General features: G+C 41.2%; 1 protein-coding gene, 4 long non-coding RNA genes and 1 pseudogene across 10 annotated transcripts; 2 read left to right on the top strand and 4 right to left on the bottom strand.

The window, feature by feature from the left end:
- Positions 1 to 35267: 35267 nt before the first annotated feature.
- Positions 35268 to 46426, bottom strand: LOC107129490 (uncharacterized). Its single transcript, XR_001490092.3, has 4 exons — positions 46085 to 46426; positions 45281 to 45425; positions 42846 to 42923; positions 35268 to 35462 (listed from the first exon to the last, which is right to left on the bottom strand). It is a non-coding gene; the product is annotated as an uncharacterized lncRNA (long non-coding RNA).
- Positions 45722 to 362929, top strand: UST (uronyl 2-sulfotransferase). Of its 6 annotated transcripts, XR_012433524.1 has the most exons (9): positions 45722 to 46375; positions 173867 to 173910; positions 228934 to 229089; positions 240762 to 240841; positions 251337 to 251490; positions 304990 to 305087; positions 307146 to 307303; positions 309696 to 309957; positions 310428 to 311702. XR_012433524.1 is itself a non-coding variant. In XM_005552086.5 (8 exons), exons 1-8 carry the CDS (start codon positions 46129 to 46131, stop codon positions 360041 to 360043), a joined length of 1221 nt encoding a protein of 406 aa, XP_005552143.1. In that variant the 5' UTR covers positions 45722 to 46128; the 3' UTR covers positions 360044 to 362929. The 6 variants fall into 6 exon arrangements, 5 of the variants coding, with proteins under 5 accessions (XP_005552143.1, XP_045247324.1, XP_073893311.1 ...); XM_005552086.5 differs by lacking the exons at positions 309696 to 309957; positions 310428 to 311702 and adding an exon at positions 359760 to 362929; XM_045391389.3 differs by having other exon boundaries at positions 309696 to 311702.
- LOC135970552 (uncharacterized) lies at positions 346542 to 349985 on the top strand. The gene is made up of 2 exons (XR_010586279.2): positions 346542 to 346665; positions 347205 to 349985. It is a non-coding gene; the product is annotated as an uncharacterized lncRNA (long non-coding RNA).
- Positions 362930 to 400132: 37203 nt separating the features above from the next.
- LOC102120722 (U2 small nuclear ribonucleoprotein B'' pseudogene) lies at positions 400133 to 403178 on the bottom strand (annotated as a pseudogene).
- Positions 403179 to 420347: 17169 nt separating this feature from the next.
- On the bottom strand, positions 420348 to 425290 carry LOC102121118 (uncharacterized). Its single transcript, XR_276222.5, has 3 exons — positions 425176 to 425290; positions 421196 to 421774; positions 420348 to 420694 (listed from the first exon to the last, which is right to left on the bottom strand). It is a non-coding gene; the product is annotated as an uncharacterized lncRNA (long non-coding RNA).
- Positions 425291 to 531633: 106343 nt separating this feature from the next.
- Positions 531634 to 547212, bottom strand: LOC123572839 (uncharacterized). The gene is made up of 3 exons (XR_006697389.2): positions 547030 to 547212; positions 531977 to 532357; positions 531634 to 531835 (listed from the first exon to the last, which is right to left on the bottom strand). It is a non-coding gene; the product is annotated as an uncharacterized lncRNA (long non-coding RNA).
- Between the last annotated feature and the right edge of the window lie 29504 nt (positions 547213 to 576716).

A 576716-nucleotide genomic window follows, 5' to 3' on the forward strand; every position in this document is an offset into this window, starting at 1 on the left:
TCACTAATATGACAATATATTAAATATAATTTCTTCAGAATTAGGAGCCTGACTCTAGTGTCTTATGATTTTAATTAGTTGGATGTTAGTAAATATTGGGATAGTTTACAGTGCTTTAAGTATTTTCTTTTAGTAAAAAGTCTTCTCCTTGAATACTTGTGATATTTTTCATTCTTTTTTCTTTTCTTCCTTTAAGAAAGCAAATATTTATTTCAGATACAGAGAAATTAGTCACTCTGTTTTCAATGTTCCTTTATTTTTACATCTCTAATTTAATCTTGTACTAATTCCAAAAAACAATTGTGCAATTTTGGGTTTTTCTGAAATACGTCTCATTCATTCCCTAAAGCTTTGGAAATGCTCCACGGTGCTCCTTTCCCCAAACCTTTTTGCATTTTAAAAAATTCCTTTTCTGTTTTAGAGCCAAGCTTTGCCCTTCTCCCAAACTTCTATATTTTGAAAATACTCTTGTCTTGTTTTCTAATGATTGGGTGAATTTCATTTCTACACTTTTTAATTTTTTTTCCCTGGATTGTTTTGGTGATTCAATTTCTGGGCTCCAAATGTATAGTTGCCAGATTTTTACTGCTATTGGCCATAAAATCCTGCCCAGTCACTGGGCTGTAAAAAAGCAGATGCAAAATTGCTCTGACTGCCGGCTGCCAGCTGTGCAGCCCCACAGCCAGAGCCTGAGACGCCATATTCCCCCCACTTTCCTTAGATTCAGGAGCCTGTTCAATACGCATTGCCTATGTCACGACCTACATAGCTGCCTGTCAATAACCGCCTGGGGCTTCCTATTTGTGTAAATAAATTAGTTTCATTTTCATTTTGTTTGAACTTCCACATTGCCACTACATAGAGAATGTTTTCTTTATCTTTTCCCATTGAGTTGTAAATAATTGTTACCCTAATCTTGCAGATACAATAATGCTGCATTGGTTCTGGTGTGTTAGGTTCAGTTCACAGGAGCTACTCTCCTCTTCAAAGCAAGCAGCATCAGCATACTGATCCTCGGCTGGAATTCAAAGACCCGGAGACCTGGGCAGGAGACAGAAGCAGCATTGTGTGAAAGGAAGAAAGAGAAACAAGAGGCAGCATCCTGAGTGTGAAACCAAAATAATATCATCTGTCTTGTCCAATTGAACTGACAATGCAAGGGGGCCAGCCAGAGAAAGAATCTATGTGGTAAGCAATGGAGTAGAAACCAGATCAGATGAATGGCCATCATGCACCTTTATTTTTTCATTGGATTCTCATGGTCTCACCTCCATGAAGAGACAGAACTAGAATTTGACCCATGCAGTGTGACCAGAGGGCCTGGACGCCAAGTCTCTGCTTGACTGCCCTGGTTTACGGTCTTTGAGAGGTTGTTTTCTGCCCAAGAGCATCCATTAGTACATGGGAATCCAGACTTGGAACATGCTCTGTCTGGCGCCAGAGTCCTCTAGATTTTCAAATATTCTACTGAGAGTGAGGCAAAGGCTCAGAACACATCCCCCGAGCTGGAAAGGGCTGCTGTAACTGGTTTTCATAGGACATCTGTATAGTGGGCGGTTGATCCAGCTTGTACACAGTCTCAGTGAGGGTGATTTTTTTTTAAGGGTTGTGTTTTTGCTTATATCACAGCCCTTTAGAATACTCATTTGATTGCCTTGTAGTGGTTGTTATTTTTCTTTTATTTTGAGTGGATATGTTATTTTCCTTTCTGGCTGTTTCTTTTCCTGCCATTTTGGGGTTTGACCCAGTTTACTACAAAATATAGATGTTCTTAGTAATTTTTTTCATGTATTTAAGCCTCTTCTAGTGTGTTCATGTGTTTAATGTTAAAGCTTCTGTCTTACCCCAAAGTTTATATGGTTATATGATTATATCTCTCCCTTTACCCTTTCTTTGGAATTGAGTTTTAAAAAATTAATAGACTTCATTTCTTTTTAGCAATTTTAGGCTTACAGAAAAACTGGGCAGAAAATACAGAGCTCCTATATTCACTTCCCCCACTCCCACACACCACTTGTGGAAAAGACTATCTTTTTTCCACTAAATTGAGTTTTCTCTTTCATCAAATATCAATTGACCTTATTTGTGTGGGGCTGTTTCTAGCCTCCGTATTCTGCTCCATTTATCTGTCTATTCTTTCACCAATACCATGCTGTCTTGATTATTGTAGCTTTATAGTACTTCCTGGAGTTGGATACTGTAAGGCCTCTGATAGTATTCTTTTTTTTTCTTACTTAATGAAACCCAATACTGGGTTGGCTATTCTGGGTCTTTTGCCTTTTCATACAAACTTTAGAACTAGTTTGTCAAAATTTTTAAAAAAAACTTTAAACCCTTACTGGTATTTGGATTGGAATTTCATTTAATCTATAGATCCAGTTGGGAAGAAGGGATATTTAAATCTTATTAATATTAAATCTTATCCATGTCCATGGTATATCTCTCCATTTATTCACATATTCTTTGGTTGCTTTCATCAGAGGTTTATAGCTTTTGTCATATAAATCGTATACATATTTTGTTAGGTTTATACCCATTTTCGGTGTGAATGTAAATGGCATTATTTCTTAATTTCAAATTTCAGTTGTTCATTGTTGATATATAAGAAAGCAATTAACTTTTAAATATTAATCTTGTATCTGCCAACATTTCCATAATAGCTTACTAATTCCAGAAGGGGATTTTTGTTGTTGCTGATTCTTTGGGATTTTCTACATAGACAATCTATATACAAAGACAGCTTTATTTCTTTCTTCCCAATCTGTATGCTTTTAATTTCTTTTTCTTCCTTATTGCACTAGTTAGGACTTCCAGTATGATCTAAAACAAGACTAGTGAGAGCAGATATCTTTGCCTTCCTAAATTGAAAGGAAAGTATCTAGTTTCTCATCATTAAGTATGATGTTAGCTGTAGATTTTCGGTACATGTCCTTTATCATTTGAGAAAGTTTATCTCTATTCCTAGTTTGCTTGGAGTTTTTACCATAAGTGGATGTTGGATTTCATTAAATGCTTTTTCTGCATCTATTGATATGATCATATAATTCTTCTTTAGTCTGTCGTTGTGATTGAATACATTATGATTTTCAAACATTGAACTAGTCCTGCATATCTGGAGTAAATCCCATTTGGGTCATGGTGTATTGTTTGTTTTATACATTGTTGGATTCAATTTACTAATATTTTGTTGACGATTTTTGCATCCATTTTCCTGAGAGATACTAGTCTATTGTTTTCCTTTCCTGTAATGTCTTTATCTGGTTTTGGCATTAAGGTTAGGCTGGTTTCATTGAATGAATTATAAAGTATTTTTCTCTGTTTCTCTTTTCTCCTTGTTTCTTTTTACTTCTAGCTTTTTTTCCCTAGGCATCCAAAAACGGTCAATAATTCTAAACTCAAGTCTATTAACCATGGCTTGCCTCACCCCATATGTTGCATCATATTTTATGCAAGGAAACAGAGACAACTATTGCTTTTAATCATTTTGTGTCCGGATGCTTTAACACTGTGGCTTCTTTTTGTAAAACTCCCATCTAAGCCAGAAATGTCTTATTATCAGCAATAGCATAAAGAAAAATTTTCTGAAAGTCATCTTTGTCTTGGATATCATCTTGAGACCAATTGTCAATAATTCTATTTTTTTGGCATCATTGTAAATCAAGCAAAGTAGCTTTCAGAAAGTTTCCCTGATAGGAATAATGCTACACTGAAAGGATGTATACTCAGAGAAGAAGCAGCCTTTTGTAAGGAAAGTTTCTCTGAATAAAACTGTCTTTAAAAGACTTTGCAACAACAAAAAAGAGCTAGCTTCTGCAGGAGGAAGACAAAAACAACTCCGACTCTAAATCCAAGGCCAGTGACACCATGCTGCACATAATACAGTTTCTTTTTTGCAACAGTAAGAACATGAGCACAAAGGGAACATTTATGAGAGCCAACATGATCAATTTGAGGAAAATAGCAGTTAGAAACTGCAATCCAATTTTTTTTTCTGTCTAGAAAATCAATGAACCACAAACATCTAATAAATCGGTCAATTATACACAGATGCCAGGCTGTACAAAAGATGTATATTAGTTTTAGCAAATCATGACTGTCTCATAGAGATTTTATGACAGAAAGTTCTGCTGATTAAAATGTCAGTATAAAACATTGCCTTTCATTCAAATAGCTAGTCCAGACTCACCCTCTGTAATGATGGAATGTAATAATTAGAGAGTAGGCAAAGCCCACATGTTAGCAAACAACAACAAAAATAATCAGACTGCTCAAAGAAAATGAAAGAGCTGGTGAAGCACAACTGAGGTGGTCTCGGGCTTAGCTACCCAGTGAAAGCATCCAGAGTAACACCCAGGTACTCAGATGGCAGGCACTGCGCATGTTTCCATGACAACTCCAAGGACCTGGCTGGGGACTTATCACTGGGGTTGCAGAGTTGGGATTTCTCTGAACGAAGAAAAATTGTGTTTTAATTAAAGAAATATTTTTAAAGTATAACTCTTGATTTTAATTAATTAATATTTTAATAGTATTAATTTTTTATGTTAATAACATTAATTAATAGTTTTAAAATTGGTATTCCTGCTTGAGCCCAGGAGTTCAAGGCTACAATGAGCTAGGATTGTGCCAGTGTACTCCAGCTTGGGCAACAGAGCAAGACCCTGTGTCTAAAATAAATAAATACAATTTAAAAATAAATATAAAAAATTTTTATCCCTAATTTTAAAAATTAGCGATCATTTAAAAAGCCTTGGAGTTTTTCCTTGGCCTCACTGCCTGGGGTACCATGGTACAGCACGGCAAGGCCCCCTTTATATTCTACAGTAAGATGTTCTAGCATAGATGTGGGCAGAGGCTTCCTGACTTCCCAGCAGGGCCTGCTTCATTTGTACTCCCAGCCACACGGCCCGAAGAGTAACTCTGGGTCTGAGTGAAAAAACCCTTTGTAGAGAGGTGGTCCTAGCATTAATGGACCAGATGAAAGTCTTCACGTAGAATTTTCCCCACTCCCCCTTTTTGGATCTTGCACCTTTATTTGTATCATCTTCCCCCATTGTCCTCAGTCCTGACTATTCAGGCAACAAAAAGGATATCTCTCTTTGGCTTCTTTCCTCATTATGTGGGAAAATTCAGTGGAAAATCCGCAGGTGTCCTAATATATTCAATAATGAGAGATGTTGTGCTCAGCACTTGTCTCTAGATCTTGAGTGACACTCTGTCCCAGAATGCTGTGGTCAGTTGCTGTTAGGAACTAAATGTCCGTGTTCCACCCAAAATTCATGTTCTCAAGTCCTAACCTCCAGTGTTGCTGTATTTGGAAAGGGGCCCTGAAGAATTAATTAAGATTCAATAAGGTCATAAGAGTTGGCCCTGAACTGATAGGATTAGTGTCCCTAGGAGAAGAGACACCCAGAGCTCTCTCCCCATTCCCCCATCATGAGCATGCACTGAGGAAAGGCCATGTGGGAACCCAGTGAGAAGGCAACCAGGTGACCGTCTGCAAGTCAGAGAGTCCTCACCAGAAACCAAGTCATCAGAACCTTGATCTTGGACTTCCAGCCTCCAGAACTTTGAGAAAATAAGTTTTTGTGGTTTAAGGCCCCCAGTCTATGTTGTCTATGTTATTTTGTTAGGGCAGCCCAAGCTGGCGAATATAATGGCATCAGAGAGGCATCAGCCATCACATAAGACTCCCTCCATCAGACACGAATGGTATCAGCCAGGCAGTCCCAGAAGCCTGCAAGAGAAAAGCACCATTCACTGACCCTCATGTTTGGAGTGATGGTATGTTCCCCCATACATACAAATGTGTCTAGAAATTCCAAGGTAAGACAGCATGTCTAGTGAGTTCTGGAGAATGACTGCCCTGTGTCCACTTGGCTTATGTGATGGAGGCTACTGGAGCCTGAGGATACAATTGTTGGACACATTGAATATTGCCATAACATCTGACAGATGGAGCACAGATGTGCAGTGACTTCCACCAAGGTCAGGCAACCTGTGGATCATCAGAAAAGAAACCATTGGGGATGCAAAATCGAACTCTGCTTTTCTTCTTGATGCTTGGGCACCACGTTGGGCAACAAAGTAGAGAATTTATTTTGACTTCTTTAGTCCCATCAAGTCCCGTGGTCCCCTCTGACACCCCTCGCCACCTCATTTCTTCATCTGCAGCCTGTGTTGGGATGCTAGGCTGTTCCTCCCATTAGGAACAGCTCAGTGGGGGTAGATTCAAGTAGAAGGAGAGAAGAATCTGCATGCATTGGGCTGGTGGTGATTTGTTCATTTCTTAATCAGTAACATCTTGATTGATGCATTCTTAGTTTAGTGCTCTGGTTGTTAATGCTTACTGAGAATATTCTTTTCTTCAATCTTTGCCTCTTTCTTGTTTTCCATCCTCCAAGTCAAAATTCTTAGAGTTCTTTGACCCTGAATATATTTTCAACTTATGAACTATAATACATTGAAATCTAAACTCCATGTGTTGTTAAAGTATATCACAGGTGACACTGTTGTAGCTATTCATTTTAAAATAAATGTCTCTAGGGAGCTTAGGGTTCATCCTTGTGTTAGTCAGGGTTCTCTAGAGGGACAGAACTAATAGGATAGATGTATGAAAGGGTGTTTATTAAGGGGGATTGACTCACACGATCACAAGGCAAAGTCTCATAATAGGCCGTCTGCAAGCTGAGGAGCAAGGAAGCCAGTGGTAAATTAGTCTGAGTCCCAAAACCTCAAAAGTAGGGAAACTGACAGTGCAGGCTTCAGTCTGTGGCCAAAGGCTGGAGAACCCCTGGCAATTCACTGGTGTAAGTCCAGGAGTCCAAAAGCTGAAGAACTTGGAGTCTGATGGTGTTCCAGGGCAGGAAGCATCTAGTATAGGAGAAAGATGGAGTCTGGAAGACTCAGCAAGTCAAGACCTTCCACATTCTTCTACCTGCTTTATTCTAGCCATGCTGGCAGCTGATTAGAAGGTGCCCATCCAGATTGAGGGTGGGTCTGCCTCTCCCAGTCCATTGACTCAAATGTTAATCTCCTTTGGCAACACCCTCACAGACATACCCAGGAACAATACTTTGCATCCTTCAATCCAATCAAGTTGACACTCAATAGTAACCATCACAGTCCTTCATGACTCTTCAAATGCTGTTTTCTTTGAAGGAAACACTGTGTACGGACCTCCTTGATTTTTCACTCTAGCAGTTCTGTTGAAAGCACATCCACCTGATAGTAATATGCTGGTAAATGTTTAACAACTGGTGCTCTTGGGGTGTTTGCCAATTTCCATGGTGTATAATAAATATTCCCACTATTTATTAATCTATTTTGAGCCACCAATATGGTGTCACTGAACGTGAAATTGGGAGGAGATTCATACAATTGGCTATCCCGCCCCTGCATGCTATGGATAGGGGGTCTAATTAACTCTGCACCTGACCTTTGACAAGAGATCAGCTCCTAGGGGATTCTTGTCACTTAAAATCAACCTTTATTAGGAGGGTCGCTTAAGCCCAGGAGTTCCAGGCTGCAGTGATCTATGATTGCACCACTGCACTCCGGCCTGAGCAACAGGCTGAGCAACTAAAAAACAAACAAACAAACAAAAACAATAGCCTTTGTTACCTGATCTCACATACGAGATGCATACAGTGGCTCCCCAAACATGATGGAGAAAATATAACAAGGATTTTAAAACACAGGAAAATGGGCGAGTTTTCCCACACCCTTCTTCCCCCAGGCCGCATCCTGACCTCTTAAGCTCAGAAACAATATTTCACTATAGAGAACCATTTCCACCATGCCTATATGATCCAGTTCATTCATTAAACACTGATAAGTACAATTTTCTGCTTCAGTGGAAAGTGGAATGACATTGGTGAAATAGTGACATATATTCAATTTGATTATAAAAATAAAAAAGAGTAAAAGACTTTCTGTTGCATGTTCATGTCAAAAGCGAGAAAACGGTTGATTGTATCTGGTGTATCAAACATCTAATGGTCAGTGCTTAGGGCTGCCACGGTGGTTTTCTCACCAGAGCTGCTTTGCGCTGGGGTTTCTGGGATTGTTCCTGGCTGTCCAGCCCCGTGCCTAGCTCTCCAGCATTCCCAAAATTCTGTGGGCTGCCCACTATTCTTTGAACAACAACTCTCTTTTCTGCTAACTTGAACCAAGTTGGCTTTTGTTGCAACTCAGAACTCAGGCTCTAGGGCAAGACAGCTTTGGTTCAAATTCCAGATGCCTCAGCTACTAGCTTTGTGTCTTTAGGCAAATTTCTCTCCACAAATTCATCATCTGTAAAAGGGGGATAATACTTCCCATTAAGTTATTATGATGCTTAAATGAATTAATACATGCACATCTTATAGAACAGTGCTGGGCTCCTAGTAAGCCCTCAATAACTGTTAGCTATTATCATCATGTTGGGTACATTACAGCAAAAATTGGTTGACATCAACCAATTCCAAATACAAAGGGAAAACGAACAGCCGTGAAGTCACTGCTTTTGTGTCACATATTTTACATGTTCTCAAACATAAGAAACCTCTTCATAGTATAATAGCTTCAAACTTGGTATAGAACAGAGAATATATATTTACTTTTTCCATGGTAATCAGCAGTTTAGAAGTTGATCACTCTTTAAATCCAGCATCTGTTAATGTTTAAAGCAATTCATAGTTTTCCTTGGAGCACATGATTTTGGACAAAGACAACAACAAACAAAAGTGCCAAAACGGGCTCACTGGCCTGTTTGCATAAAATGAAATAATTTCAGCAAATTCTTTGTATGTGCTATGTATGTACTTATTCCATTCCATGTTAACAAACGCTTTTATTGTCCTCCTCAAAAATTCCTCTGATATTTGCCTTTCAAATTCTGGAATGGCAATGCTAATTTTAATGTCACATTCTTATTTCCTTCTTGGCAAAATGTATTGTTTTGCTTTAGTGTTCCGAATATTTTTTAAAAGTTTCCAACATTTCTAACACATGGGCAATTTGAAAAACTCTATCCTTTTACTTTTTTTTCTGTTTCTTTTGATTTAATAAAATTAGGAAGGAAATCCTTGCATTTTCTTTTTTCTTTTCTTTTCTTTCTTTCTTTTTGAGACAGAGTCTTGCTCTGTCACTTGGGCTGGAGTGTAGTGCCATGATCACAGCTCACTGCCGCCTCAACCTCCCAAGTTCAAGTGATCCTCTAACTTCAGCCTCCCAAGTAGCTTGGACCACAGGTACATGCCACCATGCCTGGCTAATTTTTTATTTTTTTTTATAGAGATGGGGTCTCCCTATGTTGCCAGGGCTGATCTCGAACTCCTAGGCTCAAGCAATCCTTCCACCTTGACTTCCGAAAGTGCTGGGATTACAGGCATGAGCCACCACACCTGGCCACCCCTTGCATTTTTCTAAAGCCTATTTTACAATTATCTTTTTGGTTGGTGCAAAAGTAACTGTGGTTTTCCCCATTACTTTTAATAGTGAGCTAGTGGCTTTTATAGAGATGATTTATCTATTCATTCAACAAATAGAGCCCTTATTTGGAGCAGGGCTGGGCTAATGCCAGGATGTTTTGATGAACAAAGCATGACCCCATCCTCAAAGAGTTTACAGTATGGTAGGAAGAGAGAGAGAGAGAAACAGGCTGTTCCCATAACCCGCCACTAGAGGTAAGTTCTAGGTAAGTTCATGATGCTCGGAGAACACAGCAGAAGGGCACCTAATCCAAACTCAGGGGATCAGGAAAGGATTCTCAGAGGAAATGACATTTCGCAGAGACCTGTACAGTAACTAAGATTTAGCCAATATAGAATGATATTTTTCTTTAACTTTCTTGTGGAAGGGTGTATAATTAAACTACATCATGATCTGAATATGTTTTATAAATTTTTTTTTAAAAAGAATAAATTTTAATGTCCTATAAACATTCCATTTCTTTTGAAAAGCAGGATGTAAATATAGTGGATTCCATAATTGAGAACTTCACACATATTTGCAGGATTAATTGTACTCCTGGTTCCAAAATTCTGAAATATTTTATATACGTATCTTAGTCAGTTGGGGCTACTATGAAAAATATCATAGAATGAGAGGCAACAACAACAAACATTTATTTCTCACCGTTCTGGAGCCTGGAAGTCTGAAATCAGGATGCCAGCATGGTCAGGTTCTTGGTAAGGGTCTTCCTGACTTGTAGATACCTGCCTTTTAGTTGTGTCTTCACATGGCAAAGACAGAGAGAAGGCTCCGGTCTTTTCATCCTTTTATAAAGGCACTAATCTACCATGGGGGCTGTACTCTCATGACCTCATCTAGACCTATTTATCTTTCACAGGCCACACCTCCAATACCATCTCATGGGAGATTAGGGATTCAACATATGGATTTTGGAAGGACACGGTCCGCAGCAATGCTCTATTGCGTTTATTTCTCTTCTCTTCTCTTCTCTTCTCTTCTCTTCTCTTCTCTTCTCTTCTCTTCTCTTCTCTTCTCTTCTCTTCTCTTCTCTTCTCTTCTCTTCTCTTCTCTTCTTTCTACAGTCTTATTGTGTTGTCCAGGCTGGAGTGCAGTGGCGTGAGCTTGGCTCACTGCAACCTCTGCTTCCTGAGTTCAAGCAATTCTCCTGCCTCAGACTTCCGAGTAGCTGGGATTACAGGCATGCGCCACCATGCTGTCTAATTTTTGTATTTTACTAGAGATGAGGTTTTGCTATGTTGGTCAGGCTGGTCTTGAACTCCTGACCTCAAATGATCTGCTGGCTGCAGCCTCCCAACATGCTAGGATTACAGGCGTGTGCCACTGTGGCGGGCCTTGTTTATTTTTCTTATGTGAGAAATAAATAAGTTTATTTTAGTCACATGGTTCCCTACTAATAAATTACATACATTACACATTAACAAACTTCAAAGCAATTTCTCTGACTCACAATGAAAATTCATGCATAAAATTAAACATAAGTTTTTAAATTACAAAATAGAGGTAACAAAATTATTTTCCATTTTTGCTCATACTTCTGCAATGTATGCAGTGGCTATTTTTAAAAAATAACATCTTTGAAGACAATTTTTTTTGAGATGGAGTCTCGCTCTGTCACCAGTTTGGAGTGTAGTGACACAATCTCTGCTCACTGCAACCTCGGCGTCCCAGGTTCAAGCGATTCTCTTGCCTCAGCCTCCTCAAGTAGCTGGGATTACAGGTGCCTGCCATCACGCCTGGCTATTTTTTGTATTTTCAGTAGAGACAGGGTTTCACTATGTTGGCCAGGCTGGTCTCAAACTCCTGACCTCAGGTGATCCACCCACCTTGGCCTCCCAAAGTGCTAAGATTACAGGCGTGAGCTACCATGCTCAGTCATTGAGGAAATTTTGCACCCAGTGCTTATATTTGTTTTGAAACATTACATTTTTCATATTATTCTAACATGCTAAAATATGACATATCAAAATTGTTTACTCTCATCAATTTTGCCTGTCTCGCCTTCCTGCAACATAGTACTTCACTGGTTAACCCTGACTAGATCAATCTTCTACTTGCTAAATGTTGAATCTGTCCTTTCAACCAGCTTGCCAATTGACATTTTATTCATAGCCACAAACTTCGAAAGGCACTCAATACTGCTGTGTACTCCTGTTTTCTAGGAAGTTTATTATTCTCCTCTGTGATAATATTTTAAATCTTCCTTCTCTGCTTAAACAGCCCATGCACCCTATCCCTCCCCACCCTCAGTTGGTGAATCTGTCTTATTTTTCACTGTAGTAACAGAAATATCATAGAAACAAATCTCACAATCATAAATGCTGGTGTGAGAAAATATAGTTATTTTTCTATAACCGAATGAGTTTTGTCTCTAACTCTCATTCCACTGATGATTCAGAAAATTGAATTCCAGATTTCTTTAGTCACTTCAGATTTTCTCCATATTTTCAAACTCAGTCCATTCAGGACTATACAAGTCTTTATTCTTCCCAGAGTGACATTTAAGATCCAGGAGGTTTACATCGCGTAATCAGGAAAAGGCATATATTCTACTTTTGAACACTGAAAAAACCTGGAAAGAATGACCAACAGTAGCAATGTTGATTTAGATATAGTGTTTCTCACTAAAAGGTACCAGGGCTTCTAAATTTAAAATTACAGGATGTTCTACTTAATTTTTTCAATATGAAACTTGTTCCTCCATTCACCCATACCACAAATCCTGATTGTCAAGAATGGGGATGATAAATGAGAATTTCACATAATTACTCATTTGGCTTATTCTAAATTACACATAAAACAATCTAAGATTAACAATGCCAGTGTTTTCAGCAACATGATTGTGAAAATACTTTTATTTTTCTGAGAATTCTTTCCATTTGTTTTAGTAATTCTATTTCTGTATTATCAGAAATTACATTAACTTACTTTTTTCTCTTCCTTCCAATTCTCAGTCTATTAATTCTCCATATAATTATATATTTAGAGCTTACCACTAGTCTTTATGTTTATTATTTTTTTCTATGATTCTCCAGTTTCTCAAGGAAGAACTGATGAGAACAGTATTTTCTGAATTTTTAAATTTTGATCATAGTTTGTCTGTGGTCTTTAACACTTGGCAGCCATTTTGGCTAGATATAAAATTCTTGGTTCCACATTTCCTTTTTTGGAGCATCTTAAATGTTATATTCCATTTTTCTTCTAGCCTAAAGCATTGCTGTCAAACTTTTATAGGGCAATCTATTTTATTTCCCTCATGTAGGTGACCTGGCCTTTTTCTAAATGCTCAAGGAATTTTTTAAGTCCAATTATTTAATTAGAATCTATTTCAATATTGGTCACTCTGGGTTGGTTTTTCTGAGTATTGCACTGTACCTTTTCAATATGTAGTATTAATGTTTTTATTAGAATAAGAAAATGTTTCCTTTATTTTTCACAGTTCTTATTGTTTGATCTGTTCCCTAAATTTGGTTTTCTTCTTCAGAGCTTCCTATTACATGAATGTTGGATCTTTCTTGCCTGCCTTCTGTATTTGCGGCTTTCTTTATAACTCTTTCTACCTCTTTATTCTTTCATCATTTTTATATTAAAGTTTTACTCTTCTTAATTTTAATTTTTCTGAAAGCATTTTCTATTCTATTTATTCATTATCTTCTTTCTGGCTTAGATGTTATTTCAGAAACAAATTTTTTAAAGTTTTAATTGTTTTCTGAGTTCTGTCTTCTCATTCCTGAATTTTCTTCTGCTCTATTCTGTCCTTTTAGATATTGCATCATTTTTTAAATGTGTTTTATAGTGTTGTAAAATATCAGTTTATATTTTTCATCTATCTGTGCACACGTCTCTTTGGCATACTTTCATTGTTTTTAGGAATACTATTTTGCATTTTTTCTTTTCCCCTTAATATGACTTTAATTCCTTTATGTTGCTCATTTTTATGTGAAATTAATTTTTTGAATTTTAGATTAATGTTTCCAACTTCATGGATCCTAGATCTTCCTCTTCTGTCGTTTTGTAATATGTTTGAAAATACAGTTGGCCCTCTGTATTCATGGACTTCACATCCATGTGAAGTCAAGAACTTGATTTTCAATCAAGAACTGAAAATATCTTTTTGCAAATATTTTTTAAAATTGCATCTGTGTTGACATGTTCAGTTTCTGTCTTGTCATTATTCTCCAAATAATATGGTATAACAACTATTTACAAAGCATTTACATTTTGTTAGGTATTATAAGTAATCTAGAGATGACTTAAAGTATATGGGAGGATGTACATAAGTTGTGTGCAAATACTATGCTATTTTACATCAGACTTGAGCATCTGCAGATTTTGGCATTCTCAAAAGGTTCTGAAACCAATCCCACATGGATACGAAGGAACAACTGTACAATGGCTTATATTTTGAAATTTCTTGGCTTTGCTCCCTCTTCCTATTTTTAGCCAGACTTTCTTTTTCCCTTGGTCTCTGTTGACCCTCTCCTGCTCAATTTTGATTTGATTTCCAAGAATTTCACCTCTGTGTGGGGTGCTGTCCTGGAAGGGAGCTTTTGCTAGTCAGTTTTGAGGGTTCATAGGTCCTGACCACTTTAGCCACTTAAGGCCTTATCACTGGCTTGCTATTGCAGGGTGAAAACCCTTAGCAGTGTTAGCTACCATTCTCAGATTGACCTACGGAGCTGCAGGTGAGCCCTGTGGTTATTCTGAAGTTTCACCAGTGATCCATTGTCCCATTGTTTCCGTCTGCTTTCTCCTTCATAAATGCTGATTTTATGCATATTTTAAAGCTGTCAGGATAGAACTCACCTGTATTTTGAAGTTAATGAGGTTACTTTTTCATTTAGTTTTGTTATAGATGTTGTCCAGGTTTTATGTGCTTGTTATCCTAATTGCTGTGGGCTTTTATGAGGGATTTAGGAAAATTAAAAGCCAGTAGCTTCTTGTCAGCTATGTGCCCCAACTTTTCCCAGGTTAGTCCTTTAAAACTGTAACCCAGAAGGTGACATTCTTTTGCATATAACTTTTTTTTTTTTTTTGAGACAGCATCTCATGTCACCCAGGCTGAAGTGCAGTGGTACAATCATGGCTCACTGCAGCCTCGGCCTCCTGGGCTCAGATGATCCTCCCACCTCTGCCTCCCAAGTAGCTGGAACTACAGGCATGCACTACCATGTCCGGCTAATTTCTGTACTTTTTTTTTTGTAGGGATGGGATTTTGCCATGTTGCCCAGGCTGGTCTCGGACTCCTGAACATAAGCAATCTATCTGCCTCGACCTCCCAAAGTGCTGAGATTATAGGTATGAGCCACTGCGCTGGGCCCACTTACAACTTTTTGATGATTTTGCCTCATATTTAGAAGACACGTGAAGTCCTCACTATCACCTCAAAGATCACACGTAATCTGACCTCTGCCTACCTCTCTGAGTCCACTTTCTACCCATTTCCCCACATTCTCTATGGTACAGATGCACTGATTTGTAATAAACTAAATTTGTTCTGATTTTAGATTTTTTGCTTGCAGTTTCTTTTTGTTGCTGTCTAAGAAAGTCTTTATCCAGCTCTTCTGACTGCATCATTCTCATCCTTTAGCTCTCAGTGTAATTGTCATTTTCACAGAAGGGACTTCCCTAAACACTCTCTCAATGATCACATTAGCTTAGCATCAGCCTCAGTCGGGGAATCTGTGCTTCTTGTCTCTGCAATTCTGTGCTCTGTGGGCTTGAAGATTCTAATTCACAAACAGAAATGCTTCTACCAAGGAACACATCATTAGTCCCATTGATACATAAGCTATGGCTGTCGTCTAGGCACCTAAGGCTTCATGCGCCAAAGGACCAGCAGGAAAGAAAAGGAGTGACTGTCTTGTTACAGAAAATGGACCCTGATCATTAGGAGAAGGTTGGCTGCTCTTATATAATGAGGGCAGGAAAGAAGGTGTTTGGTACTTGGTGATCCACTTAAGCATCTCTCAGTAGTCCCTCGCCTGGTTTTGAGGCTTAATGGGTGATTGCTGCAGTGGTGGCCTGAGTAAGGCATGGTGACCAGCAGCTCAGACCCCTCAGTGGTGCAGATCTGAGTCACACTACCAGGTAAGTCACTGAGACCAGCAAACATGCCAGCTGAAGGTGAGGGGAATGTTAAATGGATAACAGAATAAGAATTTAATGAGCTTCAGTGGCAACTCCAAGACCAGATGCAGCTCTTCCTTTCTATTAAATATTTTTGGGACCGTAGTTTACCCTGTTAACCTTTTGCTTAAAAATTTCTCCCAGGAAAACAGACTTGATGGAATCCAAGAGGGCTGCTTGTGAAACTTGCATTTATAAGTGTATTCGAGGGGCATATATGATGGACAGCTGTGGGTGCTATAATATGCTTCCTTGATTCTCTTTCAGGAATGAAGAACTCATTTCCCATGTTTCTGAAAGTGCTGTCCACAGACAGCATCCCATTGTCAGCCCTTTTTAGGAAGTGACTCATCTGGAAAGAGTTGTCTCATCTAAAGTCATACCCCTTTCCTTGCGCACCTACGTTCAATGACTGGGCATTGCACATGTATAAAGGCCCAGCCCCATTTGTCCACCTTGAGACAAGCCTGAAGGGCCATCCCAGGCTTGGAATTTTTCCCTCTGCATGATCCACAGGTGCTGTCCCAAGGACACTCTCTAATACACTTTCCGCATGCAAATCACTGCTTCAGAGTCTGCCTCTAGGAACCTCAACCTGCAACAATCAGTTAGACTCACCCAAACTGGTGGTAGGGTTTCTGACCTCATAGGACAGAAACCCTACCACCAAGGAGGTGCTTACTACGTATCTCTAAATAAGTGGTGGATTGCTCCCCTGGCGGCACCAAGAAACCAGGTTTCTTCCAGCTCCCTGCTCCCTCTCTATATGAGTGTGGTTTTCATATTCACAAGAGAAGACGGTTGCTCCACTTCCAGGCATCACTTCCATGTTTCTAGGCAAGAAGGATGAAGAGTGAGGAGCAAAAGGCAAAGGAGCATGACTTTGAAATCATTTAAAGAAGTCCTATCTGATGACTTAGGCTTATGCCAGAATGGGTCAGTTTGCTATCCTCAAGTCAGAGGAGGATTAAGCAGATATTTTCAGTGGCACACATTATGACCCTGTGCTACATTAGGACTCTAATAGCTAAGAATAAGGCAGCAGGAGTTACTGGACAAGCAGCTAGTGGTGTCATCCTCCTCTCAGTGCATAGAAACTCCTGAATGGCAGAGACCTTTCCTGCCTTCTTCACTACTCTATTTCCACAATGCTGGAACAGTGCCTGACCCAAAATAGTAAACAAGTACTTGATGAATGAATGATTGCAGAACTTTTACTTTTGACTGAGATGTATTTTGTGTTACCACATCATGTTGAAAATATAATAATCAGGGGAATGTGTGGCTTAGAGAAGAGGAGAGGAATATAAATACCCTAAACAGAATTTAAATTTTTAAGCTTCCTTGTGGAAAGGATCATAGAATACTAAGTTATTTAATTGGTCCTTTGTCACTCTTTCTTTTTTTGAGACGGAGTCTTGCTCTGTTGCCAGGCTGGAGTGCAGTGGCACCATCTCAGCTCACTGCACCCTCCACCTCCCAGGTTCAAGCGATTTCCCTGCCTCAGCCTCCTAAGTAGCTGGGACTACAGGTGTGCACCACCAGGCCCAGTTTATTTTTTGTGTTTTAGTAGAGAAGGGGTTTCACCATGTTGACCAGGATGGTCCCGATCTGACCTCGTGATCCGCCTGCCTTAGCCTCCCCAAGTGCTGGGATTACAGGCGTGAACCACCATGCCCAGCCTCCTTTGTCATTCTTAAATACAAAGCACGGCAAGATTTCAAATGAAAAACAAGCCAGTATACAAAGTCTTCAGGCAACTTGAGAAATGGAACCAGGGTTATTTGTCCTTACATCCTTAGCACTGACTTGAGAGGGATCCATGAGCGTTTGTTGAGTGAATGTTGATAGGACAAGTAAGTGAATCAATGGGGTACAAGTCATCTGGATATTGTCACATTCTTACTTAAAATAATCTCTCATATATTTGAGAGAATGCACTTTAGTCAAGTAAATTGTGATATTAACATATATGTAGCCCTAAGAAAACAAAAAAAAAAAGGAAACCAAGCTGGTTCAAACAACTTTGTACTAACAGAACATCATTAAATTTTAATAGGAGTGTATTTTTATAAAAAAGTGCCAAGAAAGATTTCTCCACAATCTTTTTTTTTTTTTTTTTTTTTTTTGAGACTGAGTTTCGCTCTTGTTGCCCAGGCTGGAGTGCAATGGCATGATCTCAGCTCACTGCAACCTCCGCCTCCTGGGTTCAAGCGATTCTCCCACCTCAGCCTCCCAAGTAACTGAGATTACAGGTGCCCGCCACTACACTTGGCTTTTTTTTTTTTTTGTATTTTAGTAGAGACGGGGTTTCACCATGTTGGTCAGGTTGGTCTCAAACTCCTGACCTCAGATGATCTGCCTGCCTCAGCCTCCCAAAGTGCTGGGATTACAGGCGTGAGCCACTACGCCCAGCCGACAATCTTTATATATTGTTCTGATGATACAGAAACAAGAGTTAATTAAAAGGGAAAGATGAGAACAGCTAGTTCGGACATCAGAGTCTTCTCCTTTTTTTTTGCTAATAGGCTGTGTGTAGTCTCACAGCTATAAAAAAATTACCTGAGATTGGGTAATTTAATTTATAAAGAAAAGTGGTTTAATTGGCTTATGGTTCCACAGGCTGTACAGGAAGGATGGCTGGGGAGGCCTTAGGAAACTTTCAGTGATGATGGAAAGGGAAGCAGGCTCATCTTACATGGCCAGAGGAGGAGGAAGAAGAACAAAGCAGGAGGTGCTATACACTTTTAAACAACCAGATCTCATGAGAACTCACTCACTATCTCAAGAACAGCAAGGGGGGAAATCCACCCCCATGATCCAGTCACCTCCCACCAGGCCCCTCCTCCAACACTAGAGATTAAAATTTGACATGAGATTTGGGTGGGGACACAAATCCAAACCATATCAGTCTGTGATCTTGGTTGCCTGTTTACTTCTCTGTTCTCTTTCTCACCTGGAAAATCCCTGTGAAGGGACAAGAAGACCTGCTTTTGGAAAAGGAGGAAAAAAAAAAAAAAAAGAAAAGCTAAGCTAAAATTTTACTTTTGAAGTAAGATGGGCATCATTCAATAGCTGTTCATGATGTTTTCAGTGTCTGCTGGGTCCAACGCGTGTGCTTGGCTGAGGACAATACAAACACAACTTCATCAGAGCTTTTGCCTTTTGAGGTTTCATAGGAAGCTGAAGGAAAATGCCAGCTTCAGGGAAAATCCTGAGAAATCCCAGAAAACATTATGAGCATTTGCTTATAATGAACAAGAGGAGGAAGGACCTGCAATTTCGAATCACTCTGTCTTTTCTCTTCTCTCCTGCTCTCTGTTGTCAGTTCTGCCGTGATAACTCTGAGAGAACAATCCAGGAAGGTCAAGAGCAGGCCTCAGCAAATTCATAGGGACAGAAAGTAGAATAGAGGTTATGGGTGGGCAAGGGAAGGGGAAATGGGGAGTTTTAGTTTAATGGGTACAGTTTCCTTTTGGGATGATGAAAATCTCTTGGAAATGTATAGTAGAGATGGTTGCACAACATTGTGAATGTATGTAATATTATTGAATTGAATACTCAAAAGTGGTTAAAATGACACATTTTATGTTATATGTACTCATGAAAGAGAAAGAATAAAAAAAGAAAGAAAAAGAATTTTTTTAAAAAAGAGAGAGAAAGAGTGGATCTCAGGAATTTTCAGTTTATTTTATTTTATTTACTTTTACTTATTTTTTTGAGAGTCTCACTCTGTCGCCCAGGCTGGAGGGCAATGGTGCAATCTTGGTTCATTGCAACCTCCACCTCCTGGTTCAAGTGATTCTCCTGCCTCAGCTTCCTAAGTAGCTGGGATTACAGGTGCCCACTACCACGCCTGGCTAATTTTTGTATTTTTAGTAGAGAAGGATTTCACCATGTTGGTCGGCTGGTCTTGAACTCCTGGGCTCAAGCTATCCACCCACCTCAGCCTCCCAGAGTGCTGGAATTAAGGCATGAGCCACTGTGCCCAGCCAGGAATTTTCAGTTTAAATAGGTGCCCCTGGTGATTCTAATGCAGTTTGTGCATAGACCACACTGAGAAATGCTATAGTTTAGACCCTAAGACCAGGACATTGGAGTTGTTTATGGTCTAGAAGTCTGGTCTACCACTCTTATTATAAATGTTTCCCAGGCCATCAGTGACCTCACTAGGTCTCCAGTCCTTTTGAAGTTCTTCTCCTTGGTGTCTTATCAATCACTATCTTCCACTGTCTTCAAACGTATTTCCCAGGTTATTCTTGTATATAGGACACATTAGAGCCACTATGTAAACTGTCACCTTACAAATTCATGACTCTAGATTTTGATGACCTTTTTCAAGTTTACATATAAATACCTCGGAGAGGAAATTACCATTAACATCAGATGCCTTAGTACCAATCAAGTTATCATTGGAACTCTGGGATTTCCAAGCAGAGCAGGAAATGAGACCCAAGGGTGAAGGGGAAGCTGGCAATCTAACCCTTGACTCCCTACCCAACCAGTGGGCTACACTCATTGAAAATGTACACAGAGCCAATTGTTCACGACGAAGAATAGTAAAGAGAAGAGGTTAGGAGCAGAATAACACAGATGAACAGCCCTGGATTGAATCACCACAGCAGATTCAGATTTGCTCCAATGTTTTCTGGGATCAAAACTCCCTCTGCTGTGGCCTCAGAGACATTCATTCTGAGTAATCCAGGAAGTCTGTTGATTTCATTCTTGCTCCAGTGCCTCTGCTCTCCAGGTCCGGCTTTCCTGGAAAGCCACACTCCTTCTTTTTCCCTTACAGTCCACATGGAATATGTATATGGGGGAGGAGGGTCAAAAAACTTAACAACAACTCATGTTTGGAAAAAATAAGACTTCTTTACTTAGCCTATATCTATTACAGTCTTCCTCATAAGCTTCCAGTCACTGGCTAGCAGTAAAAAAATAGTGAAATGTCCAATCTGTTTTCAAGCTTAGTTTGGTATTTTATGTTGACTCTATTAAATCAAACAGTTCTGCCTCTCAGGTAGACTTCCCCTCCCCTGCCTTTCTCCGTAAGATAAAGCAAGGATATGAGCAGAGAAAGGGCTCTCAGGGTCTTAAGCATGGTGTCTTCTAGTCATTGCCTCTGTGGCAGTTCCCTGTCCACTAGTTTGCTGGGCACCCAGATGATCCCTGAAGCTGAGGTCTGTAGCTGTTGAATTCATGATCTGTCCCTTTGGCTCAGCCCTGCTCCCAGCACCACTCCCCTGGCTGACTCAGCCTCACCTTGGCTCCTGCTGGCTGCACCCTCAAGTCATTGCCAGGGTCTCCAGCCAGCCATCTGGACTGGCTGTCCACTCCCAGTCTTCATTGTGAGATCACTTTGCCCTTTTCCCATGGACCTGTGGCTGCCCCTGCTGCAGCTCTATTCACCATCTGCATCATTCGGTTAAAACTGAGGTCTACCCTTCCTGATCATGTTGCAATATTCCATAGTTAATTAAAATTATACATTCTCTGACTTGTAGTTACCCACAAACTTTAACTTTATTTAAATGTACACTGTTCTATCAATATCTAGAGTTTTTCATGAGCCATATCCTCTTTCCTCACCCCCAAACTCCAAGACCCTAGGCCAGCTTTCCCTGTGTTACTCTCCCGATTCACTCTTCCCCAACAAGATTTCATATCCTCTGACCCATTCTGATTTGTGATATATCAGATTTACCAGATTTGTCCACAAATCAATAGTTTAAAGTTTACTTCACTGTTTAATTCACTCTACTGGCACCAGGGGCCACTTTCCTATTTGCTTGAGAATTTTCAGTAAAAGTAATGAGTAATATTCATTCACTAATATTTATTGGTCACCTGCCATGGGCTGAGGAGTGGGGATGATGGGGAATACAGCTCCTTACAAGATGGATATGGTCTTTGATTTCACACAGTTTATTTTCTCTCAATGGATAACTGACATTGGCTACCACTGAAATTATGACGTACATTTCTAGTATGCATCAAAAGTTCCTAGGGCAGGACCCCTCTCCTGCAGTCCTTCCCTGCTCCCTCTCCAGGTCTCCTTCCCTGCTCCCTCTCCTTAGCTCCCTCCCTCTGTTCTATCTCCCTGTTTTCTTTCCTCTCACTGCCTTCTTCCCCACTCCCTCTCCCATCTGTCTTCTTCCCTGCCCATCTTCTTCCCTGCCTGTCTCCCAACCTGTCTGTCTCCCAACCTGTCTGTCTCCCAACCTGCCTGTCTCCCTGCTTTTTCTTACTTACCGTCTTCTTCTCCATTCCCTCTAAAAAAGGAAAAGAAAAGTTCCTAGGGCAGACTTCTTTTAACTTGCTGTGAATGGGTATACAAGGATGAATTGGTTAAAGTTGTTTATATTTGGGTACTATAATAGGACACTTTTGGCTGTACATCATAGACTATAGAGATAGAGATAGCTTAAAGAACAGCAAATTAATCATTCATATTTTAAGAAGTCTGATAGTAGGGTCACACCAGTGTTGGTTGGTCAATTCAGTAGCAGAGCAACGTAGCGGGACCAACTGTTCTGGCTACTCCCGGGCCGAAAAATTTCCTGGGACAGAGGACTTTCAATGCTAAAACTGGTACAGTCTCAGGCAAACTGGGATAGTTAGTAACCCTATCATATCACCAAGCCAGTCTTTGGCTTTGTCCTCTTGGAGCAGCTCCAAGTATTGTATCTTCATCAAAAATCTTTTGAAAGTAGGACAGTGAGTGCATTTCTGTCTTATGTCCTTTTATATGAAAAAAAAAAAAAAAAACCTTTCCAGAAGCCACCTGGCAGATTTCTCCTCTTATTTCATTGGCCAGGGTTGTATCATAAAACCATACTTATAATGATAATTCTAAATGGATATTAATCATGGTTGATTAAGATTAATTAATAGGCATCCCTTAAAACTGGGAAGAAACATATGCAACATATATTTACAATATGCAAATACATTCTGATTCTGTTAGAAAGTAAGAAGTAGAGAGAAAGGCTTCCCTGTAGACAACCAATGGCACTATTTGCAAAACATTAGGATAGACTTTTGCTGCTGTTGTTGTTCATCTTGTAGGTTACATGTTTGTAAGATCTTCACAACCTAATCACTTTTAGTATTGCTCTTTAAAAATGTTTGAGAGCTACAATTATGTAGTTATACTTGTTAGCTCGTAGGTAGGATGACCAGGTCTGTGTTAAATTTCTTTCCTTTCTCCAAGCAGAAAACTAGTGAAAAACAACAACAACAACAACAACAAAAACTGGACAAAACCATTAAAAGCAACCATCACAAGGTACTAGAAGATGACCAAAGGCAGACAACAAATTAAGGAAAATCTGCTCATGAAAAACTGCTACTGCATGAAGTAAGACCAGCAAGATTGTGGGCTTCTTACTTGAAAGCGTTCTCATCCTTTCTCTTCCACAGCTCAAGTGGTAAAGACCATTATCCAGTAGTAGTTGAGTTGTTGTTAACAGGTGGTGAAAACTTGTCTTTTCCAGCTGGAGATGACAGATTCAGTTTGGGGTAGGAGCACAAAACTTGTAGCTTTATCAGACAGTATCAACTATTTCAATTCAAGGAAGATGGCAACCAGCTAGAAATTTAAATGTGAGATATTGGAAGTGAGAGCCATAGAAGGGCTGAAATAAAACTCTCCACAAATCTCTGGATGATTGCTAAACTACACAAATATGGAGGAGAACCCAGAGGGCTCATTAAAAGTGAGATCCAAAGGGGACTTTGTAATTGGCTGTGCCTTTGAAAGCACTCTTCAACTTACATAGAGCTTGAGTAACAAAGGATAGAAGCTTTATGGGCCCAAAATGTCTAAGTATAAACTATGCCAAATAATTAGCCAACTGCTAAGCTATGCAGGCACAGGAAGACTTATGGAATGAGGCTAAAAAAAGCAAACATAAATCTGAGCAAAGACATCAGAAGTTGTGTGTCACAGTGTAGATATTTCTCAGCTTGAATAGAGGTAAGTTACTATAACAAACAAAAAACAACCCTTAGAAAAAAAATAAAATAAATATAGAGTTGCATCAGTATATTATCTACCATGTCCAGTTTTCACTTTAAAAATTACTAGCTGTTCAGAGAAACAGAACAAATATACAGGTTTAAAACACACACACACACAGAGTCAATGGAAACTGACTCCAAGTAGGTCCAGATGTTAGATTTTAGTATAAAGAGACTTCAACATAATATGTTCAAAGAATTAACAGAAAATACACTAACAAGGAGTCAAAATAAGAAATCTCAACAGAAAAATAAAAGCTATCAAAGAGGCCATATGGAAATTCTGGAGCTGAAAAAGTAAAATAATTGAAATTTAAAAATCACTAGATAAATTTACCTTCAGATTTGAGATGTCAGAAGAAAGAATCAGTGAATTTGAATATAGATTAATAGATTATCCAGTCAGTCCAAAAACAACCAACCAACAAACCAACCAACCAAACAAACAAAAAATCCAAATAGAAAAGGGATGGGAGAAAAATGAATAGCATCTCAGACACATGTGAGACAACATCAAGTATTTCAGCACGTGTATAAATGGGGTCCAAAAGAAAGGAAAGAAAAAAAAGAGTGGAAAAAAATTGGAAGAAACAGTGGATTCAAACTTTAACTTACGCATCAAGATGCTCAAAAAACACCAAGTTGGCTAAGTACAAACAAAACCACACTCAAAAATATCATAGTCAAACTGCAAGACAAGGAGAAAATTTTGAAAGTGACAAGAGAAAAACGACAGATTGCATAAACAGTGTAACTATACAAGAAATGGCTGACTTTGCATCAGAAATAATGGAGGCCAGACAGCAATAGAATGATATATTCAAATTGCTGAAGGAGAAAATAAGGTCAGCCAAGAATTCTATAGCCACCAAACTCTTCAAATGTGAACAGAAAATAAAGGTATTTTCAGATAAACCAAAACTGACACAATTCATTGCTAGAACTGTACTACAAGAAATACTAATGAAATCTCTTTAGGCTGAAAGGAATTTGCATCAGATGGTAACTTGAATCTCTGTTAAAAATATTTTTAAAATTTTGAAAATATATGTTTAATGCAAAAATTATGATACATTGTATATTTATTTCTTTCTCAGTAATTGATATTAAAAATAGAAAATCAGTAGTGATATAGAAAACATGAACAATAATACCAACCAATTTGACCTCATTGGCATATATATATAACATTCCACTTCCAAGCAGCAGAATATTTATTACTTTTAAGTGCACATTGAGTAATCACCAGGGTAGACTACATGGAGGGCCATAACATTAATTTCAATAAATTTAAAAGGATTAAAATTATAAAAAATATATTACCTGCACACAATGGAATTAAATTAGACATTAACAACAGAAATATATCTGAGAAATCCCCAAATATGTAGAATTTAACACACTTTTAAGTAACTCGTGTCAGAAATCAAAACAAATTTTTTAAATTTTCTGAAACTGGATGAAAATAAAAGTACAACATACGAAAATTGTTAAATGTAGCTAAAAGAGTGCTGAAAGGAAAATTTATAACTTTATATGAGTATATTATAATAGAAGAAAGGTCTAAAAACAATAGAAGTTCTTACCTTAAAAAACTGGAAGAGAAGATCAATAAAACACAATGTAAGTGGAAGAACATTTTTAAAAGATCAATGTGGAAACCAATAAATAGAAATGAATAAAATTTTAAAATATTGAAAAATAAATGAAACTAAATGTCACTTCTTAGAAAAAAATGAACAAAAATCATTAAACTTTGGCTAGCCTGATCAAAAAAATATAGGACAGATACAAATTACCAGTATCAGTAATAAAAAAAGGGACATTACCATATATCCCACAAAAATTAAAATGATACTAAGGAAATACTATGAACAACTTTATATCAATATTTTTGACAACTTAGAGGTAATATAAAAATTCTTAGAAAGGCACAAATTACCAGAACTGACTCAAGAAGAAATAGAAAACCTGAAAAAATCTCTATATGTAGTAAAGGAATGAAATTACCAATTAAAAATTTTTCCACAAAGAAAAGTTGTGGCACAGATGAATTAACTGTTAAATCAAACACCTCAGAAATAAATAATACCAATCCTACAAAAAAAGTTCTTCCAAAAAATAGAGAATGAAGAAAACTTCTCAGCTCATTTCATGAGGCTAATATTTCCCTCAATATAAAGATGAAAAAATATACCACAGAGAAAAAAAAAACCCCACAGAGCAATATACTTAATAAATATAGGTGCAAAAGTACTTAACAAAATATGAATAAATTGAAACCTGCAACATACAAAAGGAATAATAGATCATGAATAACTAGGGTTTATCACAGAAATGCAAGGTAGGGTTAACATTCAAAAATCATTTAATGCACTATACCATGTTAATAGAATAATTAGGAAAAATCTTAATAAACAGATAGAAGACATTTAACAAATTCCGATGCCAATTTATGATTTTTAAAAAACTTTCAAGAAAGTAAGAATAGATGGGAACTATCTTAGTCTGTCTGTGTTGTTATAAAGAAATACCTGAGGCTGGGTAATTTATACAGAAAAGAGGTTTACTTGGCTCACAGTTCTGTAGGCTGTACAAGAAGCCTGGAACCAGCATCTGCTTCTGGTGAAGGCTTCAGGCTGCTTCCACTCATGATGGAAGGGAAAGGGAGGCCAGCATGTGCAGAAATTACATGATGAGAGAGGAAGCAAGAGAAAGAAAAGGTGAAGGTGCTAGGCTCTTTTTAACAATCAGCTTTCATGGGAACTAACAGAGCAAGAATTCAGCCATTACTGTGATTATGGCACCAAGCCACTGATGAAGGATCTGCCCGCATGATCCAAACACCTCCCATTAGGCCCCAACTTCAACATTAGGGATCAAATTTCAACATGAGATTTGAAGGAGTCAAACAAACCAAACTATAGTAGGTACTTTCTCCATCTCCAAAGGTAATGAACAAAGAAACTACAGTTACCATCACACTTAATGGTGAAAGACTGAATACTTTCTACCAAGGGTCAAGAACAAAACAAGGATATTCACCCTTACCACTTCTGTTCAACATTATACTGAAGATTCTAGTCAGTGAAATAAGACTATTAAAAGAAACACATGGTATACAGATTGGGCAAGAAAAAGTAAAACTTAATTTACAAAAAACCATGATCATGTATTAGCATATCATAGAGAATTTACAAAACACTGCTAGAACTCCTAAGTGAATTTAAGTGGTCCATTCTCTAATAACAATCTAAAACTTAAAGTTTTAAAAATGCCATTTATAATCACATTTAAAATACTTAGAAATAAATTTAAGAAAATATTTTGAAGCCTATGTACTGAAAACACAAAACATTACTAAGAAAAATTAAGGATGACCTAAATGAATGGAGATATACCATGTTCATAGACAAAGGCTCAATATTGTTAAGATGGCAATTCTCCTCAAATTGATCTATAGATTCAATGCAATTCCTATCAGAATACCAGCAGATATTTTCTTGTACATGGAAATTGGCAAGCTGATTCTAAAATTTGTATAAAATGCAAAGGGCCTAAAGTAGTCAAAACAATTTTTAGAAGGAAGCAAATTGTTGGAAAACATACAATACTTATTTTTAAGACATATTATAAAAATTAGCAATCAATACTACATAGTATTTATATAGGGATATACACATAGATCAATGAAATTGAGAGTCCAGAAAACCCACACATATATGATCAATTTGTCAATGTAATTCAATGGGGGAAAGGATAGTTTTTTTGTTTTCTTTTCCCTCAATAAGGGGAATGAGAATAAGTGAACATATTTCGAGGGAAAATGAATACTCCTTTTTTATGCCATATTCACAAATTAACCCAAATGGATGATGGGCATATACAACCAGGTTAAAGCTATAAAACTTAGAAAGAAAACAAACAAAAATCTTTATGACTCTGAAGTAAGCCAAAAATTTTAGACAGGACATAAAAGGCATGAAATGCAAAAGAAAAATGTTATAAACTGGACCAGCATCAAATTTTTAAAATATATGCATTTAATTTTAAAGAAAATAAAAAGACAAGCCATAGACTAGGAAAAATGTATTTGTAAAACATATATTTGAAAAGGAATATAAAAAAACTCTTACAACTTAATGAAAAGGCTAGCAACTCAATTTTAAAATGGCACAAGATTTAGAGGGATACTTCACAATTGAAAATATATAAGAGTTAAACCAAACATATAAAAAAAAGTTTAACATCATTGGATATCAAAGAAATGCAAATTTAAACCATGGTGAGATCTCTTTACATAGCCACTCTAATTGCTCCAATAAAAAAAGAAAGAACTGGGTAGTGGTTTCTCAAAAGGTTATGCATAGAATTTCCATATGACCCAGTAATTCTATTCCTAGAAATACACCCAAAAGAATTGAAAAACCTGGACTCAAATATGTACACCAATGCTCACAGTAGCATTATTTACAACAACCAAAAGATGAACACAACCCAAATTTCCATCATTAGATGAATGGATCAGTAAAAGGTAATCCAGTATCCATACAATGGAGTGTTATTCAGCCTTAAAAAGAATGAAATTTTGAGATGTACTACAACAAAGATGAATGTTGACAACATTTTGCTAAGTGAAATAAGCCAGAAATGAAAGAACAAATATTGCATGATCTCAATACAGGATTTATATGAGATAAAAATAGGCAAATTCATAGAGATAGAAAGTAAAGTGATGGTTGCTAGGAGTGCAGGGCAGGGGTGAATGGAGAGCTAGTGTTTCACGGGTATAGTTTCCATTTGGAAAGAAGAAAAAGTTCTGGAAATGAATAGTGGTGGTAGTTGAACATCATTGTGAATGTACATAATGCCACTGAATTGTATACTTAAAAATGGTTAAAATGATAAATTTCATGTTAGGTATATTTTCCACAATAAAAAAGTAAGTATAAAAGTAAATGAATGAGCTGCTAATACATGCAAGACATGAATAGATCTCAAAAATGTCATATGAGTGAAAGGAGCAAGGCAAGAGAGTACACTGTATGGCTCCATTTGCATATCTAGAAAAGCAAAGTTTAGTAACAGAAAGCAAATCAGTGGTTCCCTGGTGCTGGGGGGTGGGAGTGGCAGCAGGGATTAGTTACATTTTAAGACGATGGATTGGTCTAAAGCATAGTGTAAGGATGAGTTGCATGACAGTATACATTTTCTAAACCTTATTGAAATGCACAATTAAAATAGGTGAATATTATGGTATATAAATTATATTTCAATTAAAAATTTTTCTGGGCTTTCTACCTATTCTGTAAGCACTCCAAAGTAGCGTTGACTGAGCCCATTTTCAAACTACATGACTTTCTCAAAATATTTTGTGGTTCTAAATAATATAATTGGGATAGGATCTCCTATTATGAGCAACTGTGTAAGAGCTGGAATGTAATTATCCACGTTCTGAAGAATACATTACGGTGGGAGGGAAACTTCACATTTGAGCATATCTTTCAGTTTCTACTATCTAGTATTTCTAGAGATGGTAATTTGGTAGTGGGATTTCTAGGTTTGTCTCTTACTTTTTGCAAATAATGAAGAAGAAGTATTCTACTTAAACAATGCTTCATCTTAAGGGAGTGGTTTAAATTTCCAGACAGAAAAAAATTCCCTCAAATTCCTGTTTAATGAGAAATTTCACTTCCCCAGCAGCTAACAGTACAAAATTATAAGATGAAGGTTGACATTTCGGTTAATTTATGAAATTAGATTTATTTTCACAATAAACGAAACTATGTTATACTTGCCAGTCTCCTACTAAATGTTCTTATCTTCTCAGACTTTGCTTCACCATCAAAACATACCTATTTTCACTCACATTTCATTAGTACCCTAAGTAGACTGTTAAGCTGATTTTAGAAACTAAGCCATGTTAATATGTTTGTTCCTGACAAAACAGTTCCTTTTTTTTTTTTTTAAGTGAGATGGAGTCTCACTCTGTTGTCCAGGCTGGAGTGCAGTAGCATGATTTCAGCTCACTGCAATCTCTGCCTCCTAGGTTCAAGCAATTCTTCCACCTCAGCCTCCCAAATAGCTGGGATTACAGGTGCACGCCACCACGCCTGGCTAATTTTTGTATTTTCAGTAGAGATGGAATTTCACCATGTTTTTGGCCAGGCTGGTCTCGAACTCCTAACCTTAAGTGATCCGCCCAATTTTAATCAGCCTCCTGGAGGAACTTAAAGAGGATATTTCAGTGGGGGGAGTTGCAAGTAGATCTGTGATGCAGACCTTTCTAAAGAGGCGGCTTTTTTGACAACCCTCATCAAACAAATAAAGAGGATATGGGGGCCTTCCAGTAAGGCAGGACCTGAAAGAATTTTAGTTATAGGCTTGGCACCACCAGCAATGACAGCTATATGGGGCTGTTCCTCTTTTGAGAAATCTAATATCCATGAGCTATTGTAACTGACTTCTTCAATTGTGGCAGGATTACACTGCAAAGTATTCCTAAGGTTATCTTTTCTCATGTATTTCTCTTATTTCTTTCCTCACTCACACCCTGCAAAGGGAACTCCCAGCCCACAGTGAAGCAGAAACCAAATCTCAAAGAGACTGCTGACCCAATTGTGAGCCAAAAGGTGAGGATTTATGCTTTCTAGCCAATCCCTATGCATCATCTCCCCTCCATGATGCACCATGTGTATCTGAGAGGAAGTGATATGGGGCTGGGGAAGTAAAAGGGAAGGTGGTGAGGCACAACTGGGGACCCAGGGAAGCTGTGGAGGGCCTGGATTTCTCAGCAAGGAAAGTAACCTTTTCACATTCAGCTGTACCTCTGGTCTTTTGGTCCCAGCCAGACTTATTATGAAGCCACCAAAGCCTAAGTTTTAGGGCCCCTCCCCAGCACAGGCCAGTGCAAGGCCTGGAAGGGGCTCCAGCTAAGTATAGTTGACACTTTAAGAATGTAGTGGTTAGGGGTTGCCAACCCCCTGCACAGCCGAAAATGCACCATAACTTTTGAGTCCCCCAACACTTAACTACTAATAGCCTATTATTGCCTGGAAGCATTACCAATAGCCTAAGCAGTAGATGAACATGTATTTTGTATATGTGTTATAAACTGTATTCTTGCAATAAAATAAGCCAGAGAAAAGAAAATGTTATTAAGTGATGTGGTTTGGCTCTGTGTCCCCACCCAAATCTCATCTTGTAGCTCCCATAATTCCCACGTGTTGTGGGAGGGACCTGGTGGGAGATGATTGAATCATGGGGGCAGGTCTTTCCCATGCTGTTCTTGTGATACTGAATGGGTCTCACGATATCTGATGGTTTTAAAAAATAAGAGTTTGTCTGCACTTGCTCCTCCTTGCCTTCTGCCATGATTGTGAGGCTTCCCCAGCCTCACATATGGGACTGTAATTCCAATTAAACTTTTTTCATTTGTAAATTGCCCAGTCTCTGGTATGTCTTTATCAGCAGCATGAAAATGGACTAATACATGAAGAAAATCATAAGGAAAAGAAAATCTGTTTACTGTTCATTAAGTGGAAGCGGATCTTCATAAAGGTCTTCATCCTTATCATCTTCATGTTGAGTAGGCTGAAGAGGAGGAGGAAGAAGAGGGGTTGATCTTGCTCTCTCAAGGGGTGGCAGAGGTGGAAGAAAATCTGCATATAAAATCTGCAGAGTTCAAACCTGTGTTGTTCAAGGATGAACTGTATTCACCTGGTCAGATATTTTTTTGTGGCAAGTACATTCTCAGAGTGACTTTTAGACCATTCTACATGTCTTGATACAGACCAAGCAAATGTTTTAAAATTCGTAATGATTAAAAATCAAAAGAGGAAAGACAATCCTACTTAAAGAGAAAAAATGGGCAAAGGACATAGACTGAGACACTTCAATAGATGCTCTTAGATATTTAACAGTGATGATGAAGAGTGACGTCCCTTCCCACTCTGCCATCCCTCCTATCACACCTCCCCTGCAGGAAGGTGGTGTTGGAGGGGCTGTGGGTATTGTAGGGATGCCACTAAGGGAAAGTTTAGTTGGGAATGCATTTATATTAGGCTTAGTGGGGATATAGGGTTCACAACACCTGTGAGTAGAGTCATGTAATCGCCAGAGTTGTAATGGCTGCAGGATTCCTCCTGCTGCTTGCAAACTGGCTCCACTTCTCTCATATAGTGATACAAAGTTGCACGGCTGGCAGACTTAAGGCTCACAAGACCTTGTGCCACGTGGCCTTTGCTAGCAACAAGCCTCTGCCAGCAACAGGTAGTGGAGAAGAAACAAGGTTAAAAATGTAGGGAAGCCAATCATGTGCAATTGCTTCAGCGAAGCCTTTGTAAAACAAATATTCTCAAGGATGTAATGTACATAAAATCACCCTGCGGATTTTTTTCTTTTATAATGGTAATCATGTAAAATAGAATTGATCAAAATTCCTACAGTAGGACAGCAGAAACCTATAGCTACGCTACAAAAAGCTAGGAGGTCGAGACCAGCCTGGCCAACATGGTGAAACCACATCTCTACTAAAAAGAAAAAAAAATTAGCTGGGCATGGCAGGAGATGCCTGTAATCTCAACTACCAAGAGGCTGAGGCAGGAGAATCACTTGGACCCGTGAGGTGGAGGTTGCAGTGAGCCGAGATAACACCATTGTACTCCAGCCTGCGCAACAAGGGCAAAACTCCATCTCCAAAAAAAAAAAAAAAAAAAAAAGCACATGTGTGTGTGAAATTGAAACCACATGATTTTTGCATCCCAGATATCTAGAGTTAAACATTTTTTCCATTTCCATTCCCCATGCTAGAGGAAGGACTGAATTATCTATTTCCAGAATTTAAAACATTATTACAAAATTGTTGTCATGTAAGGTGGATCAAAGGGTGTACAACCAACACATAATATAATAGTATAATAATGGGTTGGTTGTACACTCTTTGACCACCTTATATAATCCTTTATATGTATATTATATAAGAAAAATATATAATAAAAGCATTTCAAGCAGTTAATAAAAATATCATGTACATTTTCTGGATTTGTTATGTGGATATATATCAACATTATAAATTCATAATTTATTACAATTAATTTTGTCATTCTAAGTCAATATTGTCTCATACCTAATTCTGTATTCACAATTTTGTCTTCTCATCTTTAATAGGGCTTCCCCTCAATTGTACTACTTTCAAGCCTATAAAATCTAGATTATTGTTCCCCTATTTCCTTATTTCTTTTCTTATTCAGTTTAGATTTCAGGGACTGTAGGAGTTCGTTTCCACGCTGCTGATAAAGACATACCCAAGACCGGGCAATGTACAAAAGAAAGAGGTTTAATGGACTTACAGTTCCACATGGCTGGGGAGACCTCACAATAATGGCAGAAGGGAAGGAGGAGCAAGTCACATCTTACATAGATGGCAGCAGGCAAAGAGAGAGCTTGTACAGAGAAACTCCCCCTTATAAAACCATCAGATTGCATGAGACTTATCCACTATCATAAGAATAGCATAAGAAAGACCATCCCCCATGATTCAATTACCTCCCACTGGGTCCCTCCCACAACATGTGGGACTTGTGGAAGATGCAATTCAAGATGAGATTTGGGTGGGGACACAGCCAAACCATATCAGGGACCAACATCACACTGCTGTTTTGCAAGCATCCCTAACACTGTTGGCATGTTTTCCATTTCCCTAGTAAAACTTCAGCCATGTCTAAGCACAACTAAATACCTACTTAGCACATACACACAAGTCACCAAACTGAGCCACCAGAAAACACAACACTGGTGCTGATTTGACTCACTTGAAATTCAGAACGACCAAGTTTAAATGAGCTCAAACTGTTCAGCAATCCTATGCACTTTTGTTGTATGTCTCTCACTCTGAAATAATCATGCCACTGTGGGTTCTCTTTATTCAAATCTCCTACCTCTCTTCTTGCCCAAATCTTCACTCTCAGTTGCTGCACATTTCATTGATACAATGGATGCCACCACACGAAACTTTCTTTTCTCACCAATAAATTTTCCGGTACATCTTGCCTTCTTTGATGAATGAAGTGTCTTTGCTTGGATTAAAGACTAAACCCTCTACTTAATTCTGGCTTCATACTTTTCCTGTAAATTTCACCTGTCTTTCTGGCATCACAAACGCATCCCTTTCTACTGGATCATCCCAATTACCACATTAAATCTGGTATTTCCTGTCTTTAAAGGAGAGAGGGGGAAAAAGGAGACAGAGACAGAGAGAGAGAGACAGAGAGTGAGAGAGAGAGAGAGAGACTTCCTAAATCCCTATAAGTTTCCCAGCTGCTGCCCATTTCTCTGTACCCCTACATAGTAGATCACCTCAAAAGATGTTTCTGTAGCCATTCTATAGCCATCTCCAATACACACACACGTACACACATCCTCTCCCAAATCAGACTACTTCTCACTACCTTCACAGCTGTTATCGAAGCCCAAACCACCATCATCTCTGGCCTAGATAACTTGAATCAACCAACTGATTTCACCCTTACCCTCACATTCAGTTCTTTAAATAGCAGCAGGATCAGTATTTTAAAATGCAAAATCTGGTTAAACCCCCTATGATGACTTCAATGGCTTCCCATCACATCTACAAAAAATTGAAACCTCTTTTCCTAGTTTTCAAAGACTCTGATGATCTGGCATCTTTTTTTCTCTCCAATTTAATCTTCCTCATGCACTTTGATCACCTCAAGTGCTGTGCTCTATAGCACATCTGATTTATTTCTATTCCTTAAGCAAGTGAATTCCTGCCTCGGGGACTCTGCAATTTCTGCTCTCTCTGCCTGGTGTACTCTTCCTCAGGATTTCCATATAGCTTTCCCTTTAATTTCTATTTATTCAATTTATCTCAAAAGTATCCTTCTCTGAAATTCCTCCCCTGAGCACTGTTTCTAAAGTAGCACTTCCTTTCCATGCTCTCAGCTTTATTTTCTTCTTAGCACAGGTCACTACCTGGCCTTCACATTGACCTGTTTATGTGTTATCTGTTTATGTGTTTACTTTTTGTCTCCTCCACTAGAACACATGTGCCTTGTGAACAAGGGCATTATCTCTGTTGTTTTCTGCTATATCTCACGGCCTAGGACGGGGCATGACACAGAGTGAAAACTCAACAAATATGTGGAATGAGTGAAAGAGTGAATGAATGGATTAGCTCTTCAGTCTACTCCTATCCCAGTCATACTTCTGAAATTGTCAAACTCACCAATCAGCTCCAGGATGTTTCCTCTGTCATCTTTCTTTCTTCTTTTTTCTTTCTTTCTTTTTTTTTTTTTTCTGAGACAGAGTCTTGCTCTGTCACCCAGGCCAGAGTGCAATGGTGCGATCTTGGCTCACTGCAACCTCCGCCTGCTGGGTTCAAGCGATTCTCCTGCCTCAGCCTCACAACTAGCTGGGACTGCGGGCATGCGCCACCATGCCTGGCTAATTTTTATATTTTTAGTAGAGACGGGATTTTGCCATATTGGCCAGGCTGGTCTCCAACTCCTGACCTCAGGTGATCTGCTCCCCTTGGCCTCCCAAAGTATCTGTCATCTTTCTTGTTATGTGAATTATTTATGGTGTGGGCTATGAGGTTAAAATAGAGACCCCAAATACAGTGATTGTAGAGCGAATTTACTTTATTTTTTTCACAAGGGAGTCCAAATGGCAGTAGGCAATCCACAGCAGACAGATGGCTCGCTTCTTAAGAGCATTCAGGTTCCTAGGTTCCTTTCACCAGTTTCTCTGATATTCCTTGGAGTACTGTCCTCATGTGCATGACGGAAGCTGAGCCCCTTCCATGTCCACATTCCAGCCTATGGAAAACCAGGAAAAGAGAAAGGGGGCATGCACACCCAATACTGTAAGGCCAAGTATAGCACATTGCATAAGCTTCTTTTTCTCACACTCCGCTGACTCAAGCTCAGCCTCATGGCCACATCTAGCTGCAAAAGAGACTGGGGAATGTGGTCTCCATGTAAGCGGCTTTGTGTCCAGCTAGAGCTCAGTGGTTTCTATTACTAAAAGAAAAATGGAGAAAATGGGTACAGAGAACAAGCAGGAGTCTCTGCCACATCTTACAAGCATTTGTTACAGAGGATCATTCTCTCCTTCATAGAATACTTTTGTTATTTTGGCTTCAGTGACACCACCACACTCTCCTGGTTTTCCTCCGGCCCCTCTGCCTACTCACTCAATCTCTTTTGCTGGGTGAACTTATTCTGTTTGAACTCTGCATGTTGGACTTCCTGAAGGCTTCGTCCTGTGCCATCTTTTATTCCTTCCATCTACATGCTTCTCTAGGTAATTTTATTTAATTTATGTGATTTTATATATCACATTGATAGAAATAATTTCTGAATTTATGTCTTTAGCCATGACCTTTCCCTGGAGCTCCAAATTCATATATCCAGTCGCATAATTAACATAGCTGATCATAACTCTTGGTTGCTTGGGCTACCCATGCCCCTCTCCCAAGCCTGCTCCTGCTTCAGTTTTCTGCATTTCAAGAAACAGAGAAATAGTTTCAGCATCATTCCAGGTGCTCAGACAAAAACCTTAGGTATCATTCTTAGCTTAGTTCTTCTCTCACTTCCCCTCATCCAGTTCATTGACAAGTTTATACCCTAAACCTCCAAAGAAACATATCCTGAGTTTGTTAACTTTTTTCTGTCTTCCCCATTACCAGCCTGAGCCCAGCCAGCCTCACCATTTTACTGGATGACTCATCTTCCTGCTGCCACTTTCACTGCCAACAAGCCAACCTTACACAGCGCCCTAAGTGATGAATTAAAAACATAAATGGGTTCATGTTGATCATTGAGCCCTTTCCCATCTCACCTTGAATAAAACTCAAACTCTCTACCCTGGTCTACAAAGCCCTACAGGGACTGGCACCATCCACCTCTCCAGCCTCATCTCATGTCACCTGCTTTCTCAATGACCCACTCCCATCACAGTGGCACATACCAAGTCTATTTCCATTTTAGGGAAGATATGAGGCAGAAAGACCTGAAATGGATGTTTTCTCTGCATGAAATGCTTGTACCCCAGATCTTCCCCAGGAAGCTCCTTCTCATCCTTTAGGTCACACTGCAAAGGTCAACTCCTTAGAGAAGTTGTCTCTGTCCACGCAGTCTGCGGTAGACTTGCCCTTTCAACCCACCACTCTTAGTCGCATCACCCTGTCTTATTCTCTCAATAACAGGTAACACTACCTAGCAAAATATATGTGTTTATTCGCTGTCCGTATCCCCTCACAGTGGATGTGAATTTCATGGGAGCAGGGCTTGTCTTGGGCCCTACTGCAATCCAGGGCCAGGCACATGTTGGGCCCTCAGTAAGGATCTGCTGAATGAATGTCTGAATACAGCTCCAATTCTGGAACCTCTTTAGCATCCCAGGAGTATTCTAAAGAACATGACAGCGTGAAGAAAAATTCTATATTTCCAACGTCTTTTAAAGACTTTTTCCAAACTGCCTTAGTACCATAAAACCTGCTTTTCTCTTCTATATAAGGACACAAAATTATATTCTCCTTTAGTAAATGCACTCAGGCAGATTCAGGAGAGACCACAGCTTGTAGTGCTCAGGTTCTTAATCTAAGTCCATGGACCTCCTAGGGGTCCACGGATATGCTGAAATTATATGCAGAAGATACATTCATTTCTCTAGGAAGTAGGGTCATAAGTTTGTTGGATACTCACAGGGGGTCAGTGGCCCAAATAAAATCCACTTTATTGTGGAAAAAGTATTAGAGACCAGGCACGGTACCTCATATCTGTAATCTCAACACTTTGGGAGGCTGAGGTGGGTGGATCACTGAGGTCAGGAATTTGAGACCAGTCTGGCCAACATGGCGAAACCCTGTCTCTACTAAAAATACAAAAAAACAAAAACAAACAAACAAAAATTGCCGGGCAAGGTGGCAGGTGCCTGTAATCCCAGCTACTAAGGAAGCTGAGGCAGGAGAATCACTTGAACCCGGGAGATGGAGGTTGCAGTGAGCCAAGATCATGCCACTGCACTCCAGCCTGAGTGACAAAGTGAGACTCCATCTCAAAAAAAAAAAAAAAAAAAAAAAAGGTTTAGAGACGGACTTGCAAGATCTGTATTTGAGTTCTGGTGATGTCAGTCACAAATAATGCAAATTTGTGCAGATTATGTAATTTATTTAGATTCTAGTTTTCTTATCTTTAAAAATAATCGGACTTACATGTATTCTGACTTACACGTACCCACACTTAAATTATATTTAATCCCATCACAGGATGCTATGTGCTTTACTGTATCTCCCAGATAATGACAATGAGGCTCAGAGTCTACTCAGGCTACTTGCCCCAAATCACATTTGTCCCCATATAAGTTCTGGATCAAGACCCATGCTTCTCCCATGCTTCAAATTGCCTGCTCTTTTATTTATTTTTTTATTTAGACACAGTCTCACTCTGTCACCCAGGCTGGACTGCAGTGGTACGATCTTGGTTCACTGCAACCTTCACCTCCTGGGTTCAAGCTATTCTTCTGCCTCAGCCTCCCAAGTAGCTGGGATTACAGGTGCCCGCCATCACGCCCAGCTAATTTTTGTATTTTTAGTAGACACAGGATTTCACCATGTTGGCCAGGCTGATCTCAAACTCCTGACCTCAGGTGATCCACCCACCTCCACCTCCCACAGTGCTGAGATTCCAGGCATGAGCCACCATGAGCAGCCTGCTCTTTACATAAGAGTTTGCAGTACCATCATTCCGCAGTCCAATTTCTCTGGGTGGAATAACGTCTTGGACCACTTCACAGCAAGTACCATAGAGAAAAGCAGCTAGCTGGTGATGTAGTTTCCCAGCCAGGTAAGCACACTCCTGAACCACAGCAGAGCCCTGTGAACCCAGGAGTATGGGCTTTATAATCCATTCTTGACAGAAGAGAAAACGAAAGCACAAAGAGATTAAGTAATTGACTCTAGGTCAGAAGGTTAGTAATTTTTAGGGCTTAAAGATTATGCTTCACGATGTAGTATTTTCTTAAATTTTCTACTAAGATGACCTTGAGAATCTCTACTAAGATTCTTCACTAGAGAGCTGACTCTTATCTTCACAGTTTAGTATTTGGCTGTTCTTCAAAAAATTATTTTAAAGTACTTTGCAAAGCTTGAGTAATAGTTTTTTTCTAAGAGGACAGGAAGATACGTAATGTGCCCATTGAACAAGGACTAATGACATTGTTAGGAAGGAAGGAAAAAGGATATCACTTTTACATCGATTTCAGTTTTTATGCATTAACACCAGACAATGACCTCTAAAATGAGAAGAGCGCTAGCTTAACATTGTAAATTGACAAGGATCTTGGAAATGAGGAATTAAGGTCAGAGATTCGACTGTATAGATTCTACTCATGGCAGGGTAAGAGGCAACCGAGAATAACATGAAAGCAACTGGTAAGTATTTGACTTCTTTTTTTTTCCTTTCCCTCTGCTTACACCAATGGTCTATTATACTTCATAAAAAATAGAGACAGTACTGAGACTGTTTCCAAGAGAGCCTTTAGGTGGCTAACAGTGTCACACTGGCCAGTCTCAGGGACCAGCTGTGCAGTTCACTTTTGATTTGAAATACAGTTGTTGTTAAGCATAAGTTAAAAGCTGAGTTCTCAAAAGTTGTGTCATTGCATAGGAGTTTAAATATAAGCAATAGCTTATTGGCTACTAAGTGCAGTTTTTGTAGTCCTCCCATCCAAATATGCCTCTAGATCATATACTCTGGTCAGATATGCTTTTGAGAGACTGTTCAGGCAAAGGCAAGTCTACCTTCCCAGATGGTTTTCAGTGCATTTCTGCCCCACAAACCAGAGCAACTCTCCAGTTTCTTTCTTTCTGTCTTTCTTTTCCAAGGTCAAAGCTCAGACAGCTTGGTTCTCCAAGAGACTGATGGCCCCAATCCCTGAAATGAACAGCAGTCCTAAAGAGCAACAGCCTCTCTGCCAAGGGGAATGGCAACACCAGGCAAAGCCAATGGACTCACATCTCTTTTATGATTCCATGAGGCGTTCATAATCACAGGGAGTAGCTGCATTGCTAATTAGGGGTCACAGAGGTGGTGAGGGCCTCATTCATTCATTCACTCTTTCTTTCAGTGAATACATCTTCAACTGGAAACAATTCTTTTGATGATTATCTGAATGTTCTCCCAGCATGAAGGCCTGCTTTCCATGACCTCTACGTCTCATCCGCACTTGGCCAACCACGGAATCAATGAGATTTGACCCACCAAACATCAGACCCTTCCTATAAAAAACTAATCTTTTTATTCAACAAATATTTCTTGAGTGATCACTACCTATGAGCGCTATGCTAGGTGTTGGGGATAAAACAATAAACAAATGAGACAAAATCATGGCCTTCAAGATGCTTGTTTTCTAGAGGGCAGAAATACACAACACATACAAAATACTAACATTTCAGATTATGGTATATTCCATGGAGAAAGCTAAAGAGGTCAAGAGAATAAGGACTGTAGGTGCATACGTGCATTACATACAGAGTAGTTCCAGAAGACTCCTTTGATAAGGCAACATTGAGCAAAACTGGAAGGAAGTCAAAAGTCAAGTCATGCAGAGGTGTGGGAAAAGAACTTTCTAGGCAGAGGGAACCGTGAATGCAAAGGTCCTAAAAGAGGAGCAAGTTTGTCTTGTCTGACAAATGATGATACGCATGGGTGAGCAGGAAAAGTGATAAGAGATGAGGTCAGAGAAACAATGGAGCCAGATTGAGTAGGACCTTAGAGGCTACTCTAGGATGCTGCCTTTTACTCTGAGTGCATTGGAAGCCACTGGTAAGTTTTGAGCACCAATGGCTATTTAGGCTGCTCTGAGGAGAATGGAATATGGAGTGAAAGGCTGGGAGCAGGCAGACCAGTCAGGAGGAACAACAGAAATTGCTGATTGCCACATAGTAGCCATCTGCCCTTTCTTTCTTTAGCAACAGAAACCTGATTCTTGCCAGGTGTGGTTGCTCACGCCTGTAATCCCAGCACTTTGGGAGGCCGAGGTGGGCAGATCACGAGGTCAGGAGATCAAGACCATCCTGGCTAACACCGTGAAACGCTGTCTCTACTAAAAAATACAAAAAATTAGCCAGGCGCGGTGGTGGGCGCCTGTAGTCCCAGCTACTCGGGAGGCTGAGGCAGGAGAATGGCGTGAACTCAGGAGGCGGAGCTTGCAGTGAGCGGAGATCGTGCCACTGCACTCCAGCCTGGGTGACAGAGCAAGATTCCATCTTAAAAAAAAAAAAGAACCCTGATTCTTATTTGGCAGCAATGCAACCAGCTAAAGTCTAGATTTCCTAGTACTCCGTCCCCTGTCCCTTACAATTAGACAGAGTCCTGTGACTAATTTCTGGCCAATGACCTATAAGAAAGTAGATTCATAGCACACTTAGGAGCACCGCTTAAAAACAGCCTACTCAATTGGGAGGAGTTCTTTGCTCTTTTGCTTCCTTCTGCTGCCAACCTGGAACATAGACATAATGGCTGGAACCCTAGCAGCCATCTGCAACCATAAGGAGCCCTTTCTGTTTTGTTTTGTTTTTCTCCCCTTCTGCATTCTTATCATTTATTTGTTGTAAGAACACTCAAAATCTATTCTCTTAGCACTTTTCATACAATGTTATTAACTGTAGTCCTTATAGAACTCTTGAATTTATTCCTGCTGTCTAGATGAAATTTTGTATCCTTTGACCAACATCTCCTCAATCCCTATCCTTCCCTCCTTAAACCCTGTTAACTATAATTCTACTTTCTGCTTCAATGAGATGGACTTTTTTAGATTTCACCTATAAGAGAGATCATGTAGTATTTGTCTTTCTGGGTCTGGCTTATTTCCTTTAACATAATATCCTCCAGATTAACCTATGTTATTGCAAATGACAGGATTTCCTTCTTGAGGCTGGATAGTATTATCCATTCATCCATTGATGGACACTTCAGTTGATTCCATATCTTGGCTATTGTGCACAATGCTGCAATGAACATATCAAAGAGGTATGAATATTTCATACCTTTTCGAAATGCTGATTACATTGCATAAGATGGCCTTTAAAATGGAAGCCACGTGCTGAGGATGGTGGAACAGAACGCTCAGGTGGGTCCCTGAGGATAGCATAGAAATACCACACCTAATCTGGACTGCCTATTTCTGGACTCGTTTTATATGAGAGAGAAATGGCCCGGGCACGGTGGCTCATGCCTGTAATCCCAGCACTTTAGGAGGCCGAGGTGGGTGGATTATTTGAGGTCAGGAGTTCGAGACCAGCCTGGCCAACTTGATGAAACCCCGTCTCTACTAAAAATACAAAAATTAGTCAGACTTGGTAGTACACGCTTGTAATCCCAGCTACTTGGGAGGCTGAGGCACGAGAATTGCTTGAACCCAGGAGAAGGAGGTTGCGGTGAGCTGAGATCACACTGCTGCACTCCAGCCTGGGCAACAAAGGGAGACTCTGTCTCAAAAAGAAAAAAAAAAGACAGAGAGAGAGAGAGAGAGAAATAAAGTTCTTTTCTGTTTAAGCCACTGGTTTTTAAATTTGGGTTTTTTTCCAGCTATATGTAGCTAAACTGAAACACGATGAATATAAGTAGCCTTTGCAACAATCCAGGTGAGAGAAGATATTGGTCTGGCCCCGGTGGGGTGGCAAAGGAGGTCAGATTTTTTCTTTTTGAAAGGTAATGCCTATAGGATTTGCAGATGGTTTAGATACAAGAATAAATGAACTATTAACAGAAAATCTGACTTCCAGTTTGGGGCCCAAGTGACTTGAGAGTGTAATGATTTACAGAAATGCAGAAGGCTATGGAGGGGACAGGCTTGGGTGTGGGACTGGGGTTGGTGGGAACGGCAGTCTAGGGCACATGTGGCAGCATGGCCTTGATAGAAGCAGGAACACAATGAAACAGGAAGGGAGGCCAAGAGCACGGGGCATAGATTGGTAGGAAATGAATGAGCTCTCATCCTACTGCTTCTATTTTCTCAACAAAGTCTGATCCAGGTCATCCCCTGAGACTGAAGGGAAGAAAGCAGAGGGTGGAGATGGGAGGTTTGAAGACAGAGACACTATAAAATAGTCCTTTTAGTGAGTGGGATTGCTGGGCAGCCATGGGTGTGCATCCATCTGAAATTTGTGCTCTCTAATATAAAGAAAAGCCACTTACCAGCGCTGTGTGTTTTTCTGCAATCCAGTCCAGTTGCATGATTGGGTTTAACTGAGCCTGGGTTTCACCAGACAAGCACTGTAGGACATAAGATGAGAGAAACAGGGAGAATGAAGGGGTGTTTGCAAGAAGGATCAGAATGATGGATCAGTAATCAAAACTGGATAAAGAAAGAAGTAAACACATGAGATGGATGAACACAGAGTTGACAGTTCTTGAAAAGACCAAAAAACAGGGTGGGTTCCAGAGAAGCCAAACAGAGAAGGATAGAAGGTTGTGAAGGGGGAAAAGGAGATTTTGGAGGAGATGCAATTAGTCATCATTGAGGACAAAGGTCAAATGAGTCACTGGAGAGAGAAGGAATTGAGAAGCTAAAGATATTGAATGGAGGTCAAGGTGCTGAATAAAGTATATTCCATTATAAGACTACTAATAAAATTCGTTCACAACTTCCTCTAATTAGATTTGTTATCTGCTTTGAATAAAGATACCATTCATTAGTCTAAGTACTTTAAATTTAATTTTTTTTCCTGAAGGGATATTTATGGGACTTCAAAGAACAAAGTTTTACCCAAACAACTAAGTTTTTGTTGGGTGAAAATACAAAGCATTTTTTTCCATGTGAAACTTCTTTGTATCTTGATATCTTTTCTTTTTCTTCTGTGAGTTATTTTAGGCGGCGAGTCTATTAACGCAATCTTTTAAAGATTGACCTGTTTATTCTCCCTAAAATAGTTCATGTCGTAGCTTGTTTCTTCTAAGCTGGACTTTGCCCCCTTGTACTTTCCTCACAACTTTTTCATTGTTTTTTAAAATAACATTTATTCTCATATTTACTTATTTTTCTCAGATGTTTGTTTCCTTTCTTCCTGCTCCATCTCCCTGTTCCTCAGATTCCTTTCCTTAGGAGAAAAAATTGGGATATTTCCCACAGCATGCTGTGAGAAAACTCTCTGGACTTCCTGGGGGTGGGACTTGTGAACACAGAGGGTCTTGCACACTATTTTATATCCAGCGAGTGTTCAGATTACAGGGCCAGGCCTCAGATACAGGTCCAGTTGTGGAAGGTGGTCCCTGAAACATTATGAACACTGCTTTGCTCCTTCCGTCTCCTAGTCCCTCTTCTTAAGCTCAAATGTTATTAATCGGGAGTCTGTTCTGGGCTACTCATTGCACTCATTAAAGTAATTCACATTAACGAGCAATGACTGATCTACTCAGTTCTCTTAGGGGAAGTTACATTTCTAAAATGTGCATATTAATCCATATAAAACCCTGATTCTAGAGATAAATGTGAAACAAATGATTAACACTCTATTCAGGGTTTTCAGAGACAGAACAAAAGATTTTCTCTTGTCTTGGGGCCCCAAAACAGCCTTCTCATCCCTTAGAAAGTGGGCTAGGACAATGTAAAACTGGGCAGAATATTGTGTGTGTGTGTGTGTGTGTGTGTACATGTGTCTCTCTGTGTGTGCAGCACCTCTCACCTCATCTACACATCTCTCTAGCTCATGATACATGTTTCAAATCATGAACCAGAGATATTCATATGTGAACGCGGTTAAGACATATTCTTAAAGAGTAAGTTCTCAGTCTAGGATAATATTTTGTAATTTTCCATATAAAATTCTTCAGATGCCCAACTTGTTGAAGGTTTTCAGGAGCCTGGTCTTAGAATCACAGAGGTTCGTGGCTCCTGGTTCCTCCTTAAATCCAATTGTTCATTACTGGAATATACAAATGAGTAGGGAGCCAGAGATGATAGGCACCAAAAACTGAGGTTTCCATTTCTCAACGTGGCCTGAACTAAATGAATTAAATCTCATCCTCCTATGGGAAGTGGAGGAAAAGAGCTCTGGCTGGGAAGTACTGCTGTGCAGTGGTTAGTATAGTGGGTCTGAGGGTCAAATAGATTTGAGTGCAACTCCCAACCCAACTCCCACTACTAGCTTTGGGACCTCGGGTGAGTCACACAGGCCTCAGGTGCTACAGCTTCTATAAATAGTGATATAGTATTCTTACAGAAAGTGTGGCTGATGAGAGCAGCCCTTCCGTGGGTCAACCACCCCATCAGAGGATCTGTGCCTACGATAGAGCCTTTTCTGCCTCGGGAGGTTCTTTCAGGTCCAGAAGCTTCCCCATGGAGGGAAGAGAGGCAGCAATGAAATCGGCGTATAGGGGGACTGGGCTCTTTCCCCTCCATGTCTACCAGGGCAATGACCTCCTAGAGTCCGCTATGCACCCCCCACTTGCCTCTCTGGTCACTGAGAGGTGAAGTAGTTGTAGGACCAGGAAAAGCAAGAAGAGAGCGTCCTCTTCTGCTCCCCTTCCCGGGAGTCTGGGCGCTGAGCCTGGCCCTCTGGGGCGTGTTTGAACATAACTCGCACCGCTTACTCTTTTCCCATCTCAGCAGTATTGAGCCTGTATCCTAGTACCTTTTGCCGGCCTTGTGTAAGCAGCTTGCACGGGATATATAAGGAGAATCAAGTTTCTGAACTTCAAAAAATGTAAAGTCAGTCGTGCTTCTTCCTGCCGGTGACTGTTTACGAGAGGGAAGTCAGCGGGGCCCCGAAGAGGTCGCTGGTGGCGCAGAAACCGCGGCCAGATTGTAAAGAACAGGGGAAGGAAAAAAAAAAAAAAAAAAAAACCCAGAAAGTTTCTTCCTTGTTGCGAATAATCGCCGCCCCCCCACCTCCGCCCCCAGCAGAAGCAGTAACGTGACACCCGAGCGAAATCCCGAGACCCGAGCGGAGAGGGAGGGGAAAGGGAGGAGAGAGCCGCGGAGCGCCGGAGGGAGAAAGGGGAGGAGAAGGAGGAAAACCCCTGTCAAGGAGGTGGAGCGAGGGGATGGTGTCCGCCTCCTGTTCCTCCCTGCCGTTTTTTAGAGAAGCCTGAACCGGGACAAAACACGCTGAGACCTACAGACACAAAGCCGGGGGGTCCACGCTGGCGCTGGAGGCGAGCCCCGGCGGCCGCAAGCGAGCCCGAGGCGCTGCAGGGCGCTGGGCGTGGGGACGCTAGCGGGCGCGGGACGGGCGCGGCGCCCCGGCACGGGCAGCGCCCCGAACCGGGGCCGGACACCTCGGCTGCTCGGGCCGCGGCGGCGGGGACCATGCCGAGGAAAGTCTCCTGAGCCCGGCAACTTCGGCCCCTCCCCGCCCCCACCCGCTGCCCTCCGCGCGGCCCTCCCCATGTGCAGCCGGCCAGCCGGGCTCTCCTCCTCGCGGCGGATGGGTGACCTTTTCCTGGCACGAGCAGGCTGTGCGAGGCGGCGGAGCAGGCGATGAAGAAGAAGCAGCAGCATCCCGGCGGCGGCGCGGATCCCTGGCCCCATGGGGCCCCTTTGGGGGGCGCCCCTCCGGGCCTGGGCAGCTGGAAGCGCCGGCTGCCCCTGCTGCCTTTCCTGCGCTTCTCCCTCCGGGACTACGGCTTCTGCATGGCCACCCTGCTGGTCTTCTGCCTGGGCTCCCTCCTCTATCAGCTCAGCGGGGGACCCCCTCGCTTCCTGCTCGACCTGCGGCAATATTTGGGTAAGGAAGCTGGCCAGGCTCTAGGGCGGCGCCTACTGCGCAAAGTTGTGCGGCGGGGAGAGGGGCGCGCGGGGGACTTCTCGCGCTGCCACCGCGCGCGCGGCCGCCGCCGCCCCGGGGCTCTCCAGGTGCGAAGCCCGCGAGCATCTGTGCCGCGGTCTGGAGCGCCTTTTTCCTCCCGCGCGTCCGGCTGGCCTCACCCAGAGGGTGGCGCCGCTGGGTTGCACTGCCTACAGGTACCCCGGGGCAGGGCACCGCTCACCTTCCGCCCGTCCCACCTCCGCCACCCCCGGCTGGGGCGGAGTGGATGGGTGTGTAGGGTGTGCGGGAGTGTGTATCTTCAGGCTTGGCGGCGCGGGGAGTGGCGAAGGAAAGGGACAGTCCGCTCCGTGGCATTGTTAGTGACCACAGTTCCGTCCCGTCCCGCGCGCCGGGGAGTGCGGGTGGGTTTAGCCCCTCCCCAAGGTCCCCTCTGAGAATTCTGTCCCGCGGATCCTGCCCGCCAGCCCTGTTGGCTCCGTGCTGTCCCCGGGCTGGCTTGTCCTTTGGCCGCCGCTGCCCACCCCGTCGCCCGCAGCTAGCCTGGCACGGGGAACGGGCTGCATCTAGGGGTTTGGGGCTGCCAGAGGGCGCGGGTCAGCCTGGCCAGCAATGTCGCCTCCAGTAATCGGCGCTGTGTGCGTCTTAAGCTCAAGTCAAAACTTGTGTGTGTGTGATTTATTAGGAGAGAGGACGCCTATCTTTAGCAGAAGTAAGGAAGGGGTTGTGACGGGAGGGAAAAAGCCCTTCCAGCAAGAAGGCGTGACCCCGCAGCTCCCTTGTTTCGGCTACGGGAGCCAGGGGTGCCAGGGCTGGGCGAGCGCAAGCCCAGGTCGCAAGGACGAAGCTGGCCTGCGCGTTCGAGCCAAGGGAGGCTGCAGATCCCTCAGAAGTCTGTAGCCAGAAGAGGTCGTGCGGGGGTGAAGGCTGGGAGAGCTCCAGCTTCTTGCAAGCATTCGAAGTGATAAGCCTGAGCATCTGCACGATGAGAGCGAGTGTGGGGAAGCAGAGCCACCGAAGTGCTGGAAGGAAAATGGGCCAAATGACCCGGGCCAGCTGAAGGCTGCCATAGTTACCCCAAATGTCGCTTCGTGGCAGAAGCCACAGGTCTAGATAGCAGACCGTCTGGAGAATAGAGAAAAGAAAACCCAAAACAAACAAACAAAACAAAACAAAAAAACAAAACCACATCAGCAAAGTTACAAATGTGTTAGGGAATTTGGAAATGTAGACGTGGATAAAATAATGTTCTTTATCTTGTACAAGACCTCATATTTTAAAAGTTACACTTTTATTTCTTTATAAACTTTGGGGAACTATAGATGAGAGGAAAAGTTTGCCCAAGTAGATTTCCATAGCATTTGGTTTCATAGAGGATTTGGGGCAATATACCCTTTATTAGGGAATCAAACCTTTTCTTTTCGTAAGTTCTATATTGTGGAGTCTCATAACTTCCTCCACTCTCTGACACCTGCTAGTGCCACAAAAGTTAACAGTATTTTCATCACCAGCAGCAATCCCTGTTAACAGGCATTGGGAGGCAAGCGTTGAGGCTCAGGGTCTTTCTCCATTAAGTGTGACAATGAATTCTTGCAGAAGTTCTTTTTAAGTAATATATGGAGGCTAGGGGTGTAGGGAAAAGTGTAAGGGACCAGAATGGAAAACGCCTGTGCTCATTGTCCTCAAAGCACTTGGTCTTGCGTAGGGTACTCAAGATTTCATAGGCCTAGTGTTTCATGGCAGAATTAGAAGCCAGACCTGACTGTCAATGAAACTTCCCACCCAGCTCCTAAAGTTTTGGGGTTCTGACACCTTTCTTGAGGAAGGGAGATTCTGGGAGGAGGAAGGAGCAAAGGTACTACTGAGGATAAAATCAAGAAATTTCAACATATATTGCATTAACATTTTCACTTTATATTTCCAAACAATGAGGCCTGATAAATTTGGGTGGTCAGCTGGTAGAAGGGTGAATTCTCAGCTTCTGCTCAGGAAACTAGGAAGAACTAAAAGATTGAACACTGCTTCTGTTACTAGCTGATCATTACATTTCTGACTGATGTGATAGGTTCAAAATGACATCATTGTGAACTGAAAATAGGATACCCTTGGCCAAATTTGTTCCCTGTTGTCTTGTCACGTAAATATAATGATTTTTGGGAAAAGTGGGCTTGTGGTATTTTGGATGGTCTAAAATATACCTTTAATAATATAAGGCCACTGTATCTGCAGAATTACTTTCCCGTTTTCCTCCATTCTTTTATTTTAGTGTCTGTCAAAACAAAACTCGTGGTTAGTAAACACATCCTCTCAATTTCCTCAGCCAATTTTGGAAGCAAGTATTTTTCTTAAATGTGAGTTCATGTAAAGTCAAAATTTTCCAAATCAACATATGTTTATATCAAACACTTTTCTTTACAGAATATTATTTCATTATACTTATACAATATTCTATGTCTGACACACAATGGCCACTCAATAAATATTGGTTGAATTAATGACCCAACCTATTGTATCAAACAGGTAGTGTGATACTTAACATATTGAATATTCTCACAGGAAAGCCAAGAGATAGTAACATTCTTAGTAAAAGCTAATATTTATCATGCATGTACCAGTCAGTGCATACACAGGGTGACATTCAATCTGCACAGCAGCACTGTTGGTAGGTTCTATTGTTATTTCCATTTTCTATACGGGAAAAATGAAGGCAAAGAGTTATGAAGGACACATAGCAAGCAAGGACTTCAACCCATGTCTGTCTGATTGCAGTACCCATTGCATAGCACTATGGGCAGTTTAAGGAGAAAATGGAAGGACAGCCAAGATGCAAAAGGGAATCTAAAGATCTGGACTGGCTAAAAACGATCAATCACATTTATGTCCATAATTCCACCTTCCTTTTCTTGATACTTGAACTCTGAGTATCTTGAGGAGCCAGCAGAGAAGATAAATAATTCAAGCAACTGGTCTGCTTTAACTCTACCTTCCTGTATTACTCCGCACTATGCGGCCTCCATTTACATAGGGAACTAGACCCTCCCTGAGCTGGGCAACAACTGGGAGTAATGTTGGTCAGACTCGCATCTCCTGGGTGTTTTCTCTTTCTTTAGCAGTTGTGCTGTGTCTAGGCTAGTGGTTCCCAATGTGGGTCCTTGGACCTGCCGCATCAGAATCACCTGGGAACTTGTGACAAATGTACATTCGAAGGTCTTATCCCAAAGCTGCTGAATGAGTCTGGGCACAGGGCCCAGCAATCTGTGCGGCAGCAAGTCGTCCAGGTGATTCCAACGCAGAGAATTTGAGAACCGTTGTTGTTGAGCAAAGTATTGCTTTCAGGAGGCTTCCCATGTGTTTGAGAGAAAGGAGGAATGTCGGGGGGGTGGGGTGGGTAGATTTATAAAGTATTTAAAGGTAATAATGTACATGGTTTCACTTTTTAATTTCACCTTTTAAAAATGCACCTTCTTTGCTACTTAAGCTCCACTGTTTTGAGGGAAGGACCAGCCAACAGCACCCACCCCAGCTGGCTTTAGACCTTCCGAGGTTAGGAGAGGTGTGATGTGGGGAGTAGGATGACGTGGGGCAACCAGAAAGCATAGTATGGGGAAGGAAGAGAACAGAGTCACTGATGATATTTTCTCTTCCGCACAGGAGACAGCGGTGAACAGTCCTTCTTCCTAGTCAGTTTGGGGAAAGGCAGAGCATGTTCTCCTTAAAGAATGTTCTGCTGTAACACATTTGAAAAGAGTAAAGGAAGTGGTGGGGAGGAAAATCATGCAAGGATAACTGTTATCTTGACTTCCCACCCTCAGATTGGATGGAGGGGGAACACAAACATACAATGGGGTAAATAGAAATATATAGCAAATGCTACACTTAAACTTGGAGACCACAGTCTTTCCAATTCAGTGATTTTTTTTTTTTAAATGGCATTCAAACTTTGTTTTGCTATGGAAAACAAACAAAAAATCAAATAAAATCTCCCCCAGAAATTAGGTTATGATGCAGCCTTGCTGCCAGTAGCCTTATTACTTATGAGCTGTGGAAATATCAAAAACTTGGAATAACACTCATTACATTGATATAAACAGAATAAGCCAGATGGCTTACTACTGATCTTGTACAACCGAGAAGCTCTAATGATTTATCATCCAGCCTTGGATATGTGATTTAGACTTTATGGGAGCTAAACTTGTTGGATTCATTCCAAGCTGATATGCTTTCCTTTCCATTTTTAATTTATACCACTTTAAATGGAGATATAGAGCTTTAGTTCTCAGAATTGCCAATCTTTACATATATTATATATGAGCCTGGCAATTTAGAGTCAAAAAATGAAAAGTATGTCATTTTATTGAATTTGAAATTCTCTAAGTTTAAGTGCATTTAAAGGAAAATGTGAAAATAGAGGTCCATATCTGTTACAAAATAGTTTCTTTGAACCTTAAAAGCCGAATTTTATTTTTCTTCTGCATTTCACACGTGGTATAAATATAGTACTTTCGGCTCCAAACAGTAATCTAGGAATTGAATGCATAAAATATGATGTTATCAAATAGAAATTGTTGACATAGAAAAAATGATATTCTTGTTCATAGTTACAAGTTTATATTGTGGGGTTGGTTGGGGACACAGTGGCACTGTATTAGAGAAAGGATAGAAAATGGAATTCAGCTATGGTAATCCGTCCTGTAAACAAATAGCATGAATGGTGAAAAGCACTCTGCCTTGTAAACTGTTTTTTAATGTAGACTAGTCTCAGTATGAATTGTCTAAGAACACATATAAATGTGGATTATCTAAATACTGTCTTTCTTCAAATTCCCTGTCATCAATCCAGGCTTAAGACAGTGGTTAGTTTTGTTTTGGAGAAACTGGAAAGAAAGTGGTCAAGCTTTTTGAGTCCCAAAAGAAATAGTATCTTTTGCTTCCTCAGAGGGAGGCTGAAGGAGCAGAAACAGTAACTTGGCCTGCAGCTGTACTGGTGGGTGTCCATGATGGACAATGAAAACACATCTTATTTGATGGATTGTAGCTGCTAGAATTATTAGGAGTTACCACTTGTTTTTCGGAAAGAAGTAAGACTTTACCACAAATGAATTTTGTCATAAGTATATTTATTTGTATTAAATAGAAACTCGGCTTTAAGCAAACAGTGATATACATAAATCCCTTGTTTTATCAGAAATAGGGACAAAAACACTAACATTTCACAAAAATTCTTATTTGCAAAAGTCAGTGTAGCAACTGTTTTGCAAGAGAATTCCAAATGAAGTACATTTTGGCATTTGCTATTAGTTTTTAAACAGCTTTGTTGAGATGTAATTCATATACCATATAATTCACCCATTTAAAATTTTTAATAGTTTAATAGTTTTTAATATATTATAGATATGTGTAACCATTACCACAATTTTAGAAGATTTTCATCACCACAAGGAGAAACGCCATACCCTTTATCCAACACTTTTGCACCATCAACCCCAACCCTAAGCAACCACTAATTTACTTTCTGTCTGTATAGATTTGCCTATTCTCGGTATTTTATAGAAATATAATAATATAATATGTGGTCTCTTGTGATTGGCTTCTTTTACTTGGCATAATGTTTTCAAGGTTCATCCATGTTATAGCATGTGTCAGTACTTCCTTCCTTTTTATGGCTGAATAATATTTCCTAAGAATTTTTTTTATTATGGAGTAAAATGTTCCATAAAACTGTATGGATATACCACATTGTGTTTATCCATTCACCCATTAATGGACATTTGGGTTGTTTTCACCTTTTGTCTACTGTAAGTAGTGCTGCTATGAACATTTGTGTTGCAAGCCTTTGTTTCAACACCTGTTTTCTGTTCTTACAAGTATATACCTAGGAGTGGGATTGCTGAGTCATATGGTAATTCTAGGTTTGACTTAGTGAGGAACTGCCAGGCTGTTTCTACAGTGGCTGCACCATTTTACATCCCCCCAGGAATGTGTGAGAATTCCAATTTCTTCACATCCTCACTGCCATATAATAAACATGATTTGTATATTCTTAACATTAGACCCTTTTCAGATATATGATCTTGCTATTAATTTGAGGGTTGGGAAATAAACTGACTTAAATACAGTTCTGTTATGTATTGTTCACTACATTATAGGTATTCACCTTATCAAGGAGCAAGAAATTAGTTTTTTATGTAAATGAGTTTTAAAGTGTTAAGTACAGTATCTGAGTATATTGTAAAACCTAAACAAACTCTAAAGAGGATTGAAAACAAGGACCTGTTCTAAAGAATCCTGGGGGTCTTGTTTTATAGTTATGGATTACTTTGAATATTGAACACTTTACATTTATCTCAAAGATATGATAATTCATGGATAGTTAACACTTACCTGTTTTAGAACTGTCATAAAGATTGCTGTGACTTGTATGTGGAATATGAGTGTAGCTAATTTTTGAATAGTAGATTATAGTACAATGGATATGTTTTGTCTTTATATCTGCTCACTGGAATGGAGCTGATGAGCTCAGCAGGGGAAAACACTTGGGTCCATTATGTTCCTTATATAATATATGAAGCAACCAAGGAAATCTTAAGCATTCTCATGAAATTGGAATTCATATACAATTTATTTTGTATTCATGTTGTGGTATAATATGAAGGACAAATATATAGGAATAATATTTGCTATGTTTATTTCTCTTTAGTAAAGTAACTTATGAGTTTTAAGAAGAAATATTGTTTTTATAAAAATTACAGAACATTTTAGTACGTTTTAAAAATATATATATAATCAAAATAAGAAGCCCTAAAATAACAACAGTCAGTTAGATGCTGCTTGGCCTCAGTTTGAATAATTGGTAACACTCTCTGAAATGGTCTGCCTCTGTGTCCCTACCCAAATCTCATCTTGAATTTTATTTCCCAATTGATGTCTTTAGCTTATTTCTTCCTTGCTCTTTGAAGCTGATGCTCCAAGCAGATACATTACAACCACTTATGACATATGAGTACATATAGTTTTGTTTAGAGAAAGTTGCCCATTCTAGAGTGTAGTGGGGCCATCAGAGCTCACTGCAGTCTCAACCTCCTGGGCTCAAGCCATCCTCCTACCTCAGCTTCTTGAGAAGCTGGGACTACAGGCATAAGCCATCATACCTGGTAACACAAACATTTCCTTCTGTGCACAGAGATAACTGTCCATTTCTTACCTTTGGGCATTTAGAATTACACTTTTAGAGCTCTCTCTGTAATTAAGAATATCTGAGGTTAATTTAGAGATTTGTGTGCATGCAATTAGAATGCAAACTTCTTGTTACTTGTCATTTTCTGAAATCCTAGAACAGTTGTTTTGGGAGTTTGCAGAATAGCAGTTATTTCTGTAGGTTAGCGTCTTCTTTAGGTAGCAATTTGTGTTAAATTAGCCACTGTGTTTCAAGCATGACTTTAAGTCATGAAGGAGATGAGACCATGGAATGATGTGATTTTTGAAATAGGGACTGAACAGAGTTTAACCTAGAACTGCACTATGACCATACTATAAAATTAGGTCTCAATGCACCAAGCCATTTACACTTGTTTGGTGTAATAACCTTAAGTTATGGCTTTGATTAGGCAATAATAACCTTAAGTCATGGCTTTGATTAGGCAATTCTTAGTTCATTCATTAATAGATGATCTAAATAAATGATTACCTTTAACTGTACTGCATTTCTGGAAACACCATTGCTGTTTTTTAGTTCAATGAGTACAATTTTCATAATCTTTATGAAAGAAAAATGAGAATATTCTGAGATATATGAATTCCTTTGTTCATTCAACAAATATTCACGGAAGGCCTTCCTTGGGGCAGAAGCATCAGGAACTAGGAAGGATATAGGTTTTGGAGCAGAGCTCTGGGTGTGAAGCACTGTGTTACCATTTATTATGTGGGACAGCTTGAGCAATTTTATTAACTTCTCTGAACCTCTGATGTTTCGATGTATACAATAGGATCAATAATTGCTGTTTTACAGGATACTTCTCTGACCCAAGGCCTGACGTTTAAATTCAACAATTGTCAATTTTCTGAGCTTGTTCTTTGCTTCCCTTTAACTCCCTCTTCATTTAGCACACATAGACATATGAGTGCATACACACACTCATACCAGCACACAGCTGGGGGAGTATGCAGATTCACTGATAACCTGGCTTCCAATGGAAAGAATCAATCAAACCCAGAAATACACAATTACTTAACTAGTATTTTTGTGGCTTATCTTGCTACTCTCAGATTGGCAAGGGCTCTTCAAAACCTGACAGGTTCTAGTAATTCAGCCATCCCACTAATTATATATATGCACACCTTCCTGCTTCTTCTCTTCTGCTTCCTGGAAATAGTCTTTAAAGGACACATTCTTTGCACAGCCTGATTTCCTCTGTTTTGAATTTATTCACACTACTTTTTTTGTTCCTGCATTCACAAAATAAAAATAGCTGTGTGGAGGGAGTATGCTGGAGCTTACTCTCTGGGATAGCCAGCTGTTCTAGGATTGCACTAGTGATCCATAAGCTACACCCTTTCAGAAATAATCACAATGCCAGGCATACACTGTGCCTGCTCCCAGAACTTCCCCCATTCATGACGAAACTACCACATCCAGTAGTATGCCCGCTTTCTTTTCTCAGTTCCCACTTCCCTCTCGTTGGTAGTCAGAACAAGAGCAGTGAACCGCAGAAGCAGATCTTGTGTCTTCACCAAGAGGCTGGTGAACTTGCTTGTTTCCCATGCTCAGCCTCTCTGTGTTGCCTTGCTCTGTTAGCCTCCAGTGGGTGTTGGGGCAAGTGAGAGCCATACCATCTGGCATGGCTGGTCACCCAGTTCCTTCAGCAGTTGAAGGCAAATGCTGATTTTACATTATTTCGTAGAAAGTTGTATTTGGTTTGGGGACCTTAAAAACCCTGACCTTGCCATCCAGCACACAGCTTCCTGCTTTAACACAAAGGCTGTTTGACATGAATGCCTTTCCATTGGATAAGGAGAACTGTCAGGCAGAGCCATGCAGCTGGATGGAAGGGGCACTAGGCCTGGGTGTGCAAGGAGTCCCGACAATAAGTCAGTGGTCAGTGTTAAGTCATGTGAGCCTCCTAGGCTTCAGTGTCTTCATCTCTACAATGAAGGAGTTTCCTCAGATCCATGATTCTCAGCTGTTTCGTTCTTTAGGACCCTCATCCATAGCAGTGTTTCCATACGGTCTTGACTGCCACTATGGGGATACATCTCAGTGGCCAGGAGAGGGAGAAAGGGCATGGCATTGGAAGTCCTTTAACAAAAGTCCCTGAGCTCACGCCTGTAGTCCCAGCACTTTCAGAGGCCAAGGTGGGCGGATCACGAGGTCAGTAGATTGAGACCATCCTGGCTAACACGGTGAAACCCCATCTCTACTAAAAATACAAAAAATTAGCCCGGTATGGTGGCAGGCACCTGTAGTCCCAGCTACCAGGGAGGCTGAGGCAGGAGAATGGTGTGAACCCGGGAGGCAGAGCTTGCAGTGAGCCGAGATCACGCCACTGCACTCCAGCCTGGGCAACAGAGCGAGACTCCAACTCAAAAAAAAAAAAAAAAGTCCCTGAGGTAATTTTTCTGTGCACTCCCAGGGAAGAGCGTTTCTTTTCTCTTTAGAATCACGGAAGTAGATCGTTCTAAGATCTCTTCTGTTCTTAAAATCATGTGCTGAAAGAGACAAGAGGTCATTTAATTGTAGCAACTGAAACAATTATAATGCTATTTTTGTTAGACCTAAACACTTACTTAAAAATTGCAGAAGTCCAGTGACTAAGACAAGTAGAATACACAAAAACATTTTAGGCCATCATTGTCGTCATTTTCTGAGCCTTAATCATAGTTAAATTTTTTCTAAAATTAAAATCAGCAGTGCTTTTCCTCCAACTCCGCCAGAACTTGCTCTAGAAATTAGGGAAAGCAGAATGTACCCAGAAAGTCTTAAGAGAGAAGAAGCAGAGTAAGACATGGGTTTCCAGAGTTCAGAGTCGCTTTTCCTCCAACTCCACTAGAACTTGCTCCAGACATTAGGGGGAGCAGAATGACCTCAGGAAGTCCAAGAGAGAAGCAGCAGAGTAAGACGTGGGTTTCCAGAGTTTAGAGTCTCTCTGTGTGGTAGGTGAAAGCTGTGTTATTGATGAGGATTTGCATAACCTCCTCCCAGTTGCCTGCTACTGGCCATCCCATTTCATTGTGGGCAACTCCAGTGGATAAGATGATTCTTCACAGTGTGGTGAGCTACTCCTTTCTAGCCTCCATCCATTTTTTTGCTAGTTCTTCTGGAAGCTACATAGGCTTGTCTATTGGACTATATAGTCTTCAAATAATTGAAGATATTAAAATGACTATTATGTCTACCCCGCTCCGTTACACACATAAATCTTGTCCGGACAAATAGGTCTATTTACCAGTACTTTCTCATCAGAAGTCATTTGAAGACACAGAAAGTAAAAACCACAAAGAAAAAAAAAAACTATATTAAAGTGAAACCTGAACAATAACACCCCATAAACCTAGCAAAAAATTTTAAAAAACCCCAAACTGGGGACAGACATCTCCCCAGGAAATGGAATTAATATTCAGATCTTTAAAAGTTCAGTTTATCAATGAGAAAAAGATAACTCATGAGATAAATGGGCAGAGTACAGGAGCAGTCACAGAAGAGGAGACACGGCTGGCCAGTAAGCACAAGGAGAAATGAAGTTGTTTTGATTCCCTTACACATCTTAACCCCCTTCCTCTGTCTACATGGCCCTTAAAAGCCACAGAACTGAACAATTTTCCAGTTCCCTCAGTTTGTGAGCCTACTTTGTGCAGTGGTATGTTACTCTTAGAAGGCATCCTCTTCTAAGCTGTGGTCTTTGAGAATGACTGCTCCTCCCACTGCTGTTCTGAGGGTGTTGGCAGGAGTGCAGCAGAGTCTGGCTTCAAGGCCCCCAGTGGGCTGGCTGGAACCCTGCTTCAGCTCCTCCAAGCACGTGTGGCCAAATTCTGGGAGCCACGTCAGTGTGGGTTGATAGGTCCTCTGAGACGCCCTCTCTGCTCAGAACACAGCCAGTAAGCCATGGGCAGATCACAACAAACAGCACCCTGCCTTGTGCTCCGCCTCCCTCCATCTACCACACTGCTAAGTTCCTAAGAAGCTTAGGGGAGAAGGAACTGCTGTGGTGCTTAGAATGCAGCGTCTTGCCTGGAAGTATTTTCTCAATCTTCGAGAAAACAGTGGAACTGACTCATTTGGTCAGAGCTTTACAGAAATGTGATTGCAGATCTCTTGCAATTTCATTCTGCTTTAGTGTCAGAATTCATCCGACAACGTGCCAAAAAAAAAAAAATGTGTGTAAAATCACATACAGATTTAGACACTTCAAGAGGAAGTTATTTTTACCACAGTGGGGAAGAAACCAGAAAGTGCCGATTGGTGGAGAAGGCCGGGCAAGGCTGAGGAAGGAGGGTGGGCACCTGAGCAACCTGGGCCTGGGTGCACTCACCCCTGCAGCCTTGCCAGCCTGGCCCAGGGATTGTGGTGCGGTCACCTCTTAGCAGGTGGAGGGAGGAGTTCCTGTGTGGAAGATCTGCTCGAAGGAGGAGAATGTTGACATAACCCCCGAGTGTGGAGCCAACTTCAGCAGTGCGGGGTTAACATGGGTTACTCTTGAAAATGTGTTGCCTGCTCTCCCAACAGCCCATAGAAGCAGCTCCCTAACAGCTGCATGGGACACAAAGGTAAAAATGGAGAAACGATTCCAGAAAACCACATAAATATAAAAACCAAATGGCGCAGTATCTTTATTTTGTTTTAGCAGATGACAGGATTAAGGCCACCTTGTTTTCTTTGCTCATGCATTTCCCAACTCAAAAGCCTGTTCTTGTTTGCTTGTAGAGCAGAGATCCAAGGCCTGAGAGAGCCTGAAATGTTTGTAGTTACATTCTTCATTCGTGCTGCGAGATAAAGAGTTTTCCTGGAAACTAAAGGGAGGGAACAGGAAATATTTGTTAAGATCCATAACCTCTGGCTTTTGTCTCCTCTTTTCACGTGGGCAAAGGATATCTAGAGCTACCATTCAGTGATAATATTTTGGGTCTCATAAGATGGTGAATTGTTCAAATGTATTTGGAGAATACTTTATTCAAACATCTTTGTCTTTCTCTCCTATTCCTTGTGGCTGAAGAGAGGCATGTGCTTTTTATGTGAGGGTCTTGAAATGTATGCAGTTACCATGGTGGTACTCTGTCTCTGACCCAAACTCTGGCATAGAGTGTGTGTTTAGCCATGTTTTCAGGGGTGCATCCTAGCGAGGTCAGGCGAAACTACTAGAGCTGAATTTGGTTGCTGGGCAGGCTTCTATCTTTTTTTTTTTTTAAATAGATGCAGGGGGAATAAGTGCCTGTTTTTTACATGGGTATATTGCATAATGGCGAGGTTTGGGTCCTAGTGTACCCATTACCCGAATAGTGAACACTGTACACAAAAGATAATTTTTCAATCATCAAGCCTTTCTTTCCTCCCTGCTTTTGAGAGTCCCCATTGTCTGTTATTTCCCTCCATATGTCCATGTGTACCCATTGTTTAGCTCTCACTTAGAAGTGAGATTGTGTGGTGTTTGATTTTTTGTTTCTGAGTTACTTCACTTAGGACAATGGTCTTCAGCTCCATTCATGTTGCTGCAAAAGATATGGTGTATATAGACCACATTTTCTTTATCCAGTCATCCGTTGATGGACAGTTAGGTTCATTCCATGACTTTGCTGTTGTGATAAACATACAAGGGCAGGTGTTTCTTTGATATAATGATTTCTTTTCCTTCCGGTAGATACCCGGTAGTGGGATTGCTGAGTCGAATGGTAGTTCGATTTTTAGTTCTTTGAGAAATCTCCATACTGTTTTCCATAGAGGCTGTACTAATTTACATTCCCACTGGTATACATGTTCCCATTTCTCCCCATCCTTGCCAACATCTGTGGTTTTTTGACTTTTTAATACTAGTCATTCTGACTGGTGTGACATGGTATCTCATTGTGGTTTTAATTTGCATTTCTCTGATGATTAGTGATATTGAGCATTTTGTTCTTCATATTTTTGTTGGCTGCTTGTATGTCTTTTTTGCAAAATGTCTCATCATGTCCTTTGCCTACTTTTTAATGGAGTTATTTGCTTTTTTCTTGTTGAGTTGTTTGAGTTCCTTGGATAGATTCTGGATATTAGTCCTTTGTGGGATTCATTTTTGCAAATATTTTCACCCATTCTACAAGTTGTTTGTTTAATCTGTTGATTGTTTCTTTTGCTGTACAGAAGCTCTTTGGTTTAATTAAGTCCCTTTTGTTTATTTTTATTTTTGTTGCTTTGCTTAGTCATATATTCATTGCCTAGGTCAATGTTCAGAAGAGTTTTTCCTAGATTTTCTTCTAGGATTCTTACAGTTTCAGGTTTTACCTTTAAATCTTTAATGCATCTTGAGTTAACTTTTTATATGGTACGAAAAGGGGTCCAGTTTCATTCTTCTGCATATGGCTATCCAATTTTTCCAGCACCATTTATTGAATAGGGTATCCTTTCCCCACTGAATATTTTTGCCAACTTTGTTTCGATCAGTTGGTTGTAGGTATGTGGCTTTATTTCTGGGTTCTCTACTATGTTCTATAGCTCTGTATGTCTGTTTTTGTACCAGTACCATGCTGTTTCAGTTACTATAGCCTTGTAGTATAATTTGAAGTCAGATAATGCTATCCCTCCAGCTTTGTTCTTTTTGCTTAGGATTGCTTTGACTATTCAGGCTCTTTTTGGTTCCATATGAATTTTAGGATTTTTTTTTTTCTAATTCTGTGAAAAATAACATTGGTAATTTGATAGGAATTGCATTTAATCTATATGCTAATTTGGATAGTATGGGCATTTTAATGATGTTGATTCTTCCAATCCACACGCAGGGGATGCTTTTCCATTTGTTTGTGTCATCTACAGTTTTTTTTCATCAATGTTTTGTTATTCTTCTTGTAGAGATTTTTCACCTCCTTGGTTAAATGCATTCCCAGTAATTTTATTATTTTTTGTGGCTACTGTAAATGGTATTGAGTTCTTGATTTGATTCTCAGCTTGAACATTGTTGGTGTATAGAAATGCTACTGATTTTTGTACATTGATTTTGTATCCTGAAACTTTACTGAAATAATTTATCAAATCTAGAAGTCTTCTGGAGAAGTCTTTAGGGTTTTCTAGGTATAAGATGATGTTATCAGCCAACAGAGACAATTTGACTTCCTCTTTTCCGATTTCGTTGCCTTTTATTTCTTTCTCTTGCCTAATGGCTCTGGCTAGGACTTCTACTACTATGTCGAATAGGAGTAGTAAGAGTTGGCAATCTTGTCTTGTTCCAGTTCATAGGGGAAATTCTTTTAACTTTTCTCCATTCAGTATGATGTTGACTATGGGTATGTTGTATATGGCTTTTATTATTTTGAGGTATGTTCCTTTGATGCCTAGTTTGTTGAGGGCTTTTATCATGAAAAGATGTTAGATTTTACTGAATGCTTTTTCTGCAGCTATTGAGATGATTGTATGGTTTTTGTTAGGCTTATATCTTCGTACTTCATTTGTTTTATGGCATAATGCATTTCTGTGCCAAAATATAGCCCCTCTTCGCCAGATTTTTTCCCTGTCACCTTGTGAGAATGATAGTTGACTTTGTTAATTGCAGAGTAAGTCTTGCTCACAGGCTTATTCTTCATTGAAGTCTCACATCAATGAGCCTTAAAGGATCAGAGACACACGTTCTCCACTTGCTCTCACCCACTCACCCACTTGCCCTCCTTTACATTTAGTTTGGCAGCCTTCCTCTGTTGCCTTTTCCATCTATACAGGTTCACTCCTTCAACAAATGCTCATAGAGTACCAGTGATGTGCCGAGTGCTGAGATAATCACCATACTCATGGGACTGTGTTGTACCTGGAGGGACAGAGAAAGACTTAAAATCCCGTATGAGGTGTGATGAACAGGGAGAGTTAAAGGAGGTAGTAGAGGCAGAGACTGGTCGTGCCTGGATGTGGTTAGACTGATTATCTCTTTCCTAAAGGCCCTGTTGATGCTAGTAGATCAGGGGGTTCTCAATCCTGGCTGCATGATAGAATAACCTGGAGAACTTTGGAGAATACAGATATGTATTCATTTGGTCAAGGGTGTACGTGTTAAAAGCTCTGTGGGTAATTCTAATATGCAACCAAAGTAAAGAACCACTGTAGTAGATACAGGGTCGGAGAGTTTTGTTTGCGCAGCAAATCCTTTTACGGTACTATTTAGGGATGCTTTATCTTAATCTATAATCTTTTATTTGTCTATGACTTATAACACTTTAGCTTACAGCTTCTCTATGTTGGCATCTCTCAAACTTTAATGTGCATGCAAATCACTCGAGGATTTGTTAAGCTGTAGATCCTGATGTAGCAGGTCGGGAGCTGGGCTTGAGATTCTGCATTTCCAGCAAGCACCCAGGTGTAGCTGAGGTTGTAGTTGGAGGGCCACATTTTGAGTAGCAAGGGTCTATACCATAGCATTTCTGGGAAATAGTGAATACCTGTAAACAACCAATGTGTCAGGGTTCAGCTTAGCTCATTAAAGATCTGTGCTGTTAAGCATTTCATAGGTATCTTTTAAACTGAATTTTTGTTCACCAGTTTGCTTGTACCAATTTAAGAACAGTAAGTTTTTCTTAAGTGAGAATCACACCCTTGTGTGATTTCAAGTTTAAAATGTCTGTTTTTGTTCATCTTTGGAAACTGTAGTATTAAAACGTAGGCTATTTGGAGTTTTGTGAACATGTAGATTTTGACCTAATGTCAAGTTTGTTAATAAGCATTGAGAGCAAACTAACTGGTCTTAGAGATGAAGTTTCTTCAAATAGTTATTGCAGATTCGGTACCGTTTTACATTGTGATGGTGAGGCATAGTATCAGAATTCATTACCACAGGTTCCTAACATACAAATATTCCAGGTAAAGGTTTTTTTTTTTTTTTTTTTTTTTTTTTTTTTTTTTTTATAGCCAGAGAAAATAATTGGATGCACATAGAGTGAATAATTAGAATGACTCTGTGTAATTCTTTAAAACACAATTTTAAGAATTAATTAAAACTGTTAATACATGCTCATTGTGAAATATTGGGACACAGGAAAACAGCACAAAGAAGAAAATAAAACGCACATTAATTTCTTTGTTCACAACTGCTTTGGTTACATGCTTCCTCCACTCTGTAGTATCATAAGTATCATTTCACATCTTTATATACTTTTTTACAACATTGGTTTTCATGGTGGTAGAGTAGCCTGTGAATGTACTATTAATTCCTATAAGAAGGCTTTTTTGATAGTTGGCCTATTTCCAGTTTTTTTGTGGTTGTAGATAAGGTTGTGATGAACATTATTAAATTGTTGCAGACTTCCCTATTTCCTTGGGATAAATTCCTCGACTTGGAATTGCTGGTTAAATGTTTAAACTGATTAAACATTTAAAAAATGTTTAAACAATTTTTAAACTGATTTTACAAATTGGCACACTGATACAGATTGATACAGATTTGTATATTTCACTAGGAGTCTATTACCTGTTTTGCTTATACCCTTAAAACCACTGGATGCAATCTTTTAAAAATCCCTTACTCATTTGATTGGTGAAAATGATACTCTTATTCTTTAATTTGCATTTCTTTCAATATTAGTGAAAGTGAACCAGTTTATGCTTGTAACACATGGGTCTTTTGGGAATTGCAGTTTTAAACTGCTTTTGCAATTTTTCCCTGTAGATATGATCCTCTTTTATCAATTCTAAGAGCTCTTTAGAGATGAAGGATATTAACCCTTTGACATACATGCAAATAATAATTTCCTGACTTTTTATTTGTCCTTTCGTTCTAAAAGTCAGTTTCTTTTATTTTTCCTGTGCATTAGTTACATTTTCGCATTTATTATTCTTTTCTTTGCTTGTTAGAAAAGCCTTATATACCATCAGATACATATTCTCTATATTTTCTTCTCATTCTGTTGTTATTCCACTTTTCATTTACTTTTTAAATTCCATTGGCATTTATTTTGGTGTAAAGTAAATTAACTCAATTATATTGCAAGTCTATCTGGGAACAAAGTCGTCATTTTGAATGATATCCTTCTTTAACAGTAAATGAATTCTTAAAACATTAAAATGAATTGATTTGAGTTGAAAGCTTTTTAGAGGACTTTTGAAAGCCCTGTTTGTTGTTTGAGGCTAAATTTTGGCAGTGGGAGTGCTTCTGGTCCCTCTTCACGATGCTAGAACCTGTGCTCCGGCCTCTCCCCTTCTGCTGCCTCTCTCAGCTATGATTCTCAGCACAGGTCCACAGATGCCCTTGTTTCTGGAGAGAACTTTTGTTCCCACATCAGTGGAACCTGTAATTGCTAGCTCTTAGGCCAGACAGACAAGGCCACTGTCCTCCCTGGACCTCTGTTGCCTGGATTGCCCATGTGCAGGATTGGGCAACTGTATGGATCTCAGCCTCCTGGATTCCTACTGGGTCTTGAGCAAAAAATGTAACCCCTGGACAGCTGCTTGCAGCCTTACACATACACCCTTTGGGTGAGCTCCTCAACAACAGCCTGGCTGTCTATTTGGGGTATCTCAGGAACAGAGACAGCACTCATTTGAACGCTATTTGTATAAGCAGCTAGATGGTGATCATTTGTTTAGCTCCTGTGAATTGTAGTCCTTTTTAATGTCTACAAAATTCAAGGCACCACAGACATTTAAAGGCCAACAAGGTGGACCAATAGAGCTGCATTTTCTGTTTAGGAAATTTTCTTCTGTGAATTTGCCTTTAACAGGATGTTTCATATCACAAGAGGCAGTGTAGTGTTAACAAAGTATTGGGCTTCAAATCAGAAGTCCTCTGTTTATATCCTGGCATTGCCACCGTGCAGCTGTGTGACCTTGGGTAATTCACTTAACCTCTCTGAGTCTCTGTTGGACCTTTAGAGGGACTCTTTCTGTTCTATAACAACCACCATCAAATTATAAAGAGACTGCTGTCTGGTATTCTCCAGCCTGGAATATTGTGGAAATTTGCATTTGTAATACCTGTTAATACACATACATGCCTTCAGTTTAATCAGTCACTCAGAAGCCTGAGCAGAGCAGGTGGCAAATGGGAGTATAGGAATGTAGGAGCCCGTGTGTGTGTGTGTGTGTGTGTGTGTGTGTGTGTGTGTGTGTTGTCTTCAAACAAACTCATAAAAATTCTACAGCTAGGCATTCACAAACAGTGGTTGTTTGTTGTATAGATCCCTACTCTTTCTGTCACTTATTTTTTTTTTTATAGGAAAAGACCTTCTAAGATTATGTAAATTACATTTTAGTTACTGGCTATTCTTATGCATTTCCTGTTCTTTCAAAGGACTAGATAAAAATTTTCTGTAAGTCCTAAGACCTAAATTTAAATTGTAAATTTAAATTGTAAAGAATGCCTCACTTTAAATTGTAAAGAATGATTAAAAGTTCTAAAACATTCACCCTGCAATCATTGGATAAGATTTTAATTTTTTCAAGGTTAAAAAAGTTGAGTGTGCTGATGACAAAGGTTCTTGCAAGAGCTGCTAGTCTAGGCTCTGATACAGATGTATATAAATTCATCATTTTCATGCAGACATGATTGGTAATAGAGATTTGCCCACATAACATGGGGAGCACAGAGGAGAAGGGAGAAGGATTCAGGGAAAAGGTGACACTTGAGCTGGGCATTGAAGCATAAATAGGCGTTTTCTATGTAAAGCTGTGAGAAAAGGGCATTCTAGATTCTAGAAAGAAGAGCACGTGCAAAGGCAAGCCACTGGGCAAAATTGTGGCATTTTTGGGCACACAAAGCAGTACAGAGTGGCTGGCCAGAAACCATGGTAGGGGAAGGGAAGAGGGTTGCTGCAAGGGAGACGCCTACAGTAAAAAGAACTTGTATGTTACACTAACTGGTATGCAATGGGAAGCCGCCAAACATTTTTAGACCACAGAGTGAGAGCAGATTTCTTATTCACAAACTCAACTCTATAAACAGAAAGGAAGAGCTGAAGCCATGGGAGAGCCTAGGGCACGTGTCTGATACGGTCCTCATATTTGAACAGTGCTTTACAGTTTATAAAGTACTTGCACCTTTATTGTCATGTGCACCTCTTCCCTCTCCTGAGTGGTGGGTTTTAAGCTCTCTTTGCAGACAAGGAACCTGAGCCCAGAGACATGAAGGGCCCTGGGTTGCTCAGCTGGTGCAGTGGGCAGAGGGAGAGGTCTACATCTCACCCAGGCCCTTTACCTTTTCGCCTCACGCACAGGGAAGCGTATTTCAGCAAAATACTGAAATATTTTCCCAACTTTTAAAATGAGATTTGACTTTCAAAGTACCTTTAATCTTGATTTTAAAAAAAGTTTGACAAGACAAACAACTTTTACCCTGCAGGTATTGATTTAGTAGAACAGAGTCATGTTGCTCTGCCTTGTTGCTGACATTTTCTTGTTATGATAGCATTCTACAAGCTGATGGTTTGTTTTTTCCGATTAGCTAAAATGGAAAGAAAAATCTCCAGTGTGCTTTTATTAGGTTAGGATATAACATATCTTGAATTTACGTTCCAGTTATTTCAATAACTTTGATCATACCATTTTGTCGTAGACTAAGTTGGCATTGAGGCTGTAATTTCTTGCTGTTTGAAAATGACTCTTTATTGAGTAAGGCAGATCTATTTTCTTGTGCCATTATTGAAGATTATAAAAGTGGCTCTGCTTCCATCTTACCTTAAGCCGCATAGGCTGTGGCTGTTGAGCTTGCATTCTGAGCGTAGCTTTTTGTAGAGCTGTTCAGCCTTCCAACGCTTGTTGGATGACATCCAGCCCCACCCTGTTCTGCCACCTGCTCTGGAGAGGTCTAAAGCAAAATGTTCCAGTCATTTTTGTTTTTAAACCAGAAGCAAGTTTCTACATCTTTAATCGTGTTAAAATATAGTTGGAAGAGAGTAAGTCTAGGTCACAGAAAATTGAATGGTGCTGAGATGGAGTGGGTAGGTGGATAGTCCTTTAGATAATGACTCGACTATTAGAACTTAAAGGCATCTTGTTAGAGAAGAGATGAAGAAGAAAACAGTTCAGACGGGTGCTCCATGCCCCAAGTGACCCTGTCCGGACTTACACATGGTCTAGTATTTATTGGATGATATATGTTTACTAAGGTAATTATAACATGTACCTGAAATGAGAGAGTTTTTGCAGCTAACTACTATTACAGCTGAATTTTCTGGAAACCAAAGCAAAAAGGGAATGAAATGTGTCATATGTTACCATTGTCCAGTCTAAGGTGCACACTAGCTCACTGGGAAAGGATGGCCTCTCCTCTCTCTTCCTACCTCCCCTAAAAGGAGATATCTATTCAATCTTAGAGTATCGTAGGGACAATACCTTCTTCAGTATTTTTTTCTGCAGAAATGGGGACATGTTCTTCATGAGGCTGCACTATACACTGGCTCTTTATAAAAGTGAAAAGCATAATATCAAACCACAGCTCAGCGATGGTATTTCCCTGGGGAGCTGAGCCTTTATAGTTTAGGTGTCTTACTTTTCATTGGTTTTATGTGTTTAGAAAGGAGAGAGCAGTAGAATACTGAGTTTGTGCCTGGTGGCTTCTCTCTATCGGTTTCTGCAGCCTTATTTTTGGCAGGAATAGGACAGCAGTCAGTTGAAGGATGCTACGTGCCCAAGGTATAAAAATTCAGTGTGAATCGCACTGGGTGGATGATTAAGGAGCCAGGCGATGTGCTGGTTCCTTCTTCCCTCTTACTGAGCAGCCTGCTTGGGGTTGACTGGGCCTGATGGAGAACTTACCTTGGGTGGCCCTTCTGAGCTTTTTTTTTTTTTTTTTTTTTTTGAGTTGGAGTCTTTCTCTGTTGCTCAGGCTGGAGTGCAGTGGCACAATATCGGCTCATTGCAACCTCTGCCTCCTGGGTTCAAGTGATTCTCATGCCTCAGCCTCCTGAGTAGCTGGGATTACAGGTGCATGCCACCATGCCCGGCTAATATTTGGCATTTTTAGAAGAGATGGGGTGTCGTCATGTTGGCTGGGCTGGTCTCAAACTCCTGGCCTCAAGTGATACTCCCGCCTCAGCCTCCCAAACCGATTACAGGCTGAGCCACCGTGTCCAGCCCCTTCTGAGCTTTCAGTGTTGCTCCCCATCCCTAAGACATGAGATCTGGGCCAGAATCTTTTCTCAGAGGGGGAAATTCTAAATGAATGTATTTTGAATGTCATAAAACGTTAGAGGAACGTTTAAGAAAAGAGCAAACATACTTCCAGTTTTACAATAGTTGTCAGTTAGAGGATGGAATTCATTTTGCTATTTTTCTACATTAAAAATTTTTTTTTGAGAACTTCTTTTTCTAATTCAGCAAACTTTTGCAAGTCTTAACATAGTCTAGGCATTGGTAGGTGCGTGATCTCACAAAAGTAAGGAATTTTTTAAAAAATTACAGAAAATAGGATCTATTTTGAAATAATTATAAAGTGGGTTACAGTTTGAGACTTAAACTTCCATATCTTTTACTTTTTACCTAAATTTATATGAATTTTAAAATGCTGATTGTTGGCCGAGTGCGGTGGCTCACGCCTGTAATCCCAGCATTTTGGGAGGCCAAGGCGGGCGGATCACCTGAGGTCAGGAGTTTGAGACCAGCCTGGCCAGCATGATGAAACCCCGTCTCTACTAAAAATACAAAAATTAGCGGGGTGTGGTGGCAGATGCCTGTAATCCCAGCTACTCAGGAGGCTGAGGCAGGAGAATCACTTGAACCCGTGCCACTGCACTCCAGCCTGAGCAACAAGAGCAAAACTCTGTTTCAAAAAAAAAAAAAAAAAAAAAGGGTCATTGTTTTTCATGTTTGGAGTTATATGACACGTGTATTAAGAGTCTAATTTATTTTTCAAGTATAAATGAGGTAAATGCAAATCCCAGAAGACTGTTTTCCATGCACACACAAAACCACATTTTTTTTTTTAGTATACAAGAAAAGGTAAATATTCAAATCCTTTCCGTTGGGTGACATTTTGTTGACATATTTTTATAGGGCATCCGTACTTTTGTTTTACACTGAAGAAAAGAACAGTGTGAGGGACAGATGTCACAGTGAAGGTGTGAATTTGCACCAAATGCCAGGTTTAGGGCTCAGAATAGGGGTTTTTTGTACGTGGGGCGCCATGCACACAAAGACTTCCGGGGGGGCGGGTGTCAAGTAGGGATTGTCTAAGAGGAATCAAATTGCCAAATGTCTGCTGCCAGATTATTCTTCTCTAAAACTGATCTCCCTGAGAACTTGCCTTGCAGCCCAATTCCCACCAGCTCCCCTCTGTCCTCCCTGACTTTATAAAGAAACTTATCTGACTCTGTCCTGGTGTCAAACACCTCCAACTGCCAAAGGAAGAATTCAAAATCCTGGCATGAAGAAAGTGAATGACTAGTGACTACCACAAACCCTTTTGCAGGTCACATGGTTCCTATTCTTGATTTTCAACCAAAGTGAAGGAGGATCTAATCTAGTTATCCCCTCAGGTAGATCACCAACAGATCACTATGGGATTTAGAAAGATGTTAAAGAAGCGTGTGACATAGCTATAACTAAACACTCTCCGTTCCTCTCTTTGTTAATGCGAACAAGGTTATAATATATGATAAATATAATGAATAAATAGGAATGAAATTGAAATCAGTGAAATTCACTTATAGAAAAGGCCCTATTCAATGTATTTATGATCAAATTCCACTTTTGATTTTAATTATTTGTGAAATGTGTAAAATATTTATGTTGTTTTGATTAACTGTGAAACAAAGGTAATCTTGGTAATAACTCAGATTCAGGATATATAGTTTAAACTCTTAAAGCATTATGGTCACAAGAATTTTTTTTAATGAATTTTACTTTGCCTACATAGATTTGTCGTATAGAAATAGAACAGAGAGATCAATACAATCATTTCAAGCATGAAGTGTAATCTGTTAGAACAAAAATCTGTGGGGGGAATGGAATGAAAACACAAGCTGAAAAGTTTGTTACTCGGACTTTCTTTTCAGCGTTTTTTAGAGGATTTGAATTTCAGAGAAAAATGAGTGCATGAGGCCAGGCATGGTGGCTCACGCCTGTAATCCTAGCACTTTTGGAGGCTAAGGTGGGTGGATCACCTGAGGTCAGGAGTTCGAAACCAGCCTGACCAACATGGTGAAACCCTGTCTCTACTAAAAATACAAAAAATTAGCCAGGCATGGTGGCAGGCACCTGTAATCCTAGCTACTGGGGAGGCTGGGGCAGGAGAATCACTTGAACCTGGGAGGAGAGGTTGCAGTCAGCGGAGATTACACCACTACACTCCAGCCTGGGTGACAGTGAAACTTCATCTCAAAGAAAAAAAAAAAAAGAAAGAAAGAGTGCCTGAAAGAAAAGCTTGTTAATTCCTCCTTGACTTCATAATGATCTCACCTCTAACAAGGGTTTCCCAATATTGAGAATAACTTAAACATATGCTCTCCTCTCCATCCCTCCCAGGGCCCCCCCTCTACCTGAGGTAACTAGTGTTCTTGGTCTTGTATTTATTGTTCTCTGCCAAGTTTTGCAGGGCTTGAATATGATGCAAATTTGAGAGCTTCCTATAGGACAAAGAATAAAACATTGTCAGTAAAAAAAAAAAAAAAAAAAAAGCCCACTCCAGTGCAGTGTCACTCAGCCTGAGAGGCGGTGTGGAGAAGGGGAAGTTAGGATGGAGCGAGGCAGTGGTCTTTACCAATGGCAGTGAAATAGCTTCCTTTTTCAGATTTTACAAAAAAATGTGAGCATGTGTGTTTATTGTTAGAGTCCCTCCTCAGACTTGGAAAGGAGCACATAAAAGTAAGGGCTTCTGAAATTTAAGCTTCAGCAGTGACTGTGAAACTACCTTTATGTATGTGTATGTGTGTGCATGTGGGTGTGCATACATGAAGCATACACGCATACATCCCTGAAAACTGTGTTGGTTTTAACTTTTTTTTTTATTTTATTTATTTTATTTTTTTATTTTTTTAATTTTTGAGACAGAGTCTCGCTTAGTCGCCCAGGCTGGAGTGCAGTGGCGCGATCTCGGCTCACTGCAAGCTCCGCCTCCCGAGTTCACGCCATTCTCCTGCCTCAGCCTCCCGAGTAGCTGGGACTACAGGCGCCCGCCGCCTCGCCCGGCTAATTTTTTTGCATTTTTAGTAGAGACGGGGTTTCACCGTGTTAGCCAGGATGGTCTCGATCTCCTGACCTTGTGATCCGCCCGCCTCGGCCTCCCAAAGTGCTGGGATTACAGGCGTGAGCCACCGCGCCCGGCCTTAACTTTTTTTTTAATTAAATTTTTTATTTTTTTTTTTTGAGACAGAGTTTCACTCTATCCCCCAGGCTGGAGTGCAGTGGTGCGATCTCAGCTCACTGCAACCTCTGCTTCCTGGGTTCAAGCAGTTCTCATGCCTCAGCCTCCCTAGTAGCTGGGATTACAAACATACACCTCCACACCCGGCTAATTTTTTTTGAAATTTTTAGTAGAGATGGGGTTTCACCATGTTGGTCAGGCTGGTCTTGAATTCCTGACCCCAGATGATCCGCCTGCCTCGGCCTCCCAAAGTGCTGGGATTACAGGTATGAACCACTGCGCCTGGCCTGGTAAAATATGAATTTTATACCTTGTTGTAGGAGAACAGGACATACATATTTGATTGTTGTTGCTATTGTTTTATAACTCGGAGGAATTATGAGCTGAAATTTTATTACTTACACTTTATTTTCTGCATTTTTTAAAAGACATGTGCATTCCAGAGAATTGTCCTTATTTATTTGGCTGAATTAATAGGGCAAATTTGCCTCCTCTGCAAGAAAAAAAATAAACAACAAAGACAGATCTGTTTAAATACCAGCCTGGTGTTGTTCTGTGTTGGAGAAATTCTGGCTTTTGCTTCAGACCTCCAGTCCTGGTTTGCAGAAGAGGAGCACTTTCTGGTTCTCATTCAGGCACTTAGTGGATCTTCTTCCAAGTTTTTGAAAAATATGACCATTAGCTTACATTTTCCTATGTGTTCAATCCTTTTCTCAGCAGAAGTGTTTGTGGTGGATTTTTGAGGGTGGGAGTGTGGTCAGTGACGCAACTGAGCATTTCAGGGACTTGGAAATAAAGCTGTTTTATTGTGACTACCAGTTTTGTGCAGAATCATCTCATTCTTTTCTGCACGTGGTGAGTTTTGAAGTGAAACTTAAAGTTTAATGAGATACAGCAGCTGGAGTTGGGCATTTTGAAAAGAGGTAAAGGGAGATAATTGTAGTAAAACATAGTGTAAGGCCTTACTTATCTGGAATAGCGTGGAGTGAAGAGCCCCAGATAACGATGTTTTCTAGAAAGTGAGAGTTTAGAGCTTTAACCATCATTCCCTCCCCCCTTTTATTTAACCATTTGTTGGAAATCTCTTTAAAACGTATTACACATGGTTTTCTTCTCCAATGGAACTATTAGTCATCGTTTGAATCTTGTAAGACATCGTTTCTGGAATCTGGCTGTGATCCAGCTGTCTCCTCTGGGTCCGTCATGGTGAGTGGGACCCGCTGTCCCGCCCTTACCTGGCCTTGATCTGTGCTGCTGGGTGCACTCTTGGGTCTGTTGTAGGTTTGCATCTCCTGTGTGGTCCCTTGGCCTTCGCCCTGTAATCAGGTGGCTGGTAGTAGCAGCTCCTCCCCATCCCGCTAACCTGCTGCTTCTAACAGGCAGTAAATTCAGGGAGCAAATACAGAACGTGTTGGAATTTGTAAAGCAGCGGGAATGGCCCTCACTGGCGCTCCGAATGCTTGCTAGATGGTTCCTCTCCTGGAGACAGGAGCCATTTTATCCTGGTGTGCTGGCTCACTTACCGCACTTAATACCGACTGCTCTTAATGAATAAGGGAACAGCGTGCCTCATCTTTGTCTGTTTACCTCTTTTAGACGTTAGGCCATGAGCTCCTATTCTCAGTTGTGTTTTACATAAGCAAGCCTGTGGATGACTCTGAATAAATAAATAAGGTTTAATTGAATTATGCAATTTTCAGTTTCTCTCAGATAATACCAAATCAAACAAATGTGAAGCCAAACACACATAAAAGATTCGTTTTGCTAAAACAAGACACAGTGTGATTATTTTTAACTGACTTTTTTATATAGTCGTGTGCCATATAATGACGTTTTGGTAAAGGATAGACGCTTGTTATGATGGTGGTCTCATAAGATTATAATACTATATTTTTACTGTACCTTTCCATGTTAATTTTTTGGTTTGTTTTTTGTTTTTGTTTCTGTTTTTTTTTTTTTTTTTTTTTGAGACAGAGTCTCGCTCTGTCACCCAAGCTGGAGTGCAGTGACACAATCTCAGCTCACTGCAACCTGCGCCTCCCGGGTTCAAGTGATTCTCCTGCCTCAGCCTCCTGAGTAGATGGGATTGTGGGCGTCCGCCACCACGCCTGGCTAATTTTTGTACCTTTTAAATAGAGATGGGATTTCACCATGTTGCCCAGGCTGGTCTCGAACTCCTGACCTTAGGTGATCCACCTGCCTCAGCCTCCCAAAATGTTGGGATTACAGGCATGAGTCACTGTGCCTGGCCTAGGTATATTTAGATGCATGAGGACATACCATTCTATTACAGTTGCCTACAATATATTCTGTACAGTCACATGCTGTCCAGGTCTGTAGTCTAGGAGCAATAGGCTATACCATCTAGCCTAGGTGTAGAGTAGGCTGGACCATCTAGGTTTGTGCAGGTTCATGCTTTGGTGTTTGTACAGTGATGAAATACCCTAACAGTGCATTTCTCAGAATGTGTCCCCATTGTTAAGCAATGCATGGTGGCAGTTACATATCAACAAAATTAGAAATTAAAAATAATGCAGTAATCGTAATGATAAACTGAACTTTTAACCTTCACCTTAGATAGAAGAATAGAGGTGTAGTCTCCTTTCCCATAAGGATTTCCTGCAGTACAGAGCCCCAGTTCCAAATTTTTTTCCGAAGCCACTCAGAAAACGTTGTTAAGCTTCTTTGTTTTCTCTTTTAAATAAGAATTTCAGAAGCAAGGTGTGGAGATTTTGCCTATTAGAGATTTTTTTCTTGGTCTTATTTTCTATCAAGTGATTTGACTAAAGGAATGAAAGTCCTGAGTGAGGATCCAGGGCCCAGGCAGACATACTGGTGCCTTGTGGGTAACAGAAAAAGGAACTCCTTGGGACTAATTCTGCAGCGGTGCCCTTCCTGAGGCAGACGCTGGCACCATGGCTTGTGAATGGAGCATGGCTTCCCTTTCAGCCCCTGACCCCTCCTCCCAGGCCACGTCAGGCAGGGCACTCTGGTGTGGGGTGCAGTCCTGTGACAGTCCCTGCATCAGTGTGGGGCCTGGCAGGAACGTGGTCGGAGGCTCACAGATCTGAGTCCTGAGGCTTGCAGGGTCTGTCCGGAGCACCTGTAGGTAAGCCATCATCACTGACATTGTGTTGATTTAAGAATGGAAACTCCAGGCCTGGGGCAACTTGCCAAGGGTTATAAAGCCATTACATGGTAGGGAGTGGGGCTTTGAGCCAGAGCTGTGGCCTTTGATGATGACCAAGGCCTGCCCCCCTCCGTCCCATCCAGAATCCAAATTGCATTGGTCGAGCATATCACCCCTCTCTTCCCTCTGTTTTCCATCCTCATGGGGGTCACAGCAGCTCAGCCCATTGCCCTCTTCTGCAAGGCCGAGCCTACCGCCGTGGGCCGCAGCCACAGCTGTGGCTGTCCTTACCCACTGTGGATGCCACTGTGGGACTTCTCTCTTTTTCTCTCCACAAAAAACCAAAGAATGTTCTTTGTGGAACATTTTTTTCAAACAGAAAGTGCTACCTCAAGCCTCCTGGAAAATTCCTCGTTATTTCAGAAACATCACTGTACCTCCTTCCGTTGACTCAGCACTTTGGTCTCGTTTTCAAGTGTGGATTTCAGACCCTTGTCATTCTATTGAGCAAATGAAATACAGTTTTAAGGAGAAGCGTTACGTAACATTAAATTTCATCACAACTCTCCAAGAATACTTTGAGAATTTCAGGGTGTTTTCAGGGGAATCTCTTTGACGTTAGTTCCTCCTCTTGGTTCTTCACCAGAAAAAGGAAATCTCCAACTCTGGGGAAGACTCGTGAGGGAAGTCTGGGAGAATGTCATGCGTTGACACCCGTGAACTTGCTGACATCTGGAGGAATGAGCAGGGCTGAGAGAATTCTGGTCCTAGGCCTGCCTCTGTTGCTCCCACCACCCCAGGGAAATAATAATTCCCACTCAGCCCGTTCCATGGGATGTTGTAAGGACAAAATGAGATGTGATATATGTGGAAACACTTGGAGAATTCGAATGTTAAAGTGGCTCTAGAAATGTAGGTATCATCATGACTAGAAATATTAGTATAGCTTTGAGAGAAAAGGACATTTTTGGTCAAATAAGTTTACAGAATAGTGAATTATTCTCTCCTTGCGGGCTCTCAACACATCTTAACATTTTAAAGGCTCCCCTAAGTCCTGCAGGAAAGAAATCCTCTTCAATTCTGTTTAACTTAGTGTTTCTCAATGTTTTGTCCTCCTCCTGTTAGCTGCCTCTGTGAACTGCTGTGAGTGGAGTTATTGGAGGGCATGTGAACTCAGCAGAAAGACTTTGTGATATTTATTTTGACTGCTTATTTACTCAGGTTTATTCCAGATACAGGAGGTCTCCAGACACTGAGTTATAGATCAGTGAGGTATTACTGTATTTTATTGTAGACACATACATATACAAATACATGTACACACACACACACACACACGCACACACTTATGCAGGAATACCTTGTTTTATTGTGGTTCACTGTATTGTGCTTCACGGATAATGCATTTTAAAAAATAAATGGAAGATTCATGGCAAACTGATGTTGAGCAAGTTTATCAGCACCATTTCTCGTTTTTCTCTTTTTAAAGCTTTTTAAAATATTTTATTTTAGGTCCAGAAGTACATGTGTAGGTTTGTTATATAGGTAAACTCATGTCATGGGAATTTGTTGTACAGATTATTTCATCACCTAGGTACTAAGCCTAGTATCCAATAGTTATTTTTCCTGTTTCTCTCCCTCCTCCCACTCTCCACCCTCCAGTGGAGGCCCCAGTGTTTGCTGTTCCCCTCTTTGTGTCCCTGTGTTCTCATCAATTAGCTCCCACTTATAAGTGAGAACATGTGGTATCTGGTTTTCTGTTCCTGTGTTAGTTTGCTAAGGATAATGGCCTCCATCTCCATCTACGTTCCTGCAAAGAACATGGTCTCATTCTTTCTTGTGGCTGCATAGTATTCCATGGTATATATGTACCACATTTTCTTTATCCAGTCTGCCATTGATGGGCATTTAGGTTGATTCCATGTCTTTGCTATTGCGAATAGTCAGCACCACTTTTTCAAATAGCATATGCTTACTTAGTGCCTCTGTATCATATTTTGGTAATTCTTGCAATATTTTAAACTTTCTCCTTATTATTATATCTGTTATGGTGATCTGTGATGAGTGATCTTTGGCGTTACTATTGTAATTGGGGGAGCCACAAACTGCACCCATGTAAGAAGGCAAATTTATTCAATAAATGTGTGTGTTCTGACTACTCCACCTACCTGTGGTTCCCTGTCTCTCTCCCTCTTCTTGGACCTCCCTATTCCCTGAGACATAACAATATTGAAATTAGGTCAGTTAATAACCCCACAGTGGCCTCTAAGTGTTCAAGTGAAAGGAAAAGTTGCACATTTCTCACCTTAAACAAAAAGCTAGAAGTGATTAAGCTTAGTGAGGAAGGCATGTTGAAAGCTGCAATAGGCTGAAAGCTGAGATAAACTGAAGACTGGGTCTCTAGCAACAGAGTTAACCAAGTTTTGAAAGCAAAGGAAATGTTGAAGGGAATGAGAAGTGCTATTCTGGTGAACACATGAATGGTAAGAAAGCTAAAGAGCCTCACTGCTGATACCGGGAAAGTTTGAGTGGTCCGGACAGAAGGTCAAACCAGCCACAACATTGCCTTAAGCCAAAGCCTGATCCTGAGCAAAGTCCTGACTCTCTTCAGTTCTGTGAAGGCTGAGAGAGGTGAGGAAGCTGCAGAAGAAAAGCTGGAAGCTACCAGAGGTTGATTCATGAAGTTTAATGAAAGAAGCTGTCTCTGGAACATAAAAGTGCAAGGTGAAGCAGCGAGTGCTGACGTGGAAGTTGCAACAGGTTATCTAGGAGATCTAGTTAGGATCATTGTTGAAGGCAGGTACACTAAACAACAGATTTTCAATGTAGACATAACAGCCTTCTATAGGAAGAACATGCCATCTAGGCTTTCGTTGGAGAGCAGAACCCAGTGCCTGGCTTCGAAGCTTCAAATGACAGGCTGATTCTCCTGTCAGGGGCTTATGTAGCTGGTATCTTAAAGTTGAATCCAATGTTCGTTTACCATTCTGAAAATTGTAGGGCCCTTAAGAATTTGCCAAATCTACTCTGCCTGTGACAGATATCTGTTTATAGCATGGTTTGCTGACTATTTTAAACCCATTGTTGGGCTTTAAAAAAATAGTGTTCAGAAAAACAGATTCCTTTCAAAGGTCACCGCTCATTGGCAGTGCACCTAGTCACTCAAGATCTCTGAATGGAGATGTACAAGGAAATGAATGTCGTTTTAATGCCTGCTAACACAACATCCATTCTGCAGACCATGGATCAAGGACTAATTTTGACTTTCATGTCCTTTTATTTAAGAAATACATTTCTTTCTTTTCTTTTTTCTTTTTTTTTTTTTTGGAAACTCAGCTCTGTCACCCAGGCTGGAGTTTTTATAAGGGTATAGCTGCCATGGATGGTGATTCCTCTGATGCATCTGGGCAAAGTACATTGAAAATCCTCTGGTAAGAATTTGTCATTCATGGAAGAAGGTCAGCATATCAGTATTCACAGGAGTTTGGAAGAAGTTGGGATGACATTGAGGGAGTCGAGACTTCAGTGGAGAAGTAACTGCAGATGTAGTGGAAATAGCGAGAGAACTAGAATTAGAAGTGGAACCTGAAAATGGGACTGAATTGCTGCAATCTCATGATACAACTTGAACAGATGAGGAGTTGCTTCTTTTTTTTTTTTTTTTTTTTTGAGATGGAGTCTCGCTCTGTCGCCCAGGCTGGAGTGCAGTGGCGCGATCTTGGCTTACTGCAACCTCCACCTCCTGGGTTCAAGAGATTCTCCTGTCTCAGCCTCCTGAGAAGCTGGGATTACAGGCGCCTGCCACCACGCCTGGCTAATTTTTGTATTTTTAGTAGAGATGGGGTTTCACCATGTTGGTCAGGCTGGTCTCTCAAACTCCTGACCTCAGGTGGTCCACCTGCCTCAGCCTCCCAAAGTGCTGGGATTATAGACATGAGCCACTGTGCCCAGCCAAGTTGCTTCTAATGGATAAGACAAAAAAGTGGCTTCTTGAGATGAAATCTACTCCTGGCGAAGATGCTGTGAACGTTGTTGAAATGACAACAAAGGATTTTGAATATTTCATAAACTTAGTGGATAAAGCAGCTGCAGAGTTTGAGAGGATTGGCTCTAGTTTTGAAAGAAGTTCTACTCTGTGTAAAATGCTATCAAACCACATCATATGCTATGGAACTCTTTTGTGAAAGGAAGAGTACATCAGTGTGGCAAACTTCATTGTTGTCTTATTTTAAGAAAGTGCCACAGCCACCCCAAGCTTTAGCAACCATCACCCTGATCCATTAGTAGTCATCAACATCGAGACAAGACCCTCCTCCAGCAAAAAGGTTATGACTCACTGAAGGCTCAGATATTTGTTAGCATTTTAACAATTAAGCATTTTAAATTTTTATATTAAGGTTTATACATTATTTTTAGACATAAGTGTATTGCACACTTAATAGACTATAGTGTAACATAAACATAACTTTTATATGCCTTGGAGAACTAAAAACCTCACTATATTGTCATATTTGCTTTATTCCAGTTGTCTGGAACTGAACCTCCATTATCTCTGGCACACATATACACAAATACATTTCTCTAATCTGATAGGAGTTTTTGCCAGATAAGTCATATTCTCATTGACTAACAGAGCTCAAGTTTTAATCAACCCAGTAAAAAGCATTTCTCTCCTGGAGTTTTTCCCATGTACACCTTTCCCCTAAAGAAGCAGACGTATCATTATTTTAAATAATTCTTCCTTCTTAGGAAAAATTATAGTCCTGTTTTCTTCTCACAGCTACCAAATGTCCTTGATATCTGTGTATGCACATTTATATGTAAAATCAGAGCTTCTTGTGGTTTTAGAATTGGAAGAGGCCTTAGAAATGACCTTGTCTGGTGATTCTCAACCCCTAAGCATTTTCTTCACATGATGAAGAGAATACACTTGGGAGTGGAAGCCTGGGGAACTTGAAATAACTACACATTTCCTGCTAACCTTCTAATTCCTAGTCTGCCATCCTTGCAGTAGTAAGGTTCCGTTGTACAGTGGGAATTTTCTGTCCCTAGGGGGTTGGGGCCAGAAAAATGTTGAACTAGAGATCTCATCCAAGCCCACATTTTACAGATGAAGATGATGAGCTCTTAGAAGATTCAATGATATCTTCAAAGTCACACAACCCGGCCTAGAAGTAGGCTGCTGCTGATCAATCCGCTGCTTTTTCTGCCTATGAGTTTTCCCCAATGTCAGTGATTTCTGTCCTACCTCCGTAATTTACGGCATGTCAGGAAACCCCAACCATCATACGCTTCATCATTTTAATTATAGACTGACTTTTATATGTGAGTAATTTATAAAAGAAACTTAATCCATATTCTATGTGGAAATGTAACCACATTTCACTCACTATGAAAAAGGTAACACTCGGGCGAGGTGGCGGGCGCCTGTAGTCCCAGCTACTCGGGAGGCTGAGGCAGGAGAATGGCGTAAACCCGGGAGGCGGAGCTTGCAGTGAGCTGAGATCCGGCCACTGCACTCCAGCCTGGGCGACAGAGCGAGACTCCGTCTCAAAAAAAAAAAAAAAAAAAAAAAAAAAAAAGAAAAGAAAAGAAAAAGGTAACACTAAAAATAAATGCAATGAAAAAATATATGAAATTTTAACTAAAGTTGCCTGCTTAAGTTTCTGAGCCTGAAGCTTTCTCTCTGCTAAAAAGAGAGATTATCAAGTTATGTAGAGGTTAAACATCTTTTATGTAATCAGAATTACTGAATGAAAATTTTGAAGGAAATAACATTCTCTCGACATAAGTCCAGGCAATATTTACTAACCAACATACCATCTCAAATCCTCTGAAGTTCCACCAGTCAGTGAGTTGTGTACCCATTCATGAGGAACTGTCTCCCAAAATGGAAGCTATGTTGGGCAAATCATACCTCTGTCTGTATCTAAGCTGGCTGTAAGGTATTAGATTTGGTGGCAATCAGAGTATACTATTGGAAGGAACGAGTGGGAAGTTGTATATATATTGACTGTTTATCTTGTGTGTGTGTCCGCTGACACCATTAGAAAAACTGAAAGCACAGTGCCTGCGATATGGTAAAAGCTCTGTAAATATTTGTTGAATGAATGGATGAATGCCTGGTGATTGGCGGTGCTATCTCAAGTCAGGTAGAAACAACAGACTGGTAAAAGCAAGTTGCTGCATTTTGTTTCAAGGCACTTTGAAATGTCTCAGCAGTGGACATGAAATGTAGAAGACTTAGCAGACTCAGGAAGAGCAGAGCATGGCCATAGAATATTTAACAGGTAATGAAGAGCATATATGTGGCCTGGCGCGGTGGTTCATGCCTGTAATCCCAGCACTTTGGGAGACTGAGGTGGCCAGATTGCCTGAGCTCAGGAGTTCGCAACCAGTCTGGGCAACACAGTGAAACCCCGTCTCGACTAAAATACAAAAAATTAGCTGGCATGGTGGCGTGTTCCTGTAGTCTCAGCTACTAGGGAAGTTGAGGCAGGAGAATTGCTTGAACCCGGGAGGCAGAGGTTGCAGTGAGCCGAGACTGAGCCACTGCACTGCAGCCTAACGACAGAACAAGACTTCATCTAAAAAAAAAAAAAAAAAAAAAGCATACACACATTTAGGCATTAAGAAGCTATAGACCATTATCTTTTATAGTCTATGTCACACTTCACATTATGCATCAAGAAGAGAAAAGCATCTCAGCCCAAGATTTGATTCCTGATTTTACTACTCAATAGCTAGATGATTTGGGGACAACTGCATAATCTCTTTGAGACTACTTAGATATACAAATGAGGACTAGGATAATGCCTACCTCAAAGGTTGTTGTGAGGGTTAAATGAAGCAATGCAAATGAAAATTGCTTTATAAAGATTAACGTGCTATATTAATTTGCCTTTATTGAAATTACATACTATTAAAATGACCAGTGAACTGCCATTTGTGCAAAATGGTTGAAGAATATGGCATGCTGATTATTTGAACATTCTGGATAATAGAAGTATAGTACATGTCTTTCTGGTTAAAAGGAATTACAATAAAATATCCTTAACATCAAAGCTATACTAACACAATTAATCATTTGGTGAGATTTCAAGATATTTCTATATATTTCATGGGCAGCACTTGAATACTTGAATAGTATAAAATGTTCAGAAAAAAATGCTTAGAAAAAGAATACCCCAAACCACGTATGTTAAAAAAGTAGTTCCTTAAAATATACATTTACTCATTATTGATCCCTTGCTTATAAAAAATGTATGAATTGAGGAACTGTCATTGGATATAGAGAAGTAGAATTATAGAATTTGCTTTTTATGGATATTTTGAGGGGTAGAAAATAAGAATTATTTTATTTTGCCCTGTTCAGACAAAAATATCATGTTAGCTTTTTAAATAATGTAGTATAATTGCAACTCAATCTTAAGACATTTTTTGCTTAATGTAAATTCTACCATGACAAATCTTTTTTGTTTTTTTCTAACAGGATATATATGATTCTCTTTTCATTAAATTTGCCTCAGAGAGTTTCAACTCTCGATTTTTAGACTAACTTGACTTCAGATGAAAGGGTTTTTATATTATTATTTCTTTTATTTTTTAATTTCCAGCTTTTAAATTCAGGGGTACATGTGCAGGATGTGCACGTTTGTTACATAGGTAAACATGTCCCATGGTGGTTTGCTGCACAGATCATCCCGTCACCCAGGTATTAATCCCAGCATCCACTAGCTGTTCTTCCTAATCCTCTCCCTCCTCCCACCCGCCGCCCTCCAACTGGCCCCAGTGTGTTGTTCCTCCCCATGTACTGATGTGTTGTCATCATTTAGCTCTCACTTATAAGACAGAACATATGGTATTTGGTTTTCTGTTCTTGTGTTAGTTTACTAAGGATAATGACCTCCAGCTCCATCCATGTCCCTGCAAAGGACATGATCTCATCCCTTTTTATGGATGTATAGTGTTCCATGGTGTGTTCGTACCACATTTTCTTTATCAAGTCTATCATTGATGAACATTTAGGTTGATTCCATGTCTTTGTTATTGTGAATAGTGCTGCAGTGAACATATGCGTGCATGCCTCTTTATAATAGAACTACTTATATTCCTTTGGGTATGTGCCCAGTAATGCGATTGCTGGGTCAAACGGTATTTCTGCCTCTAGGTCTTTAAGGAGTCACCACACTGTCTTCCACAATGGTTGAACTAATTTACACTGCAACCAAAAGTGTAAAAACATTCCTTTTTCTCCACAACCTCACCAGCATCTGTTATTTTTTGACTTTTTAGTAATCGCCATTCTGACTGGTGTGAGATGATATCTTATTGTGGTTTTGATTTACATTTCTCTAATGATCAATGATGTTGAGCTTTTTTTCATATGTTTGTTGGCTGCATGTATGTCTTCTTTTGAGAAGTGTCTGTTCATGTCCTTTGCCTTCTTTTAATGGGGTTGTTTTTTTCTTGTAAATTTAAGTTCCTTATAGATGCTGGATGTTAGGTCTTTGTGAGATGTATAGATTGCAAGAATTTTCTCCCATTCTGTTGGTAGTTTGTGTACTCTATTGATAGTTTCTTTTGCTGTGCAGAAGCTCTTTAGTTTAATTAGATCCCATTTGTCAATTTTTGCTTTTGTTGCGATTGCTTTTGTTGTCTTCATCATTAATCTTTGCCCGTGCGTATGTCCTGAATGACATTGCCTAGGTTTTATTCTAGGTTTTTTATAGTTTGGGGTTTTACATTTAAGTCTTTAATCCATCTTAAGTTGATTTTTCTATATGGTGTAAGGAAGGGATCTAATTTCAGTTTTTTGCAATGGCTAGCCAGTTCTCCCTGCACCATTTATTAAATAGAAAATCCTTTCCCCATTGCTTGTTTTTTTTTTTCAGGTTTGTCAAAGATCAGATGGTTGCAGGTGTGTGACTTTATTTCTGGGTTCTCTATTCTGTTCCATAGGTCTATGTGTCTGTTCTTCCACCAGTACCATGCTGTTTTGGTTACTGTAGCCCTGTGGTATAGTTTGAAGTCAGGTAGCATGATGTCTCCAGCTTTGTTCTTTTTGCATAGGGTTGCGCTGGCTATTCAGGCTCTTTTTTGGTTCCATATGAATTTTAAAATAGTTTTTTTTCTAATTCTGTGAAGAATGTCAATGGTAGTTTAATGGAAATAGCATTGAATGTATAAATTGCTTTGGGCAGTATGGTCATTTTCATGATATTGATTCTTCCTATCCATGAGCAACCCAAATAGTGACAGTGCTATTAAACAATTGTAATCAAAGTCACTGATATTGCATGGTTAATCTTTGTGAGTACTTTCTTCCTGTTAGGTCATTTTTAGATAGTTTACATTCTTGAATTTTTAAGTCAGTTTTAAAAAATAGATTGTTTGTATTTGTCTGTTTTCATGCTGCTGATAAAGACATACCCAAGCCGGGGAAGAAAAAGAGGTTTAATGAACTTACAGTTCCACATGGCTAGGGAGGCCTTACAATCATGAGGGAAGGTGAAAGACACTTCTTACATGGCAGCAGCAAAAGAGAGAATGAGAGCAAGTGAAATGGGTTTCTTCTTATCAAACCATCAGATCTTGTGAGACTTATTTACTACCACGAGAACAATATGAGAGAAACTGCCCCCATGATCCAATTATCACCCTCTGGGTCCCTCCCACAACACGTGGGAATTATGGGAGTACAATTCAAGATGAGATTTGGGTGGGGACACAGCCAAACCATATCATCGTTCAACTAGAAAATATATATATGTATTATATACATAAATATATATATCTCTCTTTATATACACACACATTTAGTGAAAGTTATTTTATTAATTAGCCAGGATAAGCCTTATTGGGTGTTTAAACTATTTAGATATGAGTCACTTTGAGGAAAGGTTATTATATGGAAATATCACTGAAATAATCAGAAATTTCTTTAAAAAATGATGTTATTATGCTATTATTCATTTCATAAAGTTCTACTTACATCCATAAACTTGAGCCATTTGCACAAATCACTTATTATCCTCATATAATAATTTTGTGAAACATCCAATCTGCGTGGCTGTGATAAAAAAATGATCCCAAATGTTGACCTATAATGTGTCTTAAGAGTTCTTTAAAAAAAAGATAAAATCCTTGAATGATGCCAGGCACCTGGAATAAAATTGTCAAGAGAAACTCAACTAATTTTGGCTCTAATGGTGTTTGTCTAATTTTAAGATAAAATCTTACTCCTTTATTACAAATGTTCAGTAACGACCTCATCAACATGATTTCTGTAGCAAATTATTTTTACTTAAGGACTCAGCTCTGACATTTGAAGTGAATGGTTGTGAGTGCCAGTTCAGTTCAGGAAAATACTGTGGTTAAGGGCTGGCCCATTTTCACACAGAATAATATTATTCAGGTCTTGTTTTGTGGTATTTATGTTGTAAATAATACATCCAGAGTCCATGTAGCTACCTATACCTGCCCGCGAATGATACCTACTTAGCGTTGTGTTAGATCCAGTGGCAATAACGTTTAAATGCTGAAGGAAATATCTTTTGGTTTGCTGAAAGTTTTAATTAGGGTTCACTTTGCTGCTAAGACAGCAGCATTTAAGCTACTAGGTTCTTGGCACAATATTGTTTCCATATTTCTTTTTCTTTCCAGAAGGCTCAATTTTTTCTTCACCTGAATTTTAACAACCATTTTAGTTGAATGATCTAGAAACTGTCCTCCTCAATGTATGTTCTGAGTCAGCAGCATCAGCACCTGTGAACTACTAGAAATGCAGAATCTCAGGCCCACGCCAACCCCACTGAATTTCTTAGAAGCTGCATCCAGTGGAAGCATCTATATGAACCACATTTTGAGTAGCAAGGATCGAGAGTTCTTGTGCAGATCACACACACACACACACACACACACACACTCTTTCAAAAGTATTTTATTTATATGAATGTTTTGATCATTGAATTAAAAGAAAATAATGCAACATTGAAAATATATATTTTTTGAGACAGAGTCTCACTCTGTCACCCAGGCTGGAGTGCAGTGATGCCATCTCAGTTCACCGCAGCTTCCACCTCTGGGTTCTAGTGATTCTCCTGCCTCCGCCTCCTAAGTAGCTGGGATTACAGGTGCCCACCACCACACCCGGCTAGTTTTTGTATTTTTAGTAGAGACAGGGTTTTACCATGTTGGCCAGGCTGGTCTCGAACTCCTGACCTCAAAATATCCACCTGTCTCAGCTTCCCAAATTGCTGGGATTACAAGCATGAGCCACCGCGCCTGGCCAAAAATATTTTCATAATGAAGACTCATAAATAAATATCACACATGTCAGTGAAAACCAAAAGCCTTTTTCTGTGTCATCAAGATTTCAGGATTTTTTTTTTTTTTTTTTTTCAGCCTTAAATGTCTATCCTTTTTGTCTGGGAAGGCTGGTTTCTTTAGCTCTTTTCTTTCTCTGGGAATAATGCATTCGCATTGCTGTGGTAGTTATCCTTGCAGCGGTGTCAGACTTTAGCTGCTTTCTGTAGCTGATTCCCTGACAGTGTTCATGCAGCATCTCCTCCTAACACGGCAGGCTTGCCGGGTGGATTGAGTGGTTACCTCGGATCCTTTCATGCCCGTGCTAATCTCACTCGTTGCTCTTCTGTGCCTCCAACTGGAATGAAAACTTTTGGGAGTAGAGACCCCATTTTGCTGTCTGATCTCTCCAGCGTCTCATCATGTCAAGCGTAGAATAATCCCTCACTATATTTGCTGTTTCTGGAGTAGTAGAGACCACAAGGGTCTGAAAAAGAGGCCAGTGGTTCAGATGAGGGCAAGGCAGTTGCCCAAGGGTAGATGGCATTCCTTCTTGGTGAATCTGATTTTGAAGTCCGTGCCCTGAATCACCTCCACGTCCCACCTCGTGCCTGGTGAATGTCAGCCCTGCACTGTTCAGGTGCTGTAGCGGATGCTGTGGTGTGCCACCCTTCAAAGAGGCACTCAGGCTGCCAGCTTCTGAGCATGACTACTAATGGCTCATGGCTGGGTCCCTCCTTCAGCCTGGAAGGAGTGCTGTGCCCCGTGTGGAAGGGAACCTCTTTGCCCAAGGTTATGCCTTTCCTCTCCGGGCATCCCACATCCAATGCCTGGTTGATGTAGGGATACGAAGGTCTGATCTCCTTGGGTCGATCCAGGACAACTCTGATGGGCCTTCCCAGTTCCAGAGCTCCTGTGGGACAGGCTGAGCTCCGTTGCAGCTGCATCGCAGTTTGCCTTCTCTCTCTTCCCATTCCTGCCTCTCCACTCCTTCATAGGTTGTATGTGAGTACATGCACATCTCTCCCTCAGGGTCTGCGTGGCAGTTAAAGGTACATGCGTTAGTGGAAACTCACAACACCTCAGTGACCGGGGTTACAGTTTGCTGACTACTGAATCTGGACTGGAACCTTTTTCAATCCAGTGCTTTTCTGACTCCACCACTCTGACTCCCTCAAGTTCAGTGGTTCTCAACAGAGGTGACTTTGTTCCCCAGGTGACATTTGTCATTATCTGGAGACTTGAGATTATTACTGGCGTCTAGTAGGTAGAGGCCAGGGATGCTGCTACATGTCCTACAATGCACAGGACAGTCCCCACAAGAAAGTTATCTGGCCCCAAATGTCAGTAGTGCTGAGATTGAGAAACTCTGCTGAATGCATGGATGAGCATTGGTCACAAAGATAGAGGCGAAGTAAGAATTCAATATTGCCCTTCCATTATTCCACTTTGGGAGGCCGAGGCGGGTGGATCACAAGGTCAGGAGATCGAGACCATTCTGCCTAATATGGTCAAACCCTGTCTCTACTAAAAAAAAAATTAGCCGGGCATGGTGGCATGCGCCTGTAGTCCCAGCTACTCGGGAGGCTGAGGCAGGAGAATGGCGTGAACCCGGGAGGCGGAGCTTGCAGTGAGCCGAAATCGTGCCGCTGCACTCCAGCCTGGGTGACAGAGCGAGACTCTGTCTCAAAAAAACATACACAAATCATAAGTGACAGCTTATTGAATTCTCACAAAGTGAGTTCACCTGTATAGTCCATTTTCCTAGGATGTGGACTCTATGTTTTATACAATCTTCCATATTAAAACTACTATGTGAATAAATGTAGTTTTGTTACATATGTTTTCTGGAGTTTACATTTACTGGCGGACAACACATAAGAAGTGCGCAGGGTCAGAGAAATGCCACTTGAGGTCATTATTTCCACTCATTTGCTCCTTGGGGAAAAAACAAACATGGGTTCTATTCTGTAATCCCGAGGCTGGCAACAGTACTGATCACTAAGCACCTGGGAGAAGCACATTTCAATACAATACTCTTGTTCTAAATCCTGTGACCACCTGTCCTAGATTTTCTGTTTTTCTTGGGATGGAAATAATAAATCCTTCCTCTTGCCTCCTGTCTGTGTAGAGTAACAATAAGGGGGAAATGTAAATCCGGGAATTTCATACCGGGATCCTGGAAGTTAGCTTTCCTGTTTTCTTCTTGCTAGTCTTACATATTACATGGGAACTCCTATCTATTAGCACAAAACTCAGTAAACGATTGTTGAGCGAGTAAGTCCGGACCAACATGTCAATCACATGATGCAGGATGCTATATCTAAGCTTGCACACTTACTTTAGGAAACTCGAATGGAAACCCCATTCTCAAATAGTCTAATCTAATTACCTTTGGTTCTGGAAAGCAGCATCCAAGAGGAAAGAGATTGTAAAATCCTCAGAGGAAGCGGGGAAAGCGGGTCTGAGAAGAGGGCACAAGAGCCTAGGAGTCAGCAGGTAGCTCCAAGGAGAAGATGGATGTCTCTCTCTGCTTCTTTCCAATCTTATGGAATTTCAGGATATTGGGATTCATTGTTGCTGATGACCTGGCGAATGATGCTTCCCATTAATGTGAGCTTTAAAATAGTTTGTATCCTTGAATAAATTATGCTTGGCGCTGTGCAGACCAAAATAGATTCAAGTTGTGTGAATTTCATACATGACAAAAAAGCAAGAGGCTGCACGTCATCCAGAGCTGACCCCGGGCTGGCAATGAGGGCTCACAGTCTTGCTCTCCTGCTAACACTAAGCTCCAGGCTTCAGTGCTCAGCAAACCCCGAAGTTGCCTGGGCCTGTGAACTGTGTAAACTGTGCCTCCCAGATACTTCGGACTGGAGATCAAGACAACTTTGAAATATCTTCAGAAAGGGGACATGAGGTCCAACTGGCCATAAAGTGCCTTCCCTGTGTCACCTTTTTGCTGTTAGCTCGTGGCTCAAGGATATTGTCCAAAACTGCTGGAGCTCACGTTTCAGGCAGAGATGTGTGTCTCGTGTGGCTGGGCCTTTCAATTTATGGGAAATGTTATAGTTTAACTTTAGCCATTTTCTGGGATCTATTTTAAAAATCCTTTATGCGGAGGGAGACAAATTTAATGTTTGACACTTAACTGTCTTTTGCTGTATTATGCAAAAATTAATGTTACATGAATAGGAACTCAGCTGATAGGAAAGTAAATTAGCAAAACTTCCTCCTGGGGATAATTTTTTACATATCCTTTGATCTAAACATTCTTTAGAAAATTTATCTTAAGGAAATAATCATAGATGTGGTTAGATATCTAGCTAAAGATATGATTCTTACAGTGTCGATTGCAATAATGATTAATTATAAGCAACCTAAACGTCAAGAAAAGCAAGGAGTAATTAAATAACTTATTGTACTGTACGTGTATGGTATGACTTGTGATACAGCAGTTGAGAAAGACAGAGAGGACCACTTAATGACATGAAATGATTTTTAATATTAAGAGAAACACGATTATAGTGATGGGGAATGATCCCTGCATACTTGTTTTAAAAATGTAGCCAGTGGTTATCTCTGGGTGATGAGATTATGAGCACGTACTTTTCTTTTCTTATGTGTATTTTTAATATATTCTACATTGAATAGGAGTTACTTTTGTAATAAGTAAAAAAAAAGTTACTAAAAATAAGGGTGATGTTTGTGAAACACATATAGAAATGTACACAAATCAGGCCAGGCATGGTGGCTCATGCCTGTAATCCCAGCACTTTGGGAGGCTGAGGCGCACGGGTCACAAGGTCAGGAGATCAAGACCGTTCTGCCTAATACAGTGAAACCCCGACTCTACTTAAAAAAAAAAAAAAAAAAAAAAAAATTAGCCGGATGTGGTGGCGGGCGCCTGTAGTCCCAGCTACTCGCGAGGCTGAGGCAGGAGAATGGCGTGAACCTGGGAGGCGGAGCTTGCAGTGAGCCGAGACTGTGCCGCTGCACTCCAGCCTGGGAGACAGAGCGAGACTCTGTCTCAAAAAAAAAAAAAAAAAAAAAAACGTACACAAATCATAAGTGACGACAGCTTATTGAATTCTCACAAAGTGAGTTCACCTGTATATCCTGGTTGGGCTGTTCAACCCAGCTCAAACAGGATAGACCAGGTCCCCCAACTGCGGAGGTGAGTGCCTGTTTTTTGGAACTTCATATTCACTCATATGTTGCTTAATGATGGGGACACGTTCTGAGAAATGTTATGTGCTAGACTGTGATATGACTAACCGTGCAGCGGATTTGTTTCCAACAGCATTACCACCAACAGGTGAGTAAGGCAGTGCGCTACATGGCAATGGCTATGACATTTCTAAGCCATAGGAGTTTTTCAGCTCCATTATAATCTTGTGGGCCCACCATTGTATATGTGGCTCATGACTGCAATTGGAATAATATAGTATGTGTCCTTCTGGGTTGTGGCTTCTTTTGCTCAACATTATATTTGTGAATCGTTATATTGTTTCTTGTGGCTGCAGTTTGTTCAGTTTCACTGCTTAACAGAGTTCCATTGTTTGCATATACCACCTTGCGTTCATCCATTTTACTGTTGATTAATGGACTTTTGGGTTGTCTCTGGTTTGGCACTGTTCTGAATAGTGCTGCTGTGAACATTGTTTTTGTTAACATCAGCACATATTTCTGTTGGGGAGTAGGTAGGAATGGAAATGCTGATTCGTATGATATGTTTCTGTTCAGCTTTCGTAAATACTGCCAAACAGTTTTCCGGAGTGGTTGTACCAACACACAGTTACATCTCTGTATTTTCCGGTGCTGATCACAAGATTTCTCCAAGATACTTTCAACTTTCCTGAATTATTTGATGCTGTCATATTGGGAATAATTTTTATCTCTGTTATGGTTACAGCTATAACTTGAATATCAAATAGATGTTCTAGAAAACTCTTGAGTCATTACCTACATTTTTTAGGTGAGTGGTGTTTGATGACTCAAGATGAACCTTCTCTTTCCTCAGAACAGCTTTAAGTTTCTTATACCTCTTGTGATTGCAGAACAGGTGACAATGTTTTTCTTCTAGTAACTGCATTATTTGAATTTTGAGAGTATCATACTTTTTTATTCCAGTGAACAGAAATTTATTTATAATGAAGCTGCTTTTTGAGTAAAAAATGGTAGAGTGATATGATTAGAAAATACAGAATCCCTTTGTTTCTTAAAGTGTCATCAGCTTTAGACTAGGAGATTCGATGATCTTGTAGACAACCTTTTTTTAAAAGTCAGTGTCCTGCCATTTAGAAATAGTTGATGAACTCCTGGGAGACCAGCAAGCCCTATTGCCAGAAAATTCAGCTCCTATCTTCCTTGCTCGATCCGAGAGCCAGACCATTTATCTGGCTCTGGCCAGATAGAAGTGGCTTCTTGCACAGAAAGAACATCAGGTGAAACAGCAAACTCAGAACATTGGATGAACCAACAAAAGCTTTGTGTGGAAGGTCTTTCATTTGAGGCCCTTAAATACATGGAATAATTAATGAAGTGTGGAAGATGGGGAACTTATTCCTTCTGTTTCTACCACACTGCTGTGGGTGTCCTTCATCCTTTAAACACTCCTTTTCGTCTCTGAGCATTCATTGGCTAAGAACACAGGTCCACAGCCTCTTTGACGGCTGCGTTGTCTTTTCCACATCCTAAGGGAAGGCAGTCAGTCATACTAAAGACTGACTCATGTTGTTTTTAAATATTAAAGGGCACTGTTGTTGAGGCAGAGTCTAACCAATCTTCAGTTTCCTGACTTCTGCTTCTGGTCCAATTGCAAAGAATCCTTTCTGTAATTTTCTGTAATGTGATATGTACTGTTTTTCATCGTGGAAAATTAAATTTCAAAATTTTACAAAGCTGTAGTAAGAAATATTTGAGAAGTAGGCTTGGGATGGAGGTGTGCACTGAATGAGAAGGGACAGGAGGGTGTCCCCAGCTTATGGTACCAATGCGTGATTGGAGACAGAGGCTCAGTTGCCTGGTGCTCGATGCACTCAGGAAGTGCCCTGACAGTGAGAGGCCTGTCCTGGCTGGTTAACTTTAAAGGTGGCCTGGCCTGCCGCTTTGCTCACGAGCACCTGCGTCTCATGGCAGATGTGCTTCTGATTTGTGATACCAAGTGTCTCCTTGTTTGATTTCTTGGACATAGTGTGAACATGTTTTCTTAAAGAGTAGGTTTTGGGCAGGGCACATTACTAAGTCTTAAAAAGCTTTTTTTCTCTACTGTATATGAAAAAAAGTCCTCTCAACGCCTGCCATATTTTACCCAGGGACTTTAAAATAAAACCCAACTATATGCTTAGATAGAAGAGCTTCTTCCAGTGGGGTTGTGGGATGGGCGTGGGTCTGTAGTCCATGGTTTGTTCTGCTCTAAAATCTTCCATCTTTGCTGAGATGATGTATTTTTGCCTTCTAACAGAGCTATAAAACCACGACACAGACTTGATTTGTATACCTGTTATGTCGGGTATGATAAATGTTAATGTAATAATATTGACTCATTTATTTTGCCAATTCATTATGGGCCAGTTAAAGTGATAAACAACCATTAATTTTGTTTTATTTCCAGAGACAATTTATTATAAGCAGAACAAAAGGTTGGCTTTTAACTACACCTGCATATGCTATCCTCAGGAAAATATTTATAGTTTAGTTAATCTTGTTTAGGCCTAAAGTAACTGTGGTTTAATCACTCAACAAACAAGATAGGACAGCGAGGTGGATAATTGCACCAAAATTCCCACTGAGATGCACAGGCAGACCGCTCCCGTGTGGTTTCACAGCCCAAGAAACTGAAGGGTGGTTTTGAATCCTCACCTTCTCCAGGATGAGGATTGAGATGAGAAACATGGCACTTTGCTCTTTATTTCAGTATATTTATTCATACATAGGATTTTGGTCAAACATTTCTTAATAATTGTATATAAGTTGAAGTTTTATATACAGAACTGTTCTTGATAACAGAAACATTTATGGATAATTGTATATAAGTTGAAGTTTTATAAATCAAATCATAGGTTCAGAGCTGGAAGGGAAATCCCAGCACTCTAGAAGGCCGAGGCAGGCAGATCACAAGGTCAGGAGTTCGAGACCAGCCTGGCCAACACGGTGAAACCCTGTCTCTACTAAAAATACAAAAATTAGCTGGGCGTGGTGGCACGGGCCTATAATCCCAGCTACTTGGGAAGCTGAGGCAGAAGAATCATTTGAACCCGGGAGGCGGAGGTTGCAGTGAGCCAAGATCATGCCATTGCACTCCAGCCTGGATGACAGGGCAAGACTCTGTCTCAAAAAAAAAAAAAAAAAAAAAGAGCTGGAAGGGAGAGAGTGAAGCACACAGAAGTGAAAAACGGATACCCCCTTAGGCTTCAAGGTGAAGCCCAGGCACACCTGCTTCCCCAGTACAGGCTCTCTTCACCCTGCAGTGTTGCCCTTTTAAAAACCAACTTTCTCTGATAATTCTTTTCCTCTCCTCTCCTCTCCTCTCCTCTCCTCTCCTCTCCTTTCTTTCCTTTCTTTTCTTTCTTTTCTTTCTTTCTTTCACATGGAGTCTCCCTCTGTCGCCCAGGCTAGAGTGCAATGGCATGATCTCAGCTCACTGCAACCTCTGCCTCCCCAGTTCAAGCAATTCTCCTGCCTCAGCCTCCTGAGAAGCTGGGATTACAGGCGCCTCCCACCATGCCCAGCTATGTTTTGTATTTTTAGTAGAGACGGGGTTTCACCATCTTGGCTAGGCTGGTCTCCTGACCTCAGGTAATCCACCTGCCTTGACATTCCAAAGTGCAGGGATTATAGGCATGAGCCACCACACCCAACCTTCTCTGATAATTCTTAACAGTTTAGAGAGCACTGTCAGATGGGTGTTGTGGCATGCACCTGTAGCCCCAGCTACTCAGGAGGCTGAGGTGGGAGGAGCACTTGAACCCAGGAGTTCGAGGCTGCAGTCAGCTATGATCACACCACTGCACTCCAGCCTGGGCATGAAACCCTGTCTCTAAAAACAAACAAACAAAAAACACACAAACAAGCAAACAAACAAACCCCACAAAAACAACAGCAACAATAAGATAATAAAAAGCACTATTTTGTATACTGCTTTATATATTTTAGTTCTTGCAAATGAATCCAAAGGTCAATATGTTGTAAAAACAAAGAACTGTGTCAGAAAACATTCCTAATGTGTTCTTGATTTATTCAACAAGCTTTTATGGAACTCCTGCTATGTGCTAGGCATTGTGGTATGCATTACAAATACAAAGGCTAAAATCATTAAGCACCTGTTCTGAAGGGAAAACAGTAAGATAAGTGAGTGTTCAGAGTACACAGTGATAAGGTATGTGATGGAAAATGTATCCTTAGGATGTTGTGGGAGTGTAGAGGGGTGGTAGTTGGAATAAACATGGAGGTCTTCCCAGAGGAGGTGATATTTGCATTGAGTTTTGAAGGACAAGGAGGAGTTGTTCATAGGAAGGAGGGAAGGAAGGCAATTCAGGCAAGAAGAACAATATATGAGAAGGTCAGTGTGATGATTTTGAGAACAGCCCACCATTCAACATGTCTAGAGCCCAGTGGATGAAGAGATGGGTGCTAGGAGGGTAGGAGTGGTGGCAAATGATGAGGCCAGATAGGTAAGCAGAGGCAAGTTTGTAAAGAGCACACGGGTGTACTCCATTAAGGGCTTGGGAGTTTGGCCATCACTCTAATGGATGGCAAAGCATTTGAAGTAGTTGGGCAACATGGTCAGGTTTGAATTTGAGAGTGTTTGCCCAGAAGCCAGTGTCGGGGGGAATGGTGTGCAAGAGACTGAGGTGGAGGCTGGGGGCAGATATCTGAGTAATCCAGCCCAGAGAAGAAAAGAACCTGCACTGAGCAGGCACATGATGGAGGGCAGAAGGGGCCATTAGAGAATGAGAATCTCCTGGACTTGGTAGATTGAATGGGGACTCGGGGTGAGTCTACACCACACAGCTCAGCTTTGAGCTTCCCTCAGAGCCAAGGGGAGGCGTGGCTACTTTTAGAAAGAAGGGATTTCATTGGTTTGTTCTGTTTCCTCGTTTGCTAACACATGAAGAGGAGTGGGCTTAGTGGTGGGGAATGGGAGGGAAGCTAACAGGCTCCCGTGTGTTTGGGGAATACTGAGTTTGTGGTGCAGGTGGATTGGGTTATCTCAGAGGAAATTAGAAGTAGATGATCGTGTACAGATCAGGCTCTCCAGAGCATGCTGTGGCCTGGAGATAGAGGCTGTGGAGTCATCAGCATGATTGCCCTGTAAATTAGAGAATGGGGATGAAGTAGCCTAGGAAGCGAGTGTAAGTGAGAACTAGGACCAAGGATGGATCCTTGGGGACCACTCATATTTAAGTGATGAGCCTCAAAAGGACACAGATGCTGGAGGACAACCAGAACAGTAATGTTATGGGGGCCAGGGAAGGGGAGAGCTTCAAGAAGGGATGCTCACCAGGGCCAAACACTGCCAAAGGTGCTTAGCCAAGGGTCAGTGCTCATAAACATTTGTTACTCTTGAGTGTTAGGAGGAGAGAGGAGAGGGAAATGAACAAGGCTTGGAGTGGTCAGGAAAAGCAATGCAGGAGGAGATAGCATTTATTTATTTATTTATTTTATTTGAGATGGAGTCTCGCTCTGTCACACAGGCTGGAGTGCAGTGGCGCGATCTTGGCTCACTGAAACCTCTGCCTCTCGGGTTCAGGCAATTCTCCTGCATCGGCTTCCCGAGTAGCTGGGACTACAAGCGTGCACCACCATGCCCGGCTAATTTTTGTATTTTTCATACAGACTGGGTTTCGCCATGTCAACCAGGCTGGTCTCGACCTCCTGACCTCAGGTGATTCACCTGCCTCGGCCTCCCAAAGTGCTGAGATTACAGGCATGAGCCACCGTGCCCGGCCAGGAGACAGGATTTCAATAAAGGCTTTAAAATTTATGTAGGTTTGGATAATGGAGGAAAGGTGGGCAGGCATCCCAGGTTAAGGTCGTAATTTACCTTGGTCACACACTAAGACTTCTCTGAAGCGTGGGATGGGGGAGTTACTTGCTTACAAGTTGGATCTCCACAGATCAATGCTCAGCTCCCCATGGTCAGTTAATAGATAGTAGCTGGAAGCATTGATAAGGTGGGAGAAGTTGGTGGTTCCCGGCAACTGAGTGGTAAAACTCCACTCTCAGGGGCCCCTTCTTGTTCGGGGAATGTATGTGCATCCCTCCCTACTTAAACCATTTAATAAAAACAGTGTTCTAGTTTGCCTCTTTTATCTGCACTTAGGTCCTGTCACTCCTTTTCTTTTCCAACCCCCTTCCCTTCCTCCTTCCCTTTTTCGCTTTTTTTCTTGCCAGTTTCTTATTTCTCTCTTACTGTAGTTCCTATTTATGTACTCATTCTTATCAGAAAGTACCTAGAAGCTGATAAAGCTTGTACTTAATCCTTTATTTTACCTATATGCAAAATATTGCTGGCATCCTTTTGATTGGTGGTGGTGTTCATTGTGAAATATTTTGGATCTTAATCTTGGCCTGTATGGGGAAGTAGAATTAGAAGGAGGTATCAGAGGAACTCTCACTCTCACTCCCTCTCGCCCTCTTTCTCTCTCTCGTGTTTCAATAAATATCAATGCTATTAAATTTGTCAGGTACCATTATAAAAATAGTTGACATTAAAATTGCAAACCCTAAGGTGAACATGAGAGTTGTCTGCATCCTGATGAGGAAGATTCTTTACTTTCCTAGTTTCCATGAGTCTTTAATTTGAATATGGATTTATGAACACAGTCTAATAAAAATTCTGGGCTTTGACATCAGAAAGGGATGGATAAGGCTCTTCCTCAGTGGCTCTGTGGGCAGTTACTGACCATCACTGGGTTTTTAAATCTGTAAGTCTGGTTCAGAAGCCAGCCTCATGAGGATTTTGTAGGGTTCACTGAGAAACTATTTGCAAATTACCGAACACAGGGCCTGTATCATAGTCAGAACTGAAGGTTCCCTTCCTTCCCTTACTTCACATTTTTACTTCATCTTTCTTCCTCCCCCATCTTTTGTACTTAATTAGGGCAAAGCATTGAAAATCAGTCAAATAATCTTTTTATGCAGGAAAAGAACTTCCTTTCCCCTTATTTATTTAAGAATCTTGCTTTGAGTTTGAGTTGGAAAGTGTCCTTGTCTTATCGTATGAGAGTTTGGGCTATTGTCTGTGACCTGTGTTACTGGTTACCAGGAATGATTATATATTTGCTTACATTGGGCCACTTTAGATTTCTGCAAGGTATATTTGCATCATCTCTGATTCACAATTGGAGGGATTGCCAAAAACAAAGGAGTAGGGTTTTTCTTGCATAGTTACTGTTGTGGTTGGCACAGAATGCAGCCTCCTCACCCACCCTCTTTTTTTGATTACAGCCAATGATTACATAACATTTTCAGATCAGTTTTTTTTTTTTTTTTTTTTTTTTGGAAAGCTTTTGGAGACATGTGGCTCTAGAGGAATCCTCATGGAATCTTAAAACCCTAAGGGAATTCAAGAAGAAAACTATTCCACTTGCTTGTCTCTGGCTGCATCTATATTTAAATTATCTAAGAAAGATATTGGTAAATTCTTCTATTTTTAGGAATTAGAGGAGCATGTCCACTTTTCTCTTAAAATCAAATTCAGAGAACAACTTTTTTGACAAGCTGAATAGATCTTTGAAGTTAATGAACTGCAGCGTAGCTTGCAACTCCATCAATGAAGTTGATCAGGAGTGAAGCTACCTCTTCAGCTTAGTCTCTTGGAAGTTAAATAGTAGAAAGAACATTCGGGTTTTGAGAACATGAGGATCTAGTTTTGCTGTTTATTGTGTCTGTTGATGCATTCAGTTGGATTTTTCCCCCTGAGGTATGTTATAGCTTTGATTTGTGGATTCATCTTCAGTGTACTTCATCTGTGGGATTTCATGGGGTCTGGTTAAGTGTGTCTCTCTACAGAGATGTTTTAGTGTTTACTTCTGACAAGTGCTCCAGGACATCTTTGATCTGAGACCACTTATGTTAAGCTCTTATAATGAGGGTTCCTAGACTAGATGGTAGGGTAGATTCCCTTTCACAACCCAAATGACAGTGAGCTTCCAATTATGAATTTTCTGGGAGAATTTTTCTTTTTTCTTTCTTTTTCTACCCAGAGCCCGTACTGAGGCCAGCATCCTTGCACAGGGCGTGGCAGATGTGCGAAGGTCTCTGTTTTACAGGAGGTATTTGCTTCTCATTCCACTCCACTTTTGCAGCCAAGATTAAACCCTCAAGCCCCTGTGGCCATCAGCTTCCAAGTTCCTGGGTTCTCACCCTTACCCCCCTGGGGCTGCCTGAGCATCAGCACCTGCTTAGCAGTCACTCCCCCCTTTTTCTTTTTGACCCCAGCATATCCCATTCTCTCTCTGAGCCCAACCAAGCTTGTAGTAGGATGTTTATTACATTTTATCCAACATTTCTAGGTAATTCTTCTTGGGAGAGTTTCCAGGTTGTCAGGTTGACTCTCTCTGTCAGGTCAAATAAATCGAAGTTGAAGTTTGAAGATTTGGGTTAAAGTACTGGTTCTGCTCATTGTTTCTCTGGCTTTGCAGGGGTGATTCTATCACTCTTAAATTTCAGTTTTCTCCTCTGTAAAGGGAGAGGGTGCATAATACCTCACAGACACTTAATATACTGAAAAGTTTTCCATGAAAGCAAGTTCACATTGTGAAAACAGCCTGTAGTACATGTTGTTGACATCCTACCCAAGTCCCCATGCGGGGCAAATGCCCCCATTGCCCAGCACATGTGAGTGTAGATTGCTAAGGCTCATAGCTGCTGCTTCTCTGGAGAAATGCATCCAAATCCCTATCCCAGACTCTGCTTCTAGGGAACCTAACCTAAAGCATCATCACAATGCTTCCCCCTAACCTCAAGCAATTGTAGTTCTTCCAAAGATGAATTACTTTGAAAGTTTAGATAGAATTTAATACATCAGCGAATCAAGAATAAACCGTCTGCATGTTTTTGAAATTATCTAACTTTTTGTCATTTTAATTTTCACTTGTGAGAACACAACGTATATATAAGTTTATTTAAGGCTCAATGGAGGAAGACTTTGATGGATCTGGACATAAAAGTATGGGTAGGAAAGATTATCTGCACCAACCCAATTCAAAATTAAGGAATAAGGGCTTCAGAGATCACTTTATGTCACACATTGATTCATTTTCTCTCTCTCGTGCTCTCTGCCTCTCATATGGAGAATTTTATATACACTCTCTTGGCTCTTAACTACAGCCAGATTTGTAAGTGATGAGAATTGAGGGCCAGGATGGGAGGAAGTGCTAATATATTGTCCCAGGTTTTACGCTTGGGAAGCATGAAGAAATTCAAAGAGACCAAGGTATTCTCAGGAGTAAACATATCCCTTTACCCAAATAGGCAAGAACGATTTTAGAACTGAAATCGTAAAAGGGGCCTTAGAGCTTTGAGCAGAACGGTAGACCCAGAAGGAGGCTATTTTGGTCCCCTTGCTAGCACAGCTTTTGATTCAACATCTGTGAGCTTCAATGTTTTGTAAGGATTAAACATGCCTGTTATATTGTCTTCTGCAAGGCTCTGAATAAATGGTAATTGCTTTATATTATTGATGATGGTGATGGTATGAACATTTTTATTATTATCATCATTTTTGTTATCGTTAGAGAGTATGTCTTCCCAATAAGTTCTGTGGCAGGGGCTGGAGTTCTGATTTTAGGGTCTGTGGAATAAGATGATACAGTTGGAATTGCTGACTTTTCAGATTATAGTGTTTTCTGCCAAAGAAGCCTGGTACTTTGTAGATTCATAGATGCTCCCTAGAATCAGGGGTAATTCTCCTTCCCATCTCTTCCTTCTCAATCCATTTCTACTCTCCTTCTTGGAAAGGGAAGAAAGAAACCTTAGGCATGGTATCAAACTGAATACAAGATATTGATTCCTGGTTCTTACCATTCCTGGGATATTCTAGTGACCTGGTTCTCCTCCATATTGGCCAGAGTCCAATTAATTTTTGGGCATCAACCCTAACAAAAATTTACACACAATCTATCATTAGTCCTGATGGATTTACTTCTTAAATACCTCTTAAGTGTTATTACTTCTGTCCAACTCCTCTATTAACACCATTATAGAAGCCACAAAATTATCTCCCGTAGGTTTCTGTAGTAGTCTTCTAACTAGCTTACCTATATCTAGGCAGATTTCATGCTGAATGTTCTCTCCTCTGGAGCGAGAATAAATTTTCCAAACAGTAAATCAGATAAAGCCTCCCAGCCCCCACACGTCTCCCACCCCCCACACCTCTCCCACCCTGCTCCCACACCCTCAGAGATTTTCCCTGACTCCCAGAACTCCTTCAGTGTGGCTGAGGAGGCCCTGCCTGCTCCTCTTGCTTCTCCATCCTTCCTCACTTTGGTGTCCTGGCTCTGGTCCCCACAAGCCTTCTTGATTTTCCCCTGCTATGTCCTGCTGCAGGACCTTTGCACATGTGGGATTCACCGTAGGAAAGTCTCATGACATTACTTAACCCCTACTTGTCCTTCAGATCTCAGGAGAGTCTTCCCTGAGTTGCCTTGTGAAACTCTTTCCTAACACTCCATCATCTCCCCGACTTGATTATGCACTTTGCGAGGCCAGAGAATATGTCTGGGTTTTGTCTCCAGTGTATCCTCAAGGCCTACAGTGGCCTGGCACATAAGGACCCCATAAATGTATGTTAAATGAATAAATAAAAGAAATGAGGGAAATGCAGGAAATGAAGACAGGGCAACTGGCCTCCTTTTGAAAAACTCTTGCAACTCAGGACATGACTTGTATGAATCTCTGAGTCATAGTCGTATCAGAAGGAGTCAGATGGAGTGGCCAGTATAGAATGCTCTGATCTCAGAGATGGAGAGACGGAAACGGTCCTTCTCTTCACATTCAGGAGTTTACAGCTGATTGTGTTTATAAACCCTCCCTGCGAGATGATGCCTTTAAATGTTCCCCTCCCCCACTCAGCTCCATATCCTCTGTTGTCTGTCTGCACTGTGTGTGTGTGTGTGGGGGGGGTCATGGGTCCCTCTTATTCCACCTGCTGTAAGGCCACCCTTGGTGACTGCAGTGCCACATGCAAGGGTGAAGTGGCCTGGTACTCCTCTACGTGTGTACAAGGCTTAATTTTTTTTTTTTTTTTTTTTTTTTTTTTGAGACGGAGTCTCGCTCTGTCGCCCAGGCTGGAGTGCAGTGGCGCAATCTCGGCTCACTGCAAGCTCTGCCTCCCGGGTTCACGCCATTCTCCTGCCTCATCCTCCCGAGTAGCTGGGACTACAGGCGCCCGCCCCTGCGCCCGGCTAATTTTTTCTATTTTTAGTAGAGATGGGGTTTCACCATGGTCTCGATCTCCTGACCTTGTGATCCGCCCACCTCGGCCTCCCAAAGTGCTGGGATTACAGGCGTGAGCCACCACGCCCGGCCATAATTTTTTTTTTTTTTTTTTTGAGACGGAGTCTCGCTCTGTCGCCCAGGCTGGAGTGCAGTGGCCGGATCTCAGCTCACTGCAAGCTCCGCCTCCCGGGTTTAGGCCATTCTCCTGCCTCAGCCTCCCGAGTAGCTGGGACTACAGGCGCCCGCCACCTCGCCCGGCTAGTTTTTTGTATTTTTTAGTAGAGACGGGGTTTCACCGGGTTAGCCAGGATGGTCTCGATCTCCTGACCTTGTGATCCGCCCATCTCGGCCTCCCAAAGTGCTGGGATACAATTAATGAGTGTCCCATGTGAGCAGCCTGCACCATGTACGTGCCACCCTTACATTTCCTCCCTAAACAGGCGAGGCTTTCTGGAAGTGTGTTTCAGTGGGGAGAAGTCACAGCTAGAATTTTATCATTTGTTTTCCAATGAGTATTAAAAACATTTGTCTTTAAGGTTTATGTGAGAATATCATATGCTGGAAATGTTATTTTATATTATTTTGAAATCAGAGTTCAGATTCATAAAATCAATATTTAATGAGAAATATGTGAAACTGTAATTACTAAGCACTTTTTTGGTGTGCTTACCATTTTTATGTGTAAATGTATATAGATATATGTATTTCATTTTATGAACCATGTATTTCATTTTATGGTTTATAAAATGAAAATATACTTGCAAAATATATAAAATTCTAATTTTTGCATATATTTTTCTAGTATATAAACCATGTATATATGGATTTCATAAAATGAAAATATACTTGCAAAATATATAAAATTCTAATTTTTACATATAGTATTTTTCCAGTGTCTGTCCCTCTATGTTTGTATATTTATATTTTCTAGTTTCACATGATGAAAATCCTGTATCCGAGGGTTGATATACACATGTACATAAAATAGACCATTTTGTATAGCTACGGGCTTCACATTTTTCTCCCCATGTAATTTTGTTTATTTCCAGTTTCACATTTGAAGGATATTCTTCAGTATCCCCAAGTCATTATGCAATTTGGTTGTTTATGTAAATGTCTTCAAGGGATTCTGAACAAGAAATATTTCACTATTTGTTACGTTGTATAGAAATGTTCGTAAATCATGTTAATTTGAAAAAGAATAGGAAATGAATAATCTGCCTGCAGTTTTCATTCCATGATCAACTATCCAAAGTCAACTGGAAAAAGCCTGAGATGTTGGAAAATTAGTGGAAGTTTTGCTGTTTTTGTTTTGTTCTTCTTCTACAAGGTATGTAGAAAAGGCATGACATAAAAAGGGGAGAAAAATTCTGTCTTTAAAACTCAGTGTCCTAAAAGGTCATTTGATTATAAGTAAAAATGGCAATAAAATGGTGAGGATTTCTGGAATGAGTTTCCCAGAATAGAGAATACCTCTCTTTTTAAGGCTATTCACATTTGGAGAGGAAATTGAAAGTTGATGTAATTTTCCAACACGATTCAGAATACGGACTTTCAAGTTTCATTTTCTTAAACTTTTCATAGTCCTTCAAATCATTTGGCACTTTGGAAATTTTAAATTTCCTCTGCTGTGTCTTGAAAAGTAGTGAATGATTGGAACACCCAGATTATGAAGGAGGTTAGAACACAGGTTTTATAACTTCAAAACATTTTTCACATTCTTATCTCTACTAAAAAACTTTATGGAGCCTGTGAGTAGAGGCTTTAACTGCAACTCTCAGTCTTTTTCTATTATCTTTACAGATGTACTAGAGCTTATTCAAGGGGAAAAAAAAGATGTGGGCTCAGCTTTACAGGAACTAGGAGGACCAGTTTCTTTGCTGGCCTAAATATATATTTTGAGAAATCAAAGGGACACTTTTTTTTTTTCTTTTGTCAATGCATATAGTATAATTGCTGCTTAGTTTGAAAGTAGCCAGTGCTTTACTGTTTATAACCTGAACCATGTCTATTCAAAGTGAATTTTGGGGAGAATATTGAATTGGGTTCACTTTTTGGTTGTTGTAGACTCATGCTAAATCAGACTAATCTTTAGGCATTTGCCTCATGGCTATATGATTTTAAAAGTGATCACTATCCAAGCTTAGTCTTGAAACTTAAAAGGATTTACCTTCCCTGTGCCTTTCTTTGTTTTTGAGACAGAGTCTTGCTCTGTCACCCAGGCTGGAGTGCAGCGGTGCGATCTCATCTCACTGTAACCTCCGCCTCCTGGGTTCAAGCAATTCTCCAGCCTCAGCCTCCCAATAGCTGGGACTGCAGGCATATACCACTGTGCCTGGCTATTTTTTATTTTAAAATTTTTTTGTATTTTAGTAGAGACAGGGTTTCACCATGTTGCCCGGCAGTCTGGTCTTGGCCTCCTGACCTCAAGTGATCTGCCTGCCTTGGCCTCCCAAAGTGCTGGGATTACAGGCGTGAGCCACCGCACCCAGCCCCGTGCCTTTCGAATTCATTTTTATCTTAGTCTGTTGCTGTAACAGCATGCGTGAGCTGCCTCATGGGTCTGGGGGCTGGGAAGTCCGATATCGTGGGGCTGCATTTGGTGAGGTCCTTCTTGCAGCATCAAAACACAGTGGAAGGCATCACATAGCAGGGATGCAAGTGCATGAGATAGAGAGCAAGAGAGGGAGGGCCCAGGCTCATCCTTGGATCAGGAACCCATGCCCTTGATAACTAACCCACTCCCACTGTGGCGATATTAACCTATTGATGAGGCCAGAGCCCCCGTGACCTGGTCACCTCTTAAAGGCCCCACCTTTCAACACTGTTGCAAGGGCAATTCAATCAATGTGAGTTGTGGAGGGGACATTAAACCACAGCAGTTTCCTTTTTATTTCTCTCTTAATCTCTGTGTATTGAAAGTAGCCAAGTATTCAAGTTTCTAAGGTATAAAGGAGTGGAGCAAATGAAAAGTCCCCCAAAAGAGGGAGAGTTACTTTGTCAAAGTCTAGAAAATACCTCCTTTATGAGTCTGGTCAGTTCCTCCATCAGTTGCAGAGAGTGGGAAGCATTAGCCCGTTTACTGATACATTGGATAGAAAACTGGAAAAATACATCGGATTCAGCCTCTGCCACATTGCCTAATTGGAATGGAGAGAGCAACACTTCTGTCATCATCCTTACCTCTTTAGGCCTTCAAAGGAGGAATCAAGGAATGGAGGAAAAGCCAGGCCTATGGGGTTAGTGGTTTCAATCCCAGGTCTCCATTTACCAGCCATGTGGTCATTTACAAGTTCCCTGAGCTTTTGTTTCTTTTGAGGGATGATAATGAAGTTATGAGAATGGAATGTATATTTGCCTAGCGCGTGTGCAGTAGATACTGGTTTTTCTTTCTCTTCCCTCTGGAAGGTCAGCAAGCAGGTCAGGAGTAGGAGGCGGGGCTGCAGCAGTAAGATGAACTATGCCAGGGAGAACTCAGGGTGAGACAGTGCATGGTACATTTACAGATAGAGCTGTAGATTTCTTCAGCAAGGGTGTTTAGGGTGCTTGGGTAAGAAGCAAGAAGGAAAGGCTGTATTTTCATATTGGGAAATCGTGATGGGGTGGCCCACAACCAGCTTTTGATGTGTCTAGTGTATCTGAAAGGGACTGCAGAATCACCCTGGATGCTTTTGATATAACAAGATGTCAGGTGTGGATATCTATTGATGCTGTGGTTTTAAAGACTGCAGAAGGGAATGGGAATAAGCCCCCTGAACTCACTTTTAGCTGAGAAGTAACCATCCAGGAAGTAGCAACAAGATAACGCCTTGGTCACAGAACTGGACTTTGAGCCCTGGTCGATGAGCACTTAACTGTGGGCCATGAACAGAAGCCGGTGGGGAAGCCAGGATGGGAGGCAGGGATGGGGCTGGTTGGGGCTACAGGTATCAGTGGTACGGCTAAGACATCCAAGGACAGGCACCCTTGTTTTGGAGGTGGCTGGAGTTTCCATGGGCATTCTAAGGTGGAGAGGAGTAAGGGGTATTCGTGGTGGAATCAGTGGGTGTCCACTCACAGAAACGGTGCTCCAGGCAAGCCATGAGGGAGCCTAGTGCCTCCTCGGGGACATTCACTTTTCTTACCCAGTCACTTATGTCCTGTGGCTTTGGGACCAGCAAGAGCAACAGAGACCCTATTCCTCCACCCTCACAGGCAAATGCCCCTTCCCAGGAGAGATGGCTTTTGCCTACTTGTGAGGGGAGTAGGTTTTCTACTCCTGCCCTGGCAGCCGCCACTCTTTACCTGGGATGGGGATAGGTGGGTGGGAGGGTTTCTTGCCCCACCCCTAGTAACATATGGCTTTTGCCTCATGCTGAAGCAGGGTCAGGTGTGGAATGTGGGCAGGTTTCTGTCCCTCTCCAGAAGCAGATGGCTTTCACTTGATATAAATTAAAGAAAGGTTGGGATGTGGGTGGACTTAGTACCACCTGTTATGGACTGAATGTTCTAGTGTCTCCCCAAATTCATATGTTGAAGCTTCAGCCCCCAGTGTCATGGTATTTGGAGGTGGAGCCTTGGGGAGGTGATTAGGTTTAGATGAATCATGGAGATGGAGCCCTCATGATGGGATTAGTGCCTTTATTAGAAGAAGAACAGGCACCAGAACTTTCTCTCTTCAACATGTGAGGACACAGTGAGAAGGTGGCCATCTGCAAGACAGGAAGAGAGCCCTCACCAGGAATTGAATCTGCTGGCCCTTTGATCTTGGACTTCCCCACCTCCAGAAAGGTGAGAAGTAAATATCTGTTGTTTAAGCCACCCATTCTATGGTATTTTGCTATAGCAGCCCATGCTGACTAAGACACTGTCCTTCATTGGCAGCTAAGCACCCCTTGTACTCGAGGAAGGCCTGAAGTGCAGATGGGCTTGTCAGGAGACTCCTGTCGCCAACTCAAACCTCAGCAGGGCCTGTGCCCTGAGCACAGCTCACTCAGGCCTTTGAGTTTCTCAGGGTAGTTCAGAGTCCTGTGGAAAAAGAGTAGGAAGTAGGGAAAGACTTCTCATGTTTGGGGATCTCAGAAGTCTTAATCTGTCACAGTAACCCACACAGAATTTCTTAAAACCTTCGTTTTTTTGTAATTTTTTTTTTCTCACCGGCTTTTTTTGCTGCCACCTCTTTCTGCCCTACACTGTCGAAGCTGAAACAGTGCTTGTGTCTTTTCTCCCTCAGAGGTGCGTGTCACTCTTTGGAAGTCAGTTCACTTGGTTGCCTTTCCATCTCAACACTCTTAACGGGCTCAAAAAATTAGATTTCGTGGATTATCTGCTTTTCTTTTTCTTATTGTTAGGATAGGAGTGGTGGCATTCTCTGGCAGAACCAGAACTGGGAAGGGTATTTGGAAAGCAGAAGCTAGGAGCTAAGTATGCTGATTGCCTCTGAGGTATCATTGTTTCTAGCAGTCCTACGTTTTCAGATTATTTCAACCTGTTGGAAGCTTCTGTCTCTTTTAAATACCTTTGCCATTCATGTAGCTACCCATCAGTGAGTCTCAGGGTTGGAAGACACCATAAATGCCACTTTGTCCAAAGCCACATTTTAGTCTCCAGTTCACATGTACTGCCCTGTGACATCATTCCAGTGGTTGTCTTAATCTTTTATTTAAATATTATATTGTTCAGCCCAGTACGTATATACATCCATCCTCACCCCAATTCTGCTCCTGGATATAAATTGGCAGCTGCGACAGTATCATGTGCAGAAAGTTGGTATCAATTTGAGAGGGAAGGAGCATTCTCTGCTGGAGGACAGGGAGAAGATAGAGCCATCTTATCTGTTTTTCCCACGTTTTAAAATGCATTGCCAAAGTCAATTTTAGGATGCAGTTGGGTTAAATTAGTAGCTAGAAGATAAAACCCAGTAGCCAGAAGCAAGCTGAACATTAAAACTTTTGGACTCTGACCACAATATTGAACGTTATGGCTGACCATCATGGGGTTAAAAGGTTAAGAAGAGAGTGGACTGAGGAGCAATATATTTTTAGCCTGCTTAGAATTATAGTTGCCTTTGGAAATTTTTGGTAAACTCCCATAGATCAGGATTAGAATAAAGGCCATAAATATGGTTCAAAAAAAGTTCTTTCAACACTTCATTATATGCTTTGCTATTGGCTTTAGTGGTGGTGCATTATCTGAATTGATGTAAATAGTATTTAAGTTTGTCTTTTCCTATGAGTAATAAGTATTGTATGTAGAGATTTCCGTTTCTATTACTTAAATAGATCCTCACAGTAGTTTGGTACATAGTTGCCATGCACATAATTACTGCATGTCTATTATTAGGAAAATTGTGTGGGTAAAAACCATCCTGCTATTTCGCTCTGTTTGAACCTTGCTGCCAATCTGCTAAGCAATGCAGGGTCAAAATAAGTACCAGGGTAGTTCTGGCCTTGGCCTTTTTGGAGGTGGGCTCAACTCTCTTTTCTCTCTACAGTCCCTAAAGCTACAATACAAGGTGCCATCAGAGACAAAGAGCAATTTTTTTTAAAAAAGCCTATAAAATTATTACTACCAGCACCATGCATTGCCAGTGAACCTCACTCTGGTGTTAAAACTGCTTCTCAAATAGTATCTCTTCATATCTATCCTTATGAGTTACAGATTGTCAGCTAAAATACAAAATAATTTCCCAAAGAAAGTTGGGAGTATTGTATACTAATTAATCTGCATCAAGTCATAAAAGAAATTGACATATGTAAGGTGACATTATTGAGTTTTTATAAGCTGGCATTTTCAAGTTTTGTGAAAGATACACCAGTTTATCATATACATTGATTTAATGTGATTATTATATTAGCTATCTATTGCCACAATAATGCTGTGTAACAAACAACCACAAAAGCTCACTGGTATACAAAAGGATACATTGATTATTGTTCATGATCTGTGGGTCAGCTGGGCAGTTCTTCTGGTCGTACCTGGGGGAGTGACTTATGGGTTGTGACTCTCCAGCTGGTTGGTCTGGGAGTAGCTAGGATAAGTTGGCTCACCTGTACGTGGTCCTTCGTCTTCCAACAGACAAACCTAGGCTTGTTCTTTTAGTGATGCCTGGGTCTTATGAGAGTGGAAAGGCAGGGGCTATATGAGGCTAAGCTCAAAACCAGCACACCGTTTCTTCTCTGCACACCACAGCAAGCCACAAGTCCAGCCCAGATTCAAAAAATGAGGAAAGAGACTCTGCTTCTCAATGTCTTATAGCAAAAAGTATGGATATCGGAATGGGTGAGAATTGGCACCATTTTAAAAATTGGTCTCCTTCTGGTTACTATGGCTGCTTAGCACATTCCCTAAAACTTAGTGCTATGAAGCTATCTTATTTTGTTCACAGCTTTGTGGTTTAGGCATTTGGGAAGGGCTCAGCTTGGCAGTTCTCATTTGGGAGTCACTTGGCTCACCCACATGGAGAGCAGTTGGTGTCTACACATGACTTTCGCAGCATGTGGGTAGTCAGACTTTCAACATGGCAGGTGGCTTCCCTCAGAATGAGTGTCCCAAGTGAACCAGGCAGAAGCTGTAGGCCTTGTGTGATGCAGTCTTGGAAGCTGCAGGTCTTTACTTCCAGTAACTTCTACTGCTAACAAACAAACCATTAATACGCCCCAATTCAAAGGGAGGCAAAATACATCTCACCTCTTGATGCAAGGAGTGTCAGAGAGGTTGCAGGCAGTGTTTTAAAATCTCCATTAATCTACCACGATTATTCATAGAGAGAAACCAGTTCCCTCATTCTGCAATGTCAGGCCACAGCACTATTATCTTTAGCATTCACCATTCACGTTAAATAGTGCATTTGCAATTTATATGTGCAGATTTTTTTCTTACTTTGTATAGTTCTATATATTTAAAACTAATCCAGGAAATGATTAAGGGTAGCTATTTATTTCATTCCAAATTCTCAGTGATCTTTGAGAAAATGCATACGTGCATACTTTCTCTATTGTTTAATTAGTGCATGTATCTGCACTTTGGTTTTTCAAGCCATTTTGTATACACATGCTTAGGGAAAACACCAAAATGCTTGTAATTTTAAAAATAATTATTCATGAGTTCATCAAGATAATATATCATAATTTGCTTAGCAGCTTCCCAGTTTGAGTATTTCTGTTATTACAATTACACTAACTTGATAGCACCATGTATTGGTTATTTATTGCAATGCAACAAATTATCCCAAAATATAACATCTTAAAGCAATAACCATTTACTATCTCATGCAGTTTCTGGGGGTCAGGAATTCAAGAGTGGCTTAGCTGCTCATTAGGTCTCTCATGAGATTGCAGTCAAGCTGTTGCCTGGGGCTGCAGTCTCCTCTGAGGGCTTCACTGGGGCTGGAGGATCCACCTCCAACTTCACTCACATGGCAGCCAACAGGAGACTTCAGTTTCTGGCCACATGGGTCTCCCCATAAGGGGTGCTCATGACATGGTAGCTGACTTCCCCTGGAATGAGTGATGAGAGAAAGAGAAAGAGAAAGAGAGAGAGCCCTCAAATGGAAGTCATGTTTTTTTAACCTAATCTTGGAAGTAATATACTTTAACTTCTACCATATTTTATTGGTCACACAGACCAACCCTGATACAGCATGGGAGAGGACGATTCATGGTTGTGAATGGCAGGAGGTGGGGATCACTGACAGGTCATCTTGGAGCCTGGATACTACACATTGCTATAAACATCTTTCCAAAAATTCCTTTTTATTGGTAAATGATAAGGGGGCATTTACTTTTAGTATATCCCCCAATGCGGAATTATCAGATGATACAGATCAACCATTTAATAGTGCCCCTTTTTCATCTTAAGGTATTCACAGATATACACAGATATACACACACCCATGTATTTACATTGTAAGATAGTCTTATATGTTTATATTTTATATTTTTATGTAATTATTCTTATGGTTTTAATGTGCACATAAAATTAACTACATTTTACAAAGCATGTAGTTGCTAGTAAACTTCCCGAAACTGCCCTCAGTTGGCTATGGTTTGGGATGAGAAATGAGAGAGGGAAGCTGCTGAGTCCTGTTATCTCCCAGAACCCTTTTTTTCTTTTAAATTTTGTGCCTGGTTTCTATAAATTAGGCCATACTGCCCCCAACCTAATATAAGTCATTGCCACCAATAGTTCCTTATAACAGAATAAAGGTTTTTTTTTTTTTTTTTTTTTTTTTTTTTTTTTTTTTTTTTTTGGTGAGATGGAGTCTTGCTCTGTTGCCCAGGCTGGAGTACAGTGGCACGATCTCAGCTCACTGCCACCTCCACCTCCCGGGTTCAAGTGATTCTCCTGCGTCAACCTCCCGAGTAGCTGGCATTACAGGTGCCTGCCACCACTATGCCCAGCTAATTTTTGTATTTTTAGTAGAGAGAGCGTTTCACCATGTTGGCCAGGCTGGTCTGAAACTCCTGACCTTGTGATCCACCCACCTGGGCCTCCCAAAGTGCTGGGATTACAGGAGTGAGCCATTGCATCCGGCCCAGAAGAAATTTTAATTGGCAAGAAACTTGACCATTACAAAATAGAATGTGTCCTCCACCATTTATGCTGAATTTCAGTTGTGCCATCTTTATATTTCTGAGGCAATGTAAAGCAAACCTGCTCTAGACCAGGGTACTGAAAGGGCCATTCTATATCAGGCAATTTTTGAAGGCTTTATTACAATCTGTGAACTAATTTAATATGTTATAAATGAATACTCAATTAACAGTCATACATTTTGAGTCCACACGCCCCCCCTTTGCCATTTATGTGAGATAAAATATAACTGTTTCATTTTCATGTCTGTAAAAATCTTTTCAGCCTTTCCAGGAACCCATCTGGATTCATTTACACGATGCACTTTCCATCATTTCAAAATTTAATAAATTTTATAGCACCTTCCATGTTATGGGCGCTCAATAAATTGCCATCACCAAGTTAAGTGATGGGGTAATAAGGACAGCACTCTGGTTGTTCACACTAATGACACAGTTTGCACTGATGATGAAGTCCCCAGAACAGAGGGCAGGAGGAGCCACCTGTATGAGGAGTGTGTGGGGAGGGGCTGCCCTTTACAGTGGGCCATAAGGATCATGCAGTACAAATAAACCTAACTGTGTGGGTGGTCCTTTCTCTGTCCCCTTCTGCTTTTAGAGACTTAGAAGAGCTGCCAAAGTACCTATAGAAGGTGTTTGATTTAAAAGGAAACATACCAGTTATGCCTTCTTGTAGGGGCATGTGAGCCAGTAGAGTTTGCAGCTGCATGGAGAGATGAAGAAAACTGAACATTTAACTGCATTTTGAAAAAAAAAAAAAAAATCATGCCAAGAGGGCCTTTGAGCAAGAAATTCTTCCAGATTTATGACACCCGATGCCTGAACTCTGTGTGTGACATGAGGGTTATGGCTCTGTAAGCTCTTAACCCTGCAGCCGAACCCGGTCAGCTTCTGGCTGCACTAGGGGTTGATGCAGTTCACTGTGGTTGTTTGTAGACCTCAGAAAAGCACGATGATTATTTACAGATTTCCAGAATCTCTACTGGATTCTTTGCTTTTCCTTTCTCACAAGGAAACTTTCCAGGATACAGAGCACAACAGGATCTGAACAGCAGTGAATTCTCTTTAACATATCTCTTCAGAGTGATGAGGGCTTCACTGGTGTAGAGGGGTCAGGGTCAGCCCCAGTTGTTTCTGCTTATGGGTTGGAGACCCCCTGTATGTGCAAGAAATACATGAAGCCAACTTACTCCATTAATGATGATAGCATGGCTTTGTATATTAGGATGTGTGTGCATATGTGAATGATAGGATATACGTTAATAGTTTGTAATAATGAAAGATTGAAAGCAACATAAATCTGCATTAAAGACACTTATTAAATAAACCATGGGATAGCCACACAATGGAATACTATGCAGCTATAAACAAGATGCGCCAATATGGAATGAACTCCAATACTTACTCATAAAAAGCAAGGTACAAAGTAGAGCATATATATGAATATTGATTGTGTTTAAAGAAAAGGAAAGAGGGAGAATATGCTTGTTTGCTTAAATAGTATAACATTTGTCTGGAAGGCTAGATAAGAAGCTAATAGTATTAGTTGCCTCTAGGGAGCAGACTGAGGAGCCAGACGACATGCATGGAAGAGATGCTGTTCACTGTACAGCCTTTTATGCCTTTTGAATATTGAGCTGAATAAATAAAATATTGAAAGAAGACAATGTTGGAATAAGGCCTGGGGGAATTGAAGCTTGGGGTGGAGGTGACAAGTGAACCCCAAGAGGGCAGGAAGCCAATCCTCTGCCCCACTCCTCTCCTTTTTTTTAACCATACGGTCCCAGTGTAGATGTGGCTAGCATGTGGTAGGTCCTCCATAAATATTTGTTAACAGAAAAAATACATACCACATGGAAAAATCACCCGTTATTTTTATTTTAATGTATATATTACATACTTAAAAATATCATTGCCATTAAATATGAAAATTGTCTTGGCCAGAAAGAAAAACAAAAACAAAAAAAGAAGTTCAGAATAAATAGTAGTCTTGGTCAGGAGAAAGTGAGTTTGGGTTTGGATACATTATTTTTATCAGTGTTTCTCATGTTTTTCCTATTCTGTGTGAACTCCTGTCTTCAGATTTAAATAGCTGATATATGAACTGAAATTGTAGAATGGGAGAATTTCATTGCTAATCGGATTATCCTAGGCTTTGTGGTTAGAGACAGGCTAAGTCCTGAGTCTGCTTTTCTTTTCATTATACTCAGCTTCCCACCTTTTTTCTTATCTTCCTGTCTGGGACATTTCATTGCTTATGAGCTGCAGACCTGACGTGTTTCATGCCAAAGCATAAACTCTTTAAGGGGGATTGGCTGTGACCTACATGGCACCCACATTCTGCAACACAGGGGATTGTTGGGTGCCTCAGGATGGGCCAGCTGGGATGTAGATAGACCACTTGAAATTACACACTGTGTTGTTTTCACCAGGATTTGCACACTTGAGTTAAAATTCTCAAATGTCAAGAAAAGCAAACCAATGTTTTGTAATGCACCGTAGTCCCCTGATTAGTCTCAAGCAGTGAATTGCAGCCACATACTCACCATGAGGAGGAGGATGAATGACGGCTGATATCGACATGACATTTCAGGAAAAATATGACTAGACACCCAGACAGACAAAGGGATTATGGAAAGAGAGGAACCCTTGCACCCACTCGAGAGGTGTGTCTTAGTTTGGGGAAGAATAATTAAATTCCAAATTGAGCATGTTACTGAAAGGAGAGACAGGATAAAAAGCAACTCTGTCTTTAGACCCCTGATGAGGACATTTCTACAAAGCCTAATGTGTAAAAGGAGTTAATAGAATTCTATGCAACATAGTAAATAGCTGATTCCTATTAAAAGAAAAGTTTTCTGAGAAACCAAAACCAAAGAGTCATGCTCTCAAGTATACGCGCATGGGCTTGTGAAGAATGAGTTGTAAAGAATTAAGCAATTAAGGTTTATTTCCACTTACTTACATGTAATAAGAAAATCAAAGCTGAGTTTAAATGGCTATGATATGGGAGAAACAGAGAATAGAATATGGAACACTTATTTCCTTTTTTTGTATTAAAAATTTTTTTTCAACAAACAGCTAAATGTAATACTCATCTGTGGGGTAACAAATAGTCACTGGAATGAATGCATCTCTCTTTTGAGCTTACTATTTGGATAATAGAGTTGCCCCAAAAACCATTACCTCCAACAGATGCAGTCCTATCTTACCTTGAAGTCATGGCCCTTAAGGTCTTAAATTTGTCGCTGTAAGAGTTAACCAGGAAAGTTGTAAACATCCAGATTCCTGGGCCCCACTCCTGGGGATCCAGATTGAGTAAACTGGGATTGGAGCCCAGAGATAGGAATAGTTTTGAAGTATGCTCGGAGATTTTGGTGCAGGTGGCACATGGCCTATTCTTTCAGAAACCCCTTTCCAGTGTTTCCGTTTCTTTGTTGGTTTGTTTTTGGTTTTGGTTTGGCTAAATAAAGGCTAACTTTCACTAGAAAGCAAAGCCAAGAAGTACTAAAGCTGGGGTCTGCAAACCTTTGGCTGGGGGCCAAATCTAGCCCTTCTTTTATTTTTGTAAATACTGCTTTATTGGAATGCAGCCATGCACATTTGCTTAGGTATTGTTGATGAAAAGAGTCAAAATTTGTGAAATATTTGAAGAGATTTATTCTGAGCCAAATGAGTGAGCATGGGCCATGGGAGGTCCTGAGAACAGGTGCCCAAGGTGGTCGGGTGCAGCTTGGTTTTACACATTTTAGGGAGACATGAGATTTCAATCAGGTACCTTTAAGAAATACATTGGTTGGGTTCAGAAAGGCAGGACAACTGGAAGGAGTGGGGGAGCTTCCAGGCTATAAGTAGATTTACATTTTCTGTTGACAATTGGTTGAGTTTATCTAAAGACCTGGGATCAATAGAAAGGAATTGTCTGGGTTAAGATAAAGGATTATGAAGACCAGAGTTCTTATTTGCAGAGGAAGCCTTCAGGCAGTACGCTTTAGAGATAATAGGTTGTAAAGTGTTTCTTATGAGACCTAAGGTCTGTGTTGAGATTAATGCTGGAGAGGTATCATGAGACATGTCCTACTTCCATCCTAGCCTGAACCAGTCTCAGGTTACATTTTTAAAAGCGCCCTGGTTGACAAGAAAGTTCATTCAGACAGTTGGGGGACCTTAGAATTTTATTTTTCATTTATAGTCTGTGGCTGCTGTCACACTACAATGAGAGTTGAGTGGTTGCAAAAGAGACCACAAAACCTAAAATACTTACTATGTGACCCTTTACAGAAAGTTTGCCAACCACCTGCTAAAGGATGAACATTTACCTGATATGTTACATTTACTCCCCTTAGAACAAATAAGACCTTCACCAGGAGACTTTGATACTTCGCTAGTCTGTCGGAAGTCTGCCTCCAATAGCCACATATGATAAAATGACCTAGAATGGAACACGTTCAAAACAGAAGATTAAAGTTAAGTGGCATAAATCTTGCAGTAGACGATGTGTCTTAGGCCACTGAAATAAATGATTTATTTTATTTGCCAAAGTGTGACTTGGGGTGAAGGAGACACCTGGCCTGGCCTCATGCTGGGTTGGGCGCTCAGTGTGTACACAAAACTTGTTCTAATATCACTTTTCATTGGAAGTAGACAGGTGCAATTAAGTAACCTAGAGAAGGGGGTAAAACACAGGTCTTCATTTTTCCATTGAGAGAGAACTCTGTCCCTAATTCAGTTGGTGGGAAATGGATTTCTTGGCTTTGATAATTAAGCTGGCAAAGCAAATTTGGTTCCAGCATTTTAATGAGCCAGTGTGGGTGGCCAACAAATTGCAGGTTCAGACGTAAATGTTTCAAACCTGGGTGGTTGGCTTTTAACCCTGGGGCAAAATCTGTGATTGTAAGGAAATTTTAGGCTGGTAGCCAAGTTCAAAGAATCTTTGCCAAATATTAAGAAAAATGTGAACTATTTGAGGCAATTTTAAGTTATTTGAGGACAGGATTATGTTGTTCATTGGATGTGATTGCGATGATAAATTAACATCCTTTGAATCCACTCAAATTGTATACTTGTGAACATTCATACCTGTGTTTTTGTGTCTGAACTTCATAACCTGAGGATTATCTTGAAAGAGAGGGAGAAATGAGAAAGGAGAAAGTGGTCTGCTCCCCTCTTCCTGCTTTTCAGTGCCCAACTGCTGAGGTATTCAGGCCCATATAGTATCCTGGTTTTCTGTCTGGGGATAATAAAAATCTGGGTTCTTATGTAATGTAAGACCACTCTTTGGGGAAAAAAATGAGTTCAGCCCTCAGAAATGAAGGGTTAATACTCACTGAGTTTTCACTTTCATAGAGAGGCTGCATTTGAAGCAAACCCCGCTGGGCTCTGTGAGTGAACTTTGCATCACAAAGGTAGGGCAGATTTGCAGAAGAAAGTAATAGATTTCAATTTAGGTTGCTTTTCAGCCTGAAAAATAGTCTGAATTCTATTACTGATCCTGTTAGCAGAGATAATAATGAAATGCAAAGCAAGTATGGTTTAAATGTGAAAAAAAAGAAAAAGAAAAAAAACTTGTAAAAATACCACGGTGGGTTCTTGATGTATGCTTTCTCATTACTCAGTAGAACAAAATATGATTTGACATAATGTTCATTGTGTGGTTACCCTGGGGTCAGAAAACTAAGCCCTGTTACCTAATACTTCTTACATTTGCAAAAGTAATCAAGACTATGTCTCGAATCGGACTGGAAAATCTACTGACTTAGAGATAGAAAGATATTAGGAGTCTCTTAGATTACTTTGTCTTGTTCACCTACTGACAACTTATACAGACTTTGTAACTTTTCTGATGAAGGGGTATCCAGGTGGATAATTATGTATTTTATGCTCTTAAAACAAGTTAAGAACTGGAGTTGTATTTTTTGCTATTGTGTTTTAAAAGTCTGTATATTGTGGCTGTTAAAAAGCATTATTTTGTGTATGTATCACTAATAACTTATGTTAGCAAATAATGAGTATGACCATCAAGATCAGTAAACACTGTCTTCTTTCATTGTACCAAACATAATGTAGCCTGCCTGGAATCTTTTTGTGTACGAAAAAGAAAAAAATAGCATCTTCCATTGGAAGTTCTGGTTAAGAGTAGCCTTATTATCTATACCTCCTTCCACTAAACTCTGCTTCTGATTTCCTAACTCTTCTGGGGTTTATACCCTTCAGCTTTTTCCAGGAGCTGCTATTTCTTTCTAGAATCCTCTGAAGGCCCATCTGTGCCCGTGGGGGACTCTCCCTCTGGGTGCCAGCTTAGTCTCAGGTTGTTCACATTGTATCATCTGTGTTCCCCTGTTCCTCTAGGTAGCTAAAGGTCAGGTCTGGCTCCTTTGTGTTGCGGAGCCTGGTATGCAGTAAGTGCTTAGTGACAACCATTTGAAGATACCGACATACTAAAATCCTCTAATCTTTTTCCTTTAAATATACTTATTCAGAAATAATTACAAACTTATGGAAAAATTGCAAGAACATAACAAAAAATTCCCATATGCCCTCACTCAGATGCCACAAAACTCAAGGTAATCATACTTGTTTTCTCTCTCTCAAGACACGTGTATGTGTGCATATACATACATTCTCTTTCTGTATATAATTCTTATTTAATTTTCTGAACTATATGAGAGTTGGTTGTAGATACAGTGCCTCATTTACCTCTAAAACTTATTTTCCCTCTAAAAATCTGTTTTCTAAAAGGTTCAGGATTCTCTTTTACCTAACCACAGAACAACAGGATGTTAACCTAGATATAACTCTACTATTGAATGCATAAACCCCATTAAAAATTCATTGATTATCCCAGGCCGGGCGAGGTGGCTCACGCCTGTAATCCCAGCACTTTGGGAGGCCGAGGTGGGTGGATCACGAGGTCAGGAGATCGAGACTATCTTGGCTAACACAGTGAAACCACATTTCTACTAAAAACACACACACAAAAATTAGCCAGGCGTGGTGGAGGCGCCTGTAGTCCCAGCTACTAGGGAGGCTGAGGCAGGAGAATGGCGTGAACGTGGGAGGCGGAACGTGGGAAGCGGAGCTTGCAGTGAGCTGAGATTGCGCCACTGCACTCCAGCCTGGGCGACAGAGCGAGGCTCTCTCTCTCAAAAAAAAACAAAAAACAAAAAAACTTCATTGAGTATCCCAGTAATGTCTTGTATAGATCCACAATCTGATCCAGGATCATGTATTACATATAATTGTCTTATAGTATATATGTATTTTTTAAGTCTAAGCCAATAATGTTGTAGAATTACCTTGTCTCTTAATTTGGTAGTGTTAGATGTTTCCTCATAGTTAGATGCAAATTATGCTGTCTTTTTTGTAGAAATAAATAATGCAGAAGGGAGGCTGAGTTCTCAGTGCATCATGTTAGCAAGTACATGAGGCTAACTTGTCTTATCACTGGTGATATTAACTTTCATCACTTCAATAAAATGGCATCTGCCAAGTTTCTACATTATAAATTCAAGTAACAAGTATTTTGCGCTTAGTAACTAACAGGTAGTTAATAAATATTTTATAAGGAGCCACTAAAAACTATGTAAATATTCTGTTCTTTATTAGAATTTTATCTACTCATTTTAGCATCCATTGATGATTCTCGTCAGAATCCATTATTACCAAATGGATGCTGTTATTACCAAATTGCTGCCAAATAGTGATTTTCTACCTTCTCATTCTTTGTAGATTTATAAGTTGGTATTCTGCTGTGAAGTAGAAGTTTTTCTCCCCCGTTTACATATTATTCATTCATTTATCCTTACCAGTGTAGGTTCATGGCATCTTACTTGATTTAATGGTCTATAATCCATTACTATCCGCATTTATTTTGATGCTCATGTTTTCCCAGATTTGGCCAGTGGGAATCTCATCAATTTGTGTCTTGTGTTCTTTCTACATGTCCATGTCATCCCTTACTTTATGATACAACAAGATGTTTCAGACTCACCTTTTATGTTCCCTGCACTGTAATCAGCTATTTCTTTAAGGCTGTCTGGTTCTTTTTCGTAGAGAATAGTGTTTATTAACCAAGATCTGGGTGCCAGGTTTGCACATTGCTACTGGAAGGTCGCTGCTTCTAGGAATTAGGGAACAGAAATAGAAAAATATTTTAACGTATACACTTGCACACTCATGTCTATATCAATTTCTAGATGTCTGTCTATCCTTGAAAAATCTTATGCTTACATTGGTACTCCAATTCTAATCTAACACTCTAGGTTTATTCTAGTCTTTCCTCTTTCCATATTTGTAACTCCCTCTTTGAGAAGAAATGGACCTCTGTTATTGTCAATATACTTACTTTTTGCTTAAGCCTCAGTGTACACCCAATTCTCACACTTACGGGCTGCCTCCTTGGCTCTGATCCACTGACCCTGACCCTACTTGAAAAAAAAGATGTAATAATTCTTAATTGGCAAGATAGATGAAACTGAAGTAAGGAGAGAAAGAGACTGAATGTATAGAAAGAGAACTGAGAGAGAGAGAATATAGTATTCTGCATAATCTGTAAAACCAAGCCCCATGCATTGTCTCAGGGCAGCTTTTTGACTTCTACAGCCTCAGTAACCATAAGGTATGAAATATCTCTGTCGGGGAATATGAGTAATTTGCCATTTCTTCAATGATACAAACAAACCTGATTTCCCTTATTTTGGGAGGGGGTTTGTGATCTCCAATGTGAAGCATCGTTAATAAGGATAAAACATTACTTTTGCATCAAAAGCAAATATTTTAGTGGAAGAACTTGAAAAGGCAAACTATATATATTATGGATAGTGCAAACATTTGTGTGTGTGTGTGTAAAGAATAAATAAGATTTTAATTGTTTTTATTAATAAACAAATTAAATAACCTAACCAGTAAAAAGTGCTAATAGAGCTGATGTAATGTATTTCCAGCTCTTACTTACCTGGCTCTTAAATGACTCGGGTGTGTTTGTATTTATGGGTGAGTGAGTATATGTGCACATGTGGACACACACGGAGAGTGGTGTGTTTCCCCACATCTGTCTTCATCACCAGAGAGGTAGAGATAATTTCCTTTAGTTTTAGAAGAGGGGGTTGGCAGAGACTATTCTTTTAGTTGAAAAATGTAAAATATCACGTGAAATGTTGATTTCTGGAGTACTTTTCTTGCATAACTACATGCCTTTTCAGACTACGTAAAGGTTAATGACAAAATCTGAAAGAATGATTTAGAAAGATTTTTATCTTAATAAAGCAGACTAGAAAGAAAGGAAGTTTATCATTGACATTATAAAAGTTACCTTTGGGAAAACAGTTACCTATAAATTAATCTGAGGCCCTTTGCTCTAAGAATACCTTTTATATCTCCAGCTAGCATCAGATCTTCTTGAAATCAATAGTAATCTGATTGCCTCCAGAGAACAGTTGCCCTCCTGTGTTTTAAGCCACAGAGGAACTGTGCATTTTTGTGATAAGCATAACTTAGAGGAGGATTATATTTTCTTTCTTAATCTATTACCTACCGGTGCTGCCTTATCCTGTTACTCACATTTCCTTTTCATCATTAAGTTGGTAGCACAGAAAAAGAAATGTGATATTAGGATTGGTAGCAGTGGACCTTAATTTGGAAGGGTAGGAAATAATAGCTTTCTTAAACCTTACCTCATATGTTAGAAAGATTAGCCCCCGTGTTTAGGGTATCAGTTAACATTGCTCTCTGGTGGATTTTATCTTGTGTTCTGTAGACTAAGAAGAGATTGTTATAGAATTTTAGATGCAGAGTGAATGAAAGGAGAAAAAACACCTTCAGTTGATGATGCAGGATATTTGATGTTATTCCTCCTCCAGGTAGACTTCTAGTCTTCCACTATTTGAAAGCAATTTTCGTGTCACTCATAAATAATCAAGAAACGGAATTCATGTTAGGTTTAAAGAAAGGACTTAGCAATCTGAGCATGGCTTTGACTGATAATAAGGAGATAACAGAAAAAGCTGAAGTAGAGGAAGGAAATGAGAGTGGAGGACTAATAATAGCAGGAAAATTTGAAGATACACTTAATGTTCTGAGAATTTTTCCACTACAACTCAACTCTTAGGCTTGTTAGGAGCATCTGAGTATATTTAACTTGGTGAACTTCAACTCATATAAGTTCAAGTTATGTTGAAGAAGCATGCTCAGATGGTCTGGAGAAACTAGATGTTGAGGGTTGAATCACAGGAATGTGTTGGATAACCCTGGTGTTATCTAGCTTTGAAAAGAAGATGATTCAGGCCAAGATCTGTGTCCCAGTCACTAGGTGATTGTGCAGTACAGGTACAGTAAGAGATATTTCCTTGGCCTCCTGCTCAACAAGCTCAGAACCAATATACACTACTTGGTCAGCAAAACAAGAGTCTTCTTTGAAGACTTAGACTGTGCAGTATAAGAAACTGCCTGCTATTGGAGAGCTTTGGAGATCCACCTCTGTGAGGGGTGGATACCATTCTGACACATCCAGTCACCATCATCAGTAGAGATCACTGATACATTAAAGAGGTGTGAGCTACTGGGAGATAGTTTTTGCTAGGAGGTATACTCATTATTTATTTACACTACTGCTGAGTCAAATTCGATGGGGATAGATGGTATTTTCTTAGTACAGAATCTGGTCAGTAGAGTTCCCTGGGTCACTTGAATCATGGTTACCTGTGGCGTGGTATGGGGGTGGGGGGAAGGTGACACATCCCCTTTCTAGACTTGTGAGACAGGCAGTGGACACCGAAAGTGGGAGGGATGTGGGTTGGCAGTCTGACTAATATGTCCCCTGATGGTAGGCCAGCACATTCTGTTATTTCAGTTGGAGCCTGAAGTTATTTTGCTGGGCAGGCTGTATTTAAATTGCTTGTTTGGCTTCAGTAGTGGCAAAGATAGGAACACAGGTCCTTGGTGCATCCCCTTTGGAGGAGCACATTGTTAATTAAACAGTAGGTGCCTACTTACCCAAAGAGCATTGAAATTAGATACAAAACATTTTTAAGCCTAGGACTTGAGCCATGTAGGCACTTAAAGAGAAGTCTAAACCTTGGCATAGCTGGCAAATACTTTATGGCTTATTATCTTTACTTTCCTGAGTCTCAAGCACCTCCTGGAGTTCACAGGCCATCTGAAATTGCCCAGGAAGGAGTCCTGGTGATGCGTTATGGGACCATCCATCTTTCCACGGATCTGCTGGTATACACATCTCAAGAGAGCAAGATATTGGTGTAACATTGCCATGAGCTCAGCAGAAGCTGACTCAGCTGCCTTTATGCCCAAAGGAAGAGTTCTTAGCCTAATAGATGCCGTTTTCTTAATTTTGAAATTATTCTAGTTTGTAAAAAAAAAAAAACAAAAACCAACAACAAAAAAACCGAATTGTGAATTAGAGTGTACTCTGTATTCATTAAAAGAAAACCTTGACTTGATATTTAGATGAACATATGTGGTTTACTAAAACAGATGGTAGAGAATTTTTACCCTCAAGCATGTATTTTTAAAAGTGTGTTTTTGTTTTTATGACTTTTTGAAGTGATTGGATTAAGGAGAGTAAGAAATTCTTCCTATAACAATCTATTTTCATTTGTTCTTTTTGGAGAAAAAAAGCTTTTTCATAGAGGTTGTCAAGTGTTGCCATATGTTTAAGAATGAATTTGAACCATTCACTTTCTGAATTTTAATACCTTCTGAGTTATACGTAATTTGACAGAAGTCAACATATTTGACTTCTGTCAAATATATATGTTTGTCAAATATATGTCAAGATATATGACATCTGTCAAATTACATATTTGTTCAACTTAGGTCTGATGGTGGATGCTCCTAAATACTTTGTTAGTCTTATTATTTATTTATTTATTTATTTATTTACAAAGAACATTGTAATTGTGCTCTTTCACTGGTTTTTATTTTAATACTTGACTTGAGGTCAAGAATTATATGTAGAAAGAGCACAGGCAGAGCAAAATCATAAGTTAATAATGCCATTATGTTACTGGAAAAATTAAGCATGCAGAGCTAGTTATAGCAATATAATATTTTGGGAAAATATTTAAATTATCATATGCTTCTTAGGTTTTAGAAAGTATGTTTCATTCGCTAAAGACAAGCAGATAATGTGCTATTAAGAGCACAGACTCTGGAACCAGATTGCCTGGGTTAAAATTCTTGGCTCTCACTTTCTAGATTTATGTCCTTGGCAGGTTACTTGGCACCACTTGGTTTCACTTTTCTCACCTGTAAAATGGAGAGAGGACTAAATGAATTTATGCACATAAAACACTTGGAGCAATTCCTGACCCATAGTAAGTAAATAAAAGTATTTGCAACGATGATGATGATTGTTTATTATTATTATTAAACTTTACAGCAAAAGTATTCATTAAGTAATCATTACTGACCACCTACTAAGCATCAGCCACTTTTCAAGTCTTAACGAATCATTAAATTAATCAGATCAACATTAGAAACAATTTAATGTTACAATAACATTTTATAACCAGTAGTATATTGCGGTTAACTTTTCCTTAGTGCTCCATTTGAATAAGTCAGCTGAAAACAGATTTGCCTCTTTCTTAAAAATTAGAAAGCAGATGCTATTTATTTGGGAGGGAATAAGCAGGAATTACTCAAAATATATATAACCTACCAAAACCACAATGGCACCAATTCCTTGGGGTAAGAAGTGAAAAATTCATTTAAGAAGAGATGTGCCCCAGATCTAGGTGAGGGTACCCAGGGACAAAGTGGACATTTCAAGTTAAGCCCTGGGATGGATGGATGGATGGACGGACGGACGGACGGATGGATGGATGGATGGATGGATGGATGGATGGATGGATGGATGGATTTTAGTTACCTTTAAGATTAACCATGTTTCACATTGCTAGAGGAAAGAGGTCTTAACGTACATCTTTATATGGGCGAGCACCTCTGCATCTGGGTCCACTGTAACCATGCATATGGTTTTGGCCTTGCTTTTCCCACACAGCCATGTGAGCAGGGACCCTGTGTGCTAATGACCATCTCTAGGCCCAGGTTCCCTATCTGGAAAATGCAGATATCTTCAGCTACGTGTGAGCATCATTGTGAAGTGGGGAGAGCACATGGGCTAATTATATATTGTGTGAGATTCCAGACACAAGGATTAAGTGTTCTCTGTGCTGTTCAGTCTGCTTCCAAAATCCAGCCCGAATCCACCCCACTCTCACCATCTCTATCTGCCCTTTTGAGGTCATCATTTCTCTGCTGGACTCTGCAGCAGCCTCTCCCTATGACCACTGTGTTCCCCTGGTCCTTACTCCTTCTTTTTACCGTTGGTTTGTTTGGAATGGTTGGGGGCTAATTTTTATACATTCAGAAACACTTGTTTTAAGACTTTGTTCTTTGTATTCCTCTTCTTTCTGATAGTTACTCATAGCTTCAATCTCAAAACACAAAACAATTTTACCACACCCATCATTATGTATGTCTCTACTTGCTTTGGGCTGACCTAAGGAATATTATTTTGGAAGGTGTTTTAAAAAATAATTTCATAGTTTGTGACTTGAAGTGCAAGAACATCCTGGGGTTAGTAGCATGGGGAAAGACTTACATATCACTCTGTTAACATTTAAAAACCAGGCACTACACTTAAAAGATGGATGATGAATGCCACAGAAAGCCTACAACTCCTGAAGCCTCTTGTCCATGAGGCTGGGTGAGTGAAAAACAGCAAAACCTGAGATCTGTGATTTTTAAGGTAATTGGAGAAACCAATACTTCCCTAAAATAGTTCCCTTAATAGAGTGACTTACTGAATTGCTCAAAGGTCAGACATAAGGAGGTGCTTTGTAGAATTTGCTGGAAACTGAACCACACCCACCAATTTCTTGCCAGCTTTTGGCAAGTGGGCCAGATTTTGTCTGGCAACGTGATGCATGCATTCAAAAATTGTATTTTCCATTATCCTTTCGTTTCTACATTTATAGTATAATTAGTTTAGAGCACAAAAGAGATATGGCAATTAATATGGGAAGTGATAGACCCAACACGTATTCTATGTAATTCTATCCCCACAAAGATGACTGGACTGAGCAGCAGTCCCAGGGTCTTGCTGCATCGTATCCTTTCGGGAGCACTCACCCATAATGTGTTGGGTGCCGCGATGCATTGAAAATGTGACCACTGCCCTTGATCATAGAAATATGGAATCTTAGTGCTAGATGAGACCTTAGAGTCCAGTGGGTTTTTGGATTGGAAACTAGGAAGAGCATTACTTGGGGACTGTCAAGTAGAAACATTTTTAAAAATTCTACCATCAAGAAATTATGCTAAGTGAAATGAGCAAGATGCAAAAAGACACATATTTTATAATTCCACTCATTTGAAGTACCTAGAGTAGTCAAATTCATAGGAGCAAAAGTAGAATGGTGGTTGCCAGAGACAGGGGAGAGGAGGAAATGGGGAGTTATTGTGTAAAGTGTAGAGTTTCAGTTTGGGCTAATGAGAAAGTTCTGGAGATGGATAGTGGTGATGATTGCACAACATGGTGAATGTATTTAATGCCGCTGAACTGTCCACTTAAAAATCTTAAATTTTATATGTATTTTACTACAGTAAAATTCTGCTTTCATCACCGCTGCATAAAAGAAAGGAAATTTTTACATTGAAAAGAAAGGAAAATTAAAAGAAAGATGAAAGAAAAAGAAAGAAAAGAGGGAGGGTGGGAGGAATCAATCTGGAAGGAAACTCCTTTAAAATGATGATAACTTTAGGAAGCAGATGAGCGCATTGCCCTTTGTGCCCTTTGCTTTCTCTCTTCTCACAGACTGGACCAGAGTTGACTGGTTTGTAGCCACATACCAGCATCTGGAAGCTACTGTCACTGCGGTACAGTTCTCTCGTTTTGCAGATGAAAAAATTCAGGTGCAGAAAGAGGAAGTGTCTTTTCCACAGCCACAGGGTGGATGTGTGACTGGGACAGTCATTTCATGACTCACAGATGACTATTCTTTTTACTTTATTATTATAGGAAATTTGCCTTATAGTTTAGTTTTGTTTTATTAAGTCTTTATTGCTATTGGCTTCAGATTTAGCTATCATTTATAGAATCCCTTCTGAGTGCCATTTATTGTGAGTATTTTCTATTTTCAATTAGCAGACATTTATGTAGTGCTTATTGGAAGCAAGACACTGTGCTAAGTGCCTGACAAATAAGTCATATAATCCTATGATAACCCTCGGAGATGAGAACAATTGCTATCCCCCATTTTAAAAACAAGGAAAACTAGCCGGGCGCGGTGGCTCACGCCTGTAATCCCAGCACTTTGGGAGGCCGAGACGGGCGGATCACGAGGTCAGGAGATCGAGACCATCCTGGCTAACACGGTGAAACCCCGTCTCTACTAAAATACAAAAAAAAAATTTGCCGGGCGTGGTAGCGGGCGCCTATAGTTCCAGCTACTCGGGAGTCGGAGGCAGGAGAATGGCGTGAACCCGGGAGGCGGAGCTTGCAGTGAGCCAAGATGGCGCCACTGCACTCTAGCCTGGGCGACACAGCAAGACTCCGTCTCAAAAAAAAAAAAAAAATAAGGACAACTAGCTGAGTATGGTGGCTCATGCATGTGGTCCCAGCTACTTGGCAGGCTGAGGCAAGAATATTGCTTGATTCAAGGAGTTTAAGGCTGCAGAGAGCTATGATTGTGCCACTGCATTCCAGCCTGCACAGAGTACGACTCTGTCTCTTAAAAAAAAAATAAAAAAAGAAAGTAGGTGGAGTGGAACTGAGACCCAGACTGCTTAAATACTTTCCCGAAGTCATAGGGCTAGTAAGTGGTGGATTCCAATTCAGTTTTAACTCATTGCAGTTAAACTCATTTACCTGCCCTGATGATAAGCAGTGGGTCTAATACTTGTAAATACATTTGGTAGAATATTAATTGACTTTATTTATTTATTTGAGACAGAATCTGGCTCTATTGCCCAGGCTGGAGTGCAGTGGTGCAATCTCAGCTCATTGCAGCCTCCACCTCCTGGATTCAAGCGATTCTCCTGCCTCAACATCCCAAGTAGCTGGTATTGCAGGCATGCACCACCATGCCCAGCAAATTTTTGTATTTTCAGTAGAGACAGGGTTTCGCCATGTTGGTCAGGCAGGTCTTGAACTCCTGACCTCAGGTGATCTGCCCGCCTCCGCCTCCCAAAAGAATCTTAATTGACGTTAGACCAAACACCGTAAATGTATTCTTCCTGACTCTGAGATGTATCTGAGGATATTGTGAGATCTTTATTGAAATCATCCAAAATGGGATGCCAAGTTTTGGTTTGCATATTTTTTTTAATCCTTAAAAAAACTATCAACTGAACATCTTGCTTATGGGTATAATTTACATGTCTTAGTACGAAGCCCTTAGGATCTGAGTACAGCACAAGTGTAATTTAAAGGTGTAGCTGAGAGAGACCTAAAACTGATCCGCATCCCATAGAGTGAAATGACCATGTGCAGCGCATCCCCAGGTCTGCACTGCCATGTTAGGGTGGGTGATGGTGTCAGGACTATCGCACACTGAATTGGTTATAAACCTGATGGTGATTTGGTTGTTTGGAGGAATATTTTCAGAAGTCCAAGTAATCTTGCATTGGAAAGTGAATTAGAAAATGCAAATCCAGTGGCATGAGCCTTATGATACGATACCTTATCACAGTTGGGATACCCAGCAGTGAAGTGTAGTCAATTTCTCTTTGGAGCTCGGTCAGATGAGTTTTAGTTGATATTTAGGTAAGGATTCAAAACTCCTAAAGTGTTATATTCTTTGATTTGTTTTTCAACTTGCTTCTTAAAACTAGCAAGCAGTGCCAAGATAGTATTGTATTTCTATCTTTTCTTTGTCATAACTGTCAGAGCAAATAGTTGGTAGAAAAGGATCAGAAAAAGCCTTCATCTCAAATCATTAATAACAAGAAAAGAAAGTATAGGAGCTCCCTTATCCAACACCACTTGATGGAATCATTCTTGACCCCTTGTCCTCCCCAGAAAAAGCACCAGATCATTCATGACCTTCTCTCCACTGTTTCATTGAGGACTATGAAGATTGTATCATAGGGTATAACGAAACAGTTATTTGCAATGATAGTGAAACAGTATAAGCATGTTTTTTAAAATTGGGGAACCTGGCCAGGGACAGTGGCTCATGCCTGTAATCTCAGCACTTTGTGAGGCCAAGGCAGGCGGATTGCTCGAGCTGGGGAGTTGGAGACCGGCCTGGGCAACATGGCGAAATCTGTCTCTCCAAAATATACAAAAATTAGCCAGGCATGGTGGCATGCACCTGTGGTCCCAGCTACTTGGGAGGCTGAGTTGGGAGGATCACTTGAGCCCCAGAGGCAGAGCTTGCAGTGAGCTGAGATCGTGCCACTGCACTCCAGCCTGGGTGACAGAGTGAGACCCTATTTGAAAAAACAAAACAAACAAAAAACAACAACAACAAAACTAACCCCAACTGTGGAACCCATAGAAAGAAAACTTAGCCTTGGCTTTAAATGAGGAGAACCAGAAAGTTCCAGGGAGAAAACGCATACGTTCAAGATGAAAAGGATACCTTGTGGTCAGGGAAATTTAGGTGGAGGACAAGCAGGCTATAGATGTTCTAGTTTTGCTGGAAATAGTCACCTTTCCAACTGCCCACCTATAAACTTCCCAGAGTTGTTCAGTGTCTAGATCTTGAGCTCAGAGAAGCAGAGTGATTAAAATTCAATATGCATGACTCTCAATATTATTTTTTAAAAATATGCCTTTAAAACCACCCATTTCATCAAAAAGGTTAAAGGGAAAAACATTTCTCAAGATCTAAGCAAAGTCTTTAGGGCTGGCATAAACCGTGACAGTTTAAGAATGAAGTGTTTTTCTTATCAATATGAGCATTCTGTGAAATGGTTGATTTTGAGAGAGGTAGTTGCTGTTTTGACCTTTTCCCCATCTTGTTTTTTGTTCATAAATTGATGCTGTTATTGAAACAATACGGGTAAGAGTCTGTCTTAGATATGTAATTTTTTCCATCTATTGTCTCCAGGGTTTTACATTGTTTAACAGCTTTTAAAGACTTCAAAAGAATAGCACTAATATACCCAGGAGAAAAAGTCACATAAAGTTATAAGGTTCTTTTCATTTTAACCTTGAATGCATTTAAACAAAGAAAATAACATCCAATGTCAAAATAATCTTAATTCCTTGACCACATTTTAAAAACAAAACAATTTATTACCATTTTGTTACTTCTTACAGGAAAACCCTTAAATACCAGTAGGTAACCGTTAGATTTTTCTAGGTGAAAGTAAACCATTTCTGAGGAAGCATTCTCTTTACCAAAGCAGCATTATTTCCAATAAGGAATCCACTCATTCATTTAGTCCTTGGTTTATTAAACAGTTACTGAGGCTGGGCACAGTGGCTCATGCTTGTAATCCCAGCACTTTGGGAGGCCAAGGCAGGCAGTTTGCTTGAGCTCAGGAGTTCAAGACCAGCCTGGGCAATATGATGAAACCCCGTCCATACAAAAAATACAAAAATTAACCAGGCATGGTGGTGCACGCCTGTAGTCCCAGCTACTCAGGAGGCGGAAGTGGGAGGATTGCTTGAGCCTGTGAGAAAGAGGTGAACCGAGGTTATGCCACTGCACTCCAGCCTGGGCAATAGAGAGAGACCCTGTTTCAAAAAACAAGCAAGCAAACAACAAAAAACAGTTACTGAGGGCCTACAATGAACTAGGCACTATGCTATGTGGGGGGAGTTTTAAATGAGAAAAACACAGACCCTGCTATCATGGCATCTACACTTCTAAAGATACATTTCTTCCACAGTTTGCTAATAGAAAACAGCCAGTTAGCATGACCTATTAATATGCAGTGCCCAAAGTATACAAATAAATAGTCAATCTTTAAGGCAATATGTTGCTACCAACTCTAAATTTTATCCCAAGAAACTTGAAAATTTTGTATTGAATTAAATAGGAATATAAAACATGTTATGATCCCTATGCAATATGCTAAGCCCTCTGGATCCTCAGGTTCTGTGTCTGTGGATTCAGTCAACCAATGATCAAAAATATTCAGAAAAAACACAATAAAAAATAATATAACAATAAAAATAATAAAAATAAAAAATTACAGTATAATAACTATTAATACATAGCATTTGCATTGATTTAGTACTATAAGGAATCTAGAGATTATTTAAGATATACTGGAGGATGTGTGTGTGTTTTATGCAAATACTATGCTATATAATATCAGGGACCTGAGCATCCTTAGATTTTGGTATCTGCGGGGTTCCTAGAGCTGGTACCCCTTGGATACTGAGGGATGACTGACGTAGAAGGTTGTCAACAGTCTATTTTCCAGTTGGGAGAAAGGCAATAGCTTAGTCAGCTTTCTCAGAGAATCTGTGTCTTAATCAAACATGTCCCTGGTCCCCTGGTATTGAATATTAGTCGCTGGTCACTTCTCGTCTTGGCTTGTTAAGGTTTGATGACTTATCCATCAAGTGGTTTTGTCTTGAAGAGCTCAAATGCCATCATTTTCTGAGTCTCCAATCTGTCATTCATCATGTTGCACAATGGGCACCCTGTGTGTACCGAACCAGGCATCCCTGGCACCCCAGAATACTGGCCAGTCTCCATGACTTTGGGGGGGTCTTTAGTGTTTTCCAAGATGAAGCCTGGTTGATTCATTTCTGAATCCTAAGTATTGACATTTGTGTAAAAATATGGAAGTGTGTGAGGTAGGAAGTTCAGAGCAATCAACTTTCCTTGGAAAATATTTTTCCTTTTCAAATTTATGGCTATTTTTAAAAAGGGATGTTAGAAACTTTGGTTAATTTAAAGATGGGTATGTGTTTTCCTCTAATGATGGCACACAATTATGTTCAGTGAGGACTCCAAAAAACCACCTTTTTTGTTGTCTGGCCAATAACAAATGAGCAGTGCTGATTTACAGGTCTGGGTGGTGGTAACTAAAAGCAGAATTTTGGGGAGTTTCATTTTTTCTTTAATTTGAACAATCAGAGTTTGTCATGATTTGTGGAAGAGGAAAAGCTGCCCAAACTCACATGGGAGGGTTGGGGGAGCATCTGCTTGACAGCACTCTCTCAGTTAAGCCCTGCAGCTACGTGTGCTCAAAGATGTTCTCGCCAAAAGCCAATGCTAATTTAATGTGTATGGAAATTATTTATTCTGAGTCATGAGTTACTTTTCTTAGCTATAGTTGTTATTGGTTCTGTAACGACTTGGCAGCATTTCATCATTTTTTCTTATGTCTGGCTCACATTTGCGTGTGTTAACTCCATCTCACAAAAACCCAAACAAACACAAATTTCATTGGCCCTACTTGGCATCTGGCAGTGTTTGACACAACTACCTAATTACTTTATTGAAATTCATGATAGAGATGGTCCATCTTGAACTGATTCCAGCATTCAGGCATGGCCACCTCTTTGCTGAGTCACCTGAGGCCAATCACTGAACTTCTCTGAGCATTGTATTCTTGATACAGGGTTTGCATTAGAAAATCTCTAAGTTACATCTAGCTCTGAAGGAAATTAGAGATTTTTGAACTTGATAAACATTTTCTAATTGTTCCTAGGATAAATCTGCTGCTCTTTGAGACTTGTTACTATTTTAAGATGCCACTGGAAACACAGAGGCCCTGCAAAAAGATGGATATTGGGTCCACCAAGTATTCAGACTGGGGAGGCGGTGGATGGTCCAGGAGTACACAGGTGACCCCCCTGGGGATCCAAGGAGTTTCCCCCAAGGTGGGTGAGAAAGCAGGACATTTTCAGGTGAAGCAGATGCTCAACAGAGCTAAGCTTTGAAGACACTTATATTTGGGGGACTGGATTACAAGAAAATATTAGCAGTTCTCTTTAGAAGTGGTAATGGAAAACTATAAGAATCAGGATCATTTTCCTCAGCTAATAACTCATGAGGGCATAGAACAGAATTCTAGATCATTCCATGGATATTTGAGAAAGACTTTTAGTTCTCAAATGATCCCATGTATAGTGATAGGTATTATCAGCACACCTGATATGTACTGTGATGTGCGTTAGCATTTTAGATGGCTTAATAAATAATACCCCTTTAGTTGTCCCCTGAATTTTGGAGCAATTTTGGACCATTGAAGACAGGTAATTCATGACACAAAAAAATAGCTTTTGATTTGCATCCCAAAGACTCCCTAACTCTCCTCTAAATTGAACTTACCCCCTAAATCCATATCCCCACCCCTTCCTGGGACAAAGCGTACTCCATGCAGAGAACCTAGTAGCAAAGAGTATCAGAATCAAGGAGATAGGTTTGTTCTAAAAGCCAGAAATGTTTTGTTGCTTTCTCAAAAGTTCATCTATCAGACAGGTTACTAAAAGGAGATGGGAGAGATGTCAGGCCAGGAATATCCTGTAGCTGAAGTTCCTTCACTTGGCATCCCAAGGAGTGGGAAGGAAAGACTTTTCCTAACAATTAGCATTGAACTCATTGTTGCATTGGGAATTGTAGTGGAAAAATACGAAGATATGTATTCAACAAATATTTATTAAATGCCTACCAAGTACAAAGCACTTTTCTGGGTTCAGCTCACTGCAGCCTCCACCTTGACCTCCCTGGGCTCAAGCAATCCTCCCACCTCAGTCCCTGGGACTATATGCATGTGCCACCATGCCCGGCTAAATTTTGTATTTTTTGTAGGGTTGGGGTTTCGCCATGTTGCTCAGACTGGTCTTGAACTCCTGAGCTCAAGCAATGTGCCCACCTTGGCCGGCATGAGCCACTGCGCCTGGCCAAGGTCCCTCTTCTTATGAAACTTACAGCCTTGGAGGGGGAAGGTAATAAGTAAACATATGAATAAGATCTTTTCAGATGTTCACAAATGCCTTGAAGAGATTAAATCAGTATCCTATGATAGAGAGCAACTGGGGATAGAGTGAAGGAAGGTGACTTATTAAATAGGTGGCCAGGCCAGACCACTCTCACGAGGGGCCATATGGGTGAAGGAGCCAGCCACGTGAAGGCCTGGGGGCGAGGATAAGAGGGAGCAGCTAGTTCTGAGGCCCCAGGTTGGAAAGGGCAGGGTGGGCTCGAGGAGCAGAAGGAAGGCCAGTGTGTGCAGGTGATGGTGAGTGTAGGGACAGTGCCAGGACACGAGGTCAGAGAGGAAGTGGGGCCAGATCAGCTAGGAATGTGAGGTTTCCTCCTAAGATAACAGAAAGCCTTTAGAGTATCCAAGCAGGTGTATTCTGATCACCTAGGGACTTCAGCTGAAGACCATGATTCAGGAGGCCTGGTGGGGCCTGAGATTCTACATTTTTAACATCTTCCTGGGATGCTGTTGCTGCTGGTCCATAGACATCACTGCCAGTGTCAAGGCTGTCCTTCACCTTTACAATGATCACTTTGGGCCAGGCATGGTGGCTCGAGCCTGTAATCACAGCCCTTTGGGACCCCAAGGCAAGAAGATCACTTGAGGCCAGGAATTCGAGACCAGCCTGGGCAACATAATGAGACCGCTGTCACCCCTGTCTCTACAGAATTTTTTTTTTTAATGATCAGTTTGCTGTGTGGAGAGTGAAGAATTACAGAAGAAGAGTAGAGGCGGGAGACCAGTTAGAAGCTACTGAACTGCATGTGAGGGCATAGGCATCCAGGATAGTGTGACTGCAGCGCAAGGCTCCAAAATAAAGGGTCCAACAGGTCCCCAGCAGTTCCCCTGAAGGGTCCTGCAAAGGTATGTGCCCCCATATGCAGCTGCCCAATGTTCAACTTCATTATCTATTTAACTGGCTAATATTCGGATTCAACTATTGTTCATTGAGTAGCTACTGTATTTTAGACCAAGCACTCCTCAAACTTTAATGTGCAGAGGAATCACCTGGAATCTTGCAAAATGTGGATTCGGTTAAACAAAGTTTATGGGAGGCCATTGTTTTGGATTACCTTTTTGCACTCAGCCCCAGCAGAATAGATCAAACCAGAATGGAGTCACTTGTGCTAAGTGCCATGTACGCAAACTAAACTTTGAAACGGGCCAGTTTCTCTAAAAAACAGGAGATTCCAATCAACCTGAGTCAGCATAATCAGGAAGGCCCCTCTCCTTTAACCCTCTGAGGAAAGTAACTTTGAAACCACCAGTTAACGTTTTCGTTTTCTGTCTCTGCTTTCTTTCACCCTTTTCTGTCTATAAAGCCAACCTCCTCTGCTCAGCACCTTGGAACACCTATTTTATTTTATATGGAATGAGGTGTTGCCTGATTCTAGAATCAAATCTTTAGCATAAATCTGTTGTAATTTCGTCTTTTGACATGATTTCATAGGGCTGAGGTGAGTCCCGAGAGTCTGCCTTTCTAAGAGGTGCTGTTGATGCTGCTACACTTATGGTTTTCAAATCACATTGTGAGGTAGAGTCACTTGGGAAGATTTTGCAACTACCAATGCTTGGATCCCACTAGAAATGGATTATCAGCTTCTCTGATATCAGCTTCTCTTCCCACATTGGGAGGATCCCAAATGTGGTATTTTTGAAGAAGTTTCCCAAATGATGCTATGGTACAGTTAAGGCTGAGAACCAGAACTAGAAGCTTTCAGCCAATTTCCCTGGTAGGTGGCTAGTACTATTGCTTCCATTGTACAGAGAAGGTAAAAAGGGGTAACTTGACAAAGGTCATGTGGCCAGTAAGTGGTAGGGTAGAGGTTTCAACTTAGTTCTAATTCCATATTTAGAGCTTTTTTCATAGTACCACACTACCTCCCTACTTCCCTGTTTTGGGCAAAACTCACTGTGCTAGATACTGAAGGGAATGTTGTCTGAGTTGGAGTGCAATCAGGAAACTAGAAACTCATTGGCTATTGCAAACAGAGGGTATCTAATATAAGAGGTTTGGTACAATGGTATTGAGAAGGCAAGAGGAACAAAAGGAATAGTTGCAGAAGGAACCCAAAGGAAGGTACATTCTCAGAGATCAGGCCACCTCCAGGATCCTGGGATGGGAACTTGGAGCTTGCATGTGGGGCTGCACTGCTAGAGATGCCTCTTCTGGTGCTCACGCTGGAACCACTGGAGCCAGGTTTCTCCCAGAGCTTCAGCCCCATGTGAATCCAAACCCTGTTTCAAAAGGATTGTCCGTGGGAAAATGGGGTTTGATTTATGCGTTCAGTGTTCAGGCTATATTTGCTAGAATGTACCTCTTTTGTATGTGCAAGAGTGTCAGTAGGTGCTCTGAATGCCTGATTCTTTAGCTATTGGTCATATCCTAGTGGTTAGCATCAAAAGGAAGCCAATACAGTTGACTCTCAGTATCTGCAGGGGATTGGTTCCAGGCCCACCCGCAGATACCAGAATCCAGGCGTACGCAAGTCCCACAGTGGATTCTGAGGGACCTGTGGATACAAAAAGTCAGCCCTCTGCATCCACAAGTTTCACACCCCAAGAATATTGTCTTTTCAATCCGTGTCTGGTTGCATATGGAACCTGTGGATTTGGAAGGCTGACTGTATTTTGAAAAAAATCTGCATGTAAGTGGGCCCACCCAGTTTGAACCTGTGTTGCTTAAGGTCAACTGTAATGCTCTTTGGCATTTTGGGCCTGCCTCTCACCTACTGAGTCCTTCACCTGTGGAGCCTCAGCAGCTGGACACCCGGGTCCCCAGTCTTCCGCTGTGTTCACTGCGTCTTCCCCTTCAGTGGTCACCCTGGTGGGTGGTGGTCGCACAGCTTGGTGTGTGTCCTTACCATGCTGTAGCCTCTGGTATTTATTAATGAAAACTTTTCTTTGTGCATGACCGTCTCTGCCTTGCATTCTTCCCGATGACCAAGGACATTTTGAAATGAAAAAAAATAAAATAAAACCAACAAAAACAAAACTGTAAAATTACAGTGACTCTTCTTGATATTTTGATAGATTAAAAAAATAAAGACTAGTAAGATTTAAAATAGAATAAAATGTATTTCTTACAGCTTGTGAAGAATGTTTTTAAAAAGCAGAGAAAGATCGCCTTTTATTAAGTGAATACATAAAAATGATGTTAGAAAATTTCTTACGGCATCAGTAATTAATTTTATTCATTAAAGAAATTTCCATACCTGCATTTATTTACATAATTTCCTTCTCTTATGATTAATTTAATACTTAAGGATAAAATGAATTATTGATTTTTTTAATGCCAGAATTCTACCCTGTGTCAAGTTTCATCTGTCAGAAGTGCTATTCCTTGTAACTAAGGAGACAGAAAATCCCCTAAGTTGATAGATAGGTTTGTTTCCTGTTCTACTTTGGTTTAATTACTATTTGATAATTACTATTTAAAAATTTTAAAGCACTCTTCATTTTCTCCCTAGCTGTGCTTTATAATTTGCCCAAGGGGACCTGTTTTTTTTTCTGTCATATGTGTGAATAAATAGTAAATTGTTGCTACTTTTTTCAGGGAAGATGCAAAAGAACTGTGTCATATTTCTATGTATCTGAGCAGTTTTTCTGAATTATTTTCTTTGGTCCACCTAGAACAAATAAGTCTCTGAAGAATAAGAATGATCATTTAACTTTTCACTACCCTTAAAATACTATAATAGCAGTACATTAATCATGTGTCAATTCAAAAGCCAAAGGGGGCCAGGTGCAGTGGCCCACGCCTGTAATCCCAGCACTTTGGGAGGCCCAGGTGGGCAGATCACCCGAGGTAAGGGAGTTCAAGACCAGCCTGGCCAACATGGAGAAACCCCATCTCTACTAAAAATACAAAAATTAGCCGGACGTGGTGGCACACACCTGTAATCCCAGCTCCTTGGGAGGCCGAGGCAGGAGAATCACTTGAACCCAGGAGGCAGAGATTGCAGTGAGCTGAGATCTCACCAATGCACTCCAGCCTGGGTGACAAAGTGAGACTCTGTCTCAAAACAAAAAACAAACAAACAAAAAAATCAAAAGGGCCTCCCAAAGCAGCACATAGTGTTTTCGCTGTCATCCTTAGGATCTCTAAAGTCTACCATTACAGTATAGAAAGTGTCAGTGAAATGAGGAAAATTTGTCTTAATTACTTTCCAGAAAAAACCAAAGTAGGCCTCAGTTAATTTGCTGTGTAGACAAGAAGGGGCCTTCCAATCCATCCTTTCTCATCTGTGTTTTGAGGGACAGTCAGACAGTCATATGCACACATCTGTTATATGTAATTGTCTTACACCAGTCGTTATTTTATTTACAAGAGCTAGCTAGTTGAGAGAGATAGCAAAAACTGGTTTTAGCTGCTTGTGTTTCAAGTCAGAAGCGTGTGAAGGAGGTCAGGCCATGATCACTACAGTGTGGAGGCCGCTGGCTGACTTTGTTGAGGAAGACGAGGTCCAGCCTTTAGAAGGGAGCTAGGGAGTAAAGAGCCCGAGGGAAGATTGTGGGGAGTTTTCCCATCTGCACATCCCTCCCTCTGTGGTTATCCCAGCAAAGTGAGAATATTACTTAAACCGTGTACTGCTTTATTTTGCTGGAGTATTTGATATGTTTAAAAAGTGTCAGACCATTTCCTCAGTAGGCATATGCTTGCACTTAGCCTTAATTCCTACCCTTGGAGGAGGCAAATACAGCCTGGCCCTCATCTGTGTATTTTAAGAGGTTTCTTATAACAGGCCTAGTCTGTGGCGATCCTAGTGAGTAGTACTTAGTGGGTTTACAAACCACTCTGTCGCGGTGATGACATACTCTGTGTGGTTCTGGAAGCTAAATAAAACACCGGAAATAGATATTAAATAAAATAAAGAACACACCCATGTAATTATTGCCAGAAATGAAATTTTGCAACCCTAAATTTGAATGTGGTCTAGGCACCTGAAGATTCCTGTAGATAAACAAACATCATTTCCCAGATTAAAATTTCAGGAAAGCAACGTCTATCAAGTGTCTTATTTGGGTAAAATATTTTGAAAATGTTTTGACTGATCATGGGGGAATGGAAAGCAGATGGTAAGTGAGACAGGTGCCCCTAAAGTCCACATCCCCTTCTGAATGGCTCCATTTCTTATTACATAAGACAGCAAAGGCCACTGGGCCAGGCCAATGTCACTTATGTTCTACTAGGGGACTTTTGGCCAACTCAGAAGATATTGGTCCTTACTGTGGAATCGTTTTGTGATTTTAAAATAGAGATCTCTTTAAACCTTGAAAATATGTGCTCTTAAAAGGACTAATTTTTTAAATGGCAGTGATCCAATCAATATGATTGCAGTTTGAGCTTAAGGGGCACTACTCTCACTCAAGTCTTTGGATTTTTCTGTAGCTTTTTCCAAAAGTGAGCTAATGTTTTCAAGCATCTGTTATTTACTTTGTTTTTGTCCAGTGTAAAGTACACGGATTGTCTCATTTAATTACAAAGATAACTCTCTTAGGCATTTTGCAGGTAAGAAAATTGAGGCTCTAAGAGGTGAAGTAATTTGCAGAAGCCACTGGAAAGTGGCTGATTCCAGATTCCAGACCCAGCTCTGTCTACCTAAAACTACATCATCTCCCTAAAACGCCTCACTAGCCATGCTCCAATGCAAATGGGCCTAGCAAGTTCAAATACATTGTAATTTGCCTAGGTTTTCCATTTAGCTGAAGTTCACCACACTTCCAGTATAATCCAAGTATTTATGGTTTATTTTGTGCTTTGTTTTTTTTCTCCCACTTACAGCACTTAGCACAATGTTCTGCATAGAGCACATACTTAATGAATACTTGCTGAATTAATTCATTTCAGATACGCTGAGCCCCATGAAAGCTGCTTGATTTAGAAGACTCAGAGTACCTTTGGTTAAAAAGGTTCAGGGATGGAACCTCTCTCCACCCTTTCATTCACCTGGTAAAATACTATTTCAAAGACTAGTTTATAACATCATCTCCTTTTAGGTAGCTTTCTCTGACCCACTTTGTCAATGAGGCAGAACTGTTTCCTCATCTCTGTATGACTTAGCACTGTTTATGTACTTCCATGTCATTTTTTTAAAAGTAAGAATGAAAATAACTTTTATTTATTGTGAGCTGTGCTAGGCATTAAACTAAATACTCTATACATTTTGTCTTTTTAATCCTCAAAACAACCCTGGGAGGTAGGGCTGTTGTCCTATGTTACAAATGAGGAAAGTGGGGCTTAAAGAGAGTGAGTTACTTGCCCCAGGTCTTACAGTTAGTGAATTTCAAAGATGCAGTAGGAACCCAGTTCTTGCCTGTTTTCAATATATTCGTTTCTTATTAAGATAAAATTTGCAGTAAAGTGCACATATCTTACATGTATAGTTTGATGAGTTTTGATAATACACACCTCTGCTTAACCGTTGATCCAGTCAAGATATAGAACATGTCCACTGATCAGAAAGTTACCTCATTCCCCTTCCCTGTCTGCCCCAGCCACTCAGGATTAGGGCTTTATTTAAGTCAATGAATTTATTTCTTATTTTATTTTTTCTCTCAGTTGAATTTTATTTTATTTTATTTTTTTCCTGCTTTTGTTTTAGATACAGGGGTACATGTATAGGATTGTTACATGTGTATATTGGACCCAAGTAGTGAGCATAGTACTCAATCAGTAGTTTTGCAACCCATACTGCTCTCCTTTCCTGCCCCCTCTAGTAGGTTGCAGTGTGTATTGTTCTCATGTAGATATCCATGTGTGCTTAATGGTTAGCTCCCACTTAGAGGTGAGAACATGTGGCATTTTGTTTTCTGTTCCCGTGCTAATTCACTTGGGATTATGGCCTCCAGCTTTGCTGCAAAGAACATGGTTTCATTTTTTTTTTTTTTCGGCTGCCTAGTATTCCATGGTGTATGTGTACCACATAGTCTTGATCCAATCCACCACTGATGGGCACCTAGGTTGATTCCATATCTTTGCTATTGTGAATAGCATGGTGGCTAACATAAGAGTGCATGTATCTTTTTTGGTATAATGATCTGTATTCCTTCGACTGTATAATGTGTTGTGCTGAGTCGAGTGGTAGTTCTGTTTTAAGTTCTTTGAGATATCTCCAAACTTGTTCCACAGTGTGGAACTAACGGAACTAACGTACATTCCCACCAACAGTGTATATGCGTTTCTGTTTCTCTGCAGCCTCATAGGGCTGCTTGTTCTTGAACTTCATGGAAATTGAACTCTAGACTATGTATTCTTTTTTCTCTTTCGTGTCTTTTACTCAAAATAATATTTTTGAGATTCATCCATGATGTGCTATGTAAAGATGTCCACCACATCTGTGGTTCATTGATTTTTATTGCTGAGCAGTATTCCGTTTCATGAATGTATCACAGTTTATTTATCCATTGTCCCATTGTTGGGCATTTGGATGGTTTCCAGTTTGGGGCTATTGTGAATAAGGCCACTATGAATATTCTTCATCTATGTACAAGAATGTGCAAAAATCTTTTTGAGGACATATGCTTTCATTTTTGTTGGGTGAATACTTAAGTGTGTAATCGGTGGGTCATAGAGTAGAAACATGTTTAACTTTATAAGCAGTTGCCAATTTTCCAGTGTCTGTATGACTCTACACTCCCACTAACAACGTATGAGTGTTCTGATTCATACCTTTCCCAATATTTGGTGCTGACGGTCTTTTTAAGTTTTATGCTACTTTAAAAAAGTCCTCTTTCCCATTTGACTTTGAGCCTCTCAAGGTCAGGAAACATGTGCCATTCATTTCTGCATCCACCGTGCTTAACTCAGTGTGTGATGCAATAAATATGATACACATGCAACTATAATTTGAGAATTGTAAAAACAGTTGTCAAAGGTCCTTTCGGCAGTGACAATCTGGAAACCTAGCCATGTGCCATAGGGCGTATAGGTAGTTTTACAGTGAAAAGACTTTGGATAGTTGGCTTCAGAGGGTAGCAGCCTTTCAAAGGTGAGATGGAGGATTGGTGATCTCCAGAAGGAAGTGAGTGACCAGCCAGGCATGGGCTGTCCTGAGTGAGACAGTCTGGTGAGTCCCGCGAAGTGCTGGGAGGCCATGCTTCAGCAGTAGGTCCGTCTGATATGAACAGTCTACTTGGGTATCAGTGGAAGCCATAATGTCTTAGCTTGTCGACCTCTGACCTGCTATCTTATAGGATGATGTTTTAGTTATCTGTTGCTATATAACAATATGAGAAGACACTCAGCAGCTTAAAGCAGCACATTATTCATTGCAACACATACTTATTATCTCAAGGTTCCTGTGGGCCCGGAGTTGGGCATAACTTAACAGTCTTCTGCTTCACAAGGCTACAGTCAAAGTGTCACCTGGGGCTGTGGGTGAGTCAGAGCTTGACTGGGGAAGGAGCTGCTAGCAAACTCAAGTGGTTGTTAAAGGATTCAGGTCAACGTGGGCTGGTGGATTGTGGGCCTCAGTTGCCTGCTGAATGTTGGCCAGGGGCTGCCTGAGGTTCCTTGCTGTCATAAATTTGTGTAATAGAGTTGCTGCTTCAGCATTCATTTTCAGGCCTGACATAAGATGTTTGAAACCAAGTCACTCCCTGTCACCTTTGGCCCAGTTAAAATTTCCCTTCATTGCGTGGTTGTTTTGTAATTTGGCCTCCTTATTCCTTACACAAGGACATGAATACCAGGAGGTCGGGAGAACTGGGAGTTTCTCCTGGAGGCTGTCACAGATGGTCCATTAAAATTCTTTTTAAAAAGTGGAAGTCATGCCGATACTGTGAGGAAAGTAGTTGTTTTGACCCAAAGAGAGGATTACATTTTTTTACTGTTCTAATGAATAGCTTCAGGGGCTCCAGCTTTATCTCCAACACAGAGAGCCTGTTCTGGATAAATTATCTGCAGTTCATGTTCACTGGCACAGAAGATGATTGGAAAATATGAAGCGATTTCTGGATAAATACTCATCCATGGGTTCATTCAGTGCAGGTGAATTGAGTCTTTTCTGTAATCTCCCACTGGACAGAGCTTTCGCTCTGAAATTTGCCATGGGTTAAAGAGATTGGCAGAGTGACCCCTTATAACCTAAGTGTAAGAAGCCAAATTTTTTTGGTCAGCAAATTTGCTTATGTGGAATGGAATGATTGGCCCTGACCAGACACAGAAACAGATCTTAGGATCATATGAAACTAACTTGTCATACCTGTTGGGAGAATCTTTTTAAGAAGTAAGTCACATGTATGAGAAACAGAGCAAACAAAATATTTTGCTTGTTAGGAGATACCTGGAAGATGTTCAGGCTTTAACATTTAGCTTTGGGGAGTTTAGACAGTCAAGGAAGACAGCAGAGTCTTGTTCTGCCGTGACCATGGTATAGTTATTCTACCCATTCTTGGTTGTTTAAAAAAAATTCAATGTTTTTTCCCCGAAATTTGAACCATGCACAAAGCCTTATTTTTAGGTTATGAAAAACATGATTAAGACCGGGCGTGGTGGCTCACGCCTGTAATCCCAGCACTTTGGGAGGCTGAAGCAGGCAGATCATGAGGTCAAGAGATCGAGACCATCCTGATCAACATGGTGAAACCCCATCTCTACTAAGAATACAAAAATTAGCTGGGTGTGGTGGCGCGCACCTATAGTCCTGGCTACTCAGGAGGCTAAGGCAGGAGAATCGCTTGAACCCGGGAGGCAGAGGTTGCAGTGAGCTGAGATCGCGCCACTGCACTCCAGCCTGGTGACAGAGCGAGACTCTGTCTCAAAAAAAACCATAAAAAATAAATAAATAAATAAACATGATTACACTATTCTAATAGGTTTGAAAGTTGAGAAACTTTCAAACTCTGTTTCTTATATATATAGAGAGAGACATATGACAAGAAATTGATTACAGGAATTGGCTCACACATTTAAGGAGGCTGCAAAGTTTCCATAGGCTCTCTTTGAGCTGGATAACCAAGAGGGGCCGGTGGTGTGGTTCAGTCGAAGTCAGAAGGCCCAAGAACCAAGGAAGCTAATGCTGTCACTTTCAGTTTGAGGCCAAAGACCCTAGAGCCCTAGGGCCCACTGGTACAAGTCCTGGAGTCCAAAGGCCAAAGAACCTGGAGTCCTCATGTCCAAGGGCAGGAGCAGAAGGGTGTCCTGGCTCTGGAAGAAAGACAATTTGCCTTTCCTCCTTTTTGTTCTGTTCAGGCTCTGGATGAGTGGGCGGTGCCTGCTCTTGTTGAGGGCGGATCTTCCCCACTCAGTCCACCCACTTACAGGCCCGTCTCCTCTGAAAACACCCTCAGGGCCACACAGGAAGCAACACTTCACCAGCCATCCAGGCATTCCTCATTCCAATCAAGTTGATGCCCAAAATTAACCATCATAGCCATAGTGCTGAAAGTAAAAATTTAAAAATTCTTCTCCTTAATAAGCTGAATAAACCTCCTTCTCTGAGTATAGAATTAATCATCCCAATGAAGTAGAAAATAGTATATTTATGTCTTCTAGTTGAAAAAGGCAATATTAATAGACATTTAGAAACTCCTTTTGCCACATTTCAAATTTATTCCAGACAGTTTATATTGAGAAAAAAATGCCTCTTTTGATGGATGCTGTATTAGTCCGTTCTCACGCTCCTATAAGAACATACTCAAGACTGGGTAATTTTTAAAGGAAAGAGATTTAATTGACTCATTGTTCTGCAGGGCTGAGGCCTCAGGAAACTACAATCATGGCGGAAGGTGCCTTTTTGCAGGGTGGCTGGAGAGAGAATGAGTGCTGAGCAAAAGGGGAAGCCCCTTATAAAACCATCAGATCTCATGAGAACTCACTCACTATCATGAGAACAGCATGGGGAAACCGCCCCCAATGATTCAATAACCTCCACCTCCTCCTGCCCTTGACATGTGGGGATTATTACAATTCAAAGTGAGATTTGGGTGGGGACAAAGAGCCAAACCATATCAGATGCAGACTGAAAGAGCAATTTTAGTTACAAAATAATAATGGTATTATATAGTGTATAACTATAGTTATATAGTTACATCTATATAGTTATACAGTGCTTACTGCTTATTATGTGCCAGATACTGTTCTATATGGTATATGTGTGTGTGCTGGGGATATATACCCACTCTATGATATATACTAATTCTCACCTTGCTGGTTCCCTGGTTAATGAGCTAAATAAATATTTGATGCCTACCCACTTTATATTTCTATGAGTGTAGTGTTTTCACTTTTTGAAGATCATACTTTAGTGAATTCTGTGATATAGGTACTATTATTATTCCAATTGTATGAAGAGGCACATGAGACACAGAGAAGCTGAGTAGCTTCCCCAGGGCTTCACAGCGGCCCACAGTGGAGCCAGCATTTGAATGCCGGCAGCCTGGACCAGTGTCTGCTCTTAACTATCATGCTACACCCAGTCTTGAAGAATTTATTTTCTTTGCATGTGTAGGCCATAGCCACCCTTCTGACACTAAAGAAATAGAATCAACCAGAGTCCAAGACAAACCAGCACATTTCGTCTGAGGAGAACAAACAAACCAAAAAAGCAAGCTTGCTCCAGCCTGGCCCAAGCATCTGGGTTAGGACAACCAATCTAAGAAAGCTCACACTTCACTATTTTAACGAAAATAAATGCCTGGCGATAATGGTCTCATTATGATCCTGAGGGGCAACATAAAATGCTTCCCAGATGCATTAGAGAACAACACCAAAAGTTGCAGGACTGGATGGAGGTCTGTGAAGTGTCTCAATGGGCAACTGGAAGTGCAGCCTCCAGGTTGACATATGGGATTACAGAGGAACCCAGAAGGGAAAAATGATGGAAAGAGATGAGTAGTTTCTCAAGTGTGGTTGTGGTGTCACTGATGTTGTGGACTCTACTCTGATACCTGCCCTCACCGTGATTCTCGTCGTCCCACTCGGACGAGGCCTTCAACAGAGCTGCATTTAGAAGCCAGAAAAGATTTTCCCATTGTATCATCTGTGGTCTTTCTATTGGCAACTCTCATGGGATTCCTTGGCTGGAGGGTAGAGCAAAGCGTCAGAACCCCTACGCTCTGCCTTTGAAACTCCCTGTATCATTCAGAATGGGTTTTAAATGGCATCCATGCCGTTCCAGAACTCACTCTGGTGAAGCTGATGGCTCAGGACTTCCTGCCCTTATTTGGAGGTGGTGTCAGTAGGGGCAGAGGAAAGCTCAGCCAGTCCTTGTGGACCTTGGTAGCCAGGCTCGCTCCTGCTCCTGGACATCTTGAGCAACAAACAGTTATTGTCGTGGATTTTTAGCATCCCACATCCCTGACATGTAGCCTCGGGACAGACTAGCCAGCTGGATTTACTTTAAAAAGTATATTTAATATATTTTTATATATACACACACACACATATATATATACACATACACATTTATTTATGGTTTTTACTGATAATAAAATGAAGCATTACCAATATAAAAGCAATTTGGACATCATAAAAAATTATAAAGAAAAAATGCAAATCTTGAACGAGAAAGAAAAAGGTAAAAAATTCCTGGAAATCCAGCCACTCACAGATACTGCTTTATTTACTAAAAAGGGAACATTAGCATTTTAAATACCCTTTCATGCAAATCTCTATGCATATATACATATAATGTATATCTCTATGCATACAGATACAACTGTATGAGAGTTTAACCATACTAAGTAGACTGTTGGCAAACTTTTCTGCTCAGCCAGGCGACCTTTATGATCAATGAATGCTGATGTAAATCACCATTTTAGCCCATAAGAAGAAGAATGTTGAAGAAATAGGAAGAATGTTGTGACTGGGCTTTCCTGGGGTGAGGTGATGGCTGGGAATAGAATGATCAGAACATCCGGGTTTGTGCAACTTTTCCTGAACCTTTGGAGACTTTACGTGTACATGGGGACGAGGGAGTGACTAAAGCCAGCTCACTGCTCCAACAACTTAGAGGACAAGTGCCGAAACAGAAGTGACTGGTGTTGACCGCGTGTTTACCATGGCTGCCAAACGAGGGGCTGTCCCTGATGAGGCCGAGTGAATGAGGCCCACACTGCATGTGGCTGGGAAAAGTTTCAAACGATGACTTCTTACCTTTGTTCAAACCAGATGCAAGGAATCTGAGGATGATGTCTGGGTACTGATTTAATTAGCAGCAAAAGGGATTAAGCAAACCAGCAATCATGTTCTTTCATCACTGTCCAGAAAGGGCGTTTTTACCTGCACCCACGGTTGTGAATCTGTGATCGATGCCAGTGTTGTCATTAAGAAAGGACCTCAAGCAAAGCAGAGTCAGGAACATTTTGTGTTTAAAATGTTGAGAAACAAACATGAACAGAGACCACTGATTTTTCCTCTGGGAAAAAGAGACAGTCACTGTAAATAGGCAAATTACGCTGAATCTATCAAAAACGTATGTTGCGTTTGGCTAAATGCTAATCTCTCATTTGCCCTCCTGCTGCCAAGGCCTGTGCTGCATGCCCTGGATCTGGATGTGTGTTTAAACGGTTATAGTTCAGGAAAAGAGCCTAGGCCTGTTTGTGTTCCATTGAGACTCCTGTTCTCAGACTTACTGATTTTCAATCTGGAGATTTCACTGAAATATATATTACAGTCTCTCACCATGTAAGCCAAGTCTGTTTTTACTTTATTCATTTGTATGAAGAAATATCATAATCTTCAGAGATCTGAAGCATAGGAGATTGCTTTGAGGGCATGTAGGGTAGGAGCTGCCTAGTGAACTGTTCACTTTGCCTGGAGTGTCTGTCTCTCTTGCCAATCCCCACCTTTATCACTTAATTCCTATTTATCTTTTTTATGGAAGCTCAGGTAGCGTCTTCCTCAGAAATCCTTTGCTGACCGCTTTGAGCCTGAGTTGGTTATTCCTCCACTGGGCTTCCCTAGCTCCCCACTGCTTTCCAGTCTCCAGACCAGGCTGTAAGGTCTGTGAGGGTCAGAACCTCTCAACCCCCATCTGTTATGCCCAGCACCGAGGACAGTGCCTGTCCCATGACTTTAGTAAATACCTGTTGAATGAATGAGGATACCTGTGTTTTTTATTTTATTTTGTAATTCTGGGGTACATGTGCAGGACATGCAGGTTTGTTACATAGGTAAATGTGTGCCGTGGTGGTTTGCTGCACCTATCAACCCATCACCTAGGTATTAAGCCCCACATGCTTAGCTATTTTTCCTGATGCTCTCCCTTCCTCCCCCAACAGGCCCCTGTGCGTGTTGTTCCCCTCCCTGTGTCCATGTGTTCTCATTGTTCAGCTCCCACTTATAAGTGAGAACATGTGGTGTTTGGTTTTCTATTCCTGTGTTACTTTGCTGAGGATAATGACTTCCAGCTCCATCCATGTCCCTGCAAAGGACATGATCTTTTTCCTTTTGATGGCTGTATAGTATTCCATGGTGTATATGTACGACATTTTCTTTATCCAGTCTATCATTGATGGGCATTTGGGTTGATTCCATGTCTTTGCTATTGTGAATAGTGCTGCCGTGAATATACATGTACAGGTATCTTTATAATAGAATGACTTATATTCCTTTGGGTGTATATCCAGTAAAGGGATCCCTGGGTCAAATGGTATTTCTGGTTCTAGGTCTCTGAGGAATCGTCACACTGTCTTCCACAGTGGTAACTAATTTATTTTCCTGTTTCTCTGCAACCTCACCGGCTTCTGTTGTTTCTTGACTTTTTAATAATCACCAATCTGACTGATGTGAGATGGTATCTCATTGTATTTTTGATTTGTATTTCTCTAATGATCAATGATGTTGAGCTTTTTTTCATATGTTTGGTTACCGCATGTATGTCTTCTTTTGAGAAGTGTCTGTTCATGTCCTTTGCCCACTTTTTAATGGGGTTGTTTGTTTTTCTTAAAGACATTTGTTCTTCAGTAGGGGACATCTGTACTCCAAGTAACACTTTCTGCTCCCAGAGCCACCTCCCTAACCCCCTGCATACCCAAAATACTGGAGTGACATTTTAGATTTCCAGTCCTCTAGATACATAAGGACAAAAATGTGCAACTTTTTGCATCATATAACAAACTTCTTTCTTTATTCTCTAACAGATATCACACATGATTAAGTCTGATAGCTAGTGGCAGGTTATCGATAGAAAAACAAACAAAAAGGATTTTTTCTTTTTAAAGAAAAAAGCAAGTCTGTGGGTCTTCAGAATAAGATCACTTTGATTCAATTATAAAAATATGACTTGGAAATGTTGCAGTGAGCATTCCCAAATACAGCTCCTCTGCTACCGTCTGTCCTGGAGCTGCACACCTGTCCCTCTACCGCAGAGCCCACGCTGTAGGATCTTGGAATTGGGGCATGGACTTGTTCATTGTGAGTGCACAGAATGTGGACAAGATTCTGAATGTGTGGCTGTGTTGGAACTTGCCCAATCTATTTCAAGATGATAAATTACATACTCTGGAAAGGCTATTCTATTTTCCCCACAGAAGATCTTAGCTACTCTTTGTCTTCTCCTTTTATAGAACTGAAAATTTAATTTTGTCTAAATGTGCTTTTCTTCATATTTACTTACATTCTCAGCATTACAGTATACTGTCTACAGAAACACAGTCCTAGTTTTTCATTTTAGGAAAAGGTGATTCATTATGGAGCAAATCTTAATTTTAATATTACCATGCTTTGGTAGAAGTCAGTGTTGGAAAACTCTAGACAAGTATTGCATTGGAATAAAAATATCAGGCAGGGGAAGGAGCAAGGATAGGTGGGGGAGGCGTTAAGCTCCTATTTCCTGATGAATTGAAGTTAATATGTGGGTGGGGTGAGATCGTGGTGTAATACACAAAACTTGGGTCAATAGGGTAGAAACTAAAGGTAGTAAAACATTTTAGAAATCTCTGTTGAAATATTTTTGCATTGTAGTGGATATTTATTATTCCAATGTTAATTCTTCACTAGGGGTCTGTGTTAGTCCATTTGCACGCTACTGATACAGACAGACCCAAGACTGGGCAATTTACAAAAGAAAGAGGTTTAATGGACTTAGGGTTCCACATGGCTGGGGAGATCTCACAATTATGGTGGAAGGCAAGGAGGAGCAAGTTACATCTTAAATGGATGCCAGCAAGCAAAGAGAGAGAGCTTGTACAGGGGAGCTCTATCTTTTTAAAACCTTCAGATCTCGCGAGACATATTCACTATCACGAGAACAGCACGAGAAAGACCCGCCCCCGTGATTCATTTACCTCCCGGTGGGTCTCTCCCATGACATGTGGGAACTGTGGGAGTTACTATTCAAGATGAGTTTTGATGGGGACACAGCCAAACCGTATCAGGGTCTTTCCAGGTTTTTACATAGTGTGCTCCAATAATTCCTTTGCAGCCTACTTGCCTTGCCAGGGATTTGTTATCTTCTCTGATAGTGCGCGAACAATTTCCTTTTATTCTCAGATCACTGCCCTTTCTCACCAGGGGAGGATTCACTCACAGAAAGCAGACAGTGGGCTGTCTTAGCTAAAGAAATACCCACTTCTGGTGAAGGCCAGGTGAGGAAGGCCAGTGGAAACAGATGGGAGAGAAGGAACAAGCTCTCTGCTGGGAAGGTCACTGTTCCTAGGGAGAGGGACTTATTTGGAGCCTGAAAGCCAGATAACTAATAAAATTAAATGGCAGTTTCCAATCAGAGTAGAAAAGGATCCAAGGAAGGTGGGGATGAGTTTCTGGAAGTGGTTTTGGCAGAAGGTAGTTTCATCTCTCTGTGCACACGCACACAGGTAGAAATCTGCATTTATTCACCTGAGTTTTGCTCACTAATGTTCATAATATTAATACTTCAGGAGAAAAAGGAGACCCTTACAATGAGAGATTCACTAGAAAGCTGAGGAAGACATGTATCCTGGAGTGTGGCCACAGGTACCACTGCAGATGCTAGGCACTACAATTGCTGTTGTGTAAATTACACACACTTGAACTGGCAGGAACTAGGGCAGCACCTGGACCTGACAAAAAAGTTAATTGATAGATGACACATTTCTTCCTTTGTATGTTGGTGATCAATTTTAACTTTCTACAACCTAGTCAAATTGCTTACAGCTGAAAAATATGGGATTTTGTTTTGTTTCATTTTGAGACAGAGTTTCACTCTGTCATCCAGGCTGGAGTGCAGTAACACGATCTCGGCTCACTACAACCTCCGCCTCCCAGGTTCAAGCGATTCTCCTGCCTCAGCATCTCGAGTAGCTGGGATTACAGGCGCGTGCCACCATACCTGGCTAATTTTTGTAGTTTTTAGTAGAGACAAGGTTTCACCATCTTGGCCAGGCTGGCCTTGAACTCCTGACCTCGTGATCCACCTGCATTGGCCTCCCAAAGTGCTGGGATTACAGGCATGAGCCACTGCACCTTGCCGAAAAATATGTTTTGATTAACATTATGTAAGGTAAATAGGGGAAACATTCACAAAGATGATTCATGCTCAACAAACAAAACCAGAACCACATCCATCAGCATAATGTTGTGCAATAAAATGTTACATATCAAAGTACGCATCTACTAAGTCCTATTCATCGGAGACAGCCACAGGTGATAACGTATGCGCAGAGGTGCCGCCAACCTAGCATGTCCTGCATGGTGGCTTTTCCCTTAGTCAATAAAGGCCAGTGACTAGGCGGTAGCTACCTCTCGAAGAGATGGGACTAGGGTTGCGGAGTGGGCTTTCCCATGTAATCTCTTGTGGGATGTCAGAGACGATCTGGGTAAATCACGTGTTTGTGCATGAGTTATTTGCCTTGGTCAGGAAGGCTGCCTTTGAACTGACTAGAATAGAAAAATGACAGGTATAAACTTGCCCTAAGTTACATTTCAGGTTGGTCTTCATACCAAAGCTTATGGAGAATTGGGATCTAAACTGTGTTACCGTGGTTGAATCCCTGACTTTCTCTTTTTTCCTCCTTTTTTGAGGAAGAAAATCAGAGATAACATTTTAGAATAAATAATTTCTTATAGTTGAATTACTTAACACTGACAATGAGAGCTTTGTGGTATATATTAAATTATATATAATATACACATAATGTACATAATATAATATATAGTGTATGTATATATTACATACATGATGCATATATAATATATGCATAATATATAAGCATATATTACATATAATGCATATATATGTATATGCATGTATTATATGTTATATATATTATATATGCATAATATATTGCATATGTTATTTTTACGTATATTTATCACATTTATTACTTACAAATACATAATATAATATATTACATAATACATACATATTACATAATACATACACAATTATTATACATAATATAACATATATAATATATGCATAATATATTACATATATTATTTTTACATATATTTATTACATTTACTTATATATACATACTATAATATATAAAATATATGTCTATTATATATAATTTAAAGGAGGGAATGAATGTAGGTGTAGTAGTATGTCATCTTAGAATTTTTTGGGCTCTTTATCATTTTTATGGGGAAGTCAGTTAACAACATCTTGAAATTGGTAAACACATTCAGTGAACAGAACTTGGCTTCAACTGTGAATTTTCACCCATAAGCTCCACAACAAATTGTAAGGATGCTCTAAGGAGAGCTGCAGCTACTCTCACGGTCAGAGGCCCCTAAGCCTACACATACACACCAAGCTGATCCTGCCTGTCATTCTCATGACTATACTGTTTCCCACTGTAAATGTTTATTCCTTTTATCACAACTGAGTTGAGTCATGGCCGTCCCTTAAGGCACAGTGAATGTATTACTTCCACCATAAGTTCTGCCAACATTATCTCTACTCCTTCCCGTGAATGTACAGTCAATTAACACAACTTGGTAAGTATAACGTGGTAAGTAAACTTACCAAGGGCAGAACTTAGAGCACAGACTGTATTTGCACCTTGACGTTACATACTTGGTTATAGTCATCTTAACTCCAATTTTGCCTATGAGGAAATGAGACTCAAAAAAGCTGAATGACTTGACCGATATTGTAGAGCTTATTCATGGTGAAGATTCCAGGTGGTCTTGAAGTGCTCTTACCCGTTATGAAATTTCCCAGATGTGAGGCAGATGTTGCAGTGAGCCGAGATCATGCCACTGCACTCCAGCCTGGGAGACAGAGTGAGACTCCGTCTCAAAAAAAAAAAAAAAAAAAATTCCCAGATGTTTGAGGAGGAAGAAGCATAGCAGGTGCTTCCACCTTTGTTTATTTATTCTGTCTGATCCAGGTCTGGGTGGCTAGTGGTTGAGAAACCACAGGATAGTAGTTTCTCCTGTCAGTGAATAGGAATCTTCATTAGGCAAAAAACAACACTTGGGTAAAAATGAAAAAATCCAAGTATGTGTTGATTGCAAAGAGTGTGTTTACTTGTAGCGCCATTATAGAATATATTGTGTAATGCAGACATACACATTGCCTTCTAAGACTGTGAAAGCATTTTTGTATTAGTCAGTGTTCTGTAGAGGGACAGAACTAATAGGCTAGATGTACATATTAAGAGAGTTTACTAAGGAGTATTGACTCACACGATCACCAGGTGAAGTCCCACAACAGGCCATCTGTGAGCTGAGGAGCAAGGAAGCCAGTCCAAGTGCCAAAACCCCAAAAGTAAGGAAGTGCAGCCTTCAGTCTGTGGCCAAAGGCCTGAGAGCCCCTGGAAAATCACTGATGTAAAAAGAGTCCAAAAGCTGAAGAACTTGGGTCTGACGTTTGAGGGCAGGAAGTATCCAGCATGGCAGAAAGAGAGAGAAAGCTGATTTGATGGTGCCCACCAAGATAGAGGGTGGGTCTGCCTCTCCACTCCACTGACTCAAATGGCAACAACCTCACAGACATACCCAGGAACAACACTTTGCGTCTTTCAATCCAATCAAGTTGACACTCAATATTAATCATCACAGGAATGTTATGTGTTGATGTAATAATTAGTAGTTATCCTTGCCTGTTTCAGAAAATGTCATGATCAATAGTTATAGCAAAGGGAAGAATTGTAATTTGACAAAATAGTTTGGTCTAGTGTCCAGTTTACTGGGCAGTGAGATGGTTTTCTGATTTCCCTTGTTTTGCCCTCAGTACACAGTGCTCAGTATTCAGAAATGCTGTTGTCTATTTTCTCCACAAGTGCTAATAAAATTTTTTTAAATGTGGTGTGCATTATGTATATAGTTGTTTTATTCATAAAAGATTTAAAATTGAGGTAGCTAACTCGAAATGTGACTTTGTACTCTGCGATTTTTAGGCCTAGAAGTGGTCATGATTGTGAACATTACATTGGCTTGGAACCTTTAAAAGTTCATGTGGTCTGTACTGCAGGTGGCATTTGGATGGAAGTGCAGGTGGTACATACAGTACTTCGATGACTCCGTCTGTTTGGTGTGGCATGTTCAAGAATGACTGCTGTTAAAGGGATTTGACTTGAAATGCAAGCCCTCCTTCCTGGTGTGTCGGTCATTTTTGTGACATTAGTGGTGGAAGAGAAGCTCAAAATGGTCTCTGCAGTGGAGTAGCAGCAGGGCTTACTTTTGAAATTGTCTTTCAAATGCCCTTTTGGGCTTGGGGTCACCGTATTTAAAGCTTTTGAAAGACTCCCCACAGAAATGAATCAAGTGTTGCATTTTCAGTATGGTGTTTAATTTTGTGATCAGAGGTACTGTAGAGAAAAGTCGGGTGTTTTCTTAAATTCCTTGGCTTTTTAGGAAAAGTCATTTACTTACTACGTTTAATATAAAGAATGTTAAAAAAAAAAAAAAAAGAGAGAGAGAGAGAAAACACCTGGTTGTTAGACAAGCTGGCTCCATGCCAAAGTGAAATGAAACACACAGCAATCAAATGTGATTAGCCTCCAGGTCCGGCGTTGACCCATTCTTTCCTTGCTGAAATTGTGAGAGTGTGTGTGTGTGTGTGTGTGTGTGTGTGTGTGTGTGTGTGTGTGTGAATTCAGAGAAGAGGCAAATTAATGTGGCTTAGAGTGTTGAAAAATGGACCTAAAGAAAGAAAATGGGGATATTTGGTTAGGTAGAAAGATGGGGTAAAAACACTCCAGGTGAGGAAACAAACTTTTGTAAACTTGACTTTAAATATTTTGGGGAATATGCATGGAATATATGTCTGAGGCTTTTAAATTGAGAAAGCATGCTTCCTTAGACAATTATCTCTTACATGTATGCACAGCCTTATGTGACATTATTTATATAACTTTAGAATATATGTGTGTGTGTGTGTATATGTATATGTGTGTGTATATATGTATATACAAATGCATATACATATTGGGGAAAGAAGGAAGTAATTAGACTTTAAATTCTTCCCTGCTTTGTTCCATGACAATATTGGTTATTTTATGTGACAACTAAAAAATAAAATAACATACGTTAGAAAACCTATGATGAGCTCCTAAACCTTATTTCTCTCGTTTATTTATTTGAAAGACATTTTTCAAAATCTGTGCCTTTATTAAATTACTGATGTTATACAGACAAAAAAACCAGTAGTTGGGGGTAGATCTGCAAAATAAGGAAGTCAACTATGGGCTCTGGAAACAGACTCTTCCAAATCTGTGCTGCCTCTACCATTGGCTAGTTGTCCCTTCCTGGGGAAATTTTTTGACCCCTTGAGGGTTGTTTCCTTGTCTACAAGATGAGAAAACAACATCCACCTGAAGATTGAATGAGAGAATTACATTTAGTGAGTTGCCTAATGCACAACTCATGATAGACATAATAAACGCCAGTTCCATTCCTATTTTCCTGTACCTCAGAAAAAGATGAACTCTTCCCTACCGAAAAATTCATTTTCTACTGCTTCATATTTCTGTTAGCTAGTACAACTTCATTCTCTCTTTCCAGCTTTCATCATCACAATTTCATTAGCATATTCAATTTCTCATTTATAACCCTGTGTTATTATTTTTATAATCCTTACAAGTTGTTTTTGCTTCAGTGCCTCTTTGTACTATCATGAAATATATTTCCTGCATTGCTGAGTGGTTTCTTCAATTATTCTCTGTTACATGTAACTTCCTTTGATTTATCTTTTTACGACCTCTACAAAGCATTTTTTTTTCTTTAGGTTTGTAATGGCTTTGCTTGATTCTGAAACAGTCATGACCTTGAGGGCAACCAGGGTCTTGTTCTTACTGCCTGGTCTATGGCTTCTCTCATAAAACCTCAGCTGTGAAAGCAAGTATCTTTCACTTCTCCTATGCTCAACTAACTTCAGTCTTTGTGTCCTGAGAGCAGACAATCGCATATTCATGTAACCCCAGTTCCTACCACTCCTCTGGGCATAAACCAAGACATTTGCCTGCTAGTCACAGTAGAGAAAAATCTGTGAAACGTTTGTCATTTGGCTGGCATAAAGTCATTCCTGAGAGGAAAACCTAGTTTGCATTAATCAAACAGCTTTCCCTTCCCATTTCTACCTTTCTTTGAGGCATTGTTGAATTGATTGATAGATAGATAGATAGATAGATAGATAGATAGATAGATAGATAGATAGATGATAGATAGATACACACACACACACGTATGCATGTATTTTTGAAAGCCATTTTATTTGTAAAATTCTGTGCCATAGTACCGACTCTTTATAAAGAGTCATACCCATGTTAAAATGTCTTCTTGATATCATTAATATCCTTCTTCTTGATGTTTATTATTCACACTTTGATATGGTTTGGCTGTGTCCCCATCCAAATCTCATCTTGAGATTGGGTGGGATGGACCTGGTGGGAGATAACTGAATCACGGGGGCAGTTTCCCCCATACTGTTCTCGTGGTAATAGGTCTCACGAGATCTGATGGTTTTATAAAGGGAAACCCCTTTCACTGGGCTCTCATTCTCTCATCTGTCACCATGTAAGACGTGCCTTTCACCTTCTGCCATGATTGTGAGGCCTCCCCAGCCATGTGGAACTGTGAGTCTATTAAACCTCTTTTTCTTTATAAATTACCCAGTTTCAGGTATGTCTTTATCAGCACCATGAGAACAGACTAATACACACTTATTTGTAGGATTGAAATCTACGTGATAAATAAGGTGATTTTTAAAAGATAAGCAGTTTGCTTTGCTTGTTGCTTTAAGGGATATTCAGGGAGTCCCTGAATCTGAGAACTGGAAGTAAGGTTGGAAGGTCACCCTGTGCCTCCCTCCATCCAACACAGTAATCTTCTTAATGTCTCAGTCAGAGACTGCTCATCACTGATGAGCTCGCCACTGATGAGCAGTCCTGGCATCATCACTTCCTCTGCAAAGACACTGTCATCTGAGGCCCCACTCCATGTCAGGCCACTCCTTAGACCGAAAGCTCTGTCTTCTGATGAGCTGCTGCTCCCTTTTGCACCATGATAATGACTTTATTTTTAGTATGGATAGACTCACTCGATTGATGTTTTCTGCTGTTGGAGAAAAATTGTTTTATTAAGAAGCATTTTCCAACAAGTAAGTTGATGTTAAGTAGGCTTGGATATATTTGGAATTCACAAATGTGTTTTCTCCATTAGTTTCCTGAAAACCAGAAAACTTGCTGTTTGTTTTGATGCAAAGATGAACTCTGATTTTGTCCAACAGAGCTAGTGCTGGCCTTTGCTTTCAAGCCCTGTAATCTGCATCAACCCTCAAACTCAGTGATTCAAAAGTGAGTGACTCACTTTGTCTTTGAAAAGACCATGAATATTTCTAGATTTATGAGCAATTCAAAACAGCCAGGCTTTTAGAAAGGATTTCCCAACTCATTTTGTTGAAAGGTAGGACTAAGACTTCTCTAGAAAAGAAACTAATCTAGTAAGTGCTAAAGGGTATTTATAAGCCACAGTACACTTTATCTTTCAGAATCATACTACAAGTGTAGGAATACCCAAACCCTGTCAAGGTTTTAAAAATTACATTAATTTATGCCGAGGTATAACCCCTCATCATAAATCCTGAAAAATATGCAGGAAGACTGTGACAGGCCATTCTAAGAGTGTAACAAGGGCTACATCTTTCAGTGCCAGACTGATGTTTATGTATGTGACTACTTGGAAGATGTTTTACTTAATGCACCGTGTTCTTAAATTGGCTCTATTTTAAATATAATTGTGAGAGTTACACTTTTTGTGTACACTGTATGCCAGGTAGTTTATAAATGATGATTTTAACCACTCCCCATTCCACACACTCCAACCTTATGAGGTAAGTTTTATTCTTCCTGCTTTACCTGTGGGGAAACTTAAACTCAGAAACTGTAAGACCTTGCCAAGGTTACGTCCAATAAGTAGATCAGTACCTTGGGCTGTTGGCTGCCACACTCACGTTCTTTCCCCTGCGTTCTTTCCCTTGTGCCTTCTGCTCATCTTTGGCGAGGAATTTCTGATGTTAAGGCACCTATTTGTTTGGCTTTGGTGTAGTTTTGTTTTTTGGTGTTATGTTTATCTAGGCATTCAGAGTAACATATGGAGGTATGAGAATCCTCGTTTATCTTCCAATATGATAGTTCTGTGAACCACGAAATTTCACCTAAATCCTATTAAAGCTGACATGAAATAGAACTAGAGAGATGATAGGAAAAGGAGAGTGATGAATTTATTAAATCTTACTTCCTTTTAATAGACACCATCAGGCTCATATGTTAGATTGCTAGTTAATTTTGTGAGGATTACCTTTCCAAATGACTTCAATAATTTCTGCTGCGCTATTAAAAACCTTTTATATTTGAAGGCCTAACAAAGAAGAAACTATGATCCTTTCCTTGTGTTACTTGAAAGTTTACAGGAAAGCATAATCCCAGATGGGATGGTTCTATCTGTCCCACAACATCTGCATAAGACCGACATTGGCATCAAACCCATTTCATCCACACACTTCCTAAATCAGCATCAGCATTTATGAGCAACTCTTCAAGTCTCTTGTTCACATGCATATCATTTTAATGCAGTTTATTTGAAACATCCGGTAGAATGTTCCTCTTACCCATTTCCCTAAAGCATGAGAAGAATTGGCAAGTGACAAATCATTTCTCTGTCAAACATAGGACTGATCCATTAAAAATGTGAAAGACACAGTCATGACCAGCCACACCAGGCCGTGGGCCAGAAACCCATCAAACAGGAGGCAGTGCTGGAAGCACAATTTTATTTTACCCATTTAAAATTATGTGTGCATTGATATCAACCTTCATGCATGTGACCCATAACCCAGCAAGAATTCTTTCATTCGTAGAAAGTCACCAAGGCCTACTTAGTCCTCACAGACTACTTCTATTGGATTCTGGGTTTAGCTTTCCTCCAGCTTCACAGTGGTAATGTTTCACACACACAGACACACACACACACACACACACACACACGATGGCAGCAGGAAACCAGTCTACCCATTGCCTTGTTGTGCATACTGCCCTGGACTGGGACTTGAACCCAGTCCGAGCCCAGCTCTCACTCCACCCAGCCATATGACCTGGGCTCAGCTTCCTTTCCTGTGAAGGTCATATGGCTGAATCTCAGTGCCCTCCTGACCCCTTGGGTTGGTGGGCGGGGCTGCCGAGATGATGCGTGATAACATTAAAATTCTGCATACATGTAAACTCAGTTCAGATGTGCCCCAATCCCTTTGGCATCTTTGCAAGGACTTCCATTTGCCTCTTGAATGAGACTACCTCTTCTGATTTTGGTTTCAGGTCATAAACACATCTTTAACTTAGACTCGCCATCCAGCAATCCCCTGGGTATGCAGACGCCCTGCCCTCTTCCCAGTGCCACACCCCGTTGCAGGTGTATGGTGCCCTGGCCAGGTGTGCCTGCCCTTCTCTTGCTGTTACTGTCCCTCTTTTCTTCCAGATACAGCTGGGGAGACTCCCTTTACATGGAGCTGTCCCTGACTCCACCACAGTGGAGTGCCACATCATCCCGGCAGCCCCTCCCATTAACCCCAGGCGTCAGGAGGGCACTGAGACTCTCACCCTTCATAGGATGCATTTACTTCTCTTGGTTATTCACAGCGGCCTGTTCCCTCCTGACCTGGGGCCCAGCACAGGCTGCCCACCATCTCCTGGGATGCTCTCACCCTCTCTTCTGCTCTTCCTGGAGTTCGGGGCCTCTGTTGTTCCTTCTCACATGCATCACTCTGTATTTACTCTTTGTAAGACTCATCACAATCAGAAATCAATATTTATTTTATCATCCTTTGTTTAATGTCTGTCACCTCTTTTTCTGCAGAATTCTGAGAGACAATGCTATGGATTCAATGGCTGTGTCCGTCTGAAATCTATATATTGAAGCCCTAACCCCCAGTATGATGATATTTGGAGGTGGGACCTGTGGGAGGTGATTAGGTTTGAGGGTAGGGCCGCCATGATGGGATTTGGGGCCTTATAAGGAAGAAGGAGACAGCAGAGCGTTTTCTCTCTCTCTCTCTCTCTGTCTCTTTCTGTCATGTGACGAGACAGTCAGGATGAGGGCTGTCACCAGAACTTGAGCATGTCGGCACCCTGAACTTAGACTTCCTGCCTTCAGAACTGTGAGAATTAAATGTTTGCTATTTAAGCCACCTAGTCACCTAGTCTGTGGCAATTTGTTAACAGCAGTCCAAACTAAGACTGTGTCTCCAGGATCTAGCATAATGCCCAGCATAGAGATTTTCAATAAATCTTAGATGGGTGCAGTAGTTACAGTCCTGCCCCTGATTTCTACCCGTCACCTGTCACACTGCCTTTATACTTTCCCAGACAGCTAGCATTTCACTCACATTGTTGCACAGGCCTGGTCTCCTATGTGTTTGAGTTATTTACTGAAATTGATATTCACAAGTATTACTTCTTTTCAACAAACATGCTAAAGCATGAACATCTACATTAGTGTAGTAACCTTGGGAGGCTGTAAACTGCCTGCAGCCACATGCAGGACACTTGGAGTATTGCTTTTGGAAATTGACTTCAATGCTTGAAGCTTTTAAGAAGGTTCTCTCAATGAGGATATGTGTGTGTCCTTAGAGAAAGAATTTCATTACATAAGAGAAACCCACTCTCTCCAATTCAAGTTTGGAGAGTAAGCTAGGTAATCAAGCTTGAAAATTGTGACTGCTTAGGGTCAAAAATGGCAGGTAGTAAGGTTGTCATGCTGTGGAGTGAGCAAGCACCTGGGGCTGTTCTTAACCTTCACTACTGACTAGCCATGTGTCTTAGCTGAATTACTTAACCTTTCATTGATTTGATTATTTCCTCTGTAACTTGAGGGGTGTGGTGTACTATATCTATGGTTATTTTTCTGTTCTGAAATTGTGTGTGTGTGTATGTGCATGCACACACATGTGCACAGTTGTGGGGCGGGTGAAATGTACTGACTGTGGTAACAAAGCTTGAGAGAAAATCAGGCTTAGCACCATGGCAGTTTGGTTGGATTAAAGCCTCCTTTCAAAGACAACACTCTTATTTGTTGGTGTTCTATATATTTGTTAAGTAAAGCAATACATCAAAACTTTTCAAATCATGGAATACTTAAAAATGATAATATTTTGATGGTACACTGAAGTAAACTGGTGAGGTGATGGTGTCTGTATGAGGCTTGATGAAAACTTTCACCACATATTATTATGTAATTATTAGTAAAACAAAATACAAAATATTAGGGAAGGTATTAAATTTTGAAGTTGTAGGAAACCTCCAAATAAAAAATGTATCAGTTTATAATTGAATAGATTGATGACCTCTCTTCAGATTTTCAACTTGAAATGCTTCATTCAGTTCTCAGATGAGCCTTTTGGATAAATGTTTCTTCAAATTCTTGAGAGAGTCACCACTTACAAGAAATTTTGTTCATATAAAGAAGTGACAAAGAATAAAAAATAATTTTCACAACTGTTAACTTCCTATTGCTACTGTAACAACTTACCATAAATGTAGTGGCTTAAAATAACACACAATAATTGTCTTACAGTTCGTCTGAACTGTGTTTTAATGGGCTCGAATTGAGATGTCAGTAGGGCCGTGTTCCTTCTGGAGGCTCTAGGCAAGAATTTGTTTTCTTGCCTCTTCCAGCTCCTAGAAGCTGTCTGCATTCCCTGACTCGTGGCCCTTTACTCCATCTGCAAAACGCATCACTCCAACATCACATCTCCTCCTCCCACTCTGACCGTCTTGCCTGGCTCTGACACGGACACTGTGATTACACTGGTTCTCCCAAGTAATCTAGATCTTCCAGCATCCTGGAAGCTGCCTGCATTCTTTGACTCGTTGTCTCTTTTGCCACATAAAGTAACAGACTTACAGGTTTTAGAGATAAGGACGAGGACAACTTTCGGGGAATCATTGTTCAGCTTATCACAACCACTCTTCAAAAATTCCCATCAACTGAAATTATATTTAAATAATCAAGCAGAGTTTCCTTTTCGGTTGCTGACAAATGTAATGCTGAAATTTCTTGCAATAATGTGAATGGATTTCTAATTCAAGATCACTTTTTATATCAAGTATTGCAAAGTAATGGTGACTCTGCAGAATGGGCACACCCTTGCAGAGGAGCCACCTTGTAGCTAACCGGGACCAGGAAAAGAACACATCAGCTAGAAGCAGACAGGAGCAGCCAGAGGCTCTGAGTGGCTGCGAGATGGGGGCCCCCGTCTCACCTGTCCCTCTCCAACCCGTATTTTCACCCCGCTGAGTACTGTGCTGGCTCCTTGGGTTCCCAGGGGATGAGGCTCTTCAGCAGCCCTTTGTCCTCAATGGGCGAGGGACACTCTGCCTGAAGTACATGTCTAGCTGGGGGGTGCTGGATGTTGCTCCCAGAGCTAAGACCGCACTCTGCTTAGGCCACCCCTGAGCAGCCCTAGACAGATCACCTCAAAGGGATGAAGTTCTCACAAGCCTGCTGTGGCTCCCAGATGGGAATCTGAGCAAGGCAGGGAATGTGTGGGTGTGCAATAGGACTTCAGAGTCAGGCTGCTGGTGTCAAACCCAGGAGCTTCTGCTGATTAGCTGCCTGACATGGTGCAGGTCACCTCACCTTCCTGAGCTGCTTTTATTGTAAACTGGGGTTCTTGCCTCCTAGGTTGCCATAGAATGAGGTCCGGAGAGTGCTTTGCACAGTGCTGAGAACAGCATCAGTGCTGACCACTGATGATGAGAATGAGGATGCTGCTATTTTCAGCCTTGTCTTGTTTTCTTTCTCCCGGGTAGATTCTTAGTCATCTTCACCTTACCTGCACTGTACTTATCAGGGGTGTTTCGTGCAATAAGCACGTGATGGAAAGTGTCAATCCTTGTGGCAGCCACATGACATCTAGATAGAAGAGGACAGAAGAGGACCTACCCGGCTGCTGGTTAGAGGCTTGCTGTGTGCAGGGCTGGGTCTGCTGCGTTAGCAGGTGCATTGGCATTCCACAGGTGGGATCAGTTGACTGTAGCAATTACTTCAAATGGAATGAAACAAAAACCTTAAGTGATTCCATCTCTCTTTGATACGCCATTTCTACCTGCATAAGATCATATAACATTACGATGAATTCCTGAGCTAATTTGGAAATTATACATATTTATATTTCGGTTGTTATTATGGCAACAGTGCACTGATCATTTGATTCTGAAAGTCATTTCCTTCTACACATTTACCCTTGACATCCTAAAATGTATATTCAGATTTAATGGAAAAAAAAAGATGTGTTATAAAATAAGGCAGTGTTTTTGAGCCTGAAATAGTAAGGGAAGAGCATTCATTTGCTTTTAAGTTTAATTAGAAATGGAATGACTTTCTAAATCATAATTGATAGCATTTTAATTAGGATATTATTTTTCAGTGTCTGGAATGCTCATTTTTCACATTTAAGATCAAGAAAGTATTTTTGGGATATGTTTGCCTTTGTTAACCAGTTGGGCGAGCATTCAAGATTTTTTTAAGCAGATATTTTTGGAAAAATATGTAAATATTGATTGTTAATAAAGCCATTTGTTTTAATTCAGTGGAAAATAATTTTATTGAGGCTTAAATAAAGCTGTGCCAGCAATTGTCCTTCCTCACAGTGTGTTGAGGCTGCGTTAATTATAAACAGTGGAGCTACTGGAGACAGTTACACAGCACACAGACTCCTCATCGTCAGCAGCGGCTGGTGTGTGCTGACAGCTACCTCTCAGAGAAATGCAACCCATGGTTTAACAGTGGAAAGTGTGGCATTAGCATAATTTGTTGGCAGGGACAAAGCTGGGGTTGCAGCATTGCCTTCAACAGTGACTGCTTCGTTAACAGTGTCTTACCAAGGCTCAGACTCCGGGGGCGACATGCCGACACATGATCGTGTTATAGGTTACCGGAATCCTGTGGGAAATGGCTGCTTCTGAATAAAAGGGAAAGGATTTAAATTGCTTATGATTATGATTTGAAAAGGGCCTGTGGAAGAAAGATTCTCAGAAGAATTGCTTGTGCTTGATCAAAATTGACACAGTGTCACGGCAGCTTCTTTGACAGTGACACTAATGCATATTATAGTTTCCATAAGGTGATCTAGAATTAAAACATTGTATTCTTCAGAGACCAATTCAAACTAAAATAGATCTGCTAATGCAAGGCTTCAGAGTCAAGAATAAATTATAGCCCCTGAGGTTCTGGAAATTCATTTGCACACTGTTAAAGGTAGTTCAGATAATTGGAAACAAAATTTTGTATATTTTAGTAGATATATTAAGACAGTATTGGAAAGTAATAGAAAATATCTAATAATTATTTTATATTAATATTCATCCTTTATACAATAAACTATTCCCTGACCTCAGGATTCCTTTTGATTTTGTGAATAATAAATAGAATTATAAAACTAAATATAACTGGCTGGGCACGGTGGCTCACGCCTGTAATCCCAGCATTTTGGGAGACTGAGGCAGGCGGATCACCTGAGGTCAGGGAGTTCAAGACCAGCCTGGCCAACATAGTGAAACCCCATCTCTACTGAAAATACAAAAATTAGCTGGATGTGGTGGCACGCATCTGTAGTCCCAGATACTCTGGAGGCTGAGGCAGGAGAACTGCTTGAATCTGGGAGGCGGAGTTTGCAGTGAGCCGAGATCGCACCAGTGCACTCACACTTCAGCGACAGAGCAAGACTCCGCCTCAAAAAAACAAACAAACAAAACTATGACTGATAAAATTTGGTAATATAAGATGAGGAAGTAGTGACCATTTATTGAGCATTTACTATATCCTGGACAGGCAGTGTGATAAGTGCTGCACACATTTAATACATCTAATTTACATTTGATTTTAAATTTAAATTTACATTAAATACATGTGTTAAGCCGTTCTTGCATTGCTATAAAAAAATACTGGAGACTAGGTAATTTATAAAGAAAGGAGGTTTAATTGGTTCGTGGTTCTGTAGGCTGTACAGAAAGTATGGTGCTGGCATCTGCTTCTGAGGAGGCCTCAGGAAGCTTACATGCATGGCAGAAGGCGAAGGGAAAGCAGGGGTCTCACAGGACGAGACAGGAGTGGGAGCAAGAGAGAGAATGGGGGAGGTGCCACACACTTGTAAACAATCAGATCTCGCAAGAACTCATGACCAAAAGGACAGCACCAAGCCATGAGGGATCCACCTTCATGACACAAACACCTCCCACCAGGCCCCACCTCCAACACTGAGGATTATATCTCAACATGAGACTTGGAGGGGACATCCAAAACTATATCAATATATTTAATTATCTTAACTCTGTGACTTAATGTCCTCAAGTTGTAAATGGGGTCATTAAACATCAAGAAAATTAAGTGATATTTCCAAAGTCACTTGGCTAGTAGAGGGCAGGTCTGAGATTTGAACCCAGGTCATTTGATTCTGGAGCCTGCAGGATTGACTCTACAACCCCTGGGCCATGTTCTCTGTCACTAGTCAATTCTACTGAATCCATTAAGTGATTCCCCTGTGGCTGCTTTTCACCATCCCGCTTACATAAGCATGATTGTGGCTATTTAAAATACACGGCACCCTGATCATTCATTTCATAGTCCTTCCTCTTGTCAACAATTCTAACAATTTCTTCTTTATTCATTTTGTTGTTGTTGTTCTCTATTGGATTCACATGGGCATGGCATTGGGCTCCTCTGTGCTGACCACGTTTCCTTATCTCCTTTCCATCCCAGTCCTACACCCTGGAAAGAGGGGGTGCCTTTCAGGGATGAGACCAGAGGGTATCTTTGCTTCAGATTTTCCAGAGCTCTCTTACTTTTGGATCCTGTGGGCCCGTGAAGTGTGTGGGGATCATGTATGAGTGTGGGGGGTCATGTATGAGTGGGGGGGTTGTGTGTGAGTGGGGGGATCATGTTTGAGTGGGGGGGGTCATGTATGAGTGCAGTGATCGTGTATGAGTGGGGGCATCATGTATGAGTGAGGGGTCGTGTATGAGTATGGGGGTCGTGTATGAGTGCAGGAGGTCGTGTATGAGTGCGGAAGGTCGTGTATGAGTGTGGGGGGATTGTGTATGAGCACGGGAATCGTATATGAGTGCGGGGGGATCGTGTATGAGTGCGGGGGGGATCGTGTATGAGTGGGGGTGTCATGTATGAGTGCGGGGATCATGTGTGAGTGCGGGGATCATGTGTGAGTGCGGGGATCCTGTGTGAGTGCGGGGATCGTGTATGAGTGCAGGGGGGTCGTGTATGAGTGCAGGGGGGGATCGTGTATGAGTGCAGGGATTGTGTATGAGTCCGGGGATCGTGTTTGAGTGGAGGGGGGTCATGTATGAGTGCGGGGGGGATCGTGTGTGAGTGGGGGGAATCGTGTATGAGTGCGGGGATCGTGTGTGATTGCGGGGAGATCATGTATGAGTGCGGGGATCGTGTATAAGTGCGGGGATCGAATATGAGTGTGGGGATCGAGTATGAGTGTGGGGATCGTGTATGAGTGTGGGGATCGTGTATGAGTGCGGGGATCGTGTATGAGTGCAGGGATCGAGTATGAGTGCGTGGGGGATCGTGTGTGAGTGCAGAGGTTCGTGTATGAACGTGGGAGGGGGTCATATATGAGTGTGAGGGGATCATGTATGAGTGCGGGGATTATGTATGAGTGCGGGAGATCGTGTATGAGTGCGGGGGATTATGTATGAGTGCGGGAGATCGTGTATGAGCGCGGGGGGTCGTGTGTGAGTGCGGGGATTATGTATGAGTGCGGGAGATCGTGTATGAGTACCGGGATTATGTATGAGTGGGGGGGATCGTGTATGAGTGCGGGGGTATCGTGTATGAGTGCGGGGGATCGTGTATGAGAGCGGTGAATAGTGTATGAGAGCGGGGGATCGTGTATGAGCGCGGGGGGTCGTGTGTGAGTGTGGCGGGATCGTGTATGAGTGCGGGGGGATCGTGTATGAGTGCGGGGGGGATCGTGTATGAGTGCGGGGGGATCGTGTATGAGTGCGGGGGGGATCGTGTATGAGTGCGGGGGGGGATCGTGTATGAGTGTGGGGGATGGTGTATGAGTGCAGGAATCGTGTATGAGTGCGGGGGGATCGTGTATGAGTGCGGGGATCGTTTATGAGTGTGGGGGGGATCATGTATGAGTGCTGGGGGGTCGTGTATGAGTGCTGGGATCGTGTGTGAGTGCCGGGGGGTATCCTGTATGAGTGTGGGGGGGATCGTGTATGAGTGCGGGGATCGTGTATGAGTAGGGGGCATCGTGTATGAGTGCGGGGGATCGTGTATGGGTGCTGGGATCATGTATGAGTGGGGGGATCCTGTATGAGTGCGGGGGCAGGGGGGTCGTGTATGAGTGCCGGGATCGTGTATGAGTGCCTGTGAGTGCAGGGGATCGTGTATGAGTATGGGGATTGTGTATGAATGTGGGGATTATGTATGAGTGTGGAGATTATGTGTGAGTGTGGGGATCATGTATGAGTGTCTCCAGGATGGACAGAATATCCCCTGGTGGTTTAAGTCAAGTGGGGCCCAGAGAAACTCTGGACAGATAAGAGGGTGATGCTCTTAGTTCCTCTTTTTACCCATAAAACAAGCGGTTCAATAGAACAATACATTGTTTGCAGGAACAATATGTTCTGAAATTATAAGCTCTGAAATTTATTCCTGAAAAGATCTTTAGGGCCCCAGAAAGGTTTAGGCTCCCATATGGTTCAGGGCATAAGCTCTTTGCCTGGAGGTGCCCTGTTCCAGCCCACTCCCAGGCAACCTGTGAGCTAGGCCTGGCCCTTTCCAATTTCCTTGCACCCCCTTGGAGCAGGTGCTGACCAGAACTGCTTGATCACCCTCCCCTGGCACAGGGAGTTCTGTGATCATCCACGCTCCATCAGCATTCTCTTTTGACAAGAAGCTTGTTTTGTATAATCTCCCACCAGAAATGATGGAGGTGGCCTGAGATGAAGATGAGCCTCAGTAAAATCTGTTAGGTTTTACTTCTGGAAAGTGGGATTCAGCCTGGATTATGAAGTACATGAATTTGTGTTTTGCAGCTCAGTGGCTCTCAACCTTGGCTAGACAGTAGAATTATGTGAGGAACTTTAAAAATACCAAATACCATGGACTTGTTCCAGAATAATTAAAATCAGAATCGCTAAGGCTGGGCCCTGACAGCAACATTTCTTAAAAGCTGGTGAGTAGAATGTGCAAGGAGGGCTAAACCTTAAGGGAGAAGATGGCGAGACAGTGAAGGCGGCTCTAGTACTGCTACTGCTACTTGTAGTAGTGCAGCTAGTACTGCTAGTGAACAGTTACTAGGTGCCTATCATGTGCTGGTGTTGTTCTGATGGGATTACAGGCACCCACCACCAGGCTCAGCTAAGTTTTGTATTTTTAGTGGAGATGGGGTTTCGCCATGTTGGCCTGGCTGGTGTCGAACTCCTGACCTCAGGTGATTCACCCACCTCGGCCTCTCAAAGTGCTGGGATTATAGGCATGAGCCACTGCCCCCCGCCAGATCTCTGACTTTTCATATCCATTGTCTTGTCATAGAAGACTTAGGTGGTCTTGAATGGCAAACATGCTTTGGTTCTGCCAGCTGAGACCTAGGTGTAATACGGTAAACAGTGATCTTCAGATTCTGAGTTATAAATCCTGGCTTCCTGATTCCTAGAATCAGACTTCACATGAGTTTCTTGAAATGCATCTTTGCTAAAAATAGTTTATAAAACTGTCAAAGTAGAGAGACCTTGATAACATACTGCCGTGCAGAGACTCTGGTAGTACATACAAAGTCCTCCGAGTGCACCAACTAACTCCTGTGTACTTGGATTTGACACCTTTGCACCTTTCCATGTGATCCCTCTTGTTACATTTATAACCTCCCTGGGAGGGCTCCATCATGAAGGGCTAGATGGGTAAGGTGAAATTTAGATTGTGTTATAATTTAGCTGGTTGCAAAGTCTGAGATCACTTGCCTTCTAGTCAGGTCATTTAAAAAACATATTAGGCCGGGCACAGTGGCTCACACCTATAATCCTAGCACTTTAGGAGGCCAGGGTGGGCAGATCATGAGGTCAGGAGATTGGGACCCTCCTGGCTAACATGGTGAAACCCCGTCTCTACTAAAAATACAAAAAGTTAGCTGGGCGTGGTGGTGGGCGCCTGTAGTCCCAGCTACTGCGGAGGCTGAGGCAGGAGAATGGTGTGAACTGGGGAGGCGGAGCTTGCAGTGAGTGGAGAGCCTGCCACTGTATTCCAGTCTGGGCCACAGAGCCAGACTCTGTCTCAAAAAAAAAAAAAAAAAAAAGAAAAATTAAACCATTAGTGTAGTGTAGTTGGTTTTGGTGTATTCTTCTATCAATGTATAGACACATGTAACCACCACCATCTGCAAGGTATAGAACAGCAGCATGGAGTTCCCAGGGATGGAGTAGGGCGTCAAAGCCACCTTTTGTCTCCTCCACTTACCTGAGAGGCCTGGTTAAGCTTAAGTTTCTCTAAGAGGTTAAGCTCTATGGCCAGCCCTCACTAGTGATTTCTTGGCAGTTAGGTTACAAACTCAGAAAGTTTGGCTGATGATAAGAATGGGAATGTGTGAAGTTTTTCCCACTTGACAAGACACTGTAATTCGTGATCCTCAACGGAGGGACTTGAGCCATGAAAACAAGGCTGGAATCAAAACTCTAAAGGTATAGGTTACTTTCCAGAAAGAAATAAACTGATCTACCTATAGAGGCCTCTGAAAATAAGAGTGTTCTGCCTGGCAGAGTGCTGAGCCTGGGGTGTCCTGGGTGGGTGTACACAGGACATGTGGAGGAGGGTGTCAGGAGCATGTTTGTCCTCTGTCTTGGTCCAGACCCTTGCCAGCCCACTTCCGCCTTTTCTTCCCTTCCCCGAATTTAGATCTTGAGCTCCATGCTCAAAGGCCTGGAGGGTTTGGGGCTGCCCTCCCATCCCCACAACTTAACACCCACCCTAGACTCCTTGACAAGGCAAAGCAGCCAGAAGCTCCTTTGATGCCTGGGAGCCTCTCCAGGAAAGCTCATTTTGATAACAGCACTCATCCTTTGATCTCCACAGGGAGCAAGTTACCAACTTCATTTTTAAAAATTCTGACAGTTTTGTTGACTTTGCTCTCTGATGAAAGCGTAAAATCCTAGGATGAAAAGCTCTACCTAAATATCAAATAATAAAATAGTCATACGCTAGAAGAAGAGAAACTTGCTGTCTCCTGCTAAATAAATACCTTGTGTCCATGCAACTTTGCTTTTCCCCTTTCATACCTCTCTTGTCAGGGCAAAGCATTTATAGACTCTGAGTTCTAAGAAACCGTGGGAGCACAGTAATCTGCTGGTGAGATAACTGAGATAACAGGGCCCACGGTCCAGGTGCCAACACTGAGGAGCCCCATTCCTTTCTGTGCACAGAAAGAAGCATTAAAGAGAGTTGTCTCATTTCTGGTTGGGCGCGGTGGCTCACGCCTGCAATCCTAGCACTTTGGGAGGCCGAGGCGGGTGGATCACCTGAGGTCAGGAGTTTGAGACCATCCTGGCCAACATGGTGAAACCCTATCACTACTAAAAATCCAAAAATTAGCTGGGCGTGGTGGAGGGTGCCTGTAATCCCGGGTACTCGGGAGACTGAGGCAGGAGAATCGCTTGAACCTGGAAGGTGGAGGTTGCAGTGAGCCGAGATTGCGCTGTTACACTCCAGCCTGGGCAACAAGAGCAAAACTCCATCTCAAAAAGAAGAAAAAAAAAAGAGAGAGAGAGTTGTCTCATTTCTGTGATGTGACATCTGATTATGAAAGTCTTCTATACTGAAGGCATGGGGGAGGAGGAAGGTAGAAGGATGGAAAGGAAAGAAAGAAGGAAGGGGAAAGATAAGAAAAAGACTAATTATATTAGAATATTTTTGCATTTTATGGAGCTGGAGGTATCAACAGTAGTCAGCCTGTATGGGTTTGAATTCTGCTGTTTGTTTACTGGCGATGTGGGTAAGATGCTTAACTAATATCACCTTGAGGGGTGCTTGTGAGGATGAGATAAAATGATCTTTATAAAGTGCCTGCCAAGTAGTAAACACTCAATAAAGGTTGTTATACAATCCAGTGGCAAAAAATAGGATTTTCATTTCTTACTTGGTTTCTAGGTCCTTCTACAGAATAGGAGGTGCTCTGTAAATACTGACTGAATATGTAGATGAGAGAATGCCTAATGAGGAGGTGGAGAACTAGTGCAGCCCACATTGCCCACATCTCTTGTTACCATGCTTAGGAGCTGCTGTCATGCACGTCAGCGCATCTCAATTTTGAGGTAATGCTTAACCCTACCAGGGAAAGAACTTAGTGTAGACCTAACTGTTAAGATAGCTACGAAGCCAGTGTCCTTAAAACCAAAAGTCATTGAGTAGAAAAGAGATAGGATTGACCATTTGGCTCTGATACACTGTTCTCTTAGTTTCAGTATTTCTCACATTTAGAACTAACAAAGAATTTAACTGTTGAGTCAAAGGTTTGCCATAGGACTTAGACCAATACCATGTGGAAGGTAGTGAGAAGGATTGTCTAGAAGGAAGTGTGAGATGCAGTTAGACATCCAAGCTGAGGAGTTAAGGAGTTAGTAGGTACCCAAGCTTGGACTTTGACGAAACAATCAGGCATATAAATTGTTCTTTCTAGGAGTTTTTAGGAACATCAGTTCTTACGGAAACGTTGAGTATTCTACACATCTATGTAGAAGCTTTACGGATTGAACTTCCTGTTTCCACTAAGGTTGAATAGACAGTGACAGTAACAACAATCCCAATACTTAACTTTTACCAAGGGCTTACTTGGTGCTTGATCCTGACTTAGATGCTCTGTATGCATTATTCTACTTAATCCCACACCATGTCTATGACCTGGATACCATCATTCTCTTCATTTACACAAAAAGAGATAGATACAGAGAGATTAAGAAAATGACCCAGTATCATAAAGATAGCTAAGTCAAGGCATTGAGTTATAAGGGGATGAATTATGAGGTGGACTTCTGCACAATGTGTGTCCTCTAAGATAGGTCTTTTCTCCAAAACTTCATGATTAGTACTTCTGTTCACTTGTTAAAAACATTGGGCCAGGCGCAGTGGCTCACGCCTATAATCCCAGCACTTTGGGAGGCCGAGGCGGGCAGATCACTTGAGGTCAGGAGTTCAAGACCAGCCTGGCCAACATAGAGAAACCCTGTCTCTACTAAAGATGCAAAAACTTAGCTGGATGTGGTGGTGCATGCCTGTAATCCCAGCTACTCGGGAGGCAGAAGCAGGAGAATCGCTTGAACCCAGGAGGGAGAGGTTGCAGTGAGCGGAGATCATGCCACTGCACTCCAGCCTGGGCAACAAAGTGAGACACCATCTCAAAAACAAACAAACAAAAAAAAAATTGCAGGCCCTTTGGCTAAGGAGCAAACTGGGCTAATGTACTAGTAATAGTTCCTTCTTATAAGCCATTGCTAAGGTTTTGGTGTAAAGAGTTAGTTAATGTGGTATTTCATTCATTAAGTGAATACTAAGTACCTACTATTTTCTAGGCTCTGTTCTAGGAACTAAAGCAATGAACAGGTCACACAAGTCCCTGTTCTCATAAAGCTTGTACACTGGCTGAAAGAGACCATAAACAAGTAAATTAAGTGTGTTATTTTAGACAGGGTATTCAGAGTGAGCATCTATGAAGAAGTTCCATTTGAACAGAGACTGAATGAAGAGGGTGGGGAAGAGCTTTTCTGGAAGAGGAAGAAGCCAGTTCAAAAGGCCCCTTGTTGACAAGAGGCTGGAGTGCTCTGAACCACAGAGAAGGCTGTGGTGGCTGGTGGTGCATGGAGGGGGAGGTGGGGCCTGGTTGTGCAGGGCCTTACAGACCATGGTAAGGAGCTGACTCGTGTGTGTAGAGAAATTGAGTTTAAGCAGAGGGCTACCATGATCTAGTAGATAAGGTTGAACGATCTCTCTGGTTGCTATATGAGTAAGAGAGGAAATTAGTGATAGAGATACAGGGCGTCTCTTATATGGCCCAGAGGGGCTGGTGAGAAGTGGTCAGATTTGAGTTATATTTTGAAAGCCAAGCCAATAGGACTTGTCTTTGGGTTGGTATGTACAGCATGGGGGAAAAAGATGGATCAAGAATGACTCTTGGTCTTTGGCCTGAAAAATGGGACACTTTTGGAGGAAGGGATATATTGTATAACCCAATAAGGAAGACAGTGGAGGCAGAAATTTGGGGGATGGAATTGGAGCAAATAGGGTTCTGTTTTGAACAGGGGAAGTGTGAGATGCCTTTAGACATCCAAGCTGAGGTGCCAAGAAGTTAGTAGGTACCCGAGCCTGGAATTTGAGGTATGAATCAGGCATTTAAATCATTCTTTTTTAGGAGTCTCTAGGAACTTCAGTTCTTGTGGAAACTTATAGTATTTTAGAAATATTTAGTTGTCGAGGCTGTCTTTGATCCTTGAGATTGATTCCTGGAGAACATGCTGGTGTGTGCTGGCATTTCTCATGCTTCCCCTGGGGAAGACATATTCCCATGCTGAGCAGATGGGAGCTCCAGGCAGCCACACCAGCTGCACGGTGGTAGAATATTTCTAAATAGTTCTCCAGGCACAGGCAGCTGTTTTTCTGAGTTCTTTGACACATATAACCTCTACTAAGTCCGACATAGATCTTACATCCTATTCATGCACGTTCCCAGTGGAGTGTTCGGTACATTAATTAAGGTCTAACAAATTGTTCATCATGTTCACATTTAAAAGGGCCCTAAAATAGCCCAATCATGGGCATGCCAGGTATTTGTGTTTGAGTGTCTTATACACTAAAACTGGACCCGGATATTCCTTTACTATATACAAATGGCCATTGTGAACACCAAGTGAGCTATAAATCAGAAGATGACAAAGAAAAGGGGATGGATGATGACTCAGTATGGAAAAACCTATAAGCCAGAACCCGCTTATTTATTATGTTTGGTTTCGTTTCCCCAGTTCAACTGTCCCTGGCTTAAACTCTCTTTCCCCCTTTTTAGTCCAGTTTCTTGAGTCATTTTTGCTCTCTGCTGTCAAAAGCACCTTTCATCCACTCAAAGTAAGACACTGATCTTATTCCCCAATCATCTGCTGTTCTCTGGAGGTTTTCTTATGGTTCTGTGATTTTCTACATTTCATTCCATTAGGTCGTTTGGTCATTTTTGCTTTTCTGGTGAGATGATTTTCCCTAGACTCACAGGAGTTACCCCTCTTGGGTAGGCGCCTCCGATTATACTGATTGCATCATTGGCTCCCCAGGTGATCAGATGTCTCCAGATGGTAATGTTTACAGTGCCTGCCCCACACAGAAGCCTGAGATGGCAGGAAGGACTCTAGGTAGGCTTTTCAGATGGGTGGATGCCTGAACATGCTCTGGAAAAACCAGTCTTCTCTCCTCTCTGCAGTTTGCCAGCTATGTGACTGTGAGCAGGTTACTGAGTTTCTCCAGGCCTCTGTTCTTCCTCTGATAAAAGGGGATACTTCTAATCCATCTCTGGTATTTGCATTAAATAGATAAATACCTGTAAAGCACTTAGCAGAGTACCTGCTACTGAAAGGAAGTCAGTAAACTTTAATTCCCTTCCAAATCCCCGTGAGTCTTCTATTCATCAGGAAACAATAGCCGTGCACTCTGCATACACACATGCCAGTAAATGGCTATTAGTGAAAACAAATCAAGCTCCAGAAGCAAGCTATCCTGAGGAGAGAAGCGAAACGGACAATTTTAAGACAAATTGGAGAAAGAGGGTATGGGGTTCAGGACCGGTAGCATCAGCATCTCTTGGGAACTGGTTAGAAATGCACGTTCTCAGACTGGGGCTGGGCAGTCTTGTTTTAACAAGCCCTGCGGGTAATTCTCATGTACAGTAACATTTGAGTATCAGTAGTCTAAGCTAAACTCAGCAGACAATGGGTGAGGAATAATGGTGCGTGTTACTGTGTGTGTTATGTATGTTTGTGTGCATACATACCCATGTGTGTAGAATGTTTGTAACAGCTGAAACTATTAATCAAACATGGTAACATCAGCAAAATCCAGTCAAACCAGTGATTAATTGCCCATTTTTCTTTGGTACTGTTGTCTGAGTAGAAATACTGTATAACTAGAATGCTTATGTTCAATAACTTTGCACTAAATTCATCTGGGGTTTAAAAAATGGATTCATCAAGTTTTTTCTTTATTTTCTAGGAAATTCCACTTACTTGGATGACCATGGGCCACCTCCTAGTAAGGTAAGGTCTTTGCTTGTGATGTAAGTCCCCTTTGTCTTTTGTCATACAGCCTCCAACAAGCAGGAACAGATCTCTCCTGGACATGAATCATTCACAAGAAGCAGTAGATGACAGATGTGAAACTGATGTTTAACTTCTAACAAGGAGGAAGCAGAAGAACATGATGATAGCCCAGATGACAAGGAGAAGGAGCCATTGTTGAATCAGTGGCTGTAGCTGCCCAGGCATTGGAACCTGAGACTGACTTCAGACCTCTGGCAGCGTCTCCTGTTTGCACCTCATTTTCATTTGCCTTGGCATCGATGCTGGCCCACAGTGTGATAGCCACACCCGGCCTCCCCTTGCCTTTGGGATTTGGAGCTAGACTCACATCTGTCCTGTTCTCTCCAGCCTAACTGGGTTGGGATACTCCACTCGAGGCCCTGCCAATACCTCCTCAAGGCTGCACTGGCCTGGCCTGTGAGTCTACTTTTGTTTTTCCTGTAAGTAGTTTTGTCTGACTTAAGGGGCAGAATAATCCTTTAGTATAGTTTCCCTAACACTGTTTACTTTGAGCTCAATGAAAACGGAATGCTAATCTACTGAAAAATGAGCAAACTAGAACAAATTGATCGTTGTATATAAGAAAATACATGCAATGCAATCAATTATCTTTTATTCTAACCGTATGTCCTTTGTACTTTTTTGACATCATTTTTTTTTTTCCTTCTAGGAAATGATGGGGATAGTTGATCAGTACTTGGGAAGGGGTTGTGCTTGGCAAAATAAGAAGTTGACAACCCTCTATCTGTCACTTCAAGAATGTTCTTTCTGGCCGGTGAAATCCTAAAGTGTATATACAGGCACTCTAGCTCTCCCTATACTTAGCTGTTTTCTTAGTCTTTGGCCACTTAAGGTGATGCCTACAAAATGCAGTTGTAAATACACAGTGAGAAGATAATGAACCACCAACTTTAGAGGCTTTGGGGAAATTTACTCCCGTATTAGCCCATTCCTGCATTGCTATAAAGAAACACCTGAGACTAGGTAATTTATAAAGGAAAGAGGTTTAATTGGCTCACAGTTCCACAGGCTGTACAGGAAACATGATACTGGCATCTGCTCAGCTTCTGGGGAGGCTTCACAAAACTTTCAATCATGGTGGAAGGCAGAGAGGAAGCAGGCACATCTTACATGGCCAGCGCAGGAACAAGAGAGATGGGGGGAGGTACCACACACTTTTAAACAACCAGATTTCACAGGAACTCACTGTCACCACAACAGCACCAAAGGGGATGGTGCTAAACCCTGAGAAACCACCCCCATGATCCAGTCTCCTCCCACGGGGCCCCTCCGACACTGGGGATTACAATTAGACATGAGATTTGGGTGGGGACACAGATCCAAACCAAATCAGCTCCAAAGTCTGTTTAGACCACCCCCAAATTCATGAGCATGAACTTTGGAAGAAGGTATTTCTGGATTCAACACTGGCACTGCCATTTCTAGCTGTGTGACATTGGATGAATTAGTTAGTATTTTGAGCCTCAGTTTCTGATATGCAGGGTGGAACTAAAAATACTGCCTACAGCACAGGAAGCCTAAAATGATTGAATGAACTGATGTATGATGAGCACTTGACACTGACATGTGATAAACATTAAATCAAGGGTGGCTGCCGTTAACTGGACTGCACGAACATTAAAATTATTGATGAGTGGTACAGCAGTATTTATCACAGTCATCGAATGGTTCTACCACTTGATCCACCACCTGTTTATTGAATGACTGTGATGCTGCAGGCAGTAGAAATACAAATACGAAACAAAGCAAGAACAACAACAACAAAAATAGCCTCTATTCTAGATGAGCAAAAGAATATAGAGGATTGTGTTCTCTCTGGGGATAAGGACAGTGTCTAACTCGTCTCAGTATCCTCACATTCTTGCATTAGCCTCAGTGCACAGAGGCACATCATGACTATTCATTACATTTCACTGAATTAGACCATGGAATCCAGAACTGGAATCTGAATTAGGTCTTCTGGCTTCCATCCCAGGTTCTTTGACTAAGCCAGTATTCTCAAACTTTAGCTTGCATCGAAAGTACCTGGAGGCTTATTAAAACACAAATTGCTGGGCCCAGGCCCCAGAGTGTCTGATTCAGTGGGTCTGGGGTGGGAGCTGAGCATGTGCATTTCTCACAAGCTCCCACGTGATGCTGATGCTGTGAGTCTTGAGTTCACATTTGAGAGCCACTGTTCTAAAGGCCATGAATATAAAGAGAACTGTTTCCTTAGACATTTTCTGTGATAGCCTAGAGAGGGTGATATGGCTATTATCTAAAGTTTATTTATTAATGTAATGATGATTCACCATCGTAAGTTTTCTTGTAGAGAAAACATTTTTAGAGGGGTCAATCACCTGCCTAGGAGGGACAGTAGAGGGAGAAAAGAAGAATGGTGCCAAAGATCTGGTAGGTGTCCTCACTAGTGACTTCCTTTGTCTCCCAAGTAGGGAGGGGCCAGGTCAAGCTCTCCACAGCCCCCTGCCCTGTCATGATGTCAGGGAGTAGGATTAGGTGGCTCTGTCAATGGGACCCATCAGCTGTTTTCCTCAATGGTTTGTTGTTCCTGGCTTGATAAACTGGGATTTACCTGGTCTGAAGACCCAGACCCTCTTTTTATGAGCTTGCCTTTTTGACTTTTTTCCTTGGTGGCCAGCCTGAGTAACACTTTGGTCTTCCTGCTGGTCTTGCTGTGGCTGGGTTGTCTGTCCTGCCTGCCTCTTTGCTGGGATAGTCAGTGCCTAGATTCAGTGTTTTCTGACTTCACTTCCCGTTCTCCCATAGGGTTTTCCCTAGCTGTGCCTCTTCCCCCTGGCTCTGCAGTCTGGTCTTCAACTCCCCCGCATCTCCCCCACCTGCTAACTAAAGCTCCTTGTAATATGCAAAAATTATCAGGTTATAGCAGATTATTCAGACCCCTTTAGAGTAAATCCAGTTTTATAAACTCTTTCCTAAGTTTGAAAATTGGGAGCATAATCTCTTTAAATCAGCAGAAGTTTACCTAATACAGAATCTTTCACTAGAATTGTATTTTCATTATCTGGGATTGGAGTAGCAAAAACACTCTTGATTTTCTAAGCAGTAGCCATAAGAAGAAGAATATAAAAATGGGTAAAAATAACACTGGTATGTGAACATCTTCTCATCCGTTCTTATTGCTGCTGGCAGGGTGGAAATGAATCCCAGAAGTGATGAGGTCAGGCTTCCGGATAAAGGTCCCTCAAGTGTCCTGTGGGGTGGGGCCTCAGTGGTTTAGGTCTGTAGACCACTGGCTTATCCAGGGACAGGGTGGCATGCAGACGATGAGGACTCACACATGCCTGGCCTCTGGAATGAACCCTTACCCTGGCAGGGAAAAGCAAGACTCAGTCCAGACCCATCTTTTTCATATTTGTTTAGCGCTCAAAAATAACTTTTTGATGCCAAGACTGAAAGAGTTGAGATCTAGATAAAATAAGATTTTTAAACCCTGAAAATATACTGAGGTTACAGGCGAGTTCTCATTTTATTAAAAGTTCAATTTCACAAGTTTCACATTCCACAAGTAATAGCCATTTAGGGAATGGGGTGTGCCACACAACACATACTGGGCCCAGGTCCTCATTCTCTCCAGTATTTTCGTAAGGAAAAAACAAAGGCCTCTGATTTTCACTTGTTTTTAAAATCCACTTGAACCTCACAGCTCACCTCGGATATTGAGCTAACCCATTATGTAAAGGTCTATGTTAATATTTTCTTTCGGTTGCCACATTTTACTACTACTTTGTGTGTACACAGAATACAGTGGTTTAAAGTTAGAGCACTGACTAAGAATCACCATGGAGATTTCTAGCGAATGAAACAGAAAGATTATTTTAAGTACAAAAACAAAAGCATGATAGCTGTTTTTGTAAAATTGCATGCATGTGTTTGTCTGTGTGTCTACAGAGACAAGCCTGGAAAGGGTAGTGATGTTGTCTCCAAGTGGTGAGATTTTGGGAAGTTTTTACCCAGTTCCTTATACTTTTATGCATAATTCGAGTTCATTAAAGTAACACCTGCTCAATCTAAAAATCAGAAAAAGAAATTTTCAGGTGTGAGAGAAGATTAAAGTTGGGTTCAAAGGCTTCAGTGCCCTGGCCTCTGCGACATCATGTGCAGTGTCCACAGACCCGAGAAACTGACATTTCCCCTCCTTGGCTTCGTTTCCCCTGGGATGTGGGTACCTGGTGCAAGCAGTGGGCAGCAGTACCTGGTGCAAGCAGCGGTCAGCAGCAACGATAAGTTCTGTCAGCAACAATTAGGATGTGGATATCATTTCATATATGTTAACTTCCCAAACCCCATAGATAAGGAGAGCTGTTCTAACCACCTCAAAGATAATAAAATCACTATCCATATCTGTTTTTTCCTGTGTGCCACGCACTATGCTAAGCACTTTGCATGCAAAATGTAATCTCTATAAATGATATAAGAGAGGAAGTAATTTTTTAATCCTTACTTACAGATAAGGGAGCTGGATTTTAGAGGGACAGGCTAACTTGCCAAAGCTCATACACTAAGTAAGCATTGGACTTGGGATTCCAGCCTAGGGCTGTGTGTGTAGCTCCAGCGCCCGTGTTTTTAACCATTTCAAAATTACTAATTTAAGTAGAAGTACAATAATTTTCTACCTTATTTCTAAATTTTTGCACTTTTAAATAAGCGAGCTGGTACATTGATTAGTACAATACACAAATTTTAACCTTCAGTATACCAGAAAAAAATAGTCATCACCATTTACCATTTGGGTTCAAAGGACACTTAATTTTTTAAAATCAATGCCGTGAACTTTTTCACATCTACTTTATCCGTTTTCTTCCAGTAACCTTTGTATACTTACCTACCTTCAGCCCCTGACCGTTTTCAAACTGTATATAAAGCAAATTTTGGTATACCAACTTGAAGAGGTGAAAGAATACCATCCCACATTCATTTAGCAACCCAGGATGGTCCATGGTCTTTTCACAAAATATTATTTGAGGGAATCCTTCCTCTTGAACGACTGACTGTATGAGAACAGCATGTCTTTTTGTCCTTAGAAACGTATTGTTCATTCAGTATATTTAGAGAGTTTATGATGTCATCATCTGAAGAGTCGTAGTCTGAGGTTTCATTTCCATGATCACTTTCATCATCATCATTTAGAGTCTTCAGGGCCGTTATGTGATGGCTTGCATTCATCTCTGATGCTTCTGTTGTTTGTGAAATCTCTCTTCCTGTCAGTTATCTTCTTTTGGTCATTATAGGCAAGAACGAAAAATTCGAAATTCTCCACTCTAGTCAATGAAATTAAAACAAACTACAAAGGTGTTGTCTCTAGTCTCCTTTTATATCCTCCAAAAAGATGATGTAATACTTTGGGTAACGCTATAAGAAAGATGGAGGATGGCCGGGCGCGGTGGCTCAAGCCTGTAATCCCAGCACTTTGGGAGGCCGAGACGGGCGAATCACGAGGTCAGGAGATCGAGACCATCCTGGCTAACACGGTGAAACCCTGTCTCTACTAAAAAGTACAAAAAACTAGCCGGGCGAGGTGGCGGGCGCCTGTAGTCCCAGCTACTCGGGAGGCTGAGCCAGGAGAATGGCGTAAACCCGGGAGGCGGAGCTTGCAGTGAGCAGAGATCCGGCCACCGCACTCCAGCCTGGGTGACAGAGCGAGACTCCGTCTCAAAAAAAAAAAAAAAAAAGAAAGATGGAGGATGATGCAATAGTGACAATCTATTTCACTAATGAATCATTCCCCTGGGCCCACACCGTTTAATATGGTAGCTATTAGCCTCAGGTAGCTATTTAAATCTAAATTAATTAAAATTTAAAAAATAAAAATTCAGTTTCTCCATTGCACTAGCCACATTTCAAATTCTCTGTAGCTATAGGCAGCTAGTGGTTACTGTATTGCACAAGAAAAATAGAACATTTTCATCATCAAGGAACATTCTACTGAATGGCAGTGTTCTAATCCATTCCATTGTTCTTATATTTTTCTATTACTTTAGTCTTTTTAAACCTTATTGGGAATAATTGATATATAACGGGTGGGTGATTGTTCCTGAAATGATGAAATAGCAAAATATTTCCAGATACAGGAATAATAAAATTACAAAGATCCCATAATGGATCTTAGATTTTCTTAAATGGTCTGCTGGACCCATATGGTAGTTGCAAGGTAGAATGAGTTTTATTCTCTTTCTTTTTTAAAAAAAGGTATATTTTCTCTTTTTCTTTGGAACATCTCTAAGACAGAATAAGGTTATAAAATATTAATCCATACAAATAGCTAGAACTGCTTGAAATTTAGAAAACCTAAAAAAACTAAAAGTGGTTCCTGTGGATGCTGATAGTATAGTGAGGGTTAAGCTATATACTGATATCTACACTTGTATACAAAAGCACTTTTATATATAAAATATTATTTTTGCATATAAAGTGTTATTATTCAAAATTCCGTTGTGAAATGGGTTCATTAGAAGAAGGCTTACAATTATGCTGATCCAGCAATCTCCAAATGAATGAGAAGTAGTAATATGAACTGAGATAATATTTGTATAGTGCTTTGCTGTGTCTGGCAATGAACTATTGCTCAAGAAAGTTGAGTCCTTCCAACCCACACCCCCAGAAGCTAATTTCCCTTTAGTATTAATTGTTTAATGCCTACTTAGTCTATGGGATCACGACGACATTTAAAAAACTGAAGATGATCTCTGTCATCTAACAGCTTATAATCTGGTGGCATCATGAGGTTTGATGGAATCAAAGACTGAGAGCACGTGGTTCTGTGGTTGATAGATTCTTAAGTCTAAATGACGGGCATTCATCCAAGTGTTTACTGTGCATCAAATTTGTCTTGGCCTCTGTGCTGGGTGCTGAGACGAACAGACCACAGAATGCACAGTCTCTGCCCTCCAGGAGTTTAGTCCAGTCAAAGGACAGGCTGGCAAACAGATTCATACAGTAAGTATGCTAAGTGGGCTGCTGGATGCTGTAAGGATGCACATTCAACACCAGAAGAATGCAGGAAGCTCAACTTGACCTTTTTTCCAGGTGCAAGTCCTGAAGGTTGAGTAGGAGGAACTAACTAGGTCAGATAATCTGGGATGGGGACAGGCATGGTGGCTCATGCCTCTAATCCCAGCACATTTGGAGGCTGAGGTGGGAGAATTGGTTGAGCCCAGAGAGTTGGAGGTTACAGTGAGCTATGATTGCATCACCACACTCCAGCCTGGGTGACAGAGTAAGACTCTGTCTCTTAAAAAAAAAAAGTCTAGAATGGAAAGGATGAGAAGCGATGGGCCTCACTGCTGGAGTTTTAAGAGTGGTAGGTGGGAAATTGAGATATGAACTGCTTTGAGGAGTTTGCCTTTAACAGGAAAGAGAGAAAAGATGATAGCCTAGGCAGTGGAGACCATGTCTGCATAATTGTGGAGTAGGAAAGGAGTGGTCAGTCACAAATCCAGTTTTGAATAGTGTCGTGGATTAAATTGTGTTTTCCCAAAAGATACATTGAATCCTAACCCCAGAATCTGTGAGTGGGATCCTGTTTGTAGTCAGGCTCTTTGCAGATGAAGATGAGGTCATGCTGGGGTAGGATGGACCCTAAAGACAATGATTGATGTCTGTATAAGAAGAGAGAAATTTGGACACAGAGATAGAGACCCACAGGAGAATGCTGTAGGGACATTGGAGGCAAATTGGGATTATGCTATTATGCTGCCACAGACCAAGGTACACCAAGGATGGCTGGCAGCCACCAACCAGGAGAGAAGCATGGAGCAGCTTCCTCCTCCAAAGCCCCAAGCAGGAGCCAGCCCTATAGACACCTTGATTGCAGATTTCTGACCTCCTGAACTGTGACAGTAAATTTCTGTTGTTTTAAGCCACCAAGTTTGTGGTACTTGATTACAGCAGCGCCAGGTAGCAATACAAATGGATTGAGTTTAATATATTCAGTTATTATGCCTTTTAGGCATTATTTGGTTTGATTTAAGAAACATCGAAACCATTTTTAGAAGCTTATCATTAGGATAATTTCAGTGCTTTATTTATTTATAAATAAATATTCTTTATTTATTTATTTATTTATTTAGAGACAGGGTCTCACTCTATTGCCAGGCTGGAGTGTAGTGGCGCGATCTTGGCTCACTGCAACCTCCACCTCCCTGATTCAAGCAATTCTCCTGCCTCAAGCAATTCTACAATTCAGCTTCCTGAGTTCCTGGGACTACGGGTGCATGCCATCACGCCCAGCTAATTTTTGTATTTTTAGTAGAGACGGGGTTTCACCATTTTGGCCAGGATGGTCTCGATCTCTTGATCTCGTGATCCACCTGCCTCGGCCTCTCAAAGTGCTGGGATTACAAGCATGAGCCACCGTGCCCGGTGTTTCAGTGCATTTTTAAGTTTTTTTCCAACCTTCCATACAACTCAGGTTTTTCCCCCAACCTTGTTTCTTCATTTTTCCTCATTATTCTGATGTTTTTAGCTGTTATTACCCGCAACATTCTCTCCAATTCCTTCTATTTAAAATTCATTTCTGCTGTTCAAATTGTGTTATCTTGTATACAAAAAACATATTGTATTACATCATATTTTTCTCTGAAAAGGATCTCAGTGACAATTCATTTAAGACAAAGTTACTGAAGAGAGAGGTCCTGTTGCCACCCAACAGAGGGACATGAGAGCAACAAAGAAAAACAGTGAGGAAGTCTGCTGTCTTCCAAACAATGTGTCCCTATTTCTACAGGAGACTTCTCAGCTTGACGGTTAACAACATGATATGGTTTGGCTGTGTCCCCACCCAAATCTCATCTTGAATTGTAGCTCCCATAATTCCCAAGTGTTGTGGGAGGGAGCTGGTGGTAGATAATCATGGGCATGGTTTTCTCCATACTGTTCTTGTGGTAGTGAATACGTCTGACAAGATCTGGTGGTTTTATAAGGGGAAACCCCTTTCACTTGCTTCTCACTCTCTTCTCTGGTCTGCTGCCATGTGAGATGTGTCTTTCACCTTCAGCCATGATTGTGAGGCCTCCTTAGCCATGTGGAACTGTGAGTCCATCAGACCTCTTTCTTTTGTAAATTGCCCAGTCTTGAGTATGTCTTTATCAGCAGTGTGAAAATGGACTAATACACAAAACTACCACAAGTTCCTAAGAAAGATTACATTTTTGTTTCCCCCCCCCTTTAATAACTTCTTTAGATTTGGAGACACATTAGCAGAAAGAGGTTCCATGTACTATAGTAAGAAAACTATGATGTCCATTCCTTGCTTTGAGCTTAAAGATGAAAACCCAAATATATTATAATCATAGTAGGTAAATTACTTACAGAAGGTTTTGGGAGTACAATGACCTTCAATTGGCTTGGTTAAGCATTGGTGACCTTAGAGAAGATTTCTGGATCCAAAAGTTCCCATTTCCCAGAGGGCAGGATTGTTGGATTTTGTGTGTGTACACAGTCTCCTGTGGTCAGCATCACTTTTACTTGCAAGAGTAGATTTCAGACAAAAATGGATTTCTTGTTTCTATCTCCCAAAACCTCAAAGCCTGTTCGTTAGGATATAGACATGCCCATCCACCTGGTTTTCCTCTTCTCTGTGAGGACCTGCAAGAAGCAAATAAATCCCTGGCACAAAATTGCATTGTGTGCGGAGCCGCCCTGCCTAGCATGCTTCCATGTGGCCACAGCTCCGGAAGCCATTGCTGCTGCTAAGAGGGTGCCCCTGGTTCCACGCTCCTTTTCATTTTTCTGTAAAGAACATCCAATGTAGTAAAAACTCACATGTCTGATTTTCTTTGAAGAACAAAGAACTGGCATTCTCAAGAAGTTCATAATACTTTCTTATTTTTGTTTAAGGCTGAAATGATGAAGCCTCCTTATTTTTGACTTTTCAGTTATTTTTAATTATGAACTATTCCAAACACAAAAAATGAGTGAGACTAATAAAATATATATCCAATATTTCCAAAGCACTCACCCACCCCTTAGGCTGAAAACATGACTCTGTTAATTGCTGCATGCTTCCTTCTGACTTTTCTGATCATTCTTGGCGCCTCGGAGGAGGCTGAGAAGCATCAGTTTTAGAATCAGATCTCGGTTCAAATCCTAGCTACGTCACTAGTTACCCTAGGTACTCTAAAATAAGTACTTCACCTCTTTGAGCTTCAATTTTCTATTTCTGAAAGAGAATAGTAATGCCCACCTCTTAGGATTGTGAGGCTGAAATGAGATCACTGGAATGCACTTAGCATGATACCTGACACATGGTAAGCACCCAGCAATGGGTCCTTCGTTCTATAGCTGTTTCCTTGATGTAGATTCTGGTAACTCCATTTGCTATAACTTAGAGCAAGCCTAGTTCCCAATCCTCCACCCCACTCCACACCCTATTTTCATTGGATTTTTACTTTTTTATTTTTTTTAATTAAAAAAAATTATTTTGAGACTGAGTCTCACACTGTCATCCAGGCTGGGAGTACAGTGGTATGATCTCGGCTCACTGCAACCTCCACCTCCTGGGTTCAGGCAATTCTTGTGCCTCAGCCTCGTGAGTAGCTGGGATTACAGGCGTGCACTATCATGCCCAGCTAATTTTTGTATTTTTAGTAGAGATGAGGTTTCACCATGTTGGCCAGGCTGGTCTTGAACTCCTGACCTCAAGTGACCTGTCCATCTTGGCCTCCCAAAGTGCTGGGATTACAGGTGTGAGCCACCAGGCCCAGTCTTATCTTTTTATTTTTAATTTTTTTTAGAGACATAGTCTTGCCTTGTCGCACAGGCTGGTGCAGTGGCACAATCATAGCTCGCTGTAGCCTTGACCTTCTGGGCTCAAGCTATCCTCCTGCCTCAGTCTCCCAAGTAGCTAGGATTACAGGTATGTGCCACCATGCCCAGCTAACTTTTTTTTTTTTTTTTTTGGTAGAGACAGGGGTCTCACTCTGTTGCCCAGGCTGGCCTTGAACCCCTGGCTTCAAGTGATCCTTCTGCCTCGGCCTCCCAAAGTGTTGGGATTATAGGCATGAGTCACTGCAACTGGCTTCTTTGGATTTTTAAAAGCAATTACATGCCCATTGGCATACCAGATATGAATCTCTTACCTTATAAGAACATTGCGGGCTTGTAGTTATCCCCGCTTTGATGCCTTTGGGTTAATTCAGGACACTAAGCAAGGCCTTTCACAATCCCTTGCCATTTTGTTTTTTCTTAAGAATATATTGTTCTCTGCATTCAAACCTGACTTTACCCAAAGTCCTTTTAAAAAAAAATCCTGCAAAAGTACAAAAGGGAAGCTGCTTTTGATTTTATGGAAGAATCAATTGCACTGGGTAATAGATTTGTGTTTAATGATTCATGATAAATATATCAGGTTTAGAGAAAGAGAGACCTAGCAAGACAGAACGAGGCTGGGAGTCAGGAATCAGTTTCACTCTGATGAACATGACCTTGAAAGAGTCCCTTCCACCCTCTCATTTTTTTGATTGTTGCAAGTGATAGGAAAATTAATGATGTGAATAATTTTATTTTTAAATAATTATAAGAGCTTCTGAGAGCACTGTATGCTATAAAGAACTTTATGCTTTGGTATTCTGTTGGAGATGGGTAATTAATAGCTTAGAAGGTAAAATAATCTGCAAAAGGAAAACAAATCAACCTTACATAATAGGGTTATTGTTTTTTAATCCCAAAGTCGCCTGTATTCTCACTTCACTCTTACTTCATGCACATCACATTTCTTAAACCATTTATGTGGAAGTGTTTGGCCAAGCTGGCTGCTTTCCGAGATTTCAACTTTCATTGGGGATCCATGTCCAAGTGCAGACAGAGTCGTTCTAAATATATCAATTTTATGAGCATGTAATGTGTCTACTCTTGCCCAAGAAGAACATAACGAATTCATTTCTTCCTCCACAAATGTTTAGTGCTATTAAGCACATCTTTCATTTTTTTATTAAAAAATTCTGTGAAGCCACAGGTTTAAAAATATGTAGTTTATGTAATTGTTCTTTTAGTATCTTCCCCACCCCAATCCCCAGGGGCCAGTTATTATTGATAAGATGTTCACCAAGCCTTATCCAAACCAGCATCAGTTACAATCATGGGCTTAACTTGTTGTTGGAGCTGGGCTGTCTATAACAAAAATGAAGGACTTTAAATGAAGCATGAAATTTTAAAATTGCACATTGTTGTTGGAAAGCATATTTAATCAAGAAATTGCTTTAGCAAATTAAGAAAACCGATGCCACTATTCCTTGGCAGAGTGGCAGTTGCCTCAGGGCTTTCAAAGTTGTAGTAACATAATCATCTTAGCAGCTCCCAATACAGCTACCTAATTCTTTTCTTGTTTATTTTTTATTTGATTGTATGATCATTTCTTTGTTTTAAAAATTATGCATGCTCCTATTGTGTTTTAATTTGGAAAGTACAGAAAATTGTAGACTAACAGGAAAAAATAGTTACCCACAATGCCACCATGCAAGGGCAACTAAAATGAACCACTTTCAGAAGCCTGTCTAGTCTTTATAGTATATTAATAATATTCAAGCCTCCTGTCACATTTGTTGCAAATATTTCATCAGTCCTTGTATGTTTAATCAAAGTTGTGCATGCACATAACACAAGAGTTTACAGAACCAAAGCCCTCGTTGAGAAACAGGGGCCCCCGATGGCGTCCTGCACATCACTTTCTGCTCTTTTATCTGGTTCTTTAGTATTAACTTCATATCCCTGGTTAACCTGTTATGTTGCTGCTTCTGGATTTCATTCAGCTTTATGCATTGTCTGTGCAAGAGAAGGATTTAGCTCTTTCACTGCAGCTGGCCCACCCACCACCCCCAGCACCCTTCTATGTCATCCATCCTTCTTGCCTAGATGTATGTTATTGGGGCTAAATCAATGCCCAGTGATTTTATTGTTGCGACTAGGTAGACAGGAACGACAGCTGAGCCATTATGATGATGTCTCCTTTTCTGCTTATCTTTTCATTTCCTTTATAACAAATAATTGTCTTGTTTTGTAAATTTATTTACATACTTTTCTATGATCCCCAATTTATCCTTGAACTCTTCTCGAGTTGTGTAAATCTCCCTGGAGCCTTCACACACATTAGGTGTTGTATCAGTGTGGAGTTGATGAAGTCTGTCTCTCCTGGGGTCTTGCCTGCTCCCATCAGGACAGGTTGCTCACTCAGCCTCATGCTCAGGTGTATCTTAGGATCTCCTTTCACTCTCTTCTGTATCAATATGGTTTGGCCATGTCCCCACCTAGATCTCGTCTTGAATTGTAGCTCCAACAATCCCCACATGTTGTGGGAGGGACCCGGTGGGAGGTAATTGAATCATGAGGGTAGGTCTTTCCCTTGCTATTCTCGTGATAGTAAGTCTCACAAGATCTGATGATTTTATAAAAGGGAGTTTCCCTGCACAAGCTCTCTTCTCTTGTCTGCTGCCATGTGAGACGTGCCTTTCACCTTCTGCCATGATTGTGAGGCCTCCTAGCCATGTGGAACTGTGAGTCCATTAAACCTCTTTCTTTTGTAAATTGCCCAGTTCGGGGTATGTCTTTATCAGCAGCATGAAAATGAACTAATATATGTATTCACTCCAATTTCCTCCATTACCATATTGTATTTTTTCCCTTTTGCTGCTGTAACAACTACAGCAAGCTTAGTAGCTTAAAGCAACACACATTTATTTTCTTACAATTCTGGAGGTCAGAAGTCTGAAATGGGTCTCACTGGGCTCAAACTGAAGAGTCAGCAGAGATGTGTTCCTTCTGGAATTTCTAGGGGCAAATCCATTTCCTTGACTTTTCCAGCTTCTAGAGGCCACCAGCATTTCTTGACTTGTGTCTCCTTTATCTTCAAGGCCAGTATTGTTGCATCCTCAGATCTCAGACTCGCCTTCTCCTCTCTCCTTCCTTAATTTATCAGGACCCTTGTGATTACATTGGACTCACGTGGGTAATCCAGGATCCTCTCCTCAGCTCAGGATTCTTAACTTATCACATCTGCAAAGTACTTTTTGCCATGTAGGGTAACATATTCAAGGTATCTGGAGATGAAGACATGGGCATCTTTGGGGGACCATCATTCTGCCTTCTTTCCTCAGCCTCCAGTAACTTCTCAAGAAAAGGTGCATGGGACAGAAGTCATCTGAAATACTGCATTTCTGAAAATATCTTTATTTTACCCTTGATTGATAGTTTGACGTGATATAGAATTCCAGATTGGAAATCTATATTAATCAAGATAGGTTAGGGTGATGCAATTATAATAAATTCCAAAATCTCAGTGGCTTTGCACATTTGAGTTTATTTCTTGCTCATATAAGAAATCGCTTATATAGCTCAAGGATCCAGGCTGTTTCCATCTTGTGGCATTGCCCTCTCAACACAGGACCTCCAATGTTACTGTGGCACAGAGCAGAAAGGAACTAGAGGGGCACGTAGGAAGACTTTTCATCCCTTCAGCCTGGAAGTGACACGTGTCACTTCTTTTTTTTTTTTTTTTTTTTTTTTTTTTTTTTTTTTTTGAGACAGAGTTTTGCTCTTGTTGCCCAGACTGGAGTGCAATGGCGTGACCTCGGCTCACTGCAACCTCCGTCTCTCTCAGAGGGTTCAAATGATTCTCCTACCCTCAGCCTCCTGAGTAGCTGGGATTACAGGCACCTGCCACCACGCCTGGCTAATTTTTGTATTTTTAATAGAGATGGGGTTTCGCCACGTTGGCCGGGCTGGTCTCAAACTTCTGAGCTCAAGTGATCCACCCGCCTCAGCCTCCCAAAGTGTTGGGATTACTGGCATGAGCCACTGCGCCCGGCCGACTCGTGTCACTTCTGTGAGCAGTCCATTAGCCAGAACTGGTCGCAAGGCCCCACTCAACTGACAGGCGGCTGCAAGATGGAGCATATGAGTACTCTGAGCGTTGAATATCTCTGCCACAAAATCATGTCCCCTCTGAATGTGAAGGTTTTTGCCAGTTTTATTCTAGCTTCCAGTATTTCTGTTGAGAAAACGAATTCCTGATCTTTTATATGAACATCTGATCTGTCTCTATGGAAGCTTCTTATTCTTCATGTTCTAAAATTGTAGAATTCTGTGTCTGGTGTGTATAAGTTTCATGTAGCATTCCAGATACTTGGTGGACCTTGCAATCTAGAAACAGATACCCTGTTCTGGAAAATTTGCTTGATGTTTTCTTTTCAAGAAAGACAGGATTTTACTCTGTCACCCAGGCTGGAGTACAGTGGTGTGATCATAGCTCACTGCAGCCTTGAACTCTTGGGCTCAGGTGATCTCCCTCCCTCAGCCTCCTGAATGGCTGGGACTACAGGTATGTCCCACCATGCCTGGCTAATTTTTTTTTTTATTTTATTTTAGTAGACACAAGGTCTTGCTATGTTGCCCAGCCTGGTCTTGAACTCCTGGGCTCGAGCAATCCTCCCACCCCGGCTTCCCAAAGTGCTAGGATTACAGGCATGAGCTATTGCATCTCTCCTGGTTTTGATTTTTAAATTTTTTATGAATTTGGAATCTCGCTTTGTTGCCCAGGTTGGTCTTGATCTCCTGGGCTTCAGTCATCCTCCCACCTCAGCCTCCCAAGGTGCTGGGATTGTAGGTGTGAGCCACCTTGCCTGTTTCTTCCTCTGCATTTTCATTTTTTGTCATTCTGAACCTACTTTTATTTGGATTTTGGACCTCCAAGAGTAGTTGTCTGTGTTTCTTGGCTTTGTTCCTATCATTTTTTCTTTGTCTTTTTTGCTCTACTGTCTAGAAGAGTTTTGAAACTGTCTTCCACCCCTTCTGTTGCATTTCTTCCTTGCTGTTCTCATATGTTTAATTTACAAGAGCTTGTTGTTGTTGTTCTCTGAATGTTCTTTATTATGACATTCTTTGGTTCCATACAGGGTCTTTACATTTCATACTAAAGGTTATTATGGGTATTTTTATTATTTTTTGGTTGCTATTCTGGATGGAATATTTTTCCACTATGTTTTAAATTTATTGTCGTAAATATTGAAAAATTACTGATATAATGTCGTGTTACTGAACTTTTTATTTATTTCAATAATTTTTCAATTATTTTCTCTTTCCTTTTTTTGATAGAGAATCAAAGCATGCACTTTATCTCTTTATCCAATTCTGGTTTAAGTTTTATAGCTTAAATCATATTACGTAATGTAAAGTCCATGGTAGAAGACTGTGTATTCATTATCATCACGTCTGCCACATTTAGGACATGTACCTATTTATTTGACAATAAATACATGCCAAATGAATGAATGGTGGTTATGGACAGTATCTTTCTTTTACTTCAAGTTTTAATAATATTAAAAGTGTTCTGTCATTGCATATAATTGTAATTTTTAGTTTAAGGTACATATTCTTTATCATGTTAACAAAATATTATTTTTAAATTTTCTGAAAGCTACAGTTATTCGAGAAAATATGTTTCCTTTGTGGGTTGTGATCTTGCACTCAGGAACATTTGTTGAATTAGCTTAATTCAACTTTATTTTATAAACTAATAGGGTAAAAACTAGTGGGGACAGACAGGTTGAGACATGCAGACAGGCACCATTTATCACTGTTTGATTTGTTATAACATTTTTACTGGTAACCTGGAAGAGGAAATGCTCAGAAAAATCTGAGTTTGCAGGTGACTCTAATATTTTTTCTGGTACTACTGAACCACAGGACTATCTACTAAGCTCAGAGTCTCTGTCACCTATATTATTGGGCTTCCTCCCAGGACAATACTGCAGCCCAAAGAGGCTGTCAAAATACTGGACACCCTGGAGCACAGAATATAACTGTGTCTTGTGCAAGCTATGATTTATCTGTGTCTGAGAGATTCTATGCAGTTTTAGTCAACAAAGACCAAGAGAGGCGTAACTGACTGGAGAACATTCAGAAACTAATAACCAAAATGATCTTGGGAGGTAGCGGCAAAGACTAAATTAATTATGATTCTTGTCAGGGGAGACACTGACTCTGGAAAATCATCAAAGCCTATAAAACCAGAAGCAGTGTGTTTGAGGTGAACACAAAACTCTTCACCAAGGCCTTGAACACAACTCTGGTCTGAAATTAAATAGACTCAAAGTGCCTCAAATCTTAAATACAATATGTCAAAGACAAATTGAAGGACATTTTGTTTCTTGTGGGGGATAGTAAACAGCTGGACTTCATTTGCCCAAATGACAGTACAGGCCAAAACTATAAATTAATCCCTATAAAAGTTGATATATATTCATGGATGACGAATCCACAGTGGATTAGGAAAAGTGCAAGATTGTTTAGAGGGACAGCCTAATATTTTGGAGTTGACGTTCTTGAATCCAGTAAGATCATTCTTATTTTATATATAATAAAATAAGAAAATTAGCAAAAATTATTTTCAAAAAGAATATTGTTTAGTGGTTATTGACTCTTATTTACAATTTAGTAATCTTTTTCTTTTTTTTTTTTTTTTTTTTTTTTTGAGACAGAGTCTTGCTCTGTTGCCCAGGCTGGAGCGCAGTGGCCGGATCTCGGCTCACTGCAAGCTCTGCCTCCCGGGTTTACGCCATTCTGCCTCAGCCGCCCGAGTAGCTGGGACTACAGGCGCCCGCCACCTTGCCCGGCTAGTTTTTTTTTTTTTGTATTTTTTAGTAGAGACGGGGTTTCACTGTGTTAGCCAGGATGGTCTCGATCTCCTGACCTCGTGATCCGCCCGTCTCGGCCTCCCAAAGTGCTGGGATTACAGGCTTGAGCCACCGCGCCCGGCTATCTTTTTCTTTTTTGAGACAGAGTCTCACTCTGTCACCCAGGCTGGAGTGCAGTTATGCAATCCTGGCTCATGGCAGTCTCCACCTCCCAGGTTCAAGCGATTCTCCTGCCTCAGCCTCTTGGGTAGTTGGGATTACAGGCACCCACCACCACACCCAGTTAATTTTTGTGTTTTCAGTAGAGACCGGGTTTCACCATGTTGGTCAGGCTGGTCTCGAACCCCGACCTCAAGTGAAGTCCTCAGCCTCCCAAAGTGCTAGGATTACAGGCGTGAGCCACTGCACCCAGCCAATTTAGTAATTTTTGGTTCTTGTCTCCAAAGCATTCACTGGGCTGCACCTGCTCACATTCCCCATCTTGTAAGGCTTTCCTTAAAGCCTCTACCTCCTGCAGTTGCCCTAGGCAGAAGCTCAATATTGGGAAAGCATCAGCAGCAGGAGTTTGAAGATCCTGGTCCAAGTCCTGGCTCCCATTCCTCCTAGTCTTCATCCTGGCAAAGCCAAGTACTCTCTCTCTGAGTTTTGTTTTTCTCGCTTATAAAATAGGAAGTAATGATTTCCCAGTATTCTTCACATTCACATTTTTGTGAAGAGGAAATCAAGTTAACATTTCTAGAAATGCTTTGGGAGCCATAAGGTGCTGGCTGTGCACTGATGGGTACAGATGGGGTGGCCTGTTTTCCAAACCTCTGAGTCATTACTTCTCTCCAACACCGTGCAGATGAACCCCCATGTGGCCTCTTGCTCTGGCAAGCTGGTTTGATTATGTGCAGGGCTCCTCTGCCCCTGAAGCCTAAACGCTAGTGAAAGGCAGGCTGGGCGGAGACCCTGGCAGTTCTCTTCTAGGCTCACACAGTCATCTTGACCTTCAGCTCCCCTTCCTCCACCCCATGGAAAGGGAATTGTCAGTGTAGCCCCCTAAAACCTAGGGTAGAGCAAAACCAGTTAGACCTTCCCCCTGCCTTTCCCTGGGGTGAGACCTAGACTCCCCATTGGCTCCCTTCCCCTCCTCAGTCCCCATTAAGGGGAAATTGGGAGTCATTTGCTTTCTGTACTAGCTGTGTGGGACATGAGAGAAAAATGAGCAATGTGAAGCCAGCCAACAACAGAAGGAGACCCAGGGAAGGAGCCAAGTGGAAAACAGCCTGAAAAACCTTTGTGCCATCCTTTGAGAGTATCATTTCCTACCACCAGAGTCTTAATTCTGTCCTTGAGGAATACATGATCTTAGGGCTTCACCTCCTCCAAGAGGAAGGCAGCCTCGGGCTCCTGTTAGAGATCTTAGTGTGCGAAACTGCAAAGCACTTAGAATGTCACTTCTGATCTTGTAATATTCTCCTGTAACAATAGCTGGCACACATCATTATACATCATACTGTTACCTGTATGCATATATTTTTACTCCCCAACTATATTGTAATTCCTCAAGGGCATGGAACATATTTTATACATCTTTTTTGGCTAATGGATATGTACTAATTATATGTACCTAGAGGAATCCTTTCATCTGGCAGTCAGAGGGATCCAGAATGAACTTGTCAGTTACGTAAGCCCCATCCAGCATGATTCCACGATGCAGTGCCTCTAGAGCGGTGCTGCAGGACGTGGAGCATCACAGATGATTTGGAGAGATGGACGCTTCTTGCCCAGAGTCACTTATCTGCCTGGCTTTGATCTTCATGCTTCTCCCATTTCTTTCTTCTTCTTCAAAACCAGATGTCTTCCTCCCCTTGGCCAAAAAGAATATACCAGTGAAGTGGTATGTCAGGGCATTAATAACGAGAAGTGTGCAGACTGTCATTTATGAGAATTTCAGGTTCTTTGATTAAGAATATGATTGTTTGCTACAATTTAACTTCATGGGTGAATATAGCAAAAAAATAGGCAAAAATAACTGATCTGGGCTTGTCATCTGTCTACTTAATGGACAAGGTATGAGGGTTATCTAATTGACGTTTCTAAAGTTTCAAAATATGTTCAGATACAAGATGGTCACTGAGGAGAGATAGTATTAGCTTGACTGCCATTGTATTAGGCTGGTGCAAAAGTGATTGCGGTTTTTGTCATGAAAGGCGATAGTATAGTAGTCAGAGGCTTAACTTCTGAAGCTTAGTGAACTCACATTCACTTGAAGACTCTGCCTCTTACTAACTGTGATTTGGGACAGATTTCAGAATTTCTGCTATCCTCAGTTTCCTCATGTACAAAGGATCCTATTGGATAGGGTTGTTGAGAGAATCAATTGAAAGAAACCATCTAAAATGCTTAGCAGAGGCCTAGTCTATCCTGGGTTAATGAAAGTCTAGTCAGTTGTTGGCGTGGTATGAGTTAGTGGGTTTGATGTGCACACAGAAATGCCTGTGCAAATACAGAGGAAGAGTTCTAAGAGTTACAGCAACAAGCAGAGTTTGAGTTGTGTAAGCCTTCAAAAGTGTGTGCTCTGACCTCTGATGCTGCCATTTTAAGTTATTCTAAATTGGTTAACCACAGACAGGACTAAAGCAAGAATAATGAATATATTTTATTTATTTTATTACAGTAAGACAAAAGAACAGATTTTCTTTAATGTGCACACGACAAATAATGTGAGAGAAAAAAATCTCCGTGTTCGGTAGGATTAGTATTTTCACTTGTATTCAGTCTGGCCAACACTGGAATTAATGCTACTTTAAGTATACTTTTCAGCTGTAATTATCCAAGTAAAATCAAAAGCAGTTGTTTATTGAAAAGTACTACATTTAAGATAAGAAATTTAGTATATTGCAGACCACAGTTTGGAGATCACACTGAATTATATCCCACAAGGAAATATTCTAGATACTTTATAGGGGTGTACTTACACTAAGTGTTACTCCAGATCTCAGGAAGCATATGTTGTAGGGATACCACAACACACATAGGGGAAAAATGCACTTTTAATAAGCCCTACTAATTTGACATTCATAATTCAGAAGGGAGATAGGCTGACATGGGCCTTTTTCTCTGTAAAGATCAAGAATGTGACAGATGATTGTAGGAACAATTACATTACAAAAGAGATGTACATTACCTCATTTCAAGGACCTCTTAGCGCAAGGAAAGAAAAGGGTGGCCATTTTCTTATGGCCTTCAGTCATTTCTTTGGTTTATTTAGCACTGGCTCTGGTACTAGTTGCACGGTGTAAAAATCCCCGATGCGGAGAACATTCTGCAACTCTGTCTGCAAGACGTAGAGAGCCCTAGAGTGGAAAAGTGCTAACAACTTTCATGACCTAATTTAAATTCCGTAGTGTGGCTAATTGATGAATTGTGTTTTACTGATCTGAATTGCTAATTTTTATAGATATTATTTTAACAACTGTCCATTTGTAATTATGTCAGGGTGTTTCAGGGGATTTTTTTTTTTTTTTTTTTTTTTTTTAACAGAGTCTTGCTCTGTCACCCAGCTTGGAGTGCAGTGGCACGATCTTGGCTCACTGCAACCTCTGTCTCCCAGGTTCAAGTGATTCTCCTGCCTCAGCCTCCCAAGTAGGTGGGATTACAGGTGTCCACCACCATGCCCAGCTAATTTTTGTATTTTTAGTAGAGATGGGGTTTCACCACGTTGGCCAGGCTGATCTCAAATTCCTGACCAGTGTCTGGTTTTAGCTAGGTGTAATTGTATATGTTTTGTGGCAATTGGCTCGAGTCAAATCAATTTTAAATCTGCCAGAAAAGTTTGTTTTAACTAGTTTTTATTCCTAGTAAAAATGTGCTCTCATTACTATTTTGAGTGGGTATATATAGTATATTTTTAATCAATGATATATTGGAATACCCTTTTAGAATAATAATGTTTCATCTAATCAGAAATCTGAAGAACCACTTGGTGATTACTGTATACTGAAAGCCAGTTAGTACATTAGTGAAGTCACCAAAAGAATCACTTCCATTTCAAAATCTTGGGCATTTGGTGGTATATATTTTATTTTAGTGTATGAGAAAATCAACTATTGCTATCCCAAATAACATAAGTTATTATTTTGCTTATTACATTTAATTATTTTTATTTGCCATTTAATTGAAATGCAGGGCTTCTATATTTTGAATGTGTATAAAACAAATTTATAGATTTATCATTTTATATTTTAATGATTAATATTAAATTCTCTTTTTAACTCTGTGAACATGAGTAATTTGAATTATTGAGTTACGCAGAAAACATATTTTCAGCTACCTATATCTAGTTCAAAAAGTGCCAATGAAAGATCAGTTTTCCCTTATTTTAGTTACCAAATGATCTTGTAATTAGGATTAGTTCAAAAAGAACAAAATCTTTTTACAGCATAACAAAAGGCAATTATTGATGATAAACCTGAATCATCCATTTATTGGAGGTTCAAGAACTTAAATTATTCTATCAGTTCATGTGAATCTCTTTCTCAAAACTTAGCAAAAAATATTTCAATAGTTTACTTTTAATAATCTAATTATTTACTGTTGCTTTTATGGTTGTATGACCATTGAATGCTTGAGTTATAGCTCAAAGCTATCATTCATTCAAAATTAAGGATTACAAGGATGTGTTTTCATATATTGTTTTATATTACGCTACATTTCACTTTTTTATTGGAAATAATATTTATCTTGTAATTTTCTCTTTGAGAATAAGTATGTTATCGTAAAATTCCTCCTCAATTCCTTTTGTCAGAAATTCAAATTTAATAGGCAGTAATTGAACTTTTTAAAAAGAGCACTGATCTTTAATGGCAATAATTGTGATGGCTTCTAAAGGATGTAATAGGTAGTTTCATTTGCCTTTGGTCCTGAGCAGTCTCAACAACAGAATTCCAAAAGTCCCATTCATATAAAGAGATGCCCGTGCACTTCCTACCGCTCAGATATGGCAGTGGTTTCCTTATAATGGTGGTTATGGCACTAAAAGTAGATGTTTGATTTTTTAATATTCTTCCACATATATGTATAAAATTAAAATTTCCCATCTTACTCTAAAAAGACTCTACTTGTATTCCAATTGAAGGCACCGAAAGGTGCTTTGTGTGGGCAGTTTTTGTTTAGTTTTTGTTTGGGCAGTAAGCCTGTAGGTCTTCAGGGATGCAGCGGCTCTCAAGATCTACATTATTCATGCATCGTTGTCTAACGTGTCGTTCCTGGAACTCTGCGTTAGCAGCGAGGATGTGTGCTGGCAGACCACCTCCACTTTCACTTAGAAAATTGCCAGCTAGTGATTACTTCTAAGTGATTACTTTGCTGTGCTCAAAGTACCTGTATGAAGATAAATCTTTTGCTAGGTAGTAATTCCTCAGGCACTGTCCCCTCCGAGCAAAAATGATGGCAGATATGGTGTGTTCAAATGACTGCTAAATAGGCAAGCTGCATTTTCACAGGATAGTGTATAATATTTTAAGAACGATTGTTTTGATTATGCAAATATAGAAAGAACTAGCAAAGCTTACTGGGGAAAAGCAATAGGCAACTGTTCTGCATTGTTTTGGGGGAAAAAGTGTTTGCTAATTAATGATTTGGAAGTTTGCTTCATGTTATTGGAACTTAGCATTAATTTGATTACCTTGGGAAATACACATACATTTCACAATCAAAATAGATTATTTAAATCTCCCAAGGTAGCCCGGGATGCTATTTTTGAAACGGAGTTTCACTCTTGTTGCCCAGGCTGGAGTGCAATGACACAATCTTGGCTCACCACAACCTCCGCCTCCTGGGTTCAAACGATTCTTCTGCCTCAGCCTCCCAAGTAGCTGGGATTACAGGCATGCACCACCACACCTGGCTAATTTTGTATTTTTAGTAGAGATGGGGTTTCTCCATGTTGGTCAGGTTGGTCTCAAGCTCCCGACCTCAGGTGATCCACCCGCCTCAGCCTCTCAAAGTGCTGGGATTACAGACGGGATGCTTTTTTGACACCCCCACTTCTACTCAGCTTTCTTTCTTTCCTTCAGAACCCTGTTCAGGGTGTGAAGGACAAGTTAGGCCATCTCCGTCTCTCTCATACTGCAGCCCACCTGTTCTTTAGGTCATAACCGCAGACTCACATCTTTAAAGAAAGTTAGCAGATCAACTCAGAACTCTTACATGGGTCTTTCTCTCCTGCTCTCTCATCAATCAGAGTAAGTTCAACTTTCTGCTAAATTGGTCTATATTTATATATGTATGTTTATAAAAGGTATGAGTTGGGTGTGCAAAAATGTAACATTATAGGTTAAATAAGGTACATTTACATGATTTAAGGTATTACTAAACGTGCATCCTAAGGTAAATAAACCCAGCACAGGAACTGCCCATTTCCACTGATGATAGAAAGGTGTCTGTTTCTAATGATTTAGTCTCAGCTTCTCAGGGGTCTCCCCTTCTCAATTCTTTCTTCCTTTCTCCTTCCGGCTGACCCAAGTTCCCAGGGGGCCTTAGGGGAACAGATCCTTATCCAGGCGCTGTCCTCTGTCCAGGATTGTCTCAGTTCACTAAGCCTGGTCTTGGGATTCAGCCCATTGCTTCCATATCTGAAGTGGCTGGCCCTGGCCCCTCCAGGGTCTCTGGTCAAGCCCAGAGGCCCTGCATCCCCCCTTGCCCTGACCCCAGGCACCTCTAGCCCTTTTTCAGAGCTTCAGAAAAGTTCCAGAAATGTCCTCATCATGAATTGCCCCAGGATCGTGTGTCTGAGAAGGTCATTCAGCCATCACCACTCTGAAACTCAAGCTCTGATGAGAAGCTGGACCTCTCTCTGAGAGGTAGAGCCTCAGAGCTCACACCCTGGGAGGCCAGCTCCTTGTTCTGTAGGACTTCCAGAACATTATCTGCGATTTCTGTCAACCTGTTCCTCCCTAGACTACTTGGCCCAAGGGAGAGAACCACTAGACCTTTTCCTAGGGACCCAAACAGCTTCTGAAATCTGATCTTGTCCTTCTTTATCCTTATCCTGTTGACTAACTGAACGTTTGTCTCCTTTTGGGAAGCAGCTAGCTCTTACCTTATTCTTACCAATCTTTGGTTCTGTTGATACACTTGATGCCTTCCCCTTCAAGGTTTACTCTTTAGAAATCCACGCCACTCTCCTCTCAATCATTTGGCGTTGGAAAATTTTGACTTTCAGGACAAATAGCTTTCACAAAAAGTCACAAATGAAAATTTAGAAGCTAAAAAGAGAAACAGAAGATAGAAAGTAATTATCAGAAAAAAATGTAAATGACGAATTAATGGGTACAGCACACCAAATGGCACATGTATATATATGTAACAAACCTGCATGTTGTGCACATGTACCCTAGAACTTTAATAATAACAAAAAAAAAATCAGACATGAATGAAACTGGAATTGTCTTCCTTTTTTTTTTTTTTTTGAGGAGTCTTGCTCTGTCGCCCAGGCTGGAGTGCAGTGGCGCAATCTCAGCTCGCTGCAAGCTCTGCCTCCTGGATTCACACCATTCTCCTGCCTCAGCCTCCCGAGTAGCTGGGACTACAGGTGCCCACCACCACGACTGGCTAATTTTTTTGTGTTTTTAGTAGAGACGGGGTTTCACCGTGTTAGCCAGGATGGTCTCGGTCTCCTGATCTCGTGATCCGCCCGCCTCGGCCTCCCAAAGTGCTGGGATTATGACTTCCTTTCTATATTGTCTCCATTCCTTTTTAAATTACCTCTTTCTTTTGTTCTTGTATTAATTGTCTTATTAGTTCCATGCTTTTTGGAGGGGAGAAGGATGGAGAAAGTGGTAAACAGCCTCAAATCCTTTTTGCCAGCAAAGAAATGATAATTTAAAATAGATTCAGGCCAAGCATAGTGGCTCACGCCTGTAATCCCAGTACTTTGTGAGACTGAGGCAGGCAGATCACTTGAGGTCAGGAATTCAAGACCAGCCTGACCACCGTGGTGAAACCCTATCTCTACTAAAAATACAAAAATTAGCTGGGCATGGTGGTGGGCACCTGCAATCCCAGCTACTCAGTAGACCGAGGCAGGAGAATCATTTGAACCTTGGAGACGGAGGTTGCAGTGAGCCAAGATCATGCCAATGCACTCCAGCCTGGGTGACACAGTGAGACTCCATTTCAAAAAATAAAATAAAATAAATTGGAATACTCTATCTCTGGGTCTTTTATGTGGCACCTTTTGTGTATTTTCTGAGTTCAAATAAGCCACTGAAAAAATACCTCAGTGAAAGTTTCAATCCATGAGTTGTTTCTTTTCATCTCAAGGCTGCTTATCAGAGGACATAAAACAACATTAACTGTGACAGAAGAAAAGGACAAAGGCAGAGCAGGCTGGTATCACTGCATCAGTCCTGAACCATGCTTCGTTAAAGTCTGTACCTTGAAGAGTTTCAGGCCTTGTTGTTAATCAATAACTCTAGCCATGTAGTGTGCGATTTAAGAGAACACAAGGATCAAGGAGAAGCAGCTCTTGTCTACATTGCTTTTGCCTGTAATGGCTTCCATAATTTATCCACAAGGAGAAACAAGCAATGAGAAAAATCCTCTCTGGCCGGTCAGAGCCTGTTCGTATTTTGGCAAGAAATGAAGATAAAGAGTTATCAGGTGTGGTAGATTATTCCCAAGAGGATGTGTTTTATTTTTATCTCATGATGAATCACTCTCTGATGAACACAGCCGATAGCACTTTTAACAAAATCTCTTTGGAGAATAAGTATTTAATTCTGTTACAGAATTCCAACAAGGTGGCCATTTCACAATGAACTGTCCCCTGTGAAGTACTGTAGAGCAGATACAGGGTGTACCTCAGTTGTTACTTAAAGGATCAGTTATCGGTGATAATATGCACTTAAATCCACTGGGAATCTTGTGCAAATGCAGTAGGTCTGGAGAGGGGTCCGAGATTTGGCATTTCTGACATGCTTCCAGGTTATTTTAATGACTGGTCCCTGTTTCTCCCTTTACACAGCAAAGTTTTAGAGCACCTTAGAGGGCTCAGATAACTTTGTGCAGAAATTTCTTATTGAATTAGCGGAGCCAGTAAGGACTTGCAATGCCAGTGGCTTTTATGGGCCCCTCAGCTTGCCAATCATTAGGGAAATTGCCCAACTGGAAACTAATAGCTTAAGCAAGGAAAATCCTGTCCCTGGCAAGGACAGTACCTCTGCAAACATCCATCCAGAATTGATTCTGATGTTCTGACTGTTCCTTGGAGGGTAGCTTGAAGAATGCCTTTATTTTAGACTCTCCCCACCTGCAGGCTACAGGACTTATTTTCAGGGCTATGTAAAACATTGTATCTGTAGGAGCAAGCAAGCAATTTCTACAGTCCGTATGGGGACCAAAAATCTTCATTTTGAGGATGGGAATGACCCAAGGAACCAGTTAGAATGGATCAGATGTATTTCTGTTAATTTACAAAAGATAATTTCATTGTCAGTAATGAATGTCCCTAAATGCTTTGGACACAATAAGGAGTTTCAGGAGAAAACTGTAATAGTGAGTAGTTATCCTTTTCCTGGGCTTTTGATTCCTTAACATGAAATGCTGATTCCGATGCTTTGGCTCTCCTATGTTAGTTCATACAAGCTTCTGATTTTATTAATTATTGTTTCTGTAGAGAAGAATCTGCCATATTAGATGAAAGTCACTTTATCAAACCAAGGAAAAATATTAAGTCTACTAGAAAATATAAGAGTTTTATTGACTATTGTCTTTAAATTTTTTTTTAATTATGGAAAAGTTTAAATGTACAAAAATGAAAGTATAGGTTAACAAAGCCCTGTATACATCCATCTTCTAGCTGCACCAACTTATGGTGCTAGGGGCCAAATGTGTCTCCCCCAGATTCATGTGTTGAAATCTAATCCCCAAAGTGATAGCACTAGCAGGGGAGCCTTTGGGCAGTAATTAGTTCATGAGGGTGGAACCCTTATAAATGGACTTAGTGCCCTTATAGGAAGAGATACAACTTGCTCTTGGACTTCCCATCCCCCAGAACTGTGGGAAATAAGTTTTCATTCCAGTGCAGTATTTTGGTAAAAATGTGTCATAGGTGCTGATGAATGTTTTCTATTGTACCACATTAGGAGATACAAAACGTTTGGTTTCTCTTTTTTTGCAATATTGTCAAATATAGTCTTAACTTTAAATATAGTCTTAACTTTCATACTCTCCTATGAGAGTTCAGAAATCTTAACTAAAACTCAATTCTACCTTTGATAAATGAAATATGGCAGTGGTCCCCAACTTTTTTGGCATCAGGGACCAGTTGTGTAGAAGATAATTTTTCCATGGATTGGGGGGTGGGTGGGGAGGATGGTTTCAGGATGAAACTGTTCCACCTCAGATGGTCAGGCATTAGATTCTAATAGGGAGTGTGCAACCTATTAATGTATCCCTTGCATGTGTAGTTCACAGTCTTATCTATGATATGTAGTCCAATTTAATTTGCAATGGTTTGAATGTTTGTGTCCTCCCAAAATTTGTATACCGGAATCTAATCCCTAATGTGGTAGTATAAGAGTTGGCACTCCTTTGAGAATATAATACCGCTGCTGATCTAATAGGAGGCAGAGCTCAGGCGGGAATGCTCACTCGCCCACCCACCACTCACCTCTTTCTGTGCAGCCCAGTTCCTCACAGGCCACAGACCACTACCAGTCCACAGCCCAGGGGTTGGGGATCCCTGAAATATGGTATATAGAACTAAATATATAAAATATAATATATAAATGTATATTTCTTTGATATATATAATATAAAAGATTATGTCTTTCAGATTCTATAACAAAGTACCATAGACTGGGTGGCTTATAAACTACAGAAAGTTATTTCTCACAGTTCTGGAGGGTGGAAGGTCAAAAGGTCAAGATGCTGGCCGGTTCAGTGTCTGGTGACTGCCTGATTCCTGGTTCACAGGTGGTGCCTTCTCTCGTGGTGGAGGGGGCATGGCAATTCTCTGGGGTCTTTTTTTTTTAATAAGAGCACTAATCCCATTTATGCCTCAGGACCTAATCACTTCCCCAAAGTCCCACCTCTTACACTGTCATATTAGGGTTTAGTTTCTGGTGTATCAATTTTGGAAAGACACAAACATTCAAATGATAGCAGATTAAATTGGACTACATATCACAGAAAACACAAAATTAAAGTGGCCTATACAAGATGGAACTTTAACAAGTCTAAAGATAGGCAACTCTGAGTGGTATGACATCCCCACAGTCATCCAGGAACCACATTTTTGCATGCATGTCTTCCACGCTTAAGATTGCCTCACGGTCCAAATTGCCCCTGAAGCTCTAGCCATCATATCTGCTTCTCTGACTGGTAACAGAAATGGAGATGAGGGCGTCAGAAAAAAAAAAAAAAGCCCTACCTCCCAGCTCAGCCAGTCCTAGACCCCAAACAGGGATGTCTGCACATTTCAAAATGGCAATTCATACCTTCAAAAAAAGCAGGAAATGTTGTAAAGTCAGGATTCACACTGTGGGAAGTTATCAAAATATTGATAAGGTATTCAAAGACTTTGGGCAGCCACAAATGATAAATGTCCATTACATGTAGTTTAGAATTGTATCCTAGTGCAACTGTTATTATGTAAACATGATTACCAAATCTTGGGAAAAAAAGATTGGCTCAAATATGAAAAATGGAGGAATGCATAAGAATCCTGAGAAATCCTTTGCTAACATATTGTCAGTATTTGATAAATTTGTGTCCTAACACCAGGCTGAAAAGGAAGCTCAACTCAGGTTTGCCTAAGAAGAAGCAGGACTCCTGATTTGAAGGGTGGTGTGGGGGAGGGTTTCTAGTGGAGAATGGATGCTTAAGCCAGTGGTGGGACGTGGGTGTTACGTAGTTTTACCCAGTGCTCTAAAGAAACATGAAACAAATAGCTTCTCCAGCAACCAGAGCCAACAGACTGTCACTTCTCTAAACATTTAAGCTGCTTTCATGCACTTCTGTTTTCAAAGTAAATGGTCTATTCGGCTGTTTGCTTTTGTTGTTTGTTTTGGCAGGAAATTTGAATAGGGACAGAATAATAGCTAAAATGTATTGGGTGCTTACTGCGTGCCACACACTATTTTGGGTAGTTTACATTTAAACATCACCGGCCATAATACTGGCATTATTACTAGCCCATTTTACAGATGGATAAATTAAGGCACAGAGAGCTTAATTTGCCGAAAGTCATGCTGCGGGTAAGAGTAGGGATTTGCACCCTGGCACTATGTTGTACTGTAATAGATCCACCCTAACACATATCCTCCCATGAGTATATTTGGCAAATTGTGAAGGGAAACAAGGGGAGGGCGAAGGGGGCATTGGCTCTAATTCACTTCATCATAGAGAGTAAAACAGGCAGAAGAGATTGTCTGGGGTTCACAGTGTTATTGCAGACATCGTTCTGGATCCTGGGTGCCGCCCCCTCTTTAGCGCCTCACTCACTGGCGGATCTTAGCCCAGGAAGCTGAGGGCAATCTTAGGCCCTCAAACTTGCCACTCATCTGAGCTCCCCTCCTCCTTTCTACCACTCCTTCACGTCCTCCACTTCTGAGAGCAGTTTTGAGTCACACCCCTTGTGGGAGATGCCTCAACCCTACCCTGAAACTGACCTCTACCCCCACATCGCCCCAGCACCTTGCATTTGAGCACACCACGTCCCAGGTTGTGCAGGCCTCAGATTTTGAGTACAGTGTTGTAATATGTATTTGGCCTGTAACTTGTGCTGAGATGCATGGATAAGCCATTTTAATTTCGGTGTATAGCAAAACCCAACCTTGACAGAAAGTGTGGACTAACACAGGCAATTTCTTCCTGCCTTGCTCATCACGTTGCATAGTTAGAGCCAATCCCTCAAGCCCTCCTTCCCTCCTCCCTTCCAGTTCCCATGTGCTCCCCTGATCTGATGCAACACCATGGCCTAGCCTCGTGCAGTGTGCAAAGAGGAGAAAGGAGTGAAGAAAGGGAAGACGAGGGGAGGGGTCCTAAGCAGGGCTTGGAGGCTGTGACAGTCACCCTATAGGCTCCAAATTGAGAGAGTGGCCTGGGGAGGAAAGACTGCTTAGGGCAGCAGCACCCTCCCAACCCCCCTTTCTTCCCCCTCAGCCATTTGCTCTGTTTTCTGGAATATCTGCCCCTCTCTCATCCACCAACTGTATACACTGCTCTGAGAGCTGGGACTTACTCACCTTCATAGCTGCGTTTAGCCCATTACCTAGTACACAAGGTCATGCACATAGCAGGACCTCAATAAATATTTAATGAATACAATTCCGTGTTTATTATCACAGTCCTTGAACTCACAAAAGCTGAAGTCACATACTCACTATATATAAAGAGACTATCTTTACCCCATGACTCTTAAAAGCGAGATTGCTTGGACCATTCATCAGTGGAAGAATTACCTGGGGTGCTGTTAAAAATATAGGTTCCCAGGCTTCACCTGAGAGTGTGATTCAGTGGAGCTGGGGATCTGAATTTTTAACGTGTGTCCCCGGTGACTCTAAGGCAGGTAGACCGTGGAACTCATTTCAGAAATGACCTCAGCAGCGTTTCTTGATCTTTCTTAAATCTCTGTCACTCTTGCTTGACACTCTATACTGCCCTCTCTGTGCATTGATAACTGTGGGTCCCTGGTGGCTACAAGCCACATGTGCCTTGCACCAGAAGGGGCATTGTTGTGACTGAGTCCGGATGACCTTAGGAATGAAACCCGAGCCCTCATGGGGTTAAAATTCCAGAAGGGCCTTAGTGTTTGCTGCAAAATCATCGGTGAGGAGGAAAACCCCACTGCTTTATGAATTGAATACTAACCTGGCACTACTCCCAAATCAATTGGACTTTGGTTTCTCATTCAGAATCTTCACTGAATGTTAAGTGAGTTTTAAGATACCATTTCCATGTAAAAAGCTTATAAAGACTTGTTTGAGAGTGTACTTGGAAAAGAAACATTTTTATCCTGTCTTACATACGTAATCAAAATTAATGGCTTTTCCCCCAACCTATCTCTGCTACTTTCAGCTGTTAAATAGCCATTTGATTTAATATAGCACCCGATGACTCCCTCATTCTTCAGTGATCTTCAGCAGCTGACACCTGAATTTGTTTGCAGACAATGTGCTTTTAAAAAATTTGGCCTGCTGGTACTTTTGATGTAAATTTTATAGGGCCATCGTCTTTAGATTTTTCTTTATCAAACAAAATACTCTTTTTTATTATTCTTACTTACATTCTTATGATGATTAAAATATCACAGGAAATGTATGTGGTTGAGTCCATATTTACTAACTATATTTTATGATTAGGTTCTGGCAGATGGCTTCTACCATACATAATAAAATGTCAGAGGTGCAGCAGTAACCTCGTTATGGTGTGCATTTGAACTCAATCCTAGCACCGTGCTAGGTCCCAGGGCACATCCTTTTTTCTTTACTTTCTTTATCTTATTCTTTTTATCATTAAACTTTTTTTAGTTCTATTTTTAATTTGTGCATTTTTGTTATTTGGAAGATATCTTTGTTAGCCACCTTGCATCTTTTCTGGAATAGACTAGGATATGTATAAATATATATCTTTAATGAACGTGAATAGAGAAAACCAAGATATTTATATTGTCCAACTTTTGGTTCATTTTGATTCCCACCACCATCTTTGCATGGCTGTTGCTGTAAGCCTGTGATCTTTACTATAGCACTCTGATTTCCTGCAAGAAAAATGAAACTGAGCCCCCTTGATACCCAGTCTCCAACTCCCTAGCATTCCCTACATACAAATGCTTCCTCCCACACAGTTAGGATGTGTCTTTCTCCTCCAGATACCTCTACTGTGGGGTGCACCCCCACCTTCTCTCCAACAAGGCTGTCAAAGATTCCGCTACCTCCTCACTGCCACTGAGCGCCCTCCAACATGGCTGCCACCACCAGAGGTCTTGCCAGCTCACAGCCGTAATAGTTCCTGCTCCCCCTACCTGCTCCAACCCAGCCAAGGGAAATGTCAGAGTCAGTTCAAAGTTGGGAGAACCCCTCTTTCTCTCCACAGTGTGCTCAGTGTCAGAGCTCTGTGTGTGTGTGTGTGTGTGTGTGTGTGTGTGTGTGTGTACTTCTGTTGGTAGGAGCTACAAGTAGATGACTATGAACACCTGCTTCTATAGCCACAGTGAGTTCCCCGTCCAGCAGGGAAGAAGGTATATCTATAAGGTTTTTCTATGTAATGAAAGAATTATGCTTTCATAATCTTGTCTCACAGTACCATGGTGATCATGGCAAAATGCAGAACCCAAAAGTTTTCAAAATAGTTTGTCTTCTGAAGACTTTTATTCAGTACCAAGTTTGTTCTTGATGTTTTTCTTCTAAACATTTTGTCCTCTTTGATGAAACAAGTAATCTATGGTCATTACTTCTAAAACATATTTCCTTTTTTTATGGCGATGACACCAGTGAAGGCTTTTGGGTGTTGCCAGGTGGCTTCTGACCACTGTCACCCACTAAAATGGCTTAATTTGAGTTTGAGGACTAGAGTCAGGCAGATACAGGTTTAAAGGCCCATATTTACTAGCATAACATTGTTAAAAGAAAACATTTTACAAAATTAGCCGAGTTTATTTGAGCAAAATATGATTCATGGATCGGGCAGTTTTCGGAATCATAAGAGGTTCAGAGAGAGCTGCACCCTGCATCATGGGCAGTATTTATAGACAGAATAGAAGGCAGGTACACAAAAAACTTGATTCCTTACAGCTCAGCTTTGCGTTCATTTGGTGTGGTCTGATCAGTCGGCAGCCTGTTACTGGCTGAAACTTAGGCCGGCTTGTGATTGCCTGAGACCCAGCTATCTTTACAAAAATTAGACTCCCAGTTAGATTTCCATTCATTCACATACTGAGTTAGGTTGTGGCTTGCTACATAGCAACTCAGCGTAACTCCTAGTTTAACAAGGAGAGCTTGGCTAGTTAGTAACCTCTTCAGGGTTTTCTTGCCCACACATTGAGGGCAATGATAGCCTTTACCTTATAGGGCTGGTGTGAGGGGTAAGGGGGGTCCACATGACTGAGTCCTGCCATGAGCCACATGCCCAGCAAATGGCCCAAGGTTTTACTCCCATCCTGAGAAGAGCCACAGGGGTTTCCTCACATTCCCTGATGTCCTCACATGTCATTCTGGACTCCCCTTGGGAAGCTTTATTTCACATATTAGAGAGAAGAACATCTTTTAAATACATGGTAGATTTTGTTTCATTTTTAGGGTTTTTTATGCTAACTGTTGACCTTTAGAGGACACATTGTGAGCCTCTTGGTCCTAATTGCTGTACGTTTTGAGACAGATCTTGCTGATGTCTTTGGTTCCAGCCTCGCCCCCACCACTCCATCCTCTACACTGGCCAATGTGGTCTCTCTGGGGGCCTCCTGCTTCACCCTCTTCTGATACCCTCAGGATGAAGGGGGAGGAGCACAGTTCTGCCCTCCCTTTTTCCACCTCAACCCCCTGCCCACCCTCGAGAGGTTTCTCTGTTTGCTTCTATTTGTTTGTTTTTCAGACAGGGTCTTGCTCTGTCACTCAGGCTGGAATGCAGTGGCCCAATCCTGGCTCATTGCAGTCTCAACCTCCTCAAGCAGTCCTCCCACCTCAGCCTCCTGAGTAGCTGGGACCACAGGTACACACCACCATGCCTGGCTAGTTTTTGCTGTGTTTTGTAGAGAAGAGGTTCCGCCATGTTGACCAGGCTGCTCTTGAACTCCCAGGCTCAACCTATTTGCCCATCACCACCTCCCAGTGCTTTTGTTTTTAAATAACTCCTTGTGATTTCTTGCCTGCTCTTTTAAAAGCAAGACTGGGACTCTTTAAGAGATGGTGTGTTATTTTTAATAAATCTCTGTACCCTGGCCATGTTGTGTTATTTTTGATAAATCTCTGTACCCTGGCCATGTTGCCATCAGGAGCGTCAAAAGGACAAACAGCAGCTAAGTGAGCCCCCATCAGCGAGTGTTATGGACCCCTTTATAAGCTCTCCTCATTAGGCATTTCTGGCACCTAAAATAGATGGCTGGAAAGGTAATTAGATGCAGTTACTTGCAAAAGTCTCAGAGGCATTTTCTTCATAGTACACAAGAGGAGTCTATTAATTAGTTCTAACAAGAAAGGTTTAAATAACATCAGTTAATGGCCAATTGTTGGTGGTAACCGGGCAGACAGAATACAGAGGCCCTGGGCTGAGCTTCCTCTTTTGCCTGGAAGGGGAAAAGATCCATGAAGACAGAGCTCCTGCATGTAGTCTCTCTGGGAAGATTAAATACATGCAGATTAAGGAGTTGAGAATAATTTAGTGCCAAGCTCTGTGCTAATAATTGTAAGTCCAGCGAGTGAACAGGAGAATCCCCCAGAGATGGAGGAGATGTGAGTGTTTGGGTCCAACACCAATCATAACTTGCTTTTTCCTAAGTGGTTTTATGTGTTGTATAGTATGCTTGTTGTTTGTTGGGTTGTTGTAAAAAAAGCGTCCCATCCCTATGGGGAGATTAGGCTGGAGCCCCAAAACAAAAATTCCACCTCTCCAGGGACTCTCAGTGTCTGGCAGCCTACAAGGAACAGGTATTGTGCTAGAATTAATTAAGCATGGCCCTCTCTGTGGCCATCTTTTGGGATGCACACATCCCTGGGAGCAGGAGCCCATCAAGCTTTCTGCACTCCAGGTGAACAGCGGTAGAGAAGCTTCCTCTGAGCAGGATGCACCTAGGGCAGCCTTGTGGATCGTGGAAGCACAGGAAGGGGACAGAGGTCCTTCAGCATCCAGTCGCAGTCATGAAGTGCCACTCCCCACGGTCTGGTGCCTCTGCAGCCCCATCTCCCTCCAGCTGGCTGTTCCCACTGCCTCCACCCATGCCCCACTCCTCCACCCTGTGCCCCAGCCATGTGATGCATCTCTGCCCAGAGCATGGCTCCAGACCCCTCACTCTCCCCCAACACCCAGCATCATCAGAGCCAGAGTTAGTAAGGGGGACACCAGCCACAGGAAACAACCTCAGATTTTAGCATGAGAGGGGAGTGGGGAAGAGAGCACTGGAAAGTCTCATGGTGGGGAAGAGAGATAAAATGTATACTGTTTTTTTCAAAAATGTAATTCTATTCACATACCAGGAAATTCTCCCTTTTAAAGTGTACAATTCAGTGGTTTTTAGTATATTCACAAAATTTTGCTACCATTGCCACTGTCTAATTCAAAGCATTTTCGTCACTCCAAAAGGAAACTCTGTACCCACTGACAGTCACTCCCCACATCTTCCATGACCCCCAGCGTCTGGCAACCACTAGTCTACTGTCTGTCTCTATGATTTTGCCTGTAGGAGTCTCAGCATTTCATATAAATGGAATCATACAATATGTGGCCTTTTATATCTGACTTCTCTTACTCAGCATCATGTTTTCAGGGTCTGTCCATGTTGTAGGAGGTATCAGTTCATTTCTTTCTATGGCAGAATACTATTCCTCATTTGCATAGGGATGATCTTTCTTTTTCTTTAATTATTATTATTATTTTTTTTGAGTCTGAGTCTCACTCTGTCGCCCAGACTGGAGTGCAGTGGTGCGATCTCGGCTGACTGCAAGCTCCGCCTCCCAGATTCACGCCATTCTCCTGCCTCAGTCTCCCAAGTAGCTGGGACTACAGGCGCCCACACCACACCCAGCTATTTTTTGTTATTTTTAGTAGAGACGGGGTTTCACCGTGTTATTCAGGATGGTCTTGATCTCCTGACCTTGTGATCCGCTGGCCTCGGCCTCCCAAAGTGCTGGGATTACAGGCGTGAACCACTACACCTGCCTTTTTTTTTTTTTTTTTTCTTTTTGAGATGGAATCTCTCTCTGTCACCCAGGCTGGAATGCAGTGGCACGACCTCAGCTTACTGCAACCTCCACCTCCCGGGTTCAAGCAGTTCTCATGCCTCAGCCTCCTGAGTAGCTGGGATTACGGGCATGCCCCTGACACCTGGCTAATTTTTTAATTTTTAGTAGAGATGGAGTTTCACCATGTTGGCCAGGCTGGTCTCGAACTCTTGGCCTGGCCTCAAGTGATCCATCCGTCTAGGCCTCCCAAAGTGCTGGGATTACAGGTATGAGCCTTTTAATGTCCAGCTGCCTGTACCCAACTCCCACCCTTAAAAAAAATGCTTATGCTTAAAATAGTGACATTGTATAGACATACCACACTTATTTCATGGGCAGTTCAGTTGTCTCCACTTTTGGGTTATTATGAATAATGCTACGAATATTTCTATGCAAGACTTTAGGGACATATCTTGGGTATACACCTAGGAGTGGAATTTCTGGGTCATATAGTAACTCTATGTTTAACTTTTTGAGGAGCTGCCAAACTGTTTTCCAAAGTGGATGCACCATTTTACATTCCACCAGCAATGCAGGAGGCTTCCAGTGTCTTTGTGTCCTTGCCAACATTTGTCATTGTTCATCTTTTTGATTATAGTCAGCCAAGTGGCTATAAAGAGGCGTCTCATTGTGATTACTCCATGTTTTTTAATCAGTGTTTAAAGGGTTAGCATGCTCTGTGTTTCAGGGATATAAGCAAAACACTAGAGTCTCTTCCTAATTATTTTTAGTTACAGTTTTAAGAAAAATAGGCCTCAGCCGGGCTCTCGCCTGTAGCCCCAGCACTTCGGGAGGCCGAGGCGGGCAGATCACGAGGTCAGGAGATCGAGATCATCGTGGCTAACATGGTGAAACCCCGTCTCTACTAAAAATACAAAAAATCAGCTGAGCATGGTGGCGGGAGCCTGTAGTTCCAGCTACTCGGGAGACCGAGGCAGGAGAATGGCATGAACCCGGGAGGCGGAGCTTGCAGTGAGCCGAGATGGTGCCACTGCACTCCAGCCTGGGCGACAGAGCAAGACTCCATCTCAAAAAAAAAAAAAAAAAAAAAAGAATAATAGGCTTCGAATGAGTTAGGAAAAGATTCTCCTCTCTTCCCAGCTGACACAGCCTCATAAAAGTATGGCTTGGTCCATACATGGCATCTCTTTGCTAAGAAAAAGGCCTCTATTCCAACCTCAGGCTGGGTGCAGCTCCTCGCCCAGGATCAGGGATTGGCCAGTAGGGTGTGGTCAGAATTTTAGCCCCCTCCTCCTCCTGCAATGCCTTTGTCCAGGGCAAGACTTAGATATACAACTGTACCTGGATTGTAGTTGATGGCTTGGAAGCCAGATAGGCCAGGGTTCCTGTTTTCAGCTGGGCTGAGGGCTCTGACATTGGACAAGGGATTTAATGCCCCTGGACGTCAGTTTCCTCATCAGTAAATAATATTCATAATAATTCCTTCTGATGACTATAGCCCTCTTATGGTATTGTGATGATTCAATGAAATGAACTTTATAAAGCAGCTGGTCTAAGACCTGACAAATCCAAGTACTTACTAAACAGTAGTTAATTTTATGTCTTATCCTAAGGGACTTGGCACAGGTATTATTTGCTCTAGAAGATGGGTCAGCAAACTGTGACCCATAGGCCACATCAGCGTAATATTTTACCTCCCACAAGCTAAGAATTGTTTTGACATTTTTTAAAGGGTTGTAATCAAAACAAAGTAGACGTGACCTAAGTTTCCTGATTCTTGGTCTAGGCCATTCTCTGACAGCCCCTCGTCCCTGCCCTGCCCACCCCCACTTCAGGGCTAGATATCCCTATTCATCCGTCCCTTGTCACCTTGTCCTTATCTCTGACATAGCCCTTTTCACAAAGAAATCCCTAGGAGACAGTCACCAGCTTCTCCATCACTGCATCCTCGGGCACACAGTAGGAAGTTAGCAGTTATGAGTTCAGGGAATGAAAGGGGAGTCGGGGAGAAGAGGACACTGAAGACAGTTTTGCCAGCCACACAGTTTTGCTGAAGTCCTAAAGGGAGGGCAGACTGGCACTTGGCTTTGGCCCTCCTCCTGTGCATTGCATTTGAGCAGAACAATGCCCTTGCCCCAATTGTATCCCCAGACACGTTAGTGTGGAGGGACACTCTGAATTTCCCCTAAGCTGTCACATGTGGGCTGGACTTCCCAGGAACACATTTCTTGGTAATTCACAACTCCCTTCCGGAGAAGAAACTTGGCCTGTGGGTAACAGACCCCAACTCAATAGCTCTTGGGCCCCTCCTGGAAAGACACAACGTTCTCAGCCAGGCTGCATGAGTTCAGGATTTGCATTCTCTTGGATGGGGCTGGGCTGAGAGAAAGTGGAATGCGTGTTTTTGAGATTCTAAATAAGAAAAGCAGGTGTGACTATGCCTGCTTGATTCTATTACTTTGGGGCATTTTCAAAGAATTTCTTGTCTCCACTTATTTTTCTAATATTCATGTTTATGTTGAATTCCTCATGCAGAAACTGATGCATTGCTTTTACCCCAGAGCTTTCACTGACGTTTGATGGAATTAGCTGTGCAAACGCTGCTGACATGATATGCCCTCCTGTTTTGGTTCCTTCTGTACGAAACATGAATTTTACAGTGAACTTGAACTCTGTGTGTATGAGAGAAAAAGGAGACTGATTTGTGGCCTGACTACTTGCCCCTATAAAAAAGTCCAGAAGAGCCCACCAATTAAATCACGTAAGATGAAGGCAGGACAGCAACTGTCTGAGAGGAGCAGATGTTTAAGGTGCTTCCAGCAATTAAAGTTGAGCAGTTTACAATTCTCAGGCAAAAGCAGGCACAAGCTTTTTCAACAGATAAGGAACAACTTTAAAAAGAAAGGGACAAATGCAGATGAAAGATTTGCAACTCACAATGACTTTTAAACTTTCTACAAAAAAAAGAAAGAAGAAAAAGAGAGAAAAAATCTTTAAAGTTTATAGTAGTAGGTTTTCTCCAAAGGTTGCCAATGTATAGGTTGTTTGCAAATATTGCCCAGTGGAAGAAAGGGGGGAATATTTCCAAGTCACGATTCTAAACATCTAATGTCAAAGCCTACTAAATATTACTCCTCTTGAATCTTCAAAGGAGTTGTTTACGAATTCCTGAAAAATAAAATTGCATTTCCGCCCTTGGACGCAAGTGACCCTTTGGTCACTCCCCATGATGATTGGAAGAACATAGTTTAATCTTGAGAGCAACTCATACAACTAGGTCAAAAGTTGTTTATTGACCACATAATTTCCAGGTGCAAGATATGTGGAGTTTTTAATGCACTTACACTAAAATTACACAGGGCTGAAGGATTATTTAGCTGTACTTCTGAGCAAATGAGTGTGGTTGTTATTGTTGTTTTAAGCAGACCACATACGTTCACAGAAGGGAGCCTTTACCATGACCCAGCGGATTACAAAAACTACAGTGAGTGACTTTGACAGCTTGTGAGTAGAGAAATATATTTATAACAAACATTTCTTCTTCTCCAGCTACCGTTGGCTTCCAACCATAAATATTTTATAAACTACCCCCAGAAATGTTTAATGACAGACTTTTAAAGTAGTTGAAGAAAGAAAGCAGCATACTTTATGAGATCCTTTCCACTGACGTATTTTGATCATTGATATAGCATTTTGAAGCTAATAGTGCTGTTACTACAATGTCAGTGTACTACAGGATCAAAAGGAATGATATGAGACCTAGAACTCTTTTCACTGTGAGTGCACTTGATTTTGATTTTCTCAGAGGGTAATACCTGTGGCCATTTAAAAAATGAATAAAATAAGCAAAAAAATTAAAAAGAGAAAGGCCTATATCAGAAATGCATTGGGCTAAAAGAAACAGAAAACTTGACAAGAGGGACCCAAACAAGTGGAGAGCCCTGTTTATTTCATGTATTAAGCAGTCCAGGTCTGGTATGGTGGCACTGTGATATCACTGGGGTCTACCTCTTATCTTTGTTCTCTGTCCTCATTAGCTTGCAGATCTCGGCTTGTAGCATGGCCCTCATGCTTCTTGCCTTGTGGTCACAGGATTGCTTCTGCAACTCTAGGCATGGTGTCTGTGTTCCAGGGAGGAGAAGAGAATGGAAAGTCAAGGCAGAGGACTGAAAAACGATGCCAGAGGAATCTATCATTAAAAGATTGCCCAAGAGGCCAACTCAGCAGTGTTTATTTATAGCTCATTCATTTGTTGAATGAATGGACAGAACTTGCTCACTCTATCACTCCCAACTTCAAGTGAGTCTAAGGTGACTATTTTTAGCTGGGCATATTGTTACCTAGAAGGTCCTGGTTCCTTTAGGAAGAGAGGAAGGTAGGTATTAGGTAAGCAATTAGCAGAATCTGCTATAGGGCGTTGTCATTTCAAAATATTCTGTATAGTTAGTAATAGGTTTGAAAAAATGTTTTTTTCATATTGAAGGTGAGGACTCTGTGGGGATGAAAGAAAGCAATTAGCAATACAGTAATAGGGTATATTTACCTTCTGAGTTTAAAATATTATCTGAAGATGTTACTGCTGGAGCATGGTAAGAATTCATTCATCATTCAGTTGTCCTTACATCCGTGTTATGTATTGAGCTAAGTACAGTTGCAAAGAGAGAGAACAAAACAGAGAGAGAGAGAGAGAGAAGGGGGGGGAAGAGGAAGAGGAGGACCAGTGGGAGGGAGGAAGGGAAAAATCACAGAAATACATTAAAGTCGTGGGCTTCCCATAGCCTTACAGGCTAATGAGTTCATCAGGTTAGCATAACTGGTGAAAAAACAGTGATATAAACCATCATACCACTAATTGCTATAGTTGAACAAACTTTCTCTGGATTTTCTGGTAGCCAAGGAAAAATGGGGCCGTAAATGGTTACGTTGTTCTCATTTTCCATGAGAAGAAGAAATAATACAGTCATTTGTCATACAGTGTAGTGGATTACAGAGCATGAGTTTTGGCTTGAGTACCAGCTCTGGAATAGACCTTGAACAAGTTATTTAATCCCCCTAATTCCCAGCCTTTTCTTCTTTAATATGGGAACACTAGTACTCGTGGTTGAGAGGTCATTTTACAGATTAAGTGAGATATTGCATGAAAGGCACCACCAAATTAAGAGCCCTGGGATGAGAAAAAAAAAATGAGAAAGACAGAAGACAATATGCTCAATGACATCCCCATTCCAAAACAGAACTGGATTGTGAGATGCCTTATCGTATGGTGTCCCTTGACAGCCGCCAAGGATATGATGCCAAAATGTCACTCAGTAAAGCAGCTCTAGATGGGGCCAAGAAGTTATGCTTCAATAGACAGCTTTTTGATGGTTCAACTTGGACCAAGACTAAAAATTCAAAATGTACAGAGAAATGGATGGAGTCTGTGTCCTCAAACAATCTTCCTTACTTATGATGTCTTTCAGCCAGCCCTTTGATAGGCATGAGCAGCTCTTCAGCCAAGGGTGCAGTCCCTGGTGAAGGCCTGGAGGGGAGGTATTTGTGTCACTGGTGGAGGATGAGCTCCTGCACTACAATGACATAGGCTGGACAGTGGCCTTACCCAGACTCTGACCCAAGTGAGTGCTCAACCCATCATTAGGATTTTTTTTTTTTTACTCTATTGCCCCAGGGCAACTACAGTCTGAGATCAGCAATAGACTCTTAAAACCTGGGGCTCTTGCCGTCATTTGAAACTTCTGTTTCCTTCATTTGTTTCTTTAACTAAACTCTCCTGGTGAGGATTTTCTTATTGCTTAGTCAGGCCCAACTTCTCGACCATTATAGGGGAAGTCAGAAATGTTATATCCATCCAGTGAGTCTAGCTGTAGAGACAATTGTGGCCCTACAAACTGTCTTTCTCTTTTCCTCTTTCTATCAGATCGCAAAATCCCAAGAGATGGAAAATATCTGTATCCATTTTATAAAAATATTTTTTGAATAATGATATATTTTATTTAGCACTGTTTGATAGCCTGAATGTAATAACAGTTTCTTATAGGAAATGGGGTTCCCTCAGCCATCCTGGTGGAGATTTCTGAAAAATCTGTTTACCTGGGATCAGGTGACAAATGAAAGCAAAAACCAGCCGATAGATACTGTGGAAAAGAACATTCCATGATCAGATCTATGCTGGTGGCTTGCGTCTAGATTCCATGCCACATTTGTTCAAAATTAATTCATTTATGAAAAAGGTATACTTGTGAAAAGCCCCCAATATGTAGGCAGTTAAGACATAATTTCATCTGAGAGCAATTTAAATGTCTTATTGCCATCTCAAGCTAAAAATGCCTTATGCTTTCTGGATTCTTGTGTGGAGTTAATCTCCCAGCTCAAGTTCACCTTGTTGCTAATTCTCCATCTCATTTCAGTGTGTGGGAAGCAATGTCATTTTATGTAGAAAGGAATGTATTTCATCTCTCCTCTTCTCCAGCTATCAGCAAATCTATGCCTGGGGCAGCGAGCAGCTGTGGGGATATGGATAGGACACAGCCATGGATCCTTCGTGCATGTTGAGAATGTCCTTGGTGTTTGCCGCTCTTACTCCCTTTTCTGTAGATGAGGAATGGAGATTTTCATGAACAGGTGTTTGAAGAATCAAGTACAACAGGGCCTTTGAGTGGTGGGGCACAGCAGACCCTACTCGTTACTTACCCCATATCCATTCTCCCACAGCCTCCCCATCTTTAGCAGAAATCTGACTTGTTCAATTTTACCCTAAGAGGAAGGCAGTTCCATCCCCAGCTCACAAGTGAGTTCTGATTAATCTAAGCCTAGCACGGTTGTCTTATTTCCTTTGCTCCTGGCTAGTTGAGATGTACACTGGTAGCTTAGACCAAGTCAACAGCACGTGAGAAATTTTCTCAGGGCCTTCTAGGTAGGATTTTCAGATCTTAAAGGAAGCACCCAGGAAAGGTAGTCTCTTCTTGTCCCAGACTTTGTAATTCTGCATGGGATGCCTGGAACTGCAGCAGCCGTCATGAAGCATGAGAAAAACTAGTCTGAGGAAAATGCTGACATTTCCAGGATGGAAGAGCGAGATGGAACAAAAACATGGAGTGATGCCTAAAACCTCCATACCTAAGGACTTTTGTTTTGTAAGAGAATATATTTTCCCATTTATTTATTTATGAGAGAATGCATTCTCTTTACTGGTTGAGTTGCATTGGATTTTTCGTTACCTGCAGATACAAGCATCCTCGTGTTGATACATGCAGATGTAACATAAAGCAGAGAAGTTCTTTAGCCATGTTTAACCCAGTTGTTCTTGAGCTGCAACTCAGTTGTCCTGCTGTGTTGCTATGCTCAGTACGTATGAGGGGCAACACTAGGCCAGAGAGTTGATGAATTTTTTTATAGTGTGTTTTCCTTGCATATCATACGTGCAACACACAGACACACACACAACGTGAAAAATGCCAGGAAGCCAATTCCACATAGCCAAATCAAACATGAGAGGGGGTCTAGAAAGTTTCGTATTAATGCAAATCAGTAAGAATTGGGTAGGTGTACTTTGCAAAGGAAAAATGGCTATCCCTTTGAAGCCATACAATTTCTAGAGATACCAAGACTCCGTTCAAATGCTGTGTTCTCTGTGACCCTTTCCCTGAGTTCTCAAGGGCAAGCTGATCACCCCTTCTGTTCTCTTGACACTGTGTGCATATCTCTAGTGGGACGCGTACCACATGGTACTGGCGCAAGCAGTGTCAGTGTCAGTGTCAGTGTTCGATTCCCTTGTTAGATTGTGAGTTCTTACAGGGCAAGAGACTTGTTGTAACCTTTGTTGTATTCACTTATTCAACAATTATTTATTGAGTGCCTACTATGTGCCAGGCATTGAGCTGAACACTGAAGATACAATAGTCAGGAAAAGCAGATGTGGCCTCTGCAGTCATGGAGTTTAAAGTCTAGTGAGACAGACAATCAAATAATTACAATTGTCAACCAATTTCTTATGCCTAACCAAGTGACTAGCACACAGTAAGTGCTCAATAATTACTTGCTGAATTTAGTTACAGAATTTTCACTATTCCATGCAGCCTTTTATCTTCCTGGAAGCTAGCCTAAGTTCATATGACAGTGGAAAGCCTCCTAGGGGAAAGAGAGGTGAAGCCCCCACATGCAGGCTATTTTCAAGCGTCTGTTTGTGTTGCACTTACTAATGTCTAATGGCCAAAACAAGTCATGTGGCCAGTCTAGAGGGCCATGTGGAAGGAAGTTACATGGTGCAGGGATAGGAAGAGGTGTGACAGGTCGGGGGCCATTATTGTACTAATCTGCCACACTATTTTAAATTGTGGGTTATGTTATATAAACCTAAAACTCAGCTAAGAGATTTAAACAATGATCATTTGAGTCTAAGAATAAGTTTCTCAGTACAATTCACACTCAAGAAACTAACATTTGATTCAGACATTTCAAATGGAAAGTAATGATGTGATTCACAGTGAGCAGTATATTCAAGCTTTTGGTCTTAAAATCTTTGCACAGTGCTTTGATGAGAGAGGAGTATTGGCAGCCACGTGTGGCTGTTTCCCCAGCATTTACTGTTTACAATGAGGGCAGTCTTTTCTTCTGAGGGTTGTAATGAGAATAACGGACTCTTTCTCCCCTAACATCCAGAGAAGACCATTCTAAATCGAGTGGTTGGCCCATGCCAACAATATCTGCTATAAATTATGAATCCTCCAATCAATAGTCAATACTTCTCCCCTATTTGTATAATAACAAATGAGTTTTGAGTTGAGATTGGGCTCAGAGTATAAATTATTAACTAAAACAAAATAGGATAAACATAGAGAAATGAAACAACTTTAGAGCAGACTCTTAAACCTTAGAAGTCTGTATAAACAAAAGTGTCTGTGCATGTTTTACTTGGAGATTTGTGTGATTAAACAAATATCTGTTACAGATCTGAATGGAGAGTCAAACTAAGTGTGTGGGTCTGGTGGAGAGATTATCTATTCAAATGCATTTTTGTAATTCCGTACTCTGGTCCAAAAGTTAATGTAAAAAGCCAGTCAAATGATTAATACTAAAAATGGAACAACTGCAGTTCTAGAACTAATTTGAGGACCCTGCTACTTTCATCCTCAGAGTTTGTCTAATAAGGACTTTTGGACGACTGAATACATAGCATGTAAGAAAGTGTTAGAAATGGCTGGAAGTCTGATGTGACCACAACAATATTACTCATAATGTCTTTGATCACAACAAAAACATACAGGGCACATCCACATGCATAACAGATGTTCACAGGAAGATGAGGTTAAATAGAACTTCCACATCCACATGGGTTTCTTCATTTAATTTTTATCATAAAAGCCATGGAGAAGTTGAAAGGCTCTTAGAAGAGTGGACAGAAGCCGCCAAACATTAATGAAGTAGGGCTACCATGTGTATGCAAAAGGAAGACAAGTCCCACTTGGAAATATGCCTTCAGGAAAGTTTAGCCTTGCAGACTCACACTTTCCCGTTGTGCTTACATGTCATGTGTGTGGCATGTGGATTTCATTTCTCTTTCCCTCAGACATGCAAGTATTCCGTGGATTCCTATGGACCGAACTGAAGTTTGAATTTTAGAAACTGTAACATTCTTGGCTGAGCGTGGTGGCTCACGCCTATAATCCCAGCACTTTGGAAGCCGAGGCAGGTGAATCACTTGAGGCCAGGAGTTCGAGACCAGCCTGGCCAACAGGGTGAAATCCTGTCTGTAATAAAAATATAAAAATTAGTCGGATATGATGCTGTGCGCCTGTAATCCCAGCTGTTCCTGAGGCTGAGGAATGACAATCACTGGAGGCCGGGAGACAGAGGTAGCAATGAGCCGAGATTGTGCCACTGCACTCCAGCCTGGGCAGCAGAGCAAGACCTTGTCTCAAAAAAAAAAAAGGAAACTGTAACGTTCTGTGGTAATGAGATGCCCAGTTTATGGACTTCTTTTTGCCCATTATTTGTGTACTGACCAAAGAAGCTTAAAGGGTACTGCGGCATTAAAAGTGAATCTCTTTTTTCCTCCTATGTATATTTTCTTCACATTTGTTAATTTGAAATTTGAAAATATTCATCTTTTGATCTATGGCATTGATAGCATTCACCAGTGTCACCTGAAATTTGAGTTCCTACTCAAACTGGAAGTCTTGTATTTTTTTCCTGAAGCACTCTTCAAGGATCCAACTCTGGCAGCTTAATCATCACATCCAAAAAATGACTTGTAGCTCCTTGTGAAAATTGCTTCTTCATGTGAAAATTCTGGTACAGTATGCAGGGTACTGTGTTCTGGGAATAGCATAGCGATGATATGCGTTATGGAGATAACAGGACATTAGGTATACAGAATGGGATGAATATTTAGAAGTGCAGCACTCAGATAACCCTGTGGTCTTCCGTAAACGTTGTGTAGCCCTCAGTTAACATATGGCACGCGGACAGGGAGGAGCCTTGGGAATCATTAGGTTCAGTACCCTCAATCTATACTTGAGGAAACTTTGACTTAGAGAAGTTGTTCAGGATCATTTGCTCAAGTCACTCAACTGCTTAGAGTGATAAAGCCAAGGGGAATGCAGAGTTTCATGACTTTCAGTCCAGGGAACCTTTGACTTCAACAAACGTTTTCTTCTGTGGTGTAGCAAATCAGGAGTTCCAAATATTATGAATGTTAAGAAAAAATTGGTAGATTTTCTTATAGTTTTAAGAGACAACCGAAAGAGCATCCTTTATAATAATAAATACGACAGCATTGGTTCTACAACACTTACTGTAATAGTATTTTCATCCCAGTAGTCTAGTCTATACTCTTTATTAATTATCCACTATGTACGTAACAGATAGATTCTTTTTATTAATTATCCACTATGCACATAACAGACTCAGATGGACTTGTAAATGATCTATGGCTATATTTATTTTTCTGTAGGTAGCATCACACATGGAGTTGTTTCAAGTGGGAGCAGGGCAAGAGAAGAAAGCCAAAGGTTCAGATTTGGCATGGCTCTTGGAGAAGATGGGCCTGTACAATGAGAAGCACGCAGGATGTCATTTGGGGTTGTGGATGGAAAGAGCCTTCTGTTCAGGAGGATTACGATGAGGGGAAATAGAATTCTGAGATGGGTTCTGTGTATTTCCTCCCCTAGAATGGAGGAAAGGAGACTGGGAGCAGGAGAGATGATAGTAATTAGAAAACAGATGCGTGTGGCAGAACAGCTCAGATGGTTTGATGGGCAAAGGCCAGTGAGAGTCACTGCCGAGTTCTGGGAGGCTCCGGTGATGATCTCAAAATGGGAAGCTTGAAATGATTAAAACTGTGGAAAGGAAGAGGAAGATAAAGGTAGATTTATTATGCGACAAGCCCAAACAAGAATAGGACAGCCAAGGTTTCCAAAATAAAACTGGGAACGCCCGTGGAGCTGGAACCCATGTCATAAGCACAAATTACTGGAACTTTGTTTTTTCTCTTTCTTTAATGAATATATTCCACAAGGAAACACAGTGAAATCTAGTTTTAACTTTAAGGCATTTTCCAGATTATATCTTGGGAGCGATATAGATTGAAAATTAATAATTTAATAGCTTCAGAAGAAAATATCATTAATTAGGTTATAACCTAACTTTCCCCTTTTTATAGGTGAGGGAACTGGGGCTCAAGGATGTGAAGTGACTGGCTCCTAGCACCACAGCGTCCTAGGAACTCTAACATGAGGATTCCCTGAGTGGATTGAAACTGCTCACAGTCATATGGGCAGGGAGGAACAGAACTGTGCCTGAATTCAGGCCTTGCACAGCCCTGGCTGTGACTCTTTTGAGTGTTAGTTTGATTAACCATGAAATGAAGTTGCTGAAAAATCATGAAGTGCAGTTTTATTCATCAAGCAAAGTCAGTTCACAGTCTGTGTAATATTCGTGCTAAGAGTCTAATGCTTTGAAAGCATTTAGTATAAATTTCAGTTAACCTCCACATTCAGTTAACCAGCATACCTGTTCTCTAACCAGCCTGGGAGAGTGTGAGCATACTTATGAGGTGAATTATGACTGGTAAATGTGAGTGGAGCTCATCAATACAGTGAGACCCCAGGAAGACACAACAGTGCCCTTTGCCCCAGCTCCCCTCCAGGATCACGCAGGCAACCTTCTCCCCAGCCTTAATCCCTCAGAAGGCTGCAAGGACCCACTCAGCCACTGAATACAGAAAGCTGGGAGTCCTCTATGACAGCACTTCCTCAAAGCTGATGGAGGTGGCAGAGGGCCCTGGTGAGCTTTTTAGAGAGAGACTCCTGACTGTCATCCTAGCCTTTGTGATTCAGTTCATCTTAGAGTGGGGCCCAGAAATCTACATTTTTAAAGGTTCTATGAGGAATTTGCATATCCAGTTATTTGGGAACCACAGCTTGTACTATATTAAGTATCATTTTGCAGAGACTTAAAAGCAGCGCCGATGTTAATTCTTCCAACGTTACCGATCCCCAGAAGAGCCCTATAGACTCTGGGTCTCAGACTATGAAAGTCTTGGTCCAGACTGCCTTTACTTTTTACCTAGAAAGCCTTCCTTCTCTTCTCCCCAGTTCAAACCAGGGCTAAGCTATTGAACTTGTGCATGTCATCTGGTGGTGGTTACTGTCATGCTCAGGATCTTGGAAAGACTTCTGTTTATTTGGCATGCTCCACACAGGCCTGTCAGGCTCTGGGGATTTGTGGCATTTGCAGAACTTACAAGGCAGGCAGCATAAAAATATATAATTCATAGAATGAAAGATTTTGGAGGCCCCTTCACTTTTACAAATTGGCCATAGAATAGAAATCACAGACATAACATTCACATAACCGCAGTTGCCAAGAATGAAGAATCACTTGGGGGAGGGAGAGGGTGCTTGAGAGTTTCACGTATGCTTCTCTATAGGGCACCTAAAAAAAGAGTGAGTGTTCAACCTCTGTGTGCAAATGATGGTAGGAACATTAAAGTAGAGGATAGAGTTCTCTGCCTGACAATTGCAAATATCTCTTAAGGATAACGAAGATTTCGAGATTGATCCTAAGACGTCTTTAAAAGTCTTTTCACAGTGATTGAGTTTATCGTTTGAAGACATTTGCTTGTCCTGATAGCCATTCCAAATATATTTAGGATTTTGTATACATTTTACTATAACTTACTGCTTCCTGGTTTTTTCCTTTCCCAGTGGAAGCAGTTGACAATATTTGAGGCAGCTGTCCACTTTGACTGCCTGTGATATATCAGGGGAAGGAAGGAAGGGAAAAGTATACATCCTGCCACTTTCTTCTCCCATTAGCTGCGTTGACACTCTGGGCTTCCATTAGCTTTCTAGAAAAAGTCCTTAGGAAGGAGAGAGAGGCTAATCTGTCCCTGTCAGTTCCACTTAAGCTTTCTGGGGACTTGAGTCACAGCTGAGTGATGGCTGATAATACTGGTTGTGATCGCTGACTGTTGAAAAATAGTGTATTTAATGAGGTTAGGTATATGCAAGACATAAAAAAGGAAAGAATATCTCTGTCACAGAAGTCAAACTAAAAATTCTCTTCACTATTTGATTTGTATATTAAAGAAGTGTCATCTTAGGAGTCAGGAGACCCAAGAGCTGGATTTTCGTGGTTATGTGTCACTCTAGCTTTGTGACCTTGAAGATGCCAAATGATATTTCTGGGCTTCAGTTTACTCATGTAAAACTAGTTATAATATCTACATAGTGTAAAGGAAAATTTTATCCAAATTAAACACAGATTGGGCTGGAGATGGTGGTGATAGAGGGTGATAGTTGTGGCGGGGGGGCGGTGGTGTTGAATGAATGGATTACTCTAAATTGCTTCTGGACCTCAAACTCCATTATGCTAGGAATCTGTGATCTATGGGGACTATATCCGATATCAACACATTGATTTAGCTGCTTAATTCAGCAAGTTTCAATGCATTACATAGGTTCTTTTAGAAAACAATTAAAAACCCCCCCTAAATTTCAGACAGGTTTACTTAGGTTTGTGGTAGTGCATGAAACTCACAAGGCTGATTCCAGAAATTTTAGTGAAAACACATTTCCTGCTTTTATGTTCATATCATGTAGGTGTGTATTGGTATTTAGAGAAATGATAGAAGTACAGTCACAGTGCGGATGTTAAGTCTTCCTTTATTTTAAGTTGTTATCATAGACCCAGCTGCAGAGATGATACAGGATTTTTTGTTCTTATGTAAGTGTTCTTTTTAAATAAAACAAAATTTTAAACTATTAGTTGGAAGCTTGCCACAAACTAATAAAACAATTAGAATTAACATCTTTTAAAAAATGAATTACCCAATAGCCTAAAGGTAAATAACATCTTTGGTTATCAGTAAAAAGAATAAGATAGATACTAACCCTGCTACTGTGCTGATTACCAAACAATTCAGGAGAGATTAAGTGATTTCACCCAAGTTTTCTAGGTAAGTGCCTCAGTTATTCACTTAAATTGTCCAAGAGGCACCTGTACTCTTGTAATAAAGTACTTACCTATGTGGTAACTCACATCTTCTAGGTCATTAATTCAGATGTAACAAATTCTTTCTGGCTGTTCAGTAATGTGCTATGAGGCAGAAAAAAAAATGCACCTATCCCAATTGTTGGACAGTTTGTTTCTATGGAGGAATTAAACTCTGAGTTTATGTTGGCAGCTCTGTTGTAGCCATAATTTCATACCCCACCTGGTTGTAATGGAAAGTTCCACTTATAAATGCTATTTGTATCATTAAACTAAACATGAAACCTAATTCAGCCTTCCTGATCATAACCTTGTAGCCAAGAATGTAATTTATTTTTCTGAATATCTGGACTTCTGTAATAGTTGCCAATGAACAGACTTTTGAAGTACTCACTGATTAAACCATAAGTAACAATGACCTATTAAAATGACCGTCTTTTTATTTTCTCTGATGACTTTGAAAAGCATTTGGTCCGATAAAGCAGCTGTATTTGAAGATTCTCTTGATTTCACGTTTTAGTGGAATCATTGTGTTAATTAATGTTAAGCAGCACATTAAATTTCTCAGAGCGGTCAGGACTCATTCAGTGTCTGTTTAGGCTCTTTATGTACAAAGCATGTTCTAGGCACTGTGAGGACACGTAGTAGACTGGCCCTCAAGAAACAAGGTATTACTCATAAGAAAAAAAATACATAATGGAAAAACTGCACCAAAATGGCATGTGACTGGTTGTTAAGTGAATGATATAGATATTATTTTATTCCAGTGACAACTAGCCTTTAAGCTTCAAATTTATTAAATGCTACTCTGCATAAAAATATTTCAGGAAAATTAAATTAACCTATAATTGCAAAGGCAAAAATTCAAATGACCTACCATAGCATATTTACATATGCAGTATATTTGTGATTTTATACTGTGCTTCATTATTTAGTTTTAAGCTTTTTAAAATAACCTTCTGTTATGAGTATGTGCTAAATGAAGGAATCCTTTGATTATTATCAGTTGTTGATCAATGCTGAGCATTCAAAATGGAGAAATATCTTTATTGCAGATACAAATAATTATAGATGCTTTTCATAATAGCTATGAAAATATATAATAAAGTAGATAATAGTATAAATAGTAGATAACAGCATATCAAAATAGATAAAAAGTAGTATATCAAGATATAAGAAGTAGATAATAGTATATAAAAATCACTATCCACTCGGCAATTAGAAAGGAAAAATAAAGGAAAGGCATTCATATTGGAAAGGAAGAAGTAAAACTTCTCTATTAGAACATAGCATGATCTTATTGTAGAAAATCCTAAAGAATCCACACACAAAAAAACTATTGGAATTAATAAATGAGTTCAGCAAGATTGTGGAATATAAGATCAATGTAGAAAAATCAATTGTCAATAATCAGTCCAAAATGAAACTAAGAGAAGAATTCTATTTGTAATGATATCAAAAAGAACAAATTCAGCAAAGCAGTATAACGCATGAACGATGAAAATAAAACATCAAAGAAATGAATTAAAGGAGAACTAAATAAGTAGGAAGACATCCATGTTCATGGATGGGAAGCCAATGTTGTTAAGGTGACTGTCGTAATCAAATTTATCTACAGATTCAATGCAGTCCTTATCATAATCTCAACTACTTTTTTGGGCGGATATTAGCAAGCTGACCCTAAAGTTCACATGGAAATGCAAAGGACACAGAGTAGCCAAAAACAAGGAAATGCAAAGGACACAGAGTAGCCAAAAACAGTCTTGAAAAAGAACAAAATTGGAGGGACTTACCCTTCCCTTCCCAGTTTCAAAACTTATAACAAAGCTATAACACTGTGTGGTACTGACCTGAGGATAAACATATAGATTAAGAGGATAGAATTGAGAATCCAGAAATAATAATGACCTCAAATACACTTATGAATTTTTGACAAGGGTACTAAACGGCCAAGTGGGGAAAGCATAGGAAGACTAGTCTTTTCAACAAATGGTGCTGTGACAATTGGATATTTGCATGCAAAAGAATGAAGTTAGACAACTAACTCACACCACACACAAAAGTAACTTAAAGTAGATCAAAGACCTAAATGTTAGAAATAAAACTATAAAACCCTCAGGAGGAAATATAAATGTATATCTTTACGATCTTAGATTAGGCAATAGTTTCTTAGATATAACAACAACCAAAGAAAATTTAGATAAATTGGACTCAGTCAAAATGAAAAACTTCTGTGCTTCAAAGGACACCATAAAGAAAATGAAAGGACAATTCACAGGATGGGAGAAAATATTTGCAGATTATGTGTTTGCGAATCCAGAATGTATATACAGAACTCTTAAAATGAAATAATAAAAAGACAATTTGTAAATGGATGATGGGTTTGAATAGACATTTCTCCAAAGAAAATATACAAATGGCCAATAAGCACATGAAAAAATTCTCAACATCATTAGTCGTAGGGAAATGCAAATCAAAATCACAATGAGATACCACTTCACAGTCAGGAGGATGGGTATAATAAACAACCAAAAAGACAGTAACAGGTCAGGTGTGGTGACTCATGCCTATAATCCCAGCACTTTGCGAGGCCGAGGCCAGCAGATTGCTTGAGCTCAGGAATTTGAGACCAGCTTGGGCAACATGATGAAACCCTATCTCTACCAAAAAAAATTTACAAAATTAGCCAATCATGGTGGTGTGTGCCTTTAGTCCCAGCTACTTGGGAAGCTAAGGTGGGAGGATCACATGAGCCCAGGAGACAGACGTTGCAGTGAGCCCAGGATCATGCCAGTGCACTCTAGCCTGGGCAAAAGCGCAAGAGCCTGTCTTAAAAATATATATATATATATATATATCAATAACAAGTGTTGGCAAGGATGTGCAGAAATTAGAACCCTCATATGTTGTTGGTAGGAATATAAAATAGTACAGCTGTATTGAAAATGGTTTAGCAGTCCTTCAAAAAAATTAAACATAGGGTTACCATATGATCCAGCAATTCCACTCCTAGGTATATACCCAAAAGAATCAGAAACATGTCCACACAAAAATTCATACATAAATATGCATAGCAGCATTATTTATAGTGGCCAAAAAGTGGAAACAATCCATTTATCCATCAGCTGACAAGTGTATAAACAAAATATGGTATATCGATACAATCTGATATTAATATTATTATATCCATAGAAAGGAATGAAGTATTGTCTCATACTACAACAGTGGAGGAGCCTGGAAAGGCATTATTCTGAGTAAAAGAAGCCAGATACAAAAGGCTACATACTGTGTGATTCCATTTATAGGAAATGTCCAGACTCCTATAGGCAAAACCATAGAGACAGAAAGTATATCAGTGGTTTCCAGGGTCCAGGGGCAATGGTGAAAATGGAAAGCGACTGCAAATGGGTGCAGGGTTTCTTTTGGGGCTGATGAAATCACGTTCTGGAATTAGATAGCTGTGACGATTGCAAACTTTGTGAATATACTAAATGCTATCAAAGTGTGCATTTGTAAAGAGTAAATTTTATAGTGAATTACATCTCAGTTTTGAAAATTACCTTATTTGTTCTTGATCACGCTATAAATTAAGGTGTTCTCATAAAGCATAAGCTTGCAAAAAATATTGTCATTAAGGAGCATATTTATGTATTTTGTTTTTAAAAAGAAACAAAACAAGTTTGATAATCAATCTTAGAGACTGCATGAAATTTCACCAGTGCAGAGAGATAACAAGACCAACATTTCTCTCATTACGTCATGAAGATAAATATAGTTTATCACTTCTGGTGAACTGATGTACATCCTTTTTATTAACCTGATTATAGGCCTTTTTCACTCAGATTTATTATATCAAACAGTGATTGTTCTGAAATTGAGGGAAGAATCATAAGTATTTCCATACAGACGTTTCATGTTTCTTCTCTTGTTGTTTTTTCCAGGTACTGCCTTTCCCAAGCCAGGTGGTGTACAACAGAGTAGGCAAGTGTGGGAGCCGTACTGTCGTCTTGCTTCTGAGAATCCTGTCGGAGAAGCACGGATTTAATTTGGTCACATCAGACATTCACAACAAAACTAGGCTTACTAAAAATGAACAAGTAAGTTGACTTTGCCCATTGTTGAATTGTATTTTGCTTCAGCTCATTTGTGTAACTAATGGGTGCCTTGCAGGTCATTCTTCAGACTCCTGATGAATGAATACCAGAGTTTTGATTTCATGCTGTATTTTGGCCAGAGTGTGGAAGGAAATTTAAGTTAAGGCTTCCACAAGAACTCTATAAACCAGGGAATTTCCGTGAAGGGATACTTCCATTAGGACTGATGAAGGACTGTGTGTACTTGCCTTTGTCTAGTTAGCTAAAATTAGCAATATATACATCTCAAAGAGTCACACCACCAAGCTATAAATAATGCTGACATCTTCACTGTCAAAATGAGAAGATTTTATTTTAATATTCTTCCTTCTGCATTTTCTCACCAGTGTCCAGAATCTTTATGGTTAAATTAGTTGATGGGGGACATGAGCTTCCTGCTATGGGAAACTCAGAGGATCTTAGGCTTTGAGAGCAGCACTTGGAATATTCAGTGGTAGGAAAAGAATTACCCCACATCACAGGAACAGTTTTGCCCTAATGTAGCTGAGTTGTACAAGTGGACGTGCTAATGGTAGGATGGGAGTGCTATCCTCTACCAAGAAGCTGTGAAGGTTTACTTTGCAAACCTTTACAGAGGTAGGGGCAACAGTCTCTGTGGGGCTGCTCTGCTAATGTGGAAAAGTCAGATAGAGTGTTCTCATGGTCATTTTACAGAGTTAGGTTTGTCATCCTGGTCTCAGAAACTGGCTTCTGTCTCCTTACCTACATAGGACGAGCGGCCACCCAATAAGTGGTACTTGCATGTTGGGAAGAAACAAGGAACATGTCTAACGATCTAGTTGAGATCATCATTATAAAAATTTCCTCACGCCTGTAATCCCAGCACTGTGGGAGGCCAAGGATCGAGATCGAGGCCAGGATCGAGACCATCCTGGCCAACATGGTGAAACCGCATCTCTACTAAAAATACGAAAAAATTAGCTGGGCATGGTGGCACCTGCCTGTAATCCCAGTTACTCGGGAGGCTGAGGTAGGAGAATCACTGGAATCCGGAGGCAGAGGTTGCAGTGAGCCAAGATTGCACCACTGCACTCTAGCCTGACAACAGAGTGAGACTCTGTCTCAATAAATAAATAATAAATAAGTAAATAAAATAATAAATAAATAAAAAATTTCCACCCATGTCCATTTTCTTTGGACATAATCTCCAGCTTTGAGACATTCAGAACCTCACAAATGGAGAGAATCTCATTCTTAATTTACCAATTGTGTATTTCCATTTTATCTTGGGGAAAAGTAGAACTGTTTTAAGACAGTAACATAGCCAACCACACTTGTTCTGAAGCCACTATGTTTTGTGTCTTTTATAAGACAGAGATCAAATTGCCCACTACTTTGCAAACTTCCATTAAAGAATCACTCAGTATCAAGTTTAAATAGCCATTATCGGCACCAATAGTTAGAGTCATTACCAATCAGCAAAAAATATTTTAAGGTTATACCTTGTAGGTTCCACAGTAGGGTCTCCGTAGAAAAGAATGATCTTTGGTGGCATTTAAGGATATTGCATTTTATGTATAACATTGTTTAGTAGGGGCAGGTTCTCTTTGATTACCTTACTTGATTGAAGAGCTAATGTGATTAGGCTGGTGATGCCTTTTAACTGCCTGAAAGAAAGGAATTATAAATAAATACATTATTGTGATTTTATTATAATTGTTAAATTTGGTTTTCTTTTGAATCTAACTCTTATGGCTTGCATATCTATCGGATTACACGTAAATATAATATAATGATACTCAGTTCCCAGATGCCTCACAAAACACAGTTGCTAGATTTTAGTTCCCACTTCAGGATAGAGAACAGACTACCCACAGAGAGTAGGACAAAAGTAACTTAAGGATTAGACATTGGGATGTTCAGGAATGCTTAGAAGAAAGAGCACAAAGTACAGTATTTAAATGTGCCATGGGATTTTATAGAGATCAACCTACTTTGTTTCCTATGAGGAGCGAACATGAAAAAGTAAAATACACTTGTAACTATGAATGGAATAATTTAGATCAAAAATTACCAGCAATTTACTAACCATGTGTAGATTGTTAGATCCAGAAAGGGTTAAAGACAAAGTCATCCTTCTCTTCTAAAATATAGGCTAGCTCTCATCTGTTTGGAATGGTTGGCTTGTCTGGAAGCCAGAGAAGAGACTAGACAGTCTTTTAAGATTCTTTCCAGCCCTGTGATTCTGTGATATATTTGTACAGCTTCTAGCATAATCTGTGTATTGTGTAGTTGAAACATTTCTGATTCCTGTGGTCAAAGTGACCTAGAATATATTTCATTACTTCGTTATTCCAGATTTCTATTAAATTGTAAGGCAGTTTTAAAAACATATGGCAAAGGTAAAGATAAGGTAGAAAAAACAAATATATAATTTTAATGTGAAAACAAACATAATCACAGTGACCATTACCTCTCTGCAGCCAGTTTGTCTGGCTCTGGCATGCAGAGAGAGAAGCCAGGAAATAAAAGGACAAGAAACCCAGTTTGAAGTTCAACAACATTTAGAGAAACACTTTTTATGTCCATGTATTGTTTTTATTAAAGTTTCAATGTGCATAAAACAGAAAAAAATATTATTTTAATATATATTCAAGAAATAATTTGTGGTATGAATAGCTCCTTTTTTGCTAATTTATTAGAGGCACGCAAGGGGAAATGGTTTAGAAGACTAGTGGAAATTTTAGTCAGTTGTTCTCACCTATAAACAGTAAAATTCTGAAAATTTGTTCCCATAGAATCATCATCCTCTAGAGTTAATAACAATTCCGCTTCAGGTGCAATACGACTTAAACAGGCTCTTGTGGGCTGGCCTGGGACTTTATCCACCGTGCAGAGAGTTTCTTTTATGGGAGAAAATGTGCTCCAAGTTCCAAACTACTGACTTACAAATGAACTTTGGAATAGTATCCATTTCTAAGACTGAATTATCTATTCCATTTCATTCATACAAAAAGGGACCTCTCTAGGCCACAGTCACATTCACACATGCATTGCTGTCTGGAGGGCAGTTGTGATCACACAAACACACACACACACACACACACACAGAGAGCTAAATTTTTAAAATCTATTAAATGGAACAAGACACTGACGGGATTATTAAAAAGGAAAGGGAGTGTGAAGACACCAAATGTTAGAATGCCTATAAAAATCCCACTACATCCGTCCTTATAGAAATAGAAATACCTTTGAAGTTCATATTTTGGAAGACTCCGCCTCAACAGCACAGCATGGGCAATGGCTGCTGACGAAGCGTTGGACTTTCGCACAGCTCATCGTGCAAACCTGTGATATCATTGCACTGATGCTCTAAACAGATTTCAGGGTCTTAAGCTGGCTTAAATTATCTCTTGAAAAATGGAGATTATATACAGCTTTGAAAAATAGGGAAGTTTTTTCCCCAGAAGACGTGGCACGTGATTGCAAAAAAAACACATAACCATCTTTGGTTAAGACGTGGCACCATCTTTCTGAGCATTGCTGTAAATACAATAAAGGTCAACGTGCTGCAGGTGTATTACAGCTATGAGAATCCACAATTAATTGCATTCTCTTTAAAGAAAAGCAAAAGTTACCAGCATATTGAGAAGGCGCATAATTCTACTCTATTTCTGTTGAAACTGAGGATTACGTATTAGATATAGCACCTATTATTTGCTAATTGTTTTCCTTCATTGTTTCGTTGAACTTTTTGGACCTCAAAATATACTACTGAGTGGATATGATTCCCTGTTTTATGGGTGAGACACCTAAGACAATCAGATTGTAACTTTCCAAATACATTATAATGACTGTCAGTGGCTGTTGGCCTTGAACCTAGGCCTTCCTTAATCCAAAAGCCATTCTCATCATACAGTGTTTATCTCCTCTGGCTGGACAGCAGAATCTCAGCAGAGCCTTTTAAAACCTAGAGTTGCAATGGCCCTTCTCCTGGAGATTCTGGGGTAGGGCCCAGAAAACTTTTTCTTTAATGAAGTGCCACAAGAGATTTTATGATGCAGCTAGGGTTAAGAAGCTCTGTTGAAATCATCATATCAGCATTGCCCTAGATATGTTCCTGAGAATCCTAGTCCTCTAAGACATTGAAAGAAAGAAAATATTACGGTTCAATAAATTTGGCAAATGTTGCGTGCCTTGTCCCGAACGAATCAATTCACAATGATTATTTGCATTTTAAAGACTTCCAAAATTAAAAACAAAACTGCAAACAAAACAAACAATTTAACTGGGTTTCACCTAGCGTTTTTGCGGTCTTCGTTGGTCAGGGGACCCTTTATGAGTGTTTGTGACTGATTTGCACTCCGCAGAACTCCAGTTCACAGTCTGTGAAATACTAGGCAAGTCCACATCCTCCCACCAGTTGTAACAGTAAAGGCCACTATATCACTATAAACGTCACATCTGTTCTGACTCTCCAACAGCTATCCAAATTATTAAAGCCTTGAAGAGTTATGTAAAGGTGGAGAAGAGAGAGATCTTATGTCCATGTGTCATAGATAGCTTTAGCTTCTTGATCAAAACAATATTTCTTTACAATATTTTAAACTTCCCTCTCCTATTGCTCTTGCCCACTGCAAGTTTCAAGTCTGCATGGTGGCTAGAAATCAATGAGACTTAGGAGGAAACAGAAAACCCAAGTCACCTAAAGAAACCGTGTGAAGTTTGTAAAAGTCTACAGGCTGCAGGGATCCCTAAGGCATGGTTAATCAGACCTCTGTTTAATCAAGAGATGGGCCAGGCATGGTGGCTGACGCCTGTAATCCCAGCACTTTGGGAGGCCGAGGCGGGTGGATCACTTGAGGCCAGGAGTTCAAGACCAGCCTGGCCAACGTGGTGAAACCCTGTCTCTACTAAAGATACAAAAATTAGACAGGCATAGTGGTGCACACCTGTAATCCCAGCTACGCGGGAGGCTGAGGCAGGCTTGAACCCAGGAGGCAGAGGTTGCAGTGAGCTGAGGTTGCACCACTGCACTCCAGCCTGGGCGACAGAACAAGACTCCATCTCAAAAAAAAAAAGAAGGCGGCACACTCCTTCATTTTTTAAGCAGATTTCTTTGTTTTTTGTTCTTTTCACTTTGATAAATATTTATTGAGGACCTAGTATTAACATGTGTATTAAACCTCAGGCAGCCCACTAGATATGAGTACACCCTATTTCTAATCCTCAAGGCAACATTGTTAGGAAAGCATTATCACCCCATTTTAGAAGAGGGAATAAGTGTGTACAGGAGTCTGATTAAAATGTGTTGTGAATTAAGAATAATGTGGAAGAATAAGACTTGAAAGCAAACGGGGGTCAAATCCCGAACTTTAAATGCTGGGCTTCAGAGTTGGACCTTTCTTCAGTAGACAGTGGGAAGCTATTAACCCATTTTTGCAGGTTTTTAAAAAAAATTTTGCAATGAGACCTTGGCAATGACCTTTAGCAGTAGGATGTAAATAACTGCCACATGCTTAGCGTTCCAATAATGGAACACAAGGCATACATGAGTTAATAAAATATGGTTCTTAACCGTGATAGGCACCAAAATCTGCTGGGGAGCTTTCTCACAGTATGTGTATTCAGGTCCCACCGCAAAATACAGAGTTAAACTTGTAAAGGCAGAGCCAAAGTTATTTGTATTTTGCGGGGGAAAAACTCCCGAAGAGGTCCTCACACACAGCCCTAGGAGGAATGATTTCACGAAAGCCTTTGATTATTTGAAAGTTTTCCTTTTATTGAAGTGAATCCTTCACTACGCTAGGAAAATCCCGCTGTCACTTGAGACTCTCTCAAGTGCCTGAAGACTCCATGTGTCCCTGAAGTTTTACGAAGTGGTGTCTCCTCATGAGCCTCTCTATTTATCCCAGGTACCTTTCTCTGGCTTGACACGTTTTGGAAAAACCTCACTTAGAATGACCCTCAGAACTTCCCGACTTTATAGGAGTGGGGACAGTGTCCACAGGCATGAGAGGTGCTCCAGCTGGACCCTAGAGTCAAACCAAAGAGAGGAGCCTGGTCCTGTTCCACGCCACAGGGATTATGCAGACGTCCAGTCTTGGAACCCTACAGACAGAAACTGAGTCCGCTAATAGAAACTTGGTGGAAAGAAAAGAGAAAAACAAGGAAGAAGCAGCAAGGCCTGCAAAAATAAAATAAGTTTTTCGTTTCCTTCCAGTTGCAGCCATGAGATTGATTTTCTCTGTAATTTAGACCTAGGCTCTTTGCCTTGATCATGTCATTGCTCCCCCTGGTGGACTTCTTCTTCATTGCAGGCAGGTGTTGCACTGACTGCTTCCCGCAGGCCATCCTGCCTCCTGCTTACTAGGGCTGCTCCATATTGCGGGAAGAGGGAAGGGTCACCGGATCCTCCAGCCGTCCTCCCGGCCTCTGAGGTTCAAGGGCCAAGGGTCTTCCTCTGAGCTACTCCTTATTTTGCTTTGATATGTTAAAAACATGTCCTATCTTAAAAATACTTTGCAAAATTATAAGGCGTCTAGGTGTTCGTGAGTGACACAGAATTCACTTATGAACCACGTAGGGTTAGATACCACCTCTGCTGACAAATATTTGCCAAAGAGGTCAGGAGCAAAGTCTGACTGTGTTGGTAGAACTGCAGGTAAAGGTCTTCTGCTGTACCATCCCAGCCAGTCAAGTTGAAAGCAAAAGATTAAGAACTACTTACTGATATGCTGTGATCTGATTTTTTTTTCTTTCAGATAGCTTTCATTACATAGTTATCTTTTTTAGTACTTAAAATTAATTTTCTGTTCTTGTTAGGATATACTTATTTTTCCCACCTAGAACTTTTAAAAAGTATTATCTCTGGCATTCTAAAGCTTTTATTTTTATATTATTTCAAAATGCTTTTCCATCTGTTAGAACTTTCTTTCAAATTTTGAGCACATCACAAGAAGAAAATTTATATTCCATAAACCTTCTTTGTTCTCCAGAGTTTTGTGCTAACCAATCTGTTCCTTCCATTTTGAAAGGTTATGTATAGATCAAATCTCTGTGGGAATGGTGAATAGATTGCAGCCAGTAAATAAAAAACAGGGTTTAGGGATTAGAAAGACTTGGATTTCAATCCTGGCTTTACCTCTTTGTGTGGATGAGGCTTTAAGCAACCAATGCAACCTTTCGTGCCTCGGTTTCTTAACCTATACAGTAGGCATAATGATACTTATCCATGGCTGGACGTGGTGGCTCATGCCGTAATCCCAGCGCTTTGGGAGGCCAAGGCAGGTGGATCACCTGAGGTCAGTAGTTCAAGATCAGCCTGACCAACATGATGAAACCCTGTCTCTACTAAAAATACAAAAATTAGCTGGGCGTGATGGCGCGTGCCTATAATCTCAGCTACTCGGGAGTCTGGGGCAAGAGAATCACTTGAACCCGAGAGGGGGAGGTTGCGGTGAGCTGAGATCGAGCCACTGCACTCCAGCCTGGGCAGCAGAGTGAGACTTCATCTCAAAATAATAATAATAATAATAATAATAATAATAATACTTATCCATGGAGTTCTTGTGAGGATTAAATGACAGCATGTATATAAAGAGCACCTTGGTGCACTCAAAAAATGGGAGTCTGTTTGATGGTGTTATGTCCTGGATGTTATAATGGAAAAACTGTTTGCTCCATGTGACACCAGGATAGTGAACATATGGGTCTGTCTCAGAAAGGCTAAATTCATAGCCTGAGTGCAAGATAATTCTGTCTTCAGTTAACTATACATTTCTTGACTCCAAAAAGGATTTCTAAAGATGATAGCTTCATTTCATAAATATTTGTGGGGTGTATGTTCTGTGCAGGTACCTTGAGTAGGTTTTCTAGGGGATAAAGCCTGCCCCCAACCCTCACAGAAGTTACATTCCAGCTCAGACTCAACTCAACTACAGTGTAATGTAGAAAGTGTATGTCCTGAAGAATTTTCAGATACACTGCTATGGAAGGTCACGTTCAAAACCAAGCCCGTTTCCCCCCTTATCTGCAGCCAAATTTGTTTCACCTCAGCATTGCCCATCTCCACGAATGGATACCATCACGTGTTCGGTTGTCCTAGTCAGGAATCTGGGAAAGAAGCTCTCTTGGCCACTTGCCCTGTCTCCTTTCCACTGGCAGGTGGTCACCTCCTTAACCCTCCCAGAACCTCCCCATCTGTCTTACTTACATTGACTTAGTTCAGTGGTTCTCACACTCTTGGGCCATACCATCCCTTGGAAGGCTTGGCAAAACACAGACTGCTGGCACCTCTTCCCCCAGAGTTCCTTCTAATTCAGAAGGCCTGGGGCGGAGCCTGAGTATTTGCATTTCTAACAAGTCCCAGGTGATGCTGATGCTGCAGGTCTGGGGACCTCACTGAAAACCATGACCTCAGTTCATGCCGTTGTCATTTGCTGTTGGGATTATTGCCCAGTGTTCCTGGCTGAGCTTCTGTATCTAATCCTCACCCTCCTTCACATTCTCCACCCTGCCCTCAGATCTGGAAAAGAGAATCGTTTCTGGCTGTTGATCACCCACAGAATAAATGTCAGAATTCCTGCTGTGATCTGCAGTGCCCTCCATTAGCTGACTCTTACCTGATTCTCTAGTCTCACCTGCTACTTTGCTGATCCCATCTCGGATCACTGAACACCTCCGGCACACTGAACTCCTGCAGTTTCTTGGTGCCGTGTCATTTTATGTTTTGCCTTTTGTATCTGCTCTTCATTATTTGCAATGCCGTGAATCCCTTTCTTTCCTGGCTAACTCCTCTAGACCCTTCCAGACTACTCAGGAAAAACTCCTTGGAGAAGCATTACCTCCCCATATGAAAGTAGAGAGAGGTGCCTCACTTATCTACCATCTACCTCATGGTGGTTATCACATGTTTATACCTGCCTCTTAGTCCACCTCACCCACAAGACTCTGACAGCTTCCTAACAGCAAGAACCAAATCCATCATCTCTATAGCCATAACCCTGAGCAGTACATTGCCTGACACAGAGGGGAGATCAAAGGATGTTGAATGAAAAGGGCTATCCAGGAAGACTACTTGGAGGAGGTAGATATTTTAACCATAAGTAAATAGTGGTTAGCATTTAGACACACAAGCAGTAGCAGAAGAACATTCTAGAAGAGGGAACTTAAACCTGAGCTTGGACTTAGTCAGGCTTTGGTGTGAGGAAGGAACAATGAGGGCTCTCATTTGGCTGGCCACAGCATGTGTGGTCCTGAGAGCCAGTTGAGGGAAATAGCACAGGTGGAATTCACATGGCTCAACACGCCGTTGAATATGGGAGAGTCCGGGAAAGAGCTGGATCAAAGGTGGGAACATGCCAATCACCGGTTACCCGAATTGGACTGTCCAGGGATGGAAGAGGCTGGATAAAGAGCAAAGATGGGTGAGGATTAGGTGTGTTTGTGTCCGTGGTGGAGTTTGAGGGCACTGTTAGGACATGTTCTACTATCTTCTTCATGTGTCTTCCCACCCATCTTATTCTGTTCTTACCTCCAGTGCCTAATAAGTGCTTGATGAATGCTGAGTGAATTTATGCCATGGAATCGGAATAAAGGCCAGGAGTGGTCCCACATGAGCCAGGGAGAGGAGAGGTGGTGTCGGTGGTGGTTTTAGGTGGTGCCATTGTCACCCCCGATGCCTCTCCTGCAAATAAGATTTAGGTGAGGGAAGAGGCAGGCTGCTAGCCACGGGGGTAGGACCAGGCGAGAGACCTCAAGCAATAGCAGCAACGAGTTCAGAAGATGACTGCTTGTCGCCAGAAACAAGGAAAGTCTTAGAATTTGTGAAGATCAAACCGGCTGAGAGCTGAAACGTACCCTCTGCCTTCACTGTGCTAATACAATAAACATGAGCATTAGTACCTTGATTCTATGTTTAAAGATACGTCCAGGAAGAGTTATACATTGTCACTGCTAATCCGTTTTTCCCTTCTGAAATAGACGGCTTTATGACTATTATGACACTGTCCTCCAAATCTAACTACTACTATTCTTCCATTAAATTTAACACATGGCCATGTGTTTAGAGAATATAATATAATGTGGAATACGTGAAAGAAATGTTTTTGCTTCTGACCCGTTCTTCCAGTTTTCTTGTACAGTGCTAAGGGGCTTTCTTGTAGGACTCTTCTCTGTGCAGAGAAATATCTGAATAAAATAATCTAGAGATAAAAGCACTAATGGTCTTTACATTACACATACACACAGTCAAGAGTTATTTTTCCAAGCAGGCACCCTCAGAGATAAATTACCTATGGTTATGTCTCCAAACCAGTAATTCTATTAGTAAATCCATCAAAAATCAGAATTAACAACGTGACCACGCAGGAAGTTTTACTACCAAAAACAAGCACTTGCAGGTGGTGTGTCGAGGATAAACAGTAGATAAAGAGGCAGGATGCAATTTCCTTTTATACTGAGGCTTGAGGACAGACAGACCATTATTCACTCATACCTGCCACTGACTAACAGAAGCACAGGGTTGATGAACTGCGAGTCGTTTACCTTTAAAATTCAATTTCATTCCTTCAGTCGTTGTGAGCTTGAATATCTAATTACAAGGTTTACGCACTGAGATCCCAGTGTAATCATCTATAAAGCGTGTACTAGTTGGAGTTAATTCATTGAACAAATATTTATCGAGCACTTATATATGTGTCAGCCCTGTGTTAGACATGAAGGAACAAGGGGGACTCCGGTGTTCTGTCATGTTTGAGACAGACCTGGAGTTCCAGACTCTTATTTTATTGTTCTTGTTGCTGCTGCGGTTAACATGTGAATGACTGGTTTTGTTTCCAGTTTTTCAACTTGAACTGTTTCATAAAACATGAAATGTTGCACTTCTGACATTCATCCAAAGTAGCAAGCTGCAATGTGCTTTTCAAAAATTCCACAGTGTGTTCATTTTGATGGGGCCAATTTGAAAAACCGGGGAAAGAGAAGTTCAGAAAGTTAGGGAGTTATAAGAATGCTTGGAATTTCTAACAGATTTTGCTAAACATTTTCTGTATCATGACATGTTCCAGAAGGCCATAAAAGTTAGTTTACATGAATATAAACTACTTTTTGCCTTGCTGATAACTGCAAATAAATAATTCAGATGACCACCCACCAAAAAACCAAGACGTTTGGGGGTTTATGTGTTTCCTATAAAATGTTTTCCTTATAAATTTCATAGTCAAAGAGAACAAGAATGAAGTAGTACCTCATTTTATTCCATTTTTAAATTCTGCAGCACCTGTTTCAATATTTTTGTATATCCCAATAATATCACTACAGAATAAGATAATGACTAACCTCTTTCCTTGATTTGACTTTAAAGGAAGGGGTAGAAGGCATTCTTTTATTTACATTTTAGTACAGCAACACACTGATTTCTCCAGTCAAAATTAATTAATCTGTCACATTGCTTTCATGGTAACAATCAACTAAATGAGACACAGGACTATCAATTTGTATAGCACTGTTTTATTCACTAAGGAGCCTTATGTAAAACTTGATAAATGTTGCACTTATACTGCTGGTCCAGTGGTAATCAGTGGGAATAAAAAGAGCCAGATAGATAACCTTCAACTTAATATGGCTTGGTAAATTGGATCCTACATATGCTAATTTTGTACTTTTTTTAATAGATGGAACTGATTAAAAATATAAGTACTGCCGAACAACCCTATTTATTCACTCGACATGTTCATTTCCTCAACTTCTCAAGGTAAGACATTTTCCAGTTTAATGGTTCTTTCATTTTCTTCTAATGAACAATTACTTTAGAAATCTACCCTTATTTACAAGGTAGTACAATTGCCCTTGAAAAGACATTTTTAATCCATTTATTTTTGCTATGGAGGGATTGAAATTTGAAATATTTGAACAGAAACTTCATCTCTTCCTAGACTACTATCTTAAATCTTATAAAAACTTGGAATTATTTTTTAAAGAGAAGCCATTTGACCTAATAGCTCTTTTCAAAAAAGGAATCAGATTTTGTATTGAAACCAATAAGAAGACAGGAGATGGGTATTTTAGCATAAATATTTTATTACACAGTTTTGTACAATTTGAACCTGCACAGAACTCTGGGAATAATTCAGTGCTAGAGTAATGAGTATTTTCTAGGATCCAAAGTACCAGCCTCTGTCTGTCTTTTTAATACAGTCATGTGCTACATCATGACGTTTTGGTCAATGACAGACCTCATATACATATTAATCCATAAGATTATAATATGGTATTTTTACCGTATCGTTTCTATGTTTAGATACACAAATGTTTACTATTGTGTCACAGTTGCCTCCAGTGTTCAGTATAGTCACATGCTGTCCAGGTTTGTAGCCCAGAAGCAACAGGCTGTACTCTACAACATAGATGTGCAGCAGGCTGTGCCATCGAGGTTTGTGTATGTACTCTAAGATGCCTGCACAACCACGAATCGCCTAATGATGCATTTCTCAGAATGTACCCCTGACATTAAGCAACGCATGACTGTAAACCATTTGATTTTCTAAGCCTCGCATGTTTGATGCTGGGGAGGTTTTTAAAATTCTGGTTTTTGTTTCCAGCGGCTGTGGTCTTCTAATAACAATGCAGATCTTCAAATTCAGGTTTTTAGATTCCCTATTTGTTAAATTACTAGCTTCAAGTTCTGAGTGTCCTTTTCCCCAGTGGTTCATTAGCATCGGTTGACTGTCACTGTGCCTCACTCCTGAGCTGATGGCCCTTAGTGTTTCACTCTCCCTGTGCTGGCCCAAATCTGCATTCACAGCTACTATCTAATGGCTGACAGATCACTGGATCCAGAGGCAGATCTGCTGGGGACCAGCCTGGGAACCTCTGGGCCTCCCTGGTCAGCCATCTGACGGGCACTTCTGTCATCTTAACAGTGCCTTGCAGGTCCACACAAGAGCACCAAAGGACCCGGGGCAGCAGGCGACGTCTGCTGGTTAGTGCTGACCTAGTGGCTCCTGCCGGCCAGGCACCCAGGGAGCTGGCTCCGGAGGAGCTGTTGCCCTGGTCCAGGGTGCCTGACAACCCACCTGGCTGGAAGAAGATTTCAGCCCTCCAAGGACTTCCCTGCTGTGCAGCAGGTCCTGTGCAAATTAAGTGCAAAGAATGAGATTCAGTAAAGCAAGCTATTAAGCAGAGAAAAGGAGTTGCTGCCTTATCTTTAAAAGCAAGTGTTCCCTGAAGTTTCCTGGGCCTTCCTGATAACCAGAGTTCTTTGGATGGTAACAGGACTCCTGCAGATTTTCCGCAGTGACCCAGGGCCAGGTGCTGGGCAGCTAGGAGTGTGTTTTCAACCATAGTTATAAAATGGCTTGTTACTGGATTATCCAGGGTATGTGCCCTGATTCTTAATTCCAGAAGGCCACAAGCATATTATTAGACATGATTAGATAACAAGGCTTATTAGCTCTTTCAGGCATTGTGTTTTATGCCTTGCAAAGAGAAAAGCACTGCTTCCCTGATCCTTACTGTTCTACCGTGTTTCCTTCTAAGTCACCCCTGACATCCTTAAACCTCATTCATGAACACTTCTTGCTTCATAGGTCAAATCTTTACAACCAAACAGATTGCAGTGCAACAAGTTTTAAGTATGTATCTCTGAACAGTGTAAAACACAAATTGGAAGCCATGGCCAGTATTTTAATTGGGTCAGCAGAGCATAACATGGTGGCCATATTCTGTTATGGCCTCTACCATCAAACACATGTACAGGAGTTTAGTCTTCATTGCTTTAATTCTGAAAGGAAAAAAAAAACGATAAGTGCCTTTTAGAAGACACCACGTCTACAGAAAACGGTGCCGGCCTGGCCGTCAGGACCTCTGGTGTCAGAACTGGCCTCCCCACTAGTCATGATTCTTGGCAAGCCATTCAACCTCTTAGAGGTCTCTGTTTTTCTGTTTCTCCATCTGTAAAACAAGGATAGTTCTCAGTCATCCCTACCATATAGGGATGCTCTGAACTGTGAAGGAAAGGCCTTCTGAGAGAAGGCCACTGTATTGGTCCATTTTCATGCTGCTGATATCCAAGACTGGGAAGAAAAATAGGTTTAACTGGACTTACAGTTCCACGTGGCTGGGGAGGCCTCAGAATCATGGCAGGAATCGAAAGGCACTTCTTACATGGTGGCGGCAAGAGAAAATGAGGAAGATGCAAAAGCAGAAATCCCTGATAAAACCATCATATCTTGTGAGACTTATTTGCTACCATGAGAACAGTATGGGGGAAACCACCCCCATGATTCAAATTATCTCTCATCAGGTACCTCCCACAACATGTGGGAATTACAGATGTACAATTCAAGATGAGATTTGGGTGGGGACACAGAGCCAAAACATATCACATGCTATATACATTCAGAGTGGCACTTAAAAAGGCAATTCTATAGACGTCTCAGGCTGAGCCCACTGCCCAACTCCTGACTCAGTTTCTATGGAGACACCTTGAGGGCTGGGCTGGGCTCTGCTTCTCCTCCCTCAGTTCCATTTTACTCAATTAAACACATATCTATGGATTACCTTCTCTCTTCTATACACAACATGAGAACTGGGGCTTCTGCAGTCAACATTAAATGTTTTTCTTGCCTTTGGGAGACTCTAAGTTCTTCTTCCATTAAAGTGTGATGGATGTAAGGAGAGGGTGGTCACAGGGCTTCCCCTAGGGGAGGAACCTCCTGTGGGACCAGGACTCTGGGAGGGCATTTCTGCAGGGAGGTGAGGGATGGGTCAGCTTTAGACAAGTGAAGGGGGCGGGCATTCCCAGCACAGCCACCAGCAGAAGAGTGGGGCCGAGGGGAACTGAAAGGGATGCAGTGCAGACCAGGATGGACACGACTGGGCTGGAACAGCAGTCAAGAGTTTTAAGCAGAAATAACAAGAGACTACCTGACCAGCTTTGCTGCTTTCGATAAAAAGCCAAAACTGACTCCCCAAGAGCAACCTCCTCCTCTCTTTACACCCACATACCAGGGCCTGGGCCCTTAGCTACCAGACTTCCATAAAAAGGAAGAGAATGATCAGTTGAACTTCAGTATATGACAAGACTATGATTGTTCCACACATGGAACATGGGACATTAAAAATCAGCTTTTCCTTGTTTAAGGGAATAGCTTTCTTTAAGGAAAATTTCTGTGTCAATATGCAGTTGACAAGAGGAAAACAACTAAGTTGGAACTTGTTAAGAGGACTTTGACATTACTTTTTTTTTTTTTTTTTTTTTTTTTTTTTTAGATGGAGTCTTACTCTGTCACCCAGGCTGGAGTGCAGTGGTGCAATCTCAGCTCACTGTAACCTCAGTTCAAGCGATTCTCCTGCCTCAGCCTCTCAAGTAGCTGGAATTACAGGCATGCACCACCATACCTGACTAATTTTTCTATTTTTAGTGGAGACAGGGTTTCACCATATTGGCCAGGCTGGCCTCAAACTCATGGCCTCAAGTGATTTGCCCACCTCAGCCTCCCAAGTGCTGGGATTACAGGCGTGAGCCACCGTGCGCAGCCACGGACATTAACATACTTTAAAAAATAAGTGTTAGATGTATTTTGAATAATAAGTTATAAAGATAATGAAGCTGATCTTAAGAAACCTACCCTTATAACTGCTGACAGACATATTGCTTGTTTCAGGATAATGAGGTTCCCACGAGAAGAACTGATACTGCAACCTAATATTCTTTGTTGATATTTCCAATCCTCTGCACATCGTTAACATGCCGCACAATACTTGCTGGCAAGCGGACTGTAAGAATGAAAGTCAGGCCTCCCTCCCCACTTTTTTTTGCACACAAATGGTCAGAAGTTTTGAAGAGTATGGCATTATACCATAGGTAATTGCCCTTTCTTTTTTTATTCCATTAACGATGGCATTTTTACCTTCAAATTTAGACACTCTTGAGTCATGTAAAATACTACCCTGTGAGCATTTGGTGTTTCCATAGCTGACGTACTTCGTTTTTTTCACCATCTAGGCTTCTTGTCCTGTTTCTTGTTTTTCCGTTTTTAGAGTGAGAAGGAACCATATCTAGCTTTATTAATCCAAAGATGGGAAGTAATTGGTTCAGACCAATCAGGTGTTTTGCCTCAGGGAAGGATTCCTGCCTGGGACGTGTGCACAGCGAGCTCAGCAGAGATCTCAGGCTTCGGTGAGGATTCCTGAGTTGCACACTGGACTGCTTTTTCACACAGTCATGGAACTCCCTGGAAATTCCAGCCAGACAAATATTTTTCACCTGGACTGTCTGGAGAATTGAGTCAAAACTACGTTGGCCTAAAATATGCTTCTCTTTGCTAGGATATTTAAGTAGGATTTTTAATATTTGCATACTGTGGTTTCACGTATCTTTTTCCAGTTTTCAGAGTAACTTTAGGAAACAATTTCTGAAAAAGATATCAACTTTCCAACATCAACGGCATCTCTCCAAATCTGTCTTGGATCCACACACTAGAAAGCCTTGTGAGAGACTACAATTCACATTTGTCTGTTCCCTGCCCTCAATTTTATTTGTTTTCTAAGCTTTTATTTTTTGAGGGGTATAAATATTTTTGCAATCTACAATGCCCCTCACCCTTCCAAATGTGCTTTTACAGGGAAGCCTTAAGAAGTTTTACCTCAGAGCCCAATGCTATCAAAATAGTCCAAATGCATTATAAGAGACATCAATATGCTAAATAATTTCAAACCACCACTTCCCTTATCCTTCTTCCATGTCATTCTTCCTTTCTTTCCCATGATCCCCTCACCTTCCTTTGCTTCCATCTCTCATGTATCTCAGATGGTGGCTCCGGTGCCAATAGTAACTTGCAAAAACAAACAAAAATGTGAAAATTAGTCAATCATCAGAAAAGCAGTGGGGTGTGATGTACATGGGAGTGCGTTCTGGACACCTTTTCTCGTCTCTGCAAGTGAAGTCTCAATTACTGATGTGAACAGTGTTTCTTGTATCAACTTTCGTGAACAAACTCTGCCCTCTGATGGCATTATTTAACAAAACAAATCAGACTTCGCCAATTCCACAAGTCAATTTGGTTTTCACATCTTATTTGTAAATGTTGACTTTTTTATTCTTCTTAGCCAAGTGATCCATCTCAATTCTGTGCCCTTCAAGTCTCTTATCATTTGACAGACACTGCAAACTCTGAAGAAAACACCAAAGTAAAAATCAGTATTAGCAGTTAACACTGTCTCTGCCTCCTTAAACACGGCGCAAAAGTTCCATTTACAAGTGCAAGTTTTCTCTGGGTTTTCCCTATGTGAACCCTGGCTGGGCTCGTCTTCCTAAATTGGCAGTTTCTTCCTCTATTTCTGCCTTTCCCTCTATGGGGAGTGGATCTCTGCTGCTGCATGGGCCACCAGCTGTGTTGGCCCATCAGCGACGAGTATAATCTGGACTTTCCCTCAGCCCACCTCATTTCCTGATTATTTCCTACTGTTTATTTCATGCCTTGTCAATTCATCTTCCTCTCTGAGCAGGAGCCCTGACCCAACCACCCACCTCCTTCCCCATTTGTCTCATCTTCTCACAGCAAATGTTTCCATCTCTCCTGCCTTAGGACAGACCGGAGAGCAAAGCACAACTGTCTCTTCTGCTTGTGTTTTGTGATGGGCAGTGGCGGGCAGGGGGAAAGTCTAGTCCTGGGCAGAGGAGATGGAAGTGCCCACTACAGGGGGTATGAGGACAGAGGCCAGACCTCCCCACCATGCTGGCCCCCACTGGTCGTTCAGGGACTCTTGTTACTGCAACGGGCTCCAGCAAAGGGCCCTTTAACAGCCATCTTGGCTGGGCACAGTGGCTCATACCTGTAATCCCAGCACTTTGGGAGGCCAAGGCAGGCAGATCACTTGAGGTTAAGAGTTCGAGACCAGCCTGGCCAACATGGCGAAACCCCATCTCTACTAAAAATACAAAAATTAGCCAGGCATGGTGATGGGTGCCTATAATCCCAGCTACTTGGGAGACTGTGGCTGGAGAATCACTTGAACCCGGGAAGCAGATGATGCAGTGAGCTGAGATCACACCATTGCACTCCAGCCTGAGCAACAAGAGCAAAACTCTGTCTCAAAAATAAACAGCCAGCTCTACCCCTCTCCACCTCAGCCACTCCTCACTCTGCCCCTGAAAGGTCCTGTTCTTTTCCATGATGGCCTTTCTCTCACTTCAAAGTGTCTTCCTCCCTCACTGACAAGGATCAAAGCCCTGGGCCTCTGGCCTATGGTACTTTTCACCCTTTAAGGTAGATAGCAGCACAAAGGTACCCTCTACTTCCAGGTCAGAGGCTAAAAAGGAGGTAGGCTTTTGGCAGAATGGTGGTTACCAGGGGTGGGGAAAGCAGAAAAAGAGATTTTTATGTTCAATGGGCAGACTTTCCATTTGTGAACATGAAAACGTTGTGGAGATAGGTGGTGGTGATGACTTCACAACAATGTAAATGTCTTAATACTACTGAATTATATACTTTAAAATGATGAAAAAGGCAAATATATATATTACATATACATATTATTTTTTACTAGAATTTCTTAAAAGAACAGAATATACTTTCAAAAACTGATTGCAATCACAGTAATCTCTACTGTAATTGGAGTACAAAACAGTCTTAATTCTCAAGGATAATTCTGGTCTTAAGTATTGATTTAATATGTGCAATAATTATTATCTCAGGAAGAATGCCTTTTAAATTTTGATGAAAATATACCTAAAATTTTTACTAGTGCTTTGTGTAGCTATTGAAGAGGTGACTAATATTATCGATGGGTTGATGAATTGATTGAGGTAGCAGTGTGAGACAGATGCTGATGAAAATGCTCAGAATGATGTGTTTGGAAATGCCTCTCAGAATGAGAACCATGCAGTTATGGTTCCTAGAGAATTATGCCCTGCTACAGATCTTCATCTTCTCATCAAAAAAATAAGTAAAATTTTAAAACTATGACACATTTGCAGAGTCCGAAGGAAGCCCAGAGGAGTGATTACAGAGTCGGTGAATAGGATCTGTGAACAAATGTCGAAGAAATTGGTATTGCCTGCTATTTTAGGACGGCTTAAAAGAGCTTCATAGATGCAGGAGTAATTGTGGTGACTGAAGGACAAAAGAGTGTGTTGTTGAACAAAAAACAAAATATGGCCTGACTCTTCTACTCTCTAGTGTATGCACTACTTAGAACCTGTGATCAGCCGTAGTCACCACAAATTTTTAGAGCTCCATAAAGATCAAATTAGAGCTGTAGATTATAAAATGAAGGGCAATAAGTCTTAAGATAAAAGCTAAAGGAATTTTTGAAGGAAACAATAAAAAGTTAAAGGAATTAAAATTGAAGTTGAAAAGGCTAAGCGTTGTAAAAGCATAGGAGACGCAAATTCTTTGTGTCAAATGGTTCAAACAAAAGGAAATGTGCATAAAAGGAAAATTTTAAATATTGGCTGGGTGTAAGAAAGACTTTTCAACTGACAAAGTAGACTTCACAGGGAGGTTGTGGAATCTTCTCTTAAGGCTTTTAAAAATCAGGCAGGGTTTTTCACTGTATGGGATGGTAGGGTACAAACCATTCTCACCCCCAGAATGAAATCATGAGTGAGCAAAAGGTTCAGGTGACTCAAGGACTTTATAAATGGTAGCCAGGAATTCTGAACAGAGTTTTAAAATACTGAGAGGAGAAACTGATGCTGAAAGAAGATGGCATGAGGGTAGGGAAATTTGCTTCCCTGCTCAGGCACTAGGACATGTGCTATGCTGTGGTCCCTGTTGGTAGCATGGTGGTATTCTGGCCTCTTCTGTATAACTGACGTGTCACCCCAGATTTTCCCAATTTGGCGGAAGCTGTGTGTACAGAGGGCTGGCAGCCTGCAACCATTATTGCCTTCTGCAAAGGGGGAGATATATACCAGACACCTCTTTCTCATAGTTAGAAACTTCTAGAGAGAGCCTACTATATTATCTGATACTTGACAATATATTCTTAAGCCATCTAAAACTTCTATTTTGGAAAATTATTCTGGAAATCTTGCATTGGGTTGCAGCATGCAAACAAGAGCAAGTCATCCATGCTCATCAAGACTTGCCAGTCCTTACTTCTCTCACCATTGATCAAAGATGGCAGTGGTGAGGCTGAGAGCCATCTCCTGATGGGACACTGTGCATGGATTCATATGATTGGGCAGTTCTGCTAACTAGCACTAGCAATCATTCTTCACATGAACATAGAAGAACAGTTGAGGTTTTTAAAAGCGTGAAGCAATTTTGAGGATCTAATTATGTGTGTATTTGGTATGCAAGCCTTGTCTTCCTAGTCCCTAGCTTTATTACTTTAGTTACTGTTTATCATAGATATGAAACACAATTTAATTTTAAAAGGGGGATAAATCTGGGGTGTGTACAGTAGTTAGCCGGTGGTTGGCACAGCTAGCTCCTGGGACTCCAGTGAGTTGTTCATCCAGTTACATGAATGTGTATTTCTGAGAACTAACAAGATTCACACTGCAAGGCTAATCTCATCCGTGAGCAGTGTGTGTTCCAATGTGGTAGTATTTAAGGGCTCCAGGGTATCATTCATGTGTCCTGGTGCCTGAAATTCCACTATCTCAGAGTTGTCCCTTTGGATTCTTCTCTCTGAAGATTCTTTTTTAAAATGCAGATAAACCAAGAGCAACATTATATGAATTCATACACAGAAAAGGATGGGTGGCTTGTTATGCCTTTCCTCTGACAACAGAGTCCCATGATATGAGAAGAAACATTAACAACTGAGAGGCACACACTCAGATGTTCATTTCTTAATTTGGTCATCATTTGTTGAGCACCTACTGTGTGCCACACACTGAGCTAGAGGGTGTCGTTCCTGGCTGCAGGAGGCCCACAGTGTGATGGAGAGGCCCACATTTCCACACAGTGCAGGAGAGAGGGCCCGGGGCACAGAGGAGGGAGGCATGGACCCTGGGTTGGGCATTAATTGCCGAAGGATGTGATGTGACTCCAAGCTGGGTTTTGAAAGGTGAATGGAGTCTGCTAGCTCCTGGAGAGAGGCAGAAGCGGGGTCCTGTCAGTTTGTTTTCTCTTAGAGTTCTTTCTGACCCCTGAGAGAATGCCCAGGCACGTTCCTCAGAATGTCACAAGGTCATAGGGCTAGAGAACCCTGCAGGCCCCTCAGGAGGTCACCAGAGCATGACCTCTGCCCAGAGACTGGGGCAGTCTCCCCGGACTCCTCAAGGCTACTGCTTTCAAGCAGTTCAAAGAGAAAAAGAAGGAATTGTTAAGACAAATCCAGCCAATCTCATCACTTTGCCTCAGGAAGACCTTGTTCTTCGGCCAAGATTTAGTGGATTCATCTAATCCTTTCATGGAAGGAATTAAAATGGAACACCTGGCTATTTGCTTTATTTTTATCTGAAGCCGCTTGCCATCACTTGAGGATAATTATGTTGAATATTGTTTTATTCTTGATATCCCACACAAAATTTCCTCAACCCCGGAAATCACTTTTCCATAATTAAGAGCATAGATTCTAGAGCCAGATTGCCTGGACCCATATCCTAGTTCAGCTACAAGTTATGAACCTTATTCCTGCCTCAGTTTCCCCAAGTGTAAATGAGGATAATTATTTTTTCTACTCTATTGATGTGTTATGGGGCTTCAGCAAGCTGGTTGCATGAGGTATTTAGAACAAGATGAATAGAGAGTGCTCAGTGAAGACTGGCTGTTATTCACTCACTTACTGCAGAGCACCTGACCCAGAACTGTTTGAATTACAATGTAGAGGAAGGGCCATCTCACTCAGCAAGGCAGTCAGAACCTACCAATCAACTGAAACATTCACCAAGGGCCAACTGTGTCCCCATGGGTTCTGTTCTAGCCATTGGAAATACTAAATCCAATACAGAGTGGCCCCCATCCTCGAGAAGCCTACAGCCTAGTGAGAAAACTGGACACCATCTCTTCCTTAACATGCACAATGGTGTGGTTTGTACCGTGCTATACTGTGAAATGTCCTCACAGCCCCTCAACAGGTACCTGGAACAGGTATCATCCTCCCCACTTCCTGCATGATAATAAAATGCCTATCAGAAAACCCTGTTTGCTTATTACGTGTCATTGGCACCTTCGCGTAGGAGATCATCTTTCAGTAAGTTAACCTAGAGGGGAGGGGAGATGTTGTCTAAGTAGGCCCTGTTTTCCTCCTGCAGTGATGGGTTGTAACGAACTCAATGTTTGTGTTAGGTTTGGAGGAGACCAGCCTGTCTACATCAACATCATTAGAGACCCCGTCAACCGGTTCTTATCTAACTATTTTTTCCGTCGCTTTGGAGACTGGAGAGGGGAACAGAATCACATGATCCGCACCCCCAGCATGAGGCAGGAGGAGCGCTACCTGGTAAGTCAGTCCTGTTGCATGCAAAAGGTGGTCTCCCCACTGCCTGGGGAGTGACCCCTCCACCAGGGAAGGCTCACTCTTCCCTTCCCAGGCCTTGCCCTTGGCGCCTTCATGGAGCATGGGGCAGAGAGGGTGCTTCCGCAGGAAGGAGGTCTTGGCGAGAGAAACTGGTTCCAGGTGACCCAGATCTTAATGAACATTTCCTCAAATGATCTTCTGATGTTGCTTTGCTCAGTTGTCTTTAGTGCTAGATTTTGGGTCCCAGAGCGGAAACAGTCTTTCCTAAGGAGTCCTGACTAGCACTGTCCTGCTTAAGAAGAACAAAGGTGTTGGGGGGTGTCTGTTAGAGGGCGGCAGAGCCCTTTCTCATCCCTCAGCCCATTCAGTTCCCATGACCACTCTGGGAGGGAGGGAGTGTTTTCAGATGAGGACCCTGAGATTCCAAAGGTTGTGGGATTTGCCAGTCACCTCTCAGGTAAGGACACAACCGCGACCGACTGTTTCCGAGTTTCCTGCCTTCACAGTCTGGGTTCTTTCCACCACAGTGCGATAGAACCCTGTCATTGGACCAGTAATTGTTTGCTTTCTCTAGACTTGTTTTGGGACCCTCAGCTCCATAAGGGATGTTAGTCTTGAGTCCAGTAATTATTTCCGCAGCACAGAGGTTGGTAACAGAAATGGAGGGTGGAGTTGCGCGTCTTTCTTTGAGCACTAAAACGAAAGGTACATTTCCCATCCCATTGTAGAGACACACGTACTGAGGAGCTGACAGCCTGGTGCCCAGGAGGCTGAAATCCTGGTCTCTGTGTCTGAGAGAGCCCTTGGGGTTCACCTGGACCCATCCTGGGCTGTTGTTGGGCACAAGCAGGAACGAAGGAAGTGTTGAGGATCAGTCAGAGGTGTTGTTCCCAAAGCTGGAAGATTGCCCAGAGCCAAGGCCACTGCTGATGCACCCTCAGCAGCAGCCTTGCCGCTGGAGAATAGCACCGAATCTCCGGGCCAAGGCCAGGACCGCTGCTTCCTCATCTCATTTTAAACACATAATGGAAGCGGATGTTCAGAGGCTGGGAGCATTTGGGGATGATGTCCCCTCAGTGTCACATTCATGTTTTCAAATCCATGATTAGAGTAGAGAAAACTGAGATACAGAGAAGTTAGTGTCTCAGTCAGGGCCAGACGACTACACCAGACCCATGTGGCTTTCCACTCACCTTGGTATTTGATCAACTACCTAAGACATCAGTGAAATATTTTGATGATTTTTTTAATTTTTATTTTCTTCCTTTGATGATATATTTTAAAAGGGGCTTTTCCTCTTTTTTTTAGTTTTTGATGGCAAAACCCTAATCTATTTCTTTATAGGTTATGAGACCTGGTGCAGTGGCTCACGCCTGTGATCCCAGCACTTTGGGAGGCTGAGGCAGGTGGATCACTTGAGGTCAGGAGATCGAGATCAGCCTGGCCAACATGGTGAAAACCCGTCTCTATTAATAATACAAAAATTAGCTGAGCATGGTGGCATACGCGTGTGATCCCAGTTACTTGGGAGGGTGAGGCAGGAGAATCCCTTGAATCTGGGAGGTAGAGGTTGCAGTGAGCCGAGATTGTGCTACTACACTCCAGCCTAGGTGCCAGAGCGAGACTCCATCTCAAAAAAATAAAAAAATAAAAAATAAATAAAAATAATTAAAAATAAATAAAATAAAAAATAAACTATAGGTTATGAATATGATTATATGTTTTTTATTTGGTGAGACGTGTATTCAGAGTATAGAACCGCTTACTACAAGAATAATGTCTTCTCTAATTATATTCATTATTTGTTTTGGATCTTGATTAATATATGTTGTTTTAAAAAGAGCATACATTCCATTTAATCCAGATAATTCTTTCATAGTTCTGATTCAATCCTCATGCTAAGAAAGTTAGAACCAGAGGATAGCAGAAAACGCCAAAAAACCAATGATATGGAAACATGTCTTATGAACACTGCTCTTCAAATATTAATGTAAGAGTTGAGAGGAATGCTCCAGCTTTTTCCGCTCTGTCAAGCTTTTGTTGCCATCCTGTAAATCATTTCATATAATGTAGTCTTCACACACACAAATAATAAGCTGCAATCATAGAGAGAAAGGTGGCAAATGTGAGGGGGAAAAATTATGGTTTGGAATTTCTATTTGTTTGTTTTTGTTTTGAGACAGAGTCTTGCTCTGTTGCCCAGGCTGGAGTTTTTACAGTGGCAAGATCTCTGCTCACTACAACCTCCACCTCCGGGGTTCAGGCGATTCTCCTGCTTCAGCCTCCCGAGTAGCTGGGACTACAGGCACCTCCCACCATGCCCAGCTAATTTTTGTATTTTTAGTAGAGGCAGGGTTTCACCATGTTGGCGAGACTGGTCTCGAACTCCTGACCTAAAATGATCCACCCGCCTCGGCCTCCCAAGTGCTGAGATTACAGGTGTGAGCCACCATGCCCAGCCTGGTTTGGAGTTTTTTTTTAAAAAGGTCATAAAATATTGAAAATTGGTAGTTGGGGCAAGTGTTATCTTTTCGAAGAGCTGGTAACTGCCTTTATTATGTGACTTGAGAGATTGTAGGGAGATTTCCCTGCCTAGAATTCTGCCCTTAGAAATTTGTAGGGGCCCCTTTCCAAATGTAAGCACTGTGTTCGGGAAGGGTCTGTGTCACATGAGCTCATCAGATCGATCCTTGGCAAGGCCCCAGCAGGAAAGCACTAGGCTCCCCAAAGCAGCACAGCAGAAAGTCGGGGGGCTCAGATTCAAGAGAGGAGAGCCTGGTGGTGACGGGGAGTGGGTGTCCCCTTCATGGTCTAGTTCCAGCCTGACCTGGTTAGAAGCCTGTCTTCTTGTTCAAAGGATAGTTTGTTTATTTGGAAGAAGATGGTCTATTGCCTTTTTTTAATAGCTGAAACTTTTAATTCCATCTCCTTGGTCCCATTAGACCCTTGAAATAAAATTGGCCCCTTTCAGAAGAGTCTGTCCTCATTTTGGCAAAGCCTGGGTAGTCAGTTGTCTGACTCAAAAGAGGGTGTTGTTTGTGTCTCAGCGGGGCACAGGCAGCTGTGAGGAGCCCACTGTCCCCTCCTTGCAGGCCACCCCTCCCCTTGGAGGCCCTTCCCTGCACACCACATGCCCACAGGGTCTTGGGTGCTGGCCTGAAATGGGTCTGCTGATTTACCACGTCGTTCCAGATCTCAGTGCTCCAAAGCCCCTTGCTTTATCCCATTGCCAAAAATCGGGCAGTTCTGCCCCTGGCCCTGAGCCTCCCAGAGCTGCTTAGCATACAGCTGGGAGCGGCCAGCGCCTGCCTCCCAGCCTGCTCTGAGGATGAAATAATATCATCTTGTGAGGCAGGGTGGTTTGGAAGAAAATGGAAAGGGTAAAGGAATCCTGGGATTTGCAGGAACCCCAAAGAAGATAAGGACTCTCATTTTACAGGTGTGGGAACGGGCCTAGGATTCAGGGTGGGGTAAAGTCCCTCCTAGGAGGAGAAGCCAGAGCTCCTGATTCCACTTCGGTGGTGTTTGCCCACTCAGACCTTACGTTTTACTTCCTGAAGGGTAAAGCGAGAAGAGGACTGGGCCAAGTCCCATGCTTTTGAAGCAGAATCATTTGATGTAACATCGTCTCTCCATCTTTACAAAGACATCGCTGTTACAGCAACTTGTTTTCAAATATTCAAGCGTCTTATAGCTATACCTTATTTTCTGGAAACAACTAGCTTTTCTCAAACTTTCTATTTCTTTCCAAACTCTTCTTCCTTTGCATTTCCTGGAAAATCATTTTTAAATAAATTAGTGCTCGCATAGATGCAAGTTCAACTTCCAGCAGCCATACTGTGAAAAGGCAGTTGTCTTAGGCTCATTTCTTTTTGTCCAGAGCTGGAAACTCCCCAGTGTGAAGTTGGCTGCCTCCTTTTTGGGGATGAGGGTCCTCTGAACCCAGGCACACTTGGACACATCCCAGCACCTGAGACTCTTCTCCAGCTCATGTCCGGCCTCCTTTATTTCCAGGGCAGGGAAATACCTGGCATACAGACCATATTTAATGAAAGAATGAATGATGGAAAAGCTTTTTCTAACGAAGAGCAACTGTTGTCATCTCCAGATGAGGGAGAGCATCTTATTCCTGCTGGAGCCACTCCCTTTTCCAATCTTGGAGCTTCCATGAAAGTGGATTTCTTATGCTGTCATTTTCACCCTGCTGGTGAAAGTTCTCAAAAATGTCACATTGGGCTCCTGCCCTAACCACTGTTGCCACTTCACTAGGCCATCCTCTGTTTGAAGAATAGGAAGAGAAGGGAGAAACTCTTCCCAGAGAGAACACTACCTCTCTAACACTGTTTATTCGGCTTGGCTGTAAAGTGTGGAAAGTAATGCATGTTTAAAAGAAAAGATGTGTAATTTACAGCTTCTTAATTCATAAAGAATTCAGTGAATCATGTTGGCCCTGTTGGATTCTGGAGAAGTCTGAAAACTGGCCAGAGTCAGCAAAGGTTTTTAGAAAGCTATGCATTTTAATCTGCTTGAAAGCTTTGGACTCCAAACGTCCTTTAACTTTGAAAGTATACATATGAAACACTGGTGTGTGGAAATTTCCACTCTGTCCCAACCAGCTGAGACTGTCCTGTGAGTGAAAGAAACCTTAGGCATTGCCTTTATTCCTAAGGCATTGTTTTTCTTAAATAAATAAAATGAAGAAGGGCTTTGGATTGTCTGCTTTTTAAGTGTTTCAGTAAATATCTATGTTTTCCAAATCCGTAAAGATAAGAAAATTATGCTCTTGGTCTTCAACTAGTTCAGATTTAGCTTCCAATTGCAGGCTGAGCCAGGGGCCTAAGATAAGGTGTATTTATATTCCCTTCTCAGCTGCCTTAGCTGGGAGACTTGGCCTGGGATTTAGCCTCTGTGAACCTTGCTTGTCTCATCTGTACAATGGGACCATATTACCTACTTTGCGTGCATTACAGGGTTGTTGGGAGAGTCAATTGAGCATTCTACACAGAAGTGCTTTGGAAGCTAAAACTTTCCAGAACACGTCTCAGTATTGATGCTCCCACCCCCTTATCTCTGTTACTGGCTCCACATGACCTAAAGGGGCCATTTTTCCTACAGACCTGGAGCTCCTCCGCTCAGGAAGTCCATAGGGGCTGCTGTTTTCCTGGGGCTCAGGACATACTGGGTCCTGAACCCTCAGGTCTGCTTCTGCTGTGGTCTCAGATTGCCTCACTAGACTCCTTCCCCTGGGAACCTGTTTCTAAGGAAACTGCTTCTCTTTGTGTTCCCAACAGCTGGAGATGTGTTTTGATCCCAGCCCGCTGGCATACATTTGTCCTGTGTTTATTTACATGGAAACCTAAGCTCCTGTAGGCCCTGGGTTGGAAAGTCATATACACGCGTACTCTCCCCCTCCAAGGAGTAATGAGAAAGGCACGCCAGAGCCGAATGCTCCGCCAGGCTGATGCAAGCCATCCGGGAGCATGGAGGACCAGGAAGCCCTAGCTTCAGAGATACACTGTGAAATACATTTGTCCTGGGTGTATCTAAAGCAGGAGTCATGGGTGTTTTTAGGACCAAAGGCCACTTCTGGGAGTTAGCAAGACCTGAGGGTATCCCTGGGAGTTTCAGGCAAACAGAAAACAAGATGGGTAAAGGAAGGGGCAAGGGAGGAGAGGAGGGACCAACAGATGAATTTTGGAGCTAGAATAGAATGCTACTCCCTGCCCCCTGTGCTACCACCAAACAGCAGTCCCGTGTGTGGTGTGTAGCAGGTTAGCATGCTTTGCTTCATATTAGGGCATCCGCCCTCACAGTCTCCCCTGGTGCAGGTATGAGCACTCCTCATTCCCCTCTTATGAACCAGGATGGCGAACCCAGAGAGGTTGAGTGGTGGTGAAGATCAAACCACAAATAAGGGGAGCTTGCATGAGGCTACCCAAGTTACAAGGGGCTTACAATTCACTCAGGTTGCCTCTGGTAACAGGAGCCAGGGGGCAGGAGAACTGTGGGAATGAAGACAAAAGGATTGCAGGCCAGTGAAGACCAGGAAATGAATGCCAGGCAGAGCCAGACCCCATGGGAAGCACATAAACCACAGCACAGCTAAGCCGCATGGAAACTAGAAATTGTTGAGACTTAGAGCCACTTCCAGCACTCAAGTGTCAGTGCCCAGGTTGCCCAGGGGTTCCCAGTTCTCTTCAGCCATCTTCAAAGACACCAACGGAGGATTGGGCCCCTCTTATGCTTCACACCTCTCCTTCTACCATCTCATTTCTCTAGCCTGCTGGAAAGGGCTTTCCACTTCTAAGGACTTATGTCATTAGATTGGGCTCACCTGGATAATCTGGCGTGGTGTCCCCTCTCAAGGTCTGTAACCTTACTCACATTCGCAAAGTCCCTTTTGCCATACAAGGTAACATATTCACAGGTCCCAGGGATTAGGATATAGACACCTTCAGGGTCCATTATTTTGCCTACCACAGTGTCACCAAGGACTACTTAGCAGGGGGCAGAGGGGAACTGTGGAGGGGACGTGGGTGTGACAGGCGTTCTGACACTTGGCTATGCCACTTATAAGTGCTTGCCAGTGTGCATTCTACTATGCAGTGGCACCAAACCATGGTTTTCCTGACCCTGGTCTACAAAACCAAGTGGCCAGTCATACATTTTGTTTTTTCTTCTACTAGTGACTCATGCACCCATCCATCTGTCATTCATTCATTCACTCAATAAACATTGATTTAGTACTTTATGTGTAGCAGGAGCTATGGTAGGAACTGGAAATAAAATGTTGAGCTAAAATAGACACTGTCAGTCCTCACGGAGCTCATAGACTGCCAGGGAGACAAGCATTCATCCCAAAACCACACAAATGTATGTGAAATAGTTGCTGCATCACATCCTACATGTAGGATGTAGGCTGCATCCTACAATGCAGAGAGACATGGTGTTGTCCAGGCATTGTGTGGGGCAATTGGCAAGTCTGGAAGTCAGAGAAGTGTTGGTTGAGCTATATCTGAAGGGAAAGAGAAGGAAGAACCCCTAGGCACAGGGAACATACAAAGCCCTGTGGCAGAGGGGAACACAGTGAGCACGGAGGAGGAACCAGGGAATATGAAGCAGGGTGAGCTGAGGGAGAAAGGAAAGAGCTGAGTCCAGTGATGTGGGCAGGCAGGTGGTAGGCCTCATAGAGCCTCCCAGACCCTGTTAAAGATCCCTGGGGAGGCACTAAATGACTTAAAGCAAAAGAGGCATGTTTACAGGACATCCTGAATCTTTTACATTTTGTTGGGGGAATCACTTTGGCCAAGGGCTTCAAGTCAATGTGGATAGACCAGCTAGATAGATCAGAGGCTACTGCAGTGATCCAAGTGCAAGATAAACCAAGGAGCAAGTTTTTATGGGACACCAACCAGGTGCAAGGAGCAGCTCCAGGTGGGGGCAGGAGCGGCAATCAGGGAGCAATTACAAAGAGGTTGAAGACTCATCGCTGTGCTTCCAGTTGCTTGCCGCCTAGTTAGCAACAGAAGACCCAAACTTGAAAAGCTTAATACCAACAAGGAGAGAGTTGTTAATAATAGCTCAGTGCAAAGCCGTACAGGACTTGTCATTGGCTGGGATGTGTTAAATTAGCAATTTGAAAAATGCGGGGAGGAACCAAACCACCAAGAGTTGGGGTTGTTGGGAGCGGCTTCCCAGGAAAGGAGAGACGAACAGAGGAGAGGTGGGTGCTGTCTTTAGCAGCAGAAGCAGATGCAGCAGAAGTAAGGCTCTGGGGACAGCAGGAGGGGACTGTTCCAAGTGAAATGACATTTTAGAAAGTGTGTAAAAGCCTGAGAGCAAGATGCTCACTCTATGGTGAACCGCCTATTTGGCAGGAGCAGAGGGCTTAAGGAGGTGAGGAGCTTGGGTACAGTAAACTGTTTCTCCAGATGTCCCAGTAGTGGGGGAAGCAACGCTGCTCTGATGGCTGCCAAGGCAGGTTTGCCTGACTTGTCTCCATACAAGGTCCCATCAGGAGCACGCACCGCAAGGACCGCCAGAGCACAGCCAGGTGCATCCGCCGGCCACCTGTCAGCTGAGCTCATCTGCTATGAGCCCCGCCCCTCGCTGTGAGTCAGCGGAGCTGCTGCAGCTGTATCCTGCCGCTGGCGCTCAGCGCTGCACCCCTACTGGGGCCGGTGGCTAACATTTACTAAAGCGGTGGTTCTCAGCCTCGGCCACTTGTGGAGGCTTTGAAAACTACTGATGCCTGGGTCACACACCCGAAAGTTCTGGTTTAATTGATCTAGGGTGCAGCCTGGGCTTTGGGATTTTTTTTTTTTAAGCTTCAGAAGTGATGCCAACGTGTAGCCGAGGTTGAGAACTACTGAGGAGTTAACAACACATCCGTTCCTGACTGCCTTAGCAGGAGCTGTTTTTACCGAGAGAAGCACCCCCTGAATGCCTTATAGGAGCTTACCTTCTTATCCTCTGACCATTTGGAAAAACCTGTATTTGCTCTCCCCTTAGACATTTTTATTTGTTAGGCTTTTCATTGGCATAAGCAAATAAATATCATTGAAGAGGTTTGATGGCATAGTACAATATTATTTGTTGTATTTAGGAATATTCTATATATGTCTTAAGTCAGACTTTCTTCTAAAGTTGAAGTAAATAATATTTATTATCCAGAAACCAAAGTGTACATTATACTATACATTTCAGATCTCACTTTAGGAAGCCATGCTTTAGACAGTAAAACAGAATGAGCACTTTGATGAATAAAGTATTTTAGCATATGGACATCTTTTTATTTAGGTTGACAAGGCACTTGAAGTCCATTGCCATCTCTTCAAAGAGACATGTGACATTCTTTAAATGCAGGCCAATTCATACAAAGACGTGCAAATGCTAAATTAAAAGATGTCGGTGAGTAGAACTATGTTTTAAATGCAGTCAGGAAATGTTCTGTGAATGCAGTCAATGGGCTTGCTATCGAAAGAAGCTATGGGATGAAGTTTTATGTAAAGCGAAAAACTAATGGCTCCATTGAACTTTGCTAAATTTTTGAATTTTATACTCTACATTTATTTTTGCAGAAGTTGGCATGCCTCTATAGTTGTCCTCAATTGCTTTGCCATTTGTAATATTTTTTCTCTGCCCAACTGTTTTACATACACAGTATTAATTCCCCAAAGGCTGAATGACCTCCAAACGTGTTCTTAAAAATATTTTGCAAAGTCTGAAGACAGGAAAAGTAAGTGTAAAACATCTAAGAGCTTTGTTGGAATCTCAGCTTGAATTCTAATTGCTAGTACTTATGAAAATGTCAATATTAACATGAAATAGCTGGCAGTTTTTCTAATAAATGTAAATTGAATTAGATAGTGTGTAATTGGAAAAATACTTGCTTCACTCAGGCTTCTCAAAACAAGACTCAGGATTTGTTAGCTGCGGCAGCCTTGCCCTCTAATGGCTGGAAGTTGAAGGACAAGACTAAAACACTTGACTATAAGGAGGATAGAAACTAAGAAGAGGGAATGTCTGACCATTTATCACCATATTGAGGGCTTCTTCTCAAAGCATGGGGCATGATGTTGATGTTAGCATGAGCTTATTATTAAAAGGAGGTGGGTAGGTGGGGAGCCAAGGCCATGCTAAGTATCTTGGAGCTTCAGAATAAGCTTGGATAGAAACAGGTTTTATAGATGCCTAATCTCCTGAAATGCAGTTGAAAGTTCAAACTTGCCTTATAATATTAAAAAAATAAATAAATGCCTGAACAAGTTATACAGTAAATAATCTTGCCTGGACATTGTGATGGTCTGGTTTACAGTCATTGAGATTTGCTAAGCACATGTAACAAACAATTTTTGTTCCCTTTTCTAATTGACCAATGAGTGTTTCAGACAGAGTAGAAATGATACCAGTAAAAGTGGTTTGGCAGGAATTTCATAAGAAGTTTGATTTTATCCCGTGTACTTTCTGGGAAAGCAGCCAGGAATGAATGGAACAGGTGGGAGCTTAACTGGCTACAAAATCACACAGCCTCTAGAACAAACCACTTTTTCTCTGACCCTAAACCCATGCAGATATTCACAGTTGAATGAAAGAATTTTAACCAAAGCTTACTCAATTTCATGACAAGCAAAGTTTTTAAAACACCAATCTGCAAGAAGCCCCAGCCACCTAATGGGTAAGGCATTGGCTCCTAAAAAATGGCTCTTCACTTCATATTACAAAGTAAAAATGCAATGGAATTGTATCAACATTCAGCTAAAAGTTTGCATATGCATCTTCCTTTGCATTAAAGGTGAAATAACACTGGTGTGACTTTTATAGTAAGATGGCTGTCCCGTTACCACCTGCAGAGCATTATTCACTCACTTCTGGGTTTTGTAATTAACTAACCACTTGGATAAGACTTGTAGAAAGAGTCAGCAGATGTGTAAGACAAAGTTATCAAGTTCAACAATTAAAAAGGAAACTTTGATTACAAATGTCAGGAATAATCGATGGCATTCTATGTCTCACCACTATTAGTAAAAACCCTGTGAGATCAAGACAAGAGACCTAAACCAAGGCAATAAGATTAGCCAAAACCAGTCTTGATGACTGTTCATCTTTATTTCTCTTGGTAACTATTACTCAGGTATTTATTTTTTACATTCTCATACATTGCTTTTTAAACCCTTCAAATTATTTCATGTCTGTAAGTCTTATGTTCTGAACTAAAATGTAACTTGATAATAGAATATCATCTTGTCTCAGTACCCATCAGAGTTCCCTGTTAAACACCCAATAACAGATGCGAGGATGTGTGGAGCTCCAACGATGTTTGCCTCTTTTGCCTACTTGCATGTGCAATTTCAGCGTATTCTGAACACCTGTAGTATGCCAGACACTGTCAACCTGTCTCCAGATCATCTTCTTCCAATCCGTGATCAAAGTGTCCAGTGTGTCTGTCTGACTTTGTCATTGCCTTGCTTAAAACACTCCTATGTATTTCTGATCTTTAAATGTAATATTAGCTATCATCATTATTATAATAATAATATTTAATCAAAGAGCATCACAATTGCATGTGAATCTACACTTATCTCAATAAAATTTCAGTTAGGAAAAAAAGCATCATGCACCAATAGAAAAAAGATAGGTTTATCAATAAATGGTATAGGAAAAATTAGATCGTTAAGGAACCCAACATACATCAAATAAATTCAGATGGATTAAAAAGGTAAAATGTGAGAAATCAGAAGGATGTGTATCTGAGCTGTGGAGGCTATGAGTTGTCTATCCTGTGGAAGGAGATGTGACTGAGCTAGAGGATGGCAAAGCACACAGTCAGTGGAAGAAATCACAAAAGAAATGAATTTTAGATTTGTCTTTAGATAAATTAACAGTTTATTTCACAAAAAGGCATTGTAGGCAACGTTAACAGGCAAATCGGATAACATTTACAAATATGACAAAGAATTTATTCCTAAAGATATTAAGATATAAGAAGTCTTATAAATCAGTAAAATAGACTAATTTCCAATTGAAAAATTACAAGTAAAATTCCACATAATCTAAAAAATGCTCAGCCTCATCTATAATTTTTAAATTGCAAATTAAAGCAATACATCACTTTTAAGGTATTAAACTGGCAGAGACTTCAGCAATTATAAGTAGTGATGTGCTCATAAATGTTTAACAACCGCCTCTGGTGGGGGTGGGGGGTTGTTTTGTAACTTTGCCAATTTCTGTAGTGTAAATACTTCTCACCGTGGTGATTTCAAACTATGAACATGACATCACTGAATACAGCAGAGTTGATAGATGGGCATTTGCCTCTTATAAGCTGTTACTATCTGGCTCCAGCACATTCCCAATTCACAGTCAGTGCTGTCAAGGGTACATCAGAATGGACATGGCTGTATACTTCTGGTATCAGGATTCTGGGAGCATGGTCCATGTTATGCATCATTCACTTCCTCAGCCCCTCACCTGCACACCATGTCATCATACGTTTTCATCTTTGCCAGCCTGAGAGATGAGAAATGATGTGTCAGTAGGATAAGTTGCATTTCTCTCTTTATGAGTGAAGTTGAGCATCTTCCCACATGTTTAAGAGGCATTTGTATTTTCCTTTCTCATCTTATCATTGCCCATTTTGCTAACATTCTGATTTCTAGAAACTTTTCAGAAAATTACAGACATTTGCCCATTATTTATGATATGAATTGCAAGTATTGTTTTCCTAGTTAGTAATCTCTTTTAACTTTCTTTGTGATTTTTTACATGCATAATTTTATTTCTTTGTGGTCAAGTTTATCAACCTTTTTCTTTTTATGGCTTCTGAGTTTTGTGTTACACTCAGAAGAATGTTATTAACTCTGAAACTATAAAAAAAAATATTCTCCATGGTGTCTTCTAGAGTTCTATTGTTACTCATGTTAAATTACAATCCTTAATACTTCTGAAATTTATTCTGGTGTCAGGTATAACATATCAATGTAGTTTCTTTTTTTTCCAGATGGCTAACAAATTATCCCAACATTTATAGAATAATTCATCTTTTCCTCATTAAAGTATCACCTTTATTACATAATAAATTCTTGGTTTTAGAGGGATCTGTTTTTTCTTTTGCCTTTTATTTTGTTCCATGAATGTGTATCTTTATATACAGAACACTATTCTATGTATTTATATATATACACACTGTTGTAACCTATTATATAATTACAGAATACATATTTTTATTATGTAATATGCAATAGTATAATTATATAATGTAGAATAACTATTGTATATCTACATTTTATTATCTGGCAGGGTCCAGTCTCTCCTCTTTACTCAGCTTTTCCCCCAATTGTCCTAGGTCTTTGTCTTTGCTCATTTTTCCTTAGGAACTTTAAAATCAGCTTGTTCAGGGCCGGGCGCAGTGGCTCACGCCTGCAATCCCAGCACTTTGGTAGGCTGAGGCGGGCAGATCACGAGGTCAGGAGATCGAGACCATCCTAACATGGTGAAACCCCGTCTCTACTAAAAATACAAAAAATTAGCCGGGCGTGGTGGCGGGCACCTGTAGTCCCAGCTACTCGGGAAGCTGAGGCAGGAGAATGGCGTGAACCCGGGAGGCAGAGCTTGCAGTGAGCCGAGATCGGGCCACTGCACTCCAGCCTGGGCGACAGAGTGAGACTCTGTCTCAAAAAAAAAAAGAAAAAGAAAAAAAAATCAACTTGTTCAGCTGCCCCCTACCCCACCCCACGTTCATACCAGAAAACCCTATGTGTTGGGTTTACTTTGAGCTTTAGATTAAGGTAGGGAGGATTGACATCTGTATGTGGAGTCTTATTATTTAAGAATGTATTTTGCCTTTCCATTTTCTCAGCACTTCTGTTATCTCTCTCCAGAGTTTTAAAGTTTTCTTCATTTAATCTTGCACAGTTCTTAAGTTGATTTCTAGATATTTGATTTGTTGTTGTTGCAATTTTGCACATTATTACTGTTACTAATTTCTATATATTGTCTTTAACTCAGTCACCTTAGTGAGTGAATTCTATGTTTGTGAAGAAATTTTCACAGATTCTTTTCAGTTTACCAAATAAAATTATATCCCCAATAGATAATTTTATCTTTTTTCTAGTTTTTATAACTCTTATCCATTTGTTTTTGTTGTATCTCTAGAACAGTGTTAAATATAATGTTGATAAAAATGACCCAGCAATCCCATTACTGGGTATATACCCAAAGGATTGTAAATCACATATATTTTATAGTATATAGTCTTTATGTATGCTATAAGGACACACGCGCATGTATGTTTATTGCAACATTGTTTACAATAGCAAAGACTTGGACCTAACCCAAATGCCCATCCATGACAGACTGGATAAAGAAAATGTGGCACATATACACCATGGAATACTATGCAGCCATATAAAACAATGAGTTCATGTCCTTTGCAGGGACATGGATGAAGCTGGAAACCATCATCCTCAGCAAACTAACACAGGAACAGAAAACCAAACACCACATGTTCTCAGTCATAAGTGGGAGTTGAACAATGAGAACACATGGACACAGGGAGGGGAACATCACACACTGGGGCCTATCAGGGGATGCGGGGAAAGGGTAGGGAGAGCATTAGGACAAATACCTAATGCATGCGGGGCTTAAAACCTAGATGACGGGTTGATGGGTGCAGCAAACCACCATGACACATGTACACCTATGTAACAAACCTGCATGTTCAGCATATGTATTCCATAACTTAAAGTAAAATTTTTTTTTAAATTGGTTTCTCATAGAAGTCAGATAATTGAAGTAAAAGTTAAATTGCTAATTGCCAAATTTCGTTCATTTCTACTTTTATTCTGCTAGAATATGATGTCTAGGATCCAGATCCTTTGGGATTTCATTTCCGGGAGAATATAAGCAGCATCAGTCTCAACAACTAGTAATAGAAAAGCATAAGGAAAAAGACAAAGACTATATCACATTAACACCCCTCGGCCCCGCATCCACCTGTCACCTACGTGTCCTTTTTGATACCCCACCACTTCCAGAGTGGCTTCATTCCCAGCTGCCTGTGTCTCCAGAGTAAATTCAAGTGTGTCCTTTCTTGAGGTCTCTGGACTGGATATTGTCTTGTGTCCTTTCCCATGGGTGTGGTTTCCCTGGCAGTCAGTTCCTCAGTGACCACATTTAACAAATTGTCATAAATGCAGGCTAGAACCATAATTCACAGTTCTGCAATACAAAGGAAAGAGGAAAAACAACTGGAGGCTTAAAGTCATGTGAGGTACCCGTTTTGCTTTGCTTTAATTATGACAGCAGATGTAAAATTGAATTGCTCCAAGCCTAGATGGTCTTTGGCTAGGGCTCGTTCACCTGTGACACGGAGACTTCACATCTCCCTGACTTCTGTTGAAGCCTTCTTTGGCTTCCTGTTGGCTGCTACAAAAGGACTGGAAAGGTCTTTGAATTGACCCTGAGCTCACTTGACATTGGAAAAGGGAGAAATCTTTGACTAAGACCCTGTTGAGCAATTTTCAGTCCATCCATTCAGCTACAAATGTGGAAGCAAATATGCCAAGATCCTTGCGAAGAATGTTGATGCTTGATTGCACGATGTTTCTCTTTAAAGTTTTGGCCTTGAGAACTTCAAAGTGATGACACTGTACTTCCTGCCATGCCCACTCTTAGCTCTGTGTGGTAAGCAGCGACTTTTTTTTCCCTTTATTTTTGGAAACTAAGTTGGAGGGAGGAAATAAACCCCCTCACTTGAATTGTTTTGGCTTAAGATGTATCTAAGATTTTAACTTTGTTATTTCCAGCTGCTTCCCTCTTTAAATTTAGGTTATTAATTTCATAAATCAGCATATGCCTTTTACCTTTATGTGCAAAGCCCAGGTGTTAAAGCTTGGGTAACTCTTTGATTGGAATGGTGGGTTTCGTGTCTGGCCCATCCCAAATGGGCTCATTGTGCCTCACAATATTCCTTTCCTTCCATAAGTCCTTTGGTCCTTCATCTTTATCAAGGACTCACAGTCTCTCTTGGGTATCCGATAAGAATTTGTACGGTCAGTTTCATACATCTTGCCTTATCCATTTTTGTCCAATATGACTGCTTGTTACTTAAAACTTTTGAATAACATACATATATCTCCTATATACCCTATATACCATGCTCTTGATTTTTTAAAAAGAGTTATTTCCTTCATCTAGTCAGTCTAATCGGCAGTGAAACTCTTTTTATTTTTTCTGTAGAATGTCTCTCAAATGTCCCCATCTTCTCTCCACGGCTGCTGCCAACACCAGTCTTTTTTCAACTTTTTTTTTTTTTGGAACTTTTTTCAACTCTTCCATGCCTCCTAACAGCTCTCCTTAAATTCCAGACACTCTCCATCTCTTTCAGCTTAGCGCTGCCAGATTAGCCTCCCAAAAGAGCACTTCACAGCATATCATTTAATTTATTGCTCAAGAAGCTCGGTGACTTTTGCCCACCGCGATGAATTCTATAGGCCTTTCTCTGGCTTTCAAGGCTTTTAACAATCTGGACCTATCCTGCCAGCCCTGACTTACTGCTTTCCCAAATAAACACTGATCCAAACAAGCTTCTGACATCATCTTTCAGAAAAAGCTCATCCTCATCTCTATTCTTGTCCTTATGCTGATACCCTAAGACCTTGAAAGGCCTTTTTTGTCTTTTTCTTCTTTTTTGAGACAGGATCTCCCTGTGTTACCTCTGTTGGAGTGCAGTGGTTAGGATCTCAGCTCACTGCAGCCTCTACCTCCCAGGTTCAAAACATCCTTTTGCCTCAGCCTCCCAAGTAGCTGGGACTACAAGCACGACCCACCACGACTGACTAATTTTCGTAATTTTGTTGTTGTTGTTGTTGAATGAGGTCTCGATATGTTGCCCAGGCTGGTCTCAAACTCTTAAGCTCAAGTGATCCTCCCATCTGGGGCTCCCAAAGTGCTGGGATTACAGACATGAGTCACCGCACCTGGCCTGAAAGACATTCTTTGTCTTTTCTCTCTCCACCTCCTATCCATCGTTCAAATTCTCATCTGCCATCTCTTGTGATCCCAACCTTTGAGATGCTCTCCTTTTTCTGGAATTCCAGTTGCCCATGTGCTTTACCCCATTTCTTTTTCATGAAGTTACACTATGTTCCAGGTACTATTTAGCACTAGAATCCTCAACTTAATCCTCACAATGATCTTATGAAAAGGTGTGACTGGGATCTTATTTTAGAGTTGAGAATCCTGATGCTCAGAGAGGTTAAGTAGCTTGCCTAGAGTGAAACCGCCTCCCTTAAGTGATAGAACCAGGATGCTTACCCAGGCAGACGGGCTGCAGAAGCCTTGCTCTTCACCACTATGCCGAACTGCTTCTTTTTGTCCTATGTGACGCTCTCATTGATTCCTTAGTCCTTCCCAGCCTGACTTGTCAGCTCTTGAAGGGCAGGTGCCGTCTTCACTGCTTTATTTACATCCAATTGCCTCCATGGAGATTTTCACATAGGAAGGTCTTAGAATTTGCTGCGTGTGGCCAGGGATCCTGTCTTTTTCACCTGTACTTCTTCAGCACCTGGACACACACACAGGGTCTGACACATAATAAGTGCTTAAAGATTATTAGCTCAGTAAATGATTAAATGCATACATATTTGATTGATTCACAGTTTGAAAAATATATGATCACATCAGTGCCTCCTTTGCGTATTTTTCATTCCTATACATTTGCATATCTGTATTTTCTATGCAAGCATCTCTGGTGCCTCTGGGTCACTGCTGTTGATTAAGCTGGACACATCTTTCTAGGCTATAAAATGAATATGTCTTTATCTGTTTGTGCTGCTGTAACAAAATACCTGACACTGGGTAATGTATGAAGAGAAGAAATTTCTTTCTCACAGTTCTGGAGACTGTGAAGTCCAAGATCAAAGTGCCAGCAGGTTCAGTTTTCTGGTGAGGGCTTCTGTCTGCTTCTAAGATGGTTCTTCTGGAGGAGAAGAATGCTGTGTCCTCACACTGAAGAAGGAGGCAGAAGGGAAAGCGAGTTGAACTCCCTCCATCAAACCCTTTTTTTTTTTTTTTTTTTTTTGAGACAGAGTCTCACACTGTCCCCCAGGCTGGAATGCCATGGTGCTATTTTGCCTCACTGCAACCTCTGCATCCTGGGTTCAGGTGATTCTCCTGCCTCAGCCCTCCAAGTAGCTGGGACTACAGGCATGCACCACCACACCTGGCTAATTTTTTTTACTTTTAGTAGAGTCGGGGTTGCTCCATGTTGGCCGGGCTGGTCTTGAACACCTGACCTCAACTGATCCACCCAGCTCGGCCTCCCAAAGTGCTGGGCTACTGGCATGAGCCACCACACCCGACCTGTCAAGCCCTTTTATAAGGCCACCTAGTCCCATTCACAAGGGAAGAGACCCCATGGCCCAATCACCTCTTAAAGGCCCACTTCCTAATACTACCACTTTGGCAACACCTGAGTTCTGGAGCGACCATATTGAAACCATAGTAGGATGCTTCGTTATCCTCAGCAAAATTAATTCTTGCTTGTTCAGTCTTACAGTTTCTACCCAGGGTACAGAGGGTGTCAGAGTACATCACTCCATTACAGCTGATGAAATTAAGCTATACCAGTTTACTCAAACTAATATGTTATTATCAAAAAGAAACACTTCTGTTATGCTTAGGAGCCTTAACAGTGCTTTTAAACTTGAGGTTTATGAGCACTTGCTTTTAGATACTAATCATTACAGGTAAATAAAATGTCGTCATTAGTCCAGCAAATCTTCAGAGTTTAATTTTCAAAAAGGTTTCCTTTTCCTGGGAAAGCTCTTCTAAACGGGGGCAAGATATTATTTGTTTCATTCCCTGTGCCTAAAACTACTTGGGCCTCCCTTTTTAATCCAGTATTGATTTAAATGTTTTTGATAAAAGACACCTCATCTAATTCTCTCTAAATATTATTAGAGAAAGTCAGATTTCTGCAGAGCACAATCTGTATTTGATTTATCTGCAAAGCCATATTGAGCACTAAGAATTTTAAGACTGAGTCAAAATAAATAATTTTACATTACGGCATCAGTTAACACCAAGTTTTCAAAGGGCTTTTCGCTTTAAAAAACTCACAACACCTCATTAAGTCAACCGTCTTCCAAGAATGTGCTATTCGCCAGGATAGCCTTATTAGTCCCTTTTTGCAAGTGACAAAGCTGTGGCAAGAAGCAATTAAACATTTTTACCAGCGGCTCTTGGAATGGAGTCATACTGGGTAGGCCCTTGACCTGTGAGCCGACCATCATTGGCACAGTAGAGAAGGAGGCTAGGAACAAGGCAGGAATGAAAACAATCAGAAGCAAGAAGCCAAATGGAAGAACGGGATTTGTCATCAAGGTCTTTTAACATGGGATCCCATGGAGTTAATAAAAGGAAAAAAAAATCATACCTCAATTAGTCACAATATTTCAAGGCAGAAAAGAAACATAGAGGTTATCTCATCTCAGCCAGTCATTTGGGTTGTTACGGCTGGAGCAGGAGGGTTGGAAACACCACACAGTTAACCCCTGCTGTCATGTTGCCAGCAAAGGCTGAGCCCTATGGGGTGTTTACCAGGAAAAAAGAATTTAGGAAATAAAATGTCAAGAACAAATTTGTGAAGTAGAAGAATGTCTGAAAACAGTGTATGTTAACTTCTGAAACAAAATGATAAAACCCAGAAATGACAGCTGTTTCCTAAACTGTTCCGATCTGTTGTTCACCAATCTACTTCTGAAGACGGCCTAGTGCAACCTCATTCCTGTCCAGAAAACGAGGACGTAGTCTTCAAGGTGACCAAATCACCATAGGAGACCCTATAGCCACCACCCCCACATCACACAGTGTACACATGCATGTGTGCAGACACTCACATGCTAACATCAATGCCAGTGACTGAAATTTGAGTTGTTCTTTTTTAAAAAAAAATTAAACTGTTCTTCCTGGGTTCTTTCCTTTAAATATAAATAGACCTGGTGGGTCTGGCATTTTGTTACCAACATCTTTTCAGTAATCTATCCATCTGCAACTGATTATGTACATCATGTGCATAAATGTTTAGACTACTTATATCCTGATATGGTCAATTCCTTCATTCTTCCTTTCAACAAATGCACAGCACCTAGTCTGTAGCCAGCCCTTTAGCAGATGTTGAGAATGCACTAATGAAAAACACAGATGTGGTTCTAGCCGTCCCAGAGTATATAATCTATCAGGGAAAACAGACATTAAACAAGTAATAGGGAGAGATTCTCAAGCTGTGGGAACAATATGTGCATAGGTCAAGGGTGCCAGGTACTACAAGAATCTCATATGGATGAGAACAGGGGTGTGATATGAAAGCTGGAGAGGTTTCATATCACACACCCAATAGATCGATCATCGAAGGCCTTAAAAAGATATTCTAAATATTTGAAACTTTATGCTAAAGACAATAAAAAGTCCTAGGCATCATGACACGATCGGATTTGCATTTATTTATTTTTAATTAATTTATTTGTTTTTTAGAGACAAGGTCTCATTCTGTCTTGCAAGCTGGAGTGCAGTGGCACAATCATAGCTCACTGCAGCCTCCAACCCCTGGGCTCAAGCAGTCCTCCCACCTCAGCGTCCCAAGTAGCTAGGGCTACAGGTGTGCACTGCCCCAGCTAATGGGGCCTTGCTATGTTTCCCAGGCTGGTCCTGACTCCTGGCCTTAAGCCATCTTCTGGCACTTCCTGCCTTCCTGCCTTGAAAGTGCTGTCTTCCTTCCAGCACTCCCAAAGTGCTGGGATTACAGGCATAAGCCACTGCACTCAGCCAAGATTTTCATTTAGAATCTTATGCAAGGGGAAGATGTTTGGAGTAGAGCAAAATAAATGATTTTGGGTTGGAATAGGATTGTCATAGTACACGAGACCAAAAGGAATGGATAGATTAAGACATGTCTATGTAATAAGATCAACAATTGTCTCATGAGTAATTGACTATGGAGCTAAAGGACGAAGAGGCGTTCAGGATTATTCTAGGTTTCTAGTTGGAGTAAGCTGATGCAAGGTACTCCAAGGTACTTGCAAGCTGATGCAAGTAAGCTGATGCTGAGGGTAGGGAATAAAGGGACAGATGTGCAGGAAAAATAAATTCTGCTTTGGATATGCTGAGTTTCGGGTGTTTGAAGTACATACGAATGAAGACATCCAGCAGGCAGAAAAGTGGGCTGGGCTGAATATGTGGAATTGGAAGTTATCAGTATCCAAAGAGAGGGTAATCAATCTACTAAGATATTCAGTGAAGGTTGAGATCATGTCTGGAACAATGTTGGTGCTCAGTAATTATTTGCTGAAGTTGATGAATTAGAGCCATGGGATGTGTATCAGGGATGACGATAAAAGAGCCCAGAGTCACCCATTTTTTAGCACCAATTGAGGACTTAGAAGCAAAACAACAACAACAAAAACTGAACAAGAGTCCCAGGAAGAGTACAATATAGAGATGTGGTGGTGTCAGAGAATCAGAGGAAAAAAGTTCTGAGAGGTTCATGACTGTCAGAAGCTTCAAGGAACAACATCTAAAATGAGAATAGAAAATGTAACCATTAGATTTCTACTAATCTTGGCAAGAGCAGTTTCCATTTAGTGACAAGGGTAGAAGCAAGATGGATATGCATATGGGGCAAGAAAGATGTGGAAAAAAGTGAAGATAGTGGTGGGGAAGTCTGGTCTGCATTGGCCTGGTGAGGCATGCAGAGGTATGTGTGGGTGGTAAGGATTGTCACGTTCTCTTTCAGGATCACTTAGCAAAGGAAGAGGTAGGTCCTCAGAACCTAAAGGGCAAGGAGATTCCACATCAGTCTTCTTTGAAAAAAATAAATACTTACTGAGCACATACCATATACACAACCCAAAGGGCTCCTTCAAGATGCAGAGGCCAAGATGAAATTGGATGTGCAAGAGATTTATTGGGGGAAATGCCTGTGAAGGGAAAAGGAGGCAGGAAGAGCCATCGGACCCATAGTAGGTCTGATTCCTATAAAGAACAGGGGAAGGACTATTGGGTAAGGAGAGCCTCAGAACACAGTGCAGTTTTAAGAAAGTTTCAGACAGGCCAAGGGGAAGTTGTCAGCCAAGGTCATTCATCAGAGGAGTCCTGTGTGTTGCAGGAATGGGCCTGCCTTAGACAACTTGTCACACTAGTCACTGCCTGATATTAGCCTACAGGAAGCACGGCCTTGGCACAAATGAGGTGATAAAATCAGAACAAAGCAGCTGGGACCATTGGTTACTTACTCTTCCTGCAGTGGGAGAGATTCATGGCTGCCACACATGTAATATCTCATTTAATTTTTATAGCATCCCCCAAGATTGATATTATTATACATGTTTTGCAGATGAGATGCCAAGGATTACAGAGGTTAAGTAACTTGCCTCAGTTCATACTACTAGTAACAGAGCCTGGATTTCAGCTAGTGGTGTGTTAGAGCTGGCACAGACTAATTCTGAGTCAATTTTTAAATTTTTAGGAATTGCGCTAGTCAGTTGACACAAAGCCTGTAGCTTGAAAATGTGGCCATGTAGGAGTATTTACACCATGGAAATCTGCGTATGCTACACATCAGGCCTTTGTTTGCTTGTTTCTCAAAAGATGGTTGTTACGCATCTGCCAGTACACCACTGATTTGAAGCCGGGTCATCTGACACTACAGCCGACTCTCCAACCTCTCTGCTACACACAATTGGCATCATGATTCCCCGGCACATTTCTGATGCAAAAAATTCCTGAAACCACCCTCCTCCTCAGAATCCCTGTGGAGAGCTTGCCAGGCCCTGTGTTTTGCCTTTCCCTGTATTGCCGTCGTCATTATTTTTATGTCTCCCTACCTGGATAGAAAGTTCCTCAAGGACAGAGAGCGCAATCACTTTAAGATCCCTGTCTTTGCAGTGTCATGCATACCGCACTGCTCAGTAAATATTCACGGTTGAAGGTGATGCTGATTGATATACATCGTCACCCTACTGATGATTAGGGATTGGTGACGTCTACAAAATAATACAAAAGATTGTGCTTCATACAGTTGTATCTTCCTGGTCTTCCTGAATCTTACATTTATAATGGCGGACACTATTGGAAAAATGTGTTTTAACCTCAAGATGACCTTTTAAGAGAACTGTAACATCCATTACAGCGCAGGGATCTGGTTGATGTGCTTCCTGCCCACTCCCACCCACAAACCAGGAGATACATTAATTACTTACCTCCCTAGCCACTCTCAGTTTATTGGGAAATTGTTTATCCTCCCAGCTTGCCTAGAAAATGAAATATGCATGCTGCCTGGAAGCAGGGAGGTATGCAGAAGCTTCCAGATCTCTAGGCTCTTCTCTCACTGTGTCTTGGGGCCTGAGAGCTTAGCTCTGCAAAGTACAACCCAGGAGGGGTCAGGATGGACAGGGCGCTGCAGTCTCTGCACCAAGTGGTGTGCCCTACATGGCCCTGAGACTTCAGAAGACTCGGATCTTAGGCTCACTTCAGACTGTGTAATGTGAATAATTAAAAAAAAAAATATTTCCACTGCACATGAATAAGCTGCAGAAGAATTTGTGCCTTGAAGCTTCCTTCCAGATGAAAAAGCAGGTCTCTCATGAAAAGAACGCTTGCCCTCAAGAAAAGCTCTTTAAAATCTTTTGACATGGCAAAATAATCTGTAACTTGCCACTTGTACATCACTTCCAAAAATGTTTCTTCCTTCTTAATTTATTTTAAAAGTTCTGTTTCAGAACCCACTGTGTGACAGGCACGTTTTCCACCATTTGGGAAACATCGGTGAATAGAACGAGAATTCCTACTGCCATGACACTAACATTGCAGTGACATCTCTAGCTCCAAACCTCTTGATCTTCTTCATTGCGTGTTTTCTTCATTGGACGTGTATTCGTTCAGCCAGACAGACATGGGCATCTACTTTGTGCCAAGCTCAGTGGTGAGGGCTAGGGCTTCAAAAACAAGATATGGACTATCCTCTCAAGGAATTGTCTAAGGAGAGAGCCACACACATAACTAGGGTTCTAACATCAGAGCTTTATCTAGGAGCACCACCAGAGGTATGGGGAGCTCATGTCTGTGAGGCTTCCTGGAGGAGGTGTCACCTGAGTTGAATCTTGCAGGATGAGTACAAGGTCCAAACTGAGAGGGTGTAACTTGAAATAGCTTGATACAGAGGAGGAACTAAAGGCAGTGAAGGATGCTGGGGTATAAAGTGTGAGGCAGGAGGTAGCAAGAACTGAAACTTGACATTGAACAGTTAGGCAGAGCCTGCATCATGCGTCAATCACCTGGTTTACTCCATTTGTTTAAAAAACAGGCTGGGTGTGGTGGCTCGTGCCTGTTAAGTCCAGCACTTTGGGAGTTCAAGGCAGGTGAATCACTTGAGGTCAGGAGTTTGAGACTAACCTGGCTAACATGGCAAAACCCTGTCTCTACTAAAAATACAAAAATTAGCCCAGCATGGTGGCGTGTGCCTGTAGTCCCAGCTACTCAGGAGGCTGAGGCACAAGAATTGCTTGAACTGGGGAGGTGGAGGTTGCAGTTAGCCCAGATCACATTACTGGACTCCAGCCTGGGTGAGAGAGAAAGACCCTGTCTCAAAAAAAAAAAAAGCAAAAAGCAACAATAGCAACACCTGTAACCACAATCATCTTTCTTTCTTCTGGTGTTCTACGAAAGATAGGCAGGAAGACAGATGAGGATGTTTCCCTGGTCTCTAACCTGAAGCTGTAGATGCTTACAACATGTAATACTGTCCCACACTCCCCACCTCTTCCCAACCACATGCCAGTCCACTCCACTTCATCATTTCCAAGTACACCCTTCAAAGTAGACTTCGCCTTTTCCCAAGGATGCAGTTCCTTCTCTCCTCCTCCTCCTTGCCCTCTGCTCCTGTTAATTCACTGACCCACTGGGCAGCAACTCCAAGTCTGTCACTCTCTCCCACCCTTATTCCAATGCTCCTGTCCCAACAAGGAGTGACCCAAGCAATGAGCTTTACAGCCAGCATCTGCTCCTTCTGGAATGGCCCTTCTCATAAACCTCATCAGTCCTTCCTCAGCCAATAAAAATGAGATAATAGAGGTTGAAAGGCTTTGAAAACACAAGAGACGCATAATTCAGTGTTTTTGTTACTATCATTTGAGGCCTCTAGACTTCTGAGGAAGCTACTTCTGGTCTGTGAGAACTTCATGAAGGTGGAATTATTTGACTTCAGTAAAGGCCCTCCCAAATGAAAACCTTGATTAAAAAGTTTAAAAATTCAGAAGGAATGGTGAAGGGAGGGAAGAACTGAGAACAAATTATTAAGAGGTTGGAAATTTCAGAGCCTTCTTTGTTGAAGAAGGTGGCTGAGCCCCAAAAGAAATCCAAGTCCTGAGTTTCTATTACTTCTAATAAACTGCATTAGCATGTTACCAACACTTACAAATGGATTTAAAAGAAGACTAGGGCATTAAACTAAAAAGTAAGCCATGAGACTGTTACCAAAATAAAAGGAAAACAAGAGGGATTTCCTTTTGTCCTTGTTCAGAGAAACTGAAAACAAACTTGGATTGCATTAACAGAAGTATCTGTTCTACCAACTGCAAAAGTGCCAAAGGAGATAATATAGGTTCCCAACTCTATCATGAGTCCTTCCAGGTGAACAGGGACCGTGTTAAATTAAGGCAATGACATTCAGTCTTCCAAGAAGGGAGCCTATAAAACTGAGAAACCAAAGCTAATCCAGTCCTTGCCCATTCTTATCAAAGAGGCTGAAGGACCTGTCTCACCTGACACTGTGTCATCTTCATGCTGCTTCCTCAGATAAAGGAGTCAGTGAGACGTTACCAATTCACATGGTAAATAACAAACTCTCCTGAGTTTTTCGGATAATCGAATGAGTTTTCCTTTGTTCATTCCATCCCTCCCCATTTGGAATTTGGATGGAAGAATGTCTTAAGTCAATGAAAATCCAACTAAAGAAACATTGGCCTCTTTGTGGAGAAATCTCACATTTAAGTACAAAAAAAATTAAGCATATAGGGGAAGAAAGTTCAAAGACTTTTGCTTCCTTTGTTCTTTTAAATATTTTATTTGGAGTTCGGCATTACAGTCAGGACAACCCACAGTAAGAAAAACAGACTTTCGTATAAAAATTACTGAAAAGTGCTGTACACCAACATACTTTTATATCTACCATACTTTTATATTCTTTATATCTTTCATTTTAAAATATTTATGATGTGGCAGATTTATGGTAGCTTTTTATTGTCCTTTTTGCTTGGCCATATTTTATATAATAAACAGGAACTGATTTTATGATAAAAGTATTTGAAGACAAAGAATAAGATTTGATACCATGAGATCTTTCTTTCTTTTAAATCCAAATAGTTAAGCAGATCAACCTATGAAGAGCGAGAAGCCAAAGGAAATGTTTCATGATAAGGTAACTAGATGGTATTTTTCCATTTAGCTGTTTGACCTCTTTCATGTGACACCAGTGTGTTTTCCTGGATAAAATTACAATCCCAGATATTCAGACGTTCAGATTCATATTTTCCATCTTAGCCCACAAAAGCTTTACTTTGGGGATTTTGCAGAAAATTCTGGCTTGTGTTTCAGTTATTTGCCTTTTCTCTGTGGAAGCCAGTAGGAAACAGTAGTGGATCCCAACAATCCCCAGACTTCCCAGGGAAAGTGCAGAGAGGCTTGGCATTAATTGATTAAGAGGTTCTTTTAAAGCAGCAACTTCTCTCTAAAACAACTCACATTAAATCATGAGACTAGCTGCAAACTACAATATTTGTAAGAGACATAAATATTGAACAACACAGTGACACTCTCCTAGGAGCAGGAACTAGAAGTGGAAAGAGCAGTGTTCCACGTAGACTCAGTAAGACTTGGAAGCTGATCGTATCTATTCATTCACTCAAGAAAATATTGGCTAAGCGTCTCCTGTGGGCTGGCAGTCTCCTAAGCCCTGAAACAGGAGTGAACAAGTGAGGCAAAGCCCCACCTGTCATGGAGCTGACATCCTAGTGAGGTGAGGGAGATAATTAATATATATCAGGTGGTGACCGAAAGCTAAGAAAAATAAGGTAAGAGGACAAGGAGTAACTGTGGATGCTATTTATGTCAAGAATCAATAGTGTGTTCTGAGGCAGGTGTTCTCTACCTGGGGTCCACAGATCCCCACAAAAAGTTCATGGGTAAATTACAGAGGATCTCTGAATGATAGTGGCAAAAAGTGCATCATAGTTTTACCAACTTAATGTTTCCTTCATTTTTGAACGTAGGCAACAAACAATGGCAGTATTAACAGTACCTATCATGCCACCAGTAGAATTCATAGATATTTTATATCAATTATTAGAGAAGGTGTCTCAGTCCTTCATACTAACATAATTCTTGTATCAATGTCATGGTAGATATTAGACCCACTGAGAAATCTTGTTATTCAATACATTGAACAAGCATGTATATTACCTATCACAACTTTGTAGTATTTTGATAAATAATTCAATAGTTTAGGTCTCCTTTGTAATCCTGTTTATTATATACATTTAAGCATATTGCCCTGAAAAGTGTATCCTTAGACTACATCAAACTGCCAGGAAGTCAGTAGCAGAAGTGCTTTAAGAAAAACTTCCCATACCTCTTCACATAATATTAAAAATATGAGTACTCAGGGGTTGACATTTAGAACAATAAATAATTTTTACTGCTCCATCAAGAGCATCCTTAAGTTAAACTGGTGTTTTTATTGTTGTGAGCATGATGGTGAAGAATACCATGGCCTGTGGAACACTTTGGTCCACTGTCTGCATTCTTGTGAATGAGCTGGCTGTTTATGATCATAGCTTTGCTCCACCCACACAAATGTCAACACGTTCGAAAGAGCAAAGAACACCTTAGGATTCTTATGAAAACCACTTGGTTCTTGTGGACCCCTGAAAGAGTTTTAGAGTCCTGCCGGGGGTCTGTGGACCTCACTTTGAGAACCACTGTGCTAGATTAAATGGCAAATACAGATTCCTTTAAGCACTTGGACCACCCAGAGGACTCTATTTGCATGAAAATGTGTTGGTGGTGGTTGTAGTTTTGCTGTCCAACTCTTTGAAATTGAAGTTTTAACCAAGCATTTAAGGGAGAATTTTAAAAATCTCAGTAGAAAATAATCTTCTGTTGACTTTTTTTCATGGCCCCAGAGACCTAGCATGAGAGTACAGGTCAGGAAATATATTTTACAGCAGGAGCACACAGATGGCCCTTGCTCAACGAAAGAAATAACCAATACTTGAGGGAATCTTAACCTCTTTTTTGTCATGAACCTCTTTAGCAGTCTAGTGAAGTCTATAGACCTCTTCTCAGAATGTTTTTAAATGCGTATCATAGAATACTTAGGATTACAAAGAAAACAAATTATATTGAAATGCAGTTCTATCCACAGACCCCTTTGGGCAGCTCAGCATTCAAGGCTAATAACCACTTGCTTCCTCCAATCCCAACTGGCAAGGAGGAGCACCAAAGGAGATGACATTTGTTTCTTAGTGTGTTTGTTTCTAGGTCAGTTAACATTTTAAATGCCCAAATTCTGAATGTCCGTAAGTTCGATTTCTACATCTAACAAGGCCAGGGCAAGAAAGTAGAATAAGAAGAATGAGTTTCTCCTGAGCCGTCCGTAAGACCTAGTGGCACATGTCACCAGCTAAATATACAATCTTCCTAAAGGAGAGTGGCCCTGGGCTGGGGGCCAGGAAGATCTTGGGCACCATCTGCATAATAGTCAAAGACCACTGAGAATTCTCCAGTGGTAGCTTCTAAAAATTTGGTTACTCTTTTTGAAAAAAAAAAAAATTGTTTTATATTAAAACTTTATTTTTCTCTGTTTTTTAAACCAAACTAGCATCCTTAAGCTTATTATACTTGGAGAAATGGTCTAGACTTTAGTGCTAAAAGTTAAGGATAAAAGAATTTAGAGACTTGTGTGACTTACTAAAGGATAAAACCAATAACAAGCTGATACTGTTTGTATATTTGCCCCCACCCAAATCTCATGTTGAATTGTAATCCCCAGTATTGGAGATGGGGCCTGGTGGGAAGTGTTTGGATCATGGAGGCAAATTTCTCATGAATGGTTTAGCAGCATCCCCTTGGTGCTGACCTCATGATAATGAGTGAGTTCTCAGGAGATCTGGCCATTTAAAAGTGTGTGGCCCCTCCTCCCCTGACTCTCACTTGCTCCTGCTTTCACCATGTGATGTGGCTCCTCCCACTTTACCTTCTGCCATGATTGGAAGCTTCCTGAGGCCTCCCTAGAAGCTGAGCAGATGCCAGCACCATGCTTCCTGCACAGCCTGCAGATCACTGGGTCAGTTAAACCTCTTTTCTTTATAAATTACCCAGTCTTGAATATTTCTTTCCTTTTTTTTTTTTTTTTTTTTTTTTCTTTTTTTTGTCGAGACAGAGTCTCACTCTGTCACCCAGGCTGGGATGCAGTGGCATGATCTTGGCTCACTGCAACCTCTGCCTCCCAAGTTCAAGCCTCAGCCTCCCCACTAGCTGGGACTACAGGCCTGCACCACCGCAATGGCTAAGTTTTGGTCGAGACAGGTTTCACCACGTTGGCCAGACTGGTCTCAAACTTCTGGCCTCAGGTGATCCACTTGCCTCAGCCTCCCAAAGTACTGAGATTACAGGCACCAGCCCCAGTGCCCAGCCTCAGATATTTACAGCAATGCAAGAATGGGCTAGTAAACAACCTAGTAAAATTTTCTACTGCCCTGGTGGAATGGTTGTAAATTAATGAAAAACAATGTATTCACTTTAATAGGAGAAAGTGTTGGTTCTGATAGTGGAAAACTGCTGACAATCCAAAGAGCCTCTCTGCTTAATCTTACAGTTCATGAAAGCATTCCAGCATCATGGTCTCCTCTGGTTGTGTTTTCTGGGGGACTAATATTGAAATGAGTTGTTCTTCTCTGATTCAAGGGTAAGGAGGTCAGTTGGTCACTTGAAACTATTCCAAGACTAGGAAACCAAACTATGATTTTAAATTTGCCGCAAATCATCCACCAGGCAGATATTCACCCCTTTGCTAGTCAAGAGTTTCATTGTGGTCTTTACAGTCCTACTTTGTTTTCTCATAAAGGAAAGCATACTCTCTGAGACTCCACAGCTTTTCCTGTCTGTCCCCAGTCCCCACCACCAGGCTCTTTTCCTTTTTCCCATTTTTCCTTGCCCCCCTCACTGCAGTTTCTCTTTCAGGGCCGAGATGAATCCTCAAGTCCTTGCATTTCCAAGACCACTTCATCCAATGTTGCTGAACCCTTCATAGCCCTTAATCTATAGGTTCAAAACTCAAAGTACCTATTCACCTCTTACCTCTGTGTAATGCTATCTTGTAGTCTATAAAGCATTTTCACATATTTTTTCTTTAATCCCCATACCCATCCTGTAAAAGAATTTGTCCTATCCTTATTTTGTGTGTCTGTGTGAGACAGTCTTACTGTCGCACAGGCTGGAGTGCAGTGGGGCGATCTCGGCTCACTGCAACCTCCGCCTCCCAAATTCAAGCAGTTCTCCTACCTCAGCTTCCCAAGTAGCTTGAATTATAGGTGCACACCACCACTCTTGGCTAATTTTTGTGTTTTTAGTAGAGATGGGGTTTTGCCATGTTGGCCAGGCTGGTCTCGAACTCCTGGCCTCAGGTGATCCACCCGCCTTGGCCTCCCAAAGTGCTGGGATTCCAGGCGTGAGCCAATGTGCCAGCCTCAGTCCTGTCCTTATTTTAGAGGTAAGAAACCTGATGCTCAAAAAGATGGAGTGCTTCACCCATTGTGACTCAGCAGCTAGCACGGAAGCAAGACCCAAACCCAGATCATCTGATGGCTAAGCCAGGGTTTTCTTCTCTATTCCACAGGTATCCTCTGTGTTCTAGTCGTATTTCAAACACTGCTTTTTCCTTATCTACCAGCATCATTCTTGTCAGAAACATACTACAGCAGATTATAAAATCTTATTTTGAAGTGGCTATGACTAAAGACAATGGGGCATAAACCAGTTACCTGTGGGTCACATGTGACTTGCTGATGTGTTTTGTTTCATGTACAGGTTTTGTTTTTGTTTGAGTACCAACATTTAAGAATTAAGAGATCTCACACAAAGATCCAAATCCAAATTTCTAACTTCTCTTGAGAGGTTAGAATACTGGGCAACGCTGGGACAAATTTTGTGTGACAGAGACTGGCTGGAGCTGAACAGCATCTGCCCCCTGTAGACAGGACATGTGCGTTCCTGGCTTGCCCTGCGTTTCTCCATCCCTCAGTGTCTGCAGGTACAGAGCCCTATTCATGCATTCACATGACCTGGCAGGCACCTGTGGGCATTGGTATTTGCTGTCCCAGCTCTGGAGTGTGTATTCAGCAGGAGGAAGGGGCAGAGTGGGGATGGACTACATACAACACAGTGCCCAGCAGATGTTGGGAACCCAGTAAGAGCAGCTTTGAAAGATGTTACATTCATTGAGTGTTATACCTTGAGCGTTGAAAGTGTTTATCTCAGTCAGCAAAGAGAATTGGTTCTTCCACTCTCTGGCTTTGAAAACTGTTCATGATAAGACAGAGGAAGAGAAAGACCCCCTCCTAAATATTATATGTTTAATCAGGTTTGTTGTTGTTTCTGAGACAGGATCTCACTCTGTCACCAAGGCTGGAGTGCAGTGGCATGATCTTGGCTCACTGCAGCCTCCACCTCCCAGGTTCAAGAGACTCTCCTGCCTCAGCCTCCCAAGTAGTTGGGACTACAGGCACCTGCCACCATTCCCAGCTAATTTTTGTATTTTTAGTAGAGCTGGGGTTTTGCCATGTTGGCCAAGCTGGTCTTGAACTCCTGACCTCAGGTGATCTGCCTGCCCCAACTTCTCAAAGTGCTGGGATTATAGACACAAGCCACCGCACCTACCCTATTTAATCAGTTTTTCACCAGGAAGACTCTGCTTTTCCTCCTACAGATTCTTTCCCTTGTGTGTCTAAATAATAAATATAGTTCTACATTTACTCAGTGGAATTGATCTCTTCATCATCAGAGTAATTAACATATTTTAACTTGAGTGTATATTTGCTTTTCTTTGGCTTTGGTTCTCAACTTGAGGAAAGATAGATCTGGGAAATTCTGTTTTAGTACTTCTTCATTTCATATTTATGTGTGTAGAAGTTATTCTAGTGACTTGAATTTTTTGTGTGTTTATAGAGCCTTGATCTGATTCATGGGTAGTTAATCTAAAAAGGGGAGGGAATATGAATAAGAGAAAGAAAAGAGTAATAAGAGAAAAAAAAAAAGCTATTATGACACAGCCTTTGTTTTTTATGTTTTTAATTAGAATTTTTATTTTAGATTCAGGTTGTATATGTGGAGGTTTGTTGCAAGGGTGCATTGCATGATGATGCCGTTTGAGCTTCTGTTGATCTTCGCACCAGATATTGAACATAGTACCCAACAGGAAGTTTTGCAGCCTTTGCTCCCTCCCTCCCTGCTTTTGGAGTCCCCGTGTCTGTTCTCATCTTCAGAGGATATGAACTGGGGTTTATGTTGGTTCACTAAATGTATATATCCTAAGATGTACCTGCATATAATAAAAATAGAGAACATTCTACAAGGAAGCTATGAGAGAAATCTCAGATACCAGCATAATAAAGGGGCTTGATTTTGTATTTTTTTTTTCCTTGGATTCCATGTAGTCATGTTTTATTTTAGAAGAGAAAGAATCCAAGAAGCAGGGACAATGAAAGGGTCAGAAATGAGATCTCTAAACAAACTTAGGATGGAAAATTATAAAGGTCTGAGGATTCATAAAGAACCTGACCCACTGAAAAAACAGTCCAAGAAGCTTTAAAGTAGAGTGAGAAAGGTGGAAAATGAATGAGTGAATGAATGAAAAAAAATGAATTAGAAAAAGGGAAAATGAAGGCAGGAAAAACATTGAGCTTCCTTACAGAATGTTCCCTAATATTCTTATTATATGCAGCTATGTTTTAGGATATATGCATCTAGTGAACCAATATAAACCCCGGTTCATATTCTCTGAAGATGAGAACACACACTGGGGAACACACCATACTAACAGTCATTTATTTTTTCTGGGATTTTTTTGTTTGTTTTTTATAACATTATGGAAAATTTTATATATTCATAAAAGAGAATAGTCCAGTGAAGCTCCATTTACAGACAATTCTTAGTCACTCATGATACTAGCATCTTGAGAAACCGAAATTCCTTGTTAATTTAAAATTATTTTATTTAGTTTCAACATCTCTTTATTAAACTTATTATGAGTCCTTAATGACCTTCTGGGTTGGGATTATGGAGCCACAGAAAGGAGAAGCTGTGGGCCAGCCTAAAAAATCCACAAACATGCTGTTTATACCCTGGATAACCAGAGGTTGAAAGTGTGACTTTTGTGGTTTGTTTTGGGTTCTTAAGCCAAAACTATTAGACTATTGGATGTGAAAGCAAACAAAATTCTGAACCTCTTGAGCTAAGAAGGCAAAATCATTAAAATTCTGAGACTGAGACAGTTGCTGTGGCTTTTCAAAATTTGTGTGGCCCAAAGGGGCCATAAATAACTTTTATGGTATAAATCCCTTAAAGAACATTCTTGGTTTCCCAGGAATTCCTGCCGTTCTTACAGTCACAAAGCTTCATGTTGGTTGAGAAGATGTTTGAGCTTGAGTTTTCTGTTCAGTACTGCCTCCAGGAAGTACTAAACTGTGGAGACGTGGACTATGCTGTGGGCTTCTTATAACAAGTGAAATGAACAGATTTGAGGTGAATGGTTCTTTTCTCTCCACCTTATCATTCAACTTTTCACCAAAGTCTGCAGTATCCCTTCTGATCTCTGGCCTAAGTTTTATAGACACCTTTTCCTTCTGGTATTACAAGCAGAGCACAAAAAAGTTAAAATATATTTCCATGATTACTTTAAGCTTGAGAACAGCAAAATTGTAGTCCCCATGGAGTGCACTGGCAGTGCATTCACATAATATCACACTGCCCCTCCTAGAGAAAACTCAAAATGGTGATCTCTCCATTTTCTATGTGACTAAGTAGGGGGTAGGGATGCGGGCCCCTCTGTAAACCTGACCTCCTGCTTATTTTAAGAGTTTCATCAGCATCTCAAGATGGGTCAATATTAGAAGGACAGATAGACCCATTGACTGTATGCATCAGAATATAATCAGTGCAACCCCTTATAGGCTAAGGCTGCTGCCATGTGTGTGCTGGTCTGAATGCAGCAAGCAGCGCAGCACTGCAGCCCAGGTGGCTGGTGCATGCCTGGTTAACCAAGGCATCACTTATAGCACTCACAGCAGTCAGCCAGCGGCAGAGATCCAGCCACGTGGCTCCTTCTGGGCTGCAGAGATGAGAATCACAGACGACCAAGATGCAAAATCCCAAAGTCATTATTCCTCTAAGTGGAGCCCACATCTGGAATGCACCTTTTCCAGCAGGGAGTAGTTTATAGGTCATTTAATGTCATTTCAGTCACGCAGATATCTAATAAGAAAAAGTATCAACCATGATATATCTTTATCTATAGATCACTTAAGTACTTTTTGTTCAAAATTTAATGGTACTTGTATTCAGGACTTGACTTCACTGATGAAATTTTTATGATGTTGTTTATTGAAAAACAGTAGTATCATCTGAAACCTTTTATTAGACACCCAGACTCCCATGGTGATTTGCTAGGCATAGCATAATTCAAATAAAAATTTCATTATCTTTGAATACCACTTTTAGAAACTATAATAAAACACCTATCTGGTACTGGGTGGGTACCATAATACAGAGAGGCAAATCTTCTAGGTTAGAATATACTTCTAATACAGAATATGTAGAACAAAGATTATAACTTTTTATATTCAATGCATACTTCAAATACTGGAACTTTTGGCAACATGCAACACTAATAATAGACTCAAAGCAACACCATTAAGACAAAGTCACTGCTATAATGTAACAGGTGTCTCACAGGGTCTGTAAGAAGAACCCTCAGAATATGGCTGTTGGATATCTGACTTAAACTGTGCATTGCCCTTTGCTCTCTGACATACAGAGCAAAAATGATTACGTTTCATTAAACATGTGACCTTGCTTTGGCATAGACTTGCCATCTTACCCAACTTCTTTCCTCAGATTTAGCAAGTTTCACTCCTTACACCCCAGTTTATCCATGCCTCTGCACTCAGTATTTCCTCTGATAGACCTCACTGTAGGAAAGAAGCATGAATAGCCCATACAGGGCTCCCAATCAAGCTGCTATAGTGAGTTCACACTCTCTTGATCCCAACTATATTGTAATGATTGATAGAATATAAAAAGAAGAAATCCAAAGGATTTACCAGCTTTATTATAAAATAAGAGCATCCTCATGCATGGAGGAATTCCTGAGTGGTGAGCAATGACGAATCCACAGGCCAGCTGGGCTCTGGTCCAGAATCCAGTAGTGGCAGCCAGGAATAGGACAAGGTAAAGAAGACTAGAAGTTCCCTGGCTAACATGAGGGCCAGACCAGGCTCAATGCTTTAAACCAAGGCCTGGGGTGAGAAGCCACACTTCCCCTCACTTTCAAGTAAAGGAAGTTAAACGTAACAACTGCTCATCTTCTGCCTGGAACTATGCCTTTATAAGAGGCTAGAGATGTAGAGAGATGGAAAAACAAAACCACAAACTCACAAGTAAGAAGTGAACCAAGCTATTTGCTCCTTTGTAACCAAATGTGTAATATTCTCCTTGCTCTCATAAGATGGGAAGTAAAACTAAGACCTGATTCTGGACTGAGGATGCAGGAGTCCAGATGATAGTAGCCACACAACCACTAGAGTAAGACAGAGGGTGAGAAGGAGGAAGAAATGGAGACAGAGAGAGGAGAGAGGCAGCAGAGAGAGGAAGGAGACGGAGGCAGATTATGAATCTCCCACCCAAAATGAGCCTACAGACCATACATTCTAAGGAACATGGGGAGAAAAATCCAATACCAAGAAAGGCAGGCAGCAAAATCTAGTATTGGAAAACGAATACACTCCAGATGGCTTTAAGGAACAACCTGACAAAGTCTTTAAAATAAATGTGCCTAGGATGTTTGAAAAGACAAAAGAATGAATAGCTTCCATTTAAAAAGAGCAGAAAATTGTAAGAGAGACATGAAACAAGGACACGAGGATATCTTTAAAATAATTAAGTAAAATGAAAAATATGGTTATTGAAGTAAAAATTTAAGAAATGGATAAACTCTAAACTAAAGTTAAAGAGAACATTAATGAATTTAGAAAATAGTCAAGAGAAATTCACCAAGAATGCAATACAGAAAGAGATAGATAGATAGATAGATAGATAGATAGATAGATAGATAGATAGATAGATAGAGCAGTTAAGAGATATGGAAAAAATATTGTAAAGTTTCAATAGGCATCTAATAGGAGATCCAGAAAAAAAGAGAATGGAAAAATGTTAGGGAAGAAATATTTGAAGCAATTAAAAGACAAAATATTCTAAAATTGGAGATATGATTCTTTATTTATTTATTTATTTATTTATTTTTGAGACGCAGTCTCACTCTGTTGCCCAGGCTAGAGGGCAGTGGCCTGATTTCAGCTCACTGCAAGCTCCACCTCCTGGGTTCATGCCATTCTCCTGCCTCAGCCTCCTGAGTAGCTGGGACTATAGGCACCCGCCACCATGCCCGGCTAAATTTTTTTTGTATTTTTAGTAGGAACAGGGTTTCACTGTGTTAGCCAGGATGATCTCAATCTCCTGACCTCGGATCCACCCGCCTGGATGATCTCAATCTCCTGACCTTGGATCCGCCCACCTCGACCTCCCAAAGTGCTGGGATTACAGGCCTGAGCCACCGTGCCCAGCCTGGAGAGGTGATTCTTCATACTAAAAGTATACTGGGAGTACCGAACAGAATAAACAAACTTAAATATTCACACAAGTATTTTAGAGTGAAACTGAATATATCAAGGAAAAGGAAACAAAGCAGATGACCAATGAAAGAATCATAATTAGGCTCATAGCAGACTTCTTGCCAGCAACAATGGATATCAGATGACAGTACAGTAATATCTTCAAAGTGTTGAGAGAAAAAAATTGTGAACCTGGAATTTTATACCCAGCTAAACAATCACTGGACTGACCTTTTTCAGACACAGAAAGAGTTTCCTACTTACTGACTTCATTAAAAGCATTACTAAAATATGAATTATGGGGGAAATTAAGGTACAAGGGCATAAAAAGCAATAGTGAACAGAGCTGTTGAGTAAAACATGTTGGTAAATGAGTTGAATATTAAGTGTTAAAAGTTATATGTTTAAAAAAGATTACGATTAGCCAACTTTAAAAAGAAGAGGTGAGTGGTGTTTAATGGATAAAGTTGCTAAAATTCATCTCAGATTTGGAGGAATATAAGAAAACTAAATTACTTCACGCTTTATTAGAAAAAATTTAGTCAAGTTTGAATGTTAAAAAAAATTTAATGACTTTTCCGTTCACTCATCTTTCTCACCATCTATTTACAAATGAATTTTTAAAATTCTGTGCCCTTCCTCAGACTCTTTCAGTAATGAAAGTATCTTAAGCTCCTTTGTTATTTTTATTTTCTTAAGTTGTAAGAGTCATCCATGTGTTTGAAAAAAAAAATCTTAGAATGTTAAAAAAAATGTAAGGGTAAAATGTAATCCTTAGATTCTAAAGCAGTAGAAGACAGGGAAGGGATATTATTAAAAACTCTATTAAACCAACAGAAGACATGAAAAGAAAAAAGATACAGGAAAAAAAGAATAGCAAATTTTAAAAAACACAATGTAAGATGCAGAAATAAATCTTAAGTATTTTAATCTCACTAAAAGTAAATGATTAAATTAATTTATTAAAACTAGAGAGGTTCATTTGCTAAAAGTAGAGGCTGAAAATAATGAAATTGGGGAGAGTTACCAGTTAAAAACTAAATAAATTTAGTGTAGAAAAAATAATATGACACATTTTAATTTTTACTTTTTATTTATTTATATTCTGAGATGGCGTCTCACTCTGTCACCCAGGCTGGAGTTCAGTGGCATGATCTAGGCTCACTGCAACCTCCGCCTCCTGGGTTCAAGCAATTCTCCTCTCAGCCTCCTGAATAGCTGGGACTACAGGTGCACACCACCACGCCCAGCTAATTTTTGTATTTTTAGTAGAGATGGGGTTTCACCATATTAGTCAGGCTGGTCTCAAACTCCTGACCTCAGGTAATCCACCTGCCTCAGCCTCCCAGAGTGCTGGGATTACAGGCGTGAGCCACTGCACCTGGCCATTTGACACATTTTAATATAAGGCAAAGGCATTAATTTTTAAAAAATCATAAAAATAAACAGAACTACCAAGAAGATATTCCATATAAGTATTAGCATAGTTACCTATTATAAAGGAAAATCAACCCAATTATTCATTGGCCACTTAAAGCCAGAGTGCTTACTGTGATGTGTTATGTACAGTAGATGCCTTAATTCATAATGTAATTAAAGAATCTTGGCATTCATTGGTTGGAGATTCCAGCTTGAATTGTTTAAACACAATAAGCAAACCATTTTAAACTACCCTAAATTAAGAACCTCTGAAATAAATTTACAGTAGACCATATCATGGCATGATAGAACTGTGGCCTATGGAACTATGCCTTTATAGAAGGCCTTTAAACTGTATTACAATAGTATGGTTGAAAACTTAAAGTTAGAATCCCAAGTGTGAAGTTTACCTTGTGTTTCATTTCTAATCACTGGCATTAAAGACAATAATAGCTCTCTCCCACCCCTTTTTCCTCAGTATTCAACTAACCACTGGATTCAGTCCTTATAATTTATGATTATGTAAAATTTATGCCCAAAAATTTTTGCCAAAATATTTTAAGGTCATTTTGATGTCCAATTTGGTAAAAAATTTAGGGCACCTAGTGGTTTTATAGGTAATTCCCAGTGGGGCTAACCTCTGCTGAAAGGCATTCTTTGTGCTAAGGTTTCAGACATCATAGACAGAAGGAAAATGATTGTTAGCCAAAAACACTATAATGGTGAGCACTAGTGACTGATAATGTATTCCACTTTTACCTTTGAAAATGTTTGTACAAAACTGGGTTGGGCCCCGTGGTTTTGCACTAAAATCTGTAGACTTTTATTCGCCTAATAAAATGACCATATAACCTGGCAAAATTCTGTGTATTTGGCAGCTCTTCCTGCCCCAGAAACTGGAAGAGCATTGAATCTGCGAGTGTGGCTTTTAGAAGGTTCAGAGAGGAATTAGGGAAGCCAGCCCAGCACCCCACCTGTGTGCCTTCCTGAAGGCCAGGCTGGTGTCCCCAGCGTTTAATAGACTCACAGGGCCTCTATTCATTCCGAATAGATAATGACAACTAAAATAATCAAGGAATTGACACGCTCTGCAGGAAATGCCTGATAATGACACTGTAGACCGAATTACAGCAACTTACATTTCTTTCTGATAAATGATGCTATGTTTTTTAAAAAATATTTTTGGCACTTAGAAAATAGATCATAGTATTTAATGCTATTGAATATAGTATTTAAGATAGTATTACATATAATATAGTATATGACAGTATTGAATATAGTATTTAATAGGACATAGTATTTAATGCTATCGTACATACAAAAAACCTACTCTTCCCCTTGTTAACGTGGATGTGGTAGCTCCCTCTTTTCTTTGAAGGTGAAGTGGGCAGAGGAATAGAATTGTCAACAGCTGGACTACAGAAGGGAGAGGAAGAGGAGAAAGGTTTTCTTACATTCTTGTTTTTTCCACAAGGTGCTCTTTAATCTTGGGAGCCAGCAGTCATGACCCAGTCCTTGAGATCAGACTTCCTGGCCCTGCTTATATAGTGAAGTGGGGAGCAGTGTTAAGAGCCGGATGTCCACACTGAGGCAGGCAGAACACAGAGTGGCAGTGGGCAAGTTGAAGCATCTATGACATGATGAAGGGCCCATGGTGCCCCAGGAAGAGGCCCCAAATCCAGAAGTAGGTGACATAAAAGCTCATGCTAACAACCGGACCCGGTGACTGGCTGGATATTCACCAGCAAGACTATTCCGTTGGAGGAAGTACCTAGTGAAAGCAGATCAGACCACTGCCACTCTGTGTTCTGAACCAGGAGTACTGAGCAAGCTACTAAGACAGGCTCAGATACAGGCAGCAAAACATAGCTTCAGTTAAGAAATGGAGAACCAGGTGGGCCCAAAACTCAGAAACAAGGAAGAAGTACAATGGGCAGAACTAGGGCACAGGAATAGGGTCATGCTAGCTGATCACGTGCCTTTTGTGTGTGTGAGAGAGACAGGGTGTCACTCTGTTGCCCAGGCCGGAGTGCAGTGGTGCAATCACAGCTCACTGCAGCCTCGACCTCCAGGGTCAAGTGATCCTCCCATGGCAACCTCCTGAGTAGCTGGGACTACAGGCATGAACCACTATACTTCCAGCTGATTTTTTTTTAAACTTTTTTGTAGAGACAACTTTTTGTTGCCCAGGCTGGTGATCAGATGTCTTGAGCCTCAGCATGCTGGCCTAAAGCAATGATTCTCAGATCTAGAACCTTTATATCAAATGAAGCCTTACAGAGAACCCAATATGTAAACCCAGGCAAAGCAGAGCTCGTCTGGCTTGGGTAGGGCAGGAGGTCTTGGAGCCCTACCCATCCAGCACCTCCCCAACAGACCCTCTGTGTACGTTGACGTTTCCTTTTACTGGAGCTCCTTACATTCCTCTTTTCTGGGTCCAGGATTAGCCATAGGATTGGAGAGGGTTGAGCAGCCCTGGCTGTAGAGGAAAGAAGACTCCAGAAGCTGGAGAAGAATTCAGGATCTGACAGGAAGTTCAAGGTGACCTCTGGGAGCCTTCTGAGAAGACAAAGGGCACACAACCTGAGCAGTGTCTCTGTGCCTCTCACCAAATTACAGTGGGCCCGGACTTTGCTCATTTAATGAGATAGAATTAGTAAAGTCTCCAGTGTACTTTTCATTCCTTCCACAAACTTTTACTGAATAAAACGACTGATACTCAATAACGGTTGGTCCCTTCCTTTTTCTCTCCCTCCCTCTCTCCACCACCATTAGACCTCATTTCTTTGGATTAAAGGACTGATTTCCACTAAAATGCAAGTATTTCTTGGAAACACATTGAGCTTGATAACTTATTTATTTGTTCTTCTGTGAGCATTAATTTATGAAATCATTTCCACCAGACAGCTAGTTGAGAGCCACGTTTGATGGATGGGAATCAGAGACGAAAGCCAGAGAGAGCCCCAGATGACTGAGGGATGGAAGGCCCTCAAGAGACTGGGGAAAGGCGGTAATGACAGGGGTCACACTAACACAGTCACACCCAGGACAGTGTCAGATTGGAAGAGGGAGCAGTGCAGACCTGAGGGTGGCTGAAGAGGGTTGCCTCAAGGAGGGTTCCCACTGTGGCCAAAGAGATCCTTGGAACCAACTGAAAACAACTGGACAGGACTACCGCCTGCAATCCACTCACAGTGGGCATTTCTTACACTCAAACTATGCCATAATATTTTATAAATCATAAGTTTCAGAATACATGTGCAGGACGTGCAGTTTTGTTACATAGGTAAATGTGTGCCATGGTGGTTTGCTGCACCCATCACCCCATCACCTAGGTATTAAGCCCAACATGCATTAGCTATTTATCTTAATGCTCTCCCTCCCCAACCCCACTGACACTCCCCAGTATGTGTTGTTCCCCTCCCTATGCCCATGTGTTCTCATTGTTCAGCTCCCACTTATAAGTGAGAACATGGAGTGTTTGGTTTTCTGTTCCTATGTTAGTTTGTTTGCTGTTAGGATAGTGGCTTCCAGCTTTATCCATGTCCCTGCAAAGGACATTATCTTGTTCCTTTTTTATGGCTGTATAGTATTCCATGGCATATATATACCATATTTTCTTTATCCAGTCTGTCATTGATGGGCATTTGGGCTGATTCTATGTATTTGCTATTATGAATAATGCTGCAGTGAACATTTGCATGCATATATGTTTATAGTAGAATGATTTATCTTCCTTTGAGTATATACCCAGTAATGGGATTGCTGGGTCAAATGGTATTTCTGGTTCTAGATCTTTGAGGAATTGCCACACTGGCTTCCACAATGGTTGAACTAATTTACATTCCCAACAACAGTGTAAAAGTATTTCTACTTCTCCACAGCCTCGCCAGCAACTGTTGTTTCTTGACTTTTTAATAATCGCCATTCTGACTGGTGCGAGATGGTATATCATTGTGGTTTTGATTTCTATGCCATAAATATTGAACTGGTTTTCCACTTTGCATTTTTCCTTTTCCATAACCACAGAGTCAACATCTTATCTGTCTTGGTAGGTAATGCTCATTTATTATCTTCTGTCTGTAGTTTACAGGTTTTTCTGAATGATTTTAAGAACTTCAAGTTCCAGTAGAGAGAATGAATGAATGACTTCTCTTAACTGGACTTCTATCACAAAATCATGGCTAACTTCATGCATTCCAAAAAGTGATCAAGATGTCATTACAGGCAAACTTCTTTTTTTTTTTTTTTTTTTTGGCGATGGAGATTCGCTCTGTTGCCTAGGCTGGAGTGCGGTGGTGTGGTCTTGGCTCACTGCAACCTCCGCCTACCAGGTTCAAGCGATTCTCCTGCCTCAGCTTCCTGAGTAGCTGGGATTACAGGTGCGTGCCACCACACCTGACCAATTTGTTTTTGTAATTTTAGTAGAGATGGGGTTTCAACATGTTGACCAGGCTGGTCTCGAACTCCTGACCTGAGGTGATCTGCCCACCTCAGCCTCCCAAAGTGCTGGGATTACAGGCGTGAGCCACCGTGCCCGGCCTCCAGGCTAACATTTAAGGCAAGCTTTTTTGGTTTTGGCTGTAAGAAAGAGATGCCAATCTGTCCCACCCCTAAGGAGCAGAAGAGCCTGAAAAACCAAGAGGCCAGTTGCTTCCTCTTGCTGTCTTACATTTTTGTATTTCATTTTTCTTTCTAAGGTGCAGTGAGAGCCCAGATCTATTTATTTTGTCTGTTTCTTCCCATGTTGCTCGTACTCACAAATTTCTACTTAAATTTGCCTCCTGGCTTCTTTAAGAGATAAACTGTTGCTGCAGTAAGGTTAGGGTAAGGAAATTACCTTACTTAATAGCTGGTAGGTCACCAACTGATGATTGCTGGTTATGGTGCCTTGCTGTGCAGTCCATGAACTAACTTATTTAGTGAGAGATTTTTCTGCCGATTTGCCATAGCCTTGAGGTAGAAAAATTGAAATCTCCCACAGAGGCAGGAATTATGTTGCCAAAAAAGGCATTTTTAATATTTGTAGACATTTTAACATGTTAAAATGTTGCATTAATGTTTGAGTCAAAAGATAAGATTCCATTTTGAAGTTATAGGGATTTGCAATCAGTATTTCTAAGGTTTTTTGCCATTAAGTTTTCCTTTGCATTGATTTTATTTCAGTTTCTCCATCTGTACATGATTCATGGTGTATGTGCTTGAGGTGGGTGGAACTTGCCCTTGCTGAACAATTTTCAGTGTAAGAAGCACTTAGTTCTCTCCCAGTACCCCTTAAGATGATAATAAGGACATTTTAAGGGGTCAGATACACAACAGTGAGGAGAAAAACAAGGTTGAAACCCTTAAATCTGGGAGAAGGCATACAATGTTGGTAACTGATAAAGTTGGGCCGGGAAGCCACAGTCTAGAGTGCATTTGGAGGAGAAAATACAGCTGAATAAGACTCCAGGCTTATTTGGAAATGCCCGGGATGATGGATAAAGCAAGAGACTGACAGCAGAAGGATGGACTGGAGATATCTATATGGAAGAGGAGCCCTTTATTTCATCCCTACCCTACCCGGGAAAGCCCAGCACCCAGCAGCTGTCTACTGGGTGAAAAACTGATTCATTCTCAAGGTATTAGAATGTCTCCAGAGAAAAGACCTCCCAACCTGGCCATTAAATAATCACCAGCAGGGTGGTGCAGCCCACTGTTTGATAAACTCTGCCAATGTCAGCACAGCTCTCCATCAGTTTTTCCTGACTCATCATTAAATACGAATGGACAAAAAAACATCCATAGCTATTTGAAGAAGGACTGCACCTTAAAAGACAGGGGCTAAAATAAGCAAATGGAAGCAATAATCCTAAGGGAGACAAATTTCAGGAAAAAGAATAAAGCTTCAAGAGGGAGCTTTACTTAGTTTCCTCAGAGGCATTAGAGAAAATGTTAGATCCATAGCTAGAGCAGGATGTTATAAGAGGAAATCAACATGCATCAAGAAAGAATGTTTAGACATTAGAATATGATTGTCATGATCAAAAATTCAGAGGAAGGACGTAGAAGATCAAAAAATCTCTTAGAAGAAAAGCAAAAAGACAGAGTAAGAAAATATGAAAGAGTAACAATTATAAAAGATCATTCAAGCTTCAAAAACCAATTAGAAAACTAGAATTAAAGAATGCAGAAAACGAAGGAGAGAAAAATTATTTAAACACATACACACACCAAAAAAAACCAATATCTTAAGCCCCAGATTAAAAGGGCCTGCTAAGTGTTCAGCACAATGCTAGGTCTACCATAGTGAGATTTCAGAAAATAGGATTAGAGAGAGAAATGTTAAAGAGAACACAATCTTCTCTGATGTTAAAACACACACACACACACACACACACACACATCACCTGCAAGTTATTGAGAACATTATTAGCAACTAATTCCTTGTAAACTAGAAACAGCAAAGCAAAAAGTTACTTGAGGGATTACTGCAGAAAAACAAGAGAGTAAAACAAGCAATAGTCAGACATAGAATCCAGTTAAATGGGATTCTTAACCTCTGAGGGACACAACTGAGAGGCAGAGCAGTGTAGAACAAGAGATAGTTGCTTTCATTATAACCTTTTTTTTTTTTTTTGACATGTACATATTACTTTGACAAACATTTTTTAATTTTTTTCAATAGCACATACACATCAAATAAGATTTTAAGACCAAAAAAGAAAAAGGGGAAAATCCTTAATTCTGCCATCTCAGACACATTTAAATTTTTTTAAAATTTACTTTATTCCCATCTAGCTTTAAAATATAGGTTTTTTAAAAAAAATGGGGTTGTAGTCATATTATATATATATAATTTTATCCTGACTTTCTCAGATAAGCATTTTTCCTGTAGTTACATATTCTTTGTAAACATTTTAAATGACTGCAACTATTTACAATGACATGTACTACAATTACCCTAATCTCTATGACTGAATTGGTTGTATTTTTGATCTTTTAGATAGAAGTGTGATAAATAGTTTGTTATAGAAATAGAAGCCACCAGTTTGTCTATTAGCCAGTTTGATTCCATCGGGAGGTGTTATTTTTATCTGGTTAGGCACCACGTGTTTTCCAGGCTCTATGAAACCATTGTAGTTGTGGGCTCTATATCTCTGAAAAGCATCAAAACCCCTTGAACCTCAGAGACTGTGGTTTCTTGTTTTAGTGACACTGTGTTAACCAGAAGAAGTGCAGGGCTATTTCTGGGGGAGAGGCACTGCAGCTTCCACCGGGTCCTACCCACAGGCATCTCAAATGCTTGTAAACTTTGCTGTAGTTCATTGAAAAGACCCTACCAAAAACCTAATGAAAACTGAGCTGGATACTAGATTGGTCTTCATCTTATAATGGAACATTTCAGCATAAAACTGACTATTTTGGCCAGGTGCAGTGGCTCACACCTGTAGTCCCAGCACTTTGGGAGGCTGAGGCAGGCAGATCACGAGGTCAGGAGTTCAAGACCAGCCTGACCAACATGTTGAAAACCTGTCTCTACTAAAAATACAAAAATTAGCTGGGCGTGGTGGCACGTGCCTGTAATCCCAACTACTCAGGAGGCTGAGGCAGGAGAATCGCTTAACCTGGGAGGTGCAGGTTGCAGTGAGCCGAGATCGCGCCACTGCACTGCAGCCTGGGAGACAGAGCAAGACTCTGTCTCAACCAAAAAATAAAAATAAAAAATAAAAACTGTGACTTTTTCTTTGTCTTTAGTTCAATGCAGTAGAAATTGGAAACTCACACTCTTGGAATCCAAATGAATGATTTCAAAAAAATGTTTGGTCTCTTGTGTCCATAAGTGTTTCAGTTTCAGAATTTAAGAGCTTCATTGGACTAGTGCCCCCAGTGAGTAAGGATATTCGCTAAAATAAATGTAGATATGCCGCCATAAAAATGAATGAGATCCTGTCATTTGCAACGACATGGAGGTCATGTCGGATGGAACTGGAGGTCATTATGTTAAATGAAATAAGTTAGGTACAGAAAGACAAATTTTGCATGTTCTCATTTATTTGTGGGAAAAAATTAAGATAATTGAACTCATGGGGATAGACAGTAGAAGACTGGTTACCAGAGACTGGAAAGGGTAATGCAGTTGGTGGTGGGGGAGAAGTGGGGAGGGTTAAGGGGTACAAAAACATAGTTGGACAGAATTAGTAAGACCTAGTATTTGCTAGCACAACAGTGTGACTATAGTCAAAATAATTTGTCTATTTTAAAATAATTAAAAGTATATAATTGGATTGTTTGTAACACAAAGAATAAATGTTTGAGGAGATAGATACCCCCCCCCAAAGGATGTATGCTGACAATTCCAAAGACATTTCTATTTTTGGGGGAGGCCAAGGAGGGTGGATCCCCTGAGGTCAGGAGTTCGAGACCAGCCTGGCTAACATGGCAAAACGCTGTCTCTACTAAAAATACAAACATTAGCTGGGTGTGGGTGGCACACGCCTGTAGTTCCAGCTACTCAGGAGGCTGAAGCAGGAGAATTGCTTGAACCTGGGAGGCAGAGGTTACAGCAAGCTGAGATCGTGCCTCTGCACTCTGGCCTGGGTGACAGAGCGAGACTTCGTCTCAAAAAACAAACAAGCAAAAAGGCATTTCCATGTTTATTTTCCCAATAATTTTAAAGCCAATTTGTTTATTAAGGATTTACTTAACTCATATGAAAAAAAAAATGAAATAATTAAAGTAAATGTAGCATGATGTCCCACTTACCCAGAAATTCTTTATCTGCCATCCTGCCATCAGACACATAGCCATAAACTCAGAAGTGGTGTAAAGGACCACAAAGCCACTACAGTAGATGCCACAGATATTAAACATCCAACATTGCAAGCTGTACTTACAACAGGGAGAGCAACATGCTTCTCTGGCTGATGCTGGTGCTTCCTGGATGGCTGTATTGAGAAGAATTCTGAAGGACACTTCCCATCTCAACTACAGTGTGTCATCAGTGATTCACGCTAGACATGAGCATGGAACGGGAGAATGATGGTCATCTGCCGTCTGCTACTTTCAAATCCATTAAGCCTCACTAAAAAGTCTTGTTTGACTCCTCTGGTTCTGGCTCAAAATTTTTTACAAGGTTGAAAAAGGCTTACAAGGAAGAGTGTGTGAGGCAATAAAAGTTAGCTTAGACTACGTCCATTCCATTTAGCCCATTAAACTTGTACTCTGATTACCATGGGCCACATATGGGTCAAGGATTTGGGTACTACCTCAGTGGTGAATGACACTCAGCCATTTTTCTCTGTCCCACTTCTAACACAGCCAGCATAAGAAACCATCCTTTTCCATAATATCCATATTTTTAGCGTGTGAAGACTGGCTCCAAAATCAATTTTAAATCTGCATTGGAAAAGAGCTTTTTATGTCATCGTATTACATTGTGTCATGTGCAGAGTAATATGAGCTATAAGAAGTCCAGAGTTCCACGGTGGTGTATTTTGCATAATACCGTTTGTGTTTCCATCAAATTGTGTTGTTGTTTTGATGTAACATAGATAGCATATTACATGTTTCCATATTTTTCTTCCCCTCTGTTTCCACTGTGAGTTAGCCAGAGTCACTATTTAAAAAAAAACTATCAGAATCACCAAGAATGGTGTTTTTGAATATAAGATTAAGGAAAAAGGAATTGAAATGCTGAAGGTATAATAAAGATGGCATAATCTTAACAGGTGAGTGGCAGGTAAAATAATGGATATAAATGATTTCTAATCTTAGTAAAGTGTCTATGAGGCAAGTATTATTGTCCTCATTTTACAGATGGAGAAGTTGAGCTTTTGAAAAGTGAACGTTTGCCAAAGACTCCACAACTCAAAAGAGGTACAGCCAAGGTTTGAACTGAGGTTTGTCTGATACCAGCCTTTGTGGTTTTCTCTCTCTGCCGTTCATGAAAGGTGAAAAGTTTAAATGATAAATGCAGAGTAAAAGCCTTGTATTAACTCATAAGTTTTAGAATCTGAGAAATTAGCACTTTTTCTAGATCTTGAGATTACAAAACTATTCTTAAAAGTTGGTTATTGTCAGGCACAGCGCTCATGCCTGTAATCCCAGCACTTTGGGAGGTTGAGGCAGGTGGATCACCTGAGATCAGGAGTTTGAGTTTGTCTCTACTAAAAATACAAAAATTTAGCTGGGCATGGTGGCGGCTGCCTGTAATCCCAGGTACTCAGGAGGCTGAGGCAGAAAAATCGCTTGAACCCATGAGGCAGAGGTTACAGTGAGCCAAAATCGCGCCATTGCACTCCAACCTGGGCAGCAAGAGTGAAAACTCTGTCTCAAACAAACAAACAAACAAAAACGGTTGGTACCAGGTACATCCATCTGCAGTTTCATCGACTGAGATTATGTAGCTCAAGAAACTGAGGCTCAGAGATGGCATGATTTAGCTGAGGACACCCAGCTAATTAATCATGGAGCTGAGACCAGCACCCAAATCTCCTTTTCAAGGAACTTTGCATATGGCGTCTTAAGGATTCTGCTATTGAAAGCAGCCAGAAATCCTGTCTTTGAAAGCCATGGGCCATATGAACAAAACTGATCCACGTTTCAAGCATGGAGCTGTGTAAAAACACCAGTAAGTCTTTTTTCAGTTCAGTGGCTTTCAGAGAAGGTGCTGTCTTATATAAGGATAAGTAAAATATGAATCGTCTCTAAGTTCACCTTTTGTGATAAAATTAACTCCACCTGGGATTTTCTTCCTTCCACCCTTTCTAAAATTAAAACTAGAAATCCAAGAAAGGAAGCAGTTGTCTGGTTCTTGAGCTACAGAGAAATAAATGAGCAGTTTTATGTCTCGGGCAGAAGCAGACGAGAGGCCTGTGGGCCTGGCAGTGCAGAGTGAGGAGAAGGAGTCAGGGCTGTGAAAATTCGCTGACAGGGAGGGAGTAGGAGGTGTCCAGGCCTCCAGCTCAGCATCTGATCTCTAGAGCGAGCCCTCATGTGGGTGAAGCAAGTGTCGATGCACAGAGGAGCCCCTGCAAGGTGGGTGAGAAGGTTATTTCAAGATGCCAGGAGCACTCGGGCCAGCTTGGAACTCCTTTCATGGGCACCATGAGGAAGTCTGTCCACTTCTAAAAGAATCCTGGCCACTGGCAGGGAATGTTGGGAGCAGATCTAGCCTGAGGACTAGAACTAGGTTAGAGTGCCAGGTCCCAGCTGATGGATGAGGTCCCAGACAGACCCCACTCCTGGAGACATTTGGGTTCCAGCCAACAGTGAAGAGAGTATGCGATGTGGCACCTGAGCCCTGTCCCAGGGACCCTATCTGCCAGATGTGGCTGGCAGTGAATGGTCAGCATGGAAGGAAGCCCATGGTCACATCTGTCTCCTTTTCCTGGACCCAAGTGAGCACTAGCCCAGCTGGACTGGGGTATGTTAACTCTCCCCGCCAGAACCCTGAGCCTGCTATTGAGACTAGGTGAGGAGGGAGGTGGCAAGGGAGAGGAAGGGCAAAGGCATGGAATGAATTACCTAATACATAGACAGCTCATGAAGAGTGACCATCCTCTCAGAGTCGCCAGAGGTTCTTTCAAATGCACATTCCTGGCCCTGCATTTCGAATGCCCTGGGAGTCTGGCCAGGGAATTCACAGTGTGTATCAGGTGCCCTGATTTTTATCCCTGTTCCATTGTCAATAAGAGTCCTCCAAGGAGAGCAAGGACGTGCAGACTGGGGCAACTCTGGAGACTGCACTCAGAGAGGAGAGGTGGAAGGAAGAGCTGCTGGCTGGGAAGCTACTGTCATCATCCTGTGGGGGTGAAGAGGGGCTGTGGGAGTGAGGGTGAGAGAGGCCTCAGGAAGGACTCCCTGGAACTGGAGGCAATGACTGGGGTTTGCTCTGAGACCAGCCAGCCCTTTGGACTCAGAAGATGAGGGTCACCCATCACCATCCATCTGGTGGAAACATTACAGGAGCAAGTGGATAAAAGATGATTTTGCTGTAAGATCAGAATGGAAGAAGACGAACCCAAAAAAAAATCTAGAGGGAGGAAAGCATATGGTTTTTAAAATAGTACAGTTTAGAATGCATTGCAACACAAATGGATTAATTTTTGTACAGTGTTGGCAATGAAAAAGATTCTCATAGTTATCTGGAATGCTTACTCAGAGAGACGATCTCATTTCCCTAATAATGCAAAATCTTGAGTAGCGTGGGGTCTTACGTTAAGACCCAAAGGGCTAGGCTTGGCAGGGAAGGGCACTACAGGGGTGCCCATGGTGTGTGCCAAGACTCAGGAACCAGAGGAGCAAGTCACAGATCAAGTGCTGGCAAGCAAGCTGGCTTGGCCAAAGTCATCAGTGTGGTGACAATCTTAGAGAAAAGTTTGAAATCCATATTAAATATTTTTTTCTTTTTTTTAAAAAAAAACAATCTTACCCTAGAAGCACTACATGGAAGGAAAAAATAAAGTTGCATAATCATTTAGAAAATATATGTGCTGAGAGAACTTTGGTATTAAAAGGTGATTATAAAACAATGCAGGATAGTAAATCTTGGACCAAAGATAAATCATGAACACCAGGGCAACCAAATGGTCCCAGAAGACTGAAAGGCATCCGTCAGAACAGCCCAGTGGAAGTGCAGCCATTGGTCTCATTTCGTTTCCCAGGAGGCTCAAATGTTGCTCGCTAAAGGTCTTGGTTCTGCTAAGAGTGGACTGAGTAGGAGGTGCCAGGAGCAGTTTCCTGCAGGTCCCTGGTCCTCAAGCTGCCAAACAGCAGCATCCCTGCTTACTGTGGTTGTGGCCAAGCAGTTGGCAGCTCGATGCCTGGGGCTTCTCAGCTCATTTCTGCTTCCTCTGGATCTTCCGGTCCAGTCATCTTTATTTATATCCTCCTATAGCATTGCCATAGATGGGTTGTGATGAACGCCATTCGTCAACCTAATGGGCTCAAATGGAACTCTTTGAAATCCCCCAGCATGTGCCTTGGTCTAAGAAAAGAATTCTTAACTGCACTTTTAAAACTAGGAATTTATGTCTTCCCATAAATTGACCTTGTGAGGTTATTTGTGGATTCCAATAGGGAAGTGGCCTTCTTAGGTCCCGGTGCCTCCTCCGCCTTCCCCTCACCAACCAGCTGATGCCCTCTGTCTACTCCTGCGAGCCTGGGGTTGCTGAGGACAAAACCCTGGCAGGCTCAGCAAATGGAAGAGGTGTCTGCTTCCTTTCTTGCTCTGGAGCTGTGTGTCTTGTCTCTCTCCTTCTGCCATTTATTCACTCACTCATTCAGTATCTATTGCACTCCTGCTTTGTCCAGGCAGGGTGCTGAGCACTGGAGATGCAGTGAACAGTCTGTGTTGAGGGACCTACACCTAAACAAATAAGCGCACAAGTACTAGCTCAGGGGCAGCTCTGGAGAAGCAGCAGGTGCCATGAGAGCCTCTGTAGGAGGCTCTGGCGGTCTCTGGTGCCCTGCTCCTCCTGTTACTGCAGGACTCTGGGGGCTGACTGCATATGTGACAGTTCTTTGGATGTCCCCCATCGCTTTACTCTGTCCTTCTTTGTGAAATCTCAACCTCAGCAGATGAACTCTGCTCTGGTCAGAATCACCCTAGGCTCTGCTTCTCACCCAGCTCCTGGCCCCCTCCCTGTTGCCACTGCTGCAGAGAGAGGCCACCAGGGTTACTGGGTCCCTCGGACTAAAGGCTCAGGCTCCAGGGGGAGGCCAGCTACCAGAGGACACCCTCAAATGTGAGGAGGGCAGGGGGCTCAGAGCATCCTCAAGGCAATGCTCAGGCACCCGCCCACACAAGCTTTGGTTTGTTTTACAGTGTGTAAATCTCCGTACAGTTTTCTCACGATAAATGTAAGATGCATTCATTGTAATAAAAACTAACACTTCAAAAAAGGAATAAAGGAAAAATTGACGGTATTCTCATCTTCCTTTATGCCAATCACCAGAAATAACTGCTTTCAATTGTGTGCTGTGTCTCCTTCCAGATCCTTTTGTGTTTATGTAAACATGTTGATTTTTATATTGTCCTACATGTTCGTATTATCCTGTAGTCTACTTTTATTCACTTGAAAATTTATCCAGGACTTTTCAGGATAGCACACACAGATCCTCCTCATTCTTTTCAGGTGTCTGGTATTTCAGTGTGTGAATGTACCATAATTTCTCTTAAAACCAATCCCGCATCCATGAACATGTAAGTTCTGCCATATTTTGTTGTAATTAATAAATTCATAGCAGCTATGAATATATGTAATATGTATATATACACATACACATACATCTTTCAGTGTCAAACTCTTCTTAGAAAGGTATTTCAGGTCTAGTGTCTCGCATTTTAATGAGTTTTCATACACAATGAGATGCTCTTAATCACCTTCACCACGTGGCTGGATGGACTGATGCACTCCCCCATTCGCTTCTCATATGTTCCTCTCTGGAACCTGCACCTCCACTTCTCATGGTAAACTCAAGTGCTTGAGTACTCTCAATCGTGTTTTTTGCAGATTCTGTTTATTTCCATTGAATTTGTTATTGTAATTGTGTAATTTACTTAATTGGTATGTAAACTGAAGAAATATGAGGGGATTATTGTTTTTAAGAAAAAGTGTAAATTATATTTCTCTCATTCCCAACTTGAACTAAAAAACTGTTACTAGCTAAACACCCACACCTACACACCTACACCTACACCAGTATATCAGATACAGTAGCTTCTACCGACTCATAAATTTCATCAACCGTGTTTGGGAATTATATCCACTCTTAATCTGCTTTGCCAATATTGTCTCTGGAAAAACATCCTACAGCTGTTTGGTTTATTTGTAGATTGAGTTATCTTTTCTCCTTAGAAATACCTGAGAACCAAGCATGCCTTATTTAGAATGTCTGATGTAATCTACCTTGATAAAAGTTGGTTTTGAGCCCTTCTCCTTACCCCCACCAAGCCATTTCAACTTGTAATGCCCTCAGAAAGACCATATCCAACTTCATATAAGAGAAATGGAAAACCTGGAAATCACAACTGTTGCCTTTGAAAGTGAGAAGGTGTCTGCATATAAACATCCTGCTACTTAAGTTAATATAATGTTAGAAGTGATTTTACAGCCCCTCTAAAATTTACCAACCCTTATGAGACTGTTGTAGGTATTTAATTGTTGGATGCATGGATACACAGAGAAACACTAAATTCATGCAACAAACATTTATTAATTGCCAACTGTATACCTACAAATTGGCTAGCAACTGCTGGGGCCACCACAAAGCACAGTGGTTACAAATGCTCTCCCAAGGCCTGTGACCAAGCTTAAGACTTGGAGCCACCAGGAAATGCAGAGATGCAGTTTACTCAACAAAGCATGCACTCTCTAAAATGGCCCAGCCCTGTGTGTGCCTGGCCAGTGGAGCAGGATGCTGGGAGGCAAAAAAGAAGTTTTCTCCTGAAATCTATGAATTCTCTTCATCTTCTCAAGGTGTGCCCGTGTAATTCAATCACGAATTTTACTTAAACTGTGCGGCATTTGATAGAGCCTTGCAGAGACTACAAGACATCTGACTGCTGTGTTTTCTCTTCTAGGATATCAATGAGTGTATTCTTGAAAACTATCCCGAGTGTTCCAACCCCAGGTTATTTTACATCATTCCGTACTTTTGTGGACAACATCCCAGATGCAGGTAAGGGCTACAGCAGGCTCGTGGCATGCACGTGTGCACAAGGGAAAGAACCCCACCAGCCTGGCACTTGGTGGGAATCTTTGGTATCCCTAGTCTCTCAACCTTCTGGAATTCAGTTCCTGTTTACTGTTAATCTTTCAAGATAATGTGTGAGACTCCAAATGTCCTATAAGTAATGAAATTTAAAAATCAGCGTCTGCAGAGGCCTCAGAAGACCACCATATAAAGCTTTGTAACTGGAACCAAACCCTTGTTTATACCTAAAACATACTTGTCACTACTCAACCCATGTTGTCTTTCTCTTTGGATAAAATGACAAAATGTCACATAAAATGCGATCGTGAAGACCAGGAACAAACACCCAGCCTGCTCCTCTACAGTGACTGACTTAACCAACAACCTGCCCTCGTGGCATGTGTCATTGAGTCTGAGACACTGGAAGCCCACACCCACAATCCCATGGTGGATACACTTAGTAGGCAGAGGAGAAAGTGTTTTATAGTGATCACCTGTCAACCTTACTTGAAGGCAAGACCTTCTTTAGAAAGTGACTTACTCAGATAGTCAGGACCCCCAGGGTGTGATCTGCCCAGGTCCTGCATCAGCACCCCTGCATACTTGTTAAGAACCCCCACCCAATCATAGTCTCATGTGTAGCTGCCTCCCCAGATGCTTCTGGTGTAGTTATAGTTGAAATCTACTATGCTAGACAAATGTGGTAGCCTGGAGAAGAAATGGCAGCAACAATGAAGCATTATCTTTGCTTGGTAGAAAATCAATGTGCTACCAGAAGTGACATTATTCCCCAAAGGAAACATTAACTAGAGGGTCCTTGTGTTTCTGAAAAGGCCAGATAAGAACTGCTACTTCTACACTGGCAATGCATTCGTTGTACTTTTTTGCTTATGCTATGATTTCTGCTTTGTTATTAGGCATATTGTTGTTATTCCTGTCTTGTTTCATTTGCCATAACAAAAGAGTTTGCTTATGGTCCAAATTACAGAACCAGGAGTGTTAGTTTTTGACTTCACCATAAGCCCCCTGAGTCCAGGTGGCCTCTCCCCTGCCCCAACCCTTGCCTCAATAACAAATACCTCCTGGTTAACATTTAGTACTTCAGGTATTGGGAAGATCTGGGGCTGGATGACTCACTTGCTGATCACAGTGAATATCTTTATAACAGGCAACATGATTTGAACTCCCTAAAGTATTTTTTAAATCGTGTAGTATTTTTCAGATTTTTCAATTTTCTAATCTTGGAGAGGTGACTCATAACACCATACCTTGACACACACACAATGATTTTTATAACTCTTTTATCATATCACCTTGCACAGTCTTTACAACAATGCTTTGAACTAGGTAAGGGTTATTATTATCATTTTTCAAAAGAGAACCCTGGCTTGCCCAATTCCCCCAAATGATAAATGACAGCCAGGCCTGGAGCCCCACTCCCGGGCTTTTCTCACTCTCCTGTCAGTTCAGAGAGCTGGTCTACAAATCAGATTAGGCTGTTTTCCTTCTGCAATCTAAACAAACAAAATAAAACAAAACAAAAATCCAAAGATTTATCTTTAACTCTTCCAAAGAATAAGATGATTAACAGACATGACCTGACACCTCTTTTGAATTCTACATAAATACTATGTCAGTCAGTTTTGTATTTCAAAACTTCTAAATTCATTTAATTGGTTCACTTTGGTCCTCCTATAAAAGCCGTTGTACTCACCCCTTGATTAGTAGTTGTTAGGATCTGACTGCCTGTGCCTGCTTTCATTAGTCCACACTACTTAAGCAGGGCCTCTGAATTCAAGGCCCTGGGCTTGGCATGAAGCACGGATGAAAGTGACAGAGAAGGAACGGTGAGCAGGGCAGGACACCAGCTGGAAGGACTGAGAAGGCTCTGGATGGGGCTACATCTGGGCTGGTCCTTGAGGGAAACAGGAGTTGGACTTATGCAAGTGAAGGTGGGAGGTAGAGGGAGTAAACTTTCAGCATCTTGTTGCTGAATTTCAAATACGAATCTCTGATTTTCAATAAATTTTTATATCCATAAAGGGAGCCTGGTGAATGGGCCCTTGAGAGAGCAAAGCTGAACGTGAATGAAAACTTCCTGCTCGTGGGGATTCTTGAAGAGTTGGAAGATGTGCTGCTGTTACTGGAAAGATTTTTACCTCATTACTTCAAGGGCGTGCTCAGTATCTACAAAGACCCAGGTAACTTCATTTGTAAGCAAGCTCTTCTCCATGACAGGTCTGTGTCCAGGGATACTCACCTTGAAAAGGCCTCAAGAAATAAAGGAGTGAAACGATCTCTTCTGATGACAAAGGGCAGTTAGTTCTCTGGGCTTGCAAAGGAAAGTTAGAACCAGGAGATGCAGATGCCAAAATCTTGAGCTTCATGTTCAGACATAAAATCACCATGTTCCAAAGGCTTAATGGCTCCATTTCTCCCTGTAGAAACTGAAATTGGCAACATTCTCCATCGACCTTGTCTTGAGCATGTTGCTGGAAACGGAAATTGGCAGCATTTTCCATCAGCCTTGTCTTGAGCATGTTGTTGGGGTGGGTACAAATGAATCCGTGTGTGCACACCTGGACTCCACTGATGGACACATGCATGAGTATGAAAGAGCCATCCTTGTGATGAATTCTCTCTGGCCAACTTCCATTTGATAACAGCACTCTAGTGTATCAAATCCTGACAGTGGGATAGATAGAGCAGCAAATTGAAAATACAATTATGATTTTATCCTAACAAACTGAGTGGTCCCCAAACAGCAGCAAGAAATTGAATGTGGCAAAGCAATTACAAGGGCTGCCTGTGGTATCATCGTAGGATAATTACTTTCAGAAATCCATCATTTATTTTTTCATTGTCATTTTATCCAAAGAGAAACAAACAACTTGTTTGTTTTTTCCTATTCTCCTTAATCTACTGCTGTGACAACAAACCTTGAATATACATTCAGTGATCTGTTTATTGTTCTGTTTTGTTGACGTGAGATGGAAGAAGGCATTCTGCCCTGTAGAGATAAGCAGCAGATAGGCCCAGTGGGGTGGCTCATGCCTCTAATCCCAGCACTTTGGGAGGCCGAGATAGGTGATCACCTGACGTCAGGAATTTGAGACCAGCCTGGCCAACGTGGAGAAACCCTGTCTCTACTAAAAATACAACAATTAGCCAGGTGTGGTGGCAGGTGCCTGTAATTCCAGCTACTCAGGAGGCTGAGGCAGGCGAATCACTTGAACCTGGGAGGTGGAGGTTGCAGTGAGCCAAGATCGTGCCATTGAGCTCCAGCCTGGGCGACAAGAGCTAAACTTTGTCAAAAAAAAAAAAAAAGAAAGAAAGAGAGAGAGAGAGAAAGAAAGAGGAAGGAAGGAAAGAAGGAAGGAAGGAAGGAAGGAAGGAAGGAAGGAAGGAAGGAAGGAAGGAAGGAAGGAAGGAAGGAAGGAAGGAAGGAAGGAAGGAAGGAAGGAAGGAAGGAGAGAGAAGGAAAGAAAGAAAGAGAAAAAGAAAGAAAGAAAGAAAGAGAGAAAGAGAGAAAGAAAGAAAGAGAAAGAGAGAAAGGCAAGAAAGAAAGAAAGAGGAAAGAAAGAGAAGGAAAGAGAGAAAGGCAAGAAAGAAAGAAAGAGGAAAGAAAGAAAGAGAAGGAAAGAGAAAGGCAAGAAAGAAAGGAAAGAAAGAAAGAAAGAAAGAGAGAAAGAGAAAGAAAGAAAGAAAGAGAAAGAAAGAAAAGAAAGAAAGAAAGAAAGAAAGAAAGAAAGAAAGAAAGAAAGAAAGAAAAGAAAGAAAGAAAAGAAAGAAAGAAAGAAAGAAAGAAAGAAAGAAAGAAAGAAAGAAAGAAAGAAAGAAAGAAAGAAAGAAAGAAAGAGAAGGAAGGAAGGAAGGGAGAGAGAAAACAAGCAGGTGAAAAGCTCCCCAAATGCAGTATGCTGCCTCATATTCCACAGGGTTCCCGAACCCCACCTGCATCACTGGCAGGTCCCAAGGCCCAGGGAAACTGGTGTTTGCCCAGAGAGCCCTGGATCCTGTTGCACAAGGTTAAGGTGGCCCTACCACCATCAGGGACTTGCTGAAGGAAGGTGAATAGTTGGTGGAGGCTACCTTAGCCTCCCAGCTCTCATTAGAGTTCAAATCCCATTTACCTGTATGTAGGAACATGACCAAAAGCTCCAGGTGTGCCCTGCAGATGTGTCTACTTAGCAGGAGATGTGGGTTGAATAGCTAGAAGCATAATAAACTTTAAATAGTGGGATTATGAAAGTAGGATTTCCTTTGCCTTTTTAAAAACAAGCCATTTAAAGAGTTTATATAATTTTAATGTAAAGAGTTTGATGTGACTGATTTTTCTTTCTAGAAGACAACATAAACTCCGTTCTTTGTGCAAGGAGAGGTCTTATCCTAAATTAGACTCCTTTGAAGAAGAAAGGTTTATGTTAATCATTTTCTTCTTTCAGCTTTATCGTGTTCTATGGGGTGTATGTATGTGTGGTGTGTGGTGTGTGTGTGTCTAATACACAGCCTGAGATAAAGGGCTAACTAATCCTGGTGACACATAAGATGAACGCTCTCCATAAAAGATATTATGGCTTCCAACTTTGTTAGTGTCTGCTCAGTCATTTGCTCTGAGAGAGGTCAGCTGCTATGGATGAAGAGAGGTTCACATAGTGAGGAACTGAGACCTCAGACCAAGAGCCACGTGTGTGAGCCATCTTGGGAGCAGACACAATGGCCCCAGTCAAGCCTTCAGATAACTGCAGCCCCAACCAACATGTTAATGGCTGCCTCATGAGAGATCTCAAGCCAGGACCACCCAACTAAGCTGCCCCTGAATTTCTGACCCTAAGAGCCAGTGTGTGAAATAAAGGTATGTGTTTTTATTTTTTATTATTATTGTTGTTTATTTTAATGGGCACTGTCTTGTCCCAGCATTTGGGAGGAGGAGCCAACATGAGAGTCCTCTTCCAGTTACATCACCATCCATTCTGAGGTCTGGAACACACACCATTCACAGGATGCAAAACCCAGCACAGGGGTTGTGGACCTGAGAACCTAGATAAGGATATTTTTATATTCATGCTTTTGAATACAGATAAACCACCTATAAAAAGCTTAGCCCAGAGGACCCACGTAGTGGCTTTTGTCGGTGTATATCATATTGACTTCCTATTTTCTCCATTTAAATATGTGTCTTCTCAGAAATTGTGGGCCTTCGTTCCGTGATCTGAAAGTTCATTAATTCAAGGAGAAAAGATTTCTGAAAACCAAGTTACTATTAACTCTTTTACCTTCAGCCATGATCTTTCCACCTATAAATTAAGATTATTTTTCCCTCAGAGTTTGGCACAGTAAATATCTCAAAGAGAAGAAAGGACATCTGGTATTCCTGTGTAGTGGGATGAAAGGTTTCCATAAGCCTGGCCACTTGGCCAGTCCATGCGGTCCAGCTCGACTAGCGGTTAAAACAGTGAAACGCTCCTATACGGCCTTCAGGGTGCACCTGCCAGCCTGGCTGCCCGTCCTTGTTACTCCCACCTTTTCCAGCAGCGACGTAACGAAAGGACTAATTCATGGCACAGGAGGGATCTTCAGGACCCCGGGCCAGTGTCACACTCAGCGACTGTTGTTGGTTCAGTTCTTGAGTGGAACTGGTTGTCAAATACTTTAAATATCACCCCACTGTAACTCTCTCAGCTGCCACACATTACATGCCCAATAAAATGAACCTTTGAGTTGTTGCTTCAGTAACTTCTACTGTGTTTTGTGTTCTCTTGGGCATCTTCTTGTGATATGTTTCCACAGTAACACTGAAGACCAAGCTAGTCCACAGTTCCTCTATCCCAACAAGTTTCCATGTCCCCTGAGGCAGAGGACAAGAGATCAACACACAGCTCCGGCCAGCTTCTCAATATATTTTAGCCTCAGGGAAGACTTAGCACCCATACTGTTTTCTCATCACCTCAACTGAGTTGGTGTCAAATAGGTTAAAGAAAGAACAGCTGCAAGTTTCTAGTTACTTCACCATCTCATCTCTGTATTTTTAATCTAAATTCATGTCTTAGGGCATGCTAAAATCATTACTCTTGCCCTTTATTGAAGAATTTGATAACCGAGTAGATTAGAGAACAGAGAGAAGAAAAACTAAAATCTAAGATACTGATTTAAGGGATCTAGTGACCCTGAAGTTATTGTAGATTAACTAACCATCTGAAGAGCTGAATTAAGATGCAAAAACACCACTGGCCATTTTTCTTTGGTGTCTGTCCTGTTATTGGAAAAAAAAAAAACAGGAGTTTACTGATTTTTAGTAATTCCTCTCTAGCAATACTAAAAATATGTATACCAGTCTCGTTACAGAAGAAAAAACACTAATAGCTAATGATTATTTGAAGAGCTAGTAAAAATCATAATGTCTGTTAGTCATATGGGTTGTCACTTATTTTAGATTGAAATGATATTCATTGATTCTTTCAAATCAATACTACTTGTCCCAATACTCACCATTTAGACAGGTTAATAACCTTTCTCAATAACAGCTTAACTGTCTTTTCTCCTGTTCATTTCTTATATAAATATATGCTGACATCAAGTAAATTTGTCTCCTACCAAAAATATTTGAGAAACTTAGCCTTTAGCACTTTTTTAAACAGTGATTTTATATTAATATTTGCATTTTATAGAGACAGAATAGAGTATCTCAGAAGCTTAGGATAGTAAGTACTTGAGATGAAATAAAAATTAGAGTTTTAGCAAGATGGATAACCAAGAGAATATAATATGCTTGGTATTTCTTCCAGCCGGTGCACAGCTGCTGATATTGGGACAAGTACCGTGGAGTGGGCATTCAGAAAACACTGCTCAAATCCTGACCATGAGTTTGAATTAGGGAGCACCAAGGCCCCAGCAGACTTTACTGGCTAGGAGCAACCTCAATGGTTGAACATAAACATAATTATTATATATGATCACATATGTATTCTTATACATAATTATTTTTTATTGATTAATCTCTATTATGTTTGTTCATTACTTATCACCTTTTAAAAATGAAAAACTGAGGCCAGACATAGTGGCTTGCACCTGTAATCCTACCATTCTGGGAGGCCAAGGTAGACAGATCACTTGAGGCTAGGAGTTTGAGACTAGCCTGGGCAACATAGCAAAAGCTCATCTCTACTAAAAATACAAAAAAAAAAAAAAAAAAGGCCAGGTGTGGTGGCTCACACCTCTAATCCCAGCACTTTGGGAGGCCAAGGTGGGTGGATCACAAGGTCAGGAGTTCAAGACCAGCCTGGCCAACATAGTGAAACCCCATCTCTACTAAAAATACAAAAAAATCAGCCAGGCATGGTGGCAGGTGCGGAGATCGCACCACTGCACTCCAGCCTAGGTGACAGTGTGAGACTCCATCTATAAACACACACACACACACACACACACACACAAACCAGGCATGGTGGCGTGTGTCTGTGGTCCCAGCTACTGGGAAGGCTGAAGTGGGAGGATCACCTGAGCCTTGGGGAGGTCGAGGCTGCAGTGAGCTATGATGATCGTACCCATTGCACTCTAGCCTGGGTGACAGGGCAAGACCTTGTTTCAAAAATAAAATAAAATAAAAATAAAAATGAGAAACTGAAACAAGCCCAGAGAAATTGAGAGAATGATCCATAGTCATCCACAAAAATGTGTTAGTAAGGGGCAAGACTCACATATTTCTGAGCGATGAATATTAATGTATTTCTGAATACTTTTTCTCCTCAACTCTTAAAGACATGCTGTGAGCCATCAATATTTTTCTAGTCGTAATTTTTAGGAGCTAAAATCTCAGTGTTGGTAAGGGCCAAAATAAATAAGCACATGAAAGACAAGAAACATGTGAATATGTGTAATAGGAACAGTCATATGAGCATCCCTCTATAAACCCTTGACTTGGCAAATAACCAAGCTGTTCTGGTTCAATAGCGCCACCTAGCATCCAGACATAGAACTCTATGACCTAATATTAACCCATTACCTTCTCCCTTCCTAGTGACTTGAAAACTCATGTGTCCAATCCTTTTACCTTGTGTTTTAAATACTTTCCATGACTAGCACTACATTCGTATTCATTTTCAACACATTTCCATTACAAATGTAAACACTGGAGCCACGGTAGGGAATTTACTAGACTTTTGTGGGCTGCCTTGAGAATATGGTCGCCAACTATTACAAAGGAAAAATATGTAACAAATTCCAAACGAGTGATTTAAATCCTAACTTTGAGGATTTAAGTTCACTTATAAGCTGAGTGCTTTGTTTGAAATATTTATACTTAAATAGTTTTATAAACAATCACAGAGTACACATTTAAATATTATGCTTTTTTTTTTTTTTTTTTTTTTACTATGCATGAATGATAAATTAGACCTCCCATTAGAAGGATAGTAGTGGGCTCACTGATTTCATTGATGTTGCAGTTTTCAATTTTGAGGATATTTGCTAGAAAATGATAACAAATATGTAGAAGAAAACTTTTAAATAGTATGCTGCAGAAATAATTCAAATTTTTATCCATAGATAAAAATATCAGCCTGAGTTCAATACTAAATAATAAAAGCTTGGCCCATTTATAATAAAGAACAGTTATTCTTTAAGGAAAGGACATTGAGTTGGGAGTTAGGAGGAACTTCTAGTTCTTTTTCTGCCGTGATTCTGCCTATATGACCCCGAGCAAATACAGTTTTCAAGTGGATGGTCTTTAAGATCTTATTATTCTAATACCAGTGTATCATGTAGAATGTTTTAAGGCTGCTTGTTCTGTCTTTTGTTACTTAGCACAATTATGGGGTGCTTTTACCCCCTCAAAAATATTCCTAGGCAGTCCCCGTTGCCTTAGTAATCCTCAAGTTTAGTTGTGGGGGTGGTCTCCACCTCTTGGTGTCCTCTAGGACAGGAAGAAATCCTGTTTGGAGAGTTTCTCCTTCAGAATGTGTTCTTTCCTGGAGCTGCTGATGCTCAAGTGATCAAAACAGGGGTCCCCACTTAAACTCTCTGGTCACGATTTCCATCCCTCTCTCTTCATACCACACACACACACACACACACACACCTCTGTGGAGAAGACAGTATGTCATAATGCACTCAAATGCTCTACCACTGAGCTATCCCCCCGACCCCAATTTTTTTTTTTTTTTTTTGACACAGAGTTTCACTTTTGTCGTCCAGGCTGGAGTGCAGTGGCACGATCTCGGCTCACTGCAACCTCTGCCTCCTGGATTCAGGCCATTGTCCTGCCTCAGCCTCCCAAGTAGCTGGGATTACAGGTGCCCACTACCATGCTCAGCTAATTTTTGTATTTCTGGTAGAGACAGAGTTTCACCATGTTGACCAGGCTAGTCTCGAACTCCTGATCTCAGGTGAGCCACCTGCCTTGGCCTCCCAAAGTGCTGGGATTACTGGCATGATCCACCGTGCCTGGCCAAGTATGTCATAATGATTAGAGCACAGGCTCGCGATAGACCACCCGCATGCTTGACCCCCTCCTCCACTTATTAACTACATAACCAGAGGCAAGGTGTAGCCCCTTAAGCCTCAGTTTCCCCATCTGGATAAGATGCATAAATAATCTTATCTACTTCAGAGGTTCTTGTGAGTCTTGCCTGATCAATCCATGTAAAGCCCTTAGCCCAGCCTTACTATATGATGAGTGTTCAGTAATTAGCCTGCCCACCAAGCCCATCACAGGAGAGACAGCGTTGTCCCTGAGAGAAACTGGACTTGAGGCTCTCTTTGTAACTTCTAAATGAAAGAAAGAGGAAAAAATTGGAAGGAATGAATGAAGGAAATGATTATCCTTGACCTGTTTCACCAGTTACAGCTGATATATTACAAGGAAATCTCGTGCCTTTAAGAAATAATATTTCTGTATTACTGACTTGGGCAGAGAGGAACAATTATATTCTAGTCAATAGCCTGTTCCAGAAACAATCGCAGGGAGTAAGTTAAGTGGAAATATTACTACAGTGACATGTTAAGGGGCTGAAAGACACACATAATCCAAGTTAATGAGGTTCTTTAAAAAAAAAGTCATCTGTTTTTGTGCCTGAACTCTTACCAGAAATATCAGGAAGCTAAGACTTTTCACTAAATGAAACCCACTATTGAGACGTTATTGGGGCCAATTACCCTTAACTTATGCTGAATATTGAATTTTACTGACTGTTATAGGCCATGTTATTTAATAGATATAGAATGGTAATAGAGTTTTTTAAGTAAGATTCCTAATATTCAGCTCTTGAAAAACTGTTTTGCATGTGCAGAATTACGTACCTCAGAATACTAAATTAATGAATTAATAACCTTTGTCCAGCAGGTGGCGATGTCTCTCCATTTTCTCAAGAAAGTGCACTATGTTCCCTAATAGTTGACTTTGCTCTGCAAACCGGAGTTTACATAATACTTGAACACAGATGTACAATTATGTCCAATCTGAAGCCTAAAAATGAGATTTTTGGATAGGTAAAGGACTCCAAGTCCAATTGATTGCAGTAGTTCAAACTGCACTTTATGAAAGTCAGTGGCAACTAGGGGAAGAGGGTAGAGTTTGCAATGAAATAAGTTTATGTGAGTTAAAAATATATACATGTATATCTAAATTATATATAAATTATATGTAATATATAATGTACATATTGTACATCATATATATAATATATGCCTTATATTGTAGACATTATATATTATAATATACTATATATTACATAGATACACCACTAACTCTGGCTTTAATTTTTAAAACTATCATTTTAAAAAGCCTGAATTAAACAAATTCTGTCTTTCATTTTTAATTTCCATTTTTATTTTCCACTTCTATTGCTTCTGTGCTACAGCAAAATTCAAAAATATTCTGGAACCTCCCAAATACACAATGATGGTTAGGAGGAATTCAGATTAGCTTTTTTAGAAGGCAATTACGTTGTTTTTAAAAACTCAATTATCATTGATGAAAACAGGACTCCAATTTGCCATTCGTTCGTTTACCATCGATATTCTCTCTAAAGACTTTTTTTTTCACCAGCCATGTCCCAGGTTTGGATCCTAATAATGTCAGCACTGGATCTTGTGTGTGTGTTAAGGTAACACACACACAAGATAAGATGTGTTATCTTAAGCCAGTGTGTTATCTTAAGCCAGTACGAGGCAATACACACAGAAAAAAATAATTTTGAGAATAGATCTGTTTGACAACACCTGATGTCTTTCTGGTGGGGGTTGCAGGGACAAAGGGAATAGTAGTGCAAGGTCTTTAAGATAGTGTCTAAAAATCTAAGCTGGGCCTGGGCATGCTGGCTCATGCCTGTAATCTCAACACTTTGTAAGCCAAGGTGGGTGGATCACAAGGTCAGGAGTTCGAGACCAGCCTGGCCAACATGGTGAAACCACATCTCTACTAAAAATACAAAAATTAGCCAGGTGTGGCAACACATGCCTATAATCCCAGCTACTCAGGAGGCTGAGGCAGGAGAATTGCTTGAACCCAGAAAGTGGAGGTTGCAGTGAGCGGAGATCGAGCCGCTGCACTCCAGCCTGGGCGACAGAGCAAGACTCCATCTCAAAAAAAAAAAAAAAATTATAAGCGGAAGGCATATAACTGTTTCAGCTGTAGCTATTGGGCAAATAGTTCATTTAAAATGAATATATAATGTAAACCCCTTTAAATTAACTTATAAACACTTGTGATTTTTTTAGTGAACATTTTTCTGACGGGTTATAACTCTATATGGTTACAGAGTTATAACCATAGGCTGATAACTTCATTCAGTTTACAGAAACATCACCAATTCACAAGGATTCAGCCTCTAGGCTTGTTTAATTTACTTTATGAAAGCTTAAATTGTGCATAATATATGTGCGTTTGGCCTATTTCAACTGTTACTATTTGTTTTATTGGAAAGGATAATTACTTTACATTATATAATCTCTAAACATGTTTTACTCTTGCTTACTGATTTGTTCTTGCCTTGGGATCATCTCTCCTCCAGAAGACAGCATTTCCAATTTTATTATAAAAGATTAACAGGAAAATAGAACTTCCTTTACAGACACTGACTTTCTAAGAAATCTTTGCAAAAATATTTCTTCTCTCTGAAAACTAATATTTAAATAGGTATAATCTGAAACTACCAGAAAAATTCAACAAACACCTCCAGCAAATAAATGTCTGAGTGTCTGTGATGTCCCTTTCCTGGGGAAGGGCAGAATAAAGATGAAAACCATGTCCAGCTGGAAAGCCGTCACTAACCGGGCTGGGGCGCATAATCTTGTGGAGACATTTGTGCCGGGCCTTAAAGGGTGCGTAGGAGTTTGCCAAGTAGACGTGGAAGGAGGTATTTGAATCAGAAGAAAATAACATGGTTGGAAGCGTGGAGGTGAGGAAGCAGAGAAGCACCCAGAGTGAGGAGAGCTGGGGCTTGGGCCAGCCCACGTCAGCCCCTGCCTGTGGGCCCAGCCTCTTGGAGCCAGGCTCACTCACCCTGCCTTTAAGGCGGTCCTGCCGGAGGCAGGAGAAGGATCCACAGCCTCAGCTCTCTGTGGCGCAACCTGGCACTGAGTCACTCATACCAGTCCGTGCCAGTGGCCAAGCCGCTGCTGCCGGAGGGCCTGTGTCACCCTCCCCCCGTGTCCCTGCCCTCTTACCATCCTCACCACCACCCAAGCTCCCTGACTTCCTAACAGCGTGGCAGGGATCCTCCCAGGCCCCCATCCTCCTCCTCCGGCCTGAGTTCTTCCACCCTGCTCTCTTCCCAGTCTCCCCCGCTAAGATCCCACCACCATTTAGACCCAGGCTCACACCAGCTCCTGCTGTCCCCCTGTGCCTTGCACCGAATACAGGAGGTTGCAAACTACTGCCCTGCCTGACCACCTAGGTTCCCCTGGGCCCGCCAGCGTGGACTCTCCTTCTGTCACTAGTCACTGCCTGACCCAGACCTGAGTTGCCTGTGTCCCCCAACACCATCCTCTGCTCTTCCAGGCCTCCTTCACTGGGAGCCATCGGGATCATCCCTCCAGTTAACAAGTTATTCCAGCCCCACCTCCCTCCCACCCTGTGCACCCAGGGGGAAATTCATCTCTTCTGGGTCCCAACTTTGAGCCCGGGAGAGCCCCAGATGCCCCCCTCTGTGTCTACCCAAGTTACTCAGTGTGGTCAGACTTGGGGGTTGTCCAGTTTTCTCTCTCATGATTCATTTCCCCAGGCAAAAAGCTGGCGAATAGTATCTGGGTGTGCGGGGGAGGCACCAGTGTGTTTCTGTGTTTAGAGGTGAATTTTTTTCTACTGTAGAATTTAATCACCTCTACTTTGAACAGTTTTTAGCTGAGCTGACAGTAATATGCTCTGCATTGAGTATTTCTAGGGGGTGGAATTAGTCACCACAAATTTCAATTTTTGGACTTTCCTGATTAACTCCACCAAGCTGAAAGGCTTCTGAAGCTTGAGCAAAGATTGGAAACCTGACCCCAGGGGTTGATGGTTGATCTTCAAAAAGATGACCTTGTGGTCTTTTTGTTCTTTTATGCTTAAGTTGTGAAGGTCCCCGTCCACCCCTGGGGATTAATGTGGTGATGTGGAAAGAGCACTAGACAAAGGATTTCAAAACTGTCTTCGGGCCCTTGGCTCATGGCCTTAGTCTCTGACATTCTTTGCTTATAAAATGTACCCCCTGCCGGGGCGAAGTACAATCCTTACCCATTTTGCATGACTCAACATTTTATAATGGAAGCTTCTATTCTTGTCTTGCTAAATCTTTTTCAAATAAAAATTCATTTCTTGGTCTGTATGTTTTTCATGTCTCAGACATTTTTATCAGTACATAATGTCCTAGCTTTTCACATCTTTCAAATGGCACAGAATTGTGAAAGAATACAGCAAAAAGCTAGAAATATACCTGTGCATGTAACATTGCTGGGGTTTTTTATGTGTGGTTTCTTGTGGGTTCTAGTAAGCACATTCATTTCATTACCTACAAACGCATAGAGAAATCCAGCATAATCCCCCACTGATGAGAAGAGGAGAGGGTTGTTTGTCAGGTGGGGTAGTTTCACTTGACTTGAAAGTCTCACCCTGCCTCTTGTCTTTACCATACCATACGATTCTAGATGCTTCTTCCGCATTGTCATAGCCAGACTCTACCAGAACTGTTTTTCAAAACATGTGTTCCTAGGATTTTACCTGCCTGCATTTTTTTGCTATATTTATTAAGCAATGTAAAAAATTAAGCATGTAAAAAATTAAAAATCAAATAGTACTATAAGATTGTATCATAAAAAGCAGAAGTTTCCTATTCCAACCCTCCCAAAGATGTAGTCTGATGTTGTAGAACCAATCACTTTTCACGCAGCTAGATGTTTCTTCGGACAATCGCCACCCTATCTGTAACTAATATGCACAGGCTGCTGTTTCTTGATTTATTGGGGTCATGATTTCATTCTCTTATTCCATTACTTTTACTTCTACTTCCTTGCTCGCTCCTTTCCATCTTCCTAAGATGGTCATACCCACATTTAAGATGCATGGTCCTGTTGACGTTGCTGTGACTATACATTTTGTTGGCTGCTGATCCAAGTAGTACATCATGATTTTGTTTCATTTCTTGCACAACTTAATTGTTTGTCCTGGAATCATTTATTGCCTTCATGTATTTGCTTAGATTTATTTGTACCTATCATAAATTTCGTATGTGCCAAAATTTCCGTATGTGCCATTAGATCTGCTGCATTCAGTATTACTTTTGGTATTATTTAAATATTAATTACCAGATAAGTATGTCAGTTCCATCCCAGCCTGCCCTCCCTTCCCCCAGAGGCCCTCTCCTCTTTCCACCGAGAGCTCTTTAAGCTCCATCCCAGCCTGCCCTCCCTCACCCCGAGACCGTCTCCTCTTTCCACCGAGAAAGCTCCTGCTCCTAGTATATCTGGGCTCATTACTCTCAACACAGCTTTATTGCAGCTTCCCTTTAGTATATTTCTCTGTTGAGTTCCTGGTTTTCTTAATCTCGGGGATGCTATTTCTTGATTTAATGACCAATTTTACTTCAAGATGTTGCTAAGTTGCCTCCTCAGGAAAGGTGCATGGGAGGGAAATTTTTTTTGAGTCATTGAAGGTCTAAAAAGCTCAGTAAAAGCTCAGTATTCAACTCTAACTCAATGGCTAGTTTGGTTCTCATATTCATGCTCGCGCTCGCTCTCTCTCTCTCTCTCTCTCTCCCCGCCACTTGGATCGTCTCTTTATTCCTTTTATGAGATTTTACAATATGCCTCAGTATGTGTGCTAAATATTTAGTAGACACTTTCAGGCTTAAAACTCCTGTCTTCTATTTCTGGGAATTCTTAACATTTTGTTTCTTTGATGATTTTCCCACCACTATGTTCTGCTTCTTTTCTGGAATGCTTTTAGTGGTCAGATACTTGAACCTCTAGATTCATCCTTTCTATGTGCTTCGCTGTTTTTTCCTCCCTCGATTGCCATCTTTTGAACATTTTTTCTCTGGAAGAGTTCCTCAATTTGTATTCCAGCCACTCTGTTGAATCTTCTCTTTTTCAGCCTTTCTTTTCTTCTTTTTATATAACATCTTGTTCTTGTTAGTGGATGGATGCAATATCACCTTAAATGTCTAAAAATTATAGAGATTGGTTTAAGCATTTTCATTTAATCCCTGCTTTATCTCCATTTGTTCCAGGGTTCTTTTGTACTGTTTTGGTTGGTTTGGGCTCTCTGTTTCAGTCTGAAGGCTTTCCTCTGGTGATATTTGTCTGTCTTTAGGTTTTAAGAGTGAGGCACTAAAGAGCTGATTGCAGCCGGACATGGTGGCTCACACCTGTAATCCCAGCACTTTGGGAAGCCGAGGTGGGTGGATCATTTGAGCTCAGGAGTTCAGGTTCAGCCTGGACAACATGGTGAAACCGGTCTCTACAAAAAACAATACAGAAATTAGCTGGGTGTGGTGGTATACACTTGTAGTCCCAGCTATTTGAGAGGCTGAGGTGGGAGGATCGCTTGAGCCCCAGAGGCAGAGGTTGCAGGGTTGCAGTGAGCCAAGATTGTGCCACTGCACTCCAGCCTGGGTGACTGAGTAAGACCCCATCTTTAAAAAAGAAAAGAAAAGAAAAGCTAGTTGCAAGTGCTGTGCAATGAAGGAGGCTCATTGACCAGTGGACCTCGCTTTAGGATAATCAAATAGCAATGGAGGTTTTGCTGGAAAAATATTTGTTAGTGATGGTAGTTTTTTCTCTCTGGAGTTTGTCCAGTTTTCCCCCTGAAAAATTATCCAAACATCTGATTTGGGGATGGGAGGTGAAGTGTGATAGGAGAGTGGAGCATGCATGCAACTGGTTGCTGGTGTGGGAACAGGCGCTAAAGGTTCTCACTGAATGCACCAGTCTCCCCAGTGCCGGGATTTTAGCCCATACCTCTCCTTCCCTCTCCTCTGGGTTAGCAAATCAGTATAGAGCCCCTACCCAAACTCTCTGGAGACTGATTGTTAAGATTGCCTGCCCCTGGCTGGGGAGGGAACTGGGGTCCCAGCTGCTTCATACCTAGACTGCCAGCCTCAGACCCAACTCTCCCGTCGGGGACACCCAGTGGTGCTCCGTCTCTGACTCCCAGCTGGGTGAGCTGACACTCCCGAGCCATGTCCCTTTTTTCCAGCACTTCAGACTCTCTTCCTCTGCTTTGCCTAATCGGATGCGTGCTTCCAACTGCATTTCATTTTCCAGAAATTGGTGGAGGTCTGCCTTCCACTGATAATCCTTCTCCAGCATTTTATCCTTGTGATTTTGCCATCTTTAATAAAATTATCATTCCTTCACTGTCATTTTAGTGAAGTTTTTCAAAGGACAGGCATTGAAGGCATGTGATCAGCCCACTACATTTAACTGAGAATGTTCTGACTACCTGAACTTTAAGATTCTGCTGTTCTTAGCTAGATCTGTCACACACATATCTTCTATGCAGTATCTGTGTAGCCATGATGTGAATCAAACTACCATAGCTCTGCCTTCAGCATCTGTATCTTGGGATTATAGTACCGGTAAAATTTCAAAAGCAAAACAAACAAACAAAAACAAGATCCTTTAATGGTAATTGATTAATTAATCCCTTTTGGGTTTTTACTGGATGACATTACCATGATGAGACTCCAAACTTAATACTATGATTTTAAAATTACCGAGATGACAAATCAGGGCTGTATTGGAGGTCTCCTGTGGGAGGAAATGTAAATTACAAGAACTGAGGAAAAAGAGGCTCCTGTGATCGAAGGCAGAGCGCATGACCATTTAAAGGTGTTATTCCACATAACCTGGTGGAAAAGGGCATCTTCGTTTCCTGTGGTGTTAGGTGTCAGTTTGGGGGAAGCCTGTTTTCCAGGTTAGGCACGGATGGCGGCGCAGGCATGCAGTGGGGGAGTGAAGGCCTCGGGCGGGTGAGCATAGCCAGTCCGCTCATGGACGGAAGGAAAAGCAGCCATGATGAAGGCTCCTCTGCAGCAGCTGCTTCAGTAGCAGGAGCAGCAGCTCATATAACAAATGTTTCATGACGAAGGCAAACAAAAGCCAGCTCCGAAATTCCAGCCATGTTATGTCCAAGCCAGTTTAAAATCGTATAACCACTCCATTTGAGTTTTTTCCCCTCTCTAAATACATTCCATATGAGCCGTGGTGTCAGGGCTGCTGGGATCGCCTGCGTTCTCTCAGAAAACTGTTTTTAAAGCCCAGACTTAAGGGAAAGTCAATCAGTGGGAAAACAAACTCAAAGAAAACACGGAGGCCCAGGTGTGGGGGGAGGGGGTTATCCCCAGCCAGGCAGGACCCCTGGAATGAGGCTGGAGGCTGGGGAACACTCTTCCAGCACAGCAGGAACAGTGTTCTTGCCTGGGAGCAGGAACGTGTTCAGTGGGGCCCCTGGAGTGCCGGCGGCGGCCTGGCCACTGCCAAGCACCGCGACTCAAAGTGTGGTCCACGGACCGGTGCCAGCCCGCAAGCTGCTTGCTACCAGCCCGTGACGAGATAAGGGCAGAAATTAAGAAGCAGCATTTGGAAGCTTTGATGGGAATTTTACGTGACTGTGGTCATTTTTCTGACAATTTATTTTTATCGTCGTTTACAAAAGTGTCGATCTGAAATGGGTTAGGTGGGGAAAACAATCCAAGGTTGTTGGAGAAGTACTGCCATAGATTTTCCTCCCAGCGTGGGCTGCGTGGGTCAGCAAGGCACAAGGCCATCCAGTGGTATGGCCTTCCAGTCATCCAAGATAGAAGACCACTCCTAAGGCATCTGGGGCCTCTGAGGCGCCGTGATTCTTCCATAGGGTTTGGCCTTCTTGGCTTCAAAGCTCAAACATGTGCTGCCCCCTAACAATGGCCCGACGCCCAAACCTAAAGAGAGAGAAACTCTTGTCTTCCTAAATAACTGGTTTGACCCAAAACCTTTCAAAGCGGCAATTTGCATTTGGATAGCACTTTTACAGTTAGCAAAGTACCTTAGACTTACATTGGTTCACTTCTTCACATCTCTGTTAGGCAGTGTTGTGAGTCCCCTAACGTTACCCAAGAATTGAGACTGTTTCCCCTGCAAAATATCTTGAAGTCCTAATTCCCTATATCTGTGCATGAGACCTTATTTGGAAGTAGGGACTTTGCAGATGTAATCAAGTTAAGATGAGGTCATACTAGATTAGGGTGGACCCTAAATCCAATGACTTGTGCCCTTAAAAGGAGAGAGAGACTGAGGCTCAAGGAAGAAGGCCAGTGAAGATGGAGGCAGAGGCTGGAGAGATGCTGTCACAAGCCAGAGAGCACCAAGAATTTCCAGCTGCCCCTGGAAAATGGAAGAGGAGGAAGGTTCTTCCCTCAAGGGAAACACGGCCCTTCCAACACATCAATTCTAGTTTTCAGAACTATGAGAGAATAAACTTCTGTTGTCTTAAGCTACCCGGTTTGTGGTAATTGTTATCACAGGAAACTAATGCATTTAGAAGTCCTTTTCCTCCCCATTGAGGACCTGGAGGGTCTGTGATAGTAAGATCTGCCCACGTTCAAAGCAGCTATGGAGCAAATCCTGGATTAGGACAAAGAGCCTTCAGAGATGAACATTGTCCTCTGGATTGCCTTTCTTTGTTGTAGAAAGGAATTAGGGGGAAAAAAGATGTCTAATATTTGGGGAAAGCTTAATAAGTAATTTTACAGTGATGCAATGAAATATGATGAAGTGGTTGGAATTTTATTTTGAAGAATGTTAATACATTGGAAATAGAAAAACAATGAAAAATCTGACACGATATTATATTTATATTATACGATATTTTTATGTATTTGTTGTATACACACACACACACACACACATTATGCTTAGCAGAACAAACTAGAAGGAAAAATACCAAAAGAATTGCAGTTGTTAGTTGTGGTGGTTTCTGCGTGGTTTTAGTTTCTCCTGTAGACTTTTCTGTGTTCTCTGCCTTTCCTGGAACACACGTGCATCACAGAGAGGCACATGTATTAGGGATCATCCGTGTCCAGACACTATGCTCTGTGATATACATACATATTTCTTTTTTTGTTTGTTTTGTTTTGTTTTATTTTTGAGACGGAGTTTCACTCTTGTTGCCCCGGCTGGAGTGCAATGATGCGATCTCGGCTCACTGCAACCTTCGCCTCCAGGGTTCAAGCAATTCTCCTGCCTCAGCCTCCCGAGTAGCTGGGACTACAAGCGCCCGCCACCACACCCGGCCAATTTTTTTGTATTTTTAGTAGAGACAGGGTTTCTCCATGTTGGTCAGGCTGGTCTCGAACTCCCAACCTTAGGTGATCCACCTGCCTCGGCCTCCCAAAGTGCTGGGATTATACATATATATTTCTAATAGTCACAGCGGCACGGCAAGTTAGATATTACTATTGCTATTCTACAAAGGACAAAACACAGCCAGACAGTCTAAGGGCCATACCCAGGGTCTCATGGCTGGTGCAAGGCAGAGCCTGTCTGGCTCCAAACCCTGTGGGCTTCCCACCGTGCTTTGTAGCTTCTTCTATTTTTGTGATCAGACAAAAAAAAAAGAGGAGCGTGAGAAGGGCCACAACTGAGCAGCGAGGAAACAAGAGGAAACTGTGGCAGGGGCCCCTTAGGGGAGGGCTTGCTTGTGCTCTCTGTCCTCTGTCATTTGCACGAAGTGGAGGAGTCCTCTTTTTTTTGGCAGTTAACTCCACAGAGCTTCTTGAAAACAGGGCCATGACTCGTCACTTCCTGAGACCCACAGCACCTGCCTCAAAACACTATCCATCAGAAGCTCTGACTGGGTCTCCTTCTCCTGTCCTTCTCTCCTTTCTGACCTCCTGCCTGGCCGAGTTTTCCGAACAGCATGTAAAAACATGGTTACTCACCGAGCCTGTGTGGGACAAATGCCTGGACATGCCTACCTGGGTGACTGTGTATCTTGTTCCTCCACCCCGAGATCCGAAGGCTTGTTTAGCGTGAAGATAAAAATTGCCCCTGTTCTCTTTTTCATACAGCCCTGAGCTCTTCCAACTCAAACGACTCGAACCTTGGTGGTAACAAAGTTAAGTATTTAATAGCTTTTTAAATAAAGTACTGAAACCAGTTTGATGCCATTAGTGTGTCACAGTGTCACCCAGCATTTTAATTTTCACTTGTCTCATTCTTTCTTTCCAGTATTTTGATCTGATTTTTACCTGTATTGTTATTTTTTCCTGCAAGATGTCTGTAGATACTAGCAGATTAGCATTGTAAAAATGAAATTGTAGGCCAGGCACAGTGACTCACCCCTGTAATCTCAACACTTTGGGAGGCCAGGCGGGCAGATCACGAGGGCAGGAGTTCAAGACCAGCCTGACCAACATGGGGAAGCCCTTTCTCTACTAAAAATACAAAAATGAGCTGTGTGTGATGGCACATGCCTGTAATCCCAGCTACTCGGGAGGCTGAGGCAGGAGAATCGCTTGAACCCAGGAGGCAGAGGTTGCAGTGAGTAGAGACCATGCCGTTGTACTCCAGCCTGGGCAACAAAAGCGAAACTCCTTCTCAAAAAATAAATAAATTAATTGATTAAAATAAACTTGTATTTTGTATGTAGTCAGTCAGTGAAAGACCTGCGATTCAATGCATTCTCCAGCATGTGGCCCTTAGGCACAGGTGCCAGCAGACTGAACTCCACGGCATGGCTCAGAAACATCCAGGTAAAGACTCCCAAGGCCTCTCCTTACTGGCTTCTGTTTCCATGATCTGAGTGCATTTTCTCAGCCATCTTACTAAGTTGCTGTAGTAGAGGCAGACACCATTTGCCCCAGTGAATGGAGTGCATGACATCCTCCTCCTTGCTCTGAGATATAGCCTGTGCATCCCCATAAGACCCTGGGTGAACCTCTGCTTTACAGAAACGTTGCCCTTTTAAATAAAACCTAAAGAAAGTCCATGTTTCCCAGGTGGGCCTTGAAAAGGAAATTTCCTGAGGGAGAGGCAGGTGGGCCATTTAACAAACACTGGTGATGGTGCACTTATTGTGAACCAGACAGCATCATGAGGGCTTTATGGATATTGATGCATTTAATAGTCTTGATCTCTGTGCTGACTTCCTCCTTGCCTGGGACCTCTTGCTATCCACTCCAGGAGGAGTTGGAACCTGCTGGCTCACTAGTGGGCAAAGAACACCTCCTCTTGGACCTCCAGCCCAGTGAGCTATCGCTGCAACATCCTGCGGGAGAGCAGAGGGCAAAGGCATGAGATAGGAGCACAAATGCAGTGTGGCCAGTAAGTCTGACTGACCTGTCGAGGTTCATAACCAAGGGAGAGACCTGGAGCTGGGATGTTCTACCTTTTGTCCCCTTGTCCATGCCCCTTGCTCTTCTGAAGGGAACCCCTCTCCTCCAGGGTAGCCCCTGCACGCCAGGCCTTCAGTTTAGTCATGGAGATCCTTTCCACACTGGCGCAGAGTGTTGGTGACAGTCTCTGGTCATGGTGAAATGTGCCTCTGTTCAGATGCCTTTTCATCGCTTGTTCTCTCCCACAACTGGAGACCATGATCAGAACAGACCCTCCTCTGAGCAAAGAGAGTTTCTCTTCTGCATCCTCTTACTCTATCTTCCTGGACAGATTCCCCCACTTCATGCCTGCCTCCAGGCCTCCATTCCCACACCCTGGACCACCCTCTCCATGCTGACCACCCTTGGCACCAGAACCATCCTAAAACTCAGCTGTCCTGTGGCCCACTCCCCAAGGACCCTAATAGATCATTCTAGAACAAAGATCTAGAATGATCTAGAAAACAATGTATTGACAGCTGACAATAACACAATTTGTCCTTCCCAGGGAAATTTCTAATAATGAGAATAGTGATCATAGAAATACTAGAACAGTGCTTTGCACGTAGTGGGTATACAGCAAAAATGTATTGAATTAATACTGAATGCATGTACTGTGATATGCATTTATGTGGTATGCATGTATGTGATATGTATGTACTGTGATATGCATTTATGTGGGCTACCTAATGTAATTATCAGAATAATCCAATGACTTAGGCAATTTTATTATTCCCAATATAATTTGGGAATTATATTATTTTATAATTATATTATAATTATAATTATATAATTATATTTATATTATATAATTATATATAATTATATAATTATAATTATATTATTTATATATATTTTATATATAATTATATTATTTATATATATTTTATAATTATATTATTTTATAATTCCCAAATTATTCATCATTTGACAGATGAGGAAACTGAAGTTTATATAGGACATCACTATTTTATGGGGAGGCTCCTTAGAAAAAAAATCATTTTAGGCACTTTTTACTATACATGTACTGATAATTATTTTAAAGAGCTTTTTTTTAGTGGGAAGTATGTTACTTTATTCATCTAAATTTGGTTCACTAAAAATACAGGTGGTGTGATGTGAACTGTTGGCCATTTAAGCAGGTTCATTATCTCACATCTTTGACCCTTCCTGCCATTCCTCTCATTAGCAATGTGGGCAGATGGTTAAAGCTTGGCTGCCGTGGGATACAGTGAGAAATCCTATTCGTGGGTAGCTTGCCCTGGTCCACACTGCACCAGGACCCAGACCCAGGCATAGTAGTGCACCACCCTGCCGCCCGTGGTCCAGCAGGGCCCTGAGGTAGGGCACTCTACTTCAAAGGAAGGAGTCATTCATGGTGGATATCCAGACATGGCCTGTGATACTAAGAGTGAGGGCTTTTTGCAAAAGAGCTGATTTTCAGTAGTACTTTTCCTCCTCTCAACAAACCATGGCATTCCTACAACACTGGGTGCAGCCCACAGCAGACGTTCTTAACTTGAAGTCCACCACATGGTTTTCAGGGAATTTTTGTTTTATTTGATATATATATTTTCCTAAATGATGAGATGGACTCCCACTATGTTGCCCAGGCTTGTCTCAAACTCCTGGACTCACGTGATCCTCTTGCCTTGGTCTCCCAAAGTGCTAGGATTATAGACATGAGCCACCATGCCTGGCCTTTCAGAGAATCTTTCAGCTGCTCCATCACCATCCTTTTCTTTCTCTCTTTCTCTCTTTCTTTCTTTCTTTCTTGACGGGTCTCACTGTGTCACCCAGGCTAGAGTGTGGTGGCATGATCTCGGCTCACTGCAGCCTCAACCTCTTGGGATCAAACGGTCCTCCTGCCTCAGCTCCCAAGTAGCTAGGACCACAGTTCTGTGCCACGATACCCACTTATTTTGTTTATTTTTATAAATATGAGGTCTCACTATGTTGCCCAGGCTGGTCTCAAACTCTTGGATTCAAGCAATCCACCCACCTCGACCTCCCAAAGTGTTAGCATAACAGGTGTGAACCATGACACCTGGCTGCCATCCAGTTTATAAGAAAAAAATTTCATGTTCCTCCTTTTTTTCTGGGAAGCAAAGAATTTTCAGATTTTCACAGGCATCCACATCCCCTAGAACAGTGAGCATTCTGGTCTGTGCGGTAGGCCAGTGCTGTGACCTCCTTTTCTGAGGGCTGGCCCCTGCGAGCCCTACCACGGGAGAGGAAGCATCCTGGTGGGAGCCTTGATGTGGACAGGCGTCATCTGACAGAGAGCCACCAGGAGGAGCCACTGGCTGCCCTCAGTCAGGAGAACTGTCCCGAGGCCCCGAGGCCGGCCATCTTGTTCAGAATCAGGATGTGGCGCTGGCACTCCAAATGGTGACCAAGCCTTGTGTTTATGCAGGTTGACTTATGGCTCTGCCATGCTTCTATATTTCCACATTATAACATAGGATATTGTTTGCCTAAGTATAATAGGGCATGTGCGTTGGTTCCTGGCATCGGCCATGGAAGATTGGCTTACTTTCACCAACCCAGAATCAGCCCTAGTGGCTATCACAAAAGACCACACAACTCCCAGAGTGTCTATAAGTAGATACGAAACTGCATGTGTTATTAGTCTTGATCTTAGACCATATTATTATTAGCTTTGCTTTGGTTGAAAGTGGGCCCCATCATATTGTTAAAATAGAGTTTCACAGCCTTTAAGTGACTAGGGTACATCACTTTTAAGATGTTTTTCCAAAAGAAAATGTTAAATCCCAGATACATTTTTGGCTGAATGGTTGGTTTTAATGGTTCAGAGTCAAAAACTGTAACTTAATTCCTCGTAAAACTTGAATCAATTTCATGAGGGTTTTGCTAAACATTTCCCTCTGTTCAGCCTGAAACTTCGACCAGTTCTTAATTCTCAAGCAGTATTAGTGTAGTCTTTTAAAATGTCAATGTTTTTTCATTTCAAAAAAACAAAAAACAAAACTCTTGTCAGTGTCTGACTTCTATTGACATACAGTAGCTTATTTGTGGCCTCCATTATGGTCCTGTGGTTAAAGTTTCCCATTTCCCCTCACTCTCTTTCTCCCTAGTCTCAGTGAGGAAACACAATGGCAGATGACAGTCTGAACAACTGGATCTGTACTGATGGCTTCAACCTCGAATGTAGTTCCCTACATTTCTACATTTTGCTTTTGAGGGGGTGAGGGTCGGTGGGAGTATTATTCAGGTATCCGCATCTGTAGACTGAGCTTAATATGAAGTGTGACTGGTGCCCACTCTGCCTCATTCGGCCATGGGATTTATTGGGGAAATGGCGTCTGCTGCATGCCTGTGGCTCCAGCTTAATACCGCCAGAGACAAGAATGCTGGGCCCAGCTGAAAGGCGGTAACCCATCTGGAGAGCTCCTAAAAAAGATCCAAGTCGTTTTCAAGTTTGCTTAATAATGTGCTCAGTAGTCTAATATTTTGGGCACAAATAGCGAAAAGCTCTTCCAATAACACGTGCTTTGGATAGCAGATTAATCTGGGGCAGGAAACACTTGCAAAGTGGAATCCACCCAAGAGAAAAAGGCCATTATGCCAGCATCAAAGGCTTAGTGTTTTGTTTTGTTTTACAAAGTGAGCACATAGTGAGCACACGTTGCTGAAACAATCAGTGTCTCAACTGTATGCCAAATTCTGTAAGTTGATAAGTACCATTTTTTTTTATTAGGGGTGTAACTAATCGAGCACAGCTTTTATAATCTAGTCCTGTTTTCAAATTCAGAGAGATTAGGTGTTCTGAAGTTAAGTCCCAGGGCAGGGTCTTTACACAAAGTGTGGATGTGTGGACAGGCTTTCCTGGAGCTAAGGGGTAGCATTAGCTATCTGGGGATCAGAAACCTGTGCATTTGAAATTTGTCATTTTTTGTGAAACTGGGTTTTTATTTTGAGAGTTGCTCCTACGTTCCTTGTTTTTCCGTAAGTTCCCCTTCATGGTATACTAAACTTCATTTTTATTTAAGATGTAATGCTACATAGAAATAAGGAAAAGGGGTTTATTTGGTCCACAAACTCAATTTAATGTATTAGGTTGGTGCAAAAGTAATTGTGGGTTTTGGTATGAAAAGTAAGAGCAAACATATTTTTGAGCCCCGATGATGCGCCCAACCCTGCTAGTCACAGGAAGAACAGAGAGGAGACGGATGGCACTCACCAGGAAGTGTGTGTGGGTACCCTGAGGATCTCTAGGCACAGGCTTAGTAACAATTCTCTTGTCCACAGCAGGGAGGTGACTAGAAGGTGCCAGGAAGCCCCAAATGATTCTAGTTCAGTATTGCCTTCTCATATACTGAACAACCCTCTCCTATGGTTGAAAGACTGAGCTTAAAGCCAGCAAAAATCTCTGAGAAGGAGAGATGGGGTTTTGAGAGCAAGGCAACCCCCGTCTAGTTCTCCATTTTCTTTAATCATCTATGTAGGATTTCTTGTTTTATTTACTTAAAGGGATGCAGATTACTCCACAGTGCCACAGTTTTGCCAGTCACCCAAGTTTGGAAGCTTGAAGTCCTTTCATTTATTCCTTTAAAAAAGCCATCTGCCAGAATGTCTGCTTAGAAATGTTCTAGATATTTTCCCAGCTCACCATAGAGCTGCAAAACCATCACAGAAGCCAGATTGCTGGATGCCAGACATGTGACTGTCAACAACTATTGTTTTCTGCAGGCCACAGTCAAGAAGTATTCAATAGAAATTGGAAAGAGATTTCCCCTTCAAATCCATACACAGCTTTAATGCACTTAGAACATACCTGTGCCTGGAGTACATCATGCATCCCTGTTTATGGAGCCTGGAGTCTTATTTGGTGAACAAAATGTAAGCAAGAATGGCTTCAGCCCTATCCTGGAAGTTTACCAAAAGCAAGCTCAGAGGCTTCTTTCTGTTGGGAATGTGCAGGTCACACACAATTGGTGTTATAAGTTGGTCCCCAAACCAGTCTACTGGGCAGGGCTAGGGCCACCACTGCCTGTTAGCAGGCCAAGGAGTTGGCTGATCTTTGGGATCCTGTTTCACTTCAGTTTGTTCGTGATCATCTGCTAGGAAGCTAAAAGCTGCTCTTTAACAAGAAGACATCTCCTATTGGTGAAGTTTTCTTCTCCTTTCCTGAGATGTGAAAATGGTACAGTACATAGGTCAATCATGGTCTTTGCAGTCAGTAGGCATGGGTTCGAATCCCAGCTTTAATTCTTACCAGCTGTTTAACTCTGGGCCAGCTCCTTAACCTCTCGGGATGTCTGTTTCTTCATCTGAAAGCAGAGGATGGTGATCTCACAAAGCTATTCTGAGGATTGATGGAGATAATGTGCTCGTGCACCGGAGTACAGTTTCCAAGGCACTTTTCTAATCATCTCATTTGATTCTTCTGTTTCCATCTGCAATAGGGCAGGGTTTTCAAGTGTTCAACTTAGTCAAGTCTTTGAGTTTGAAAGGAGAGACCAACACAATTGTTCCGAAGTCTATCTGTCATGGTGCAGGTTCCAGCATTCCCTGGTGTGATTCCTTGTCAAGTGTGGCATGAGGACTCTACTGGCTTCCACTTTTCTGGTGACAGCAGAATTGCCCATCTAGTGCCTACTGATCTGAGTGGACTTGACTTCTTGGCGTGTCTCTGTTTGGAGTTAAAGAGGAATGATTTTCCTTCTGCATTATTTTGAAAATCACCTTTGAAGTTACTAGAGTTGTTTTCGAATACAAATGTCGAGGTCACATGAAGTTGAGTGACCACATCCTGTAGCACATTCCCACTTGCTCTTCTAGTTTATTTTTAATACAAACCAAGAGTAAAAATATATACACACCCCATCTCAGATGCAAATTGAAGCCAGACTTTGTTTCCACATATCTGTGAAATGGAGTAAGCTAACTAATGGGGAAAAAAATGATGCCTAATACTTAGGCATACTTTACTAGTAGTTGCCAATGTGAAAATAACATTGAGTTTTTAGGAAAAATTAAGGAATGTGTACAGAATGGTGCTGCAATTATACTCTGTATGTCTTTAACGAAATAGATTTAGGATTTCATTAGAAATCCAATAGAACTAGGATTTTTCACACTAAGGCTCATTAGTCAGAGTCAAGGAAACACATTTTCATAATCATTTATGGAGCATTTCAAAATTTAAAAGTCCTTTTAACTCTCTGAAATATAATCGTATGTGTTCTCCCACCCCTTGGCCATTTTGGGTTATTTAAATGAGGTCAGAGTTTTTCATTAATAGTTCAAGCCCTTGTGAGAAATTCTAGCCCAGAATTTCTACTTGAAATGTGGGCACCAAACTTTACTTTGGGAACAACAACCACCAAAGAAATGCAAACCAAGAGGACAGACCATGTTCATGCCTGAAAATATGGAATATCATAAAAATGCCATTTTCTTCACATTAGCATATAATTTAAAGAATTTTTTTTTAGCTTAAAGTGATTCTCAAGCTCATCTGGAAAAAATAAACAAGTGACATGGCCAGTGATCTTTTTTTAAAGTAATGAGAGGAGATTTGCCCAACAAGATTCAAAAATACTAGAAAGCTCCTGGGTTTAAAATAATGGTGTAAAAGCACAAGCTCAGATAGACAAGTCAGTGAAACAGTAACAGAAACAGATGCTTATATAAAAGGTAGTGTGCTCTGTGGTAAAGGTCATTAAAAAGAAAGAGTAAATAAAGGTGTAAATTAGTTGGCTAAATGTTTAGGGAAAAAATAGAGTCTTTCCTTATACCATGGGCCTTAATAAATTCCAGATGGTCTAAACAGTTAATTTTTTTTTTTAATCAAAACACGAAAGGAATAGAGAAAAATATAGGTGATTGTTTTTTGGGGGATGGGGTTTTGCTAAGGATTTACTAAGCATAAAAGCAGTAAAATACATATTTATACAAAGAGAAAGTAAAGGGCTGGCACGGTCAGGAGTTTGAGACCAGCCTGACCAAAACCCCATCTATACTAAAAAATACAAAGATTAGCTGGGCGTGGTGGCCGGTGCCTGTAATCCCAGCTACTCAGGAGGCTGAGGCAGGAGAATTGCTTGAACCTGGGACACAGAGGTTGTAGTGAGCCGAGATGGGGCCAACTACATTCCAGCCTGGGCAATAGAGTGAGACTCTGTCTCAATAAAAAAGAAAAAGAGAGAGAGTAGAGAATAACTATGTTTAATTCAAACTTTAAGCATGTTTAAAACATTCTTAAGTTGGCAAAATATTTGCAACAATGATAAGATTTAATGTGATTATATTTTATTAAAACATGAAGCATTTTTTACAAATCCATAAGAAAATCACTAACAGAAAACAATGGAGAAAGAGAAGTACAGTTTGCCACAAATACACTAAAAAATAAGCCCAACCACATTCATCATCTAGGAAGTGCATATTAAAATAAGACCATTTTTTCTGTGAAATTGTTATTGCCTGTTATATGGACAAACACTGAGTAGTCATGGAGTCCCCAGTGATGAGGACGAAGAGAAATGGCACCTCAGGAGACTCCTGGAGGAAGAGCACATTGGTACCCCCTGGGGTAAAGAGCAAGTTAGTGATGCATCTTAAAAGCCTTCAAAATGACCATAGCTGCAGAACTGATTTTAAAAATCCTGTATCTTGATTGTGGTAGTAGGGGCATAGGCATATATAGCTGTCAAAACTCATCAAATTGTATATTACAATTGATGTGTTTATTAAATGAAAGTGATTCCTTGATTCCTTGGTGAGAAAATAATGTTCACAACCTTTGACCCATTTCAGTTGCTAGAAAAAAAAATCATACAGGTACCTAAAAACTGTTATAAGGATGTTCCTCACAGGATAGTTTACCATTGCACAGCAAAAAGACAACTGTAAAAATAAGAGAATAACTAAATACATTTTGATATGTCAAAAACAGTTAAATGACATAGCTGATTGCTTGAAATATGATGTGACACGAAGTAAAGGAGAAAAGGATAGCAAATCGTATTTACAATATGATACCCATTTTACTAGAAAAACGATGTGAGCACAGGAAATGGTTACGTTGAAATGCTCAGAATGTTGATGTTGTTAGTCATATCTGGGTGGCGGGATTATTAGTAATTTATTTTCTTCATTTCCCAACAGATAGTAAGCATGTAGCATTTTAAATTGTGGGAAAAGCATGTATTTTAGGAACATAATTGAATGTTCAGATAAAAATTATGTGGAAGCAGAAGGGAAGCCCACTGGCTCACTGTGGAATTGCTAGGAGCACACAGATTTTTAGCCCTCTCTCTTTCCTGTTCTTTCCTGCACGCGCAGCAACACTGATGAAAATGGGGCCAGTGAAGAACATCATTCTCGAGGGGCAGCACAGTTGTGTGCACACGAAATCCTGGGTTCCACTTTTTGTGACTTTACCAGCCCCTCTCTCTAAGACTTCTGACTTCTTTTTGGCAACTGTCCTTTGGATTTCATCAGTTCACCTGGCAAATTCTAGCCAGTAGTTTTTTAAAAACTCACCTTGTCTCGGCCGGGCTCACGCCTGTATTCCCAGCACTTTGGGAGGCTGAGGTGGGCGGATCACGAGGTCAGGAGATCGAGACCATCCTGGCTAACATGGTGAAACACTGTCTCTACTAAAAATACAAAAAATTAGCCGGGCGTCATAGCCAGTGCCTGTGGTCCCAGCAATTCGGGAGGCTGAGGCAGGAGAATGGCGTGAACCTGCGAGGCGGAGCTTGCAGTGAGCCGAGATGGTGCCACTGCACTCCAGCCTGGGCGACAGAGCGAGACTCCGTCTCAAAAAAAAAAAAAAAACTCACCTTGTCTCTCACACACACACCCCTTTCTTGTATATAGAAGCTATAAAATGTGTGTAGATTTCTAACCCTGAAATACTAAAATTCTATAACTGTACTTAACTCTTTAATAATCTTGACATTTTATCTACTGTATGAACTATGGTATAAACACCATTAAGGGCAGGACTTGACTTTCCAGGCCTGAATGCAGATATTTAAAATAATTGAATTACAAGAAGGTAGCTCATAGATCTTTTCCATTGCAGCATAACTGTCCTGAATCTGAGAACACATTGTCTTAACTCTGCAGTAGCTGACACACCCTCCTCCTCACAAGTCGCTGTAGTAGTAAGATTAAATATTATAACGATGGTTTAGCAAATCGGATGGGAACTAGGCAGCTATTTTCATATCAAGAACTGAGGTTTAAATATTCATCCTTTATTTGTTTTTCATTGAGTGATTACAGATGGCACCTAATAAAGTCTTCATGCTGTGATATCTTGAAGCCATTGATTTATGTTTGGTAGGTGTGGATACTCCAAACTCTAGTCAACCTCCCTCGCATTCCACACCACAATCCTAAAGGAATGTTAAAATGACATTTGCCTATTTGCTTTTCCTAGTGACTGACAAGGATCCTTGCTGAGAGGTAAACACCAGCATTATTCAGGAGTGAAGTTTAGGCTTGATATTTTTCAGTGAAGTATGTTCTTCAATATACTTTATCCTCCAAAATGAAGTGACAAAAATAAATCTTTGGACTTTTCTTTGGGATACATATTAGCCAAAACCATCATACCCTTGATAAATATAAATTGACTCTGAGTTTTTAGAAAATAAATCATGAATGGTACAAAAATACTGAGAGTCAGAAGATGTCAGAATATGGGATGTGGAGATGAATTGGTGTGCCTTTTCTTCCATTTGATTTGGACTATGGTGTGACTGACTATTTTAGCATTTCTTCTTAATTCTTTCCTTTGTTGAAAGTGTTGTAAAGGCCCACATGCCAAGGCTAGTTGTGGAGCCAGAGCCAGGGGAACTGCCGGGCAGGTGGTTATCTAGGCAGGGATGGCAGCTGGGCAGAAGGCACAAGCAGTCCAAGCTCTGGGAACATCAGGTGGCTTCAGTCTAGAGACAGATCAGGCAACCCAGGGAAAGATGCTGGAGTTGAGGAATAATGTGAAGAGTGAGGGCCACAAACCAGCATCCTCCAGAAGCCTCCATGCATGGATTCCATGAGCTGGGACTCAGCAGCCAAGAAGTCTCATTTAATAGTCATCACAATCTCAATTTCACAGCCATATCAATGGAGAAACATCTATGCTCAAGAGAAGAGAATTCCACAACAGCTTACAGCCACACACTGGTCATCCCTGTGAAAGATGCAGCTGACCAGACATGACCTAGAAAGTCAGGCAGGCCCTCTGAACCCCTTGGGCACCTCTGCCAAGTGGTGGCTAGCATTCTGGAAAAAGTGGAAGGGCCAAAACAAAGAAGTGACGGGCCTGCAAATGGGCCTGATTTTTCTAACACCAATTCAGGGGCATCATTGGGTCTTTTGATGCAAGATTTAAGTGGATCCTCTGTACATTCCATGACTTAAATAGCATGTCATTCCATAAGAAAGCAAACCTGAATTGGTTTTGCCTAAACTACATTGCCCAGGAAGTTGAGCAGAGGATTGAATGGTACAGTTCCTGATCTCAGCAGGGCTGTGGTTTCTCCTTTGTACCTCCACTTTGTATCTCATTGCATTTTCTCTTTGCCCTAGACCATCCAGCTATTGCAGTGACAATGAGGGGTGTCTCACAAAACTTTACTTTTCTTCCTTTTTTATTAAAGTGTTTCAGATGCTGCAGTCACGAATGATTTTTGAATGCTTATTGTTTGCCTAATACAGGCAAGAAGATATAGTAGAGGATAAAAAATGAATAGAAAAGAGATAGTCCTACCCAAATGGAACTCTATTAGGGAGGGGAAAATATATGAAACATCCAAAATATATTTTTGACATTTTTACAGAATTAAATAATTATAGATTATACAGTATTCATGATCAAGAAGTGCTTTGGAATTTTATGCAGCTAATGAATATATAGGTGGGGAAGGTTGATCTATAAATGCACATGTATACTGTAAGGGATATGAATCTTTACTTTCACTGTACCACCAGACCTTAAAATTTTATAGGAGCGGAGTATCTCAAAGTCTTGATGTCTGTAATTTCATGAAGTATCATTAACACATTAAGTTTCAACTAAATTGAAATTAATTGTTTCATTTGGAGAGATTAGCATTTTTCTATTTCAGTGGCAGAATACTGATGTTTCAAGGGAATATATTTTGAGGATAACAGTCATAATATTAATAGTTGTTGTTATTATATTTAACACTCATTGGGAGCTTCTTGTGTCCCAGGAATCTTGTTAAGTCCTTTAGATGTACTGTTTCATTTAATCCTAAGAACAACCCTGTGAGGAAGATATTATTATTATGCCCATTTTACAGATAAGGAAACTGCCAACTTAGAGATGATTCATAACGCTTCTATGTCACTGAGCTGGTCGTTAGCAGCATGAACACTCAACCCAGGCCCAGGGAACTTGCAACGCCGTGCTCTTAAGCTCTTAACTGATCCACTCTTTCTTTCTCTCTCTCTCTCTCTCTCGCAAAATCCAAAACATGATTACCCCATGATGGGGTAGCTAATAAAATGTAGGATTCTATGAAATTTTATTCTGCTGAATTCTCAAGAACCCAGTGTTTCTGGAAAGCTTAGTTGTTCTGTTGAGGTAATGTTCATTGATATTCTAGATATGTTACTTTGTTTTGTTTTTTTGTAGGGGGAAAGACTTTGCTAGTTGGAATTACTAAAATTGCTGTAGTAAAGTGCTTGCAAAGACTCAATCTGGTTAACAGTAAAGCCATTTGTTTCAGTCATGTCAACAACTTTGGTTTTCAGAAGGGTTTTAATGAATCGGGGAATGGAATTTAAGAAAGCAAACAATCCAGGGAAAACTGCTTATTTTTCTAAAATAGCAAAGCAAAAATGGGAACCCTTTCCAGTTTAGTTACAGCAAGTATCTATTGGAGTTTCAAAAATTCTTAGAGTACATGATTTATCATATAGAACAAAACTTGATTAATGAACACGTTTTAAAAGTCTTTTTAGGGTCCTATTATTATTTTAGTTGTTTAGATATAAAAATATTTTATGACATATTCACCGTTAAATTTATAGTGAATTGACATTCAGTGACATTCGTTTTTAAAGTTGTTTATTGAAATATGTAGTCTACCAGAAATAAGTATGGTTATCAACTACTGAAATCAATTTAATAGTAATTTGGTCTTGTTAGTCTGTTAAAAAGAATTATTGACCTTCAGATGTTTCCACAAAGCCCTCTGTTACTCATGAATACTATCAAGATGCTAAGACTGTGAATATCAATAAGTTTGAAAACATTCCATGCTCATGTTCAGGGTCATATTTTTCCCTGTCTTCTATGTTCCTCTTTGTGTCTATAAACCCAAACTTATGTGTTGTGTGTTTTTTCTATGACAATTATTTACTATATGCTCTATGAGGTATAACCTAATGTCGACTGATTTCAACTATGTTTGCCATACTTCAGAAAAAATAGCCACTCATGTATCTATCTGATCAGGAGGTGAACTGATGATGCTGGATGAAATTGAGAACTAATTATCTCATAAACATTCTAAGTGGATATAAGGAATTATGTGCTCAGTTGCAACCACTAATTTATCGAAGCACGGGATCTAAATACCTCAGGGAATGCACAGAAGCATGATGGTTGAAAAGGCTTCAAAGCATTCTCTCAGCCAAAAAGTACAAGAATTAGGGCTCATATCTAGTGCCTTTCTGGACAGTTGGTCACAGAAGCTAGAAACATTGGCACAAGTCCACCATCTGTCACCCCTGTCCAAGACACCAGCACAATTGGAGAGCAGGTGTGGTTCCCTACCATGTTCTCACCTCATCCCCCCATGCCCAGCAGCTCCCTCCCTGGGACTTTGGACCTCGTGGGAAAAAAATGCAGAAGGAGGGAAAGAAAAATACTTGCGTGCCAGAGGGTTTTGTAAATGTTCACAAAGGGATAGGGGTGGGGTAGAATTACATCTACCCAAAGAAGAGCCAAAGAGCTTTCACTTGCTTTCCCTTCTAGGCAGCCGGTAACCAGTAGGCCTTCATTTTATTGTTGCACGTAAAACTCAGGAAGTGATGAGTGAGCTAAGTAACTTTCTATTCGAATTTAATCTTTTTTGGTAGAAATGGTGTAAAAGTTTTCAATGAGGACATGCTGATTCCTGGTTGCATGTTCCACAGCCTTTCATGTTCAACAACATCATCTCGCACTTATGGTTAAAAGGTGTCAGACACCTAGCATTGTCTCAGCAGTCTCCTGTGATTCCAGATTCTGTGTGCATCGTACATGCTGGGGCTGGGGGAACACCGATGCTTAATGGGAAAACTAATGACTTGATACAGATCTTATAAAAACTCTGCTATTGGTGGGGGGGCATTTAGTTGATTAAGTTTGTAATCTAAGAGAGGAAACTGGGCAGGAAAGACAAGAGTGAGGTGAAGCAGCGCCGTGGACCTGAAGAAGGCTTGAAATTAGAAGCCTTTGGCAAAGGTATGGAACTTTGCCACTTCACATTTTTCAGTGGGTCAGAAATTGTCAAAGATTTTCTCTTTTCTCCAAAGAGAAATGGTGAGGAAGGAGAGACAGTTTTTGTTTGTTTTGGGTGTTTGTTTGTTTGTTGTTTGTTTTGGACAAGGTCTCCCTCTGTTTCCCAGAGTGGAGTGCAGTGGTGCAATCACAGCTCACTGCAGCCTAGACATCCCAGGCTCAAGCAATCCAAAAGAGAGACATTTCAAAATTGAACCTGAGACTCATGAGAACCCACAGCTCTCACAGGAACTCAAGAAACGTCTTAGTGAGGGGACTCAATCCTTTACACTTTGAGCTGAAAGGACGGCAGTCAGCCCAGCCAGGAGGTTACCTCAGCATAGACCAAGTAAATAAATAATTTGGTAGAAGCCATTTGAGAGTAAAGGTTACTAGAAAGTCATAAATCAACCAGCATGTCGATGTATAGTTTTGCTAGAATGTAGGAGCAATTAGAAATTTTTAGAAATATTTCTTTAACTGTGCATGATTTGAGGAAGAGGACTATGACCTAACTAACCAGTTACTATTATTATATCAAAAAGAGATTTTAAAAAATATGGTATGGATTTAATGCCAATTCACTTGTTCAGTTTTATGCAGTTAAGTTGTTGTTTTTAGAACATCATGAAAGTTCATTTCATGCCCCAATAAAACTAAACTAAAATGTAATGGGTTACAGCTTTTCCATTTGTTGACTTTTCTCTTTCAAACATCTTTGATTTTCCATCCTTTGAACACACTTTTAAAGAATGCTTTGAATGTCATTCAAGTTACCCGTTTCTCCTGTCCCCTCCGCCACCTGTCTCTAATGCTGTTTCCACAGTGAACCAATCCTAACGGAACCTAATGATACCTATGGGCACGTTTCTTGGTAACACCAGCACCTCTTTGTTACCTGCTTCTAAGTCACGTAATGGCCTTTCTAGCATTGGTTGATTGTTTCTTTTTCATTTCCCCTTAGTCACTCCCACCCATGTCTTATCAAAGGGGAAGGCTGGTGGCTAATGGCCGGTGCATTGTACCACAATTTCATGCTTGTGCTGCATCAAAAATCTAACCTGGCAATCAGTCCCTTCTCTTCCATCTGACATCATGAGCTTCTACAGTTTCTCACAGCCATTGGCCATGAAAGTTCAGCTCAAGAAGTCATCACAACTACCTTCATTTATAACCTGTTGTTGACCTAAAACCTATGCATGTCAGTGCTCTTCTCTTTTTCTTCTCTCATATGTCAGAAGAATGAAAGAGCTTAATTAAAATGGTTTAATTTTTTTCTCAAATTGCATTTGCAAGTTTTAATATGTCTGTAACATTTGTATAGTATATCATTATCCATATCAAACATTTAACCCTCCTCCTTTTCTTTTCTTTTTTTTTTTTTTTTTGGCGGGGGGGAGCGGGGAAGGAGTCTCGCTATGTCGCTGGAGTGCGGTGGCGTGAACTCGGCTCACTGCAACCTCTGCCTCCCGGCTGGGTTCAAGCAATTCTCATGCCTCAGCCTCCTGAGTGGCTGGGATTACAGGCATGCACCACCATGCCCGGCTAATTTTTATATTTTTAGTGGAGACGAGGTTTTGCCATGTTGGCCAAGCTGGTCTCAAATTCCCGACCTCAACTGATCCACCGCCTCGGCCTCTCAAAGTGCTGGGATTACAGGCATGAGCCACCGCACCCGGCCTACCCCTGCTTTTTAAAGTCATAGCCATGATACCCAGGGATTTTTCCCTCACATGGTCCTGGTGTCTACTGACATTAGCTTGTCAATTTCAAACTTTCCAAAACAAATGGACCTCCCATACAAATGGGAAGGTTGCAGTTTCATCTCATTTTTGTTTAGGGTTTTGCCTGGTTAAGCAATTGGGATGTTTTTAGATATTCACACTATCTTATTTAGTGTGAAGTTGCAAATCTGATTTTTAACAGGGAGAGAAGGAAGAGGTAGGGCTGTCAATTTGCATTCCCCTAAGACCAAGTACTACCAGTGGGCTACAGGTTGCCCAGATAAAGTACATTTAATTTTAAAGTAACATTGCAAACTCTCCCAGTGGAATTGACAGCATCCTTGGAACTTCATTTCACACTTTCCTGACTTGGGAATGGTTATTTTGAGTAGCACCTCCTATTAACCTAACTTCTTAATGCCTGGGCAGAAGGTTAAATATCTCACTTATCTACACGTTCAGTCTCCATGAACAGCTACTTCATTCACAGCCCTTCAAGGGTTTATCAAAATTCCCCCATGTTTAACATTCCAGAGAGAACATCCAGGTTGTTGGCTCTTGAGACTCACCATTGGTTCACTCATCGAGGCTGATGATTGTGACAAATATAATGTTAAAACAAAAAATGCGATAAGATATATTCTGTTAAAGAAAATGCATTTTGAATTAACTATAAAAATACTAAGTTCTGTGATAGCCCGATCTGAGTACCCAGTTCATAGAATCAAAAAATGAGAAAAGATTTCATCATTGTGATTATAGTCATCATGTGGTGTAAGTTACTAAGAACTTCTGGTGCACTAAATGTTTTACGAGCAACCATACTCCCATATTAAGGGCATGCTGTACTCCTTTACATTCTCACAGTCAAGAGATGCAGGATTTTCAAAAGGCCCTGTGCATTTTGAAACTTTAGCAAGGTAGGTGATAGATTGATTTCATGTAACAATAAAATAAATGTCTTAAAATTTCAGGATCTCTGACAATAGAAGATAAGTGGTATCTTAGAGTTGGCATAATTGAAGTCCTTAGCTGTAAGAGGAAAATTTACTGCTCATTATCTAAAGCTGCTATTGATCTTAGGGAAACAAGCAAAAAGGCACATGATCACTTGTGAACAAGGATGTGCATTTCATATTATTGAGAGTCATAGAAACAGAAAACCCAGTCATCTAACAGTAGCAGATGGTTATATGACCTTTAAGGCATCTATAAAATGGAGCATGTAAAAACATATTGCAAAATGTAATTGGTAATAATTAAAGATATAGGAGAAATGGTCATGGTTAGTTAAGTTTTAAAGATGATAAAACTACATAAACAATATGGCACAGATGTGTTTTACAATGAATAGGCATAAATAAGAAAAAGACTAGAAGGAAATGTACTACTACAGTAATAACTGTGGCTTGATTAAAAGTTATTTTATACTCTTGTTTTCCTAAGTTTCCTAAAAACTTTACTATGTATTTGCATATGTGTCTATGTACATATAGGTAAGTATATACGTATATCTGTACATCATGTATACAGTATGTTTATATGTGTACATCACAACCAGAAAAATAAATGTTTACATTGTAAATTATTTTTCTCTGAGAACTAAGGTTTAAAGCTCAAAGCTTATAAACTGCCCTAGGGCTTTCTGATGATCCTTTGTGGATCTCGATAGGTAGCTTGATCTATATGAAACCCTGAAGAAAAAAAAAAATAGACCAACATGAAAAAATGAGACAAGAAACTGTCCTGTGGCCATATCACCCTCTGTGGAGTGCCCAGAGTGACGGGTGTCAGCAGTTGGCTTTGACATCATCAGGGCTAGATGTAGGTAATGAAGTGTGATTTCAGGAGAGGGCCTCCTCCCTGTCAAAGGAGGAGTGTGTGTGTGTGTGTGTGTGTGTGTGTGTGTGTGTGTGTGTGTGTAAGAGAGGGAGAAAGAGAAGTAACCTAGGCCTGCAAATGCCATACAGACTATGAGGAGTAGAGAAAAAGAATCCTGTCCATAAAGCAAAAACAGAGCTTGTGAAATTGTCAGATACCAAAAGAATTTAGAACTGCTGCATTAGCTTTTCTCTTGATCTTCTTTATCCAGATGAAAAACCTGTTTGATCAGGATATCTTTATCAGTCATTGGTTCTGGCCTTCATAATACGATTTCAAATAAAGTAACAAAAGTAATAAAAACACATTTCTCAAAAAAAAAAACCACATTAATCAAATTAAAGGTATATTTTAAGAGATACATTTTGTTGATAAAGACATAGTCATTCTTCCAATAAGTTTTTTTTTTTTTTTAGAAGTAGATATTTTTAAACAGAAATATTTGGTTCAATTGTTGTTGTGAAAATAAATCCTTCTTTTATTGCCATCCTCATATATAAGCCAGTATTTTAATGGTAAAAACTGTGCTGAGGAAAACACATACGTATATTTACCGTAGCATATACTTTCAAACAAGTATGTCAGCTTTTTAATGGTCTGGGCCATGATGCCGAACTTGGGGAGAAAAGAAACAGAGCAACTTGCCCTTCATCTGGTAAATCCAGGCAGCAGGGCGTTAGGAAGCCGGAGCCGCTGACTTCAGGGGGCGGTTGTGGAGGGAACCGAAGCTGCCCCAGGACTCATTACCCCCAGCGTGTGTGTCAGGCCCAGGAGGAGTTGAGCTTGGCCATCTCCTCTAGCCCTGACATGTTCAAGTCTAGGCGTTAGGATCTGAGGGTGAGGTTGGAAGGCTCCCACATCAACAGAAGCTGGGATGCTATCAGCAACTCAGAACCGAAACCTCTGCAAGTGTCAGGCTCTTCCGGTGATTTGTTGCACATTAAGTTTGTCCGGCAAGGTGTTCACCTGGCCCTGGAGAAGGACACGAAAGGTGGACATCTGCGGCCATCAACGCCACCCCCTTGTGATCCCCCTTTCTTCTCCCTCCTGTGATGCCCCACTGTGAGGAGCATCCTTCCCATCCACAGTGAAACAGATCTCCAGATTGCCCAGGAAGTTGTTGGAAGGATTGCACATTTGCTTCTCCCTTTATTGTTTACTCCTTCTGGAAGAAAGAGCCTGTGTTTTTAGCTTTTATTTTATTTTATTTCTCTTATTTCCTGGAATCAAGCATTGAGCTTAGTAGGTGCTCAGTACAGCACTGATGACTAAGCAAAAATAATCCAGGCAAGAAAATAACTATCACCACCGCCCACCCCCTCTAGCAATTTCGGCAGATTCTGACATAAGTAGTGTGAAGTTGGATCCCCCAGGCAATAACCTAGAAGCCCGTCCAACGAGCTGCCCTCATCTCCAATTCCATGGGGTTAGGAAATGCATTCCTCCTCCGGGCTGATTTCCATTCCACAGGGGCCCAGTGCCCTGGTCTTGGTGAGCCCTCAGCGACCCACAGGCTAATACTTTCTCTTCCTGGTTCCTTTTACTGTGTTCCTGCTTTCAAAAATCTACGCAAAGTGTGTGCATTAGAAACCCTTCATGCTCTTTCATCAAAGGAACCTGGCGGTTTCTGCATTTGTTTAAAACAAAAAAGTAAATCATGAACTTTTACTTGACTACATAGATCAAAGATTCTCTTGAAAGTCCAACTGATCTCAAGTTATTCTTAATTATTTATATTTCTAGATCTGAATAAAAGGCTGCAAAACACACCCCAAAAGTTTTCTGTTTACATTATCAACCCTCAGCACCAAGGCAGCCATGAAGTGCTTTTTGTTCTTTTCTCCCTTAATGGCCATATGACCAGGAAGGTGGTCTTAACATGCCATCGATCATATCTGAGTGGCAAATGCAGCGCTGGCCCAGCCAGCCCAGAGCGTATCACTGTGAGCCGCAGTGACACACATTCATTTCCGTTGGAGGCAGCCCTAGGGAGTCCGGCGGCCCTGCAGTTGTATTTCATCTCTTTGAACTGTGTGGCCTCCCCTATAATTCAGGAAATGAGTTTACTCTATCTGTGACAAGCATCATGTTCACACAGTTTTGGGAGCGGCCAGCGTGGTGCAGGGCTGTATGGGAATGGAGGTGGCAGGCGTTTGCCAACCCTGGGGAGTACACCGACGGTACTTCCTCTCCCACTGCCGAGTGCTCCACTTGACTGTGACTCTCAGCACACCTGTTGCCTGAGAAAGTGTGCTTTATCCCCATGTGCTGGAAATCTCTGGCTGTAATCTAACATGATATGAGTGAGTCAGTTTCTTAGACAGCGTGCTTCTTGAAACAGCAAGGCCTCTCAGTTGATCACCCCTCAGCGCCCCTGAAGCTGTAGAGTTGATGCGTCTTTTGACCATGCCTTTTTTTTTTTTTTTTTTTTTTTGGTGGTAAACTTTGGCCCGTCTTTTGGTTATTATTAAACTAGCATTCATTTGGTGTGCATAGTCTCTGCTGGACCAGGTTAAAACAAGCGCAGATTGTTACGGGAAGAGGGCTCTGGTGAGCGCGGAGTGTGCATACACTCGGATCAAGGAAAGGAATGCCAGAGCCAGCCCAGCATCAAAATACACTGCAAGATGGTGGTGAGCTTTTGTTATTTTGTATATGGTTAACCATCTCGGAGGTCACAAAGCGAGGCCTCTGTCCTCCGGTGCAGCAGCCAGGTTTATAGAGTATTTCCAGATTGTTTATTCTGGCCCAGAGCCAGGGCTACGTGGTTTTTCCATTATGCACGTTTGACAGATGAAGAGAGGTGGGAAGGGAGACTCCCAGGAACAGGTCTGATTTCCTTTTTATTTACATTAAAGGGACTTTTAGGAGTACTGAAGATTATGAACCAGTCCAAACATAATGTCAATGCAGCAGAGGTAGAAGCTGCTATGTTTGCAAAAATGTTCAGATCTTGGGCAGTAAAACAAAATCAAAGCAAAATCTTGGGCAGTAAGCACATCGTGCTTGTCACTGCCCAGTCTTGCATGCAGACAGGTTACTGGCGACTGATATTTATCATCACATCCAGAAGTTAAGTCCCCAGTGTTTGTTTGGCAGGGCATTGGGAGGAGCCCCTGAGTTGGCAAACCAGAATCTGTGTGCAATCCACTGACATATGCATTCCATGCAGATGGGTGTGCCTGGTGCCGGGCAGAGATGTTTCCAAGGTCCCAGTAGAACTTTTCCCCTACAGCCTTTTCACTGGGACACCAGCTTTCTGTGGATACTCCTGAAAGCCTGGGCTAAGTTCTTCCACCAGGAAGTGTTCAAGACTGACCAAAGAGCCGCAGTTCACAAGCAAAGTCCTTGGCACATAGGCCAAATGAATGTGATTGAATGAATGTTTTCCTTCTAAATAAAACACTTTCATTTTGCTAATGGAGAAGCATCATTAAAAAGTACCAAAAGTGATGGCAAGTTAAGTAACTGACCAGCATTCATACATCAAAGTCAGGTCACACACATAAATGTCTTTTTACCCAACAGTGTTTGAATCTTTAGTTAATGGCTGGGGTAAATAACACACCCAGCACAAATTCATGAGCTGCAAGGTGGTGGCTTCTACATAGCTATTTGTGTTTGTGGTGGACCTTCCTTATCATGGCATGTCTTAAGCTTGGCTAAGTATTTGCAAGCGTTCTGTCACCATAACATAGTGTTCTGCAACAGAGTGGCTAAGAAAAGCAAACACCACTACCTCTCCAGAGCAACCTGTGATCCAAACCTTCTCTATCAGCCTACTGTCCAGAAATTCGATTTCCAGAAATGGAAAGTTTGCCCAGGAAGGACCCTCAACTAAGGAAGGAATTTAGCTAAAAAATGAAGTATGCATAGTCAGCACTAAAAGTTGCCCTTTGGGTTAATCCAGTCTTGCAGATGGATTTAAAATACAGGTTTCAAATCAACAAACATTTATGGAGGGTAGTTAGGTGCCAGGCATGGAGCTGGACACTGGGGAACTAAAAATGAAAAAGACACAGTCCCTCTTAGTGTGAAAACATTTTTGCTGGCTTGCAAGTTTTTCACCAGATCCTCCCAGACTTACTAAAGCATTCCCCTCGTCTTAGAACACTCAAGCCCTTCTTTTCAACAGATTCCCTGAATGCCAGAATACACACAGGGCAAGGAGAAGTGGGTGGTTATAGATTTCCACTCAATTTGGAAATTAACAGCCTGTGGTGTAGCAAAAAGGTGCAAGGTTGAGAATCAGAAAGCCCACCTTCCAGTCCTCGGACTGAAACGTCCTGGCCGTACAGCCTTGAGCCGGTCTTGTGACCTCTGGGGCCCTTGGTATCTGTAAGTAAAATGGGTTGCTGGGAAGATTGAGCAAGGTAGTGAGGGGCGATGTGAAAGCGCATTAATCCACAGAGCCCTACGAAAATGAGAGGCATGTGCTTCTCCACAGGAGTTGCCTGAGAAGCTGCACTGTTCTGGCCACTATTTGTAAAGTTTTAACCATACAGAAAGCAGCCCCCTCCTGGCCTCATGCCAGGTTTTATTCTCTGCCAGCATTGGGTGGCCAACTACAGATTTTTATGTCATTGGGGCCAGCTGTAAGAAGAATCTCCACTCAGGACCGTAACTACTCTGTAGGGTCCCTGCCACTCCTTCCCCAGGGGCAGCGCAGAGCCTGGAAGTCCGTCCCCCTGTGGCCTGCCTCTATGGCTGATTGGACATGTGTATAAAGAAAAAACAATCTCTATTGTGTTCTTTAAATAGAAGGGTTAAAGGTTGTTTTTTTACTTTGTTTTCCCTCTTCTGAACATTTCATAGCTCAAAACCAGTGCCTATTTTGAGGAAATTTTCGGTAATTATCATGAAAATAACTAAGGGGATTATTTGACCAATCCCTAAAGGTAATAAGAAAAAGCTTCTTAAAAAAATATGAAAAACATCCTGAAGCCACAGCTTCTTTTTGCCAAAAAGTATTGATGGATTAAAGTAGAGGGGCAGAAAAATGTGCCTTGCCAGCACTATTGGTCCCAAAAGGCAACCAAACCACAGAGTTAAACACTGAAATGTACAGACCCCAGCCAGATGGGAGGGTAGACTGCTTCTTGCTAAGGACCCAGCATTTGTGGGTCTCTTGGGAATTTCTGTGAAGCTCCTTCAGATACTGCCTTTGTGCCCAGCTGTCTGTCTCCATCTCACAGACACAGCCAAGCCTTCCTCGAATCTGACGGCACCCTCATCCTTCTGATGGTTTCTTTTGTTCCCTCAAGAAGACTGTAGAGAGAAGCACTGTGCTGAGTGCACGTGGAAATACAAAGATCAATGGGGTATCACTTTTGTCCTGATCACTCTCAGTATAAAAAGCCTCTTTGGGACCGGGCGCGGTGGCTCACACCTATAATCCCAGCACTTTGGGAGGCTGAGGCGGGCGGATCACGAGGTCAGGAGATCAAGACCATCCTAGCTAATGTGGTGAAACCCCGTCTCTACTAAAAATACAAAAAAATGTACCAGGCGTGGTGGCGGATGCCTGTAGTCCCAGCTACTTGGAGGCTGAGGCAGGAGAGTGGTGTGAACCCGGGAGGCGGAGCTTGCAGTAAGTAGAGATAGCGCCACTGCACTCCAGCCTGGATGACAGAGCAAGACTCTGTCTCAAAAAAAAAAAAAAAAAAAAAAAAAAAGCCTCTTTGGAAGAACAGCTAAATGAAACCTGGTGGAGATGTTAAGAACAAAATCTAGAGAAAATTTTTTAGGAGGTGGATAGTGCCTCGGAGGCCTCCGAAAAGTTTTGCATTTCTTGGTTGAAACACACACAGAACCTGTACTCTCAGACGTGCACACACAGCACATACAGCAAATCTTCATGATCTTATAGTGAGTATGAAAGACTCAACTCCATGCAGAGTATTTAAGATAAGCCTATTAAGCCTGGTCTCCCTGGTGAGGCTTTCTGACCAAACAGAAGAAATGTCGACTCCAACAAATGAATCAGAGTCAGATGCCCTCTCTGCCCCCACGGTGACAAGCCTTATGAGCAGGCATCTCCCTTAGACTGTGAGCTCCATCCACTCTTCAGCAATGTGGAGGGTTAAGAACCTGGGCTCATTAGTCAGAGTTCCCCACACCCAACTTCTGGCTTCACCACTTCCCGGCTGTGTGAGCCTGGGCAAACTTCTGAATTCCAGCGTCACAGCTACAAATGGTGATAATAAGAGGCCCTACAGGACTGGGAGTTTTATAAGGATTAAATGTGTGTTTAGATATCTGACAATACTTGGCACAGAGAAAGCTCTCAAACTGCCAATTGATGATGATGATGGTGACGATGATGACGTCCCCTTCACTGCAACAGTTCCTGCGCGTGGTGCAGAATAGTTCTTCAACAAATCTTTGCAGAAAGAGGGAAGGAAGACGATATTGGGCACACCAGTGAGGCCTTGATTTTGATGAGAAGCACTTACTCTCTAGGTTTATGAAAGCCTGAATTTTAAAATATTTAAAGAAGAAGCATAAACTCGAATTTCTAGAACAGCCAGGCAGGTAACATAAAAGAACGAACTGGCATTTAGGGTCTAAGGCGAACTGGAGAGCCCTGGCCTGTTTCACGGGGGCAGTCACGCTTGGCTCCAGAAGAATGTAGCCGCCCTTTGAGAAAAGCCAGAAATCCAGCTTTCCATGTGAAATAGACCAAGCCTTACAACAACTGAATCCATTTCTAAAAAAAAAAATACCCCATGGGCCAAACAACACATTGCCTGCCAGTCCGATCATGGGCTGCCTTCTTGCCACCCTGCCTTAATGGAAGGAGATCTGTATTTGTCTCTTTCTTTTTAAATGTTTTTCAGTGGGCACAAGAGACATGAGCCCCTTGAAGTTACTCTCGGTTCCTGCTAGGATCAGAGAATGCTCATGGAGTGAGGTCTTCACTTCTTCATGGTTAATCCAACATTATGCCCACCTAACGAGGGCTTCTTCCCTCCCCAAGGAATGCTACTAATAAGTATAGATTTTTAAAGCATAATTGTTTTGTGGCTGAAATAACAACAGTCTGAAAAAAAATCCTAACAACTTCCTCTAGAGCTGCTATTATGGCAATCTGGAGAGAGGCTGATTCCATAGTCCATGTAGCTTTGTTTTGTTTGGATGGAAAGTCTGGCATTTTACAAAAATGTGGAACACTTAGCAATGGAATGACTTTTCCATAACACCGATTATCGTACAGCAAGACACACATCCATATGTCTTTGAAATGAGATTTTTAAGAATTCTCTGCTTATTATACAAGACAAACCACCTCTGGTCTTTCCATATGAAGGTGATAGTTTTCTACAGGCTCACGAAAGCTGCCCTGATTATGGTGCAGGACTTACAGTTAGGGAAAACCTCAACACAGATGGGGACCCAGATTCAAATTCCAGTTTTTTCACTTACCAGCCAGCTGTGTGACCTTGGGTAAGTTTCTGTTTCTCCATCTGCAAAAGAGGGGTCATGATAGTCACCTCACAGGGTTATTGAGAATATCAAATAAAATAACATATATAATGATCCAAACTCATAATGGGTGTTCCCCATCAATATTGGTTGAATATGAGTCTCTGTTTCTCCTGGCACAAAATAGCACTCCTGTTTCTGACCGCGACATAACCTTCTGGCAATGTCATTAACCTTATTAAATTTGGCAGCTCTGTGGAAAACAAAAGGTCAAGAAAGCTGTCATTGTTTATATAAACTGTTCATTTTGTTGTCCACAGTGCTATGAAGACTAAAGGGTAGAGGGTTGGATGCTGCCACCCAGGGAGTAACCAGGGAGAAGGGAAGTGGCTGGAACAGAGCCTCAGGAGGACTGGTCTTTACAAGACAGACTGGGAAAGAGGAGGGCATAGAGAAGATGGAAAGGGAGTGATCAGAGAGAGGTGAGGGTGCCAGGAAAACACTGTTGCAGATGCCAGGGGAGGAGAGGGCTTCAAAATGTAGTGTGTGGCCCACAGTGTGATAGGGTCATGCTGAGAGTTGCCCTCTGAGCTATCAATAAGGAAGCAAGAGTAACTGAATGGAGTACAGAAGGAACAGAAAGCAGGCTTTGGTGAGTTCGGTCATGTATGTAAGCTGAAAATGTTATAACAAATGTAGACAGAGCTTCAAGAACTTGAGCTCTGATGGGGAGGAGAGAGAAAAGATGAAGGAGGGAGGGTACATGAGACAAGGGTTTTTTCAAGAAGGAAAATGAGTTTTGATGGCAAGGAGCCAGCTGAAAGGGAGAGGTTGACAATGAAGAAGAAGGGGTGGATGAGGGAGAGAAGGAAACTCCAAGGAGGCAGGGTGGGTAGATAAATGAAGCAAGAATTGGATATTAAAGCAAAACTAGAGCTTGGGGAAACATTAGATCTCATAAGAATCTGCCGAACCAGCTGATACTGACCCTCGTGTTTAGACAGGGGATTTAGGGAGGGATTAAGAAGAGTAAGGAAGACTGAGGTAATTGAAATACATGTGACAATCTGTTGTTATTGGAGGGGTAATAGGAAAAGCTTCTCCTCCGCCTTCTGAAGCTTTCTTGAAAATGAACTTACAATAGGCAGATTAATAGGGAAAAAAAGTAATAAAATTTATTAATGTGTATGAAACTGAGCATGGTAGCTCACTCCTGTAGTCCCAACTACTCAGGAGGTTGAGAGGAGGATCACTTGAGCCCAGGAGTTTGAGGCTGCAGTGAGCTATATTACACCACTGAACTCTAGCCTGGGCAACAGAGCAAGACCCTACCTCTTAAAAATAAAATGGTACACAGGAGAAAATCATCGGAGAGTGGTTACCCCATAACCCAGGGAGATCCAGCTTTTTCTATACCTTTCTTCATAGGGAAAGGGGAAATGGAGGTTAAATGTGGCAATTTTGAAGAGTAGTAAATGACATTTAAGGGGAATGAATGGGCCCAATGCTCAGGCAGTGGAAAGTAAGTAATTCTCTTTGGGAACTGAATGAGACCTGAGAACAGGCAATAGTTTGGGACAACATTCATCTGAGCTCTAAGTGTGGTGTTTAATCTTCAGTCCCTTCTTCTGTGACATGAGTTTTGATCTTCTCTGGTTAATGAAATTTTAGGGGAGGGGACTGAAGGCAATTTTGTTCCTCTTTGGCAGGTCCAATTTCTAGGTAGACAAGGGAACTTCAGAGAACAGCTTCATCCAGCATGTACTAGTCTCCAGTGGCCTTTGATTTGAAATATCAGCATACCAGGGTGCCATATTTGGGGGTCACCCTCAGTGAATCCTTAACTATTCAAGAAAGGATCTTTTAAAGTTCTTACCTTGTAGCCAAACATGAAAAAGTCCCCCTTCCCTCTTGTCTTAGAAGTCTGTCCTCTCTGTAGAGTGTTCTAGCAAACACAGGGCTCAGCCTCCTCATGTTCTGACTAGCACTATCAAATAGCCAAAGCACTTTCTTCAGGCTAGTAAGGTGACATGCAATTAAAATTTAGTTGGAAAGGCCACCTGGGATCTTATCAAATATCAGCCTTATTAAAGACCTCTCATTACTGTATAGAAGTTGGATAAAATATGTCAATGTAGGGGGCTCTGAGTGGAATCATCAGAGCCAGTGCTTTCCAGTCATAGAGTCGATGGAGTGCACTGGGATTTTGGATGCTGGTTATCACCAGAAGTCTGTCTTTTTCCAAACATGGTAGATCCTAGGTCAGTTTCTGCCTGGGATAAAATGTTTTCTATTAGAAACACATAATTACAAGTTTAAGCTAAATAAAAGCAGCAGGACGTGGTTTTACCTCTCAGCTGGAATTCTCCAAATAGTGGTAGCTGGGGTGGTTTTCATCATTGATTCTGTGAGTATTGGGCTTTCTGATTGGACCCAGAGATGATCAAGCCCAATTTTTTTAACCAGCCCTTTTCTTCTCCCAAACTATAAAGCTATTAGCCATTCCCTCCAAAACACTTGCCAGTTTCCTGTGAGATCTGTTGTGAAGTTTGGGTGCCTCAGTCAGCATGAGGAGTAGAAGGCTCTAGGCCTGGACATTGACCATTATGCTCTACCACACTGTGAAGAAAGGTGTGAGAAGCAGTAATAGCCTGCTCACCTGTCCACACCAAGAAACCACACAGCAAAAGCACAGCAGCTGGTTGACATGAGGAGCCTCCTACCTCTGCCACTTTCTGCCTGCGTGGCCTTGAATGAGTTATAGTCTTGGCCTCAGTTTCCTCATGTGTAAAATGGCTCTTCCATCAAGGGGTTGTTGTGAGGATTAAGTATGATTGTGTGTACAAGTGCTTAGCGCAGTGCTTGCTACACATTGGTTCCCATTAACTGTAGCTGTTACTATAAAAATATACCACAAAGTATTAGGCTCAGCCAGGACTGTCACCATCTCGTGCCATATCAGTTAACTAATCATGCAAATATGTCCTGGTTCTTTTCACTTGTACTTGAAGGACACAATATCCCATTTTATTGATATATATAATATTTTACATATGTATGGGATATGTATGATATTTTATTCCATGCATAGAACGTGCAGTGATCAAATCACAGTGTTTAGGGTATCCATCACCTTGAGTATTTATCATTTCTATGTGTTAGGAACATTTCAAGTTTTTTTTTCTAGCTACTTTGAGATATACAATACATGGTTGCTAACTATAGCCACCCTACTCTGCTATGGAGCATGAGAACTTACACCTTCTATCTAACTGTACGTTAGTACCCATTAACCAACCTCTCTTCAGTGCCCTCTCCCACCCAGACACCCTTCCCAGCCTCTGGTATCTATCATCCTACTCCCTCCATGTGGTCAACTTCTTTAGCTCCCATATATGAGTGAAAATACATGATCTTTGTCTTTCTGTGCCTGGATTATTTCATTTATCATAATGACCTCCAGTTCCATCCACGCTGATGCAACTGACATGATTTCTTTCTTTTTTATGAGAGACATCATAAAAAAGTATTATGTATCTAATACCACATTTTCTTCATTCATTCATTTGTTATTGATGGACATAGGTTGATTCCATATCTTTACCACTGCAAATAGTACTACAGTAAATACATGAGCATGCGAGTGCAGGTATCCCTTTGATATATTGATTTCATTTCCTTTGGATAGATACATAGTAGAAGGGTTGCTGGATCATGGTAGTTCTATTTTTAGTTTTTTGAGAAATCTCAATACTGTTTACCATAGTGGCTGTTCTAATCGGCATTCCCACCAACAATGTATAAGAGTTCCCTTTTCTCCACATCCTCACCAGCATCTGTTATTTACTGCCTTTTTAATAATAGCCATTCTAACTAGAGTAACTTGATATCTCATTGTGGTTTTGATTTGCATTTCCTTGATGATTAGTGATGTTGAGTTTTTTCATATACCTCTTGGCCATTTGTCTGTCTTATTTTGAGAAATGTCTATTCAGAAGGATATGATGTCACTTTTGGCAGAGTTATTTACCTGCTCTGCCCATCCACCAACTCCCCCACCTAGCCATAGAGGAAGGCATTCAGGGAAGACAGTTTTATTGTCATGAACTAGGAGTAGCCTTATAGTGGTTGGCCCAGTCACCTAATCGTAATCAAAGAAAGAAATGTATAAACCCATTATGCTGTAACTTTTAAAGAGTCTTCCCAAAGTTTTTCTGGCCTGAAATTAATAACCATTTATATAGCAAGTCAACTCAATCCATTATATAGACCAACACTTTGCAAGTGATTGAAGACTAGTATAGAAAGTTACCTTGCTCTAAGTTAAAAATGTGATTGGTATTTCTCAGATAGTTTTGTAGTCAGGGTATTTATTTGATTACACTTGCTGTCCATTGTTTTTAGGAAATTACTGTTTCAACCTTATGACAAAGAGCTTTGAGGCTGTGAAATAGAACAGATTTCCAAGTTACTTCTTTACAAGGTTCTAGGCTCCCCTTTGCTTATCCCCTTGGATCCTTTGCCAGGTTGGGCCAAATAATTTAATGAATTTATTTTAAATCGCAGGAGTCTTACGTTTTTGTGTATCAGATAACAAAACCCTACACAATATGTAGTGCTCTCAGAGGAAGGGATTGAAGGAGGCTTTCAATGAGAGAATTATTTTTCCTCTGCCTCTCAATGTTTGAATTAAAACTCTTTGTTTCTTGTCTGTCTTTCATAAGATTTTAAAATTCTGTTTTAAAAAACACAAAGGAACACCTAAGACCTGTGAACAATGACCCGCCCCAGATTAGCTAGAGTTCATATCTTCAGAGAAGACAGATATTATAAAATGTTCTGTTAGGAACCCATTTCAGAAGAGTCTATGCCAAGTTCTTTAACAGAAATTCTAGAATGTTCAATGTGTGTTATGTTTTTAATTTTTAATGAAGACCATGTTATCTATTTACAAGGATCTAGGCTTCCCTGTACAAAGGACCCAACCTGGCAAAGAACTTTCAAAAGAGTCATTTTTAAAAGTAATACCCTTATTCAATGAGGCTGTTGGCCACACAGAGAATTTATTTATTTTTTATTTTAATTAATACCTAATGGGGTACATGAGATGTTTTGATACAGTCATGCAATGCATAATAATCTCATTATGGAGAATGGGGTATCCATCCCCTCAAGCATTTATCCTTTGCATTGCAAACAACCCAGTTATGCTCTCTTAGTTATTTTATTATGATTATGATTATGATTAATTTTAGACAGAGTCTCGCTCTGTCACCAGGCTGGAGTGCAGTGGCGCAATCTCAGCTCACTGCAACCTCTGCCTCCTGGGTTCAAGCAATTCTCCTGCCTCAGTCTCCTGAGTAGGTGGGACTACAGGTGCACACCACCATGCCCAGCTATTTGTATTTTTAGTAGAGACGGGGTTTCACCATGTTGGCCAGGATGGTCTCCATCTCTTGACCTTGTGATCCACCTGCCTCGGCCTCCCAAAGTGCTGGGATTACAGGCATAAGCCACTGTACCCGACTCTTTTAGTTATTTTTAAATGTACAATTAAATTATTGTTGACTATAGTCACCCTGTTGTGCTATCAAATAATAGGTCTTATTCATTTTTCTATTTTTTTGTACCTATAAACCATCCCCACCTGTCCTCTAATCCCCCATTACCCTTCTTAGCGTCTACATAGAGAATTTCTCAAATTCCTTCTTTAGAATTGCTACTGGAGGCCTCAGAAGGTATCTCAAATATCCTAAAAAATGGGAAGTCTGTGTCCTTTTAAATGAGTCTGATTTTGGAAATAGCCATTTGGAACTATATTTAGTAAATTATATACCTATTCAAATTTGGTGACAGAAAGTTTAGTAAAAAACAAGATTATAAAAGAAAACATGAGGGCAAATCTTCATGCCCTTGGATTTGGCAATGGCTTCTTTAATATGACACCAAAAGACAGGCAATAAGAGGAAAATAGATAAAATGGTTTCCATTACAATTGAAAACTTCTATGTGTCAACTTTGGATTTGGCAATTTTTTTTTTAACATGACACCAAAAGTCAGGCAATATGAGAAAAATGGCTAAAATGGTCTTCATTAAAATTACAAACTTTTGTGCATCAAAGAACACTATCAACAGGTGAAAAGACAGCCTATGGAATGGAAGAAAATATTTGTAAATTATATACTTGATATATGTGCAGATTATCAAAAATATATAAATAACTCCTTCAAATCAACAATAAAAACAAACAAAAGCAAACAAAAGAAAAACCCACTTCAAAAATGGGCAAAGGACTTGAATAGACATTTCTGTAAAGAAGATATACTAACAAACAGCATTTGTTGGGCACATGCTTGTCAACAAGCACATGAAAAGGTCACTAGAAATTAGGGAAACCATTAGCATCAGCATCATTATCAGGAGTCATTAGGGAAATGCAAATCAAAACCACAATGAGATACCACTCCTCACTTACTTGGATGGCCACAATTTTAAAAAGGCAGGAAAATAACAATTGTAAGAGAGAATTTGGAGAAATTGGAACCTTCACACATTGCTGGTAGGAATGTGAAATGGTGCAAACACTGTGGAAAATAGTTTGGCAGTCCTTCAAAATGTTAAACTTAGAATTACTGCATGACCCAGCAATTCTGCTCCTAGGTATATATATACCCAAAATAAGTGGAAACAGGGACTCAGATACTAGAATGCAAGTGTTCATTATAATAAACAAAAGATGGAAACAACCCAAGTGTCTCTCCATGGATGAAAGGATAAACAAATTGCATTCTATCTATACAATGGAATGTTACTCAACCTTAAAAGGAATGAAGTTCTGGGCCGGGTGCGGGTGGCTCACACCTGTAATCCCAGCACTTTGGGAGGCCAAGGTGGGCGGATCACCTGAGGGCGGGAGTTCAAGACCAGCCTGACCAACATGGAGAAACCCCATCTCTACGAGAAATACAAAATTAGCCTGGCGTGGTGGCGCATGGCTGTAATCTCAGCTACTCAGGAGGCTGAGGCAGGAGAATCACTTGAACCTGGGAGGCAGAGGTTGCGGTGAGCCGAGATCACGCCATTGCACTCCAGCCTGGGCAACAAGAGCGAAACTCTGTCTCAAAAAAAAAGGAATGAAGTTCTGATCCACACTACAACATGGATGAACCTTGAAAACATGCTTAGTGAAACAAGCTAGACAAAAAAAGGACAAATATTGTATGATTCCACCTATATGAAGCACTGAGAATAAGCAAATTCATAAAGATAGAACATGGATTAGAGGTTCTATCTAATTGATGGGGTAAGTAGGGTGGGGTAAGGAAAGGAATTGGGAGTTACTGTTTAATGGATATCAAGTTTTTGTATAGACTCATGAAAGGATTTTTAAGATAGTGGTGATGGTTGCACAACACCGTAAATATAAATAATGCCACTGAAGTGTATACTTAAAAATAGTTAAAATTGTACACTCTATATATAACATTTTCATGCTATTCAGCAATGAATATAAAATATCATATTTTGTTATTAAGCATTAGCATAAAATTAAGCATATTTTAGTTATACATATTTTACCACAATAAAAAATTTAAAATGTATAACAGTTAAAATTATATTTAGACTGGGTGCAGTGGCTCATGCCTATAATCCCAGCACTTTGGGATGCCAAGGCAGAAGGATCTCTTGATGCCGAGACCAGCCTGGGCAACAGTTTTAGTGAGACCTTGTCTCTACAAAAAATACAAATAAATTTTAAAAATGTGTAAATTATACTTAAGAAATCTGGCAGCCCTTCCTTTCCTTTTCTGGACAAATGCATTGTTGAAATAGTAAAATGGAAATGGATTTTGTATCAAATTAAACTTTATGTCAGTATTTGAAAACTTACAAAAACAAGATTATTAGAAAGTAGTTAGCTCTTCCATGCCTCCTTCTGAGGGTAAAACCCTTTTCTGGTGTAACAAGAAATAAAAGAGGGAAAATGGGTAGATTCTGCTGTTCAAAAGAATGTAGAACTCAGAGTTAACAATTGAATTTGGTCCAATTGCATGGTTCACATCCGATGAAAGGAAATTAGATAGCTTGTGCTTCGTCAACTCACATTGACATTAATGCTTAGAGTTGGTGAGTCTTTCCAAATATTGTCAGGAACCCTTCTTCCCTTCTAATACTTGGATATGCTGTTGCTTCGTTAGGTGCTACCAGAGTTGTACAGGTAATGTGGGTCCTCGCGGGGATCCCTCCTAAGCTAAAGCATTGCAAACGATGGTTCATGTGCAACCCCGGTTCTCTTCCAGAGCACAGGAAGCTTGGAAACATGACTGTGACGGTGAAGAAGACTGTCCCCTCTCCCGAGGCCGTGCAGATCCTCTACCAGCGGATGAGATACGAGTACGAGTTTTACCACTACGTCAAAGAGCAGTTCCACCTGCTGAAGCGCAAGTTTGGACTTAAGTCTCACGTCAGCAAGCCCCCCCTGAGGCCACACTTCTTTATCCCAACTCCACTGGAAACCGAGGAGCCAATCGACGATGAAGAACAGGATGATGAAAAGTGGCTAGAAGATATTTATAAGAGGTGATGTGACTGTGTTGCCTCCATGGCTTTATCTCCCTTTTCCATAAAGTTCTTTGTTTTGGGGAAGTAAAATCCTTAAGGGACTAAATTAATGCTTGGGTGCATTAAAAAGAACAAAACATTCCCACATGTTGGGGTCATTGGGAGATGCCCGGTTTTGCGGGTTTTATTTGTTTAATTTTATTCTGTGTTTTCTCTTGGCTCTTTGGGTCTTTCCCAGGTACACTAGATGGCTCCATCCCAAGGCATCTTGTCATAAAACAGCTTTCCCCTTACCCCATATGATGGGAAAAGGGGGAGAAATATAGCCCCTAGCCTAATAATTTATCATTTGTAAAATGACTTATAAAAATATTACCTCAATGGTAGGAGACATCCAGACTTGTATATTTCAGTAGAAATACAAACCACTTCAGAGACCAGGGAATCTCCTCTGGAAGGATCTAAGAGAAGGTAAGACGGATTAGGGCATCAAAAGGGAGGATGGAGCCAGGTGCCATGGCTCAAGCCTGTAATACGAAGCCAAGGTGGGAGGATCACTTGAGCCCAGGAGTTTGAGGTGGCAGTGAGCTGTGATCACACCACTGCACTCCAGCCTGGATGACAGAGTGAGACTCTGTCTCAATTAAATTTTTTTTTTTTAAAGGAGGAGGATCTCCCTGGGTAAGTGGTTTCTACCCGCATGGGTAGAGTTCTGCCTCTGGTCCTTCTCAGGGGGCACTTTCACCAAGAGCAGTGTCGTTATCTCTGGAAGAGCAAGTCAGCTTGTGCCACGTCCCCAACCAATCCCCAGCCTGGAGTACCTTTCAAGGTCAAAATGCATGACCAGCTCCATTGAAACATTCCATTTCAAAGCACCATGCTGACAGATATATATCAAAGTAGTCTAGCAGGGAAAATAATTTGTTTGCTGTCTAAGGAAGAATGTAAACAAGACAGATAAATCTGAAGGTCATGTGGCATCAGGGAAAGGGCATGGCTGTATCCTTTGCACCCAATATGAAACATCTTCTCCCAACATTGCTTTAAATGGAAGTTCCAGGAACCAATTTAGCTCAGGCATTTGACTCCCACAGCAGAAGTTCCGAGCCTGACCACAGATGGTGTGTAATCTATCAAACACACCCCTGGCCAAGTTGGGTCCTATAGGACCCGGTACTATGTACTATTGTAACTTCTAGTCCCCTAAGAGGTACCTGTTTTCAGTAAAAAGGGGTCCTGAGTTCTGTGCAGGTGACAGAGCTACCCGAGAACTACCCGAGTTCTGTGCAGGTAGAGTCCCCTTTCTTATGGGACCTGTGTGCTCCTGAGCACACCTCAACTCTTCCTTGAGACGTCAAAATAGAAGCAGCAAGAGCTTTTGGGGCAGAGACTGCTTGGCCAGCTTTGTAAGTAAGTGGCTGCCTCCAATGTAATGTAACTAGATGTTGGGCAGTCTCACTGTCCTAAGGTATGTCTTCTTGCCCCCTCCCACCGCCCCTCCCCTGCCACCTATCAACGATGCCTTGGTTCAGTCATTAGAAATCTGTTCCTTTGAGTTCTGAAATATTTTCACCTTAAAGAAATCCTGAAAATGCACATTCTCCTGGGGAGACGATAAACAGCTAGCTGAGAAGCCGAGGTTCAGTGGTGGCAGAAGGAAGGATACTTGCAACAAATTTTGTCTATTTCATATTTGTCCCCTAGAGCCAGCCCTAGCACATGTGTGAGTTGGGAGTAGTTAATAGTAAATAAGACTCTGACTTTACACAAGCTACACATTTTCTACTTTTCATAAACCACCAAGTCTCTCTAGAATTTTTTCTTCCTTCACTAAAATTGGACGTTAGCCAAGATGTAAAGCAAGTCATTTGGAACGTGCCGAGTGAGCACTAAAGCTACTTTATCATGAGATGTGTGTTAAGAAGGCTCCAGCCCACAGGAGTCCAGGGAGGGCAGGGACCACAGAGGCACAGAGTCCAGCACTTGGCCGCTCATGGGCCTTCTTTCTGCCTCAGAGGATGGGGGCAGAGAAGCAATTAAGGGAAATGTTCTTAGAGGAGGAAATATCCTTTGTCCTGTTCAGAGAGACCAGGGCCCTACCATTAGGCATACTTTCAAAAGCAACCTGGAGAACAGCTATCATATTCAAAACCAGTACAAGAACTGCTGCCTGGTACTCTGTGAGTCATTTCTATGAAATTCCATATAAAGAATGATGATTAGTTTACACACTGTGCAATCTCGCAATCTGAAAATAAATTTGAGTTGGCTGTGTTTTCTCTGCTCTTGTCAGAACATTGAGACAATTGGTCGTTCAAAAACATTCATCCTCTTACTGCAAGTTTACCTGGGTACTGTTACCTGTGTGTTCAAAGGCATTTATTTTCAGCAGTGATCATTATAACTTCACAACAAAAAATGGTGATGGATTTACTTACAGGGTCTTAATGTTATTTTGTCCCAACCAACACCCTCTAGGTCCTAAAAGTCAAGGTACTTCATCAGTTTATTTGGCAAACATGACAACATTTTTTTTGGCCCTGGGCCCAACAGTTTGTACTTCATGAAATGTATTGTACATTTTACATAGTTTAATTTAAAAAAATACCTTTTAAGCTAGTTGATCTTTGACTGTCTTATTTATTATAACCTTTCAGCACATTCCAAGGTTTTAGTTACTCAGGAAGGAGTTAATTAAAATGATTTTATTTTGGTCTGATGGATGTTTTTTAAAAGGAAAATTATTATTATGAACCTTCAGCCTACTTTCTTGAGTGCCATAAAAGTGCTTGTAAATCTTTTTTTTTTTTTAAGAAGAAAAAAATGGTGTTTGACATTGATGGAAATTCAAAAATATATATGGAACTGAAACATTAACTTAGCTAAAATAAAAGCAATCTGTGTTTGAGATGAAGCGTTCCTTAACTTATTCATCATGCATATAAATAAATAAACATAAATAAGTTGACATATTTTTTCCATCCTGTTGACAGCTGGAAATAAAAGTGCCTGCAGTTCCTCCCCTCAGCCTTCTTAATTGGCCAAGCTTTTTTCCTCAAGACGGGATTTTGAAAAGCTGTATTTTAAAAAGTATATCAACTTCCATTCTTGTAATTATATGACAGCAAAAAAAGGGGGCTGATAAAATGAACCAGTCATTTACTCATGTTGCTGCGTATTTTAAAAACGAAACAGCTGATTTTATTGGTATTTCCACGGTTGGTTTTGTGTCGGGGTGCTACATCTGAATTGTCCGTCTCTGTCATCCAGCATCTACGGGGCATGTCTACAGTCAGGTAGGAAAGGAAGGATGTGCCCCAATTCTCAGTGTCTATGATGATCTGTTTCTCAGACATGTAGCGCCTCAAAACCTGGACCACTCTCACCTCTCAAGTGAACAGTCTTGATCCAAACACCCTTCTTCGGAAACTTCACTGCTGTGGTCAAATGGAGCTTACAAAGAGAAACAAACTCTGTGCTTCCTGTGTCTCTGATGTGACTGTGTATTCCAATTATATGTGACTATTCTATAAAAGAATCAGAATGCTGATACTAAAGGAAAGAGAAATCCACTTTGGTAATAGCATGCTTTATTTCAAGTAAGAATATGTGAATCTTAAACAGCAGGTGATAAGTGGTGACCTTTCTCCATCATTTTGTTTGTCCTTCTGTAACTCAATCAAATGATGTTAGACTCAATGAACTTTAGAACCAAAAGTACTAAACAAAAACTGGACCATGCCATATCTGGGGTTGCTTGTGTGGTCTGAAGTTCTTTATACATGTGCCATCACCTGCAGGTTTATCCAATAAGCTATTTGGCCATAAATGAACTCTATAGATAATGACAGTATTTCTTAAAAGGCAGGATGACAGCCGGGTGCGGTGGCTCATGCCTGTAATCCCGGCACTTTGGGAGGCCAAGGCGTGTGGATCACAAGGTCCAGAGATCGAGACTGTCCTGGCTAACACAGTGAAAACCTGTCGCTACTAAAAATACAAAAAATTAGCCAGATGTGGTGGCGCGCGCCTGTAGTCTCAGCCACTCAGTAGGCTGAGGCAGGAGAATTGCTTGAACCCAGGAGGCAGAGGCTGCAGTGGGCTGAGATCATGCCACTGTACTCCAGCCTGGGGGACAGAGCGAGACTCTGTCAAAAAAAAAAAAAAAAAAAAAAAAAGGCGGGATGACAATCCATAGCTAAAATAGCCCTCTGGGTCAAAATTGTGAAATCCCCTTCAAGTAAAGATAAAGAGGAGTTATTTTACTAACATGGCTTATTTCACATCAGATGATAAAGAAACCTGTAAAAAATAAATAAACATAATGTTTTAAATATCCTGCTACAGAAAAGTCTGTTTTAAGCTAAAACCAAAAATCCAAGTCTGTTAAGAAAAACACACAGAACTTCTTTCACAGCCCAGCACATTCATTGTGATATCATGCAGTGTTAGTCTTCTAGGCCTACCATAACAAAGTGCTATGGACTGGTTGCCTTAAACAACAGAAATGTATTGTCCCATCGTTCTGGAGGCTGGAAGTCCGAGATCGAAGTGCTGGCAGGGTTGGTTCCTCCTGAGGCCTCTCTCCTGGGCTTGCAGAAGGCACCTTCTCCCTGTGTCCTCCCCCTATCCCTGTCTGTGTCTTGATCTTTTCTTCTAAGGACCGCAATCATATTGGATTAGGGCTCACTCTAATGACCTCATTTTAACCTAATGACTTCATTTAAGACCCTACTACGATTTGGCTGTGTCCCCACCCAAATCTCATCTTGACTTGTAGTTCCCATAATCCCCACATGTCATGAAAGGGACCCAGTGAAGGGTAATTGAATCATGGGGGTGGTTACCCCCATGCTGTTTTTCTCGTGATAGTGAGTTCTCATGAGATCTGATGGTTTTATAAGGGGCTTCCCCCTTTTGCTCAGCACTTCTCCTTGCTGCTGCCACCATGTGAAGAAGGACGTGTTTGCTTCCCCTTCTGCCATGATTGTCAGTTTCCTGAGGCCTCTCCAACCATGCTGAACAGTGAGTCAGTTAAACTTCTTTCCTTTATTAATTACCCAGTCTTGGGTATGTCTTTATTAGCAGTGTAAAAACAGATGAATACAGATCCTATTTCCAAAAATGGTCACATTCTGAGATACTTGGTTAAGACTTTACTATATGAATGTGTGGGGGACACGCAATCCAGCCCGTAACACCCAGACGACAGCAGAAAAGTTAGGGTGGAGGAACTGAATTCCAACAGGAGAGAAGCAGGCCTCAAAGTACAGACTCCTATAGTTGCACTGGGGCTCTGGAGCAGTGATCTGGTCCATTCCCTCATTTTACAGACAAGGAAAACCAAGGTCCAAAGAGGAGACCTTGTCACATGCTAACTTTGCCCATTGCGGGTTCCCTTAACTTTTGAGCGGCTACCAAATTAAAACTTTAAAAAGGTGATACAGCCAAAGCCCATCCACCGACCTGGGATCCAGATTGAAAGCCATGAGGCACTTTCAGCCGCACCCACTGCCACCTGCCACACTGGAGCAGCCTCCCCATGGGGCTCTCCTGGGAGCCAGGACTATGGAACTCACCTTTCCACAGAGGGAGGGGAGGCCCTATTGGTTTTCAGTCACTTAAGTCCTCAGAGACAAATCCCAAATAATATTTTATTCTTGATTTTTCTGTCTGCTCAAAGGACACAGAGAGGTTCTTGTTCCTTGGTAAACAGACTTGGAGCATGTTTGCCCATCTCAGATTACAGAGTTTTATTTCTCTTAAAGGCAAAATGAAGATTCTTGTTCTACTTCCTGTAATGAGTTTCAGATGGACCCACCTCCAAAAATACAGTCAAAATGCAGTTCATAAAACTAGTGGAAGTCAAGTACAGACATGTCCCAGGAAAGCAGAACCAGAGGAGAAGCAGACCCCGGGCACTCGCAGGACTGTTTGACTCACTGGAGAGTTCCCGTCTGCCAGGGCAGGCTTGGCTCACTGCTCTGAGCACTGCAGATTCCCGAGGAACACCCAGGCCCACAGATGTTCATGGGCCACAGAATTGTGAACTGACCACTTGTGCATTTTGGATTTCAACTTGTAAACACAGGGATTCCCTTTTTACAAAAAGAAAAAGGAGAGGATGAAAAATCATGCAAAGGAAAATTGTGAGCTAAGTTTTTCCTTTTGGAATCTTGGCATGCACATTTAGCTATCTTCAATCTGGCTTTCACCAGATGCTGTGTGCTTTGAGCAGCGTGGAGCAGTCTGCCCTGCGCCGCTCTGCCAGAACATTCAGACTTGACCTGTCACAGGCCTCTTATTCCAGTCATGAGCAGACACGGCCCAGGAGATGGGCCCTGCCAGACACAGCAGGCTGCCTTCAGGGTGCAACCAGAGAGGCGGTAAAAACCTAGGAGGAGAGCAGTTGACTGACTAGGCTGGGGGCTGCCCACCAGTCAAGTCCCCAAGTTCAAGTCCCAGCTGCTCTGTTTCACTGGGCGTCAGAGTAAATCATTTGACCTCCATCTGTCTGAAATTGACTCAGCTGGAAAACATTAGAAAGAAAATAGAACATCTACTGAAAACCAAGAGCTGCTTCTGGGATGAACCATTTCCCACCCTTGGCCCCTAAATGCTAAAAGACTGAGAGCCACAACCCTTCCTAAGCTGATGAAAGGTTTGTTCTCACCACAAACACTGTATCCCGAGCAAGAGGGCATAGAATTCCATATAATCATTCCAGGTTGCCTGAAGCCCCCGCTCCTTCATGTCTGCAAGTGGCCTTGCCCAACATGCTCTAAGTCCATGGATAGCAGCATTTCTGAAATGTGAATTGAGCTGCCAGGAGTAGGCACATCCTCCTGTGCATGAGATAGAGCAAATGCAGCAAGGACCTGTCTTGAAGAAACATCCGTCTATTCCTCCTGACCTGGTTTCCGCCGTTCTGTTTACTGTGCCATTATCCAAAACAAACCACTCTGTGGAATTCCACTTTTCTCAAGCATTCTTTGGGACGAGTTTGTCTAGCTGCGAGTTACAAGATTCATCTTTAATTCACAGCTTGTACTAAATACAGGCTTCCTCTAACTTCTTTAAAGTACCATGTGTATCTGTGATCCCATGACTAATAGTAATAATGAGCCTAAAACATCCATGTGAATTAATACAGGTTGTGCACAAAGAAAAGTGTTAGTAAAAATTGGAAACCTGGCAGGACAGGAGTACTAAACTTCTTGGAGGGTCGTTTCTCATTCTCAGAAGTAGCGTTACTGCCGTGATGTGGGAGAAATCTGGCAATGATTTTGTGGGCTGGTGATGTTTCCAGCATGGTTGAATCTTACCCCCATAGGACTGCCATTTTGAAACTTTAATGTGTTGTATTACTAATCTTTCAAATGCAGAAGAGAGTTAAGACACTGACCACAAACTTCCTTATAGTCACCTTAAGTTTTGCACATATCAAATTTACTATTTTCTTTTTCTCCTTTCGGCACACTTTCCTACGTGTTGTCTGTCTTTGATCTGAAGCTGGTGAAATTCTAGGCCAATGCATAATCCCAAAGGATAATTCATGAACCAAGTGTGTGAGATAGGCATGAAAATAAAAGCACTGTGTTAAATAATTTTGGGAGTGCTGCAGTTCATAGTGTGGTGTTACACAGTATGGTATTAAGGACTCATGCATACTAAAGCATTTTTAAAAATTAATCTTTGTTAATTTCAAATTTCCCAAAACTATTTGCCATGAAACCCTTATTTGCTTAAGACCCACTAATATCCTGTGGAACTAGTGTTCTGGAGACTACACTTTGAGAAACAATGCTTTAATGCAAATTTATACATTACATTTTTCCTCGTTGGATGAGTTGCTTTCCTTTTACTGTGGTTCAATTTTGGTCCATGCCTCCTGCTTGAAGAAAATATATTTGCATCAGATGATGAACATGTTGATAAAAAGAAGATGGGGACAAATGACATTTTTAGAAAATAACAAGGAATCATCTTTCAGCTTTGCTTATTCTCCTAATTACATTCCTCTATCTCAGGAAAAAGTAGAAACTCTGTTCACGGTAAAATTTTTTATACTTTTTCATGTTATTTGGGTACCTCGAATTAATTCATAACTCCCATGAGGATCAGTGCTTAAATCCAACCAAATAAAGGACATCTGTCCCCCTTTCTTCCTTGGCCTACAGTTGCTTGTGCAATGGAAAGGAAAGCTGTGGCGAAACAGAAATCGCAGGTGTTTCAAGTAAGGTTGGTAACCGTGATGATGAGATTGCTCAGCTCCAGAGCGCTCAGCCTGCACACTGGGGCACCTGTGTTGTTCAGTGCACTAGGGGGCGCCGTATCCATAACAATTTACTCAAGAAATCTCAAGGTCTTTCCAAACCTCATTTCTCTCCCTCACTTGCTCATTTTCCTTCATTGCTTTAGAGCAGTATGGCCCAGAAGAAACTCATGGTTGGTGTATTTACCTACTACATTTACCAGTGTACATACACACTGTTGATCAATAAGTTATTATCTTTCCCAGGTCTTCTGGCCTGTTTTAAGTTTTGTTGCTATTATTTTTAGAGTACTGTTGTATTTTCAAAATCAGTCTTTATCAGATCATCTTTTCTGAGTTTGTTGTGTAACTAAAACATGATGACAATTCTGGTTCAATAATCCAGAGGTGACCCATGCGATGACTGTCCCGGATAACCTTCAGGCAATACCATAATTGCCACAATAAAGATAAGTAGAAAGTGTGTATAATGCAAAAAAACAAGGGTATAGGAAGATGTCAAGAAAGCAGTATTGCCCTGTTATCAAGGCAGGCCACACTAGAAAAGGATTCAGGTAACTCTCAGTTTAAATTATTTTTATCTACAAAAATTACTGGCACACATAGGGGCTACATGGGAGGTCAGTAAAGACTTCAGTAAGGAGAAGACCTCATGTGGGATTTCAGCTAGAACAGCGGAATTTGCAGATAATAGCAAGGCAGATCATAAGCAGAAATATCACTCTGCCCTTGCAGCAGATTTGCAAGAAAGAGGCATTGTCATCCCTATTTGTATAATAGGAAACAAAGGCTCCAAGAAGTTAAATAACGAGCCCGTGACAGCACAGTAAGGAGCAAGAGCAGGATGCACACTCAAATGTAACATGCCCTTGCTTTTTTTTTATTGCTTGTAGGAGGCAAGATAAGATTGAGCCAGATTGCTAAAAATTTTGGAAGAAATTTTGATTTACTCTAAGGGTAGTGAGGAAGCCTTGGGTATTTCAGAACACAAAAGTGACACGAAGAAATCATTTTCCTTCTTCTAAATTAATTAGCACCCTGTGTATCTACCTCGGCCCTCCCTACTTCTTTGCAGATCTCTATTCTCTGTGTAGATGGTTATATGGATTAGGAAACTAAGGCTCAAAGAGGCAAATTGATTTTCAAGAGGTCACATAGTGGGTATAGTTGATTCTAGAACCTTCTGACTGCTATCTAGCACTCTTTTGTCTACATTATGCTGCCAGAGCCAATGTATAGAAAATCATTTTCATCATTCATTGAATATGTTTATCACATAATAACGTCAGGAATCCCTGGTGAGCAGCATTTGGACTCTTGGTCTGAGAGTTTAATTAAACATAATAGAGACAATTACTGTTCATTTGGGGCAATTTTTAAGGCTCTAATTCCAGAAACAAACCTGAAATGAAAAGACTCTACCAAACTAAAACCTATGTTTTACCTGGTTTAATCTTTACTACATTCTACCTACCCCTTTTTGCACAAATCTGAATTTCAAGGATGTAAAGAGAAAAACGGCAATATGGTTAGATTTCGACATAAACTTGGTTGAGTAGAAATAAAAAATATCCCTTTTTCCTACTCCTTGTAAATCAGTATCCAACTCTTGGGTACAGGATATTGAGTGGGGATGGGGAGGAGTGGGGCAGAAGGAAAAGAAGAGTCAGGAATCCAGGCTTCCCAGTCTCTCTGCCACTTACCTCCCTTCCCCCAGAGACTCCTCTTCATTTCATCTCTGAATTTCCAGGTACTTAACCCCTGTGATGGTCAGGTGAGATAGGAGAGGTTCCTGTTTCAGTGGTAACTTGCACTGGGGCTGTTGTCAGTAAACCAGGCCTCTAGCTATTCTCCAGACTGGTCAGAACACTAACCTGAAACCCAAAAGTAACTGCCAGGGCAGAGGTAAGTCACTGGTGGCTTCTGCCTCTACATAGAGCCTTGGATCCCCCAAACACTCTTAGATTCTGGGAGTACCGATGTTTGCCTTTTCTATCTGCCCTCTTTTCTTGGCTTCTCCTTTCCTTCTTTTTAAAATAGCATAATTGAAAAATACAATTCAAAATTAAAATGAGTTTATTACTTCAAATATATCTTTGTGCTCCGGTGAAGTGACAGGATTTATTTATGCTGTCAAAGTAAATCAAATGAATTTGATTTGGAGGTGGAGATGGACTTTAAACATAGGCAAAATGAAAGAAATCACAAAGAAAAAAATACTAGAGTCTCTGAGTTTCAAATAAAAAAGAACCCAGTTAAAAAGTAAACAAATGAGACGAAACATTTGTAGCAGACATGGCAGATTAAAGATTGAAACTGCCAATCTTAAGGAACTTACATAAATCAATGAAAAGAATAAAATGTGCAAAGGATATATTCGTTCTCAGACCTTAGCTATTTCAAAAGTAAGAAACAAGAAAAGTGTTCATCCTCATTAATAATCAAAGAAGTTTGAACAGAAGCAATGTGGCATCACTGCAGATGCTTTGGGGCAAACATATTTAGGTATGTGAATGCCTGAGAGGAGGAGACAGGATAGTGAAGTACTCACTCTCGCTCTGCTGATGGGAGTAAAATCGGTACATTTCTGAAAAGTAATTTGGTAATTCAGATAAAAACCTACAATAAACACTGAGATTCTAACTATTTTGAAAGCCCTACCCCAAATACTTATTTCGTAGCTATAGCATCAAATCCAAAATCCAGAATCATCTAAAGATATTAGTCATGTAAGATCAAAGTACTCAAAGTCTTAGTCTGAAATGCTGTGGTAACAATCTCTCTCAACCTTCAAGAAATATGAACATAGCTTTTACTTGAATTAGAATATGTAGGTTATAGTATGTTGCTTAAAGAAAAAAAATTAGTCTAAATTTAGTCTAAATGAGACTAAAAAAAAAATTTAATCTCATTATCTTATAGTCACTCTAGATGTAAACCTCAAAACTCTTTCCTTCTGATCGTGCCACCATAACCAGCCTCCAAAGTTGGAAATGATTTCATCATCACCAGCTTAGCACACTGTCCTGGGCAGGCCATTTCTAAGCCCAGTAGAAACATACATTTGCCAAAGGCAGATATAATTTTCCACGCTTTCATTGTGGATACAGGTAGGACCAGATCTGAAGTTGGAGCTTTTCACTTAGGTGGGTTATACTTTAATTAAGAAGGTCATTATGAAATTCCACTAGGTCAAATATTTCTAGAATATTGTCCCAGTATCTCTTGCTAATCTCACTATAGTTAAACATTTGTTGAAATAGAATTGGCTGTGAAGAGCACAAACCCATGTAAGAGTAATTATTCTTGTAGAGAATCTCTACAGATTTGCTGACATTTTCTCTTTAGCAGAGCTCAGGTATCTTCAAGTTGCCAAGTTAATGCAGAGATTCCTTTCTAGCTCATTAAGTTAGAAAATATAGTTCTCTTTTATACTCATGTAAATTTGTTATCTGAAGCATCACATTCATAAATGAGAGAATAGACTTGTAATTTAAATGGTCATAACCTAGGGTTGAAACAATCCCCTATTGTCTGTTTCTGCATAGAGCCAAGAAGACAAGTTTTGCCTCCTTAACAAACAAGATGATTTCAAGATCTGCACCAAAAATTTCAATTTGTCTTTTTTCCCCTCCTCCCTCTGTCCTGCACAGGGCCAGACACACAAAGCCAATCACTTTTTGTGTCAAGTAATATTGGTGATTTTCTGTACTCCACAATTGGGGTTATAAATATAATCCAAGTTATATTATATGACTAATTATACTTTTGTTAATTGTATGTACTTGTTGGTTTCGGGTGCCAGAAATAATCCAACTCTAACAAGTTCAGACAAAAAGAAAATCTATTGGAAGAGTCGAAGGGTATCTATAAAATCAGAAAAAGAACTGAAAAAGGAAAATGCAAACAAGACAAGGGTGCAATCAGGCTCAAGGGCAACTGGAACCAGGGACTGAAATGCTATCTGGTGTTTCTCCCTCTCTCTCCCACCCTCCTCTCTTTCTCTTTTCCAGACCAGCAGAAAATGTGCCCCCTTTCCCTCACCAAAAACTAAAAAGCTTCCAAACCTCACTCTCACAGCTTCTGTCACCACAGAGGAGCTGGCTTCTTGCTAGTTATAGTTCAGAAAAATCTTGGGGAAAGACAATGATTGGTTTAGCTAGAGTCAGGGCCCCACATCCTTGAACTAATCAGAAGGTCAGGAGGAATGTTCCCATGGTATAAATCACCAGATTTCAGAGACTGGTAAATACAGTAGTCCTCGTGGATAAGGAAGATACGTTCCAAGACCCCCAGTCGATGCCTGAACCCAGGAATAGTACCAAACCCTACATATGCTATGTGTTTTTCTATACATACGTACCTATGATAAAGTTTAATTTTTATTAATAAATTAGGCACTATAAGACATTAATAATAACTCATAATAAAATAGAACACTTATAACAAAATACTGTAATAAAAGTGCTTTCCCTTCTCCCAACCCACCACCACCCACTCCCAGGCCACATAACTTAATAGTTTTGGACCAAGGTTGACTGAGGGTAACCTAAACTGCAGTAAGTGAAACAGAGAATACAGGAGACTACTTTACTGTGAACAGAGCCGCCACCCTAAAGAGGGTCCACTACAGGGTCTTTTAGATTTGCTGTCTGTCACCCAGGCTGGAGTGCAGTGGCACGATCTTGGCTCACTGCAACCTCCGCCTCCTGGGTTCAAGCGATTCTCCTGCCTCAGCCTCCTGAGTAGCTGGGATTACAGGCATGTGCCACCATGCCCAGCTAATTTTTGTATTTTAAGTAGATATGGAGTTTCACCATGTTGGCCAGGCTGGTCTCGATCTCCTGACCTCACGATCCGCCTGCCTCGGCCTCCCAAAGTGCTGGGATTACAGGCGTGAGCCACCACGCCCAGCCTAAATTTGCTTTTGCAAGCTCTGCCCAGTATTTCTATAACCTGTCACAAGGCACAGTTACTCTTGTTAACAATAAAATAGTGAAAAAATTTTCAAACAAGACTTAGATAAGAAAATTAAGATCACTCACAATGTCATCACCCAAATATAAGCACTATTTGCATTTTAGTGCATATCCTTCCAGTCTTTTCCATGTACGTATATCCTTTTCTATATATATCATTGAGATCATGTTAAATATACAACTCTACATACCACTATTCACTTAATATGTAAAAAGAATACTCAATAACATTTTATACTTATAAATCTATATCAGGGAAGCTATGACATCAGAATATCTGTGAACTTCTTGAATTTGTATAAAGAATCATAAAGGTATAAGCATATTGGTATGTACTTCTTTTAGGAAGGGGGGTCCATATTTTCATTAGATTCTCAAAATGGTCTGTTACCAAAGAAAAAGGTTAAACACTACAGCATTCAAGTTTTCAAAGCACTTTCACATAAAATTACAATACGCTCACAGCTGCTACATATTTAATATTTTACTTTTAACTGATCTCAGGTGACATTTAAAGGTTCATTGACAAAAGGCAAACCGTACCTTGCAAATGCATGCACTTGAACCACAAATGCTCAAGCCAGACCCTTAGCTTGTGGGTGAGCCGTCCTGCTCCCCAGCATCCCATCGCAGGAAAGCTCCCTTAACCTCACAGCATGCCTCACTCTTCTGAAATGGTTAAAACACCTTACAAAGACATAGATAGAGCTGATCCAACCAGTTTAGCCTAGAGCTCTTCCACTGCCTCAACTACTGGGGCTCTTGGACAGAGCTTGACTTTAGGGCAAGACCATTCAGAGCATTTAAACCCAAAATTGGATCTCTCAGGCAAATTATTGATTCACCTATATATAAATTAAACTAAGTCAGCTATTATTCGAGTCTCCCTTCCCTAGTGAATTGTACACAACTTCAGTGGACTTCACCCTTCAGGGCCCTCTTTGAGTCTGTTCTGGCTACATTTATTTACTGGTGACAAAGTTTCCTTTCCACGTTGTGCAGCATAGCTCTCTTCTTGCCACCTCACAGAAGTCACGTTCTGTGTCCCGCGGCACATGCTTGGATCTTAATCTTTATTTTCCAACTCAGTTGTGGAATTCCACCGGGAAAACCCTTTCTTGCTCAACGAGAACTGCGGGTGCAATTTTAGCTCACGTTGGGTCTTTGTTGCCCCAGGGAGCCCAGGCTGAGGGTGAACAAGCCGCAGCTGCCACTTGAACAGCGTGTTCTCAGGTCTTGACCTCCTTTGTGACATCTCTGTCGCCTCCATGCCTCCATTCATTCCATCCCATTCTCTGATGGCCATACTGCTAAGTGTTCATCACAGTCATTTTCCTCAGAGATGGGAAGATCCACTTCTCAATTACAAAATTATTTTAGGCTTCTCAAGTGTTTCTTATTTGATTCCAGTCAGGCCATGTGAAGCAAAATTTAGAGTTTCCATTAATGAATGAAAAAGGTATGTTGATCAAATAGGTTCTTTGCCACTTGGAAAGCAACTGGATCAAATAACTGAGAAAATCCAGGGGAGACAGCTGGGAATTATAAGGCCCACGTTGTATTCTAGCTGATGCTCAGAACGCCATCCAGATTTTGAGACAGGCTCCCCTTGGGCATGGTTTCTCATTTTCTTAATGATACGATGTCACTATCTCTTCCTTGGAATGTGAAGAGTAATTCTGAAATTCTGCTGAAAAGGCCTTTGAGTTTTTCCAAAGAAGATGACCTAATATCACATAAGAGCACATTGCTAAAATAGCTTTCAGTTCCACTAAATATGTATGATGAAAAAACTTGCCCTTCCCCCATGATTGAGTTAAAGTATTATTCTATATAGTAATTAGGGTTTCAGTAAGCCAAATCCACTTGTGTGGATAAAAAAAATACTTGTGAATGATTTTTTTAATCCCTCAAATGTCACTTACTTCCATTTCCATAAATGTAATAGCCTACATTGTGCCCAAGTTCCTATTTACTATCTTCTGTTTTCTTTATTCATTAATCTTAATTGGTGTCTCACAAAAATTGCTTCTGTTTAATTACAACCCTCAGGAGCTATTAGTATGTCATAAAAAAAAAATAGTGTTGCATTTTCGCATGACAAATTGACATTAAGTGCAATCCAACATCTAACCAAAGTTTATACAAAATGTCACTGGGCTCTGGGCTCCTGATCCTTAAGCCTATGACAATTCAATTTTTTTTTCAGCCCCAAACTCAAGTTACTTAAGCAATCTTGATTGTATAACAGTAAAAAAAATATGTACCCAAAGAAGTTGTTACTGATGGAAATACTCATTCCTTTATTCAACATACGCTTATGAAGGCCCTGCCGTGTGCCAAGATCCATGCTAGAAGAGGAAGATTTAGCAGTTACCGAGACAAAGTCTCTGACCTCAAGAAGCTAACATTCTAGGGAAGAAAGGTAATACGTATGGAAACAAATAAGCAAGATAATTTGATAATGATAGATATTATCAGGAAAATAAAACAGAGTAATATGATAAAAGATCATTAGATTGGGATAGGCTTTATTTAGGCAGCTTATTCATTTATTTAAACAATTTCCCTTACAATTTCAGGATGAATTTCAATTAAACTGAAGACGCCAGAAAGAGTGGGTTTTTTAGAAAGCTTTTTTGTGTATATATTTTTATAGTTTATTTTTATTGAGGTATTATTTACATAAGGGAAATGCACAGATTTTATGTGCTAGAAATCAAAAACAATCTTTTTCCAACTACCAGGGAAGTTTTGTTAGAGTTTGGATTGTCTTGGGCTTTTTTCTTTTATTATTATTTTTAACTGACATATAATTGTACATATTCATGGGGTCCATTGTGATATTTCAATACATGTATACAATGGATAATAAATCAGGGTAATTTGTGTTGGGAATATTCGAAATCCTCTCTTCTAGCTATTTGAATATACACAATATATTGTTGCTGCTTATAGTCATCCTATTGTTTAGACTTTTAATGACTAATTTCTAACAACTGTTTTCACTGCTTTTCATAATCTAGCTGGAGGACAGATTCCCATTCTCTTTTCCCTTTTACAATACCATCCTGCGTTAAAATTGCCTCACTTGAATTTTAACAAATCCACATCATGGAAAGAAGGAACATGTACATGATGTAATTCATGGAGCATAGTCCACTTTCTGCTAAGATGTTTTCCTCTGTTCTCTGCATCCATATATTCCTAAGTATGAAAACGGATTCAAGGAGTGAAAAGGAGACTACAAAGCAAAGCAAGTTTGATCAGAAATGATGCTTCAACTCATTAAGGTAAAAAGTGACTTCCAGAAATCTTTTATGAGTACTTGAATGGCAAAAATATATCAAAATAATGCTCCTCTCAAGAGAAAAAGAAACATCAAAGGGCAAGAGATAGTGTTCAGCTTGATTTTGAAACCAAAGATTCCTAAATTCTTAAACTCTTAATTCAGCTCCTTATTTTGGTTTTCAGGAAAATTTAGTCTCAGTTCAGTGATGCTTTTAATTCACAAGAACATGAAAACTGGACTAACTACGAGAAACAAGAAATGAATAGTACACACACACACAAGAGCACACAACACGAAACACACATACACACTCAAATTGCCATTTGTACTTTTGCTTATTTAACTGCATCAAAATCAGGCACCTCTGCTGCTTTAAGGGATGAGCTCTCGGCTTCTGCATGCCATTATTTCCTCTACCTGTCATATCTGCCACCAAGTTTCCTACCATGGTCAGATAACCAGTTTAAAGTCACCAAATAGAAAACGTACAGCCCATAAGCAAAGATTCCAGAGAGCATTTGCCTAGCTGCCTGGCTCCCTCCCCAGTGCTGAGGACTCAGACTTCGGTTTAGTGCAGGCTTTCTGGAAGCCCTGCCTGACCTGGCCAAGGCTAGACAGGGCCCCTCTGTGCTCCTCCCCAGGGTAGCGCCCACCACCTCACCACGCTGCATTGTAAATGCCCATTTAACCATTGTCTCACCCCTCAGACCACACCCTTTGTGAGGGCAACACCTTGTCTTGTTCACTGCAGTGTCCATGGCACTTAAATGCAGCACTCAGAATGAAGGAGTGAATAAATGAGCCAATAGGTGAGTGGCTGAATGAATGAAGCGAACTAATTCTTTTTCACTAAGCAAAGAAAGGTGGAGAACATGGAGTGAGAAAGAGGAGGGCAGAGTAAACAGGAGAGATGGAGAAAGAAAGTGACAGAGACTTGCCACCTCTGGGAAACCAACACTAGTGGCCCAACACAACCAGAATCCTCCTGGTCAGCTTCTAAGGAACACTCCATGGGTGTTTTATTTAAACATTTCACATGGCTCACGCCTGTAATCCCAGCACTTTGGGAGACCAAGGCAGGAGGATCACCTGAGGTCAAGAGTTTGAGACCAGCCTGGCCAACATGATGAAACCTCATCTCTACTAAAAAATACAAAAACAATTAGCTGGGCGTGGTGGCGTGCCCCTGTAGTCCTAGCTACTCTGAGAGGCTGAGGCAGGAGAATCATTTGAACCCAGGAGGTGGAAGTTGCAGTGAGCCAAGATTGCGCCACTGCACTCCAGCCTAGGCAACAAAGGGAGACTCTGTCTCAAAAAAAAAAAAAAAAATCTAAAAAAGAATAATAAGTGAAGAGGGAAAATCATTCAATATGGGAATCCCCCTCTAAAAGAGCCAAGCAGGTAGGTCTAATAATTCAGACTGTTCCTCTACTCCATGGTGTGTGGAATGATTTACTGCATCCATAAAGGAAATTAGAGGACTTAGAGCTGAGAGACGCTCTGGAGGCCCTGAAACCGGGATGGTGCAGACACAGAGCCATGTCTGAAGATGTGGCTCCCGGGACTGGAGGCTCTGCAGCTGCCCTTGGTCCACGGGTGATGGTGTTCAAAAGAGAGGGGCGTCAGCAGTGGCTCTGTCCCATGGCTGATTAACACAACGGAATGTACAGTCAGCAAGGGGGGCTGCCTGTCAGGCTGTGGACTTACTGTCTGTCCCAGACTGGCTTTGTTCAAGTTTAAGGGCGTTGTTATATTTAATATGGCCTGTAGCAATCTCATACCATTTGTAAAAATCATGAGAACATTTAACATAGAAAAAATATGTTCAAGCTTCAACCTAGAAAAATAACTGTGTATAGAACAGAATAAAAAAGGGTTCAGAAGAATATTAGCTGAATAGCACATTCTATTGAGTTAAGAAACTAGAACCCAGATATACGGGCACAACCAGGAAGGAAAGTGGGAATCTGAAAGGAAGAAGAAGCTTCAGGTTAGAGAAGAGATGACCTTTGACTAAGACGTCCCTAGTAGTCATACTTAAAGCTTATCATCAAACTTGAACCAATTGTACAGGGTCAGTTAGTAAATCCTAAATCAAATGACCAGGATGTTACCTAGGACATGGCTGCGGCCCTGGGTTCCAGCCGCTATGCTATTCTTACACTATGATGAGTTACTCTGTGTAAGGCAGGGGTCCCAGACTTTTGGATTTATGAACCAAGACAAAAAAATTAATAGAAACATGGAACCAGAATAGGACTGTCAGCTTCCTTTCCCCATTGGCCAAGTAAAAATATGAAGAAAAGAAAAGGAAGAGGAGGAGAAGGGAATTACTATCTACCATCACCATGATTTGGGGCAAAGAATAGACATTTTCACATAAAAAAACTAAGACCATAATCTCCAAATTTAAAAAGATGTGATTTTGTATTTAAGAAAACAGTCACTCGTTATTTTCTCACAGGCAGGCTTTGGGGAACCAGGGGATGGAAGAGTGCAGAAGAATGTGGGCTTTGTAGTAACACAGTTCAAATATCAACCCTGCCACCTATTAACTAGGGCAGGTTACTTCAGCTTTCTGAGATCTAGGATCTCTCTTCTGTGAAAGAGGAATATGTACTTTACGGGTAATTGTGAGAAGGAACTGAGACAGATACATTAAGGCATAATAAATGCTAGCACCTTCTTCTGGTGAGGATCTTTGGCCATTAAGACTAGGTGTGTGGGGTTTGGAAACGTGGGGAGAGAGAAGGCCTCACTCTCAATACCCTGCTCCCCAGTGTGAAAGCTCCCCTCTTTTGAATCATAAACTCTGCTCAGGCCTGGGTTTTGTGGAGTCTTGTCCTCTTTCTCCCTGATAGAGAGTCCAATTTAAACCTGATCTCACCTGGCTAAAGAAGATACCTGAAGAGGAGATTTAAGTGGGAGGGGAGCCCTCTGCGTCCTCCCATCCTCAGTTCTCCTTGGCCTGGCCAGGAACTGCTAGGACACCCATCATTTTGATTTAGAATAAAACTGATTTGCCTGTCGGCCATCAAGACAGATGGAGTAAGGGTTGCCAAAAAACAGAGAATTTGGCCGTGGCTACTTATATAGACCTTTCCAGCTACAAGATTGATATCAGAGTGTAACATGTGGCTGTAAATGTAAAGAGAGTTAGGTTTGATCACAGCCCTCCCTGTTTCCCTCCTACAGGCAAATGACAGGCAGGTTTTTAAGGGAAAAGCTAAGGCTCTGGGTTTGAGAGTCAGATGTTAAGTTAGGGACAAAATGATTTAACTTCCTCCCTGGGATATGCTGAGATACCATTCCAAAAATTAATTTGCTCAGAAATCAAATTGAACTCTGCAGCTACCTCATTCAAGAGGAAAACAGAGCTCTGAGAACAAAAGCTTTTCTCAGCATCTCCTTAGGAAAGCCCCCTAGCCTGGCTGTCAGGATACCCGGGCTCAAAACCATGGCTTTATTATTCATCTTTTATGCGTCAGTTTCCCAATAGGAATATATGACTAATACTAGTGTTTTCTTCTGACAAGACTGTGGTAAAGATCAAAGAAAACTATACATTTGAGAAAGTTCATAGCACTAGCACAATATGGTATAATTTTGATTATGGCCATGTTCATGGAATTTCAGCTTCATTATTTCATTTAAAGCTTAAAGTTTAAAAGAAAACACTCTAAATAAAATCTCAGGTGTAATGGCTCACATCAGTGCTCCCAGCTCCTTGGGAGGCTGAGGTGGGAGGAGAGCTTGAGCCCAGGAGTTTGGGACCACCCTGAGCAACATAGAGAGACCCCATCTCAAAAAATAATAATAAAATAAAATAAATACTTCTTCAGGCCTTCAAGACCTCACTGAGAACTTAACTTTCAGCCATGGCTTACTCAGAAGCCATCAAGGGGCTCCGGCCCCTTGGAGAGCCAGGTCACAAGGGCTTCTGCCCCGCCACGAATTCCAGTTCTGCAGCCTGTGGAACCTCAAGATGCTCCTTAGGGTTCTTGTATTTTCTAGAGAGCCTTATCTTTTTGTGGCCTCTATGCCCTTCGGTTCCTGCTTCTTTGGGTTGAAGGTTTGGGGGAGGGCAAGTAGGGAATAGAGAATAAACAAAGACAGGCAGTGCATGGTGGCTCATGCCTGTAATCCCAGCACTTTGGGAGGCCGAGGAGGGTGGATCACCTGAGGTCAGGAGTTTGAGATCAGCCTGGCCAGCATGGCAAAACCCCGTCTCTACTAAAAATACAAAAGTTAGCCAGGTGTGGTGGTGGGTGCCTGTAATCCCAGCTACTCGGGAGGCTGAAGCAGGGAGAATCGCTTGAACCTGCAAGGCGGAGGTTGCAGTGAGCCGAGATCATTGTACTGTACTCCAACCTGGGCAATAGAGGAAGACTCCGTCTCAAAAATAAAATAAAATAAAATAAAATAAAATAAACAAAGACAGGTTTTACAGCACACAAGGAAGCCCCATAAAACAAGCCTTCACATGGATGGTTGGCCCCTCACCTGCCTAGCCCTTTTTCTCTTTCCTTTCTTCTCACCCTCTTCATTCATCTCCCCTCTTCTTCAGGTGTGAAACCCTCCAATTCCCCAATGTATACTGAAGAGCATGTTTCCTTTCCTGATATCTTGCTGCTGGCTGGCATCCAAAGGTGTTGCCCAATCCAAACAGATTTTTAAAAGAATTTTTTCAGACAAAGGAAGATCCTTCCTCAGGAGAAATTTAGATGCCAGCTGTTAAGATAAGAGCCCTAGGGTAAAATAGTGCTGTCATCAACTGCTATGTGAATAAACCAGTGATTCTCAAAATGTGGTCCTCACACCCCAAAACCAGCAGCCTCAGCATCACCTGGCCACTTATTAAAAATACAGATTTGGGCCAGGTGCAAGGGGCTCACGCCTGTAATCCCAGCACTTTGGGAGGCTGGGGCAGGAGGATCATGAGGCCTGGCCAATGTGGTGAAACCCCTTCTCTATTAAAAATACAAAAAATTAGCCGGGTGTGGTGGCAGGCACCTGTAATCCCAGCTACTCGGGAGTCTGAGGCAGGAGAATCGCTTGAACCCAGGAAAAGGAGGTTGCAGCGAGCCGAGACTGCACCACTGCACTCCAGCCTGGGCAACAGAGCAAGACTCCATCAAAAAAAAAAAAAAACTATTTGGGGACCACAGACTTTATGAATCAGACACTCTTGGAAGTGCAGCCCAGCAATCTGTTTTTAACAGAAGCCTCCAGGAGATTCTGATGCTGGCTGAAGTGTGAGAACCACTGACCTGTCAAAGGACCAGCAGCATGTCCACCTTCCACCAGCATAGTGCCTGTGGATAGCATAGGTTCAGTAAATACTTGTTAAATAAATGAACAGGCAAACCACTGATGCCGTGTGAAGAGGAAGAGGAACCAATATAAGACACAATTTCTGCTCCTGTGACTTGAAACGAGCCCAGTGAGAAAACAATGCACGGACTTGAAGTCCTACAGCAGCAAGTCAACTTACAGATACTGAGCCTGTGTTTCTAATGATGCAGATGAGGATACCGAGACAGCACAACTGTAATGGTGCTCAGGAGCAGAGCTGCCCTGGACACAGCTGTCAGTGCCCCCACCCCCTGTCCTGTGCCCCGGGAATTCTCGGTTCCACACTCCCTCTTGAACGGTTCATGTCAGAGGAAAATGAACTGCTGAATTTCATGGTTCAGCCCTGAATCTGCAAGGCTCACAGGGAGAATGCAGTGTGGGCTGCAGGATCTGTGGAACTCATGCTGAGTTTTTTTTGTTGTTTTTTTTTTTCAGAACAAGAAAGATCTGGATGAGCAGAGATTTATGGAATTTACTTTTCCAGTTTGGGCAGCATTCCAAAGCCTGGGGAGAAAACGTGCAGCAAGTTTTTCTTCATTGGGACTAGACTGTATTTGCCCAAAGGAGGAAGACAGACCCAATAAATCAGGCCAAGATACCTGCAGATACCCCAAGCCTAGCATGAAACTGTGGCTGGGCTCTTGTGCCACTGCCCCTCTGCGGTAGCTCTGAAACATGCCTGGTCTCCTCCATCCTTGATAGGAGGTTTGCCTGTCCCGTCACCTTGATGCTGCTCCTGGCTTTCTCATTTCTCTCTTCTCAGGCATGACTGCCCCTCTTCCTTTGTCTGTCCCTTCGTGGTATATTGATCATCAGCAGTAGTAAAGCCTGCCTGTTTCTTTGAATGAGGGGTTCCTCTAGCCACAGGTCCACATCACTGCCAGCAAAAGGCCCTCTAAGTGGTCATGACCTTGGAGTCCTTGGAGTTTGGATGGAGGAGAGTGGGAGGTATGGAAAAGCCAAGTGAAACCTTGATGATTTCCCTTCAAAGAAAATAGTCTGGTGCCCAAGGGAGGTCCAAAGAAAGGAATGCTAAATTTGCTAATTCTGAAAAGAATGACTAAGCTTTAACCTACAGCACATTACAGCCTGCAAGTGACACTTCCCATAAAACCTCCAGCAGCTAAACCTGACACACTACACAAATAATTTAATTAAATAAGAAAGGAAAAAAGGGAAGAAAGTGCCTATAGAGTTTTTCAAGAACTTGAAGTGTGACACACCCATGCAGGAGTTAAAAGTTGTCTTTCAACAGCATTATAGCTTGGTAAGCAATGGAGAACCCAACTAATCATTAATAAGTGGTTTTGTTAGAATTTCTTTTTAACTAAAGATAAATATGGTATGTTTAGCTACTGGGGTAATAACCTAAACTAGACTGTGAAAGAAAAGATTAACTGAAATTGGGATGCCTGCAAATCATGTAGAATTTTAGTGGATCTTACTTGTTAAAAACATCATCACAGATTTATGTGTAGAGGGAAGTGGTAAGTGAAACAGAAAATCAGTAATTAAGATAGCAGAGTTTCCAGAGGTTAAAAAATACTTTCCAAGTTATACACAGAACAATCTTCTGCAATTATGCTGATTACATGGCAAGTAAATACCTGTGTATTCTGACTTCAGCAACTACAGTATTACTGTCTACTAGGGGGAGGAAAGCACACTTCTGAAGGTCACTGAGCATTTGATGACTAGAAATCTAGATATCCTTGATCATTAAACAGCAACATACTAAAGATGAAAAACACTATTTCTTTCATCTAATTTTTTTCAGGTCAGCTCACTCAACCCTTTCATGTAATTTTTGAGCGTTCTTGGAAGGAGATCAAGATTCCAGTAATGTAACTGCTGTGGGGCCAGTGTGCAGTCTCAAGGCTCTGATTCAAGGAATCTGAAACAAACCCTAACACTACCCAGAACTCAGGAAGTCTAATTCTTAGCCTGAAAAATGAACTGAAGTTACATATTTCTCCCCTTTGAGTAATAGCTAAATCCACTCAGTTACACAGTGGACAAGCATTTCGTGTGTGTGTGTGCATGTGTGAAGTATATAATTTTTATAATTTTTAAATAACATTTTAGATAGATAGACATCCTTAAGCAAGAACCTAAGTGTTTTGTTGGGCTTCATCTATCATACTAGTTGCTAAGAGATTTTAAAGGAAGTTGAACATTAACTCTACAAATACCAGGTTAGATACACCTCCATAAGCTGAGGAATAATTGGGATCACAGGAATCAAACAAATTCATACATTGAAAATCACAGTCACTGTATAAAGAAAAGGAGGCTGCATAGGAAAGCTTCTGGCACTGAGGTTGAGATCACACTGCAACGGAAATTATTTGAATTCTAAGCCAACATAGGAAAAAAATAATTTATTCTAAAATTTATTGAACAAGTTTGGAGCAAGCATCAATGACCATATGTTTGGAAATGCTGCATGGGATGATAAAGGTTTATTATTGTTCCCAGACAGGTCCGGTGTAGTTAACAATGGTGGACACCAGCTGTCTATTGATGTGTATACTATGTATAGAAAACATTCAAGGTCAGAGTGGCTGATGCCCTGAGTAGAGATAGTGCTTTCCAGTGTTAAGGAGACTTAAAGCATGATGGAATAGATCTGTGTGGTTTTCCCTCCATGCATAAATCAGAAAGCAGTGTGCTCCAGTTTTATCTCCCCACACATCTCCCCCACCATTACCCCTACACACACATTCTTTCCCAGCAGCCTGCACCTTCAGAAAGGGGAAGTTCTCATCACACATTCAACTGTTAAAGAAGCATAAGGAAATGACCAGTCTTAAGGACCCTCCAGGGACACTGTTTCTCCTGTCCTTCCCTTCACTGCTGTGTCAACTCTCTTTGGCCAAAGGGTGTCATGGAAAAAAAGAGAAGGGGCACACAAGCCAGACTCTCAGTTATTAAAGAAGCATCAATCATTGAGATTGTAAGAACTAAGTCAATACAATGACCATTCAAGTAAGATCTTAGAATTTCTGGTGACTGTATACTCAGCTATGTGCTGTTTAACTGAGGATCTCAATGATCCAGGTGTCTTTGTCCATGTTCAGAGTGAAGAGCCTGGGGGTTACGGATAATGAATCCCCATTGATCCAAAGTTATTGTGGATAAAAGCATTCTAGTTAATTGTCTATTAATTCGAATAGCTATTTACTCAGTTCTATTAATACTGCCCTCAGAGTTTGCATTCATGTCTGGTTCCCCCAGCTATCCCGTGAACCTTTGCAGGGCTTATTCCTTCATTCACCTACCAGTGGCTACTCAGAACTTTACATTTGGAGACATTCCAAAAATGCGTATTACCTCCCACAGCTTCTTGCCCTTGAGGCCCTACGCCTTCTGGTAAGCCAAAGGTGCCATTTTGAGAATTTAACACTGTGCTATGTGCTATCCTTGGTTTGAGTTCAGGCTGACATGGTGGCAGCTGCTGCCCAGCCAAGGAGAGACAGAGAACCCCAGGTTATTTTATGCACATCCAGGACAACACTCACTGCCCTGCAATGGGCTACTATGAAACTGAGATGTGAGTAGATTGCACTCCCCACAGCTTCTGGCCTATGCTGCTTGCCTGGGATAGATACCATCCTCCCTAGTCCCAAGCCCAAGACACTATTTTGAAGCACTAATGCTAGGCTTGAAACTTTTGGACTGAGCTTGGGTTTATGTGGCTGCAGCCACCACCTGGCCAAGGAGGGGCAGGAAAACCAGGTTCCCCTATGCATACCTAAAACAATATCCACCAGTCTGCTATGGGCTGCTATGAAACTCAGACTTGAATGGGCTATACTCCCCAGAGCTTCTTGCACACACTGCTTGCCTTAGCGGCCCCTCATATTCTCTTGTCACAAGCCCACAGCTAGCACCATTTTTAGAGTTTAAACCTGGGCTATGCCCCACCCTCAGACCAAGTTGAGGTGATGTGGCTGCAGCTGCCACCCAGCCAGGGAAGGGACAGGGGAGACCAAGCTCCCTTAAGCACACTTAGGACAATACCCACTACCCTTCTACAGGCATCTGTGGGGTGGAGGACTGGCTCACCCAACCCATTGCAGCTTCTAGCAATACCTACCTGAACTGCTTGGGTCCCAGTGGGTTGCTCCACCACTGCTACTGCCATCACCCACATGACACCAGCTTTCCAGGGGCCTGAGAACCCACCCACACACCTAGCTCACTACTCCTACTACTAGCTTCTAAGCAAGCCACCTGGAGTCCCAAGAATCAGTGCTCCAGAGTCCACTAACACCAAAGCCAGTGCCTAAAAACAGGCACATTCATTCCATTGCTGCTACCACTTGGGCCTGAAGACTGGCTCAGTTGGTGTCCAAGTCCCCAGCAAAACTTCACCACAACCTCAACTAATAAATGTACCCTAAGTCACAAAGGAAATCACAGATACCACTGATACTGTATATTGCCAAGGAAGTCACACAAAGATCACAGTACCACAGGCAACCAAAATCAAAGTCAAAGTAGTTTACTCAATCAACATACATACATTCCTAGGAAAAAATTTTCCCCCACAAAAGCAATTTCAAAAAACAATGAAACAAGCAACTGCTATACTAGATGAGCAGATATCAACAGAAAGACACAGGAAACATGAAAAACAGGGAAATATGACACCATCAAAGGATAATAAGAATTGCCCAGCAACAGATCTCAATCAAAGAGAATTCCTCAAAATGCCAGATAAAGAATTCAAAGTATTGATTTTAAAGAAGCTCAATGAGATGCAAGATAATCTGAAAACCAATACAAAGAAACTAGGAAGTCAACTCGGGATACAAATGAGAAATTTACCAAGAAGATAGGTATCTTTTTAAAAGGCAGAAATTCTGGAGCTAAAACATTTATTGAAGAAAATGCAAAATACATTCAAAAGATTCAATAATAGATTACACCAAGTAGAACACAGAATCTCAAAACTTGAGGTTGAGTCTTTTGAAATAATCCAGTGAGACAAAAATAAGGAAAAAAGAATTTTAAAATGAACAAAGTCTTCAAGATGTCTGGTACTACATTAAACAAGCAAACTTAAGAATTATCACTATTTCCAGGGAGGAAGAGACATCAAAAAGTTTAGAAAACCTATTTAAGAAAATAATTGATGAAAACTTCCCAAGTCTATCAAGCCATTTAGACATCCAGATCCAGGAAGTCCAATGATCTCCAGGTAAATACACTGCATAGAGGACTTCATCATTGCATAGTATATTTAGAATGTCTAAAGTCAAAGTGAAAGAAATAATTTTAAAATTAGCAAGAGAAAAATGTCTAGTCTCCTATGAAGGAAACACCATCAGGCTAACAGTGGACTTTTCAGCAGAAACCTTTCAGGCCAGAAGAGAATGAGGTTGCATTTTCAAGGTACTGAAATGAAAAAATAAAATAAAATAAATAACTGTCAGCCAAGAATTTTATATCCTGCCAGAATAAGCTTCACAAATGAAGGAAACATATAGGCTTTCCTAGACAAGCAAACATTGAGGGAATTTGTCACCACTAGACCCATTCTACAGGAAATGTCCAAAGGGATCTGAAATATAGAAACAAAAAGGTCAATATTCATCATCGCAAAACACATGGAACTGTAAAATGCACTGTTCTTATAAAACAATCACACGAAGGAGGAAAGGAAAGGAAAGGAATCAAATGACAACATGACAGAATTTCATCCAACCATAAGGACAGACAGAGAGAAAGAGAGAAATGAGTTTTTAAAACAACTAGAAAACAATTAACAATATGACAGGATCAAAGCAATGTTAACCTCATGTAGCAATGTTAACCTTGACTATAAATAGATTAAATGTTTCACTTAAAAGGTACTGATTGGCAGAAGGGAAAAAAACGTCATGATCCAAGTATATGCTGCCTACAAGAAACTCACTTCACTCATAAAGACACATATAAACTAAAAGGGATGGAAAAATATTCCACACAAGAAGAAACCAAAAATAATGGATAGCTATATGAATAACAGATAAAACAGACTTTAAATAAAGAAGCAATTTAGAAAAAGACAAAGAGGTCATTATGTAATGATAAAGGGATCCTTCAACAGGAAAATATAACAATTCTAAATATATAAGCACTCAACATTGCGGCACTTTAATTCATAAAATAAATGTTACTAGACCTAAAGAAAGAAATAGAGCAACACAAATAAGAGGGGAGCACTTTAACACCCAACTCACAGCACTAGACAGACTGTCAAGACAGAAAATTAAGAAAAAAAATTGGGTAAATTGGATTTCAGACCAAATGAACTTAACAGACATTTATTAAACATTTTACCCCAAAACTACAGAATACACATTCTTTCCATCAGCACATGAAACATTCTCCAAGACAGACCACAAGTTAGGCCACAAAACAATTCTGAACAAGTTTTTAAAAATCAAAATTCCATCAAGTATCTTTTTGCATCACAGTGGAATAAAGCTAGAAATCAACACCAAGAGGTACTTTAGAGCTTTCTCATACAAACATGTAGACATTAAAATTCATGCTCCAGAAAACGCACTGTATCAATGAAAAAATTAACACAGAAATTAAGGTTTTTTTGAAATGAATGAAAATGAAAATAAAACATTCCAAAACCTGTGAGATACAGCAAAAGAAATGCTAAGAGTTAAATTTATAGTATGAAATGCCTACATCAAGAAGTAGAATAGCAGGGTGATTATAGTCAATAATAATTTAATTGTACATTTTAAAATAACTAAAAGAGCATAACTGGATTGTTTGTAACACAAAGGATAAATACTTGAAGGGATGGATACTCCCATTTTACATAATTTATTATTCATTACATTCCTATATCAAAACATCTCATGTAACCCATAAATATATATAACCACTATGTACCCACAAATATTAAAATTTAAAAATACTTTGAAAAAAAAGTAAAAATAACAAATAACAACCCAATGTTGCACCTCAAAGAAATAGAAAAACAAGAACAAAACAAAGCCAAAGTTAGCAGAAGAAAAGACATAACAAAGATCAGAGCAGGACTAAATGAAATAGAGATCAAAATAATATAAAAGATCAATGAAATTAAAAGTTGGTTCTTCAAAAAGATAAACAAAATTGATAGCCCGCTAGCTAGAATAACCAAGAAAAAGGAGAGAAGATCAAAATAAACACAATCAGAAATGGAAAAGGAGACATTACAATTGATACCACAGAAATACAAAAAGAAAAACAAATAATGGCCTCAACAGAGACTGTTATTATTACTGTATGAACAATTATATACTCACAAACTAGAAAATCTAGAGGAAATGGACAAATTCCTGGAAACACACCAACCTCCTGAGATTGAACCAGGAAGAAATAGGACTTCTGGATGAAGCAATAATAAGGAGTGAAATTGAAGCAGTAATGTAAAAAATCTTCCAACAAAAAAAGCCCAGGACCAGATGGATTCACAGCCAAATTGTACCAAACATACAAAGAAGAACTAATACCAATCCTCCTGAAATTATTCAAAAAAATTTAAGGAGTAAGGTATTCTCCCTAACTCATTCTACAAGGCCAGTATCAACCTGATACCAAAACCACACAATGGCACAACACAAAAATAAAACTACAGATCAATATCCCTGATGAACATAAATGAAAACATCTTCAACAAAATACTAGCAAATCAAATCCTACAGTGCATCAAAAAGTTAATACACTATAATCAGATGAGTTGTATCCCGGGGATGTAAGGATGTTTTGACATATGAAAATCAATAAATGTGATACATCGAATAAACAGAATTAAGGGCAAAAACCATATAATTATCTCAATAGATGCAGAAAAAGCAGTCAATAAAATTCAGCATGCCTTAGTGATAAAAATCTTCAAGAAAGATGAAAAGAACCTAGGCCTGGAAAGAATTTACCCCAACATAATAAAGGCCACATACAACAAACCCACAGCCAACATCATGTTTAATGGGGAAAGGTTGAAAGCATTCCCTATAAGAACTGGAACAAGACAAGGATGTCCACTTTCATCATTCTTATTCAACATAGCACTGGAAGTCCTCACCAGTGCAATCAGGCAAAAGAAAAAATATATAAGGCATCAAAATCAGAAAAGAAGAATTCAAATTATCCCTTTTTGCTGATGATTAATCTTATGTCTAGAAAACCCTAAAGACTCTACCCAAAAAATTCTTAGATTTGATAAATGAATTTAGTGAAGTTTTAGGATACAAAATTAACATATAGAAATCAAACACATTTCTTTTTTTTTTTTTTTTTTTTTGAGATGGAGTCTTGCTCTGTCGCCCAGGCTGGAGTGCAGCAGCACAATCTCGGCTCACTGCAAGCTCTGCCTCCCAGATTCATGCCATTCTCCTGCCTCAGCCTCCTGAGTAGCTGGCACTACAGGTACCTACCACCACGCCTGGATGATTTTTTGTATTTTTAGTAGAGACAGGGTTTCACCGTGTTAGCCAGGATGGTCTCCATCTCCTGACCTCGTGATCAGCCCACCTCAGCCTCCCAAAGTGCTGGGATTACAGGCATGAGCCACCGTGCCTGGCCAATCAGACACATTTCTATACAACAATCATGATCTAGCAAGCAATCCCATTTACGATAGCTATAAGAAAAATAAAATACCTAGGAATATGTTTAACCAAGGAGAATAACGGTCTTTATAAGGAGAATGACAAAACGCTGATGAAAGAAATCATAGATGCCACAAACAAATGGAAAAACATCCTGTATTAGTTCATTTTCACACTGCTATAAGGAACTGCCCAAGTCTGGGTAATTTTATAAAGGAAATGGGTTTAATTGAGTCACAGTTCAGCATGGCTGGGGTGGGGCCTCAGGAAATTTACAATCATGATGGAAGGCAAAGGGGAAGAAAGGCACCTTCTTCACAAGGTGGCAGGAAGGAGAAGTACCCAGCAAAGGGGGAAGAGCTCCTTATAAAACTATTAGATCTCATGAGAACTCACTCACTATGATGAGAACAGCATGGGGGAGACCACTCCCATGACTCAATCACCCACACCTGGTTTCTCCCTTGACGTGGAGATTATGGGGATTAGAATTTGAGATGAGATTTTGTCAGCCAAATCATATCACATCCCATGCTCATGAACAAGAAGAATCAATATTGTTTAAATGACCATAATACCCAAAGCAATCTACAGATTCAATGCAATTCCTATCAAATTACCAATGTCATTTTTCACAGAATTAGAAAAAAGATCCTAAAATTCACATGGAACCAGAAAAGAGCCCAAATAATGAAAGTAATCCTAAGCACAAAGAACAAAGCTGGAGGCATCACATTACCTGACTTCAAGTTATACTACAAGGGCTATAGTAACCAAAATAGTGTAGTACTGTTATAAAAATAAACACATATATCAATGGAACAGAACAGAGAACCCAGAAATAAAGCCACTTCCCTACAACCAAGTGATCTTTGACAAAGTCAACTAAAATATACACTGGGGAACTGAAATTCTATTTGATAAATGGTGCCAGCAAAATTGGATAGTCATATGCAAAAGAATGAAACTGGATCCATACCTCTCACCATATATGAAAATTAACACAAGATAGATGAACAACCTAAACATAAGACCTGATACTATAAAAACCCTAGTTTTCTTAAAAGTAAGAAAACCTAGGAAAAATTCTTCTGGGCCTTGGTCTAGATAAAGAATTTATACCAAGTCCTGAAAAGCAAACACAATAAAAACAAAGGTAGACAAATGGGACTTAATTAAACTAAAAAGCTCCTTCACAGCAAAAGAAACAATCAACAGAGTAAACAGACAACCTACAGAATGGGAAAAGTATTTGCAAACTATTCATCCAACAAAGGGCTAATATCCAGAATCTACAAGGAACTCAAACAACTCAACAAGAAAAAAGCAAATAACCTCATGAAAAAGTGGACATAGGGCATGAATAGATTTTCCTCAAAAGAAGACATCAAGTGAGACCAGGCTCAGTGGCTCATACTTGTAATCCCAGCTCTTTGGGAGACTGAGGTGGGCAGGTCACAAGGTCGGGAGTTTGAGACCAGCCTGGCCAACACAGTGAAACCCCGTCTGTACTAAAAATACAAAAATTAGCCGGGCATGGTGATGCGAATTTGTAGTACCAACTACTAGAGAGACTGAGGCAGGAGAATTGCTTGAACCTGGGAGGTGGACGTTGTGGTGAGCTGAGATCTCCCAACTTCATCCAGTCTGGGCAACAGAGTGAGACTCTGTCTCAAAACAAAAAAAAAGACATAAAGTGGCCAATAAACATATTAAACTATGCTCACCATCACTAATCATCAGAGAAATACAAATTAAAACCACAATAAGATACCACCTTACACCAGTCAGTATGACTATTATTATTATTAAAACTGCTAAAAACAGTAGATGTGGGTGAGGATGTGGAGAAAAGGAAACACTTATACATTGTTGATGGGAATGTAAATTAGAACAACCACCATGGAAAACAATATGAAACTTTCTCAAAGAACTAAAAATAGAACTATTATTCAATCCACAATCCCATTACTAGGTATTTACTGAAATGGAAAAATATTATTATATCAAAGAGATACTAACTGGGCACAGTGGCTCACATCTGTAATTCCAGCACTTTGGGAGGCTGAGGCGGGTGGATCCCTGAGGTCAGGAGTTCAAGCACAGCCTGGCCAACATGGTGAAACCCTGCCTCTACTAAGAATACAAAAAAATTAGCCAGTCATGGTGGTGGATGCATGTAATCCCAGCTACTCGGGAGACTGAGGCAGAGGAATTGATAGAACTTGGGAGGCAGAGGTTGCCGTGAGCCGAGATTGCACCACTGCACTCCAGCCTAGGTGACAGAGCAAGACTGTCTCAAAAAAAAAAAAGATACCTGCACTTATGTGTTTATTGCAGCACTATTCACAACAGCAAAGATACAGAATCAACCTAACTCCATCAGTGGTGGACTGGATGAAGATCTCATAAATATATACATATTCACATATATATACACATACACATATATATCAAAAAAATATATATATAAAACTTTATTCTTTTTTATGACCGAGTAGTATTCTATGGTGTGTGTGAATACTACTTAGCCATAAAAAAGAATGAAGCCATGTCTTTTGCAGCAACATGGATGAAATATTCATGGATGGAACTGGAGGCCATTATCCTAAGTGAAATAACTCAGAAACAGAAAGTCAAATATCACATATTCTCACTTAGAAGTGGGAGCTGAACAATGGATACACATGGACACACAGAGTGGAATAATAGATGTTGGAGATGACAAAAGGTGGGAAAGGGTGAGAGGGTGAGGGTTGAAAACTTACCTTTTGGGTAAAATATTCACCGTTTTGGTGACCGGCACACTAAAAGCCTAGACTTTACCTTATGCAATGTATGCATGGAAGAAACCTGCACTTGTACCCCCCAACTATATACAATTTTAAAAACTTTTTAAAATAAAAATATGTATTAAATGAATACTTTTTCACATTTTACAGAAATACATGTTAACATTTTTCAAAATATGATTACATCTTTGGTTATTCAGGTTCTTTCAAGATATTAAAGTTTCTCTGTATAGTGAAATACACAATGAAGAGTACCTATTTTATGTCCATTGTCTTCAAGGAGGGTAAATTCTTACAAAGCAACAAGACTCTTTTAAGAGAACTCTGGATATGATAATAACTAGCATTCTATGATGGTTACAAGGTACACATGCTGTTAGGTTGATGCAAAAGTAATTGTGGTCTTGCCATTAAAAATCATCTCAAAAATGGCAATTACTTCTGCATCAACCTAATAGTTGAGTCCCTACAGGAATTCTGAGGGGTATTATCTGTATTTCACACATGTGGCCACTCAGATGCAAGAAATGAAGTAAATTACCTGAACTCGCATTGCTAAGAAGAAAGCAGAGCTGGGATTCAAATCAAGGTCTTCTGATTCCAAATTCCACACACCAAACATCATGCACCAGTATTCCTTCTAATTTAACATTCTTAATTGCAGAAGACATTGAATATTAGAAAAAGGGAGGTGACTAAAATCAATTCTCACTTCCAGGCATGCTGCGGGGGCTGCTTTTTTACCAGTCCCATACATGCGTGTGTCTACTCGCCATTTCTCCCCGGTCCCATCCTGTTCCCGTCTCTTCTATCCTGTCATCCACTCTCCTCTTCACTCTTATCTACCTTCCCATCTGTCATCTTCTCTTACACACATCAATAGACTACAGGTAGACACTTTTTATTTCACCATAGCAGTGACTCAAATTTCTGATAAATGGAAAGCAACATTAAATGTACTAATTTTAACATGTTATCACTGAGCTTGCAATGAGCTCTTTTTTTAAAATAGTATTGATTACCTGAAAGTGTACTTGAGAAAGTGACTTATGTATCGTTTTATAAGATTGAATTGGGTTAAGGACAATCTTCCTGAGTCTGGTCCACATCTTTCAACCAAGCTAAAGAGTTTGCAGGGGAGGCGAGAATGGGTTTGGGTCAAAGGTCTTTGGGACCCTCACCCTGGAGGGCACATCTTTGAGTTTCTTCTTCTCCTAGGAATTCTCTTTTGAGGGTGAGTCAAATTAATTTGAACATATCTACCCAGCCATGAAGGGTTTGGTGCTCTGTTACATGAAGAGAAATGTCTATGATTATGAAGATGATTAGTATTTTTACTTTCAGATTGGTCCCCAAGGAGGAGAAATAATGGTTCCTGTGCCAAATGTATCTTCCACTGAGAATGAGAAAATGTAACTCACTTAGGGGAGAAATCTTGTTCTTGCCAAAAGGATACGCAGTGGCTGCAAAAAAAAAAACTCAAAAAACAAAAAAACAAAACAAACAAACAAACAAACAAAAAACAGGTTGTTGCAGTGCTTACAGCACTGACTAAAGCACCAGCCCCTCCATAGCTTCTCCAATCCCACTCTAGGTCACCACTAATCTAATTCCACCCAGGATCTCCAATAGATCCCATTCTGCAGTTTATACATTTGGTGGTAAATGTGTGTATAAGTGAGCCTCAGAAACTGCTAACCCACAGCAACCATGATGCTTAAAGAAGATGGGGAAGGGGTTATCTCTCGTTCTCTTTGATGAAAGTGTCATTGGAAGGAAAGTCTGACGTATTCCCAGTTGGTTTTCTGTGCCAGACTCAGAAATCCATCTTAGGTGAGGAAACAGAACACATTAGAAAATTAAATGATCTGGTAGTCTCTGATCCCAAAGGACTAAAAATCCAGTTGGAAAGTAAAATCTAGACAGAAGAAAATCTAACAGCAACAAAAGGACCAATGACAATAAAGCCAACAAAATAAAAAGTAAGCTAGAATACCAGCCGTAAGTTCAGGAAAGGGAGAAAAGAACATAACAACTGACAAAAGATTTTTGGTGGCAACATTAGCTGTTTTAAGCATAAGCACACAGTTCACCCCTGTTTAGAAAGAGTATAGGTTTCTGCTAAAGGGTTGTAAGGGCCACAGGTAATGTTGGCATATGGTGAGACCTAGACTTTTGCACTGCTCCATTCACTATGCCAAGCCTGCTGCTCGAGATACAAGGGACCCTATAATTGCTTTAATATTGCTACTAACAGTGGAAATTGTTAAATTCATTACCTGATCCTTCTAAATTCCTAGCCAGTGTCCCAATTTAAAAAAAAAAAAAAAAGTTATTTCTTTTCCTTTTTTTTTTGAGATGAAGTCTCGCTCTGTCACCCAGGCTAGAGTGCAGTGGCACCATCTCAGCTCACTGCAGCCTCCACCTCCCAGGTTCAAGCGATTCTTGTGCCTCGGCATGAGATACATTTTTAATAGAGATGGGGTGTCACCACAGGCTGGTCTTGAACTCCTGACCTCAAGTGATCCGCCTGCCTCGGCCTCCCAAAGTGCTGAAATTATAGGTTGAGCCACTGTGCCTGGCTGAAAAATGCTATTTTCATTTTAGCTTAATTTGTTCTTCCTTATAGGTCATGAAAAAAAAAGCAAAAGTTTGTCCTGTGTCCTACTTTAGCGATAGAAGTAAAATGGCCACTTTTCACGTGTTGATTTCCCTACATTGCGCCATATGGTTGCTGTGCTGGTGGGCTTAGGGGAGGAGGGGAAGCCATGCATCTCCCATGGCCTCAGCTCCAGCACTTGCCTCTCAGGCCTGCAGGACTGCAGTTCCCCACCCTGCGTTCCTATCCCAGACCATCCCAAGTCTCCTGTCATTTAAAAGAGAGGAATGTGTTTACTTTTAAGACTAGAACCTTAAGCCTGAAATATAATTGGCTGCCCTTGATACAGCAGAATTTGGGCCAAACAGGCCTTATCCTGAGAGAATGCATGACTTTTAATAACTAAAAACCAGGTACAGTTGGTCATAAATGATAACATACTAGGGTGTTTCCAAATAACTCAAAGACCTTTTGCTGTTGGGAGACTGGCTACCTTGACTATTTATTAGATCCAATTGCAAGTAGAAACTACTCTTTAAAAGAAAAAAAAAAAAAAAAAAAACACGCAGCTGTCTGTAGTCCAAAACCATGGAAACCAGCTCTCTCTGCAAACAATGAGCCTGCTTCCCGCCAAGACAGCCAGAGCTTCTCAGTTCTCATGATTTTCTTCCAAATCCCAAACAGCAAATGCCTTTAAAACGCACAAAAGAGCAAGGAGCCTACTGAATTGGCAGTTATTCCTGCTCCTTTCTAGTCAATGTCTGTGTAAAGAAAGGGAAGGCATAAAAAGATCTGTGTTTTGCTTGGTTAGGGTTTCCAAAGACAAGATGGCCTCAGGACAAGTTAAGCCTCGGCTTAGAGAGCTGCTTGGAGCAACCCAGGGAGCGCTTCTGCATTTTCATGGCCAATGTATGTTTTCCTTCTCAGCAAAGGCCTTGTTCCAGGGGAAACTGAAATGTATGAGGTCCAGAAGGAACCCCATAGAAACCACACTGCATCCCAACAGGGCCACAGTCAGCACATAGTTTCCAGGTTATAAACCTTCCTCCCCCTTCATCCTTCAATCCCAGAGAGTCTGCAGTCTGTTTTACAAACACTCTTGCAACATACGACTAGAAGCCCGTGTGAACTGGAATCTTAAATACACACCAAAATGCAGATAATGCTATCAGGGTCATCCTGCAAGGCCCACCTGTTCCCCCAGAGGCCAACCCAAGCAAAACTGAGACACGGCTGAGGCCCAATGCTGGAAGAGGCTTTCCACCTCCCGCCTCAGCAGCCGGCCCATGTCCACAGGCCCAAGGCAGTGTCCTCAGGCCCAAGGCAGTGTCCTCATGAACTGGGACCCTCTGTTCACACAAGACAGGAAGCTGTTACTCAAGCTACACGAGCACAGCCCAGGATCGCTTATCTCTTCCTGAGAACCTCTCCACTGCCTTGGGGTCAAGTTTCCCCTCAATGCTCCCCGTATTTGCATATTGCTCCCACTCCAACTCCTTCACCAGGCTGTAAGCTCCATTCTGTTCACTGCTGCATCCCCGGTTCTTAGTTCAGTGCCTGTCAGCAGAAGCTCAATAGACATTTCTTGAAAGTTGTTGGAGCGTCAGTCTCGGAGAGATCCATGCATTGGAGTGAATCTCTATTGATAGAAGTTCAGTGAAAGAAATATGAGTAAAAGAGATACTTGGGGCAGAGGGCAACTTCCAAAAATCCATCAAATAGGCTGTCACCTGTGTATCAGCCTGCCCTGTGCATCCGCTGTAACCTTTATTGTGTCTTGGAGTTCTTTGAGAATGTGATTAAATCTATACACCCTTTATTAAAAATATATATATAGACACACACACACATACATATACATGCATTGTTGTCTGTAATTTCAAGAGTTTTAAAGGATGCCCTGAAGCACATTCCTGGGATCTCAGGCTAAGAACACCTGCCCCATCTTAAAATTTGATACTTTTCTCCGCTTCTATTTTAGTCTTCTACCTCCCTGAGGGCAGGAAGGAAATCTTAGTCAGCTCTGTGTCTACCATCATTCCTTGCACATAGTGAGGATCTCTTGAAAAAAATGCACACAGACTGAGAAAGCAATGAACCAGTGACTCTTGAAATTCAGCAATAGCACCAATCCTAAGCAATCCACCGTTTGCTTCTGTGTTTCCCTCCACCTACCCACCCATGGAAGCATGTCTAAGACTTGCAGAGTCAGAAATAAGGAGTGCTTCTGACATCTACACAAAGCAAACAACCAAGAGTGCCTGCCTCAGGACATTGTCCTCTGTGGTGAGGGAGACAGTTGCAGGACTGTCCCCAGAGGATGCTTTCTAAACCTATGGGGGTATGTTTTGGTTGTCACAATAATTAGGGGGCCACTGTCAGTGTTTATTGGGTAAGACACCAGACATGTTGCAATGTCTAGGCTAATTCTGCATTGCAAAGAATTGTCGACTCCCAATTGTACCATCAGATATTCATGTAGGTGAAAACGTATTTATAGATCTGTGATTCTGGATCCTAACTCTGTGTTCCAGTGTAATTTTGGTACAGTTCTAAATGTACACTGAGTTTTCCAAAAATGCAGCTACCACATAAGTCCATGTGAGACTGTAGATTGTTTGGCTGGAACTTTACCAAGAGCTGTTCTCCTTTTGAATAATCTCCATACTAACGTCTACATCTCTGTTGGGATTTGAGCCACCAGCGAAGCACACCTGTATCATGCTACATGTGAGAGCTATTTTATTCACAACGATGCTACATAGGTATGTAAGCTCTGACTACTTTATCATGTCTTCTGCTGTAGTTGTACCGAAGCACTTACATATTGAAATGTATATTCTTCTTTAAAACTATTTTTTAACATTTCTCATTTATATTCCAGTAAGAACATTCTACTGAATTTCAAAATTATGTTTAGAAGTAAGTTTTGTCACTTAGATATTTAATTTCAAGAGATTAAAAGAAGCATTACAAAAAGGTTCCTATAAAAAGGAAATTAAGTCTGATGTGAACTACAGCAATACCATTTACATGGTGAATCATTAAGGATGCTTTTAGATGCAAGTAACAGCATGCTAAATGTGGTTTGAAAAATAAAGATGTTAGTTATTTCATAAAACAAGAAGCCCCGAGGTAGGTATTTTCAATGTTGGCTTAGTGGCTTAATGCGGTGGAAAATAACCCAGGTGACTGTCATCTTTCTGCTCGGCTACTTTCAGTGAGTTGTCATTTATCCTCAGGATTGTCCCTTTGACATTGTAAGAGAACTGCTGCAGCTCAGTCTGTATCCAAAAGAAAGAGGCACTAATTTTCCCTTGCATGGATCTTTTAACTAAAGAGGAAGATTTTTTTCCAGAAGCTCCAGCGAAGACTTTCTTTCTGGTTTAATTCGCCAGGATTTAACTAGATGCTGATGGCAGCAAGGGGAGCTGGGAAAGCTAGTGTTTTCAGTATTAAATACAGGTGGCTCTGCTGGCAAGGCTTTGGACGGGGGACTCAGGGGCACAGGTGCAAATGGCTGTTGGTTGCAATCATAACTGTTTGCTATGATTACTCAGAACAAAAAACATCTAACAAATGGTATGTTTTAGAATGATATATCTATATGTTTATACTTAACCAAAAGTATGGAAAAAAGTCATCAGTGAGACTATGTTTAATGGTATTGATTCTGCATACCCTTTTTCTTCCTAGTTGCCACAATTTATTGGTTTTTGTTTATTTTTTGTTTTTGTTTTGTTTTTCTTTTTTTTGAGATAAGATCTTGTTCTGTTGCCCAGGCTAGAGTTCAGTGGCACGATGACAACTTACTGCAGCCTCAACCTCCTGAGCTCAAGCCATCCTCCCACCTCCAACTCCCAAGTAGCTAGGACTACAGCTGTGCCACCATGCCTAGATAATTTTTTATTTTTCTGTAGATACAAGGGTCTCTCTATGTCGCCCAGGCTGGTCTTGAACTCTTGGGCTCAGGTGATCCTCCCACCTCGGCCTCCCAAAATGTTAGGATTACAAGCATGAGCCACCATGCTCAGCTCTAGTTGCCATAATTTGATTTTAAATCAAAGTGGCATGTTCTATGTTCAAAAATGATTCAACTGTGCCACCTACCTCATGGCTTTACTGTGGGCGACAAGTGAGAATACATGCAATTACACCTGTAAGGTATTCTTGATCTGATAGCATTATCCCCAAAGAATGCATATGAAACGTAGCTGTAAGTTTATTTATTTATTTATTTTTCACAGAATACAAATAAAAGTTTATTGTACAAAATTAAGGCCTTCGTATTTCATAGTTCACCAAGGCTAAAGAAACACTAGATAATTTAAGTCCTTCACAAAAATTTCACTTTCACTCCCCGTAATCTCTATTACAATGACCCAACCAAATGTTAGCAAAACAAACACTATAAATAACACCAAGTCCTTTAAAGATGACTATCCCAAATGTTATTTCTTGGCATAGGTGATCTTCATAGCATGGGATGTTGTGATCTTAAATCCCTGCAAAGCATCCCTGGCAGCTCCAGCCTGACCATCATTTTCAAATTCAACAAAAGCAATGTCATGCCTCCCTGGTACTAGACATACTTCCTTGAAGCCAGGGAACTGATTAAACAGCATGGATAACATCATCTCATTAGTCTCTTCTGGTAAGTTATTAAGGAATAAAATATAGTTTGGAGGATAATCGAGGACCTGAGGATTTGGTGTTGAATTTCCTTGGATATTAGCTGAATTTGGAGTTCCCTAGCCAGGCCTTTTGTTTGTGGTGGTTGCAGTCTATTCCACAGTTTTGCCCTTCTTCTTTTCTTTGTCAGCAAAAGTGCCGCACATTTTAGATATTATATCCGAATCTGTTTTTGCATATATATTCACATTGGTTTACCATGAAATGGAAATCCTTGTGACTGTCTCAAAGCACTTGTGGATGAGCCCAGTTCCTTAAATATGACAAAGGCCTGCCCTTCATCTTCATGGTCCTTAAAGCCACAAAGTCCACCACATGACCAAACTAAGAAAACAGGGCATATAGGGATCTCTTCAATTCTTCCTTTTTAATTTTGCCATTCACATTGTTGATATAAATTGTATGATTTGGTCTGATACCCATGTTTGAGTTAAATTCTTCAGAAAGAGACAGTAAATAATCTAAGGCCTACGTCGTCTCCCATAAGAAACAGAAACTACTGTAAGTTTATTTTAAGCTAGGTTTCACAGCCTAAATGAAAATAAAATGGAAAAAAATGTGTGAGATTGAAATTTTGCAATCTAACTTTCAAATTCACCTAGAGATATGATAGGTTAGACTACTAGAATACTGAGAATGTAACCTTTTAAAAAATGGAAATAGCAAGAAGGGCAATCTTCTGTCCTGTTTTAATCCCCACTGGCTATGCCCTGTCAAGATCTAGAACACAGTTAGGCACTAGAACCAGGAGCCAACAAAGCGTGATGATGCTCTCTGCAGCCGCCACATGCTGAGCATCTCCATGCTCTTTGGTGCTGCTCAGTGGAGCCAGAGTTAACCCCAGGGACCAGATGTCAGGGTTTGCCCAGGAAGGTCTCACTTTACTCGTACTACGGATACGGACAGGAGGCAAGGAAATACTAGGTAGTAGAGGGCGGTTCCCCAGCAAAGGCCCCACCCTCAAGCCTGGAAACCCGAGGCTTTAAATGGGAATAGGCATTCCTGTTTTTGCCCCCAAATGTTGCCTCTTCCAAGACCACCGTGGCCCACCACACCCCCATCCTATACCTATAAAAATCCCAATCCCCAGGCTCCCTGAGCAGAAGTATGGCAGAGCAGCAGAGCAGCATGGCAGAGAATGAGAGAAGAGAGGAAGCATCTGAGAGGAGTTCGGCTGGGGGCATTGGGAGAGGAGATCAGCTTCAGGATGACTGAACTCCAGGAGAAGATCATCTTCCCACTCTATCCCCTCTCCAGCTTCCCATCCCACTGAGAGCCACCTCCATCACCCAATAAGATCCCCGCATTCACCATCCTTCAAGTACATGTAACCTCATTCTTCCTGGATGCAAGGCAAAATTTGGGATGCACTGGGTGCAGAGACCCAAAAAGGCTGTCACCCTGACTCTTCGCTGAGCTGTTTAACACTTAAGCCATCCCCGGACAGCAGGGCTAAAAGAGCATTGTAATACTCGTAGACATTGCCATGGGGCCAGAGCCCAAAGGCGCTCACCCTGGCTCCGTCTCCTGCTCACCTGCATGCTCCCCTCCTGTAAGGGATTTGAGCATGTGGTGGCCAAGCAAACGAGCCACACCCCTGTTGCAAGTCCCACAGAGGGGTCCAGGGAGTCTCCCATTTCATTACTCCTACCCTAATTAAAAGTGTGCTGGTTTGGGGATAGTTACCCCATGAATCGATTTTGAAATTCTAGACCGTAAAGTCTCAACTCACACCCAATCTCTCAGCTGAAGAAAGAAAAGTTAAAAGAAAGGGAAAGTTGTAGGGTTGGGGAGTTGGAGCAGAAGAGGGTTAAACAGGAAGGAAAAAAAGAGTAGGCCATTAAGAAAATAAAAACTCAGGCCCTACATTAGGAAGAACAAAAATCCAGAATGCCATTCCTCCAGGTATTCTCCTTCTTGGCTGGGAGGGCTGGTGGGGAAGGAAAATTTCACAACAGCCCAATGAATGGATGGCTTGTTTCCCTCCAAGGAGGCTTACAGCTGGACACCAGTAGTCCGAATAGCAGTCCTGTTTCTCAGGCAGGCTTCCAAGGCCGCCAAGTGTTACAAGCCCTTCATAGAGCAGTGGATTTTAAAGGTGAATTGAAACTATTTTAAGATCCCTCTTGGGTAGCAGATGGACAGAATGACGGATTGTTACTATGGTGTAGTTGTTTTCATTCCTGGCCCAATTGCCGCACTAAGCACACAGCACTGTGGGCTCCACAAGAGACAGGCATGGTTTGCTCTCTCTGCAAGCACGATGTGTTCTGTAAAACATGCAAAGAAAGAAGAGTGGGAACCAGATTACAAGTTCTTCTAAATAAAATAGAAAAACATTTACTAGGCCATAATAGGACTAGGCAAGCTAATGCGGAATTTCGCTTTGATATTATCTTTGAGACCCAGTTGGGGGAAGGGGGGTGACATGTATGTGAAATTGTACTTTCAGGAGTTTTATTCAGTAATCCAAAAACTAAGAAGTCTTTTGATTGGATCAGTGTTACCCAATTTTGGGGCCAAAATAATAATAATAAACTTTGGTATACCTCAGTGGTTAAGAGTTCCAGTTCTAGGCCAGGAGTGGTGGTTCACGCCTGTAATCCCAGCACTTTGGGAGGCCAAGGCGGGTGGATCACAAGGTCAGGAGATCAAGATCATCCTAGCTAACACAGTGAAACTCCGTCTCTACTAAAGATACAAAAAAAACTTAGCCGGGCGTGGTGGCGGGTGCCTGGAGTCCCAGCTACTCAGGAGGCTGAGGCAGGAGAATGGTGTGAACCCGGGAGGTGGAGCTTGCAGTGAGCCGAGATCGTGCCACTGCACTACAGCCTGGGTGCCAGAGCTAGACTCCATCACAAAAAAAAAAAAAAAAAAAAAAAAAGGTTCCAGTTCTAGGTTAGATAGCCTTGATTCAAATCTCAGCTTCATCGGTTACTAGTAACTCTAGGCAAGTTTCTTAAACACCTTGTATCTTGGTTTTCTCATCAGTAAAATGCTGATGTTGCCTCTGTCATAAGGTTGTTGGGAAGAGCTGATAAACAAAATGCTTAGGACACTGCCTGGCACATCCTGGAGCTTGTTAATGTCAGTTGTGGTGGTAGCTGTCACTGTTAAAAGGTGTAATTTCAAGGTTCCATTGTAATCTCTTAAATGTGCTTAGCTATGCTCAAGTTGGCCAGCCAGGGAAAAATGTTTTTTTCAGAGATAAGGTACTGATATTTCGATAATGCTCCCAGTTTCCCTCCCTTGAGTAGGTCAGGAAGGAGGAAGGTTTGTGAAAGAATGGAGCTATTATAAAATATAGTTACAGGGTTGTATAGCTCTAAGGGGTTTCTGTGCTGCCCTGGTTACTTCTCTTGCAGAAAAAGTGTTTGGGAGACTGAGGCTGGCAGATCACGAGGTCAAGAGATCGAGATCATCCTGGCCAACATGGTGAAACTCCGTCTCTACTAAAAATGCAAAAATTAGCCAGGTGTGGTGGCACGTGCCTGTAGTCCCAGCTACTTGGGTGGCTGAGGCAGGAGAATTGCTTGAACCCAGGAGGCAGAGATTGCAGTGAGCCGAGATTGCGCCACTGTACTCCAGTCTGGTGACAGAGCTAGACTATGTCTCAAAAAAAGAAAAGGAAGTGGTAAGAATTCATACCAATTAGAGTCACCAAAGCTGGGAAGGTAGGACTGAAATGTTTTTGTTCCACAAAAGTTTTCTGAGCCTTTGCCTGCACAAAGTACTTTATTAGGACATTTTCGCGCTACCTGTGTGATGCTCAAGGACTTCATTCATTCACTCACTTATTCCACAAGTCCGTGAGCATTAACTATGGATCAAGAACTGTGCTAGGGGCTGGAGATAGAACAACAGACACAACAGGGTCCTAACCTCAGGGCCTCACAGAGTGTGGGGGATGCTGACCAGTAGCAATCATGAGTGATAGCTCAGGAACTCAGGGAGCAGAGAGGAAAGGGCCAAACTCATCACTTGATTCACGGAAAGCAATCTCAGGTTCTAGCACGGGCAGAGTCCACATATGGAAGTATTTCAAAGTGGAGAATTCCTGATTTGATGTCAGACTTAAAAGAGCAGGTAAAACTCAGAGCCAATTTAGTATGAGCAGCGAGGGGAGACAGGGGAGTTGGCAAGGCAGGGACTAGGTACCACTCATTAGTTCTTTGCCTGCAGCGTGATCAGCCTTGTGTTAAGCCCTTTCCGCCATGCTCTATGACAATCCACTGAAGTCAGGAGGCTGTTGTCTTTTGACAGATGAGAAACCTGAAGCACAGGGTATTTAAGTGGCTTGGTCAAGGTCTTCCAACTGCTTAGTGGTGCTGGGTTAAGCAGATGGCTGTGGCTTCAAGCTTTGGTTTTTCCATTGCCCGACGGGAGCTTGGTTCCAGGAAGGCAAGTGGACTCCATCCGGGATATTATGAAAGGAAAACTAAGAGCATGTTGTTACATCCAGAATGATGGTAATATGTTTAAAATTAGATTATATTAGGAAACTGGCAATACTATGTGCCCCTAGGTGTGATCCAGCCTGGATGGGCAAGTCAGGCAAATAAAGATCATTATCAATAGCCTGATATGCCCAAAGTGTTAATTTGCACATAGGACTTGCACTGGCCACTCAATCAGGCTACTTGTGACTTCTCTTTCCCTGAGATACCCATTTGGCCCAGGGATGTATGCAAATGAGTTCTGGATGTTCATAAAAGCTCTGTCTCCCCACAAAATGCAGATTGCCAAGTGATGCATCTCTTCCAACCAAGTTTTCATTCTCACATCTTTGGTTCTTTGATTGATTTTGCTACTCCATTTCTAGAACCTTCTTTACCATCACCCCCATCTTGGGTTGGTTTGTGTTTATATTCAGCTCTAAGTAACAGAAACCTAAACAATGGCTTCAAAGAACCATGAGGCTTAATTTTTCTTAGTGGCAGTTGCTAGCATTAGTGGAGACGTGAAAATGTTGATCCTGTCAAGAAGTAAATTGCTTGCATAGATGGAAAGATATTTCATACTGCCCCGAGTCTCCAGATTGTTATTTACTGTCCTAGATGGGGCCATTTAGTTTTCATGACAGGCTGCTGACTTTCTAGTTACTGTCTTCTCTCTAGCTGGCCTGGCTCCATTCTAATTTCATCAGATTCAGTCTATTATTGGGCCAACCTGGAGCTTCCCTGGGTAGCTGCTCCACTTGCCAATGGTTCAGAATGTGGGTCCTGGGTTAGCTCTGAGATGCCCTTCATTTTGAGTTGCTGAAGCAGAGCTTTCACACACCCTCAGTCCCATGCTCTTCTGAGGGCACAGAGAAACCGTGACATGGGAACAGGAGATCATTGAAAAGCCTACTGTGTGCCAGGTGCTTTAGACACACTTTCTCCCTCATGCCTCATGAGAACCTAGGAAATGAATCCTGTTATCTTTTCCATTTGGGAGATGAGGACACAGGTTTAGAAAATGTGAATAAAAAGACTGTATGCCAGCACGGGTCTGTCTGATTCCAAACCCTATTGTCTTTCCAGTCACACTGTGCTGAGCCCTGAAAGTTCCAAATTGTCCTAAGTTCCTTAGATACCTACATCAAGGGTGGGGCAGGGGTGGAGAGGAGAGGGCAGAGTAGACACGATATCTCAGGGAACCTCGGATCAGGCCAGAACCCCAGGGGCTGGGTGCTACAGAAGAAATTTCCCTGGAACCTGCTAGTGACCCAGACTAGGGTCTCTGATGATTATGTAACAGCCATAGCTCCCCCAGACGGCTGGTATCCACAATGGCAGAAACAGGGGATCCCTTATCTAGCTTAGATATTCTATAAGAGCTAGGAGAAATCATACCTAGGTCTACACTACAGTTAGGCAGAAAAGGTTCAAAATGCCGAGTTGCCTTGCTCCTTGCAAGAGTCACATCAGCTCCTGTTGGTGGTCACTTACCTTGCACTCATCAAAAACTATAATCAGTGCTTCTATATCTCTCTCATTAAAAAATGACTTAGATTTCATAATCATTTCATAATCACACAGGGGGCAGTACACAGACCCTCACTGCCCCAACGACATTTGCAAAAGGCACTGGAGCAGAAAGCGTCTGTGTACTGCCCCCCAAACTGACCCCCATCAAGCAAAGATTTCCACAGGGGCCCTTGTGTTCTGTCTCTAGAAGGAGAGGTAGCAACCTGCTGATCCTGTGGGCTCAGGTCTCCTTACCCATCCCTCACTCCTCACCAGCATTAGGAGACCCCATACCCCTTTCTGGTCATCACTCTTTGTTCTATGGATTGGGGCAGTGCCACTCATCCACAGAAGAGGACTTCCATGTCTATGGTGGTCTTCACCATTTCCCAGCAAATGGCCACAAGATATCCAGTTCTTTCATGTCCTCCCAGGTAGACATCCTGCATGTCTACCCCAGGTCTCACAGTTCTCTTGGGACTGCTTGGCCTGAAAGGGAAATAAGCAGATGGCTTGTCTATACCATACCTGTTTACAAAAGTTATTTCATGTGGGGAACTGAAGAAAAAAGATGGAACAGGAAGGAAGATTCTGTGTGTCGAGCCTCTGGAAACAGGAATCAATGAAACTTAAGTTCTCTCAGAAAGTGTGGGGTGCATTGTACAACTTAACTTTAGGGAGCATGGTCCAATACAGTGCTTCCCATCCTCTCTATTGTCACGGTGCACGGGGAACATGATTGTATTTGAACCACACGCTGGGGAACAAGGTAAATAAGCAAGGCCGCTCACAGCCAGAAACAATAGGCCAGGAAGCTCTGGAAACCCCAGACCCCACCAGGCCGTACTGAGAACAAGGAACTCAAGTCTGGGCACACCATTGGGAGCCTGTAGTCCAGGCAATAGAAGGGTTGATGAAAATCCAGAGGAGCTCAATCCTGTCGTCACTGATGTGTGTATTTTTCCCCTGGGCAGCTCAGGAACCAACACAGCTACTTGGTGTCTGGAGCAGCTTTCTAAAACCTTCCCTCTCTGAGCCTCGACTTCACCTCAGTCTAAAAATCACTCAGCAGCTCTGAACTCCTGATGATCAAGGGTCATTCTGATCATACATGATCAATTCTGTTTCTCTCATATAGCCAAAAAGTCAGCAGTCCCCTAGGGAAAGGAAGGAAGAGAATTTGTATGATTCACACCATTACTGGGCAGTTTGTACTTTATCTCTTCCTTCCATAAAGCCGGTAGCAAAAAAACTGTTGTATTTTGATTGGTGACACCCCACAAAAGGTCTCAAGACACATCTGCTATTTTGTTTTTAATAGCTCCCGCCTTATTGCATCTTACTGCTAATGTAAAATGTCAACCAGTACATTTTTAAGTGGGCATTTTTAAAATAGTTTATTGCATCTTCAATTAAATTTATGAACTAACTAGCTGTTGCAAAGTTATATGAAAGTCATGATTGGAGTTCACAGCATTGATGCTAAAAATAACCTAACAAAAGGAAGAAGTGACTTAAATTCATGTATATGTTTATCAAATTTAATTTAATGGGTAGCTTTGAAATGACCCAGCAATCCCACTCCTAGGTTTATGTACCTGAAAGCAAATTGTGCATAGATCCGCCAAAAGACATGTGCGAGAATGTTCATAGCAGCTTTATGCAAAATAGCCCCAAATTGGAAATAGCCCACATGTCTGTCAACAAAAGAATGAATAAATAGCTCATGCTATATCCACATAATAAGATAATACTTGGCAATAAAGGCAACACGCTTCTAATACAACACGGATGAGTCTCACAATAGAAGAATAGAAGCCAGTCATAAAAGAACACGTCTTTTATTATTTCACTTATATGAAGGTCAGGAGCACATGTCTGGAGTGGTTCCTTCCAGGTGGAGAGGCAGGGATTGACTGGAAAGAGTATGAGGAACTTTCTGGAGTGCTGAACTTGTGATGCCTTGATCCAGATGGTGGTTACAAATATGTACACATGTTTAAACAGTGAGCAACACACTTTAGATTGGTGTAGTTTATGTACTTGTATATCACAATAAAAAAATTAAAATTAAAATATATTTGACATACATTGAGTGTCTGGGAAAATTTCCCCAGTCACTTAACTATCCTTTATGGTTTAAAAAACAAAAATTAGAAGTTGAATTAGGCAAGGCCAGGACCCTTTGGAAGAGAAACAGGATTAAACATCTCATCAGGGACAGGTGGAAAAACCATCCAGCAAAATTCGTAGAACTTCCTCTGCTGACCTGGCCCATCCTGAAGTCTCTCAATGTGGGGCTTATTCTACCCTTTTTGCCTCCATCTCTCATTTTCCTGATTTCTTCATCATGTCTCTCCAAATTTACACGTTGAGGTCCTAACTCTTAGTACCTCAGAATGTGACAGTATTTGGAGACAGGGTCTCAAAGACGTAACTAAGTTAAAATGAGGTCATTTGGGTGGGCTCTAATTCAATCTAACTGGTGTCCTTATAAAAAGAGGAGATCAGGCCCCAGGGGAAGGACCACATAAAGATGCAGGAAGAAGATGACCATCTACAAGCCAAGGAGAGAGGCCTCTGAAGAAACGAATCCTGCTGAGACCTTAATCTTGAACTTCTAGCCTCCAGAACTGTGAGAAAATAAATTCCTGCTATTTAAGCCACCCAGTCCATGGTACTTTGTTATGGCAACCCTAACAAATTAATACAAGGTCTTTCTCCTGGTTGAGACCACTCACATTCCAACTCTGGCTTCCACGTGGTATGGCTGCTTCACCTAAGTAGCCTTAACTTTATCCTTAATCTGTGTCCAGACCTCAGTTCCAGAAGATATTTGGCACTCTGGACACAAAACATACTCCAAGAACAAACTGCTTTAGATAAATACAGGAAGCCCAAGTTTTACTTTCTGGAAAAAGAAGGGTAGGGGGTGGAGTCTAACAAACTCACAGTAACCCAAGCAACTTCCCAGCCTCATTCATGTAAAGCCTCTCCCAAAAGGAAGTAATTATTTGGCCTAATTTAGGGACTCTTTTTAAGAAAAAGAAAGAATTGGACAATCAATCAGAAGAGATCTAGAGCATCATGCGTCTTTCTATGTTAACAGCATTTGTCAAACCATGAAAGGCTGACTTCTACTTCCCAGAGCATGGGGTAGACATGCTGTCCCCTATTCCTTCTGCTAAGTACTTCTAAAAAACCCTGAACATTCTGTATAAAACAAATAGCAGGAAACCCTTTCTACCTGAAAGGTAGAAAGAACAGGCCAAATCAGCTGGAGAACTTGGGACCCAAAGAATGACACGGTGGTGAGTTCCCTGGGTTTTCTTCTTACCTCATAAATCCCAGACTTGGAGCTGAAGAAACTGGCAACTGGGAATGCCAATGGGCACAGACAAAAGAAAGCCTCAATCAAAGCCTACTTTCTCTAGCCAAAGGGCCAGGAAAGGGCATCCAAGTAGGACTGGTTATTTTAAACAATAACCACTCGCCTACAAACACCACAGAAAAAACTATGGCTCACTCACACCAGAAAAGGCCAAGAGGGGAGCCTAGACTTTCATCTTTACGAACTGCAACAAGACCCCAGCTCCACTCTCCACCCCCACCTCAAGCCAGGGTGATGTCAGACAAAGCTGAAAAGGGGCCAGGACTTCACCCTATAGGATAGTAGCAACACCACCCATCAACAGCAGAATGCACATTCTTTACATGCGCCTACAGAACATATACCAAGATAGAACATACCCTGGGTCATAAACACACACACACCCGCCCAATAAATTTAAAACAGTTGAAATCATACAGAGTATGTCCTCTGATCACAAAAGAATCAAACTAGGAATCAATAACAGAAAGATAAGAAAATCTCCAGAGACTTGGAAACTAAAGAAGAGTGAACTATTATGTCTTCTTGATGCATTGACCTTTTGATCATTATATAATGTCTTTATCTGTCTCTGATAATTTTCTTTGCTTGAAAGTCCACTTTATCTTTCTCTTTTTATTGCCAACTTGCCTATATCTTTATATTTAAAGCAAGTTTCTTCTACATAGGATAGATTGGGGTGATTTTTTTAAAATCCACTTTGCCAATCTCTGCCATTTGATTGGTATATTTATACCATTTACAAGCATCGAACACTTTCCACCTAAGATTAGGGACAAGGCAAGAATGTCCACATGCACTACTCTAATTCAACGTAGTGCTGCAAGTGCTAGCTAGAGCAATAAGACAAGAAAAAGAAAAAGAAATAAAAGGCATACAGATTGGAAAAAAAGAAACAAAACTGTTCCTATTTACAGATGGTAAGACTGTCTACATATGAAATCCCGAGAATATACAAAAAAACTTCTAGAGTAAATGAGTTCAGCAAGTTCACAAGACACAAAATAAACATACAAAAACTAATTATACTTCTATATATTAGAAGTGAACACATGGGGACTAAAAGTAAAAATATAATGTAAATTAAAACTACCATAAAGTATCACTTCACACCTGTTATGATGACTATTATCAAAAAGGAAAGTGATAACAAATGTTGGTGAGGGTATGGAGAAAAGGGAACCCTTGTCCACAGTTTGTGGACATAACACTACAGACATACTTCATTTTGTAATGTTTTGCAGATTCTACTGTTTTTCTTTTTTACAAATTGAATGTTTGTGGCAACTCTGTGTCAAGCAAGTCTATCAACACAATTTTTCCAAAGCGTGTACTGACTTGCTGTCTCTGTGTCCCATTTTGGCAATTCTCACAATATTTTCAAACTTTTTCATTATTATACCTGTTATGGTGATCTCATCAGGGATCTTTCATGTAGGCATGGTAATTGCTTTAGGGCGCCATAAATCATGCCCATATAAGATGACAAATTTAATCAATAAATGTGCACATTCTGACTGCTCCACCAACTGGCTGTTTCTCCATCTCTCTCCTTCAAGCCTCCATAGGTCCTGAGATACAACATATTGAAATTAGTTAATAACCCTACAATGGCCTCTAAGTGTTCAAGTGAAAGGAAGAGTCTCTCATCTTTCACTTTAAATCAAAAGCTAGAAATGATTAAGCTTAGTGAGGAAGAATATTGAAAGCCAAAACAGACCAAAAGCTAGGCCTCTTGCACCAAACAGTTAACCAAATTGTTAATGCAAGGGAAGATTTCTTGAAGGAAATTTAAAAGTGGTACTCAGTGAATACACAAATGATAAAAAAGGAAAAAGGCCTTATTGTTGATATGGAAAAAGTGCTAGTGGTCTGGATAGAAGATCAAACTGACCACAACATTCTCTTAAGCCAAAGCCTTATCCAGAACAAGGCCCTAACTCTCTTCAATTCTGTGAAGGCTGAGAGAGATGAGGAAGTTGTAGAAGAAAAGTTGGAAGCTAGCTGAGGTCGGCTTATGAAGTTGAAAGAAAGAAACCATCTCTATAACATAAAAATACAATATGAAACTGCAAGTGCTAACATAGAAGTTGTACCAAGATATCTAGAAGATCTAGCTAAGATGATTGATGAACATGGCTACACAAAACAACAGGTTTTCAATGTAGACAAAACAACATTAAGTTGGAAAAAGATGCCTTCTAGGACTTTCATTTCTAAAGCAGAGAAGTCAATGCCTGGCTTTAAAGCTTCAAAGGACAGGCTGACTTTCTTGTTAGGGGCTAATGCAGCTGGTGACTTTAAGTTGAGGCCAATGCTCATTGACCATTCTGAAAATCCTAAGGCCCTTAAGAATTCTGCTAAATCTACTTCCCTGTGCTCTATAAGTGGAAAAACAAAACCTGGATGACAGCACTTCTGTTTATAGCATGGTTTGCTGAGTATTTCAAGCCCACTGTTGAGATCTACTGCCCAGATAAAAAAGATTCCTTCCAAAAGATTACTGCTCATGGACAAGGCGCTTGGTCATGAAGACCTCTGATGGAGATGTACAAGGAGATGAATGACTGCTAACACAAGATCCATTCTGCAGTCCATGGATCAAGGAGTAATTTAACCTTTCAAGTCCTATTATTTAAGCAATACATTTTGTAACACTATAGCTGCCATAGATAGTTATTCCTCTGATGGATCTGGGCAAAGTAAATTGTAAGCCTTCTGGAAAGGATTTGCCATTCTAGATGGCATTGAGAACATTCATGATTGAAGGGAGGAGGTCAAAATATCAACATTCACAGGAATTTGAAAGAAGTTGATTCCAACCCTCATGGATGTCTTTGAAGGGTCCAAGACTTCATTTAAGGAAGTAACTGTGGATGTGGTGAAAATAGCAAGAGAACTAGAATTGAAAGTGGAGCCTGAAGATGGGACTGAATTGCTGAAATCTCTTGATAAACAATGAATTGATGAGGAGTTGCTTTTTAAGCAGGAGCAACTAAAATGGTTTCTTTAGATGGAACCTACTCCTGCCGAAGATGCTGTGAACATTGTTGAAATGACAACAAAGGATTTAGAAGATTACATAAACCCAGTTGATAATGCAGCAGCAAGATTTGAGAGCATTGACTCCAATTTTGGAACAAATTCTACTATAGGCAAAAATCCTATCAAACAGCATTGCACACTACAGAGAAATCCTTCATGAAAGGAAGAGTCTATTGATGCAGCAAACTTCATTGTTGCTGTATTTTTAGAAATTGCCATAGGCACCCCAACTTTCAGCAACCACTACTCTGATTAGTCAATAGTCAACATCAAGGCAAGCCCCTCCACCAGCAAAAAGATCATGACTCACTGAAGGTTCAGATAATCATTGTCATGTTTTAGTAATAAAATATTTTTAATTAAGGTATGTACATTGTGTTTTTAGACAAAATGCTATTGCACACCTAATAGGCTACAGTACAATGTAAACATAACTTTTATTTTCACTGGAAAACAAAAAAAAATGTGTGACTCACTTTGTTGCAATACTCGCTTTATTGTGGTGATCTGGAACTGAACCCACAATATCTCCAAGGTATGCCTGTGTGGGGGTTCCTAAAGAAATTAAAAATTAAAGCTACCACATGGTCTAGAAATGCTTCTTTTCTGGTATATACCCGAAGGAGATAAAATCACTACCTCATAAAAATATCTGCTCCTGTGTTCACTGCAGCATCATTCACAATAGCCAAGATATGAAAACAACCCAAGTCTCTGTCAATAAATGAATGGATAAAGAAAACAAGAAAATGTAGTGTTGGTGTATGTATCCACACACGCACACAATGGAATATTATTCAGCCTTAGAAAAGGAGATCCTACCATTTGCCACAGTTTGAATGGACCTAAAGGATATTACGTTGAGATAAATCAGACACAGAAAGAAAAATGTTGCATGATCCCACTTACATGTGGAATCCTTTTTAAAAAAAAGTCTAACTATACAGAGATATAGAATAACACAGTAGTTACTAGAGTGAGGGACAGGGGAGGGGAGGAAATGGAGAGATGGGGTCAAGTCACAAAGTAGCAGATATGTAGGATGAACAAGACTAGAGATCTAATGTATGAGAGAACTATAGTTAATAAAATCATATGGTACTGAGAATTTTTGTTAAATAAGTAGATTGTAACTGCTCTTGTTACTATCTATGTTACCATAGAGAGTAAAATATTTGCTATAGTAAAACAAATTTGCATATTTATCATCTCACAGATTATTATTTTACTATCTATATGTATCTCATAACATCATGTTGTAAATCTCAAATATACACAATTAAATTTATTTCCAACAAAGAAAATTAAAACACATATAATACTATTTATGTTTACTTTAAAAATTAAATACTTAGGTGTAAATCTGGAAAACTATATACGGGATCCATATGCTGAAAAATGCACAATGCTGATGAGAGAAATTAAAGAGGATCTAAATAAATAAACATATTTGCACAGATTAGAAGACTCAACATAATAATGATATCAATTCTCCCCAAATTAACACAAAGTTTGAATGCAATTTCTATCAAAGTCCTTGCAAGAGAGACAAAATATTGTTCTGAAATGAATATGACAAAGCAAAGGAACTAGACTAGTTTAAAAAATTGAAAAAAAGAATAGTGGGAGAAATCAATCTGTCTAATTTTGAGCCATTAGATAATATGTAATGTTAAATGTTACTTCTGAATTAAGGAATATTATATAAGTAATCAACACTGTGGTATTGGCAGAGGAATGGACACATTGATTAATGAAACAGAAAAGAGAACCCAAAACTAAACTCACACAAGCCAGACACAATGGCTAGTGCCTATAGTCCCAGCTCCTCAGGAGGCTGAGACAGGAGGATCACTCAAGGCCAGGAGTTTGAGGGTGTGGTGCACTATGATTGCATCTGTGAATAGCCATGTACTCCAACCTTGGCAACATAGTGAAACCCCATCTCCAAAAAAAAAAAAGGAAGAACTCAACTCAGACAAATATGCCCAACTGACTTTTGACAACGATGAACATGCAATCCAGCAGAGTAAACAGCCATTTTCAATAAATGGTGTTAGAGCAATTGGACATCCACAGGCAAAAAAAAAAAAAAAAAAAAAAATGAACCTAGACCTCCATCTCATGCTTTCTCCAAAAATTAATTCAAAATAGGCCACAGGCTTAAATGTAAAACTGTAAGATGTTTAGGGGGAAATATAATAAAATGTTCATGAATTAGAACTAGGCAAAGACTTCTTAAGCTTGATACCAAAATCATGATCCATAAAAGAAAAATTGATAAATTTGACTTCATCAAAATTAAAAGTTTTTGTTTTGCAAAAGACACTGTTAAGAGGATAAAGAGACAAACCACAGATTGGGAGTAAATATTTGCAAACCACATATTCAACAAAGGATTAGTATCTAGAATATATAAAAAACTCTCAAAACTCATCAGTCCCGGTTGAAAAATGGGGAAAAGACATAAGGAGCATTTCACAGAAGAGGGTATTCGGATGACAACGAATTTACGCAAAAAGATATTCAACATCTTAAGCCAGTAGGGAAATGTAAATTAAAACCACAATGAGATATTACCACAATCCATTAGGATAACCAGGATGCAGAGAAACTGTATCATTCATGCATTGCTGGTGGGAATGTAAAATGGTATAGCCACTATGTAAAACAGTTGGCAGTTTCTACAAAAATAAACTTGCAACTACCATATGACTCAGCAATTACATTCCTAGGCATTTATCCCAGAGAAATAAAACTTACATTCATACCAATACCTGAGCACAAATTTTTATATCTGATTTCTTCCTAGTAGTCAAAAACTAAAAACAACCTAGATGTCATTTTTTTTGCAGGGGAGGAAGTCTCGCTCTGTGGCCCAGGCTGGAGTGCAGTGGCGGGATCTCGGCTCACTTCAAGTTCCGCCTCCCGGGTTCACGCCATTCTCCTGCCTCAGCCTCCCCAGTAGCTGGGACTACAGGCACCCACCACCACGCCCAGCTAATTTTCATATTTTTAGTAGAGACAGGGTTTCACTGTGTTAGCCAGGATGGTCTCTAACTCCTGACCTCGTGATATGCCCTCCTCGGCCTCCCAAAGTGCCGGGATTACAGGCATGAGCCACCGCACCTGGCCAACCTAGATGTCTTTCAGTGAGTGAATGGTTAAACAAACTTTGGTACATTCTTACCATGGAATACTCCTCAGTAATAAAAAGAATTTAACTATTGATACACATAGTCTCTAGAGAATTATGCTCAGTAAAAAAGCCAATCCCATATTTAATTCTATACCTAACATTATTGAAATGACAAAATTATAGAAGTGGGGAACAGATTAGTGGTTGACAGTGGTTAAGAAGAGAGGGAAGTAGATGTGGCTACAAAACACCAACATGAGGGATCCTGGCAATGATGGAATTGTTCTGTATCTTGACTATATCAATATCAATATCCTGGTTGTGATACTGTGCTACAGTTTTATAGAATGTTATCATTGGGGGAAACTGGGTAAAGGGTACAGGAGATCTCTCTGTATTTCTTTTTTATAACTGCATGTGAATCTATGGTTATTTCAAAATAAAAAGTTTAATTAAAAACACACACACGGAAGAGAAAAAGGTCATATAAACAGTAGAAGGAGAAAATTCTCAAAGTAGACTCTGGTTCAGCACACTATTCGTGATCCAGGTGCATTTTATGAGCACAGTCTTTCTTAGCATTTTATTTGTAATAATCCAATAGGGAAGAGAAAGGAATAAAACAAGGTCAGCAGAGTGAATTTGTTTTGCCAACGCAAACTCGCTCCTCACCAGCAATTGAGCCTTGAGTGAGAAAGGGAGCACAGGTTGTGGTGGTGTTGGAGCCCCACCCAAAAGAGGTCCTCCAGCTGTGTGTTGGCTTCTCCTTGTAAACAGGCAATGGGAGAAGATCTGATAAGGGTCCCGCTTTGCTGAACCCTGTGTTCCCGATTCCCAGAAAGACAGGAAGTGTGGTGAAGTGTGGCACAAACACATATCAAGACCAGAAAGGACTCTCCTCACCTTTTGATAGTTTTGTGGTGTCATCAACAGACAGCTGAGATGCAGATGAGCATGGAGAGTTGCTCCATTTCTTCCTGCCCAGAGCACTGGGGAGGGAGGGCAGTCCACCGGGGGTGGGGCATCAGGAGTCCCGGAAGGACACAAGGAGTGACTGAGCAGCCACAGAACACAGACCCTACTTCTGGGATGTGGGCCCCAGCATCTAAGGAAATGCTCCCTTCTCACCCTGTGATAAGGCCACTGACATGACCCAGCTCTGCCTCTGTATTAGTCAGGGTTCTCTAGAGGCACAAATACTACAAGATTTTTTTTTTTTCTTTTAGGATTCTTTTTTTCTGGTATAGTCAAGGATAGGAAAGGGGTTGTGATGGTTAATACTGAGTGTCAACTTGATTGGATTGAAGGATACAAAGTGTTGATCCTGGGCATGTCTGTGAGAGAGTTGCTAAAAGAGATTAACATTTGAGTCAGTGAGCTGGGGAAGGCAGATCCACCCTTAGACAGATGATTGATAGATGATTGATAGATAGATAGATAGATAGATAGATAGATAGATAGATAGATAGATAGATAGATAGATAGATAGATAGATACATAGGTGGATACATAGATACATAGACAGATACATAGATACATAGATAGATATAAAGGGGAGTTTACTAAGTATTAACTTACATGATCACAAGGTCTCACAATAGTCCCCAAACTGAAGAACTTGGAGTTCGATGTTCCAGGGCAGGAAGCATCCAGCACAGGAGAAAGATGTAGGCTGGAAGGCTAGGCCCATCTCCTTTTCATGTTTTTCTTCCTGCTTTATATTCACCGGCAGTTGATTAGATTGCGCCCACCAGATTAAGGATGGATCTGCCTTCCCCAGCTCACTGACTTAAATGTTAATCTCTTTTAGCAACTCTCTCACAGACATGCCCAGGATCAACACTTTGTATCTTTCAATCCAATCAAGTTGACACTCAGTATTAACCATCACAACCCCTTTCCTATCCTTGACCATACCAGAGAAAAGGAGATAGAGCAATGGTTGAAAAAAACATGACAGGAGATTCTTTTATCAGCACCTAACATCTGACCTCTGACCTCTGGCTTGAGTGCAGGGGAACTGAGAAGAGGAAGAGGTAAGGAACGCCACTGTAGCTCTTACATTTTTCATCAGAGTACTACCCCAGACATCAGGGGAGGTGAAGTACATGCCCTAGGGGACCCCAAGGTGCAGCTTGAAGCAATTCACTGCATACTAAAAAGTCTTTGATTTTGTGTGTTTGCATAAGACTCCATGCTACATCTGTTTTATCACTGTAAAAAAAAAAAAAAAAAATGATGTGTCGAACTACTCATCATTGAGCAACATGAACTTTCAGACAGGTGGCCATATTTGATTCCTGGCTTTGGGCACAGATGTCATGTCATGCTTGGCTGAGAGTCTGGGCTCTGGAACTAAACTGCCTGGATTCAAGTTATGTCTCTACCTCTTGCTATAACAGATACTTTGGGCAAGTTCCTAATCTTTCTGTGCCTCAATTTCTTTATCTATATCATGGGGGTAGCAGCAGTGCCTACTTCAGAGTGTTGTTGAAAGGATTAGGAGTTAATATGCATCAAATACTTCGCATGTGTGTTCAATAAATGTTCGTTTTTATTATTATGAGTTACTTTCTGAAACTCTACACCAGTCCCTAGATCCTACTTGAAAAGCAGTGGATGATACAGCAAAGATAAACTTGCCAGGGAAAAACCTGAACATTGATTTCTATTTCAGAAATGTTTTTGTTGTACTGGCGAGAACCTTTTAGCATAGACTTGTATTCTAACCACATTCAAGTCAGAGTCCTGAGTACATTACAAATGAAACCTGTCTCCTCTTTTTTTTTTTTCACCAAGCTGGCTAAGGAGTCTTGCTCCATGAAATGAAATGCTGAATAGTATAAAGGAGAATGCACAGGGAATTGGCCCTGCAGTTTTACGTATTGACACTCTCCATACTCTCCCTTTTTTCCAAGTGGATAAACACCATGTTTCCACGATGGTGACAGTATCCATGTCCTCCGCGGCAGCTACTTTGTCGGCTCCATTAGGGAAGTCTGAAAGGTTGTGGAGAACATCAACAGGGTTCAAATGCAGGCCTCCTGTGGCAGGCTCTTAGTTGGAATGTGGTACAACGAGAACCTTCTGAAGCTCGCCCAAGTTAAACACAGGATTTGTCACACACATGGCAAGGACATAAAACTGGTGTATGGTGGTGCCTCTGGTTTTCTGAAGTGCAAGACCCTAGCCCAGCAGTTAGAATTGGGGCCCCAGAGCTCTGCACTGGGGGTGGCTGCTTTAGTGAGTTTCCTTTTAATCGAATAGGCTTAAAAACCAGAATCCTTTGTTGTGTGCAAGAAACAGTCACCAGCTGTTTTCTGTTTCCACTGAGGGTAGGACAAGAGGAAATAAAATGGATCAAACAGCACGGACAGGATTTAGCTTAGATACAAGAGAAAACATCCTGATAGTGAGGATTATTGAACAGTCAAGGAGAGTTATGTGACGAAGTAGACAATCTCCTTCCTGAATTTTTTTTTTTATAAAACCCCAATATGGCTGAGGAGAAGGCTCTCTGAATCACTGACTAGCAGCCAACAGTACTGATTTACTAACTCCTGATTTTCTGAAATATTGGTGGAGCATGAAAGGCCCTCCAGGCTAAAAAATGTACCACATTCTACCATAATCTTGGTTAATGGCCTTCTCTTTTAAAAAGTATTAAATACTGCCAAGTGATCCCATATATCAGCCGTTTCTACCAGTAAATATCACCAGAATCAGATGACTTCCTAAAGCCCAACCATGATGCTCCTCCCAGGGAATGAAGTTTATAGAGCTCATGAGAAAAGTCCTGGATCCATCCTAGACCACACACTGAGGTGAGCCCTGGGTGCCAGAAGGAAGGGCAGCTGGGAAGTTGGAAAGGATGAAAGGGAAGCAGGAAGACCCTGCACCCTTCACCATCTTCATTATGGTTTTATCCAAGTCCCCATCGACCTGCTGAGGATGCTGAAAATCCTCTCCAGCCCAGCTCTTGCTCCATCCTATGAATTTCTAATGTGGGAATTAGAAGACTGTCAAGATTCCTTTTGGACTTATGGTCCAATCCTGCAATACCTCTGTTTCCCCAAAAGCCACATATTCTATCTATAAAAGAAGCTCAGAGAGTCCCAAAAGGGAGGAACCCTGACATGGACCAGGGCATGATGAAATCATTAGGGATGCCATTGGGCCATCACAGGAGAAGAGCTTGTACTAGGAAAAGCAAGAGCTTATATATACTTTAATGACAATAGTTGACATTTATAAAGCCAGTAAAATATTACAAGAGCTTTTATAGATCATCTCATCTAATTCTTACAACAAGCCTCTATTATACCATGCTAGAATTTGAGGAGTTATCACACACAAAGAGGTTAGAATTATTCCAACTTTCCCAGCTACGGGTGGAGGAGTTGGACACACACTCCTTATACTCCCTGGGAGTGTGACATATGAAGCTCTCTTCTCTTTCTTGAGTCTCTGCTCCCTTGGTTCTCTCTTCACTCTTCTTTCCAATGAACTTATGGAGTGAGACTGGATACATCAGGATTGGGAGGCACCAAAGAGGTCCTGAGAAACATAGCAAGGAATGAGAGGTTCAGACCAGGAATCAAGGGAGATGGCTAATCCCTTTGCCTTTCAATCATGTCCTCCTCTGGTAGCAGAAGAAGTAAACCCAAAGGAAAATACTCTTGCTGCCACTCCTGTCTCCCATAACCAATCACCCACTTGTTGGGCCAGAAGAAAGCTTCAAAATCTTTATTAACATCTCACTCTAGATGCCAGTACTGGGACTAGCAATCAAAACGAAACCTGTTTGCTGTTCCTCTCCTTACATACAATCTGTCTTGTTTTAAGACATCTCAGACCCATTTCTAACTCAGGCATACATTTACCATAGCAGCACCGCCCAGTCAGTAAATCATGATGACAACAATAAGGGTGTGACCAGCTGGTTGCACCAGCTCTGCTGTGCCACCACTGCTGCAATCCCCGTGCAGCGCCTGATAATGTTCAAAGCACCCCATTTTGCTGCCTCGGCAAATTAAGGGAAAAGGTAGAAACAAATACCTGTGTACAGAGAAGAGCGTGCTGGAGAGGGAGACGGGGAGCCTGGCCTCAAGCTAGTGTTAGGTGTGGAGGGTCCGTAAGGCTTCTCCAGGCTTACTCCAGTCCTGCAGACCACCTGTGGATCTTGTCACCAGCAGAAAGCAGAATGTCTTGAATCCTACTCCTGGAACTCTCTCGGCTTTTCCACATGGTGTCCCCTTTTACAGGACATCAGGCACCGTGAAGCTAAGCTTGGCCTTCTGGCTCCGCTTCGACTGTCTTCTTGCCTCCCCAGTTCAAAGAAAGAAAGGAAGTGGAGCGCCAAAGGAGGCCAACCCGCGGGAAATGTTTGACTTTCGAAAGGACTTGAAGTGAGAGAGGTCATCCTAGACGTTGAAGAGGGAATGTTTCAGAAGAAGGAAGAGCCCAGCAGGAGAGAATGTGGAAGACAGAAGAAGGGATTGACCCTTGGAGCAAATACAGCCGGATTCTCTCTTTCTGTCTTTCAAGAAGAAAACAGAAGTGTCTGGGAGCTGCTAGTGGTTCTCAGATAAACAAAGCAGGACACTGTGCTCATTCCTTTACATTTCAGTGATTGCCCTGAAAGGAAAGATGTCCATAAAGCAGTAGTGGAAGGGTTTGGGTTTTGGGGTTTTTGCGTTTTTGTTTATTTTTAAAGTGACTAGCTAATTACTTTTGCTGCGTGCGAGGATTTAATTCCAAGCTCACCTTCTCACATCAAGCCCAGAATGGTAACAGTGGAACTTTTCAGGTAAAGAAAAGGCATTCTTTTCACCTTTAGGATATTATTTAAATAAAACTTCAGAAAACGAAGAGGATGTGGGAAGAGGACAGTTGCTCTGACTCTGGCAAGAGGCTTAAAATGAGAAAAAGAGATGCAGGCAGGAGCCCACAAAAAGGCCAAGAAAGATAATGAAGGAAGAAAAAAAAATGGGGTCACGAAGAATGTGTGAACAGTAGAAGGTCTGATCCGCCATTTGTTTGTCCCTTCTTCTAGCTCTCCCATTGGGCAAGGTTGAATCCAAGAGAATTTGAATGATGATAAGTGGAACTCAGTGTTCCACCATCCTCATCCTCATCCTCCATATTCAAGCACCTACTTGATAACCCAGCTCACACTTTCTTCCATGAGAAACTGGAAAGGAAAAATTCCTGGAGGATTTACAGGAAGTGCTGTGGGGCCAGCCCTTGACCAACTCTGTTGAAAGTCAATGATGGGATGGAGAACTACTTTTTACAGCAAGGCTCAAAGCCCCAGAGATGGTATGAATGGGTGTTTTCTTCTTCCTCTCAGGTTGGCTTCTATGTTGAATCCCTGGATTTTGAGATGAATAAAATATTCCCTGTGAAAGTAGCCTGACTTTCATATCAGGCAACTTTCAAGAGTTTTAGGTTTATTAGGAACAGAAAGCCACTAAGAGGGTCTTGTCATGATCTAGGAGCCTCAAACGTACAAAAAGATCTAGTAGTACTCAGTAGTTCTTAGTGGTGGCTCTTGAATGGAAAAAGGGATAGACGGGGGGGGTCTGAAAATAGGCAATAAAAACTGAGTTTCTGAAGTTTGCACAGGGGGGCTTTTACAGTCTAAGTGTATACAAAGATACTGAACAAACACATTGAATTTTCCACTGTAAATTTTTTGACCTATCTAAAACAAACAATTAACAAGAAAGAAAACCTGCATAAACAAAATTTTCTTTTGACTAGTCCATTAAAGAGCATTTAATAGCCACACACCATCAAACTGATAATCATTAAAAGAAAGGATAAGAAAAAGATCTCAAAGTGGGAGGGAGAAGGGGAAGATTCCAGATAAGGAGATGTGTTTCCTACAAACAAGTATGCAAACAAAATAGATCCTGCAAAAGGCACTGCTTAAGGGAAGGAAGTTAAACAATGGCTTTATTGATTTAAGACATGTGGATTTCATTAGGGAAGCAGAATGCACAAAAAATGGATTGCGATATCTGAAACGAGGCAAGGAGCAAAATTAGGTCACAGGGCTCCTCAGACAAAAGGAATGATGAATCTTTATTAGGTAATTGGACTCAGAGGTAAGAGGAAAAAAATAACTCTTCCCAACCCCACTTCGGATAGTGTTTAAGCCTTCAAAGGTAAATCTACATGCTGAACTGTATGGCAAATCCCAGGGACCTACTCTTTTCGACACAGCATCCGCACTGCCAAAGAATCCCTCAGCCAGAAACTAGAGGTTCCCCAGGAAAAAACTCATGCTGATATGGAAATAAATAACGTAGAGATCAAAGCAATGCGTGTAAGATGTCCCAATGGCCCCAACGTGAAGCTTCAGCTGAATTCAAAAGTAATAAAGTAGCAATAATAATATTTTTTTACTGGGATAGACATTTTCCTCTTAAGAGCTCATAACCCATGGTAGCTTATATAAAAGCTGATATGCTCTTCATGTGGGAGATCATTTTTAAAATAGTGGACAACAAAGCAAAAATCACTGAACTGCTCTAGTGAAAAAATTTTCACGTCAACAAATACTTAGAAAGTGCGATGGGAATACTTTTGCCCAAACCTCTTAATTCAGTTTTGACCCTATGGTCTGACATGCCCTGTCAAGGCAAAAAATTTTAATTAAGAGAAATAGGACTTTTAAGTTCTGTTAAGTTATGTCTTTCTTCCTGTCTCCTTCCTTCTCTGCATTGCTTTTTCTAAAATTTTCTCACCTTTATCTTATGACCTAGCTGCCTCTTCCTGCTTCCCACCAAGAGCTTGATCCCATAAAACTGGCCCTTCGCTGATATCCTTGCACATCTGGTCTCCCCAGGATTCCATTTCCCCTAAGACCAGCCCAGGGAAGAGCTATTCACGTAAACCAATCTCAGGAAGGAGTTATTGGCCTAGTAATTTTACCAGATCAGATAAGATTTACACTCAAATTGTTGCCTTAGATACATTTCAACACACAATGTTATCAATTGAGCCAAATAACTATGGAAGAATTTACTGACCAAAAAATGTAATAGCCTTTTTATATCAAAGATAAATAAATGATTTTTTAGAGCACCTGATTTGTACAAGGTGTCCCGTTAAACTCTTTGAAATGACACAAATACAGCACTTAACCATCCTGAGTCCGAGGACTACAGACTTCATGAAAGAAGCCAAGCATCTTCAGTGTAGGGCTGGTGTGTGGCACAGGGAGGTATACAGAGACCTTTGTGGAAGTTCTCTGTATGGAGGAAGGGCTTGGAAGGGTTTTCCCCTAGGTGAAGGGATTGAGGAAAGATTTGCTAAGTAGTGCTTTTGTCTGTGTTTTGTAGAAGGGTTCAACCAGTATAGGGAGGATTAGGGCAGATTAAAAAACCTTGAGCAAACATGTGAAAAGTCCTACCAGGTGGTTTGCTCCCTTAGACAGCCCTCAGGGATGTCATAGTGATGGAAGGCTTTAATGGCATAGACAAGGAAAGAGGGCTCCCAACGTCAGGCTTCCAACTCACAGCCTCCCTGCCAACCAGTGTAATCCAGGCTGGGAACCCAATTGCCTCCTGATGGATGTCATGGATAGAGCTATGTGGGAGGAGAAAGGGCCAGAAAAACATGTTCAGATTCCATGTGACAGGCCCCAAATGCTATGCCAAGGAGTTTGAACTTAATTCCAAGGGAAATAGGGAGCCTCAGAAAGCACGAAAATAAAGTTTTCAGACTCCCACATAGGCAAGTGTGTGTGACTATGTGGGGGTGTATGTGTGAGTGTATGTGCAGGTGTGAGTCTGTGTGTGTGTGTATGTTCATATGTGGATCTGTGTGGGTGTGTATAAGTGTATGCATCTGTGAGTGTGCACATGTGTAGATTTAAGGGTTTGTTTGTGTGTATGCAGGTACGTGAGTGTTACGTGTCTGATTGTGTGTGTTAATGTGTGAATGGGGGTGTGTTAGTCCATTTCAGGCTGCTGAAGTGAAATACCTTGGACTGGGTAATTTATAAACAGCAGAAATGTATTGCTCACCATTCTGGAGGCTGGAAAGTCCAAGATCAAGGTGCCAGCAGATTTAGTGTCTGGTGAGGGCTCGTTCCTCATAGATGATGCCTTGTATGTTCCTCACATGGCAGAAGGGGAAGGGGCAAACAAGCTCTGTCAAGCCTCTTTTGTAAGAGCTCTAAACCCATTCATGAGGGCAGAGCCTTCATGACCTAATCACCTCTCAAAGGCTCCACCTCTTAAGATGATTGCACTGGGGATTTGGTATCAACATATAAATTTGGCAGGGGAGTGGGGGGCACAAACATTCAGACCATAGCAGGAGACAGTGGGGGAAGGTACTGACAGAGATGAGCTAGTCCGTGTAGAGGAGAACTGAGCTTCATGCAGTGGGGACTTGATGGACTCTGATCTCAATCAATAGTTCCACCTCACTGTTGATGTATCCCAGCCTTGGGAGGGAGGGCTGTCACCCTGAGGGCCTCTGCTGCCCAACCAGGAGCCAAGCCTCTGGCATTGACTCTCTCTGACATCCCCTGCCTGTCACTGAAGGCTGTCATTCACCCCTGCTTGCTTCTTCCCTTAGGGAAATGCAGGTCTTCTTTTTCTCTTCTTCCTGCCTTATTATTATTATTATTATTATTTTTTTTTTTTTTGAGATGGAGTTTCATCCCTGTTGCCCATGCTGGAGTGCAATGGCACGATCTCAGCTCACTGTAACCTCCACCTCCCAGGTTGAAGTGATTCTCCTGCCTCAGTCTCCCGAGTGTCTGGGATTACAGGCGCACGCCACCACACCCAGCTATTTTTTTTTTAATTTTTAGTAGAGACAGGGTTTCACCACATTAGCCAGGCTGGTCTTGAACTCCTGACCTCTCCACCCGTCTAGGCCTCCCAAAGTGCTGGGATTACAGCTTTGAGCCACTGCGCCCGGCCCTTCCTGCCTTATTTTTTTAAAAAGCATATATATACACACACATACACAGATACACAGACACACATGTAAACACATACACATACACATATACATATGTAGATGTGTTTGTACATATATATGTGCATATATAATTTTAAAAACAGAGAACAAGGAAGAGATATGTGATAGGGTTTTATTTTAATCCTGTTTTTTAACCTGTCATTGATTTGCAACAGGACCTGGGACATGTTATGCAACTAATTTCTTCATTCTAAAAATGTTGGCCAAAAGCCTAATGCATGCTCAGCACTGTGTTGCCTCTTGCTGGAGTTACTTTCAGGAACAAAAACAGAGGCAGAACTTACTAATAGGGGAGCTAGACATTACAACAAATTACACTGATCTGGCAACTACGTGGAGGAAAGGGCTGGGGTCAAACGTACAGGGTACTATGAGAAAGTGTATTTGGGGGCCCTAATTTCCTCAGTGGGAATTGGAGGAAGCATCTTCCTTTGTTAATCGGGGATACTGGCACTGACCTGAAGGGGCTGCTGTGAAGATTATACCATATGCCCCGGTGCCTGATAAAACGGCGGTGATTATTATTGCGGTGGAGGCCCGGTCCCGGACCACTGCAGGAAGGCAGCAGGCTGGGACGCACTGAGACCATAGCAGCCAGAGACGGTCAGTCAAGGGCAAAAATGTCCAAGAGCTGGAGCCCAGACCTGCGAGAGAAGCTCACAGAGCCCAGCCCGGGGAGGCCTGCCAGCAGTCAAGCCAATTCCCCTACTCCTGGCACAGGAGGAGAGGGACACTGCCGCCACAGTCTCCAGCCCTCCCACCAGACGCAGCTCTAGGTTCTGTTTTCCACCAATCCACAGCAGAAACCAAAAGAAGAAATGCATATGACAGAATCAAAGCCATGCACAGTTTTCCAAGTTACAGCTATCTCTCAGGTCAATCCCCAATTTCAAGTCTCCTTTGCTTCTGAAGTGTTCAAAGTAGCTGAACACAACTTTTCCATTACCCAGCAACTCCAGTGACAGGAGATGCTCTGTGTTCCCTGAATCATTGGCCTACTGAAAATAATTTTAGTGGGGTGTTTTAAACTATGGTTAAAAATAAAATAAAATAAAATAAAATAAAATAAATAGCATTTTAAGCCATTTTAAGTGCACCATTCAGTAGCAGTAAGTACATTCACATGTTGTACAACCAGTCCCCCATCTATCTCCAGAACTCCTTTCCCCTCACAAAAAGAAACCCTGTACCCATTAAACAACAACTCCCACACCTCCTTCCCCAGCCCCCAGTAGCCATCATTCTACTTTCTGTCTCCATGAATGTGCCTATTCTAGGGACGCCACACAAGTGGAATCAGACAGCATTTGTCCTTTGGTGTCCGGCTTAGCATAACGTCCTGGTGGTTCTAGAAGTCAATGCAGTGTCCACATGTGGATGAAGCTGGGAAACAGGTTAAATGCTGAGTGAGTTATTATATTACAGCAGAGCATCTTGAAAGTCAGCAGCGCCGTAGGTCCGGCCTCATGAGCTGTTTGACTGGGTGGAAGTCACTTAACCTCTCTGTGCCCAGGCTTCCTCACATACAAAATGGAAACAATGACAGTACATATTCATAGGGCTTTCATGAGGATCAAATAAATTACTATATGTAAGACACAGTAATACCTGGCACACTGGAGACACTGGACAAATATTAATATAATTTAAAATAAAGCACACACATGAACATATGTCTAAATATAAAATTACAGGCCTGGCACGGTGGCTCATGCCTCTAATCCCAGCACTTTGGGAGGCTGAGGTGGACATATCACCTGAGGTCAGGAGTTTGAGACCAGCCTAGCCAACATGGCGAAACCTCATCTCTACTAAAAATACAAAAATTAGCTAGGCATGGTGGTACATGCCTGTAATCCTAGCAACTTGGGACGCTGAGGCAGGAGAATTGTTTGAACCCGGGAGTTGGAGGTTGCAGTGAGCCAAGATTGCACCATTGTACTCCAGCCTGGGTGGCAGAGAGAGACAACGTCTAAATAAATAAATACAAATATAAAATTATAAAGTTTCTATCCTCACACAACAGATTTTTATGTGATTATGATTTAAAAAATAAAACCACTCTCAAAAAGAATACCTTATATTCATCTAGAAATTAAACATGAATTTTCTATTGGAAACATAGAAAGAAATTGAAATTCATCTATGACAGCCCTCAATCTTAAGAAAAAGATAAGCTCTAGAAGGATTCTAAGCAAGTTTAGAAAAGATATGCCCCAGACTTCCATTTGACAGTCTCCACAACCATTCAAGAAATGAGAGGTAAAACTTAAAACACTGTGATAAAGCAAAATATTGCAAAATTGGTAATGTTCACAAGTTGAGATCTAGAAATACTATAAGCAGTAAACTTCAAAGGGAAAAACATCCTCGATTACTGCATATTTATGGAAGAAGTTTCCCCATACTGAACAAAGAGATGTCTGTTTATCTCAGATAAACCCATTTTATGGGTAAAAAAAAAAAAAAAAAAAAAACCTAAATGATCATTTTGAGTGTAGATTTTGCAATCAAAATCTTGACCACATTTTAACATTCTCCCTCCAGTCTTCTACTTCTCAGTCAGAGGTCATCATTGTCACTTTGTGGCTTGACTTTGCAGCCACGTCTTCCAAAGGCCTGTTGTCTTCTCACCCCGGCACCCACAGGACGTCTGCAGGGAAGCCATGTTGCCTCCTAAGGGCCTGCAGGCCTGCTGTGATCCAGCACCATCAGAGCCAGGTAAGATTTGCATTGTCTCTTCATCTGGTCACAGACGGGCTTTTCCCTTTTTATAAATTTGACACACAATAAGCTTTGAGTGAGACCAAAATCAAGGAACCCAACATGTGTACCAGAGGGTCATTTGAGAGGGTCATTTGCGTCAGGGCATGGGTTTAAGAGTCCTACAGCTTGGAGGCAGGTCCTTGCTCTTGTTCAGGTCAGAAACCTGGTAGTTCTTCACTCCCAGCAGGACTGTAAGGACAAAGAATTCAACTGTTTTGACTCTACAGTTTCAGAAATAGAGTTTTCCTTTTCAGAGAGAATAGTCATAATTCTCTCTTATCTTACGCTTTCACTTGGCCTTTTTGTGTGTGTGCTGTGCTGGCCTGATTAGAGTCTGTTGTCTTTAAGGGTTTTTCTGAAAAGTTTACTCAGGAAACACATGGAATGCACTCTGACAAGTAAAGCCCACGTCTCCATTTACTGAGGCTTTTTGTTTTCACATATTAAATATCTCATACCTAACCCAATACTTTATTCGCCAATAAAGACCCAAGGCTTCAGGCGCAAGGAAAGGAAAGGGAACCAGTGGAAATCAGTGGAATCCCAGTAAGAGGGAAAATATTTCATGAACTTTATTTTTAAAAGCAGGTTTTTAGGGGTACGAGAAAATTCCCCCAGACTTGTTTCATTAGAAAGAAAACACAGTATGTGTCAGGGTATGAAAACAGGAAAGGGTGAGAGAGTAGCCGTTGTTTGATCATCTCAATCAAGGGGAAATTTGTCTGAGGTAAACAGTTCTCAGAAACAGCAATAGTTTCACAGATTTGATTTTTAAAATAGTTTTGGTATCCTCCAAAATCAGGCCTAGACTAAAAGTCTGCACTCCTTAGGACAATGAAGGCCAGTGGAAGTCATGCAATAATTAGGACTTGCAATAATTACCTTGGAACCCAAAATGGTGATGACTTTTTTTTTTTTATCATGGAGTAACTTAGAGATAACAATGTCTAATTTGTGGAGATGAGAAAATAAAAACCAGACTGAGTTAAATATAGCTCTTACCTGCTGACAATAATAGCATGTAAATTGACTGAGAGGTAATTGAAGGAAAAGCGTATGGATATATATAGATTATTCAAAAGAATAAAATATTTATTAACATTAGACACATTGATTAAATATACATGATAAAATTCTAGGGATACACTAAAAGACTAGAAATAAACTGCACAACTTCCAAACTCATAGAGGGAAAAAAAGAAGCAGTACAGATAAGGCAACTTATTTTATAAATTTCTATAATAATTATGTTGACCATATTTAAGAAATAAAAATTAAAGATGACTGCACTAAACATTCAATTTAAGAAGTTAACTTTGAAAAACAGAATAGACCCAAAGATAGTAGGAAAAAAGAAAGAATAAAGGCAAGAGAAGAAGTTAACAAAATAGAAAACATAAAAGCTATAAAGAGGATCAAGATGCTGAGAGTTACATCTTTAAAAACACTAATAAATGGGCAAAATTCCAGCAAAACTGATCAAGAAAAGACAGAGAAGTTATAAATAAACAATATTAAGACCGAGGTAAAAAGAGGACCAAACCACAGATGTAGCAGTAATTATAAAGATAGAAAAAGAATATTATGAGTAAGTTTATAAAAATAAATTTGAAAAATTACATGAAGCAGCCAACTTCTCAGAAAAATATAAATTACCAAAAATGACTCAGGCAATAATAGAAAATCTGACTGGCTTGATAACTGTTAACAAAATTCAGTCAGTAATTAAAAATCTTCCCACAAGAAACTCTAAACCTAAATGGTTCTACAGGTGAGTTCTCACTAAATTTAGGAACAGATACTTTCAATCTTACCAAATTCTTTCAGCAAGCAGGAAAAGAGAACATTACCTCAACTTATTTTACAAAATTTGTAAAATCAGGAAAAAAAAACCTCATCCATAAAAATAGAAGCAAAACTCTCAACAAAATATTGACAAACTGAAATCTATATAGTATAATCCTACATAATATGTATTATATCACAATCAAGTTAGGTTTATTCTAGGAATGCAAGGTTCAAACTCAGAGAAATCTATTAATGTAACTGATCTAACAGATTAAAGAGGATCAATTAATCATCACAGAGATTCAGGAAAAGCATTCAATGAAATTCAATATCCAATAGACTAAGAATAGAAGAAAATTTTCTAGTTTGATAAAAGACATTCACAAAAAAATGACAGTAAACACCCAATGTTGAAATACTACAAATTATTCCCTTTGAAATCAGGAGCAATTCAAGAACATTTATTCTCATTTCTATTCAATATTATTTTAAGAGTCCTAGTCATCCTAGATAAATAAGAAACATTTGAAAGATATAAGGATCGGGAAAAAAGAAACAAAATTGTTACTATGTGCAAATCATATAATTGTATGCACAGACCACCTTAAAAATTTACAGATGTATTATTAACATTAGAGCTTCTAGCCTGCTTACTAACTATAATACCAATTTGTATTCTATATACTGATAACAAACATTTAGAATTTTACATTTTTTAAAAATACCATTTATAATATCAAGAAATATATACAATACTGAGACATAAATATGAAAAAAATGTGCAATATTTTTCTGCAAAAATATTCTACAAACATTTATTGCAGGGATTTTTAAAGTAACTAAATAGAGGAACATACTAACTTCATAGATCAATTTTGCAAAGATGTCAGTTCCTAGAAAATTGATTTATAGTATTATAAATCAAACTTCAGACAAATTAAGTTTAGCAGAATTTATTTGAGCAAAGAACATTTCATGAATCAGGCAGCATTCAGAACCAGAAGGGGTTCAGAGAGCTCTACCCAGGAACATGAGCAATGAGCTATGGAAATAGACTGAATATGGAAGCCAAGTAGAGAAACCGTCTGAATCACTACAGCTGGCATTTGCCTTATTTTCTCATGATGTAATCAGTTGGCTACCTGTGATTGGCTGAAACCCAGCCATTTGTTAGAAAAAAATGTCAAGTTTAGTACATGCTAAGTTAGGTTGCAGTTTGTTGCATAGGAAATCAAGGTACAAAGACAACCTCAGTTTACTGGCCTCTTGCTTATTTAATTTAACAACGGATTTCATTAATTTCTAATCAAAATCCCCAAGTGACTTTTCCTGGCAATTGACAAACTAATTCTAAAATTTATATGAAAGAGTAAAGATCTTATGGTCATTAAAACACTCTTGAAGAAGAAAAGTACGTAGAGAGATTTCCCCAGTCAGATATCAAGACTTACTACAATGCTGTAGTAATTAAGATAATGTAGTCTATCTTAATAGGACAGACAAACAGACCAAAGAGACAAATTGAAGAGCCCAGACTCAGATCCATGCACATGTGAAATCTTGATATTTGTTGTAAGTAACATTACAGAGGAAATGCTGGATTACTTGCAGAGAGTGTGGGACTCTTGGATATCTCCATAAAAATTTATATTGTCTCTCTACCTCATAACTTACTCAAAAATGAATTATTGATGGACCAAGAATTTAAATGGGAGAAGTTAATTTTTAAAACTTTTAGAAGCATATCACTATTCATAAAAAAATAAATTGGAAGTATTTTGGGTAAAGGGCCATGATTTACTTACTTTACCATTAAAGTTTTCAAGAAAGAGATTTTCAAAAGGTGAGAAAGAGAATGCAAAAGAAAATGGGAGTAAAATGTAAATAATATGTGCATCTGGGAATAGGGTATACTAAGGTCCTTTGTACTATTTTTATCTTTTCAACATATCTATTAGCTTGAAGGTGTTTCAAAATAAAAGGGTGTTTTTACAAAAAAAAATCTTTAGAATAAAATATAGGAGAATATCTTTATCACCTCAGGGTACTTAGGCCGCTTTTGAACACAATTCAAAGGATGTAAATTATAAAGGAAAATATTTACAAAATAAATTACATTAAAAGAATTTATGTTCATCAAAAATAGCCATTAAAAGAGAGAAAAAATACATACCATCAACTGGAAGAAGATATTTGCCACACATCAAACTAACAAAGGATCAGGATCATGAATATATAATGAACTCCTATGAATTAATAATACATACAATACATATCTCTTCCTATGTGTCAAGGTCTGTTAAAAATAATAAATAACCCAATAAAAAATGGACTAAAATGAATATTTCACAAAGGAAGGAAAGCAAATATTAAAAACATTAAAAGATTCTTAGCTCATTTGTAACCAGAGAAATACAAATTAAACCCCCATTGGTATAAAATTTTAGTCCTACAGGACTGGCAAATATTAAAAATCTTGGCACTATCAAGTATTCATAAAGACCTAAAGCAACAGGATGTCTCCTATGCTGATGTACAGCAGAAATCAGTACAACCTTTGGCATCACCTATTTTAATTCACCCTTCAATTCCAATCCTAGATATTTACAGATACTAGCAAAAGTCTTGCATGTGCAAACAGGTGATAAGCATAAGATTATTTATAACAGAAATTACTTATAATAAATAAAAAGTTGAAAGCAACCCGAAATTTCCATCAACAGTAAAATGAATAAATAACAGTGGTACATTCATAGAATGGAATGAATATTAAATGACTACATATGGCAATATAAATGAGTCTAAATAATGTTGTGGGGGAGAAGAAAGACCTTGAAGAATTCAAGCAGCTATGAAAAGATGAAACTTTTAAAAATGAGGCGTGAGTTAGACACTCCAGTCAGCATCTAGGAACAGCATGACCCGTTTGGGAACTGCACATGCACAACTCCTCCCCCATGGCATGTTTCCCCAATATGGAACTCGGTCTATGTGGACTAAGTTACTCTAAGTCTCTGAGATCACAATGGGAATTATCAATGGAGTTCTTAAAAATCAGAGTTTGTATGTCCAGAAAGGAAGATTCTGTCTGCTTGCCCAATCATTGACTATAGCAGGGTTTAACATTAGTATTCAAGTTATTAAAGCTATAAATTAAGAATCTTCATTTTTCTGAACATTTAAATTCAGTTTGCGAATCTTTCTTTTTTATTTAGAAATATAGCAATTGTTCAAAAATAAGAAGAGTTATTTTCATGTTCCTTGATAAATGTTTAAATTAGTTCATAAGTTAAAAACTAAAATTTCCTGTCTTAAATAACAAAATCTTCTTAGACACTTCGAACTACAATTAAGTATTTAACACATCTGAATTGCTCAAATGCCTGTCATGCAGATTTAATAAATTTAATAAGAACATTCTTTTGTAGCATTCAATCTATATGATAACTCTAAAAAACTTAAAAATATAATAAAGTCAATAACTTGTGTATATATGTGTATGTGTTTTCTTTTTTTTTTTATCATTAATACTTTAAGTTCTGGGCTACATGTGCAGAACGTGCAGTTTTGTTACATAGGTATACACGTGCCGTGGTGGTTTGCTGTACCCATCAACCCGTCACCTACATTAGGTATTTCTCCTAATGTTATCCCTTCCCTAGTCCCCTACTCCTGACAGGTCCCAGTGTTTGATGTTCCCCTCCCTGTGTCCATGTGTTCTCATTGTTCAACTCCCACTTATGAGTAAGAACATGCGGTGTTTGGTTTTCTGATCTTGTGATAGTTTGCTGAGAATGATGGTTTCCAACTTCATCCATGTCCCTGCAAAGGACATGAACTCATCCTTTCCTATGGATGCATAGTATTCCATGGTGTATACTTGCCACATTTTCTTAATCCAGTCTATCATTGATGGACATTTTGGTTGGTTCCAAGTCTTTGCTATTGTTAATAGTGTCTCAATAAACACACGTGTGCATGTGTCTTTATTGTAGAATGATTTATAATCCTTTGGGTATATGCCCGGTAATGGGACTGCTGAGTCAAATGGTATTTCTAGTTTTAGATCCTTGAGGAAAGGCCGCACTGTCTTCCACAATGGTTGAACTAATTTACACTCCCACCAATAGTGTAAAAGCATTCCTATTTTTCAACAACCTCTCCAGCACCTGACTTTTTAATGATCACCATTCTAACTGGCATGAGATGGTATCTCACTGTGGTTTTGATTTGCATTTCTCTAATGACCAGTGATGATGAGCATTTTTCATATGTCTGTTGTCTGCATAAATGTCTTCTTTTGAGAAGTATCTGTTCATATCCTTTGTCCATTTTTTGATGGGGTTGTTTGTTTTTTTCTTGTAAATTTAAGTTCTTTGTAGAGTCTAGATATTAGCCCTTTGTCAGATGGAAGGATTGCAAAAAATTTCTCCCATTCTGTAGGTTGTCTGTTCACTCTGATAATAGTTTCTTTTGCTGTGCAGAAGCTCTTTAGTTTAATTAGATCCCATTTGTCAATTTTGGCTTTTGTTGCCATTGTTTTCAGTGTTTTAGACATGAAGTCTTTGCCCACACCTATGTCCTGAATGGTATTGCCCAGGTTTTCTTCTAGGATTTTTATGGTCCTATGTTTAAGTCTTTGATCCATCTTGAGTTGATTTTTCTATGAGGTGTAAGGAAGGGGTCCACTTTCAGTTTTCTGCATATGGCTAGCCAGTTTTCCCAACACCATTTATTGAATAGGGAGTCTTTTCCCCATTGCTTGTGTGTGTCAGGTTTGTCAAAGATTAGATGGTGGTAGATGTGTGGTGTTATTTCTGAAGCCTCTGTTCTGTTCCATTAACAAAGTCAATTACTTTAATCTCACATATCTTAAAATCAGATAAAGCATACTTAAAGTGGTATAGTAATGACAAAACTTGCTACATTCATACAATCCCTACAAATACATACCTTACATAACAATAGCAATATTACGTTAGAATTTTTGTTCTGGATTTACACACTTCCCAGTGAAGACCAGCATTAGCACCTCTAGCTGGCCACAGGAGCTGGGACATGTCCACTTAGAGATTTTGACATTGGACTGGCCACTGCTGACTAGATGATACTACCCAAGCCACAAACCAACAAGTTGAGCCCTGATTTAACTGAGACTCTATCTTCTTACCCAATCACTTACTGAAATGCTTTCATAACGTTTTTCTGCATACCCACACTCCTCTCCAATTCCCTGCCCCACCCAGATTGCAATACTTGTATGTCTTTTCATTTGTGAAATTCTGTACCCTTTAATATTTTACTTTGACATTTGTTTTATCATTTCTATAATCATTTGTTTATACAAGGCTAACTTGGGGGGGATTAATATTCTGAATTATAAATTCACAAAGGCATTAGACACTTGGCTAGAGGATGAGCCAAAGATAAAAATTATTCTTAGACTATAAAGTATCTAAAATAAAGAAAAAGAATTTACAAACATCTTGAAACTGTGGGTGAGGGAGTTTCCAATTGCTTCTGACATGCAGGGATCGACAAATAAAAAACACTTCAGTGCTGGTTGCTAGCTTAAGATGTGTAAAATGTCACTGCATTTGTCTCTATCTAATGCAGACCTCACCAGGGATATACAGTTGCTGTTACAGTTACAGCAATAATCCAAAATGCAATAACTTATTACCCCTAACTGCTAGTATAAGACCTTGGGCACCTCTGAATTCCATCCAAATATTTCCTGGGGTCCCCCACAAATGTCTCACATGTTTTCCTAAACAAAATCACTTACGCAGTTGAGGCAACATTTTTATTTTTCAGAGATAGGATCTCATTATCTTGCCCAGACTGGAGTGCAGTGGTGTGATCACAGCTTACTGCAACCTTGACCTCCTGGGCTTGAGCCCTCTGAGTAGCTGGGATTACAAACATGAGTCACTGCACCCAGTCCTAATTTAATTTAAGCATTTTTCAATGACTGCCCCCAATGTGCTCCAGACCCCGGGAGACCTGGGTTCATTCTGCAAGGAGGGTTCCCGATTAGAATCCCTCTGGGTACAGAATTTGGGGAAATAGTTTGGGGAAATGATTCTTTGAGATTTTCTTTTAGCTTTCAGCTTTGCAGGGATTCAGCTAAGATGAGAGCTAAATAGGGCAGGCAGGGACTGGGAAGGGAAATATAGAAAAGAAAAAAATGTAAGAGATAAGCACCAGCATTCACACACAAAGATGACACCTTATGATGGAGTGTGGTGACGGGGATTAAAAAGGAGTCAAAGTGAAATTAGAGTTTCTCAGCTGTTGCCAAGGCAGTAAATAACAAAGAGGGAGGATGGATTGTACACAGGAGAAAGATAAGAACTTCTCTCTTAACTTCCTTCATGTACTTCGGCATGCCTTCACACAAACCTTACCTCGAGGTTTTGAGAAGGAAATGTATTTGCGGTTCTTCAGTTGACATCTATTTTCTCATGTGTATTTTGCAAGCTTTGTAGGCCTAAGATAAAGTCAAAACAATGAAATTCTGTTTATTAGTGTTGTTACAGTTATTAAACTCCATTTTCTCTTTTGGGAAATGTGGAGTTCCATTAGGATTAGAAGATTGTCCCCAAAAATGTTTTCACAAGGATATTTGAGGATGCTTTGTTCATAATGGAAACAAATCAAAACAAATGTCCACCAGTGATTGAACTGGGTAAATAAAGATCTATAGAGATGATGAAGTCATTGAAAATGATCCATTCATTCATTCATTCAACATTTTTTTTTAATGGTTTCTGTATGTCAGGCAATCCTAGTTTCTTCAGAGGTGAACAAAGCTGGCAAAATATTCTGTGCTCCTTGACCTTACACTCTAGTGGAGAGAGGCAGTAAACAAAAAAAGTAAGGAAAATACATGTTAGATGTTAAGAAGCACTATGGATACAAATGAAGCAGGCAAGAGGACTAGGGAGGCCGAAGAAGGATGCCATTTGAAATAGGGAGATGAGGGAAGGTGACGTTTGAGTAAAAATATGAAGGAGAAAAGGGAGAGCCACATGGATATTAGGGTAAGCTGTCTTCTTGACTTATGTAACAGCAGATGCAAGAGCGCTGAGGCAGGAGCAAGCTGGATGTGCCCAAGGAAAAGAAAGGAGACTGGTTGAGTAAGAGAAGCAAGTGAGCAGCAGAGAAGTAAACTAGAGGATCATTAAGATCAGAGATGCCAAGTTACACAGGGCTTGTCATAGACTTTAGCTTTTATTCTAAGTGACATGGGAGATCTTTGGGCAATTCTGAGCAGACAAGAGCCATGATCTGATTTATGTTTTACAGGATCCCTCTGGCTCCTTTGTTAAGAATGGGTAGAAGGGGCTGGGCATGGTGCCTCACGCCTACAATACCAGCACTTTAGGAGGCCAAGGTTGGAGAATCACTTGAGGCTAGGAGTGTGAGACCAGTCTGGTCATCATGGAGAGACCCTATCTCTACAAAATATTTTTTAAAAATATTTTTAAGTATGGCTAGAAGGAAGATAAAGGCAGTAGAAAAGTTACCAGTTAGGAGGCTATTAGAATAACCCAGGTGAGAAATGATGATTCAGAGTGGTAGCCTTGAAGGTGATACAGTTTGAGTAAGATCTGGATACATTTTGAAGGTAGAGTAGATGGAATTTGCTGACACATTGCATTAGAGGTCTGAGAAAAAAATAAGGAGGAAAAAAATGACTCCAAGGTTTTTGGCCTAAGCAACTGGAAAGATGGAACAGCCATTTACCAAAATGGGAATTCTGCAGGAAGAACAAGCTCCATTAGGTTAAACTCTAATGCCATTTTTGCAGGTTCAAAACATTTGAGTATCAGTCTTTTCATATAGTTTAACCTAACATAAATGTATATATGTTGACATAGAAAGATATCCTGGAAATATGTTTTTGAGTAGAAAAAGGAGGATACAGAATTGCCAAAAATCATATGATTCTATTTACAAAAAATTGAGTGTGTGTGGGGGACCCTAAGACTTGCAATGCGAAGATTTGGCTTGATGTGCTCAAGAACTTTAGAAATCCAGAGCCTTTTGGGTGCTCTGGGATTGCAGAAGTAGCCTACTGCCTTCTACTAAGACTGACATTGACCTCTTGCTTGAAGACATTACAGGGTCTTTTAACTTAAAGACAACACTTGAGCCTCTCAGGATCTAAACCATCTGTCCTCCTGGACATCACACCGATACGCAGGATCAAGTCACATGAGCCAGCATGGGAAGTGCTGAGCTTGTTAAGCCAGGACAGGGTCTCTATGCTTAAAAAAAAAAGCCACTGGACCTAATCAACCAGTGCTAGCTAGGGCTGGGGTTTGGGGGGCATGCATGGGGCTGGATCCCAAGGTGATGCGTCAAGGAAGACAAGATCAACTCAGATAAGCGGGGGAGGGCTCATTCATATGGGAGCATCATCTTGTAATTCAAAATTCAACACTCTTGCAAGGATCCCAGAAGATGATGCTGTATGCTGAGAGGAAGCTCTCAACCTCTTGGAAAACGTATTTGCAATAAATGTAGGAGAAATGCTAGAGCTGCTGCAGCCAACAGTGAAGGGGAGAAAAGGCTTGTAGAGGTGAGCATGCCAGAATGAATCTTCCGCATGCAGCCAAAAAGCCTTTTCACCTGAGCAGCAAGGACAGGCTGGTTAAAAAAGGGAGCAAGCCTCACTAAGAAGCTCAGTGGCACGCCCAGCAGCAATGCATCATAAGACGGAAGTGGTACTTCAGGATCAGAGCACTCAATGAAGCTGCATGAAGAGGTGGCCCAACCCCACATGACATCTAACAGTACCACACATGCACTCTCCCTGAGCTGCATGGGGGAGGGGATCGCTTATGAGCAGCTAAAGGAAATTTGTAAAAGGCTGAGCAGAGCTCACCAATGGATGGGTGTCTTGGTGTATGAGTACAAGCTAAAAACGGATGGCTTCTGTGTCACAGCCCCTCTCACAAATGGCACTGAAAGCAGCAGTGGGGAGGGATCTCCCAGCGGGCAGAGCTTTAGGTAGCACACTTAGTCATCCACAATGTGGTAAGAGAGTAACTCAAGTCGAGATGATACGTGGTTTCATGGACAGTGATAAACCATGTGACTGGTTGGTTGGATCTGTCAAAAGAAAGTTTAGAAGGTCAGAGACAAGGGGGTCTGGAGAATAGGCTGCAGATAGACATAGAGGAGCAGAAACCACATGGGAGGGACTTTGTTTCCCATGTTAATGTCCATGACAGAGCATTCATCATAGAAGACTCACTAAACAACCAATGAGACAGAATTATTTGACCCATGGACAACAGCCAGCTTCTGTCACCAGCTATGCCAAGTGTTGGCACAATGGGCTCATGGACAGAGGCCATGGGAGCAGACATGGAGGCTATATTTGGGCCCAATAGTGCTGCTATTGCTGCAACCAACTTTACAGGAACAAAGCCAACACTGAGACCCCAGTTTGGCACGATCCCTCAAGGACATCAGCCACTTGGTGACAAGTTGACTTCACTGGACCATTTCCACCCAGGAAGGACCAGTCGTTCATATTGACTGAGAGCAAATATGTATTTCAAGTACAAGTTTGCTCTCCTGCCTGCCAAGTCTCAGCCATCACCATGATCACAGGCCTTACTGAGTGTTGGACCAATTGATATGGGATATTGTTTAACATTGTCTTGGACAAGGGTCTTACTATGCAACAAAGGAAGTATAGCAGTGAGCACATAACCACGGGATCCACTGGTTCTATCACATACAGTCCCACTTAGAAAATTTGTGCCTGATAAAAATTAAACAGCTTTTTGAAGGTGCAGCTGAGGCACTAGCTTAGAAGTGACACTCTGCAAATACGCAACACTCTTCTCCAGAATGCTGTGCACATCCTAAATCAATAAACGTTACTGAGCTGTGTCCCCTGATGTATTCTATAACCCAGGTCCACGAGGAACCAAGGGGTGGAAGTAGGAGCAGCCCTATTTATCACAACTCCAGCGGGGAGATTTGAAATTGCCCATCCCTGAAACACTTGGCTCTGTGGTCTAGAGATCCTGATCCCCAGAGAGCAATGATTCCACCAGGGAACAAAGTAAGAGTCTCAGTAAACCTTAAACTGTAGCTGCCACCCAGTTACTTCAAAAGCCTCATGCCAAGAGACCAGCAGACAAGGAAAAGGTCATCATCCTTGTTGCTGTAAATCATCTGGGTAAAGTGACCCAGATCATCAGAGGTGGAACTGAAGTGATACAATAGGGCGGGAAGGAATATATTGGGCACCCAAGTGATACCATGAAGCATCTCTTTATACTTCCAAGCCTAATTTTAGCGATAAATAGGCAAATGCAGCAGCCACAGCCTAAGCAGGGCATTGTGGCCAGGGGCTCAGACCTCTCAGGAATGAAGTCTGCTCACACCAGACAAGCCACCTCGACCAAGACAGGTGCTAGCCAAGGGTGAAGGGAATCAAGAATGGGTCATAGGAGAGACGATGTGTGTAAGTTGAAGCCTCAGGACCAGGTGCAGTAGCAAGGGCTATAGTTTACCTAATAACCTGTCTTTGGCAGAGTTATCCAGGAACCCTGGAGGAGCTTATCGCAGTCGGGATAAACTTACCATATGAAGCAAGTGGTCCCAAGTGGCGGAATGTGTGTACTCCAGTGGTTACTGTGGGGCACTGCTCAGATCCCCCTGGATGGGGCATTTGCTTCTAGCTGTCAGAAGTGTTGACTGCCAACAGCTCACAATTGAACCTCCACAGGAAAAGTTCTCAGCAGAAGGAAGCCGCTTTGCCTAAGGTTATGCCCCCTGCTGAAGACACAGGAGCAGCCCACATCCAATGACTGGTAGATAATGCAGAGTATAAGGCCCACTCCACTTGCCTTAATTTGAGCTAACTCCGAAGGGCCAGCCCAGCTCCAGAAACCATGGGATCAGCTGAGACCTCCGTTGTAGCTGTATTGCAGCTTCACTTCTGTCTTTCCCAACCCTGCTTCATTTATTTCCTCACAGATGCTGTTTCATGATCCTCCCACACACACATCTCCATCTGCTGTGGTTTAAATGTGTCCCCAAAAGTGCATGTGTTGGAAACTTAATCCCCAATGCAACAAAGCTGAGAGGTGGGACCTTTAAGAGGTGATTAGGTCATAAGAGGTCTGCCCTCATGAATGGATTAATGCTGCTATCATGCGAGTAGGTTCATTATTGTGAGAGTGGGTTTATTAGAAAAGCGAATTTGGCCCTCTTTTGCTTGCTTTCTCCAATGTGTCCACATTCTCTTGCCCTTCTGCTCCTGCCATGGGATGACACAGCAAGAAGGCCCTCACAAGATGCCGGTCCCTCAATCCTGGATGTTCAGCCTTCAGAACTGTAAGAAATAAATTTCTGTTCTTTATAAAATACCCAGCCTCTGGGTGTCCTTTTATAGCAGCCCAAAACAGACTAAGACACCATCTCTGTGCATTTTCACAGAAAACTGTGCCTAAGATACTGCAGTATTTCAATTTTGGAAGAAGATGGGGAAAGAGAAGCAACAGCTTCTGCTGTTTCCTCACCCTGTCCCTTCACTCTTTTCTCCTACAAAAATTGCATCATCTTCTCCTCATCTATATTTTGCTATTCCAAAATAAAAGCAAAAACCAAAGCCACTCCAGCCTCCCCAGAGTCTTGTCTTAGTTCTAGTATGTACATTATCTAGGTAGAAATGAGCAGGAGCTGACATCCCTCAAAGTATGTCTCACCTGTCCCATCCCAGGCTCACACTCTTCTATGCACAGAGAGCTTGTTCAGAAAATGTGAATAAGAAAGAACTTTGTTCTTGCCATTTCAACTTTAAACCATGTAGCAAATATTTTTCATCCCACTACCAGGTTAAAATCACACCAAACCGGACAATGTGTAGTTTATTACAACTCTGTTTCCACTGGGATAGCAGAAAGAGCTAATGTTATTGTTTTAAATATACTGAAGCCAGGTTTTTTGGGTTATTTTTTGTTAGTACAAGCCAGTAAGACCAACTAGCTCGTTTTTTTATCCTCCAGAACAATTGGGAGGTGTTTGGGTTTTTTGTTTTTGCTTTTTAAAATCTCAACTGACTCATTTGGTGGGAACAAATTCACATGTCAGCATGTGGTCTGACCAATATGACCTATCTACAGGGAAAAAAAATAACATTTTCAAATTAAGGTACAATCAGCAGTTATACTCTCTTGTTTTAAAAAATATATACTGACCAGCACCTAGCCATATAACAAAGAACATATGCCTGAGATTACCACAGTGGGAAGATTGATCAACATCAGTCTCATTGTTTGAGTCAGGATAACTTGCTCACATTTCAGTCAGCTTGAGTAAAAGGGAACTTACTGCAAGATGAGAGGAGTATTTCATGAAACTTGAAGAATATACATAGGAAGTCAAATCTTTGGTAACTAAACACTTGCTCTGTCTATTTTTCTCTCCCTTCTCTATCCCAGCCCAATGGTCTCTCCGCTTCCCTCTGTGCCTTTGCTCCCTCCTCTGGCTTCATTTGCAGATTGTCCCTAGCTCTCTCTGCTTCATCACCAGTCCTCAGGGCCCAAAAAAGCTGCTGCAGCTCAGTCTTCTAGAAGAAGTCACCTTCATGGAATACAGTCTTTTAGCCTCTTAAGTCAAACTTTTGTGATTTCTATCTGGCTGCTTTAGGTAGAGTCAGATATCCCTGATCTACCTGTTATAAAAATAAAATGCCCAGCCCCACTGTTCAGCAAAGCTTATGCAGACACCTAAGGATGGAGATTGACCTTTTCAGGCACCCCAAACATATTTGCCACATTTCTTGGATGTACATTTGAATCACCTAGCACATTCTACCATATTCCTTCTGGCAGACAGTGAGATGAGAGACAAATTATCCATCTCAGTGAACCTGTATATCATGTTTGGTTTTATACGGTGGCACCCAGTAGAGATGGGACTGATGGGACTGATAATCCTGAGGTTCAAGGGATAATGCTTATCTTTGAAAGAAAAGTAAATGGAGGGTGGTAATTATTACAATAGTTTTCAATATATTAGTAGAAGCATCATTTATTTTTAACAAGAAACTTACTAGCTAAAACCTGCACAGCATCCTTTGACTTAGGAATTCCACTTCTCAAAATGCATACTAAGGAAACAATCATAACAGTATTGATATGGTTTGGCTGTGTCCCCACCCAAATCTCTAATTGTAGCTCTCGTAATTCCCACGTGTCATGGGTGGGACCCCGTGGGAGGTAATTGAATCATGAGGGTGGGTCTTTCTTGTGCTGTTCTCATGATAGTAAATAAGTCTTACAAGATCTGATGGGTCTATGAAGGGGAGTTTCCCCTCACACACTCTCTTGTCTTCTCCCATGTAAGACATCCCTTTGCTTTTCCTTCATCTTCCGCCATGATCGTGAGGCCTCCCCAGCCTTGTGGAAATATGAGTCCATTAAACCTCTTTCTTTTATAAAGTATCCAGGCTCAGGTATGTCTTTATCAGCAGTGTGAAAACAGACTAATACAAGTACACAAAACATTATAAAGAGGTATTCATTATAGTTATGTATTAATATAAATGAAAAGAAACATGTCTATTAATAGGAATTCCAATGACAAACTTATGTTTTATGCATGTGGTTGGCTATTGTGCAGCCTTTAAAAATTATCTTTTTGAAGACTATTTACTAACATAGGAAAATGTTTATAATATGCTAAGGAAAAAAGACAAAATCACATGCATCCTCATAATTGTATTTTAAATTATTTACCTATAATGCGTTTAAAGATAAGAAGGCAATATATCAAAATGTTAATAGCTATTATTTCTGAATGGTGGGGAATGGGTAATTTTTATTTTCTTTTTGATTTTTGGCTTATTTTCCAAATTATCTAAGATGGATGCATATTGTTTTTACAATTAGTTTCTTTAGCCTTTCACCTCACAACAGTGAACTCAATAAAATGAACATTCAAGAAGAAAAGAGAGAAGAAAAGATTACTGAAGTACCATGAAACATGACCAGAATTGACTTTTATTTTTCAGCTCATTTTTTGTTCTTGTGGGAAGGGCCCACAGAAACCGACAGTTTTGGTGGAACTCCCATCTGACAGTAGATGTTTCTTATTCCTTGTATGAACTACAAATGCCCCAACCTCGTGTTTGTGATCATCAACAGTCACTTGTGCATTTCTGCCTCCACTAATGCATGGGGTGGCTAATTGAGTTTGTGAAAAAGGTCACTTCCATCTTTTTTTTTAAATGAATGGTTTAGTTTATTATTACAGTGGAGTGTTGACAAGCATGGCAGAGACTAAAAATATAGTTCCTTTTCAAAATAAAATATTCAGCATTTTGACTGGCTGCAGATTTATTTGGCAGTAATTTCTTGGTTAAAATTCCCTGAGGTTTGTTTATATGGCTATTTTGGTTCTTTATTTTAAGTATATCAGCATTTTTCCACAGCTTCAAGCTATTCTCATCTCAGCATGTAGGAAGTTAATAGGTAGCACAGAAGCTTGTTACTCCAATTCCAGTAAAAACATAATTGGCTCAAGAAGCCAAGGTACCAGCACCATCCTTTCTGCTACCTTGAAGGACCAGCAAGAATGGCCACAAACTCAAACTCATCACAACAATCGGGCCCACTCCAGGCAGTGCCCATGAATATGGAATAAGGACCGCTTGGAATTTTGTTTTTTAGTCTCAAAACTTTGTAAGATTTTTTTAAAAAATATGCATAATAGGAATGCAATTCCATTTAAGGTGATTGCCCACGTAGATATACACGTAATCCAGTGGTATCACCATTCTTCCAAACATCTGTGAAATTTCTGTTTTGGAATTGCTTTCAGATATAGTTTATGGAGAAACACAGCAGAAAATTAGTCTCGTTCATTTCTAATCACATATGAATGAGATTAAAAAGTTAGATTACTCAACTTATTTACCAGACTGGGCAAGAGATGCCTTTTGCATTTTCTAAATAGCAGATTCTCTCACAAAACCAAAGTTTGCCACCAATAAATCTTTCAAACCACATGCCTTGGTCTAGGATAGGAATTCCAATAAGAGAATTCCAAAAGGGATTAGATTAATGGTAGAATCATTGGAATAAGTGTACAGTCTTCCAATCCAACAACTCTGAACTGGGCATTTGGATCTGTAAGATCAGGCACACTAAAAAAAAAAAAAAAAAAAAAAAAAATCATTAAGTGAGTTCCAGGCTCTGTTACAGGGGCTGCAGCACCATATATATATATCAGATTTAGCCTTTGCTCTTTGACAGTATCAGTCTTAAGAGCACTGACTTGAAAAAGTGATCTAAAATAGTATCTTAGAGTTATGCTAATTTGAACTACCCCAGTCAGAAAGACATGGAAAAGCAAGAAAGATGGAAAATGTTTTAAAGGCCTTTTCTTTGTCTTTCTCTTTTTTTTTTTTTTTTTTTTCATTTGCAGGACATTTAAACAAAGCAGGGAAGTGCATTTGCATTCAGCTAAATTTAATTTGCATGCCTAGATAACCTCTGGGAATTTGGGAGGCTACCTTAGCTGGAATGTGCAATTGTAGCTACCTATTTACCTCACAGTGGTTCTTATGAAATAAAGGACTAAAACCTTAAAATGCAGTTCAGTTTAAATATCTTGATCATCATCAGTAGCAGCAGCAACAATTCTCTCACAGATTCCATCCTTGAGGAAAAGGCAGGAAGTCAGTTAAACTTAATTCTATTTCCATCGACAAATATAATTTGGACATCAGGAATGGTGCCATGCAAACACACACACTCTCGTTCAACTCCTTCAGCTGCAAGGAACTCATCCAAGTTACCTCAAGCACTGGAGTCTTACTGTGACTATAATAGGAATGCATACTCTCCCAGCCCCTAATGTTATCAAACCAAACTGGACTCCACCTGCCTGGCGCAGTAAAACGAGATATCCACACTGAGGTTTACAGCAGGAGAAAGGAAGGCGTTTATTTGCAGGGTGCTAAGCAAGGACAATTGGCAGCTATTGCTTAAGAGTCAAGCCTCCAGATGGTTTACAGGTAAAGGCTTTTTAAGACAGGGGGCAGAGGTTGCAGGCAAAGTCATAAATCAATACATGGATGCTATACTTTGGCTTGACCTCAAAAGGTGGGACATCTCCAAGCAAGAGCCCATAGATTATAAGTAGATTCAAAGATTTTCTGATTTCCAATTAGTTAAGAAGGCAAAGCATCATCTAAAAATTTGGAATTAGTAGAATGTTCAGGGCCAGGAATGTGACCTCCTCCAGGCCCCTCAGGAAGAAATTTAGAACAAAGAGTTTGGTCTTTGATTCCCCCCTATCTGGAGGAGATTCATTTGGGCGGGGGTGCGGGGTTCCAGGATTCTGAAAGACAACTAAGGGACATAGGTTAAGATGTTATCTTTAGTTTCTGAGAGGAGCCTAACATTTCGTGATTCTAACTTCCTTGGATACTGTTTAAGCTACTATTACCTTCTTGCTTATCAAGTTGCTCATTTACTTCTCAGGGCTAGCTAGGTGCCTGCAACTTCCTTTGAAGGAACTCAAGATTTTCCTTTAATTCCATTCTTGTTGGGGGGTGTGGTGGCTCCTGGTCCCCAAGAGGGGCCCCTGCTCTGTCTCGCTAGCTAGGAACAGTTCCAGAAGCTCATCTCTCCCCTTCCACCCATCTAGATACCTGGAGGGCCCTAAGCTTAGCAGAGTCTCAGTGTAGAAGAAATGTTCTTGCTCATGGGATGGCAGTCCCTTGGCAGGCAAAATCTAGAAAGACGGGCGGCTTGACGTTCCCATCCAGAAAATGACCAGCTCTTAACAAAACAGAATTGCCTCGCAGCGGGAATGTCAAAGTGCCAGTTATATCACAAAGCTTCCTCTCATGTTGGGTAGAGCCCTTGGTCTCCACTGGGAATTCAAGGACTACCACTCAAAGTGCTTCTCTTATTTTTCAAACCAACCCTAAATTTGAGGGTGAGGGACAGTCCGCTGATCCCTAGAACCAGGTACCCTTTTCTCTGCATCATTTCCCAGACCCCACTCTTCTCTCCTTTAGGTGCATATTAGTCTTTTCTCATAAATGCCATCGTTACATCTAAGAAACCAAAGTACCTGACCTTATTGATCATGATCTTGATTTCATCTATTTCTCCTGAGTCCTAACTTGGATCTTTTGAGAGATACTGTGTGGCAGGTGTCTCTTACTGTCTTCTGTGCTTGCTCCCATCCTCAAATCTGCTTGATGAGTAAGCAGTGCAAATGCTGATACTGAATCTCAGAGTAAGGAACACTACTCATCTAGCCCGGAGGTTTTCTCTGTTAGAAGTTATGATCTAATTACTTCCAACTCTAAAAATTTTGACCAACTCTAAAAATGTTGACCAATTACAACCAATTGTCTAAAGATCCATTCCTAAAATCCCATTAATTTAAATTAATTCCTCCCTACCAGCTTGAAAAAAGATATTTTACCTCTCACTTGAAATACCAGTTCCTTTCGACATAGAGGGCTGTGACTATGCTATGAGTATATAAATTCTCCTTCTAAGTTGCCATTATATAGATAAGTAGTGGGAGTAGCTGAAATTTAGGGATATATTATAATTGGCATTATTTTGTTCATTAAAGTAATTTGAAATAAGAAATGTACATTCAGGCTGGGTGTGGTGGCTCACGGTTGTAATCCCAGCACTTTGGGAGGCCAGGGTTGCAGGATCACTTGAGCTCAGAAGTTCAAAACCAGCCTAGGCAACATAGTGAGACCCTGTCTCTATGAAAAATTAAAGTAGTGGCCAGGTGTGGTGGTGCGCATCTGAAGTCCCAGCTACTTGGGAGGCTGAGGTGGGAGGATCGCTTCAGCCCAGGAAGTTGAGGCTGCAGTGAGTTGTGTTGGTGCCACTATACTCCAGCCTGGCCGAGAAAGCAAGATCCAGACTCAAAAAAAAAAAAAAAAAAAAAAAATTTACATTTAGTCAACAAATTATTAGGCTTAATGATTCAAGGTGGGTAGTGATTCAAATGATTTCCTCTCACAAAGGAAAGTTTTGTGAACAAAAAGGATTTAAATTGACCTGTGACCTTTGACATTCCAGTCACCCAGGTGGTCAGGAGTTCAGGTAATGAATAATCAGAATGAAAATTGCACTTAATGTGTTCAAATCTAAAGATAATGATTTAGATTTGATTTAAATTAGATTTTTCTTTTCAAGCCAAAAAAGAGCCCCTTGCTTTATCTTGTCTTCTAATACTGTATCACACACCTGTTTTGAATCTTTGCATTGGTGAATGTTACATTTATTCTTTTAAAGTATCTTGTAACTGCATGATCAGAATATAAGTAGACTTCAGAAACTGGTTTATACTTTTATTCTTTAAACAATATATAGCACCTAATATGTGCCAGTCATTCCATTTGGCTTTGAAAAATTTGAAGATGAAGACACAGTCTGTACCCTCAAGGGCTTAAAGTCTATTTGTGGAAATAGGTGAATAAATTATTAACAAGACAGAATGTGGCTAATACATTAATGAAAATATGGACTAAATGCTTTGGAAGCATAGAGGAAGTAGTGAATAATATATTCCTGAAAAGTTGAGAATTAACCAAAATTAAATCTGCCACCTTGGGACTAGACTGGAATGGCAGTTGTAAGGTGATTGAATTTTTCTGACCCCAGCCTAGTCTGGTACATTTACTGGTTTTCCTCTTTCCTGTAGACACCTTTACCTTGTTTGCTCAAGAATATTGTGCAACAGTGGACCTTCATGGTTTCCAAGTAGAAAAATGCTGTTTGACCACTGAGCAAATTCTTCTTGATGGCTTTGGATTAAGAATTGCTACTCTGGTGAAATTAAGCCAAAGTGTCATTCGGGAAGCAAGATGTTTCGTTTGAACAGAACATAAATCAAAGCTGGAAGTGGGGGCTGCCTAGACTCCCTGTTCTGAAGCCCTCTTGAGTCTGCAAATTCCATCACCAAATCCTTGCTTCCAGACCTCAGGAACATGGCTTCAACAGGTCTGTCTATTCCAAACCCACGTTCCCCATTACTTTCATTCTGAGGCTTCTAGGGCTGTTTCAAGAATGCAATGCAAAATTAAAATTTCATGGAAATTATGCAATTCTTTCTAATAGAAAGCCAGTAAAATTGTCAAGTTTCATTGATTACCAAGCCATGTAGATGACTGGCCAGTTTGAATGGTCCACACTATGGTTTGAATCTTCATTTCCCCACCAAAATCCATGTTCACACTTAATCCCCATTGTGGTGATGTTAAGAGGTGTGGCCTTTGGGAGGTGATTAAGTCATTTATGGCATTAGCACCTTATAAAAGGGCTCAGGAATGAAGGGAGCACCCTCTTGCCTTCCTATCTCTTCCTCCATGTAAGGACACTGCCTTACTCCTCTAGGGTGGATGCAGCAACAAGGTGCCATCTTGAAAGCAGACAGCAGCCTCACCAAACACCAGTTCTACTGGCTTCTTGATCTTGGACTCTCAGCCTCCAGAACCATGAAAAATAAACTTCTGTTCTTTATCAATTACCCAGTCTCAGGTACTTTGTTGTCGCCGCACAAAAATGGACTGAGACAGTCTATTAAATTAAAAATAAATGAAATTTATTAACAAATTCCTGATAGGCTTTATTCCTCCTTGTACAGATATACAAAACACTGAGCAATGACTGACAAATGAAAGTCACTGTTACCTCGGTGATGTTTCTCTTAGACGAGTGCACCTCCCGGAGGTGACGGTACCCAGTCAGAGCTCAGAGCTCTGCCTACAGCTGCATTAACTCACTGTGGGAAGTTAGTCAAGCTATTTTAACTTCTTCCTAGCTTAGCTAATCCACCTGTAGAAATAAATGAGAAAAACTATACATTGAATTTTTTGAAAATCAGATGAAATTTGATATAAGAGTAGAGAAAACCCCATTTTTATTTCATTGAGATACAATATTATTTAGAAAATGATTAAAGTGATACATTAGGTTAGAGGTTCCCAGATTTTTGACATCAGAAATTCTTTGTTTGGCTTTGTGAGATCTTTACATTTCTCTCCTTTCCAAGGATATATAAACACCTATATATGTACTGTATAAAAATTATAAATATATATACAAAGGCACTATATAAATTATATGTATAATTTTTATATAGTATGTTTTTAATGATAAAAGTGATACATGTTCATAGTAAGAAATTCAAATAGTACAGAAGGTTGAAAAGATTATGGATTTTTACTACAACAAAAAATGTTACAATAAAAGTCCTTATCCATTGGATGCATTCCCGGAGGTAGAAATGATGGATCAAAGAGTGTGTGCATTTTAAATTCTAACAGATATTTGTCAAATTACCTCCAAAATGTTTGCGCCTTTTCATGCCCCACCAAGAGCGGCTCTTTCCAGGCACCTTCCCCATCCCTGGGTATTGTCAAACTTTTCAATGTTATCAATTTTTGAGGTTAAAAAATTATATTTGATTGTGGTTTTAATTTGCATATATTTGTGAGAGAAATTGAACAAAGTTTTACTTTTACTAAAGCCAATTTAATATTTTACTTTAATAAAGTTTCAGAGGGGAATTTTATAATACTTGTTTAATAGATAACACTGAGCTAATCTCATGAAGTTAATCTAGAAGGTACAACTTACAAACAAGCAAAAGAAAATTTGATATCGCCAGTGGAAAGTAGAAAGAATAAACTAAAAGAAGCCATGGTAAATGGAAAACATGAAATCAGATGGCAGAAATATTTATTATACATTCTAATATGATTATTATATACCCTTATATATCATGTTATACATAATGTAATTATTAAAATGTCAAAGAGTTAAAACAGATCAAAAGGCAGAGACTTTTAGCATTTATTATTGATTATTAATATTAGTAATAGCTTATTCATAATTAATATTTCTTATTAATATTACTTCCAAGATACATGTTTTTTAAAAATATAGAAAATTTGAAGTGATGGAAAAAGAATAAACTAGTCAAATATGGATCAAAGAAAGATGAAACAGCAGTTTTAATATTAACATGTAATATATTTAATCTAATACTAACATTGGAGAAAATAGAATTTAAAAGTAAAAGAAACCATAAGATATATTGCTTGCAAAAAGAGGAATTATTTAGAAAAGGCATTGGCTTATTGCATGAAAAATAATAAATTCAGAGGCCTACCTCACACCATTAAAGGATAAATGGTCTGAGCACAGTGGCTCATGCCTGTAATCCCAGCATTTTGGGAGACTGAGGCAGGAAGATCACTTATGCCCAGGAGTTTGAGACCAACCTGAGCAACCTAGTAAGATCCTATCTCTACAACAAATTTAAAAATTATTTGGGCATGGTGTCATGTGCCTTGTAATCCCAGCTACTCAGGAGGCTGAGGTAGGAGGATTGCTTGAGCCCAGAGGTTGAGGCTGCAGTGAACCATGATCACACCACTGCACTCTAGCCTGGGTGACAGAGCAAGACCTTGTCTCAAGACAAAAAATAAATAAATAAACGCAAAAATAAAAATATAAAATTAATAGAAGAAAATGTTGGGGGATTTTTGGAAAAATCCCCCAAAAACCTAAACCAGAAAAGTAAAAACTGACAGATTCAACGAAATCAAAATTAAAGATTTGGGGACAACAAATAAAGCTTAATATTTACTGTGTATTGATTAACCTAATCTTCCTAACGCCCATAAGAAGTAGAAGCTGTCATTACTGTATCGCAGAGGTGAGGAGTCGGGCACAAGTTGGTTAAATAGCTTGTCCAAGGTCACATCAGTAATTTAGGAGCTGAAGAGAGAGCCCTCAGGTTTAACCACTATACTACATTGCTGCCGGAAGACGATAGAGACAAATTAAACACGTGGGTGATAGACTGGGGGAAAATATTTTAAATATCTACAACTTACACAAAAGAATATACAAGAAACCCCTGCAAAGTGACAAGGGAGGAAAAAGGAAAGCCTGTCAAACACGGACAAAAGATCCAAACAAGCAATTCATCAGAAGAGAAAACCCAAGTAGCTAACTAGTATGTGAACAGATGCTCAGCCATGTAAAGTTTTAAAAAGGCAGGTTTTACTGGCCTCGCCCCAGAACCTCCCAATCCTTGCCTGCTGAATGAAGTGGTAAATGAGTGAGTACACAGACTTTGAACAAGCGGACCGCACGTCGGCTCCTCCGTCTACCTGTGCCTCTTCCAGTCCCAGGCAAGAGGCACTGCTAAATCTCAGGTCCCCTTTGGACTTGAGTATCTCCCATCGTAACATCTCCAGCTGGATGCGATTTCGTTTTCCTCAACCTCTCAAAGTTATGGCTTGTACCGCTCTAGGGGCACTCAGCCTATGCTGCTTCCCACTGTGGTTCTTTGTGTCTGTGTCCTACAGTTTGCCCCCCAAGGACAGGAACTAAGTCTTAGTCATCTAGAATTCTCTGGAGTACTCGCATAATGTTTTGTGCATAACAGGAGCCCAATAAATATTTATTGAATTGAATTCCATGGAAGTGTGGTATGTTAAGCTCCCAGTGAGTAGTCAGGAAACCATGGGAGCTTTGAAAATGAAGAAAAATTAGGGGGGGGGAAATTGACAAAGTTGGACAAGATCAGCACTTTCTGAAGTGTTCTCTACAGAACACAAATCCTATAAAATACTACCTGAAGGAAGGGTCTTGGGTGAAATAATTTTGTGGAGCACCACATGATCTACTCCCACCCACCCAATCCTTTTGGGGACCATAAGCAGTGGTGTGCTGGAGCCGGCTTGCTCCAGCTTGCAAAAGTCAATTGTTAAATGTCTAGGAAGTTTGTGAGCCAATTGTTAAAGAAGGTCATTATTAAAAATTCAACTGCATAAACTTCTAATTAAATAAACTCTATTTAAAAGGCAACGATTACCGAACACAATACTTCCTAATTAATTTACCACTTTTTACTGTTAAGTGTGCTCTTATTTATGTCTATTGCACTGTCTCGTAGAAGTGCTGGGCAATGTGTGTTGCTATGTATCTCTCCCCAACTTCACAATCATCGATATGTTGGTAGCTGGGTATTGGCTGTAGTGGGAATATTTATACCACAGAAATCAGCAGCTGCTGCAAAAGCAGGGTTTTTTCTCCAGAGAACTGGTTGTTAAGCATATAGCAGCATATTCCTAGTCCCAAACATGTCAGTCTGTTAGGCAGAGCGTGGTGGCTCACGCCTGTAATCCCAGCATTTTGGGAGGCCAAGGCAGGCGGATCACCTGAGGTCAGCAGTTCAAGACCTGCCTGGCCAACATGGCGAAACCCCGTCACTACTAAACATACAAAAATTAGCCAGGTGTGGCGGTGGGCGCCTATAATCCCAGCTACTCGGGAGGCTCAGGCAGGAGAATCACTTGAACCCAGGGGGCAGAGGTTGCAGTAAGCCAAGATCTTACCACTTCACTCCAGCCTGGGCAACAGAGCAAAACTCCATCAAGGAAAAAGAAAAAAAAAAGACAGAGAGAGAGTGAGAGAGACAGAAAGACGAAAGAAAGAAAAAAAGAAAGAAAGAAAAAAAAAGAAAGAAAAGAAATTGCTGATAGTCCTATAGTAAACACACCTGTTTAATTGTATAAGTGACTGTTCTGAACTTTATCTGATCATGAAATTCTTTTAATGCATAACATCTACCAACACCTTAAGACATATACTTTGGGGAAAACTGGACTAGCTAATCGCTAAGTCCCTTCCTATTTCTTGCAATATATGAAAATAAAAAGCCTTCACATACAAACTTACCATCCTCATTTCTTAGATTTTCAATGTATTAAGAAGGTGGATATGAGTTAATCAACCTTCTTTTTAAAAACAAAGTCAAAATAAATTTAAAGGATTTTTACTTCCTGGGAAATATTATCTGATTGATCTTTGTTCCTCAGTTCTAAGCAACTTAAGGGCAGAATATTACACAGAAAGATTTTATTTACACTCCATCACTAAGCAAGGAAATCAATGTCTCTAAATGTCATTTTCTTCATCTGTAAAGTGGGATACATTATAGGATTTTCGAGAAAGCAGCCCAAGATTATGCTTGAAGAATTACTTGGCTAGCTGTCCAGTTTTTACATATAAAAGGAAATATGATTCAGGTGTTTCTCTCTGAAAGTGGTGTGATAAATATGGTTCATAAACAATCCTTAGCTTCGTTTGCCAAATCTCAGAAGCCTTCTCCCAAATGCCTGTAGCAAAGTGGATAAAGTCTTGGCTCAAACTCCAAAGTAACCTAACCATGCTCCACTGTGACAGCTCAAATGTGATTGTTAAGATGCCTCCTGGCTGTATGGCTCAGCTCACAGGAAACTGCAGTTATGTTTTCAAAAGATACAATCAAAGCCAATTGTATCCAGACTGATAGTAAATGGGAATGGGTGGGTGGGCGGGGGGTGGGGGGGGTGGGGGGGGGTGGTGGGGCGGAGTCCCAGTGCAGATGGACTTTGTGGTAGCGTGTTTTCAAGAAGTGGCCCTTGTAATTGCAAGACATTTATGGTTCAGAGCCCACATGCAATTTGACTTGAGCCCAAGAGGTGATTTTTATCTCTCAGGTCAAATTAATGTGGCGTAGATCCACTTTGGAATATTAATTTCATAAACATAGATATTTTCATTTTTGCTAAGGGTCTAGAAATGTTAGTCTGCCTCTGAAGAGGTCACTTTTCGAAGGTGAGGATGAGGAGAGGGGAAGAAAGGAAGGAGGAAAACCTAGCTTGCTTGCTTTCTCTCTTTGATCCCTAAGCACGTAAAAGGATGGCAGAATGCCCAGCATATGCTTCTTGCTTTTGCTGGCCTACACCCAAGGATCTGGGGTCTTCAGCAAGGCCTGAGGGCTGCAGTGTAGCTCTTCTGCTGCTGTTGCCTGCAGTGGTGATCTGAGCATTTAACAACCAGGACAGCACAGGCACCGATGGACCAGGTGGGCACCAGCCAGGGCTCTGCAAGCAGCATCCTGGAGGCCTGGCCTGGGCCAGGTGTGCCTGCAGAGAAAACTGGGTGCTTGGAGTGACAGGGGCCCCTGGAAAAGGCTGAGGACAACATTAAATTACCAGCCCGTGTGGACCTATTTTCATATTTTAACAACTGACATGAGCATACAGAGCATACTGGCTGAATGTCAGCCTTGCCTGCCTACACCCCACCTTAGAAGTAAAATTTTTCTAATAACACATTTTCCAGTTTTTTGACTCTGCCCATGTAGAATAATCCACGTATGGGCAGCTATGGGTTCACCAGTGTACAGTAATAATGCAGTGGCCAGCTATGTCTTGCTTAGGAATAAGAAGGGACACTGGTATTTATCTACCACTCACTTATGCACCAGACATGGTGCTCAGTTTTCATAATTATCTTACCTAATCCTCAAAATAATCCTATTGGATAAGTATTGTCATACTTATAGATGGAGAAAATGGGTAAGTATTATCACCCTTATATTACAGGTAGATGCTTATATCATAAATGGTCAGGTTACTAACCCAAATTCACACAACTAAAAATTGGTAGAACCAAAGTGTCTGTATGGGTCTGTCTGGCTATCTCTACCATACTAGATGGGATAGTGGTTGAGCACAGGCCCTGAAGTCACACTGCCTGGATTTCAAGATTATCTCTGCCACTTAGCTAGCTATGTGAGCTTAGACAAGTTACTCAACATCTCTATGTCTCAGTCTCCATATACATATGTGTGTGTGTGTGTGTATATATGTGTGTGTGTGTATATATATACGTGTATATATATGTGTGTGTGTGTGTGTGTGTGTGTGTGTGTGTGTGTGTATTTTTTTTTTTGAGACCTAGTCTCACTCTGTCACCCAGGCTGGAGTGCAATGGCGTGATCTTGGCTCACTGCAACCTTTGCCTCCCAGGTTCAAGTGATTCTTCTGCCTCAACCTCCTGAGTAGCTGGGATTACATGTGCAAACCATCACACCCAGCTAATTTTTGTATTTTTAGTAGAGATGGGGTTTCATCATGTTGGTCGGGCTGGTCTCGAATTCCTGACCTCGTGATCCACCTACCTCAGCCTCCCAAAGTGCTGGGATTACAGGCTTGAGCCACCGTGTCCATCCGCATTCCTATATTTAAAATGGAAATAAGAGTACTTTCCTCAAAGTTTTGTTGGAGGATAAAATACATTGTAAAGTCCTTGGAACAGTCCTGGCATACAGTAATCATTCAATAAATCTTAGACTTTTCTTGTTCTTGCCTCTCTCAGGATGGCCACCCAAGCCCAGCCTGTTTGTGGCCTGGATCTCTCCAGGTCAATGGATCTCCAATCTTGTTAATTTCACCTCCTTTCTGCTCCCAAGCCAAATATTGGACATCTAAGAAAATCAATTCTTCAGCTTTCACTGTAGCCTTAAATACATAATTTTAAGACAATATTGGGCTCTTTTGTGACCTGGTAACTAAGGTTTTACTTTTATTTTGTCTAATGACTTACTTATCACCCAGACGATGTCTCTAATATGAAGAGAGAGAGGAGAACAGTCAGAGGGGTGACCTAGGAGTATGGGGACATGACTAGGGCAGGGCACTGGCTCATGAGATTTTTTTGGAACTGAATGTTTTAACAGGCTTTGTTACTCTTTAGGCATGGTGAGGCCAACAGATGGAGAGACAATAGCCATTAAAAAGATAGTTTGTTACTCACAGTTCCCCAGAGGAGGGGACACAGCACCATGAAGGCCACACGGGGATGAACCAGGGACCATCAGGAGGCAGAGGGAGCAGAGAAACTACAGGCAATTTCTGTGGGAAGGAACAGGCAAGACGGGGTAAGCTAGTTAGGATTGGACGGCTTGAATTATTTCAGTGGGCTCTGGGAAAAGGGTCTGTCCCTAGTTGTCTAGTACCTGGACCCGGGGGGATGAGGGCAGACGGGTAGTGACTCAGAGTATGAGAGCCCAGCAGAGAAGGTGGTTGGGGTGTGGGCTCTAGGTTGGTTGGTTTGTATTTGAAAATAGTGAATAGTGCCACAATAAACATACATGTGCATGTGTCTTTACAGAAGCATGATTTATAATCCTTTGGGTATATACCCAGTAATGGGGTGACTGGGTCAAATGTTATTTCTAGTTCTAGATCCTTGAGGAATCGCCACACTGTCTTCTACAATGGTTGAACTAGTTTACAGTCCCACCAACAGTGTAAAGGTGTTCCTATTTCTCCACATCCTTTCCAGCACCTGTTGTTTCCTGACTTTTTAATGATAGTCATTCTAACTGGTGTGAGATGGTATCTCATTGTGGTTTTGATTTGCATTTCTCTGATGCACATGTACCCTAGAACTTAAAGTATAATTTAAAAAAAAATTAAGAAAATTGTGCCCTTGGGCAAGTTGTTTACTAGCTCTAAAAATTGGCTAACCCTGAAAGGGGCAGTCCCTCCAGGGACTCAAGGCTCCGGATGTCAAAGCATCAGAATACAGAAAAAAAAGCCATGGTTCACACACTGAAGCACAGGGCACTGGGGTCCTATGGGAGAGGAAGGGGAGACTCTAGAAAGGCATGTGCACGTGAATGACCCCAGCTCCATAGAAGCACCTGAGTGGGTCTCTCCGGCTGACTCCTGCCCTCCTCCCCTCCCTCTTCACCCCCATCTCCAAATGCGGGGCCTCCAGGAACTCACACTTCCATCTGTCAGCCCTCCCTTCTCCATTGTCTGTCTCTTGCTATGCCTGCTCACCTCTTCCTATCTTCTCCACAAACACCTGATTGTCAAGTCTCCAGGCTCTTCTGGTTGGGCCCTAGAAAACCTTGCTTTTCCATCCTCGTTTCCCCAGAACCCAGCAACTCTGTCACGCTTAAACCCTTTCCACCAGCTTATACAAACAGGCCTTTTACAGAATAGCCACTGGCAGCAAAGACATATACAAAGTCACAATGGGGCACATTCAGCAGTCAGATGTGAACTTCTGGGTGTGGGCTTACATGTCAATGGGCTTTGTAAAAACCAGTGATCTGTGCCCTCCTAAAAGGGCAGGACCAGGGCAGAGTTCTGAAGCTGACCAGGCTCAGCTTTTGGGAAAATTGCCTAAATGCTTTCTGAGTATAGCTGAACACCACTGAGTCATCTCTGTGTCACTCCAGCATGGTCAGAAGTGCTGGGGGACGCCAAGAGGGCAGTCGCAGTCACCCAGAGGGTTCATTTGTATTCCTCCCTTCATGTGCTGGCAAGCTGTGTGTGAACCACTTGCAAAGTCACCTGAGGGAAGAACAGTGACTTAGGGTATGGGTGACAAGCAGGTTCCGTAGATTGTGGACTTGTAGGAGGTCTGTCTACTAGAACCCAGTTATACATGGGTGACTAAAATGCAGTCAAGCTCCCCTCCCATTGACACTTCACAAACCAACACAAAGCCCTACGTCTAAAGCCATCAGCTTTCCCAACTGAAGGTACCACTCCAAAGTTCTGTTTTAAAATTGTGGAGGTTTCTGGGAAGTTCCTTCAGCAAGAAGCTTTAATTCTAGTAAGTTAAAGTGTACAGAAATGAGACAAACATGACCGTAATTACATAATTGTTTTCTCATTGAGAAACCTTCCCATGTGAGATATTTCAAACCACTTTGGACAAGGCAAAATTTTCTTCCGTGGTTTTTTTTTTTTTAAAGACCTGATACAAAAAGACCTATCTTACAAGAATTGGCCTTTGAAATTCTGATGTTTTTAATAGTTTTATTTCAGCATATATACACAATATTTTATTTTAAGTTTTACAATAAAACATGCATTTAAACACGTCTGCAGTAAAAGAGCCAAAATTGTCAGCAGTTATTACACAATTCAGACTTTTAGAATTGATTTTTTTTCTCCTGTTTCTCTCAGAGTATTTGTAAAATATGAAGCCCAAGTGCCTGAGCTCTTCTGAACTTTACCATATAATTTCTGCTTCTCCTGAACACTCATTTCCCTTCTGTGCCCTCTGCCCACACCATTTAACCTGCCAGGAAAGACCCCTCCCCTGCCTGCGTCAACCTCCAACTCACCCCCTTGGTCAAGCCCTACATCACTGACCCTCACAGCCTGAAGTAATGGCTATCCCCTTCCAATGCACAGCTATTACTGCTGATGGGATGGCCTTGGCAATTAGCCCAGGATCCCCATGAAATAGCTCTTCCATTGCTCTCTATTAAAATGTCACTCAGACACTTTACTGCTGTTTGGTTTTCCCCTGAGTTACATCTTATCTCCCCAACAGGACTGCACTATTGCTTTACTACTTTTTCGTGTTCCTGGGAAAACCCAGCAAAGTCTCCCTAGGAGGTGATGTCATTACCGTGAGGTCTTGTTTTTGCCCTTTCACCCTTTACCATTTTCTGAGTCCACATACACTTTCATTAAATGCTGGATGTTTGACTTCTCTCTGGTAACCCGAAACTCTCAGTTCTGTTGGTTTTGGAACCTGGAAGACACGTCAACTGTGCTGCACACAACTTTCTTTAAAATGGGCAGATTAGAAGATTTGAGTAAACAAGTTCTTTCCCATCAATGACTTCGGAAAACATACAGACCTGTATGTTGTGTCTTCATCAGTTTTACCTCTCAAATAGGTGGGACTTATATTTCCACATCCGGTAGTTATCACGCTTTCTCGTGCAGCCGGGGAAACTGAAACACTTCCATAGCTGTGATCCAGTGATGGCAAGCAGGATGCTATTGAGCTGCTGAGGCTGAAGTACCCCTATCCATTTCATATCCAGAAACATTAGACGGTTCAGCTAACCGCGCTAATTTGAAATATACCAGGGAGACTCAATCTGTGAAAAAGTGAGAAAGATTTTTATTTTATTGCCAGAGTTGAAACCAGACCTGAGTGGTACTTAAAGCTTCAGTTATATGCGGCGATGGGTTTCTTTACACTTGACGAGGCCTCTTACATCTCTGAGTTGGAATGTGTTCAGCAAAGGAAATCCATAAGCCATATGTTGGCAGCCTCTACTCATTATGAAACAATGTGTGCCTCAGCAGCTTAAAAGCAAACAAACAAGCTTAAATCCCCCTCTCCTGGTTTCATATGTGAGGACAGTGCTGCAGTGAGTGTCCTGAGAACAAACACCACAAGCCTCTCTCGACCAGCACGCAGTGCCATGTACAATTGCAAGAGTTGCCTGTAAGGATGTTGAGAATTTCTCTAAGTTTCCTGTTCCCAATTTGGTGAGCCCTTCATCCTAGAAGAACCAAGGACAGTCTCCTTGCTCTGTTTGGAGAAGCCTCAAGAAGTCTCAGTGGCCAGGAGTCAAGTTTCAAATGTGACCATTACAGATGGGGGACTTGGGGTTAGATCACCACTCCTGGACACAAACACACATTTATGTCCAACCCTGAACCAGGAGAAACCACAGAACCAGCATCCCAGGCCTGACCCTCACAAGGCCTGGCCTGGAGCCTGCCTCGGACAGGGGACCCAAGCCACTCCAAATCTCTCCACAGCCATGTGTCTTAGTCAGCCCGGCTACTGTAATGAAATGCCAGACTCTGGGCGGTTTAAACAATAGATACTTGTTTTCACATCATCTAGAGGCCTGAAGTCTGACATCCAAGTGCCAGCAGATTCAATTCTTCATGAGGGCATTCCTCCTGGCTTGCAGATGGATGGCCACCTTCCTGCCATGTCCCAGTGTGGTCTAGAGAAAGAGAGAAAGGAAGAAAGAACAAGAGTACATGCTTGGATCTCTCTAACTCTTCTTATAAGAGCTCTAATCAACCCCTTCTTAGGGCCTTCCCTTCATTACCTGATCTAAACCTAAAGACTCCACTTCCAAATGCCATCATAGTGGGGGTTAGGGCTTCAGTATATGAATTTTGGAGGGACCCATTCAGTCCATAACAGCATGCCAACTAAGTAACATGACGAGAATGGGTCAGTTCATGGGGGAACATAAAGCTGAAGTGTCATGAGGCAGAATCAGGCCTGTAAAAGCCAAGTCCAGAACAAGCTGCAGTTGGAGCCGGGGAGGGGAGACCGGGAGCAGAACTGAAATCAACGAATAGAGATTGGAAGCCACTTTTGTTGTGAGGCAAGAAAAAAGCCATACTCCTAATCAGGTTAAGGGAAGAGCATAAGAATGCATTTCCACAACTGTGACTGCTGAAGTCCCCAGGACCTCCTGAAATCAGTAATTTCCTTCCAGCTCCAGCATGCACGAGGACAGACCCTGCTAGGCTCCTGTCCTGGGATGTTAATGACTTATTTTTTTAGATGTGTATTCCTATCATAGGCTTCCCTTTCCCTGAGTTTGTCTGACTCAAGGCTGACTGGTACAGTCACAGGGGGCAGGTAACATCTCAAAGGCCATCCCCAACTGAGCAAGCTGAGGGCAGATCCCTAGACAAAGGGGCTATTATGGGTTGAACTGTGTTCCCCAAAAAGGTATGTTGCATCTTAACCCTTGGAACCTATGAATGTGACCTTATTTGGAAATAGGGTCTTTGCAGATATTTTTAAGATGTAAATTAAGAAGACGTCATACTGGCGTAAGGAGGGCCTTTCATGCAATATGACTAGTGTCCTTACAAGAAGAGAAGAGACAGAAGCACAGAGACACTCAGGGAGAAAGTCATGTGAAGATGGAGGCAGACAGGGAAGCGATGCAGCTGCAAGCCAAGGAACACTGAGGATTGCTGGCAATCCCAGAAGCCAGGGAACACTTTCTCCCCTAGACCCTTCAGAGAGAGCATGGCCCTGGTGACGCCTTGATTTCAAACTTCTGGCAGGAAAGAATAAAGATATGTTGTTTTAAGCCACCCAGCTTTTGGTAATTTCTTACAACATTCCTAGGAAACTAGCATGGGGACTTAGGTATTTTTAGAGAGTGAATCCAGAAGTATCCCAGAACTCTGGGATTTGGCCAAAGAGGATGGATGTGAACGAGAGCTATAGCTGGAGACTCTGCATGTAGGAGTCTTGTGAAGATGCTCTCTGCCTGCCTGGGGCAGGGGAGGCAGGAGGAAAAGAGAAGGTAGAGGTTCCAATGCAATAACTCTCCATTTGAATTTGTTGCCCCTTCCTCTACCACTGATCACTGAAGTTCCAGGATGTCCAGTGAGTGAATACTGACTACAATCAAAGAAGAAGAAGGAGGAAAGGAAGGAGATGAGGTGAGGGAGGGAGAAGCCTTTGCTCCAAGTATATAAAAAGACTGCTTATGGTTGATTTATTCAACCAAGATTTCGTGAATGCCTATAATGAGCTATGTCTTATACTAAGCACAGAGATTGCAAGGTTGAAAAGATGCAGAGTCCTTCCCCTTCAGCAGGTCACCATCTGGGTAAGGTGATGGGTACGTCTATCTAGCAATGTATTATAATAGAGCAAACGCAAATGCGGTCTTTGCAGCTACAAGGGACTTCTCTTTGGGTGCTGAAGTTTGCAGGGTAGACTCTATGGAAGGAAAAAGTAAACTGAGTCCTAAGGGAGCAGTGGAAGTTGTCCTGACAGATTGCTCCGTTGGAGGCTAGGACATTGAACCTACACCATGGAAAGGAAGACAACAAAGACTGCAGCCTATGGAAAAGCCCGGAACCTCATACAAACAACATCTCAGATTCTGTCTCTGAGCTTCCTCAAAGTCCTCACTTTGCTGAAAGGTGCTCTGATAGTCACGTCCTTTGTGCATTCAGACTTGGTAAAGGACGCCTCTGCAAAGGCCATCCCTCTGAAGTTACTAATCAGTGATTTGGTTTTATAAAATTTTGCACCTCTTTCTTAGATTTCATCACTCTATGGAAAGGAGCCCCACTTTCCAATGTTCTTACTAGGCACTTAAACTGTATTTGCCTAACCAGTTTTTACCTGTTCACAATTTCTTCCTTTTCATGCATGCTGAAACGGTGATTCTGACAGCGCCTTGGACTGGTTCTGATAAATGTTCCCATATGAGAATTTTCAAACATGGAAAAGCTCTTTAGAGACTACTCTAAAATATTACATCAGAAGCAAGTTCTTCTCTCCAGATTGCTGTAGGTCAATTTTGAGAGGCCAGAATTTTTTAAAATGCCTTTTGTATGGCAGGGATAACAAATTTGTACTACCCTGTCATTCTCTGTCCCCATCCTGTCACCCAGGCCAGGGGACCTCCAGCAGTGTCCCAAAGGAAGATTTGAGAGTCGCCCCTGCTCTCCTTGCCAGCATACTCTGATGTTTTGTGCCTTTCCTGTATCTGGTTACGTAGATTTATGAACCATAGTACCTGAGTTTAACCAAATAAACCACCTCAAAATAGACAAGCAACTTGAAAAGACAAGACAACAAATAATGCAACATCAAGTCAACACCAAAAGGATAGCAGAGCTGCCACTTCCACATGTTACTTGAACTCTTCATCAGCTAAAAACCAATCATCCAAAACAAGAAAGATACAAATATTAACAATATTTTTGTAGGAGGATTATAATGGAATAAGCTTGGATTGGTTGTTAACAATATTTTAATGTTAAAATGAACCATATTCATATTTGAATATATTTATGAAGCAAATTTAGAGAATTCTCTGCTCAACAATTAATAGATCTGTTTCTTATTGTTACTGTAACAAATTATCACAAACTAAATGGCTTAGAACAATAAAAATGTATTATCTTACTGTTCTGGAGGTCAGAAAGCATAGAATCAAGGTGTCCACAGGTTGTATTCCTTGTGCAGTTTCTAGGGGAAATATTATTTGCCTGCCTTTTCCATTTCTAGAGGTTGCCGACATTCCCTGCATCTTTTCCTCCATCTTCAAAGCCAGCAAAGTGGGATCTTCAGATCTTTCTCTCTGACTTTACCCCCTGCTGCTGTTGTCACATTTCCTCTGACTCTGACCCTCTTGTGTCCCTCTTATAAGGACCCTGTGATTACATTGGGGTCTCCAGATAATCCAGGATAATCTCCTGCTTTGAGCAGGAGATAAATGTGAGTTGCCTTTGCATCTGTACAAGTCTCCTATTGTTACTGTAGAAAATTACCAACACAGTGGCCACAAACAGCACAAATTCATTATCTCACAGTTCTGGAAGCCAGAAGCACAAAACAAGTCCTACAGTCAAGGTGTATTAGTCAGAGTTCTCTAGAGGGACAGAACTAATGGAATATATATATATATATATATATATGAGTTTATTAAAGATTAACTCACATGATCACAAGGTCCCACAGTAGGCTCTCTGCAGGCTGAGGAGCAAGAAGAGCCAGTCTGAGTTCCAAAACTGAGAACCTAGAGTCCGATGTTCAAGGGCAGGAAGCATCCAGCACGGGAGAAAGATGTAGGCTGGGAGACTAGGCCAGTGTTTTCAAATTTTCCTACCTGCTTATATTCTAGCTGAGCTGGCAGCTCATTAAATTGTACCCACCCAGATTAAGGGTGGGTCTGCCTTTCCCAGCCCACTGACTCAGATGTTAATCTCCTTTGGCAACACCCTCACAGACACACCCATGATCAATACTTTGTATCCTTCAATCCAATCAAGTTGACACCCAGTATTAACCATCACACAAGGTGTTGTCAGGGCTGCCTCCTTTTGGAGGTCCTAGGGAAGTATCCATGTTTTTACCTTTTCCAGCTTGTGGAGGCTTCCTGCATTCCTTGGCTCATGGCCCCTTCTTCCATCTTCAGAGCTGGCAGTGTTGCTGCATCTTCCTGTCTCTCCCTGATTGGCCTTCTTCCACACTCCTCCACATTTAAAGGACCTTTGTGATTACACTGGGTTCACCTGGATAATCTAGGATAATCTCCTTGTCTCAAAAATCCTTAATTTAATCATGTCTGCAGAGATCCCTTTGCCATATAAAGTATTAGGTTAGTGCAAAAGTAGTTGTGGGTTTTGCCATTACTTTTCATTGCAAAACCCACAATTACTTTTGTACCAATCTAGTAGCATATCACAGGTGCCTGGGATTAGACATCTTTGGGAGGCCGTTGTGCAGCCTACCACAGGCTCTTTAAGTAGTGCATATTTACAGATACATAAATGTGCCTGTCTTTACTACAATAAAAACAAAAGATTACCCTTAAGTTAGATCATAAAATGATAAAAACGGAACCTACTGTTCATATTTATTCTACTCATTTCTCCCTTTAATCACTTATATAATGCCCTGGAAGAATAAATACTTACCTGAAAACCTCAATGATTACAATCCCAATCAATAACAAATGTTTATTGAGCCAGCATCATGGTTTAGCAAATTTACTTGCTTCATTTTTCACACAGGAACCGAGGAAGGCTGTAATCAGTAAAACAGCCAGCGCTGCCTTCACTTGGCAGTTTGCACTACAGTGTTAGGTCATTTAACAAAGGGTCAATTCAGAGGAGAAAAAAATCAGTCCAGTTGCTTGTTTGACTTTCACATAGGCAAAACAACCATTTGACTGATGGAGTCTTTCCTTTACATGCAGTTATTTTAGCACCTTATAACTACAAGCTAAGTGTGCCATTTACATAAACACACAGAAGTCTATTTACAGGGTTATCAAATGTTTTAATTCATCTGTGAAATCAACATTAACCACTCCCAACACTTATATTTACCTGTGGCACACCCAACCCTCACCGCCTCTCCACGCTCCTTCCTCCCCCAACCTCCTGGTTTTCCCTGTGAGCTGTGGGCAGAATTCTCCATCTAATCGGGTCTTTGCTATTTTTATTTTATTCATTTATTTTTTATTTATTTATTTTTTGAGATGGAGTCTTGTTCTGTCGCCCAGGAGTGCTGTGGCGTGATCTAGGCTCACTGCAAGCTCTGCCACCCAGGTTCACACCATTCTCCTGCCTCCCCCTCCTGAGTAGCTGGGACTGCAGGTGCCTGCCACCATGCCTGGCTAATTTTTTTTTTTTTTTTTGTATTTTTTAGTAGAGACGGGGTTTCACCACATTAGCCAGGATGGTGTCAATCTCCTGATCTCACGATCCGCCCGCCTCGGCCTCCCAAAGTGCTGGGATTACAGGTGTGAGCCACTGTGCCCGGCCAAGTATTCCCCCAAATGCCTATTATGTGCCAGGTACTGAGTTGGGTCCAAAAAAAAAAAAAAAAAGGTAGCAGGATGCATAATGATGCTGGCATTTTTTAGCAAGAGACTCTCATGGTCCCCTAGTAGTGTGGGGGAGTTTGACAGGTTGGAGAACTTTCTGGGAGCTCAAGGAGCAGTCATTTGAGTGGCCTGCTGGTAGTGTTCTTGGTTAGGCACGAGTGAGGTGGGCCAGCACCAGGGCTCCAGAAAAGCAGTACTAGATCTTACTGTGGTGTGTGAAACTGCACTTTACTAAAACATGTTGGGGATGCAGATCTGTTCACTGAGAACACAGGCAGGCAAATTTACAAAAGCTTCCCAGGCAGCTTTTCCTTTTGAAGGTTCTATTTTATTGGGAAGTTATCTAATAAGTTAGAAGGGTCTTTACTGAGGTCTATTGGTGGAAGAGGAGCCCTAGGGTCCCAAAGGGGACACTATCATGAAGGGATGAGGAGTTTGGACTGATGGTTCAGTCTCAACTCCAGCACCACCTAGATGGAGGAAGGAGGTGGAGGGGAAAGAGATGACATTCTGGCACAGTGTATGACAGAGGCTGCAAACTCCTCCAGACACAGCCCTTCTCACACAGAGATTATGCTCTGGGATCATTTGGTTGGGTGTGTGAGCATAAACTTAAAAAAAAAAATCTGTGCCAATGGTGCCAAGACCTGGCAGATCTAGATGAGAAAGAGCATCTGTAAAACATTGAACAAAGACACATTGGCCCACACAGGGCCATTTTCACAGTGATTTCACTAAAGGGCCAAAAATGAGTCCTGGTATCCATAAACTGGGGGCCTCTAGCAGACTAATCAGACTCCCAGGTCTTTACCTACCGGCATTTGGAGACAAGACTGACCTCCTTGGACTGAAAAGGTCTCCAGAATGCTTAAGTAATTGTGGGAGTGAGAATAGGGAAGAGAAGAGCAAAAAATGCAAATTTCCTGCTAACGGAGGGAAATGGTAGGTAGCTCAGCATGTCTCTGGAGAAATGAAATAACAGATATGTGACTATATTTGTACCCCAAGATGGTAGCATGGGTAATCACATCTGATTGTCAGTATCTAAAGCTGAACAACATACCCCAACAATTACCAGGATGATGGTTGTTGCTACCAGAAATCCTTAGGGCCAGGAGAGAGAGTGATATGTCTAAGGAAAGGGAGACAGAGTGGAGGAGGTGAGGCAGGGAGGGTGAGAAGTGGGAGATGAGGCTGTAGAACACAGGCTGGAGCAGGAAGACCTTCCATTTTCTAGGATTTGCAGGGTCCTTCTTTTCTTGCCATAAAAAAAAGAGCCAGAAAGTGCTACTGGGTCAGAGCAATGGGAAATAGCTAGTGTCCATCAATGTGGCTAGTCTCTTGTGGGTAATTTGCATTCCTGGAAACCTCCAGATAAATATTCATCCCAAAATCTCCTACTAGAAAAGTGCCCTGAGGGCATTTGCTTTTGGTTCTCAATTTAGCAAAGGACTGTAATACCAAATTTCCTTTGTAAAAAGATACAGCAACACAACTAGTTAATGCTCAGTTAAAGTATAATAACAACGTACTGCATACTTGAAAATTACTTAGAGTCATTTTTTTACGTGTTCTTACCACCAAAACAGGATAAATTTGTGAAACAAGGCATATGTTAAAATAAATTGACTTAGCCATTTCACGATGTATACAAATATCAAAACATGATGTTATATGCCATATATATACAATTTTTACTAGTCAATAAATGAATAAATGTCAATTAAAGTAAAACCTCTCAAAATTTTACACTAAGCATAGAAACATTTTGATAAAAACTTAAAACTAAAACTTCTAAAAGACAAATTTATATTACATTCAACCAAATATAGGCTAAAATGTAATTATACCTTAACTTTTGAAGAGACAAATTGCATGGAGGCTTTTGTTGAGGAGGGCATTATTATATTTTAAATAAATTGCATGATAGCCTAAAATTACATAGTTTACTTCACATTTATGTTTGGCTTTTGCAGTAGGGTCATAAAGAAAGGAGGCCGAGGAGGATGGGTCACCTGAGGCCAGGAGTTCAAGACAAGCCTGGCCAACATGGTAAAACCCTGTTTTTACCAAAAATATAAAAGAAATAGCTGGGCATGGTGGTGCGTGCCTGTAGTCCTAGCTACTCAAGAGGCTGAGGCATGAGAATCGCTTGAACCCAGGAGGCAGAGGTTGCAGTGAGCTGAGATCACACCACTGCACTCCAACCTGGGCAACAGAACAAGACTCCATCTCAAAAAAAAAAAAAAAAAGTAATTAGAAAAAAAATTCTCGGACATTATTAATTTTCCCACTGTGTCCCTTAATCCTTTGGTGGCCAAATCATTTTCTGCCTGTGGTTATGTCCTGCCATACCTTTCCTAAACTTCTCTCCTTCAGTTGTTCATCAGGTTAACTCTGCCGAACTCTCATTTGTCAACACTTTGAGTGTGATTCCAACAATTCTCCAACACTGCTTTGATGGATTTTATGAATTCCTGGCTCTCATGAATTTGTACTTTGTTGTTGAATGTTGACAACATCAGACCATCAGCAAGAGAGAGGCTACAAAACGCCTTGACATGATGAGTTGAGAAATACTCCAGCATCAAGCCGGAAGGGTTGTTTGTCTAAGGACTAATTTCCCCAGTGGTCAGATCATTAGCGAAAGTTTTCAGGCCTTGATGGTTTCTGTTTGCCTCTGACTTTGATTTCCCTCTGCATCCTGCAACCTCAAACCTGAAGAGACTCCTTTAATGAGTATGGGATTAGCAAGGACCCCCTAACGTTTGCAACCCACATTGTATCAGAAACTAAGTTCCTCATCTAGCCCCAAAGCCAATTTAGCTCCTAATATATACAGACTGGAGTAGGATGACTTGTTTGCAACTTACCTCGCCCTCATTAGGGAATGATTTGTATGAAAAATGCATCCTGGGTTGAGAGCATACCAGGAACATACTTTCCCTTCTGGCCAGAAAGCAACAGCTGTAGCAGCAGCCTCCCGGGCACCAAAAACTCATTAACTCTACAATAAATAAATGAGGACACTGATTATAAAATCCCTTGTAGTTCTAAAAGCTTGTGGCAAGGTGACTTTCTACATCCCTGAAGACACCTCTCTGGAGGGGCCAATCCAGGTATTCTAAAGCAGGACCCCTATAAGCATTGGTAGGAACTGACAGACCCCTCCTGCTCAGAGGGGACTGTGGAATCAAGGCGGTCTTGACATTTATCCCTACGTAGTCTCACTGCTTGATTTCTTTTACTACACCATGGTTTATTTTTAGGCACTGGGTACATGAGCAATTATTCATGGTTGGGACATAGTCTACCTCGATCCTTTGGTGAAGACTATCCATGTGTATAGGTCATTTAAAGCAAGCAAACCAGGTACGTGGAAGCAGAAAAAATAGAAAAGGAACAGAAATAGCAACTTCCTTAAGCGGTTTCTGATATGTGCAGCTTTATTTCTAATTATGACTATAATCTACCCCGTTTTCTGTTCTGTAGGGTTTGGATTTATTGCTGTAGTATTAGACAAAATGCTTCTTCCATATTAATGCTGAAACTGCTGTTCCTATCAAGGAGTATAACGTATTATATCTGAAGATACTGGTAACCACTGAATTACATCTAAATGCTTGTAGGTTTTTAACCATAAAACGTCAATGACCTTATTTTTGTTAAATGCAGTGAAGGCCCTGTTATAGAAATCAAATTCATATCATAACAAAAAACTTAATCACAAAGCGAATTCAAAACCCTAACAATGTTTAGTTTAACACATAACTTAAAAATAAAAATATAAAAGCTCCACTGGGAGAATCTAGAACTATCCTTTGGTCATAAACAACTAGTAAACTGGACAAAATATAGGAAACAAGAATTTTCAGAAGTGGTACCACGAGCAGTGCAGGACTGTTCTTCCTGAAAAACAGAAAACAGGCCAAGTGGGCCCCACCACTGACTGACAAGGCTTTCTGCCTGGAGGAACTTTCTGGACTTTAGTGCAAGATTGTGGAATGGAAACAGAGCCCTGGAATCTTGCTGAGTTGAGGAGACAAAGATGCAAGGTTAGGGAGTCCAAGGCAGCTCTGAGGGGGAATAGGAGGGAGTCATGCAGAGAAAGAGCTCCAGAAACCTGCATGGGAGTCCTTGGGAGTCTTTAGCTGAATGCCAGTCTGCGTGTGTATGAGGTGGAAACTCATAAGGCCAGGCAAAAACAACTTCCGCAGAGAGAACAATCACCAGAGAACTGTACACTGACAATTCCCAGAGTTCACACAGGCTTGGCAATAGTTCCATTTCTCATGAGGCAAAGTAGAAGGACCTCACTGAATACACGAGGCATTTAGTAGATATTCCAGGAGGGCCAGGCCTTAGAAATAGGGCTGCCTTGGAGTAAAGGCTAGGTTAGCCCCATCCCAAAAGAGTTTAAACATAAAGCACAAAGGGACCGGGCGTGGTGGCTCACGCCTGTAATCCCAGCACATTGGGAGGCGAAGGCCTCCAAAAGGATCACCTGAGGTCAGGAGTTTGAGACCAGCCTGACCAACATGGTGAAACCCCTGTCTCTACTAAAAATACAAAAATTAGCCGGGCGTGGTGATATGCCCATAATCCCAGCTACTCAGGAGGCTGAGGCAGGAGAATTGCTTGAACCCAGGAGGGGGAGGTTGCAGTGAGCCAAGATTGCACCACTGCACTCCAGTCTGGGTGACAGAGTGAGACTCTGTCTCAATAATAATAATAATAATAATAAAGCACAAAGGGATTAAGCCAATCTGCAAGTAACTTAGCTGCCTGCCATTAAACAGCCTAACACTCTTTAAAAGAATGTGAAAAAAATCCAACCTTTAGCAATGTAAAATTTGTAATGTCTGGTATTTGGTCAAAAATTACCAGGCATGCAAAGAAGGAAAATATAACCCATAACCAGGAAAAACAAGTAATTCATAGAAAGAAACTCAGAAATGGCAGAAAATGGCATTAGCAGTCAAGGACTTTAAAATGACTAATACAAATATTATCATTGTGATCATGGTGTAAGAAAAATGTGAACATGTTAGTGTAAGAAACAAAATATAAAAAAGACACAAATGGAAATTCTAGAGATGAAAAATACTGTATTTTAACAGAAAAAATATACTTGTTGGGATAAAAAGCATACAATACAGAAAAAAAGTTTATTAAACTTGACCATACCAATAAAACTGTGCAAAATGAAGAACAGAGAGAAAATGTTTTTTTAAATGGAACAGAATGATAGTGGCCTGTGGGTCAATATACTTGATCTATATACATGTGATTAGGGTCCCAGAAAAGGAGGGATAGATATAGAAAAAAAATTGAAAAAAAGAAAGATTAAAATTTCTCCAAATTTAGTGAAAAGTATAAACCACAGATACAAGAAGCTCAAAGAATCACAAGAAACATAAAGAAAACTACACCAACACCATTATAATCAAATTGCTCAAAACCAGTAGTAAAGAGAGTACCTTACAAGTAGCTGGAGAAAAAAATACACACTATGTAGAGAAATAAGAATTAGAATGACTGCAGACTTCTTGTTAGTAACAAAATTACAAGAGAATAGAACATCTTCAAAGTTCAAAAAGAAAAAAACTATCATTCTAGAATTCTAAATCTAGAGAAAATACCTTTCAAAATGAGGGCATGGCCAGGTGTGGTGGCTCATGCCTGTAATCCCAGTACTTTGGGAGGCCACGGCAAGCAGATTGTTTGAGCCAGGAGTTCAAGACCAGCCTGGACAACATGGCAAAACCCCATCTCTACAAAAAAATACAAAAGCTAGCAGGGGCATGGTGCTGCATACCATAGTCCCAACTACTCAGGAGGCTGAGGTGGAAGGATCGTTTGAGTCCAGGAGGCAGAGGTTGCAGTGAGCCAAGATTGTGCCACTGCACCTCAGACTGAGTGACAGAGCCAGATCCAGTCTAAAAAATAATAAAAATAATAATAATAACAAATAAGGGCAAAATAAAGATTTTTTTTTAGACAAAAAAAAAAAAAAAAAACCTGAAAGGTCTTCACCAATCAAAGTTTTTCCCCACTTTCCACTTGTGTTTTGTTTTTGATAGGTTTTGGGGAATAGGTGATGTTTGGTTACATGGATAAGTTCTTTAGTGGTGATTTCTGAAACTTTGTTGTACCCCTCACCCAAGCAGTGTACACTGTACCCAGTGTGTAGTATTTTATCCCTCGCCCCTCCCCGTCCTTACATCCTCAAAGTCCATTGTATCATTCTTATGCCTTTGTGTTCTCACAGCTTAGCTCCCACTCACAAGTGAGAACATACAATGTTTGGTTTTCCATTCCTGATTACTTCACTTAACATATGGTCTCCAATTCCATCCAGGTTGTGGCAAATGCCATTATTTCATTCCTTTTTATGGCTGTATAGTATTTCACAGTGTATATATAGCACATTTTCCTTATCCACTGGTTGATTGATAGGCATTTGAGCTGGTTCCATATTTTTGCAATTGAAAATTGTGTTGCTATAAACATGTGTGTGCAAGTGTCTTTTTCATATAATGACTTCTTTTGCTCTGGGTAGATACCCAGTAGTGAGACTGTTGATCAAATAGTAGATCTACTTTTAGTCCTGTAAGGAATCTCCACACTGTTTTCCATAGTGGTTGTACTAGTTTACATTCTCACCAGCAATGTAAAAGTGTTCCCTTTTCACCTCATCCACTCCAACATCTATTATTTTTTAATTAGGGCCATTCTTGCAAGAGTAAGGTGGTATCTCATTGTGGTTTTGATTGACATTTCCCTGATAATCAGTGATGTTGAGCATTTTTTCATGTGTTTGTCGGCCATCTTTATATATATATTTATTTTATTTATTTATTTATTTTTGGAAACAGAGTCTCGCTCTGACGACCAGGCTGGAGTGCAGTGGCCGGCTCACTACAAGCTCTGCCTCCCAGGTTCACACCATTCTCCTGCCTCAGCTTCCCGAGTAGCTGGGACTACAGGCACCTGCCACCACACCCGGCTAATTTTTTTTGGATTTTTAGTAGAGACGGGGTTTCACCGTGTTAGCCAGGATGGTCTCGATCTCCTGACCTTGTGATCTGCCTGCCTCAGGCTCCCAAAGTGCTGGGATTACAGGCGTGAGCCACTGCACCTGGCCTGTATATCTTCTTTTGAGCACTGTCTATTCCTTTCTTTATGAGGAAGGATGAGATTGTTGATGAGATTGTTTTTTTGATGAGATTGTTTTTGATGAGATTGTTTCTTTTTTTCTTGCTGATTTGTTTGAGTTCCTTGCAGATTCTGGATATTAGTCCTTTGTCAGATGCATAGTTTGTGAAGATTTTCTCACATGTTGTGGATTGTCTGTTTACTCTTCCGATTATTTATTTTGCTGTGCAGAAGATTTTTAGTTTAATTAAGTCCCAAGTATTTATCTTTGTTTTGGTTGCATTTGCTTTTGGGTTCTTGGCCCAAGGTCTTTGCTAAAGCCAGTATCTAGAAGGGTTTTTTAATGTTATCTTCTAGAATTTTTATGGTTTCAGGTCTTAGATTTAAGTCTTTGATCCATCTTGAGTTGATTTTCAGACAAAGTAAGAGATGAGAATCCAGTTTCATTCTCCTACATGTGACTTGCCAATTATCCCAGCACCATTTGCTGAATAGGGTGCCCTTTCCCCACTTTATGTTTTTGCTTGCTTTGTCAAAGATCAGCTGGCTATAAGTATTTGGCTTTATTTCTGGGTTCTGTCTTCTGTTCCATTGGTCTATGTGCCTATTTTTATGACATTACCATGCTGTTTTGGTGACTATTGCCTTGTAGTATAGTTTGAAGTCAGGTAATGTGATGCCCACAGATTTATTCTTTTTGCTTAGTCTTCAGTTGGCTATGTGGGCTCTTTTTTGGTTCCATATGTGTGGGAGTTCAGTCAGGCTGGTCGGAGAAAATTTTAAAGATAATTATAAGTAATAGATGCAAACCTTCTTGAGAGGCCGGGAGGGTTGCATAAGCTTCAGTAACAGATCTGGTTGAAGGCAGCCTAATCCTTACCTTAAGTAAATAGCTTAAAGTAGATACAAAAGAACGTAAAGGAGTTTATCTAAATAACTTGTTTACTCATGTGATCCTAAAACTAAACTTTGATTGATCATTCGCAGGCAGGATGGCTCTCTTGGGGGGAGGGCAACCAGGTTAATTACCCTCTAGTGGTGTTGACTCAAAACCTTTGTCATTTAATGTGTGCTGAATAAATGCTGGCAGGGCCAGCTAGTAAGGGCAGCAGCTACTAGGACTCTTTTGGTCAGCGGTCTAGTCCCCTAGCCCACTCTTTCACTGAATATCGTTGTCTGAGTATGTTATTCATCTGTTGTGCAGCTAGGGTCCATGGGACGGACCTTGGAACATATGAATTTTAGAATTCTTTTTTTCTACTTCTTTGAAGGATGATGATGGTATTTTGATGGGAACTGCATTGATTTTGTAGATTGCTTTGGGCAGTATGGTCATTTTCACATTTTCTACCCATCTATGAGCATAGGGTGTGTTTCCACTTGTTTGTGCCATCTGTGATTTCTTTCAGCAGTGTTTTGTAGTTTTCCTTGTAGAGGTCTTTCACCTCCTTGGTTAGGTATATTCCAAAGTATTTTATTTTATCTTGCAGCTATTGTAAAAGGGATTGAGTTCTTGATTTGATTCTCAGTTTGGTTGCTGTTGGTGTATAGCAAGGCCACTGATTTGTGTGCATTGATTTTGTATCCTGAAACTTTACTGAATTCATTTATCAGTTCTAGGAGCTTTTTGGATAAGTCTTCAGGGTTTTCTAGTTGTATGACCATATCCTTGGTGAACAGTGACAGTTTGATTTCCTCTTTACTTATTTGGATGACCTTTTATTTCTTTCTCTTGTCTAATTATTCTGGCTAGGACTCCCCGTACTATGTTCAAGAGAAGTGGTAAAAGTGGGCATCCTTGTCTTGCTCTAGGTCTCAAGGGGAATGCTTTCAACTTTTCCCCATTCAGTATAATGCTCACTGTGTTTGTCATAAATGGCTTTTATTAGGCCGGGCGCGGTGGCTCAAGCCTGTAATCCCAGCACTTTGGGAGGCCAAGACGGGCGGATCACGAGGTCGGGAGATCGAGACCATCCTGACTAACATGGTGAAACCCCGTCTCTACTAAAAAATACAAAAAACTAGCCGGGCGAGGTGGCGGGCGCCTGTAGTCCCAGCTACTCGGGAGGCTGAGGCAGGAGAATGGCGTAAACCCGGGAGGCGGAGCTTGCAGTGAGCTGAGATCCGGCCACTGCACTCCAGCCTGGGCGGCAGAGCGAGACTCCGTCTCAAAAAAAAAAAAAAAAAAAAAATGGCTTTTATTACCTTAAGGTATGTTCCTTCTATGCTGATTTTGCTGAGGGCTTTAATAAAGGGATGCTGAATTTTGCCAAATGCTTTTTCTGCCACTATTGAGGCAATCATTTGATTTTTGTTTTTAATTCTGTTTCTGTGTTGTATCACATTTATTGACTTGCATATGTTAAACCATCCCTGCATCCCTGGTATGAAACCCCCATTTGATCATGGTGCATTATCTTTTTGATATGCTGTTGGATTCAGTTAGCTAGTACTTTGTTGAGGATTTATGCATCCGTATTAATCAGCAATATTGGTCTGTAGTTTTCTTTTTTGTTGTTGTTGCCGTTATGTCCTTTCCTGGTTTTGGTATTAGAGTGGTACTGGCTTATAGAATGATTTAGGGAGGATCCTTTTTCTCTAAATTTTGGAATAGTGTCAACAGAATTGGTACCAATTCTTCTTTGAATGACTGGTAAAATTCAGCTATGAATCCATCTGGTCCTGGACTTTTGTTTTTGTTGCCAATTATTTTATTTCCATATCAGTCTTATTGCTCGTTATTGGTCTGTTCAGAGTTTCTATTTCTTCCTAGTTTAATCTAGGAGGGCGGTGTATTTCCAGGAATTTATCCATCTCCTCTAGGTTTTCTAGTTTGTTTATGTAAGGTGTTCATAGTGGCCTTGAATAATCTCTTGTATTTCTGTGGCATTGGTTGTAATATCTCCTGTTTCATTTCTAATTGAGCTTATTTGAATCTTCTCTCTTCTTTTCTTAGTCTCACTAATGGTCTATCAATTTTGTTTATCTTTTCAAAGAACCAGCTTTTTGTTTCATTTGTCTTTTGTATTTTTTTCTTTCAATTTCATTTAGTTATGCTCTGATCTTAGTTATTTTTTCTTCTTCTGCTGGGTTTGGGTTTGGGTTGTTCTTGCTTCTCCAGTTCCATGAGGAATTTAGATCATTCCTTAGATTGTTTATTTTGCTCTTTCAGACGTTTCTGATGTAGGCATTTAATGCTATGAACTTTCCCCTTAGCACCACTTTTGCTGTATCCCAGAGAACTTTCCTCTTAGCACCACTTCTGCTGTATTGATAGGTTGTGTCATTATTGTCATCCCATTCAAGTAATTATTTAATTTCCATCTTGATTTCATTGTTGACCCTACAATTATTCAGAAGCAGGTTATTTAATTTGCTTGGATTTGCATGGTTTTGAGGGTTCCTTTTTGAGTTGATTTCCAATTTTATTCCACTGTCGTCTGAGAGAATCTTTGATACAATTTCAATTTTCTTAAATTTATTGAGGCTTGTTTTGTGGCCTGTTATATGGTCTACCTTACAGAATGTACCATGTGCTGATGAATAGAATGTATATTCTGCAGTTGTTAGGTAGAATGTTCTATAAATATCTGTTAAGTCAGTTTGTTCTAGGGTATAGTTTAAGACTATTGTTTCTTTGTTGACTTTCTATGTTGATGATGTGTCTAGTACTATCAGTGGAGTAATGGAGTCCCCCACTATTATTGTATTGCCATCTATCTCATTTCTTAGGTCTAGTAGTACTTGTTCAATAAATCTGGGAGCTCCAATGTTAGCTGCATATATATTTAGGATTGTAATATAATGTCCCTCTTTGTCTTTTTTAACTGCTGTTGCTTTAATGTCTGTTTTGTCTGATATAGTAATAGCTACTCCTGCTTGTTTTTGGTGTCCATTTATATGGAATATCTTTCCCCACCCCTTTACCTTAAGTTTATGTGAGTTCTTATGTTAGATGAGTCTCTTAAAGGCAGCAGACACTTGGTTGGTGAATTCTTATCCATTCTGCCATGCTGTATTTTTTTAAGTGGAGCATTTAGGCCATTTGCATTCAGCATTAGTATTGAGATGTGAGGTACTATTCTATTCATCATGCTATTTGTTGCCTGAATATCTTGTGGATTTTTTTCTTCATTGTTATTGTTTTATAGGTCCTGTGAGATTTATGCTCTAAGAAGTTTCTATTTTGGTATATTTTGAGGTTTTGTTTCAAGATTTAGAGCTCCTGTTTTCAGTTCTGATAGTGCTGGTTCAGTAGTGGCAAATTCTCTCAGCATTTGTTTGTCTGAAATAAACTATTTCTTTCCTTTGTTTATGAAGCTTAGCTTTGCTGGATACAAAATTCTTGGCTGATAATTGTTTTGTTTAAGGAGGCTAAAGATAAGACCCCAATCCCGTCTAGCTTATAGGGTCTCTGCTGAGAAACCTGTTGTTAATCTGATACATTTTCCTTGATAGGTTACCTGATGCTTTTGCCTCACAGTTCTTAAGATTCTTTCCTTCTTCTTGACTTTAGGTAACTTGATGACTATATGCCTAGGCAAAGATCTTTTTGTGATGAGTATCCCAGTTGTTCTTTGAGCTTCTTGTATTTGGATGTCTAAATCCCTAGCAAGGCCAGGGAAGTTTTCCTCGATTATTCCTTCAAATATGTTTTCCAAACTTTTAGATTTATCTTCTTCCTCAGGAACATCAATTATTCTTAGGTTTGGTTGTTTAACTGAATCCCAAACTTCTTAGTGGCTTTGTTCATTATTTTGATTCTGTTTTATTTGTCTTTGTCTGATTGGGTTACTTTGAAAGCCTTGTCTTTGAGCTCTGAAGTTCTTCTATTTGTTTGATTCTATTATTGAGGCTTTTCAGTGTATTTTACATTTCTCTTAGAGTATCCTTCATTTCCAGAAGTTGTGATTACTTTTTATTTATGCTATCTACTTCTCTGGAGATTTTTCTGTCCATATCCTGTAACATTTTTAAAATTTCTTTAAGTTGTTATTCATCTTTCTCTGATACTTCCTTGATTAGCTTAATAATTGACCTTCTGAATTCTTTTGCTGGCAATTTAGATATTTCTTATTGTTTTGGATTCATTGCTGGTGAGCTAGTGTGATCTTTTGGGGGCATAATAGAATCTTGTTTTGTCATATTACCAAAATTGTTTTTCTGGTTCCTTCTCATATGGGTAGACTATGTCAGAGAAAAGATCTGGAGCTCAAGGGGTGCTGTTCATTTTCTTTTGCCCCACAAGTGTTCCCTTGATGTGGCACTCTCCCCTTCCTCTAGGGATGGGGCTTCCTAAGAGCCACACTGCAGTGATTGTTATTTCTCTTCTGATACTAGCCACCCAGTGGAGCTACCAGGCTCTGGGCTGGTACTGAGGAGTGTCTGCAAAGAGTCCTGTGATGTGATCCATCTTCAGGTGGATACCAGCATCTGTTCCATTGGAGGTAGCAGAGGAGTGAGGTGGACTTTGTGTGGGACCTTGGTTGTAGTTTTGTTTAGTGTGCTGTTTTTCTCTAATACTGATTGTCCTGGCAGTAAAGTTGTCATGTAGACAGACTCAGGACCTCTGGTTATCCAGAATATTACAGGCAGTGGAGTTAGCTGTTTTCTCCTTTCTTGGGACAAGGCTGTTCTTTTATGAGTTGCTGCAATGGTTTGTGTTGATTGGCCTCCAGCCAGGAGGTGGCGCTTTCAAGAGAGCATCAGCTGTGGTAGTACAGGGAGGATACAAGCTTGCCGTAGGTTGGCCAGGTAATAGATGAAGCCACAGAGCTTCGAAGAGATAACGTCTTTTATCTTTGGCTACCAGGGCAGGTAGAGAAAGACCATCAGCTGGGGGCAGTGTTAGGCATGTCTGAGCTCAGACTCTTCTTGGGCAAGGCTTGCTGTGGCTGTTACAGGGGATGAGGGTGTTTTTCTACAGCTGACAGAGTTATGTCCCCTGGGGGATTATGGCTGCCTCTGCTGCATCATATAGGTTGCCAGGGAAGTGGTGGAAAGCTGGCAGTGACAGGCCTCACCCAGCTCCTATGCAGCCAAAAAGGCCAGTCTCAATCCCACTGTGCTCCCCCAACAGCACTGACTTTATATCCAGGCAGCCAGTGAGAAAACTGTTTTTTTAAAAGATCATTTTTCCTCAATTTTTATATTTAAGAAAATATATTTTTTATTTATAAAAAAAAATTTTTTTAAGGAATAAAAAATTTGTAAAGTCTTCAAGGAAAAACCAATAACAATGTATTGGCAAGAATCATGATGCCAGAGTAGAGGGGCTAAATTAGCCCTAAGTAAAGGATATGGTGGGCCCACCATAACAAGCTTAAAATGAAGTCTTAAAAAGATAAAACTGATCCCAAGTAACTTAACTCCTAAAAAGGGAAAAGAGTCAGTATTCATTAAATAAATACAGCAAAATGAGCACTCAACAGCATAAAATTGGCAGTGCCCAAGATCCAATCAAAAATCACAAAGCATGTAAAGAAACAAGATTACCTATAACCAGGAGAAGAATCAATCAATTAGACTCAGAAATGCCAGATATAATAAAATTGGTAGAGAAGGACCTTAAAAGATTTAATATTAAAAGATTAAGATTTTAAAATCTTATTAACATGTTCAAAAGATATAAAAGAAAACATAAAGATAATGATAAAAGAAATGGGAGATATGAAAAAGACCCAAATGGAACTTGCAGAGGTTAAAAAAACCTCTGATATGAGACATATAAATGATAAGATTAACAGCAGATTAGACACTGCAGACAAGGGATTGACTGCAAAGGGTAATGAGAGCCTTTTGGAGGGCCATGGAAATGTTCTATGTCTTATCTTGATTGTGGCAGTGATTACATGATTGTATACATTTGTCAGGTTATCTGACTGTTCACTTAAAATAAATGAGTTATATTGGATGCAAAGTATACCTCAATAAAACTATTTTTTAAATACTACAGCAAATGAAAGACATCAGACATAAAAGAATACATACTATATGGATCCAAATATATGAAACTTCTTCACCTAATTTATAGTGACAAAAGGCAGACCAGTGGTTGCCTGGGTGCAGAGTGAGAGAACAGTAGGAGGTTGAACTGCAAAGGGATGATGGAAATGTTCTATACATTCATTGGCATGGTGATTACATGGGTGTATACATTTGTCAAACTCATCCAACTCTACACTTAAAATAGATGGGTTTTGTTTTACGTAATTACATCCCAATAAAGTTGAGAGATAAAGCAAAGAAATGGTTATATGTAAGTCTTCCTGTAAATGTGTGTTGGGAGGAGTTGGCATTTTTCTCAGCAGGTCTGGACTGGTCAAAGCATTTTAAAATTTCATCCAATGGTATTTGGACTGAAGACCCACTGTTCTATTCTTGGAAATTTCCCCTATACTGAGAATAATTATTTAATACTCTAAGGAATATTAATGTGAGTTCAAAATGAAGGTCACTGGTGTTCAAAAAACTTCATTAAAAGCAATAGTGAAATACAAGCCTCTAAAAGGTAAATTTAAATAGCAAGACTTTTAAAGGTAAAGGAAGGGGCAGCTACCTAGATATTTTTTGACCTGTTGGGCTTCTCAGTGTTGTTAGTGTCCTTGCTGATAGTCTTTTAGGGATCTAAGAAAGCCAGTATCAGTGTAGTGGATGCTGTGGTACCCAGCCAAGCTCTTCCCTTCAAGACCAAGACACTCTGTTCCCCAACAGCCTGGAGTATTCACTTCTAATGGCTGCTAAATTTACTCTCTGCTAAAGGGAACTGCCTGGCTCAAGTTTACATCCCCTCCTCCAGGGTAGCCCACATCCAGTGAGGGGTTAATGTGGGGATACAAAGGCCTTGCCTCCTTACTCCAATTCAGGATGACTCAGAAGGATCATCTCAGCTCTGGAGCTCCCTGTGGGAGCAGCTGAGGTCCCTGTTGCAACCTTGCTGCGGTTCATTTCTCCCTCTCCCAATCCTGCTTCCCTCCCTCACCCCTCATGGATGTTTTCTTTCCTTTTTTTTCTTTTTTTTCTTTTTTTTTTTCTGACAAGGTCTATCTTCTCCCAGGCTGGAGTGCAGTGGCACAATCTCAGCTTACTGCAACCTCCGCCTCCTAGGCTCAAGCAATCCTCCCACCTCAGCCTTCTGAGTAGCTGGGTCTACAGGCGCATGCCACCATGCCTGGCTAATTTTATGTTTTTTGTAGAGATGGGGTTTTCCCATGTTGCCCGGGCTAGTCTCACACTCCTGAGCTCAGGTGATCCGCCCACCTCAGCCTCCCAAAGTGCTGGGATTACAGGCATAAGCATGGCACCCAGCCACTCATGGATGTGTTCTTGAGGGAACAGTCCCATAAAACTTCTGCACATAGACCTCCAACTTCAAGTCTGTTTCCCAGGGAACTTGACCTAAGGCAATGAGTAAATAAGGGGGGAATTGCCTGTGTCTGGTGGGAGCACTCTATACCCAGGTAAAAAATAAATATCCAATGTCACTAGCTCTTTTATTTCCAAATGACCAGTGATAAAATGTAACGCAAAGGCCGGGTGCAGTGGCTGACACCTGTAATCCCAGCACATTGGGAGGCTGAGGCAGGGGAATCATAAGGTCAGGAGTTAGAGACCAGCATGGCCAATATAGCGAAATCCCATCTCTACTAAAAACACAAAAAATTAGCTGGGCATAGTGGCGGGCTTCTGTAATCCCAGCTACTCGGGAGGCTGAGGCAGGAGAATCACTTGAACACGGGAGGCAGAAGTTGCAGTGAGCCGAGATCGTGCCATTGCACTCCAGCTTGGTCAACAGAGTCCATCTCAAAAAAAAAAAAAAAATTCAATCCTGATAAAGAGAGTGATTTTCCCTAAATTAGTCTATAAGTTTGATGTAGTCTAAATTTGGAATTTGATAAAAATAATACAAAGTTCATGCAGAAGAATGAACATTAAAAAATAGGGAAATTAAAAAAAAAAAACAGAATGTAAGATGGAGAGTGAGTGTGAGCCTTGTGCCACCAAATTTTGTAATATAAAGCTGTGGTCATTTCTTGCAGGACTCTTTCTTCTTCCTAGGCCCCCTACCCTGAGACTGAGACCCTCCAAAGTGTTCTCCACCTCCCCCATTTCCTGCTATGTAGTAAATACCTGTTCATTTTGTCTCTCTTATACTGCTGTAATCTCTTAATGGGACAATCTATGCTTTTCAAGGTATGTCTTCAGTACCCAGCCTGCACAAGCAATGCTTGTGCAAAGTGTTGAATGAAAGAATGAATCATCGAGTGAATAAACAACCAACGCAAAGCCAAGCACAAAAATGGCTACAGTGGAGCTTAGTTCATTCCTTCCTTTGAGAGATCCTGGAGCCACTGTCATTATAATCTAAGCTGATACCAATACCATCAAGTAGTAAATACTTATTTCCTGCAGATATGCCCCGTGTGCAAAATTACATTTAAAATAATACATGTGACCTGGTGCAGTGGTTCATGCCTGTAATCCCAGCACTTTGAGAGGCAAGGCAGGCTAATCACCTGAGGTCAGGAGTTGAAGACCAGGCTGGCCAACATGGTGAAACCCTGTCTCTACTAAAAATACAAAAAATTAGCCAGGCGTGGTGGCAGGCACCTGTAATCCCAGCTACTCAGAAGGCTGAGGCAGGAGAATCACTTGAACCCAGAAGGCAGAGGTTGCAGCAAGCTAAGATCACGCCACTGCACTCCAGCCTGGGTGACAAGATCAAAACTCCATCTCAAAAGAAATGATAAAAATTAACATTAAAATAAAATAATACATGCACTTGTAAACATGTCCACATATACATGATAACACTGCACATCAGATTACATTCTTAAGTCTGCCCAGCAACGAAGACCTTTAAAGACCAGTGTCTCAGCTGCCTTTACAAGGAAGATGTTTTCAGTGCTGTCGTTGAGAAATGAAAGCCTGTTTTTCTCTTGGGAAAGTCAAGGAAGGGCACTGCGTTTACACCAGGATGTGTTGACAATGTCTAACTACATCAAATCTTATCTACACCAGCAGTAAATCCCCTCACCCATTGAGCTGGTAAGAGGGCCCATTTCCTCCATCACTGCTGCCAGCCAAGGTTTCAGTCCTTCCGCTCCCCAAGAGATTTCATTTCAGAACTGAGATGATAAAGTACTCAAATGGTGCAATCCAAGTCCCAAGGAATTTTAACAACAATAACCCCTTTGCAAAGCAGGGGAGAGAATGTACTGTCCTACTATAAACTTCCTGGCGATCCTCATAGTCATTTGACCAGCTGTTCCCATACCCAATATCAGAAGGCAGGATTCACCTATTTCATGAAAACTTAAAGCTGGACTTAAAGCTACAAAACCCCCAAGCACATTTCATTTTGAATTGTTAATACAGTCCCAGTCTACCACCTGATTACCCAGTAGATTTTCAGTTTCAGCTTTTATCAGTGTAAAGCTCAGAGCTACAGAGCGCCAACTGGGCAAATGATTTAAGGAAAGCAGAATGAAGGCACAGGCTTGGATACTACTAAAAGACACAGTGGAAGTTTTTTTTTTTTTTTTTTTTTTTGAGGAAGATATGTAAATCTGATGAACAAAAATTGTAGTTGAGTGCACCCCTGGAAGTATAATGAAAACTCCCCCTCAGTTAGAAGCACCTATACACATTTTGGGTCTCTTAATACGTAGCTTTCAAATCCTTGCAACTTCAGGGCCCATGTACTCCAACTCTAGATGTGCCATCAATTTGATCTGAATGCTGTAATGAGAATTCAGTCTGTGGTCTTAGAACTTAGAGCTGGACTCTTTAAAGTCTGGACCTTTTAAGGAAAACAACCTTGTTGTTGTTTATGTGTTTTCTTTGTTGCTTTGGCCTCAAGCTCCTCATAAAAGGGCTTGAAGAAAATTCATAAAACATGCACAAATAATATGCATAATGTGCAGAAACGGCCTTGAAAACATGCATATTGAAGAATGCCCATAAAATTTAAAGAAGCTAGCACCTTCTTAAATCTTCATAACAATGCTACAAGGTAGGTATTGTTAGCACCATAACAATCCCCAAGATTCAAAAAGAAAACACTTGAGGAAAAGGACTGGCTGAGTTACCCCAAAGAAGGGAAAGGTAAACTGCTCTGATTTTCCTGGGGATGAAGACAAAACATCTTTTAGAAATCTCTTTGAGTCTGGTCTGCCTAGAAATAGCTGTTTCTGGGAAAAGCAATCAGGCTGAATCAAGAGTAACATACTAATTCCAAATCCTCACAATTACATGTTGAGAGCCTGCCTAGATATTCTGGGTGCCACCTTGCAATTGGCCAGTTGTGTTGCTGACAGCTCGGTGCATATCAGGAAAAAGACACACTCTCAGTTGGCGCCTCTTACAGTCACATTAATCCTACTGAAGTGTGGTTCTGGAATACAGCCAGTCTACCCCATTGAGGCAAGGCTTGATGGAGCACAAGCTAGCATGGCTGCACCTGACCAGCTCAGGGGAGGAAGGATGGAGGAAGCAGGACACTTTAAATGTCTGTATGATGGGTATTCATGCATCACTATTAACTAAAAAGACACATGGAGCCAATAGCCCATGGCATAACTGTGGAAACAAAGACAGACACCTGGCTCAGAAGAGCTGACAGGGATCCCAAACTGGCTCATTTTAAGTGTAAGTCATGTGGGCTTCAAGACAAAGATGCTAATTCATGAACACAGAACAACCTTGGCTCACATAGAGTCATCAACCAAAAGACAGTTTTTATGTTTCCAGAGTGGTGATAGCAGCAAATATTCATAACTCACTTATGCCTCCCAACCTCAAATAAGATATAAGAAAAGTTCCAACATAGTCGCTACCTGGGAGGAAGGATGTCCAGCTAGCAAGGCAAAAGTAACCCTAACCAAACTAGGAGAAGATGTACCACAGCAGATTATGTCTAAATTGTAGGGCCCAAATAGTAATGGCCATAACCATTCTGAGGATGCAGAGATCCTTAAGGGTGAACTGGACCCTCCAGGGTAAGCAATTTAAATTGGTACACAGGCAAGCATCCCATGAGGAGGGAACAACATAAGCCGAGGCACGTAAAAAGAAAAGAGACTACTGGACACTGAAAATATTGAGAAAGCCAAACCATACAGTGAAGACCAGGGCCCCCAAACAAGAGATTTACACTTGATAATCAGACCAGAAATTTTCAAACAACTCAAACGTTTCTCCAAGTAGACATTGCAAAGAGTAATGAAAACATCATCCTCCCCTCTGGCAGCCCCTACTCAAATATGTTTTTAACCAGGATATTCACGTTTGGTCTGTTTTATGTATTCAGATTCCATGTGAGATTTTGTTTTAGAATAAGTTGCTTTAAAATATTTTAAAACATTACAGAGATCCTAACAAGGAGAACAAGCAGGATAAGCTACAAAATCATAGTTTTTAAAAAGCCAAACATTTGCAGATCAATAAAAGTTGACTTAATTCATGTCCAGCAAGCCAGCACAATAAGAAATGTTAAAAATAAGTTTTTCAGGTCCAATGGAATTGATACCAGATAGAAGCATAGATCTGCTAGAAACAGTAAAGGGCACCAGAAAGACATTTTTAAAAATCAAATACCTAGGAATAAATCTAAAACAATAGCTAGAAGTCCTCTACACTGAAAACTAAAAGAATATTTGCTAAGAAAAATTAAACAAGCTGTACATAAATGAAGACTTATACAATGTTCATGGATTAGTAGACTAAATATAGTTAAGAAGTCCATGTAGAGTCTCTCTTTTTTGGTCAAGATAGAGAAACATAATTTTCCTTCCCACCTGAAACAACTAAAAAACTAGACAAAATACATAAAACAACAATTTTCGAGACAATAGATATCAGGCAATGAAGAAAAATAACTCCTAAGAAAAAAGGAAAAAAATTAATGAGTAAAGTGAGTCCTATGATTGCTCTAGCATATAACCTTGTATTTTCAGGCCATGAGAGAGGGAGTGGTAATCTAGGTAGAGCCCAGCAGATTTCCTTAAATTAAGGAGATGAAGTTGATATTCAAGGCAGATCAAGGCAGCTAGGGTTCACAGGGCAGAATACGCGAGAGGAGAGAGCTGCACAGAAAGAAAACTCCAAAAATCTGAGATGATCCCCTTTGAGTATATATACCAAATTTTTTTTTTGGTCTACTATGTGTCTTTTCAATGACAAAAGACAAACAATTTTTTAACAATGCATATAATCAAATATGTCTCTACTTTCCTTTATGACTTCTGGGTTTGCTGTCTTGCTTAGGAAAGTCTACTTCATTTCAAGACATTTTATTTTATGAACTTGGCTCAGCATTTTAAGGGCATATTCTTTTGGGGGGCCTACAGCACAAGACATAACAACCTTAAAGAGACGAAGAGCAGGAAAGGAATATTTTCAGAAAACCATGCCTGCAGGTGGGGAACAGTTTAGGTATATAGTGGTTAAGAGCTCTAGAGTCAGATGGTCCTGGAGAGGAGTTCCACTTCCTGAGTGAGAATCCTGGGTGAATAACTCTGGGGCCCTTAGGCAAGTTACTTAACTTCCTCTGTCAAAAGGGAGATATTAGTATCTATTTCATATTCTTATTGTGACTAACAACAATGCATGTAAAGCATTTAGCATAGGGCTTAGTAGCAGTGAGTGTTCAGTAAGTAATGACTTTTATTACTACTATTATTAGCATAGAAAAACTAGGAGAGGCCAGACGCAGTGGCTTATGCCTGTAATTCCAGCACTTTGGGAGGTCAAAGCAGGGCAGATCACCTTAGGCCAGGAGTTTGAGACCAGCCTGGCCAACATGGTGAAACGCTATCTCTACTAGCAATATAAAAACTCAGCCGGGCATGGTGGTGCGCACCTGTAATCCAAGCTACTTGAGAGGCTGAGGCAGGAGAATCACTTCGACCTGGGAGAGATTGCAGTGAGCAGAGATCACGCCATTGCACTTCAGCCTGGGCAACAAGAGTGAAACTCCATCTCAAAAAAAAAGAAAAGAAAAACTAGGAGAGAATTTTAGAAAGATAGTCTGGGGTTAGAGAGTTTGGACTTTGATCTGTCAAGGATGGAAAACAATGGAAGTTTTAGTAGCCAAGGAGTAATATGAGATAGGTGGTATTTAATAAAACTTAATCTCCCTTTAAGGATCTACAGTATCCTTAAAAGGCCATATTTATATTGACTTATGTGTCTTTTTATCTCAAAATCCTATCTCAGAAAAAAAGATGGCACCTCTTAAATACCATCACACTTTAAAACTTCTTGTGATTTGATCAGATTATTATTATTTGATCAATCTACATCTTAGGTGAAGATTCTTGTCCCATAATCAAAAACATATTACATCTTAAAACTCTATAACTTGATTTTTCTATGTTCTTATTTGTAGGGCAGTAGGAATTATTAATCAGCTAAGAACAACTGAGTGGTCCTCTCATTGGCTTTCACTACACACCTACAGGCAGATAGAATGTCACCTTCCAGCAGAATGTGTCTGCCCTCTGCATCGGTTATGGACTGAATATTGTGTCCCCCCAAAATTCATTTGTTGAAGCCCTAACTCCCAGTATGACTATATTTGGAAATTGAGCCTTTAAGAAAATATTTAAGCTTAAATGAGGTCATAAGGGTGAGGCCCTGATTCAATAGGATTACTGTCCTTATAAAAAGAGATACCACAAACCTCTCTCTCTCTTTTTCCCTTTCTCCCTGTCTCTCGGAGCATGCATGGAGGAAATGCCATGTCAGCACACAGCTATGTGGTGGCCACCTACAAGCCAAGAGAAGAGGCCTCAGAATGAAACCAAATTTGCCAGCACCTTAATCTTGGACTTCCAGCCTCCAGAACTGTGAGAAAATAAATGGCTATTGTTTCAGCTGCCCAGTCTGTGGTATTTTGTGAAGGTAGCCTCAGCAGACTGAGGCAACATGTGATCAAGTACTGACATCCAGAGTCAAACTCTCATTTTACCTTAGATACTAGAATAGTTTAATCCAAATTACAGTTATTTTAAAAGATAAGATTTCTGTTTCTCCATTCTTTCCAAACCAAGATTCTGACTGACTGACTTCTGTAACAGTCAGCCTCAAGTGCCCAGGACTTGATTAATAATAGATAACTTCCCTAATTTTTGTCCCCACTTCCAATTTAGGACCAACCAGGGAATGCCCTAGCCAATCACATGAGTGATTGGCTCCTAGACAGCCCACCTGCAGTTCCTCCACCAACAATCTTCAGTTGGGGCACACGGGAAGCTTCTCTGTTTTCCATTAAACACCTTCCCAGTCCTCTGCCTGCCTTTGATTCTCTGCCAAACACAGTGACACTGGCCGACTCCTTTGCAATTGCAGTCTCTGAATAAATAGCCTCTGCATTTCTCATTTAGTTGGTTTTTGTTCATTTCCACAGAGTCTTTTCATCTATTCCCTAGAAGATTGAAAAGATTGTTTTCCCTAATTGCATCTTGAAACATTTTCTCTCATATTTATGAGGCAGATGTTGCTTTTTTCCACAATTATAAATTAAGGGGCATATCCAGTCCTTTTGACAAATGTGAACTTAAAAAATTTTTTTTTAATTTTACTTTTAAGTTCAAGGATACAAGTGCAGAATGTGTAGGTTTGTTACATAGGTATACATGTGCCACAGTGGTTTGCTGCACCTATCCACCCATCAAATGTGTACTTTAAAGATAGCCCAGAGGTTCCAGGTCCCAGAGTGATAGTTCTAGGCCAGCGATGTGCAAACAGGACCCCTGACCACCTCTCCCTGTTCTACCCCAGATCCACGTCATTTTTTGGAAAGTATTGATAGTGACTTCCTCGGTGATCCTGAGTTCTCAGATCCGACCCTGGCACCCATAGCTCCCTGTCTTCACTGTGCCATTGCTCATTAAGCTGCGCTGGTTGCCTGACCCCCTGGGTGTTCCCCCTGTTGACTGGGCACACAGTCTAGGTGCTTGTTTTGCTCAAGCCAATGAAAAAGGCATGAGGAACACTTCAAAGGAAGCCTTCAAACTGCTGATCTTGGCAGTTCTGCTGTTTTCAAAGACAACAGAACAGTGGGAAGGAGGAAGATTTCATTCCCCTGGAGCGTCTCTGCTGAGCTCTGGAAACAATAGTAACCAAGTGCATTTTGGGAGGAATCATTTGAACCAGGTCCTTATCTGCATTGCTTGGAATAAGGTTTTATAAAAAACAAAACATCAAAAACAACAAAAAAAAACTCCCCACTTCATTCAAATGCCACATTCATTTTGGTCTGGTTTGTTTCTCATCAATAAAAATGCATAATTAACTCCCTGAAGTTAGGCATTGATAATAAATAGAAATCCATTTCAATGAATTCAGAACCTGTGGGATTTCTGATTTAACCCTGTAACCTACTTCATTGACAAACTTTAAATGACTTGATGGAAGTAAATGAATATCCCAAGCTGCTGTTTGATGTTCAATAGCTTGTTTCTTTTGTTAGTAGGTAGGGAGGCAGACTTCTCAGGCTTTACTATGGCTTACCCTAGAAGGACAACAGCACTCAACATAGGCTCAACAAAGCATCATATTTTAATCCATCAGCAGTTTTCCAGGAGAATGTTGCCCATGATTAAATAACTTAAAGTAACACAGAGTTATCAAGAGAAGAGTCAACATAGGCACACTCTACCAGTCTATCTTCATCCATCTTTAGATATTCGTCAGCAGCTGCAATGGACTGGAGACTCCTGGGACCAATGGCCAGTGACTGTGAGGACTGAAATTGCAGTTCCTTGCTTTGTGTGTAGCTCTCTCCTCTGACTTGAGAATGCTGTTTAAAATGGTCTAGGTATAGTTCTAAACAGCTGACTCATCATTAAGGGGAGGTGTCTGCAGAGAAGTCAGCAAGTGTGATTAATGTTAAAAATAAGATAACCTTTCAAAATACTACCCCAGCACTACACCTGGAGTGTGGAAAAGAGGAGGCAGTCAATATCCCCTGCCTGGCCTACTGTTAACCAGCCGAGCATACACAGAGTATAGGAAAAATATGTAAAGCAGATCTTTATTTTGAATTTGAACCATGCATTCTATTATGGGTCCTACTCCAGGTATTGTCTCATTGTATTCCAGGTGCCTTTCCCAGTTTCCCAGGGGGGCAGGTCTGGTAACTGATTTCTCTGAGTGCCCATGTGGTCACTCCCTTGTAGCCAGTTGCCCTCTCTGACTTTGACCTTCCACCCATCTTCCCTTTCCTTTGATCCTCCAGACCTTGGAATCTCTTCTCCTCCTGGCAAGGACTCCTGTCTTAGATAAACTTTAGTCAGGCTCCTCTGAGCCTGCTTTTCAACTAGGCCTCATCCTTAGTCCTGGCCTTGGCCTGCTGAACCCAGTTTTAGGGAAAAAAAAAAAAAAAATCCTCCTAAGGCAGCTTATCCGAAATCCCACCCTTGATATTTAACCAAGTTCCTCTTGTTAACCTTCCATTTCACCTCCTCAACTGCTTGTTGGCTATACATCTCCTCTGGTTTCTATTGTATCTGGAGTTGAGTTCAACTTCTTTCCCCTATTACAGTAGTCTTGAAGAAAGCCTTCCTTGCCATTTTTAACAAATGTCAGAATAATTTCTTTAACCCTCCCCAAACCCAGGGCCCCACCTCTTCTGCACCTGGAGTTCTCTTTGTCTTTAAGTGCTCATCTCCTTCTTCAGATTAACACCCACTGCCAGGTGCTGGGGCGTTGAATCCTGAGGGCTGGAAGAGAAGAAGAAAGGAAAAGCAGCTTTCTCAGCAGTCTGTTTTCGGGGCTGGGAAGGTGGGATAATCACAGCTTTCCCAATGCTAAGTTAACAGTTCCGTGTCATCTCCCTTCCTTTTGCTAAGAGTATCTGTCTTCTTAGTAACCCTGGTCTGGAACCCCAGGAGAAAAACAGAGGAAGAAAAAAAAAAAAAAAAAAAGCAAGTCCTCATTTGTGATACCGGAAGAACTGAAAAACCTTACTCCCTCTCTGCCACAAAAGAATTATCCTCTATATGGAATTAGAAATAGTTAATGTGATTTGAAACTGGTACAAAGCAAACAAACAAAAGGCTCTGCTGAAATACTGGTGCCTTGGGGAAATCAACGGGTTTGGAGTCAGATGGGCCTGAATTTAAAGCCTGCCTCCCCCATCTAGCTTGCCAGGATCTCAAGCAAGCAGGTTAATGCTTGGAACCCAGTTGCCTTGTCTGTAAAAATCTTTTCTCTCACAAGGTCAATAAGAGGAATAGATGAGCATCTAACACCAGGCTTAGCGCAGGGTTATTTTTCAAAGATTCATTTTCACTTCCTAACTCTCATTCTGTTTGAGAGACAACAGTCTCTATGGGGCCCATTTTGGAGACTAGAAAAATATATCGTTCAAAAAATGCTTGATTTTTTTTTTATCTTCCATGCTTTGATTTTGTGATTTATCTGATGCTAACATTATCATTTAAGAAATCACAATATTTTTGTGTGTCTTTTAATATTTTATAAGGCAATTCTATTTCTTTCAGTTTAAAATATAGGGATATTTTAAAACATAGTTTTATTTTTTCTGAGCTAACATGTTTTTAGACAGAATGAAGTTATAGCGCCATAATGAGTGAGGACAATAAGAAATTTAGTAAAATGTAAAGTGATAAAACAGTAAATGAAATGTTTACATTTAAGTTCTATTATTTTTCTGCAGAAAAATTCAGATATATGCATAAGTAGAGAGAATAATGTAATGAACCCCATTGTATCTGTCACTCAGCCTTAACAATTACATTTTGCCAATCTTGTTTTGTCTGTACATCACCCTGCAATTCTTACTATCCTCTTCCCTGGAATGTTTTAAAGCACATTCTCAACATCATATTTTAGTGCATATTTCCAATAGAGAATTCTCCTTATTTTATATAAGCAAATTACTACTAATATATCTAATAAAATTTAAAAATAATTCCTTATATAGTTCCTATGTATTCTCAATGTCCACTCAATGTTTAAATACGAAGGTTGTCTCAAAAGCATCTTTTTACAGTCGACTTGATTGAACCTGGTCCAAATAAGAAATTTGGCTGATATGTTACCTAAGTCTCTTTTAATCTATACCCTTCCTCCCTCCTTCCCACCCCATTTGTGTTAGTCTGTTCTCACATTGCTATAAAGAAACACCTGAGGCTAGGTAATTGATAAAGAAAAGAGGTTCAATTGGCTCACAGTTCTGCAGGCTGTACAGGAAGCATGATTCTGGCATCTGCTTGCTTCTGGGGGAGGCCTCAGGAAACTTACAATTACGGCAAAAGGCAAAGGCATAACAGGCCCATCTTACATGACCGGTGCAGGATGGAGAGAGATGTGGGAGGAGGTGCTACCCATTTTTAAACAACCAGATCTCATGAGAACTCTATCACAAGAACAGCACCAAAGGGGAGAAATCTGCCCCCATGATCCAATCACCTCCCACCGGGCCCCACCTCTAACATTGGGGGTTACAGTTGAACATGAGATGTGGGTGGGGATCCAGATCCAAACCATATCACTATTCATGCTATTTATTTGTTGAAGAAACCAAGTCATCTGTCTTATTGAATTTCCCAAGCTCTGAATTTGGCTAATTGCTTTATTGTGGTGTCATTTAACATACTCCCCATCCCCTGTATTTCCTGTAAGGGTGGTTGGATCTAGGGGCTTCATCAGATTCCAGTTCAATCTTTCAGCAGAACTTCATGGAAGGAGCTGGTGCTTACTGGTGATCACATCAGGAGACACAAAATATCTCTCCTGTAGTGAATTTTCAACTGACCAGTGAAACAAAAAGTTATTTGGATTGCAATCCAGGATAATAACTCTCCATTTATGGTGGAAAGACAAGATTTTTTGAGTCATCCAGACTTAAGACAAAACACTGAACTGAGGCACTATGAACAAGACATTATGGATTTTCCCATGTTGGGTGCTGGATATTCTTGTATTCTTATAAACATTCTTGAGCTTTGTTCTGGGATGCAGTTACATTACTTGGAAACAGTCTGACTCTTTGGAGTGTTGTTTTTAATATTGTTAGACGGGTCTGGAGCAGCATTAATCTAGAGCTAATTTTGTGCTACTGCTGAAGCAAGCCCTTTGAGTTCTCTACCCAGTGCCCATGCATTAGGAGGGTTTCCAGTCTGGCTGGTGGCCTGTGTGAGCACCAGGCACTGTTCCCTCAAAGCCTTTAGGATGGTTCTTTCCCCAGCCTCACACACAAGCAACGATCAGTCCTCTGCTAAGTAAGTATTACAGGCCTTGAGGTAAAGACACTGCAGAAGCCAGATAATAATTCCCGTTCCTATGAAATACACAAATATTGTACAGATTACAGCTTCCAAATAAAATCAAGCAAATGTTGCCAACTTAAACCTCATTCACAAATGGGATTATCTCAACAAACCAAGTCCATTCTCCATGAATCCAGGAAAATAAACAAATATGTGCAAGAGCCCTCTCAGATCACAGTATAGAAGGTCTTGTTGAATGAATTTTTTAAGTAAGCCCCTGCTTTCTCCTTCTCCCATGTAGAAAAAAAGCAAAATATACCTTTGCAAGGAGTATTTCCGTTGGAAATCATTTTACTCTCATGGAGGTGGAGAAAAATAATTTTAAAAAGATAAAAGAGTGGATCTGGATAACTTTTCTTTTCTTTTAGATCTTAAAAACCATTCACTTTAATACCAGGAACCCATGTAAGAATGCCATTCAAAATAATGATTTGACATTCTCCAAATCCTTAGTATTAGTCATTTTGAGGGAATATCATGTATCATAAGACTGCTTTTATTTTCTTCCCATCAGACAAGATAATCCAAAGCAATTACTAAATAGCTGATTCAGGGCCCATGATAAGAACATACAAGAACTTTAGAAGTTGTGTGGCTCCATGGCCCCTTTAAACCTGGGGGGTTGGTAGGCGCACAACCATTAATTTTTGTTAGTGCCAATGGTCGTGTCTCAGGCAGTTTGTACCACATGGGTTGTTGTGGTGGTGGTGATTACTGATGTTCTTTTAAGAACTTTTAGAAGTTCTAGAAATACCAAGAATTAGCTGTCAGAAGGAGCAGAGATTAGTCATGTATAAGGGACATTAAATAATATTGTTCTCAATAACATTAACAATGAAATATGATAACTTAATAATATAAATCTTAAAGACATACCAGATCTCTTTAGAGATAAGATAGTTATGTTTATAGTTATGATCTAAGCATTTCAATTAACTTGACAAGTTATAGCCATAAATACGAAATAGATGCAAAGGTTACATCTTCAATAAAGGGAATGTAGTGGTTTTCTTTTTTTTTTTTTTTTTGTAGTGATTTTCTTAATCCAAAATTTTGTTTTATGTATGATATGCCCAGTGTTCACTGTATGTGTGATTGGAAGACTCCATTGCTGGACAGGAGGAAGTGCAGACGCCCTAAACATTTAATCAGGTTCACATAGAACGGTAGGATCTGCTTTAAGAGGGCAGATTAAGTGCATGTATTTACTTGCTTTCCATGGAATCCCATTTAAATAACACTTGAACAAGTAGAATAAATTCATAACAGTACTGAGTGCAGTGGACCAGAGATTTTGACATATTTCTGAAAACCAAATACATGGGATCATATTGATACAAAATTACAGCAAGGAGTGACAACTTTTCCCCAAAGAGCCCTGTGCCCATCTGCATGAGATTCCCAAGGCTACCATAACCAAGCACCAGTGCCACAAACAGGGTGGTTTAAAACACAAATGTATCTTCCTACAGTCCTGGAGGTTAAAAATTTGAAATAAAGGTATGAGTAAGGTTAGTTCCTTTGGAGAGCTCTGAGGAAAATATGTTCTGTGCCTTTCTCCCAGCCTCCAGGGTTCCCAGCAGTCCTCGGCGCTCCTTGCATTGTAGGCGCATTGCTCCAGTCTCTACCTCTGTGGTTATATGGGTTCTCCCTGTGTGTTTCTGTGTGCCTTCATCTCTTCTCCTCCTCTCCTCCTCTTTTTTTTTTTTTTTTTAGATGGTATCTCACTCTGTTGCCCAGGCTGGAATGCAGTGGCATGATCTCAGCTCACTGCAACCTCCGCCTCTCCAGTTCAAGCGATTCTTCTGCCTCAGCTTCCCGAGTAGCTGGGACTACAGGTGCCCGACACCACGTCCAGCTAATTTTTTTGTATTTTTAGTAGAGACAGGGTTTCATGATGTTGGCCAGGCTGGTCTCGAACTCCTGACCTCAGATGATCTGCCCACCTCAGCCTCCCAAAGTGTTGGGATTACAGACATGAGCCACTGAGCTTGGCCTTCTCCTCCTCTTATAAGGACACCAGTGATACTAGATTCAGGGTCCATCCTACTGCAATATGATCTTGTCTTAATTATATCTTCAATGACCCTATGCTCAAATAAGGTCACATTCTGAGATAGCAGGGACTAGAACTTCAACATATCTTTTATCTTTTAGGGGGACACAATTTAACCTGTAACACCACCATTCACCTGTTTGTGTTCAGATTCATTTCCTACTCTCTCTCTCTCTCTGTCTGTCTCTCTCTCTCTCTGCCCTTTCTGTGTCTCAAAGTATTAACTTTTACAATCTATATTTTCCAGACTCCTTTGCCAAACTGGCTCCTGGCTGATGTCAACCAACGGGAGGCACTGACAAGAGACTGGCAGGAGGGAAAAAGGAAGAAGCCAGGGCAATTCTCCCCTCTATCTCTGCCTTGGGCAGTGTCTCCAGCAGTAGCTACAACTACTCCATGATTCTAGTTCCTTCTGGAAGGCTTGCTGTAGCTGGGAGGCTCTCCCAGTATGCAATGAGGGGGCCCGAGCTGCTAAACTCTGGGAATGCCATCCTCCAGCTCGCCTCAGCTTCTAAAATCTGAGTTGCTTCATTCTTCAGTTTGCTCTGTCAGCTCTTCCAAGACCTTTATAATTAATTCCCCTAATTAAATTCTCTCTATTGAACTACCTGGCATAAGTTCTGTTTTCCTGACAGACCCCTGACTGATCAAGCTTCAGGCAATGCCAAGCTCTGAGTCAACTAGTAGAGAACAGGAGTGGGCCAGGGGGCAGACATCAAGGCGACTATTGAAAGGACCACCAATGGGATAAGAGAGCAGATCCCAGTGCCCTCCTTCCCTCCCCCTGCAAATGCAGCACAACTGTCAGAAGATGTGTGTGGGAAAGAATAGTTGTGTGCAAAATCCTTCACGTTTCTTAGTGGGCAGCCAACAGATACTACTCAACGTGGTTTCCAAAAGGAAACATAAGCATGTTTCCAGTGGAATGACATTACGGCAGCCACCGAAATTATTTCAAACATCAATACATAAAAATTATCTCTCAGGACTTAGACTTAGGGTGGGCAGGAATGGGCTTATTTTGGTTTATTTTCTCTCCTTCTGTGGTATTTGAATATTGTAAAGCTTTTGCCTCTATTACTTCTTTAATGTTTTAAGCAATAATTTCAAAGATTTGACTAGGTCTTTGTGTAGCTAAGGAGCAAGTGATTTTATATCAATTCTTATTTCCTGGATATAGAAGGGGGAAGGTAGAGATGAAAGAGTGGAGAATTTTGAAGCAGGGGTGTGAATAAAGAAGCTAATGACACTGCTCATTGACTAAGTAATTGCTTTACATGTTACACTGTGGATGGGGGAAATTCATGCAGAGGGTGTTTCATGTTAGGAAATATGCCACTCTTTCCGAATGTGATATTTTTGAGAATTACTGTGTGTTAGGCCATTCTTGCATTGCTATTAAAAAAAAAAAAAAAAAAAAAAAAACCTGAGGCTGAGTAATTTATAAAGAAAAGAGGTTTAATTGGCTCACTGTTCTGCAGGGTGTACAGGAAGCATAGTGCTGGCATCTGCTTGATGTCTGGGGAGATCTCAGGAAGCTTACAATCATGGCAGAAGGCAAAGGGGGAGCAGGTGTCTCACATGGCTAGAGTAGGAGTAAAAGAGAGAGTCAGGAGTTGCGGAGGTGCCACACACTTTTAAACAAACAGAACTCATAAGTTTGTTTTCTTTTAAACAAACAGAACTGCTCTAACATAAGAACTCATTCACTATTGTGAGGACAGCACCAAGCCATGAGGGATCAGCTCTCACGGCCCAAACACCAGGCTCCACCTCCAACAGTGGGGACTACATTTCAACATGAGATTTGGGCAGGACAAATATCCAAACCATATCTTACTGTTCATTCTTGGGAGACGTGTGAGCGCATTTGATCTATTATTTTAATCCTCACTCCTACTCCTGCTGTCCAAGACCAGTAAGAAGGAGGAGGCTCATCTACCCCTCCACATTGGCAGAGGGCATGGAAGAGACAGAGCTGAAAGGGCTCAAGACTGCTCCGAACATTTATAGTAAGCCCAGGCATAGCTGCACAGGGTAGATAAACAGTGCTGGAGTGATTAGAAACTTTCCTCTACAACAGCACGGCATGGTTTTAAAAAACAAACAAAAAAAAATACGTAGGCTTAAGAAAAGATAAACCTGGGTTTCAATGTCAGCATTGCCATCTACTACTTCTACGGCCTTGCACAATGTACTTAAATTCTCTGAACTTCAATCTCTGTTTCTGCCACACGGAGGTAACATTTAGTCAACACAGTTTTCATGAAAAATGAGACAATATATGCAAGGAAGCTTATAGAATGTCTTGCACATATGAGAACCTCAATAAAACACATCCATTACTGATGAACAAATAGGTCAAATAAGGCTCTGCATATCTGGATATAAACAAAAGGTGATTGAGAGGTCTTCTTAGATATTTGTAGGTGTTTCAAAGCACTGACTTGCTTACTACTCCTGCTTTTCTTCCAGGCAGTCAAAGCATATTTCCTGACAATTGTACTGAGTGTTTTAAATAGGTTGACAAACAACAGAGACAATCCCATGCAAAGGCAGCCTTCTCAGACCAGCTTGTTGCTAGCGGTGGTTCCAGGGAGCAGATTTAGATGAGTCATATGTTGTAGAAATGGGCAGAAAAGGACTGGAGTCCTCGAGACATAACCCCAGATTCAGAGTGTGACACTGAGTCTGGGGCTCTGTTTGTAGTCAGTAGATAACAGGAAGGTATTATCCAAACTGTAGCCCAGCGAGGGGACCCAGAGTTCCTAGACATCCGTTTCCTAATCTCCAAATTGCACTGTCCCTCCTGGAGTCATGCAGACAAAATGAGAAGGGCCTAGACCAAAGAGAGTCAGAGAGTGAAGAAAAATGGTTAAGAATCTCCTGGGAAGCTTAGTAAACTTCTAACATCAACATTAACAAAAGTTTAAGAGAATGATAATTATAGGTGTCACGGGGCTCACTGTTGGCCTCATAAATAGGACTAGATTCAACGTGTCTGGCATGTATCTGGAAAACTGGTGAGGTGGACCCAACAAAAGTCTCTTGTATAAAATACATTCTAAAAGTTAAGAAAATGAGACAGATGGCTTGACTTAGTCATTGTAGGAGGAAGTAAGTCTGAGTACAGCACTGTGTTCTCACTAAGTTTATCTATTGGTTGTGCCCAGCAAAAACAGAAGTAACACCAAGCTACAGGTGGTCCCTGATGGCCTCAGACAGACTCAGCAGTAGGCATGTACAGGGTGAGCAGGAAGGAATACCTGGTGAAGCCTAGTACCCCATGGAGGGGCCTGCCACAAAAGAAGAGAACAAATGAGCATGTCATTTGACAGCTATAGATGATCAGACTTGTTCAGTATTGCATGGGAGGCAAGCTATTGAGAAGCCCCATAGCAGGACCTGTACCAGTGGACAGCAAAAAGAGATAGGGAACCATGGGAAGCTATTGTGTTCACAACCACTGTTTACTCACAGGCAAATGTGGCCTTGGAAAACGCCAGCACATGAGTAAAAGACCACAAACAGTCATTCTTTTGACTGCTAGTTGACGGTTGAAAGCCTCAAAGAAATACACTATAGTCCACAATAATAACTAAATGCAAAGACCTCTGGAAACTTATACAGATGTATAGACTATGCTGTTAAGTCAAAGCAGACCTTTTTCTAGACAGCTCCGAAGAAAAAACTCTTCTACTTCCTTCCAGCATCTGCTATCTCTGGGGACTTATAAAAGACCTTGTCTTCCCTGATAAGGTGATATCATTTGATTTATGTATTAATTGGGTTGGGATAAACTTTGTCAGTAAGAATTTTTTTAAAAAAGAAATCTCAGTGACTTTAACGCAATAACGACTTACTTCTTGACCACATAGTGCCTGATACAAATTGGGCGGCCCTCCTCCATCTTAAATATATTCCAGCTACAGCACATGGTCTCCATGATCATCATAGAAGGGAAAAGAGAGCTAGAGAATCCACAGGAAGATTTTCAGTGCCAGGACTACCTAGAAATCTCACTTCTGTCTCATCTCGCTCCTCTCCATTTTCCCATTGGCCAGAGTTGTCCATGACCCACATGGCCCATGAAGGCTTGGAAAGGGAGAGGAACACCTGACCACTGGGTGAGCATGAAGAATCTCTGCCATGCATTTTCTTTAAACAATTCATCTCTCTCATTAGTTGCCTTGTTTAAATTGCTGTTGTTAAATACGTTTAGTTAAGTCTTAAGGAATGAATTAGTCAAGAAAGGAGAAATATATTCATCAAGGTTAAAAAAAAATTAAAAGCCGGCACCAGACACGTCTTCTTCTGAGTCATCTCAGTGTGATTTATCTAGTAATGAGTTAAATGTTTGCTGTATATTTACCACAGAGTGAGACAGAGCAGCCTTTATGTTCTCAGCAACAGCTTCGAACACTGCCAGCATTAGAACCTATTTGTTTTATTGAGAAGAGGGATTGTTGGCTGGAACACAAGGGCTCCCCATTACTCTTTCTGGAAAAAGCAATGGGAACTTTAACTTTTCTCTGGACAGCTACCAACATCTATCAGAAGAAACAAGAATGTAACGTCTCTTTCTGAAGGGCCGCACTTAGAATGCCTAACAGCCTCCCAGCTTCTACTGGTGTCAGCAGTGGACAGAAGTCCAAATGCAAGCTCTTCTGTGTTTACTGGAAGTGCTAAAGTGAATCAAACCTATAAACAGAAAACAACCAACTGGCCTGACCTGGAATACGAAATGAAACCAAAGTACCAAGGGTACCAAGCTCAAAATCAAGAGCAGAGGCATTCAAGTGTACCCTCTTCCCCCAAGGATTGATTCTGAGTTCAGACAGAGACATTATTCTATGACCTCAAGTAGAAGACTTCATGTCTCTGCACTTCAGCTAACTCAAGGTCAAACTCAAGTCTCTTGGGCAAAGAGGTTTTTCCTTGAAGGAAAATTCTAGAGGTCAGGGTGAGCTAGAAATGAATATCAAAGTTTTCTATTTCTCAAAGTTGAGTTTTTTAAAACTCTTTTTTTTCAACTCACTGCTGACTTTAAGTCTTCCACATGGCTTCCTTCAGCTTCAGTAGATTATCTGCTTCCTCCTAATTCACAGAGAAAACAGAGAAACGAGTGAGAAAACTCCCAACTCTGTCCACACTGCCCACAAGTTTTTCAGCCAAGTATTTTCCACTTCCTGTCCTGTTCATTCCTCCACCCACCACTGCCTGGCTTCCCCCTTCGCCGCACCACTGAAGCTGCTCTTGTTAACACTGCTGCTGCCTTAACCTGAAGAACACTTGTAAATCCCTGTCTCATTTGACCTTCCCTTGGCATTCAGTACTGCTGTTGACCATTTCTTCACTTTCTACTCTGCTGGTTCCTGGTTCCCCAGACTTCTGGTTCTCCTAACATCTACCAAGTCTCTTTAATGCCTTCTTCTTAAATGTTGCTGTTGCCCCAGGTATCTCATTTAGCTCTCGGCTAATTCATTCAACAAGGTTTTCTTGAATGAGGAAGCACTTAGTGGAAAGGCTAAAGCCAATCAGCTCCTCAGAATGAAAATAGGCCCAAGGGCTGGCACCAGAAAAACAGAATAGAATAAGATCCAACCCTGTCCTCATGGACCTATGCTCTGGATCTCATTTAATGGCCCCAGGATCTACTCAGGCACCCAGGCTGAAAACTCTCACACTCACAGCCAAAAGATCCCTGAATACAGTCAAATCTATCTTTTGAAAATCTTTTGCATCTGCTCACTCTGCTTCCTCTGCATGGTCATCAGCTGAGTTCTAGCTTTTGTCATCCATCACCTGGACCGATGGCAATAAATCTTCCTTGTTCCCTCTGATGCCAGCCTCGCATCCCTCCAATCTCTTCTGCATATTGCATTCACAATTATCTTTAAAACACTCAATGTGGTCACATCATTCTTCTTTCAAATCTTCTCAATAGTTCCCCCATCATCTCCTTACAAGGCTTCTCATGAGCTGGCTCTCACCAGCTTTTCCTGTATCTCTTCTACTACTCTCCTGCGCACATCTTAGCCTCCAAAATTAATAACCACCTTAGAGTTTCCCTGAGTGTTGACATGTTATCACACTTACCCAGCAATAGCCTTAAGAAATCCTTTCCAACCATGTGACTGAGATTCTCCACATGTTATCTATGTAGTTTACTTTTTATACCACAAGTCTTGCACATAAAAGCACATTGACTTACTCATCTAACAGGCATCTCAAACTTAACTTATCTAACACAGAAAAACCTGCTCTTTCCTGCTCTTCTCCATCTCCACTGCTCAGACCCAAAATCTCGGAGACAAACAGTATGTCCAAATTAGCCATCAACTCCATACCCAATATACAGCCCAAAGCAATCCACTTCACTCCATCACCATGGCTCTCTCTGGAGTCCATGTCACAGTGTCCAGATGACTGTAAAACTTCTCAGCAAGTCTCCCTGCACCCAGTCTTGCCCCCTTAGAATCCATTCTCCACACTGTGACCCATGTAGCTATAGGACCCAGGTGTTATAGGAACATAAATCCTATCATGTCACTCCTTGTTTAAGATCCTCCAATGGTTTCCTTGAAACTTAGAGGAAATTTCAAACACTTCAGAGCCCTGTGTGAATCAGCCACACCCTCCCCCCACCTCCTGTGTACCCCTGTCTTTCCTTCGCCCTTTGTGCTCCAGTCACACTGAACTTCCTTCTGTCTCAAACACACCAACCTTATTCCCACCTCAGACCCTCGCAGTGGCTGTTCCCTCTCCATGAGATGCCCTTCTTGCAGAGGCCAGCTCCTTCCTGATGTTAGATGCCAGCTGAAATATCACCTCTTCAGAAAAGCCTTCCAGGATTACCATGCCTAATGCACCTTCATCACTTCACCCTGTCCTATTGGTATCACGGCTCTTACCACTGCCTGACTTTAAATCAGCTCTCTCCTCTCATGAAAGTATAAGGTCCCAAGGGTAAGAACTTGTTTATTGCTATATCTAGTGGTGGTATCCAAATTATTTAACAACAGGTCTGGCACAGACTCCAACCCAGCAGAAGGGATGCTCATCTGTAAACCCTTAGCTGGCCTGATTGCAAAGTAGCCACTGGACATCAGCCTTCTTGTGCCCTGCATCTCAACAGTGTGACTCTCAATACATGTCAGTTGAATGGGTGAATGAATAAATTAGCAACTGTTTCTTGGTTAGGTTCACCGTTCCATCAGTAACACAGTCTCCACTGCTTTTTTTAAAAAATTATTATTTTTTTTATTTTTTTCAGACTGGGTCTGGCTCTGTCACCCAGGCTGGAGTGCAGTTACATGATCACAGCTCACTGCAGCCTCAACTTCCCAGGCTCCAGCGTTCCTTCCGCATTAGCCTCACAAGTAACTGGGACCACAGGCACATGCCACCACATCCGGCTAATTTTTGTATTTTTGGCCGTGATGGGGTTTCACCATGTTGCCCAGGCTGGTCTCGAACTCCTGAGCTCAAGCAATCCACCCGCCTCAGCCTCCCAAAGTGCTGGGATTACAGGTGTGAGCCACTGTGCCCAGCCACAGGTCTCCATTACTAAAGAAGGGTGTACTGAGCCCCTACCATGTGTCCAGGCCAGATCTGTACCTGCTGAGAGGCCCCTCGGTTTTCCTGCACAGGTTAATTCTCTTTGGTGAGTGTTGCTGTTTTTAAATTTTATTTGGACCAGTAGCTGTGGAATTTGGGTAGAATGTTTTCCTCCCAAGTCCTGGACATCCACTAGTGTTTACTTCCTTTTTGTGCATTCTGTGGGCACCCACGGCTGAACAATAGTGAGAGGGGCTCTGAAACTGATTTCAGAAGATGGGGTTCAAGGTCAAGCAATATCACATGCCAGCTGTGAGTCGTCAGGTCTTGGGCAGATTATTTAAGTTCTCTGAGTCTACTTTTCCATCTTTAAAATAGGCACATGATAATGGCCTGCCTCCCGGGATGGCTGAAGGACTGTACAAGATGGTACACAGCAAAGTATCAAACCAGCCACACCCAGCATTTGAGATCCATATGTGTTCATTTCATTTTGCTCACCACTTCTCTTCAGAGTTTTTATGAAAATCAAATGAAATATTACACATGCAGCTGCTCTGCACACCATATGTAATGTTTAGATTATTGATAATAAATTTTCCCTGATTTGAGAAATCAGGTGGCTTTCCAGAAATTATAAAGAGCTGGAAAGGAACTTTAGGCCTTGTGGTGGCAAAGTCAGTGCTCCAGCCAAGGAGGCTCGTGCTCTGCTTAGCTAAACGGCCGTCCCTGGAGACAGCGTCATTGCAGGGCAATCTTAGTATGTTATACAAGGTTGCTAGGTGCTAAAAATATAGACTTGCCAGTTTCCTACAGAGAAGGAAGGTTTTTGCTGGGTTCAAGCATTACTCTAGCAGCAAGATCTGGGGGCACTTTCTCTTTTATCTCTCTTCCCAATCAAATGTCTCTCCCTTTATTTGAAAATAAAGCTCTCCCAGCACTTTGGGAGGCTGAGGTAGGTGAATCACTTGAGCTCAGGAGTTCGAGACCAGCCTGGGCAACAAGGCAAAGCCCCATTTCTACAAAAAAAAGAAAAAAAACTTAGCCAGGTGTGGTGGCACTTGCCTGTAGTCCCTGCTACTTGGGAGGATGGCTTGAGTTTGGAAGGTTGAGGCTGCAGTGAACTGAGGTCGAACCACTGCATTCCAGCCTGTCTTAAAAAACAAAAGAAAGGAAAGCTCCCTGGGGCTCTCACCTCTCTCATTCATCCAGGCTTTCCCCGGTTCCCGGAATTCTGTCTCCTTTTGCCTTCTCCTGCCACTAGACCACCTCGTATGGAAATTCAGACTGTGCCCTGAGCAGCCCTACGGAGCTACACGTGTCGCTTCATGCTCTCTTCATAGTCACATGCTATTACACAGCAGCCCCGACCTAGTCACAGTTACCTGCAGTGGGGCCCTCACCCTAGAAGCCCCACCAATGTCTACACACAGCCAGTTACCTTGATTTGGAGAAATTAAGGTTCTCAGAAGATCACTTAAAGAAGCCCTTAAATCAACAACGTAGTTCTTGATGCGGCTCACAGCGAGGTTTCTTACTAACACTCTAATAGCTTCTTCCCACTTCAACCAACTATTTTTGCTAACTCGGTACTAAACTTTTAAAGTCATTATTTAAGTCTTTTGTGCCGCCTAAATTCACTGCTTTGGAGCAAATCCCTGGTCATGAACCTCTGGTTACCCCCTTGCCCAGACTTTCTCGGAGACAAAGTAGGAATGGGTCTCAGAGTTGATGTCTCCACTTAGAACCCATCTGCCACTTACAAACTATGTGATCTTCGGCAAATCATTTAATTTCTGCATGCCTCCGTTTCCTCATAGATAAACCGGTGATGATGATGATGATGTTAACTACATCACAGAGTTTTTGGAGGAAATTAAGAAAATGTCTGTGAGGTGCTCAGCTCAGCACAGTGCCTCGCACATTCACAGTAAGTGGAGAATATGTCTTAGTTTTAGTGTTAGTATCACTGTTTAGCCCAAGAGTAGGCAAATTAAAGCCCAAGTGTCAAATCCGGCCACGCACATTCATTTACACATTGTCTATGCATGTTTTCACTAGAATAGCAGAGTTGAGTGATTGAAACAGAGACAGCATGGCCACAAAGCCTAAAATATTAACTAGCTGGCCCTTTACAGAAAGTTTGGCAACTCTGGGTTTAGCCTGTTGTACCTCTTCTCCCTGGCCAGATGGTGAGACCAGCATAAAAACCACTGGTGACAGAGGCTGCTAGTTGCCTCCCAATACCCAGTTATCTCTTCCTGTATAGTAATAGAATCCTCTCTCCTTGTTAGCCTACACATGATGCCTGGAATAAAGACTGCATTTCCCAGACTCCCTTGCTACTAGATACAGCCATGTGACTGAGTCCTGGCCAATGGGATGTAATTTTAACTACTTCATGCATTTTTCTTGGGGGAAAATAAAATTCTTATAGGACTTCTCTTTCCTCGTTTCTAGAGTCTGAAATGTTAAGTATGGAGGCAAAAGCTGAAGCTGGAGCAACAGTCTCAGAATATGACAACAACCATGAGAATGGAGGCCTTTCATAGCAGAACTATGAAACAAAAGGAGCCTAGGTCCCTGAGCTGCAGAACTGCATACTAACCTGGTATGCATCTTATTTGAGCAACTTTGGGCTTTCTGCACTCAGTGATGATGTGTTACTCTTAACAAATCTACTAGACAAATCTATTCAGAAGAGTAGAAAGCTTATCGTTAGCCCTCAATGGTTCTTGTTTGACACTACCTAAAAAACTCTTTGCGGTAAATTTTGTACTTGGATAGGTTGGTTCTTGGCCACACAGAACAATGTATTCTTGCAGAAGGCCAAAAGACCACGGCACATGTTTTATATTTATTCAGGGAAAACGATTAATACTCATTCAAGGAAAATAAAGGTTTATTAAAAGGCTTATTCAGGGACAAAAAAGAGATTCATTTGGAATTAAGATTTAAAAGAAGATGAAAGAATAAGCCAAAGAAGAGTGGCATTAAGCCTGAGGAAAGAATCCAAGTCTTGGGCTGACACTGGTTCAGGTTGGGTCTCCGGCTCATGCTTCCAGAAGCAGCTATCCTCTCAGAAGCAAGTCCTCCAGTGGGACAGGGTCAGGGTAGGGGTGGAAAGACACTATTATATTCTTACAGATGAGAAAACTAATGCTCAGTGAGGTGAACTCCTTCAGGGCCACAGGCAGTAAAGATCTAAACCCCGTCTGATCCAGTTTCAATATGACTGCCTGGATGAAGAAGGATTTGAGACTATGTTTATTCCTCCAGAGCAAAGCAATTGAGAATGCAGGGAAGGCAGGAAACAGTCATTGTTTCTGGAAAAAGGATCTTCTGTGATCTTGTGTCCGAAGTCTGTTTGAACTTCTGTAGAAATGCCTGGGAAATGCACACTGTGAGTGAAAAAGGAGACCTAGTACTTTTTAAAATGCCACTGAAATCCGTGACTGTAAAGGAAAGAGAATGCTTGTATCCTGCCAGCAAAAAACAGATTTAGAAAGGAAAGAGCTGTGTCCAGGAAACTTGTGAACTTTCTGTTTGGATGGCATATATTTTCTTTATAAACCCTCTTTCATTGTCACTTACTCAGTTACTAATTACAAGAGTCTCTGGGGATGATTGGGCTGGGAGTGTTCAGTGACAGCCGAAAAGTTAAAGGACATACAGAACCCTTTCCAAAATTCAAACCACTACAGAGCCCAGAAGCTTCACAGTTAGAAAATCTCTGTTCTCGATGAGGCAGAACCAGTATTTCCCATAGTTGTGCCTAATCCGTTTCCAGGGTTAACTTTTGCTTTACCAAGTGTTCATATTTTAGTATTGTGTGTGTGTGTGTGTGTGTGTGTGTGTGTGTGTACTGGGACAAGTATATAAGTATACAATGTCACACTTTATAACTAACAACTGTATGTGTTATTACCCCATTTTACAGATCAGAAAACAAAGATCAAACTTAAGAGACTAGTTTGCCTGGATTACACAGCTAGTGAAGTGGCCTTATTGAGATTCCAACTGAGTTTTTGTTCATTCAAACCTGTTCTTTAAATTATTTCTCTTTTTTAAAAATGAATAGCTGGAGAAAATTTCTTAGGACTAATTAAGGTCAGAGAAGTCTGTGCTCTTTTGCTTTCAAAGTTACCCAGTACTTCATGTTGCCTTTATTGTTAATGAGTGGCTCTGATTCACCCACTGCACCTTATGCGTTGATGTGGTATCCTAGAAACAGTTTACTCTTGTTTCAAAGTAATTCTTCTCCATATCCTCACTCGCCAAATTCTTTCACTACTTTTGATAGTTCCCAGTGTGTTTCTGATAGACCTGAAAGTCCCAAGAGACCCTTACCGTAACCTGTAGACCAGCAATTCTCAATTTTTTTCAATTTCAAGACCTCTTTACACCCTTAAAAATTATTGAAAACCCCAAAAAACTTTTGTTTATGTGGGTCAGATCCACCGATATATAGCATTTTAAAATTTAAAACTGGGAAATTTGTAAACAATTGATTAATTTATTTTTTTAAAAACCCTTCACGTTTGCATAAATAACATTTTCATGAAGCATAAGCCATGTTTTAAAAAAATTAGTAAGATGTGTATGTTTTTATAAAACTTTAATGGCTGACTTAATAGAAGACAGCATATGGGTTCTCATACCTTCTTTTGTATTCAATCTGTTATGATATGCTGTCCTGGTTGAAATATGTAAAGAAAATTCAGCTCTATACAGGTATGCCGTTGGAAAAAGGAGGAATATTTTTATAAACCTTTCAGATACTTGTGGATATCCTTCTTTAATGCCATTCAAAAACTCAAAACTCAACAAGTGGTAGTTTTTAAAAAAGATTAATTGCAAACAGAATCAAATTCATTATCAATGAACTTTTCCTTCTCTGTTACTTTAAACTCCATTGGACTATATTTCACTGTGAATACACATACGATTATGTGACACCATGCATTGGTCATTTGGAAGTTCACTGAGCTATTCAGATCTTTCAGATGTTGACATATTGTATTACATAATATCCCCAAAGATTACATATATTAATATCACTACAAATAGCATCAGAAAAGTTCGAAGTTTTGGGAAGCTGTCAGGCACACAGTGGAAAATTCAAGTTGGGGTTTTGATTGTTCGTTTGCTTTTTGTGACAGGGTCTTGCTCCATCACCCAGGCTGGAGTGCAGTGGCACAGTCTCAGTTCACTACAACTCTGATCCCCAGGCTCCAGAAATCCTCCCATCTCAGCCTCCCGCATAGCTGGGACTACAGGCACACACCACCATGCCCAGCTAATTTTTGCATTTTTTGTAGAGACAGGGTCTTGCTATGTTGCCCAGGCCAGTCTGGAACTCCTGGGCTCAAGCAATCCACTCGCCTTGGCCTCCTAAAGCACTGGGATTACAAGCAGGAACCACCACACCTGGCTGAAGATTGAAGTTTTTAAAACATCTAATTTTCACTTGAAAGCTTGAATTGTATCATTGGCAACAAATACTGTCAGTTATTTTCCTTGAGATGACAACTTCACTTAGTTCTTTTCAAGAAAACCTCTGCCATGTAGCCAACTGTGAATGACCACAGTTTGCCTGTCAGTCATTCTGTCAAGTAAAATGGTGCTCCTCGAACAAAGCAACGAGTTTAGCTCACAACTCAACAACCACACAGTGGTCTTCTTCCCGCCCACCATGGCACTTACATTAATATAAGCAGCAGAGGTGCTTTATGTGTACTTCCCATTGTGTGAAAATACTCAAAAGACCTGTAACCGAGGATCAAGACTAATACAATTAATTTCTACTGCTTCCTAAGGGCATTCTTAAGTGACACTAGCATATTTTACAAGCCAGAGTGTGACAATGAGCACAATGACGGCTACCACAGCTTGCTGCCAGCCATTGCCTTGACTTGTCCTAAAGTACAGCCATTTTCACCCGCCTCATGGCTAGTGCATCATCAGCGCAAAGTCAACCCAGTAAAAAAGGCAAATAGCATCTTGGTGTTATCATAAAAATAGTTTTGACCTCATGGCTCCCCTTAAAGGGCTTGGGGTATCACGGAGAACCATCGCTACAGCCAACTGAGGGAGAACTTTCAAAAGCCAGGCTTTTTCTGTCCCTGTCCCTCTCACAGTGAAACACTTAACACACTCTCTGATTGTGGAACTTAACTCACCGGGTAAAAGTCCTTCTGTGTAGTCTAGAAAGAAGGGCAAGGGCAAAGGGAGGACTTTGTTTATGAAGCCTAAGTAGAATATGCTCTGCTAGATAATCAGTCCTGGAATGAAGGAGGGGAGAAGTGAGTTTCTGAGTGTCTGAGCCCAGGTCTGATGTTGGGAAATGCCAGCATTCCAACCCCTGATTTCCATTCCCACTATTGGACTTAGGGAAAGTTACTCACCCGCTCTTGACCACATAAATGTATGTGTGATGGCTAATTTTATGTGTCAACTTGACTGCAGTAAAGGATGCCTGGGTATTTCTGGAAGAGACTAAGATTTGAATCAGTAGACTGGGTAAAAATCGCCCTCACCAATGTGAGTGCTCCTCATCCAATCTGTAGACAGCCCAAATGGAACAAAAAGGTAGAGAAAGGGAGAATTCACTCTCTCTAACCAGGAACAGCCATTCAGCCATTTTCTCCTTCCCTTGGACATCAGCACTCCTGATTCTCTGACCTCCAGACTATGACTATGACTTATACCATCGGCTTCTCTGGATCTCAGGCCTTCCAGTTTGGACTGGAATTATACCACCAGCTTTCCTGGGACTTCAGCTTGCAAACAGGTGATTGTGGGACTCTTCAGCCTCCATAGTCGCATGAGCCAATCCCTCATAATAAACCTTTCCTGGCCAGGCGTGGTGGCTCACGCCTGTAATCCCAACACTTTGGGAGGCCAAGGCAGGCAGATTACTTGAGGTCAGGAGTTGGAGACCAGCCTGGTCAACATGGTAAAACTCTGTCCCTACTAAAAATATAAAAATTAGTGAGGCATGGTGATGGGCACCTGTGATCACAGCCACTCAAGAGGCCGAGGCAGGAGAATTGTTTGAACCCAAGAGGCGGAGGTTGCACTGAACTGAGATCATCCCACAGCACTCCAGCCTAGGCAACAGAGCAAGACTCTGTTTCAAAAAGAAGAAGAAAAGAAAAACACTTTTTTTCTTTTTTTTTAATATCTCTATATGTGCCATTGGTTCTGTTTCTCTGGAGATCCCTGGCTAATACACTATATAACAATTACTCCCTTTGAAAATCAGGAACTCACAGATGATTCAAAGTGTGACCTACACTTTTCTTGCTGATGCCTGGCCACAGGCAGCAGCGTAAGACTGTGTGTGTCTCTCAATCTCTCTCTTTCTCATCTCAGGTTTCTATGCAGTTAGAAAAGCTACTTTACTAGAATCACTTTTTCCTAAGTAATCCATACCACATCTGTTAGGAATTACTAATTAATAAGCAAAGTTAACAAAAATAGAGAGTATTATAAATCCATCTTTCTATTACATTTTGACAACTGCTCCCTTCTATTCATTATTTCCTGCATCAAACTCATTTTCTAAACTGATCAAGTCTAATAAAAAAAAATTCTTTTTTGTTGAGTAGCAACAAGCATGCCACATGAAATATTGAAATATATTGAGTTTACGAAAAACAAACTCAAAAGACCATCTTATTAAATTCAAAAGGAATGTTTCTTCACAAAAAGCTTTTCAGGTAAGACAATGAGGATTCACCAGCTTTGTTTTATTATAGACACCCGAGTCTGTTTTATGTTTCTGTGGTAGAATTTGTTTCTCAGAGTTTTGTGACCTATGGACGAGGACATCTCAGTCAGTCTTTTCCAGTACCTCTTTCATTTGTTTTAGTTTGCAGAATCTGTGCAGCTAAAGAGAAATTAAAACAACTGATTTCTAAGATTCATCCCGCTCTAACGTGAAAAGATTCTAAGAACCCCTGTGAATTTCCAAATTAGAGAATGTATTCTTGCTGTCCTTTGTCTTGCTATTTTATAGAGTATGATCCAGATTCCCTGCCCTGTCCTAATCTGTTGGAAAATACTTTCAATTTATGATGCAAACATGGATGGATAAAAATGACAATTCTGTCAGTTTAAGCCCCCATTATGCAGGTTTTCCGTGGCTTAGGGGGTTAAATGCCTGATACAGACTGATTGCCCCTACCGTTTTAGAGAGTTCTCATGTTGTTTCAGCTGCTTATGTGAAAAAATGTTAAGCTGTATTACCATTTGAGCACTTGATTTAATGATGCTTTCAATGACTGCTTGCATTTTCTGGACATGTAATTCCATTTTTTATATACCATCCCTTGTTAAAACCTTCAAAGCCATATTTTAAAAGCATCAGTAGCTGAGGCTGAATGTAAATATTCCTTTAATCTGGCTGAGACTACACACCTCCCCCTTTAGGAAAAGAAAAAAAAAACTGTAGAGACTGTCATAAATAATTTTACTAAAGTGAATGCTGAAATTAGGCACCACATTGCTTGGCTCCTAGTAACCTCTTTGCAGCCAGATATGTAGCGTACCCACTGGCCAAAGCTTCATCTTTTCAGAAATGGAAAGCCGGGAGAAACAATATGATCACCTTTTAAAGTGGCATGTTGGACCCAGTTCCAAAGTTCAGTATGCCTAGACAGTTCTCAGTGCAGTAACTACAGCTGACCTCGGAAGAAAATGATGTTTATAGCAGCCCATGAGTCGGGAAGGGTGATAATGAACGAAATGTAATCACGTATTCCTGGCACACACTTTGAATAGTACAAGGAGCTAATTGCATTTAAGTATTATCTTACAATATGGTGACCCAATCATTTTGGAAGATAGCCAAAGCCTCCCTTTTTAGAAGAGGAGGAACTTTTAAGCAAAAATTCATTAATTTTGCCGTCTGAAACTCCAAAAACTTTTTCCTGGATCAAGTCAACTGGCGTGGATTTTTCCCGTAAATCTTCCTATCTGTACTGTCAAATGCTGACATGTATATCAGAGTCTCCTGGGCTGAACTCTGAAATGATGGATCCTGTTATGCTTTGGCTCCTGGTAATCCTTGGTTTAGTATAACTTGTGGCACCACTTACTGCGGTTCTCACTCAGATGACACGAAGGAAATATTCATCCTGCTAGAGTCTGGTGCCTGTCCAGGGAAGAGTGCCAGCCCACAGTGCCACAAGAGGTAAGGGAGAGCACAAATGTCTCAAAGAACAAAAGAGCAACAGGAAGAAACCAGTCCTAAAATGGCATGTAAGAATATACTTTGCTTTTCCCTTTTCAACTCGTAGGTTGATACAGAGGTTGATGCCACCCTACATACCTTTATGTGGGAATTAAGCAAGCCCTTGAAAAACAAAAGGAGAACTGACAAAGGAATTAAGGTGTTTTCTTCTACATACACATTTTTTAGAAAGTGCCAGTGTAATTGATAGCATATGTAGCTTTTTGGCCATTTTTCAATGCTATGTATATAAAGGATGTTGGGATTAATTGGTCTCTTTCTGGAATTTGTGTTTTGGTCAAGTGCTTAAAATTTCTTTTAATACTTTTCTATTAATACTGTTTTGTAAAGCTGGCATTTTTAGCTAAAACATATTTGGGACTGCAATTTGCTACAGACATTACAGCCAAATTGAACAACAAGATGAAGACAATGACTCTGCTTTCAGGAGCTTATATGCCAAACACCGGAAATGGAAAACTTGTAATTATTCGAAAAGCAGGCAACAGGGACGCAAACCTTTTGAAATATCAGAAATATCAACTTGAGAAGTTGCTTGTAGGCCATCAAAATCCATCTGTGTTTGACAGTTTTACCATAACTAGATCCAATTTGTACATCAGATAATTGGAAGATACTTGACAAGGGGGGGAAAGAAAAAAATAGAACATTGGAAAGAAAAATAATATGGATCTATTAATGAAAAGAAGTGAAATTCCATGTCTAAGGGAAATGTTTTAGAGTTTTTCAGATTCCAGAGGTAGTCCAAGGTTTTTTGACATGATCCGTGGACTACTAGGCAGAAAAAGAAACAAGGCCAACATCTTCTTGCAGCTGGCAGGAAGAGTCAGAGCAGGGCAAAAGGCAGTGGGGGCCTCCTTTTGGGCTTCCCTCCCTCTTGTGGATCAATCGTGGTGTTAGAATACAAATGGGAATTTTATTTGTCCCATAGCCGATGATAGGGGACACAATTTTTAAACTGGACAGGTTCCAAGTAAATTTCACCCACTGTGAAAATCACCAGGGAGTCGGCGAAAAGCAGCCATTCTTCCTGCTGGTAGCTGTGAATGAAAATGTATGTTTTGGTGTTAGGTACTCCCATTGCTTAAGCATTGGGAAATAATAGACCATAACATTTCAAGTATTCCAAAAACAAGCAGAATTTGAGAAGCGGAATACTAACAGCTAAGAATCCGAGATCAAAGCACTAAACGTTCAAGCAGAATAAGCAAGGGAACACAAGCAGACACGAGGCCCAGGAGGGTTGCTGAAGTGAAAGGGGCTTGAGTCTCAGTGAGGCCTTTGCTCTTAGAAGCTCTGAAGTGAAACAAGGGATTAAACTGCCACAGGACAAAAGCGATTCATAAAAGTACACAACAGCCACCACCAGGAACGTAGAGGGGGTCTCATTAGACTGGCCTTAGATTGGACAGAATGAATGAGAGGATCCCACTCTCTAGCCATCCAGGGTGGAGACTGTTGTTTGGTATAGCTCGGGCACCCGGATTTGGAGCGAGGCCTGCCCATAATAGGACACAGAAAACAGCTCCAGTGAAGGCACGGCTGTAGGCTGAGAGTGAATCAAAACTTAGGGGGTAGGAGAAGTGTGAGGACCCGGTGCTTCCGCTCTTCAGTGACTCCAAAGAACATGGTTCTATTAGTAGTCCTCGGGTGTGAGTCTGTGTGTCCATGCATAAAAACCATTAATTGGCATCCATAATCTTCTCCAATCCTTATTCTGTGGTCAGTCCCCACCTTCACAGATACCTGCTGTGTGATGCTCATACAACCCCATGTGCTTACTTCTGATGATTTGTTCTTAGAAATCTACAATAATATTTTCTCCCTTTCCCTGGTGAAAACTGTTTTATCTTAACTGAGCCTCCTCGGGAACAAGTCAGAAAGCAGAAAGATAGGAAGACAGGCAGATCTTTGGACCTTTATCCCACCACAGAGCAGTGTCTGTTCACTTAATGCTGTGTTTCTGTTTTTGTTTTTGTAAGATGTTAGGTGCAAAAACAAATGTAAGACATTTGCATTTTCCTAATATCCGTGTACTTTTATCCCAGTGTAATCAGTTTCAGTTATTGAGTTCCATGAGGCCATTGCTCAGAAAAGCAAAATTCCAAACAGAAAATGCTGGGTTCACCTAAACCCAAATTTATAAAATGTACACATCAACGAAGTATTTAGAACTCAAAAGCATTTGATAAATGAATGAGTATATGAATAAATGAATTAAGAGGGTGGTTATTCACTTTTCAAAAGGGTTATTTGCTTCTTTAACGGATTTATTTCAAAATCCCTATGGAAAACTCCAGATCCTGCAGAAATTATTTATAACCACCCTTCGAAGAAAAAACCTCAGTGAAACAGTGTATGTATAGTTTTTGCAGGAACACATATATTATCGAAAGCAAGATTCACTTCTTCTGTGAAACCTTTAATATTAAAATGAGAGATTTTTCTTCTTTCCATGTTATATGAATTGCAGAAAGTAGAAATGGTCAACAAATTCTTAAATTAAGCCATTTCCTATAGCTGACTAGATGCTATGTCAAGGTCATTTTCTTATTACAATCTTCTCTTTGCTCCAGTAAAATTTAATTATCTTAACTACAACCTTTAGAGTCTACTTTTGGTTGAAAATATTAAAAAATGAGTGAAGATTGCTTGTGAAAAATCTGGCCCCTTGATGTCCCAGACATAGGCTATTCGGATACTCAAAACACTTGATACGGGCTGCAAGAGAAAGAGCGTCATGTTACCACCAACAAGCAGACAAGGCAAATTCCCACGATGCCAGGCCACTGGCTAAGGGGTGGAGGGAGCAGAGACACTTCAGGGCATGCCTTCAAGAGATTGGTTTCCTATGTGATGTCACTCGGGGGTGAGGCCGGCTTGCCACTCGCCCACCCCTTCCATGAAACTGCTATTGCCCCCAGAACATCTCCAATGAGAAATCTTTTCTGGACCTTGGGTAAGATATAAATCGTCCTTCCTGAAAATCAAGAAGAGCTGCTAACATGCTAAAGTATTCACAAATGAAATGATTTGTAAAACATGGAATTTACTTTAAAGTAATCTATGGGATGGGAGTGGTCGCCTTGATCATTGTTATTACTGGGTGATGGGTTCGTGAAGGTTGTTTATATTTGATCTCTTTACTTTTTGTGTGTGTTTGAAACTCTTCATAATAAAATGTTTTTTAAAAATCTGCTAACATAGTTGGGGCAAGAAGCCAGCATAGCCACAGACAGAGAACAAATAAAATGTCTATAGTCACCTCATTTCTCAGGGTGAAAAAAGCAAATCAGTACCTATTATTGAGTGAAATGTCCCACCACAGCACCGCCCTATCTGATCAACGCTGCCTCAAAGCCATTAAGCCCAGCGCCAAGTCAGATAAAGCAGCTGCGAAAATAGAACCTGCCCCAAACTTGAAACCTAAGGAAAATAATAATTTAAAATTTAAAAAAATATCTGAAATGAATCCATTTCTCCCTCATTTACAACAACTTCTCACTTAAATTATGCATCACCATGACCACTTGAATTACAAATGTATAAATTATTCATTATTTGCAATGTGGCTAAGTGTTCTGGCCCCACGTGTTGAAAGCCAGTGCTAAGCTTGCCTGGAATCTGGCTGACAAGGCGAGGGTGGCATCTGGGGACCCTGGGGAGGCAGATTGCCCTTCAGAACCCTCGCCACCAGAGTGTAAGAATGGAAGAGTGCATTATACTGTACGGAGCTCTCAGCTCTGACCTCCTCACACTGTGAACCGTCCCCACCATCTCCTGGCTCCCCAGCCTGTGACAGCTGCTACCCACTGGCACCACCTACATTTTAAACCAGCTGGAGACACAGTTCTACGTGATAAGCCTGTTATATTTGCAGAGTAAGCAGGAACACCTAATGGCTTGACCCCCTAACGATTCAGGCACCAGCCTCTGACCGGCTACAGCAACGTGCACTGGCAAAGCAAAGGAAAAATAATTAAAAGAGCCTTTGTCAAAGCTCTCTCTAAATCAACCCTTTAAATGTGTTCAGTTTAAGAGTCCCAATGTACCAATTCAATCACATGGGCCTCTAAGAACCACAGGAACGCCAGGATAGCCATGGCCAATTAGTCAAGCAAGATGGATGTGTCTGCGTGCATGCGTGTGTGTGTGCACGCGCATGTGCACAGTCACATACATGCTGAGAGAATCCACACAGATGCTGAAAGCATTCCCTGGAGAGAGGGCACAGTGACCCCTCAAACAACCGTTCTCTTCTTGTTTGAGAAATTGAAAAAAGGGGAAAATAACCACTGGAAAGATGGTACCAAAGGGTGACACTCACAATAAAATAGAAGGGAGAGCAAAGTTGGCACATACAGATCCATTAGAAGAATAAAGCTCAAACAAGCATTTGTAATGTAATCCACAAGGAAACAAAGCAAGCCAGCCGTCTAAAACCTAAGGGCACGCATTGTGACGGATAGGGCAGGGAGCAGGGAGAGACAGATAAAAAGAATAAAACACCAGAGATGCCAAAACCAAGGGGGAAGAAAAAACATGCGATGTCAGTAACTAAACACAAGAATAAGGCTGAAACTGTCAACAGTGCAACATAAAACCCTGAACTGGCACCAAGCTTCTACTAACAAAGAAAAAGTGTGCTCCCTGCAGATGATACCCAGCAAACCTTTACAGATGTGTGTGTGTGTGTGTGTAATTTTTTTCTTTTATTTTAAGAGGTGAGGGGCTGCTGACAACAGTGGGGAGTCTCTGCACAACTGATCATGGCAAAATGTTTTTCTCCCGATACCTGCAGACCTACACTGTGCAGAATGAGCAGACCAGAAAGAAGCATGGCTTCCTTCCATGAGGGACACCAGAGCCTGCACAGAGTCAGCAGGGCACGTAAAGGAGGCCCGGCAATCGGTGGTGATCCAGTGGGGCAGGGATTTGGGGACTTGATGGGCACTGTGGACACTCAGACTCTCTCCTGTATTCTCTCTGGCTCAGTGAGACTGAACCCTTGCAAGTCCTCATCTTAAGTTTCTTATTTGCACCACAGGGGAGCCTAAAATGTCATCCTTGACTCCAATGGTGCCCTTGTAGGTTAAGTTTGCAAGCCATTGAGCAGAGTGCTGTCGAGTTGGTTTATTTGTTCTTTGAGTGGTCATGTTATTATTTGGATCCAAGTTTTAAATTTCCCTAATTCTAATTGCAGTTTCTCAGGACCTTGGCTCGTTTCAAATTCTGGAAACATATTAGAACACCTCTCCCAGAACTGGGTAAGAAGTTAGAATAACGGAAAGGCTTGGCTCCAAGTTCAGTTGAATGTCAAAAAGCCCAAGTTTGGCTGAATGGACTTTGTGTCATGAAATCTCAGCTCCCTCTCTGTTCTTCCAGGCCAAATACCTACTGGATGAAATTGATAAAATTAAACAAAGAGAGAGGCTTGTGGTCTGATGCATTTATTGCAATTATGAGTACTTCTTCAGTTTCATCCTGCAATAATGTTTGCAATCATTTATAATCATTTATTAATTCATCTAATCACATATTCAACATGTTGAGCCTCATCTATATGCTAGTCAGGACACAGGGCGTGATAGTCCGTTCATCAGAAGTGATGAACATCCCCCTGTACTCATCTTAGAAATATTGGCCTGCGGATACCCCTAAGCTCCGCAAGACTGAGAAGCACAGCTTTTCAGCCAGGTAAGTCCATGCTTCTTAGTTTTTTACTCCTGCATTCATCAGTGGGGCTTGAGTTCTTCAACCTTAAAAGGCTAATAAACTGATTTGGTCCAACTTAGATCAATAATAGGTATCTCCAGGTCAAGTACATGAGGCAAGGAATATAGAGTGTAAAACTAAATGTATCAAGTTTTCTAGACAGCGACCAGAGCAAGCTTAGTGATCCATGTGATGCTTGACTGCAGGCCCTTGATAATAAGCTCATTAACAGTTCTAGGCAGTCGTAATCCACACAGGACAGGGAAATCTGCAAATTGGATGGCTTCAATGGAAGCCTTCTTGCCCTACAAGGATGAGCTGTCATGAACTAGAAGATCTATTTTCATCCTAGCTATTGGACCCCACTTCTGACACACTGACATTCACAGCAAAGGTTAGGAAATTACAGTCAGTGTTTTTGCTATGGTCAGGCTGCTATTCTGGCATTTTAGGGGAACTGAAAACAGGCCACTTGGCTTCCTGCATGTTTTGTGCATTCACAGTCCTGGGTTTTGCTGCAAGAGAGAGACGTGCTAAGGGGTAGGAATTGGACAAGCTCACTTACTGAGCTGGTCAGCCCACTTCCCAATGGGCGCTCTCAGAAGGAACCCTGTGAGATAGAAAGCAGGTCTCTCTGCCTTCAGGATACCTACATTCTGATCAGAAGCTGCCACACTAAACTTGCAGCCTCACCTCATTACAATTCAGTTCTTGTGCTTCTGAACTTTTACATCAGTATTTGGGGAACATTAGGAAGGGGAGGTAAAATGTGGACAATGATTCCCTTTTATTACATATGAAAAGGGCAGTGGAGCTGATGATTAATAACTACCGCATGCTTTGTGAGCTTGAACAGTCACCACTTTAATGTCAGAGACTTTATTTTCTGTTCCATAGAAAATGGTGGAAAAAGTAGCAAGAAAACAGCATGCATCTGTGGTTATATACTTATGCAATCAGATACTTAATTGCATTCTGTAAATTGCATGTATGCATGTAGGAAGCAATCCTTTGTTTAACAACTCTTTGTGGGTGTTTTCTTCTAAGTTTCCTACAAATTAAATTTCAAACTTGATTTGGGGATGATACCTAAAGTAAGTTGAATGTGCTTTAAATGTCTTTTCTATATAATATTGACAATCTTGGGAAAAGCACTTAATCACTGCATAGGTATGTGATGAGTCTAATTTCTCTTGAAAGAAGAAATTTAAACAAGCTAAGTTAGAGCACCTATATTAAAACACCTAAAATTAAACAAAGTATTTTCAAAATGAGCTTGAAAATCTCCTTTGGAAAGTTGACAGTGGGGAAGAAATTTAGACTGTATCTCTGGTCCTCAAGTAAGAGGAAGCTCAAACATCAGGGGAGCAGAGGAGGTGTTTACATTTCTTCTTCCAGTTGAAGTTTCACAACTTTGGAAGCAAAAAAGAAATAAGGAGTGAACAGCTGGCTTTTACAGAGTATCGAAGAGCAGGGTTTCTGGACCAAGGCTCCCTACACAGAGCAACGGGTTGCTGGCAAAGGACAGCAAGAGGATCTACAAATGCTTGGGAAAACACGCTTAACAGGAAGCTCACTGACCTGATTGTGAGGATCAGAAACAGAAATTTGAGGGTGGAGGGGGAAAACTCTGTGAACTTACAGGACAGGGAACAAGATGTGCTCTAGAAAGAGAAGAATGACTGGGGAGGTGTTCCTTAATGTTCAGCAGAAATAAGGAAGGGAGAAGAGCACGAGGCCAGCCTCAGGGACCAGCAGCCAACCCACTGACACAGAAACAAAGGGAGTTTAATTTTTTTTTTTTTTTTTTAATTTTAGACAGACTCTCGCTCTGTCGCCTAAGCTGGAGTGCATTGGCACGATCTCGGCTCACTGCAATCTCCACCTGCCCAGTTCAAGTGATGCTCCTGCCTCAGCCTCCCAAGTAGCTGGGATTACAGGCACGCACCACCACTCCCAGCTAATTTTTGTATTTTTAGTAGAGATGGGGTTTCACCGTGTTGGCCAGGCTGGTCTTGAATGCCTGACCTCAAATGTTCCGCCTGCCTCGGCCTCTCAAACTGTTAAGATTATAGGCGTGAGCCATCACCCTCAGCCCAGGAGCTTGATATATTAACCCAAGGCAGAACTATGATCTCACAGTGTCACTGAGGCAGGAATAAGGCCGATGACAGGAATACCACTGAGGGAGGCTATGCCTTGTTCAAACCATAGAAGGGGTGGGAGGGTATCACTGAACTGGATAATAACATTAGATGTATTTAGCTGTCCCTATATAGCAAGCATTGTGTTTATTGCCTTCTATTAGTTACTTCCTTTAATCCAACAAAGTAGAGTTCCATTTTCAGATGAGGAAACTGAGGCTTAGAGAAGCAGGCCCCAAGCCAGCTTTCATCCTCTACACTAAACTGCCTCCTGAGAAAGCGCCCAGGAGCAGAACAAGCCTCAGAATGCCTGTCATACCCCTGGCCAACCCTGAGGGATTCTGCTGTAGTTCCCTCACGGCGACCTGTGTGAAAGTCGAAGCCCAAAAGGCAGGCACAGCTGACATCCCAGCAGGGAGTACCCACTCCCATGCCAGGGCACAGTACATCATAGCCCTGTTTCACCTGCCTAGTGTCCGCCCCTCACACCAGGAGTGATATGTCCTGCATGCAGACCCACCAGCCGGAAGATGGAGGTAGCCGGGCAGGCTCATGGGTGGGGACAAATGATGACAGGAAATAACCACGGAAGTCGTGAATGCTATGGTAACTACCTGGCGGGGGGTGAGCAACAAGGGCTTTCCAGCACAAGTCACAACTTGGGCACTTAGCACAGTGACCAAGAATCTGTCATCCAGGGTCCGAGATAAACCTCCTTCCACTCAGTGTGCCTGCTCGGCTTGTCCATTGAGATGCCTCTACTGCAGGGCAAGAAAGCTGATCCTGAAGACTCATCGCAGAAAGTAACAAACTAAACCTCCTTCCTGCCTGGGCCCAGAGCCACCCAGGGCCCAGCAACCAGTTCTTGTCTCTGCGTCTGATTTGTCACACTTAAGTGTCATGGTTGAGCCATTGGTTTGTCTCCTCCATTATATTGTGAGCCTCTTAAAGGCCAGAAGTGGTCTTTTATCCCTGAATCACCAACATGTAACTGCCCCCTGACACAAGCACTAAGTAATTGTTTACCAAATGACTCATGGATCTGACATTCTTTAAATGAAAATCCCCTAGGAAGGTTTTCTCCAATGGATTAGTCCTGCTTTCCTTTGCCCTTCATAATATACTTGTTTATTAGATTGTAAGTTTCTCAAGGCCAGACACTCACCTTCATCTATTCAATTGGTGCAAAAGTGAATGTTGCTTTTGCACCTACTTTTAATGGCAAGAACTGCAATTACTTCTGCACCAACCTAATATATCAAATGCCTGATCCATAACGGGCTCTCCATAAACAATAACAAATTTTTTTCACCACCACGAAGCCCTCCCACCCTGCTGTTAGGTTGGATCTCTCAGTGCTATCCTTGTGTAATTCGCTTATGAAATGTAAATGTGGCATTTTTACATTTATTCCTATGAAGTTCCAACAGTCCTTCACTTCAGTTTATGATGATTTTTAAAAAACTTTTAACAGTAATAATCATTCACATTTTTGTCATTTGTATTTTCATCCAAGTCTTTAAGAAATACATTGAACAAGACACTCATGATTCACAAACCGCTCCTAGTATGAAGTTTTCACATCGGAGGTTTTCAATAACATTTTTAAGATAAAAGAGAAGCCTACTAAAAGCAGACTATCTGATAAAATCTTGGCTTCCCCTGCTGACATGTGCAGACTTGAAGACAGAAGAAGTAATAAAGAGAACTCTTGCTACTCGGATGTTTTAAATCAGAATGTTGAAACCATAAGCCCCCAGAGGTCACCCCTTTCTTAAGAGGTGCCAGGAGGAAAGTAAGAGGCTGGAGAGGGGTTGGCTGAAGGGCACTGGGGCCAGCAGGAAGTCAACCACTGCCCACCCACACTCCAGCTTCACCCTGAGCTACTTCACTGCTATCTTGTATGTATTAGGGTTTTGTGTAAGGTTTTGTTTGGGAGAAACTGGTACCCATAAAAAAGGAAATGGAAAATCAACCTCCCCATTTCACAGTTGCCCACCCCCTGCCACATGTACCTTGCAAATGGTGCCGTCAGCCAGACAACCCAGGGAGCTCCTTATCATTTTCTTGTGGACAAGACATGAAAGTAGAGTGCAGTTAGGTTGCCTTCTTAGCATACAATACACTGTGCTGAGATGATTAACGAATTTATTTCAACCTGGAGGGAGGTACCTGGTGTTGTGTCATAGAACTGTGTGATATTTTTTTCAGTAATTTGAAGGAAACATCAAAGGCATGTTTGCCAGATAGGTAGATGATGAAAAGATGAGACAACTAAGATTAGCCAGTGTTAAAAAAAAAAACACTCATTTTTTAAAATGGCATTGGCCAAGAATAGACCAAAAACAAAAGCATACCATGCAACAGGAATAAACACTAAGTGCCCCTTTTAGATTTGCAAAAACCATTACAAAAATACAAGATAAGGACATCTGACTTCAGCACTTTTTATTAGAAAGCCAGGAGGTTTATGATTAATAATAACTCTAGCTTTTTAAGTGTGCACGCTGTGCCAGTCAATCTGAGTTCAGAGCGGAGCATAAAAATAAAAGCTAAGGCAAGTTCTGTTTGCAGTCATATAAATACAACATTCAAGGCAAGGAAACAGCTGACCATAATCTGAACTAGCTGAAACACCAAGTGGGTTTATGGTTTCAATCCCGGATGACACACTGTAAGAGGGAGCTTGAGAAACTGGGCCCTGTGCCAAGGAAAACAGAATGTTGAAGGCTCTATAAGCCACAGTAGTGAAGAAGTGTTAAAGGAAATGGGGATATTCTGTTGAGGAAGAGCAATCTTGGGAGGAACATGATAGATGTCTTTAAAAATTTGAAACGTCCTATTAAAGGGGGATCCTATGTGTTTGGTGTAACAGCAGAAAGAGGAACTAGGATCAGGAGGGTGAAGTTTGAGGTAGCAGCCTTGTTTGGTCTTGAGCACCAAAAAATCATCTGACTAGCTTGAGCAAAAAGATACATTGGTTGGATGAACATGAAGGAATTCACCATTTCCTAGCTAGGCCGAGGAACCAGACTGGGGACCCACAAGAAACAGAGGGCTCCGGAAAGTCTTGATATCAAGAACTTCTTGACCATCTTGCCTAGCACTGCCTCTACAATTAAAAGAATTCCAGCCATTTCCTTGGTGCTTGTGTCACTCTGCTGAAGGTTCAAGTCCCAGGAGCTTGAATTTTATTAGACATGCATAGGTCACACACCAGTCCCTTGACTGTCCCAGGGAAATGAGAGGAAGAGTCTGGCAGAAGGACCTTCAAGTGGTCCCTTTGACTTCCACAGCAGGAGGACAGCTAGATTTATTTGTCAAACCCAGGCTGGCTCTAGTGGAAAGCAGTTTATTCCCCAAAAGAAAATCATGGTCCTCTTGGGAAGGGAGAATGGATTGAAGGCACCCAAAGAATGAAAAATGACCATATCACAGAACTCAAGATGCAGAAATACTTTCTAAAGATTAAAGTGTCCAGGACATTGGAGACTACAAAGGGTGGGAGGGTGAGAGGGAGGTGAGGGTTGAAAAATTACCTATTAGGGACAGTGCTCACTATTTGGGAGATGGACACACTAAAATGCCAGGCTTCACCACTACACAATATACACATGCAAGAAATCTGCACTTGTGCCCCCTAAATATATAAAAAGAAAATAAAATGGTCCAGGAATGTGATGACCAATGAGGTCACCCTCATTTGAGGTATTCAAGCATAAGTCACAGGATCAAACAATAGGAGGTACTGTCGGCTGAAGTTGGAGACTCCAAGATTCTATATCTCTAAATAAGCAGTTTTCAACTTGGGAACATGTCAGAATCATGGGAGGAGCTTTTTCAAATTGTTTCTGCCTCAATTTCTTCCCTGTTCACAAAGATTCTAATGCCCCTTTACCATTCCTCATTCCCCATTGCCAAATGAGAACCCAATGCACCACCACATCTGAGGTTTCTACTCTCTCAGTACCTTCTGTTGGTGAAATGGCCCAGAAAAAGAGACAGGAGGCTAATCAAGTGGGGAAGTTCTTTTTTATGTAAAAATTTTTTGAGTAATAGGAATGTCTACCTTGTAGAGTCAGGCAGCGTAAGACATATCTGTTCAAAAATGAAAAGGAACTTGGTTGAAGAAAATTAATAGTTAGAGTTATCTCGCAATGCTGCATATGTTGGCTTCCCTCTGCTACTGTTATTTTGTTTGGAAGGGGTCCAATTTTCCCCTTGCATAAAAGGAGACAAGAGCTGTTTGAAGCCATTAACAGCACCAATAGGAGGAACATTTGAATTAATAACCAGGAGACCAGTCAGCCAGGAGCAATTTTCAGCATAATCTTTTCCTTTGACTTTTGTTGTAAGACTGATATTTTGCTACATTATACTTGGTCCAACATGCCACAGCAGAGCCAACTAATTTATCTTCCCAACTCTCTTTATTTTTTAAATTGGCCTAAGTAAAATAGTTTAATTTATTTGCATGGAGATCCTCCCTGTGGATTGCGTGAGGCATGTGAATTGTTATACCTGAGCATAAAGAATTCCTTGGAATTTGGCAAGAAATAATATGTATAAGGGTGTATAAAGACGCTCTTGAAATAACGCTAAGTGAGCAGAGTAATAAAAACCATGGATAATACATGAGCTTCCTTTTGTTTCTTTGAAACTAAATCTATACAGAAGTCCATTTTTTCTTCATCTATTTTACTCTTCCCTACTTGCTAATGTACAACCCCACCTCTTATAAAGTCTTCTTGCATTGTATTTCTGGAGGTGCCCAGAGGACTTTCACATCTGCTAAGGAGCAAGTCCCTGAAGATGCAATGTGGTCGCCGATGCTGGTTTCCTCTTCTCCAGCTCTGGCCTCCTCGCCCTGAGCAGCACTGCACACAGGTGCACCAGCTACTGTGCACCCCGCCGACGATGCAATGAGCTCCCAAGGTGCCAAATCCAGGCCTCTTTCTGTGCATGAGTGGGGAGGCAGTCAATCCTGCCTTTCTCCTGTTTGTAAAACCTTCAATGGCTTCCTAAGACCCATGTTTTAACAATAAACCCCTCATCCATCCTCTAGGCGGCCTCACCTCAGTGGCTGGCAGCTACTATTTCCTAGAACTCACCTCTCCTGGAACACCCCAGGGTGCCCCACACCTAAGCATCACCTTTGACAGCCAGTCCCCTCCCACTGTGGGCACTGGCCATCTGCCGAGCTTCGTGGGCTCAGGGATCAGCAATGATGCCTGTTCCCAGCAGGCTTCTGCTGGTCTTTCTGCCCCAAGTACCACCCCACCCAACCCCAAATCAATTTGTTTGAAAAACTTCCACCTTTTCTTCAAAACTGGACTCTAAGATTTGTTTCTCCATGAAGTTTTCTGCCTGCTCCCCAGCCCCACAGTGTGTGCACCCCACACTCAGTGTTCCCATAGTACTCGGTTCCTTTTTCCTCTTCCTCTCCATGGTACTTAGCCTACCTTCTACTGGCACCTACTTATGTTTGCTTGGCTCCCACCTTCACTAATTCATGAGCTTTTCCTGGGGAGGGATCTTCTCGCCATGGGTAGGGACCTGTCTCCCATCACTTTGGAGTTCCCAACACCCAGCACGGTGCCTGGCCAAGTCTATGTGCCCAGTGAAATAACAAAAATGTAACTAAGAACCAGGAAAGTCCACATGGAATCACTGACATTTCCAAGACCCCCTAGCATCTTTAAAAGTCTATGTTTCTTTTGCTCTAGAGGACATCTGGCTCCTCTTCTTCTCTGCCTTTCTGTACCCCTTTTCTCCCTTTTCTTTACGTGGGAGGGGAGTCACAGGGTGGACTTGCTTCCTGGCTTGAGCTTCTCTGGGGTTCCAAATAGGGGTACATCTCCACAAGGCACAGCAAACCTACTATATTCAAACTTCCTGCAATTAAGACTCACCCTACATGTTCTGGCCCAGTGGCTCAGTGCTGAACAAGGACATTGGCCAGACAAATGCCCATCGCCCTGGGCCCTGGCCCCCCAGATGGCACAAGATCGTGGCTCCCCAGCTTCTCCAAGGATGACCGTGTCCAACACGATACTTTACAGTTGCCACACCAACTGTGTCCGATCAAAGTGATTCTCACTGTGAATCACTGTGAAACCTGAAGAACAAAGTCTGCACACCCTGGAAGCTGTCTGAGGCTGCTAGGGGCATATTCTCTTTTTCTTTTAAAACACAGACTTGCCTCTGCTACCTTCTGTAGGCCATGTGAGCACAGCCGGATGTCCTATTCAAAGGAAGCTTCTTGACTTACTCATGCAGACTGTCACATCTTAGATGACACAGCCATCTCCAATGTTCATATTCAAAACCACCCCACTTGACAGATCTAGGGCTGAGGGAATGTCTAATCTTAGCAGTAAAACTCACATTTATCATATTCCAATGACCAGTTTAGAAGAGAAGACAGCAGCAGTGGAAATATCTCTGGGACCTCTACAAGGGATTAACTCAACTGACTGTGGAATGTCGGTGCCTCACCAACTGATATCCAGCCATGAATGTATTCTCCATCTGAAACTCAAGTGACTCTTAGAAAGGGATCACTGCAGATACCACACACGCAGAGCATTTGTGCTTCCAGTGAGGCTGGCGTGTCTGGCTGTTATCAACACAATTGTCATATGATCTCTTGATAGACAAGCCCAAGCTAACACTGGGCCTAGCCTCTTGGTCACCGTGACTATAAAGCTGGCCTGGAGTTGCCATGACCGGAACTTACTGAGATTATGTGGTGAGGTCACCCGAGTCAGGAACAGAGCCAGGAAGCAGAGGCTAAGCCATTTGATGGGCAGACCTCTACTCCAGCCACAACATCACTGTCAAAACGATGTCATGGACAAGTCTGGAATTCATGGTGATCAAAGGCACTCTAAGCACTGTGGCTGAGGCTTTGCCATAATCCCAGGCTTTCCATGAGAAAAGCATATGTAAATGTTTTGACATGGTGTTGGGATATTTCACTTCAGTTTAGTGAGCTTAGGTACTGGCAAGAAAAACCCAATTGTATTTTATATAAGCTACTTCTACACACTTTATTTTGTTCTCTTGTTATTTTTCAATAGTGTTAACAAGGGGTGAATTATCTCCTGAACTTGGCACTCGGTTACTTCCCCAAGGCTCAGAACTGTGAAGTGTGAGTTCTCACTCAACAAATACTTCTTGAGCACCCATAATGTGCCAGGCACTGATCCTGTCCTAGAGACACAACACTGAACACAGCAGAGGGATATTCTGTCCTTGCAGGGACAATAGCCTAGTAGACAGTGTGTCCAACAGGTAAACTTGACCTATTAGTCAAGCTTTTCTGCACAGGGCCAAGGCCAGTCTATTCAAATTCTCAGTCACAGGACTAGAAGCATACCCCAAAATGAAAAAAGGACACCTGTGACCAGAGCAGATGGCAGAGCTACGGACAGCCCTGGGATTGAAAGTAGGAGAAAGCAGCAGGAGTTTCAGGTCCAGAATACCCAGGCTGCCCCTGCTGAAGGTAGTGCCAAACTGCCCTGTTGTGCTATTTTGGTTATTATAATTAATTCTAAAAACTACATCTTATAGAAGATTCCCTAGTAACTGGGCACTCGGCTCAGGGCCTTACCCATGTAATCTGGTCATGGCAGGGCTCCTCCTTACCTGTTTGGCAGGGGTCTTCCTGCTTCCTCAAGAGGAGGGGAAGGGGAATCTGAGCCTTCAGTCTGAATGTCCCTCTGCCAGAGAAGTCATCTAGCTGGCCACCTCCTGTGGTGGTGGCAGGTTCCTCCAGCCCATGACACAAGGGGGACTTGTCTGCATCCACAGAATGCAGAAAACTGCCCCGTTAGTCCCTCCCACAAACCCTCCACCATTCAACAGACAGATGCCTTCGGGAGAGCTTCCGAAACTCCAGTGTAAATAAGGTCAGGCACATCAGGATGTTCTGTGAAGTGTTATAAAACTGTAGAATAACAGCATCAGCATCATCACCATCATTATAAAAGGATAGGGATAACATCTTAGGCTTGCCTCCTAGAGAGATCCAAGAACAACTACTTTATTTTTCTACTCTTTCTATTATATTTTTATTCTGTCTTTATGGCAGTACAATTTGCATATCGTGAACAGGTTTTAAGTGCAATGTCTGTTGAATTTTGTTTATTATTTTTGAACTGACATAAAGTCAAATGTATTTTAAAGTCCAATAAAATCAAATGGTTGTATTTTAACTAATATAAATATGTAGAGCTACAAATTTAATTATGACACACATTATGGATTAAATGGTCATGCCCCTCCCCCAAATGCATACGGTGAAGCTCTAACCCCAAATGTGACGATATTTGGAGATAAGGCCTTTATGGAGTTAATTAAGGTTAAATTAAGTCATAAGGTTGGGACCCTAATTCAATAGTGATAATGCCCTTATATAAAGAGGAAGAGACACCAAGAGCTCTCTCACTCATAAGCACAAAGAAAGAGGTCAACAAAAGAGGTTATGTAAGGACACAGAAAGAAGGTTTCCACCTACACAACACAAGAAGAGGCCTCAGAATGAAATCTACCATGCCAGCACCTTGATCTTGAGCTTCCCAGCCCCTAGAACTGGGAGGAATAAATGGCTACTGTTTAAGATACCCAGTCTATGGCATTTTGTTACGGCAGCCTGAGCAGACTAAAACAATAGATTTTGGGCTCAGTTTAATAGTTACACTTGATAATATATGTAGGCAAACCACTTCTCCATTTTTTTTTGTTGTTGTTGTTTTCTACTAGTGGCTTTTTGCCTATACTCTTTTAATCAATAGGGTGTTGACCCTGTGTACTGCAAATGATTTTTTAATGTTTTTAAAGTGGCATTGAAAATTGTTACATTTGTTTCTTTCTATCAGACACTGATCCAATAAATGTTTGAAAAGGTTGAATATTTGCAAAGATATTTTAGCTTAAATATGGACTTCTTTAAAGTCTGCTTGCAAATTGATTCCGTTTGCCAGCCACCATTTCAATCCTGTGGGTAGAAATATGACGAAAATGAGATTAAATCAAAAGCAAGGCCGAACTCACTGCAAATTTTCAAAACTGCATAAAAGACTCCCAAGCAAATATAACCAGAAATTAATTCCATATTATGCTATCTGGAATGATTTACAGATGAAATTGTGATTTCTATTATAGCTCAAGCCAAAGCATTAGAGTCTGATTGAATATATACCTAGCCAATGAATCAGACTTGAGGATGGCTTCTCTGAACACATACGAATGGAAAGTAGAAAGAATTAGGGAAGAAGTGAACTGGACCTGAAGCTCACTCTCAGCCTTCCTCCTCTCTCTGCTGCCCGGGAAGGCTGCTCCTGGGGGCCCCCGAGGTCATCCTTGGTTACTGAGTTCCCCACTCCCTTCCCCAGGCTCTGGCCCTTTCCTCCCTCATTCTCCCCATCAAACCTTACCTGCCTGGGGCCACTGGGCTCCGTCTTCCCATTAGGAAACTGATCTCTGCAGGATATGGATGTCACTGCTCTGGATGGCCTCCTTCCTGCCTGTCCCACATATGTGTACTGAAACAATGCGCTTGTAAAGAACATGCTTAAACCAAGGGATCATTTTGATGATGCCTATTCCAGTCTTTGGTCTCCAGCTGTATTGGTTTCATGGACCCAACATTCATCTTTATCAAGTTTGATTAAATTTTTTTCCACAGGAATATAATATCACAATACTCCCTTAAGGTTTGAAATCACTCAGGTAATCACCCTGGGTTACAGTAATACTAATGCCAATAGAAAGTAATCTTTAAGTATAAACTAAAACCTATTTGCACTTTGAAATCTAAATAAACCTATTCTTTTCCTGTGTATTGTTAGTAGGTGTTATCATAGAGTTCCTAAAGTTGCCTTTGAGTAGAACAGGGAATAAATTTCTCCCAATGAAAGAATATTGAAGACTTAATCACTGTCCCACAATTCCCCAAAAGAGGCATTTCCCCTAAAGTTGAGCTTCCAAAAATGGGAATGCCCCAGAATGTATGATTGAAAAGAATTTTGATGTGAGACACACATTTTTCTGGAGGAACCTGTAGCTCTTCCTTGTTGGCAACCCCAAAGGCTGTGAATCCCAAGATAGCCTCTGGTTCGGGACTGTTTTGCCGTGGAGAAGAGAATGTGACATAAGGATGGCCGCCCGTCTCCTCTCTATGGGACAGTTAGACTCACCCCCAAAGAAAGGCATCAAATCCCCATGGTGCCTAGCCCCTGGTCACACCACAAAAGGACAGCAGGCTTCACAGGTCTCATCCCCTCTGGGAAATGACAACAGTGCTATCCCAGAAGGTGCTTCTCTCATGCTCACTTTGGAAGCCCGGCCCTTTCGTCACCTTGCTATAAAGTGAAATTCCCAGAAATGAGGATCTGTATCTGAAATTCCATTAGAATCTCCACATAGGTTTGAATTCTAAAATGAGAGAAGAAAATCAGCTATGTCTGCTCTCGGTCTCAGCATCTGAATAGCTGCCTGCTGACTCATTCTGTAAATACAGGGGTTCATTCCCTTCTCTCTGAAATCTGCTCATATGCACCCAAAATTATTATTATCTATGTTCAATCACGGAAGTCGTACAAGCTGAAAGGCTGCCAGCACGGCCTCTGCCTTTCTCGATTTAAATAAATAGATCTGGCTTCGGGCAGGCTCTTCAACTGAGACACTCTCCAGATGTAAATGTTATTTTATTAAGATATAGGGTGACATAAAAATATTTGTAAAATCAATATATCTTGTTCAGCTTTAAAATCTGTGACAGGTCTTCAAGTAATCTCATTTTCACAGATCAAGTAGACTAGTCAGAAGTCTTGATGAATGTTGAAGGAGACATCATGGTAATTTACACTAGATTCACATTATATCTAGTTCCTATGTGCAAAGAAATGGAAATAAGTTTGTACAAATCCTCCCCCACCTCCATAACCTAAAACACAGGAGACACCTTTAACTAGATAATGTATTATTTCCAACAGGATGAGGACCAGCAGTACTTTCACCCTATTGACTTACCTTCAGCTTTTTGCTTGACTGAAGGGACTTCCTCATTAGAGTAGATGGCTATTCTTTGAAATGATCCTCTTCTTAACACAGTTCATTTTAAATATCCTACTTTTCTTAAGAGTTTTCAATGCAACCCATCATCAAAGGGAAGGAGTTGATGAAAAGAAATGAAATTGAAACATGCACATGGGGAGAACTGATTGAAAGTTCTTCATTTAAGGGATGGGCTCCTTTTCTCTTATTATACTGTGAAATCTGAAAACCTCTCTTGAAATTCTGGTCACTGTCTTCTGGACATCCCAAGGCGCACCATCTCCACAGTTCCTCCCTCCTAGACTATCCCATTCAGTGTGGCAAACGGAAAAAGGCTGAGACTCTTCTGGTGAGCAACTAAAAAGCACATCAAAGAAAGCAGATACAGCCCATGATCAAAATAGCACATAACTTCAGTTGGAACATGACTGACAGAAAGATCAATTAGACAATGCACACCAATCAAAGGTAAGTACCAATAGGTGTTATTGTACTAGAAAACAAACACAAAGGCTGAGACTTTCCGGTGTTTGGGAAACAGCCTCAATAAAAAGGATCTCAGGAATGGATTTGTCCCTCTATCCCTCCTTCCACCTCCTCAACTGAGCCTCCACTACATGCTGGGCACTGTGCCAAAGGCCGGCAACTCAGAAATGAAGAAGCTTGGTTCCTGCCCTCAAGTACCTTATAGTCCAAGGTGGTGGTGGACGTGGGTGGGGAGGGGAGTTGTTGAGGGAAGACAAAGAAACATGCAGTGAAGTGTACCAGAAGACGGGGTGTAGGCTGCTGATGGAGCATGAAGGAGGAAGGAGACAAGTAATCTGGGAGTTCAGGAAAGGATGTATCCCAGATAGAGGTGATGTCCAGGCAGAGCCTGGAAAGATGAATAATAATAAGAGCAAGCAGTACAAGAAGATACGGGCCAGGAGTGGCGGCTCACGCCTATAATCCCAGCACTTTGGGAGGCGGAGGTGGGAGGTCACTTGAGGTAAGGAGTCAGGGGTGCTGGCGGAACACTTGAGGTCAGGAATTCGAGACCAGCCTGGCCAACATGGTGAAACTCCATCTCTACTAAAAATACAAAAACTAGCCAGGCATGGTGGTGCATGCCTATAATCCTAGCTACTCAGGAGGCTGGGGCAGGAGAATCGTTTGAACCAGGGAGGCGGAGGTTGTAGTGAGCCAAGATCGTGCCATTGCATTACATTGCAAAGGGGATTGCAGGGAGTCTTCATCTCAAAAAAAAAAAAAAAAAAAAAAAAAGATACAGCAGACACTGCTGCCATCTATATGCACTTTCAGATATATTAATTTGTTTCATTCTCTCAAGACCCTGTGTGTAGATGTCAGTACTATCTCCATTTCATGATGCACAGAGAGATCAAGTAACTTGCCCAAGTCAAGCAGCTACCGCGTGGCTGAGCTGGAGTTTAAAGCCAGGCATTCAGTGACAGCATTCATCCTCATAACCACGATGCTAAGAGTTTGCCAGACAGGTGGGAAGCAACATTTTTGGAAGAGGGTCAGGGCCATAGGTTTTGTGAAGTGACAGAGCATGACATTCAGCGTCAGTAGAACTTAAAGACCCAAGTTTTGGCAAGTAGAGGAAATCTGAACCTTAGTTGTAGCTTCTAGAGGCAGGCTAAGAGCACCCTGGGCACATGTAGTGGTGACCAGGGGGACTCGCGGCCATCAAATCAGCATGATGTGCTGTTTATTTCTCCCAAAGACTCAGGAGGGGAGAGCTTTGATGCTTTTTTCTCATATCAGATAACTTTAAAATGCAGTTTTATGATATAGAATACGATATAAAATTACCATGACATTTTTCCTTATTTCTTATTCCATTTGATATATGATTTAAATTGTTTCTTTAATGTATTTATTTATACGAAATAAAACAACTCATGGTTATATAAATTATTTCTCTTCCTGAAATTCCTTCATTCTTGCTTGCCCAAGATAATACCTCTGTCCATGCTTAGACAACTAGATATTGATGCATGTGGGCAAAATTGGGGTGTTTTGCTGTTTGTTTATACAGATATGGAAGCAATGCACTCTTTATTCCATGGTTTGCTTTGCGCACTTAATAATACCTCATGGACAACCCTCTAGCATCATCTGCATCATCTCATTGAGAATCATACAGTAGTCCATACAGTCACTTTTGTACCATTCCCCTACAGATGGATGGTTTCCAGATTCTGCCTCTTCAAGCAAAGCTGAAACAAATACTTCTGTCTATACATTTCTCCCTCCTCTGCATTTAGGCTTTAAAAATTATACAGTGGTTACTGGACTTTTTTTTTTTTTTTTTTTTTTTGACAGAGTCTTGCTCTGTCACCCGGGCTGGAGTGCAGTGGCACAATCTCTGCTTACTGCAAGCTCTGCCTCCCAGGTTCAAGCAATTCTCCTGCCTCAGCCTCCCAAGTAGCTGGGACTACAGGCACCCACCACCACGCACGGCTAATTTATATATTTTTAATAGAGACGGGGTTTCACCATGTTGGCCAGGATGGTCTCAATGTCTTGACCTCATGATCCGCCCACCTTCACCTCCCAAAGTGCTGGGATTACAGGGATGAGCCACCACGCCTGGCCAGTTATTGGACTTTTTACCAAAGGCCCACTTCTACCTTCAAGGGAAATGACTCCCTAGAATTTGCTCCTAAAAGCAAATGGTCTGTTCAGGCCTAAAATTTCAAATTGTGTTCAATAGTCTACTTTTTACAGGACACTGTTTCCCTAGAAGACGGCATGAAACAATTTCCAGAAAATGTAAACTCCAGTCTTCATGGTTAATTTCCTCCACCTACCTAATTTGCACCACTGAAACAAAGCTTTTCTAAAACCACTAATCAGAAGGTCTTATGTTGTTTTCTATTCAGCCATAGCCTTGTAAAATAACAGTTGAAATGTCAAAGAAATCCCGAGTTCACCGCAGGTGTTCCTAGACTGGGCTGTTAAGTCGTGACAGTCAACATGAGAGGACCAAGGAAGGCAGGAACCCAGAGCTCAGGCGGAGGGGCCGGGCCAGATTCGGAAGAGCTGAGCGCTCTTTTTTGTATGAGCCTGGATCTCGCTCTGTTGCCAGGTTGCAGTGCAGTGGCACAATCGCAGCTCACTGCAGCCTCGGACTTGAGCTCAAGCTATCCTCCCAGCTCAGCACCCTGAGTGGCTGGGACTACAGATGCACCACCACACCCGGCTAAGGTGCTCTTTTGATTGCCCCTCTCTAGTATTTAAGCTGTTTTCATCTGGAATTGATTCTATTTGTCAAGGAAGACTAAAACCAAATAGAAAGTGCCTGAGTTCTGCTTTCTCCAAGCCTCTTGCAGCAGCTCTCCCTGTTCAGCAGTCAGGGCCCACTCTCAGTTCCTTATCCCCAACCTTTTGTCACTGCTCTGCCCTCACCACCCACCTGCCTCCCTTGCAGTTTCAACAACTCCCTCTTCCCGACAACCCCCACCCCTCTCCCCCAAGGCTATCCACCCCCAACCTCTATTGCCCCCTCATAAGTGTGAGCTCCCTGAGGACAGGAACGTCATCCGTGTGGCTCCCACCACATCCCTGGTGCCCTGCACTGGGTCTGCTTCACAGAAACACACACGTAAGGACACAGATGGCCTCAGGCAGGTCACGTCACGCACACCTCCTGCCGCGGGCCAGACACTGTTCCAAGAGTTTCACACATGTCATTTTGTTTAATTCTTAAAACCACCCTCTAGGGTAGACACCAATCATGTCCTTTCTGTAAGTATGGAAGCTGAGATAAGGCCCCATGATTGCAACCATGGGGTCCTCTCATCAGTCAAACACACTCCTTTGATCTGACTTATAATGACTATAAGTGGCTTCTCCAGGCTCTTCAGCCGCTCCCACAACCTGCAGCGCATTTTGGGTTTTGGCCTCTCTGATGCAGGTCTTTCTTATGCCTTCTGTGCTCGTTACTGGCTTCTATCTTGATTGCATCCTTTTTGCAGCAGTTTCATAACTGCCCCTGTGGAGTCAGAGCTCATTAGAGAGCTGCCGGTGCAGCCACTCTGTTGGAGGGGATGAGTGGAGGTGTCTCTCTGTTAGTTTCAGTAAGCTCGAGCTGTAAAGACACCGTCTGAGTCCCAGGGACTCAGTGCATCTGGTCAATTGGAGGCTGCCTCTTCCAAAACCCTGGGCCATGGAACCGGTAGTGTCCATCTTTCCCCTGAATTTTCAGAAATGAGCATATTAATCCTTTGGGATACAGGGAGGGCCTGTCAAGGGGTTGGGGGCAAGGGGAGGGAGAGCATTAGGACAAATACCTAATGCATGTGGGGCTTAAAAACTAGATGACGGGTTGATAGGTGTAGCAAACCACCGTGGCACATGTATACCTATGTAACAAACCTGCACATTCTGCACATGTATACCAGAACTTAAAGTAAAATAAAATAAAATAAAATAAAGAAATGAACATTCTAAGGCCAGGCACGGTGGAACATGCCTATAATCCCAGCACTCTGGGAGGCCGAGGCGGGTGGGTCACCTGAGGTCAGGAGTTCAAGACCAATCTAACCAACATGGCGAAACCCTGTCTCTACTAAAAACACAAAAACTAGCTGGGTGTGGTGGCAGGTGCCTGTAATCCCAACTACTCAGGAGGCTGAGGCAGGAAAATTGCTCGAACCTGGGAAGCAGAGGTTGCAGTGAGCTGAGATCATGCCACTGTACTCCTGCTTGGGCGACGGAGCGAGACTTTGTCAAAAAAAGAGAGAATATGAGAGAGAGAGAAAGAGAGAGAGAAGAAAGACAGAAAGAGGGAAGGCAGGAAGGCAGCAAGGCAGGAAGGCAGGAAGGCAGGAAGGAAGGAAGGAAAGAAGGAAGAGAGGGAGGGAGGGAAGGAAGGAAGGAAGAGAGAGAGAGAAAGGAAGGAAGGAACAAAGAGAGAGAGAGAGAGAGAAAGAAAAAGAAAGAAAGAAAGAAAGAAAGAAAGAAAGAAAGAAAGAAAAAGAGAGAGAGAAAAAAAAGCATTCTACACATTTAGAGTTCAGTGAAAATTGTTCATATCTGAATCTCCCCGCCAGTCAGCACACTCTTTCTCCCAAGGTGGTCATAAGTAGCACTGTATGCACTTGGTCATTTACATGTATTGACGGGAGCAGTTTCCCTAGTTCTTCCTGTGTCCTCTGGAAAATGACATTGTCAGCAAGCGAAGATAGGAATTTTCTGGAGGTCTGCTGTAAAGGGAGTGATGGCCCGTCACCTTGACCAACCCCCTAGTGCTGCTATCCCTGCCCTGGGCCTGTTTTGTGAGCTGTATCTGAGGCACATGCCATTTTCTCTGTCTTACCACAGGAGCAGTCATGTCCCCACCCCTGGCCACAATCACTGCTATTCATCTCCTGCCACAGTTTTGCCTCTTAAAGGATGTGTGACTACCCTCTCCCATGCCTCACCATCCCCCATACACATACACACAGAGGCCAAATTACACAGCAGAGGAGTGATGGCGGACACGGCCATGCTTGCAAGATTCCTTCCTATATTTTCTTTTTCTCTTTGCTCACCTAGTTTCAAACTTTACTGTGCTACGGTCTCTCTTCCCTTCCCCCTGCAACTCTGCACACAGACACACACACACACACACACAGACACACACACATGCACCCACACACACAGACACCTACCCTACTAGAAGCAATTCTTGGCCACACTTTCCCAGAGCTTAGAGCAGTGCACAGGGCATGGGTGTAGCCCCAGGCAGACAGAACTCTGCTCACGACAGTTCAACTTCACTTCCTACAATACGCCCCTCTTCAGCATTGGGCCCTCAAAAACATCCCACCAGGACCTACAAATCTAGGACCTGCCCTTAGGGACATCTCTAACCAAAGGTGTACTCTCTTTGTCTCTCTCTCTGTCTGTCTCCCTCTCTCTGTCTCTCTCTCTGTCTATCTCTGTCTCTTTCTCTCTGTCTCTGTCTCTCTTTCTGTCTCTCTGTATGTCTCTGTCTGTGTGTGTGTCTCTCCATCTGTGTGTGTGTGTGTGTGTGTGTGTGTGTGTGTGTGTGTGTGTGTGTGTCTGTCTGTCTCTCTCTTTCTTTCTCTGTCTCTGTCTCTCACGGCCCCGTCACTCTCAGGCTCACACTTTCCTGTGCAGATGCGTCTCCTGCCCTCGTTTCTTCCCTCATTTGCTGACAGTCAGCGACTGCCTACTCTGCTGCAGGCCCTCACTCCATCACTGGTCTTACAAACCTGTTCAAGAGATGGAAGACAACAGCAACTAATAATAATAATAAAATTCTAAGTCCTGTACCTGAAATACAAACTGTTAGCTATTTGAAAACAGAGCAGGAAGCGATCATTTCCACTTGGCCTGTGAGAGAAGGCTGTGGTGAAGTACTGACATGTGAGTTGGGTCTTGAAGGATGTGTAGGAGTTTCCCAGCAAAGGACAGGAAGGGCATTCCAGGGAGAGGAGGCTACATAAGTAAAACTCAATGAGAAGGGCGTGACATGAAAATAATAAGGGCCTGTGTGGCTACAGTATGGGAGGTAGGGGCAGGGGGTGGCTTTTGTTTACCAGGGTAAAGTCTAAACTTTAGTGTGTAGACAGTGAGAAATCACCAAATTTTTTTTTTTTTTTTTTTTTTTTTTGAGAAGGAGTCTAGCTCTTGTCACCCAGGCTATAATGCAATGACTCGATCTCAGCTCACTGCAAACTCTCTCTTCCAGGTTCAAACAATACCTGGGATTGCAGGCATGCACCACTACACCTGGCTAATTTTTGTATTTTTAGTAGAAACAGGGTTTCACCATGTTGCCCAGGCTGATCTCAAACTCCTGACCTCAGGCGATCTACCCACCTCAGCCTCCCAAAATGCTGAAACTGGAGGCGTGAGCCACCATGCCCAGCCAACCAAACTTTCTTGAATTAGGGAAATGGCATTATTACATCTGGGTTTCAGAAAACAGATAACTCAATACTGTATATAAAACAGATTCCAAAGGGGAAATTTAGGGGGCAGATGGCAGCACACCAGCTACTTTTTACCAGGTATGTTGAATTGATTAGGCTATCCTTTCCTTTGTTTTGCTTCAAATCTTCGTTATTCTTGGGAACTCATATAACTACCCTGCACTATGAAAATCGCTTCACTTGTTTCATATATTCACCTGTTCAGTATGTAGACATAGAGGCCTCTGACACCATTGGTTTTAGTTCTGCCTCTCGTCATTGTTTTCTCCAGAAACCTCGCTTACTCATACTTATTTCCAAACGATACTTGCTGTCCCCATAGTAGCCAGCTTTCATCGGCTCTTCAAGGATTTATACTCCCTCTTTCTCCATTTTCATTTTAAATCCCACTCAATGCACAGCTCTGTCACTGTGAGTCAGTTGTTTGCCAAGTCAACTCTTTCCTTTTGCCGGGTGCCTCCAGGAGATGCGGTACCGAAATCAACTGTAGAGATGACTATAAATGTGGACACCTCAGACTCCAGGTCAGGCCATCACCTGAGATCTGTTGAGCTAACAGTTCACTAGCACTGGTCAGTTCTCACCACATGACAAGATTCACATTTCTTCTTGGTTTGGTGCCAGCCTCCACCCTATCCTTCCTTTTCATAAGTCTCTGGAGGAAGCTGGACTCCAGGGGCGAGCATTAGAGGAGGTGGAAAGATGGTCATCACCCCATATGACCTGGCTTGTGACTCCCACTGGGACAAACTTAAGAAGAAATAAATTGTAGCTCTAGCGTTTCAAGCTAGAGAAGAGATTTGCTTTTTAAACAAAACAATGATAGAATTTTGGACCCAATCATGTTTTCCTTCTTGTTTCCTTGAAAATTACTTCCTGCATAATTCTATGGCAGCCCGTGGACCCATGGCAGTTCCACACACAAGTCCTGTCAATTTCGGAAGTCTTTCCTTTCTGCCAACAGCTTCAGTGCTGGGATTAGCACATCACTCATCAAATAAGATGGGAGAATGGTCTCCCCACAGGAACCTCTGCTCTTGAATTCCTAAACTCATCTCATTTATAAAGAGTTAAGCACTCGTGGCATAACTTGTGACCGATCCAAAAAGACTTTAGCTGTACTTTGTTAAAACATGTACCGTATTTAAAATCTAAAAGTATTACAAAACTCAGTCTCTAGAAAAATCATTGTACTACCTTACTAATTCTATTTTTTTTTTATGGGAATTGCACTAATTCTTAAACCAGCAAGCAAGGAATGAATTAATGTACAAGAACTATTGAATGGAACATGATTTTCTTTTCTTGTTTTGTTTTCCTTTTTATAAACAAAAAATATAAGGAATAATTTATCCTTAAGGATATTTTCTTGAGATTACTTCTATTCAATTTCTTAGAGACTTCCAGGATTCGCAGATACTTGAGCTATAGACCTGAAAAGAAACAAGCAATAAAATTTTTTTTTTAATTATTTATTAATTATAGTTTAAGTTCTAGGGTACATGTGCAAAACGTGCAGGTTTGTTACATATGTATACTTGTGCCATGTTGGTGTGCTGCACCCATCAACTCGTCAGCACCCATCGACTCGTCATTTACATCAGGTATAACTCCCAATGCAATCCCTCCCCCCACCCCCCTCCCCATGCTAGGCCCCGGTGTGTGATGTCCCCCTTCCCGAGTCCAAGTGATCTCATTGTTCAGTTCCCACCTATGAGTGAGAACATGCGGTGTTTGGTTTTCTGTTCTTGCGATAGTTTGCTGAGAATGATGGTTTCCAGCTGCATCCATGTCCCTACAAAGGACACAAACTCATCCTTTTTTATGGCTGCATAGTATTCCATGGTGTATATGTGCCACATTTTCTTAATCCAGTCTGTCACTGATGGACATTTGGGTTGCTTCCAAGTCTTTGCTATTGTGAATAGTGCTGCAATAAACATACGTGTGCATGTGTCTTTATAGCAGCATGATTTATAGTCCTTTGGGTATATACCCAGTAATGGGATGGCTGGATCATATGGTACTTCTAGTTCTAGATCCTTGAGGAATCGCCATACTGTTTTCCATAATGGTTGAACTAGTTTCCAATCCCACCAACAGTGTAAAAGTATTCCTATTTTTCCACATCCTCTCCAGCATCTGTTGTTTCCTGACTTTTTAATGATTGCCATTCTAACTGGTGTGAGATGGTATCTCATTGTGGTTTTGATTTGCATTTCTCTGATGGCCAGTGATGATGAGCATTTTTTCATGTGTCTGTTGGCTGTATGAATGTCCTCTTTTGAGAAATGTCTGTTCATATCCTTTGCCCACTTTTTGATGGGGTTGTTTGGTTTTTTCTTGTAAATTTGTTTGAGTTCTTTGTAGGTTCTGGATATTAGCCCTTTGTCTGATGATGGGATTGCAAAAATTTTCTCCCATTCTGTAGGTTGCCTGTTCACTCTGATGGTAGTTTCTTTTGCTGTGCAGAAGCTCTTTAGTTTAATGAGATCCCATTTGTCAATTTTGGCTTTTGTTGCCGTACAAGCAATGAAATTTAAAAGGGCAGGCCGGACACGGTGGCTCATGCCTATAATCCCAGCACTTTGGGAGGCCGAGGCGGGTGTATTACCTGAGGTCGGGAGTTTGAGACCAGCCTGACCAACATGGAGAAACCCCATCTCTACTAAAAATACAAAATTAGCCAGGCGTGGTGGCACATGCCTGAAATCCCAGCTACTTGGGAGGCTGAGAGCAGATGAATCTCTTGAACCCAGGAGGTTGCTGTGAGCTGAGATCGCGCCATTGCACTCCAACCTGGGCAACAAGAGTGAAACTCTGTCTCAAAAAAATAAAAAAGACGGCAGAGTTCTGTGTGCATCTTCTTTTTTTTTTTTTTCTGAGACGGAGTCTCGGTCTGTCTCCCGGGCTGGAGTGCAGTGGCGCAATCTCGGCTCACTGCAAGCTCCGCCTCCCGGGTTCACGCCATTCTCCTGCCTCAGCCTCCGGAGTAGCTGGGACTACAGGCGCCCGCCACCGCGCCCGGCTAATTTTTGTATTTTTAGTAGAGACGGGGTTTCACCGTGTTGACCAGGATGGTCTCGATCTCCTGACCTCGTGATCCTCCCACCTCGGCCTCCCAAAGTGCTGGGATTACAGGCGTGAGCCACAGCACCAGGCCTCTGTGTGCATCTTCTAAGGCTGAGCATGGAAGTCCTCAAAAGGGGACGTTGTGGTTGGTGGACTATGGTAGATTGAGTTATTAGCATTAATACTTACCCATTCCTACACCAATCCTGTCTTTATTTAAAACTTTGGTATTTTGCTCATCCCAAATGTTTTTGCATTAACTTTGGTTTTTAAAAATATTTCATATTAATTATTTACCTTGATTAAATATCTTGATGCCCCTTAAACTTTTCATTGAAGACAAGTATTTGCTCATCTCACCCTGGTCTTCGTACTGCTCACACCCTTTGCCATGTGATTTTGGAGTTCCTCCACTCACCAGACAAAATATATTTCTCCTCCTTTTGACTTTGAGGTTAGTCATGTGACTGGTGTTGGCCAATAAAACGAGAAGGGATGATGTGTCACTTCCACTTGCCCTATTTCTTTTCCACTCTTACCATGAAAAGAATTTGCCTTTGGTCCCACAAGAAGCTATATGGAGCAGAGAAGGAGATTTACAGGGAGCAAAGGCAGCCCAGCTAAGCTCTATCAGGTACACTCAGCCTAGACCAGCCAAGACACGGAGACCTGAGCTAAATCAATACTTCCCATTGGGATTTTTTCACTGTTTGTTTCACAGGAATGGATTACACATACCAACATATCAACAACAATTATTTCACCCTGGCTGGTTCGTGTGAGTTAATCCTGGTAATCCTGTTCCCTTTCCCCTTGTCAGTACTTGGCTGAGGAAGGGAGATGTCTAGGCCCACTGGGTCCAATGAAACGTAAAAGAGATTTGCTGGAGTCTTCAGGGAAAATTATTTCTTTCTTTTATGTGATATGCCAAGATATACTCTCTTATTCTCTTTCTTTCTTCTTTGTGAATAAGAAAGAATGTAGTTTTGACCAGGTGCAGTACCTCAGCCTATAATACTGGCATTTTGGGAGACCGAGACGGGCAGATCACTTGAGGTCAGGAGTTTGAGATCAGCCTGGCCAATACGGTGAAACCCCGTCTCTACTAGAAACCACACAACCATCAAAAATTAGCAGGGCGTGGTGACACAAGCCTGTAATCCCAGCTACTCGGGAGGCTGATGTAGGAGAATCACTTGAACCCGGGAGGCAGTGGTGGCAGTGAGCCGAGATTGCACCACTGCACTCCAGCCTGGGTGACAGAGCAAGACACTCTCAAAAAAAAAAAAAAAGAAAAGAAAAAAAGAAAAAAGAAAGCCCTGCGCGGTGGCTCATGCTTCTAATCCCAGCATTTTGGGAGGCCGAGGGGGCGGATCACAAAGTCAAGAGATAGAGCCCATCCTAGCCAACATGGTGAAACCCCCTCTCTGCTAAAAATACAAAAACTTAGCTAGGTGTGGTGGCATGAGCCTGTAATCCTAGCTACTTGGAAAGCTGAGGCAGGAGAATCACCTGAACCCAGGAGGCGGAGGTTGCAGTGAGCCGAGATTGCACCACTGCACTCCAGCCTGGGCTACAGAGCAAGACTCCGTCAAAAACAAAAAAAGAAAAGAAAGAAGAGAAAAGAAAAGAAAAGAAAAGAAAAGAGAGAAAAGAAAAGAAAAGAAAAGAAAGGGAAAGAAAAAGAAAGAAAGAAAGAGAGAAAGAGAGAAAGAGAAAGAGAGACAAGAAAGAAAGAAAGAAAGAAAGAAAGAAAGAAAGAAAGAAAGAAAGAAAGAAAGAAAGAAAGAAAGAAAGAAAGAAAGAACAAAGCATGCAGTTCTGATGGCCAAATACACCCACACAAAGACCTCCAGGGGAATAAGCCTGAGAACAAAGTCATCTATAGAGGAGTACAGAGCTGTGGCAATTACAGGAGAGTAAGGCAGAAGGCTTGGTAGAACCATATGAAGCCTGACCAGCCTCTGAGTTTTCACGCATGTGATTTGGTGCATGTCTTTATGGTTTAAGCCAGTTTGAGCTGGGCTTCTGTTTCTTGCCACTGAAAGCCCTCTAGCTGATTTGGGTCATATGACTGTTTCTGAACTCACTTCAGGACCCTCTCTCCACATTATTCCAAGTTAATAGGCAACTACTGTGTGATCTGAAAGAGCATTCAGACATAAGGCTCATGGTCGTGATTGTCAGTTCCACAGTCCTTCCCTCACAGGGAGCTTCACATGGCTTTCTGCCTGCATTCCAGATAGTGTCTCTTCCTCCCTCAATGGGACCATAATTATACATATCACTTCTCACTTTTCCCCGTGGTATCTCTACTTTAAAATGGGCAAGAAAGGGAATAGTGAAATCAATTGAGGTATTTTCATATGATGGAATGTCATAAATCCATTGAAAATAATTTATGTATTAATTCAGCAAATATTTCCTTAGCACTTACTCTGTTCCAGGTACTGTACTATAGAAGAATGCCTGATAATATGGAAAATGTTAGATATAGACTATACAAAATTCTAGCTATAAAATGTAATTACCGTATCTAATTTAGATGATATTTAGATGAGACTTTGGACTTTAGATCTTAAAGTTGTTGCTAGAATAAGTTAAGACTTTTGAGGCTGTCAAGATGGAATAAATGTATTTTGCATGGAAGAAGGACATGAATTTTGGGGGACCTGGGGCAAAACGCTATGGACTAATTGTTGATATCTCTTAAAATCCATGTTGACGCCCTAACCCCCAGTGTAATGGTATTTGGAGGTGGAGCCTTTGGAAGGTAATTATGTTTAGATGAGGTCATGAGGGCAGGGCCCTGTGATGGACTGGTGCCCTTAGAAGAGGGAGAGACACTAGAGCTCACTCTCCATCAGGAAAAGACATAGCAAGAAGTCTGCAAGCCAGGAAGAGGCCCTCACCAGGAAATGAATCTGCTTGCACCTTAATCTTGAACCTCCCAGCCTCTAGAACTGTGAGAAATAAATGTCTGTTGATTAAGGAAACAAACAAAACACAACATAATTACAATACAATCAAATCTGTGAAAAAGGAGTGTGTGTGTGTGTGTGTGCGCCTGTGTGTGTATACCTACAAAGAAAATAAGACTAAAAAGCTATTCTAAAAATATTAATAAGAGTTATCTCCGAATTTTGGCAGAATGTGCAATTTGGTACTTCTTTGTATTTTTCCAGATTTATCATATTTCCTATAATAACATGTTACTTCTGTAAATAGGAAAAATACCCAACAAAATAAATTATGCTAGTGTCTTTGATAAATCTAATAAATCTTGAAGTGTTTGTATTTTAGATTGATTAGATAGTATAATTATGTAATTTATTTCTTCTTTCAATGGGCCTTGATGTTTAACATATATTTACACAAAATTGCTATGTATATGAGATAGAAAGGAATTATTTTTAAGTAATCAAGAACTCATATTTACATTTAGAATTGCCTCTCTTTTCATGCCAGATGTAAAATTTGGAAAGAGAAAGAAAAACCAGGCAGTCATTGCAGACCATGTATATAACTGAGTCCTCCTCAAAAACCTCTCAGTATACTTTCAAGAGGGCAGGAAAAAGGAGAAAAAGAGAGCGTGTCATGAGACCCAGTTCTCTGGCGGCTCAAGAATGAGTTAAACTAACTCCTTCCACTCTGCTAGCAGGGAAGAGCTGACTGTACCTTCAAACCTCTGATCAACCAGTATGTGAAAACCCACATACTGAGACACTTCCAGAAAAGAGCTGGTTACTATTAAAAAGAAGGAAAGTTAATTTTTAAAAAAGGAAGTGCAAAGGAAGAGGAAACATTTTACAATTTTCATTGCAAAATGACAATACAATAATTCATCTTAAAATATTATACAATAACTTCATCTCAAAACAATAACACAGTAATTCTGTTGTACTACTAGAGGGCATTGGAGTAAAAGAAATATATTAGAATTATATGGATGGAATGTATACTTGCATATAGAATTTAATATTTATAAACTGTATACATTCAGAATTATAAACTATATTAATTTTGCTTACTCTTTCACATACATCATTGCATTAGATTCTCACAACCTTCTTGTGTGGTACTTAACACAAATGTTCTCCCCTTTCTTTATATGAAGAAAAGACCCATGGAAGCAGGGTAGTATTCAGGCCCAAGCCTTATGTGGTCAGGGGATAACTCAAATATATTTTTCATGCTGATGAGATACAGAAATATCTCATTTGCCTTCTTTTTAATATGTTTATTGAACTAGAGAAATTGATTACGCTGGATAAAATTTTCCACACATGGAAAAGCACCCAGTGCAGTTCCTGCATTTGGTGGATGTTCCCAAAATATAAGATGACTGACATGTACTTGATCTTAATAAGGAACAGACTTCTTTAGAAAATTACAGCCTTTATATTAGAGTTTTCATTACTCTTTGCTTTGCTCAAAACTCGCCTACATGCTGCTGAAGGATTGCATCCCAGGGGATAAAAAACTTTGTCTCAAATATCAGAGGACTTGAGGTCAAAACCTCCTAAAGGTAGCAATTTATCTCTTTCTTTATAATCAAGTCAGTATAAATTAATTTGGACCATAGTTTTAAAGAAAACCAATCTGATCCCGAACAGTTCACGTGTAAAATGAAAAAGAGTAAAGCTAGAAACCACACAACCATCTAAAATTTTTCCTGCTAAGAAAATTGCCACAGTCAGAGTGGTTGGTTTGCTGCTGAAAAACAAGCTGGGTTGGGTTTAGTGAAGATTGACTCTTCCTTTCAACACACATTGTCTCTGGCTGTGAAGTTCACATCTTACAACACCCAGTAAGCATGTCCATGGAAAGTAAAAAGTTCAATAAATCATTCAGCTGTTTTCAAATACTCAGAATACATGGACTCAGGAAGACCCACTGTCTTGGCAGTTGTGTGAATTTTTCACATTTCCACCCGATAAAGCTCTTGGGAAAAAGTTTCCTCTTCTCTGGGAACCTGGGAACGTGGTATTCTGCACCTACCTGTGTGTGGAATAGGCATAAACTTTGTCTGCCAGATGGGAAAAAGCCTTCTAGAAACTAGGATCCGTGCTTCTTTAAAATGACTCTGCTTTTTCTCCACTGAGATCCTCCGTGTATGGACTGAATGCAGCTGAAGGAGGCTGGCCTGCCAGGCTTTCAGGGAGCTTTCAGGCTGAGCCAGTCAGGGTGGACCATGAACCTCCGGCCTCAGAATCTTGTCAATGATGCCAATAATTAGAATTATGTCAATAATGTCAGTAATGCTAATAATAATAATGCTTGTCAATAATACAGATCCTTGGGGCTCATCTCAGACCTTCCCAATCAGAATCTCTGGGGGCATAGCCTTGGAATCTGCATTTTAACAAGCTCCCCTGTTTACTCCCCTGAAGTTTGGGCAGCACTGATCTCATAGCTCCTAGGGGAGCTAGATAAGCACAAGCGAGGACAAGTGAATGCAACTCTAAAAAAGAGCTCTGGCTCCATCAAAGTGGATGGAGCGATGACGGACACACAGACTGGTCAGGAAAAAATGCTAGACAGAGAGAAGTTCAAACAGTGGGGAGTGGCGAAGAAGCAAGCTTTTGCCCACATGAGAGAAAGTGTAGCTCCCCATCCAGTCCACGCTATTATAGCAACTAGGGAGGTCAAGATAGCGGAGGAAGACCTGCAGCAGCTGTGTTTGTGGCTAGGCCCACAGGTCATGATGCAGGCTGGGATTTGCCCCTTCTACAGCTAGAGAGTCTGGGGATCCCACAGGAGCAGTAAGGCCACACAGCGGTGTTGTGCGCATGAACCGAAGGCAGTGAGTCTCTACTCTTATTGGTGTGCCCGTTAGTGTTTAACAATAGGCTCTCCAGGGACAAATGACTTACAGCATTTGCCACTTTCTATGGTGTAAATACTTCCACCATGGCTAATTTCAAGCCATTCAGTGATGTCACTGAACATGAACTTAGGAAAATATAGACACACAATGGCTCTCACATGCCAGAGTGAGCCCCCTCCAGTGCATGGCTGCCTACACACACCACATTCCTCACATAAATACACTTTTACTTTTGTATTATTTTGTCATTCTCACACTCCTGTACCTAAGGGAAGAAGACTGTTCCTCCTGTCCAATAACTGAACATACAACTATTCTTTGCTAATCATGCATTTGCTCAGAAGCATCCATTTTTATACAAAAGATAATTTTTCCCTGAGTTAAGTAAAAAGTTTTGCATTGAGAAAATGTTAATCACTGTTAACCTATCTCTTTTCAGTCTGATAAAGAAATTACCATATGCCTATATCGTATATGAGCAGATTAATCTCACTCCCTTCCCAAAAGACATTCACATCCTAATCACCAGAACATGTGAATACGTCATGTGACATGGCAAAGGGAAATTAAGTTGAAGTAGAAGTAAGCTACTGATCAGCTGACTTTAAAGTAGGGAGATTATTCTGGATAAGTCTGGACCAGTTTTAGCACAAAGGTTCAGCAGGGTTGGTGTCAGAGTGATGGGATGCGAATAAGACTCTACAACCACTACTGGCTTTGAAAATGGAGGAAAGGGCCGCAAACCAAAGAATGCGGGCCACCTCTAGAAGCTAGAAAGGGCAAGAAAACACACTCTCCCAGGGCCTCCAGAAAGGACCACAACGCTGTCAGCCCCTTGATTTTAGCTCAGTGAGAGCCACGGTAGACTTCTGACTTCCAGAACTGTGGCATAATAAACTTATGTTGTTCTAAGACACTAAGTTTGTGGTCATTTTCGACAGTAACAATAGGAAACTAATGTAGGATGTTTTTCAGGGAAGTGGCAAAAGAAAGCAAGAAAAATATATAACTAGAAAGCCATAAATGGCCCTAGAAATGCTGACCACATCTGTTCACAGTGCAGACATAGAAAGGCTGCCCATAGCACACTCCCTCTACATACACACACACACACACACACACACACACAAGCTGGGTGAGGGCTCTGCAGAGCCTAGGGAAGCATTTGAGTCTCTCTGAGAAACATACAGATGTTAGGGGGTTTATACCTGTCACTTTCTCTCAACTCTTCTCTCAGAATATTCCATCTCCATATCACCTAATTTGAATACATTGAAACAAGATCCTTACTGTGAAATTAATACCTGTACCATTGGTCAGAACTGGCATTTAGCATTGCCCAACCTGGACAAAGGCAGGATATTCAGGAATCTCCAGAAGAATCAGACAGCCTGTCTTACAGATGCTTATTCATAAAAGGGTGGGGAGATCCTGGAGGTGTAAAATGTGTAATTTGCCACCTTTAAAACTTTTCCATGGTGCTGAGAGGCCCGTCAGTCAAACTTCCACATTTTACAGATGAGGAATAAGAGACATGATACAAGTGGCCCAAAGCCACCCTTCCGCTCATTGGCGTCAGAGCCGGGCCTCAACCTGGCCCCTCCCCTTGGTTCCTCCACTGTAGCCCGTAATGGGGAATCTGTGAAAGAAGAAGACGTAAGACTTCATTCTATAGTCAAGAGTCAAATAGATACTGACCGTTTAAAAAAATACATGTGAATAATATAGGATTATAAGGATTATACAAGAGAGGAAGGATTCCCATCCCCCTTTCCCCTGACTTTTGCCTCATTATCTGCTCTCTTTCTCAATCATCCCCAAGAGGAAGTACCAAGATGGCTTTCAAATGTGAGCATTGGCCAGGCCACATTTGTTCTGGGAAGGGATCGTTGGATTTTAAAATGTCACACATGACCAATGTCCATTATCTTTCATTTCCATGTAAAGGGAGAGGTAAACCAGCTCAGGCGCCACCTCGTCAGGACAGCCCCTGGCATCACTCTCCTTTGCCTGACCATTCCAGTCATGTGCCAGGTAGCTGGTCAGGTGACCATAACATTCAAGAAGTGGGTTTGGAACAGGAGGAGAGAGGTTGAGCTGGAAGCCTGACCCACCACATGCTCCAGCGCAGCCTTCTCAGGGTTCTGCTTTGGAGTGGGGAGTGTGGTACAAGGCCTTACCGGGCGTTTACTCAGCTAAAACTAAAGCGAAACTGGCTTCTGTTTGCTATCACTCCTTATACGTATTGCTCCCTTCATGTCTCCAGAGGAGAGCTGTTGCAGAAGCCCATCTTTAGGAAGACCATGGAGGAAAAAAGGATAAACTGTTGCTACACACATTCATGGACAAATCATCCTACAAACATCGCGTGGACTGAAAGAAGTCACTAAAGAGCACAGGAGGTATGTTTCCACGTCTGTGAAAGTCAAGAACAGGCAAAACGAAATCTATGGGACAGGGGCTGGAGGGTGGCATGGTATTGATTGAGAAGCGCTGAGAAGGGAGCCTGCTGGGTGCTGAAAGTGTGCTCTGTCTCAGTCTGAGTGGCAGTGACACGGGTGTGTATGCATGAAAGACACGGACTGACCTGTAGTTGAGTTATGAACTTTATGTATGCTATTCGGCCTTTAAAACAAAACCTTCGTTTCCCACATGAAATGTACAATGTCCAAATCATTCTGTAAATGACAATGCATTTTTATTTTTAGGGCCTGAAATACTTAAAATTAAAAATTTTGAAACTATATTTCCTCTGGATTAAACATGCATTTAAGTCATGTTTAATTACAGTTCTGAATTTGAATTTTCTTTCTAATTAGAAAGATCAATGGAGAGGTCCTTTTTCATCCACTTTCTCCAAATGCGCCTTTCGGAGTTCAAGGAAGGGCAAGTCAAGAAATATACATTTCAAAAGAATTAACACATTTTGATTCTTCCACATTTCTATCTATAGAAGTTTAAGATTTTTTGTTAGCATTTGAAATTTTTCAGAGTTCTCTTAGCTGCTACAGAAATTTGATGTCCGACATCTCTTCTATATAAAGGAAAATGAAGAGGCATGTAAAAGCAGTTTCAGAAAGTTGACTGTGGTACACAAAAAATTTTTTTAATTATCAGGTTGAAGAGTTTAAAGGAGATGCTATAAAATATGCATTTACTGGTATTGGAACAGATGAAAGCACAGTATTTTCATCTTTAAAGACGAAAAGAACTATTTCAAAAAGCATGTGTTTTTCATAGCATACTTCACTTTATACCAATGATTCTAAGGTTTCTATTAAACAGAAAAACAAATTACAAGTCTGGCAACCACAAAGATGAAAGGGGGCAAAGTCTCCATAAGTGAAAGAGATCTTAACCAATAGTAAAGTGATGACAAAATCCCACGGTGTACTGACAGCATTGTTAAAGCTCCAAATTATATTTAATGATAGCTAACCGATGTCTAAGACTACAAGAACCCATGGATGTCTGATTGTTGATGAAAAAAGGAAAAAGAGAAACGAGGGATCATGTCTCCTCTAGAGAACAACCAAGTTAAGCTGATCCAGCCGAGACACAGTAGTTTCCAGGGTAAAATAACTTCTAATCAACTACGTGAATCAAGCTTGGCCCTGTCTTCCATATGCAACCCAGGCTAATTTATTCCCTTGGGGAATAAATTTAGCACCCAACAGTAGCTCTGAATCCAAATTCTAAAGATCCCAGTTCAGGTCAGGATTCTTGTCTCTAACGTGGGTGGGACTTTGATTGTCAGAGGTCATTTAAATGTGATCTTGAGTAGCAGCTGAAGCTCAGCAAAATCCCTACTTTTTGAAGAAATGACATGTTTACCAGGGATTTGTGAGTTAAGGGAAATAGATGTAGTAGAAATGTGTGGAAGTTTAGGGTGCCTGAACTTTTAGCAGAGAAGTTTTACATAGTATAAGCAAAGAAGATGATGAGGCTCTCAATGATAGCCACACTCCTATACCAAGCATCAAAGTCAGTAATTTCAAGATCTGCTTTTCTACATACAGATCTCAAATGCTGCCAGGCGCGATGGCTTACGCTTGTAATCCCAGCACTATGGGAGGCCCTGGCGGGAGGATCACTTGAGATCAGAAATTTCAGACCAGCCTGGCCAACATGGTGAAACCCCTCACCACTAAAAATACAAAAATTAGCAGGGTGTAGTGGTGGGCATCTGTAATCCCAGCTACTCGGGAGGCTGAGGCAGGAGAATCACTTGAACTCAGGAGGCGGAGGTTGCAGTGAGACAAGATCGTGCCACTGCACTCCAGTCTAGGCAATAGAACGAGACTCAGTCTCAAAAAAAAAAAAAAAAAAAAACTCAGATGCTAGAGTTGTCACCTGGCAAAATAAATTTGGAGCTAATAGCAAGGACCTTGAGAGAATTTTTTTCCTTGGCTGAATGCAAATCCTTGCCATTTAGTGAAAACAGCAGGACATCAAGAAGCAGCAAATCCACATCACATCCATCATCTTCAGCTCCCACCGTGAGCCTGTCCCATATGTAAAAATTAAATCCAAGAGAAACTTAATACTTAGGAGTTGATATTCTCTTAACTCCTTTTTTTTTTTTTCCTTTTCCTTTTTCTTCCTTATTTTTTTATTTTCGTGGTCTCACTCTGTCACCCAGACTGGACTGCTGTGGCACGATGGTAACTTACTGTGACCTCAAACTCCTGGGCTCAAGCAATCCTCCCACCTCAGCCCCCCAAATAGCTGAGACTATAGGCACACACCGTTGTGCCCAGCTAATTTTTTTAAATTTTTTATAGAGATGGGTTCTCACTCTGTTACCCAGGCCAGTCTTGAACTCCTGGCCTCAAGCGATCCTCCTGCCTTGGCCTTTCAAAGTTCTGGGATTACAGGCATGAGCCACCACACCTGGCCTCTCTTCACTCTTTCTAAGAGTTAAACATTCTTTGGGGAAAGAGCATTCAACTGATCAAATCTCAATAGTGTATTTTTTTCTACAGGATTTAGGCAAAGCAAAAATGCTGAGAAGTTTTGATAATCATGTTTAATTTTCAGAGCTGTTAAAATATTGTTACTTATTAGGGAAAAAAACAATTTTATAGTTGTTACAGAAAAACAAATCTTTTAAATTAGAAATAAATTGGTAGTTATCTATATCAAAACAAATTTTTTTAACCTAAATTTAACAAATTCTTATTACTATTCAGACACAGAAACCTCAATTTCATTTGGCAGCCTGCTATGCGCAAAACATTATGTTGATGCTGTTTGAAAGCCAAGATTTACCCGTCACCACCCTGCAGTAATTTATGATATGAAAAATGTGTACAGGAGGTGAGTTGGGCAGGAACTGGCAAAGGCTTCAAGGAAGAAGTGCCATGTTAAGCAAACCATACAGGGTTGGTAGGATGTCAACATATGGAGATGAACAGAATATTCCAAATGAATGGCATGAACAAAGTTTCCCCCAAATGGTGAAAAAGAGTCCCTCCTCTGCCCTGAAAATACAGAGTAACTTAATAGGCTCCTTCACTTCTACAAGCCAGGCACACAATTTCCCTAAAAGGAATTGCTAAAGACTATTATGGGACAGGCCAGTGGCACTGGCGCCCAGGAGGTCTCCCAAGCATTCCGTAGCAGACATGCCTCTCACAGGGAGCCATCTCTGTGGGCTGCCTAGTAGGCAGGCAGTTCTGGGGCACCAGATCTCTTCTTGACTTTGGAAACTGGAGAGGCTGGCAGGGTCATTTTCTTCTTTCCATGGCATATTCCCAGCCTGCCTCCTGCCAGCTCCCAGGGAGGATCAAGTGAATGCGTCTCAGTTTATGCTGAAGGCAATGCCTATTCTACATGCCCATCATGGGAATTCAGAGACGCACAGGCAGGCCGCTGTGGGTTGTGTTGGCCCAAGGACCCAACAGAATGGGCAGGTAGTGCTGGTCTGAGGCTCCTGAACACGGAAGAGTCACACTTAGGCCTCCTTGCCAAGTACTGGGGACCTGGAAGTTCCCTGGCCTCATGGCGCCCTTGCTTGGAGCAGAGACTCCACTGTAAAGGCACAATGTCTTCCCATTCCCTGAGGAATGGGTGCCAGGGTCCCCGACAGAGGGATTTAATAAAAAGCTCCAAGACCAAGTCAAATGAGAGTTCTGATATTAATGGCTAATAATTAGTGACTAATATTTGTGACTAATAGCAAGACCTCCTTCCTCGGGGGCCTAGAAAAGAACTGTATCACTGGTTGGGGAAGGAGTTCTAGTTTTGCTTTGTTTTTCTTTTTATTTATTTTATTTTATTTATTTATTTTTTTTTTTACTTTTTTTTGGTAAAAATTGATGGGGCACCTGTGAAATTTTGCTTCATATATAATACTGTGTAGTGATCAAGTCAGTGATCAAGTTTAGGGTGTCCACCACCTGAGTACAGTATGTTTTAAAACAGACACCCTACTCTGCTTTCAAACATTGAATGTATTTCTGGGGAAGGAGTTTTTATTCCATCCCAGTGCAGGAATGGCTGAAGCAAACCAGGAAGCACAGTAGGAGAGTAAGGAATTACATCAACATCAGTGACCCTGCAGGGATGGTGACAGGAACAATGTTTGCATGGCAGCCACCTGCCCCATGACACAGCAAGGCAAGCCACAGTGGAAAACAGCAGAGCTCAAAGGGAGCAGATGAAGTGCCGGCAGCACTGGCTTCAGAGAACTGTAGTGGCTAATGAGAACGTGTGAGCCATGGCAGGAAAGACACCGTGCGGCCACTTTGCCAGGGATGGGCTGGTAGAAGAAGCATAAACCATTTGGTTATATTCTGTTGTTTTTACCCAAACCTTTTGCACCTTTGCAAACTGCAGTGGCTTGGGAATTCAGGATATACTCATCTTTAGAATTGTATCATTTCTAAATCTGATTTAGATAAATTTAGTCTATGAAAATTAAAAAAAAAAAAGAGGGAAAGAGAGAGGGAGAGTTTTGACTTATTTGAAATGATGCTGGAAAAAATGCATTTTAAATGACAAGGGTTCGGAACCCTTTTTTTTCTTAAAGCACAGCAGTTTCCAAGGTTTACAATTTTGTGGGTCTCTAATGGCGAAGACCCTACAAAGAAAATCCAGCTTTGCCATCATTCTCTTTTAGAATGTTCTTGGAATTTGTTTGAGGTTAAGGATATTTCCATAACGTAAGTCTACACCTTAGCTGTTTTCCAACATCTGAACATCACTGTTAATGAGACTGCTTCTCTTTTATTTTGCTGTGGCCTTTCTCAGCTTCCCACAATTGGGATAGTATTTCATATCCACAGGAATGGAAATCATAACCAATAGCTCACTTTCCTCTTCTGTGGTTTCTGTTTGTGTTTTTGCCCCTGCTTCCTTAAGCTTCCTTGGCCCCCACCTCCTCCGCAACCACTCACCCCTTCAAGCACTGCTCCACCCAGCATCTGTACTGAAAGTAAAGTTTTATGAAAAATAGAATAAAGGGAATATAACAGGGGCTCATACCTAGAGGCTTTCTGTGGAGCACTGAACTTGGAGTTGTAAGGCTGGGGGTTCAACGCCAACACCCCAAGCCCCACGCATGAGCCTGCCTTGGTTCTCATTGCCTATATAAGGTACAAACTCTTTAGCCTGGAATTAAAAGTTTTCCACAATCTGACACTGACCCGCGTCAGTCACCCACCGCAGGTCCCACATAAATTCTCTTCTCCAGCCAACTGGGAGGTTGCCCCTGAGCGAGGAATGTTCATCCCTGCTCTCAGCTTTTGTCAGCGTTCCACTTGACTACAATGCCTGCCCATGCCTTTCCCCTCAGAGGTCCTGAGGACCTGAAGCCCGTTCCTGGGTGTTACCAAATGTTACCACCCTCAGAATTGGAAATAAGGTTATGCCCTCACTTAAATTATGTGATATTAGCTTTCAGTATAAGTCACTTTAGAAGAGAAGTCAAAACAATTAAAGGAACAGAAACTATCATCTGGTATTCATTGGATGTAAAAGCAAGCAGGAGTCAAATTCATGTGCAGAAAGAATGTGTGAACAGTACAAGGATTGACCTGTGTGAAATCTAGCAAAAAGGAGCCCAAGGGAGCCCAAGCAGCCACAGGTTGTCCGTGTGTCTGTATCTTTGTCTGTGTGTCTGTGTCTTTGTCCAGGAGAGAAGTTGTCCTCGCCAGTGAACAGAAGCATTCTTGGCAGACTGTCCCTTAGTAGAGGTGAATATGCTCAAGTGTCATAACCTAGTCACCTCACTGCTGAGACCACCCCACTCCTTCCCTTTGCTGGGATTTCATGCTCACTGAGGAGCCATATTTGGATCCCTGTGTAGGCTTTTGTAAAAAGAGAGGAAGGCTAACGGAGAGACTGGATGGCCCAAATCCACATCATCTAACAAAACAGTGATCGGCTTATACCCCACAGCTTGATCCCCTGTAAGTTTGTTTTGCCCAGATCTATAGCTAAGAACCTGGCCAACTCCAGGCACGCTGACCAAATTGGGTCATGAACCTAACAAGCCAAGAGCCAGAGTGCAAATTGGAAGTAATGCCTTGGCTCTTGGAAGTAATGCCTCCTGAAAGCCCTGTCTGGGAGGCCATAATGAACCCCTGGAGATATCATCTCCTGTCTCTATCATTGTGACACAATCTCATCTTGTACCAGTCAGGGTCTGGTTGAGTGAAAACCCACACCAGCCATCTTACAGGGAGAAATGAACATAAAGAATTGCAGAACCGAAAACACAAAAGGGAAACACCCCAGTTTCATGGATGTAACAACAGCAGAAAGTAGCTCTCACCCCTATGGCTGGGGGAGCAATAGAAAGAGGTTGGAAATTATGGCAATTTAGATTAGAGTAGGGAGATGAGGCTTCCTGCAAAGCTGGAAGCAGAGGTTATATTGGAGGAGAATAAAAATGAATGAAGGCAGAAGGACCAGTGAATGCCTGAATGAAATGCGTGCCTGTGGGAATGGAGAGTAGAGAGGAGATTTAAGAGAGACTGGGGGGTTAGTCTCAGACAACTAAGAAGGAGGCACTTGTATCTGATGCTGGTGTTTCCAAAGGAATGTGATGAGGCTGGGGCTGGGTCCGCAAGGCGAACAGGAAACAGCGTCCAGATCCCTTCTTCCTCTTCCTGCTGTCCAGGATCCCTCCGGTGTCTCCTATTGTCAGAACCCAACAAGGATCCAGGGACCAAAGCACAAAAGTGTTTTGCAGGGTCCCTGCACCAGTGTCATGAAGCAGAGGAAGAGGGTGATTTGGAGCTAAGGAAACAGCTTGACAATAGCTTGGTAACTGGCATGATACTGACATATTTAGATATTTGTTGTTCATTGCCTCTCTCTTCCACTTGACAGTTAATTCTAAGAGGGTAGGGATTTTTGTTTTGTTCACTGCAATATTACCTATGTCAAAACAGTCTCTAACAAACAGCAAGAATTCAATGCAGTCAGGTGTCACTAACAATGGGGGTATGCTCTGAGAAATGCATCGTTAGGTGATTTCATCATTGTGCGGACATTATAAAGTGTGCTTACACAAACCTAGATGATATAGCCTACTACACACTCAGGCTATATTGTATAGCCTATTGCTCCTAGGTGACAAGCCCGTACAGCATGTTACTGTACTGAATACTGTAGGCAACTGTAACATAATGGTAAATATTTGTCTACTTAAGCATATATAAACATAGAAAAGGTACAGTAAAAATATGGTATTATAACCTTACAGGACCACTGTCATATACGCAGTCTGTTGTTGACCAAAATATCATTATGTGGCACAACTATAGGTAAATGTCAGATGAATGAATTAGTACCATCACCCAAAACAAAATATGAAAATCAAAAGCTATAGCAAAATATACTCTCCAAAATATTAATACCTCTTAGCCAATGTACTAGTTAGGGTTAGGTTTGGCTTTCAGTACCAGAAAAGTCAAAAAGGTAGTGGCTTAACCAGGAAGTCACTTACTCACCAAAAAGAACCCAGACGTCATCAGTTCAAGGGCTGATGTGACCTTCCATCCACAGTGCTAAGGACCCAGGCTCCTTCTCCGTTGTTCTGCTAGTCTTAGTTCCACATCATGGTCCACTGTGGCTGCTCCATCCCAGCCATCCCATTAGCATTCCAGCAAGAAAAAGAGAAAACCACATCCCAGAAGTTAGTCATGTGCCCCACATCTAGCTGGGAGAAAAATAACATTCTGAGTGGCCATGAGCCCACCTAAATCTCATGTCCTGGGTAGACTACAGAAGAGGTGAGAATGAATGTTCTAAATCTCATCATTTTCATGAACCACATTTATAGAGGGAGAGCAAGACAGAGACTCAAAGAACAGCTGAATATGGAAGGAAGAGGTTGACATTTATGATGACTGTGAGATCCTTGCACTGGATAAACTCTCGGAGCAATTGGCCTTAGTGTAACATCAGTGTAACACCTTAAAATAATAACATGAGGTGTCTTTGCATACATGGAGAACCACTGCCTAGCAAATCATATTTATTTTCTTCCTTTCATATATGTAACAAAGAAGAGAATTTCTCAGTGCTCTTTGTGGTAGAGTATGCATTCATTTTGTCTGCAATTTCTTGTATCTGACTGTATTTTCTAATTTCTCTACAACAAACGTGTGAACATGTACTGCTTATGTAATAAAAACTTTTTTTAAAAACATACTCACAGTACAGTAGTTGTTTCCAATTCTCTCAGCTGCAGAATGAGTTGATCTTTTTCATACCAAATTACTTTTCAAAGTGACCTAGTAGACTAAGCATGAGTCTGAGAGCTAGAAACCCTCTAAATCTTTATCAAAGTACAAGAGGCTCCTGCTGTGGAGCCTTTGCTATTCCTTTATCCTCTCTGAATCTTAGGTTCCTTGTGAAATACTCAGGGATATTGAGTTGAATTGATTAGCATTCTCTGAGACTACGAAGACATAACATTGTTTTTATTTAAGGTTGTTGAAAATTGAGTCTGAGGCATAATACCTAAACAAAACCTGTTGCATTAGCCTTTGTGCTTCGAATAAAATGATACACCCTTTGAGTAAATTCTAAATAGCAGAGTTTCAACAAGCCAAAGCCTCACAGCCCAGGACCTACGTTCTCCTACTGGACGAGGTTAAAGAAGTCACACTACATAATCAACAACCTAGTGTATAAATTATGTGTATGTGATATACACCGTTTTTAAGTTGAATACTTTTATTAAAAATCCACTGTATTATTCTTTTTTCATTCTTTATATTAAGATTTAAGTAGGTTAAATCTTAACCTACTTAAAAGAAGATTAAAGTAGGTTTTTACCCTTTTTATTGTGCAGTTCTTCAAGTTTTGAAGTGTATAGAGCTGTGTAATCACCACGAGGAATGAATAGCCAAGTAAAACAGTTACATTACCCTAAAAAATTCCTTTTCACCCCTTTGCAATCCACTCCTCTCCCTACCCCAGCCCCTGGCAACCATTGATTGGTTATCCATCCTTGTAGTTTTACCTTTGCAAGATTATCATGTATCATTAGTTTCATAAGGTGAAATCATACAGGATAAGGTCTTTGCCTTCTTTCACTTGGTATAGTATATTTGAGATTTAGCCATGTTGTTGCATATATCTGTAATTCATTTCTTTTATTGCTAAGTAGCATTCTACTACGTGAATGTATCATATTTTGTTTATCCATTACCCAGTTGAGTGACATTTAGTTGTTTCAAGTTTTTGGTGATTACGAACGAAGTCACTATAAATATTCACGTACAGATTTTTGTGTGGACATAGGTTTTCATTTCACATGAGTAAATACCTAGGAGAGAAACTGCTGGGTCATACAGCAAGCATACAGTTAACTTAACAAAAAGCTGCCAAACTGTTTTCCAAAGGGCTGTGCCATTTTGCAGCCACATCAGCAATAGACAAGAGTTCCAATTGCTCCAAATTCTTGCTAATGTTTGATAATGTTGATTTTTGTTTATTTTAGCTATTCTAATTCAGTGTTTGGTGGTATTTGTGGTCTTGATTTGCATTTCCCTAATTAATAGCGATGTAAAACATCTTTTTTGTGCTTATTTGCCATCCATGTAACTTCTTTGATCAAATGTTAGTTTAATTCATCTGCTCATTTTTTAATTGTACTCTCTGGTTTTCCTATTATTGAGTTTTGAGAGTTCTTTATACTAGTTCTTTATCAGATATATGTTTTGCAAATACTTCTTACCAGTCTGTGGCTTTTTGTTTTCTTTATCACTGCATTATTCTTTTTTTTTCTTTAGTTCAAGGGATCTATTGTATAGCATGATGACTATAGTTAATAACAATGTATTGTATACTTCAAAATCGCTAAGAGAGTAGATTTTAAGTATTCTCACCACAAAAATAATGATAAGTATATGAGATCATGAACATGTTAATTAGCTTGATTTAACCATTCTACAATCTATACACCTATCAAAACATCATGTTTTCTACCATAAATATATACAATTTTTACTTGTCAATTTAAAAAGTAAAAATTAATACATTTTTAAAACAGCATTTAGAATCCAGACCTTGCACATTTTCATCACAGATGCAGATGGCAGCAGTGATGTATTATCCATGCCTACTACAGAGCTTGGGGCAAGCCTCTCCCACATACACATGATCAACTCGTCCAGCTTTGTCTTTCAGTTTCTTCTCCTTTTTGGATCTAGAGGAAGTGTATCACATAAAAGAGTGGTGAAGATGACATAGAGGAGGTACTGTCTTGAAGGATTCTGGTCTTGAAGAGTGAGATGTATTACTGATCCACTGCTGTTGCAAAAAACTGAGTAGTCAGAGGGTTACGGGGTGGTATAATAATGAAAGCCCTGAAGTTGGAATGAAACTGCTGCCCTGTCGCTCTATCTCTCTGCACCTTATTTTTATTTTTTCATTTTGACTCAGTTGAAAATACTGTCAAAAATATTACTGTTAGCTACTTGGGAGGCTTAGGTAAGAGGATTGCTTGAGCCCAGGAGTTAGAGGCTGCAGTGAGCTATGATTGCACTACCGCACTCCAGCCTGAGCGACAGAGTGAGACCTTGTCTCTAAAAAATATATATATTTTTAAAAAAGAATATTATCGACATGACAGTGTTTGGGAACTCCTGCTCTGTGAAACACATGTAAAAATAATGGACAGGGTTCCTGTTCTAGTGATGTAAATAATTTCACTGGTATGCTAGTACGTATCTTAATCTTACCTAAGGGTGAGAAAAAAGCTCTGCTCCATGAGGTCATCCAGAGACCCAGGTTCTTTCAGTCCTGTGGCTCTATTACCCTTGGGCAAATTGTTCTCATCTGCTTAGTTAAAGCTAATTCACTCTCACTTTATCTGCATTTCTACCTGAGTGAAAAGAGAAGGCAGAGCACAAGCCACTTCCTTTTTAGGACATGACCCAGAAGTTACTAACTTCCTTTTGGCCACATCTTAGTCACCTATCTACAGCTAGCTGCTCAGAAAGCTTGAAAATGAACTCTTTAGCTGGACAGTCATGTGCTCTGCTTAAAACTCTACTCTATGGAAGAGTCTATGTAGGGGATCACGTAGCAGTCCAGCATAGAGAGGAAATGGAGGTATGGTAACTAAAATTAGATCTTCTTACTCATACTCATGGACAACCAGAAAGCAGAAGCTGCCTTTTGCAAACCCAAAGCTACTTTTGAGGTTAATGGAAAGTTGAATAAGATGTTCCTTTTGCTCACTTCAAGCTGAAGACAGAAAGGGGTTAAGTGGCCTCACATTCTGAAGCGAGCTGAGCATCAATAGTGTCAGACGCCCCCACAAAACCCACACCACACAGTCCCTAGCCCCACCCCCAACCCCCCAAATACTGAGTTAGTGAAGTAAGAGGAAGTCATTGAGTAATTGCCCTTCTGAGGAATGTAATTTTCTGTTGTAAGAGGTCATTCCCTCCCCACCCTAGGAGAAAGGGGGGAAAAAAAAAAACAGATTATATCCCTTCTCAAAGCTAAATGAATAAGGCTCAAGAAAACCACTTTAAAAAATTAAAGAAGTGTTTCTCATGCAGGAGCAATTTGGCTCCCCAGATGGGATGACCAACAATTCTAGTCTGGGTTGGGACTGAAGGGTTTTCCAGATGATTTCATTTCCTACTTTGGCTCTAACAAATTAGCACAAACATAGGGGCTTAAACAATGCAGACACATTATCTCACCATTCTGGAGGTCAGAAGTCTCACTAGATTAAAATCAAGATGTTGACAGAGTTATGTTCCTTCTGGAGGCTCTAGGAGAGAATCCACTTCTTGCCTTTTGCAACTTCTAGAGGCTGCCTGCATTCCTTGGCTCATGGCCCCTTCCATCTTCAAAGCCGGCAATTGCATCAATTCAACCTCTGCTCCTGTTGTCACGTTTCCTTCTCTGACTCTGACACTGCTGCCTCCTTCTTACAAGGACCCCTGTGATTACCATGTGGCCACCCAAATCATCCAGGATAATCTTCTTATCTCAAAATACCTAACTTAATCACACCCACAATGTCCCTTTTGTCATATAAGGTAGCATATTCACAGACTTGGGGGATTTGCCTGTGGTCAGCTTTAGGGAGACATTATTCTGCATCCCTTACCGGTTCATGCGATTTTTAGACTTGACATCAGGAAAGCTGGTCACCCTATTGCCACAAGATCTTTGGCAATATCTAAAACATTTTAGATTGTCACAATTGTCATCTAGTGCAGGGGTCCCCAACCCTGGGGCCACTGGAGCATGAATCCTATTGTGAACTGCACGTGAGGGATCTAGGTTGTGCACTCTTTATGAGAATTTAATGCCTTATCATCTGAGGTGAAAGAGTTTCATCCAGAAACCATCACCCCCACCCCCTTACCTCTCCGCACCCTTTTCCCCGTGTCCATGGAAAAATTGCCTTTCATGAAACTGGTCCCTGGCGACAAAAACATTGAGGACCACTGATCTAGTGGGTAGAGGCCAGGGATGCTGCTAAACATCCTACAACACACTGGACAGCCCTTCGCAACAAAGAATTATTCAGCCCAAAATGCCAAGGCTAAACTCAAGATTAGGGGTACCTAGGAAAGTCGAGAATGACATCCTTAGATGGTGAAATTGATGATTTCCTCTCTGCCGAGCTGAGGTGGGAGAAAAATGATGGAGGAAAATGGCAGGTCTTAGACAAGGGCAGGAGTGAGAGGCATGTGTTTCTATTCTTGGCATGGAACAAACATTTCAGTTTGCTGTGGGTTGAGTGGCTCTCATGGAAGCGGGCTGGGAGGAAGCTGCCCGGTCAGTGCCATGCTCTGAAGATCTGTCCACCAAGCGAGTGAACTCTGGCAGCAAGGGCAAACTGCCAGGGCCAGGCACTGTGGAGGTTGGACCAGGGTGGGCCAGGGCAAGACCTTTCAAATAGGAACTGGGCAGTGGGAGAAGCATCGTGTAGCCTCCTAAGAACTTATTTGAAAAGTCTGTGGGCAAATTAGCCTCTGGATGCCTGCCACAAAGACAGCATCCACAGCCCATCCGGTCATTGCAGCAAAAGAAGCTGTAACAACCAACATGAGATTAGAATTGTGCCCCCACTTTGTCTCTGGTCCCTCAGAATGAAATGATGAAAGAAAACAGAAAGGCAGAACACACACCCTCCGTGTTCAATGTCCTTTCCGCAGAACACACACCCTCCGTGTTCAATGTCCTTTCCACAGAACACACACCCTCCGTGTTCAATGTCCTTTCCACAGAACACACATCCCCCATGTTCAATGTCCTTTCCGCAGAACACACACCCTCCGTGTTCAATGTCCTTTCCACAGAACACACACCCTCCGTGTTCAATGTCCTTTCTGCAGAACACACACCCCCCGTGTTCAATGTCCTTTCCACAGAACACACACCCTCCGTGTTCAATGTCCTTTCTGCCAGAAGTCTGACCTGTGATGGGACAGAGAGAAGGTTTTACATGAGATGTGCGATTTGAATTTAAACTGAACTAATTTCAATAAATTGGAAGTGACTAGAAAGGGTCAGCCCAAGAGGTCTTAAAAATCTCCTACTACTTAGTAAAGCAAGAAGATTGGACCGACAGTAATGGAAAGCTGATTAGAGAAAAAATAATTTTATTCTTCTACCTCACCAAGTTGTCTTCAAAGTGTAATATTTCTATTGACCAACATCATTGGTGGGATCATGAAATGACCTCAATCCATAACTCAGAAGTGTGGTGGAATCTTGCCCCAGGGCCCGAACCACCAATTTTCCATGTGACATAAATAATAGTGAATTAGAATTGCTATGGCTGGGTGGTCTTGCCCTCAGTCACCCAAAGGCCTCACAGGAGCAACTGACCTGGCGAAGGGATCCTGTTGCTAAAGTGTGTCACGTGACCTGAGCACTTGCTCTCAGTAATGGAGTCAGAGACTCTGCAACCGCATAGAAAATGTTTCTCTTGTTCCATAACTCTAATTGAAAGCAGCTTATTACCTTAGCTTTCCATACACATATATTTGTTTATGGGAGGAGCCATACTGAAATATAATCATGGCTTTGTCCTCCCTGTATTTTTCCCTTTCTACCCTTTCAAGCAAGTAGCCAGACATTTGTATGCCCCGTGATAATGGGATGCCTAAGAAGTTACAGAAGAAGCTTCCTGCAAGATAATTCCCTTTCTTTTGAAAAAGGCTAAGTTCTTTAAAGAGGCTACACTCATTATCCTGGAGGAAAAGGTCCTTTGAGAAAGAGTTAAAAAAGAGTAATGATTTGGGCCTTCATTGAAAAAAGGAAGATCAGGGTTCCAGACAAAGTGAGGACCAAGGCAATGCTTCTGGTAGGCCCTAGGTAGGGCCCAAGGCCCTATACCCAGAGCTGGACCCTCTCCTCACCCCAAGTGTGGCACAAGGTCATAGAGTATTAGAACCGAAGAAGACCACATGAGCTATGACTACAGGTATCTCTGCATAACCAGGCCAGAGAGAGAACCAGCTCCAGTGCCTTGGGGCTCCACGAGACCCCTGGACCCTGGTGTAGCCCTGAGCATAGGGCCCCAAGTATGTTCAAAACAGAATATCTTGCTTCTCTCTCCACCCCACTGCAGGACGAGGTCTTAGAGTTAGATGAAGAAAACAAAGAACTGGAGGTGTGGAATGATATTGTAACAATATCCCATACATTTCCCCAATTTCTTTTCTTTTCTTCTCTTTTTTATTTTTTTTATTTTGAGTTGGAGTCTTGCTCTATTACCCAGACTAGAGTGCAATGGTGCTTACTGAGCCTTGAACTCCCTTGGGTGCAAGTGAGCCTCCTGCCTCAGCCCAGAAGCAGCTGGGACTACAGGCACACACCACCACACCTGTCTAGTATTTTAACTTTTTTTTCTTTTTTTGTTTAAGAGATTGGGTCTTGCTATGTTGCCCAGGGTAGTCTTGAACTCCTGGCCTCAAGCAACCCTCCTGTCTTGGCCTCTGAACATGCTGGGATTACAAGATGAGCCACTGCACCTGGCTCATCTCCCCAGTTTTCAACAGAAGCCTATATTCTAAAGTTACATAACTAAAATGATTATTTTTTATTTTAGAAATCCTGCTTTTGAGGAGGCTAGAATGATCCATGTGGGAATGGATTGGAGTTGAAGATGTCAGTAGTTCTAAGAATCTAGATACAGATGGTTACATATAGAAACATTTATAGATACATGTGTGTACTCGAGTTAGTATACCAATATGTATTTCCTCACTCCATCAGCTGAGAGGACCTAAAAGCAACAGCATCCAGTGGCAAGGAACATACCTAGCACCTAGATCTTCGTTTCTAACACCATCCTCCAAGAAGAGAAACCAGGGTCCCTAGGAAAATGATTAAGTCTAGGCTTAGGGCAGGAAATACACAAATGAGTCTAAGGTATATTAATACCAGAAAGGAGGAGAAAGAAGGAAAGAAAGAAAGAGAGACAGAGAGAGAGAGAAAGAAAGAAAGAAAAGAAAGAAAGAAAGAAAGAAAGAAAGAAAGAAAGAAAGAAAGAAAGAAAGAAAGAAAGAAAGAAAGAAAGAAAGAAAGAAAGAAAGAAAGAAAGGAAGGAAGGAAGGAAGGAAGGAAGGAAGGAAGGAAGGAAGGAAGGAAGGAAGGAAGGAAGGAAGGAGAAAAAGAAAGAAGAAAGAAAGAAAAGAAGGGAAAGAAAGGGCACAATTATGAGGGATGGGGTATTTCAAAGGGACATAGGCACTTGCCAGTGAAAAAAGCTCCAGTGTCAAGACAGGAACAACTTGAGCAACAAAATAAATAAAGTAGTTGGATGATAACTCAATACCCATGAGACCATACTGATGTATATACCTTATTGAATAAATAAATTAATGGGGAAGAAGAGACAAATTTCTCATGCAGAATAATTCCAAATAATTTATGTAGCTTCTTCCCCAAGAAGGTAGAGCATAGCTTCTCACTCACTAAGTATGAGCTGTGCAGAGGGAGTTCTTTCAACACTATACTACAGAAGGGAGGAGAAAAAGTAACTTTTCAGTAGAGAAACCTACAAACACTACCTCATCTGGGTATTCAAACTCAGCATCAAGTCACTTGTCAGTGACAAGTCATGTTGATGGTATGTGCTCTTGATGTGATGTCATGAGACTATCACGTTGACTATATGGTTTTTTTCCCAAAATCCATAACCCCAGCCTAATCAGGAGAAAAACATCAAACAAATTCCAACAGTGGGACATTTCCAAAATAACCTGATCAGTACTCCTCACAACTGTCAAGGTTATCTGAGAAACTGTACTAGCCAAGAGGAGATTATGAAGATATGATGACTAAATGTAATGTGGTATCCTAGGTAGGATCCTGAAACAGAAAGAGAACCTTAGGCATAACTGAAGAAATGTGAATAAAGTATGGACTTAGTTAACAATAATGTATTAATATTTGTTCATACAGTAACAAATAAGCCACACCTGTGTAAGAGGTTAATAATAGGGAAAACTGAGTGTGGGTATATGAGAACTCTACTATCTTCACAACTTTTCTATAAATTTGAAACTGTTCTAAAAATAAACTTTATTTAAAATATAGAAGGTTCTTGGGTTTATTTTAAGCCTCAAAGAAGTGAATATAATGAACTAAAAATTGGACAGTTTATCACAAAGACAGGTATAGCTTAGTGGTAATAATGTCTGGAAAGAATATTAATATGTTAATTGGTTTATGCCTCTATACATTGGTTTTTATCCTATTGGGAGCCCAAAATGTTATCAATAAGATATTAATATCCTAGTTATAAGATATTGTACTCAGTGATTCTAAGAAACATCTGTTTAACAAGAATTTGACGGCTAAAAATGTTTAAATGATATGAAAATTTCCTTCTGTAACTTCCCTATAAACTCCAAATTTCTTAGGGTGCAATAAAATCAATTATATATTTTTTAAAATCCTACCTTCAGCTTTTAAACACTTGAAAAGCTGTCCAACCTCACTCATAAGAGGAATTATGTAAAGTGGAATAGTATTTTTATTACATTCATAAAAACCCAAAAGTGATATTGGCATAGCTGTGGAAAAATAGGCACCTTCATACATTGTTAGTGAGAAAGTAAATTGGTAAAACCCCAATGGAGGCGATTTGGCAAAATCAAAATTATAAATGATTATATCTTTTATTCAACAATTCCATTTCTAGGAATTTATCCTACAGAGCTACTCACATATATGCTAATATAGTTTGGCTGTGTCCCCACCCAAATCTCATCTTGAATTGTAGCTCCCATAATTCCCAAGTATTGTGGGAGGGACCCAGTGGGAGATAATTGAATCATCGAGGTGGTTTCCTCCATACTGTTCTCTTCATAGTGAATATGTCTCACAAGATCTGATGATTTTATAAAGGGTTGCCCCTTTCAGTTGGCTCTCATTCTCTCTTGATTAACATCATCCATGTAAGATGTGACTTTGCTCCTCCTTGCCTTCCACCATGATTGTCAGGCCTCCCCACCCATGTGGGACTGTGAGTAAATTAAACCTCTTTCCTTTATAAATTACCCAGTTTTGGGTATGTCTTTATCAGCAGTGTGAAAACAGACTAATACACATGCAAATAACATTAGTATAAGTTTCTTCATTGCAGTTTTGTGTGTAATAGCAAAAGATTGAAAATGTCTATAAATTAAAAGTATGATTAAATAAAATAAGATGCATTCCTACAATGAAATACCATGTGGCTATTTTTTTAAAAAAAGAAAAAATAAGCTCTTTATATATTGATATAGAAAATCCTCAAAATATATTGTTAAGATAAAAAGCAAGATGCAGAGTAGTAGACATATCATTTATATAAAAGCGAGATAGGAATTGGTCCATAAATGTACGTTAAAGTCCTTGGAAAGACAAACCAAATATTAACACCAGTGGTTACTAATTGGGGATGAAAGATGGGGTGAGGAGTAGGAACTGGGCAAATGAAAGACAAGAGTCTATTTTCACTGAATACTAGTTTATGCCTTTTGATGTTAGAACTACATAAATAGGTACTATAATACCTATTCAAAAAATCAAATATATTTTTAAACTCTACCTTGTGAGAAGTGGAAGGCCATTAACTGTGCTGCAGAATTCTTATTCAGATAAAAAGCATAAATGTACTACCATATAGTATCTACTAGTTATTACATTGTCTGTTTCCTTTAATTGAGTCAAAACAGAAACATCAGACTTAAAGGCATCATATTCATTTTAGTATTTTGATATAGTTTTTACTATATCAAATATATATTGGAAATAGTCTGGAGGTAGTTTTAGAGACATGATTTGTGACACATTTAGTCCTAATTACATACAGCACTTTTCAAAAACATCTTAATGATATAAATTAATTCAATAACAGAACTTGAAGCTTGAAAGCCATTATTTCTCCCCAGCAAAGCTAATTTATCTCCTGCAGGACATGCCAAGAAGAAAATTTTGAGTCCTAACTCTGAGTCTCTTTGTTTAATAATTGTATTTTCTCTTACTAATATATAAAATCTCATGTTTACAATACAGCTACGTTACTATAATTATCATTCTAAGCAACATATTATTTGTACCTGTATATACACAATGCATAAAAGAAAAAATAAGAACTCTTCTTCCATAAAGGTTTTCCGAATATTGGAGTGCAAAGGGACATAATTCAAATTTGTAAAGAAATTTTTGAGTCATTACCATAGCTACGAGTTTTAGGCTGTAAATATAAAACAAACAGTATACTGTCCCTGTACCCAAAACATATGACTATTTAGAGAATAAAACAACTGTATATGTAACTCTAACACAATACATAATATTGAGACCATTGCCTATCACCAAGCAGTAAGACTATCACCTATCGCCAAGTGGTGAGTACCATCAGACCCCTTTCCCTTGCTATTCTGTCCTATTTTCCCTTAGAATTTGGGGGCTAAATACTGGGCACCTGTCGGCCAGTTAAATTGACTAGCACAGCTGCTGGACTAAAGACACGGGTGTCAGGCTTTCTGGGAAAGGGCTCTCTAACAACCCCTAACTTTTCAAATTTGGGAGCGTTGGTTTGCCTGGAACCAGCTTCCGCTTTTCCTGTACTTCTGGGCTGAGCTGAGGGTCGACAGAGAGGAAAACCATTCAGCTCTGGGGTCCCAACAACAAGTTGGTTGACCCTGCGGCCATGAGTGGAACTCTCAAAGGCATGTCGCCCAAGCAAGACTCACCCATCTATTCTAGCTATCCTGACCTTTGCCTCCTGGGTCCTAATGCCTGCCAGACAAACTTCCGCTTGCCTCTCTTCTCTGAGGGTAGCCCTGCTTCTAAAAACCACTCCCTGTCTCTGGTGCTTTTCTAGTTTCTCCTGTAAGAATTATTTCTAGTATAAACTCCAGGACTCTGTTCCCTTCCTTAGGCACCTGGGCTCACCAATCAGAAAGACATAATTTTTGCCCAAAGCCCCATTGTAGTGGGGACTATCTGGAATTTTAGGATCCCTCCTCAGACAAGCAGGCCTAACAAAAGCTATTCCTGAAGCTAGGGTATGGGGAGCCTCAGAAATTGTATCCTCCCTATTCACATAAGTGAGGACAAAAGGTGTCACTCTTCCAACCCCGGAGATCCCTTCCCTCCCTCAGGGTATGGCCCTCCACTCCATTTTTGGGGCATAACATCTTTATAGGACATGGGTAAGGTCCCAATACTAACAGGAGAAGGTTTAGGACTCTAACAGGTTTTCGAGAATGTGTCAGTAAGGGCCACTAAATCCGATTTCTCGGTCCTTTTTGTGGTCTAGGAGGACAGGCAAGTGTGCAGGTTTTTGAGAATGCGTTGGTAAGGGCCATTAAATCTGACCTTCCTCAGTCCTCTTTGTGGTCTGGGAGGAAAACTAGTGTTTCTGCTGCTGCGTCGGTGAGTGCAACTATTCCGATCAGCAGGGTCCAGGGACCATTGCGGGTTCGTGGGCAGGGGTTGTTTCTGCTGCTGCGTCGGTGAGCACAAATATTATGATCAGCAGGGTCCAGGGACTGTTGTGGGTTCTTGGGCAGGGGGAGAAACAAAACAAACCAAAACCATGGGTGGTTTTGTCTTTCAGATGGGAAACACTCAGGCATCAACAGGCTCACCCTTGAAATGCATCCTAAGCCATTGGGACCAATTTGACCCACAAACCCTGAAAAATAGGTGACCCATTTTTTTCTGCACTACAGCCTTGCCCCAATATTCTCTTTCTGATGGGGAAAAAATGGCCACCTGAGGGAAATACGAATTACAATACTATCCTGCAGCTTGACCTTTTCTGTAGAGGGAAGGCAAATGGAGTGAAATACCTTATGTCCAAGCTTTCTTTTCATTGAAGGAGAATACAAAACTATGCAAAGCTTGCAATTTACATCTTGCAGGAGGACCTCTCAGCTTACCCCCACATACTAGCCTCCCTAGAGCTCCCCTTCCTATTAATGATAATCCTCCTCTAATCTCCCCTGCCCAGAAGGAAATAAGCAAAGAAATCTCCAAAGGACCACAAAAACCTCCAGGCTATCGCTTATGTCCGCTTCAAGCTGGAGGGGAATTTGACTCAACCCAGGTACATGTCCCCTTCTCCCTCTCTGATTTAAAGCAGATTAAACCAGATCTGGGGAAGTTGTCAGATGATTCTGATAGGTACACAGATGTCCTACAGGGTCCAGGGCAGACCTTTGACCTCGCTTGGAGAGATGTCATGCTGCTATTAGATAAAACCCTGGCCTTTAATGAAAAGAATGCGGCTTTAGTTGCAGCCCGAGAGTTTGGAGCTACCTGGTATCTTAGTCAAGTAAATGATAGAATGACAGCCGAAGAAAGGGACAAATTCCCTACCAATCAGCAAGTCGTCCCCATAATGGATCCCCACTGGGACCTTAACTCAGATCATGGGGACGGGAGTCGTAAACATCTGTTGACCTGCGTTCTAGAAGGACTAAGGAGAATTAGGAAAAAGCCCATGAATTATTCAATGATGTCCACCATAACTCAGGGAAAGGAAGAAAATCCTTCTGCCTTCCTCGAGCGGCTATGGGAGGCCTTAAGAAAATATACTCCCCTTGTCACCTGAATCACTCAAGGGTCAATCAATTCTAAAAGATAAGTTTATTACTCAATCAGCTGCAGATATCAGGAGAAGAATCCAAAAGCAAGCCCTGGGCCCTGAACAAAATTTGGAGGCATTATTAAACTTGGCAACCTCCATGTTCTATAATAGGGACCAAAAGGAACAGGACCAAAAGGAAAAGTGAGATCAGAGAAAGGCCACAGACTTAGTCATGGCCCTCAGATAAACAAACCTTGGTGGTTCAGAGAGGACAGAAAATGGAGCAGGCCGATCACCTGGTAGGGCTTGTTATCAGTGTGGTTTACAAAGACACTTTAAAAGGATTGTCCAACGAGAAACAAACCCCACCCTCATCCATGTCCACTATGCCAAGGCAATCACTGGAAGGTGCACTACCCCAGAGGAGAAAGGTTCTCTGGTTCAGAAGCCCCCAACCAGATGATCCAACAACAGGACTGAGGGTGCCTGGGGCAAGCGCCAGCTCATGTCATCACCCTCACTGAACCCTGGATATGCTTAACCATTGAGGGCCAGGAAATTGACTTCCTCCTGGACACTGGCACGGTCTTCTCAGTGTTAATCTCCTGTCCTGGACGGCTGTCCTCAAGGTCCGCTACCATCCGAGGAATCCTGGGACAGCCTGTAACCAGGTATTGCTCCCACCTCCTCAGTTGCAATTGGGAGACTTTAGTCTTTCACACGTCTTTCTTGTTATGCCTGAAAGTCCCACACCCTTATTAGGGAGGGATATATTAGCCAAAGCTGGGGCTATTATCTACGTGAATATAGGGAACAAGTTACCCATTTGTTGTCCCCTACTTGAGGAGGGAATCAACCCTGAAGTCTGGGCATTGGAAGGACAATTGGGAGGGCAAAAAATGCCCACCCAGTCCAAATCAGGCTAAAAGAGCCCACCACTTTTCCTTATCAAAGGCAATATCCCTTGAGGCCTGACGCTCATAAAGGATTACAGGATATTGTTAAACATTTAAAAACTCAAGGCTTAGTAAGGAAATGCAGCAGTCCCTCCAACACCCCAATTCTAGGAGTATAAAAACAGAATGGTCAGTGGAGACTAGTGCAAGATCTTAGACTCATCGATGAGGCAGTAATTCCTCTATATCCAGTTGTACCCAATCCCTATACCTTGCTCTCTCAAATACCAGAGGAAGCAGAATGGTTCACTGTTCTGGACCTCAAGGATGCCTTCTTCTGTATTCCCCTGCACTCTGACTCCCAGTTTCTCTTTGCCTTTGAGGATCCCACAGACCACATGTCCCAACTTACATGGACAGTCTCGCCCCATGGGTTTAGGGATAGCCCTCACCTGTTTGGTCAGGCACTGGCCCAAGATCTAGGCCACTTCTCAAGTCTAGGCTCTCTGATCCTTCAGTATGTGGATGATTTACTTTTGGCTACCAGTTCAGAAGCCTCATGCCAGCAGACTACTCTAGATCTCTTCAACTTTCTAGCTAATCAAGGGTACAAGGCGTCTAGGTCAAAGGCCCAGCTTTGCCTACAGCAGGTCAAATGTCTAGGCCTAATCTTAGCCAGAGGGACCAGAGTCCTCAGCAAGGAACAAATACAGCCTATACTGGCTTATCCTTGCCCTAAGACATTAAAACAGTTGCAGGGGGTCCTTGGAATCACCGACTTTTGCCGACTATGGATCTCCGGATACAGTGAGATAGCCAGGCCCCTCTACACTCTAATCAAGGAAACCCAGAGGGCAAATACTTATCTAGTAGAGGCAGAAACAGCCTTCAAAACCTTAAAGCAGGCCCTAGTACAAGCTCCAGCTTTAAGCCTTCCCACAGGACAAAACTTCTCTGTCACAGAGAGAGCAGGGATAGCCCTTGGAGTCCTTACTCAGACTCGTGGGACAACCTCACAACCAATGGCATACCTAAGTAAGGAAACTGATGTAGTAGCAAAAGACTGGCCTCACTGTTTACAGGTAGTAGCGGCAGTGGCCAAATTAGTGTCAGAGGCTATCAAAATAATACAAGGAAAGGATCTCACTGTCTGGACTACTCATGATGTAAATGACATACTAGGTGCCAAAGGAAGTTTATGGCTATTAGAAAACCGCCTACTTAGATACCAGGTGCTAGTCCTTGAGGGACCAGTGCTGCAAATACGTATGTGTGTGGCCTCAACCCTGCCACTTTTCTCCCAGAGGATGGGGAACCAATCGAGCATGACTGTCAACAAATTATAGTCCAGACTTATGCCCGCCGAGATGATCTCTTAGAAGTCCCCTTATCTGGCTGGGCGTGGTGGCTCAAGCCTGTAATCCCAGCACTTTGAGAGGCCAAGACGGGCAGATCACGAAGTCAGGAGATCAAGACCATCCTGGCTAACATGGTGAAATCCCATCTCTACTAAAAAATACAAAAAACTAGCTGGGCAAGGTGGCGGGCGCCTGTAGTCCCAGCTACTCGGGAGGCTGAGGCAGGAGAAAGGCATAAACCCAGGAGGCGGAGCTTGCAGTGAGCTGAGATCCGGCCACTGCACCCCAGCCTGGGCGACAGAGCAAGACTCCGTCTCAAAAAAAAAAAGGAAAAAAAAAAGAAGTCCCCTTATCTAATCCTGACCTTAACCTATATACCGATGGAAGTTCATTTGTGGAGAATGGGATACGAAGGGCAGGTTATGCCATAGGTAGTGATATAACCATACTTGAAAGTAAGCCTCTTCTCCCAGGGACCAGTGCCTAGTTAGCAGAACTAGTGGCACTTACCCGAGCCTTAGAACTGGGAAAGGGAAAAAGAATAAATGTGTATACAGATAGCAAGTATGCTTATCTAATCCTACATACCCATGCTGCAATATGGAAAGAAAGGGAGTTCCTAACCTCTGGGGGAACCCTCATTAAATGCCACAAGGAAATTATGGAGTTATTGCATGCAGTGTAAAAACCCAAGGAGGTGGCAGTTTTATACTGCTGAAGTCATCAAAAGGGAAAGGAGAGGGGAGAACAACAGCCTAAGCAGCTGGCAGAGACAGGGAAAGACCAGCAGAAAGGAAATGGAAAAAGAGATGGAAAGTCAGAGAGAGAGAGAGAGAGGAAGAAACAGAGACACAAAGAGAAGGAGTCAAAGAGAGAGAGAGGAAGAGACAGACAGAAAGTCAAAGAAGGCAAGAGAGGAAGAGACAAAGAGGGAGTCAGAAAGAAAGAGAGAGAGGAAGAGACAAAGAAGTCAAAGAGAAAGAGAGATGGAAGTAGTAAAGAAAAGACAGTGTACCCTATTCCTTTAAAAGTCAGGGTAAATTTAAACCTAAATTGATAATTGAAGGTCTTCTCTGTAACTATATAACACTCCAATAATACCTTGTTGTCAATGTAAACAAGGCTGTAGACTGAAAGCACTAAGGTCACTGACAACCCATAGCCTTCCTATCAAAAGTCCTTAACTCAGCAGGTTTCCTAACGGGGGATCTAAATCTTAATCAATTATCAAACAAAGGTCCGACCAGACCAAGGAGGAACTCCCTTCAGGACAGGACGATAGATGTTTCCTCCCAGACGATTAAGGGAAAAAGACAATGGGTATTCAGTAAGTGATAAGGAAACTCTTATAGAAGCAGAATTATGAAAATTGCCTAATAATTGGTCTGCTCAAACATGGGAGTTGTTTGCACTCAGCCAAATCTTGAAGTACTTACAGAATCAGGAAGCCGACATCTATACCAATTCTAAGTTAATATGGACTGAATGAGCTCTTATTAATAGCAAAGAAAAGTTCAAATCCCAAACTTACAAGGTTTTCTACTAAAGTAAAGTTTGCTAAAAGTTAACAGTGTAGCATGCATTATCCTACTGGCACATACTCTCAAAGGATTTCTCAGTGACAAAATCTATCCTTACTCTACAATCCCAAGTGACAAAATCTATCCTTACTCTACAATCCCAAATAGACTCTTTGGCAGCAGTGACTCTCCAAAACCGCCAAGGCCTAGACCTCCTCACTGCTGAGAAAGAGGACTTTGCACCTTCTTAGGGGAAGAGTGTTGCTTTTACACTAACCAGTCAGGGATAGTACGAGATGCCACCCAGCATTTACAGGAAAAGGCTTCTGAAATCAGACAATGCCTTTCAAACTCTTACACCAACCTCTGGAGTTGGGCAACATGGCTTCTCCCCTTTCTAGGTCCCATGGCAGCCATCTTGCTGTTACTCATCTTTGGACCCTGTATTTTTAACCTTCTTGTCAAATTTGTTTCCTCTAGAATCAAGGCCATCAAGCTACAGATGGTCTTACAAATGGAACCCCAATGAGCTCAACTAACAACTTCTACGGAGGACCCCTGGACCGATCCACTGGCCCTTCCACTGGCCTAAAGAGTTCCCCTCTGGAGGACACTACAACTGCAGGGCCCCTTCTTTGCCCCTATCCAGCAGGAAGTAGCTAGAGTGGTCATCAGCCAAATTCCCAACAGCAGTTAGGGTGTCCTGTTTAGAAGGGAGATTGAAAGGTGACAACGTGCTAGCAGCCCTTGCTTGCTCTCAGCACCTTCTTGGCCTCAGTGTCTGCTATGGCTGCACTTGAGGAGCCCTTCAGCCTGCCACTGCGCTATGAGAGCCCCTCTCTGGGGCTGGCGGAGGCTGGAGCCGGTTCCCTCTGCTTGCCGGGAGGTGTGGAGGGAGAGGTGCAGGTGGGAGCTGGGGCTGTGCATGGCACTTGTGGGCTGGCATGAGTTCTGGGTGGGCTTGGCCGGGCACAGTGGCTCATGCCTATAATTCCAACACTTTGGGAGGCTGAGGCAGAAGGATCACTTGAGCCCAGGAGTCCGAGACCTGTCTGGGCAACATGATGAAACTCCATCCCAAAAAAATAAAAATAAAGAATAAAAGAAGAAACAAATGAGAAAAGAAGAAATAAAGTTTCCCTGGACCCTACCTTCCTTTCTAGCTATTGTGAACCTCATTCATTCCATTCCAAGCTAAATTCAAAACAAGACAAAATCCATTCTTTGATTCCAATCTCTCATTTTTTGCTCACTCTTCAAACTACTGAAATCTGGCTCCTGCCCACATCACTCCACTTAAACTTCTCTTCATAAGGTCCCCTACAACTTCATTGCCAAATGTACTGGAGAGTTTTCAGTGTTCACCATGCCTGACCGTTCTGTGTCATTTGACTGTGTACCACGTACTCCTTCCAACTTGCTCCATGTGGTTTCAGCTCCACCAATCTTTCTCCACTCCTACCTCTCCAGCATCTCCATTTCTCTCACTCAACTTCTACCTTCCCAACCCTTAAATGTTGGTATTATCCAGAGCTGTGTTCTTGCTCT

Source organism: Macaca fascicularis, chromosome 4 (genome assembly GCF_037993035.2).
Source record: "Macaca fascicularis isolate 582-1 chromosome 4, T2T-MFA8v1.1".
Classification (NCBI taxonomy): domain Eukaryota; kingdom Metazoa; phylum Chordata; class Mammalia; order Primates; family Cercopithecidae; genus Macaca; species Macaca fascicularis.

Excerpts from the sequence above, each read along its gene's own strand:
- UST (XM_005552086.5), top strand. The coding sequence starts at position 46,129 with ATGAAGAAGAAGCAGCAGCATCCCGGCGGCGGCGCGGATCCCTGGCCC. Across the intron at positions 240,842-251,336 it reads CATTTCCTCAACTTCTCAAG|GTTTGGAGGAGACCAGCCTG; the intron begins GTAAGACATTTT and ends TGTTTGTGTTAG. Across the intron at positions 307,304-359,759 it reads CAGTATCTACAAAGACCCAG|AGCACAGGAAGCTTGGAAAC; the intron begins GTAACTTCATTT and ends GTTCTCTTCCAG.